Genomic DNA, 566860 nt, shown 5'->3' on the forward strand with positions numbered 1-566860 from the left:
ATCTCGCGTAGACTTCACACCTTTGAAACCTTACGTGACAAATATGACATCCCCAAGCACTTGTATTACTTTTACCTACAGGTTAGGCACTTTTTCAGCTCCAAATCTCCGACCTTAACCCTTGCAAATCCCACAACCTTTGAACACCTTTGTGCGCAGGGTCCCCACCAATTACATCTAATCTCTTCTATCCACCAAATCCTCCATGAGTCGACCCCCTTAAATGAAATTACACATCTGCACATGAGTAAATGGTCTCAGTTGTTAGACAAACCCATCCCCCTACAGACTTGGGACAAGATCTGGGCCTCTACTTTTAAGTCCTCTAAGTGTGTCACGCAAAGGGAAACGGCAATTAAAATCCTCATGTTCTGGTATAGGACCCCCGATGTCATCCACAAATTTGATCCCTCAGTTTCGCCACGATGCTGGAGATGTGGGCTCGACGTCGGGTCATTGTTCCACATCTTCTGGAAGTGCTCCCTGATACGTCCTTTTTGGTTGGAGGTGGGGTTGTTGGTGATGGGGGTGACGGGGGTGTCCCTTCCGATCGACCCCCTACACTGTTTGTTGGGTCTCCCTCTCCCAGGCCTACCCAAAAATATCAACCGGCTGATCTCATATATTCTTTTAGCTGCTAAGAGGCTCATACCACTATGCTGGTTGTCTGGCGCAACCCCCCCCCCCCCCCCCCCAGCCTAGATTTCTCCAATTGGTGTCCGAAATACGGAGAATGGAGTACCTGACGGCCTCAGTACATGATTTGGTTTCCCAGTTTCATAAAGTCTGGAAATTTGGGTCCCCCCGGTCTGTACACCCTTAACGGCTCCAGTCGCCGATGGTAGTGCCTTCTTTTCGGCCTTCGCGCCCACCTTTCCCCCTCCCATTAACTTTCTATATGTATCAGTCCGGGTATCTTTCACTCCTTCCTCTGAGAATTGTCATGATGTTCTTATGGTTGTTTTGTTGCTTTGTCTACCTTTGGCCTCCGGCCTATTGTCGTACCGACTTTTGTTTTTCATAAACTGTATGTTATTTATTTTAACTGAAACAGGTATGCAGTTCACTTTTGTGCCTCCATCTATGGACATTAATATCTGACCTCTATGGTTAACGTTTACGTTATAAAAAAAAAAATTGACGATTATTCATCAGATGATCTCATTGTATGAACTAGGCTTTAGGCTTTACCGGTTTCTGTTTTTACTGAAGAGAAGGCAAATAGGCTGTGTACCTTGCAAGGAAATTTTCACTTTGCAAGGGAATGTTCCTTTAGCTTAGTGAATATGGTGAAAATTCCCTTTGCAAAGAAACATACAAGGAAAGAAAGAAAAATGTATTTTTGCTTGCACGTGATTGAAAGCTAGAAAACAGTGGTCATGTAGACAGGAAGTGGGGAGAAATCTCCCCAGTGTGGACCTAGACAGCAATAGAGGTCTTAAACCTAGCTCAGTGATGGCACCCCAGATGTTTTGGAACTACATTTCCCATGATGCTCAACTACACTTCAGAAAGCAAGAGCATCATGGAAAATGTAGTTTTAAAACATCTGGGGTGCCAATGTTCGTCATCACTGCCCTAGCTAATGCTCCCGAAAATAAAAAATAAAAACATTTATACTTTGTGAATCACTGAAGGTCCCTGGAATTTAAGGTATATGTGAACTCTTATCTTGCAAAATAGCAGGAGGCAGAGAAACAGCAGTACACTGATGTTTCCAGTGATTAGCAGTACACTGATGTTTCCAATGCAGAGGGGCATGTCAGCACAAGTATGACCTTTAGAGCACAAGCAGGCTGTTCTGCCAGCACAACCAGAAAACTGACCATGCTGGGATGGGTGAATTTAAAATAGAAGAAGGAGTACTGGCAGGTATTTTACACAAAGGAGGCACTGCAAGAGAGCAGGATACGTTTTAACACAAGCACGCAAAACAACATACACATATCAGAAATATGAAATGTTGGTGTTATGCCGCGTACACATGAGCGAATTGTCCGGTGTACTTAGTCCGGCAAACAATCCGGCGGATAGTCCATGGACTTGGCCACACACGGACACGCAGAAAGTCTGGCGTTTGCTAGCGCGATGACGTACAGCACGTACGACGGGACTAGAAAAGAAGTTCAATAGCCAGTAGCCAATAGCTTCCTTTTCGTACTTGCTTCTGAGCATGCGTCATTCTTAGTCCGCCGGACTAGCATACTGATGAATGTATTGTCCGCTGAAACCCAAGTCCGACAGAAAGATTGGACTTCAAAAATACTTTCTAAGTCCGCCGGACTTTACACTGGAAAAGTCTGCTGAAGCCCACACACGATCAAATTGTCCGGTGAAATGCGTATCGGTGGACTAAGTACGCCAGACAATTTGATTGTGTGTACGTGGTATAACAAACACTTTAATACACATCTGTAGCATTTGTTGGTACAAACAAAACAATACACATCTATCAGTACTGAACTGAGAACTAAAATTGCTTTGTAACCACAAAGACATTGGATACCTTTTTCTGTATGTGGTGTACATAGAATTTGGAGTGCTGAATATGAGTAGTAATCTAATCTAATTTATCAGTGACTGTTATTTTATCTATTCAGAGGAAGAGGAGCAGTGAAAGTGAATGTGTGATGATTGGCTGCAACATTACCGTGATCAATATTAGTAAATAAAGTCACATCTGTAAAACGCTGTGTGGTTTTATGACAATTTTATCTTAATGGAACATTCTAAGCTGCATTGCGTGTATAAATACCAAGCTAATAACCTCTTTTTTGTGATAATCTTCATTCATCCGTAATGGAGCTTGGAGTTTGCTCTCTGAATTGATTGTGTTATCATCCGAAAGTACTCTTGGGCTGTATCTCCAACAAGGACGTCACTAATACCAGACCAGACTACAAACCACCTCAAGGACAATAACAAGAATGTGTTTATTTTGTTTTCTGTAACAATTATGGGAAACCATAAGCTTTATAATATAGCAAACAGATAAGTTCTCTGAAGGAGGCTTGAAGATCAAGCTTGAATTGAGAAAAAGTAAGTTTTTGATCTGTATTTGTTGAATGAAGACATTAGGGGTTGTTGACCTTTAGGATAGCTGTGCTGGGAATGAGCATCACATTCTATGTGCAATGTCTGAATAAAGAGGATGCAAAAGAAACAAACACATACAAATATTCGGAGTAACGTAGACCATACACTGTATGAATTTTAGCTTGTTTTCTCAGGAGCCAGTTGAAATAAACTTAGTAGGTGGGCCCTATCATCCCCTCCCGCCAGACACCACCCAATTGAAAAATTGAAGGAGCCTCTTGGAACTGCCTGTCTGTTTTTCAGGCGGATCCGAGTGGGGCAACCATTGACTTCTATGGGCAGGTAGATATCAGTGAAGATGTATCCGCTGATACCCGCCTGCCACCCGATCCGACAAGATCCGCTCAAAACAGATAAATGGCGATACGTTCGCCATCCATCCAGCAGATCGGATGAAAATGGGCAACCTCACCATAGAGAACAGCGGGGCTCTGACAGGTCCGTACCTGCACAGTGAGTGGAGATGGACCTGTCATCCGCCGGCTCAGCGGGGATCCGCCGAGCGATCCCCCCACTGAGCTAGCGGAGCCTTTTCAGCAGGTCCGCCCCGTGTGAAAGAGGTCTTAGATGCCGTCGCTGTTCAAGTATTTTTGACAGCCAGTAGGGCCAGCTTTTAAAATACAATAGGCACAGCAAGAAGATTTGTCCATCTGCGCTTTATATAAAACTATCCATGTATGGCCAGCTATAGAGAGCAGCTTTAATGTTTTTTTAATCTTCAGCACTTGTATACTGCTTATAGGCCAGAGCAGTTTTTATGTTTCTGTTATGGGCCTATTGATTTGGCAATAATTTTGTCATTTAGTTATCATATCAAATGAACAGATGTGTCACCAGACATACAATGCTTTCTGCTATAACATAACACTCGACTGAATTATTTACAAAATAACTACTAGCCTTTTAACAACTTCAATACCATGCACTTTTGCCCCCTTCCTGCCCAGGCAAATTTTCAGCTTTCATGCTTTTTGCACTTTGAATGACAATTGCGCAGTCATGTGACACTGTACCCAAACTAAATTTTCATCATATTTTTCACACAAATAGAGCTTTAATTTGGTCATATTTAATCCCCACTGAGTTTTTATTATCTTGCTAAATAAATGAAAAAAACTGACTTTTTTTTTTTAAACACATTTTTCTTTGTTTCTGTTATAAAATTTTGCAAATATTCTTTCTTTTGGAATTTAGGCCAAAATGTATTCTGCTACATTTCTTTGGTGAAAATGACCTAAATCAGTGTATATTATTTGGTTTGTAGGAAAGTTAAAGAGTCCACAAAGTTAATTTAAATAATATTATCAATGTTTCTCATGTGTAGAGTTTGAAAGTATAATATTTATTTACATGAGGAACAGCCATTTTTGTTAATTGTATATGTAGGCTGTATTTCTCTTTAAAGCTAAATAAAGCTCTTAAACAAAAAAATGACTCATTCTTACTTTGCTCTTGCATTAACGTGTGTTTTATCATGCATTAATGTGGGTTGTTGCACTAAGGCTGGATTCATACCTATGCATTTTTAGTGCTTTTTGCATTTTGCAGATTTGCACTACAGAGCGTGTTCCATAGGAAACAATGTTAAATAGACTGTAGTGCAAATCTGTAAAATGCAAAAAGCACTAAAACTGCATAGGTGTGAATCCAGCCTTAAAGCAGCCCAGCGCACCATGACGGTCAAAAAAAAAGTACACGCAGCTTTTGTCCTATTCAGCATTATACAATGTATGGTGGTATATTACTATGCATTCTGGTTCACTGCAATGCATATGCTGGACCTCAGCTACTCATTTTCTGTTGTTTGCTGCAGGATGCATCCTGTGTTGCAACTCAAATGAGGACTATTCTGCTGTTGCTATTTTCTCTTAGATAATACAGTCTAATGTTTTTTGCAAGATAAAACCTGCTTTGTCTCTCCCTCTTATATTGCTGCCTAACCAGGCTGCTCACATACTGTCCAGCCATGGAACAATAGTTGTGGATACAATCTAATTCTTATTTCAAGATAAAATTTACCTTGTCTCTCCCTTTTATATTGCAGCCCAATTAAGCTCCTTACGTACTGTCCAGCCACTGAACAATATTTGTGGCTCTTGTCTTTCAAATAATGCAATCAAATATTTATTGTAAGGTAACATCTACCTCTTGTTTCCCTTTCATACTGTGGCCTAACCAGGCTGTTTATATATTGTCCAGCAATTGAGAATATTTGTTGGCTATTGGTTCTCAAATAATAGACTCTAATTTCTATTTCAAGGTAAAACCTGCCTCGTCACTTCCTCTTATATTGCATCCCAACCAAGTGACTTACATACGGTCCAGCCACTGAACAATATTTGTGGCTATTGTCTTTCAAGTAATTTTTCTCTATATTACATTTTAAGCTAAACCTTGCCTCCTCTCTCTCTCTCTCGCTCTTATATTTTGGCCTAACCAAGCTGTTTAAATACTATCCCGTCACTGAACAATAATTGTGGCTTTTGTCTCTCAGATAATACATTCTAATTTTTATTGCAAAATAAAACCTGCATTGTCTCTGCCTCTTATACTGCAACCTAACCAAGCTACTCACATACTGTCCAGCCATGAAACAATATTTGTGGCTATTGTCTCTCAAATATCACATTCTATTTTTTATTGCAAAACAAAACCTGCATCGTCTCCCCCGCCTATATTGTGGCCTCATCAATTTGCTTACATACTGTCCAGCCACTGAACAATATTTGTGGCTATTGTCTCTCCAAAACTACATTCTAATTTCTATTGCAAGATAAAACCTGCCTCATCTCCCTCTATTTTACATTGCAGTCTAACCAGGCTGCTTACATACTATCCAGTCATTGAACAATATATGGCTATTGTCTCTCAGATAGTATACACAATTTTTATTGCAGAATAAAACTTGCCAGGACTCTCTTTATTATAGAACAAAAAAATAGAAACTGTGCTGGTGTTAACACATGTAGACATAAACAGCTGCTGGTTACTAAATGGCAAGAGAAAACTATGTAACAGTATATAGTATGTTGCCATGCTAAATCAGTGATCATAAATAATAAATCAACAAAAAGACCCAATAGAAAGTGAAGAAAACATGAATTTGTGAAGACTTTAAAGTCCAAAGTGTGTGCCTTGGTTACAAACACCAGGGATGGAATTGAAATACAGTTTTACTAATCCATGACTGTAATCTCCATGTGAACCATCACTAATAGGCAAAACGCAATCTTACCAGATTGGAATGACTTCATACAGGGTCCAATTCGCCTGTTGTAAACACTTAGGGGACAATCTAGTTTGCATCACTTGGTTGCAGTATATTGAACTGACTCACTCTCCAGGGTGTATGAACTCAGTAAGGACCATATATTGCAGACATCCACATGGAATCAAAGCAAAGGAAACCACATATTGTAAATCTGCTAAAAGCTTTAATTTACATACACAGAACAGGTTCTACTCACATTATAAAAATCAATATACGCATAAAAACACAATTTTCAGGCTGTACAGAAAATGCCAGATGCCCCAGATGATGTCCTAGGGGACAAGGCGCTTTGGGCCGAGCCTACGCAAGCGACACTGTCATGCCACCCCAGACATGGAATCTTTGGACACACACACTTTGGACTGTAAAGTCTTCACAAATCCATCTTTTCTTCACTTTCTATTGGGCCTTTTTATTTATTTAGTATATATTATCACTGCTTTAGTGTGGCAACATACATGTTATATACTGTTGCATCTCTTTATTATATTTCGGCCCAACCAAGCTTCTTATGTACTGTCCAGTGATTTTTATTTTTATTTTATTTTGCTTGAAAGCTAAAGTCTCACCAGTATCCAGCAACCATTTTGAGAAGAGTTACCCATCCATGGATGACCCTCATTGAAAATAAATAAAAAAGTAGACTGCTCAAGTCAGAATGATATCGCTGGTTTTGGCTGCTTACATGCAGAGCTCCAAAGGAAAAATATACTAGTCAAAGTGCTACTCCAGTGAGTTCAGAATCAAATCATAGCTACAAAGTTAAAACAGAACTCCAGCCACAAATAAAATAAAATGAATAGTCCAGTAATACATATAAAATGAAACAAACATTTGCAAATATATGGCTGCTTTATTTACCTTCAATCCCTGCAGTACTTTTATCTGTCTGGCATTTAGGTTTAAACATAAAACTGAAACCAGCATTAGTGACTGAAGCCAAACAGCCCAGTGGCCAAGGCTATATCTATAAATATATGTATTCTTGATACTAAGTTAGATCCTAATCCATCTCATGGACTCTCCAACTTTAGGCCTTTTAGGTCTTCTGTCTTCTGCTCCATGTGTGGGGACATCCAGGGGGTGATTTTGTCTGCAATAGTGAAGAGGATTCCTGGTGGATTCACATGACTGGAATCCATGTATAAGGAAATATCTGCAGTGATGATCATTAATCTGTGGGCCAGGCTGGAAATATGTCGCTCCTTATTTCCTGTGGACATTTTTTGCTTCTGTGTTGGAAAAAGCCAGCAGGTGACAGGCTGAATCATATAATTCCCTCGTGCCCTGATGAGGTCAATGGTTAGCAATTAAATAACATTAGCTGATATTTATTTCAATGTACAATAAAAAATATTTACAATGGGACCTGTTCCAGGGAAGCTTACAGTCGGATTTACCTACTGCAGACACACATACTCTTCAGTAGGCAGTTATTAAACTTCATATGGCTACAGTCTAATTTTCCCATAACATTCAATTATATCTTCTCTTTAATTCTCCCAGTACAGAGAGGCTGGTGTAGACCGAGACTGTATAAAGGGGGTAACTAGGAATCTTTACAGAGAAGTACAGCCACAGCTCATTATACTTTTCCTGTGGATCACAGGAGTGAAGTTTGTTCTGCACTCCCGTGACCCGTTTTCAGCAGACAGCGAACTTGAACCCTGATGTCGGCTGACCTCACAGAGCCAGTCCAGGCTCAGGAAAGATTGGGACCATATGGCGCAGTCAGGGCCGGCCGCTCCTGTCTCCTCCACAGCCCAGCGATCCAGTGAGCATGGAAGGGGCAGAACAGACAGCGGTGACTGACAGCTGATGTCAGAGTCGGTCCAAGATCGCGACAATGAAGTCGGGATCTGCCCATATGCCTGGATCGGCACTAGGCTCAGCCTCTCAGCGAGCCGCTAAGAGCCTGAGCCGGCTGCTCTTGCTCCCTCCACAGCTCAGCGCTCCTGTGAGTGCTGGAGGGGCAGAGCAAAGAATCGGTGACTGACAGTCACCAGCTTTCTGCTCAGGGAGCTCTGAGAACTGAGCGATCAGCGGTCTTTGATCACTCGGTTCTCAGCCTTAGACCCAGTGAGGGACAGATGCAGCATGAGGTAAGTATGATTGTAAAATAAAAATGCCATATTTTTCTTTTAAGCCCTTTAACTAGATGCTGACCGCTGGCCATCAAATGACGGACAGGCGGCGCACCTATTGTGGCAGGAGGCCGTCATATGACGGCCTCCCGTTTAAACAGGGAATGCGCGCGATCGTGTGCGCGCATCCTTGTTTCTTCGGTGGCGGCGTGTCACGGAGACAACGCTCGCCACCGAAGGGGGTGAACAGCCATTGGTTATGGCTGTTTACCACGTGATCGGCTGTGATGAAGTCACGGCCGATCACAGATGGTCACACCCGACTGTGCACGGCGCATGTGCGCGATTGTGAGCACGCTGCGCGTGCACGTCAGTGGCGGCGTGTTCCCCGGGAACACTGCTCGTCACCGACGCTGGTAAACAGCCATTGGCCGGCTGTTTACCCACGTGATCGGCTGTGATCCTTTCACAGCCGATCACTAAAATGTAAACAAACCGCGGTAACAAGATGTTACCGGGTTGTTCTCCTCCTCACACCGATCGTGTGTGAGGAGGAGATTGCGGTAACATCTCGTTACCGCCTAGTGTACACCAATCACACTGATTGCCTGGCTGCCACCCCCCCCCCAATAAAGAGGACCTGTCACCACCCCTCATAGTACCTGTCAATCACAGTCCATCAGAGCACCTGTCACAGTCCATCAGAGTATTTGAGTACCTGTCACAGTCCATCAGAGTATTTGAGTACCTGTCACAGCCCATCAGAGTACCCGAGTACCTGTCCCAGCCCATCAGAGTACCCGAGTACCTGCCACAGCCCATCAGAGTACCCGAGTACCTGTCCCAGCCCATCAGAGTACCCGAGTACCTGTCACAGCCCATCAGAGTACCCGAGTACCTGTCACAGCCCATCAGAGTACCCGAGTACGTGTTCCAGCCCATATGAGTACCCGAGTACCTGTCACAGTTCATCTGAGTACCGGAGTACCTGTCACAGCCCATCAGAGTACCCGAGTACCTGTCCCAGCCCATCAGAGTACCCGAGTACCTGTTCCGGCACATCAGAGTACCCGAGTACCTGTCACGGCACATCAGAGTACCCGAGTACCTGTCACGGCACATCAGAGTACCCGAGTACCTGTCACGGCCCATCAGGGTACCCGAGTACCTGTCACGGCCCATCAGGGTACCCGAGTACCTGTCACGGCCCATCAGGGTACCCGAGTACCTGTCACAGTCCATCAGGGTACCCGAGTACCTGTCACAGTCCATTAGAGTACCGAGTACCTGTCACAGTCCATTAGAGTACCGAGTACCTGTCACAGTCCATCAGGGTACCCGAGTATCTGTCACAGCCCATCTGAGTACCCAAGTACCTGTCACAGTCCATCAGGGTACCCGAGTACCTGTCACAGTCCATTAGAGTACCGAGTACCTGTCACAGCCCATCTGGGTACCCGAGTACCTGTCACAGACCATCTGAGTACCCGAGTATCTGTCACATTCCATATGAGTACCTGTCACCGCCCTTCAGAGTACCCAAATACCAGTCACCAAACCATCAGAGTACCTGTCACCAGGCCATCAGAGTACCTGAGTACTTGTCACCAGGCCATCAGAGTACCCGAGTACCTGTCACCAGGCCATCAGAGTACCCGAGTACCTGTCACCAGGCCATCAGAGTACCCGAGTACCTGTCACCAGGCCATCAGAGTACCAGAGTACCTTTCTCCAGCCTATCAGAGTACCCGAGTACCTATTTGCAGCCCATGTCTCATAGAATATACGTTGGGTGTTTGCTTTCCAAAATGGGGTCATTTTGTGGGTAATTTCACTGTCCTGGTGGTCCAGGACCTTCAAAAGTGTGATGGGTAGGAATGAAATGAGATGTGTCATTTATGCTCCTAGAACGCCTGAACGTACTACTTCAATGTTCGGCCTCTCTATGTGGCCAGGCTGTGTAAAAGTCCTACACATGTAGTATCGCCATACTCGGGAGGAGTAGCAGAATGTATTTTGAGGTGTAATTTTTGCTATATACATGCTATGTGTTAGAAATATCTTATAAATTGACAATTTTGTGTAAAAAAAAAAATGTGTTTTAATTTTTTTCCACATATTCCAAAAACTTCTTAAAAAAAATTAACCATTCAAAAGACTCATTATGCCTCACAGATTATACGTTGGGGTGTTTGCTTTCCAAAATGGGGTCATTTTATGGGAAATTCCATTGTCCTGGTACTCCAGGGCCTTCAAAAGTGTAATAGGTGGTTGAGAAATGAGATGCGTCATTTTTGCTCGTAGAACGTCTGAAGGTACTACATCAATGTTAGTGCTCTGTATGTGGCCAGGCTGTGTAAAAGTCTCACACATGTGGTATCACCGTACTCGGGAGGAGTAGCAGAATGTATTTTGGGGTGTAATTTGTTGTATGCATATGCTGTGTGTGAGAAATAACCTGATAATATGACAGTTTAGTAAAAAAAAATAAAAAAAAATAAAAAAATCTTCATTTTGCAAAGAATTGTGGGAAAAAATGACAACTCACCATGCTACTTACTTAATACCTTGGAATGTCTACTTTGTAAAAAGGGGTCATTTGGGGGGTATTTGTACTTTCCTGACTTGTTAGTGTCTCAAGAAATGAGATACACCTGATGTACTGAAGGCCTGATCAGAAGTGATCAATTTTCAGTAATTGGCACCATAGTTTGTAGACTCTATAACTTTCACAAAGACCAAATAATATACACTAATGTGGGTTATTTTTACCAAAGATATGTAGCAGTATAAATTTTGGGCAAAATTTCTGAAGAAAAATTACTAATTAGCAAAAATTTATGACAGAAACAAAGAAAAAGGCATTTTTTTCACAAAATTTACGTTTTATTTTATTTATAGCACAAAAAATAAAAAACCCACTAGTGATTAAATACCACTAAAAGAAAGCTCTATTTGTGTGGAAAAAAGGACGCAAGTTTCATATGGATACAGTGTTGGATGACTGAGTAATTGACATTCAAACTGTGAGAGCTCTAAAAGCTGAAAATTGGTCTGGTCAGGAAGGGGGTGTAACTGCACTGTATTGAGGTGGTTCATTTGTAATAATTCCTTCTACCGCAAGAAAAAAAATGGCATGTTTTAACCCAATTTAGAAAGTCAGAAATCACGCCATGTTCCTTTTTGCATAATTACACAAGTGCAGGGCCATCTTTAATGCAGGGCAAAAGGGGCAGCTGCCCTGGGCCCTGTCATTGTTGAGAGGCCCAAAGCAGCTGCCGCTTAAGCCCACACTGACTGCAAATTGGAAGCCCCACTAGCACTGCAAAGCATTTGGATATAGGACAGGAGACAGTCAGCACTGCGCTGTATCGTTCCCCAGTTAGCAGGAAGTGGGCGGGGCCAGGAGCACCGCTGATGTTCTGACCCCGCCCCATGTAGACCGCATGTTTTTGGGACTCAGATGGCTGCAGGGTAGAAGCTGAGATCGGAGTGGGAGAGCGTGGCAGCCAGCAGTGGTGATGAGAGCCAGAGGCTTTGGAGCTGGGATCAGAGTCGGAGGGAGCAGATGCCCACAGAGCTGAGAGCCAGCGAATGTTGAGCCCATCTGGGCAGGACCAAATGGCACTTCTTATAGCTTTCTTTCAACAATGGCTTTCTTCTTGCCGCTCTTCCATAAAGGCCAGATTTGTGGAGTGCATGACTAATAGTTGTCCTGTGGACAGATTCTCCAACCTGAGCTGTGGATCTCTGCAGCTCCTCCAGAGTCACCATGGGCTTCTTGGCTGCTTCTCTGATGAATGCTCTCCTTGCCCGGCCTGTCAGTTTATGTGGACGGCCATGTTTTGGTAGGTCTGCAGTTGGGCCATACTCTTTCTATTTTTAGATGATGCATAGCTCCCAACTGTCGCTGATTTTGAGGGCCTGTCCCTGATTTGGAGCAATGTCCCTCTTCCCTCCTCATTTGTCCCTTATTTTGGTCTGATCTATATAGTTGTATATAAAATTCACTTTTTTATCTTTCAAATAGTGTTTCCCAGTGCTAAAACTTTCATCCCATTTTTAAATTGCTGCATTTGTAAATTTTAAAAGCCAATATAAAGAAATAGTAGTGGTAAAAAAAGCACTTTTTTTGTTAATTCTCCTTTAAGGGGGCATGTCCTATGCCTACATACATTTGCTAGTAGGTGTCCCTCATTCCCATCTCAAAATATTGGGAAGTATGGATCATGGATTGAACAGTGTGCTCCATAAAATGTTCAAAGCTTGGGATATTTTTTTTTCATGCTTTAAACTTCTCCCCAACCTTATCCCCGACTTGTCTGGTGTGTTCCTTGGCCTTCATGATGCCGTTTGTTCACTAAGGTTCTCCAACAAATCTCTGAGGGATTCACAGAACAGCTGTATTTATACTGAGATTAGATTTCACACAGGTGGACTCTATTTAGGTGACTTCTGAAGGCAAGCTAGATTTTAGTTAGGGGGTATCAGAGTAAAGGGGGGCTAAATACAAATGCATGCCACACTTTTCACATATTTATTTGTAAAAAAAAATTGGAAGCTATTTATCATTTTCCTTTCACTTCACAATTATGTGGCACTTTGTGTTGGTGTATCACATAAAATCTCAACAAAAATTGAATTACAATTTTGGTTGTAACATGACAAAATGTGGAAAATTTCGAGGGGTGTGAATACTTTTTCAAGGCACTGTAGAGTGAACCTGTGTTTATACCAAATATCGAGCAATTAAAATAAAACTGAGCTCAGTGTTTGAGTTGGAAGGTTCCCTTCCTTGCACTTCACCTTGCGTCATAATTTAGTAAATCAGGCCCAGTGTTTCTGAACTGTCTACAGATAATGTACACAGCTGAGAGGAAAATTATTGACCAGCACTGTCGAAATGTGACACATCCTGTCACCTGCTAACTTTTCCAAGACGGCCACAAACAAACACAATCTGCGGGAGGTGAGGTATGGCAAGTTTCCAGTATTTCACACAGGACTGCAATTACCGTTACAAACCTCCTACCCACAGATTCCAGCTCAGGGGCCCGACCACATGCTTCGCACCCCTGCCATCCCAGCACTGATCCCACTACAGGGGTCACGGCAGTAATGGAGTATGTGTGTCTGAGCCTATCATCAATCCTTGCCACTGCACACAGCACTGAACAGAATAGTCTCAAGATCTGTACTTTTCCATTCTTAATTACTAGACTATTTGTTGAGGCAAACCGGTTGCTGTACTTGAGACTCTGACCAAACTAAAAGTTACTTAACCACCTCAATACCGGACACTTTTACCCCCTTCCTGCCCAGGCTGATTTTTAGCTTTCAGCTCTGTCACACCTTGAATAAAAATTGCGTTGTCATTGTACCCAAACTATTTTTTTAATCATTTTTTTCACACAAATAGAGCTTTCTTTTTGTTGTATTTAATCACTGCTGGGTTTTTATTTTTTTGTTAAATAAATGAAAAAAATTGACAAAAAAAGCATTTTTCATTGTTTCTGTTGTAATAGATAAGAACTACAATCTAGTTCAAGGTTATCTGCTGCTCTTTCTAATTAAAAACTGTATACATGCATGCATTCTAGAAGCAAAACTCTCTGACACAGCGTTCAGATCAGTTACTTCTTGGCCCTTGTACACACGGTCGGACATTCCGACGGAAAATGTCAGATCGACCACGTTGTCGGATAATCCGACCGTGTGTGGGCTCCATCTGTGTTTTTCCGTTGGAATGTCGGACCAACAAAGTTTGAGAGCTGGATATAAAAAATTTCCGACAATTCTGATCGGACAAAGTGCCACGCATGCTCAGATCAAATTACGAGACCAAAGCTATTATAGCCTGAACGTAGTCCCTTCATAACGAAATAACATCACCACGTTCCAAACGATCGGATTTTCCGACAACTTTGTCCGACCGTGTGTATGCAACACCAGTTTCGGACAAAATCCGTTGGACAAAATCCGACTGATTTTTTTGTCGGAATGTCCGACCGTGTGTACAAGGGCTTACACTTCTGGTTTATTCCTGGGCAGTGTTAATATTTTATACACAAAGATACATCATTGCTATGTCAGACTTAGCCCTTGTACACACGCCTTACACACACCTTGTAATAACGTGATGACGTTATTTCGTTACGACGGGACTACTTTCAGGCTAGTAGCCAATAGCTCTGGTCTAGGAATTCGATCTGAGCATGCGCCGCACTTTGTCCGATCGGAATTCTGTACAAACGATCAGACAAAGTCCGATCGGATCATGTTGTCGGAAAATTTTATAGCCCAGCTCTAAAACTTTGTTGGTCGGATATTCAGACGGAAACAGTCCGATGGAGCCCACACACGGTCAAATTATCCGACAACACGGTCCGATCAGACATTTTCCGTTGGAATGTCCGACCGTGTGTACAAAGGCTAATAGGTACATCTCATTGGTTGAAATACAAGAGGAATGGAGAAACTTGATGCTTGAAGGTTGATTGAAGCTGGTTCTGTCATCACGTCCGTATTCTTCTAATACGTGGGAAGCAGGGTGTAGACGCCATCTTTAGTTCCAAACAGAGAGCCAATCTGTATACTACATAATAAGTAAGGAGCTGCATAGAAATATGTATACACTTAAGCAAATAGACATTTTCTGATTATCATTATGTACATTACATTCCTTCATACTGTTATAACATTTTTGAAATAAATAGTCTTACTTCATAAATTTAGGCCAAAACGTATATCGCATTTCTTTGATGACAATAACCTAAATCAGTGTTTATTATTTCGTCTGTAGGAAAGTTATAGAATCCACAAACTATGGCATATTTATATGAAAATCGATCAATCCTATGTCATTTTATGAGGCCCAAAAATGCTAGGACAGTACAAATATCCCCCAAATTACACCTTTTTGGAAAGTAGACAGTCCAAGGTATTTAGTAAGAGGCATGGCAAGTTTTTTGACGTAATTTTTTGTCACAATTTTTTGGAAAATTAAGAAATTAACATATATTGTTTTTTTTTCACAATTTTTTTTTTTTTAATTCTTTACATACTGTCACCAGTCTAGTAGAGCATCATCATATACCTGGTGTGGCAGTGATCAGGGACACTGACTGGTTACAGTATGTAAAAATATATATATTATTTTTTTTCTTTGTTATTACTTTTTTTTTTTTACAATTTTCTTTAAATTTATTTTACAATTGTTTACATACTGTGAACAGAGCAATGCAGTGTTACCATAAAACTGTACTACTCTAGGGAGATGATCAGGATTCTTTTTTTTTTTTACACACTAGGTTGCTTATAACAGTGCATATCACTGTTATAAACAAACATTTTTACTGAATGAAATAGATTCCGAGTGCTTTCACACTGAGGCGCTGCCCTGGCAGGGCGTCAAAAAAAGTCTTGCAAGCAGCTTCTTTGCAGCACTTCTGGAGCGCTCCTAAAGCGCCCCTTCCCATTGAAATCAATGGGAAGCACCTGCAAAACGCCTGAAAAGCGCTTTTGGCAGCAGCGCTTTGTGGGCGCTTTTAACCGTTTATTTGGCCACTAGCAGGGGTTAAAAGCGACACAATATCGCTCGAAAAACGCTGGTAAAACGCTGCTAGTTTAAGCATCACATTTTTCGGGCGCTGGCAGTGTGAAAGGGCTCTTAAAGCACTTGGGCTTTCACATTGGGATTGCAGATGAGGCTTCTTTCAAGCGCTTTACAGGCACTTTCTTTAACGCTAAAGCGCCTGAAAAACGCCCCAGTGTAAAAGGGGTCTAAAGGCCAACCAGAGCTCAAATGTTGGCTGATTCAGCAGTCATTTTCCAAAATGCAAACTGTTCAACCCAGCGGATTAAACAAAAAAAAAACTTGATTCCCCCATTCACATATTTATAGTGCACAGAGGAATGCTCTCCGCTGCTCTATTGTATTCTTTTTTTTTACCCCAAATATACATTTTTAATATTAATAAAGAGCACATTAAAGGCAAGGTACAGACACGGTAATGATACAGAACATCCATGGCTTAAAGCGGAGGTCCACCCTAAAATGGACCTTCCGCTCATCGGAATCCTCCCCCTCCGGCACCACAATTGGCACCTTTCAGGGGGGAGGGGGGTGCAGTTACCTGGATAATCCAGGTAACTGCACCCACTTCCGGGATAGCTCTCTGCGGAAAGGGGCGTAGATTACGCCCCTTTCCGCAAGTGCCCGCCCCCTTCCGCAAGTGCCCCGCTGCCTGCTGGGAAACACACAGATCCCAGAGGCAGCGGGGACCGTCCTTATTGCGCAGCGCGACTCGCGCATGCGCAGTAGGGCACCGGGAAATGAAGCCGAAAGGCTCCATTTCCTGATTCCCATACCCAAGATGGCGGCGGCAACACCCGAGTGACGATCTAGAGATCGGCTTCGGGTGCCGACATCGCGGGCGCGCTGGACAGGTAAGTGTCACTATTTTAAAAGTCAGCAGCTGCAGTATTTGTAGCTGCTGGCTTTTAAAAAAAAAAAAAAAACGCGGAGTCCCGGCGGACTCCCGCTTTAATGATTCAAATTATTATGCGCTCCACAGTATTCTTGTTTTTCCACATTGCAATCTACAGAGTATGGCTCAATAATATGGTGTTTGCTGCAATGCAGCTACAACCATCGTAGGATGATTTGTCAGTTAAATAAACTAAATCAAATAAAAAAAATCTATCATATCGCAATCTGAGTTATCTGGTCCCCAACCCATGTGCGCTCCTTGTTCATATGCTCTATTGTATTCTGACATCAGAATACACTGATCAGCGCCGCAAGCTATAGCTGGCAGTGCTGACTGATGGGCAAAAATCTAACAGAGCGGTTATACAGAGGTCAATTGGTAGATCGACTTCTGTTTAACCAGCCTCCCTATACATGGATCGAACATAGATGGGTCACCAGCTGAACTGGCCAAATTTTGGGTTCAGTATTGAGTTGGCTCACCCTTTGCAGCTATAACTCATTCAGATCATCTGGGAAGGCTCTGCACAAGGTTTAGGAGTGTGTCTATGGGAATGTTTGACCATTCTTCCAGAAGCACATTTGTGAGGTCAGGCACTGTTGTTGGATGAGAAGACCGGGCTCGCAGTCTCTGCTCTAATTCATCCCAAAGGTGTTCTATCAGGTTGAGGTCAGGCCAGTCAAGTTCCCCCACCACAAACTCACTCATCCATGTCTTTATGGACCTTGCTTTGTACACTGGTGCGCAGTCATGTTGGAACAGGGAGGGGCCATCCCCAAACTGTTCCCACAAAGTTGAGAGCATGAAATTTACCAAAATGTCTTGGTATGCTAACACCTTAGGAGTTCCCTTCACTGGAACTAAGGGGCCAATCTCAACCCCTGAAAAACAACCCCACACCATAATCCACCCTCCACAAAATGATTTGGACCAGTGCACAAAGAAGGGTCCATAAAGACATGAATGAGCGTGCCTTCCCAGAAGAGTTGAAGCTGTTATAGTTGCAAAGGGTAGGCCAACTCAACATTGAACCCTATGGACTAATGCCTTGTACACACGATCGGACATTCCGACAACAAAACCGTGGATTTTTTTTCCGACAGATGTTGGTTCAAACTTGTCTTGCATACACACGGTCACGCAAATGTTGTCGGAAATTCCGATCGGCAAGAACGCTGTGACGTACAACACATACGACAAGCCGAGATGAAGTTCAATAGCCAGTGCGGCTCTTCTGCTTGATTCCGAGCAATGCGTGGACTTTTGTGCGTCGGAATTGTGTACACACGCTCGGAGGTTTGCTGTCCGAAAATTTGAGAACTTGCTCTCAAACATTTGTTGTCGGAAATTCCGACAGCAAATGTCCGATGGAGCATACAGGCAGTCAGAATTTGCGACAACAAGCTCACATCAGACATTTCCCGATGAAAAATCCGACCGTGTGTATGCGGCATTAGACTGAGATGCCATTAAATTTCATGTGCATCCCAATACTGTTGGTAATATAGTGTATGGTAGTATTAAGGAGTAATATGATGCTCACTAGCATAAAGCAGTTCCTTCTTTATCAACTTTCTCTTGTATTGACTTTAGCTAGATTTGTAGGCTTGAAAAACAGTTTCCCATAAGTCCACTAAGTAGGTTACAGTGAAGGCAGAGTTGTGTGCACTCGGTCAGTGCAGACTCCAACAAGCAGTAAACTTGCTCCCTATCTACAGACAGATAAAGGTATAATCTCAGTGTGATTGTCAGTGCTCATCCTTATGTGGATGGAATTAGCACAGCCTTGTAGAAGCCTTGATTATCTCCTTTATTACCTATTACCTTGTTAGCGTCTATCAATTCTGCTACCTTTGAAGTCAGCTTTATTTTCCCACAATGGCTGTTTTGATTTTCTACATTATCGCGCTAGTCAATCTCTGATCCTTTCAGTAAAACTGCCCACAATTTTTCCATCCCACTCCAAAGTTATTTTTTCCGGATCTTCTATATTTTTGGACGATTGTGGAAGAAGAAAAACAAAAACAAAGCAGGTCGTTCAAGTTCAATAATGTTCAAACCCTGTCTGTTCTCAGGAACTGGGGAAATAGTTCTGGTTTTATCAGTCTCATATATATATAAATCATCTGGGGAAAATCCAACCAAACCTTAAAATAGTTTTGATATATTGCTGTAAAGGAACTGCAATTCATAATCTTGATGTTCGTGCTCATAAAATCATTCCTTGGCTGCACACGGAATTCTAATACTAAATGTGAGAGACATAATTCAGCTTTAGATGTATATCTATATCTAAGTTCTGTACAGTCCTCTTGTATGGCATGCTTCCTCCAAAAGCATGTGGATTTATATGACAAACAGAGTAAACTAATTTTAATCAGTGCTTTTTTGTCAGCGGGAACGCAATTCCGGCACCTCTAGTATTGAATATATGTAATGGCAAGGGGTGCTGGTATATGCTGGAGGATCTTTTGATACTAGCTGCTGGGGGATCTATTGTTGCTGCAAGGAGTCTATAGTTGGGAGGGTCTGTTGTTGCTGGAGGGGGAACCAGTGATGGTTCTTTGGCTGGCTGCCCCCCCCCCCCCCCCATTAAAATTGAGCACCAGCTACTACTGGGTCTATTGATGTTGGCTGCTAGGAGATATATTTTTGCTGGACAGGGTATATTGTTGCTGAAGTGGACCTATTGCTTTTGGTGGGGGCATCTATTGTTACAGGGAGATCTATTGTGGGTGGTGGGGTCTGTTTTACTGTTTTTCTTGTTATAATTAACACATTTCATACAAAAAAAAAGATATTTGATTTTTTATTCTCTAAAAGTGGAGGTACCGAGAGGTGGCTAGGGGGTGGTAGGGGGTGAAGACAAGGGGAGACAGACGGGGGGAGTACCTGCACCTATCCTCTGAGAAAAAAAGCTCTGGTTCTAATGCATATGAAAGGGCAGCCTAAGTTAACATTACCTTAAAAATTGGACCTGCAGACACTGTAGGCATCTGCATAGTCACATAATACTTTTTAGGATGCAAAGATGATTACGATTTTGGGAAATATTCCAAAATCATTTGATGAAGGGACAGCTGGGAGATATGAGATGGTGATGTGACAGCAACCTGTCTTTTTGTTTTTGTTTATTGTACTTGGTGTGTTCCTTTGTTCCCCTTTCCTGTTTTCTCTCCGTAGTACAGTTCCTAGCTACACACCTCATGCCTCTCACAGTTTAGTTTTACTTTCCAAGCAGAGACAGAGGGGGTTATTTACGAATTGCAAATCCACTATGCACAAGTGCAAACTAAAGTGCAAAGTGCACTTGGAAGTGCAGTCGCTGTAGATCCAAGGGGAACATGCAAGGAAAAAAAAAAACAGCATTTTAGCTTGCACATGATTGGATGATAAAATCAGCAGAGCATCCCCTCATTTCAGATGTACCCCTCGGATTTACAGCGACTGTACTTCCAAATGTACTTTCAGGGCAATTTTAAGTGCACTTTGCAATTGTAGTTTTCATTTGTAGTGCAAAGTAGATTTGCCATTCGTAAATAACCCCCAGAGTGTCGGAAAGTTATTGGGGATTATTTACCAAAACTGGAGAGTGCAAAATCGGGTGCAGCTTTGCATGGTAGCCAACCAGCTTCTAACTTCAACTTGTTCAATTAAAGGTTTACTAAAATCTCTGTTTTTTTTCTTTTTAAATAAGTGTCCCCGATCCTGATCTTCTGGGGTCCCTCCGCGCCGCTCAAGGCTCCTCCTTTTCTCACGTGCCCCATCAGAGAAGTGCTCTCCCTCGGGACACCCATGCGGGCGCACGCCCGTGTCCTGCTGCTGTCTATTGACAGAGACAGCAGGACCCGGCCATGACCCATTGGATTTGATTGACAGCAGTGGGAGCCAACAGCTGTGCTGCTATCAATCTATTCAATCAGGACACAAGACACCGGCTAGAGCTGGTATGCTCATCCCCGGGTGAGAAAGAATGGGTTCAGGTAGGTAACAGGGGGTATCTGGGGGGCTGCTGCATGACAGAAGGTCTTTCAGCTTAATGCATAGGTTGCATTAAGCTGATAAAACTCGAGGGTTTACAACCCCTTTAAGCTTTGACAAAAAAAAACTGGAATCTGATTGGTTTCAATGAGGAACTGCATCAGATTTTGCACTCTCCATTTTTAGTAAATCAGTCCCTTTGTCTTCCTACACTTCAAATGACTAGAAGAACATCCTTTGGACTGCACTTACCTGAAGTGGCCATACTGTCTGCACAGACTGGGTCTAAGGCAGTGGCAGCTGGTGTTATTTTTTTTTGGGGGGGGGCAGCAAACAACCACACATCCCACCGAGCAGTACCCAACCTCCTGCTGTTTGCCGGTTGGTCTGGCACTTAACCCATCGTGGCGGGTGGGGGGTGGCAGGCAGCACGGTGTAGCGGCTCGCCTCCGAGTGTCCTCTCCTCTATGGCGGCTTCCAGCTCCTCCTCCTAGGTGTGCAATAGAATTGCCTGTCCTTTCAGCCAACCCGGTGAGTGTCAGTGTTACAACAGTCAATATTGATTCGCTGTTGTAACACACCTGGGTGGGCTCGGAGCGCACTCTCTGTGACCCAAGCCCACTCTATATTGAAGCCTATTAGACCTCTGGCTCTAATCTGTGCTTCAAAAAAAACAGCCCCTCGTCATTGGAATCTATGCGCCAGTGTCCTGAAAGGGGCTGGACGCATGGATAGGGGAGGTGGCGGCGGACAGAGGGGCGGCGCCCGTGCGCCCTTAATGGACCTAAGGAGGTATGTCATTGTATTTATCTGCATTTGAAATTAGAACAGGGATGTAAAGGCATTTAAACATTTTAAAGCAACCCTAACAGGTTAACCACCTCCTACTGGGCCTAATAAAAAAATATGGCATGCCCTCTCTTTTATATGTTCTTACTATGGAACATTTGGCTATTGCCTTATGAAATAACCCTGCCATTAAGGGTATGGTAAGTATGACATGTTTATTATTTAAAAAAAAAGTCACTTTAAGTTGGTAACTAGGTGGTACAGATGCCGGACGACTATCAGACATTTTCATCCATCTCTACCAGATACATGCTGTAGATGTCTGTCTTCCAGAGGTTTTTTACTCCACATCTGGTGAGATTGCCCTCCTGTAAGGAAACTTGGCAATCAATATTTTTTTTAATATATTCTTTATTTACTTATTTTCATTTCGTTATACATACAATACACTTATACATTCACAGTTCATCATACAAATATTTCCACCTTAGCCGCCTCCCTTCCCCCCTCCCCCCTCCCCTAAGGGAAAAAAAAAGGAGGACCTACCCCGTCTCGCTCACTTCTGCCTTCTATTCCAATATCCTAAGATATCTCTCCATTTTCCTAAACTTCCACCATTGCTTCCATATCCTTTGGTGTTTCCCCTCTGTATCTTCCATCCTATGGATCGACTCTTCTATAGATCTTGTCCGTTCTACCCTCTCTACCCATTCTTTCATGGATGGGGCATTTGGACATTTCCACCAAACGGGGATCAGGGCCTTCGCTGAGTTCAACAGATAGGGGGTTAAAGTGGCCCGATATTGTCCCACTCCCATCTCTGTGTCATGAAACAGGCATGCCCATGGTTGTTTTTTAACCCTTTCTCCTGTTATGTACCAAATTAGTTCTATTACTTGGTCCCAATAGTATTGTATTTTGGGACACTCCCACCACAGATGTGAGAAGGTTCCAACTACTGGGCAGCCTCGCCAACATGTTGGGGAGTTCTCTCCACTGTAGGCGTTCGCTCTCTGTGGGGTAACATACCACCTCACTAGCAGCTTATACGACATTTCAACTGTTTGCATATCTTTAGCCACCGAATGAGTAAGTCTTATTATCTTATCCCTGTGTTCATTACTACTTAGCGGGCCTATCTCTCTTTCCCATTTTTCTAGGTAAGATGGGTATTCACGATCCGCCTCTCGCTGCAATCAATATTTGACCTGTACTGCAAACTGATGGCAACTTCCATTGAACCCTACAAGAGATAGCCCTTCTATCCATGATTCCGGGCTCTATTAAATCGTCAAAAAAGCCCTAGCCGCAGCTATGGCAGTGATCCCTCGACACTGGAGATCGACAGATATGCCTTCCCTGGGTGATTGGTCTATTGAAGTGGATCGTATAAGAGGCCTGGATTGTCTGTTGGTGCAGAAAAAAGAGACAGAAGAAAGATTTTCCGTTACATGGACTTCTTGGTCCATATTTCGGTACTCTGCAGAGTTTGTCTCGTGGGCCGAAGAGGTATCAGATACAACCATATCCTAGCCTAGAAGGAGTGTCCCTTTACTTTTCCCTGTACCTTTCCCCATACTCTCCTGTAAGCTACTTAACAAATCTAACTGCTCTTGGAACATTAGTTATGTAATTTATTTGAAGATAATATGTAACCCTGACAGCATATAACTCTCTGCATATGAAAGTTCCTCATACAATAAGAGATGCCTTTCAATTTCTACATGCGTTTTTGACACACTTTCTGTTACCCGAAAATTGTAGTTTAACCTTATAGTTGCCATTATCAGTTCTATGTTATACTAATTAGTATTATTCTCAAGCTAAAGACAGAGAGTGGAATATACTATACAATGCCTTAATTGCCCTCAGTGGCGTAACTAGAACCTTCAGGGCCCCGATGCAGGAAACCATGGCGCCCCCCGACCTCCGGACAGGGCTCTTTTCTCCGAGCCCGATGGTGGAACACCAGGGCCCAGTCCCAAGTGGGTGGCTGCATATAAAGGAACCGATTTAAAAAACATCAATTACAGCCACTGTGCCCATCAAACGCCACCACTGTACCATCTAATGCCACCACTGTACCATCAAATGTCACTACTGTGTCCATCAAACTCTGCCGCTGTGCCCATCAAATGCCACCGCTGTGCCCATCAAATGCCACCGCTGTGCCCATCAAATGCCGCCAGTGTACCCATCAAATGCTGCCACTGTGCCCATCAAATGCTGCTACTGTGCACATCAAATGCTGTTGGTGTGCTCATCAAATGCTGCCACTGTGAATCCCCACTGCCCGCTCACTGTCTGCCCGCCACTTACCCTGTCTTGGTGGGGCAGCGGGTAACGGCCATGAGCGGGGTCCTCCATGCAGCTACTGCCATCCTCATCTCCCGTCCTCTCCTCCTGATGGGCGTCCAATAGCTGTGTCTATCGTTTCAGCCAATCGGGTGATGGGTAAAAGACCCGCACACCTGATTGGTGGAGAGGCCGTTCAGGCCCCCCCCTGCAGCAAGGGGCCCGATCGCCATGGCGATCTTGGCGACCCCTATAATTCCGCCACTGATTGCACTGTTTATTACCTTTATGACAATGTCAATTGAATATGTTAGCTTCATACTCCTGATCTTTATTATTTTAAAAAAATATAAGATTGAACGAAAAAAATATGACCACTTGTCACATACCTTTGTTGGAGGCTGAGTTGATGAGAGGTCTTCCCTTGCGGCTCTGGTTCAAACAATCCTAAATGTGATGACAGAGGTACAAGGCTCAAAGAAGCATGGGTGCATGGGTGCTGGTAGTTAGATAGGTGATTGACAAGAACAGAGACATAGTCAAGGTGAGCCAGGGTCATACACGGTGGGGCAAACAATTGACAGGGAGCAGGCAGAGCAAGGTCCAGTAGCAAGCTGAGGTCAGTAGCAAGGAATCAAGCAGAGCAAAGTCCAGGTGCAGGCCAAGGTCAGTACCAGGGAATTAGGCAGAGAATAGTCAGAGGCAAGTCGAGGTCGGTATCCAGGATCCATAGAGCAAGGCCAGGACAAGGCCGCTTGGAGCAGCTTTCTCTTCAGCAAACCAGGACAGCAATGAAAGATCAGTCAGCAAGGAGAAACACAGGAACATGGGTCACAGGAAAGCTACAGAACATCCAGCGATTAGCACACACCAGGGTCTCATTTAAATAGGTGCGTGGACATGCCGGCATGCAGAAACGCACCCCTTGTGGCAGTGCATGCTGGGTATTAGCCCAAGTTCCTCTTTGTGTGCCTCATGTGCTCCCTAGGGGGTTGCAGGGGCCCAATCTGTCACCCCCTACAGTGTCCAGAAATGAGATTGTTGTACTGAGCTGGTCTTGGTACTTTGTAGTCACTGTCACCAATCACAGCGATCACACAATAGCTTTCATTCATAGCCATTCATTGTGTACTATTGTGATCTCTGTGTTTGGTCACAGTGATCACATGGTACAAGGGTCAGTCACAGCGGACCTGTACCCCGTGATAGCTTTGGCCAATTGCAGTTATCGCAAAGGTACACAATGGCACATGAATGGATGCCATTTATAAAAATGATTGCTTACAACAGTGATCATCCCGCCAGCAAAAATTTGATAGCATGTTCTCAATTTTCCTGATGATTTATATTTGATGCTATGCCACAGCAATCATGCGGATACCATGGGTTTGACTAGTTTGAATCATTAATGAAATACTTACTTATCGTGTTTTTATACAATTTTGAGTATACTGCTGACAGGGGTGGACTGACAACTCATGGGGCCCCCGGGCAATAGGAGATTATGGGGCCCCCAGGCAATCAGATTATGGGGCCACACAGTATACACATACATGTACACACAGTATACACAGACATGTTTTTATTGGCTGAGAAGGTACTGGAGAGGTGGGGCAGCTATAATCTCAGGATTTTTAGACCAAAAGGATGTCGGTAAGGGACATTTCAGAGACAGATGTAAAAAAAAAAACACAGATTTTTACATACTGTCCCTGGTTTTACTGAGGCTGGCAGCCCTGACAGGGCCCCCTGGTGGCCCGGGGCCCTCGGGCAGTGCCCGAGTGGCCAAATGGTCAGTTCGCCCTTGACTGCTGATATACCATGTACCATGTGCAATAATGTCTACTATTTTACTATATGATGCATTAGTCATGTTTATCTGTATTCTGTATTATCTATGTTTTTACCTAATCTTGTTATCTATTGTCCTATGCTCAATTGTGTTATTAATAAATATGTTTATTATAATATTTGAGTGATTCAACCTACCCAAGTGTTGTGTTTCATATAAAGTCCAATTTTCCCTTATTCCCCCTTCTCCCCTCCTTTACAAACACTTTCTGTCAACAAATGTTGGATGGCAGGCTAGTAAATTTTCGGCGGACAACAGTCTGTTTTCAGATTTTCCTATCTTCTGTACACAAGTCCATCACACAAAAGTTGAAAGTACAAACACGTATGCCTGGAATCAATGCTCACCAAACACAACATTAGCAGAAGGTGCCCAAAGAGTGTCTCTCAAGAGCTGAAATTCCACATAGTACGTAACGTCACTACGCTTGTGTTTGTTGGCCGACAATTGTGTAAAGTTTGCATGCAAGACAAGTTCCTGGCACACGTCCTTTGGACAAAAGTCTAAAGCTTTGTTGGCCAACAATCCAATCGTGTGTACGAGGCTTAAGACTGGGATGCTATTAACGTTCATGTGCGTGTCAAGGTAATGCATTTAACAATATAGTGTATATTGCCACCTTAATCAGGCAGGCTGAAAAACGATTCATCATCTGTTTTTTTGTTGAAGGTGAAGAGATCAACCAATCAACTAACAAACTAGTTGGAACTTCATCAAGAAAGTTTAAAAATCTAATGAGATTATCCTGAAGAAGAAATCTATTTAAAATGTGTGTATACAGTATTTACTAAATATATTCTTATATCTTATGGTACTTCCTTGTCGCATGACAATGTTCTGCATTTTACTATCAAATTTGCTTTAGCTACTAATTAGCTTTGGTAAGTTGTTCTAAATACACAAACTTGTTCCCAGACGTACAATTCACACACACTAGAACTTAGTGACAAAGCTTTGTGGACAAAGGATCTGTGACAGTGAAGCTAATGAAAGCCTTGCACCATTGTGTTGTCCGGACATCAAGGCTGCTGATTTCTTTCTTTGAAATTAGTCACCAAGCGTAAAAGCTTAGGCCTTTTCAACCTTTCCGATTATTTCTGCCAGTAAGAAAGGATTAATCTGGGAACACATGACAAGAGTGCAAATCATTTAAAGGCACTTATTTAAATTTCAAGGGAAAAAATATCAATTGTTTAGGGCCACCAAAGAACTTGGAGCTGCTCAGACTTCTTCATCTCAGAAAAAAAGCCATTGGGTCATTTGTCCCAGAAACAGACGCATTGGACTTCATGTATGGATGTTTGTGAGAGAAGGGGGTACTGAGTTGTCCATAACAACTAGATATTTATGCTTTAAGTACACATTAACTGCTTTAATACCGGACACTTTTACCCCCTTCCTGCCCAGGCCAATTTTCATCTTTCAGTATTTTCACACTTTGAATGACAAATGTGCGGTCATGCAACACTGTACCCATAAGAAATTTTTATCATTTTTTTTTTCACACAAATTGAGCTTTCTTTTGGTGTTATTTAATCACCACTGGGTTTGTATACTGCTACATTTCTTTGGTGAAAATAACCCAAATCAGTGTATATTATTTAACCTGTAGGAAGGTTATAGAGTCCACAAATTATGGTATATACTGTACTGTATATGTGAAAACTGATCCTGATGGACCTAATTTCTTGAGGCCTGAAAATGTCCGGACAGTATAAATATCCCCCAAATTACCAATTTTTTGGAAAGTAGACAGTCCAAGGTATTTAGTAAGAGGCATGGCAAGTTTTTTGAAGTTGTAATTTTTGGTCACAATTTTTTAGAATATGAAAAAATGAAAAAAAAAATGTACATATTGTCACCAGTGCATCATCATATAATTGTGGTGGTGATCAGAAGCACTGACTGGTGACAGTATGTAAAAAAATTTTTTTTTTTTTTTCCAGTTTTCCTTCTTTTTGTTTTTTCTTTTTTTCTTTAACATACAGTGATCAGAGAAATACAGTACTACCACAATAATACAGTAGTACTGGGGAGGTGATCAGGATTTTTTTTTTTACACACTATGATTCCTTATTACTGTAAATTTTACAGTAATAAGCAACCATTTTTTCTGAATCAAAACCATTCAGCGTTTACATTATGATTAGCTGTGAATGGCCACAGCTTATCACAGGGTACTGATTGGCTCTGTCTGTACCATGTGATCACTGTGGCCAATCATATGACATCCTCTCAGGGTAATGGTGCTCCCACCCAGCCGTAATATTACAATAGGCCAGGCGGAAAGGGGTTAAAGCGACACTAAACACTAAATTTAAATATACATTTTTTTACAGCAATCGTTCTAAAATATCGAGTATACTACGGCTTCATTTTTTTTTTCGTTTTAAGAGTCTCTTTCAATTGTTTTAAGGCTTCTTTGTTGCTCTATGCATGCTCCCTTTCTTCCACTGATGCACCTTACTTCTACTATTGTAGCGCAAACAGTGCCGTCATTCCTGGTCACATGCTCCTCTCTATTTATACTACAATTTCCATAGAGCTGAATGTGTCTGTAGGTAGATTAGTAGTCCATCTTCGAGGCAAGCAGGAAAGGGTAGCTACGTTCTTATACACAAGGGAGAATCCAGCTATATTTTTTCATGACTGGACTGGGATATTTGTGTGTATATCCAGCAAAAATACTTTGTATCTTCTTATTTGGTCCTTTTTGGTCTGTTAAAAACTGATCTCGGAGCAGTCGCATCTCGACCTGGATCACGTGGAGTTGGTGGCCATGACACATGGCGCGGCTATCCAGCAAATCCAATAAACCACAAGTGTGCATGCCCAGCACCTCCTAGACATGCATCGACACATGGAAGACCTTGATAACAGTGGCCACAGGAAAAATTTGCACATAAGAGGGATTCCAGACGCAGTGGAAGCACTGCAACTAGACTTGTGCACAACGGAAAATTTAGTTTTGTTTCGATTCGTTGTCATTCGTAAAATACATCATTTCGTTCTGTTATATTTGTTATATTACGTTAATACGTTTTCGAATAATTCGTTATTAGTCGTAGAGTTTGAATTCATTCGTTTGTATTCGTTAAAATTCGCTATTTATTTATGTATAGACATTCGTGATAATGATTCGTAGTTTGGAAAGTCGTTTGTTTATTGAATCTTTTAACACACACAATGACAACGTCTCTTCTCCTCGGCTCAAATACAATACAACACCCTTCTCACTCAGTTCTCAGGAATGCACTTTGCCAGTAATCCATCCTCTGGCACAAAATTAATTAGCTGATTGGACTATAAGATTTACTTTGAGCTGACCTTTTGTTTCATTAGATCTTTAAAGAATTACAGAATCATGTTGAATTCATTAAAATTCATTCGTTATATCTCTTTTGTATTAGTTGTTATTCGTTATTTTTTATTCGGACATTCGGATGCATCCGAATGTCCGAAAAATGCAAAATTCGGCCGAATTTCAATTTGTTACGAAACGAATTGCACAAGCCTAACTGCAACTATAGTCAGTGGTATGGGCCATTTTCAACACACTCCTGGGTAGGTCACTAGGCACATCTGTATCTGTTGACATGGAAAGGTGTCACAGAGCACTTAGGCCTAGGGGACGAGACACTGACCCACTGAGATGCTGCGTGCTGCCTGGTTAACTTTCCACAGAAAGAGGACATTTACGTTTGGCACAGAACCCTGGGCACCTGGAACATGAGGGAGCTCATATACAGCTATTCCATGACCTGCCATTACAGTGCAGCACAGGAGAGACTTACTGCCTCTTCTGAACATACTGAGGAACAGGCATATTGCATACCAGTGGAAATATCCCTTCTGCCTACAAGCGACTCATGGTAATCGCACTGCCTCACTAAAGGTACCTGCTAATCTCCAACCATTCTGCGACACCCTCGGCATCCCAGTAGTTAATGTTCTGGACTGGTACAGTGCAGTTCTGCAACCCGAACCCTGGATCCCAACCCAGGAAGAAGATACTCCTCAATTGCAAAGGAAGAGACAGAGGCGTCGGAGGCCCTTGTTTAATTCTCCATTGAGGATCCAAGGAGACATGGACACAGAAGAAAGCCCACGAGTATCTCCATCGCCCGTTCGGCGCAGAACAGATCATCGAATATAAAAACTACTAAGTGGTTAGCTGCTTTCCATACCGCTCCCCTCTATAGCCTGGGGCCCTGTGAACATGCGTCTCTTGTCCTTGACCTTAAGGCTACTCCTGAGCTCTAGTCTATGGCTGATTAAGGTAAATGCTCTCGCGTAAAAGATACCTCTGCCACGTAATTATGTTCTGAAACGTTAGATCACCCTCCGGGCTTGGGGGGGACTCTTTCTCTCATTTCAACTTGAAGCAGTGTTAGAGCCTAATCCTCTACACAGTGTAGTCTTTAATATCATGATGCAAGGCAAAGCTATGCCTTCGACCTCAGCCTTCAACCATATGACTGCCAGACACGTTAACATTATGCCCTGTTTCTGTTACTTGAAAGGGGGGGTTGTTTTCTACAAGGCCACAGTTGAGCCTGCTGGAGGTGCTCTTCCTCCGTACCCGCCTTACATAGCGGAACTGGGACACTTGGCAGAAACTTGCCAGTTGCTATGAAAAAAACAGATTTTCTGCTTTTTAATTTTTTCTATTTTTTTTTTTTGCTTTGTTTGTTTTTTGTTTTATATATCTATTATTACCTTCTACAATGACTGAGTCACTGGGCATTCACACACAAACTTAGTCTGTGATATGACACTGAGCTCTATGATCTATTATTTTTCTGGTGGAGATTTTCTTGATTAGCAAGCTTTTAGAGGCCCATAGAGAGCTTACTAAAGTCATGTATGCTGTCAGAATGGTGAAGGATGGAAATTAGGCATATCAATGTCACTGTTATAGTTCACTGTTTTAGTTTCCTGATAAGGTACAAATTTTTCTTATTCTTTTTGTTATGTGTTACAGTATCATGTTCTTCCACTCGAGACCCCTATATCACTTGCTTTAGGCTCACCTTTGGTTCTATAGCCTCTAACTCTGGATGGTAAAGTCTCAGGGGGAGAGTACATTAGTTCTTAAACCAAACCAGCTGATTAATAGGCTCCTGGGAGGACCTCAGGGGTGCGGTTCTTTGATCTCTTGTTTATTAAGTAATTGCTATGGTGAACAGTCCGAGTAATCCTGGGTGGAATGTTGATCCTTAGGACCATGTATATACATCAGGTACTGCAAATTTATAGGTCAATTAAAATGACACATTGGCACCTGTCTCAGCCTGGGACGTAAGGTATGGGGTGGGACTGTGGATATGATCAGTTGTTTTCTGGTTCTACACCCTGTTAGGGTCCTCTGTCTCCATGCACACACTATCAAGCAGCAAAGCTGACAGGGAAGTCTGGTTGCCTTCTTTCTCAGCTGACTTTTTGATTATCAGTTGTGACAATTGTTGGTTTTCTCAGACTTCTAGGATGGAGGGAGTCAGGCGGAGGCTCACGTATCAGGGGCAGGCCTAGTCTGTATCCCTCTATCTTTAGTAGCTGAGGCTTTTTCCCACACTAGTGGAGTCTAATTTATGAAGTCTCTAGATGGTAGAGTCTATGGAAATACTTTGGTGTTAGACTCCCCCCCCCCCCCCTCAGAGAGGCAGGATCCCCTTTGAAACTTGCCGGATTACTTTTTCCTATCCCCCAAATTTTTTTTCTCTTAAGTGATTTAGCAGGTCTGAAAACACCTCCAGTATATTTGTGTGACACCCTTAATTTGGGGTCCAGTCTGCAACGGATATTGTATCCCGACTAACTTGTCAGGATTTCACTACTGATTGCTTAGGTTAGGTCTATACCCTACACCCCCCACCCCCTTTCTTAGTTTTCCCACATTTTCAACTGTCTTCCCCCTCCTCTAACTTTTTTCTTCCCTTTCTCTACCCAGCCCTCTCTGGCTACAACCTGCTGGTAATATACTATGGCTAGCTCGGCTCCTCTTTCTCTCAAGGTGTACTCTTTAAACGTTAAAGGCCTTAATATCCCATAAAAACATTGCAGTGTTCTTGCTGAAACATACCGTCACAAAGCTCAAATTCTCTTTTTAAAGAAAACCCACTTTAAATTGGGATCGATCCCCCATTTATCTAATGGTCTCTTTCCTACGGTTTATCATGCGATCTGTGCTGACTCCAAAACCAAGGGTGTTTTTGATTTTAATCTCTAAATCGTGTCCGTTTCACCTTACAGACCAATTGCTGGACCCAGAGGATAGATTCCTTTTCTTAAAATGTATTTGGAAAGATAGACCAGCGACCTTGGTCAATGTGTATTGTCCCAACACCAAGCAGGTAGTCTTTCTGAGAGACCCCTTCCTGAAGTTGACGACCTTTCAGACAGGTCTCTTGATATTGGGGGGAGATTTTAATATGGCTCTGAATCCACTTCTTGATACTTCTACAGGTACCTCCTCGCTCCTCTTCTCTGCTCTACATCAAGTGAAGCTTCAATTGGCCTCGCTCACGATCCATGAAACTTGGTGAACTCTCAATCTGCGAGAGAATGACTACACCTTTTTTTCATCTCTGTATAATCGCTACTGGAAGTTAGATTACTTTTTCATACACCAATCTGATGTGTCTTACCTTCATGATGCTACCATAGAGAACATGGTTCTTTCTGATCATCATCCGATTACATTAACTTTACAATTCCCCCAGAGTAACGTATACTAAGATCTGGAGAATGGATGCCTTCCTTCTTACAGACCCTTCCATTAGACGGGAGAGAGGTGACTACTTCCGCAACAATGATACTCCTGATGTGTCTTCCATGACTCAATGGAAAGTTCACAAGTGTGTTGTGAGTGGCCACTTACTAGCTATAGTGGCTAAAATAAAAAGGAACACCAGAAGGTCATAAGGGACATTTCTAATAAGATAACTAAGTTGGAAGCACAACATAAAGGTTCACTAGGTGTTAAGATAGCAAATAACTAGCAGATACAAGAGCACTTTTGTTGGAAGGACTATTTGCAAGAACAAGACAGAGCCAGGTCTTAACTCAAAAACTGTTCTATGAACAGGGCAATAAGACTGGTAGGCTCTTGGCCAGATTTACACAAAACTGTACATCACATGACTAACGCATCAGGTGTGACCCATTCCAAGAACAAAGATATTGTGCAGCAGTTCCAATGCTTTTATAGTAAACTTTATAACCTTAAATATAGTGAACTTGGTCCCTTAGCAGACAAAGCACAAAACTGATCCAAGACTTTTTAGGCCAATATAGTCCTTGTGCCTTGACTACAAAAGACTGGAAAACGTTAGATGCACCACTGTCATTAGAGGAATATTAGGCGGCACTGAAGACCACAAAGCCAGGCAAAAACCTGGGTTCGGATGGTATCCCGGCGCAATACTACAAATGCTTTGCTGATCTTCTTACCCCAGGTTTCCTCAAAGCCTTCAACACCTTAGCTACTATTTCTTGCCCCTCAGAAACCTTGTTAGAGGCATACATTTCAGAAAGAAAATAAGGCTCCCGCTATTGTTGCTAACTATAGGCCGATATCATTCCTAAATGTGGATGTAAAACTATTCTGTAAGATCCTGGCAACCCGACTATCTTAACATGTGCCGGCTTGGGTTGGTCTGGATCAGATAGGATTTGTCCCAGGCAGAGAAGCTAGGGATAATACTACTAATGCCCTGAATCTGCATCACTGGCTCACCTCCACCCATAGGGAAGGTTTCTAATTTGGCAATGGATGTGGAGAAGGCGTTCAATCGAGTTGCCTGGGATTATACAGATGCTGTTTTAGGAGCTTTAGGGAGTGGGGCTTATATGCGTGCCTTCACCCGCTCACTATATGCCAATCCCAGAGCCACTTATCGGACTCCTTCTCTATCCATAATGGGACCAGACAGGGCAGTCCTCTTCCCCCCGCTTTATATTCTTACGTTGGAACCCTTGCTTCGTTGTATTTGGGCCAACTCAAATATAAAGGGAATTGAGGTTCACAATAAGGAATTCAAGATTTCTGCTTTCGCAGATGATGTTCTACTCTTTCTTTCAACACCCCTGACATCCCTGCCTAATCTAGTCCTGGCTCAGTTCAAGCTTATCTCAAATTTGAAAAATTGAAAATGAATTATTCAAAATCTTTTGCACTGAATGTTTCCTTACCAACAGAATTTGTTAAAGCAATGCCAGGCCAGTTTTCCCTTTCAATGAAAAACAGAGGCCATCGCTTACTTAGGCATACAACTTCCTGGTAAATTAGCAGACCTCTATGACATAAACTTTTTGGAGGATTTAAAAAATATAAAACAAGATCTTCAATGATGGGATGGGCTCACCATTCCATAGTTTGGGAGAGCCTCAATCCTGAAGATGATGGAGCTTCCGTGTTTACTGTACAAAATGCAGACTCAAATTCGCTTACCAACTATAAGAAAATATGTAGGACTTACCAAAGTCGAGTGGTGGAATTGTTCCTGACCTGCAACGCTTTTACTGAGTGGTCCATCTATCTTGGATAATTGATTGGAAGATACATGCTTGGTACAAAGGGTGGGTAACACTTAATCTTAGAATCTGATCTGGGCTCCTTGCCTTGGTTCTCTAAAGCACATATACCACATAACCTTGACTCGCATCCTATTATTGGGGCTACTCTGTACGCCTTTGACAGAGCATGCAAGGCTCAGGCACTGTCTACTAAGGTGTGAACGATAACCCTTGTTAAAGGTAACCCCAACTTCCCTCTAGGAATGGCTAAGGCTTACCTAGCAGCAGAATGGCCTTATGTAGAGATGCAAGCAAGACACTTTTTTTCACAGAGGAAGTTTCATGAGACGGAGGGAGCTGGTAGAATTATCCAGCACTAACTAATTTCCTTTCTGGTCCTATATCCACTTGAAGCACTACTTAGGCAACCCAGAGAACAGAGGAAGTTATTCTAAGGCCCCCATGGTATTTGAATCTCTGTTTTTTGGACCCCCCCCCCCTCCCCCAGAGCCATGTGATTTCAGTGCTGTACACCTCAATGTTTGGTAAACCGTATGCTTCCTTGAGCTCTGAGCATGTGAATACCCAAGAAAACAGATATAAACTTAAAACACGGTGGTATAAAACACCTGACCTGCTTCATAAATTTGTTCTGTCAGTTTAGACCATTGCTGGAGATGGGAAAAAGAGAAGGGAACTTTTCTCCACATATGGTGGACATGCTCACTGATCCAGCCATATTGGCCAAGGTACACGACACGATAATACAGATTGCCTCAGTCCCAGTTTTTTCTAGCAACATATCTCCTTCATCTCACTAAAATATCCAAAGAAATATTATAAGTCGGTAGCCATGCAAATGATCAATGCTGCTAGGCTTTGTATATCGGCGCACTGGAGATCTATGTTCCCCCCTCAATGAAAGAATGGGCCTTGAGTATAAATCATATAGCAGCGATGGAGGAGCTGATCTACACTTCTCAGGCTAGAATATCCAGCTTCTCAGATATATAGGAACCTTGGATCAATTTTTGAAAATCTCAGTCTTATGAAGAGCTCATACAAAACACTTATTATTCTTTTGATGCAATGATCTTTCACATGTCACCTATAGAGGGCGCTATAGGTCCACTTTGAAACACGTAATTGCCAGCATTTGAAAGAGAGGGTTATTGGTGGAGTCCCCACCCTCTCTTTTGATCTTGTCTTTTCTGTGCTCCCCCCCCCCCCCTTTTCCCTTTTTTTTCTTCTTTCTTATATTTTATTCTATCCCCTATTAATTGAACTATAATTAATGGAGGTCTGGGAGATGGATTGGTTAGCCGGCTCCTAAGCTCACCCCTTTCATGACCTACTGTTCAACCTGACTATGTATACCTTTGAAGTGCTTACCCACCAAGCTAGGTACTACTCAGTTATTCCGAAAATGATCTCAGAGATGGAAGTTACTGTAACGAAAATGGTTAAGGTGTTATGGCCTCATTGGGAAGCCACTGTTAGATTTACATCATAAATGTTTGAGGAGAATGTTACCTTTTGACGTACATCTTCTTTACATTTTCCTTGCTTCTGTCCACAGGACGTGATGTATTTGGATACATTTTTGTTACCTTTATTTGTAACTCTTGTAAAAATCTCTCAATAAAATGTTTATGATCAAAAAAAAAAAAATTGAGACCCTGCTTAAAGCCTTTGGCTTGTTCCGGTGAATGTATATATAAACCAAAATCTATTCTCTAGATTTGCACTGGATGCACCGGTATTCAGTGTATCCGCATGCTGGAAGTCCCATACATGTCAATTGGGTTGCTCCCAAATTGACATCCACACTGATGTCAAATTGGGAGCAGCAGCTGTTTTCGTGCAGCCACTGCGTCCCAATTGACATAAATGGGACTGACTGCATGCTGATGTAGGGAACATCTGTGCATTCTATGCAGACTAAACATGGCCCTCACTCAAGTATACTTAAAAACCACTTCCCGCCTGGCCTATAGCAAAATGACGGCCGGGCGGTGGTTGCGTTATCCTGACTGGGCGTCATATGATGTCCTTCAGGATAACAGCTGCCGCGCTCTCGTGGGGGCACGCATCGCGACGATCGGTGGTGCACGATCTGACACACCGCTACACTGATCTTGGTAAAGAGCCTCCTGCGGAGGCACTTTACCATGTGATCAGCCGTGTCCAATCACAGTTGAACACGATGTCAACAGGAAAAGCCATTCATCGGATTTTCCTCACTCGCATCTGACAGACGCGAATAAAGGAGAGCCGATCGGCGGCTCTCCTGACAGGGGTTTTGCGCTGATTGTTTATCAGCACAGCCCCCCCCCCTCGGATGCCCACACTGGACCACCAGGGAAGCTGCCAGGACCACCAGGGAAGAGGGCAACATGTGGATGGCCAGGTATGTACCCCATGGCCATCCACATGTGCAAATTATGCTCAATCTGTGCCAATCAGTGCCCACAAATGGGCACTGACTGGCACCATTATATAACATAACATCTGTGATGTCCAGCAATGCCACCCATCAGTGCCACCAATCAGTGTCATCAGTGCCACCCATCAGTGTCCATCAGCGCCACCTATCAGTGCCCATCCGTGCCACCCATAAGTGCCCATCAGTGCCGCCTATGAGTGCCCATCAGTGCCACCTATGAGTGTCCATCAGTGCCACAAACCAGTGCCACCTATCAGTGCCCATTAATGCCGCCTATCAGTGCCCATCATCAGTGCCTGCCAGTGCCACCTCATCAGTGCCACCTCATTGGCGTCCATCAGTGTCACCTCATCAGTGCCCATCTGTGCAGCCATATCAGTGCCCATCTGTGCAGCCATATCAGTGCCCGTGATTGAAGAAGAAAACATACTTATTTACAAAAAAATTTAATCGAAACAAAGAAAAACATGTTTTTTTTCAAAATTTTCTGTCTTTTTTTATTTGCGCAAAAAATACAAACCGCAGAGGTGATAAAATACCACCAAAAGAAATCTCTATTTGTGGGAACAAAATGATAAAAAATTTGTTTGGGTACAGTGTTGCATGACCGCACAATTGTCATTCAAATTGCGACAGCGCTGAAAGCTGAAAATTGGCTTGGGCAGGAAGGGGTCTAATTGCCTGGTATTGAAGTGATTAAAGAGGTTCTTCTCTCTGGAAAAAAAAAATTAAAAGGCAGCAGCTACAAATCCTATGGCTACTGACTTTTAATAAAAGGACACTTACCTGTGCAGGAATTCAGCGCCGTCCTCAAGCAAGCTAATTCTTTACTAGTGTCCAGGTTCCTGGCACCAGCATTTTTAGTGTGGGATTCCGACTGTGACAGCTTGTGGCTTCACAGCTGGCTTCCTACTGTGCATGCACAAGGAGATTTCTGGGACAAATCACAAAGTGAATGGTCCCGCGGTCTTCTGGGACCTGTGATGTGTCCCAGAAATCTGTGGGTGAAGAGAGCGGGGCCAAACGTCTGCTTGGATCCCTTAAGCAATCCAAGAGGAAGAGGGAGCTGTTATCTGTCAAAACTAGGTACCCGCTTCCAAATGTGGTAGATTAGAGGTGGGAGAAGACTTAAAGCAGAACTTCCCCTTTTGGGTGACATTCCAAGTTTAACTACACCTGTGTGAAGGAGATGTTAATTGCGAGTCAGTGGCTTGCAGTTGTAAGACTGTAACAAGAAGCATTGTTACTGGCAGGATCTTTAGGCAAAAAGATTTTGTAACAGATTTACAAAAAATGATTTGTTTAAAGTGGAGCTTCACCCAAAAGTGGAACCTCTGCTTCCTCCCCCTCTCCGGTGCCACATTTGGCACCTTTCAGGTGGAAGAGGGGAATGGATACCTGTTTTTGACAGTTACCCATCCCCACTTTCTAGAGATTGCACCAATGGCGACGTTCCTCGGAAGTTTAGCCCCCCTCCTCCTTCATCACCGCCGGGCCAGTTGGAAAGCACAGCACACTTCGCACATGCACAGTAGGGAACCTGCTGTAAAGCCAAAGGGCTTCACTACCAGTTTCCCTTACCATGAACGGTGGTGGCAGCACCCGATAGCCAATCGTGGGATCCCTGGACAGGTAAGTATCTTAATAATAAAAGTCATCAGCTACAGTATTTGTAGCTGCTGACTTAATTTTTTTTTTGTAGGGGGGCAGAACTCCGCTTTATGAAGATTGCATACAGAGAGACACAATACCATTCATACTTTGTAGATTAGGGTTTACATACATTTTATAGTATAACTAAAGGCAAAACTTTTTTTTTTAGTTTTGGATAGAGTGGAGAGGGATTAGAACCCCTGTTAGTTTTTATTGCTATCTGTGTCCCCATTAGGGAGATTCACTCTTTCTATGTGTCCTGTTTACTGTTATGATCGAAAGTGAAGGTAAAGAAGATCTCAAATTTTGGATTGTTCCCAGAAAAAGTAATAGAGGGGAAATCTTCCAACGGGGACACTGGTTCTGGTGATCTGGGGGTTCCCAAGGAATTCCTTTAACTGCTTCAGTCCCGGACCATTTGGCTGGTCAAAGACCAGAGCACTTTTTGAGATTCGGCAATGCGTCGCTTTAACTGACAATTGCGTGGTCGTGCAACGTGGCTCCCAAACAAATTTGACTTATTTTTTTCCCACAAATAGAGCTTTCTTTTGGTGGTATTTGATCACCTCTGCTTTTTTTTTTTTTTGTGATATAAAGCGACAATTTTGAAAAAAAAAAAACATTCATTTTTACTTTTTGCTATAATAAATATCCCCAAAAATATATAAAAAAATGTTTTCCCTCAGTTTAGGCCGATACGTATTCTTCTACATTCCTACATACATTCCTACATACAAAAAAAATAGCAATAAGTGTATATTGATTGTTTTGTGCAAAAGTTAAAGCGTCTACCAAATAGGGGATAGTTTTATGGCATTTTTATTCATAATTTTTTTTTTTTTTTTACTAGTAATGATGACGATCAGCGTTTTTTTTTATCGTGTCTGCGACATTATGGCGGACACGTTGGACAATTTTGACACATATTTGGGACCATTGGCATTAATACAGCGATCAGTGCGATTAAAAATGCATTGATTACTGTAAAAATGTCACTGGCAGTGAAGGGGTTAACGCTAGGGGGCAGTAAAGGGGTTAATGTGTATCCTAGTTAGGGTTCTAACTGAATGGGGATGGGGAGTGTGCAGGGAAACTAACAGCTCGCTGTTCATACTCTGTATGAACAGACAATCTGTCAGTTCTCCCCTCAGAGAACCGGAAACTGTGTGTTTACACACACAGTTCCGGTTTTTCTGTGTGCCCAAGCGATCGCGGGAGCCCGGCGGGGATCGAGACCGCTGGGCACTCGCATCAGCTCGGGGAGCAAGCGCGCGTGCCAGGGGGCGCACGCGCCCTCTAGTGGCCACAGGGCGAAGCGAGGTTACATAACGTTGTTTCGCCCAGCCGTGCCATTCTGTGGCGGCTGGTTGGCATGTGGTTAATTTGCAGGGATTTCCTCTCACTTCCTGTTTAGCTATGGGACAGGAAGTGAAGGGAAATCTCCACAGATGGCAGAGAAAAAAACTGACAGGGGTTATAACCTTCCCTTGCTCTATCCAAAATGAAAAAAAAAGTTTTGCCTATAGTTCTACTTTAGGTGCACAAACCAGCATATGGTAGTACTGTTTCCCATGTAGATTCGGTTACTAGAAATATAAACCCAGATATACTGTCAATAAATATGCAGCTAAAAAACAAACTAATTAAAGACAAATCATTCTGACAGCCAGAGACAGCTTATAAGATAATGAGACATAAGTAATAAATCTGTACTCATGAATTACACCTCTGTGTAATATTTAGCACCTAAAAATTCCATTACATTCTATGCGGAAACATGACTAGCAGACCTTGAGATAAAATATCTTGTACAAGGCAATTCTAGTCAACTCCAGAAAAAAGTGACATAAACATCCCCACAAGGATAATGCAATCAGACACAAATGATTAGATTAGTAAAAGATGTTTTCTTATTATGGTAACAAAACAAATACTTTTCATACCCTAGGGTAAAAAAAAAAACACGAGAAACAATAAGGTTTACTATTAGTTTATCTCTGTTGCTGGAATAGCCAAACCGATGAGACGTTTTAGTTGTATAATTATACACAAAAGTGAAATTGACATGTTTAACATATAGCTAATGTCTTTAAGAGCACCAATACAAAGAACTCATTAGCTACTAATACAGTAGTAAATTACTTCTTATCAGCACCTTGTTTACACCATGCATAATTACATATGTTTGCTATCTGGCCAAGGGGGACAGACAATGAATCAGAGACAAGGATTTTCTTGTAGACAATGACCTTCTTTGCCAATGCTATCTCTTATGCCGCATACACACGATCAGACCATCCGGCAGACTTAGTCTGGCAGACCTGAGTCCGTTGGACAATTCGATGGTGTGTGGGCTCCAGCGGACTTTTTCTTCCCAAAAGTCCAGCGGACCTAGAAATAAGACTGGCTTCAAATTTTTCCGCCGGACTCGGCTTTTAGAGGACAATCCGTTCGTCTGTGTGCTAGTCCGACGGACTAAAACCGACGCTAGGGCAGCTTTTGGCTACTGGCTTTGAACTTTCTTATTCTACGTCATCACATTTGAATCCATTGAACTTTTGGAGTGATTGTGTGTGGCCAAGTCCGTTCATTTGAAAGTCCGGCGGACCTCAGCTGCAAAGCCCGTCGGATTGTCCGCCGGACAAAGTCCGTTGAAAAGTCCGGTCGTGTGTACGCGGCATTAAGCTGGCCATACATGGATCGAAATGCAGCCGGTTCAGCAGGGACTGCCCATAATATGATTCATGTGTGGAAACTGTGGTTGAATAAAAGTCAATCTACTGATTGCCTTTCGTTTAACCGCTCTGTCAGTATATGTTCTCTTGATCAGCGGCGCAGGTAATAGGCTGATGGTGGGGGAGTCTCCCCACTGTCACAATGTAAAGACAGAGCGGAGAGAGTTACCCCCCCCCCCTCCCCAAAATGTGTGATGGGGGATTTTTTAATTGTTCAACCTGCTGGCCGAATGGAAAAACTGACTGATGCGTTTGGCCAGCTTTGCAATGGGGTTGATTTATTAAATAAATATAGCATTTTTACTTTGCAGAGTGATTTTACCAAACAGAATGAAAATAGTTTTTTAAGTGAACATGATCTCTTTCTTAAATCAGACCTTCAACCTTCCCATCTATTTTCTTTCATTCCACTCCTCTCCCCCTTCTCTCCTACAATTGGAACTTTTTTGAACACTTATTTATTGTTCAAATTCGAAAAGACCTCTATTTGGTGGGATTGTAAAGGCAACAATACAAAATAAAAAATTATAAAACATATAAATTTATTAACATAATCAAAATATACATAACAGAAGAGAAAAATAGAACAAGCACTGCATATTTTAAATGGCATCTAAAAACAATTGATTGGTTAGAGAATGATACTGTCCTCTTATGAGTTCCAAGACCTCCAGAAGCTGGTGGAAACGTAATAAGCGGATCTTCCAACGTGTTTTCAACTGTGTAGTACAAGGGCCAGTCTGATTGCACAAAAACGGAAAGTATTTAGATTTGACCTCATATTATATGGTTGTGGTAAATCTAAAGAAAATCTATAGAAGAAAATTGTATAATGTATGGCCAGCCTAACACAGTGAATGACATTTGCCCCAATAGCATTGCCCATGCTTGTGATACTAGTCTATACAAAGTTTAATGTCGAGCCAGATGTTATCCACTCTGAATACCATAGTAAATATGTGATGCACAATTTCCTTTTGTTCAAGGATGACATAGGAGCATACTGTATTTTATGTTTGAATGCTATTGTTTTTTATCTGTATTTTTTTTTTAAAAAAGGAGGTCATGGGTTATCCCGCTGAACCACATCACCAGGAGGACCAGCTGCCTCTTCTTGGTTTCTGCAGCCACCTCCCCGATGAAGTACTGTGTTGCATGAAGGCCATCAAAAACCTAGAAAAGACAGCTGGCCTCCTGATTACATTATTTAAGAAGATGGTGGTGATGTACCCAATGGGCTGCATTGCCACAGCATATCCCTACAAACACTTCTGGATCGATGGGTGTATTAGTACTTTTTAGTGAATTATCCAGCTATTTAATGAATGGGGAGGGGGGTAATATATAGGGTGGGTTGAAGTTCCTTTTTAAGCAAATCATCCTCATTTACTCTGAAGAGCCTAGGTAAAGTTCCTGCCACTGTTGCACTACAGAGGTACCTAAAAGTCAACCTTTTGTTTGCCCATGCTAGTCAAAGTAACCGGTTCTTTAGGGACTTTTCCTTGGCTGTGCATTTAGGGCTGTACCATTAAAGTGGTAGTAAACTGCAGACTTTCCATTAAAAAAAAAATAATTCCCTGCAAGCAATGGCATAGCGTACTAGTATGCGTCGCATACTAGCACATTATGAAATATTTACCTGAGAACGAAGCCCTCCAGCGGTGCGCTGTCACCGCTGACAGGGCTTCCATCTTCCCCCGGTCTTGCTTCCGGGTTTGCTGGCTCCGATCCTGTTAATGGCTGAGCCACAATGACATAACTCCCACTCATGAGCACAGAAGTTACGCATTACGGCACAGAGCTCTGAAGGGGTGTCACCTGGTGACGTCACCAGCTGCATCCAATGTATCTACTAAACACTGCAAGTTTGGGAAATATTCACTGTACCTACTGGTAATTATAGGCTTATCTATAGGTAAAAGTTCAAAAGCGAAGTTTACTACAGCTTCAACAAGCCATTTTATGGATGGATGAAGAACAACATATAGCACCGGAGTCGATGAGGGATTGCTTTGAACAGTTAATTGATTTTCCACCACGTCCTCCAAATAATAAGAATCTACAGCTTGAATGTTGTGTCTTATTGGGGCAACGTTTGTACAATGTCGCACACACTTACATATATTAAACACTGGGCAGACTGCACACGTTAAGTGATTGTAAAGCCAGAAGGCTTTTATCTTAATGCATTACTGCCGAACCCCTGACTTGAGTCATACCATTGCCTATGGAATATATAATTAGATTTTATTGGATAAGAGCCTATATACGCTGTTGTGTTGCATTAATGATAACAAGTGTTGCTCATTCATGCATGCACTATTTTTGTAGCACAGTGTAGTGTGTTACCGTGCAATGTGATGTGCTGCAATGCATGTTTGTTGGCAAAGTGTGTTAGGTTACCATTTAAAATGAATGGCAGTGCATCGCACCAGCACGCTTTACCTATGGCCCCATTCACACTTAAGCTTTGGTTATTTTTCTGACTTTTCTGTTAGTGTTTGTAAAGAAATATTTTCTCTGTATTTAAAGCGGTGTTCCACCCAAAAATAGAACTTCCGCTTTAAGGGAAGGTGACCCCCTGACATGCCACATTTGGCATGTCATTTTTTTTTTTGGGGGGGGGGGAGAAAAAACCCTGTTTTTAGAGGGTTCCAGCTCCTACTTCCTCCCAGGGCACTGCAGCACCGGAAGCAAGATCACCTCTCCCCCTCCCTCTCTACACGTTACAGGTCCCAGATGGTTGCCCGGCCAGTCGCAGTGTGCCATGCAGCTCATGCATGCGCATTACGTGCCCAACTGTGAAGTCACGGTCGGGCACCCACAGTGACAATGCCGGCGCCGCAGAGAAGAGGGGGAGACAAGAGGGGCTTTGTTCCCCCGCATAGCATTTGCTCATTTCCCCCGTGCCCTTGCCTGGTCTATGATCTCCAGTGTGTTCCTGTGCATGACTTGGCTGACTTCTCTTCTGATAACAGTTCCTGTGTTTAATCCTTACTACGTTGACTTCTGGCTTCCTGTCCCTGACTTGTCTGATTACCCGTTCTGGCATCCAAACCCTGGCTTCAGTTTTTAACTACGTTCTTGAACTGTGTAATTTTTTGCTAAATTATTAAAGGTGTGATTTTAAAGTGGTGGGCCACCCTAAAAAATAAAATTACATTAAAATGTTCCACAAAATATGAAAAGAAAAAAAAAACTTACCAGAAATGCCTGTTGCTAGGCAGATCGTCCTAATCTGCCTCTTTCTACTCCACGGTGATCTTTGGTCTTCTCTCCTCCTCGCGTTATATTATGGGGAATGGGGCGCGGTGTGTTCTAGGAACTGTGTGTGTCCCAGAACACAGCGCACCCCATTCACAAAGCGCTGCGCAACTCGCGTATGCGCAGTAGGAAACGGGGAGTGAAGCCGCAAGTATCCACTGCCTGTTTTCGTTAGATAGAATGGCAGCGCCAGGACCCGAGAGTTGAGGGACGGGTCGGCCTCGGGCAGCCGTCATCACGAGCACCCTGGACAGGTAATTGTGCTTATTAAAAGTCAGCAACTACAGTGTTTGTAGCTGCTGACTTTTAAAAAAATAAAAATTTCAGCTGGCCCTCCCCTTTAAGTGCATTTTCTTACTCCACCTGGTTCATGGTTCCTGACACCTGTGTGTTTCATAAAGTGCTAAAAAAGCTGTGCTCCTCACAGTTCTTAGCCTTGTAATGATGGGTGCTCCAAATGACTGCCATGGATGGTGCTGTGCCAGAAACAAATGAAAAGATGCAGCTGGGTTGCCTAGAGAAAGGGACCCGCAAGTCTCCCTAACAGATTTTCTTCTGGGGTCCCCCGCCAGGGCTCCTCCTCTTCGGCAAGAAACCCCCAAGGAAAGCCACTTTCCATGGGTAACCTGTGTGTGTTCGCTCCCAAGCCACCCTGTCTGTGTCTATTTTCACAGGGTGGGAGGCTTGGCTCTGCCCGACACAGCAGTTGATTGATAGCAGGGAGAGCCACTGGCCCAGGGAGGAGGGGGACAGCAGTGAAGACCGCCGCTCTCATGCTCATCGCTGGATCGGGCTCAGGTAACAGTAAGGTTGGGGGACTGAAACCTGGACACATGATTCAAAACCCGGACTGTCCAGGTGAATCCCGGATAGGTGGCAACCCTAGCAGGGGCTTCTGCAGTATGGAAGTTTTTTTTTCATCTTAATGCATAGAATGTGTTAAGGTAAAAAAACCTTGAACCTCTGTAAAGCGGAGTCCCACCCAAAAGTGGAACTTCGGCTTATTTGCTTCCTCCCCCCTCTGGTGTCACATTTGGCACCTTTTGGGGGGGGGGGGGGGGGCGTTTATGACAAGTCCACTTCTGGGAGACAGGCCACAGCCTGATCTCCTGGAAGTTTGACCCCCCTCCTTCACCCGGGAATCGATCCGAAGATCAGCTGCGGCGCCGACATTGCAGGCTCCCTGGACAGGTAAGTGTCCAGATATTAAAAGTCAGCAGCTACAGTATTTGTAGCTGCTGACGTTTACATTTTTTTTAGGCCGAACCTCTTCTTTAAGCTTCAACCTAAAAACCTGGAACCTGATTGGTTTCTGTGCAGCACTGCACTAGAATCTGCACTCTCCAGTTTTAGTAAATCTCCCCCAATGTATTATAAGCTACAAGACACCCCTCTCAGCCATCACTTCTTCCTTTCCGCTCAGTGCTCTCTCCCCATCCATCAACGTCATCTGTGACGTACACCCCCTCCCCTGTCCTCATCCAATCACATTCCTCTGTCTCTATACACGCGGGATACAGCTGTCATTTCCAGAACTATCCGCCCCTCCCCCGCCACGCTCATTCCCTTGTTTTCTAGGCTCCCCACCGACTAAAAACGTTTATTTCACTGACAGCCCCCCCGGGGGGCACCGGCGGGACGGGTGGAGGCCGGGGTGGTTACAGGGAGGGTGTGGGAATGAATGAATGGCCGCGGTGTGCTGGGCGGGGCGACCCCGCCCCCATGGGCTCTCTTATATTACACACACGAGGCCGGTGCTGTGAATATGGCGCTGAGGACGTTGTGAGATCGGCATCTCCAGGACTGACTGACCGGCCACCGAGAGATCCTACCGGGAGACACACGGTGGTGAGTCCGCCCTACACCAGCATTTTATTTATATATATATATATATATCTATCTATGTCTCCATCTCACCGATCAGGGACTACAACACCCAGCATGGCCCATCTGTCTAATCTTTGGGTCCCGCTGCCCTGATCTATCATTGTAGATCTCCCATGTGACATTGTGTATAGATGGCATCCAGCAGGACAAGAACAATTTGTATTCTTATCCTACATTGCCAGCTATAGTGTGATATCCCATAATATGGAGCTCCGATCGCTCCCTTGCTGTGATTGGTGCAATCACATTCCATTCTGATTTATTTCAGCTCCTAGAAGCAATCAAGAAAGATCACACTCCAGGGGGAGGATCCTTAGTGGGGTGTTTTTTTTTTTTTTTTTTTTTTTTTTTTTTAAAGTCCAGTTATTTTATTTTGGCTGTAGATAAGATTTCTAAAGGAGTCACATGGCTGAAATCAATCTCTCTCTCTGATTGTATTCTGGCTTTGTATGGTGATCTGAGAGTCTTGTGATGTATTCTTTCCCCACTGGCCAGTTTACAATCCAGGTGTGTTCAATATCCCACCCATCGCCTGATCTGTGATCTGCATGGGGGGGGGATCTCTTTTATAGATTCACCGGGGTGGGGGGGATCTCTCTTTTTTTTATAGATTCACCGGGGGGACGTCGGATCTGTTTTAAAGACCCCCCCTCTAGGGGTGGGGGACATCTGTGTGGTGGCTTTTTATTTTGTTTTATAGATTTATCTAAGGGGGGCATCAGTTTTTATAGATTTTATCTAAGGGGGGATCCATTTTGTAGATTCATCTAACTACTAATTTTTTTATCATTTTTAAAAGTGTGTGTGTGATGGATAATAAAAAAAAAAAATTTAAACTGCTTTCAGGTTTTTATAAAAGGAACACACAAAACGTACAGATTGAGTTCTGCTTAATCAGTGTGTGTGTGTGTGTGTGTGTGTGTGTGTATGTGTGTGTGTGTGTGTGGTTTTTTTTTTTTTTTTTTTTTTTTTTTTTATCCTGATTTCAGTTAAACTGCCATCCTGAGAATTCTAGAACGTCCTCTAAGATTCTTTTCCCTGCAGTGTTTTATCTGCATGCTTGTACAGTGTTCTCCGAGTCCGGGTCAGTTTGAGACGCTGTTACGAAGTAGATGGTGGGGTTGTGAGCTTTGTGATCTACAAGGTTGCTAGTGTATACCTGTCTGTCAAAGTTTCAGCCTGTCTAATGGCAATGTACTTTCCAGAAGCTGTCCTAGTGACAGATACTTCCCTTCATGCACAGGCCACAGCTGGCAATCTATGCATCAGGAACACGTGCTGGCCTCCTGAGCAGGGATTAAATGCAGGCCTGCGTTTTGCTCCAGCCTGGAATAGATTTCCCTAGCAGGGTCATATATTCTTTGGTGTACACCTTTTTTCTTGGGTACAGCCTTTCTTAAGCTTTTTAATGCAGAGGAACCCTTAAAAAAAACTTTCAGGTCTTGGGGGATAATCTACAGCGAAGGCTACAGTAGATCTAAATAAGACTAAGGCGTATGGCAGCATATTCGCTACCGAGGGCTGCTCTGCAACAAATTTTCAGTAATAGTGATTGAAATAATCAGCTGATCGGGTCCGCCTCTTGGGTGGCCCCGATCAGACCCTCTATTATCCTTTATGGAGTGGCACATTATACCCACTGACATCTGATCCGCCAAAAACAGATGGATGGGGATCTGCTTGCCCCATCTTCCTACCACAGGGTCTCAACTTTCTAAACAAATGGCCACTTTTCTGTCCTTCAGATTTTATTTATTTTTTTTTGGGTGGGGGGGGCGCCTGGATTGTGTCTATAGGGAGTAAAAAATGAGCCAGCGTTAGTAAACCATCCCCCATTATTGGTGTCATTGTGAGGCATTGGGCCCCATCGTTGGCGTTGTCGTTGGGTGTAATAGTACCCATTATTGGTGTCATTGGGAGGAATTGTGCTCCATCATTGGCATCTTTTGGGCACCATTGTTGGTGTCTTTGGGAGGAATTGTGTTCTTCATTGGTGTCTGTGGATAAAATGGCACCCAGGGGCTGTATAAAAGCAGGCAAAGGTCCACATCTGGCCCCTGGACCGCAGTTTGGTGACCTCTGGGGGGGGGGCCGTCTTTCTCTGGTAATTTGAAAGAAAGGCCCATCAAATAGTTTTTGGGAAGAATGCCATTTATATTGGTTGGTAGTTGTGGAAAAATATCCCATTATACATATGGCTAAAAAAGAGCGTTGGTGTTGATTGTCAGAGTCACAAATTACTGAGTAGTTTATGAACCCCTACCAACCTCCTGGAGGAACCTTGGTCCTTAAAGGCTGCTCTGTTTCTTCAGAAAGATCTGTAGAAAAGACACGGTGGACCTTCATTACATCATCAGCTGGAAATTACAGCAGCAGAAAGTTTTCCGTTCAAGTATAAATGGCTTTGGGAAGACCAAACTGAGTCACAAACCAGCATGTCTGTGAATCATAGTTCTGCGTGTCCTGGTTGTTTGTGGTCTGATCGGTTGCTATGTAGTGAGAGTTTTTTTATTTTTTATTCTTGTACTAGAGAATAGATAAAAATACTTGTCTTTTTTCCTCATATGCAGTTTGATGGTCTCGCAGCAATAGCATGGTTTACACCCACGGCTGAGTGTATTGAGCATATATATACGATCAGTAGAGAATTATCAGCTGTCAGTGAATGGTGTGTTGGAGGGTTTATATTTCTAGGACAGTTGGCAGTGAGGGTATATATTTGGTAGTCGTGTACATGTTATCACCTACCTCTTGGCAGTACATGGGGTAGAAATTGAGAAATTGGTGTCCAGGACCTAGAGCACATCCTTTATCTTTCCTGTGCTCAGGGTGACACAGATAACGTTTATTGCAGGAATATAAAAGAAATAAATGGAATTGATCAATGACTGTTTTTGAAAACTGTCACTGCTTGATGATCAGTCGCTTATCTGCTAATTACAACAAACTGTCCTCCCTCTTATTGTTTGCAGTATGATTTCCCCAGTTATACTTTAACCATAGTGTGTCAAGTAGCTGCTGAAACGGAAACGAGTATACAGTAAACAGTTTTCACTGCGAGGTTATACATTTGCTGTAGGTGCGCTTAGTAGTTCACCTGAACCGATAGCTGTGTAGAGAGATTAGCATTCATGGCTGAGGATCACGGTCCAGGGTTGTGAGTGGGTAGATTGTTATTAATGGAGTACCCCAGATATGACGTAGGTGGGAATCTCAATCCTGTAGCATCCGTCAAGGGTTAAAATAGGATTGGCGGATTTGGCTCCTTTAGCGTTTAGATGGCAGTTGTCCATGTGTTCATTATCTGACTGGCAAGTGTCATAGTGGCAGCACAGATCTTCTTGTTGGCAGCTTCATCCTGGGGGAGCAGCCATTCCTGGCAGGGGGGATGACCTTCAGAATTGAAGGTGCCCATAATCGGAGAGCAATCTGGGTCACAGTGATCTAAAGCAGGCAGAGACCAATTATGGCATTTAGACGCCAGGGTGTTTTTTTTTTTTTTTTTTTTTTTTTTTTTGCCAACTTCTAAGGAGCATTGGCTACCTGGGATAGGGATTTCCCAGTCCTGATCTAATCTTCACAAATAATTCGTAGGCATCGTTTGCTTCTGAGATTTAAAGAATTTATACCACGTGTACAGATTCTATTGTATGAGTTAATTGTTCATTTTCAAACTCTTGAGTAACCTTTACCCAAAGTGAACTTCTAGTACACGAGGTACATTTACTGAATTGTGTATTATGCATGTCAAGTTTGGTGTGTGTGGGGTGTTTTTTTTTTTTTTTTTTTTTTTTTTAATACCTTTTACCATCTTCGGACATGTGACAGCACGCAGATAAAGCTAACGATGGACATTAGCCTTTTACCATCCACAGATGCCCTAGTGGTGGCATCATGGTGGGTTGTTGAGGTGTCCTGATGCTCATCGGCATTGGAATCGTGAACTGATTAGGCCAGATTGAGCAACCATCATCTGGTGTTCGTGATAGTAACTTTCTCCCTAGTCTGAAGGACACGCTTACCTGACTACTCCATGTTGTGCACACAGGAGATGATTAATTAGGAATGTCATTTCCCTGACTCCTCTTTTGTCTGGCAGTCACGTGACCTTGGCCTTGGGAGAAGCATTCACTTATCAGCCAGCAGCTCAGCAGCAAAGGAAAGGGTGGGGGTTTGGTGGATTCTGAGTAATGGGGCAACCAGTAAGAGCCGGTTTCTCCTTTTGTGTAATGAAGCAAGGGAGGAGGAATTGGTGATCGAGGAAATGTCGTCACTTTCAGTCAATGAGTAAGCATAGACTTGCCCACCCAGCAGCGTGCGTTCTAAGTCAGCCATACCCCCTGCTTACATGCTGAGGAAATGGCTGCATTGTTTGTGAAGACAATAAGTTGCCATCCTTCTGTGCCATGGTTACTGTTTATACATGTTTATTGGTGTGTGACACTGCAGACAATGGCCGCAAATGGTAGGGTGGTGATGGTTGTGGTGTCCCGGGTTGAAAGTGTTGCCTTGCCATGTGGCACCTTGTTGGGCAAGAAGGTGCTGCGTTTCGTAGTTCCACAAGGATCATTTAAACTACAGGTCTCTGCAGGCGTTCAGCAAGTGCCGGCATGCCACATCTAGTAAAGGCTGGGACTTGTAGTTCCGTGACAGTCTGCCTGTGATCCTCCTACACTGCAGATAGGAGGGCTGAAGAAAACTTTTCCCATTGGGCACTCTTTCATGTGGTGGTGGGGTGATATGAAACCTTTGGGTCTGGTTTAAGTGCGAATTGAAGTAAAAAATTTGCACCTGAATCTGTGAACAAAACTGCACTGAACACACATGAACCTAGCCTAAATAAATATAAATTGGCTGCGTTGCCTTTGGTTACGTAGAACATTTCCATGGTTGTAGTATTGCAAGTAAATCGCATACAGTAGCAAATCTATTTTAATCGTTTTTCATACTTTTAAATCTATGGTAGCATCAAAAGAAGAGTGTAGATTACTCCAATTTATGCTGGTAATGTCTAATCGGGTGCAAACGTCCCTAATAGAATCAAAAGATTGTATTTCAGTGAATGACTCATCTGAAGCTGGTCAAACACATGCTACAATCTAATTGTACATCCTCCCTTAGACTTGCCAACAGCTACATTTTGCAAGGACCCATCTGTTTTGGGCAGGGATATCTGAAGTCTTATGCAAGGCAGAGACTGCTAGATTAGGTTCTGAAACCATGTGGAATCTCCTGTTGGCTGCTGCACCCAAGTCTGCCTGAATACATCAACACTCGATGTGTAGAGGGGCCAGGAGTGCTGCTGGGGGACCCCAGAAGAGGAGGATCGGGGCCAATCTGCAAAACCCTTGCACAGAGGAGGTCTTCATTGTCCAAGTTCTGCTCCTCTGAACACCACACAGTAAGTGGGGCATGAATGGAGGGCAGTAGAGCATCATCCCAAAAGAGGACCTCCAAATCATCCTGCTCCAATCTCTAAACAGAGAGGATGCAATTAGGGATGCATAGGCGTGTCAGAGTTGCAGGAATCGGAAAAAGAACGCATTAGGTAGTGTATAAATTTGTTTCCCAACCTGTCAAACGTGTATAGTGCACTCCATCACAAATATCTGAAAGGTACCCAACTTCTTTAGCAGCCCATAGCCCAGGGTCCGGTAGGGAATAGAATTTCCAGTAACCTGGGATTAACGCCCCCCCCCCCCCCCCCCCCCCACCAAAAAAAAACCTGCAAGACACAGGCATAATGAGCTATCATGCATGGCGTAGTAGCTGATTGAGAATTACTTACCTTAGATCGAAGCCCCCCGCAGTGGTCCTTGTACACTGCTCCCGCCAGTGACATTTCTGGAGTTACTTCCGACGGGTATTGTAGGCCCCGAAGCTGTGACTGGCCGGGGCAGGTATAACGTCACTCCGGCGCAAGAGCTGCCAGTAACAGAATAGTAGCTGACACAACGGCGTGGACGTTTCATTGCACGTGTGCCGATGATGTCGGCATATGCAGATATCCAAGGTCGCTACAGGTAAGTCTCATTTTAGGCTTGTCTGTAGTCAAAAGTGGCTGCAAAGGGTTTACAACCGCTTTTAAATCTTCTTCTGTTTTTTATATTAAGAGGGTGGAGGGGAAGAGTCATGCGTACCTGCTCTATGCAATGCTCTTGCACAAAGCAGCCCCGATCGTCTTCTGGGTTTACCTGCCGGCACTCCAGGCCCCTCTTTGGCGGGTTCCCCCATGGAAACCCACTTTCTATGGAGACACCCGATTCCCCACTGCTGCATCCATTGACAGACAGCAGAACACGGCCAAGGCCCCCAGCTCCTGTGTCACAGCATTTGACAGCAGCAGGAGCCATAGGCTCCCATTACTATCAATCTCTCCGATGAGGAGTGAGACGGTCTCACGTAAGAAAGGGGTGGGTCTGGGGGGAGTCTCGGCACAGAAGGTTTTTCACCTTGATGCATAGAATGTATTAAGGGAGAAGTATGGCCAAAGCTTGTTTGGCTTTACTTCTGTTGATCATAGGAGTGTCGTTCGTTCTGCACTACTGTGACCCATTTTCAGCAGAAAGTGGGCTGAAGTCTGCTGTCTGCTGACCTCAAAACAGTCGGTCCAGGCTTGTGTTATGACCATGGAGTCGGAACCGCCAAATCCCTGGACAGACACCTGGCTCAGCCACTCAGTGAGCTGCTGAGAGCCTGAGCCAGGTCACTTCCACCCCTCCACAGCCCAGCGCTGTGACTGACAGTCAGCAGCTCACTGCTTGAGGAGCTGTGAGAACTGAGCAATTGGTGTTCGATCTCTCGGTACTCAGTGTTGGAGGCGCAGGGGGAAATGCAGCATTGGACTGATACTACATCCACCTAGGAAAGTATGAATCTTAAAAAATAAAAAAAAATGAATGAATAGGTTCTATCATTCTATTGGTGCATGACCAGCCCCTACGAGATTCAGTCTCTGTCATTGTATTGGTGTATGGCTATCCCCATGAGATTCGTTCTCCGTCATTCTATTGGTGTATGGCCAGCCCCTATGAGATTCTTTCATTCAACAAAACAAAAATGACTAGATTCCCCCATCACACACCTTTGGATTCCTGTTCCTGCTGTGCCTTTGGATTCTAGGCTGGGTTCCCACTTACGCAATTTGGATTCAGTTTTCTCCGCATCCAATTCACACAGCAGGAGAGTGGCTGACTATGGAGCCGGATCACACGTCTCTGGTGCGATTTGCACAGGAGTCCTGTGCATCTTTTGGTCTGTTTCAGGTCTGAATGCAGACAAAATTTTTGGTTGACATTGGACCTGAAATGGTAAATGAAAACGCCCCGGACTCCAGGGAGCCGCTCTGTTCTCATATCTGAACCCAGCCTAAAGAAAATGTGCAATTCAGTGAATGGACGGGCGGCCTCTGCCCGGGCACTGGTGATCACTCTATGTAGTGCATAGTCTTCCTATATGGGAGGTACGAGCAGACAGCTACACAGTCTGCATTACACCTCTAATCTGCTGATCGTGGGTGCAACGCTTTAAAGGCCCTAACAAAAATGCCCCTTTCACACAATTGTGCCACTTGGATCTGCCCGTCTGTTTCAGATAGATCTGAGCGGGCAACCCACTGAAGTCCATGTACAGTTTGCCCACACTCATGCGTTGTGGAACATGTGCAAAAATAGTCTGCTTTCCCACAATGCACAAAGATACATAGCCCTTAAGCAAACGCATGGTAGTGCCATTATTAATGACGGCCCAAAAAAACATACTTTTTTTTTTTTTTTTTGTGTAAAAACCCTAAGGTCCCTTTCACATGGCAGACCGTTTAGGTCTGCCTGTCAGGGTTTTTTTATTTTTATTTATTTTTTATTTATTTTTTTGCGGACCTGAACGGATGCTCCATGCAGGTCTATGGAGGGACGGATGTCAGCGGTAATATGTCTGTTGACATCCGATCTGCTAAATTCAGATAGATGGAAAATAGGGTTCCTATTGCAGAGATAGACCTGTCATCCACCTGCTCAGTGGGGATCAACAGAGCGGACACGACCGTGTGAAAGGTGCCTTAAACCCCATACATTCTCTCAGATTTTCTGCTGCTTTTATTTATTTTTTCCTTCAGATTTACTAAAACCATATGAGGTCAAACCTTAAGAGTTTCAATTTGTAGTGCAAGGGCCTGCCCTATTGCATACACGTTTTTTGGTAAAGCTAAAGACAAAAATCAGCATAAAATCTGGTGGTGTATGGGGCTTTAGAACCACTTTAAAAGGTGACCTAACCCTTTCACAATTGTGTTGCTGATGCTTGTGTGATATGGCTCTTTCTCTCATGGTGGAGTGTGTTGAAGTATTACTCAAGTTTAATGCACTTTACAGCACTAACCATCCCAGCAATAAAAAAAATGGTTATGTAATCTACTTCCTATTTGTAGAATGGTACTCTGTAATGATTGGCTAAGAATGATAAAAAAAATATATATTTTTTTTTTTAATCTCTTCAAAAATATGATTGTTCAAATTGCCCTCTAAATTTCAAGGGCAATTACCTTGAAATTGCCCTGAAATTGCCCTCACCCCCCTATAAAAGCAGCAGTTTTATTAAGAAAGTCTGTAATTAAAGGTCACACCAATGGGCTGACAGCAAAAATGAAGTGATAAAAGTTTGTGAAATGCCAGGAGGCATGTGCTTTATCCCTGGTATTATGCAACTTCTTGGCACGTTTAAAGGCAGACTCCAGGCACAGAGTTTTGTAAGGTATGCTTGTAAACAGATGTTACCTGTCCTCATTTGTATCACATTGCTGGATTGCTTAATTGTATGTTAAAATTGACACTTACTTTTATTTATTTATTTTTAATTTTATCTTTATTTTTTTTCTGCCGGTTGGTGCAGGTTCTGCTGGCCCACTCCTGGGTATGGGTGCTGTGGGTCCCATACTCTAGTATAGTCCTTTTTGCCCCGCTTGGCCATTCACGACACTTTGAGACCCACAGCTTTCTAATGCATAGGGCACGACTATCAGAAAGAAGTATTGATTTTAATGTGTTAAGTGATTTGCTGTGTATGAGGACAGGTAACAATTGTTTACACATGAGAACTTTTGTGCTTGGAGTTCTGCCGTAAGGCTCTGTTCCCATACAGATGCAGTGCATGCATTGCTACTTAAAAGGGCTATGCGAGAAATGTGCAAAAGAATTCCCTGAACGTGCAAAAAAAAAACAAACACTGCACCAAAGTTCATGGTACTTTGTGACCATCCTTTTTTTTTTTGGGGCCGTCATTAATAAATAATGGCACTACCATGCGTTTGCTTAAGGGCTATGTATCTTTGTGCATTGTGGGAAAGCAGACTATTTTTGCACATGTTCCACAACGCATGAGTGTGGGCAAACTGTACATGGACTTCAGTGGGTTGCCCGCTCAGATCTATCTGAAACAGACGGGCAGATCCAAGTGGCACAATTGTGTGAAAGGGGCATTTTTGTTAGGGCCTTTAAAGCGTTGCACCCACGATCAGCAGATTAGAGGTGTAATGCAGACTGTGTAGCTGTCTGCTCGTACCTCCCATATAGGAAGACTATGCACTACATAGAGTGATCACCAGTGCCCGGGCAGAGGCCGCCCGTCCATTCACTGAATTGCACATTTTCTTTAGGCTGGGTTCAGATATGAGAACAGAGCGGCTCCCTGGAGTCCGGGGCGTTTTCATTTACCATTTCAGGTCCAATTTCAACCAAAAATTTTGTCTGCATTCAGACCTGAAACAGACCAAAAGATGCACAGGACTCCTGTGCAAATCGCACCAGAGACGTGTGATCCGGCTCCATAGTCAGCCACTCTCCTGCTGTGTGAATTGGATGCGGAGAAAACTGAATCCAAATTGCGTAAGTGGGAACCCAGCCTAGAATCCAAAGGCACAGCAGGAACAGGAATCCAAAGGTGTGTGATGGGGGAATCTAGTCATTTTTGTTTTGTTGAATGAAAGAATCTCATAGGGGCTGGCCATACACCAATAGAATGACCGAGAACGAATCTCATGGGGATAGCCATACACCAATACAATGACAGAGACTGAATCTTGTAGGGGCTGGTCATGCACCAATAGAATGGAGAATGAATCTCATAGGGGATGGCCATACACCAGTAGAATGATGGAGCATGAATCTCATAGGGGCTGGTCATACAACAATGCAATGACTGAGACTGAATCTCGTAGATGCTGGCCATACACCAATACAATGACTAGTAGGGGCTGGCCATACACCAATAGAATGATGGAGAATGAATCTCGTAGGTGTTGGCCATACACCAATAGAATGATGGAGAATGAATCTTGTAGGGGCTGGTCATACACCCATAGAATGACTGACTGAGAATGAATCTCTTGGGGGCTGGCCATACACCAATAGAATTATGGAGAATGAATCTTGTAGGGGCTGGCCATACACCAATAGATTTTTGGTTGGAATGTTGCGTTTAGGAACGTTTGCTCGGTTTTCTGATCGTTATTGCGTTATGATAGATGTTCTGTGTGATGGCGGTTAGAAGACTGGAAGGATCAGGATGGAGTATTCTGGAACATTCCTGGCAGTGTTTGATTTTCATTTGGAAAGTTTTTATTTATCAGAACTGGATGATGATGATGACATTTGAGGTACTTTCCAAGGACATTGGTCCTGACATTGAAGGAAGGAATTTCCATAGGAACCTTCGTTTGACAATCTGTTGCTTGTGCTCGTGTGTGCCGGGCCAATGTAGACGTGGCATGCTGGGACTTGTGGTTCCTGAGGACGCTATCATTGTGTAAATGGTGGTCGTCATGTCCTGAGGACTGGTGACCCTGTAAATGGCGGGGATTGTGTATAGCAGAGCTCCATATCCCGGCCCCGTACACTGTATACCCGGGCCGGCTGTGTGAGGAGTATATAGTGTATTATGAGGGATGGAGTCCTCCTCCCCGCAGACTTATCACTGGCCTGTTTGAACAGGAAGGTTTTGGCGCTCACACGGCTCCCCTCCCCTCCCCCTGTGCCCGCTTAGCGCCTTTATTGTGCTACATCAGGCGGGAAGCCGGAGAGGTGACGGATCGATAGACGGTGAGTACACGGCCACCGACCTCCCCCCCCCCCCCCCCCCCCCTCCTTCACACACCGACCACTGCAAGGTCACGTCTACCGCAGGATGCCGGGGACATCGCACAACGGCGACTGAGAGGACCCAGGGCAGTGGAGACAGGATGGGGCACTATCTCTGCATGGAGGGTGTATATGGGGGGGGGCGGGCACTACCAGTATCCCTGCATAGAGGCTGTATATATGTGGGGCACTACCAGTATCCCTGCATAGAGGCTGTATATATGTGGGGCACTACCAGTATCCCTGCATAGAGGCTGTATATATGTGGGGCACTACCAGTATCCCTGCATAGAGGCTGTATATATGTGGGGCACTACCAGTATCCCTGCATAGAGGCTGTATATATGTGGGGCACTACCAGTATCCCTGCATAGAGGCTGTATATATGTGGGGCACTACCAGTATCCCTGCATAGAGGCTGTATATATGTGGGGCACTACCAGTATCCCTGCATAGAGGCTGTATATATGTGGGGCACTACCAGTATCCCTGCATAGAGGCTGTATATATGTGGCGCACTACCAGTATCCCTGCATAGAGGCTGTATATATGTGGCGCACTACCAGTATCCATGCATAGAGGCTGTATATATGTGGGGCTGTACCACTATCCCTGCATGGAGGGTGTGTATATATATATATATATATATATATATATATATATATATATATATATATATATATATATATATATATATATATATATATTTATGGGGCTGTACCAGTGTCCCTGCATGGAGGTTGCATGTGTGTTGCCAACACTGTGTTGTTGTGTAGTGTGAATATATAGTACAGGTGAGGGGTCGCAGCCATTCATTCAGTGATCTTCTCTACACATCACAACCCTGCCGTATCTCCTGTACCCTTTTGGGTGTGTGATCTTGCGTTTTTCTGTTTTGGGGTTCCATGAACAATGATTGATGCTGCAAGTGTGACATGTTCCCCTTCACACCAGTGTGACTTAACAGGCCAAAGTCGCATGATAATTTGCTCCTAATTTCTGCCTATGAAATAGTTCAAATCGGTGCGACTGTCTTGCACAAACTTTGAAAAGTTTCCTGCAATTTTTAATTTTTTGGGCAATTTCATGAACATTGACACCTGTACATGAAGTCACACAGGGCAGCAAGCTGCACATGAAATCGCACCGACCAGCAGCTTTGAAATGGTGCCAAAGTATTGCAAAGATGGATTTGGTGTGAACGCGGGGCTAATACTAATATCGCCTGCCAGGAGCGGGTGTGCTACTAACATACTGTATACCATGAGAAGAGTGAGGTGTATTACGTGAGTGGTGTAGTATTCTGCCGCATGGAGTGGTGTGTAGTACTAATCTGTGTGGAGTAGTAGTAGATCATGCACAGTGTTGGTAGATGTGTAGGAGGACAGACTAGAAGAAATGTCACCTCTCCAGGGGCTCACCCATAACCTGCGCTGTGGGTGGGGGAAGAGTATATCTGCTATCTGCAGTCCCCAGCTTTTGTTGGCCAAGGTCATTATCTGTCTGCTAGCCACCACTAAAGTGGTGATAAAGCTGTAGTTAAAGCAAGGATCCACCCAAAAGGGACGCTCTGCTTGTTTGCACCCTCCCCTGACACATTTGACACTTTTTTTGGGGGGAGAGAAGCAGGTACCTGCTCCTCTTCCTGGTAAGATTGCTGCATGGCGATCTGTCATTTCTGGCTCCTTCTCCATGCTGACTTCTGGGACACAGGTCCTAGAAGACGGCGTGACCATTTGTAAAACGCAGCATGACTTGCGCATGTGCAGTAGGAAACGGTGTGAAGCAGCAAGGCTTCACATCCTGTTTCCCTTACTACAGATGCCTGCACCCAAAGCTGAAAAGCTGATTGACCAATTGGCTAGGAGTGTCTACATCACTGGATCCCTGGACAGTTAAATGTCCATGGTACTTGTAGCTACTGTCCTGTGTCTTCCCCCTGAATGTCAGCCAGTTAACATAAATCAGATGACGTTTAGCCAGTGTATACAGATGCCAGTCCAGCAACTGGTTTCTGTCAATCGAACATGCTGGGAAAACCAGTCTCCAAGCAGCCCTGGCAGGCAATGGTTGTGACTTGTGAGTGCTGATCAGTGTTCAGAGCACAAAGCCACTGCAGGGGATATTGTCACACTAACCTTGCTTAGTATGGCAATCTCTCCGGTTTTTAACCAGCCTGCTGGGTTGAACGGGGTGGGGGGGAGCTTCTAGTATGTTCCTAGCTTTAGACCTTTTTAGCAGGTTTTGTTGACACGCAAAGCTTGATGGGGGGGGGGGGGGGATTCTTTGTCATTCTGAAGCTTCCCTCCAACCACGATAGAGTGATTCTGACTGGCTGCAACCATTTTTAACTGGGTAGCTGAAGCTGCTGCATGTTCACTTCCTGGATTTACACACAGGCACATCTCCCAGCTCTCATTGGCCCTCTTATGTCTCATCTGCAGATGTCTGCACCCCAGACAGGCAGGTTTCCTTATTAAGTCAGTAGCTGCTGTCTAATTTATTTATTTTTTATTTTATTTCTGAAGGAGCCTGGAGCTCCTCTTTTTAAGGTAAGGAAACCTGAGTGACTTTGGCTTTTCAAGATCTCAATAAACACTATCCGCCATTAATGCTATCCAGCAAATGCTGCAGCTGTGATAAAGTCCAAACATGTCTCCTTTCCTTTAGTGACTAAAGACCAGACTGTACTTTATATTTTGTCCATTAGTTGGAGAGGAAGGTTTAGCTTCCACTTTGTTGGCTCATAGTTCAAACTCTGCTAGTCGCACACTGCATATGCTTGCATAACCTACATAATCTTATTTGAAATAGATTCCGTAAGAGCGTCTAACATTTATATTGGGAGTCCTGTTCTTGTCTATATGGTTCTGTTTGCTAATTCGGACATGTCGTTTAATTTTTCCTCCAGGCAAGTATACACAGGTCCAGCTTAATGTGGAATGGTGGGGGTGACGAGGAGAGATCGGATTCTGATCTCATATATTCAGAAAGTTTAATTGAAAATGTTCTTAATTGCTTGGCAACTGTTGGAATTCATTTGTGTTTGGAAAGAAAAGTCTAGATGGGATTAACAGATTAAAGAACAAATCCACCATGATTGGTTTTAGTATGTGACTCTTGATGGTTCTGCTTTTTTCCTTCTCTATAACAAAGGAAGTTCTTTAACAGATGGCTAACAGTGCAATGCAGCCTGTTGTACTGAAGTACTACCTAGCCTAGGAGCAGAACAGGTGGTTAAGGAAAATTCCATTAGTGTTCCTTGAACCATTACAAAATTGAACTAACAGATCTAATTTGAACCCATGTGGTCATACATAAATGTGCTATGGTACCTGGAGATCTGTTAATGCCAAGCAATTTGAGATCCCTATAGAACAAAAAAATGTGAACCATTAGAAGAACTGTACCTGCCATTGCTGGGGCTGCAATAGTTGCAACTCTGTGCTAGACACTTGAACTTGATGAGTTGAGTATCTGTAACTTAAGCTGACCATAGATCGAATCTCAGCTGGTTCATTAGGGACTGGCTGAGATGTGAACCATCTATAGGCAGGCTGATTGTACTTAAGTTGCTCATCGATCAGCATGTTGACTTTTTAGCATGTGACTATTACCAGGGGCTATAGCTGCTAGCAGCTATCACTGTGTTCTCCCGACAGGGAAGGCTCCCCAACCTGTGTTGCAACCTGGGGTTGCAGGAAATAAAATCGCTTAACCACTTGCCGCCCGCCCTATAGCAAATAGACGGCGGCAAAGTGGTTTCATAATCCTGACCGGGCGTCATATGACGTGATCAGGATTATGAGCCGCTGCGCGCCCCCGGGGGCGCGCATCGCGTCGATCGTTGTTGCGGGGTGTCAGTCTGACACCCGGCAACTACGATCTCGGTAAAGAGTCTCCGACGGAGACTCTTTACCACGTGATCAGCCGTGTCCAATCACGGCTGATCACAGTGTAAATAGGAAAAGCCGGTGATTGGCTTTTCCTCACTCGCGTCTGTCAGACGCGAGTAGAGGAGAGCCGATCGGCTGCTCCTCTGACGGGGGGTCTGTGCTGATCGATTATCAGCACAGCCCCCCCGAGGATGCCCACACTGGACCACCAGGGATGCCAAGGACAAGGTATGCCACCCTAGACCACAAGGGATTCTAGTCAGTGCCCATAATGGATGCCAATCAGTGCCCACAATGGGCTTCACTGATTGGCATGCATTATTGATTGGCATCCATTAGTGCAATATATTATAATACAATGCCGCCTATCAGTTCCCATCTGTGCTGCCTATCAGTGCCAACCCATGCCCACCTGTGCCGCCAACCCATGCCCACCTGTGCCCATCCGTGTCGCCCATCAGTGCCACCCCCATCAGTGCTGCCTATCAGTGCCACATATCGGTGTCCATCAGTGCCACTTCATTGGTGCCACCTCATCGGTGCCCATCAGTGCCGCCTTATCATTGCCCATCAGTGTAACCCCATCAGTGAAGGAGAAAACTTACTTATTTGCAAAGTTTTGAAACTGAAACAAAAAAAAACATTTTTTTTTTTTCAAAATTTTCGGTATTTTTATTTGTTTAGCAAAAAATAAAAACCGTAGAGGTGATCAAATACCACCAAAAGAAAGCTCTATTTGTGGGAAAAAAATGATACAAATTTCATTTGGTCTGGGCAGGAAGGTGTTTAAGTGCCCGGTATTGAAGTGGTTAATCTATGGCCTGCTTCAGTTTCTGTTCTCAACCATATTGGAGTGTTACCACTCATCCTGTTTTAATATAAACCAAATAAAAAAAAAAAATCCCACAGTGGACCTTCTAGTAGAGGTCATGCTTCTCCCTCTTCTGGTCTCACAGGAGATACCTTAGAGCAGCGGCAGCCATTGGATCCTGCTGCTGTCCCTCAAATCCTGTGAGGAGGTAGAAGGGGGTGTGGCCAAGCTCAAGGGGTATGCTCTCACAGGTGTCCCCTCCGCACACAGCTTGGCAGAGCCAATGAGAGGCACCAGTGATCTCTTTAGCTGTCGGTAAGGGTTACGTTCTTACCACTGGTCAAAAAATGTAAGGGCGTTTTTTCCACTGACCCCTAATTTATCAATTTTACAAGGATTCCCTGAGACCTGAAGCATTGGTCACATGTTAGAGGTGACTTTTAATGTCCAATGTTGTAGCTTCTACCTCTTTGCTCCTGCAGAGTGATGGCGATTCCCAAATTTATTCAATAAGGGAGCAAAAAAGGCAAGGTAACTGGCAGTTGGCTTTGTTTTGCTGTGTGAAAGACCTAGTAATTGGTCTTTAATTGTAAATGTTAATTGTTTTATTGGTCCTTCTTGTTTTATAGGAAATGGCCTGTTTTTATGGCACTCATCTTGTTCAATTCTGGGATTTGCCTATTGGCATTTTAATGGTATTGAGCCAAATGATGGTTTAATAAAGGAAGTATACACCCAGTTGGCCAAAGTGTCCCTAAATTGCCAATATAAGGTTTTGGGACATTTGTGTGAGCTCATTGAGCATAGTGAGGTGTCTTGCGCATACCCTTCTGTGTTTTAGTCCTTATTTTTAATTTTTATTTTCTCACAATTTGCTTTTCTTATTCTTTTTACAGAATGAAGAGTCTGCCTGCTTCTCTGTTTTGTTCATCATGGAATTTTTCTCATCTCTAACCCACCAGAGCCAAAGGAACTCTAGAAAATCAATTTCCATACGCAGTAAATAGCAAAGACTTTAGTCCGAGACACTCGGCCCTACTCAGTTTACTGCATATTTAATTTTTATAGTAATTTATTGAATTTATTTTCATACCTCACTTTTTCTGTTTACATATTAAGTATTTTATTAGCATTTTTTTTTTATTTGATCATTGAGCCAAAAGTAAATATGGAATCAACAACAATTTTTAGTGTCGTTACCAGTGCAGTTAGCACCCATGCTGGGGACGTGGTGTCTAACAACCTTTGGCTGCTTGTGTTGGGCTTTGTCATAGCCTTTGTGCTGGCTTTCTCGGTTGGTGCCAATGATGTAGCAAACTCCTTTGGCACGGCTGTAGGCTCTGGTGTGGTAACCCTTCGACAAGCTTGTATCCTGGCATCCATCTTTGAAACTGTGGGCTCTGTTTTATTGGGCGCAAAAGTGAGCGAAACCATCCGCAAAGGCTGATTGACGTCACCATGTACAATACCACACAGGATCTGCTAATGGCTGGATCCATCAGTTCTATGTTTGGTGAGTGATATTGAACTATTTATTTATTTATTTTTGTGCTTGGCTTTCAACTTTTATTATGTATATGTAACTTCTAAAATAACTTTTTTGATTAGAATGTCTTCTAACCTGCATTTGAAAAATCTTTTGACTTCTGTTTTTCCAATGTCTTTCAGGTTCTGCTGTGTGGCAGCTTGCTGCTTCATTCTTAAAGTTGCCAATCTCTGGAACACACTGCATTGTAGGAGCCACCATTGGCTTCTCTCTGGTAGCTAAAGGACAAGAAGGTGTTAAGTGGTCTGAGCTGCTTCGTATTGGTAAGTGTGTGTGTGTGTGTGTGTGTGTGTGTGTGTTGGGGGGGGGGGTTCTTCAATTCTGCTGCTGTATTTTGCAGGAAGGGAATTTTGGCCCTAGATTTTGCAGTGCGCTTTTGTTTGTATAATGGATACTGTAGAGGTTTTCCACGTTTCCCCAGAAAGTGGAAATTGGCCTTTTGCTTGAGTTAATAGCCAGTAGCGGGGTCCTATTCAGTCACCTCAAAAGTACTATTGACCCATCCCTTCCACAGCCTTAAGAATGCTCTGGACTATAATGAATATACAATGGGCATGTTGCTTACCTCGGACAGCTAATTTTTATATGGGGGGGGGGTCAGGTTTTGACATGTCCTCTTTAATTTGCTTAGGCCTAGCACTTCAATAGATATTTAAATACTTCTATATACCTTGTATTCTGCTAAAAATGGAGCACACGGTTCTTTTATGAACTGGATGCAGAAATATAAGTGTGTGTGGGTGGCAGACTTGGTAATCTTTATATTTATATATATATATATATATATATATATATATATATATATATATATAATTTATAGCACCGCCATCAGCTGCAGTGCATTACAGTACCATTTTGAATGTCTCCCCCAACGCACTAGGAAAATGTAGCTCTAACAGGCGTACGTTGCAGTGCACCACAATACATGTGTTCTGTGCAGCATCTGAGAAAATGCTGCACATCTGCTTTTTGGTGGTTTCTGTGCATCGGCAGCCCACTTTTTTTTTTTTTTTTTTCTCATTTTATTTTGAGTGGACTGTCTTAAAGTGGTGGTAAAATCTACCTTGTTTTCTTGTACCTACAGGTAAGGCTTACGTGTAGGTACAGTAAATCTAAACATGCACTGTTTAGGAGATAATTACTATAGTAGCAGCCGGTGACGTCACCAGTGCACCGTGCTCTCAATTGACGGTGTGGCTTCCACACACATGCGTGGGAGTGACACTATCATGGCTCGGCCAGTCAAACAGCTGAAGTCCACAAGACTGGGTGAAGATGCAAGACCTGTCAGCAGTGATGGTGTTCTGCTAGAGGGCTTAGTTCTAAGGCAAGTCTTTCATAATTTGCTTGTATGCAATGGGTCCCCAGCTGCTTGCCCCCATAGCAAGCTGTCTCTGAGCCAAGAAGGCAGAGCACTGCTGTTGTGCACATTGGTGGATCGAGATCTGATTCAGGTAAGTATAAGGGGCTGACTGGGGAGGGGCGCTACTTGCAGAAGGTGTGTGGGTTTTTTTTTGGTGTATCTTAATGCAGAAAATGCATGAAGGTAAACTGCCTTCACACCCCTTTTCACGCTGGTGTTTTTCAGGCGCTTTTGGGCTTAAAACTGCACCTTAGAAAACTCTGCAGTCTCAGTGTAAAAGTCAGAATGCTTTCACACTGAGGCGATGCGCTGGCAGGGTGTGGTTTTAAAAAAAAAAAAAAAAAAATTTTTACCCTCTTGGGACAGTGCATGTGATCAGCACAGGGGCCGATCAGCCCTGTCCAGCCAGTGTTCAGGGGTCCTGGATCCTGATAGGACAGCTCGGTGCAGTATGAAAACTCCACCTAAATGCTTTAAAAACCTAATAGCAGTCATAAGACTGCTATATACTGCTGAGTATTTAGCTGTTTATATTTACAAACCGTATTGCATTTTCTGTGTACTGAGACCAGATATAGTCAATGCAGGGTCCTGGGTTTAGTAACTTTTTAAGTACCGATGGTAATAAATGCACTGATTTATAGTAGCTGCAGTTCAGGAGTTCTTCACTTTAGCCTTCTAAACTGATTCAAATAAGAGACCTCTGCTTCACATATTACTCATTTTTTAAATTTTTTACATTGGCATCTGATCCATATATTTCTCCTTCTAGTGTTGTCCTGGTTCATTTCTCCGCTGCTATCTGGAATCATGTCTGCTCTTCTCTTCTTCCTTGTGAGAATGTTCATCCTGCGCAAGGTAAGAATTCTCTTTTTAATGCCTTCAGCCAGGCATATCGGTTTTGCATCTTGTATACTACTGTCATATGAAACATAATTGTGCCTTTAATGACCATAGTATAGATTTAAACTTTTGCTCCAAAGGTGTCATAGTCCATTTTAAAGTCCCCTTTGTGTGTGTTTTTGTGTGTGGTGTTTTTTTTTTTTTATGCACAGGAGAATAAAAAGTAATTTTCCCTGAGACTGGCTAGTGAGATTTTATATATATATATATATATATATATATATATATATATATATATATATATATATATATATATATATATATATATATATATTTCTCAAGTTATTTTCCTGCCAAAAGATTTGTAATTGTGCTGAGCTAGTCGTGTTAAACCGCGTACACACGTAGCCGTCTGTCCGACGTACTTAGTCTGGCGGACTATATATATATATATATATATATATATATATATATATATATATATATATATATATATATATATATATATATATATATATATATATATATATTATATAAATTTTTTTTTTTTTTTTTTTTTTTTTTCTTTTTCTGTATGTTTACTCTGGTCAGGTAAATCTGTCACTGACTGGTTCAGTTCTGGCTTGCTCTTTCTGTAGATGCATTTCCTTTTGCCCTCCGAAATACCCAGTGCTTTGGGTATGGGGGAGCATGGAATCTTCTAAAATTATTATGTATTGTCCGCATCTGAGCAGCAGGCATGAGCACTGTGATAGGTGCAGAGGAAAGGTCCCTAGCCCTTTGCTGGCACATAGATTTTTTTTTTTTTTTAATCCCAGCGTCGACTCCCGCACTGGCCTAACACTTTGCTCTGGAAACTGGACAGGTCAGTGAAGCTTTGAAAAGCTAATTGAAATATGGGGTCTACTAAGAGAAACCAAAAATTAATGTATTGCAGCTTGCCAATCTTTAGATGTGGGTACATTTTTAGTTTTCTGTGTGGTGTTACCTCCTCAATTTCATCTGGTGATCTGGCAAGTAACAAATCACCTGTATTAGTGCCTCCACTCTGACAATGCTGCTCCCTGTGCTCCTTCATCTAGTCTGTGAGGAGAGGTGTTAGATGTACTAGCAGATACACTAGTAAATTGAAGCCAAATGCCAGCTCTCGCTACAGTTACAAATGCAGTTTCTTTTTTAGGATAAGTTTTACATAAAAGATCGTTGTAAGCACCCCTGTCAGTGGCAAATAGTGTCTTCACACTTTAACTGCTACATTCTACTTTTCTGTTTGGAAAGTCTTGTCAGATCAACGGATGAAGATAAAGGGTGCCTAATAGATGCAATTATAGCATTATTATTTTATTTAAGATTTGGTAAGCTGCAATAAATGATTGCTTTTGGATTTATTAGCACCTTAGAAAATCATTAGAATGACCAGACTTGATGTGCAAATCTGATATACTTCAGCTTATTACACATACTTGATCACAATTCCAAGCAGTCTTTTAGGAAGAACAAACTGCCTTTTGTTAACCATCTTGTCTGTGTGAAACTTTAAAGAGGAAGTAAACCCTGATGGGTTTACTTCCTTTCATTCCCTGCAAAGGCAAAGCATAATGGACTACTGTGCATCGCATACTAGTCCATTATGTGTCACTTACCTGACACAGGAGCCAGCGATGTCACCGCTGTCCCCTGTAGTCCGGCGCATCCATCTTTTCGGTGGGGTCTCGCAGCTCCGCCACTGTCATTCGGCGGAGCCGCGATGACGTCACTCCCGCGCATGCGCACGGGAGCCGACACGCGCGGCAGCTCCATTGTTGGAAATGCTGCGCTCAGTGCGCCTGCGCGCCGCTATCTACGGCGCATGTGCCGTAGACAGCGGTGCCTGTCTTCGGGCAAATATCTCCTAAACCGTATAGGTTTAGGAGATATTTCTTGGACCTACAGGTAAGCCTAGCTTAAGGCTTACCTGTAGGTCAAAGTGGTTTGTAAGGGTTTACAACCACTTTTATGGTCATTTTGCATGCAAAAAAAAAGCGGCATGTAAATGTTCTTCTGCTGTAATATTTACTAGAAAAGCTTTAGCAGAGGACTACAATATTAAATAGGTTGTAAAGTCAGAAGGGGTGTTTTTGTTTGTGTGTGTTTTTTTTTTTTTTTTTTTTTTTTTTTTGCGGCAGCAGCCCCCCTAATACTTTCCTGAGCTCCCTCTATCTCTATCTCCAAGTCTATCGGCTAAGACAGCAGTGGTCCCATTGGCAGCAGCAGGAGCCAATCAGAGAGGGGGGGGGGGGGTAAGGCCAGGCTGCAGCTCCGTGTCTGAATGGACACGGAGTGTTGTGACTGCTCGGTTTCCACCATGGCAAGCTGCTTGTGGGGACACACGAAAAGGAGGTCACTTTAAAGCACATCTACAGCTTTTTAGTGGCGATTAAATATTTGGACCAAGTTAACTATTTACTTTGCTAAGACAAGCAGTGACTCTCGGCTCTGAACTGTATGCAGCCTCAGCTACATACAGTGTGTATAAAGTGCTGTATTTCAGTAGTGGGATGGCACAAAATTGAGTTGGGTGAAGTACTAGTCAGCCATTCAGTGAAAGCTTTGTATTTTTGGTATACAAAACTTGCTCTGGCTGAGGCTTCATCTACCTTCCTCTCCACCCCAGCCAAGGAAGCTTTGTATTCAGAAAGTACAAAGCTTCCTGTGAATGGCTCAGCAGAGCTCTGTTTGTTTTCTTCTGGGTGTGGAATGTGGGGAAGTCCCCTACTGGCTGTAAACAGGCAGAGCTTTCCCCAAGAGCCACAGGTGCGAGTAGTTCATTCTGCTCACCTCTTCAATTTCTATCAGTGAGGAGCAGCCCTGTTAAATTGGTGCACAAAATGGGGTTTTTAACAGAATATCAACCCCAAAGTAATGCCCAAACAGCCCAGGTCACTGCAAGATGGCACTTTGGTCTGTTAGTCAGATTTTTGGGACTGCGTTTAGTGATGAGGCCACATTACAATGAATTATGATTTAGTGTTTTGGGTCAGGTCGGCGTTACAGCCTTGTAATGCTTGCATGGTAACCTGTCCTACCTCCTTTCTTTATTTTAATTTTTTTTATTTAACCTCTAGAGATCCGCGCTATAGCCGAATGACTGCTACAGCGCGGACCTGCATTGCCGGGACGACATCTATTGACGTCCTCCTGTGCACAAGCGGCCTGCGCACCCCCTGAAGGGTGCACGTGTCGCGATCAGTGAGTCTTGAGACTCGATCACAGATCCCTTTACCACGTGATCAGCTGTTAGCCAATGACAGCTGATCACGTGATGTCAACCTAGCCGGTCAGCGGCGGCAGTGAGCGGGACATTAGTCCCGATCACTGCAATGTGCCTGGACAGTGCTGCTGCACATCAGTGCCCCCTATCAGTGGGTACCGATCACTATTTTTAGCAGTGCTTTACCGACGTTTCTGCGGCCGCTAGCGGGGTTTTTTTTTTTTTTTTTCTCGCTAATGGCTGAAAAAGGGTTAAGTGCCACCGCAGCAGCGCTTTGGCGGAGCTTCCCATTGATTTCAATAGGCAGGGGTTTCTCAACCCCCCCCCCCCCCCCCCCCCCCCAAATTGTACTTGCCGACACTCGCTGTAGTAGTTGGCACTTCTAGGTCCTAATCTGTCCTGTGTAAGCTTCTTTCCCTCTGCACAATGACCATAGGGGTTTGCTCACTCCGCATTGCCACCATAGATGGAACAATCTCCTCAGATGGTATGTACACACTGAATGAATTTCCTGGCAAGGCAAGATGAAACCCTGGAATGCTTGCATAGGACAACTTGTTTATGATGTCTACATTATTTGGTGTATAAATTGGCACGCAAGCAAAATATAAACCATGTGTTTGAGAGGGGGAGATTTCTCCTCGCTTGTGCAACACTTAAACCTAGTGCACAGCGGTCCCACTTCTGCACCAGATGGAACAATATAGGGGCTAACAAGGATCCCCCCTCTTAACTTGGATCATTTTGGGAGAACCTGTTCCCACCTCTTTTGCACTTTGATGCCGCTGGAAGTTACCACTTCATTTTAAAGAATGCGGGGTACCAGAACCCCTTCCTATGCCGTCTCTGGCTACTACATGATATCTGGGGCCTCTATGCTAGACTGCAGGCATATACATAGATTGAAGTGTCTTCCTGAATTGAAAACTGGTTACTTTATTCTATTTATTTGGAAAAACATTCTCTGGTTATCTTCCCTCTTCCCTTTGGTACATTTCTCTTGGGGCATACCCATGAAAAAACAAAATTGTTAAAGCCACTGAAGAAGCGTTCAAAACGCGAAACATGTAGAGCGCCACAACATATTTAAGTTTTTTTTTTTTTTTTTTTTTTTTTTTTTTTTAGTTTCATACCTGATATCCTGTCTCATTTACTCCCTTGTATGAATGTATAAGCTCTAAAAAAAAAAAATGTGGATACTTATATGGAAATTAATATAAACTGTGTAGACTGTATAATCTTGACAGGATATTTAGTTAAGACTTGATGTGTTTTTCCCTTGTTTTGTTTTTCATTAAAAACTTTTTAAAAATAGTTTTGAATATATTTAATTTTGCCTAAAAAGTCCAAACAGAACCAACACTTCTCTTTGAGGTCTTTTGTGTGTAGGTTTTTTTTTATTCTCCCCCCCCCCCCCCCCCCCCCCTTTTTTCCTTTTCCCTAATATATTTTTTCGAAGTTACGATTTGGACGTGGCAATTGGTTTTTTGTTTAGTGTATCCACAGATACCACCCTGTGATAGATACACTGTACTTGTAACTGAAAATGCCACTTACAGCTATATAAAGGTTCCACAGTCCTAGTCCAGTTGCCCTTTTTTAAGCTTCCTAAAGTTGAGAAATCCTTGTTTCTGGATACAGAAAAGTGAACAAGTGTTAGTTTGTTTGTAATTTTGCCTTACTGCTTGGTGCATTGGGCTAGTCTGAGTGGAGACAGGGTTGCAGTGAATGTCTTTGTGTATTTGGTTCTTTATATGGTCCTGCCTGCTACTTCTGCTGAACTCCCTGTTGGGAGATATCTCCCTTCTATCGCTGTTTCTTATTCTGTAAAATACTTCATGCTATGAGTGGGCATAAAACCGTCAAATGCTGCAGCTTGTGATGCCATGATCAAGCTCAATATCACATGGGTAGCCCGTTCCTTCTGTTATGTCTGAGCCCCATTTCAGTTTGTCCGTCATGGCCATAAGAAGCTGGGGTTTGAAGTATTATTGAAATTTTTTTTTTTTAAATACTTTAGTTGCACTGGGCTGGTGAAATTGGTTTTGTCCAAAAAAAAACAAAATTGTTGTTGCCTGCCATTCATTATTTTGTCCCGCATGTCCAATGCACCTCCTACCTCGCTGACCCACGTAGACAGTTGGTAAATGCTGGCGTTTTTAGGGCCTCAATGTAGTTTTGGTGGGCCAAAATCGAATCCAGGGGTGGCTACAAAAAGAATCCCTAGACGAGTATGGGTCATTATCAAGGTGAAGATGCTCTTGCAGCCTACAACTTTCTGTGGCAGCTGCAATATTTTTCTCTTCGCGCCCCCCCCCCCCCCCCTTCTTTTTTTTTTTATTTTTTTTATTTTTTTATATACCCCCTCTGCTATAAATGTATGTATACAGACTGTAAATTTTAAGATGGGCACCTGATGCTTCCATCAGTCAATTATACTGTCTGCATTTTGCACCGCTCCAATGCACTTTGCAATATGGCACAGTACAGATTTGCATAGCATGCACATTTTTCTTAAGTTCTGAGTAGAGTACAATCCCTCCCATACCTGGCATATGTACATGGTGCAGTGTAAAGGAAGAATATTCAACTTTTCCATGCTCTGGAGATGTTTAGTTTTAATTGTGGTGTGTTTTTTTTTTTTTTTTTTTTATTTCCCCCCCCCCCCCCCCCCCCCCCCTTGCAGGCTGACCCTGTACCCAATGGACTGCGAGCTCTGCCTGTCTTCTATGCCTGCACAATTGGAATAAACCTTTTCTCCATCATGTATTCAGGCGCTCCACGTGAGTAAACCTTTTTTATTGTAAGATGTTGGTCTATTTAGCTCTAGCTTGTACTTTAGAGCCCAGCATTAAACCCAAAATGTACTACTTTTTTACTTTACAGGACTGAAATCTTCTAGAAGTCTGCTGGCCTGTACCCGTTAAAGAAGGCTGCAGGCTAGTGTATGCTGACATTTCTAACCTAACTAGTTAACCAACATGGCTAAATCCCTACAGCCCTTTCCTCCCAAATCCTCCAGCAGTTATGCTATTCTCCCCACTACTTCCCCTTCAGCATTGTCGGCGGCTATGAAGAAATGCAGAAGAATCTTATTTTCACACTTATTTCCTTCCTGTCATTTCTACAAGGCACTACCATATAGTTTACTTTGCCAAACGTCACCATTAAAATCCAATGCCCTAGGACTTGGAACAAGGGTCATCAGGTTTTCTTGCACTTAACTGCTTCCATGCTGCATACACCTTGAGTAACTCATGACTAGCTGATCAATGTTGAATGCATTGTCCATGGTCCGTCAGGAACCTTTGCAGAAATGGTAGTTGTATATTGTACATTTGATCCAGTCTACAGCTCAACTATAAAGAGAGCAAAAGCATACAGCTTTTTTTTTTTTTTTTTTTGCCTGAACTGCCCTTTTATTTTTTGTTAATACGTAGACTGCTAGGCTGCAGTAATACTGGGATCAGCAATCTCTTGGCATTATTTAGGGAGACAGTAGCTCTACACAGCTCAGTTTATCTGACTGAATAAATAGGTTTATTATCTACTGTTCTGAAATGCAAAGTGCGGCTGTTTAGTTCTGGGTTACCAGTAGTAGAAAAGATTCTGAAGCCATAATGCCCTCCTAATTGTCTAACTGTTCATGGTGTTTTTGCCATTCAGAACATGATCTGCTGCTTCCATTTGTAGTCATGATGGCTTGGCAAGCTGCATGCCAGCTCATTAATAATATATAATTTAGTTTTTTATAATTATTTTTTTTACCCTACATAATCTCCATAGAAGTGGATGGATTCAGGAGCCAGTCTAAGGATCAGGCATGACAGTGAGGAAGCTTATAATGCCACTGATGGCAATAGAAAAAATGCCACAATGCTAGGTATATTCCTTTGGCACATTAGCTTCCTGGCTCCTAGGATTTGTTCACCCTGGAGTAGAGGAAATGTGTCTCTACATCGTTTTTAGAGGTCTTGTAACGCAAGTCCTCTAGCTGCCAAGTGGTAGCTCATCAGCTGCCTTTTGCTGCATTTTCATCTTCATGTTTGGATAACAGGTTAGTAAATGAATTCTGGGATATGTCATCAATTGATGACATTAGATGCTAATGCTTAGCATGTTCTTAAACCTCATTGTATTTGTAAGAAGCAGAAGTGTATTGGTGCAAATCTCCACTTTAGATTAAATATCTGTAGAATCTTTCTGAGTTGATGGCTGGGAGTTCAGTTCTCACAATCTGTGTGGGGGTACCCAATTTACCAAGGTTTTATTTTTTTGTGTGTGTGCTTTTTACACCAATGGGAGTTAAAGTTCAACTCTGGGACATGGGAGGGGGGGGGGAAATGTGCCCTTGCAGTGGGGATCCCCTTCCCTCATTGTAAGGTTTAAATGTTAAAGGAAGTCCAGCCTAAGCCTGTTTGACTAAAGTCCGCTCTCTGGTGTCACAGAATACAGTCCAGGCACCGTGTCGTCGCAACAATCTTGATCCGCCAGGTGCCTGGACTGATGCTTGTTTCAGCGAGCCGCTGAGAGGGCCTCTCCACAGCTCGGCCCTCCAGTGAGCACAGGAGAGGGCAGGGCAGAGAGCTGTGACAAGCGAGCCATCGGCAGTGTTCGATCGCTCGGAGGTGCCAGGGGACAGATGCTGCATCCACTTTGGTAAGTTAGAGTCTGGGGGGACCCAAAAAACATACTTCTCTTTTAAAGTGATTGTAAACCTTCAGAGTGGCCCTGAACACCAACTTCTGGGGCCCATGGGCGGCTCCTCCTCGCATCAGATGACCCCCTAGGAGAAGCTCTCTCCCTGGGGGTTACCATACAGGCGTGTTTCCAAGTCCAGCATTTGCGTCCATAGATATGAATGCCGAACTCAACAGCATCACTCTTCTGTGGCATAATGGGTGGAGACTTTATATATGCAGCCACTTTATTTTTAAAACAAAATGTCAAGAATGGCCTAATTGTGTATTGCGACTTGCCTTAAAGCACTGGTCTACCTTCTGCCTGCTTTACATGCTACATCTACATTTACACAGTGGCTGAAAAACAAAATGCTGTAGAATTTTTAGTTTAAAGCTCTGTCCTTAAGTTACACTGGCAGCTCATGTGATTATACACCCCCCAATGCAGTCAGCTGTATTAGCGAAGGTGTATCAATTTTAAGAGTGCTAGTCATGTGCAGGCACGCACTGATCTCATGTGTTTGCATATCGGATGCCTTGCACCTATTAGTTTACATTTGTTCTGCAACATTGAGTACGTGAGGAGATTCAGCTGCTAATCGCCAATAGTTGCTTCTTCCTGGTTCCTCCTTTTTTTTTTTTTTTATTTATTTTTTTTTTTTCTTTAAAAACTGGTCAAGGTTGGATATCCATACAATTTATGGTGCAAGCCAGCCAATTGGGACCCCCCCCAAAAGTACAATGAATGCCCATGTTTTCTCAAATTTTTAGATTGTTTAGCCTGGTATAGTTGCAATTTTATTTCTATAATTTTTAAAGTATTGTTTGAAACCTAAAGAAGAACTAAAGGGATCAAAATGCAACTTTCCTCCATGGTCCTGTTCCTCGCTGGCATCTTCTCCTAGGTGCAAGTCATATCTACAATAAAATCCAGCCTGCCCTCTGATCACAGCAGAACTTTAGTTCCACTTTAAATGGTCAGTCTGGAGTTTTACGAGCTGCTGTCCAATAATTGCAAATCACTAGCAACCAGTTTGAATTTACCAATACGTACAGTTAAAGGGAATATGTATTGTGGGGGAAATGTATCCTGACCTTTGCCGTGTTGCTCTAAATACCGTAATACCTTTCTAAGCTGCTTGCCTGGAAAAGGGATGCAAATTGGAAGCCCTAACACTTTATATGCAAAATGTGTGTGGGTCCCCCTCGGTCTGCTGTACCTGAGGCCGGCAATCACCCGCAAGGAGACATTGGGTTGCCGCTTTACCAGTCTGGGGATTTGACATCCATGTGGCTTTCTCTCTTCTCACCCGCTGACAAGATGGGCTAGGCAGGTGTTGATTGGTCTGCACCAACCAGTTAGAATGCCTCCTACGTACCCTTTACAGGGTACGTTTAGGAGATTGGGCCACGGATTTCAAATCACCAGACTTGGGAAGCAGCGACCCGATATCTGTCTCCTAGTGGGTGATCGCCAGCCTCAGGTACAGTGGGACTGGGGGTCCAGTGTAGGTACAACTTACAGATGTTTTGTAAAAGTTAACTTGCACTTTTAAAGTAGGACTAAAATTTGAGCCGGGGAGGATTATAAACCTTACATATTTTGCCATCTGTGTCCCATCATGGGGATTGCCCTTTTTTATTTTCAGTCCCACAATAACCAAGAGGTCGGAGGAAAGCCTTTCAACGTGAGGGAACTCCTGGTTGTCTCTAGTGTCTCCATTGGAAGACAACCCAACATTTTTGGCTTTTTTTTTTTTATTATTATTTTATTTATTTTTATTTTTGTTCCTTCCAGTAATAACGGTAAACATGGAAAAAGAGAATTCCTTCCTTCCTAGGGTACAGATTTTAATAATCAAAGCATACGTGTTCTAATCTCTCTCCACTCTTTCCACAACTGAAGAGAAGTTTTTTGCCTCCTAGTTATACATTAACGTATTAATGGAGGGAACTAGCAATGTCAGAAAGTTTAGTAAAGGTAGCTCCCATGTTCTGCTGCCTGCTCTTGTTGCTGAGTAATTTAAGTTTCTAAATTTTGATCTCTTTACCTAGAAGTCCAAAACCCTTTTATTGTGTCCTGTTCACACTTGCCTGCACACTAAACTGTAGATTTAGTGTGCGGACAGCATTGAATCGCACGCGTGTGCGTGTGGAAAATATGTGAAGTGATGCTTCATGTCGGCGCACAGTAGTGCACTGCAGTTGCTGTGTGGTGACATGAAGAGAGGGGCAATATTACAAAAACATGCTGCATAATGGCACTCTGCTATGGAGTGCAGAGAAATACCACCTTCTAGTGTGAACATGACATCAATTTATTTTTTTATTTCTTTTTTTTTCCTCTATGTCCCTGCAGTTACCTGCATCTATTAGGAAAAATGCAGGTAACTGCTCATGGAGTGAATGGGCCCTAAAGAAAACTCTTCTGAAATTACAAACTAAAGTTTTTAATATGGTTGAAAGTTTCTGCCACCACGTAATTGCTTATGTAACTGCTATAGATGAGAAAATTCAGTTTGCCTCCTTGTTAATAGTGTTACAATATGAAGGAACTCCGAATCTACAAGTTTTTAGTTTTGTGTGTCACTTATGTGATGGCTTTGGCTGGACCTACAAGCTGACCCTCGTGGATGAAGCTGCAGAATTCTTTCATATGTATGTTTATATTTGTTTTTCTCTTCCAGTTCTTGGATTTGACAAAGTTCCTCTGTGGGGCATCATTCTCGTCTCTGTGGGATGTGCTGTTATCTGTGCTGTGATAGTCTGGTTCGTGATTTGTCCCAGGATGAAGAAGAAAATAGAACGTGAGTGTCTCATGTCTCTTCCATTTTTATTTTAGAGGCTTTGGTAAAAATAGATATGGTGTAAAGTCAGATGCGAATGTGTTGGAAGTCTGAAATTGGTTCAGACGTGTTAAATTCTGAATTGTCTTGTCACAACCTGAAGTCCTGTACAATGTATTATATAACCATCGGCATAGGAAGAATGCATATGGACTTGCGAGCCACTCCTCATGACTTGCTGTCCAACCCCCCCCCCCCCCCCCCCCATCCTTGGGCATAGCTATAGAAAGATGCCCTTTTTGAAGTTTTATTGGTTTGAAATGTTTCAAAGGTTTAATCCCTTCTGCTCTTCCAACAGGTGAAATCAAGTCCAGCCCCTCAGAATCTCCACTGATGGAAAAGAACAGAGATCACAGCCATATCTTAAAACCAGATCAAGAGGTGAAGCTGCCACTTGGCAGTGGTGTCCCAGCAGAGACTAAGGTGCCCATTCTAGACATGGTATCAGTGCCTATTCCCTCCCGGGCAGTAGAGGAACGTACTGTGACCTTCAAGATGGGTGATGGAGATGATGTGTCGGATAGAGAGAAGAGTCAAAGTATGGAGACCAACATTGACCAGCCAATAAGTGGTGAGTATAGTTGTGTTCAAGTTTTATATTACATTTGCTGAGGTTTTGGCACCGATGTGTCCCATATTACACAAGTAACGTGTGTGTGTGTGTGTGTGTGTGTGGGGGGGGGGGGGGGGTCCTGCACTATGCAAACGCTTGGGGCTCATCGGCTGCCTTGTGATTATCATCTTTTTTTTTTTTTTTTTTTTTTTTTTTTTTTTATATATATATTAAAAAAAAAATCCAGGCCTTTTAAATTGCAATCTGTTAACATGAGCAGCCAAGTTTACAATGGCCACTTTTTTAGGACCTGATTGGAAGGTCAGATCTGGCCAAAAAATAACTAAAGGGCATCGGTCCTCTTCCATTTGGGCAGTGGATTGTCTGATGCAAATTTACAGCGGAGTCCATTACCTCCTGGCCACCTATAGCGAAGAGTGGGTTCTGACAGTAGCCACGCTGCAGAAACTGAGCGGACATGGATGTGTCATCTACCAGCTCTGCTGTAAGCTGATCAGAATGGAATCTGCCCCATGTAAAAGGAGCCTAACTGTTTAAACAATACAAGACTGATTAAAGTCTCTTTGTATGTATGTATGTATGTTATATTATTCATGTATTGAATGCTTTTCTTTGCATAAACATTCTGCTTGCCCATCCCTTCAAGCTGCGTATAAACTTGTAATGTGAAGCCTAGGCACGTGGCCTTTGAGCAAATATTTGCAAGTATAACTACATGCTGCTTGTCGTGTACTAGCCAGTCCATAACGTTCATGTTTACTTGTTTTACCATAACACGAGAGGCAGTTAAAATACTCGTATTTTATCTAAATGGCCACCAGACCTCCTTGCAGTAAATGTTGTAGAAGAAAAGCCCAACCATAACATTTAAAAATGTCCCCTTGCCTGTCCTGAGCTGTTTGGGGGAGGGGGGGGGGGGGAATCTATACCTTCCTGTTTCCAATCCATTTGGGTCCAGCCCTGTGATCACTGACACAGGGGGACTAGGATTGCGGGAACAGCTGAGGAAATGCGGTTAACAGGTGGGCTATTATGGTTGACATCATGGCTTCTGGAAACTCAGAGCCATTGAGTGTCCCTTAAACAGAGCTGCAGGATCAAGTGGTGCAAGCAGAACAAACATGGGCAGCTATACAGGGTAGACAAGATGTGGCGTAGGGCTGCAACTAACTATTATTTTCATAATCTGTTAGTTGGCCAATTTTAGAATTATTATTATTATTTTTATTTTTTTTATAGTACAAAAAAAATCGGATCACTACTGTAAACACTACTCCTCTAGCAGAAAATGTTAGTTCCCTCTGATGTGCAGGAAATTGTTTGGTAGCCTCTGCTAAAGGTTAGGAACAGATGGTTCAAATAGAGGTGCCTTCAAAGACAGGCATGTGGAATATTCACTTTTTCAGATCAATGTTTTATATTTAACTTTTAGGTAAAAGGTTAATACAAGGAAACCAATTCTGCTCTGTACTGATTAACCACCTGTTGTCCAGGGCAATTTTTTATTTTTCACACCTGTTAAAATCCACATTTCTTGCAAGAACAAATAGGCCCTGTAGAATAAAATGGTGGCTGTTGCAGTTTTGCTACGATATTTGTGCAGCCTTTTTATCAATTTTAATTTCTTTTTAGGAAAAAACACATTGAAATGAGTTTTGGCACAAACAAAATGGAATACCCTAATCCCTTTTTTTTTTTTTTTTTTTTTTTTTTTCCCCCATCTCTCTAAATGATTGAGTAAATGGCTACCAAACATGTCAGGACTCAAAATGGCATACACCCAAGAAATGGAGACAATCTACAGTACTTTTTTAAAACTTTGTATTTTTGTCTGCAGAATATCCCTTTGGGGTTAGCTGGGAATGTCAAATGCAGCTTTGGTTCCAGCATTGTTTGAGGAACAATTGCAACTAATATAGCCATAGCACTACTGGGGCAAAAGGACAATTTTGTTAAAGGACAGCTGGGCATAGAACTACTGGGGCAAACAACCGATTTTATTAAAGGGCAGCTGGCTCTTGCCTTTTGCTGTATTGTATTCCTAAGTGTCACACACATTCAGGCTAATCATGTGACCAGAGAACAGCTGAATTGATAAGGTGACATTGTTGCCTTTCACCTACTACCTATAATGTGCCATTTACCTTTTTCAAACAAGTGCAATCACCATGTGACATGAGCTTTTATCTTCATATTTATAGATTGTAAACTCTAACGAGCAGGGCCCTCTGATTCCTCTTGTACCAAACTGTAATGTAACTGTAAGGTATGCCCTCATGTTGTAAAGCGCTGCTCAAACTGTTGGCACTATATAAAACTTGTATAATATTGTAATGGAGCTATTCTAAAAAGGAGCGACTCAAGTCTCCGAATTAAAAAAAATAAATAAACTTGCAGCATATGGTTCTCAACAGCAGTTAAAGTAGTCTTTTTTAGGCCCCATTCACATCTAGTGACTGCAGAGCACTGCATACCGCCCCGTACAGCGTTACTTCAGGGCAGCTTGCAAAACTAACTTGTAGAAGTCAATGCAAGCGACTCGGAAGTCATCCTGAAGTAGCACAGGAACAAAGTTCCTGTGCTACTTTAGGATGACTTCTGAACTTTTTGTTCCTGTGCTACTTTAGGATGACTTCCGAGCGGCTTGCATTGACTTCTATGAGTTTGTTTTGCAAGCTGCGCTGAGGTAACTATGTACGGGGCGGTATGGAGTGCTCTGCAGTCACTAGATGTGAATAAGGTCTAAATTATTTTAACTGCTGTTGAGAACCATGGGCTGCGTGGTGGGGTGTTTACCCCCCCCCCCCCCCCCCCCCCCCCTAGATGCTGTTTTGAACCATGTGATGCTTGTGATATGCAGCCTTAAGTGGTGAAATATACAGACCTTAATGGAATGCACGAGTGGACCATTTTAAACTTTTTTTTTTTTGTCTTCCCCCCCCCCCCTCCAGGAGCAGTACAGTTGCCAAATGGAAACCATGTTCAGTTCAGCCAAACTGTTAGTAATCATATGAATTCTAGTGGTCAGTATCAGTACCACACGGTGCACAAGGATTCAGGCCTGTACAAAGAGCTGCTACACAAGTTGCATTTGGCCAAAGTTGGAGATTGTATGGGAGACTCGGGTGAGAAACCTCTACGTCGCAACAACAGCTACACCTCATACACCATGGCAATCTGTGGAATGCCACTGGACTCCTTCCGAAGCCGGGAGGTTGAGGCACGTCCTGAAGAAGCTGAGAAGTTGACTTGGCATGCAGCAGATGGGAAGAAGAGGGCTCGCATGGACAGCTACACCAGTTATTGCAATGCCGTGGCTGATACGCATCAGGATGTTGGAGAACATGAGGAAGTCAATACAGAGGAAGAAGTGGTAGACAGAAAGAGCAGCAACTCTTCCTTAGAAGAATGGCATGACCAGGATAAGCCTGAGGTGTCCCTTCTCTTCCAGTTCCTGCAGATCCTCACTGCCTGCTTTGGCTCCTTTGCTCATGGTGGAAATGATGTCAGGTTAGTATTTACAGGGCACACCTCGGATCTTTTAACATGAACCAGCACTTTGGCCATACTGGGCAATAGTGGGCTTAATAAAGAACATGTACTCTTTTTTCTCACTGCTTGTTCATGGTTGGAACAGATTTTTGCATAGGAATTCTAGAAAGTGAACAGGGTTGGGGCTGGTGACGGTACTTATGGTGTGAGGCAGAACCTCATGTTAAGAGTGTTCAATGATTTCCTTTTTATACCTGAACTAGGGCTGGGGAAAAAAATCGCTTTAAATCTTGAATCCAGTTGAGAGGTCAAATCCATTCAAAATTTAAGCAAATCGATTTTTAGATTTAATGTAACCGGGGGGGGGGGGGGCTGTCTAGGGGAGATTACACACACATCCCGGTTCTAGGGGTGTCACGAGCGATCGCGGGAGCCTGCCGGGCACTCGCAATGGCTCCGGGGGCTCGCAGTGGTCATGCACCCCTAGTGGCCACAGGGCAAAGAGACTTAACATAAGGTTCTTTCATCCAGCTGTGCCATTCTGCCACAGTAAAACGGCGACTGGTTGGCAAGTGGTTAAAGAGCCACTGGAAGTAAATTACAGACTGGTTTATCTGAGATTTATTTATTTTTGTAAGTTTCTGGGGACTTTTTTTTTTTTTTTGTTTTTTTCCTTTCACTACACACAAAAAAAAACTTCCTAAGCAGTACTGACCCCCTGGTTTGTTGTTGTTTTTTTTTTTTTTTTTTTTTTTTTTCTTTTGCAAGTTCATACATTTTAAGTCGCTCACCTAGAACAAGCATGCTTCATGTGAATTTTGAAAACCTGTGTGTGTGGTGGCTATCTTGAGTCCTCGGCTGTGTGTTTGGCACATTAGTTTATCCCATGTGAAGCCGATATTGACAAAAAGCTCTTATCTTTATTTTTAACAATCATATCTTAGTAATTTTATGTGTTTTTATTGCAGCAATGCTATTGGACCACTGGTTGCCTTGTGGCTGGTTTATGAAACTAGAGATGTGACCAGCAAAGCTGCTACCCCTATTTGGCTGCTCCTGTATGGAGGCATCGGTATCTGCGTTGGCTTGTGGGTTTGGGGACGTAGGGTCATCCAGACCATGGGCAAAGATCTAACTCCTATTACACCATCAAGGTAGGTTGCATAACTACTAACAGCAGTATACTAAAGTACAAAGAATTGAAGTTGCATTTGAATGTGGATGCACAATGCTCAAAACCAGTCTTGGGGTTGTCTATGCCAATGCTAAAACAGGGCTGGTAAGGACCAAAATGCACAAATCCTAAATGTGTTTTTGCTCACTAACCTTGCCAAAGGTCAAGCGCTGGCCATTTTTAGTTTATTGCATTTTGTTCTATGTGTATTTCATAGTTTGGCAGCTGCTTTTATTTTTTCACTTGTGCACTATAGCGTGGTATTTTTTCTATTGTCCTTGCCAAAGGTCTACATGTCTTATTCTACACAAACACTTTAGAATACAAAAATATGCTTTCTATTTTTGCATACCTGGAAGAAGATGGAAGGGGGGAGGAGATGGCATAGACCATGGGTCTTCAAACTATGGCCCTCCAGTTGTTGAACTATAATTCCCATCATGCCTAGTCATGTCTGTGAATGGCAGAGTTTTACAATGCCTCATGGGATGTGTAGTTTTGCAACAGCTGGAGGGCCGTAGTTTGAGGATCCCTGGCATAGACTATTCACTGACTCTCTGACGTAACTTAACCACTTCAGCCCTGGAAGAATTTACCCACTTCCTGGCCAGGCCTTTTTTTTTGATACGGCACTGCGATGCTTTAACTGTCAATTCCACGGTCGTGCAATGCTGTACCCAAACAGAATTGACACTCTTCCCCCCCCATGACTTTATTAGTGGTATTTGATCACCTCTGTGGTTTTTAGTTTTTGGGCTATAAACAAAGTGACAATTTAACTTTTCTGCATTAATACATATCCAAAAACCAAACCTTTATTCATCAGTTTCGTTTTCTCTATGGGATTGCGGCGGACAAATCTGACACTTTGAGGGCCAGTGACATTGCATTGTCAGTGTTATAAAAATGCACTGATGAATGTATGAAGGGGTTAACTGTTCCCTGGGTGTATTATAACCTGTAGGGGGATGGGCTGCCTGGAACACCACAGATTGCTGTTCTTGATGACTGGGAACACCCAGTGGTGGTTCAAGACACAGGCCACTGGAAAGGTAAGTATATAGTGCCGCTTTTTGCTGCAATGACAGGATTACTTTCAGTCATGTCATGCGCTGAGTGATTGGTTTTTGAGGGATGGGTGCAGCTTGTAATGTACCCACTTGTGAAGCAAAGTAGCGAGTTTACCCTTAGTAGTAGTCAGTTTTTGTGGCCCTAATCTTGCTTTTATATATTCAGAGCAATTCGTTTTAAAACGTTGCCTAATTTCCTTTCTCTTTTTATTTTTTTTTATTTTTCTTATAGTGGTTTCAGCATAGAGTTGGCATCTGCTCTAACTGTTGTGATTGCATCTAATGTTGGTCTGCCGATCAGTACTACACATTGCAAGGTGAGGAATGGCATCTCATATATAGTGAACGTGTGTGTGTGTGTGTGTGTGTGTTTTTTTTTTTTTTGTTTTTTCATTATTATTATTGAAGTTTTGACTAAACTGCAATTTCCTATTTATAGAGGCTGCCCTAACCTTTTAGTAATGCTGTTAAAAATTATTATATTCTTTTTTTACCACTGCTGGTGGCAGAGCAGCTGCTGCTGTCAGGCAGAATTTGTGCTGTGGTAGTTGGTGAATGGCAATCGCTAAGTGATGCCCACCCACTTGACACTGAGGACTAAATGAGTCTGAAGCAATGGCTATAAAACAAATTTACAGCTTGTTAGTTGTTAGGGCAGCACAGGATGGGAGTGTGAAGTAACTTGCAAATTGTCTCATTAAAGTATAATTATTGTAAGTGCACAGGCTTAAGATTGGCCTAGTGCCACCCAATCTTTGCTTGGGGGCTTTTATAATGCTGAACAAAATTGTACTAGTCTCAGGGTGGCAATTGTCACAAGGAATGTAAACCTCTTTGTGATGGCAATAGACATGTGACAGGTGGTCTTTGCACTTAAAGCATTAAATGCTAAGCTTTGTTTCTGAATGCATTTGATTTTCAAAAAATGAAGCCGATGGTTCAGAATAAATAAGTCATGTCATTGTTTCGGGTTACTATTACGAACAGCTGATTAAAAAAAAAAAAAAACTGATCCCAGCTTTGTTTGGCTGTTGGGCCAGCTGCTGGACACACTGGCTGTTTGCTTGGACCTCCTGATGGGTGGGAGAGCCCGAGAACGCTGCAGAATGCGGCGGCGTCCTTTCCCACTGCTTGTAATGGCAATCGAGCGGCTGTTGAGACGCTCCGATTGCTATCACAAGAGAGCCGAACGCCGGCTCTAAACTGTATCGGGGTGATGCCTGCAGCTGCAGGCATCATCCTGGTATAACCACCGAAAGTCCAGTGATGTATTGGTATGTTGATGGACCAGGAGGGGGTTAACTTTTTTTTTTTTTTATTTATTGGGGGGTGCAGGGCAATTAAAGTGGTTCTGGCTTGCAATAAAGTAAAAAAAAAAAATAAAAAAAAAAATCTGGCATCCATCAGAAGCCCCCCTCCCCCTCCCGTTGGCTCAGTGCTGTTAATCAAGGCCAGTGGCGGGGGGGACAGGGCCAAGTCCCAGGTCTGTGTTAATGGGCGGGGCTCAGGTGAGAGCACGCATGAGCGCCCCTATGGGAAGCGGCTTCCCATGGGGGGCACTGGACAGAGGGGTTGGGCCAGGAGCGCCGGTGGGGGACCCGAAAAGAGGTTTGTGGCTGCTCCATGCAATTCCATTATAGACAGGTTTGTTTAATACCTTTTTTACAATCTGTGTGCAGAAGAGGGCTAGGAAGGAAGATAATACTGTGAAAGTGATAAGGACAGTGCAATTCTGGCAAGACCAACAGGTAATTTGCTAAAGAATGCAGTCACCACATTGAAGGACTGTAAGCTGCAACATGGTTTTTTGCTGTAGTTGTCCTTTTTATTGTTTGAGTATATATTTTAACATGTGTGATGGTGGTTATCACTCAGATGGATGGCCACTTTGCTTTTGAAAGTGTCAGGCAATTTGCTCAAAGGGGACCAAAATAGACATGTTTTTGGCGAAGGCTGTCACTGTCTAGATTCAATTAAAATCTTTAAAAATAAAGCCTTCAATATTCTACAAAGCTTGATTCAGAATCAATGATTTTATTTTAATTCTAAATTAATTGTCCAGGCACAATTGTCTAGGTCTGGGTTTACACCTCTGCGCTGTGGTTTGGGTGCAGCACGATTGTACATCTGCATTTTACGTGCGGTTTTAGCTGTGCTCCCAATGACTTCTATTACACTGCAGTTTTCTGAAAGCATATTAAAGATGCAGAATGCATGACTGATGTATATTCATGAAAACAGTCTAATGGGAGTGCAGCTAAAACTGCATGTAAAATGCAGATACAATTGCGCTGCACCCAAACAACAGTGCACTGGTGTTGACCCAGACCAAGATGCATGGAGCCATGCAATTCTGTACCTGGACAATGATCATTTTCATTCTAAATAATTCAATCTGAATTTATCTTTTTTTCGTTTACTTTATTTAATTTTATTTTTTATTTTTTCTTATGGGTGCACAAAATCATGCTCAAAAAATGTTAAAGCATCACCCAAAGGACAGTACATCGGGTGGACTCTGCCTTAATTGTTGCAAGTAATTGGTGGCCTTGGCACTTAATCTCCTAATGGTGGTATAACATTTTTCTGTCTTGTACATCATGGGACACAGAGCCACAGTAATAACTATGGATTATATGGCACCTTCGGGTGATGAACACTGTCACACCCTAAACAGGAAGTTCAGTTCCCCATATAACCCCTCCCCTCACCTGGCATACCTCAGTTTTTTTCGCCAGTGTCTTAGGTGTTGCTCACGAGTAAAGATGTGCTGAGCTCTGCTCAGCTGGAATATTCCTTGTTGGGACAAGTTGTGCAACCGGATCCATTCAAAGTGTCTTTACCAGGCCGAAATGGATGGTACCTGGGCCTTGTGTCCAAAGAAACAAGGTTTTGCCTGTAATGCTTCTCTTTTTGGAGAGCTGGACCCCAGGATCCAGTGTTTGTTTGTTTTTTTCCCCAGCCATATTCCTGGCAGGGTGCTTTACAGGCCCAGAGCTGTGGATCCCCGATTTAAAAAGGGGGGGCCCCAGTCCATGAAGGCTTTTTAACGGAACCCACCGTGAGCTTGGGTCTGTTATCACAACCCTGCAGCTGGATGAGATGTGGGAGATTCTGAAGAAATTTTTTTTTTTTTTTTTTTTTTTTTTTTATTCTTGCAGGTTTTTTTGGGTAAATTTTGTCATGCCTATAGTCACCACCAGGGGCTGGCAACCTGTTCCATGCTTGTCAGTCTCGCTGTGTAACAAGCTGCACTTTCCCTCTGGCCCAAGCTCCAGGTAAAGATGTGGGAAAGGGGTGTGTTTTTTTTATTTCCCCCCCCCCTCTCCTAGGAATGTTTCCCCACCTTGGATAGCTTTACTTCAGGCAGAGGGAGCATGGCGTCAGTTGGCGATGTGCTGCGCCGTTCCCATCGGCAGCTCTTCTCTCCTCTCCTCTCCTCTCCTCTGCTCCAGTCCGGTCAGGATCGGAGCCCGTTCGCGTGGGGAAAATTGATTTTGAAATCACCAAGGGGGTACCAGAAGTCAGGCAGCCCAGGGAGAGGTAAACCATATCCCAACCTGGGTAGAAAAACGCGCCATGCATATCTGCACTCTGCCTGCCAGTTCTCTACCCCTGGAATGAAGACTAAAGTCGCCAGCAGTTCCCAGGGGAATGGTCCCTTCACCCCAACATCTTCCTGGCTATATGCCAAAGATGGTGGATCCTGGATGTAGATCTGATTGCGTCCAGGTTCAATAACAAAGTTATCAACTCGCATGCGTAACAGATGCATTGGGATCAGGTCTCACTGATTTATTCCCGACTATTCTGCTGCTACCTTGTCGTCTTCGCAGGATCAAGCGGGAAAAGAAGGCGGGAGTTCTTGTGGCCCAAAGATCTTGGTAGGCAGAAATGGTGAAGATGGTGGTAGCTGCCACGGGGCCCCTACCACAATGTCCCGACCTGCTATCACAGGGATCAATGTTCCACCCTACTTTACAAACGCTAAATTTTAAGGGTTTGGCTATTGAAACCCACATTCTGAAGCGTCCTCTATTATAGACTCTGGAAGGCATATGTATGTTGATGTGAATCCAGGGGTTGGCAAGGCATCCTAGGAAGTATGTCTTGGGTAGAATTCTTACTTCTCTGCAGCTGGGGCTAGAGATAAAACTGGCCTTGAGTACTATCAAGGGGCAGGTCTCGGCCTTATCAGTATTGTTTCAATGTCCGCTTGCTTCGCATTCTTTGGTCTGAAGCTTTATACAGGGGTCAATGTGGCTTAAAGCGGAAGTAAACCCAACGATTTAATGGTTACATTCCCGGCATGCCAGAAATGCTAACTGTCACATTGGTTGTGCTCTCAACCAAACTGTCACACCATCCAATGGCTGGTGTCATAACTGATCACATGTGCAACATCATGGCAGTTGAAGATTAAACTGAGTCCAAGATGGCAGCTTCCATGGCTGAAAATAGGGGGGTTTACTTCCAGTTTTTGTTTTTTTGTTTTTTTTTTCGCGCACCTGAACCATTGGGAATTTAGTTCTGTTGGCATTACAGAAACTGCCTTTTGAGTCGATGCAACATATTCCTTTGGTCCTTTTGACAAGGAAGCTAGTTTTTCTGGTAGCCATTTCTTCTGCAAGAAGGGTATCGGAGTTGGCGGCTTTCTTTTAAAGAGCCATATTTAATCATTCACAAGGATAGAGTAGTATTGCATCCTCATCCTAGCTTTCTGACAAAGGTGATTTCAGGTTTTCACCTAAACCAGGATATTTTTACCTTCATTTTCTTTCAGGAACACTGTTCTAAGGAAGAAAAGTCTCTTTGGATGTAATGAGAGCAGTTAAAATCAATTTGAAGGCGACTGCTCAGATTCGGAAAACAGTTGGTTTCTTTGTGTTGCCTGAAGGTCCTAGGAAAGGACAGGCAGCATTGAAAATCCACTATTGCCAAATGGATTTGGCACGTAATTATTCAAGCTTGTGGCTTGAGGAAGGTTCCACCTTTTTCAAATCAAAGCATACGCCACCAGGGCTGTTGGTGCTTCATGGGCAGTGCAACACCAAGCCTCCATGGCTCAAATCTGCAAGGCCGCAACCTGGTCTTCAGTACATACATTCACCAGGTTCTATCAGTTGGCTGTAAGAAGGCATGAGGATATTGCCTTTGGGCTCATTGTGCTTCAGGCAGCAGTATAGGTCCTCGGGTCTAATTGCACCCTACTTTTGTGTCTCCTCCCCTCAGCTGGCATTGCTCTGGGACATCCCATATAGTTATTACTGTGGCTGTGTGTCCTGTGATGTACGATAAAAAAAATGATTTTTATAACTGCTTGCCTGTAAAATCCTTTTCTTGGAGTACATCATGGTACACAGAGGTCCCTCCCCTCTTTTGGGTTACACGTCTATTGCTGTGCTACAAAACCGAGGTACTCCCAGTAAGTGGAGGGGTTATATGGGGAATTTAACTTCCTGTTTAGGGTGTGCCATATGACCCATGCAGTTATTACTGTGGCTCTGTCCTGTGATGTACTCCAAGAAAAGGATTTTACAGGTGAGCTGTTATAAAAAATCCTATTTTCTACAGTGTTTCAAATGAGAGTGGCTGTTAAGATTGCACTGCTTGAGCCTCCTGATAGTGGGGTTTTTTTTTTTTTTTATTTATTTTTTATATATATATCCTGCAGAATCCATCTTCAGGTATCGGCATTAATGACTTTTCGGATTTTTGTTCTCAGGTTGGTTCTGTGGTATCGGTGGGATGGCTGCGTTCTAAGAAAGCTGTGGACTGGCGCCTCTTTAGAAATATCTTCTTAGCCTGGTTTGTCACTGTGCCAATCTCTGGCCTGATTAGTGCAGGCATTATGGCACTCTTCAAATATGCCATCCTCCGGGTTTGATCATGCAATGTTGTACCACCTGCTATCCAGAATAGTCTCTCAGGACCAAAGATCCACTGCACGTAGCCCATCAGTGCAAACTCCATGAGCTGCTAAGGACACAAGCAAAACGCCTCCCTCCCAATCCCTGCAAGAGGGGCTGTGAATATACATCTGGAATATGCAATGCACTCGCTCTGCAAGGGACGGGCAAGATCTCTAACAAGGAATAAGATGTGGATTTGAAGCAGGATTATCTAGCCTTCCCTTAGTGCTGTAAAACTGCTTTAATGCTTTTTAGTATACGAGAAGAAAAAAAAATCAACCCAATCTACCTGTATACGTATGCTGATCATTCCTCAGTATTAATGTTTCTGTATATAAAACTGCTTGTAAGTCAGCCTTTCTTTTCCAATGTAAATGTTTGCTCATCTTGTTTTTATTGCCCAGGAGACTTTAATGTGTGGGTTTTTTTTTTTTTTTTTTCTCTCTTCTTCATATCAGTTTTTTTTACCACTGTTCTGTAGACCTGCAGATCATTGCATGGCTTGACAGTGGAATGGTTGAGTGGAAATTCACTACTTCAAACCAGGTCTAGATACTTTATCAATGTGAAACCTTAACCTAGATTGTTCATCAATGGGGAAATCATGGCCCATTATACTTGCTGCGTTTTTTTTTTTTTTTTTTTTATATCATAGCAGAATCCAAAGTATGTTTGTTTGTTCTGTTGAGGATGTCCTGTCTTTGGGATGTGGGGTATAGGGATGCTTCCTTCCCCCTCAGTGAAGGTGCAGCTCTGGCTATTCAGGAGACTTGTGATAATGCAAATGAGGATTTTTGTCCTGCATAGTGTCCATTCACTAGTCTGTATGCATCTGTTACTGGTGAAGCAAAAATAAATCGCACTAATTCCACCATATCAGTGTTCACTCGTCTGTGTGACCGTTAACAGCTACCTAACATATACAGCTCAGTAAATGCAATGGGATACAGGGGGAAAAGTCTTGTGTAGTCTATAGAAAATATAATATTGCTGCTAAACGTCAAGACCATGAAGATGCAGGATTCTTCTGTTTTTGATGGGTTAAACAAAACATAAAAACCTTTGCCTAATGCTTTACACACAACTAGATGCAGCCAACTGCTTCACCTTTTTTACATGTGACCTAGCTCCACCATATGTGCAAACTAGTACAGATGTACTGCACTGGCTTTAGAGATGATGCAAAAATAGTTTTCTATGGAACACCTTACACTTGACCTGAGGCAGGTAAGCTCCATAGACCAAGGCAGGAGAGCTTGACTTTGGTCTCATCTGATCACAACACTCACCCTGTTCTCCTCTGAGTCATTTAGATATTCATTAGCAAACTTCAGATGAGCCTGTACATGTGCTTTCTTGAGCAGGGAGACCTTGCAGATGCTACAGGATTTTAGTCCTTCACGGTGTAGTTACCAATTTTTTTTTTTTTTTTTCTTGACTATACCAGCTGCCTTGAAGTCATTGACAAGTCTTGTGTAGTTTTGGGCTGATTCCTCAGTTCTCATGATCTTTGAAACTCCACAAGGTGAGATCTTGCATGGAGCCCCAGACTGAGGGAGATGGACAGTTATTTTGTTTTTCTTCCACTTGAGATCTTGCATGGAGCCCCAGACTGAGGGAGATGGACAGTTATTTTGTTTTTCTTCCACTTGCGAATAATCGCACCAACTGTTGTCACCCTCTCACCAAGCTGCTTGGTGATGGTCTTGTAGCCCATTCCAGCCATGTGTAGGTCTTCAATCTTGTCCCTGACATCCTGGGACAGCTGTTTGGTCATGATAGAGAGATTGGAATCTGATCGCTTCTGTAGCCAGGTGTCTTTTTTTTTATTTTTAATATATATATATATATATATATATATATATATATATATATATATATAAATAAAAATGTATATGTAACAAGCTGAGATTAGGCGTACTCCCTTTTATGGGAGTGTGCCTAATCTCAGCTCGTAACCTGTAAAGAAGACACCTGGGTGCCAGAAATCTTGCTGATTGATAGGGGATCAAATACTTATAAATTGATTTGCATTTTAATAAGTGAAAACTTTTCACTTGTATCCCCCCCCCCAACGTGTTCCTGGATATTTTTGTTCTGTTTCAACTGTTAAACTAAACTTACCATTAAAATTAGACTGATCATTTCTTTGTCAGTGAGCAAATGTACAAAATCAGAAGGGGAGCAAATCTTCCAGCCCCCCCCCCCCCCCCCCCGTAAATACCACTGGAGCTCACATGCCACCAGTGTGTATGTACAGTGATGTGTATAACCAAGCAATTGCCAGTTTAAAGTAGCACAGTGCTGAATAGCAAAAAATTGTATGGTTATGAAGGGGTTAAAATGGGGTAAATGATTACAGTAAAGACCCTTTCTATTCAAGAACCTATTGCCAAATGTCAAGGGATGGAATTTTCACTGGGTGAACATCTGCTAATACTTTGTTAAAAAAACAACCCTAAAGGATCCTGGACAGATTAGCCAAAGAATTGTAAGTCCCTGTACACACGGTCGGACATTCTGCCAACCAAATCCGTTGGATTGTGTCAAACTGTTGCATACACGGTTGGACCAAGCTGTCGGAAAATCCGATCATTCAGAACGTGATGACGTTATTTCGTTACGACGGGACTACGTTCACGCTAGTAGCCAATAGCTTTGGTGTAGGAATTTGATCTGAGCATGCGTGGCACTTTGTCCGATCGGAATTCTCTACACATGATCGGAGTTTGTCCGATCGTACCAGTTTGTCGGAAAATATTTCCAACAAGTTGGAAAATTGGGTCCGACGGAATCAGTCCGCTGCATACCACACAGTCGGATTATCCGACAACACGGTCCGAAAGGACAACTTCCGACGGATTCTCCGACCGTGTGTACAAGGGCTAAGGCCTCTTTCACGGGGTGGATTCTGTTCCTATCAGCTCACAGCTCCTCTGTTGGAGCAGAGCGTGCAGATAACCCATCTGGTCCACTGAGTTTCTGCTGAGCGGACACAGACAGCCCGCTCTGTTGTACGGGCTTTTGTACTGGAATAGACTTTGGAGGTAGTCGGGTGTAAAACCAACAGCAATCTGCTATGCTTAAATGGAAGAAGACTAAGTCCGCTTCCATAAGTCTTTATTTTAAGCTGACCCAGAGGTAGGTGGATGTAAACACAAGTCCATTTACACCTGCCTGTCCAGAAGGATAAATGTACCTTCCAATCAGGTCCACCTGAAAAACTGACAGGCAGACTTAATGGGAACTCCTGTGTGAAAGGGACCTTAAAGTACAGTTGAGTGACAATTCGCAACCACAGTTTTGTAAATGGAACAGACATGTTACAGATGTGTCCTAGTAAACATATACTATTCAGGGAGGTTGATGCTGATAGATTACTAGATGAATTGGGTAAGGTCTCATACACACTGGACACTTTGCTAACTTTCCTAGTCTACTTTCCTCCTGGCAGCAGTTTTGGCAGAAAAGCCATTTGACACTTGTAAACTTGTGTAACGTGTTGAGGTGCACCATACGCTTGGGCATATTATTTCTTTGGAAACGCACAAACAAGAGTGCTGTTGGTAAGTGATCACTAGATGGTGCTAAAGCACAGACGAGTTATACTGGATGGACTGATGCATTCATGTGTGTGTAATATGTAGATCTTATGAAATAAAGCATATATCCAAAGAAACAATAAAAATAAAAGTTTGTATGCACAAGAAACAATTAAAATGGCTCTTTGAAAATAAATGCTGCTGTGCCAAAGATGACAGTAATAGCATACCAGCGCTGTGGGGATCACTGAATAAACAGGTAACTAAGGATGAGGCCAGAATTGGCTGGTGTGATGGTACTCTGCATGGAGAAATTGTACAACAAATAGCACTGGGCTGGCGCACCAGAAGTGATGTCAGGAACTGTAGAAGGACTGGGAGGGAGCCACATGTGCACACAGGAAGGAGGCTTGAACAACAAGCAACGCAGCTGCCATGACAACACATTTCACGGTCTTGTCGCTTTTTCAAAGAACTGAAGTGCCTGTATGTTGGTAAAGGTTCTTAAAGAGGAAGTAAACCCTGATGAGTTTACCTCCTCTTTCATTCCCTGCAAAGCATAATGTACTACTATGCATCGCATAGTAGCCCATTATGTGTCACTAACCTGACACAGGAGCCAGCAAAGTCACTGCTGTCCCCTGTAGTCCGGCGCATCCATCTTATCGGGGGGTCTCGCAGCTCCGCCGCTGTCATTCGGCGAAACGGTCACATGCGCACGGTAGCCGAGACGCACGGCATCTTCGTCATCGACGATGCCACGCTCAGTGCGCCTGCGTGCCGCTGACAGCGGTGCCCGTCTTTGGGCAAATATCTCCTAAACCGTATAGGTTTAGGAGATATTTCTTGGACCTACAGGTAAGCCTTAATCTAGGCTTACCTGTAGGTCAAAGTGGTTTGTAAGGGTTTACAACCACTTTAATTTCTTTGAAATGAATTAAGGCTCAAGCTCTAAACATGCCTAGCATTTAGGTGCGTCAGAAGCTTTTTTTTCCTGCCAAAACTGCTGCTCCTGGATGCACTGGCTGTGGGATTTTGTGTGTGGGGGTTTTTTTTTGTTTTTTTTTTAATATGCCTCGACTCCCCTGAATGCCTGTGGACACATGGGATAACATAACATGCAGGGGTGTTTGGAGGCCGGAAAAGAAAAAAACACCAAATTCTCCCAGGAGCAGTATAAAAAAAAAATGAGGCCTTGTTTATGTGGGAGGAAGAGTTTGATGGAGTCTAAAAAAAAGTGTAATGTCAGAAGGTGTTAATGGTCTTGTATAGAATTTGAAGGCAAAAGGCTGTCCCCTTACCTCATGACAGCCTTGTGGTGGGAAGTTTCAGATCCCCTTGTGATTTAGTTCAGTGGGGGGCATCCTGATAGGTCAGCTGATCTGGGAATATTCTGAAGGGGTCAGCTAGGATAGGTCAATTAAGGTCATCTGACCACCCCAGAATCTTGCAGAAGCCTTCTATTTAAGCAAGGTGCCAAGGGGGTCTTTGCTTCTGGAACAGGCCTGAAGTGACTGGAGGCGAGGACTGGCTCAGGCAGTGTGTCTTTCCTTACCTGTGGGTCAAGTGGCTCTGGAACCAGTGAAGATCGGCTGGAGAAGAGGCTTGTTGGGTTTGCCATGCATAGCAGGAAGAGGAAGATGTGGGGGTCTGTCCATGCGGGAACATATCCCTGTGCAGTGTTCTTCCCATTGCCTTCATGGTCTTCAGCAGGTATTCCTTCAGGAAGCAGTGAGCCAGACTTCTTTGCAAAACTGCCTTCTATTTTATCTTCCTTAAGTCTCATATACATTTTTTTCCCTTCAGATTTACCACAAAAATCAGCAGAAAATCTGATCTTGTGTCTGTGATATGCTCTTCTACAGTTAATATACCTGTATTCCTCAAACTATGCCTGTTTCGGGAGGTGTTTGGTCAGCCGCTGTCTCTGGTCCTGCAAACCCGTCGGCAGGTGCAGACTTGACACTTCCTCAGCCTAGCAAACATATGGGAGTGACTGAGAATTGTTGCAAGGAATTTATGCCATGTATTCTGTTGCCTCTGGGTTATCATCTGTCAACAGCTGACACAGAAAAAAAAAATTATGTTGATTTATTATCTTCATTGCCTTCTGCCAAATAATTTTTACTTCAAGCTGACAAAGAAAGATAAGTCAGGAAGTGAGCTGTAGACCAGTGACTAAACCGATTTTTAATTGGTTTTCAGTTTTTTTTGCATATACTCCAGCATTTTATGTGAAAAATTTCCCCATAAAGTTTCGGCATTGTTTCAATGTGTGGATATCATATTGGAAGCCTATAAAGGTTTTGGTGGGTCTGCTTGGTTTACATACAATGAGGCATTTTGTCAAAAACTGGCCATCCAACCAGCCTTGCAATGGGGGTTCAAAGGATGTTGGGCTATGGTTGAATTTGTTTTTGTCCCAGAAACCATTCATTGCATGACAGCCAAGCACTACGGTTAATGCTAGCATAAGTACAATGTATAAAAGTGTATGCTTTGCATTCAATGATGGGCAGTATCACTGGCTTAATACATGCAAATACCAATGCTCCGTCAGATTAGGTGATGCGTCACATTTCTTAACGGAAGTAACGTTCCGTCGCCGCCATCTTGATACACCCCGCACTCAGCCACTCTAAGTCTACAGTCTACAGTCTGAAGTCGCCAAGCGAACCTCTTTTTATACCCATCGAAATCTTGCATTTCACACTTCTTTTTATCACTAAACTGAGTTTATATTATGAAATACAGTGTTTAGAAGTCTGTGACACTGTTTTGATGTTGAATCTGCCAATCTCACAGGTTTGATAATCTGACAGAAGAACGCTGCTTTTAAAATTAAACATCAAAACCGTGCCGCAGACTAAATACTGTTTCCCGATATAAGTTCAGTTTAGTGGTAAAGATATGTGTGAAATGCAAGATTTTGGTGGGTGTGAAAAGATGTCCTCTTGGCGACTGAACAGTTGTTTGCTAGAATAAGAGAAAATTTTTAAAAGGAAATAGAAGGTACAGGGGTTGGATAAAAATATGCAAACTCTAGATGATTTGCAGGTGTGAAAGTGATTACATAATTTGCATTGAAAGCGGAAGTAATGTAACATTCTTTTGCTTGCGTTGTGTGATAAGGCACCTAGCTAACAGGTGGGAAGCCTCATTTTTGTCATTCACTGCATAAGCTGCTAGTAATACGGAGTCATGTAAGGCCCAATTCACATCTATACATGTTGCGTTTGAGCATTTCTGCAGTGCTTTTTTGCTGTGCATGATGCATTTTTTACCACGATTTGCGTTTTTTTGGGGGGGAAAATTTGTTGTTGGTCAGATTTAAAAATGCAAATCTTGGTAAAAACAGACTACATGCTTTTCTGCAGCTTCTCCATTGAACCAAAAAAAGCACAGTTTTGTGTTTTATAAAAGTCCCTGACCATTTCCAAAAACGCAGAGGCACAAAAATGCATTGATGTGAACGTGTTCCATAGGAACCCATGTTAAAAAAAAAAAAAAAAAAAAAAAAAAAAAGTCCTGCGTTTCTGCAAAAAGCATGAAAAATGCATTAGTGTGAATGGAGCCCAAGAGCTTACGGAGTTTCAAAGAGAGCAAATTGTTGGTGCCCACTTAGCTGGTACATCTGTTACTGAAGTTGCCAATTTATTTGCGGTGTTGTGAGGTACAGTATCAAAGATTATGACGGCATATACAGTTTCCGGGAAAATGTCATCTGATAAGCATAAGTGCAGTCAACATGGTCAACTGACTCAAGACATTGCGCAAGATTTTTGCATGAGGAGTGGTATCAGATTCCATTATGCACCATCTAAGACATCTGTTTGTCAATTCCCAGGAGAATTCAGGCCATCTTGGATGCCAAAAGCAGTCCAACACCATGTTAAGTAACAATAGTTCTTTTACAATTTTCTTTTCCATAATTTTGTCCAACCCCTGTAGATTAGATGGTCCTTCTGCCCATCCACCTTTCCCTAATTTTCACATATCCCAAATCATCCCTAAAAAAAAGAGCCCAAGAGTTTTAGGCTTATTCGTCATCTATCTTCCTTATTACAAGTCATTAAATTATCAATTAGACCCAGAATTACCATCTGTTGCATACACTACCCTTTGATAAGGCAGTCATATTCATATTTAGGTCCCAATGCATTGCTTGCTAAAGCGGACATTAAATCAGCATTTATGTTACTTCCCATACACCCTTCAGGATTTAACTCACTTGAGATCTATTTGCTTTTCCGATAATTTTTATTCAATATTTCAAAAGAAATATACAAAGCTCCAACATTAGCATCTAAAACATTCAATATTACGGCCACGCATACTGGAATGTGATGCATTACAAATGGAACAAATAACATGCTTTCCAACTATATAATGACATATGTTGGAGAGAGAAACGGGAATGAAAGTGAGTAGAAAGAAAAAGGAGAAAGGGGCAATGCAGTAAAGAGTGTACCCTATTTGGATCCTGATCCAGACTACCAAACACAATTTATAGAACATCTAACAAGTATTTAATCCAGGGCTCCCAGATTTTATCAAAACAAGGCCTTTTTATGAAGTAGTATTGCCGAGAGACACTCATTGACCATAATCCAAGACAATGTAGTCTTTACCAAGTCCGATGGAATCATGGGGGACTTTCGTGACCTGGCAATAGAGATTCTGGTTGCCCCAAAAATAAATCCTATGAGCGAGTCAGCGAGACCCGCGATCGGACTCACAGGGGTCCCGACCAGCACGCGAGTGTGCCGCCGGCGGCGCGCTCGCGATGGCAGTGCGGCATTAAAGATTGGACGTACCTGTACGCCAATATGCCTGCCCGTGCCATTCTGCTGACGTATATCGGCGTGCACTGGTCGGGAAGTGGTTAAATAGATTCTGATCGCTCTACTACAAGAGACTAGTGCTTTCTCTTCCTCAGATTAAGGCTTCTGGGGAGAAAGGAGGAAAAATAATATCTTGGTTTAAATGAAAACCTATTACCACCTTTGGTAAGAATTCAGGATGAGGACATCAAACCACCTTATGTATGATGAAATATGGCTCATACAAGACAGAGCCATTAGTTCCAATACTCTTCTAGCAGAAGAAATGGCAAGCAAAAAAGATTATCTTTCTTGTTAAAGAACCAAGAGAATTTCTCGTAAGATTCAAACGGCCGATTTAACAAAGCCAAGACCAATTTTCAATCCTAAGGATTTAGAGGTGCCTTGATAGGGGGAATAAACCGTGTTACCCCCTGAATAAGCTACACACCAAGAGTGGGAAGCAAGAGGCCATAGGAAAAGACATCAACACGGCCTGGATCTGGCTCCTGATAAAAGTCAAGGCCAGCTTCATATCAGATCCCATATGCAGGAATCCTGCCTATTGACATACTTCCTGGGGTGCCAACCCCTGGATCCATACCAAGAACCTATGCCTTCCAGATTCTATAGTAAGTGATTCTGGAAGCCGGCTTCCTGGAATTAGTCAAAGTAGACACTACTAAAGGAGATCACCCACGATCTTTATAGAGTGGGATTCAACAGTCAAACCTGTTAAACTCCTTGTCCGTAAAGTAGGATGAAATACTGGAACCTGTGCAAGAAGGTCTGGCTATAATGGCAGAGTCCAAAGGACTTCTACTGCCCTCTTTATGATCTTGATAAATTAAGATCTTCTGGGACCTGGCTGGGGCCACCAGAATCACCTCCTTCTGTTCCTGCTTAATTGTGCAGAGAAGGCGCGGGAGTAGCAGAGCTGGAGGAAATTCATAGATCAGTGAGAACTGATCCCCTGGGAAGACTAATGCGTCTGTTCTGACTGCTAGCGGACCCCTTGTTTGCCATAAAGTTGTCGACCTTATTAATGAATCTAGACGCGAATAGGTCCCTGTCTGGAGTACCCCATCTGACATATTGCTAGGAAGATGTCGGGGTGAAGAGATCATTCTCCCGGAAATAATTGTTGGCGTCTCAAGTAGTACGCCTGGAATATTAAAATTACCGATAGGCAAGGAGTGTTGTGTTCTGCCAAAGCTAGAACATTATTCAACTCTTTTTGGGCTGCACGACTTCTCATGCCTCCCCCGGTGATCAATGTAAACCACCGCTGTGGCTCTGTCAGACTGAATCCTGTCAGGACAGTCCTGTAATCTGACCACCAAGATTCTATGGCCAGATGTACTGCCTGAAACTTCCAACAAAGTTGATAGGCACGGTCCTCTAACCTGGACCATCTCCCCTGGACAGAATCTTCTTCCAGGGCTGATCCCTAGCCTAGAAGGCTGGCATCTGTTGTTAACACCTTGCAGGATAAAGATTTTCCCTCCTGCTGGATAACCACCAATTTAGGCTCCGACCTATGTCGGGAGCCAAGCGTATTGGAAACAAACAAGGCCTGAATCCTCCTTATTCCAGACCAACAGGATGGTGTCTTGAAGCAGTCTTTGAATAAAACTGCACGTAAGGGACGGCCTTGAAGGAGGCCACCATTTCCCCTAAAAATCTCCTGCAGCCAAAATGAAGGAATTTTCCTTTCCTGATAAGTTGAATTAGTCCTACAATGGAACTGATTTATGTCTGGGGCAAGAATACCTTCCTCTGTATGGTATCTATAACCAGCCCTCAAGTAACCTCCTTGATGGTTTTAAGGAGAATCTTCCTAGGCTGAGAATCTAACCTAGAGATTTCAGCTATCTACAGCTGATATCAGACTCTGGTTTTAGACCTGAGACTGAATGATCTATTCAAAGTAGATCTTCTAATAGGCTAGGACCACTATGCCTTGAGCCTTTAACCTGGCTAAAGGAGGTGGCAGAATCTTTCAGAACACTCGTAGTGCTGTGGCTAAGCCGAATGGCAGTGCCGCGATTGATAAAAAATAATGCTATATTTCAAACCGCAGAGATTTCTGGTGCGCGGGAAACTTTGGCACATAGCAATATGCAACTCCCCTCCTTGGAGGATGGACACAGCCGATCGAATTATGAAAGGATCGGATGCTTAAGTGCCGATTCAGATCTCCGAGATCTAGAGTGGGTCTTACCTCTCTGCTTGGCTCTGGGACCCTAAAAGGTTTGAGCCAAAAACCCCTGTTCCACTAAGGGAATCTCTGATATCACGACTGGGATAACAGCTGATCCAGAGGCCAGAAAGAGACACTTCTCTTCTTTTTTTCTCTTTTTCTTTTCTCTGGAACCTTAGGAGCATTCTTTGAGGAGATGGACACTCTTGCATAAAGACTGCCGCATCAGCAGCCCCAAGGACCCCACAGGCAGCACCCAAACAAGACCCGAACCCTCAGATCGAAAGCAGACTGGGCCATCCGGGCTCTTGAAACTCTAGATGTAACCTAGAGAAAAAATAAATAAAAAAATCGCAGAAATCACTCTGCTCTTAACATTGTTCCTGCCAGACTGAGAATCGCAGGACCTTTCCCCTCACTCAAACGAGTGGGGGTGCTCCTTCATGAGAAGGCCTTATCATTCTGCTTCATGGGCTTTCTACCCCAAGATCCTGGTGCTGCCCCTGTCGAGACCGCCTAAAGGCAGATACCCCAGGCATTGGGAGAGGCTGCATGATTAAAGGAGAACTGTTTGAACCTCCTTTTATTGGTAAAGAGAGCTTTACCCCTTTTGGATGTACTTATCCACTCTAAATAGTCATACCCCAGGAAGGGACACAGACTGGCTAAGGGTTTTCACCTGGTACTTCGGCTGATCAATATCTCAGCAATGGACCTCTGCAAAATGCACTAGTCCAAGTATAAGCCATAGGGCTTAAACGATCGAGTCCTTCATAGCATCTGTGAGACACAGTGCGTCAAATACACCAGCCCCCTTACTGGGCCTGCTGATCAGGCAGAACTTTCAGGTATCTCACACCTGTTCCTTAAACCCTTGGGAGTCCATATTCCAATGTATTGGCGTGACTCAAAATGTGCTCGACCACAATAGTGGAGCAGACGTTAAAGGGTTAATGGACTAAGCTACTCCAATTGCAGCCAGAACTGCAAAGGACATCTTGTCTTTAAAAGGAAAATCCAACCTTAACTTGCTGAAACCTTTAACATCAGTGCATTATCCACTGGACATGTGAGACTCTGCTCACTGAGGTGATTGCGGCATTAATACCTGGACCCCCCCCATTTATTTCATAGAAATGTTCCCATTCAGAATACATAAGCTATGCATGAATAGAAAAAAACATCCCCAGGTGGGGGAGGTTCAAATGAACCCTATTAGAGGTAGATACCTCAAGAGCCTGTGGCAGGCAACAAAATGGTTAAGTAAGGGAGTACATAGATACCTAACATGCCACACTTCAAAATTGCACATGCTCGTGAAATGGCATGTTTTGAGTTACAGAGGAGGTCTAGGGCTAGAATTATTGCTCTTGCTCTAACGTTTGTGGCGATACCTCACATGTGTAGTTCGAACACGGTTTTCATATGTGGGTGGGAATTGCGTATGCATTTGCTTCTGCGTGCGAGCACATAGGGACAGGGGTGATTTAGATTTTTTTTTTATTGTTAATTTTACTTTTTTTTTTTTTAGTTTAACACTTAGAAAAATTAGATCACTTTTATTTCTATTACAAGGAATGTAAACATAGGACTATGGCATGATCGGTCAATAAGACAATAAGACCCCACATCTCACCTCTAGGCTGGGAAGCCTGAAATTCCCTGCCAGTTAAATTTTTACAGTAATCAGTGCCATTTTTTTTTTTTAGCTCCGATCGCTGTATAAATGTCAAATGGTACAAAAATAAAAGTGTCAAAAGTGTTCGATCTGTCTGCCATAATGACGCAATTACAGGCCTACCTTCAGGTGTTGACACAGGTATAACCAATACAGGAAGTTGACTCTCCTATATAACCCCTCCTCCTTCCAGGAGCACTCAGTTTTTGTAGCCAAGCAATACAAGTAATATACTCTCACTCCATAAAACAGAGGGGCAGGAGCTCTGTGTCCTATGATGTACTCTAAGAAAATGATTTTACAGGTAAGCGGTTTTAAAAATACAATTTTCTTTATCGTACATCATAGGACACAGTCTCAAGTAATTACTTGGTGGGATGTCCCATAGCAATGCTACTTGATGGGAGGGAGACACAACCCATAGGGTAACCCCCAGATCTGAGGACTTATACTGCTGCCTGCAGCACACTGCGCCCGAAGGTGATATCCTCATTCCATCTTACATGCACTTGATAAAATTTTGAAAATGTATGTACTGAAGGCCAAGTCGCGGCCTTGCAGATTGGAGACCTGGAGGCCTGGCGACGCACTGCCCAAGAAGCACCAACCGCTCTGGTAGAGTGCACCTTAACTTGAAAAGGGGGAATCTTTCCCTTTAAATCATAAGTTTGAATTATAACTTGCCAAATGCACTTAGCGACAGTGGATTTTGACGCTGCCTGTCCCTTCTTAGGACCCTCTGGCAGAAGAAATAAGACATCAGTCTTACGAATCGGAGCAGTTTTCTTAAATACATTTTCACTGCTCTCACTACATCAAGACATTGTAGTGACCTTTCTTCCCTGGAACAAGGTCTTGGGAAAAAACCCTGGCAGGACAATATCTTCATTCAGATGAAAGCCTGAAACCACTTTTGGCAAAAAAAACCTGGACGAGGGCGTAACACCACTCTGTCCTCATGAATAATCAAATATGACTCCTTACAAGAAAAGACCAGCTAATTCTGAAATCCTCCTTGCTGAGGATATAGCAAACGAAAATATCAGCTTCCTAGTCAGAAGGACTAAGGGAACATGCTGCAACGGTTCGAATCGCTGTTTTTGTAACACTGACAAAACAAAATTTAAGTCCCAAGGGCTTAAGAGTGATTTAACTGGCGGATTAATCCGCAGCACTCCTTGCATGAAACCCTGGACTAAAGAATGCATAGCAAGCAGTCTTTGAAATAAAAATTGATAAGGCTGAGACTTGGCCCTTAATAATACTCAGAGCCAACTTCATCTCTACGCTTAATTGTAGAAAGGTAAGAATTCTGCCTATGATATAACTCCGAGGGTACCAACCCTTGGACTCACACCAGGAAACATAAGCTTTCCAGGCTCTATAATATATAGCTCTATAAGCTGGCTTCCTAGCATTAAAGTAGAGATAACTGACATGGAAAGCCCACGTTTATTCAGAATGTGGGTCTCAATAGCCAAGCCGTTAAATTTCGCTTTCGTAAAGTAGGATGGAATATCGGCCCCTGAGATAGCAGGTCTGGCCTTAGTGGGAAGAGCCCTGGACCCTCCCCTGCTATCCTTACGATCTCTGCGTACCATGACCTTCTGGGCCATGCTGGTGCTACCAGTATTACCGATTTTCTTTCCAGCTTGATCCTGCAAAGAACTTGAGGTAGCAACTGAATCGGGGAAAAGTACATAGATCAGTAAAAACTGATCTCATGGGGTCGCCAACGCATCTGTTCCATATGCGAGTGGGTCCCCTGTCCTGGATGCAAAGTTGACTAGCTTAGTGTTGAATCTGGACGTTATAAGGTCTACGTCCGGAGTCCCCCATCTTTGGCAAACAGCCTGAAACACCTTGGGGGTGAAGAGACCATTCTCCTGGGAATAACTGCCGGCGACTTAGATAGTCCACCTGCCAATTCTCTACTCCCGGAATGAAAACTGCAGATAGGCATGGGACATTCTCTTCTGTCCAAGTTAGAATCTGGTTCACCTCTCTGAGCTGAGAGACTCTTGGTGACCCCTTGTGATTGATATATGCCACAGCCGTGGCATTGTCGGACTGGATCCTGGCAGGACAATTCTTTAACCTGGAGGTCCAGGTTTCTAGAGCCAGATACACTGCCGGAATCTCTAGGATGTCGATGGGCAAGGCTCCTACTCCCCAGCCTGAAAAGGCTGGCATCTGTCTACCTTCCAGATAATTGATCTGAAGGACTTTCCCTTCAGCAGGTTCCAAGATAGTAACCACCAACTGAGGCACTGAGGCTTTGGGACACTCATGGGGACAGCCACATTGGCAAGTCCAAAGCTTGAATCGTTTTGTTCCAAGCAGACAGAATACTGCTTTCAGTTTCAAATGGAATTGAGCATATGGAACTGCTTCGAATGAAGCTACCACCTTCCCTAAAAACCACATGCAAAGGCGTATTGAAGGATTTCTCTTTGACCTGATCATCCTCACCAGCTCTTGTATGGAGCTGATCCTTGCAGGAGGTAAGAACACCCCTTTTCTGGGCTGTGTCTATGATCAGGCCCAGATACTCCAGCCTTCTTAGTGGCTTTAAGGAGGATTTCTTTAGGTTGAGAATCCAACCAAAAACTTCCAGGTAACTGCTAGTGATGGCTACACCTTGCTTCAAGCAAGCCACTGACTCGTCTATTAACAATAGATCGTCTAAGTAAGCCAAGACAGTTATGCCCTGTGCCCTTAACCTGACTAGAGGTGGGGCTAATACCTTAGTGAATACCCGAGGTGGTGTAGCAAGCCCGAAGGGCAAGGCTATTAACTGAAAATGCTTCTGTTCTACTTTGAACCGCAGAAACCTCTGGTGAGGAGGAAATATATGGACAAGCAGCTATGCATCTCTGATGTCGATGGACACCAGAAGTTTTTCTCGCAGGATGGAAACAACTGACTTGATTGACTCCATGCAAATGGAGAGGATTTTCAGGAACCGATTTAGATTACGTAGATCTAGACTTGGTCTGATATCCCCATTTGGCTTTGGCACCGTAATTAGGTTTGAGTAAAACCTCAAACCTTGCTCTTGTCTGATCACCCCTTGAGGCAATAATCGGTCTAATGCTTGCAACAGGGATTGCCTTTTCCCTGGATCCTTGGGAATGTTTGATCTCAGAAAACGAGATGGTGGAAACTCTCAAAGCTCTAGCTCGTATCCTAGAGACACTGTGGAGAGAGTCCATTTGTACTGAATCTCCCTTTGCCAGACTTCTGAGTACATCAGAAGTCTTCCCCCCCCACCTTGGTGAGGGGAGATGCCTCTTCATAAGGAGGTCTTGTATTCTGCTTTGCAGACTTGTAGCCCCAGGTCTTCCTTTATGCCTGGTCTGATGGCAGAGGCCGAACAGTTTAAATGAAAGACGCTTATATTTTCTTTTGACTGGCAAAAGAGTACTATTTCCGCTGGAAATTGTTTGAATGTATTTATCCAAACTATCATCAAATAATCGTTCTCCCTTAAAGGGGAAACTAGTTAGAAGGTTCTTACAAGGCGTCTCAGCTGACCAACCCTTTAACCAAAGGGTCCTTCGCATATGTACAACTACAAACGCAAGGCGTGATGCCTGGTGAATAGAATCCTTCATAGCGTCTACAGCAAAGCATAATGCTTTAGGTAGCTCGGCCAGTTCCTGTGCTTGTTGTGCAGGGAGCTCATCTCAGAACATCTGTGAACTGGTCCTTTAAGGACTGACAGATGCCTATAGCTGCAATTGCAGGCTGAGCAACAGTACCTGCTGAGAAAAAAAGGATTTTAACAGACCTTCCAACTTCTTATCTGTTGGATCTTTAAGCATAAGCGCATTGTCCACTGGGTAAAAAAAAAAAATTCACATTGGAAATCGCAGCTCCAACTGCTGGAACTTTCCATCTTTTAGTGAATCTTTATTCCATAGGATAGAGTTTGCGAGTCTCTTTGGAAGGGAAAAAATGCTTATCCGGATGATCCCATTCGGTATAAATAAGGCGTGGATGGGAAACGCATGCAAAGGCTTCAAAGAACCCAAGGAAGAGACCGGCCCTTCAGCTAACTCTGTTAGGGGTAGCATGCAAGTAGAGCGAACCATCTTTGCAAGCCTCTGTACTTCAGATTGTGAAGTAGGGATCCTTGGGAACTTCAAGTATGGTTTCCTCCACAGAGAAATAATCGCATGTCTTTCCTCCCGATCATCAGAGGGCAATACCCCATCCTGTCCCCATAATTCTCTTGGACCCTCCACTGACTGTAAAGAGTCTAAGGTGGGGGAGGGGGATCTAGGACGCTTCCAATACACTGGATGGAGGATGCAATTAAAGCTGCTAATCTTCCTTCTAAGCCTTGCAAGGCAGAGGAAAATGCATCTTCAGTCTCCTCTACAGGGGCTGAAGTGTGTGAAGCAGTTGCACCGCTGCTAGCTTCCAATGACTCACCCTGGCTTGCCATGTCTGATCTCTCTGAAGAGGAAGACAGTATGGAGGCACAACTGGGATTCCCAGCGCCTGGGGGGGGGGTGACACCTTAGGTACCTTTACGGTAGGTCTGGAAGACATAGTGCAAAGCACAAGCAGAGGTACACACAAAATAACAGTTCTTTTGCTACTAACAATAGTTTTTCCTGGAAATGCCTGTTTACACCCTTACGTGCCCAGCGCTCTGGTGTCTCTTAGTGTGACAGACTGCCTCTCTTCAGTTAAAAAGTCTTTCTGAAATTAGAGTGTCTGTGATATAAAGCCTCAGGTGGAACCTGATTGGCATCCTCAGCGCTTCCCCTCAGCTATGCAGCGAGTGCTGTGTGTGTGGACGTTACATCCATACACAGCGCCACGTGACCTTGTGGACATGCCCCTCTGCGTTCTCGGGCCCTGCTAGGGACCTAAATGGCCAACACAAAGTAAGGTGAACGTACTATACACCTCTACAAGGGGGGGTTTTGTCAGCAGATTTATAGTTTTTTTTAAACCACAGAAGCATAGGGCGTTTCCCAATGTTACTAGGTGGAAGTGCTGGGTTGTAATTAAACCATGCAGCTAAAGCAGCTGCGTCACCAATCAGCCACTGCCCATATAGAAGTTTATACACATCTCTGTATTAGCAACTGCTGTATTTTTTACGAAATCCCACAAGATTTATAGTAAGAACCCCCTCTGCCGCTGGGAGCACACATGTTCTGAGACAGAGCTGCATTAACCTCCCTGGCGGTACGATTATTTTGGATTTTAGGTGCTAAAAGCGGTACCATTATTTTGCATGAAAATTTGGCGTTTTATATTGTAGTCCTGCAATTCTTAGGAATAACTCACTTAAATCTGTCCAAACCAGAGTCTAGCAGACATCCCGGGTATAATAAAGTTTGAAAAATGAAATCATAAATTATAATATAAATAATTATAAATAATTGTACCAAATAATAATATAACAATAATAAAAATTATTCAATAATGTAATCAAATCAAAAACACTGAAATTTGCTCAGTTGCAGAATTGTCATTGTCATTACTTTTCAGTATTTGATGACAGATCTCCCCACAAATCGCTATCGCTCAATTCTGCGAGTGATTCCAATTTATTATCGCTGTTTTCTAGCTGGTCTAAAACCATTTTTGATGTAAAATGACAGTTTGGTTGCTATGGACAATCTCCAGTTTCCAGGCATAAAGAACAGTTTTTATTACATAAAACTGCATGCAGGACACTGGGCAGACCACTAGGGACAACGGGGATGTGAAATATTTACATACAGCAATGTAATCTGTAAGATTACATTATACTGTATGTTTACTGTTTGTTTCACTTTTTGAATTTGGCGCCAATCTCCGTCCCCATGCGTCGCAACGCTCGCAGGGCACGGAGATCGGCGATGTGATAGATCGAGCGAGACGCGGCTCGCTCGTACAGCGGGGAGACAACACTGGATCCGAGGGAGAAGGTAAGTAAACCTCCTCCTGGATCCAGCGATGCGGTCCCGAGTCTGGCTCGGGGATACCGCTTTTGGTATGAAAATTCCACCCCGAGCCAGACTCGGGAATACCGCCAGGGGGGTTAAGACACATCATAGGTAGTGTAAGTTACTCCTTATAGAGGAGACATTTATAAGGCATATAAGGTATATTGAAAGAAAAAGCAAAGCTTCTTCCCTTACCTTGTCCTCGCTGCAGGATACTGCTGATTTAACAGACAGATCCAACTTTCACCCATCACGGCGGGCTGCGTTTAAACACGCTCAAAGACTGGGGCCCTTTTAAAAGGGGTTACGCTCCTTTGGGCCTTGTATAGCACCCCTCAGGACAACTTTAGGAAATGTAGCAAGACCAAAAGCGTCCTGGTTCCTAGGGTCCAGCTCTCAAAGAGAAGCATTACAGGCAAAACCTCGTTCTTGCATCGAGGTCCAGGTACCATCCTATGGCCTCAGTGGTGAGGATGGATCTGATTGTGGAGGTTTCTTTAAATCCACCATGGATCCCTCCTGGAGCTCCGCAGAGCACATCTTCACTCGTGACCAACACCTTAGACACTGGCGAAAAAATTGAGTGTTCCTTGAAGGAGGAGGGGTTATATAGGGGAGTCAACTTCCTGTATTGGTTATACCAGTGTCAACACCTGAAGGTAGGCCTATAACCCACCAAGTAATTACTCTGTGTCCTATGATGTACGTTAAAGAAAAAATAAAAATGCCATAAATCTATCCCCTATTTTGTAGACACTATAACTTTTGTGCAAACCAATCGATATACGCTTATTGCAATTTTTTTTTTATATTGTATTTTTTATTGCATTTTTTATACAAAAATATGTAGAATATCGTATATACTCGAGTATAAGCCGAGATTTTCAGCCCTTTTTTTTAGGCTGAAAGTGCCCCCCTTGGCTTATACTCGAGTCACTGCCGTCTGCCTACCTGATCAGGCATGTCATGTAGACAGACGGTGGCCAGCGTGTCATAAAAACATACAGTGGCCATTCCAGTATTTAAAAGCCGCGCCTCCTCCTCGTCTGATAGGCAGAACACTCAATTTCCCAGCAGTCAGTTTTCAGCCTATCACGGACATCCCCTCATCCTCATACCTCAGACGAGGATGAGCGGATGTCCGTGATAGGCTGAAAACTGACTGCTGGGAAATTGAGTGTTCTGCCTATCACAGACGAAGAGGAGGCGCGGCTTTTGAATACTGGAATGGCCGCCGTATGTTTTTATGACACGCTGATCGGTGGCTGCAGATGGGCACACGGAGGCATGCACAGGACACAAAGGATGAAGATTAGCACAGGTAGGCTGCAGTGGACACAGGGAGGTATACACAGGACACAGTGAGGTAGGCAGATCTGCACAGGACACAGGGAGGCATACACAGGACACAGTGAGGTAGGCAGATCTGCACAGGACACAGTGAGACATGCAGCTGCAGATGGGCATTGTTGACCCTCTTTGCCACTTACAGTAGCTGCTGCATTTCCCACCCCGGCTTATACTCGAGTCAATAAGTTTTCCCAGTTTTTTGTGGTAAATTAGGGGCCTCGGCTTATATTCGGATCGACCTATACTCGAGTATATACGGTAATACATATTGGCCTAAACTGATGAAGGAATTTATTTTTCAATTTGGGATATTTATTGTAGCAAAAAAAATGTTTTTTTTTTTTCAAAATTCCCACTTTTTTTTTGTTTATAGCACAAAAAATAAATTCGGCAAGGGTGATCAAATACCACCAAAAGAAAGCTCTATTTGTGGGAAAGAAGGACAAATTTTGTTTAGATATAACGTCGCATGACCACTTCCTTGCTAATGAAGCTGAGGGCGAGGGGAGTGGCCGGATGTGTGGAGGGTGTGTGTGAGATGCGAGTGAGCTGCTGACAGGCTCTCTCCATGTGCCTCCGATGTTCAACGCGCACTGGCTGGGAAGGTGGAGCGGCTGAGCGGTGACCGGCGGGACGTATGCAAATTGCCGAGACTGCGGAGACTCCGGAATTTGCCGAAGGGAGAAGAGGCTTTCCGAAAATCACCGGAAGCTGCCGAGACCCACCGAAGTTCGCCGAGTTTAAACGGAAGACAGTGCACGTCGTGAAACGCCTGAGAGACACCCGTGGGATGCGCTACGGTCGGTTATTTCAGAAGCAACGTTATTTTGGAGAAGGAGAGAGTGTGGGTAGGATGTTGGCCCAGTTAGTAAAAACCAACTCCCCTCCATCTATAATTCCAATGATTAAGTCTATGAATGGGACAGTTCTCACAAGTGGGAAGGAGATTGCAGAAAATTTTAGGGCCTTCTATGAGGATTTATATAGAGCCTGAGGTCAGAGAAATGAAGAAGATATGGGCGCTTTTTTGGAGAAAGTGAAACTCCCAACCCTCACACAAGAGGAGAGGGAGGACTTGGAAGCCCCTTTAACTTTGAGTGAGTTACAGCAGGCGGTGACAGGTATGGCCAACCAAAAGTCTCCAGGGCCAGATGGCCTTCCGGTGGAGATATATAAGAAATATAGTGAAATTTTACTCCCAGAATTACTCAAGACTTTAAAGGGGGCAAAGTTAGAGGGGAGATTGCCCGCATCTATGAGGGAGGCGACCATTATTGTAATACCTAAAGAAGGAAAAGACCCTCAAGAGGTAGCCTCGTATAGGCCGATATCACTTTTATGTTCAGATGCTAAAATACTAGCTAAGGTACTGTCAAACAGGTTAAATAAGGTTATTAATAGGCTTATACATATAGACCAGACAGGTTTTATCGCAGGACGATCAACCAGTATGAATATAAGAAGGGCATTTTTAAACATTCAGGCCCCTCCGATGAATGTGGGCTCGAGGGCCATCCTGTCCTTGGACATGACCAAGGCTTTTGATAGTTTAGAGTGGGAGTATTTATGGCGTGTCCTGGAGGGGTGCGGGTTCGGTCCCACATTCATCGGATGGATTAAAATGATGTATAGGGCCCCCAGTGCGAAATTAATAAACAAAGAACAATCTGAAAGAATAGAAATGAGCAGAGGGACAAGGCAGGGGTGCCCACTTTCCCCGTTGCTCTTCGCAATCGCAATGGAGCCACTGGTGATCGCCATTAGATCAGAACCTGAGATATCAGGGTTTCAAAGGGAAGAGGGCAGGGAGGAAAGAATCGCATTATATGCGGATGATGTTCTCCTATTTTTAGGGGACACTGGTCAATCCCTGGTAAGGGCAATTAAATTAGTAGAAAACTTTGGAGGATTTACGGGTTTAACAATAAACTGGGGGAAGTCAGAGTTGCTTCAACTAGACAACCCAGGCGTAGTGATTGCAACGGGGATACCGCGGTTAGAAGTGGTAGATGTAATGAAATACCTCGGTATATACTTAACAGCAGATCTAGAGCAGTATGTTGATAAAAATTTGGTTCCGCTATTGGGTAAATTTAAGCGATGCTGTGATGTCTGGAGTCGACTTCCTCTGTCGGTAGCGGGCAGATGCAGCCTGATAAAGATGATATGGTTACCACAATTGTTATATGTCCTGCATAATGCCCCGGTGTGGATAGGGAAAAAGTGGTTTAAAAAATTTGAAACCCTCTTTCGGGAGTTAATCTGGAAAGGGGGACAGGCGAGAATCCGACTCCAGGCATTACAGCAGCCAACGGACAGGGGGGATTAGCGGTGCCCAGCCCCAGGAATTATTATTTAGCAGCGCAGCTGCAACACTTGGTGGGTTGTGATCAGGAGGGGGAGGGTAACCCAAATGGTAGAGCAATGCTGATAGGAGCCCCACATAAAACCTTGGTGGAGGCACTAGAGGCAAGCTCCTTTCACCGTAAGGACCCCACAACAAACATGTTAAGCAAAGTATGGAGATTGGTAAAAAAGCTGCTGGGATGTAAAGGATGGTCAGAATATACCCCTCTGTGGGATAATATGAATCTGCAGGAAGTATTGTCAATTGGGAAAATCAGCACCTGGGAGAAGAAGGGTATAACTAGGCTAAGTCAAATTTATGATGGCAGAATTTTGAAAACATTTATGGACTTAAAAAGGGAATTTGATGTACCGCAAAAGACATTTTACCGATATTTACAGCTCCGGCATGCCCTGACAGCGCAGTTTGGCCCACAGATACCTGAATGGGACAAGACATCCTTGAACCAGGAGATAATTAAAATAGATAAATCCTGGGGAGCTATATCCACCCTTTATGAATTATTATGTAAGGCTCCTGAAATAGAACCGGGCTTAGTTAAGCAAAAGAAGAAATGGGAGGAGGACATAGGTGAAATCACAGAGGAACAGTGGAAGAGAATACTGGAACTGGGACCATGGGTATCGGTCTCTCCATCACAGAAAGTGTCACATTTGATGTTGATATACAGGGCCTATTTCACTCCTAAGAGGCTGCTCTTGTTTGGAAGGAGGACGGATGCCAACTGCCCTAGATGCCGAGGATATGGGGATCTTATGCACATGATGTGGAGGTGCCCAAAGTTGTTTCGATACTGGGAAGGAATAGTAGAAGTCATAAATAAAACCTTTGGGACTAAGTTGGACCTAGACCCTAAAACATGTATATTAGGATATAGGAAAATGACGGGAGAACAGAAAAACACTATGCTTGCAGTTATACGTTGTTTATTTCAAGCGCGGAAATTGATTGCGCAGAAATGGCAGTCCGAGAGAGCGCCTCTTTTGAGTGAATGGACCCAGGTCATTAATGACTTAATCTGGAAGGAGAAGACTGTATACATACATAGAGGAAATTTTAGAGGGTTTGAGAAAATATGGAGGCCTTGGCTGAATGAAATAGGGTACCCACTTGTTCAACAATAGGAGTAGAGGAAAAAGGTAGATAAAGGATAAGGTAACTTAAAAACTATGGAGGGTAAGACTGGAAGCTAGTGTTCAACCTGGAAGAAAGGCAGTTGGGGGTGGGGGGGTGGATGGGTTTGGGTGGGAGAGGAGGAGGGAGTAATAGAATGCGGGTTAAATTAAAAACAGAAGATGTTGAAGCTAACCAACAAAAAAATTTTTTTTACTGTCTTGTATATAATCTGTTTTTTATATTATGAAATTTCTGTATGTTGGAAAATAAAGAGAATTTAAAGTAAAAAAAAAAAAAGATATAACGTCGCACGACCACGCAGTTGTTAGTTAAAGCGATGCAGTGCCGTATAGAAAAAAAAATGGCCTTGTCATTAAGCGGGCAAATCCTTCCTTCCGGTCCTTAAGTGGTTAAATATACGCGGACATCACAAAGTCTGCTTCTTTAAAATGTATTTAAAGGCAAACTTTTACCAGCACATCAGGGTCCTATTTTGGCTGAGAAATGGGAGTAGAAGAGTTGGAGCATTTGTGTGCTCCGAACAAAGATAGCTAAAGGCCGTAATCTGTCTGAGGAATTGTGACACAGATGCCACAAATTCAGCTTCTGTCAAATTTCTGCCACTTGTGTACCTGATATAGAGCTAGAATTGGATACTGAGACTGATGTTAAATCTGGGTCCTGCTCTGGTGCAAGGGACGCATTCTCATGTGGAGTTTGAGTGTTTGGCGAGCCTTCAGCAGAGTAAATGTTCATCTGTTAAGAATTTGTTCCCTTTAAGCTGATCCTAACCATTACTACAAGTGAGGGTATTCCCCCATGAGGTGCAGGAGATAGCGTAAGACTATCTGGAAATTGTATGCAATGACCCAGGTGTAGATTCCTTCCACAGCAATGGACTGGATATAAAGTCCAGGCTTCACCCATCATGGTGGGCATACCCCGAAAGGGGTCTTAAAGGATTGAGATACATAGCGATGGACCACAGCCCTGGACCTGGAAAGCACCCTGCAGCTAACTGAATGCATTGCACAAAGTCAAGGTGAACACCCCACACAGGTTCCAGTGCCCAAAGCAACATTACAAGGACCCCATGCTGTGGGTTCAGCCTGTATAGTTCCCAAGGTTTTACTGAGGTTACATAAATCCTGCTTCTGTGTAGGCATTAGAAGATAATGAACAGTTATTAAAGATTTGTAAGATAAAATAATTTCTCAGGTAAAAGGTCCTTCTTCTACAGACACTAGAGAATAACTAGTGGAGATTTCCAGTGTCCAGTCACTTGAAGGTACAAGCCTATAACTCATGTTGTATGAGTAAGATATTTTTTTTCTTCTTGGATTTGGATAGAATGTGAAAGAGTTAACTCAGTGGTTGACAAGCCTCTAAATGCAGGGGGCCTCAAGTGCGGAAACTAATATCACCGAAAGGACTTGACATACTATTCAGTGAATGCGATTCCTAAAAAAGTTGCCCGAGCCCGCTTCAGGAGGAAAATTACATGAGATTGCTAGTGATCACTGTTATATTTGTTCACTAGAATGGAATAGAAGGGAAATCCTCTAATCATCTGCTCAGGTAAACAATGGCATTTCCCCTTACTTTCTTTTGTGTACCCTGAATAAAAATGTTTAGGGCCATTGGGTGCTTCACCCCAATTCGATAAACTAAGTAAAAATTCAATACGCTCTACTCCGTTAAAGAAACAACAATTTCAAATTATGGACGTACTTCTGAAAACGGCATCCTTGCATGCCAAATGTGTGTAAAATTTTGACAAAATCAACAGTTGTCAATTTTTTTTAATTCTTGGGAATCCTAGTACACTGCGGTTCATTTAATAAAATTGGAAAGTCTAAAATCTGGTACAGCTCTGCATAGTAACCAATCAGCTTAACTTCAGCTTGTTCAATTAAGCTTTGACAATAAAACCTGGATACCAATTGGCTTCTACACAGAGCTGCACCAGATTTTGCACGTTCCAGTTTTAGTAAATCAACCCCTATATATAGTTACACTTAAAGCAAAACTTAACATACAACTCAAACAGGCAAGGCTACAAAAAACAAAGTTTATTTACACACATTTTATAGATTTTGGATAAATGATCATCCATAATTGTTGATCACTCAGACAAGGGAAATCAGCTCTTAGGGGTGGAATTACAACCATTTGTAAATTACTTTATCTTCTACAGTCTGTATTTCAAGCCTCACTGGGCATTTGTACAAGTAAGACAGCATGGTTTCAGTGTAGCCAATTAGAAAATAGAGCTTGTGCGGAGGAAACTTTTGGAGAAGCATAGCACAGATCACTATAACATTGGCTCGTCTCTTGATCAAAATCTCATTAGCCAGACAGCCATGGAAAGTGCCATACATAAATTTTCGAATGTAGATATCTTCTATAGTACGCCCTGCAGCGTCCTCTTCACCATCCAAGTTACCTGAAAACAAAAAACAGTAACAGGATAAAGGAAGAGATTTCACAATAGCGGTCAAAGACTTCTATACAGAAAGCTATAATTTACAGCTACATTCATTAACCACTTAACAACCGGCCCATAGCCGAATGACAGCTACAGGGCGGTTGTTTAACTCTGGGAGGCTGTCATATGACGTCCTCCCAGAATTCCGCTCTCACGCGCACTCGAGAGCATCCGTGACTGCCGGGTCCGCATCAGGGATCACGGTAAACGGCCGCTCATCGCGGCTGTTTACCACGTGATCGCTCTGTCAAATGACGGAGTGATCACTTGTAAACAAACCGGCGTCATGTTATGACGCCGGTTCCTCCCTCCCCATCTCTGTACCGATCGGTACAGCGGAGGGGGAAGAGATCGGTGTCAGCAGCGCTGTGGGCTGCATCTGCAGTGCCCACATCGCTGCTCACCGAAATTTAACCCCTCAATTCCCTGCCATTACTCTGCAGTACCAGCCAACACTCCCGCCAACACTCCCGCCAACACTCCCGCCAACACTCCCGCCAACACTCCCGCCAACACTCCCGCCAACACTCTGCAGTAAAATTCCAGCCAATACTCTGCAATACCCTGCCAATACTCTGCAATACCCTGCCATAAATTGCCATACTCGGAGATACCCAGCCATACTCGGAGATACCATGCAATACCCAGCCATAGTCGGTGATACCCTGCAATACCCAGCCATAGACACCCCCCCCCCCCCGTGCTTCTACTGACTTGCCAATACGATCAAAGCCAGAATCTTTTTTTTATTTCAGGCTTTCCAGCCTAGAGGTGAGATGTGGGGTCCTTTTGACCCCATATCTCACTGTAAAGAGGACCTGTCATGCCATATTCCTATTACAAGGGATGTTTACATTCCTTGTAATAGGAATAAAAGTGATCAAAAAATTTATTTTTGGGGGAAAAAAAAAGTCAAACTAAAATAAAGTAAAATGAACAATAAAATATGTTTGTTTTTTTTTAAAGCGCCCCTGTCCCCATGTGCTCGCATGCAGAAGCGAATGCATAAGCAAGTCCCGCCCACATATGAAAACGGTGTTCAAACCACACATGTGAGGTATCGCTGTGAACGTTAAAGCGAGAGCAATAATTCTAGCCCTAGACCTGCTCTGTAACTCAAAACATATAACCAGTAAAAAAAAATTAAAGCGTCACCTATGGTGATTTTTAAGTAGCGACGTTTGGCGCCATTCCACGAGCGTGTGCAATTTTGAAGAGTGACATGTTAGGTATCTATTTACTCAGCGTAACTTCATCTTTCACATTTTTATGCAAAAATTGGGCTAACTTTGTGTTTTTTTTTTTTTAAGCACAAAAAAACGTTTTTTTCCCCAAAAAAAGCATTCGAAAAATTGCTGCGCAAATACCGTGCGAGATAAAAAGTTGCAACGACCACCATTGTATTCTCCAGGGTGTTTTCTAAAAAAAACATATATAATGTTTTGGGATTCTATGCAATTTTCTAGCAAATAAATGATGATTTTTACATGTAGGAGAGAAATGTCAGAATTGGCCTGGGTGCTTCAGAACGCCTGATGGCGCTCCCTGCATGTTAGGCCAGGGGTTGACAAATTTGCTTGGAATCTAGGAGCCAGCTAAAAAAGTTAGGAGCCAGGTCCGTGACGGCGATCTGGACCTGACCCTGGCCTGACATGGAGACGAGTGAGGGGAAGATAGCGCAGCCCCCCCACCTGTCTCCAAGTCATTGCCCATAGCTCTTAGAGGGACATTTTATTTTTTTCAAATGACGATTTTTTTTTAAATTGCATTTTAGTGTAAATATGAGATGTGAGGTCTCTCTGACCCCAGATCTCATATATAAGAGGACCTGTCATGCTTTTTTTCTATTACAAGGGATTTTTACATTCCTTGTAATGGGAATAAAAGTGACACACATTTTTTTTTTTTAAAAGAACAGTGAAAAAAATAAAAATAAAAGTTAAAATAAGAAAATTTTTTTTTCTAAATGCGCCCTGTCCCGCCAAGCTTGCGTGCAGAAGCGAACGCATATATATCCACACATGTGAGGTATCGCTGCGATCGGTAGAGTAAGAGCAATAATTCTAGCCATAGACCTCCTCTGTAACTCAAAACATGCAACCTGTAGAATTTTTTAAACGTCGCCTATGGAGATTTTAAAGGGTAAAAGTTTGTCGCCATCCCATGAGCGGGCGCTATTTTGAAGTGTGACATATTGGGTATCGATTTACTTGGGGTAACATTATCTTTCACAATATAAAAAAAAATTGGGCTAACTTTACTGTTGTCTTATTTTTTTTTTTATTAAATAAATTATTTTTCCCCCAAAAAAAGTGCGCTTGTAAGTCCGCTGTGCAAATATGGTGTGACAGACAGTATTGCAACGACCACCATTTTACTCTCTAGGGTGTTAGAATAAAAAAAAAAAAAAATTTTTATATTATAATATAATATAATATAATATATATATATATATATATATATATATATATATATATATATATATATATATATATATATATATATATATATATATATATATATATATATACACACACACACACATATATACACACACACACACACATAAAGGAAAGGAGATAGCTCCATTAGCATTGCTGGTTGTAATTCCAACGGCCATCACAAGAGGGCGCCAGATTGCAGCAGGAACCATAGGATCAGAGAAGGCCTCAAAGCCGGGGGCTCAAATACCGGCCGCCGGCGGTGCGGCCCAACGTGATCACGCCGGGGGGGGGGTCCACGGAGACAGGATACCCCCAGCTGTGCTGCCCCAGGCGCCAGGTCGCTAATTCTAGTCGCAAATGCGACCTGGCGCCCGGGTTTTGTCGAGCCCTGTGTTAGGCATCTGTATGTGGCCACACTGTGTAAAAGTCTCACACATGTGGTATCGCTGTACTCGGGAGTAATAGCAGAATGTGTTTTGGGGTGTAATTTGTGGTATGCATATGCTGTGTGTGAGATAATGACAATTTTGTGAAAAAAAAAAAAAAGTAAAAAGAAATCTTGATTTTGCAAAGAATTGTGGGAAAAAATGACTTAAAAAAACTCATCATGCCTCTTACTAAATACATTGGAATGTCTTCTTTCCAAAAAAGGGGTCATTTGGGGGGTATTTGTACTTTTCTGGCATGTTAGGGTCTCAAGAATTGAAATAGGCCATCAGTACTTCAGGTGTGATCAATTTTCAGATATTGGCACCATAGCTTGTGGACTCTAACTTTCACGAAGACCAAATAATATCCACCAATTTGTACTTATTTTTACCAAAGATATGTAGTAGTATAAATTTTGGCCAAAATTTATGAAGAAAAATTACTAATCTGCTAAATTTTATAACAGAAACAAAGAAAAATTCTTTTTTTTTTTTTACAGAATTTTCTGTATTTTTTCTTTTATAGCACAAAAAATAAAAAGCGGTGATTAAACACCACCAAAAGAAAGCTCTATTTGTGTGAAAAAAGGGACAAAAATTTCATATAGGTCCAGTGTTGCATGACTGAGTAATTGTCATTCAAAATGTGAGAGCACCGAAAGCTGAAAATTGGTCTGGTTATTAAGGGTGTTTAAGTGCCCAGTGGTCAGGTGGTTAAACTGGACCAAAAAACAGAAAAATAAAAAATAGGATTTTTTGTACTCACCGTAAAATCCTTTTCTCTGTAAATCACCAACCGACACAGCTCCTCTCATAACCATTGGGTTGTTATGCCCTATTACTAGGAGATACTAGGCATTAATTGTAACACAACACTCAGAACTCTTAGTTCCACCAAGGGGGCGATCCCTTGGGCAACAACCCTCCACCCTGCCATGCAGTCATCATTACTAGGGATGAGCTCAGGCGTGTTCGCATGGAACACGTGCAGAGCCCGCCAGGAAGTCGGCGCAGCGCTGTGCTAATCAAAGGCAGTGAGACATTGCCCGATCTCTGCAGCTGCACATCGGGGCAATGTCTCACTGCCTGTGATTAGCACAGAGCTGTGCCGACTTCCTGGTGGGCTCTGCACATGTTCCAATGCGAACACACCTAAGCTCATCCCTAATCAGTACGTCAACAAACAGTATAACGTAAAGATAAAAAGGAGGGGCGGGTGCTGTGTCGGTCGGTGAATTACAGAGAAAAGGGTTTTACGGTGAGTACAAAGAAATCCTATTTTCTCTTATATTCACCGACCGACACAGCTCCTCTCATAACCATTGGGACGTCCCCAAGCAGTGCCAAACGAGGAGTGGGAAAACAGCATAAAAACGTCATCCACCGTGGCAAGTGAGAACTAGTGAAACTTTACCCACAAATAAACAGTGCATGGAGAAATCCACCACAAAACCAGGGTACCCTCAACAGGAGTGACTACCCACAACCGCACAAAAAAAACTGCGGAATGTAATGCAACAGCGCGTTAACTTAACGGTACTGTGTTTTTAATCGAAAAACCAGAAAAAAAAAAAAAAGGAAATATATTGCATATTCAATTGCAACTATACGCCGGCATCAGCTGATGCACTGACATCTACCTTGTAGAACTTGGTAAACGTGGGGACAGACGACCAGGTCGCCGCTTTACACACCTAAGCGACAGACGTTCCGATTGCCCTTGTGGAGTGGGCTGTGACTGGAAAGGGGGGCACCTGCCCCTTCAAGGCTTAGGCCTATACTAAAATCGGTCTGATCCACCTGGAAATGGTGGCCAACGAGACCGCCATGCCACTACCAGCCACCAAAACAAACAGTGAGTCTGACTTCCGAAAGGGTGCAGTGGCAGACAAATACACCTTCAGAGCCGGAACCATGTCCAGAGCGTGAAGGGCCAACTCCTTAGGGTGCTTCAGCTTAGGACACAGAGATGGTAATACAATGTCCTCATTAATATGAGGACCGGAGACCACTTTCGGAAGAAAGGATGGTTGCGGAAACAACACCACCTTATCCTTGTGGATAACCAGATAGGGAAACTTGCAAGACAAGGCCGCCAGTTCCGAACCCCTCCTGGCCAATGTGATGACCACTATAAAGACCACTTTCTGGGAAAGAGTCAACAGGGGAATCTCCCTGATAGTCTCAAACGGCGGTTTTTGAAGCGCCGATAACACCAGGTTCAAATCCCACGGGGGTAACGGTGGACACACTGGAGGGACTACATGTCGTACCCCCGGAACAAAGGTACTCACTAATGAGTGAGATGCCAGGGGCATCTGAAAAAAAAAAAAAAAAAAAAAAAAGACAGCCAAGGCTGAAATTTGCCCCTGGTTCCTCAACACCTGGCTCTCAATAGCCATGCCGTTAAAGCTAGCGATGGTAAAAGGTCTGCGTACCAAGGACGCTGGGGCCAATCTGGGGCAACCAGTATTACTGAGATCCCCTCGGCTTCTACTCTGCAAAGCAGATGTGGTAACAGTTTCAGTGGAGGAAAGGCGTAGATCAGCTGGTACTGATCCCACGGAGCCACCAGGGCGCCTGACGCGTCTGCCCACGGATCTCTTGTCCTGGACACGAATCTTGGCACCTGCCGATTGAGACGGGAGGCCAGAAGATCCACGTCTGGTGTGCCCCACCTCAGGCACAGTAACCTGAATATCTCCGGATGCAACACCCATTCTCCTGGGTCCAGCATCTCAGATAGTCCGCCTGCCAGTTCTCCACTCCCGGGATGTAAATGGCCGACAGGGCCGGTATGTGTCGCTCCGCCCATCGAAGTATGTGAGCGACCTCCCGTGCAGAGGCTGAGCTTCTTGTTCCCCCTTGGTGATTGACGCATGCCACAGCTGTGGCGTTGTCTGATTCTGATCGAACGCCCCTGAATTCTCATCGACCATGTGGGAGAGGCACAGCCTGATCGCTCTCAATTCGAGCAGATTGATCGGCAATTTGGATTCTTTCATCGACCAGAGGCCCTGAGCCGACTGAACCCCCATCACTCCATCCCAGCCGGATAGGCTGGCATCCGTTGTGATCACTGTCCACTTCAGAGTTAGGAACAATTTCCCATACTGAATCACTGGTGATTCTGACTGACTGGCTCACCTGGATCTATCGATCCAGGGACAACTGAGATTTGTCCCACTTTGTCAAAATCTCCTTCTGCAGGACTCTGGTGTGAAACTGGGCATAAGGTACTGCCTCGAAGGAGGTTACCATGAGTCCCAGGACTCGCATGCCAAAGCGGAGCGACGACCGCTTGCGGTTCATAAGCACTTTTACCGCAGATCTGAGAGTCTGCAGTTTGTCTGAAGGGAGAAAAACTCTCAATTGCATGGAGTCCAGCACCAAGCCTAGGTACTCCAGACGCTGGGTCGGTACAATCACGACTTCTTTAGGTTCAACAGCCACCCAAATTCTTGCAGGGTCTACATGGTGATCGCCACATTCTCCTCTAATTCTGAGGCGGAAGATGCCCTCAGGAGGAGATCATCTAGGTATCCCATGATCGTGATCCCATGTTGCCATAGCAACACCAAAACTGGAGCCAATACCTTGGTAAAGACTTGATGGGCTGATGCCAGACCAAAAGGAAGAGCCACAAACTGGTAGTGGGCTTCCCCGACTGCAAATCGCAGAAAATTTTGATGCCGAAGGCATATGGGTATGTGCAGGTACGCATCCTGGATGTCTAAGGATGCCAGGGAGTCCCCCTGATGGAGTGCAGCGACTACTGAGCGAACTGATTCCATTCTGACCCTCTGCACTTTTACAAAGTGATTGAGGGCTTTTAGGTCCAAGATTAAACGTACCCATTCCTTCTTGGGAACTACAAACAAATTTGAGTAGAATCCCTGGAAACGTTCCGATTCCGGAACCGATACAACCACCCCGCCACTCAGCAGGTCCCCTACTGCCCCCAAGAGGGCTTCCCGGCGAGCCGGTGATACGGGTATGCTGGAGGGGAAGAGTCTGTTTGGTGGCCAAGAGAGAAACTATCTTGTAGCCTGAGGAAATCAGATCACAGACCCATTGGTCGGATAGCTGAGAGGACCACCGGGCTGCAAACTCCCGAAGGCGACCCCCCACCCGAGACATGGGTGGGGGCAAACCTTCATGCGGTAGCACCTTTATTCGCAGGCTTGCAGTTCCAGGTACGTTTTTGTCAGTCCGTGGATGTCCTATCGGGCTGGGGGCGTTTTTCCAAAGCTCCGGGCAGACGAAAAAGCCATTTGTGAGCGGAAAAAGAGGGCCCTTGCCTACTGCGTGGCTCCTTAGCCTTCCTGGAATGTGGGAGTAAGGTACTCTTACCACCGGTGGCATTTTTAATAATGTCATCCAAAGAGGCTTCAAAGAGCCGGTCGCCAAGGAAGGGAAGATACGTCAGGGCTTTTTTGGATGCCTGGTCAGCAGACCAGCATTTTAGCCAAATCAGGCGCCTCAGCACCACAGCTGACACTGAAGCCCTGGATAACAGAGGGAGAGTATCCAGGGCCACGTCACAGAAGTACTTAAGGCCTTGCACTAGTTGGTCTGCTAGTTCCACGCAGACAAGAAAAGCCTGTTGCTCTCCCAATTCACGGTGCAAGTGTTTTTCCCACTCAGTGTCTGCTACACAAGTGCGGATGCCAGTACTGGTCGCACGGCTGACCCCACAACCATAAACAAGGAACGAGCCACTGCCTCGGCCTTCCTGTCCGTGGGATCCTTGAATTCAGGAGACGCTTTATTTCACCCTTCTTCCCACGCACTGCCTCCATCTTGGCAACGAACGAATCGAGGACTGCCATCAGGGTGTCCATGGGCACTGCGCAGTCTGCAGGTGACCCGGTTGCAATTGCCTGGATTTCGGGGTAAGAAACACAAGTTTCTGAAGCCATGCTGACCCTACCCTGTCTGCCACCCTAAGGGGACTTAGGACAGTGACAAACAAGATATTTGGGGGGCACACCCTAAAAAAAAAAAATGCATAAAGATGGTGCTGCCATAAGACCATACAACAGAACAAAAATATAAAAAAAAAAAAAAAGGCCACCAAAGCAGCGCCATGAGGTACAGGGAGAAAACGATGGCAGTGAACACAGCGATGTACAGGACATCAGCAAATCCTCACAGACACCTTCCAGGGGCATGAAGACCAGGACCCAGGACACCGCTAGCAAGCGCAGCCCCCCCCCCCCCCCCCAGGTGAGAGCCCCTGCATAGACACACACACCGCTCAGCAGCCACATGCAGCATCCCCCCAGAGAGGGGTGAAGGAAGATAGGGACATGGGAGAGAAGAGAGAGAGGTGAGGGACCCCCGAATCAACCTCCCTGGGAATGCCCAGGTGCTCAGCCCCGCCGAGGCAGGGAGAGCTGTACTTACCAGTCCTGAAGAGCTGGGAGACATTCCATCACAGACCCACTCACTGATCAGTACAGGGCGGCTGCTGGCCTGGCATACTGTGACGCAGACATCAGTAGGCCGGTCATAAAAGCTCACGACCACCTCTGGAGCTGAGGTTTCGTCGTGGCCTGCCGGGCACATTGCTTGCGGCCTGCACACGCTCGATGGCCGGACTGGGGAGACTACAAGGATAAGGGTATCCAGCCTGTCACCCAGCCGGCTGTTGATAGCAGATCACAGGATCAATCATCTTGCGCAAAAAAGTCACGCTTCTGCATAAAAAAAGCACGGACCAATGGGCCCGCAGGGTTCCTAGGTCCTTCTCCTTCACTAGGCAAATTAAAACTGATGGCTGCATGGCAGGGTGGAGGGTTGTTGCCCAAGGGACAGCCCACTGGGCGGAACTAAGAGTTCTGCATGTTGAGTTACAACTAATGCCTAGTATCTCCTAGTAATAGGGCATAACAACCCAATGGTTATGAGAGGAGCTGTGTCAGTTGGTGAATATAAGAGAAAGTTGAGATTTGTAATTTTATAGAGAAACATGCATAAATGTAAATTGTGCCTAAAACAATGGAAAATGTATCTTTGGACTTGAATTTCTCCTGAAAATAGTGCAATTCCTGTCACGTGACTGGACTTACAGGAAGGTAATCCTGTGCCTTGATCCCCAATGCTGTGCATCTGTAGTGTTATTCCAAAGCTGGCCATACACAGACTTTTTTTTTTTTTCTTTTTTCCCCACTGAGGCTACTGTAGTCTGACAGCTGAAACTGCTGGCTGTCAGAATACAGTGGGCACTGCCAAACAGTGAGACAAACAGTTCAGCTGAGAATTATTAATCCAGTTCCTTCAATTTTTGCATCAAAGGATGTCAGACAGGCAAGTGCCGACAAGGCCACCGACTGCTCAAATATGGCCCGTTCATCAGAAACCAAATGAAAGTCAACCAGTTTGAGGGCAGTTTTAAAACACGGTGCTTGTGACTATTCGTCTCATGTGATTTGGTGATATCACTAATGTGCTGCTCACTTCTACCTCCTGCAGTGAAAGGTTCTCCCTGCTTCACCCATCCTGTAGATCAGCGTTTCTCAACCTTGATTCAAGGTACCCTTTAAACCACTTGCCTACCGGGCACACCCCCTGCTCAAGTCATTTTTCAGCTTTCAGCGATATCGCACTTTGAAAAACAATTGCGCGGTTTTGCTACACTGTACCCAAACACATTTTTTTATACTTTTCTTCACACAGAGAGATTTCTTTTGGTGGTATTTAATTACTGCTGTTTTTTTTTTTTTTTTTTTTTTTTTTTTTTACAAAAAATAAAGTAAAAAAAAGACCAAAAATATTTTGAAAAAAAAAGTTTTTTTTACCTTTTTTCTGTCAGTAAATCTTGCAACTAAGTAATTTTTCGCCTTCACTGATGTGGCGGCAATGATAGGCTGAACTGGTGGGCATTGATGAGGTGGCACTGATTAGGTGGCACTAATATGCAGCACTTACGGGCACTGATATGTGGTACTGATGAGCGGCACTGATGGGCATTGACTGACAGCAGTAATGGGCACTGATGGGCAGCACTGACTGGCATCATTAATGGGCACTGATTGATGGCACCTGTGGGCAGTGGTGGGCACTGATTGCTGCCAGTGGTGGGCACTGATAGCTGGCATTGGTGGGCACTGATTTGTGACACTACTTTGCAATATTGTAATCGGGGCCCTGATTACATTCCTAGATGTCCCCCTGCGTGGAGATGTTGCTGATCGGCTCTCCTCGCCACACACTGTCAGTGTGAGGCGAGGAGGGCAGATTACCGGCACTTCCTTGTTTACATGTGACCGGCTGTGATTGGACACAGCTGATCACATGGTTAAAGAGTTGCGGACACTGCTCTTTCCAGAGATCGGGGTCACGCCAGCCGTGATCACTGCACGCCCCGCGAGTGCTGCCATTCTGGGACGTCATATGCCCTCCAGAATGAGAGTGCACCCCCCCCCCCCCCCCCCATCATCAACATTTGACGGTGGGCGGGCAGCAAGCAGTTAAATTCATGCACAATCTTAAGTGATTCTAAAGCCTTAAGGTTTTTCATCTTAATGCATTCTATGCATTAACCACTTGCTTACTGGGCACTTAAACACCCTTCCTGACCAGACCATTTTTCAGCTTTTGGTGCTCTCACACTTTGAATGACAATTAGTCATGCAACACTGTACCCAAATGAATTTTGTGTCCTTTTTTTCCCACAAATAGAGCTTTCTTTTGGTGGTATTTGATCACCTTTGGGTTTTTTATTTTTTGCGCTATAAATGAAAAAAGACCGAAAATTTTGAAAAAAAAAACGCATATTTCTTTGTTTCTGTGATAAAATTTTGCAAATTATAATTTTTCATAAATTTTGGCCACAATTTATACTGCTACATATCTTTGGTAAAAATAACCCAAATTAGTGGATATTATTTGGTCTTTGTGAAAGTTAGAGAGTCTACAAGCTGTGGTGCGAATCGCACAAAACTGATCACACCTGATGTACTGGTGGCCTATCTCATTTCTTGCGACCCGAACAAGTCAGGAAAGTACAAATACCCCCCAAATGACCCCTTTTTTGAAAGTAGACATTCCAAGGTATTTACTAAGATGCATGGTGAGGTTTTTGATGTTGTCATCTTTTTCCCACAATTCTTTGCAAAATGAAGATTTTTTTTTTTTCCCCTCACAAAATTTTCAATGTAATAGGTTATTTCTCTCACATGGCATGTGTATACCACAAATGACACCCCAAAATACGTTCTGCTACTCCTGAGTATTACGATAACAAATGTGTGAGACTTTTACACAGCCTGGCCACATACAGAGGCCCAATATTGAAATAGCACCATTAGGCGTTCTAGGAGCATAAATTACACATTTCATTTCTCAACCATCTATTACAGTTTTGAAGGCCCTGGAGCACCAGAACAATGGAAATGCCCACAAAGTGACCCCATTTTGGAAAGCTAACACCCCAACGTATAATCTATGAGGCATAATGAGTCGTTTGAATGGTTCATTTTTTTTCCAAAAGTTTTGGGAAAATGTGGAAAAAAAATGAAAACGCATTTTTTTTTTACGCAAAGTTGTCCATTTATAAGATATTTCCAACACATAGCATGTACATAGCAAAAATGACACCCCAAAATATGTTCTACTACTCCTCCTGAGTATAACGATACCAAATGTGTGAGACTTTTACACAGCCTGGCCACATACAGAGGCCCAAATAGCACCATCAGGCGTTCTAGGAGCATAAATTACACATCTTATTTCTCAACCACCTATTACAGTTTTGAAGGCCCTGGAGCACCAGGACAATGGAAATGCCCACAAAGTGACCCCACGTGGCACTGACAGATGGCACTGGAGGCAGATGGGGCTGACAGATGGCACTGGAGGCAGATGGCGCTGACAGATGGCGCTGACAGATGGCGCTGACAGATGGCGCTGACAGATGGCGCTGACAGATGGCGCTGACAGATGGCGCTGACAGATGGCGCTGACAGATGGCGCTGGCTAATTGCTCTGGCAAATGGGGCTGGCAGATGGCACTGCGGCTGGCAGGTGGCACTGGCAGGTGGCACTGGCGGCACTGGGGCTGGCAGGTGGCACTGGGGCTGACGGATGGCACTGGCAGGTGGCACTGGCGGCACTGGCAGGTGGCACTGGCGGCACTGGGGCTGACGGATGGCACTGGCGCTGGCAGGTGGCACTGACGGCACTGGGGCTGGCAGGTGGCACTGGCAGGTGGCACTGGGGCTGACGGCACTGGGGCTGACGGCAGGCACTGGCAGGTGGCACTGGCGGCACTGGCACTACTGGCAGATGGCACTGGGGCTGACTTACAGATCGCTCTCCCTCCTCACACGCTGTCTCTGTGTGAGGAGGGAGAGACACGGCAATAGGAGATGATCTCATATGTTTACATGAGATCATCTCCCATTGGCAGCTGCGATCGCGCTGTGAACGGCCGCTTTGATTGGCCGTTCACGGCGATCTGTATTTGCCTGTCTCCGGGAGACACGGCGAATACAAAACTTCCGCGATGCGCGCCCCCGGCAGCGCGCATTGCGGAAGTAAACACAAGGCCATCCAGGGACGGCCAGGCGAAGGAACCCGCCTGCTCTACGGCCGTCATTCGGCTATAGGGCGGGCGGGAGGTGGTTAAAGTGATAAAGTCTTTTATTTTTTTCTTTAAAAATAACAAACATGTTATACTAAGGCCACGTACACACGCGGGGACTGTTCGCCCAACTTTGTCCGTCAAACAGTTTCGGCAAACAGTCCGCTCAAAATTAGCATGGACGGACATGGCCACACACGACGGACGAACAGTTTGCTGAAACCGTGCGCGATGACGTGAACGGCACGTACGACGGGACGAAAAATACGACGTCCTATACACTGCATTATAACTTTCGGCGTGTAAATCCTTTCTGAGCATGCGCGGAACTTAGTTTGACGAACAAGCCTACACACGAGGGGACTGTTCGCTGAAACAAAGTTTCAGCGGACAGTTTTTCGGAATTTCCGAAAAACCTTGTTCAGCGGACTGTTCGCTGAAACTGTCCGCTGAAAGCCCACACACGAGCGGACTGTTTGCCGAAACACTGTTCAGCGGACAAAGTTGGGCGAACAGTCCCCGTGTGTGTACGCGGCCTTACCTGTTCTGTGAAACGGTTTTGCACAGAGCAGCCCAGAACCTACTTTTCTCAGGTCCCTCTTTGGTGCTCCTGCCCCTACTGCAGGCAGCTTGCTATGGGGGCACCCGAGCCAAGCCACAGTTCTGCACCGCCCCCCCCTCTCTGATTGGCTAACTGACTGTGTTTGACATCAGTGGGAGCCAATGGCGCACCTGCTGTGTCTCAGGCAATCAGGAGGGAGAGACACGGAGGGCCGAGCAGTCACGCACATCGTTGGATAGAGAAGGGGTTTCAGGTGAGTATTAGGGTGGGTGCTGCACACAGAAAGTTTTTATTTTATCTTAATGCATATGCATTAACTGCCTTTACTTCTCCCTTTTCCTTACCGAGTCCGATCAGATCCAGCGATGTGCAAGAACACAGTGGCTCCTGCCGCTGTCTCTCTCCTCATTGGACAGATTGATAGCAGCGGGAATCCCGCTGAGTAAATGGACGCAACAGCGGGCACGCACAGGTGCCCCAAGGGAAAGTCACACCTCATGAAGAGGAGGACCCTGGAGCGCTGGTGGCAGACCCCAGAAGAGGAGGATTGGGGCTGTTCTGTGCAATAGTTTTGCACAGAGGAGGCAAGTATGACTTTTTTTTTTTTTTTTTTATAAAAATAACAGGATTTTTAGAACAGCTTACCTGCAAAATCCTTTTCTTGGAGTACATCACAGGACACAGAGCCATAGTAATAACTATATGGGTATATAGGGCACCTTCAGCACTGGCACACCCAAGACAGGAAGTTCACTCCCTATATAACCCCTCCCATTACCGGGAAATCCTCCTCGCTGAGGATATAGCAACCAAGAACACTAATTTCCTTGTCAGAAGGACCAAGGGAGTATGCTGTATCGGTTCAAAGGGCTGTTTTTGCAACACTGACAAAACCAAGTTCAAATCCCAAGGGTTCAAAGGTGATCTAACTGGCAGATTAAGCCACAGCACCCCTTGGATAAAAACCTGGATCAAAGAATGCGAAGGAAGCGGTCTTGTAAATAAGACCGATAAAGCCGAGACTTGGCCCTTAATAGTACTTATAGTCAGCTTCATCTCTACCCCTAATTGTAGAAAGGCAAGAATTCTGCTATACTTCTGAGGGTGCCAACCCTTGGACTCACACCAGGAAACATAACCCCTCCACACTCTATAATATATGATTCTTGAAGCTGGTTTCCTTGCATTAATCAAGGTAGAGATAACTGACCTGGATAGCCCACGTTTCCTCAAAATGTGGGTTTCAATAGCCAAGCCGTTAAATTTAGAGTTTGTAGGTAGAAGGTAGGATGGAATATCGGCCCCTGCGAGAGTAGGTCTGGACGCAGTGAAAGGCACCATGGATCCCCCATCGCCATATTTACAATTTCTGCATACCAGGACCTTCTGGGCCATGCTGAGGCTACAATTACTGTCTTTCTTTCCAGCTTGATCCTGCAAAGAAGTCACGGCAGCAACTGAATAGGGGGAAATGCCTAAATCAGTGAACTGACCCCATGGGGTTACCAACGCATCTGTTCCGCATGCAAGTGGATCCCTTGTCCTGGACACAAAGTTGACCAACTTCATGTTGAACCTGGATGTCAAAAGATCTACGTCCGGGGCCCCCCAACTTCTGGAAACAGCAAGAAAAATGTCAGGGTGAAGGGACCATTCCCCCGGATAACTGCTGGTGACTCTTCATTTTTCCATCTAAGTTAGGATATGGTTCATCTCTCTCTGAGCTGTGTGACTCTTGGTGCTCCCTTGGTGACTGATATAGGCTACAGCTGTGGCGTTGTCGGACTGGATCCTGACAAAACAACCCCGTAACCTGAATGTCCAGGACTTCAGAGCCAGATGCACTGCCCGAATCTCCAGAATATTGATGGGCAAGGTTCTTTCGGCTCTTAACCACTGTCCCTGGAGAGTTGTCTTTTCTAGTACTGCTACCCAACCTGAAAGTCTGGCATCTGCCGTTATCACTTTCCAGATAACTGGTATGAAGGATTTTTACCTTCAGCAAATTCCAGGTTACCAACCAATTGAGGCTCTGGGACACCTTTGGGGACAGTCTCATTGGTAAATCTAGAGCTTGGACCCTCTTGTTCCAAGCAGACAGGATACTGTTTTGCAACTGTCTCGAATGGAACTGGCCATAGGGAACTGTTTCGAAGGAAGCCACCATCTTTCCTAACAACCTCATGCAAAGGCGAATGAAGGGATCTTCTCTTCGATCTGACCATCTGTACCAGCTCTCTTACGGCGCTGATCTTTGCCTGAGACAAAAACACATTTTTCTGGGCTGTGTCTATGATCAGGCCTAAGTACTCCAACCTTTTTAGTGGTTTTAAGGAAGACTTCTCTAGGATGAGAATCCAACCTAGGCTTTCCAGGTATTTGGTTGTGTTGCGCACACTTTGCTCCAAGCGGGCAACCAACTGATCTATTAGCAAAAGATCGTCCAGGTATGCCAGGACTGTTATGCCCTGCGCCCTTAGCCTGGCTAGAGGTGGAGCCAGAACCTTTGTAAATTCCCGGGGTGCTCTAGCTAGTCCAAAGGGTAAGGCTACAAACTGAAAATGTTGCTTTTCTACCTCGAACCACAGAAATCTTTGGTGAGCGGGAAATATAGGAACATGCAGATATGCATCCCTGATGTCAATTGACGCCAGAAGTTCCCCTTCTTGTAGGATCGAAACCTTCGACCTGATCGACGCCATGCGAAAAGAGCGGACCTTCAGGAATTTATTCAGATTTTTGAGATCTAGAATGGGTCTGACATCTCCATACGGTTTTGGTACCGTGAAGAAGAGGTTTAAATAGAACCCCAAACCTTTCTCTTCCGTGGGGATTTCCACAATCAATCCTTGAACCAGTAATTAGTCTAATGCCCGAAACAGAGATTGCCTTCTCCCTGGATCTTTGGGAACGTTTGACCTCCGATAACGAGGTGGTGGAAACTCCCGAAATTCCAGTTTGTAACCTTGAGCTATGGTGGAGATGACCCATCTGCCCTGAATTTCCTCCTGCCAGACCTCTGAGAACTGCAGAAGCGCCGCCGCCCCCCCCCCCCCCCCCGATGTGTGCCCCTTCATAATGAGGCTTTCGTATTTTGTTTTGCAGGTTTCCGCCCCCAAGACTTCTTTTGTCCCTGGGGCTGACCCTGAGGCTTTCTTCTAGACCCTGACGGCGGAGGCCATCGTGACTGCATAGAGGCTGATGCCCCTGGCCCTGGAGAAGAGGCCTGTTTAAATGAAAGACGTTTACTGCTTCTTTTGACTAGTAAAAGGGTACTTTTCCAGCTCAAATTTTTGTTGATGAATTTGTCCAAATCATCCCCAAAAAGCCGATCTAAATGAAAAGGAAAACCAGTCAGGAGCCTTTTGCACGGTGCTTCGGCTGACACATTTTTCAACCACAGGATCTTAAGCACATGCACAATCCTTAATGGCAAAACATAATGCCCATGGCAGTTCTGCCAAGTCTCTGGCCTGTTGCACAGGAATCTCCTTAAAGGTCAGTTTAAACGGACCTTTCAGGGATTGACAGGTGCCTATTGCAGCACCTGCCAAAGAAAAAAAAAAAAAAAGAGGATTTTAACAGGAATTCCAATCTTTTATCAGTTAGATCCCTAAGCATTTGAGCATTGTCTACTGGACAAATTAGACTTTTATTCACACAGGAAATAGCAGGGTCAAGTGCTGGTACATTCCATGTTTTGGTGAATTTCTCCTCCATGGGATAAAGTATTGAAAATCTTTTAGGAGGGAGAAAATGCTTATCTGGATGATCCCCATCAGCATAAATAAGCTGTTCCAATAATGCATGGACGGGAAACGCATGCAAAGTCAGCAGAGGTTTTAAGGAACCCAGAGAAGAAATGGAACTTTTGGCTGTCTCAGTTAAAGGGCAGCTTGAAAGTGGACAGGACCATTTCTGTCAGACTGTACCAGCAATTTCTCAGGATTGCGAGGCTGAAAAGGGTTCTTCCACTGTTGATTCCTCAGAAGAGGAATCATTGGATTGTCTTTCCTCCTGATCCCCTGAGGGTAATACATCATCCTCCACCCACTGTTCCCTTGATAAAGGGTCTGATGTGGGGGAAGGGCATCTACCATGCTTCCTATCCCTTTGAATGGAAGATGCGATTAAAGCTGCTAGTCTCTCCTCTAGCCCTAGCATGGCGGTGGAAAAGGCATCTTCAGTGACATATACAGGAGCTGAGATGTTAGAAGCAGCTGCAACACCCACGGGTTTCCAATGGCTCACCCTGGCTAGCCACCAATCTTCACTCCTCATGGCGGGCTGCGTTCAGCACAACCTTCAAGGACCGGGTCCCTTTTTATCTGGGTTCTACTCCCTTGGACCTGTATAGCACCCCACCAGGACAACTTTATGGTAATGTGAGCGTGACCAAAGCACTGGGTCCAGCCCTCCAAAGAGAGGCTTTACAGGCCAAACCTCGTTCTTCCTATACGAGGACCAGATACCATCCACTTTGGCCTCAGTGGCACTTTGGATGGATCCGGTCTGTGGGGACTGTTTAAATCCAGTAAGGATCCCTCCAGCGGAGCTCTTCAGAGCACATCTTCACTTGTGACCAACACCTTAGACACTGGCGAAAAAACTGAGGTACTCCCGGTAATGGGAGGAGTTATATAGGGAGTGAACGTCCTGTCTTGGGTGTGCCAGCGTCCATCACCTGAAAGTGCCCTATATACCCATATAGTTATTACTATGGCTCGGTGTCCCGTGATGTACGATAAACAAAAAAGCTGTATAACCACTATGAAGGCATTTCATTCTAAAATGTAAAAAACAAAACTTATAGTTTTACATAATGCAACTGCATTGACACAAACATAGGACAACCAACATTGGAGGTGATTTTTTTTTTTTTTTAAGTAAAAGTATTCCTGCATTTCTCAGTTTCCTTCACTCATTCAGATAAATTAACCCCAGTGCTGACAGGGAGGGACAAATAAGAATTACTTCAGGCACCCGATGTCCTCATCAACCTATGACATCATCAGTTGTTAGAATGCCAGCAGCTGTCCTGTGCGGTGTTCAAGGTTGTAATGCTGCACAATTAAAATCTGTGGCTTTGTGTAACAAAAAGGCAGGCTTAATCCACCTGCCGGCTTGATGACAATTTTAGGCAATTTTGTGGATTTTGCCAAGGCACCCCCAAAGAACCCAGAAGGCGCCGTGAATGAAAAACATTGCTGTAGATCAACAGCACCCCCCCCCCCCCATTGCTTCTTCAACATTTTATCCAACGATTAGGGGAGCAGCACTGATATGAGCGAGCAATTTAATTTACACCCTCGAGACAGTACAGCTACAATGGCACCAAAGGTAATATTGGTGAATAGTCCTTAGCTGTGGAAGCTGTGCCCAGAAACAAAGTTCCTCTTTAAGAGAGGAAAACGCTGATGTGTATTGAAAGTTAACAACTAAGAGCAAACTTGTCACTTCCCAATTGTGGGACCGACTGATAATAATAGTTAGCCAATTGTCTCGTAATTCAGTACTTGAATATTTACCCAGAACAAACAGCAGATTAAAATCACAGCACCATAAAGGTCTTCATCTGTATACCATGTCAGTGGCTTCGAAAGTATGGAAGCTATCGGAGAAGTGTCACAGCCATGCAAGTAGCATTTTCAAAAAGGGAGCCTCCATATTTTCAGCACAGGTTTTAAAAGCTGGGACTTAAGAGTTGCCTGCATCCATCTTCTTTATGTCAATTAGCACCCTGGAAATCCACAAAGCTCAAAATGCAAACAGGCTTCCCCTCCCCACACGTGCACACACACACACACACACACACACAACCTGTTTTGAGAGTAATACATAGGCAGCCCCGTTCACCGCTTCTCAAATTGCTTATTGCCCATCTGACTGAGAAACCAAGGAGATTTACTTTATTCTAACATCACTGGTTACATGCTTGGTCTGGGCCAGTGACCTCCCGTGCTGAAGCCAGACATGGCCTTGGCAAAAAACTAACTGGTGGTCCTGGGTGTAAAAAAACTAATTATGTACAGACTTTTCTTAGTGCAACAATAAGGAAGAAACTTTTAAAACAATGTACAGGGAAGTGGAACTATTTTGCCTTTCCTATTTAACCATTTCAGCCCCGGAAGATTTGGCTGCCGAATGATCGGCCCATTGTTTGCGAATCGGCGCTGCGTCGTTCAACTGACAATTGCGTGGTTGTGAGACGTTGTACCCAAACAAAATAGAACTTTCTTTTGGTGGTATTTTATTGCCTGTTTTTTTTTTTGCTCTATAAACAAAAAAAAGAGTGGCAATTTTGAAAAACACAATACTTTGTACTTTTTGCTGTAATAAAATATCCCAATTTTTTTTTTAAAGCAATTTTTTCTCAGTTTAGGCCAATATGTATTCTTATACATAATTTTGGTAAAAATAAATAAATCTCAATAAGCGGATACTGATTGGTTTGCGCAAAAGTTATAGCTTCTACAAAATAGGGGATAGATTTATAGCATTTTATTATTATTATTTTACTAGTAAAGGTGGCGATCTGCGATTTTTATCGGGACTGCAACATTATGGCGGACATTTTTGACACCATTGGCATACATACAGCGATCACTGCTATAAAAATGCACCGATTACTGTAAAAAATGTCACTGGCAGGGAAGGGGTTAACACTAGGGAGCGATCAAGGGGTAACTGTTCCTTAGTGTGCGTTTCTAACTGAAGGGGGACTAGAGCAAGTGACGGATCGTGGTTCCTAGCTAATAGGAACACACGATCTGTCACTCCTCTCAGAACAGAACAAGGAAGTGTGTGTTTGCACACACTTGTCCCTGTTCTGTCTCTTGAGCATCGGCACCCCCGCTGTGCAGCAGGCGCACACGTGCCTGCTATCCCAATCCCATGAATCAACGTTTGCGGGATCATGCCGGACTAAATGAAAAGAAGTATCAGAGTGGGAGAGTGACAACGGCTGGTCAGCAAGCAGTTAAAGAGGAAGTAAACTCTCCCACTCTGATACTTCTTTTCATTTAGTCCATTATAATAAGTAATTATCAAACTATAGCCACTGTAATCCAGCCCAAATTGCATATTACTTACTGTTTAAAGAAACTTTACAAAACTTGTTTCCAGGGGTTAGGCAGCGCCATCTTAAGTATTGTTTTCTGGGTCCACAGTGGAGTGTATTTCCGCCCTAACATTGAGCACTTCCTGTACTGTTAACCAAGCCTCCTTCTCAATCCAACGTTTCTATGGCAACCCTGCTTCCCTGTTCATAGCTGACTTGTTTTATTTCATAGTATTTACTGTATGGGGTGTAGGAGGAAGCTCTGAGTGATTATGCAGCCTCCTGGGAGTTCAGTGTTGTGTGCCTTAGGAAGTCCTTATAACAGATAGATAAGCACATACAGAGTATGCCGTAAATCAGGGGAGATCTGGGCATGCTCAGTGACGTCAATCTAAAGAACAAAAAGGATTACAACGATACTAAGCAAGTAAGGAGATATCTACAAAGAGAGTGTTCATTAGGGCTTTTTATGCTAATTTACATGGGACAAAGTTGTGGGGGAGGGTTTACAACCACTTTAAGGAGTGTTAAATCATTCATATAGAACCTCTTAAACACCTTAAAATTATACTTCTTATAATGATAAAAACAGAAAATTGTTTCATACTTACCGTAATTTTCTTTTCCCGGTGCCTATCCATGGCAGCATACCTGTGACAAGCTCCGCCTTGGCTGCTCCCTCAGGACCAGTGAATATCATAAAAGAAAAGGATTAGTGCACTCCCAACATTCTACATAATATAGCATACCGAGGGTGGGATTGTATGCTCTCATGGATAGGCCCCAGGAAAAGAAAATTACGGTAAGTATGAAACAATTTTCTGTTTTCCTGGTGCCTTTATGGCAGCATACCTGTGACAAATAACTAGGTGAAATGGGTGGAATGATGCATAGTAAAAGATTTATTTGAAAAATAATTGAAAGTAGGCAAATGCCGGCCTGATAGCCTGTTTGCCAGTTTCTACAGATGAGAAAGCTGCCGGGTCTATTCTGTAACTTAAACTCTAAGTTCCACTCTATCCAAGTACAAAAAATAATATTATTGTGTTATTATCCCAAGTGGGAAAGATTTGTTTTAATGGGTGGGCTTATCTTCTTGACTGTCTGGAAGAATTTGATTAGAGGATCTTTGGCCCATCTCTTGTTGTCACAGCAGAGATTGCCACTAGCTGTACCTTGGAGTTGCTTAATCCTAAATTAAGGTCTGCTTGCAGGAAGTCAAGAAATTGTAAGGAAGAGCGTACATCAGGATTGAAGTTTTTCAGTTTGCGAAAGATCTAAACTTATTCCAAACTTTGTCACATGTATTGTTCATTGAAGGCTCCTGTGCTTTGAGCAGAATTGCAACTCTGGAGGATCTTAAGGATTAAAGCCTCTGTTTAACATTCTAATGTGAACATTCAATCTATTAGTATTCTGATGGGTGTGATGCCTCGAGCCAGAAGAAAGGGTATCAGAGGAATATTTACCGGAGGCTGGACACTAAGAAATATTGCTCTAGGGAATCATGGGTCTCCCTGCAAATACGTCAGGACTGTTATCACTGTTTATTGTTGATATTGCAAGTCTTGAGAGAATTTGAGGTAGGAGGCCAGAGGTGGCCTAAATTAGATTGCATGCCCAAGGACTTGACAGAGCATCTATTGCTTATGCCTTAAGGGTTAGGTAGATGTGAAATAAACCTCTGCAGCTGGATATTGCTTGCTGTAGCAAAAGGATGCAGTTCAGGAAAGGTCCACTGGCCCACAATCCAACGGAATAACTTTGGTTTTAGGGACCATTTGTTGGGATCCAGGAATGCTTGGGATTTGCTGGAAGATAGACTACTCTTAGGTCCTTCAGATTTCCCTCTTTGCCCAAATGAAGATGGGTTCCACTTCCCTTAGTAAGGAACTGTTGTTGCTTCCGCCTTGGTGATGTATGATATTGCAGCTCTATGGTCTATCCGAATCAGAACCGATTTGTCCTTGATCTGAGAGAGCAAATGCTGTCAATGCGAGATAAGCCGTCTGGATTTCCAGCATATTTGCAATGATGTCTGCCGCAGTTAACGCTCATCTCTCTTGAACCAACATCTGGTGGTCCAGAAGACACGCCTTAATAGACGTGGCTTTACAAGCATCACCCTCTCTGTAAACTAGTGCAGACCCCTGAGCATCAAACTTTTTGATATATGGACTGGTATATACAGTTTTCTCCATTGCTTCAGGAATTCTAGCTAAAAGGTGCCTGAGGTATCCATGTGTTCATGGGATCATCTGGATACCAAAGACAAAAATCCCTATTAAGTGGAGTTAGCTCGAGGCTGTTATGTAGAACCATGTCCTCACTCCTTACTTTCTGAATGATTGCCCACACTTTCTGAGATGGCAGGGACACTGTCCCTTTTGCGGTGTTGAATAAGGTGCCTAAACTGGAAAAAGAAACTTGGATAGTGATCCGAGCCCTAGTGAGGGCTCCAAGTGAAGTGCAGGGTCCGAACGGGAGACTGGAATTGTAGATGGACCCGGTCGACCGAAAATCTCAGATACTTAACAGTTGTAGTATGGGCGCGCGCAAGTAAGCATCCCTAAATCCCAGGTACATCTAATTCTGCAGTTCTGGGGAATCAAGTCTGACTTTCCTCCTGTGACGTGGGAAATTGCTTTCTGTAACCTTTCTGCAAAGTGATTTACCATAAAAAAAATAAAATAAAAAAAATAAAAAAAAGGGTATTCACAGGAATTTTGTTTTGACAGTGCCAGCTGCCCGTAGTTCTGACCACAATACCCATATGGCTATCACAAGTTGTGACATTGATCTTGCAACGCAACGAATTGTATACATCACCATCTCACCGGTGAAGTATGCTGAGAGCCATAATGCCTTGACTATATTCTCCCTAGGAACATTTTGATGAATCGCTGTTTCCATGTTTTTGGTCCATGCCCACAGGGCTTTAGATAAAGATAAGGCAATTGCTGACTTCCAGGCGTTTACCTGCCATTTGGTAAGCTCCTTTAAGTTGGGGTCTATTCATCTGTCTAAAGGATCCTCAATTGAGGCTGAATTAGCGATTGGTGAGAAGAATTTTTTTGTTATATGAACCACTGCCACGTCTACCTCTGGTGGGCCATCTGGCATTGCAGAATCTTTTTCCGACTGCGGATAAAGCTTTCCTTGGCAATTGAGAGGAAGAAACATTTTCTTATTTCCTTTCCTCTTCGACAATAAATCCGATATCATCTATCAGAGTTTCCACTATTGCGATCTGAAAGTCGCACGATTTTGCCACAATTTTGATGTGACTTGAAACAATGCCTGTGTATTCTTGAGGTCTATGGACCTCAAGTCACATCAAAGTGGGACCAAAGTAGTGCAGGGACTACAATGAAGTCCCTGTGACTTAAAATCACACAGATAAACGGTACTCATTGGAAATCATGGGGTACGGGGGGAGGGACATCTGTGGAAGATACAACCCTCTAAAAAATGATTTTCACAAACATGGGCAAAAATTTAAAATTTGCCTTTAAGATGGCCACCACGACCTCAGGCCAGACAGCGCATGCACAGACGGCAGCACTAGGACCTATGCAGCCCGCCAGATTCAGCCCGGCCCACCGAGCCGGCTCCTGGCATCTGCACAGAGTGGGCAGGAAGATGCTGAGGGACTCAGAAAATCCAGTGCGAGGTGCGCGCCGCCCACTATAGTAACCAGGAATGAAGGTGCAATATCATGAGGAGGGAGAGATGGTGGGGGAGGAAGAAAGCAAAAAAGAGAGAGGAACGCAAGGAAAGGAAAGAGAGAATGGATGACAGGAGGGAAAAATTAAAGGATAAGGCTAAGTGAAAAATAGATAAAGCTGCTTTCTCTGCTGCAGGCTTGAGCAAATGCCAGTATATAAATGCAGATAGAAGCTCTTAGTTGAGACAACTGCTGTCCCAAAAGACCCACAGAAAGGACTCCCTAACTTATCAGTGCATTTAGCTGCCCAAGAATAGGGACTGCACCTGGGAGAGGCTTGAACCCAGTTGGAAGCTGCCGATTGCAGAGGTAAGGAATGTTTGACCACCATTCACAGACCATGAGGTATGAGGGGAAAAAAAGGAGAATGCTGGGAGTGCACTAATCTTTTTCTTTTATAATATTCACTGGTCCTGAGGGAGGAGTAAAGGCACAGCTTGTCACAGGTATGCACTAGTAAAACAGAATGTCATCAGGAAAGGGAAATATGTATCTTTAGGAGTTGTTGGAAAACAGAAACATTTATAGTACAACCAGAAGGTGGCACTGTTCTATTCAGGCCTGTCTATGACGCATTTTACTGCAGCAGTGAAGAAAAAAAAAAAAAAAGAAAGGCAATGTGAAATTATGTATCCACAAATCACACAGATTTAATTGGATGACAGACTTGCCGGAAATCAGCTTCCATGGGTCAACGAAGGCAGATAATGCTGCTCGATTCCAGCTGTCATTTAAAGGACTTGCCATCTACAACCATCCTAACCTTCCTTTTGCCCAGATTTTATACAGCTCTGCCTTTGTATGCACATTTAATGATTCAGCGTCCTATTGAGTGAAACCACAAACATTTTAAAATGCTAAATAATAAAAAAAAAATCTAAATTGCCCTATAAAGAGGTATTTCTGTTATCAAAAAAGTAAAAGCAGGTACACAAATATTTAGTCCCAGTTCGCACTGGTGCAATGTGCGAAACACTGCGATTCAGTGCCAGTTCCCACATCACACCTGGATCACACACTGGTTCACACTGACATCTGTGAACTGTTGGGGGTGTTAATGTAAAGTTAATGACACCCCAGATCAGTGCAGGAATCAGATTGCATACAGTGAGGGATCGCATACAGTGAGAGGCCCTAGATGTTGACTCCTTCCCAGACAGTGACATTAGTACAGTAGTATTATTGATCACTGTATTAGTTTCATTACTAACGTCAGTTAGTGACCCTCCCAACCAGAGTCGGTTAGCACCAGATTGTTTACCACCCTATCACAGTCCCACTAAGTTGCTGATCACCGCCATCACTGTATAGCACCTATAGCTGCATTAGTTCCAATATATATACACCATAGCTTGTAAACGCTATAACTTTCACACAACCAACCGATATATATACATTGGGATTTTTTTTTTTTTTTTTTTACCAAAGACAAGTAGCAGAAGAAATGTTGGCCTAAACTTATGAAGAAATTTGATTGATTGTTTTTATTGAATAGGTTTTCAAACAGAAAGTAGAAAATATTGGGATTTTTAAGAATTTTCAATTTTTTTTGTTTATTTAATAAAAAACTCAGGGAGGTGATCAAATAGAGTCAGCAGCCAAAAGCATTAAAGTGGTTATAAACCCTTACAGTCTACTTTTTACTACAGGTATGCCTATATGACGGCTTACCTGTAGTTACCCCAGATATCTCCTAAATCTGCATGGTTTAGGAGATATCACCTGTATCAGCATGTGCCAATGTCATTGACACATGCGCACTAAAGCAACGGCTCGTTCATGCCTTTGCTTCAGCTAGCATGCCGTTTCCCGGCGGCTCCCGCATGCATGCGCGAAAGTGACGGCATTGCGGCTCCATCCAATCACAGTGCCGGAGCCTGTGATACCCGGAGGTAACTCCGGGAGCGATGTCACCAGCTGGACCAGTGTATGGGGAATGTCGCAGGGGCTTCGATCTAAGGTGAGTATTTCATAATGAGCTAGTGTGCTATGCATACCAGCTCATTATGCCTTGTCTTTCAGGTTTTTTTTTTTTTTTTTTTTTTTTTTTAGTGGAGTGGGTTTACAACCACTTTAAGGCTCTTGAAAACGCATGGTAGCCAAGCATTTTCAGAAGGTCAACGATGGCAGACTACTCAATTCTCTTATAACAGGTTTTCCTTTAACATAATTTTTCATAGATTTATATGTAAAATCCTGTAAATCCTGAAGTAACTGTATTGCTAAAGGGTCAAACAAGCAGAGACATACCTGTAAAATGAAGAGGCACTATATCTACTGTCTGCTGGCTTGTGTCACAAAATGCTGCATAATGCTGCTCCCTGGCTGCTGCAGGCATTTAACACTTCTGAGCATATGAATACCTGCTACCCCCACCGCACACAGTGGTTGGTCCTTCTGGCTAGTATGTCACAATAGGGCATACAACTGTCAAGAGGAACCACTGAATGTGACAGGGGAAACAACTGCTTCACCTGACGGGCCAAATACATGCAGCAGCTCAGTAGCAGATCTAAGGCATTTCAAGATGCATACCACTGGAAATTTAGTGCCTTTTCTTTTTACATGTGTGTCAACTTGAAAATGTTTTAATTGTATTTACAATTTCACCAAATTTTAGCTATTATGCTATAACTACAATACTCAAAGAAAAAGGCACAGTTCTGATTTGTAATGAATACTGAAGTTAAACAGCTCTCACTTGAGTGTTGAGACAGCCAGCCTTTCCTATGAGCAATAAAGTGCGGAGGGTGGGCTTCTTCATAGGTCACAGGCTTGTCACCTTTACTCACGCGCACACGTGCTGCCCAGTTCTAGGACAAGATGAAGATACATTAATAATATATACAATAGCAGTCTTTCAAATCAGTCTTTATATCACGTCTTCAGATCATAAAGCGGACCAATTCTGTAGAATCTTCTGTACCCCAAGGAGAAAGATTTTATAAAGCTGTTTTTTTTTTTTACTCCCCATAACAAATTGCATTTATTTTTAGTTAATTTGAACCTCAAGCATAACTGGCTTATATCAATCCTTTACAAATACTTAAAGTGGTTCTAAGGTCTAATGTTTTTTTTTACCATAATGCATTCTTTGCATTAAAGTGGAACTTCACCCAAAGGTGACTGAAGGCCCCCTCCTAGTTTTGACAGGTACACCCCTCCCCTGCTCATAATCTTTTGGGACAAGTTTCAGGTCCCAAAAGGCTGTGGGACCATCCAGAAAGCATGGGGCATCTCGCCCATGTGTAGTGGGAGGCCTGCTGCACAGCTACAAGGAGTGACAGCTGGCTACCCACAGTTAACATGCCAATGTTGGGGACCCAAAGGACCAGCCCGGGTGAGGAATGCCCTGGATCCTTGGACAGATGAGTGTTTATTAAAGGCCAGCAACTACTTTTTTTTGTACCCGCAGACTTAATTTTTGCAGAACTGACTAAAGGCCCCCCCAAACACTTACCCGACTCCTGTATAGATCCAGCTGTAGGTCTTTTTTTCTCCCGGTCTCACGCACCCAAGCTTGGGTTGACCCTACATGTGCGCCCCCCCAAAGCAAGCAAGTTGCTATGGTGGCGCAAGCAGAATAGCATTGCACAGTCCAGAGCACCTGCTGCCATTTTTCTGCACCCCACTTCCTATGTTTTTTTGCATAGGACATAGAAACAAGATTAAGCAACTCACTAAAAATCAAGACCTGAGCGCTTAGCAGTCTTTGATCACTTTTGATTCTATGTGTAGAGCCAGCGGTAGAGTATGTATGTTTGTTTTTTTTAGATTCCTGCACTTCTCTTTTAAATTTAAGGTATGTCATGAATGATAACCGTCAATTTGCTTTTGCCCTCAATCGAACTATCAAGCCATAAAATGGCCGGTGTCATAACTGACCACATGTGTAGCACCATGGCAACTGCAGATCAAACAGAGGCCAAGATGGCAGCAGCTCCCTGGCTGTAATGTATTGGAGGGTTTTTTTCCGCTTTAATTTAAGTTTGTGAATTGAGCCTATAATGTCTCTGGAGGATTCCAAAATGAAAACAGAATACTACAACGGGCAACTTACCTTTAGACATATGGAGGTTGTCTGAATGGCACGAATTTGACAAAATCTGGGAAGAATAAAATCTAGTCCTTTAGGTAAAACCTAAAACCAAAAAAAATGTTTACATGCATTAAAAGGGGATTAATTCCAGAGATAAAACAATAATTCTCCCACTCTACAAGACTCTGGTTCGGCTGCACCTGGAGCATGCCGTCCAGTTCTGGGCACCAGTCCTCAGGAAGGATGTACTGGAAATGGAGACAGTACAGAGAAGGGCAACAAAGCTAATAAAGGGATTGGAGGATAATAGTTATGATGAAAGATTAGGATTACTGAATTCTAGAGAGGAGATGCTTGAGATTGGATATGATTTCAATGTACAAATACTGTACATTGAAATGTACGATATTTGTACATTGAAATCATATCCCCCACAATAGGGAATTGCAAAAGTGAATTCAAGACATGTGGCCATACATTAAAATTAGAAAAGAAGCGGTTTAACCTTAAACTGCGTAGAGGGTTCTTTATGGTAAAAGCGGTAAGGAAGTGGAATTCTCTTCCACAGGTGGTGGTTTCAGTATCGATAATTTAAAAAAACTATTAGATAAGCACCCGAACGACCACAACATACAGGGATATACAATGTAATACTGACATATAATCACATACATAGGTTGGACTTGATGGAAATAAAAATACCAGTAATCTAAATGATAAAAAAAAAATAAAAAAATTCAAAGCGCCCGCCCCCTTGTACACAGAAGTGATTGCATGCGCAAGTTGCGCCTGCATGTGTGAACAGCATTCACACCACATGTGAGGTATCATCGCAAATGTTAGAGCGAGAGCAACAAATCATAACAGGTAACCTGTAAAACATTTTATAAATTGTCGCCTATGGAGATTTTTAAGTTCCACAAGTCTGCACAATTTTAAAGCATGACATGTTAGGCATCAATTTACTTGGCATATCATCTTTTATATTTTACCCCAAATTTTTTTTTTTTTTTATTGAAAAGTTAATATTGTTTTTTTTTTTTTGCATTAACATTCAAAGTATTTTCTCTAAAACAAATTGCGTTTGAAAAATGGCCGCGCAAATATCATGTGACATAAAAAATTGTAACACCCACAATTCCATTTTATTCTATAGGGTCTCTGCTAAATATATATATTAGGGGTGCACCGAATGGAATTAATCTTGGTGCCGAAAACCGATACCAAAAATTACATTTTTTTTAAATACACGCCCCTAAATATATATATTTTTATATACAATAACAATATACAATTGTATTATATTCGACTTTTTAATTAATATCATCAATTTAAATTAATATGAATTTATTGTTGGCCATTATTGGCACTTTTAGGGCAAGAAAAACTCAAGAAAAATGCAGTCTGTAGTCTCTAACCATCTCTTTGTATCATGTCCTCCATCTCTAACCATCTGATACAGGAGATGGTCAGAGACTGCACACATAGTACAGGAGATGGTCATAGATTGGTCCCCAGTCTCTGATCAATGCAGCCTGCCAGTGCCTGTCATATGCAGCAAGCCAGTGCCTGGATCAGATCGACGATCTCCATGTGTCACGGAGCTGTGAATTGAATTGCCCAGGCACTAAGGGTGGGCCCTGCCATTTTTTTGGGCCGCTGAAATTTTGGTGCATCCTAATATATATATATATATATATATATATATATATATATATATATATATACAGTGCTCGACAAAACCCGGTCGCCAGGTCGCATTGGCGACTAGAATCAGCGACCTTGCGCCTGGGGCAGCATAGCTGGGGGTATCCCGTCTCGTTTTTTTTATATTGTGAAAGATAATGTTACGCCGAGTAAATCGATACCCAACATGTCACGCTTCAAAATTTCGCCCGCTCATGGAATGGCGACAAACTTTTACCCTTTAAAATCTCCATAGGCAACGTTTAAAAAATTCTTCAGGTTGCACGTTTTGAGTTACAGAGGAGGTCTGGGGCTAGAATTATTGCTCTTACTCTACCGATCGCAGCGATACCTCACATGTGTGGTTTGAACACCGCTTTCATATATGCGTTCGCTTCTGCACGCAAGCTTGGCAAGACAGGGCGCATTTAAAACAATTTTTTTTTCTTATTTTAACTTTTATTTTTTTCACTGTTCTTTTAAAAAAAAAAAAATGTGTGTCACTTTTATTCCTATTACAAGGAATGTAAAAATCCCTTGTAATAGAAAAAAGCATGACAGGTCCTCTTTTATATATGAGATCTGGGGTCAGAGAGACCTCACATCTCATATTTACACTAAAATGCAATTTAAAAATGTCCCTCTAAGAGCTATGGGCAATGACTTGGAGACGGGTGGGGGGCTGGGGGCTATCTTCCCCTCACTCGTCTCCATGTCAGGCCAGGGACAGGTCTAGATCGCCGTCACGGACCTGGCTCCTAACTTTTTTAGCTGGCTCCTAGATTCCAAGCAAATTTGTCAACCCCTGCATATATATATATATATATATATATATATATATATATATATAAATAAAATGTTTGGGGGCTCTGTTGATTTTTACATGTAGGAGAGAAATGTGAGAATTCGCCTCTTGCACACGATACTCCTGTTTGAGCATCTACTTTTTTCGTATGTATGTGCACATATTTTGGCACATATGCGTTTGACCAAACAAATTCTTGCATTCTTGTTCTGCAGTATGTAAATGTGCATTTGCGTACGAGGCATACATTACTGACCTAAAATGCAGATTTGTTTCTAATGAAGAATGCACGGCACTTGTTTACACGCCTGTGTGCATAGGCACATTACAATTAACCACTTTCTGACCAGCCGCCATTAGACTGCTGCCGGTCGGTTCGCGAATCACTGTAGCTATACGTTGGTTCATTTTACAGCCATAGCAGGCGCATGCGCTTGCGTCTGCTGCACTGCAGGGGGAGCCGATGTCCGCCAGCCATCCGCGATCGCTCCACAGAGAGCCAGAATGGGAACCTATCAGTGTAAACAAACAGAACCCCATTCTGTCAGGGGAGTAGAGAGAGATCTTATAAACACCTCCCTAGGGAACAACCCCTTCCCCGTCAGTGACATTTATTCAGTAATCAGTGGGATTTTTTTTTTTTTTTTTAGCATTGTTCGCTGTATAAACATCAATGGTCTCAAAATAGCGTGTGTGTATATATATGTCACAAATCTATTCCCTATTTTGTAGACGCTATATCTTTTGCGCAATCCAACCAATACACACTTATTGCAATTTTTTTTACCAAAAATATGTAGAATGCATATTGGCCTAAACTAATGAAACATTTTTTTTTTTTTTTTTTTTGGATACCTATTATAGCAAAATGTAAAAAATATTGTTTTTTTTTTTTTTTTTTCAAAATTGTTGGTCTATTTTTGTTTATAGCACAAAAAAATAAAAATCGAAGAAATTATCAAATACCACCAAAAGAAAGCTCTATTTGTGGGGAATTTTTTTTTTGTTTGTGTACAGCGTCGCACGACCGCATAACTGTCAGTTAAAGTGACGCAGTGCCACATTGCAAAAAATGGCCCAGTCATTAAGGGGGGAAATCTGGTCCTTAAGTGGTTAATGGGCTGTGTAAAAGATGTACGGAGCATTTTCAAGCTGCAGCGTGCAAGAGGACTTAGGATATTTGTCTACCTGCCGCCATGACTGGAAATCTCTTAGCACGTTGCGCTATCCCACCTCAATCTAAAAGCCTACTGCGACAGTGAATAATAGGCGAAAAAAAAACCCCGCACAGGCTACAAAGTCTTTACCTGTGATAGACACACAGCACTTCTGATGGACGCCGCCATCTTCCAGCGTACCAACGTGTCCCGGTCAGCGACATCGTACGTGTGACCTTGTAGTAGAGGAAGCGAGGAATGGCAGCGACATCTGCAGGTCGGATGAACGAACTACAACCAAGCAGGTTCTCGGATCGTCTGGTGTGGCGCAGGCGCAGAAGGAAGAGATTGCAGGGCGCCAAAATGATCTCCCGAAATGCTGAAATGTGTTTCTTATCGGAATAAGAGTTATAATTGTAAGATATACACGGAGGATAGGATAGTGTTGTCTGTGTTTTTACTTCATGTGTGAATGGTGTCATTGCAGTCAGTGGTAGCTGTGAGAGGAAAGGCCTGTGCTCAGTGCTGTGAGAGGAAAGGCCTGTGCTCAGTGCTGTGAGAGGAAAGGCCTGTGCTCAGTGCTGTGAGGGGAAAGGCCTGTGCTCAGTGCTGTGAGGGGAAAGGCCTGTGCTCAGTGCTGTGAGGGGAAAGGCCTGTGCTCAGTGCTGTGAGGGGAAAGGCCTGTCCGTCCTCCTCAGTGCTGTGAGGGGAAAAGCCTGTCCCGTCCTCCCTCAGTCCTGTGAGGGGAAAGGCCTGTCCCGTCCTCCCTCAGTCCTGTGAGGGGAAAGGCCTGTCCCGTCCTCCCTCAGTCCTGTGAGGGGAAAGGCCTGTCCCGTCCTCCCTCAGTGCTGTGAGGGGAAAGGCCTGTCCCGTCCTCCCTCAGTGCTGTGAGGGGAAAGGCCTGTCCCGTCCTCCCTCAGTGCTGTGAGGGGAAAGGCCTGTCCCGTCCTCCCTCAGTGCTGTGAGGGGAAAGGCCTGTCCTGTCCTCGGTGCTGTGACACCACTTGTAGGGCTCTAGGGTGAAATAACTGCCATAGAAGTGTCAATACTTTTTTAATTAATTTCTCATTTTGTATAGAAATTGGGAAGTTTTAGAAGTCATAGGTGTCAGTGCCCTCTATTTAGTGAGGTTCTCTTTATGTGACCATTGCCCAAGCTTACGAAACCATCACCCACTCCCTCACATAGAGGAAGATTACTCTTTATAATCAAATTGAAGACTGAACAACTTTTTTTTTTTTTTTTTTATTCTGGATAGTAGGCCATACACTATTATTTGATTTTTGAACACACGTTCGTAGGATAAATTCTGAGTACATTCGATGACGAATGCCGTTTAGATGCACTTCAAAACTTCCATAGATTTCAACATTCAATCTTACAATGAAATTACGTTACCAAACGAAAACCGTGCTCAGCCCTGGTTCACATTGATGCGATTTGACATGTCAAATCACATGCCATATCGGCAGTTATTGCCCACAATGGAACCATCTGAAATGGTGTGACTCTGCACCAATTCCCAAAAGTAGTTTCTGTACTACTTTTGCCAATTTTCAATAGACATCTGTGCAAGAAACTTGTGTGTGTCCAATCACAGCTGATCACCTTGTGAACACAAGCTGGTTATCGGCATTCCTTTCCTCACACTGACAGCATGAGGAGAGGAGAGACGATTACTGGCTTGTGTGAAAGGGAGATCTACACTGATTATCAGCGCAGTCCCAACAGTGCTGCCAATCAGTGCCATCTCATTGGTTTAGCCTATCAGTGTCACCTCATCAGTGGCTTCTTATCCGTGCCACTCATCAGTTCAGCCTATCAGTGCCGCCTCATCAGTGCAGCCAATCAAGGCCTTCTTTTCAGTGTCACTCATCAGCGCACATCAATGAAGGAGAAAAATTACCCGTTTGCAAAATTGTATAACTATGAAAAAACTTTTCTTTTTCTAAATTCTCAGTCTTTTTTTTTCATTTATTTAGCAAAAAGTAGAAACCCATTGGTGACTAAATAACACCAAAAGAAAGCTCTATTTGTGTGAAAAAAAATGATAAAAATTTCATATGTGTACAGTGTTGCATGACCGCACAGTTGTCATTCAAAGTGCAACAGTGCTGAAAATTGGCCTGGGCAGGAAGGGGGTAAAAGTGCCCAGTAGGAAAATACCGGTAGTTAATTACCACTGTTTTTTTTTGCTCTATAAGCCCAAAAGTTTCTGAAAATTTTTTATTTTTTTTTCTGTTATAAAATTTTGCAAACAAATAATCTTTCTTCATAAATTTATGTCAACATGTATTCTGCTGCATTTCTTTGGTAAAATATCCCAAATCGATGTAATTTATGTAGTCTGTGTGAAAGTTATAGAGCAGGGTTGCCCAACCAGTAGCCTGCGACCCCCTGCTCTGGGATAGTGGGTTGGCAAGCCTAGATTGCATGTTGCCGGCTCACCATCCCAGAGCATCAGTGTTGTGGATGGAGCTGGTACTGGAGGAAGCAAGTGGCTGTGGAGGGAGCAGGGGCCACATAAGCTGACACTTCCTTTATAGCAGGGCTCGACAAAACCCAGGCGCCAGGTCGCATTTGCGACTTGAATTAGCGACCTGGCGCCTGGGGCAGCACAGCTGGGGGTATCTTGTCTCCGTGGACCCCCCCGGCGTGACTACGTCGGGCCGCGCCGCCGGCGGCCGGTAATTGAGCCCCTGGCTTTGAGGCCTTCTGTGATCCTATGGTTCCTTCTGGAATCTGGCGTCCTCTTGTGGTGGCCGTTGGAATTACAACCAGCAATGCTAATGGAGCTATCTCCTTCCATTTACTTAGAACCCCATAACAATATATATATATATATATAAACAAATACATTTTTTTTATTTTTTTATTCTAACACCCTAGAGAGTAAAATGGTGGTCGGACACAGCGGACTTACAAGTGCACTTTTTTTTGGGGGGAAAAATAATTTATTTAATTTAAAAAAATAAGACAACAGTAAAGTTAGCCCAATTTTTTTTATATTGTGAAAGATAATGTTACGCCGAGTAAATCGATACCCAACATGTCATGCTTCAAAATTGCGCCCGCTCATAGAATGGCGACAAACATTTACCCTTTAAAATCTCCATAGGCGACGTTTAAAAAATTCTACAGGTTGCACGTTTTGAGTTACAGAGAAGGTCTAGGGCTAGAATTATTGCTCTTACTCTACTGATCGCAGCGATACCTCACATGTGTGGTTTGAACATCGCTTTCATATATGCGTTCGCTTCTGCACGCAAGCTTGGCGGGACAGGGCGCATTTAAAAAAAAATTTTTTTTTCTTATTTTAACTTTTATTTTTTTCACTGTTCTTTTAAAAAAAAAAATGTGTGTCACTTTTATTCCTATTACAAGGAATGTAAAAATCCCTTGTAATAGAAAAAAGCATGACAGGTCCTCTTATATATGAGATCTGGGGTCAGAGAGACCTCACATCTCATATTTACACTAAAATGCAATTAAAAAAAAAATCGTCATTTGAAAAAAATAAAACAAATAAAATGTCTCTCTAAGAGCTATGGGCAATGACTTGGAGACAGGTGGGGGGCTGGGGGCGCTATCTTCCCCTCACTCGTCTCCATGTCAGGTCAGGGACAGGTCCAGATCGCCGTCACGGACCTGGCTCCTAACTTTTTTAGCTGGCTCCTAGATTCCAAGCAAATTTGTCAACCCCTGCTTTATAGCGCCAGTTCCTGTCCTAGGCGGAGTGCATTTGGTATTACTCCGCTTCGGACAGGTATTAAACAGCCAGCGATGCCCACGGAAAGAGGGCAGTTCATGAAAATAAAAGTTTTAGCATTGGGCATGTTTATTACATGAGCTTTGTAATGGGCATAGCTTTTCAATGGTTTTTAGGCTGCTTTTGCACTGATCTGCACCTGCAGATTACCTGCACTGACGGTTCGTTTACACCCGCCTAGCTCCAATCCAATCCACAAAAAAAAAATGGAAGGTGATCCGTCCTCCTCCGTCCGGGCGGATCGGAGGACCCTTAGAGCAGAGCGGGCTGTGTCCACGTCTGCTCTGCATATGCGAAGTGGACACAAACCTGTCATCTGCCTGCTCTGCTCAGCAGGGGATCAGTGGGCAGCGCATTCCACCACATGAAAAAGGGGCCATGTAGGGGGCTCAGGACAGTAAGGGCTTGTTTACATTAACCGCTAGCTGCCCACCGGCTGTCACGGGAGGGCGTCATATCACGTCCCTCCATTTAAACAGGGAATGCGCACGATTGTGCGCCTGCATCCCTGTTCCTTCGGTGGCGGTGTGTCACGGACACACCGCTCGCCACCAAGAGGGGTGAATGGCTGTTTACCACGTGATTGGCCGTGATGAAGTCACGGGCGATCACAGGTGGTACCGTCCCACTTTGCAGGGCGCATGTGAGCAAGCGCATGCACGTGGGTGTCGGCGTGTTCCAGGGAACACTGCTCGTCACCGACGCTGGTAAACAGCGACTGTTTACAACGTGATCGGCTGTGATCCTTTCACAGCCGATCACTAAATGTCAACAAACCGCGGTAACGAGATGTTACTGGGTTCTCCTCCTCACATACTGATCATGTGTGAGGAGGAGATTGCGGTAACATCTTGTTGCCTACAGTGTACACCAATCACGCTGATTGCACCCCCCCCAATAAAGAGGACCTGTCACCACCCATCAAAGTACCTGTCACAGTCCATCATAGTACCCGAGTACCTGTCACAGTCCATCATAGTACCCGAGTACCTGTCACAGTCCATCAGAGTACCCAAATACCAGTCACCAGACCATCAGAGTACCTATCTATAGCCCATCACATACCCGAGTACCTGTCACCAGGCTGTCAGAGTACCCGAGTACCTGTCACCAGGCCATCAGAGTACCTGTCACCAGCCCATCAGAGTGCCCGAGTACCTGTCACAGTCCATCATAGTACCTGAGTACCTGTCACAGTCCATCATAATACCCAAGTACCTGTCAGCAGCCCATCAGAGTACCCGAGTACCTGTCCGCAGCCCATCAGAGTACCCGAGTACCTGTCCGCAGCCCATCAGAGTAACCGAGTACCTGTCACCAGCCGATTAGAGTACCCGAGTACCTGTCCGCAGCCCATCAGAGTAACCGAGTACCTGTCACCAGCCAATCAGAGTAACCAAGTACATGTCACCAGCCCATCAGAGTACCCGAGTACCTGTCTGCAGCTCATCAAGTTACCCGAGGACCTGTCTCCAGCCCATCAGAGCACCTATCTGTTAGCCCATGCCTCATAGAATATACATTGGGGTGTTTGCTTTCCAAAATGGGGTAATTTTGTGGATAATTCTACTGGGCTGGTACTCAAGGACCTTCAAAAGTGTAATAGGTAGTAATGAAATGAGATGTGTAATTTATGCTCTTAGAACGCCTAAAGGTACTACTTCAATGTTGGGCCTCTGTATGTGGCCAGGCTGTGTAAAGTCTAACACGTGGTATTGCCATACTCGGGAGGAGTAGCAGAATGGATTTTGGAGTGTAATTTTTGCTACATTACATGCTATGTGTTAAAAATATCTTATAAATTGACAACTTTGTGTAAAAAAAAAAAAAAATGCGGTTTCATTTTTTTTTCCACATTTACCAAAAACTTCTGGAAAAAAATGAAACATTCAAAAGAATCATTATGCCTCATAGAATATACGTTGGGGTGTTTGCTTTCCAAAATGGGGTCATTTTGTGGGCATTTCCATTGTCCTGGTGCTCCAGGGCTTTCAAAAGTGTAATAGGTAGTTGAGAAATGAGCTGTGTTGTGTATGCTCGTAGAACGTCTGAAGGTGCTACTTCAATGTTGTGCCTCTGTATGTGGCCAGGCTGTGTAAAAGTCTCACACGTGTGATATCGACATACTTCTGTAGCAGAATGTATTTTGGGGTGTAATTTGTTGTATGCATATGCTGTATGTGAGAAATAACCTGATAATATGACAATTTTGTAAAAAAATAAATAAAAAAAATCTTCATTTTGCAAAGGATTGTGGGAAAAAATTACAACTTAAAAAACTCACCATGCTACTTACTTAATACCTTGGAATGTCTACTTTCTAAAAAGGGGTAATTTGGGGGGTATTATTACTTTCCTGACTTGTTAGTGTGTCAAGAAATGAGGTACACCTGATGTACTGAAGGCCTGATCAGATGTGATCAATTTTCAGCGATTGGCACCATAGTTTGTATACTCTCTAACTTTCAAAAAAACAAATAACATACACTAATGTGGGTTATTTTTACAAAGATATGTAGCAGTATAAATTTTGGCCAAAATGTATGAAGAAAAATTACTAATTAGCAAAATTTTATGACAGAAACAAAGAAAAAAGCATTTTATTCACAAAATGTATTTTTTTATTTATAGCACAAAAAATAAAAAAAAACACTAGTGTTAAAATAGCACTAAAAGAAAGCTCTATTTGTGTAAAAAAAGGACGAAAGTTTCATATGGGTATAGTGTTGCATGACTGAGTAATTGTCATTAAAACTGTGAGAGCGCTGAAAGCTAAAAATTGGTCTGGTGGTTAAAAAATTGAGGTGGTTAAATTGTGGCCCACGACCAGTTACCAAGTCACTTAAGTGGCCCTCGCTCTTTAAAAGGTTGAGCACCCTTGTTATAGAATCTACAAACTATGGTGTATATATTTGAAAATATATTATTCCTGATGTACTGACAACCAATCTAATTTCTTGAGGCCCTAAAATGCCAGAACAGTACAATTAACCCTATTTCAGAAAGTAGACGGCCAAGAGTATTCAGTAAGGCTCCATTCACCGCTGAGCGTAGCGCAGGGACAGCTGATGTAGCTGTTTTTTTTCCAGTTTTTTGGTGGAGTGTTTTTGGAATGGCATCATTCATTTGAATGGGCCTCCCTCCGCTCCAAAGCAGCTTATGTACCAAATTTGACACAGAGCCAGGCGCATTTGGCATTGTGATTTATGCCACGATTGTAGAACGTTTTGTTGCTCGACAATCTTGGCAAAGTCGCACCGCGTTTGGGGTGCCATTAAGAAATATTAGTATCGTGAACACATACTGCGTTTTGCCACAATTCTGGAATCGTAGACAGAGTTGCGGCGATTCTGCCTGCAACTCAAATCGCCTAGGTCTGAGCGAAACCTAAGAGGCATGGCAAGTGTTTTGAAGTTGTAAGTTTTTGTCACAATTTTTTGGAAAATTAAGAAATTAAATATTTGTTTATTTTCCCACAATTTGACATATGATGGTGTGGCAGTGATTAGAGATACTGACTGGTGACAATATGTACAAAAAAAAACTGATGAAAAAAAACTTCCCACATTTTATTTAATTGAATTATATAAATATTTTAAAATTCAATTTGGATAAAGTTTTTAGATAAAGTTTTTTTACGTACTGTCATCAGAATAGTTCATTGTCACCATAGTAAGGCTGGCCATAGATGGTTCAAATCTCAGCCTCTTCAGCAGGAATCAGCCGAGATTCGAACCATGTGTGGGCCCATCTATACTGCATGACCAGTGTCCAGCAATGCAACCTCCCTATTGACTATCATTGCAGCCTGACCAGTGCTCATCTATGCAGCCTGACCAGTGCTCATCTATGCAGCCTGACCAGTGCTCATCTATGCAGCCTGACCAGTGCTCATCTATGCAGCCATACCAGTGACCATCAATGCAGCCTCACCAGTGCCTAGCAATGCAGCCTCACCAGTGCCTAGCAATGCAGCCTCACCAGTGCCTAGCAATGCAGCCTCACCAGTGCCTAGCAATGCAGCCTCACCAGTGCCCAGCAATGCAGCCTGACCAGTGCTCATCTATGTAGCCATACCGATGCCCATCTATGCAGCCATACCAGTCCCCACCTATGCAGCCTCACCAGTGCTCAGCAATGCAGCCTGACCAGTGCCCATTCCAATGTAGCCTCCCTAGTGCACAGCAATGAAGCCTCACCAGTGCCCAGCTATGCAGCCTCACCAGTGCCCAACAATGCAGCCCGACCAGTGCCAATTCCAATGCAACCTCACCTGTACCCATCAAATGCAGCCTGAATGGTGCCCATCCAATGCAGCCTCACCTGTGCCTATCAATGCAGCCTCACCGGTGCCTAGCAATGCATCCTGACCAGTGCTCAGTGATGCAGCCTCACCAGTGCCCATGTATGCAGCCTCACTAGTGCCCATGTATGCAGCCTTAACAGTGCCTATCAATGCAGCCTCACCGGTGCCCAGCAATGCAGCCTGACTAGTGCCTAGCGATGCAGCCTCACCAGTGCCCAGCAATTCAGCCTCACCAGTGCCCAGCAATGCAGCCTGACCAGTGCCCAGCAATGCAGCCTGACCAGTGCTCATCTATGCAGCCATGCCAATGCCCATCTATGCAGCAATACCAGTGCCTACCTATGCAGCCTCACCAGTGTCCAGCAATGCAGCCCGAACAGTGCCCATTCCAATGCAGCCTCACCAGTGCCCAGCAATGTAGCCTGACCAGTGCCCATTCCAATGCAGCCTCCCTAGTGCCCAGCAATGCAGCCTCACCAGTGCCCATCAATGCAGCCTCATCTGTACTCATCAAGTGCAGCCTGACTGGTGCCCATCCAATGCAGCCTTACCAGTGTCCAACAATGCAGCCTGACCAGTGCCCAGCAATGCAGCCTCACCGGTGCCCATCTAATATTACCTCACCAGTGCAGCAGAGAAGAGGAGAGCCGACTGGATCATCACACAGGCCGGTGTCACCTGCTGTGTTAGCTTTAGTTTGAATCGCCGGGCACCCGCTGGGACATAAGTCCTGCCTCCTGGATTGGCTCCTACCTGTGATAGACAGCACATGTCCTGGCATTGGACAAGTGTGCTATCACAGAAGCCAAATCAGGAGACAAGACTTTGTGTGACGATGGGCACCCGGCAATTCAAATTAAAGCAGGCACAGCATGCAACGCCAGCCTGACACCCCCCAGTGTGTGGCACCTGGGGTGGACCGACCCCCCTGTTGGTATGCCTCTGGCTTCAATGCCCCCCTTCTGCCTGCGCCTAGCTCTGCCCCTGCAATCTGGGGATAGACTGGCTCAGGGGACAGTGTGCTCAGTCCAGGGACTGTCCCCAGAAACCGGGGACGTCTGGTCGCCCTATCCTAAACTCAAGTTTAGAAGCTGCTAGTGTACATGAAGCTTAACAGGGACACAGCAATATAAATGTGAAGGGGGTTCTAATTTCTCTCCACTCAATCCAAAAAAAAAAAGTTTTGCCCTTAGTTATACTTTAGGCCCAAAGTCAAGGGTTCATTCACACAGCTACCGGAAGCCATACAGCATACAAATAAGTGATATTTCAGATGTTTTGCGTACAGTCAAGAGTCATACCTCCCAACTTTCTGAGATGGGAATGAGGGACACCTATAAGCAAAAGTATGTAGGCAAAGGACACACCCACTGCCACGCCCCCTTAAAGTGGAATTGTACAAAAAAAATCATTGGTTAAACCAGTGTTTCTCAAATCCAGTCCTCAGGCCCCCCCAACAGGTCATGTTTTCAGGTTTTCCATTATTTTTCACAGGTGATTTGATCAGTTTCACTGCCTTAGCAATTACCACAGCCGTTTCATCTGAGGGAAATCCTGAAAACATGACCTGTTGGGGGGGCCTGAGGACTGGATTTGAGAAACACTGGGTTAAACTCACAAGTGCTTTTTTTGTACCACTACTATACCTTTATACTGGCTTTTGGAATTTACAAATGCAGCTATAATGAATTTGGATAAAAGGTTTAGCACTGGCAAACACTTTTTGAAAGACAAAAAGTAAATTTTATATAAAACTATAACGATAAGATCAAAATGAGGAGGAAAGAGGGACATTGTTCCAAATGAGCGACAGTCCCGGGAAATCAGTGACAGTTTGGAGCTACGCAGAGTGTTTAAATCTGTACAGGGAATTATGAGTAGCTCTGGGTACAGACATTTTGTGTCCAAGGCTTCTCTGCTGATCCATCACTTTACGGATGTAAATATTGATTTGTAAAGCTGAATGCACACATCTGTGCAGAAATCTCACTGTGGCCAACTGCGGCTGTGTTAATGAGGCCTAAAGGCAAAGCCTACTTTTTGCAAAAATGTACCTATATTAATAAACAAAAACACTTTGCATTTATTATATTTTTTACTGAAGCCTGCAGAACAATGCAAAGCTCCAACTCCTGCAGGATTTTCCCTCAGCCCGAGGTCTGTACAGAGCTATAGATTTTTGTTTATGGGCCTGGAGGAAGTAAACAATGATATAAATGATGGTGATATCACTGCACTTGTGCTCCATTGAGATCAAGAGTCCCTTCACTATAGTTGCATGTGTCAGATTTGTAGTCTTCCCATTCTTTCAACAACTGCGGACGAGCACCCCACAATGTAGGCAAGTGGGAAGCTTCAGAATGTGATCATGTTACACCCTAAATATCAGTGACATAAAACAATGTCGCAAGGGTTGACTATGCTTTTAACAATGTTCTTTTATACAGACAAAGGAACAGCTGCTATTTCTATCACACTTTTATTTCATAATAGGATTTTTGGGGGACGTTTGTACCTCACTTTACTTGTCTCTGTGATGCCTGTACTAAAAATAGGGGAAGCAGTTGTCACTGGGACAGAAAGACAAAGCAATAAAAATTTCTGTGGGGAGTCTGGTGTAGCTTCACTGACCTCGGCTTGGCTTATTCCTCAAGTATTCTAAACACACAGTTGCTCTGCTGATATTAGCCCACGTCCTGGTTTTGGATGTGGGCTCACCCTATAACTTGCATGTAAACGACCCCATTTTAATGGTCTGTGTGCATCTCTTTAATGGCTTTCCATTAGGGTATGATGGCTTTCACACTGCGTCAGCGGTAAAACGCCGCTATTTTTACCCGCGTTTTACCCTCGGATTTGCGGCACATTTCGGCTGCTAGCGGGGAGCTCCCCCCCGCTAGCAGCCGAGAAAGGGTTAAAACCGCCTGCAATACGCTGCAATAGCGTAGTTTTGCCGGCAGTATTGCAGCGCTGCCCCATTGATTTCAATGGGGAGCAGCAGTGGAAGAGCTGAGTTAAAACACCGCTCCTAAACCGCTCCAAAGAAGCTGCTGGCAGGACTTTTCCAAATGTCCTTCCAGCACACCGCTCCTCGGGCTTTCACACTGGAGACAATGGTGCAGCAGTTTGAGGGTGGATTGCAGGCGCTATTTCTAACGCTATAGCACCTGCAAGACGCCCTCGGTGTGAAAGGGGTCTATGTCTGAATAGCCATCTGTATCACAGTAGGTCAGAGTATAATGGGCAAGGCTGCTCTGTCAGTTGGAACATGGTACAAAGTAGATTGGAGAGGATTCCAGTTTACATTATAACTACAGGTATGAACATTGGCCAAGTTACTGGACTATATATGGAACCTCCACTTCTGTCCAAATTGAGTTTAACTCCTTCCCACCTGAAATCTGTATATTAACGCTGAACTGTGGGTAAAACACTTTTATTTACCTGATCTTCTAATCCCGAAGGCTTCCTCTGTGCTGCTGTACTGGTCACTGCAGCCCCTGTACTCTGGCAGTCTAAGGTCCTTTGATGTCATCAAGAGTGATTCACAGATTTCTGGATAAAAATAAAAAAGTTGTTCAGGGAACATAGCCCTGCATTGAATATGATAATGCCAAGGGACAGTCCACTGCCCGAGCGTAGTGGAGGCCCGTAATGCTGGCCATACACGGTTAGAAAATTGTTTGAAAGATCGTTTGATACGCTGGATCATTCAACTTTTGAAACGTGGGCAAATTTTGATTCTCTAAATGCAAATTTTATGCAAAAAAAACAAACCAACATGTCAAATTTTTTGTGCCGTAAAGAACGCTTTTTGAAACGTCAGTAGTGGAATTGATCGAAAACAGAACAAATCTACAATGCATGTGCATGTTAAAATTTAACCCCAGGTCGTGTAATTGATCCATGAAAAATCTGCAATGTTGTTATCGATCGATAAAATGTCAATAATTGGGCAAGATCTATTGATACAATGATGGCGTTTTCACATGCACATTTGACAGATTTTTTAAATCCCGAACATTTTTGAAAAACGATTTTCTATACATTTATGGTCAACATAAGAGTTCTTTTCCAATCCCATAGAGCAGGGGTCTCCAAATTTTCTAAACAAAGGGCCAGCTTACTGTCCTTCAGACTTTAGGGGGGCCGGACTAGGGCCATTGGGAGTAGAAAATGTCCAGGTGTCCAGTGGGTTTAAACCAGGGTTCGACAAACCCCAGGCACCAGGTCGCCAATGCGACCAGAAATCGCGACCTGGCGCCTAAGCTGCCACCAGCCGACTCACTATCGATGCCCCAGACGTGCAGCAGCATTAACACTGACTGTCCTCCTCCCTCCTTCACACTCTGCAGCACCGCGCTGTGTGTGAAACTGACACTCAATGGAGAGAGGAGGATCTGTCAGCCTGATGTCGGGGTGGGCGGGACCCGGCCGGGGTGGGGGCGGGACCAAGCAAGCTATCAAACACCAGCCAATGGGATCTGGGCGGGCCGCTACGTGTATGTGGCCCGCCCCTTTTCTTAAGCAGCCCAATCGTTGGCTGGTGTTTGATAGCTGCTGAGTCCCGCCCACCCCGGCCAGGTCCCGCCCACCCCGACATCAGGCTGAAATCTGACATATCCACCTCTCTGTTACTTGTCAGTTTCACACCCCGGCAGGGTCCCGCCAGCTCCTCTGTTACATTTCAGTAACAGAGTGATCCGTGTGAAACCTGCCAGTGCCAATCAGTGCCACCTGCCACCAATCAGTGCCAACCAGTGCCACCTCCAATCAATACCACCTGCAACCAACCAGTGCCACCTGCCAGCGCCAAACAGTGCCAGCGCCAACCAGTGCCACCTGCCAGCGCCAACCAGTGCCACCGCCAATCAATACCACCTGCCACCACCAACCAGTGCCACCTGCCACCAACCAGTGCCACCTGCCACCAACCAGTGCCACCGCCAATTAGTGCCACCTGCCACCGCCAATCAGTGCCACCTGCCACCGCCAATGAGTGCCACCACCAATCATTGCCACCTGCCAGCAGCAACCAGTGCCATCTGCCACCGCCAATCAGTGCCACCTGCCACCACAAATCAGTGCCACCTGCTAGTGCCAACCAGTGCCACCGCCAATCAATACCACCTGCAACCACCACCCAGTGCCACCTGCCACCACCCAGTGCCAGTGCCAATCAGTGCCACCTGTCAGTGCCACCTGCCAGTGCTGAGTGCCACCGCCAATCAGTGCCACCGCCAACCAGTGCCACCTACCAGTGCCACCTGCCACCACCTACCAATGCCACCACCAACCAGTGCCACCTGCCACCGCCAATCAGTGCCACCGCCAATCAGTGCCACCTGCCAACACCAACCAGTGCCACCGCCAATCAGTGCCATCTGCCAGTGACAACTAGTGCCATCGCCAACCAGGGCCACCTGCCATCACCAACCAGGGCCACCTGCCAGTGCCAATAGTGCCACCTGCCAGTTCCAAACCAGTGTCACCTGCCAGTTCCAAACCAGTGTCACCTGCCAGTTCCAAACCAGTGTCACCTGCCAATGCCAACTAGTGTCACCTGTCGGTGCCATCTGGCAGTTCCACGTGCCTTCCAGTGGCAACCAGTGCCACCTGCCAGTGCCAGCCAGTTCCATCTGTTGCCAGCCTTACTCTTTCTGGTCAGCCCATACCCCTGATGTAACAGCGTTTCAATGGAGTTATTGACTGGGTGCTCCATTGTGAGTTAGGGATAGGGGGTGAAAATGAGTGGCCTTACCCCGGGAGCTGAAAAAAAAACTGGCTCCTAACTTTTTTAACTGGCTCCTAAATGCAAAGCAAATTTGTCAATCCCTAGTTTAAACAATACCATATCTTTGGTGTCAGTGGGAAGATTAGTGCTCCATTGTTGGTGTCAGCAACAAGAATGATTCCCCATTGTTGGTGTCAGTGGATGCAATAATGCCCCAAGAGCGGATAAAGGCAAGCAAAGGGCAGCATCTGGCCCCAGTTTGGAGACCCCTGTCATAGAGGAAGGAGCAGTTAACCCTTGCAGTGCCAGTGCAGCCAGGGAGGACTTTTTGTTTTCTTGGACCTGGACTTTTAACGATCTTTGGCATGTTCATCCACGCTGATGTATCCTGATATACATTATCCGCTTTCAAACTAAACTTCATGTGGCTGCTGGTACTCAGTTTTGGCTGTCAGTGACAGCTGGGGTGCCCACCGATGATTGGAAAACAAACAACAGAGTGGTTCCCAATTGTGATCAATGTGTCAACTCTGGCCTAGTGATCACATGCAGGCTGAAGGCTCTATTGTTATAAATCAAAGCTTTCAGCCCGCAGGTGAACACTGCCATCTTCTGGCAGAAAGTCCCGTATACAGTATTTAATAATTCAACTCTCAGATACAGATGCATTATTAAACTTCATACACAAGGTGTACAAACTTTTTTGTCTAGGGTTGTACACCTGTGCGTGTACATGAGTTTACGAAAGCACCAGTGTAAACCCTTGTATAGCACTGCACTGCCATTCATTGCAATAGGAGGCTGTACACTGCACCTGTCGCTCCCTTATGCCAGCGATTTACACCCCATGCAGACTGTATTCCCTCTTGTGGCTGTGTACATAAAGGAATGCCCATACATTTAGCTTTAGCCTGCAGTGGAACCACAGCACAAACAAAAAAGAAATGTCATTTTATTTCAAGATCACTCCACTGTGTCAAAATGATATATGCACAGTGTAATTTTTTTTTTAATTTTTCAGAAAATATAAGTAAAAAGTATTTATGTATGCAGATTAGTTTTTGTTAAAAAGGGACTTTACCCATAACAGTTTGATAATATTTAATGTTATTTAACAAAAGTACATAAAGTGTTTTGAAAAACTATTCATACCCCTTGAAATTTTCCACATTTTGTCATGTTACAATCAAAAATGTAAATTTATTTTATTGGGATTTTTATGTAGTAGACAACACAAAGTGGCACATAATTGTGAAGTGGAAGGAAAATTATCAATGGTTTTCAAAATTGTTTACAAATAAATGAAAAGTGTGGCGTGCATTTGTATTCAGACCCCTTGAGTCAATACTTTGTAGAATCACCTTTCGCTGCTATTACAGCTGCAAGTCTTTTTGGGGATGTCCCTACCAGCGTTGCACATCTAGAGAGTAAAATGTTTGCCCATTCTTCTTTGTAAAATAGCACAAGCTCTGTCAGATTGGATAGAGAGTATCTGCAAACAGCAATTTTCAAGTCTTGCCACAGATTCTCAATTGGATTTAGGTCTGGACTTTGACTGGGCCATTTTAACACATGAATATGCTTTGATCTAAACCATTACATTGTAGCTCTGGCTGTATGTTTAGGGTCAATGTCCTGCTGGAAGGTGAACCTCCACTCCAGATTCATGTCTTTTGCAGACTCTAATGCCCTGTACACACGACAGCACTTTCTAGCAGACTAGGTCCGATGGACTTTCCGAACTAACAGACTTGCCCACACATGACTGGACTTTCCGGCAGACTAGGTTCGCCGGTCTTCCCGACGGACTTCCGACGGAGTTACGGCGGACTTTCAAATGAACAGACTTTCCCACACACGGACTAAAGTCCTTTCATTTTGAACGTGATGAGTTATGATGGGACTAAAAAAGGAAGTCAATCTCGCCACTTTCATCAGCGAGATTGACACCTTGCGAGCCCCGTTGCCTGGTATGGATTTTAAAGGGAACCCCCTATGCTTATGCACACAGTTCGGCCGGTCAGGAAAGGGGGTGGGGACGAGCGAGCGCCCACCCCCTCCTGAACCGTAACCAGGCCGCATGAACTCAACATGGAGGGTGGGTGTTTTGGGGAAGGGCCCTCCACCCCCACCCCCCACCCCAAAGCACCTTGTCCCCATGTTGATGAGGACAAAGGCCTCTTCCCAACAACCCTGGCCATTGGTTGTCGGAGTCTGAGGGCAGGGGCTTATCGGAATCTGGGAGTCCCATCTAATAAGAGCCCCCCACCCTATGTAACTAAGTATGGGATACATCGTACCCCTACCCATTCACCTGGGGGAAAGGAAGTCAATAAAAAAATACACTAGACAGGTTTTTAAAGTAGTTATTAGGCAGCTTTGGGGGTCTCTTCCAACTCCTCCGCTCTCTCCAACCTCTTCTCCCGCTCTCCAGCCTTCTCTTCCAGTCTCCGGTTTTTCTCCCGCTCCCGATTCTTCTCCCGGGCTCCTCCGCTATCTTCTGCTCTTTTGCTAGTGGTGGCCCAGTCTCTTCCATTGTCTTCTTCCCTCTTCTCTTCTTCCGATGTTGACACAATGCTCTCTCCCGCTGTAATGCTGTGTACACAGTGTGCAATGACTTATATAGGCATTAGACGGGGTCACCGGGGAGTACAAGGTCTCTAACATCCATCAGCTCCGTGATGGGATCATGGAGGAGTGGAAGAGGACCCCAGTGGCAATGTGTGAAGCTCTGGTGAACTCCATGCCCAAGAGGGTTAAGGCAGTGCTGGAAAATAATGGTGGCCACACAAAATATTGACACTTTGGGCCCAATTTGGACATTTTCACTTAGTGGTGTACTCACTTTTGTTGCCAGTGGTTTAGACATTAATGGCTGTGTGTTGAGTTATTTTGAGGGGACAGCAACTTTACACTGTTATACAAACTCTACACTCACTACTTTACATTTGAGCAAAGTGTCATTTCTTCAGTGTTGTCACATGAAAAGCTATAATAAAATATTTACAAAAATGTGAGGGGTGTACTCACTTTTGTGAGATACTGTACAGAAAAATGCACTGCGAACGCAGTGCTAAACGTAGCACAAAGTGTATGCCAAATGCAGTCAAGTATGCTTCAAACGCATGTAAACATGCAGTCAAAAATGCAGTTATGTCCAGTTTCTGGTGTGAAAGGACCCTAACAAATACAATCGCACACACTCATTTACATTTCTTTTTATTTGTTAATATTTCAGATTTCATCACGTGGAAATATAATCAAATGAGAAGCCTTTAATAGCCTAACCTGTATCCTAGGCAAAGCTTCTACAGTATCTTGAACATGAAGTTTAAAGCTCTTCACCAGCCAAAAGGTAAAGCTGAACCTGCAAATAACATGCACATGCAGGCAATTTAATTGTATACTAACTGTCATGCTCGCAAAGATGTAAATTGTGGTCAAATTTAAACCTGCCTGTTGAAACTAGTTATAACTGCTTATTGGATGGAATGCTGGGAAGGGTGGAACTCAGACAATATATAGTTGAGGTCTGATATTCAACAATATTTCATGTTCTTGGAGTCCAATTCCTGACTGCTTTGTGATCTGGACATTTTTTCCAATCCTTGGAGCAGAAGAATTATGTGGTAATAGTTCAGTATTTTTTTTATCCCTTTAGTTTTTGAACTGTTATACATGTGTAGTAACCTTTTGAATAGAAAACATTCTGTGAATGGACAAGGGGAGATCCTGCCATTTACACACCCCTTCTCTACCCCTGTCCATTCACAGAATGCCTTGTATGCAATGAACAGAATACATGATGTTTTGTGAAATGATGAGGGCAAAGGAAAGGGCAAGTGAACAACACAATCCCCACATGGTACACTAGCCAGAGCTGTCAGTTGCAGTGGTGGAGGAAGAATGCTGACTGCTGTATCTTGTTAAAATGAAACATTATCTTGCCACAATAAGCAGCAGTACCCAAAACATAGGAATATCATCATTAGAGGATCTCGTTTTACAGAGTATATTTAAAAAAATAAATAAAAAATTTCCCTTAAGTTCCACTGTGTTGACAGTTTATACTGTATACGTGTTTGTTGATGTTGTTACTTAATACCTATGTCCAGACAGAAATTTTGTATTCTTGACCAGTAATCTGGGACATTTTCAAGAAAGTTGATGGTTCATTTTTTGCTCTCTCTTCTGTTCTCACCCTGTTCAAAACACAAATTGTTATTGTTTCCTAACAGATGTATTCCATTTTGTTAGGCACTTTATCTAACTGAAGCAATTCTACATAATATTCATGGTTTGCTCTGCTTGGCGTCTAGCTGAAATTCGCTCAAAATTTTTTTTTTTTTGGGAAACCCCACCAAACACATCAGGTTTTGTAATGATGTTCATAAAGGAAAGAGAAAGGCACCTCTATGTGCAGTGGTTAAAAGATTTATGACAGGCACAGTGGGGTTAAAACCACTTACAAGATAGTAAGAGGTCATAGGCATATAGTGATTTGTCCTCATGCACATCGCTGTAATCCTTGTCTGTCTGGGGCAGAGAGCCGTCCTGCAGCTGTCAGAGTCCCTACTGAAGTAGATTGGAGAGAAGGTGAAGATGTTATGAGGGGTCCTGGGTCTGGAACCAAGCTGAAACACACATGGCCGATGTGACATCAGGTGAAGGTGGTGGGCCGTAATGCGTTTGGGAGCATGCACAGTTCCCTCGTCTCCCTCCTTTTTTAATGATGTTACCTGCAGATGGCTGCTTCTGTTAAAAAATGCTGCTCTGAGTGGATGTCTTCCAATGCTGTGAAGACTAGCAGCAGCTGCTACTAAGAAAAGTTGCACCGCTTCCCCTCCTCCCTTTGCCTTCTCCACCATTCACAAAAGTCATATTACTACTCTCACATAATGCAATACATTCTGTGAATTGAGGGGGAGCAGTTACCAGGATCTTCTCCCCTCATTCATGTGGCTTGCTATAGGGGCACACAAAGAATAGGATGAGCCAGAAACGCTGGCAGTGGACCTCAAAAGAGGAGGTTCGGGCTGTTCTGTGCAATACTTTTGCACAGAACAGGTGAGTATAACATGTTTGTTGAAAGTGGAAACAGACAGTGCTGCAGCCAAAATAACAAATATAAATAAAATTGAAGTGACACTGATTTTATAAGCAACTACTCTAAATGCATAAATATGTGCAAAAATATATAGTGTGAACAAGGAAGCACTAAAAAAAACACTAGTTACAGTAAGGCTCCATTTCCACTAGTGCGACTTGTCATGCGACTTTGAAAATCAGCGACTTTAAAAAGGTGCCTGCACTACTTTGATGCAACTTTTGCTGGGACTTTAATCCAGAGAGTGTATTGGATCAAAGCTACACTCAAAGTTTCACTCCAAAGTCGCACTCTAAATCGCACAACTTTGGGGTCGCAATAGTGTAAACGTAGTCACTAAATCAAATAAATCACATGGACAGCCTTAAAGAAGAACACCAGTCTGGAAAAAAAAAATTAAAAGTCAGCAGCTACAAATACCGTAGCTGCTGACTTTTAATATATGAAAACTTACCTTTCCAGGGATCCCACGATGTTGGCACCCTGAGCTGATTCGCCAATCCGTTTCAGGTGCAGGCGCTGGCATTGTAAGGAAAAGAAACTGGCAGTGAAGCCTTCAAGCTTCACAGCCGGTTTCCTACTGGGTATGCCCGAGTCGTGCTGTGCTTCCTGAAAGGTCCTGTCATCTTTTGGGACCTGTGTGTGTCCCAGAAGGCAGTGGGGGTAAGGAGGAGGGGGGAGGGTGCAAACAAGCGGAGCTTCCCTTTTTTGGTGGAGCTCTGCTTTAACTTACCAGAACTACAGAAGTACAGTGGTGTGAAAAAGTGTTTGCCCCCTTCCTCATTTCCTGTTCCTTTGCATGTTTGTCACACTTAAAGCGGTAGTAAACCCGCACATTTCTTTTTTTTTTTTTTAAACCTGCAAAGAAAAAGGCATAATGAGCTAGTATGCACCGCATACTAGCTCATTATGAAATACTTACCTTAGAACGAGGCCCCAACATCTGGCCCGATCCACGCCGAGGGAGCTGACATGCTCCCTCGGCGTTTCTTCCGGGTATCGCGGCTCCGGCGCTGTGAGTGGCCGGAGCCGCGATATCGTCACTCCCGCGCATGCGCGCGGGAGATTTCAGTCCGGCCGCTCGGCCGCTGCCGGATTTTGACGGCGAGAAACCCCTTGTGCGCATGCGCCGCTGCAGTCAGCGGCGCATACCGAGGGGAATATCTCCTAAACCGTACAGGTTTAGGAGATATTTTTTTTACCTACAGGTAAGCCTTATTATAGGCTTTCCTGTAGGTAAAAGTTAAAAATGTGGGTATACAACCACTTTAAGTGTTTCGGAACATCAAACCAATTTAAACAATAGTCAAGGACAACACAAGTAAACACAAAATGCAATTTGTAAATGAAGGTGTTTATTATTAAAGGTGAAAAAAAATCCAAACCATCATGGCCCTGTGTGAAAAAGTGATTGCCCCCTAAACCTAATAACTGGTTGGGCCACCCTTAGCAGCAACAACTGCAATCAAGCGTTTGCGATAACGTGCAATGAGGCTTTTACAGCATTCTGGAGGAATTTTGGCCCACTCATCTTTGCAGAATTGTCCTAATTCAGTTACATTAGAGGGTTTTTCGAGCATGAACGGCCTTTTTAAGGTCATACCACAACATCTCAATAGGATTCAGGTCAGGACTTTGGCTAGGCCACTCCAAAGTCTTCATTTTGTTTTTCTTCAGCCATTCGATGGTGGACTTGCTGGTGTGTTTAGGATCATTGTCCTGCTGCAGAACCCAAGTTCGTTTCAGCTTGAGTACACGAACAGATGGTCGGACATTCTCCTTCAGGATCTCTTGGTAGACAGCAGAATTCATAGTTCCTTTTATCACGGCAAGTCTTCCAGGTCCTGAAGCAGCAAAACAGCCCCAGACCATCACACTACCACCACCATATTTTACTGTTGGTATAATGTTCTTTTTATGAAATGCAGTGTTCCTTCTACGCCAGATATACTTGAACACACACCTTCCAAAGAGTTCCACTTTTGTCTCATCGGTCCACAGAATGTTGTCCCAAAAGTCTTGGGGATCATCAAGATGTGTTGTGGAGAAATTGAGACGAGCTTTGATGTTCTTTTTGCTCAGAAGTGGTTTTCTCCTTGGAACTCTGCCATGCAGGCCATTTTTGCCCAGTCTTTTCCTGATGGTGGAGGCATGAACGCTGACCTTAACTGAGGCAAGTGAGGCCTGCAGTTCCTTGGACGTTGTTGTGGGGTCTTTTGTGACCTCTTGGATGAGTCGTCGCTGTGCTCTTGGGGTAATTTTGGGGGGCCGGCAACTCCTGGGAGGGTTCACCACTGTTCCATGTCTTCGCCATTTGTGGATAATGGCTCTCACTGTGGTTCGCTGGATTCCCAAAGCTTTGGAAATGGCTTTATAACCCTTTCCAGACTGATAGATCTCAATTACTTTCATTCTCAATTGTTCCTGAATTTCTTTGGGTCTCGGCATGATGTGTAGCTTTTAAGGATCTTCTGGTGGACCTTACTGTGTTGTCAGGAAGATCCTCCTCACGGACGTCCGAGCGGCGAAAGTCGCAGAAGATCTTTTGTCCAGTTTCAGGAGCGTTACCGCGATCAGCGGTGCGCGCGGGAGCGCGCACGCGGGTGCGCGCACGCGGGTGCGCGCGCGGCCGTTTGACGCAAATTGGCGCCAATAGCGCTATTTAAACTGGAGCCATGCTTCAGTGCTTTGCTGCCTGATCAACAGCGTTCCTGTGCTTCCTGGTGATCCGTATCTGAACCTGAACCTGTACCTGTACCTGTATCCTGATCCGTATCGAACCCGGCTTGTTCCCGACTCTGCTGTTTGCTGCCTGCCTCCCCGACTTTGGCTTTGTACCCGACTACTCTTCTGGATTCCGTTTCTGTACCTGATCTGCCCGCCTGTGCCTGACCTGGACTGTTACACCATCCGTCAACTGTAAGTTGCTTGCTGTTGTACTACAGGACACCTCCCAGTCCTCCGCAATATTTGGCTGTACTCCTTCTGCGTTTGTAGCCTTCTACTTCTGGCTGCAGACTACTGGACTCTTCCACTTCCGCTTATCCATTGCACCTGCATCCGTTGTTGGACTACAATACCCCTCCGTTGTTTGTCACTTCCTGCAATCACTTGTATGCCGTTGCTGGACTACAGGAACCCTTCTGCTGTCTGCTGAACCTTATCTCACCTTTGCCTGCATTCTGACACCGGACTACAATACACCTCCTCCTTCAACGGTCTTCTGCCTCTACCACCTGCTATCCAGTCAGGCACTTGTGCCCCTCTGTGCTCCTGAGCCCCTGTCACCACTACCAGGGTCTCTCGAGTCAGAGGTCTACGAGAGGCCACTCCCTGCACTCCGGGCTCTGCTTAAAGGTACGTGACAGTATCAGGCAGCCATGTCGGAGCCCACGCAGGGAGATTCGGCCATGGATGATTTATGCCGTCATCTTGCTGGACTTACCCAGGCTGTTAAATCTCTACAAGAAGGCTATTCTCGGTTGGAAGAGCGTGTCCAGGTCTTATCTACCACAGGCCCTACCGTGTCGGGAACTTCTTCTGCGCCATCAGTGGTTATGTTGCCCCCTGAACCCAAGGTCCCAACCCCGGAGAGGTTTTCGGGAAATCGCAGCAAGTATAGAGTTTTTCGCAATGCCTGTGAACTGTTTTTTGCACTTCAACCCAGAACTTTCTCTCTAGAATCCACTAAGGTGGGTTTTGTTATCTCCCTCCTACTGGGTGAGCCCCAGGCTTGGGCCCACCGCCTTTTGGAGCAAAAGGAAACCTGCCTTAACAACCTGAATACCTTTTTTCAAGCCATGGGTTTGCTCTATGAGGATCCTCAACAGGCGGCCACAGCGGAAGCAGCTTTATATTCTCTTCAGCAAGGCCGCAGAGCGGCAGAGGACTATGCGTCTGAATTTCGGCGCTGGAGTTCCGATACTACCTGGAACGATGCCGCTCTGCGATACCAGTTTCGCACGGGTCTCTCTGAACCTCTAAAGGATGAATTGGCCCGGGTGGGTGTTCCAGCAACTCTTGAAGCCCTTATCAACCTCTCCATCCAGATAGACAGACGCTTGAGAGAACGGAGAGCAGAACGCACTGCCGGGCCGTCCCGACCAGTCTGGATGTTACCCCGTGTACCTAATCCCCCTGCACATCCTGCTGCTGACACGCCTGAACCCATGCAACTGGGCTTACTTAGACCAACGCTCACCACCGAGGAACGACAACGCCGGCAGCTCAACAATCTGTGTCTTTACTGTGGGGAACCCGGACATTACGTGAGATCCTGTCCTGCTAAATTCCATAAGCATTCTTCTGTACTTTCTCCTGTTTTACCTGCTGTGCCTAGTAATGCTACTCACCTGGCTGTTCCCGTCTCTCTTCAGCTACCCGGAGGGAACATTCAAGTCCCCGCAATAGTTGATTCTGGAGCGTGCAGTGGATTTATGGACTTATCGTTTGCCCAAAAGTTCCAAGTGCCCTTACGGCCCAGGGTGAAGGGGTTGTCTGTACACCTTGCCGATGGGTCAGCTATCAAATCAGGACCAGTGACACAGGAGACATGTCCTTTGACTGCTACTATTTCCGGTAACCATCAGGAACAACTCTGCCTGGACATTATTGAATCTCCCCTTTTCCCTATCATACTGGGTATGCCCTGGCTCCGGGCACACAACCCGCAAATAGACTGGTCCACCGGAAACATTTACTTTTTCTCTCCCTATTGTCGTCAACACTGCTTCCAAGAATCAATTAAGGTCTCACCCCATTTAATGTGTATGGAGACCGACGTTGAGACGCGCCAGCACGTTCCTGAGGCCTACCATGACTTCTTGGACGTGTTCAGCAAGAAGGGGGCAGAAACACTTCCCCCTCATAGACCCTACGATTGCCCAATCGAGATCCTTCCCGGAGCCGAAATCCCTTTCGGGAGAATATTTCCCTTAACAGAAGTGGAATTGGAGACTCTCAGGACTTACATTGATGACAATTTGAAAAAGGGGTTCATACGTCCTTCTACGTCCCCAGCTGGGGCAGGAATCTTTTTTGTAGAAAAGAAGGACCATTCTCTCCGCCCTTGTGTTGACTACCGGGACTTAAATAAAGTTACAGTCAAGAACCGGTACCCATTGCCTTTGGTACCCGAATTATTCCAGCGCCTTGGATCAGCTAGTATCTTCACAAAACTGGATCTGCGCGGAGCCTATAATTTGGTCCGTATCCGAAGTGGGGACGAATGGAAGACTGCCTTCCGCACCCGCTTCGGACATTTTGAATATCTCGTAATGCCCTTTGGGCTGTGCAACGCTCCTGCGACTTTCCAGCATTTTGTGAATGATATCTTTAGAGATTTTCTCGACCTGTTTGTTATAGTATACCTGGACGACATCTTAATTTTCTCCCCCTCTCTGCCAGCTCACAGGGAACACGTTAAGAAGGTTCTCACTCGGCTTCGCCAACACGGCTTGTACGCAAAACCTGAGAAGTGCGAGTTTGAACGTCGCAGCATTCAGTTTTTGGGGCTGATTATTTCGGTGGATGGAATCAAGATGGATCCGCAAAAAGTTTCGGCCATCCTGGACTGGCCAGCCCCTACTGATAAGAGAGGAATTCAACGCTTTGTGGGGTTTGCGAATTTTTATCGAAAATTCATCAAGGGATTTTCTACAATCATCGCTCCAATCACCAGATTAACGAGACAAGGTATCAAGTTCCAGTGGTGTCCGGAGGCACAAGCCGCATTTTCTTCCCTTAAAGAACAATTTGTATCAGCATCTGTCCTGAAGCATCCTAATTCTGCGCTACCCTACATCCTTGAGGTGGATGCATCCGAAGTTGCAGTGGGAGCAGTCCTTTCTCAGAGACAGGGCCCCAAGGCTTTATTGCATCCGGTGGCGTTCTTCTCACGTAAGTTGTCTGAAGCGGAAAGGAATTATGATGTCGGGGACAGGGAGCTACTTGCTATCAAAGCTGCACTTGAGGAATGGTGCTATCTCCTGGAGGGAGCAGCCCATCCCATTCTGGTATACACTGACCACAAGAACTTAGAGTATTTAAAGACTGCTAAGAGGCTGAAGCCGCGTCAGGCCAGATGGGCACTTTTCTTTACAAGATTTTCCTTCCACATTACCTATAGGCCCGGATCGAAAAACACCAAACCCGACGCGCTATCCCGGATGTTCAGCGAACCCGAAGTTCTTCAACCCACAGACACCATCCTTACGCCCGGAAATTTCCTTATGCTCCAGGAAGATCTTCTATCCCAACTTAAGCAGGCTTCATCTTCAGCTTCACATCCCTCAAACACCACCTTACTCTCTAGCAATGACTTGTTATGGCATGAAAATAAGATCTACGTGCCCCAACAACTACGGGTTGCTGTACTTAAGTCTTGCCACGACCACAAGCTGGCCGGTCATTTTGGGGTACACAAGACCGCCAAACTTCTCCAACGCACCTTCTGGTGGCCTCAGCTGCTAAGAGACTGTAAACTTTATGTAGAATCTTGCATTACCTGTACCCAGAACAAGAGTAGCAAGGCCAAAGCCTGGGGGTTGCTGAAACCACTCCCCATCCCAGAAAGACCTTGGAAAATGATTTCCATAAACTTTATTGTAGAACTACCACCGTCAGAAGGCTTTACCACTATCCTTGTGGTGGTCGACAGATTGTCCAAGATGGCTCACTTTCTGCCCATGAAGGGTACACCTTCTGCCCCTGAGACCGCAAGGATCTTCATTAAGGAGATTGTAAGACTCCACGGTATACCTGCGAACATTGTTTCCGATCGTGGAGTACAATTTACATCAAAATTTTGGAGAGCTTTATGTAAATCCTTGAAAATTGATCTTTCGTTTTCTTCTGCCTATCATCCCCAGACCAACGGCCAGACCGAACGAACAAACCAGACCCTTGAGCAATATTTGCGTTGTTATTCTTCTTTTTCGCAAGACGATTGGGTATCCCTTTTACCACTTGCCGAGTTTGCCTACAATAACTCTGTTCATTCTGCAACTAATCAATCTCCCTTCTTTGCGAACTATGGTTTTCACCCTCAGTTCTTATCAGCCAATATCCCAGAATGCACGGTTCCAGCAGCTCAAGAAACTTTGAACTTTTTCTGCATCAATAACAAGTTGCTTCAAGAAACGATGGCAAGAACCCAAGAGCGCAACAAAGCAGTTTTTGACAGAAAGAGGAGAGGGGAGCTCGATCTAAAACCCGGAGATTTGGTTTGGTTATCTACTCTAAATCTAAAATTAACATGCCCATCTAGAAAACTGGGCCCAAAATGTGTGGGTCCTTTCCCAATCACCAGGAAAATTAATAATGTGGCTTATGAACTGAAATTACCAGAATCGCTGCGTATTCACCCAGTGTTTCATGTGTCCCTCTTAAGACCTTCAATCCAGGATCCCTTCACTGATCGGAATGTGGGCCCTCCTGAACCTGTGCTTATTAATGGTGAAGAAGAGTTTGAAGTAGAAGCAATTTTGGATTGCAGAAAGAGACGCAACCAGGTCCAGTATCTGGTGAAGTGGAAGGGGTATGGTCCAGAAGAGAACTCCTGGGAACCAGAGACTGGCATCCACGCCAAGAGGTTGGTTCTGGCATTTAAAAGATCTCACCCAGGTAAGATGTCCCAGTTGGGCATCCGGAGGCTGCCCATTGGGGGGGGGGCAATGTCAGGAAGATCCTCCTCACGGACGTCCGAGCGGCGAAAGTCGCAGAAGATCTTTTGTCCAGTTTCAGGAGCGTTACCGCGATCAGCGGTGCGCGCATGCACGTGCACGTGGGAGCGCGCACGCGGGTGCGCGCGCGGCCGTTTGACGCAAATTGGCGCCAATAGCGCTATTTAAACTGGAGCCATGCTTCAGTGCTTTGCTGCCTGATCAACAGCGTTCCTGTGCTTCCTGGTGATCCATATCTGAACCTGAACCTGTACCTGTATCCTGATCCGTATCGAACCCGGCTTGTTCCCGACTCTGCTGTTTGCTGCCTGCCTCCCCGACTTTGGCTTTGTACCCGACTACTCTTCTGGATTCCGTTTCTGTACCTGATCTGCCCGCCTGTGCTTGACCTGGACTGTTACACCATCCGTCAACTGTAAGTTGCTTGCTGTTGTACTACAGGACACCTCCCAGTCCTCCGCAATATTTGGCTGTACTCCTTCTGCGTTTGTAGCCTTCTACTTCTGGCTGCAGACTACTGGACTCTTCCACTTCCGCTTATCCATTGCACCTGCATCCCTTGTTGGACTACAATACCCCTCCGTTGTTTGTCACTTCCTGCAATCACTTGTATGCCGTTGCTGGACTACAGGAACCCTTCTGCTGTCTGCTGAACCTTATCTCACCTTTGCCTGCATTCTGACACCGGACTACAATACACCTCCTCCTTCAACGGTCTTCTGCCTCTACCACCTGCTATCCAGTCAGGCACTTGTGCCCCTCTGTGCTCCTGAGCCCCTGTCACCACTACCAGGGTCTCTCGAGTCAGAGGTCTACGAGAGGCCACTCCCTGCACTCCGGGCTCTGCTTAAAGGTACGTGACATGTGTCAAGCAGCTCCTATTTAAGTGATGCCTTGATTGTGAACAGGTGTGGCAATAATCAGGCCTGGGTGTGGCTATAGAAATTGAACTCAGGTGTGGACAACCACAGTTATAGTATGTTTTAACAAGGGGGGCAATCACTTTTTCACACAGGGCCATGATGGTTTGGATTTTTTTTCACCTTTAATAATAAACACCTTCATTTACAAATTGCATTTTGTGTTTACTTGTGTTGTCCTTGACTATTGTTTAAATTGGTTTGATGTTCCGAAACACTTAAGTGTGACAAACATGCAAAGGAACAGGAAATGAGGAAGGGGGCAAACACTTTTTCACACCACTGTATATTGCGCTCACTTCTGTGGTTCTGATGAGTTAAGACTGTTCAAAAGGGGGCTGAGGATCCTTCTCACTTGTTTCTCTTTTTTGGAGCACCATTGAACTTTTCATACAGCGTGAAGGACTTCAATGGACTATTAGAATTTCTATTACTAATCCCACGTATACATGACCGACAGACTAGGTCCAACGGTCTTTCCGACTGACATTTTCAGCGGAGTTACGACGGACTTCCGAACGACCAGACATGCCCGCACATGAACGGACTAGGTCCATTAGAAAGTCCGTTCTTTTTGAACGTGATGATGTAAGACAGGACTAAAAAAGGAAGTTCAATAGCCAGTAGCCAATAGCTTCCTTTGCGTTGTATTTGGCAGTCAGACCAGCATACAGAAGAACGTTTTTTTCGATAGGAATTGTGTCCGTCGGATAGATTTGAAACATGTTCTATTTCTAGGTCCGTCAGATTTTTTTTTATGATAAACGATTGGATTAGCCCGCACACGATCGGATTGTACGACGGACTGATTCCGTCGGACCTAGTCTGCCGAAAAGTCCGGTCGTGTGTACACGGCATAACACATTATTTGAACTTTTTTTAGCGAATAGTGAAATGGACACTATTGGTATGTGTTTTCAATGTATAAGTTTTATTTGAAAAACTCATGTGATTTATATTATTTTCATTGTCACTTTTATTAAATGTGTTTTTTTTTTTAGCGCTTCACATTATATATTTTTTGCACATATTTATGCGTTTAGGGCAGCTGCTGATAAAAATCTGCTTCTCTTTAAATGTATTTGTTTTTGTTGTTTTGGGTGCAGCACTATCTGTTTTCACTTTCGTGGTTAAGGTGTTGTTACACACCATTAGACAGCATCATTATTATTATGTATTTTACAGGTGTATATAATTAAACATCTTTTTTGCTTTCATTAATTTACTTTATTTTTCTTGTTGTTGGTTGGGTGTAGCACTGCCTGTTTTCTTTTTTATTAAATGTTTATTATTTACATTTTTTTAAAATTACCTTTAGTAATCATTTAACATAACCATACATACTATAAGCCTATCTGCATTCAAAATAAAAAAACAAAAAAACAAAACAAAAAAAAACAAGGGACATAACTTACAGTCAATAGTATATGCCCCTTGTGCTGATGTCTCTTCTGTTAGGTGAAACCGTTCTCTATTAATGCCCCATCACCCCCACCATTGTAATATTCTGTGTGGTGGGGGTTAATAGAACTGTGGGAGTTGTCTCAGGGTCTTATCTTGTGTGCCAGACTGCCTGCATTTTCTGCTTATCTGCCCAGTTCCTAGAAGCTGTTACTATAACTACAGTCCGCCAAGAGTCCCCCTCTCTCTCACTCCTTCTCTCAATCCACAAACATGAAAAGAATGTTACGTCAAAGGAAATAAATGCATAGCAATTTAGCACACATAAAAATGCATGTCAACTGAAAGCAATGCACATAAATTTTTCAAGCATTTTAATGCATTTTATTGCATGTTTATGTGTGAACAGGCCCTAAAATGTATAAAGGTGCAAAGCCAAGACATTCCTGAAACAAAAAAAAGGAGAGTGGTGTCCCCAAGGAATTAAAGTATTTATCTTTATCGTACAGTACAGAACTTGTAGTCATAGACCATGGTACTTTCAGGTGACTGCCCCCCCCCCCCCCTCCCCCCAGTGACCTCATATAGCTCCAATTTTTTCTAGTGTCCTATGGACCTATTTTCCTCTGGAAACGTTTTTACAGCATTTTCCTTCACTACTTTGACTGTGTCAGGGCTGGCTTAGCCCTTCCTTCTCTGGGCTGGCTGCTCAGCTGTCGGCTAATTGCCAGCTCTTATCTCTCTCCACAGTTACCAGCTGTTCTTTATCCAGCTCGTCTGACCTGCCTACTTAAAGCTGTCCAGCTCACTTCATATCTGCCTTCACCTTGGTCACATCACAAGAAGAAGAAGAAGAAACCATCTCCCGCGGTTCTCTTTAAAGACAGGATTGCTGACATCCCTTCTGGCTCCTTATTCGGCTTGCTGTTGCTCCACTTGGATCCATGACTTCTGGCCTGGCTGATTACCCAATCTGGTTAATGAACTCTGGACTGGCTGACTACTCAATCCGGTTACTGTACTCTGGCTATGCTTTGAATACGCTTACTCTATTTACCTGTTTATTTTTATTAATAAACAAGTGTGATTTAATTGTACTTCTGTCTCAGTCTGATTCATGGTTTCTGACAGTAGGCGAAGGCCATGAATTCAGAAGATACAGTCAATCCACTTGTTGGTAATATTTTTTACAGATTGGATGAACAAGATCACCACATGGATCAGTTTGTCTTGGCGTTACAAACGCTCCTGAGTCACATGGCTCACCTGGAATCCCCCACTGTGGCTGCTCCGGTACAACCTGAGTTGCAGGCCGTCTCTGCTGCTGCGCCAGTCTATGTGCAGGCACCCGCCTAGAGTACTACCTCTATAAGAGGTATGTATGGTTCCGCTCCGCTTCCCCAGCGATTTGGGGGCGATCCAGTTCAATGCAGAGGGTTTCTCAATCAGGTTGAGATATACTTCGAGATGCTGCCCCAAGCATTTTCCACGGACAGAAGCAAAGTAGGTTTTGTGATATCTTTGCTTTCTGAGAGAGCCTTGGCCTGGGTTAACCCTCTAGGGGAGACGCAAAAACCTGTTGTCTTGAGTTACCCTCAGTTTGTGGCCTCCTTTAAAAGGGTATTTGACGTTCCCATACGCTTCTGCTCTCAAGTGCCTCATGTCCATCAAACAGAGTACGAGAACTATTGCCGACTACGCCATTGAATTCCGTACTCTGGCAGCAGAGGTTGCTTGGAACAATGAGGCCCTCGTATCTCCTTTTTCTCATGGTCTTTTGGAATCCATCAAGGATGAGATAGTAGCCTGAGATATACCCACTGAGCTGGAGAGCTTGATCTCGTTTGCCATCCTCGTTGACTCCAGACTCAGAGAAAGACTTTCTCTTAAGGAGCAATTGCAGAAACATCCTGTACGTTTTCCTCTGAGCTTTGTAGTCCCACCCATGCCTCCCTCACCTCCCATGCCTCCTGGTACCGAGTCGGTCAGTGAAGATGAACCCAGGCACCTGGGCTTTACACGTCTCTCTGCTGATGAGAGAGCCTTTTAGGAGGAGGGAAAAATTGTGCCTTTATTGTGGCCAGGCAGGTCACTTTTTGAAGTCTTGTCCTACCCGTCCAGGGAAAGCCCGAACCTTGAGGTCCTGTCATGGACAGACCTTAGGTGGCGTTGTTTCATCCCCAGTTATCCAGAAGGATAAGCCCCTGGTTTTGGTCACCCTTTCTTGGGCTGAGTCGTCCATCGAGATACAGGCTCTTATTGACTCTGGGGCTGCAGGCCTGTTCATTGATGCTGTATTTGTTTTGCAGCACTCTATTCCGCTGCAGCTGCGTGACACTCCACTTGCCATTGAGGATCTTGACGGGAGACCTTTTAAAGCCTGCCCATGTGACTCATGAGATGATTCCATTGTCCATGGCCGTAGGGGCTCTTCACCATGAGATAATCCAATTCCAACTTATATCCTCACCCAGGTTTCCGCTGGTTATTGGTTATCCTTGGTTACAGAGGCACAACCCCTCTTTTGATGGGCTTCGTGCTGAGGTTCTATCCTGGTCACCACAATGCAGTGAGACATGCTTCCTGAAGGTATCCGAGGTCCTGTGCACCTCTTCACTCTCCTCCCTGCTGGAGGAGTACCGCGATTTTAGCAATGTCTTTGATAACGGTCAAGCCGGTAGTATGCCTCCACACCGGTCTTATGATTGCGCAATTGACCTTCAACCTGGTGCCATACCTCCTTGTGGACGGGTTTACCCTTTGTCGGTATTGGAGGATAAGGCCATGGAGGAGTATGTTGCTTACGCACTTTCTTGAAGTTTCATCCGCAAATCCTCGTCTCCTGCTGATGCTGGTTTCTTCTTTGTGAAGAAGAAGATCGGTGAACTGAGACCTTGTATAGATTATAGGGGTCTCAATCGTGTCACGATTAAGAATGCCTACCCGATTCCATTGATTACAGAGTTATTGACCGCCTCAAGGGAGCAACGGTTTTCATGAAGCTTGACTTGAGAGGGGAATACAATCTCGTGCGCATTAAGGAGGGCGACGAGTGGAAAACTGCGTTTAATAACAGAACAGGCCATTATGAATATGGATTTGTTGCAGTTATGTGTGGTGATTTATCTCAATGATATCCTCATATTTTTCAAGTCTCTGGAGAGCCACCACACAGATGTCTGTCGTGTGCTTCAGAAACTAAGAGATAACAATCTCTATTGTAAACTGGAGAAGTGCGAGTTCCATCATGAACAGGTTACATTTCTGGGCTATGTCATTTCCACTGCTGGTTTGTTGATGGACCCAGAGAAACTTTCGGCAGTCCTACAGTTGCCTCGACCCGTGGGCTTACATCCTCTGCAGCGTTTCCTGGGTTTCGCCAACTATTATCGGAAGTTTATTTGTAACGTCTCGTCTCTGGTCAAGCCCCTGACTGATATGACCAGAAAGGATGGTAACCCACAGAGTTGGTCTCCGGAGTCCATTAAGGCCTTTGAGACTCTCAAGGCTGCCTTTGTTTCTGCTCCTGTGTTGGCACATCCTGAACCTACGTTGCCTTTTATCCTAGAAGTTCATGGTTCTGAGACTGGAGTTGGCACCCTTCTGTCTCAACGTCCTAACTCTGAGAGCGCTATGCATCTGTGTGGCTACTTTTCCAAGAAATTGTCACCTGCTGAGTGCAATTATGAGATTGGTGGCAGAGAGCTGTTAGAGAGAGAGCAATCATTTTAGCCTTGAAAGAATGGAGACATCTCCTTGAAGGTACCACTGTGCCTGTTCTTATTCTTACTGACCATAAGAATCTTAAATTCTTGTCTGAGGCTAAACGACTCTCTCCCAGAAGGGCGCGATGGGCTCTTTTCTTGTCAAGCTTTAATTACATTGTCTCATTCTTACCCGGTACTAAGAATGTAAGGGCTGATGCCTTGTCACGACAATTTTCCTCCAATTCCAAGTCCGAGTCGGTTCCGGTTCCTATGATTCCTCCTGATCGTATCTTGGCTACGGTTCGCACCAGTCTTACTTCTCCTTTGGGTGACAAAATTCTTGCTGCTCAGGTCCATGCTCCTCCTGAGAAACCTTGTGACCGCTGCTTTGTCCCAGAGAGTCTCCATACTGCTGTGCTCCAGACTTAACATTCTCCAAAGGCAGCTGGCCATCCTGGGAAGAATCAACTCATTTGGGCCATTTCAGAACAATTCTGGTGGCCTAATCTACGGGCTGATGTTACTGCCTTCGTAGCTGCCTGTCCCATGTGTGCTCAGAGTAAGACTCCACAACACCTGGATTCACCTGTCAATGGATTTCATTGTGGAGTTGCCCAACTCCCAAGGCAACACTGTTATCCTTATGGTGGTTAACCGGTTCTCAAAGATGTGTCATTGTATTCCACTTCAGAAGTTGCCTACCTCTAAGGAACTGGCTTCCATTTTTGCTCCAGAGATCTTTCGCTTACATGGGCTACCCAAGCTGATTGTCTCGGATCGGGGGAGTCAGTTTGTCTCCCGGTTCTGGCGAGCCTTTTGTGTGCAGTTGGGAATCCAGCTTGCATTCTCTTTTGCGTATCACCCGCAATCCAATGGGGCCGCAGAGCGAGCCAATCAGTCCTTGGAGCAATTCCTACGTTGCTATATTTCTGACCACCATAACAACTGGTCAGACCTATAACCATGGGCAGAGTTTGCTCACAACAGTGCCTTGAATCCTGCCACCCGATTGTCTCCATTTATGGCGAATTATGGTTTCCAACCTTCCATGTTGCCTGACTCGTTTGTTCCGCAGAGTATTCCTGCGTTAGAGGAGCATCTTCATGGTCTTCGTTCCACTTGGGTACAAGTCCAGGAGGCTTTGCGTCATGCTAATGATAGGTACAGACTCCATACTGACCGCAGGCGCCTGCCTGTGCCTTCCTACCACGTTGGGGACAGGGTCTGGCTATCATCTCGCAACCTCTGGCTTCGTGTTCCCTCACTGAAGTTTGCACCTCGGTTTATTGGACCTTTCCGTATCCTTCGCAGGATTAACCCAGTGGCTTACGTGTTGGACATTCCTCCTAGTATGTGCATCTCAAATATGTTTCATGTCTCCTTATTGAAACCGTTGGTCTGTAACCGATTTACCACCTCGGTGCCACGTCCTCACCCTATTCAGGTTGAGAACCGTGAGGAGCATGAGGTACAATCCATTGTTGGCTCCCGTAGGTTCCATGGGCACATACAGTACTTGGTGCATTGGAAGGAGTACGGTTCGGAGGAACGCTCCTGGGTTTCATCCTCGGACGTACATGCCCCTGTCCTCCTCCGCAAGTTCCATAGACGTTTTTCTCTCAAGCCCGGTGGCCCTCCGAGGGAGAGGGGTCATTGAGGAGGGGGTACTGTCAGGGCTGGCTCAGGCCTTCCTTCTCTGGGCTGGCTGCTCAGCTGTCAGCTAATTGACAGCTCTTATCTCTCCACAGTTACCAGCTGTTCCTTATCCAGCTCGTCTGACCTGCCTACTTAAAGCTGTCCAGCTCACTTCATATCTGCCTTCGCCTTTGTCACATCACAAGAAACCATCTCCTGCGGGTTCTGTTTAAAGGCTGGATTGCTGACATCCCTTCTGGCTCCTTATCCTGCTTGCTGTTGCTCCACTTGGTTCCCTGACTTCTGGCTTGGCTGATTACCCGATCTGGTTACTGAACTCTGGACTGGCTGACTGCTCAATCCGGTTACTGGACTCTGGCTATGCTTTGAATACGCTTACTCTATTTACCTTTTTATTTTTATTAATAAACAAGTGTGATTTAATTGTACCTCTGTCTCGGTCTGATACATGTTTTCTGACAGACTGGCGCTACTGTCGAGATCCAATTGCATGTTTCCTCGGGGATCACTAGCAGTTTTCAGATCAGTTGCAGCTGGGACACCTGTAAGATATACTTCAGGCACTGGATCCTGCATTCGGCACTGACATTAGCATATAGTACAATGAATGTAGCTAGCTGCAGGGTGCTATACAGGTCCAGGGCTGTGGTCCAATACTTTGGCACCCAGACCATGAACAATCCTTTAGGGGTGTGTCTACCATGACGAGCAAGACCTGCAGCGTAGATAAGGTAAGACAGGGTTTCCCTGTATTTGTGACTGTGTCCTGTTTCTATATGTGGGGCGTTATTTCACTTAGTATGATATCTGCCTCTGTATCTGCCTCTGTAAATGTCTCTGCTACAGTACATTGACAGTAGATAATGTTAAACTTATTAAATTTGGCGGGTTTTTTCCCATGCCACATTGCTGCTTGGGTGGTGACATTTTCAGAATGCAATAGGCAAGTCCTTTCCTCACTACCTGCTTCTCCAGATACACAGGACATTGTTTGGTGTTTGGTTTATAGCGGCTCTTCCCAGACACACAAATACTGTCATTCTGCATGTTTCAAGTATACTCCACAGGGTATCCCCTCATTTAACAATGACACACACAAGGCACAGTAGAGCTGAGAAAAAAAGAGCCTAATAGCGCTTGTGCTACAGATGACACCAAGGAAAACCAAAATAAACTCAGAGCAACTGCTGTTCATCTGCACCAGAGCAAGGTCCCATATTGACACAGATCCCTTTTTTTATTCTAGCTCCCTGTCAAGTGCATTAAAATGGGCTACCTAAAGCTAATTTCATTGCAACTATGTCTGATTTCTTTGGTAAATCCTCTGCACATCTAAATACTTCGATCTCCAGGACCTAAAAGCACTCTTCTGCTTCTCCACCACCTAAATTTATTTAGGAGTATACAGTAACCCTGATCCTCCCAACCGCTTTGATGACGATATTGTAGAAGGTGTAGTGGATGCAGAAGAGGATTTTAAAGAGGAAGTTTCACTACTACATTTTATGGGCAAAAGTTAAAGGTTTATATACTTTCTACTGTGATGAGGTGCATACTAGCCTTTGTCTAACAGCACTAGAATATCTTCAGCCAAAACAGGCTCCTATGGGCACTCAGCAGCTGGAAAAGTCTATAAAGACTTTTCCTCTGCACACAAATTAACTGTCCTTTGCATAAGAATTGGCCCAATTCTGACAAGGTATTCATTGCTCTAAAATTCTTTGCTGAGTTATCCTATGGCAAAACTTAATTTTGGCAAAATTTTAATTCATCAAGAAAGTCACTGGGAGGAAAGTACTTTTACCCCTCAAAAACAATCTAATGCCGCGTACACACGTAGCGGACTATCTGGCAGACTTAGTCCGGCGGACTTCCCGCTGGACTTTCCGAACAGGCTACTTGCCCACACACGGCACTTTTTCAGCGGACTAATGCGGCGTACTAAGTCCGCCGGACTATCCGCCGTACTTTTGAAATGAACGGACTCGCCCACACACACGGAGGAAAGTCCGCTCATTTTGAGCGCGTCTCCAGGTCCACCTGGTATGGACTTAAAGGGGAACCCCAATGCTGAAAAAATCGGCGTGGGAGTCCCCCCCAGGTCCACATCAGACCCTTGTCCGAGCACGCTACCCGGCCGGCCAGGAAAGGGGGGGACGAGCAAGCGCCCCCCCCTCCTGAGCCGTACCAGGCCACGTGCCTTCAACATGGGGGGGTGCCTTGGGGAAAGGGGGCGCGCACCCCCCCACCCCAAAGCATCTTGTCCACATGTTGATGAGGACAAGGGCCTCTTCCCGACAACCCTGGCTGTTGGTTGTCGGGGTCTGCGGGCGGGGGGCTTATCGCAATCCGGGAGCCTGGCACTGGATACTGGCCCCCCACCCTATGTGAATGAGTATGGGGTACAATGTACCCCTACCCATTCACCTGTGGAAAAGAAGTAAAAATAAAACACAACACACAAGGGTTAAAATAGTTTATTGCACAGCTCCGGGGGTCTTCCGTCTTCGGGGGTCTTCTCGCCGGACTCCTCTATCCGCTATCTTCTGCTAGCTCTTTTGCTAGCGGAGGAGCCCGGCTTTCTTCTTCGCCGCCTCCCTCTTCTTCCGACTTCGGGGGTCTTGTCCCCCTCTTTGATTCTTCTTGCCGGGCCACTGTGCCTTCTTCTAGCTCTTTTACAGGCGGTGGCCCGGTCTTCTGTCGCTGCTGTCGCCGCCTTCTGTTCTTCTCTTCAGATGTTGCCTCGTCGCTCTCTCTGCTCACAATGACGGGGACAAGGCGCACGGCGACTTATATAGGGACATCACCGGATGATGTCCCCGCCTATTATGATGTCACAGTCCCAGCATCCTCTGGGACTGTGACACCATAATGAGCGGGGACATCATCCGGTGATGTCCCTATTTAAGTCGCCGCGCGTCGCGTCCGTGCCATTGTGAGCGGAGGATGCGATGAGGCAACATCTGAAGAGAAGAACAGAAGACGGCGAAAGCGGCGACAGAAGACCGGGCCACCGCCTGTAAAAGACCTAGAAGAAGGCGCGGTGGCCCGGCAAGAAGAACCGAAGAGGGGGACAAGACCCCCGAAGAGGGGGACAAGACCCCCGCAGTCGGAAGAAGAGGGCGGCGGCGAGGAAGAAAGCCGGGCTCCTCCGCTAGCAAAGGAGCTAGAAGAAGATAGCGGAGGAGTCCAGCGAGAAGACCCCCGAAGACGGAAGACCCCCGGAGCTGTGAAATAAACTATTTTAACCCTTGTGTGTTGTGTTTTTTTTAACTTTTTTTTACAGGTGAATGGGTAGGGGTACTTTGTACCCCATACTCATTCACAAAGGGTGGGGGCCGGTATCCGGCGGCCCCCTTATTAAAGGGGGCTCCCGGATTCCGATAAGCCCCCCGCCCGCAGACCCCGACAACCAACGGTCAGGGTTGTCGGGAAGAGGCCCCTGTCCTCATCAACATGGGGACAAGGTGCTTCGGGGTGGGGGGCCACGTGGCCCCCCCTTCCCCAAGGCACCCCCCATGTTGACGGCACGCGGCCTGGTATGGCTCAGGAGGGGGGCCGCTCGCTTGTTCCGTTTCCTGGCCGGCCGGGTAGCGTGCTCGGACAAGGGTCTGATGTGAACCTGGGGGGACCCCATGCCGATTTTTTTCGGCGTTGGGGTTCCCCTTTAAGTCCATACCAGGTCTACCTGGAGACGCACTCAAAATGAGCTGACTTTTCTCCACGCGGTAAAAGTCCGCTCATTTCAAAAGTACGGCGGACTGGCATACCAACGGCCGGATTGTCTGCCGAAATGCGAGTCCGGCGGGAAGATTGGAGTGCAAAAATACTTTCTAAGTCCGCCGTACTTTCGGGTAAAAAAAGTCCGCCGGAGGCTACACACGGGGGGATTGTCTGGCGGACTTGAGTTTGCCGGACTTTTCCACCCGATTGTTTGATCGTGTGTACGCGGCATAAGTCTACTATTTCTACAGATACCACCTCTTCTCACCATAGGGGTTTCTTTGTTTCTCCCAGTCATCCTCCTCTAAATCAAAAGGGAGTCCATCCTTTCATTGCAAGCCCTGAATCCCAAAACCCTTCAAGCGTGCCCAGAATCCTTCCTTACAGTGATGGAGTGCCCTCAGTCTCAGGAGTAGGGGGAGTCTAATAGCATTAGTGCCAGTCTGGATCAGAGATGTCCCTGATTTCCAGGTCCAATTTATCCTTTCCAGGGGCTACAGAATAGAATTTCTTTACCTGCTCTCCCCTCAATTCCTGCACTCCAGTTTGCCAGCTTCACCTCAAAGACAGGCAGACCTGAGGACAGTCCTGAATTAACTTAAGACATAAGGAGTGGCAATCCCAGTTCCTGCAGAGGAAGGGTTCAATGAGTTTTACTCAAACCTATTCATGGTCCCAAAATTGAATGGGGACATTTGCACCATTTTAGCTGTAGAATCCCTGAACCCATGTATCCCCAAATTCTGCATTGAGTTCGCAAGATCTGTCATTGCTATCTCAGATCAGGGGAATTGCTGGCAACAGAGGGCATCTTCACATTCCCATCTTTCCTGCACACCAACGCTTTCTATGCTTTGCTACGAGAGACCAAAACTTTCAATTCGTCGTCCTGCCTTTCAGCCTCTCTTCTGCACCAAGAGTCTTCACAAATGTGCTTGCTGTGCTTCTGGCCCTACAGGGTATCCATAATACAGGATACATTGATGACCTCCTGCTAAAAGGTTTCTAAGCCACTATCTTGTCTACCAACAATCAAGGACAATCCCACATCTTTAAACTTTCAGATGGGTGATCAAATTCAGGAAGTCTACCCTCCAGCCTTCCCATTGTTTGCAGTATCTAAGAATGATTCTTGACATGGCCCAGGCCAAAATTTTTATTCCCTAGGAAAACATTGATTCTCTGAGGTCTAACTGTCTGACTTTCAGATCAACAAGTTATCCCTCGACTTGCTTCTGTATGAAGGTTCTTTGCTTCCTTCAAGGCCTCCTTTGTTCAGTTCTACCCCAAACCTTTGCAGCTCAACATTCTCAAAGTTTGGGACAAACAGATCCTGCTCTGGTTTGCCCACTACTCTTGTCCATCTAGGTCAGGGGTGCCCAACCAGTGGCCCGGGGCCACATGTGGCCCGCAGAGCCCTCTGATGTGGCCCACAACCTCCTGCTCTGGGATGGCTGGTTGACAATCTCAGAGCATCAGTGTTGTGAATGAAGGTGTTGCTAGGGGACGCAAGCGGCTGCGAAGCAGAGAGGCATAAGGCACTGCTTCCTCAGAAGCACCGCCTTCTGTCACAGGTGGAGTGATACCAAATGCACTCTGTCTGGGACAGCAACAGTTGGCGATACCTGAATGGAAGACTGTTATTATAGTTAAGTTTATTACTAAAATCACAATTTATATCAGGGCATATCTATTCTTCAGTGCTTACTGAGCTGCTTTCAAACTGATTTGCAGGTGCAGCGCAGTGCACCTGACGGTTACCTGCACTGAGCCATAGACTTCTGTTATTACCTGCCGGTTTGGTGCGCTTTCAGAAAGAGCACTTCATCTGCAGGATATAATAGAAGCCTATGGCAAAGTCCAGCTAAGTGGCAGGAAAGCCCAGCACATCAGCTTGAAAGCAGCCTTAGACCCCTTTCACACAATCGATCCAACCCAATTAGACCCTCTATTCACCTCTATGGAGCAGCAGATGTAAAACAAACTACTGTCTGTTTACACACGCCAACCAGAGTCTGCTCATTGTGGCCCGCGACCGGTTATCAAGTCACTTAAGTGGCCCTCGCTCTTCAAAAGGTTGGGCATCCCTGATCTAGGTAAACAACTCCCTGGTATGGTGGATTTCCTGCTTAGCCCTATAATCCGGAAAATCATTCTTCACCTCTCCCTGAAAGGGGCTAACAATGGACACAGCCTGTTGGGCTGAGGTGGGATCTACTATTTTCTAAATATTCAGGGCACCTGGTCCCCAAAGGACATCTGTGCTCCCCATCAATATTCTGGAACTGAGAGTCATAAGACTCTCCTGCATTGGACCTCTCTCCTATATGGTCATCCAGTAAGGGTAAAGTCGAACAACACCATGTCTGTGGCCTACATAGACTATCTAGGGAGGACCTGCACCTCTATAAATAGCTTATATATGTGCAGATACTAAGCCTCTGTAGATGATAAAAATGCCATTGTGGGCATTACTCATACTTGATACACTGGTTTCCAGCGCCCTTAGTTGGCATTAGCTATCTGTAAAACGTGCCATGGCTACTCCCTCCATTTTGACATATACAAATGGGAGCGGGAATTTGTATATAGCAAAACGTGGCCCTATCTGTTTATGTACAAATGCTATATTGACAATTTTTTTCTTATATAGAAAGGTGATGAGATCCGTATGTAGCCATGCCCTCGTAGGGGTTGCTGTGTGTAGTGGTTCACAAGTCACCCTGCCCAGCCAGACATCCATCCCAGACACGGAAACAGAAAACCAGTGCATTGCTTGTTTTTTTTTATTTTTTATTTGAGGAGAATTAAAGTTGGATAGGGATGAGGTAATTATGGGATGCCCAGGAAAATTTAGTGCAAAGATACTTAGGACTCCTATATACACTCCTGTATATATTCTTCACTCTTCTCTCTCCAGTACAAACACTTGCTGTTCACCGTTTCCTCCTCCAGCACTTCACTTACTGTGAAACTGTTCTACCACCAGCACTTCCCTTGCTGCAGACTGTCACTCCTCCAGACTAACAAGCACCTCATAGGTAGGCCTGACACTACTTCAGCCAGGCCCCAATAAACTGTCTTTTGCGGGCAGGGGCGCGGGCCACTTTGGTGTAGAATAGTCTAGGTGCTAGCTGTCCTTTGCTCAGCTACCACTCCCAAATAGCTCTCTTCAGGCCCTGACAGCCAGCCTGGCTGCAAAGAGCCAGCACCCTTCTCCACAGTCCTCTCTCCACTGGTTCTGCACTCATCTCTCAAACTGCAATCTCCCAGTTCTCTCAGGTGTGCCTCCCCAGTCCACCCGACTGTGCTCACTCCCCAGCCCTCTTGACTGTGACCTGTAGTCCTCCATGGAGACTCTTATGCCCCGTACACACGACCAGACTTTTCAACATCAAAAGTCTGATGGAATGATTCCGGCAGACTATTCGAACGTGTGTGGGCTGCAGCGGACTTTTGATTTGCAAAAGTCTGACAGACTTTAGAAATGGAACATGTTTCAAATTTTTCCGACAGAACTCTGCCGGACCCAGAAATCCGCTCGTGTGTGTGCTAGTCTGACGGACTAAAACCGACGCTAGTCCAGCTATTGGCTACTGGCTATGAACTTCCTTATTCTAGTCCAGTCATACGTCATCACGTTCGAATCCGTCGGACTTTGGTGTGATTGTGTGTGGCCAAGTCTGTTCATTCGGAAAGTCCGTCAGAACTCTGTCAGAACTCCGTCAGAACTCCATCGAAAGTCTGCCGGACTTAAGTCCTGTCGTGTGTACGCGGCAATACAGTGTTCTCTCCTGCTGTCCTTTTTCCTGCTGTCTCATGTGCCTCTATTTCCAGGATCTCTTCACTCCTCCCAGATGCACCCAAGCCCCAGCCCAGGGTCACCCCCCCCCCCCAGACTGGGAAGCTCCCAGTGGGCCCGACAGACTCCACAATCATTCACTCCATCTCCTTCACCCTAAAACTCCTCCCCAACTGGGCTGACCCCAAGTATTTAAGGAGATCTACGCCCGGCCAATCCAAGTTGGGGATTGGTCAGGACTCCTTAAGATACCACAGGCAGCTCCACTTCTCTTCCCCTTCTCTCCTTCAGGATAATGCCAGAAGAAGGAAGGAGGTAACCAAGAAGTGACACTGCCTGTGAGTCATCAGCTGCTGTCCTGAGCCACTCCCAGCCCAGAATGAAAACAAGCAGACCAAACAGCCAGCTACGCCTGCCTAAATTTACCTACACTGCCAGAGAAAAGCCTTACTCTAGCACCTCACTAACTAGAAGGTGCTACACCTACAAGAAAAAGTACAGGATTAAACTGTCATGGGGTTACAACAAGAGGAAGAGTCCAAGCAAGAAACATACAAATCAGAACACATTTTAAGTCTTCTGATTGTAATACAGTATTCCAGTAGAGAGCTGTTACCATACAAAGTGGCTGTCTGGTATTCCCAGGGGCCGGTTTATACATACGAGTAGTATTTGTAGTACAGACAAATAATTTAGATTAAGCTAGGTTGGTAAAAGAAAATGTTAAAATACAGAATAAAGAAGTTTTGAAGGAAAAGGGTGGCACAATGTTTTAAGGGTGGCACAGTGGTGTAGTGGTTAGCACTCTCACCTAGCAGTAAAATGGGTTGCTGGTTCGTATCCTAACCACAACACTACCTCCCTGGAGTTTGCATGTTCTCCCTGTGCCTGCGTGGGTTTCCTCTGGGTACTCCGGTTTCCTCCCACACTCCAAAGACATGCAGGTAGGTTAATTGACTTCTGTCCAAAATTGGCCCTAATATATGAATGGGGACCTTGGATTGTGGGCTCCTTGAGGGTAGGGACCAATGTGAGTGTACAGGGATAGGGACAATTGTAGACACTCACTCAGGTTGAACTGGATGGACTGGTGTCTTTATTCAACCTTACTAACTATGTAACTATGTAAAACATTGAAAAGGTAAATGTCTATTATCACTATTACCTTATATAGCCTTTCTGTTTAAATGGTGAAAGTAACTTATTGTTGAGCAGAGTTCTGATGTGGACCTCTAAATAAAGATTTGAAAAAAAAGAAAAGGTCCTAAAAACAGATAGAAAAGAATTCATAAGAGACAATACATATGAAATAAAGGGAAGTAAATTCGAGAATTTTGGATTCTGTACACAAAAAAACACTGGTCTATTTTGTTAGGTTACAGAATATTGGGGTCTGTGCTCCCCCAAAAATTCTGATATTATATAGAAAGCCCCCCAAAAAATAAAAAATAAACATATTCTTTTTAAATGTAGCAGGTGTATTGGGTGCAAAAATGCTATAAATGTAGGGATAATTTTACTACTACTAATTTTACAAATGTAAAAAATGTCAATAAGAAAACCTTATTTAATGTCATACAAAAGTAGTGGTGCATATACTCCAATGTCTTTGTGGTTATCATTACGTAGGGTGCACCAATAGAACCTTTGCAAAGAGAGCTAGTGAACATACACCATATATACAAAAGGGTTTATAGAAACCCTAGTGTTTTGGCACATTTTAGAAAACATCATAAACATGTTTAGAATTCTGGTAGATTCAAAAAGTTAAAAGTAGGACAGAGAGGAGGTAGTTTAAAATGTTCTATGTCTCAGGTTGAATCCAGGTGAGTATTCACTCTTAGTACCCTGTCAACAAAGGGTCCAGATATAGACATAGACCTGAATTGCTTTATTAGTACTAAATATAAATAAATATAGGGAATTTTTAACAATTAATGGCTCTACATACACAAATAATTGTATCATTTTTATATTGATTTTGTGTAATATTTTAAGCTAGGTATGCCATATGGGTGGTCTTTGTGTAATTTTATTTTATTTACATTGAAGTACTATATTCAACTGAGCCATTGTCAATATACAGCAGGGTTAATGTATTGTTGACACAATATTTTCCTAATTGCAGTCTCTGCCTATCCAGTGGTGTCTAGTGAGGTTTATGATTAGCATATGGACCTTTTGAGTTCGTAGGATGAATTTTACTGGCAGTTTCCAATTTGAAGTGGAGCCGCGCTACACATTAACTCTGGGCTAGCTGTATCAGAGGTTAAGTTACATAAGTTGTGCTCATGCTGCCTCATCCCTAGACAAAGTACTGTGTCTGATGACCACTCAAAATATGGGACTTTCTTTCCCTTTAACTTTCAGTGATGGCAGTAAACAGAGCAAATAGAGAACGTGAATTTCCCTAACAGGAACACAGGTAGCAATAAACACCTGACAGGTATTTTAATCCTGGTGTTTTTTTTGGGGGGGGGAAGGGTCAGCAAACAACCCCCCCCCAGTCGGCTGGCACCCAACCCCCCCCCCCCGTGCGGTCGGGCCACCCGCACATCCCCCCTCCCTCTGGGTCGATCTTAGGTCATCCAGCCCTGCACATACCCCATCTTGTGGGTGGGCAGTGCTCCTAGAGGCAACGGCTTCCTTCGCGTCTCCTCCTCCTCTGCATCACAAAAGCTTCCGCTGTGTGTCTCCTCCCTCCTCCTCCTCCTAGGTGTCCAATAGGTTTGCCTATCCTTTAAGCCAATCAGGTGATGGGTCTCAGGACCTGCTTCCCGATTGGCCGGGAGGAGAATCAATGTGACAATAGTGAATATTCATTCACTATTGTCACACAAATGTGTGTGCTTGGGGCACAATGCTCCCCCGATCCCACCCTTTTTTGAAACCAATTAGAGCCTCTGGCTCTAATCGCATGCTTAAAAAAAAACTACATTGAAATCCATGTGTCCGGTGCCCTGCATATAGATTAGGGGGCCAGACGCACAATCTACTGTTGTAAAACTAAAAATAAAGTTTTGCCTTAAAAAAAATCCTTAACTGGTATAGTGGGTATCAGTATTAAAAAGGATGTGGATTTATTGTTCTTTCTTGTAGCAGACAACATTTTTTCCTGGTTTGATGCACTAATAAAGCTCTCGCAGATAAAAAAAAAACGAATTAAGTAACACTATTAGGGATGCACTGAATGTTTTTTTTTGGTGCCGAAACCGATATCGAAAATGAAAAATACACTAGTCTGAAAACCGTTACCGAAAATAAACAGTTTTTAAAAAAATATTCATATTTTTATATAATTCCCCCTGAAGTAGATACAAATTCCCTGTATCGAATACGGGGAGGGGACAAGACAGCACGGGGAGCAGTTTACCTGCCATAGGAGGAGACGCACAATCGCTAAGTCGCACTCTCTAAGATGAGCGTTCACTACCTAGGCGATCACTGTAGGAAGGACACCTTGACACATTTGAACACCTACCAAGTTGTTTTTGTGATTGCATGGACTACTCAGCGTATTGATTAGAAGCACAGCCGGGCACGTTGGGGGTTATTTACAAAAGGCAAATCCCCTTTGCTCTACAGGTACATTGCAAGTGCACTGAAAGTGCACTTGGAAGTGTAGTCACTGTAGATCTGAGGGGAAGATCTGAAATGAGGGGAAGCTCTGCTGATTTTATCATCCAATCATGTGCAAGCTAAAATGCTGTTTTTTTATTTTCCTTGCAGTTGCCCCTCGGATCTACAGCGACTGCACTTCCAAGTGCACTTGAAGTGCAAAGTGGATTTGCCTTTTGTAAATAGTCCCCTTTGTCTGCACACAAGCACTTTAATACTTGTCATATTTTTTCACATACATAATATGGACTTTTATTTACTTTTGGAATCTTATGAATTTATATGTTTTTTCACATGAGCACTATATATTTACTGTGCATTTGAATATTCACTCCCTTATTTTATTTACTGGCACTTCACCATTGGTCAATATGTGTGTGGTTTTTTATGTTATGTATGCATTTGGTATCCTATATTGGGTGTATAGTGCATAATACCTAGCACAGCATTTTTCAATTGAATTTAATAATCTATTTTGATTTTAGCTGCTTTATTTTATATTGATACAATACCTTTTATATTTATTTTATTTTTGATGAGATCATATTTATAGCGCGGCGTAATATTTACTCATTTATATTTTTATATACAATTGCATTATATTCGACTTTTTAATATCATCAATTTAAATTAATATGAATTTATTGTTAGCCATTATTGGCACTTTTGGTGCAAGAAAAGATCAAGAAAATTCAGTCCGCAGTCTCCAACCATCTCTTGTATCATACCCCCAGACTGCAGACATGCTACAGGAGATGGTCAGAGACTGCAGACATGCTATAGGAGAAGGTCAGAGACTGCAAAAATAATACAGGAGACGGTCAGAGACTGCAGACATACTACAGGAGATGGCCAGAGACTGCGGACATACTACAGGAGACGGTCACAGAATCCAGACTTAGTACAGGAGATGGTCAGAGATTGCAGATATACTACAGGAGACTACAGACATACTACAGGAGACAGTCAGAGACTGCAGACATGCTACAAGAGATCAATGCAGCCTCACAAGTTTCCATCAGATGTAGCCTGCCAGTCCCCGTCATGCAGCCTGCCAGTGCTCATCATATGCAGCTTGCCAGTGTCTGGATGCACCCTTCCCATGCCCAGATCAGAGCGGCGATCTCTGTGTCTGTCCTGGAGCTGTGAATTGAATTGCCCGGATGGCTGCATGTCCTGCCTCCTGTAATCACGTCATGCTGATTCAATGTCCGGCCATTAAATCAGTGTGCCTTCTGTCACAGGAGGTGGGACATTGTTACTGCAGCCGCCCAGGCAATTCAGCTCCGTGACATACATAGATTGCCACTCTGTGGGGAGGGAGGACTGGGTCGAGCTAGGAAGACGCCCCCGCATTGGGCGGCACCAGGGGGTGGGGACCTTCCCAGGCCCCATCCCCATTTTTGGCCCAATTATTGGCAACATTTTTCTTTCGGCAATGCTCCGAAAACACCATTTTCGCCCGATATGTTGCGGTGACCGAAATTTCGGTGCATCCCTAGACTATACTCTGCTTTAAAAATAAAACATACTATTCCAGTATGAATTCTTAACTTAGACCCCTTTCACACTGTGTCGCCACAGGCGTCAGCGCTAAAGTGGCGCTACTTTTAGTGGCGCTTTACCGTTGCTTTAGCGGCGTTGTTCGACCGCTAGCGGAATGGCCGCAAACTGGGTTAAATCCGCCTGCAAAACGCCCCCGGAGTGGCTTTTTGCCGGCGGTATCGCAGTGCTGCCCCATTGATTTCACCGCTCCAAAGAAGGTGCTGGCAGGACTTTTTCTGGCACCCTGCCAGCACACCGCTCCAGTGTGATAGCCCTCAGGCTTTCACACTGGAGTGAATGGAGCAGCTGTTTTAGGGCGTTTTGCAGGCGCTATTTTTAACGCTATAGCGCCTGTAAAACACTCCAGTGTGAAAGGGGTCTTAGTAAAGAACCTTCCATTGCTCTCAGCCTCCTCCAAATTTCTTTGCTGATGATCCAACTTTTTGTTAGAGGGTAGCTACATTTGCTCTACATGGTCCCAGATTTTGTGAGAAATTATCCACCCTCTCTTTCTCCCAAGAAGAAGTAGGAATTATGTCGTATGGAATCTGTAGTGTGTATAGAGCAAGTGAAGTGAATCTCAACTAGGATGTTAAAAGGAGGAAGAAAAACAGTAAAAAAACTATTTCTCAAAAAATGAATTACAGGGCCATTAATTAGTTAATGTGCATGGATGAGTTTTTGGAGAATAAGGATATTGTTTTTTGTCACTTTGTAAAAGTGCTTGTAAATTCTATATTTATTCTTAAAATAACAAACATTTTACACTTAAATGCTCTGTGCAATGGTTTTGCACAGAGCAGCCCCGATCCTCCTCTTCTCGGGTCCCCTGCCACCGCTCCTGACCCCCCCCCCCCGCCAAGTGCCCCCATTGTGTCCATAAGGGCTTGTTAACACTTGTTAAAAATAATGATGCTTATCAAACACGCCTATAGCATTAATGGGTGTTAAGTGCTTCAACTCCTTTCAAAATGGGTGTTAATGGGTGTTAATGGGTGTTAAGTGCTTCAATTTTGAAGTGAAGCAATGCTAATGCTTCATGTTTTGATAATGTGAACAACACTGTGTTCTATCCATAGTATCATTTGCATAGGCATTTGATGGGCGTTAAAAAATGCCCCTCAAACACCTGCTTTCAATGCCAGTGTGAACTAGGCCTTAGACACACAGAGCATGGCCAATGGCTCCCGTTGCTGTATCTAAGCCAATGAGGAGGAAGAGAGCCGAGTGAGTCTCTGCTCTCATGCACATCACTGGATAGAGATTGGGTTCAGGTAAGTATAAGGGGGGCAGGGGGTGAGCTGCATGCAGAAGGTTTTTTTACCTTAATATGCATATAAAGTCAGCGCTCACTTTCAGAAATCCTAAACATAATTCTAAAAAGTCGCATCATTAGCAATCTTAAAAGTCCCAATCTATAAAGTGCCCTTCCAAAGGTTACTCAATATTTTCCAAGTTCAGTGTAGACAAAACTGCTTACATCCTCTCTGGTTGTGACTATTTTGTAGTGCTTTATTCAAGTCGGTCAAAAAGATCTTGAAAAAAAGAAAATACCACAGAGCTCAAAATTTCAAGTCCTGAGCTACTAGCCAAGCCTCAAGGGTTACTCACCACCAGTTGTCCCACCCACCCCCTACCCTGCTCCGCCCCTAATTCCACATCTAAACAAGCCCTCATAAATTATCTCATGAAATTACACTTAAATGTTTTATGCAGAATTATGTTACAAAAATAAATATTAACAACTTTATCAGTGCCCCCAGCACAGCTTTACCAGTTTCAATAAGTATGCCAAAAAAAACAATAAACCCGCCCTATTTGCACACTTCTCTGCGCTTGTGGATGAAATGAATAAACAAGTCCGCTTCCGGCGGACTTGGATCAAGATAAAGGCACAGTACACATATACTTTTTTAAACGCTGTGTTGATATACTATTTCTGGTACGCATATTTTATATTGGGGGGCTATTGGAAAAATAAAGGGTATAAAACTGAATTACGCTATGGTTGCATATTTTATTCCTTTTATATGGTACACCGGAGCCCCATTGCAGTAATAGAGACATCTAGTGGCTAAGAAGGAGTTCACTTATGATTGATGATATACAGAAGGCTCTTTTTTTCTGGCGTTTTGGTGAGTGCATCCCCAAAGGGGTACGTTTGAATCACGAGTGGTGAATTGTTTGGTGGAATCTGTTTCTTCATTAACCACGATACCATCTGTTTAATCACTACTAAGCACCGCTGTTGCAAACACAGAAAGAAATTTACTACTTTTCACTTAGAGGAAAGTGATAAAGCGCTGCTATATATGAGAAAGTGGACTCTTTATTGGGACAAAATTTTTTTGTATATTCTTTTTTCTACAGCTATACCAGTGCCCATCAATGCAGGCTCATCAGTGCCCATCATTGCAGCGTGACCTGTGCCCACCATTGCAGTGTGACCTGTGCCTACAATTGCAGCGTGACCTGAGCCCACCATTGCAGCCTCACCTGTGCCCACCATTGCAGCCTCACTGTGCCCACCATTGCAGCTTCACCTGTGCCCACCATTGGAGCCTCACCTGTGCCCACCATTGCAGCCTCAGTGTGCCCACCATTGCAGCCTTAGTGTGCCCACCATTGCAGCCTCAGTGTGCCCACCATTGCTGCCTCACTGTGCCGACCATTGCAGCTTCACCTGTGCCCATTATTGCAGCCTCACCTGTGCCCACCATTGCAGCCTCACTGTACCCACCATTGCAGCCTCACTGTGCCCACCATTGCAGCCTCACCAGTGCCCACCACTGCAGCGTGACCTGTGCCAACAATTACAGCGTGACCTGTGCCCACCAATGCAGCGTGACCTGTGCCCACAATTGCATCATGACCTGTGACCACCATTGCAGCCTCACTGTGCCCACCATTGCAGCCTCACCTGTGTCCACCATTGCAGCATCACCTGTGCCTACCATCACAGCCTCACCTGGGCAGAGGAAGAGAGAGGGCGGCCGGATCATGAGTGGAGGAGAGCTGCGGGATCACAGAGCGGGATAGCATGCTGGAACAGCTTACATTACAATTGCCTTTGTTCCTCTCGCCGTCATACACAGCCCCGCCTCCTCCTGATCCAGAGCCTGTGATAGAAAGAACACCGGTCCAATGATGGGATGCGTTCTGTCTATCACAGGATCCGGGTCAGGAGGAGGCGGATCTGTGTATGACAGTGAGCAGATCTGGGGGAATTGTAATGTAAGCTGTGACAGTGGGCTATCATACTCTGTGATCCCGTGGCTCTCGTCTTACTCCATGCTATCTTTCCCCGGGGCAATCACTGAGAGAACGGTTCCTGATCAACCCCATCCGCCGGCGGTGCTCGCCCCTCGCTCCAAGACAGCCCAACTCCTCGCCAGCCCTCGGTTTCCACCTGCAAAATGCAAGTAGGCGAGTGGAAAATTTGAGGGCTGGTGTAGTATGTCCAGTCCAATTGATGTGTTTGAAATAATGTATTTATATTGTGCTTACGTCAAAATCATGAAATGATGTCTATTGAATCCAAAATGTGTTCCTCTAAATATACCCTTACCTTCATAATTCTCAAACAGGACCTTCCATAATACTTCGATGTGGCTGTTTTACTGCGTCTTTATCTCTCCTCTAGGAGGATCTCCCCTCCAAACTGGTGTTGGAAAATTAAAATTAAATGAAAATGCTCCGAAAATGAAGTAGAATCACATAGTGTAATACTGCCACACTATTTAATCACCATAAATTAAAAAACATTTAACACACAAAAGTGAGTTTTTGATTTATGGTGTTTGATTTTTGATATATGGCTCTGTATGAGAATTATGAAGGTAAGGGTGTCAGCATCATGTTGTGGGGGTGCATTTCTTCAGCAGGGACAGGGAAGCTGGTCAGAGTTGATGGGAAGATGAATGGAGCCAAATACAGGGCAATCTTAGAAGAAAACCTGTTATGCCGCGTACACACGTTTTTCCATCAGAATAAACTCTGCCGGTTTTTCCGACGGAGTTCCGCTGAAACGGTCTTGCCTACACACGATCACACCAAAGTCCAATTGTCTAGAACGCAGTGAGGTACAGCACGTACGACAATAGCCAGTAGCCAATAGCTGCCCATGCGTTATTTTTGGTCTGTCGGAACAGCATACAGACAAATGGTTTTCCGTCGGAAAGATTTAAAACATGTTCTGTTTCTAGGTTGAAAAACAAAGTCCAATGAGGCATACACACGATCGGAATATCCAATGAAAAGATTCCGTCTGACTTTTTCTGCCGGAAAGTCCGATCATGTGTGCACGGCATTAGAGTATGCAAGAGTCTTGAGACTGGGGCATACAGCCAGAGCTACAATATAATGGTTTAGATCAAAGCATATTCATGTGTTAGAATGGCCCAGTCAAAGTCCAGACCTAAATCCAATGGAGAATCTGTGGCAATACTTGAAAATTGCTGTTCACAGACGCTCTCCATCTAATCTGACAGAGCTTGAGCTATTTTACAAAGAAGAATGGAAAAAATGTCACTCTCTAGTTGTGCAAAGCTGGTAGAGACACCCTCAAAAAGACTTGCAGCTGTAATTGCTATAATAATAGAAAGGTGGTTCTACAAAGTATTGACTCATAGGGGCTGACTACAAATGCACGCCACACTTTTCACATATTTATTTGTAAAAAAAATTGAAAACCATTTATCATTTCCCTTCCACTTCACAAGTAGGTGCCACTTTGTGTTGGTCTATCACATAAAATACCAATAAAATACATTTACGTTTTGGTTCTAACATGACAAAATGTGGGAAATGTCAAGGGGTATGAATACTTTTTCAAGGCACTGTAAATGTGCTGACAAGGAACTTGATATGAAGAGAGAGCAGAGTGAGCAGAACATTTACCTCATGAGTCTGCTAATCGATTACTGTTTCCTCAGCAGGCTGAAGGGGGAGAGGAGACACTAATTTATACCATTTACAGTCATTAATTGTAACAGAGAAAGTGGTGTCATCTGCCTGGCTGTGCTTGCTGGCAGGGCTTTCAAAAATTCAGAACCAGAGTAACAGAAATATAAAGACTTTGACAGTTAAAATAGCTTCTTTATAGAGTTTCATCTGTATATTTAGTGGTTTGCCTGAAGTTCAGCTTTAACAAAACAGGCATCACAAACACATGGCTTGGCAGGCAGTCTGCAGCATCAGATCTGTTTTTACACTTTGCTGTTGCACACAACAGTTTAGTATCACTGAGAACTTCCTTTAGCTTGATGAATAAGTGTGAAAATGAACATTGATCTGTAGCAGATTCTTGCAAATTACATGTGCCTGAGTTTGCCCAACAACAATAAACTTGCCCCTCAGCCAATCTAGGGTCAGCCTTGTACAGTTTCACCGTTTATTAATACCTTTTTAACCACCTATTATGGAGATGTAACAGGAAGTGAAAATGGTTTGAACATTTGCAAAAGTGTGCATGTTTACAGGCTTAGGCTTCATTCACACCTATGCATTTTTAGTGCTTTTTGCATTTTGCAGATTTTCACTACAGAACGTGTTCCATAGGAAGCCATGTTAAACGGACTATAGTGCAAATCTGCAAAATGCACTAAAAATGCATAGGTGTGAATCAGGCCTTGTGTAGGAATGCATGTTCAGAAAGATTTTAATCCACAAAATGATACTGGTTTGATATATCTAGCTTGCAGATATAACTTGCAAAACGCACAATGATCTCTCTAATTTTGTTCATGCATTTAGCCCTCGTTCACATTAGGGCAAAGTCGCAGCCTTTTGTTGGCAATGGCATCGTTCCAATCAGTAAGATGCCGACTTTGCGGTGCCACACCGATTTTCAAAAGTAGTCCCTGCACTACTTTTGTCAATTTCGGGTGCGACTTAAATATACATCTGTGCATGAAGATGTCTTTCAAGAAGCACCTGAAATTGCACTGACCTGCTACTTTAAAATAATACTACGTCACTTGAAGTAGCACGATTTCAAAGTAGCAGCAGTGTGAACCAGGGCTAACAGTGCCATTGAATATAACAGCACAGATTGCATCAAATATTTTATGTATGATTTATTATGTACTGATAGCTTGGAGAATTATTCACAAAGATTTTGTAAACATTTACATAAACAGATATATTGGTTGTGTCAGAGGCTATTGATTTATATGGGGCCACAGGTGAAGTTCCTGACATCGCCAAAGGGCCGTACATAATGGTCACTATATGTAATGCTATAGAAAACTGTAGGTTACAGGGGAAGGTCAGAAACTGTGGATGTGCTACAGGTTTGGTTGGCGACTGAAGACATTCTGTAGGCTTCAGACAGGGAACATTGATCCAGGAACAACCTGCAGTTCCGCTCTAAACTGAGACAAAGATCTCCCCGCCAGTTGCAGTCAAGGGAGCAGGTGTCTATGTACCATTTTGGGGTGTAGAATCATCAACAGAGAAAGGAAGGAACACCGGTCACTGACCCAGTGCATGAATATGTGAATAAATGTGGCCTCAGCCAGTGATGTTGCAGCTCTGGCTGAGACCACATTCATTCACATATTCATATTCACGCACTGCAGAGATGGAACATGTTATGAGAGACTGGTAAAGATCATTGCCTTTACATTTTCAAATTGGCGCTCTCAATACTTACTTCTCAGGTTTGAGGGCCGCATCAAGTACCAAAGGGCTCTTGGGCTGCAGATTGGCCAACAGGAGGTTTGGTGTTGTAATGTTTCAAAAGCTTCACAAGTTTGCTTTGGGATTTTTTTTTAATTCCTTGATTGATGTAGGCTGTTATAGGAAAAAAAGGCGGAAGATGGACAGACCACAATAACCCACATCAACTTATCAACAATCATTTTTCTTGGGTGTGAATGTAAGATCTGCTTGAATGCTTGTTGTCTTTTTAATTTAAAGTAACCTAGGCAAATGAGAGTAAAACTTTATATAGTGTTGAAGTTACTATATGTATTGTTCCCTAGCTCCTCTCTTAAATAATTCCTTTTTTAAACAGAGAGGATTGAAGTAGGGCTGAAGAAAATGTTTGTGAGCATAGACCAGACCAGACATATTTATGTTTTTTCTTTTTTAATTTGCAATATTCTGAAACAAATCAAGAGGAAGATTTTTTTTTCTGTTTGTCTTTATCCTCTTGCTTTGACACTTACAAGGCTCAGAAAAAAATTGTGAGAAAGAGACGAGAAAACAGAAATATAAAGGAAGACAGCAGCAAAAGAACCCCACTGGCATTCAGAAAACGAACAAGCTGTCCTCTTGTTTCTCTTATATATAGATTTATGTATATATATATGTATTTATAGGATTTCTGTTTAAAAGGGCATGCAGAAAATTAAACAGCAACAAATGAAAACAAGTCAGGCTGGAGATTCGCCTCTCCTCTCCCTTGGGGTCACTGCTCTGAACCCTGTAAACTTGTGTAAAATTGGCATTCGAGGAAGGAGTGTTACACATATGCTCCTTGCCTATTCGGTTAGGGATGCGCAGAAGAGTTTGTCCTGGCAATGAAGATCAGGCACAATAGCAATAATTGGATTTCTGCTTTCCCTCAATCCCTGAAGATTTTGGTTGCTGCTTTTTTCCCAGTGTATTCAAAGAGGATCAGTCATCTCAACACAGTGAAAGTAGCCATTTTCTGTGCAGAACCAAAGCTCATCCTTTGTAGAATTAGTCACACTAGATCCTAGTGAATTATAATCAGTTTCCTGCGTTCTTCTGAAAAGTAGCTCAAGTCACGAAAAGGGCCACCTCCAATGTGAAGTAGATCCACTTTAAGGGAAACTTTTGCATCCTGGAAGATTCAGTCCTTTACACTGGACTTATATTATCCTTGGATCATACATTGCCGCCCTACAAACACAGAAAATCCTATAAACCCTAAACCTTCTGCAAAAAATGTCATAGACTACAAAATAATGGATATCTCAATAGTAACTAGAATTCAGAAAAAACATCATCTTGAGGACCACTGAATGAAAACCTAAGCTACTTCAAAGGAAATCTATAAGAAGAATCCCTGTGATATATCCGATCTCAGAAGATCCAAGCGGCGTCATGGATTCTGTGCACAGACCCCACATGTCAGAGGAGAATCGTACTCACTGAGAAATGACAGACTTTAAGCACACTCCAAAAAATGCTGGCCATGCTTTGGGACTGGCTCTCCCACTGCAGACAATGGATAAGACCATTATTTACAGGGTGTGGGTTTGTTGGAGCTGGGTCGCTTCTTAAATATATATAAATATATATATTTTTCTTCTTTCGATCTAAATAAATATATCTATATATATATATATATATATATATATATATATATATATATATATATATATATATATATATATATATAAATAATTTTTGCATTCCTAAAGCAAATGAAAACAGAAACAGGTAGCAGTGGGGGCCCCTGGGAGAACTGCTTTGCGGAAATAAAAACAAAAAATATATATATTTTTTTATTTTATGTCTTTTAAATTTTTTTTGTGTTTTTTAAAGTACCTTTTTTGTTTTCTCTTTGTTCTGTTTGGACGACTCATTTCACGTTGGACGCGCAAACACACGGGAAGGAACAGCTCCACGGGAAGGTTACAGTTCTCTCCCCCCAGCCCCTCGATATTTCAGATGATCCCTCCACCCCTCCACAACCCCCCAAATAAAGCCAAAAAGACCAGAGGGAAGAAGGCTGAAGGTCAAATTTTTCTCTCTGCAACAAGTCAATAGATGCACTTACCCCTGTAGCATGATAGGGGTCATACAGGTTTCAGCTTTCCCTTCCCCAGCTTGGAAGGGGTAAGAATGCTTAGAAGTTCAGAAGGGAAACATACAAAGGAGGCTTTTTTCCTACAACATTTTCTTGTCCTCTTGCAAACATTTCATGAGTCCAGGCAGTGGATGTCTGGGGTATGTGTGCACATGGGGGGAGGGGATTGAGGGCCACAAGAATAGAAGAGTCTGGATTTGGAGGGGTTGAGGGGGAGGAGGGATGAGAGGGAACGGCACAAGCATGCGGTCACGTGCTTTTCCTCGCCGCTGGAACTCTGTGAGCGGCGGAGCCAAAAGTCTCTGGCACTTCCTCTTTTCTGGTGAAGCCAGGAGGGCATTACTGGAGGCTGTGTAAAAAGAGATAAAGTCATCTTTGATCAGATATAAAGAATTAGGTAGTAGACACATCTATTAGATTTTTGACATTTTGACTTAAAGCTGTGATGTGATAGCTCCCAACTAGCTCTGTTTTGAAGCTAAATTCCTCTGTCCATTTTTATTCATAGTTTAAATCCAAAAGAAAAAATGTTGTATATTGCAGCTCACAAATCCCTAAAGCAGAATTAAAGGTACAAAACAACAAACTGTGAGCTGAGAGGCTATTTATGGTAGAAGATATGCTTAAAAGATAAAAGATGAAGCTTTGACAGAAAACCTGGAAGCTGATTGTTTTTTATGCACAGCTGCACCAGATTTTGCACTCTCCATTTTTAGGCTACTTACACACTGAAGGTGTTTTTTAGGCGTTTTAGTGCTAAAAATAGCACCTGCAAAATCGCTTGAAAACCGCCTCCCATGCCGCTGCAGTGTGAAAGCCAAGTGCTTTCACACTGGGGCGGTGTGCTCGCGGGACGTTACAAAAAGTCCTGCAAGCAGCATCTTTGGGGTAGTTTGGGAGCGCTGTATAAATGCATGGGCAGCCCTTCCGAAACATCGCAACACGGGTGGTTTTAGCCCTTTCTTTGGCCACTAGTGTGGGTTAAATGTGCCTCGCTAGCAGCCAAAATGCAATGCTAAAATGAGTGATGCTTTACCGCTAACGTGGCACAGCCCCAGTGTGAAAGTAGCCTTAGTAAATCAACCCCTGTGTCTCTTCTGCAATAAAATAATTTTACCTGCCAGTTTGCAGGCTTGTTTACAATGTACACTGAGCTGCATACCCGCAGCTCAGGGATACATTCTTAGCATGGTGCCTGTGTGCCAGAAGATGTCATTCCACGCCACATAATTAAAATGGATAAAGACCTGTCATCCAGAATAAGCTGGGGAGAAGATATGCCTGCGAGATGTCAGACCATTGCTTAGTTCCTCTTTAAATGTGGGCTGCACTCGTTTTTTTATTTGTATGTTTTTTTTTTTGTTTTAACCTGGTGATCCAGATAGTAAGAGCTGCATGTGCAACAGGCTCTAATAACCCTCTAAAAACTGATTCCTGGAGGATTGCTTTCTCAGAGGTGCTTTTGAGCTGGTATACAGGTATGTAAATACTGTCAGCTCCTAAATGCTATTTATTTCTCAATCCCAATATGGATATTACATTGAACCACAGCACCATAACCACCACAGCCAGTATTGGCATATGGTTGCAGTAAAGACCTCATATTATCAGTGGCGTTTGACAGATGGTGCCAAGCTAAAACTGCCACACCATGAAGCGACAATATGCTGTAACCACTTGAAGTGTTAGCTTATTTATTAGTCAATTCCATCTAAATATGCCTATGCATCTAAAGTTGGCCATGAACTGGTTCCAAATGAACCGATTAAAATGTACTTTCTGGGTGACCCTGTGGCCCCATCTCGCCTGACATCCTTCGATTGAAAAATGAAAGGAGCTGGGCAGACAATTGGCTGAACCAGTAGCTGTATCAGTGGCTGCATTCGCTCATATACAGCCTCTGGGTATTCTGACAGCTGCTGCCAATAACAGTCTGTTAGATAGAATCATGCATCCATAACATATAGCATAGATGAAATCTGTTTTTTTTTATTCAGTCTACAGGCTAAACAAAAAAAAAAATCAGTGTATGGCCAGCCATACACTACCCTCTACATATGTAGACAATGCTGCTAGCCAAGGACAGCTCTGTTGCTCCTCCAGAACTTGGATCCACTCTAAAGCCCTCTACACACTATTAGAAAATCAACAATTGGACAGTTTTCCTTGATTCACAGCAAATTGGATCTGAGGATAGAAATAATGTACAAACTTCTCGTACAAAAAAGGCTTTTGTTTTGTTACTTGCTTTTGATCATGCAAAGTCTTTCATTTCTGATAGTTCTCGTATGAAAATCATACCAAAACGGTACACATTAAACGAAAATCATTTGTTCTGTTCCCGTATGAGAAAGAATTTGTCCCTTTGAAAATTTTTGTTCAGAAGGTCAAAATTGGCTGTCGAAAGTTGTGCACACACTATCAGAAAATCATACGATCGTTCCTCGGACTAAAATGTTTGGCGATTTCGTTATAGTGTGTACTGGGCTTAAGACAGGGAAGTGTTTTACTGACTAGATCACTAGGAGAAAATGGATGCAGCCGCCATATTTAATGATTGAAAGGCAACAATATATTACATTTTTGTTTGGGGTTTAAATATGCTTTAATGTACAGTATTTGTCACTGATATAAATCTGACTGAAGAAAAGTGTTTGCATATTCTTACCTTTACTGATTTGCTAATGCTCACAGACTAGTATTAATGAAGAAGCATAGTTATCCATAGTAACAAATCCAAAATCTGCTGCAGCTATGCACGGTAGCCAATCCGTTTCTTAGCCCTGGTTTACATTGGAATGATTTGACATGCGATTTGACATGTCAAATTGGCAGCAATTGCCGGTAATGGCACCATCCTAATCTGTGCGATGCTGCATTTGCGGCATGCACCGATTTCAAAAGTAGTTTCTGTACTACTTTTTGGGATTTCAAGCTGTGATTTACATTGACATCTGTGCAGAAAACTGCACAGATGTCTCTGAAATCGCGGCCGAAATCAGGACTGACATGCGGGAGTGAAATCATGCGAGTCCTCACAGCTCAGCGTGAACCTGGGCTAATTTCAGCTTGTTTCATTAAGCTTTGACAAAAAAAAACCCGGAAGCTGATTTCTGGTTTCTACACAGATCTGTACCAGATTTAGCAAATGTTTGCAGTTTTAGTAAATCAGCCCAGTGTATTTTGGTTGCTATATGTAATAAGTATATTTTTGAACCAAAGCATCTAAGCAACGTTTCTGGCTTTTTGGAGGGGTTTCTCTTTTATCTGTTATTGTCTATAAATGCATGCAAAAATTTTTAGCACAACATCTCAGCAACGTCTCTTTTGATCTCATACCCTGATTTTATTTTACACTTAAAGTGGATGTAACCCCTCTCCTATACCCAGTGAAGTGAACAGCCTCAGATGATACACAGAGATAAAGCAAATCTCCCTACATAAGTTTTACATGTATATCTGCTGTCTTCTTGCTATATTCTTTAAAATTCTTACATCGGGTAAGAATTTTTACTTCCTCATTCTGCAGTAGGAGTGGTGTCTGGGTTTACACTGTGTGACAGCTGATTGGAGGAAAGGCACCCCCATCCAAATAGGCAGAAGAATGAAGATACTTTCAGAGCTGTGACAAGACAAGACAAGCTCTCTACTAATTTATTTATAGCACCTACTCCACACAAATCTCAGGCTGGTTTTATCTCCTGTCTCAGAGAACTTGTCAGAAGTTATGCTGATAACAGAGGTAAGAAAAAGCAGAAAGACATGGACTCAGGACTTTGGAGAGAGATAAGTACACACTAAAGATAGATGTGTCTAGGTCAAATTTCATGAATCAGGTTTACATACACTTTTAAACAACATTATTCACCTATTCCCACTCTTTAGCCACCTTTACATTGCAGAAGAAGTCCTCCCTGGGAAAACTTTGGTGTCAGAACTTAAGCAGGTGGATGTGGACCCTAACCCCCTTCCATGTGACAGTACTTGGGTCTGACGTTTAGCCACTCAGGCCCAAGAACTGTCACATGGGTGAGGTGACCTGCTGCCCCATACCTCGAAACCAGTCTGTTATAGTAGCCTATTAAGGGGATGAAGGAGTGGGGAAGTGGTGAAAGAGTGTATATTAGTGAGAAGTCCTTGTTAAAGGGTGTGTCATTGGGAGTCACTTTGCACTGAAACAAGCAAACAATAGAAAAATTTGCAATATCTTACTGTCACTGGAGGGGTGCCACAGGGGCCCCTGAGCAGTGGAAGTGGACATTTTGCCACTTGCCATCACGGCGATGCCAAACTCGGGTTTCTTCAGACTGGCTGGTACGAGGTCGACCCTGTGTATCGATGTATTGTGTCAGGCGTATGTAGGCGATACAGGCAGCATCCTCTCCCACCACATGGACGTGAGGATTCAAGATGGTCGTATGGATTGGCTTGTTGTTCTTAGACAGCACTAAACACAATGAAGATTTTTTTGGGGGTTTTAAAGAGAAATATAAAATAAAACATCAAAATCAATAAAATGGTTCCATAAGTATAAGGCCTCATGTACACAGACATCTAGCAGTTGCAAAGCTCTCTAGTGTAAAAGCACCGGAGCTTTCATGTTCCCTTCAGGTGCTGTGTACATGTGCCAGTTCAGGTGATTGGGTGTAATGGCTGTACTCATTTAAACGCTGATCGCTTCTGCATTGGCGTTTAAAGCGTGGGTAAATGCCAATGCAGAGACAATTGACACTTTCACATACAGACAAGTACAGACACATACAGTGTAGATAAGCGCCAAATATTTTATGCTATATTTTATAAACTTACTACCCAATTTTTCTCTTTTCTTTGTCCATGTGCATGAAGTCTAAATAATTCCTGTATAGCACAGGGTGTTTTTATGTTGTTTTTAATGAGGTATGTCTGATGCTGTTTGGTCTATATACAGCCCTCTAGTACTAACAGAAATATTATCATCACCTTATCACTGTTTTTTGGCAGCATGGTGATGGTCTTTCTATATAGGAGTACCAAAAAAAAAAAAAAACAGAAACCATTATTCCAGTAATTCTCAAAACTTTATTTTTAGTTTTGGACAGAAGATTAGACATGGATTAGAATACCTGACAGGGGTTATAACCCTTCCTTACTCTATTTAAAAGCTTTTAGTTCTACTTTAAAGTGGTTCTAAAGGTTGAAAGTTTTTTACCTTCATGCATTAGATACATGAAGGTAAAAAACCTTCATTATGCAGTTCTCCTGTCAGCCCCTCCTAATACTTGACCGAGCCTGATCTTGATCTTGATGATTAAGAGCAGCTGCTCTCCCAGGTCTCTGCCTCCTCATTGCCTGAGAGAAGGCCCTAGGAGCCATTGACTCCCGATGCTTTCAATCAAAGCCAGTGAGGAGGGAGCGGGGGTGGGGTCAAGCCTTACAAGCCCACTTGCATGGTGGTATCTCTATGATCCCCTTCCTCTTTTCCATATACATTAACATGCATACTTAAGTAATCTGAGCATACTTGTTATTTGTAAAAAGGTCTTGAATGTTTATAGCCATATTTAATCTTGTGTCCCTTGAAACATTAAGGAGTGAAAAAAAGTATAGGTCATTTGGGTTAATTGCACACATTTGTGAAGTTTTTTGGCCCTTTTATCGGGTTTAATACATATAGACTAATTTATTACACCAAACCTGTAACTAAATATTTATGAATTAAAAATTGCAGTTCATAAGGTTCCATATTTTTTGAGGTAAGTTTGGCCCCTTATCATTTCGCCCATGTTTTAGTTAGGCTGACTTGCCTGCCTTAAAGCCTAACTCCAAGTTTTAGCGGACTTTAAATAGTTAATTTGGACCAAGCTGGTCACATACAGCCTCAGTGTGCTCTGTATAAACTGTATGTAGCACCAGCGGGATGGGAACTTTCTGTTCTGCTCCCAGATCAAAATTGAGTCACATTGAGAACTGCTCAGTCATTCACAAGTGGCTTTGTATTTATTAATGAATACAAGGTTTCCTCTGATTGGCCGAGGATGAAAGGCATGATGCCACGATCTCCACCTCAGCCAATAGGAGGAAACCACGTATTCATTTGTAAAATACAAAGCTTCCTGTGAATAGCTTCCAGTGCTCAGCCTGATTCTATTTTGTTCCCGGGAGTGGGACAGAAAGTTCAGATCCCTATGCTACACTGCTGTATACTGTATGTAGCTGATGATACATACAGTTTATACAGCGCACACAGCTGCTGCATGTGTTAGTATAAGAAATTTTTTGGACCAGCTTGGTCTAAATGCACTACCCTTCTAGTTAGGTTGATAGGGTCATTTCGTTTTTGGTTTTCTCTGTAATCAGAGTTGAATTGTCTGCTTTGGTCTGCTGTGGCTCCACAAACTGTGGGATTGGGGTGGGAAGATAGAAATCCTCAGCTTAAATATTTACTACCCTCTGACCAATACCTGGGGAGTAGGGATGGGCTGAACCCCCCCATCCCCCCCCCTCCATTTGGTTCATACCAGAACATGCGAACAGGCAAAAAATGTGTTCGAACACGAGAACACTATTAAAGTCTATGGGACACAAACATGAAAAATCAAAAGTGCTAATTTTAAAGGCTTACATGCATGGTATTGTCTTAAAAAGTGTTTGGTGACCTGGGGCCTGCCCCAGGGGACATGTATCAATGCAAAAAAAAAAAAATGCTTTTTATCCTTTAGAAATGTAATTTTGCTGTCAGACTGTTCTAAACACAGGAAACATGCGCCACTTTACAGATTATAAAGATAAAACCGCGCTGGTCAACACTGGGTACTAGACAGACAAAAAAACAACAAATCCAGGATGGGTACTCTATGTGTAAATAATTATAGGTTGCTGCCCCCCACAAAAAGAAAATCCCCACTAGGGGTTCTTCTGCCAGTAAAAAGAATCTAATAACCGGGGTAACTGGCGCTACCTATTTAACATAAACAAATATTGACTCTTATTGATGAAACAAATGAAAAAGAGAAAATGAGAAATGCCAAGAAAAAATAGGAGTAATCTATCTCACCAGTAATAGTATTCATATGTGTAATCGTACCTAAATAAAAATGAAGCCTCCCTAAGGAAAGTCCACTTATTTCAATCCAAGCCCAAAAAAAGACACATACAAGAGGCTACTTCCAGAGGTGACATACAATCGCACAGATTCCCTACTGCGACTCCAATGTGACAATAAGCAGTGTAATAATTTAGGACCTTATCCTGAGAACTTAGTATAATCTTAAACAAATCATATATAAATTCTGTGAAAAAACACCAGATTAATATAGAAAAACTTGTACTGAGTGCGACTTTTCCTTAAAATCGCATTAGTGCCACATTATGATAAACCCACCGATCTGTCGGCTGGGAAAAGAAAAGTATAAAAATCTACTCCAAATACTACATGTGAAAAAAATATATATGAATCTAAAAAATATATGAATATATAAAACAAACTCTAATAAGTATATGTGTAAGTGAGACGTGCAATTGAAAATACAGAATCAGATGACACAATTCAAATTCAAAAACAAAAAATTCCAAACATATGTACTAGCAAAGCATCTATGAAAAAAATGATACAAATAAAAAATGTGTTATAGTGACCCTTAGTAAAATGATAAAAAAAACAAACAAACAAAAAAAAAAAATTAATAAAATAAAAATAAAAATAAAAGTCCAACTCTCCAAAAAGTCTTCAATAGTGCAAATTCAACATTAAATGTTCATAAAGTGACTTTTGTGCTTCTTGTGTGATCTTCAAAGTGACTTCCGTGCTCCCCCGCAAGGTACCCCACTCACCAAAAAAATTCACCCCTACAGGGGTAGTTCGCCTTTAAATCCAATCTGCCACTTTACAGGCATACTATAGACACCCCCAGGTATGAAATTTAAAGGAATATTACACTTTTTTTTTTCACTTTAAGCATTATTAAAATCACTGCTCCCGAAAAAACTGCCATTTTTTAAAACTTTTTTTTGCATTGATACATGTCCCCTCAGGCAGGACCCGGGTCCCCAAACACTTTTTATGACAATAAATTGCATATTAACCTTTAAAAATAGTATTTTTGATTTCTCCCATAGACTTTTAAAGGGTGTTCCATGGCTTTCTAATTTGCCACGAACACCCCAAATTGTTTGCTATTCAGCAAACAGCCAATGTTCAAGTCGAACTCATGTTCGACCAGAACATAAAGCCCATCCCTACTGGGGAGGTGTGCCCAGTAGGTGGTCAGAGGAGGGGTTAAATAGCGTGAAGCCTGGGCAGAGGAGTAAGTGTGTGCCTGGTTTTACATATCCAAGAATTGACTGCTGATGCTTCAGGGGCTCAAATGGGAGCCTCAAATTCTGGATCACTCTCCCGGGTCTGTGGGAAGAGCTTGATTACTGAGCTGCAGTATCCATGGTCCCCTGCTGTGGATGGTAACTGTTCCATTTAGCCCTGAACTTGTTCATGATTGTTCATGGTTCTCAGCTGCAAGGGTTTTAGGCTGCTCTGTTTTACAATACAGAGTGAACTGTTGCTATAGAGAGACGTGTCCTCAGCTTAAATTGGCATTCAGGCATTTTGGAGTATCCCATTCCCTTTTGTTCTCCTTCTACAGCAATAAACCCCAAAAAGACACCCGTGGGCTGTTTTCTGAGTGAGTGAACTGTTTAATATGTGCCTGTCAACCTGAATAGGAAAGAACCTGGGCAAATCCAGCGGCCTTTGGGGGGGTAAGTGCTACACAAAGTATTTAAAGTTCACTAAAATCTGGAATTAGCCTTGTGCCTTTGGTGAAAAGGCTTTTAATTTTCTAGATGTTTGTCCTTTATTAAAATGAAAGCGCAGTTTAGTATACAAGGAGAGAAATATTACATACAGGTTAAGCTGGCCATGCATGGCTCTGTTTTATCGTTTAGCCTGCTGGCCATTCAAGGTGGATGCCGGACTCTTCCCTGCTCCCCTGCCATCAGAATACACTGATCAATGCTGCAACCGATTGGCTGTATTGTGCTGATAGAACCAACATTTTACAACAAGCTTGTTCATGAGAAGTTGATCATTATATCGACTTCACATGAACGAGAATGGACATAGATGGATGGAATTCGGGCAGTTCTTGCTGAACCAGGCAAATTTCTATCCATCTATGGCCAGCTTTAATTCTGTGTATAAATATACATAAGAGGACGCAAATGCCTAGTGCATTACCACAAAACCACAAACTACATTACCACAAAAAAAACATTTATTAAAAGTACACACTAGTGTTATACTCACAAAGTAGCAAAAAATCAAGCTTGTCATATACAGCGCTTCAATAAGTGAGGTTGGTGACTACAGTCACACTGTCGGCTAGCTCTGGGGAAGGGGCTTTGTCCCCCAAAAAGTGTAAGCTTTCCACCGTGTGGCTGTAGAGTCACCCACCTCACCAGTTGGAGTGTTGTATATGACAGGCTTGATTTTATTCCTATTTTGTGAGTATAACACTGTTGTGTGCTTTCAATAAATGTTTTTTTTTTGTGGTAATGCACTAGGTGTTTGAGCCCTCTTGTGTATATTTTTACAGTGTTTGAAAGGACCACCCAGTCTGGGGAGGGCTGCATCGCTGAAACCATTGCCTACCATAGTTCTGTTGTTTGAGGAAGTCCTGGGATTGAGTGTGGATGGTGTTTTTGGTTTGTCTTGTGTACGTGTATGTTGATTCCCTGCAGTGACTGGGTGATTAAGACAAAACATACAATCTATATATGCATATTCTTATTGCCGTAATTTGCTTCTTTGCCACTAGCAAGTGCAATAGAAATGGTAATACAGTGCCCAAATATAAGGACAAATGCAGTCAACGTATAACTATGATAATTCACTATTTGTGACCCTTTATGGTTTCATAGTGAGAATCTTCTTGAGAAACTTTTTTACAAGACAATTATCAACAGATTAAAAAAGCTCTATCACAGGGTAAATCAATTTTCTGTTTACATACTTCTTCCACGGTGTATTTGGGATATTAGTCAGGGAATGGATACTTCCATTTAAACCTTACCTTACAGCAGGGCCGTCTTAATAGCATCATGGGCCCCTGGGCAAAGTAATGCACTTGGGCCCCCTACCAGGCTGCCCCAATTTACGCACATACTCTCAAGAATTTAATTATAAATAGTTGATAGAATTAAACATATATTTATTAGTACTTTCAGTGAAATTTAATTTAAACAGTAAGGAAACATGCCAAATATCAAAGACTAATGAACACAAAGCACAGTACGGGAGGCAGAAGGGCACAATACAGTAGGAGTCAGGGGGACACAATACTGGGATCAGGAGGGCACAGTACAGGTTCCTGGGATGCTGCCTGGGACACGGCCATCCTGGGACAGCTTAGTAAAAAGCATAACTGTCCTGTCAAATCCGGGACAGTTGGCAAGTATGATGTAATGCCAGATTATCATGGGGCCTCTATGCACCTGGGTCCCTGGGTACTGCCCAGGGGTGCCCATGCATTAAGACAGCCCTGCCTCACAGGTGTTTTTCTTACTGACTTTAAACCTGACATCTTAAGATTCCCTGGTACGGGCAGCTGTTCTGTGTTCTCAAAATGATATATCTGAGAATGTTCCTAGAAACTGGTAGTCAGGTAACCAGTATAAACCTGGAATGACACACTGACAGCTAATAATGTTTACAACAGAAATGGTAGCCATGGTTGTAGTAAGAACATTTTGACGTGGAGAGGATTCTATGTCAAACAAGAATTTGAAAATATGGTATTTTATCATGCTAATAATAAAATGGGCATGGTAAAAATTACTGTATTTAGAAACTTTTTCACCATTTCTCCTGAATACACTAGAGCCAGTTATTGTCTCCTTTAGGCTAGGTTCACATCTGTGTGGCTCTGCGGGCAGATTTGCATGGGCACTGCAGCTCTTTCATTTGAATGGGTTGGCGTGCCCCATGAAATGCAGAAGAAAGGTTCCTGCAACATTCCAGAAATTGCAGCTTGACCAGGAACCGCAAGTGCAGTGTGGTTCCTAGCGCTGGTGTTATTTCCAGTGCGTGCGGGTGCCGTTAGTATTAATGGCACCCGCACAACGCTCCTCCGTTTTTATGTGCGGGTGGTTGTACCTGTTCCCACAGCCGCAACCATCTGCACAGATGTGAACCTAGCCTTAAAGACTCTTTCACGTGGGCTTCAGCCTGTTCACATATGTGCTGATCAAGAAGAATGAAGCAATGCTCATTAACAATTCTACAGCATTTATGACGTGTTTACAATGTGTTTTTCTTGCTCTGAAAAAAGCTTCACGTATGCTTGATGCCCATGGAAGTTTTGTTTTTCTAGAGTGTTGCACCTAACCACTTGACCTCCGAGAGGCAGTATTTGTAGCTGCTGACTTTTAAATTTTTCTTAGGGAGACTGGAGCTCCTCTTTAACCGCTTGTCGACCAGCCTCTGCAGTTATACTGCGGCAGGTTGGCTCAGCTGCGCAGATCACCGCACCATTAAAGGCGGTCCCTTTAATGGCTATAGCAATTATAGTCAGAGCCGATGCGCATGGGCGGTGGCCACGATGGCCATCCACGAATGCTCCACAGAGAGCCAGAACAGGGATCTGTCAATGTAAACAAACAGATCCCTGTTCTGTCAGGGGAGTAGAGAGAGATCATCTGTTCCTAGTGATCAGGAACAGCGATCTCTCTCCTCCAGTCAGTCCACTCCCCCCACAGTTCCCTAGGGAAGTGTTAGAAACACTTCCCTAGGGAACACTTAATCCCTTGATTGCCTCTTTTTGTTAACCCCTTCCCTGCCAATGTCATTTATACAGTGATCAGTGGCTATTTTTATCTCTGATCACTGTAATAATGTCACTGGTCCCAAAAAAGTGTCAAAAGTGTCCAACCTGCCATTGCAATGTCGCAGTCCCACTAAAAATCACTGATCACTGCCAGTAAAAAAAAAAAAATAATAATAAAAATGCCATAAATGTATCTCTTATTTTGTAGACCCTATAACTTTTGCTCAAACCAATCAATATACGTTTATTGCAATTTTTGTGCAGAATAATACATATTGGCTTAAACTGATGAAGAAATTTAAGAATTTCAAAGCAGGGAAGGGGGAAAAAAGGGGAAAGCAAGAGGAGATTTTTGAACGGTGCAAATATGAATGCTGATGCAATAAAGTATAATAAAAATTCATTTATTTATCTACATAAAAAGCACCATATTATTGTGTGTGGTGCCAGCAAATACAAAGAACAAAATACGCATTTGTTACTCGACTGAAGGGATCCCGGCAAAGCAAGTTGATGAGCCAATAGCACTCGTTCCCAACATGTTTCGCAACAAGCTTCTTCAGGGGAATGTGCAACTAACAATAAACATAATATAAAATTAGTGTACAATGTAACATCAGTTATGTAATCACAACAATACACAAAAGTCATAATCATGTATTTCAACCCAAGCATGTATGATCTTAAACGGAATGGCGCTTACCACCCAACAAATAGCAACCGCACACCAGGAGCCACCACACTGATTGTCTGCACGTTTTTTACATCAAGTGGTGGCTCCTGGTGTGCGGTTGCTATTTGTTGGGTGGTAAGCGCCATTCCGTTTAAGATCATACATGCTTGGGTTGAAATACATGATTATGACTTTTGTGTATTGTTGTGATTACATAACTGATGTTACATTGTACACTAATTTTATATTATGTTTATTGTTAGTTGCACATTCCCCTGAAGAAGCTTGTTGCGAAACATGTTGGGAACGAGTGCTATTGGCTCATCAACTTGCTTTGCCGGGATCCCTTCAGTCGAGTAACAAATGCGTATTTTGTTCTTTGTATTTGCTGGCACCACACACAATAATATGGTGCTTTTTATGTAGATAAATAAATGAATTTTTATTATACTTTATTGCATCAGCATTCATATTTGCACCGTTCAAAAATCTCCTCTTGCTTTCCCCTTTTTTCCCCCTTCCCTGCTTTAAAATTCTTATATGAATTCGGAGATGAGGTGCCTATACCTGCAAGGTGTCACAGGATAGATTGGACCACACCGTTTCTGATGAAGAAATTAGTTTTTTTTTTAATTTTTTTTTTTTTTTTATATTTTCTATAGCAAAAAGTAAAAAATATATATTTTTTTTCAAAATTGTCTGTTTTTTTTATAGCGCAAAAAATAAAAACCACATGATCAAATACCACCAAAAGAAAGCTCTATTTGTGGGGATAAAAGGACCTCAATTTTGTTTGGGTAAAGCATTGCACGACCCCACTAATTGTCAGTTAAAGCGATGTAGTGCCGTATTGCAAAAAATGGCCTGGTCATTAAGGGGGTAAATTCTTCTGGGTTTTTTATTTTTTGCAATATTATAAACGGAAAAATATTGAAAATTAAAAAAAAAAAAAAACATTTTCTAGTATAAAATTTGCTAAACAAATCATTTTTCTTCATAAATTTAGACCAAAATATAGTCTGCTACATTTCTTTGGTAAAAATAAGACGTATATAATATATTCTGTTTGAAAGTTATACAAGCTACAAAAAATACAAGTCTACAAACTGTGGTATATATATATATATATATATATATATATATATATATATATATATGTATATTTGAAAATTGTCCCAGTGTACTGATGACCTCATTTCTTGAAGGCCTAAAATGTCAGGACAGCACAAGCACTCCCCAAATTACCCCTTTTTGGAAAGTAGATAGTTCAAGGTATTTAGTAAGAGGCATGGCGAGTTTTGTAAAAAAATGTTGCCAAAGCTTTTTGGAAAATGAGGAATTAAATAGAACTTTTTATTATTAATTTTTTTTCTTACATTTTGTAAATTTTGTCAATTTTTAACATTTTCTTTCTTTATTTACGATTCTTTTTTTAAATACTGTCGCCAAAGTAGTTTAGTGTTACCATAGTGACACTGTACTACTCGAGGGGGGAGGGGATCGGGGATTCTTTTTTTTTTACACTATTATTGCTTATAACAGTGATGATCTTGGTTCTAACCAATAGTTTTAACTGTCATAAATGGTTTTCATTCATGAAAGCTTGCTTGCTATTGTGATGCTGTGATTGGCTACAGCTAATCAAATGGTACAAGGTTGGCAGGTACCATGTGATAGCTGTGGGCCAATCAAACAGTGGTAAGCATGCTGTCATGAAGGGAAGTCATTCATGACAGTTTTTGTGTGCACGTTATTATGTGATGGCCATGTCATAGCGATCACATGATAACCCAGCCACTCACAGCTGGCACACCCCAGGGGGCATGCCAGTGTGCATTTCCTGATCTAGGTACCAGTACGATCCTTAGCTTGGCTGTGCCACCTGCTAGCAGTAATTGTAGTGTTAGTGGCCGGCAAGTGGTTAAAAGGGAAGTGATGCAGTGGATATTATCTATTTTCAAGCTAGGTTGGGTTGTGGTGCTATAGCAGACATTTTTGTGAATTCTCTGCAAGATGGTCTGGTTTACTTTGATTTCTTTGACACAGGGCTGGTCCAGCTCAGTTTTGCTGATGTAAAAAGCTTTGCCAAAAATGTTCAGTGCCTCTGCTCCTACCTGGCACTGGCACCGTTGCTGGCTGGTTTGATGCTTTTGTCTGCACACAGAAGCAAATGGTGTTATCTGACAGCTGCTCTGTACAACCAGCAAGTGACTGGAGTGTCTTAGTTCTCTATTATTTCCCTGTACATTCTGGTATACAGAAGCCGCCACCTCCCTTCTTCCAGTGCCCAGCTAACACTTTAAAAACCCATCACTAACACGCCATAAATGCTGTAGGTGCTGTTAAGGCGGGGCTTATAGAGCATCACCATTGAAATCAATGGAAGCGTTGATGACTCATGAAACATGTTGCTTTTTAACACAACACAGCGGAACACAATGCTATGTCACTTGTGTGAACAGCACTGTGTGGTGTCATTGTAATATTTATGGCAGGCATTAAAGGACAGTTTGTGGCTTTAAAAATGCTGAATAAATGGCGCATAAACACATGATATTGACACATGTTTGAATGAGCCCTAAATATCTAGAATGGAATATCCAAACTCTGAATTCAACATTATTGTCCCTCCTGACTAATATGTGTCCTTCCTAGATTCCACTGAAGCAACAGAGGTTTGTAGCAGTGCTTGTTTTGGGATTTCATAAACTTGCTAGTTTGTAGCCACAGAACCACGATTCAATTAGTGACTTTTGTAAAAAGACAGTGCAGTCGGGTAAACAGGAGCCTTTCTTTTCTTTTTTCCTTTTTTTTTTTTTTTTTTTTTTTACATTTTTACCCACTCCCACCAAACAGAAAATAATTGCTATTGGTACAGAAAGTGACATCATTGTGATATCTCCCTGCATTGTCTCCTTACAGTTTTCGAAGTAAAATCGATGAAAATCTATCCCCTCAACAAGGTTACCCAGAGCTTCTGGCTCAAACGTAGTCAATCCAGGGTCACAAATTTTCCTAGAAAAAAAGGGATTCGTTTGTTAAAAAAATATGCATGTTTTCTCCAACTATAAATAAATACAGCCCCAATTCCAAAACAGTTAGGGTGCTGTGTAAAATCTACACAAAACACAATGCAATGATTTGCAAATCTCACAAGCCCATGCTGTGTTCACAATAGAAAATAGAAAACACATCAAATGTTTAGCCCTCTTTCACACTGGCGCTTTGCAGGCGCTATAACGCTAAAAATAAATGTAAAAGATGCTGCGCTAAAATTATATATGTGTAGGATATATATATATATATATATATATATATATATATATATATATATATGCGATAAACAATAAAATGGTCAAAAGAAATCACATAAATAATAAGATTAGATGTATCAATTTTGATATACATTGCATTGATTATATTATATCTATGCTTACTCCCTGTACTTTCTCTATGTACCAAATAAAAATCGTTTGTAAACAAAAAAGATTAGATGTATCAAAAATGTCTTTAAACCAGTGATGGTGTGAATCTTGTATGGGCAAAATCAACTTAGGACATTGAAAAATCAAAAGAGAGATAGTCCATATGGAAGGCAGATATCTGCTTCAAAAAAAGAAGAGAAAATCTGCGCTACAGTGAAAAAACAAACAACATTTTTTTGTCATGCAGCAATTCAAAATATATACCAAAAAATGCTATATAAAAAGGACTTGAAAAAAGGAAATAATGGAACTGCGCAATCCTTAATATTTAAATTAAGGTGTGAGTAAACATGTGTTGGTTGGCAAACGGATACCAAATATGCTGCAGAAATCTCCCTTAGAGAGAGAGGGAGATTTCTGCAGCATATTTGGTATCCGTTTGCCAACCAACACATGTCGGCTTCCGTGCGCATCACGATTATGTGGTTGTCTGTTTAGTATAATAATGCTTGGGATGAATTTACGTGAGATTGTTTGTTTCCTCCTTATGGTGAACATCTGCTTCTTGGTTGAAATTCGTTTGAGTCCGGCACCAGTGGTCTCTTATCCTTCGAAGATCTGAGTCTGATGCATACCTTGTCTTGACCTTTAAGATACGCACTCCTTACTGGGGCATCTGGTAAGGAGCCATTTGTTATCTACACGGTGGTGGTGCACTTTAATTTTTGCTTCACGACTACACCTGTTTTGGATTTTTGGACAAGTCATTGTGGACATTTGTTTGTTTTGTACTCACTTACCTGGACTTTTTAACGAGTTTTTTATTTTTATTTATTTTTTATTTTTGATTTTTATTTTAGTATTTTTTTTGCACATATTTCTTTGAAGCACTAGTACCATTGAGATTTCAGTATCGATTTATTAGTGCTTATTTATAACAATTGGTGTTATTTTATATGTGGTCTTACTTGTACTGCATGGGTATATGTCGCTAATGCATTTTCTATGTTGGGGTTTATGTTAATACTTTGCACAACATTGAGCACACATGCACTTTATTGTTTACTCACACCTTAATTTAAATATTAAGGATTGCGCAGTTCCATTATTTCCTTTTTTCAGATATCTGCTTCAGTGTACCCAAGTGATGAATAAAGGGCTGAAAAAAAGGAAATAGCTGGTAACACCACCACCCTTATGCCCCATACACAGCATCTGAATATCGTACGAAAACAGTCATCTGAGGAAGGATTGTACGATTTTTGGATCGTGTGCACACTACTTTCGACAGCTGATCACGACCGTTCATCCGATATTATTCGTTCAGACATGCACGGAAATTTTCCTCGTACGATTCCAGATCGTTTAGTCAGTATAGTTGTCGTCCGCAAATACAATACAAATACATTACAACACATGACATCACTTACCATTTTTTTCTCTATCGTACAAGAATTTTCGTGACTTTATTTAGCTATTCAATTTCTACTTGCGATTATTAACCGAAAACGGTCGTACAATATTCGGATCATGTGTACGGGGCATAAGAAATAAGAAATATGGCTTACCGTAACTCACAGACTTGAAGAGGCTTATACTTCTCAAGTAGTGATTAGCTTGTATATGGTATACACAAGATGACATCCATGAGTATGAAACGAGTCAGGTGGACCATACCAACAACATCACGCTACTCCTAGCACCCTTATAAGCCTGTTTACACTACACAAAATTGAGTGTTTTTAATCTTTGTTATGGTTAAATAAATATCACTTGACGATATCACACTATGCAGAGTTTTCTCTGATATGGTTTTCAACACATGAATACGTGGATATTTGATGACCACCCCCTCCTCGTGACTTTGAGACCTTGAGACCCCATTTGACGGTACACTGCGTGAAGCATTGGTGACCATTTTGGAGCAGGGACCAGCCACATCCTTTGGGATACCATATACAAGCTAATCACTCTTCTTTTAACAACACTCTGTAAACATCTGGGAATTGATGAAACCAGTTGCTGGAATTTTGGGAGAGGAATGTTGTCCCATCCTTGCCTGATATAGGATTCTAACTATTTGAAGATGCACCAAATATTTTTAACCAGTTTAGCCCCGGAAGGTTTTACCCCCTTCCTGACCAGGGCATTTTTTGCTATACAGCACTGCGTTACTTTAACCGACAATTGCGCGGTCGTGCGATGCTGTAGCCAAATAAAATTTATTTTTTTCCCCCACAAAGAGAGCTTTCATTTGGTGGTATTTGATGGTTTTTATTTTTGAGCTACAAACAATAAAAAGAGCGACAATTTTGAAAAAAGAATACAAATTTTTACTTTCTGCTATAATACATATCCAATACATTTTTTAAAACAAAATCTAATTTCTTCATCATTTTAGGCCAATATGTATTCTGCTACATATTTTTGTTCAAAAAAATCCTGAAAAGTGTATATTGATTGCTTTGTGCAAAAGTTATAGCGTCTACAAATGATGGGATATTTTTTATGGAATTTTTAATTTTTTTACTACTAATGGTGGCGATTTTTAGCGGGACTGTGACATTAGGGCGGACATATCGGATACTTATCAGACACTTTTTTGGGGACCAGTGACACTAATACAGTGATCAGTGTTAAAATATGCACTGTTACTGTACTGACACTGGCAGGGAAGGGGTTAACACCAAGGGCGGTCAAAGGGTTAAGTGCGTCCCTGGGGGGGCTAACTAACTGTGTGGGGATTTCTCTCACTGGGAGAAAACAGAGATCCATGTTTCTGATAACAAGCCAGAAGGTTCCTATCCTCCTTAGTACGGAGGACCTGGTGCCCATGGTTGGAAAAAAAATGTTTTACATTTTGATTTGTCTAATGACAGAACAGTTCTCAAGTTTGCAATAGACCATTTTAAATGAGCTTTGGCACAGAGAAGATGATTGTGTTTCTGGATCATGCATTTTTAGATGGCAAAAACAGACATGTTCATATACAGTGATTTTTGGAAATATTCCTGAGCCCATGCAGTGATGTCTATCACAGAATCATGCCTGTTTTTAATGCAGTGGCATCTGAGGGCCAGAGGATCACGGTCATTCGATATTGTGATTCCGCCTTGTCCACAACGATTTCTCCAGATTTTCTGGATTTTCGGATAATGTGATGTATTGTAGATGATGATATTTTTAAAGTCTTTGCAATTTTACATTGTGGAACATTGTTCTTAAATTGTTAGATAATTTTCAGACGCAGCTTTTCACAGATTAGTCAACCTCTGCCCATCTTTACTTCTGAGACACTCAGACTCTCTAAGATGCTCTTTTTATACCCAATCATACTGACCAGTAACTGGTTGCAAAATGTTCTTCCAGCTCTTCCTTGTTAGTACCATTTTGCCAGCTTTTTGTTGTCCTGTCCCAACTTTTTGGAGACATGTTGCTGCTATCAATTTCAAAATGACCTTAACTTTTTTCTTAAATTTGTACATATTCTCAGTTTAAACATTTGATATGTTTTTATTTTCTATTGTGAATAAAATATGGGTCTAAGAGGTTTGCAAATCATTGCATTCTGTTTTTATGTCTCAACTTAATTGGAATTGGGATTGTATAGCCCAGCTGGTTCCTTTGTTACTTGTTCAAAAAGTATTTTTTTGTAGTTATTAAATTAACATTTGAACTTCCCTTACAAAATCTGCTAACAGCTCTTGGTATCCAGTATCATAAATCAACTTAGAAAAGCAGCTAGTCTGCTCATGATCACATATATCTACCTGGAGTAGCTGATGATGCATTCCATCTTCGTACAGAGTTTAATTATTTAAAAAGAGGTATGGGAATCAAGTTTGCCCCAGGTGGATGTAGCATCGGTCCACCATCGCCTCTGCACTGAGAACCAAGCATTCAGACACGGCCAATCACTTGGTTCTGACAGCTCCCCGAGCAGAGAGCTGTAGACTGTCAATCAGCAGCTCCCTGCTCCTCTGCTCTGCTCTGTCCCACTGGAGTGCTGGGCTGTGAAGGGGGCAAAGCGGCCAGTTCAGGCTTTCAGCGGCTCACTGAGAGGCTGAGCCGGGTGTCGATCCAGGGACCTGGTGGATCCTATCTTCCATTGTCCGGATGATGCAGGCCCTGGACCAGCTTCTGTGATGTCAGCAGAGAGCAGACTTCAGAAAACGGGTCACAAGATTGCAAAACGAATTTAATTCCTGTGTTCCATAGGAGAAGTACAGCTAAACGAGCTTTGGCTATGCGTCTCCTTTAAATGTTAAATATTCCAGGACTGAAAATTTTGTGATCATGCTTAAAACAGAAGTATGTCCAGAGTCTGTGCTCTCCTGTGACCTAGTGAAATTGTTCAGCTCTTGGACTTAGAGCCATTGGGAGACCAATATTGAATATTTTCTTGAAGGATTAGTTTACCTTTTTTGTATATTTCTAACAAAACCCTGCTTGCATTCCAGCATCCCCAGCTCATTACATACCATTGCTCAGTGTTTTAAAAAGGTGCTCCTTTTCCATCCCATTTATGTAGGCCATGCTCAGCCTTTCTTAAAAAATTCTCAGGTAGCTGGACCTCCTCTGTCCTGCATAAATGACAGGACAAGTCGTTGGTTGGCAGTGACCCCCAGCTGCAGCTCTGGCCTATTCAAACTGCATGCATGCGCCCCTCTAGCAGCAGCAGTTGAGTTCGGATTTATGTCAAAGCCAATGCAAGAGGGGCAAAGAATGCTCTGCACATGCATGCAATTTGAACGAGCCTTAGCACCTGCTGGGGGTGCATTTTTAATTTCCAACCTGTCTTGCATAGAAGGGGTCCAGTTACCAGGGAGTTTTAGCAGAAAAGCTTTGCACAACCTACAGAAATAGACTGGAAGGACTTTTTTTTCTGTTTCAATATTTTTATTGAAGGTTTTTACAAAGAGTAGAAAGATTACAATGAGGATTTTAAACAATACACAATATATATATTCAATATACAATATTTTCACACTATGGAGTGCTTATATATCAACAACAGGAAAAGTTTGTGTTAACAATTAAAGGAAGAACAGAAGGCATGTAGCCCTAAGCCCCGTATTAATTATAGATTACTCCCTATAGAGTGTCATTCTTTGGCCTTTCCAAGGCACTTAACTGTGGGCATATGGGTTATTCTCGAACATTAAGGGTCTAACAATGATATCTTGAAAAGAGGCTACATATATCTTGTCAACTCAATATGGCATATCATTTGCATAAAATCCATTTGGATTGATGCAGTACTGGATCGCCCTCCTTATATGGAAAAGAAGGCTTCCTCCATGAAGGAAAGGGGACGTTCTAGTTCTATTTACTGTTACTGGAACTGCGTATCCATAATATTTCATACACACAAATAAGAGAGCAGAGAGAAGAGCGAGAGAGGGGGGTAGGAAAAAAAAAGGGTGGGGGGGAACCATTTGAAGGCATACTAATCGGGTATAGTCCTGGGATCATTGGTCAAGTATCTGATCTACAGACCCCAGACTTTTTCAAACACTTTTTATTTTGCCATTTAGAATTGCAGAGAGCCTTTAATTTATCATGAGCCAGAAAAGTTTGTGCTTAAGGCGGTCAAATGGGATAGCAGTCGACTTCCAGTTTCTAGCAATGGTGATTTTGGCAGATACAAATATGAAAGGGAGGAGTCTTCTCTGGTTTTTCGAGGCTTCATCTACCTTTTAACCCAACAGGGCCTGTTTAGGAGATTTGGTTAGATTCATTTGAGCAAGGGCATTTTTTTTAAACAATCCGAGCAATGCTATGTAATGAGCTGGGGATGTTGAAATAAATGGTGAGTATGTTGCAAATGTGTCGGAAAGGTGAACTAACCTTTTAAGAGTATAGTAGCTCTGTAAAGTGTGATGCTATCAAGAGATGTGGAAGAAAATTGCTTTATACTATAGTGCAATATTCTCTCATGCAACAGAATGAACAAGGAAACATCTTCTGTTAAGCCCCATACACACTATCAGATTTTCTGCTGATTTTTGTCTTCAGATTTACCAAAAGCATATAATATGAGGTCAACCCTCAGGAGTTTCAATTTGTATGCAATCAGGCAGGCCCTTGAACTACTTGGTTTTGGTAAATCTGAAGACAAAAATCAGCAGAAAATCTGATAGTGTGTATGGGGCTTAAGGCTTCTTTCACACTTTACTTTACAGGCGCTATAACGCTAAAATTTGCGCCTGCAAAGCGCCTTGAAAAAGCCTCTCCTCTCACTACAATGTGAAAGCTCGAGGGATTTCCCACTGGAGGGGTGCACTCGCTGGATGGTAAAAAAAAAGTCCCGCAAGCTGCATCTTTGCAGCGCTGTAGGAGCGGTGTATACACTGCTCCTAAAGCGCCCCTGCCCATTGAAAGTAAAGCAGCGCTTTGCGGGCAGTTTTAACCCTTTTTTGGCTGCTAGCGGGGGTTAAAAGCACCCTGGTAGTGGTCGAAAACCTCCATAAAAACAATGGTAAAACGCTGCTAAAAATAATGGCGCTTTACCGCCAACGCCCCAGTGTGAAAATAGCCTAACCTATTTCTGCACAATAGTACATATTGACTATTTCCCATTTTCTTTTGTGTCCGTAATCCTCTAATATTCATGATTGCAATGTATGTTAATAGTAAAGCTCTGTTGTATATGTTAGTAACAGAGCACAGCAACTCACGCATATGCTTCGAAGTCTCCATTATTCACTGCTTCAATCAGCTGTTCTGTTATCTTAATAATCTCCTGTTTCCGAGCTGGAAAACAAAGTGGTTGGTTAAACTAAACAGAATAGAGCGAGAGAAGTACTGAAGAAAAAAAAAACAGTCAGGGAAAATCTGGAGGAACACATAACGTTAAATGAGATACTAATAGTAAATATAAGTATGGAAGAGATGCTAAACAAAATAATGTTTCAGCCTTCAATTCAACAGATGAAAACATATACAATGACCAGAATGTGGAATTTGGGGTCAATACGTCAAATCAAGATGTAAGCGTCAGAGATGATATTCACCTGTTCATGTAAATATGTATAAATGGAATCGAAATGTTAGAATGGCCATATTTAGACAGAACTAACTCTTTTTAATATTAAAATAGAGATCTGTCCCTCTCCTTCAGGACCGCTTGACCCCTACAACTTTTCTCCAGGACTGTATAGAACTAAAGATTGCCTGTCAGTCTCGGGAAAATCAGAGCTTGTGTGGTGTAGTGAAAATTAGCATATTGCATTATGAAAGGATATTGCAATAATTGCATGGTTAGGTAATCATTTCCCAATACACATGGAAATAAAATAGTAGAAAATATGGTAAAACAAAGGTTTAAAGTTCTAACTGGGTTGAGACTCGGAGATGGCCATTTTGAACGATGTAGCAAACCTTGATGGCAAGTCAGATAACCCCACAGTTTGGGTCAGTAAACTTGTGGGAACAAACCTCCACTCTGCTTAGAAAAAAAGTGAGAACATTGGTGTGAAGATGACACTTTGTCAACTGGTAACTTGGAAAACTATCACAGAAAAAGGAAAGTCACATGTAAACAGAAAATTGAGTAAATAACAATACTATGCAGAATAAGGAATAAAGTGAGAAAACTACAACAGAAGAAGACAGGACACCTGGATAGAGGGAAAAAAATATTGTAAGTTTACTGATATTGTGCTTAGAAGGGAAAAGGTGAGCAACAGTACAGTTGAGCCAGAGCATTGTGCAATGGATGAGAAAGTATATGTCCCAGTGAACAAAAAAGTCAAGAAAGCATGCATGATGAGCATGGTAGATAGAAACGAATAAGTAAAACATATCTGGCTGGAGGAGAAAAGTGGTTGATATATGGAAGAACGTTTTTTTTTATTGAAGATGAGGAGCTGGTGAGAAGATAACCAACCACACTGGTGAGTAAATTATTGAGAGAATAGAGGATTGTAAGAACAAAAATATGGTGAGACGCTAGAGACAATGGTCTTAAAAGTAAGGAGGAGGAGAGTGAGCCCATGTGAGATGCGTTTGTATGCGCTAGTTCTACTTACGCTGTACAAACGGAGAGTTTAGATGGGGCTGGGAGAGCCGATGCTGCGTGTTGGAATACTGCACCCCCTCTGCTTCTGAGCCTCGTCTGACTGTGTTAAATATATCTGTGAATCTAGCAGCTGGGAGGGGGACAAAGAGACGGGAACCAGGTATAGAAATAGAGACAAGAGACAGAAAAGCAGAAACAGAAGAAGTAGGACAAGAGACAGAACAGCAGAGACAGAGTTATAAGGACAAGTGACAGAAAGTCAGGAAAGTTATAAGGATCAGAGAAGCATTAACAGGCATAGCAGAACAAGAGATAGAAAAGCATACAGGTGTAAGAAAGGGGACAAAGAAGGAGCAAAGAGACAGGAAAAATAGAGAAGCAAATGTAAAAAGACAAAAAACATAAGCAAAAGCGAATGTATAAGGATAAGAGTAAAAGGAAGATAGACAGGTATTAAAAAGGTAGAGAGCGTGAGATATAGACACAAAAAGCAAAAAAGTAAAAGTAACCGAGGACAGCAAGAAGAAGTGCAAGGAACAGAAATAAAAAAAAAAGTACAATAACAACAACCAAAGAATGAAAAGCAGGGTACAGCAAGAAGATAAAGAACAGAAGGTGAGGAATAAGCCACAAGATTGTAGCACAATCACAGAAATAAATATAGAAGGAACGATGATATACACAAAGGCAGAAAATGTGATCAAAAGTAGTTATTATGGAAACATCGCGAATCAGCAATAGTGAAACAATAAAAATAAGATGGATGTGGAAGACCAATCGCAATGGAAATTGACAGAAAATCAGAGAAAAAGAAAGAAATTTGGAAATCCAAGAAGAAAGGTAAAGAGGAAGTAGAAGGGCCATGGCAAATATGAAAGAATGGGAAGGGGGGGGGGGGGGGGCAATGGTAAGGAAGCAACCAAGTTAAGGGAAAGAAAGGGGGAAAAAAGAAGACAGATATCAACACAGAAAGAGCAGAGACACAGTAGCAATGTGAGTGACAAACACAAACAACATCTCATTACAAACAGCCAAGGACAATGCCAGTCTCTACCCCCCAGAAAGCATGTAGGGAGCAGAGCCAACCCCAAACCCCCACGCACATATAAACTGTGACAGAAACACAAGGGGCTTCTCAATAATCTAATCTGAATCCACTGCCCATTGCAGCACCAACTGTAATTAAATATATTAGCATCTTGGATTAAAATATTTATATTTTCACTGTATTATTTCATTGTATTAACTTAATACATTTAAACATCATTTAGAAATTACATGTGATTTTTAAAAAAATCTATTAATTAATAAAAACAATTGTAGCATCCAATAATATCCTTATTCTAACAGAGTAGAAGTAAGAAATCGATTTCTTTACTGAACTATCCATGCATATAGGTTTAAGGGATTTCTGTGCCCCACTCCTATTACTTACGCTGTGCAAGAGGTGAATGGGGGAAGGATGGGGAGAGGGGCTGCTGAGCGACCGCTGCTTGAGGTCCCTCAGCTTCCAGGGCCCCCGAACCCCGCCTCACTGAGCTTAAAATGTCTGAGAACTTCAGCACTAGAGAGAACGGGGAGAGAAGAGGAGGTGAAGCCAGAGAAAGAAGGAAAAATAATGATTATGAAGAGAGAATAAGTAGAGCAAGTCATGAGGAGCAAGGATGTTATGAGTTGAACATGCAAAGTTTAAGACCATAGAAAACTGCAAGACAACATGAGTATTATTAAGCTCAAATAAAGAGCACACATACTTAGGACATCCTGTATACCCTCCTGCTGAGTAAAAATGGTTATTCCACTGTAAAATACCCAAGCTTTTCTTTTAAAGTTGCAAGATGGTTGGTTACATTGTCAAACCGAACTATTAAAGTATGCTAAAGCCAAAGCATTTTTTTTTTTTTTTAGTTTTGGATGGTGTGGAGAGGGATAAGAACACTCGTCAGTTTGTATTGCTGTCTGTACCAGTTAACGGTACCCAAATTTTGGGTTGTTCCTAGAAAAGTAATGGGATTACCTCTCATTTCCTGTTTGGCCATGGGACAGGAAGTGAAGGTAAATCTCTGCAATGGGACAGAGAGGGTGAAAAAAAAAACTGAGAGCGGTTACAACCCTCCCATACTCTTTCCAAAACAAAAAATGTTGCTTATAGTTTTACTTTAAAGCTAGATTTATAGGCATCATAAATAGGTGTACAGAAGGGTATCAAACACATTTTTGGGTTCTGTTCCTTTACTGCCATAAGTGGTGTACCATATGGTGCTTTCGTTTGATAATATTGGATGTTCAAAAACTCAGCACAATAGGTGATTTATAGGGTCCTGTTATCAATGGCCTAATGTAGGTAGTTAATGACCAGTAGGGTGCAAAGTAAGATGCCCAAAATTGTATAATAAGAGTACTGACAGTCTAATAAAACTGAAAATTCTTCTCATACAACGTTCTCAAACTGCAAATGCCCACTGTTTTAATCTATGATCAGATTTGTACAGGGCCGTCTTTAAGGCAGGGCAAAAGGGGCAGCTGCCCTGGACCCTGTCATTGTTGTGGGGCCCAAAGCAGCTGCCTCATACTTGCCAACCATTCCAGTTTAAATTCCCTTGTCCCTTGAAGTTTTAGTCCTGTGCTGTGCCTCAATATCTCAGTGTGAAGTGCTGCTACTAATGTTGCCCAGCTCTGCCCTATTGTGTAAAGATGACTCACCTGCAGACCCTGTGTTTACATGTAAATAACCGTAATTCATATGTAAATAGCAGCAACATTCATATGTAAATAGCTGAAGCTGGCGGCATTGATATGTAAATAAAGGTGATATTCATATATATCATGCCCCCTTGCAGTGAGGAGAAGATGTACTGTAACCTATAGCAACCAGTTGCTAGATTACTGTACAGTAATCTCTAGCAACCAATCAACAAGCAGAAATCATGTGCTGTAACCTCTAGCAACTAACTAATCAGTGAGCCTTAATGTGTACTGTAGCCTCTAGCAACCAGTCAGTAAGCAGTAATGATATTCTGTAACCTCTGGCAACCAATCACAATAGCTGCCTGATCTGATACAGTAAACTGATTTTAAGTCTAGCTGCTATTTATTGTATGTCTCAGAGGTGGAGAGCGAAATTGCATGGGGGAGGGGGGCCCCAAGAATTTTTTTGCCCCAGGTCCAATCAATATTATAGACGGCCCCGTATATGTAATATTTTGCTTGCCTAGCCATTATATTCAGGTCTATATCAGGAAGTATTAAAGGAGAAGTACAGCCAAAGCTCGTTTGGCTGTACTTCTCCTGTACATCACAGGAGTGCATTTCGTTCTGCACTCCTGTGACCCATTTTTTTCAGCAGACATTGAAGCCCACTGTCGGCTGATGTCACCGAGCCAGTCTAGGCTCAAGAAGGATTGTGACCATATGGTCGGGACCTGCCATATGCCTGGACCGGCACCTGGCTCAGCCTCTCAGCAATCCAGGGAGAGCCTGAGCTGGCCACTCCCACCCCCTCCACAGTCCAGCACTCCAGTGAATATTGGGGGGGGGGGAGTCTAGAGCAGAGAACTGCTGACTGCCAGATACCAGCTCTCTGCTCAGGGAGCTCTGAGAACCAAGTGATTGGTGGTGTTTGATAATGCGGTTTTCAGCGTTAGAGCCGGTGGGGGACAGATGTAGCATCAGAGAGATGCTGCATCCAGCTAGGTAAGTATAAATCTGAAAAAAACCAAACCCCCATACTTCTCTTCTAACAGTTAAATTAAACAAAAATAAGATTATAAGTGTATTTCATGTCGTTTATGCAGGTTATTTACCTGTAAAAGCCTCCTCTGTATAGACATTAAAAATCCAGGTGTGTGTTTACAGAAGGGTAAATCACAGAGGTGACAGGTATTGCAGGCGTAAACAGAGGGCATAGTTACACTGATACCACCCACAGAGACCTGCCCTAGTACTAACCAACCAAGAAAAAAACATCCTTATGTACGCAGGAATGTGTAGTGTCCTTGTGCCAGGCAGAGGAAAGGTGAAGTGACATTAGCCCTGAGCACTGCCTGTCCACATACATTGGGGAGAGAGGAATTTGTAGTAGCTAGCAGTGACATCACAGTTTCCTTGTGTGTATGGATTTTGATAAATTGGAAGGTTGCAAGCATACAAATGTATACAGTTACAGCTGGGGAGCCTATAGAAAGAATCACTACCCTTATAATAGTTAAAATAGTTATTCCAGTGTGAGGCTTTAAATAACACACAAGTTCCTCTTTCCTTGTCCTTAGTTACTGTAATGGTCAACCGTTTCCATTTGCCAATTATTACTCAGCACTGAAACACAGTTCTCTGCAGTTCAAAGCTGTACACTGATCACAAAAGGACAAATAGACTGTTGAACATGCAAGCCTGTGCCTGATCAATGGGTTAGTTTGTTTGATGATGCTATATTTGAGGTCTGTCTGACTCTGATTTCTGTCTGTTCATGTTCTGGATTACTCAATAGTTGTCCCTGTTAACATAGTGGCTCCGCCAAACTACATTATACATACATTAAATGTTTATCAAGACCTCTAACAGAACTACAGAGTTAATTTTAAATGTACAAAAGTGTAAACAAAGAATATAGATGAGATACAATGAAACACATATAACAATGTGTCAACATTTGTGCATTGCTGATGCCACATGTCAAGATGTTTCCAGTGGTCAGTTGTCAATAGTTCTAGACTGCAATGGGGTCAAGCCAACACACTGTATTCTGCATTTGCCACCCAATATTGCAATACCCAATATTCTACATTGTTTCTGTTAACCCTTTCATGATATTTAAGGCACTTCTGTCTCCCGTACCTATAAAGAGGCCCCCATTAACTTTTAGGCCTTGTTCACACCATACGTGCATACAAACTGATGGAAAAAAACATACAGATTTGACTTGCATAGGCTTGTTCACCATGTGCAGAGATGTACATATTTTTTACATACATCTTTGTAAGGACACAAAGAAAACAATTGTTTTCTATGTGTACCATTCACACCATAACACTGGTATCACGTGTGGATTTTTTCTGCGCAGATACAGTGAGGGGAAAAAGTTTTTGAGCCCCTGCTGATTTTGTATGTTTGCCCACTGACAAAAATTATGAGTTAGGTTTATTTTAACAGTGAGAGACAGAATAACAACAAACATATCCAGAAAAACACATTTCAATAAAGATATAAATTGATTTGCATTTTAATGAGTGAAATAAGTATTTGATCCCCTATCAATCAGCAAGATTTCTGGCTCCCAGGTGTCTTCTATACAGGTAATGAGCTGAGATTAAAAGGGAGTGCTCCTAATATCAGATTGTTACCTGTATAAAAGACCCGTCCACAGAAGTAAGCAATCAGATTCCAATCTCTCCACCATGACCAAGACCAAAGAGCTGTCCAAAGATGCCAGGGACAAGATTGTAGACCTACACAAAGCTGGAATGGGCTACAAGACCATCACCAAGCAGCTTTTTGAGAGGGTGACAACAGTTGGTGTGATTATTCGCAAATGGAAGAAACACAAAATAACTGTCAGTCTCCCTCGGTCTGGGCCTCCATGCACAATCTCACCATATGGAGTTCCAATGATCATGAGAACAGTGGGAAATTAGTCCAGAACTACACGAGGCAGCTGAGACCATAGTCACCAAGAAAACAGTTGGTAGCACACTATGCCGTGAAGGACTGAAATCCTGTAGAGCCTGTAAGGTCCTCTTGCTCAAGAAAGCACATGTACAGGCCCGTCTGAAGCTTGCTAATGAACATCTGAATGATTCAGAGGAGAACTGGGTGAAAGTGTTGTGGTCAGATGAGACCAAAATTTAGCTCTTTGGCATCAACTCAACCCGCTGTGTTTGGAGGAGGAATGCTGCCTATGAACCCAAGAATGCCATACCCACCATCAAACATGGAGGTAATAGGTGGCACTGATAGCAGGCACCGATGGGTGGCAGTGATGGGCACTGATCGGCACTGGTAGTTGACACTGATAGGCAGCACTGCTAGATGGCACTGATGAGGCACTGATTGGCACCACTGGTGGTCATTGATAGGTGGCACTTGTGGGCACTGATAGTTGGCACTGATTGCTGGCATTGTCAGGCAGTACTGGTGGGCACAGAGGCTCTTCCTCTTTGGGACTGATGTCTCTTCAAACAGAAGCAGGCGATTGTCTTTTTTTCTTCTCATGCTGTCAGCTTGAGAAGAGAAAAAAAACGATTACCGATCCTCTGTTTTCATCACGTGATCAGCTGTCATTGGCTGACAGCTGATCATGTGTGTAAGGGGCTGGGATTGCCCCCTTACTCGGATCTGTGATCACCCGAGTCTCATTGACTCGGGTGATAACAGCGAGCCACACGCCCCCTTTAGGGGAGGAAAGGGGAAGACATCAATAGACGGCCTCCTGGCAAAGCATATCTGCTCTGTAGCCATCATTCGGCTATTGCGCGGATCTGAACAGGCTAGAATAACCCTACGATTAAAATTATAGACTGATCATTTCTTTGTCAGTGGGCAAACATACGAAATCAGCAGGGGATCAAATACTTTATCCCTCACTGTATGTAAAATGATGACAGGTTCATTTTTTTTCTGTGCTGAAAACTGCATACATGTTTCAGATTCCTGCACAGAAAAAAAATCTACACATGATACCAATGTTGTGGTGTGAACAGGGCACATAGAGAACAATTTTTTTCTTTGTGCCCTTGCAGAAACAGATGCACAAAAACTCACCTCACTGCACATGGTGTGAGCAAGGATTGTTCAGCAAATAGTTTACACACTAGAAAGGAGCAAATATTGTTTTGCAAAAGCCAACCTAAAAGATAGTAGCAAATAAATGGCCCATTTAGACGCCCGAATAGTACTGTCCTCAGTGCAGAGCCACTGCCAGATGCATTCACTTCTATGAGCAGCCTGTACATAGCTCTAAAGTGGATGCACAATCATCTGGCAGCGGCTCTGCATAGACGACACCACAAATTGGCCATCTGAATGAGCCCTAAAAGTTTAATCAGCCACTACATATTATTTTTGTCTGAACACTCAGGGCAGTCATGAGAAATTAGGCCTGCCCCCACCCTGCGCTAGTTTTAGCAGCGATTTACCATTGTTTTAGCTGCACTTTTTGGGCGCTAGCGGGGCGCTTTTAACCCCCGTTAGTGGCCAAAAGCGCCCACAAAGCCCCGCTGCTGAATGGCTTTGCAGGTGCTTCGGCAACTCTGCCCATTGTTTTCAATGACAGGGGCGGTTTAGGAGTGTTGTATTCACCGCTCCCACACCACCCCAAAGATGCTGCTTGCAGGAATTTTTTTTTCCTGTCCTGCAAGCGCACCGCTCCAGTGTGAAAGCACTCGGGCTTTCACACTGGGGCTGCAGAGAAGGCAGTTTACAGGTACTATTTTTAGCACAAAAAACGCCTTTAAAACACCTCAGTGTGAAAGTTGCCTAACAGGACAGATTATAATTAGCAGACCCACATGAAAAGTTACCTGGGGGGGGGGGGAAGATACATAAATTGTGAGATCAAAGTAATTCAGACACTACCTCTAAGACCCCATTCACACTGTGGCTCTTTAAAGGCACTATAACGCTAAAAATAGCGCCTGCAAAGCGGCCTGAAAGAGCCACTGCTGTCTCTCCAATGTGAAACCCCCGAAGGCTTTCACACTGGAGCGGTGCGCTAGCAGCATGGAAAAAAAGTCCTGCCAGCAGCATCTTTGCAGTGCATTAGGAGTGGTGAATACATCTCTCCTAAAGCGCCCCTGCCCATTGAAATCAATGGGCAGCGCAGCCGAACCGCTGCTGCAGCGGCGCTTTCTAGGCCGCTATCGGGGCTTAAAAGCACCCTGCTAGCGGCCGAATAGCGCCACAAAATTGACGGTAAAGCGCAGCTATTTTTAGCCGTGCTTTACCGCCGACGCACCCACCTCCCCAGTGTGAAAGGGGCCTAACATTAACATTCCACTTAGTACATGTGTGTACAGACACAGCTACTCACCAGCATCTGTAGAGGGGAGGAGCCAGGACATTGATGCAGAAAGGGGTAGAAAGGAGCCCTGTCATTGCATGTTGATAACTGGAGGGGTGTGTCAGGGAGAGCTCTTCCTGCCAATTTCCTATGATCCCTCCTCAGCACTCTGCTCCCCATCTCCTCCATCTGCTGCAGGGATGAGCTCCGTGGAATGTAAGCAGGTCTTCTCCTCCTGCCACTCGATCTCCTAAATGTCTGCAGACTGCAGCTCTACCACTTGTGATGTGAAGAAAATCAGGCATTGGGGGGAGTGGCAGGAGGAGAACATCAGATGAGACCAGCAGGGCCCCCCCCCCCCCCTTTCAGTCCTCATCCTGTGAAACCCTTCATACTTTCGGTCACTGCCACACTTCCTGGTTCCCGGGGCAACGCCAAGCTCACTCCTCACAGGCGCCACAGATTAGAAGCCTCCAGATGCACTTCTGCTGCGATTGGTGGAGGGGGAGCTGGGCGGAAATGTTTCCGCCCACCTCCCCCTGTGAGGAGTGAGCTTGGCGTTACCCCGGCAACCAGGAAGTGTGGCAGAGTGACTGAAGGTCGCTATCAGGCAGCGGGTGGAAATACCTTGGGGGCCCGAGTCACTCAGGACATCCGGGCCCCTTGGGATAACCCGGCCCCTTACATGAGTGTGGGCTGTACCCCCCTGATGGCGGCCCTGTGAACACACTTTTTGAAATACCATAACACTCAGCCTTCTTGATCATCTTGAAACTTCCCAGACAATTACTATTGACTTCACAGAGATTATGCAGAATAAGAAGTGCTGCAACTCCTCTTAAACAGATAAAACATGCATATTCAGTTGACACAAACATACATATTTGTGAAAATATCTTTCAGCAGGGATGTTGAGCCTGTATGCCTGACCACCATTTACCATCTATAGGCAAGCTCAAACCTCTCTACCAGTATATACCCTTTCTCTGTATGTTGGTGGGCAGGCAACTTAAGTTATAACTGTGACACCATTTTGAATCAGCAGTTTGAGTCCTATAGGATGAAACCATAAAAATAAATTTGAGGCAAGTATGATAAACAGAAAACAACATGACAATAGAGACAACCCTAATAAAGTGCAACAAAAAACAACAGATAGATGGAAAGAAAGCAAAGTAAGAGTGTATGAGTTTGTTAGTTAAGAGATTATTTGAAGGTCAGAATTGTTCAAGAATCAGTGTTTAGGAGGGACAAACTATGGAAAATAATATATGGGTGCAATGATGGAGCTGGTATGGATATAGAAGGTGTAGATGGAATAGGACATGTATTGATGTAACCAGATGGTATATTCTTAGAAATAGGTGGTTGCATGAAAAGACTTACTTCATTCAATGGTAGTTGAATCAAAAATGAAAGATGAGGAAGGTTTTATGTGGCTAGAGCTACAATACCTTTCATTTCTTCATCCTCTGGGTTTGTATGTGTACTGTCTGATGACTCCTATATGAGACAAAGAAATTGTAGGAAAAGAAAAGAGAGACAAAGATGGTTACAAGAACTTCCAAAAATATCACATTCACAAATTTAATGTGTTAGAACTAAATACCATTTTAACTCCTGGATTGTAACACAAAGCTAGCCTAATGAACTAGGACTTCTCATCCTTTATTATAAGCCTAAATGTCAGCTCCACTCAAATGGGATGTTTCCATTTTGCAAGCTAACTCACTTGCTGTCTTCTGATAACACTCAAGTGACAAAAGATTTCCCACCAGAAATGTTAGGTCCTTCCAAACAATACTTCCATTAAAACAAATAAAGGCACCAAGCGCCTCTGATTCTCTTTTATTTTTTTATTTTTTTATATCTGTGCAAACCAGCTGAGAGAAATTGAAATTTTAGTCTTCTCACACCCAGTGCTGAGCCCTGCTAATGATTCCAAACAATACAGTTAACTAGTAGGGATGAGCTCCGGCATGTTCGCACACTCCACTTGCAGAGCCCGCCAGGAAGTCGGCGCGGTGAGAGTGTGCAAACACACCGAAGCTCATCCCTATTAACCAGTACTTAGCCCTGCTAGCCATCAAAGAATATTTACATATTTATATGTTTAAAATGGTCTGTTTTCTGACTAGTATTGCAATGTGCTGGTAAATAGTATTAAGTCAAGTAAAATAACAGTGTTTAAATTTTTTATAAATTTATAAAATATTTTTTCCTATAAAAATAACAAACATGTTAAACTTACCTGCTCTGTTGCAGTGGATTTGCACAGAGCAGCCTGGATTCTCCTCTTCTGGGGTCTCTGTTCTGTGATCTGGCCCCTCCCTCCTGTTCAGTGCCCCCACAGCAAGCAGCTTGCTATGGGAGCACCTGAGCTGAGTCACAGCTCCCTGTGTACATTCAGACACAGAGCCTCGACCCGGCCCCACCCCCTCTCTCCCCCGATTGGCTGGCTGACTTTGATTGACAGCAGCAGGAGCCAATGGCACCACTGCTGTGTCTCAGCCAATCAGGAAAAAGAAACTGGGATGGCTGAGACACTCGTGGGCATCGCTGGACAGAGAGGGACCTCAGGTAAGTGTTAGAGGGGCTGCTGCACACAGAAGGCTTTTTATCTTACTGCATAGATTGCAGTAAGATAAAAAATACCTTCTGACTTTAGCACCACTTTAACTCCTGACCTCTAGAGAAATATATACTGTATATACTTTGGATTCTGATTGGTTGCTACATGTAACACCTGCATTATTCATGGTGTTGATTTACTAAAGGCATACAGGCTGTTTACATTCCCTTGGCTTGGTGAATGAGGTGAAGGTCTGCTGACTTCCATCATTCAATTATGTGCAAGCAAAAATACTGTTTTTTTTTTCTTTGCATGTGATTGTGTCTTCTTTGCAAAGTGAACTTTCACCATATTCACTAATCTAAGGAAAATGTCCCTTGCAAAGTGAAACAAATCAACCCTCATTCCTCCCGTTTTTTAACTGGTATGAGCCTCTTTAGATAAACAGTTAATTATAACTGTATCAATACAGTAAAGAGCCAGAACCTAATTGTACTACACAATGGGTACTTAATTCTGGAACTGGTTTAGAAATGAAACAAAATAAAATTGTTTTCAAATTTGTACAGTAAAATTTTACTTTTCCTCTTTGCCCATTAGGAACAAAATATATGTGTCATTTCCATTTGATGTTAAGGAAAAACTCTATAAAATGTAGACCTATGGAAGTGTAGGAACTAACTTTAAGGTATAACTTTCATATGTCTGTGTGGCATCCTTTATTGGCTATACGTTAATAATAAACAGATGCATTGAGACAGTGGGAGCACAGCAGGGAAAGATGATTTTTTTAAAACCCTTACCACCACAATTCTACAGAATTTTGGAACATTTTGGAGTTTATTTTTTCTTTGACATTAACAAGTTAGTTAGGGCAGATTCATACCAGTAGCCACGCTGAATGCACATCTGCAGCTGTGTGCTTGGAGAACCCAGCGCTGATGTGCCGTTCCTAGTGCATCACACTTTTTTTGTTATAACTTTATTGAAATGTGACAATTGACATCTCATCGAGTTCTAGTCACACAGTGATGTTGGGTTGTGGTGGTTTATGCTAAAAAAAGGTACTACATTCAGTACCTTTTTCAGTGCACACCCCCACAGCACAATGGTGTGAACTAACACCATAAGAAACAAGGCAAATAAATACCTTTGTCTTTTGTGAGGACAGTGCTGGGCAAAGCTGTCCAGCACATCGCAAATGGTGTGAATAGGCCCATAAAGTTGGGGAAAATATACTGCAGAATTTTTAAAGTATGCTCATACTTATATTATAAAACATGTTCATGTTTTTAAACATAACGTATTATGATGGTCAGGGTGTAGTTTGTTTTATCTATTTTATAATAATAGTCCTTTCAGAGATGTTTTAATATGTACGTACATCCATAAGCAAGAATTAATTGAAGCAGCTTACTTTACACCTGAGATCCATGTAAACTGTTTTGCCTTTCATATAATTTGTAATTTCACACACCCCTGCCACACTCTATAGCCAATACAATGACTCCACAGTTTCTGGTTTTAGATTCCTATGTCATCTCCCTGCTCACTGGACAAAAAGTAAAAAATGCCAGAGTTCTCATTGAATGCCCAATGAGCAGGCCGCAAAATGAGAAAAGACGAGGCAATCTGTAAAGCTGAGCCTGCAAATGATGGGGAGGGGGACATGGCTAGTGTGGCTAACACGACTAGCTCAGCACAATTACATATCTTTTGGCAGGAAAATAACTTGATATATATATTTATACACACACACACACAGTATCTCACAAAAGTGAGTACACCCCTCACATTTTTGTAACAATTTTATTATATCTTTTCATGTGACAACACTGAAGAAATTACACTTTGCTACAATGTAAAGTAGTGCGTGTACAGCTTGTATAACAGTGTAAATTTGCTGTCCCCTCAAAATAACTCAACACACAGCCAATAATGTCTAAACCACTGGCAACAAAAGTGAGTACACCCCTAAGAGTAAATGTCCAAATTAGGACCAATTAGCCATTTTCCCTGCCCGGTGTCATGTGACTCGTCCAAGACCCTGAAACTGAGCTGCAGCACAGAGGCCAAGACCAAACAGCAGTTTAACAGGACAGGTTTCACTCAGACCAGGCCTCATCATGGTCAGCCAAAGAAGTTGAGTGCACATGCTCAGCGTCATATTCAGAGGTTGAAGGGGTGGGAGGGTTAGCCTGTCAGTGCTCAGACCACACCTCACACACTGCATCAAATTGGTCTGCATGGCTATCATCCCAGGAGGAACCCTCTTCTAAAGATGCACAAGAAGGCCTGCAAACAATTTGCTGAAGACAAGCAGACTAAGGACAATAATTACTAGAACCATGTCCTGTGGTCTGATGAGACCAAGATAAACTTATTTGGTTCAGATGATGTCAAGCATGTGTGGCGGCAACCAAGTGAGGAGTACAAAGCCAAGTGTGTCTTGTCTACAGTTAAGCATGGTGGTGGGACTGTCATGGTCTGGGGCTGCATGAGTGCTGCCGACAATTGGGAGCTACAATTCATTGAGGGAACCGTGAATGCCAACATGTACTGTGACATACTGAAGCAGAGCATGATCCCCTCCCTTCGGAGACTGGGCCGCAGGACAGTATTCCAACATGATAACGACCTCAAACACACCTCCAAGACGACCACGGCCTTGCTAAAGAAGCTAAGGGTAAAGGTGATGGACTGGCCAAGCATGTCTCCAGACCTAAACACTATTGAGCATCTGTGGGACATCCTCATACAGAAGGGGGAGGAGCACAAGGTCTCTAACATCCACCAGCTCCATGATGTCATCATGGAGGAGTGGAAGAGGACTCCAGTGGCAATCTGATAAACTCCATGCCCAAGAGGGTTAAGGCAGTGCTGGAAAATAATGGTGGCGATACAAAATATTGACAATTTGGGCCCAATTTGGACATCTTCACTTAGGGTGTACTCACTTTTGTTAATGGCTGTGTGTTGAGTTATTTTGAGGGAACAGCAAATGTACACTGTTATACAAGCTGTACACTAACTACTTTACATTGTACGAAAGTGTCATTTCTTTAGTGTTGCCACATGAAAAGCTATAATACAATATTTACAAAAATGTGAGGGGTGTACTCGCTTTTGCGAGATAGTGTGTGTGTGTGTGTGTGTGTGTGTGTGTGTGTGTGTGTGTGTGTATATATATATATATATATATATATATATATATATATATATATATATATATATATATTAACAGTAGTATGCGCTGTGTTTTTTGTCATTTTAAGTTGTCTGAGCCATAAGTTAAAATGAATAGATATTATGGGGGAACTACGAAAGAATTGCGCAGAACATGAAGAACCAACGTCAGTTTATGTTCTACTCTGAGAGAGAAACTGGCATGGGTAGACCACATAGACCTGAAACAGGTCTATCTGTTTTGGTAAAGTGGTGCATGCCACTTGCACCAGTTTCCTGTTAATTCCCCTCTCGATGATATAGTTATCAGACATACTTTTGTTCTTTTTTTACCACCAACTGGAACCAAGAATGATACCATAACAGATAAGAGAATAAAAACATAACAGAACTTTGTCAACTGCCACATGGAAGCAGTTGTTAATTGACAACTTTCACTCCTAATGAGGTCATGTCATTGTTTTGATGCCCTAACATATACTGCTGTTTTGCCAATAAATATTCCCCTTTCCCATCAGAAAAAAATCAAAACAAAAATATATGGAAATGCTTGATATACACAACACAATGCCTCTCCAAAAATATCAGATTTATACTTCACATCCACAAATCATTCGGAATTGTTTTTAGCACATCTTGTTTTCTCAGGTAAAGCATCTTTTAATCACTAGAGTCTACCAATCAAACTTTTATCATAACGCAAACAAGACCCTTGCCAGCAATATGTCTGTAGTAAAATATTTGTGTATGCATTATGACAGAATGCACCAACTAGTGGCTATGTTTAGAATTACACCATGTATACTATGGTGAGAATCTCTCACACAGCCCTTCCTCTGGTGCCTCCAGAGTAAAGAGGTGCATGAAACATGACACATGAAGAGAGAGGTAAAGCTATGGCAAATACCTTTATCCCGTCCACCAGGTTATGAATTACTGTGGTTTGAGGCTCCTACAGAGGAAGAAAGAATGAGAAATGGGAAGGAGGAGAGAACAAGAAAAGGTAGGGGATAAGAAGAGGAGTAAGAAGGAATTGGGGTGTCAGGGATGTGGAGAGGTAAAGAAGAGGATCGGAGGAGAGATGACAGGGTAGCAGGACTGAGAAGATGGAGGAGCGGCAGGGCATTTAAAGACTGCTTCACAAATCACAGACCTTGAACTACCCCACAAAAAGATTACAGACTAATCTAAGCCACAGACAGATAACAGACTTTCCGCTCCAAAGACAGACCACAAACTTATCTGAACCACAAACAAATTAAAACATGTATCCCTAAGCCCACAGATAGACCTTCCTGAGACAAACCACAAACATCTGTACTCCAAAAAACACAAAACAAACTTTCCAAAAAATAGACAGGAAGAAGGCAGCACTCCACTTAAAGACAGGGCAGAATATGCCCTTATACCCGCCTTCGCTCCAACAGTTCAGCATCCCACAAAATATCACAGATGAACAAAAAGTGTGGTTCAGTCCGACCCACTTCTCATACCAAGGCAGCTGGTGGAATAGGCCCCTTCGGACTAGTCACTCCAGCGCTGTTCTTAGTGCTGTTCGTCTGAGGCTTGGGAGAGAGACAAAGATGAGACCGATGGTCAGCAAGGAAGCAGAGCTGTGTGGACTGCTGTATGTAACACCATATAATACAGTTTTGAAGCAGTAATGCAGAGGCCAATATTAAAGAGCTTCTCAAGCTAAAAAGTAAAACCAAATGGTAATTTGTAATTCTTTTGTAATGCGTTTCTAAAGTCTGTCCACTTCATTTACTTTAATCTTAGTTTCTATACATTCCAGCCACATTAAGTAGGTATCTCACTTAGCTTCTTGGTGGTGGTGCAGACTTTTTGTCACATGATTCTATGTTGAGCAACATCCCTTTCGGTTAACTACATAGGATGGTGCTAAGAACCAGAGAACATATGACCTGCATATTGGTAGGCTTGAATTCGGGAAACAAAAATAAGGTAGGGTAGCTAACAGCACAAGATGAATGTTTAGCAGGTAGGCTGTGTCGCCAAATTGTCCTTAGATGCTAAATGTTCAGGTTTAACTGAAGTATGTTATGAACTCATGGATAACAATATTCATAAATGAAGAAGTTTGTTAAAATAAGATGTAATCTAAAGAATTGTTCTTTTTGTTTAAGTTTATTCGTTAATTTTATAGAAGACATATTTAAAATTATTGCTGTATGTTAATATTACCTTTCCAACATCCGTTTTCTTGTTCAGCAAACTCTTAGCTGCTGCAGGAGGACCAAGAAATAAAGGATAAGGTCAGAATGCATGAAACTGTCACCACTGATATACTTAATATAATATTGTCAGCTTGGGATTATTTGTAGGAATCTTTTTGATCTATTTCACCCCTGTGAACCATGACCTTGATGAGTCTCATAATGCAAGACCAATATCTCAGGGAGAATAGTCGGAATTCCATTTATTACTAATAAAAATGATGGAGAAATATGTGTTCATGTCAAACAAAATGAGATATGGAAGAAATAGTATATATATTTCCCAGGTAAGAAACTAAGGGCTCGTTTACACTTGCTTCAAAATGTGGCATTGGAAACACTTTTTGAAAGCATTCTGAATGGCAGTCAAAGCATCCTGTTAACATGTTGTGTTTGCTTTGCTTAAAAAATTATACCCCATGTCCCTTTCTTGGTGCTTAAAAGCATCATCAAGGCCTCCATAGAAGTCTACGACAAAGCTCACTTACAGCACCTGCAGCTTTTGAGAGGCTTTTATTTAGCATTAGCTTCACTTTATTTTGTAGGTATTGCAGGTATCAGATTTCCCAGGATGCACTGGTTAGCCAGCAAGCAAACCGGAAACACGCCATCAGCAGTCACATCCAGTTCATGTGTATATATTCTGGAAGTGTCTGGTGCAAACGTCACATCTGGTGTGCAGCTTGTAGCAGCAGGGTCCGGACTGGAGCAGAGCAACTAGCAGATAGCACACATGATGTGTATCATGGAAATGCTATAGCAGAAGGTAAGTGGGGACCAGAGAGAGAAGACTGAGTTCCAGAGGATCAGCATAGCTGGAGGACCGAAGCAGGAGAAACTAGCACATGTCACAGGTGGTGTGCAGCATGGGAGCAATATAGCAGGATGTGAGCAGGGACCAGAGAGAGAAGGATCCGCAAACCAGAGGATCAACAGAGCTGGGGGTTACTACTGAGTGGGTGATCAGCAAAGCTGGGGGTTACTAGTGAGGGATCAGCAGAGCTGGGGGTTACTGCTGAGTGGGGATCAGCAAAGTTGGGGGTTAATATTGAGTGGGGCACCAGCAGAGCTGGGGGTACTACTGGGCCCCTTTAAAACAAATCAAAAATCAACACACACACAGGGCTAAGCTTCAGTAAAGCTTCAAAAAAGCAGACAAGTTTTTTTTACAGTGAGACTCAAGCCAAAAACACATTAAAAAAGCATGTTGAAGCAGTAGGCGCTTTAATGTGTGTTAACGTTGAATCAAGTGCAAATGAGCCCTAAACGTTAAAATAAAAATTATCACAGTGTGCTGTTAAGTGTGCCTATCCTAAACCACACTCGCCAGAATTAGTATTTGCATTGCAGGAGTTAACAGTTTAGAAATATGGCTTTCTGAGTGGGATACTTTTTTGCTGTTTAAAAATTCCAGTGATTGTCATAGCTGTTCTATGTGCTTTAGTGTTGTCATGTATTGCTGTGCCACATGTGTGGATCCCCTGTAATTCCTTTTTTAACAGCAAAATTGGTTTAGAAGCTGACAGGTCTTGTCCAATAACTTTTCGGGATATTTATGCACTGGTTGTTTAAAGCATTATGTTATCTTCTTTAACACGGATATACTGCAGGTTTGATCTCCAAAAAGAGTCCTGCGCAGACCAGTTTTTTTTTACAGTGAGACTCAAGCCAAAACATTTATTGCAGTTTTAACTGTAAGCAAGGGTTAAGACTTCTGTCAGTTTTTTATTTTATTACTGCCAATGTTCACACTGGATGCACAATAATAAGAGTGATAACAGGCAATAGAGATGGTGAAGGTGAGCATGTACTGAGTGGGTCTGGAGAAGAGTGGGAACACAGAAGCGAAGGTTGAAAATAAGTAGGCTGCTTGGCTTTCACTTTGCCCTACATTTTACTAACCTTTTGCGCCTTATATTTTGGAGCTGTTTATATAAGATTTATTTAATAAAGCATAACATATGTTTTAGCCTTGGTATTCAGTTGCTGTCGATATGATGAAAGGGATGCAAGAGTGAAGGCAGATAACAGTATTTCAGTTATTAAAGAATGGGAACAGGTTAGGAGGAAAAGTGGGAACAATATGTGAGCAATTAGGAGAAGGAGGATGCATGGGTGTTTCCCTTAAGCCCATGTTCACATTGGGCTGATTTGACATGCGATTTGATATGTCAAATCGGAGCCTATTGCCAGCAATGGCGCTGCCCGAATTGGTGCGGTGCCAATTTTCAAAAGTAGTTCCTGCACTACTTTTGGTGCCTTGGGGGCAATTTTAATAGACAATAGCTAGATTAATAGCAGGAAACCGCACAGATGTCTGTGAAATTGCTCCCGAAGTTGGACTGAAATGGCAGTTTTCATTTGCGCGAGTTCAGCTGAACTTGCGCGATTTCAGACCCGCCCATAATGTTAACGTGGGCTATGACAGACAAGTGAAGTAGCAAAATACATATCTTAAATATCATATGTAGGCCAGGATATGGTATCTTTATAACTTTTTTTTTAATGCATTTAGGGCTGAATATATTGAACATACCGTAATATAAGTCATCCGACTGCAAAAGGTGATTTTCTACACATTATTAGTCCACTGCAAAGTTAAAGAATAATTCCAGGCATGGTATATATTTACATAGTTACAATGGTCCAACTTAGACTAATGTAATTATGTACTTAATATACCATACCTGGCTGTTGCCTCGAGAAGCTGTAAATCACTAAAGTAGACACCGCTACTCCAGTAATCTCCAGTTGCTTCCAGGTCCTGTGCTGAGTGGTCGGCCTGATGCATTGTGAATACTGGAGGTCAGCTGCTTAGCACAGGTGCCATTCAAAGAAGGCTTTGGATTTTCTGAATGAATGCAAAGTGTCCTCTGATTGGACATTATTGAGAGGTGGGGCAATGATGAAAAAAGAAAAGCCTAATTTATTTAGTTAATTGCTAAGCTGTCTCAGTTAATAGAAAAAATATATATGATGCCAACATTTTAGATTTATTTTTTTTTTTTACAAGTTTAACCACTTGCCGACCGCCGCACGACGATGTACGTCGACAGAATGGCACGGCAGGCATAAGGGCTTACATGTAGGTCCTTGCCTGCCCGCCGGTCGGGGGCCCGATCGGGCCCCCGCCCGGTGCCTGCGGCGGTCGGTATTCGTTCGGGAGTGATCCCGGACGAGTGGACGGCCATTCATTCATGGCCACCCCCTCGCGATCGCTCCCGACGAATGAAAATGTCCCGTGACATCATTTCCTCTCCTGTAATGTAAACACAGGAGAGGAAGTGATGTATTCTCTCCTCCGTGTAGGTATTTTTCGTTCCGGCACCGAGGAGAGAGGTTCGGTGAGTTGCACCAACACACCACACATACAGTAGAACATGCCAGGCACACTCACACCCCCCCTTTACCCCCCGATCACCCCCCAATTACCCCTGCCCCCCCAGTCACAGTGACACCAATTGCTTTTTTTTTTTTTTGCATTGGTGTCATTTGTGACTGTAATAACTGTTAGGGCAGTTAGGGTTAGCCCCCTTTAGTTCTAATGTGCCCCCCTAACCCCCCCAATAAAGGTTTAACCCCGTGATCACCCCCCGTCGCCAGTGTCACTAAGGCTGGGTTCACATTGCAGCGGTTTATGAGAACGAATGTGATTCGCACCGCACTGCAGTGCAAATCACATCCGATCTCTGTGCGATTCGAGTTCAGCCATACAGATAGTATGGCTGAATTCGTGTCGCACCCGCCGCACCCGCCGCACCAGCCGCAAATTCGCACGGGACCCTTTTTTTGGCCCGCAGCAGAATCGGATCGCATGGGTGTTCACACCATGCGATCCGAGTTTGCAGATCGCACTGCGATATGCGAACTGATCTGGGGGTGTCATTAACATTTCACTGACACGCCCAGCAGTTCGCATAGGGCAGTGTGAACTGCCGCCGGGAGGCATGCGATGCGGGAACCCGCCGCGGATTCATGGCGTTCCCGCATCGCTCCAGTGTGAACCCAGCCTAATAAGCGATAGTTTTTCTGATCGCTGTATTAGTGTCACAGGTGACGCTAGTTAGGCAGGTAGGTATTTAGGTTCGCCGCAGCTTTTTATAGCGCCAGGGACCCCCATACACTACCGCATAAAGCCCCCTGATTGCCCCCTAGTTAACCCTTTCACCAGTGATCACCATATAACTGTTACAGGTGACGCTGGTTGGTTAGTTATTTTTTTATAGTTTCAGGGCACCCGCCATTTATTACCTAATAAAGGTTTAACCCCCTGATCACCCGGCGGGTGTCATTTGTGACTGTAATAACTGTTAGGGCAGTTAGGGTTAGCCCCCTTTAGTTCTAAGGTACCCCCCTAACCCCCCCAATAAAGGTTTAACCCCGTGATCACCCCCCGTCGCCAGTGTCACTAAGGCTGGGTTCACATTGCAGCGGTTTATGAGAACGGATGTGATTCGCACCGCACTGCAGTGCAAATCACATCCGATCTCTGTGCGATTCGAGTTCAGCCATACAGATAGTATGGCTGAATTCGTGTCGCACCCGCCGCAAACTCGCACGGGACCCTTTTTTTGGTCCGCAGCAGAATCGGATCGCATGGGTGTTCACACCATGCGATCCGAGTTTGCAGATCGCACTGCGATATGCGAACTGATCTGGGGGTGTCATTAACATTTCACTGACACTCCCAGCAGTTCGCATAGGGCAGTGTGAACTGCCGCCGGGAGGCATGTGATGCGGGAACCCGCCGCGGATTCGTGGCGTTCCCGCATCGCTCCAGTGTGAACCCAGCCTAATAAGCAATCGTTTTTCTGATCACTGTATTAGTGTCACAGGTAACGCTAGTTAGGCAGGTAGGTATTTAGGTTCGCCGCCGCAGCGCCAGGGACCCCCATATACTACCGCATAAAGCCCCCTGATTGCCCCCTAGTTAACCCTTTCACCAGTGATCACCATATAACTGTTACAGGTGACGCTGGTTGGTTAGTTATTTTTTTTATAGTTTCAGGGCACCCGCCATTTATTACCTAGTCTCACTAGTGTACCCCTAAATTTAGGGGTGTCTACTTTCCAAAATGGGGTCATTTGGGGGGGGTTTGTGCCATCTTGGCATTTTATGGCCTTCAAAACTGTAACGCCCTTAGAAAGCCTGAAGGCGGTGCTTGGTTTTCGGGGCCCCGTACGCGGCTAGGCTCCCAAAAAGTCCCACATATGTGGTATCCCCGTACTCAGGAGAAGCAGCAGAATTTATTTTGGGGTGTCATTTCACATATGCCCATGGCATGCGTGAGCAATATATTATTTAGTGACAACTTTGTGAAAAAAAAAAAAAAAAGTTTGTAATTTTCCCGCAACTTGTGGCAAAATATAAAATATTCCATGGACTCAACATGCCTCTCAGCAAATAGCTTGGGGTGTCTACTTTCTAAAATGGGGTCATTTGTGGGGGTTTTGTGCCATCTTGGCATTTTATGGCCTTCAAAACTGTAATAGGTAGTGAGGAGTGAAGTCAAATATTTACGCCCTTAGAAAACCTGAAGGCGGTTCTTGGTTTTCGGGGCCCCGTACGCGGCTAGGCTCCCAAAAAGTCCCACATATGTGGTATCCCCGTACTCAGGAGAAGCAGCAGAATTTATTTTGGGGTGTCATTTCACATATGCCCATAACATGTGTGAGCAATATATCATTTAGTGACAACTTTGTGAAAAAAAAATAAAAAAAAATTAAAGTTTGTAATTTTCCCGCAACTTGTGGCAAAATATAAAATATTCCATGGACTCAAAATGCCTCTCAGCAAATAGCTTGGGGTGTCTAGTTTCTAAAATGGGGTCATTTGTGGGGGTTTTGTGCCATCTTGGCATTTTATGGCCTTCAAAACTGTAATAGGTAGTGAGAAGTGAAATCAAAAATTTACGCCCTTAGAAAGCCTGAAGGCGGTGATTGGTTTTCGGGGCCCCGTACGCGGCTAGGCTCCCAAAAAGTCCCACATATGTGGTATCCCCGTACTCAGGAGAAGCAGCAGAATTTATTTTAGGGTGTCATTTCACATATGCCCATAGCATGTGTGAGCAATATATCATTTAGTGACAACTTTGTGTAAAAAAAAAAAAAAAAATTTTTTTTTGTCATTATTCAATCGCTTGAGGCAAAAAAATAAAATATTCAATGGGCTCAACATGCCACTTATCAATTTCCTTAGGGTGTCTACTTTCCAAAATGGGGTCATTTGGGGGGGTTTTGTACTGCCCTGCCATTTTAGCACCTCAAGAAATGAGATAGGCAGTCGTAAACTAAAAGCTGCGTAAATTCCAGAAAACGTACCTTAGTTTGTAGATGTGACAACTTTTGCGCAAACCAATAAATATACAATTATTGACTTTTTTTTTACCAAAGACATGTGGCTGAATACATTTTGGCCTAAATGTATGACTAAAATTGAGTTTATTGGATTTTTCTAATAACAAAAAGTAGAAAATATCATTTTTTTTCAAAATTTGCGTTTATATCGCAAAAAATAAAAATCGCAGAGGCAATCAAATACCATCAAAAGATAGCTCTATTTGTGGAAAGAAAAGGACGCAAATTTTGTTTGGGTACAACATTGCATGACCGCGCAATTACCAGTTAAAGCAGCGCAGTGCCAAATTGTAAAAAGACCTCTGGTCATTTACCAGCAAAATGGTCCGGTCTGAAGGTGGTTAAACATTTAACTTTAACAACACATTTCTGAAAACTGAAAATATGAATAAAATTTTGTATGGTGGCCCATACCTGAGATCTTTCACATATAGCTTGCTGACAAGTGGCTGGGCGGCACCAAAGAGGCCACGCAGCTAAGATTTCGCCAGATCAGGGACATACAAGTATAAGACCAGCGGGGGGGCTGGGGGTTATCAAAATAAGTGAAGTGCAACTGAAAGTGCAGTTGCACTTTCAACACTCATCTCCCATAGACTGGCATAACCTTTTCGTACTACACCCGTCAATCTATTTTAAAGGATGGCAAATTTTTTAATGTTAATGTACTATTACTGGTTCATGCAGTGGGCAAATGAGCAGAGATCACCTCTTTTCACTTATGTTGGTAATGTTGATCTGATGTCAGTTCCCTCTTGCATATTTGGTGAACTTGTGGGGAAATCCAGGCATACTGGAACATAATTTCTCAATTACCGGTATGTGAAAAAGTCTTTAAACTTCTCATAACCCCTATTGTAAGCTTGTTTGGATGCTGATATAGTACTCATTCTGGTACAGATAAAAATGTTGTCATATTTCTGATTGCCAAGTGCCAAAGGGTTGAAAAGTAACTCACTCTTTAAGTTTAAATGACTGAATGGCCCAGATTTTTAGGCAATTGCTTTTCAAAGAAATGTTAAGTTGGTTTAGTTACTAAATATTTAACTTTAGATATATTTATTCCCTTTCTACTTTGGCCAATATATATTTGCTTTTTCTATCATTCATAGTGTTAAAAAAGAAATGTAAAAAAATACCAGTGTCTTGGACTATAGGCAGGGATAATTTTGAGAAATAAAATAGCTATGTGTTGCAGTATACTGGCATCTACCCCAACAATAAACATTGGTCTTTAAGTGGAAGAGGATTTCCAGAACAGACCCTCTTTGAAATAGCAAAAGTTTTTTTTCCCTGATAGCAAATACTAAACCATACAAAATATGACTTTCAATGTGCCGCTAGAAAAACACAAATCCCAACAAGAAAAATTTATGAAGAAGGAATATTTTATTGTATAAAAAAAGTTAAAATCATCCCATAAATAAAGGGCCTACATATAGGAATAAATATATAAAAATACATTTAGCAACATTATGGATTATATTGGCATATATCCTATAAAGTTGGGTAGGGTAATTGTCTTCAAGTCCATAAACCTATGGTCCATCTATAAAAAATTATAATATACATTGTAATAACACATAGAATCAATTTAAATTAATATATTATTATTAGGTTAACTTATACATTCATTACATATAGTAACCTGATGGCTGCCCTTTGTACCTTAGAGGATGGGTCTCCAAACTATCTAAACAAAGGGCCAGTTTACCATCCTTCAGACTTCAGAAGAGGGCTGGACTATGGGCATTGGTAGTAGAAAAGTAGATCGAGAGAAATTGTGCCCCATTATTGGTGTCATTGTGCCCTATCTTTTATGTCATTGGGAGGAATTCTGTAATTTTATTGCTATCAGTGGGGGGGAGGAGGGGTGGGGGGTCTTATGCCCCATTGATGGTATTAGTGGATGAAAATAGTGCCCCAGATAAAAGCAAGAAAATGGCCACATCTGGCCCCCGGGCCTCAGTTTGGAAACTTTCACCCTACAGTCTCCCCACAGGGCACTAAGGCTTGCTAATCCCCCTTTGGATGCCAACATTCTGGGTCATCATGGCATGGGTGGTTAATGACTTAATTGGCACTACACATTACTTCCATTCACAGGAGCTACTACATCCTCTGCTTTTCTTTACGGTATGTTACATAGTTACATAGTTACAGTTAGTCAGGTTGAAAAAAGACACAAGTCAATTGAGTTCAACCACAAAAAAAAAATCATCATACAATCCCATATACCCAATTCTATACCCACAATTGATCCAGAGGAAGGCAAAAACCCCAGCAGAGCATGATCTAGTTTGCTACAGCAAGGGGAAAAATTCCTTCCTGATCCCCCGAGAGGCAATCAGATTTTCCCCGGATCAACTTTACCTATAAATGTTAGTACCCAGTTATATAGGAAATAATCCAAGCCTTTCTTAACGCAATCTACTGAGCTGGCCAGAACCACCTCTGCAGGGAGTCTATTCCACATTTTCACAGCTCTTACTGTGAAGAAACCTTTCTGTATTCGGAGATTAAATCTCTTTTCCTCTAGACGTAAAGAGTGCCCCCTTGTCCTCTGTGTTGACTGTAAAGTGAATAACTCAACACCAAGTTCACTATATGGACCCCTTATATATTTGTACATGTTGATCATATCCCCCCTTAATCTCCTCTTATCAAGAGAGAATAAATTCAGTTCCTCTAATCTTTCCTCATAGCTGAGCTCCTCCATGCCTCTTATCAGTTTGGTTGCCCTTCTCTGCACTTTCTCCAGTTCCCCAATATCCTTTTTAAGAACTGGTGCCCAAAACTGAACTGCATATTCCAGATGAGGTCTTACTAATGATTTGAACAGGGGCAAAATGATATCTTTCTCTCATGAGTCTATACCTCTCTTAATACAAGAAAGGACTTTGCTCGCTTTGGAAAACGCAGCTTGGCATTGCATGCCATTATTGAGCTTATGATCTACCAAAACCCCCAGAACCTTCTCCACTATGGATCCCCCCCAGTTGTACTTCCCCTAGTATATATGATGCATGCATATTCTTAGGCCCCAAGTGCATAACTTTACATTTATCAACATTAAACCTCATCTGCCACATAGACGCCCAATTAGACAGAGCATTGAGGTCAGCTTGTAAATTGGAGACATCCTGTAAGGATGTTCTGGCCTGTTTGACTCTTAAGTGTGCGCATTTGGCACTGGGATGACATCACTGAAACTATTAAGCGACTTTATTTCATAAAGTCGCTGAGAGATGACACCACTTTACATGTGTAAGTGCGTTAAATAATGACATGTGATTATACCTGCCATTACATAGTATATTATCATTTTTATAGATGCACTATACAGTAGGTTTATGGACTTGAAGACACTTACCCTGTGAAGAAATGGTGTATCCATGGAATGCGCTGGCTAAAAAGGACGTATGCCAATATAGTCCATAATGTTGTGATATGTACTTTTTATATATATATGTATTCTTACATTTGGGCCCTTTATTTATGGGAGATTTTAACATTGTATAATAATATATATTTTACTATAAACTTTTCTTGTTAGGATTTTTATTTTTCTGGCAGCACACCGAAAGTCCTATTTTGTATGGTTTAGTAATTACTTGTAAACTCTTTTAGTGCTCCTAGGAAAATGGGAGATTCCACTAGTTATGTAAAAGATGGTATTGTTTTTTTTTTTTCTAATGCGGCTCTCTTTTTTATTTGAACATTGAGCTATAATTCCTGGGTGTGCAACATGAGCAAATAATACAAAGATTCTCTATGTATATTGTATGTACAGTATGTAATATTGTATGCCTTTGCAATGACTCCTGTTAACTAAGGATGACAGAAAATCGCTAATCATGGGACAACTGATTGTTTAAAAGGGGACGACTCTGTGCTTGGATCCCAAGAAAGTTGGGAATTTCCAGCTTTAGTGATTTTTGCTTTACAAAGTGCAGTTAATAATTGTACCATGATGGTTCACATGGTATCAGAATAGTAAAGCCTGCTTATCTTACGGAAATATCACTGACAAAACAGGATGTAAAAGGATAACCAAAGTGCTAGAACTTACCTTGCAATAAATAGAAAAGGAACGGAAGAATACATAGTAGAAAGAGAGAGGCAAGGGATGAGAGCAGAGATAGAACATAAAAGAAAGAAGCCAGAATTAGGAAAGTCAAACAGAAGGAGAGAGAAAAAGAGAAATAGTGAAACAGTGAAAAAAGACAGGGGGAAGAGGAAAAGATACACATAGGTAAAATACACAAGGTGGGCACTGTCAAATCTGTGCATATACTTCGGGCATCAGCAGGCTGGCAAGACAGGACATCCAACACATGCCCAGCCACGAAAACACTGTCCATCTACAACACTCACAACCCCCCACCTTTTTTGCTCTCTGCCTGTAATACAGTGCATTTGTCAAAGTGTGGAAAACACTACATTTGTGTCTATTTGGCTTACAGTGTGATATGGGACTTGAAAGAGGAATTTGCACAAATAGTCAAACATCTCAATATTAGCCAATGTGTCCATGCACATTGTGGTATTTAGATTCATATTTTAGAGCACTTTTTAGGGGCATTACAAAATGCATCCAACCTAAATTTAGAGAAAAGTGTACTGGTCTAGTTAGCGCATATTCGCACTAAAACACACACACACGCACGCACGCATAATTTTATTTCTAGTGACTGTATCAAATATGCCTCTAGCATGAAACTACATGCATATGCCTTTAAGTGTCAAATGCACATGAGCGCATGTAAATACACACCAGGCTGAGCATATTTTTCGCTGGCTTTTTCTGCCAGCTCCAAGTTTCATTGATTTTTAGTCAAATGTTGTTGAGCTGGGATGTCCGGACAGTATGGCAGACTTAAGTAAGTGGAAAATGTTAGTGCTTTCCTCTAAAGAGTCTGTACCTCTATTTATAAGAATTATACCATACAGTGTTTATACAACAATCAGCCATAGCATTATGACAGTCCACCGTATATTGAGGAGGTTCCCCTTTTGCCACCAAAACATCCCTCACCCATCAAGTCATGGACTCCACTAGACCTCTGAAGGTATGCTGTGGTATTTGGCACCAAGCTGTTAGTAGATGGTACGGGTACGTGTCAAAGTAACCTCCACATGAATGGCAGAACCCAAGGTTTCCCAGCAGAATATTGCCCAAAGCATCACACTTCCTCCTCCAGCTTGCCTTCTTCCCATAGTGCATCCTAGTGACAATTCTTCCCCAGCTAATCAATGCACACACATCCAGCCATCCACATGATGTAAAAGAAAATGTGATTCATTAGACCCAGACACCTTCTTCTATTGCTTTGTTGTTCAGTTCTGATGCTCACATGCCCATTGTAGGCGTTTTGGCTATTGACACAGGCCAGCATTGGTACCCTGAGTGGTCTGCGGCTACACAGTCCTATACGCAACAGACTGAGATGCCCATTTTTTCTGCTTTTAAAACATCAACTTCAGGAACAACTTGTTTACTCGCTGCCTAATGTATCCCACCCATTTCCAGGTGCCATTTTAAAAAGATAATCAATGTTATTGACTTTATCTGTCAATGGTCAGAACGTTATGGCAGATCATTTTATATCTTCTAGAAACAACTGTGAAAATCTTTTAAACAAAAATCACATATAACGTATACACTACGGTTTCTACAAACATATATGAGGTCCTACCAGAAAACATATGTACTGCTTTTAATGTATCTATGCGCAATAAATTGGATAAAGGAAAGTGGAGCTATTATTTATATTAGCTAGTTAGGTTCCATATTTGATTGTGCCTATGGAGATTAACCTTTTCTCATGGAGAAAACCCCAAGTGTAAATGTTATTTTTTTTCCCCTAGAACTGCAAAAAATGGGCCCTCAGTAGAGACTATCAGGCCCCTGTTTAAATATTAATATTTTATTATGCAAATGTAATTTATGCGTATATGTCACTGTCTTGCTAGGCTTAGCTTTCCTAGCTATGATCTGCACCATTCAAACACAGACTGGATTCACACCTAGGCATTTTTAGTGCTTTTTGCAGATTTCTACTAAAGTCCATTCAACATGGTTTCCTATGGAACACGTTCTGTAGTGCAAATCTGCAAAAAGCACTAAAAATGCATAGGTGTGAATCCAGCCTAACAGAACACTGGCAAGAGCATAGACCTTCTTTTCACAATACAACATCTAAATATTCTCTTTGAACAGTGACACTCACATACAACGTGTACACACACATGCACTGTACATGTATACACAGAACTGCTGAGGAGCACAGTGAGGTCATTGTACCATAAATGCCATGTACACTGTCAGATAATTGCTGGGTTGTACCTCAACACATGCCATGCACATGACATGCCCAAGCATACAGCATGCTCCAAGGTACGCACACTACATGCAGCGTCTCCAAGTGGACACCCAAAAAAGGCCCCTTATATGTTATATATATAACCTCAACATGGCAAAGACAGATTGGCACATAAAAGAAAAGCAGCCAAATAGTGCCTAGTATATGTGGGACAATCTATTATTATACAGGCTGGTAGAGGTTTTACCTTTCCACATTCGACCATGAAAAGATAACACTTAAGGGCTTAGGCAATGTTATAGCGCTGATATATTAGAAGCCCCAGTATAGTAGATTCTATCCCCTTCTATCTCCTTCTAATCCTTGCAGGACAAACCTGCAAGCCAGACTCATTTCATTATTCCACGCAGGCAGGCAGCTAAGGAAGAAGCAGCTACATGCAGTCACTTCTGAGGGGAGGGAAGGGGCAGGTGTAAAGAGGGAGGGGGAGTGCCCTATGGACACTACTACCTTGTTCCACCAACCCCAGGGCTGTACTAGTGGCGGCAGTGGTGATTGTGGCAGGAGCTGTGGTCTGTCTGCCCACTGTGAGAATGACAGAGATCAGAGAAAAGGGGACGGAGGAAAAAAGTAAACAATGGAGGAAAGTGGTGATTAGATAGATCACATTTAACAGTGATGGGACACAGGAGGTTGGTTATATACAAACATATGAAAATAAACCAGTAAGAACAGAAGGAGAAAGAGAGGAAGACAAATTCAATGTAAGGCGGACAAATGAACATAGGAAGGTCCAAACAAGACAGAACAAGAGAAAAATAAATTAGAAGGTGATATGTGGGGGTAACGATATGTAGGAGAGTAAAACATAGGGAAGGAGAAGAGAGATGAAGTAAGTAGAATAAGGCAGACTTAAAATAAAGAAAAGATAAGAGCAGAGAGAAAAGCATATTATCCCCACCACATGATTACATAAAGAGATGGATAATTGGTAACTGGTTATGTTCAACAAAGTTTTGCAGCACATTGAACTGGTCACTTCAGAATGAGCCCCATTGGCTGTAAAGTGCTGGGCTCTTCTGTGAATTTCCATAATTGTAAAGCATTGTCTTCTGCTTTGCTGTACATGGATTGTAAAAAAATAGTGGGTAGTATTTTAAAGAAATTTTGGAGTATAATATGCTTTTTATAAGAAGTGGATTCATCTGTGTAGTGGTATTATTAACAGTGACCACATTGCAGGACCTCTACTGAATCAGATCAAATCTGCTGAGCCTATCACTGGTCATATCCAAAATGCAGTTAGAACAGCGTTATGTCAAAGATAGACTCTTCAGTCTGTCACACTCTTGGTTTTAGGAAAATAATTCTTGCAATGTTACAAAAGTGTAAAAAAATGGCAAATTTAAAGCACGATGCACACAAAGCGTTTGCCCAGCTCTCCTAAACGCCTTTCTTTTTGGTAGCGTTTTGGCAGAAAGAAACGCTTGATGTGTGTAAATGCATATAGATACATTTAGGCGTGTCAAGTTCTTGGGCGTTAATTCACTTCATTGGCCAGAATAATATTTTATTCTGGGCATTGAATTGATTTTACGTTCAATCGCTTGATGCCACAAGACTCACTGGCAGTGGGGTTTTGTTCTGCCTCTAAATGTCTCCAAACACCTATGTGTGAGGCCCCTAAAACTGCATATTTAATGCTTAATATGCATGAGGCCTTACAGTTAACCCTGCAAACACACAGAATTGAGTATAGCAGAAGGCTTTGCAGCACGTCACACGAGTAATAAATGATAGAGATACAATGTGGAAGTTAAGATAAGAAGTCTAATTAACATGTTGTACATAGTGATGACATTCCATAAAATGTTAACAGTGGTTGACATATTTGCCTGTGCCACTGTTAGGACCTGGTAGTTAATATTTATCACTAATCCTGAAAACAAGGCTGAACTGTCATTCATTATCACTTGCAGACCAGTATTATCTAAAGGTGTTGAGCACTTTTTATTTATTGAAATGTGGTTTTGGTTATGTAAGATTAATTCTAAGAGTGGGATCTTCCTCATTCATCAATACAATAAAGATCAGCAGTGGTCCCGTAGAACAGTGGTCATCAACCCTGTCCTCAGGGCCCACTAACAGGCCAGGTTTGCAAGATAACTGAAATATATCACAGGTGATATAATTTGCTTCTCAGTGATTGCAGTATTCTAGTCTGCATCTCCCCAAGGTAATACATAAAACCTGGCCTGTTAGTGGGCCCTGAGGACAGGGTTGATGGCCACTGCTGTAGAACATTATAACAGTATGTATATGATGTTAGCAGTGTGCCTGTAGAAGATTTCCCAGACTAGGTGGGGTAATCACTTACCAGAAAAATTCCTTGTTGCCAGCATAGTGGTCAGAATGGCTCCCTATAGAAATAGCGTAATGTGGATTAATATGGCATCCACATGGGAAAACTACACAGATCAGAAATGCATGATGTAACCACACTTACTTTCAGCTTTCGACGAGCATTGAACTTCTTCAGGCACTCCACAGTCTCTTGTCTGTGCATCATTGAAGCAACCGTTGAACGTTGCTGTAAGGAAAAAGACAGGAAAGTTGCATCATGTAATATTGCAGCTAATCCCTACTGTGATGTACAGTCCAGCCACACATAAATGTCATAGTAGCCAATATCAGCAAATATATGAATGTAACAAATATGGGTTACTTACGCAGACCCATGGGTGCTTGAGAGCTTCATGAGCAGTAATACGCTTGGCAGGGTTAATGGTCAGCATCTGGTTAATCAGGTTCTTAGCTTCTGGTGTCACTGTGTCCCACTCCGGAGAAGGGAACTGTAGAGATATTCATTTGTATCAGTGAGAGGTGCTAAACTGTCAGACCATTCCTGACCCTTTGGTCCAGGTTACAATGCAGTTTTAGGCAATGACGACACTTTGACATTTTTGCCATTCTATCTAAGAAGTTGTTCCCTCACTGGCCGAAATGGTGCAGAATCTTGATTGTAAGAAAAAAAACATCTCACTGGTCTGGTCATTGAGGGAACAATGTTAGAGTATAAGGTGAGTGGGACCACCAGCAAGAGAATTGCTAGTGTGATATAGACCTTCAAAAAAAAAATTATACTAGTGTGAGATATCTGTTTCACAGAACTGGCTGCAAAATCATTTTTTATACAGCCCCCCCCCCCTTATGAATCTGGGAATTGACAGTGATACGCGTAACATGTACAGAAAAACTAGAAGTGATCAACTACAGAGTATTACAGGCAAGTGAGCGATAAAGAGAGTGAGGGTGATGTGAAGAGAGGAGCTTTACCTGTTCATCTTTTATGATCTTCTGCATCTACCCATGCATAGAAAATGAGTGATGGGCAATAAACCTATTTATCACAGTTGTCTGACAATCTCCTAATTTGTGAGGCAAGAATGATTACATCCAAAGATTGCTGAAATCAGTGATAGGCCACCAAGATATGAGCCAACTGTCGATTTGAGTTCAAATCTACGGTTTTGTATTTCGGTATAATCCCAGATCTCTCTACTGATGAATAATGAGTAGGTATTCTCCCACACTACAACTGTCGTTGGGGGGTATCAGAACCCTCTCCTACAACCCCCCCCCCCCCTTTCTCTACTGGTTACTAGTCCTCCTTCTTGTCCTTTTTCCCCATTCCTTTCTACAAAATTCTATCAGGTCTTGGGAAACAATTGGTTATATTAAGTCTGGTTAGAGCTTGTACTTTACCCTCTCAAAATGCTACTGCAGTTATTATTCACTATGTGATTCCCCCCATCGTACTTGATGTAATATATGTGACTTTCTTATAGTTTCTGTTTTTACAAAGAATCTTTATATTGTGTTTTCTTTGTATAAAGAAAAGTGTACCAATATATAATCTGCGCAATCAGATATATTATGTGCAAATACAAAAACAATCAATGCTAAATGAGTTGCTAGCCAACACCCATAAGTGATTCAAAACGTATTAAGCCAAACTATTAACCTAAAAATGATGTCGCGCACCTCTCATAAAAATTCCATATATATCTTAACCAAAATGTAAACTAAAACAATATGCATAAAAATTCTGTGCATACAAAAAAATATATAGTGATAAAATATGCATAAAAAACTGTGCATATCACAATTGTTAAGAGAGTTGCGCTACACCATTTTTTTGGTTAAATGTTTTCTTTGTATGTATTTAAAACTTTCAATAAAAACGTATTTATCAAAAAGAAAAATAGGCATCTGTTGAGTTTAAGTGTTTTTATTTTTCTAGTAATCTCTACTGATGGAGCAAAGATAAATAGTGAGATTAAATTACTGCTTGTGTCTTCTCATTGGAGGTATGATTATTTCTGATTTTAGGTGCTGAAAGCGGTACAATTATTTTTCATGGAAATTTGGCGTTTTATATTGTAGGCCTGCAATTCTTAGGAATAACTCTCTTAAATCTGTTCAAACAAGAGTCTAGTAGACATCCCGGGTATGATAAAGTTTATAATATAATAAATAATGATAATAAATAATAATAAAAATTATTCAATAATGTAGTCAAATGCAAAAACACTGAAAATTGCTCATTTGCAGAATTGTTGCTGTCATTAGATTTAGTGTTTGGTGACGAATTTCCCCACAAATTGCTATCACTCAATTCTGCAAGTGATTCTAATTTATTATTGTTGTTTTCTAGTTGGTCTAAAATCACTTTTGACATAAAGGGACACTTTTTGGTTGCTATGGACAATCTTCAAATTCCAGGCAGAACAAAACTGAATTTATAATATAAAAGTGCATGCGGGGCACTGGACAGACTACTAGGGACAAAGGGGAGGTGTATTTTTTTTTTATACAGTACTGTAATCTGTAAGATTACAGTACTGTATGTGTATTGTGTATTTTTACTTTTTTGAATATGGTGCCGATCTCCGCTCTCGTGCGTCGTATCGTCACAGGGAACGGAGCTCGGCGACACTCGGGCACTGTGTGAATCGAGCGGGGGACGGCTCGCACACACAGCGGGGGGACATCATTGGATCCAGGGGACAAGGTAAGTAATTTCTCCCTGTATCCAGCGATGTGATCCCGAGTCTAGCTCGGGGTTACTGCTTGTGGTACTGAAATTGCAGCCCGAACCAGACTCAGGATTACCGCTAGGGAGGTTAAGGAAAGTCCTGCCTAAACTCCTGATTACACAATTCCAAATCTTCAATCACCTCCAGATTAAAGGCCTGTATTAATGAGTATTTGAATTGTTTCATCGGCATCGGTTTGAGATGTTTCTGAAATCAAAGACTTTTATGAAAATGCAAAACCTGGTTGCAGTGAACAGATGTCCTTTGACAAATGCCCCTACTATGAGTTTTGCTGTTACACAGAACATATGGGTTAAAAAATCTAAAAACGCCTAAACAAATGTAGGTTTCTAACAGTCGTGTACATAATTTGCACTACTTAATATTGCACTGACTGTCGATATCATATGCTATGTATTCTTCATGGGACAAACCTTTCAATTTACAGACTAAGATGCCTGTATTTTATACGATTTAACAAGGAAGAAGCTGATACTATGAATGCTTCCTATAATACATGGACCCAAAATGTTAAACATGAACTCGTAAGATTTCTTACGGTTTATACTATAAAAATGTTTCTAATAATCCAAAAATAATCATTATTAGCTTCATGAAACTGCACAATCATTGTGTGCGTGAGTTTTAATGCTCAGTTGTTTTTGGTGAAAGACCCCTATGTTAAATCAGTAGCAGGATTATTTAACACATCCAGCAGTGTGTAGAATCCAGGAACAAAAACCAACCAATCAGAATTTTTATCTCAGTAATCTGGATTCTGTACTGAATTATGAAATAAACTCATCTATGAATAAGGTGAGCAGGCAAGTATAACTCACATCATATGCCCCAGCTTTAATCTGCTGGTATAGCTTGTGCTGGTCCTCATCCCAAAATGGTGGGTATCCAACCAGGAGAATATAGAGGATAACACCTATTGAGACAACACACAAAGGAAGCATTTTCAGAATTCAAATATATGACAATAAAGCTCCACTTCTATAGGGAGACCATACAAATCAGCACCTCTCAAAGTAAAGGACATCCTTATTCATACTCATCCTCCCTGTATGTTATGCACTGCAGGATGGTTTGAAATACCAATGCCAGGCAAAAAAAAAAAAACTCCAATCTAAACGACTTACCTTTTATCTGTTCTCTATTATTGTAACTCTTTCGATTTCAAAATATAACCTATTAATGCAGTTACGGGATTTTATTTATCCAGGTCATAGTATAGCTAGTCGTAGCTAGTCACATTTAACTAAACTTGTTTATTAATTCTAAATATATCTTTTTAGTTAAATGAGTGTTGGGACATATACCAGTTTTGGGAAATACCCACCCCCATCAACCAAGTTTGTTTCAGTTCATGGACTTAGGAGGGTTGCTAATATTCAAATTAGATGTATTTCTAAATCACACATCCACAATGAATTGTTATCTTTAGCTATTCAGATTTAGGACACATTTATGTCTGTGCCCACTCCATCACTGCATAGCTCCCCCCTTTTTGTAATACTCTATGAAGGGAATGAATATCAAGGAAGGGCATGTTTATAATTCAAGTCCATCTTTTTAGGAAAAAAATTATAAATTCATATACATTTGCAAGAGAAACATGTGCATTCATTATTATTATTATTATTATTATTATTTTTGCTCGGAAACCTGCAAAGCATTGCACCCATGATCAGTGGATTGCATGTATAGTGGCAGGCTCCTGCAGACTCTTCCTACAACTCCCTGTCCATGCCAAGGTACGGGCTTTAAACTGGAGGGTTCGGTGGACTATGAATGTGGCGATTACCATGCTTGTGTTCCTTTGAGAGCAGATGGGACTGTAATTTATTGATTCACAGATCTCAGAGCCCCATACAGCCATATTGATTTAAAAAGTGACAGTGGTTCACGGGAAAGGGGAGGATGGCAAAACACGTGCACACTGTCACAGGGGGGCAGTTTGGGGGTTGGGGAGGTCCCATGTGTACCACGGTACATGTTACATGCTAAATACAGGTGTAACATATAACATAGTGCAAACGATGGACTTAATGTTTAACTGAACATATGGTGATTCTGTACAAGGGTTAATTGGGTCTCAGTAAGTTCAAGAACGAATGTTGTTCTTAGTGATACACCTACCTCATTATTACAATAATTGTGAAGCAAAAATATATTAAAAAAAAACTGATTGTTGTTGACAATCACTATAATGTCTGACAACTTTGTACTTTATTTCCTGAGTTTGCTGTATTTACAGCTGTTGAATATACACGTCTTTGGCAATCCATAAACTAAGTCTGTACCGTGCTGGTTGGATCAGAATGATAAGCAGGCCATTTAATCAATTCTGAAGACACACATGTTGAATTCTAAGCGAGAATGGTAGAACCCTCCATATGGCATTTTTATTATACAGCCACAGTTCACTGCAACTTGTGTCTGCTTACCACATGCCCAGATATCCACCGGTTTTCCATATGCCTCTTTTCGGAGCACCTCTGGGGACAGGTATCCTGGGGTTCCAGCAAAACCTAGCACAGAAACAACATAATGAGAGTCCTCCTGTATCTCCAGCTGGCAGTAGTTTATACAAAAGAGCTATGTGCCAGGGGATTGTTTCATGTACTCGCTTAGGACAAATGGTGCGTGAAAGATATTTTCTGTGCTCGGAATTATAGGCACAGCTCTCGTTTAATCCAATGAACTTCAAAAACATTTGGAAGGAGATAAAATCTACCAAGATAACCTCATGATAGATATCTGACAATCTATTTCTACAGACAGTTATATATATTTTGGGAAATCTAAAGGCTTATCGATCAGCCAGCAAAAACCTCCTCCTCATGCCCAAAGCCCAGTATAAATCAAAGAGGGATCGGAGATTCGCTGTCCAAGGGCCTCGGCTATGGAATGCTCTACCAATCAAAATCTGCCTGGAAGAAAATCACCTGGCTTTTAGGAAAAAACTCAAAACCTTCCTCTTTTAGCAAATGATCAAAGCTCGCCACAGCGCCTAGAGGCGATTCAGTTCGCATTGTGCGCTATACAAGTATTTCATTCATTCAAGGCAGTGCAAAGAGCCAAACTAATAGGCTAAGAAAAGTCACCCAGAGCAACCAATCAGATTTCAGCAGTTGCTTTAGGTTACTGCACATTGACCTTATTATATAAGGCAAAAGTTATTTTGATTTGTGTCACTCCAAAGAAAAGAATCAGCTACTGTTAAATTTAAAGCCAACCTTTTTAATGAACTGTGTCTAATTTGACACTTAAGCAGAATTAGGATATTACTTTTGTTGTGATTCAGTTATTAGTAATTTTATGGTATTAAAGTGAAATTTCGGTTCCTGGGTTAGATCTTTCAGTTTAGTTCTGGCATAGGGCCCAGAAGGACTGCTAAAGTCAGTTTATTTTCCAGAGCTGTGAAGTTGCATCCCATTCACACAAGCTAATTGCAATACATGAACACCGGAGCTTTCATTCACATACTATAGATGAGAATTGCAACAGACATTTTGTCAGACAAAAACATTTTTTTATTACAAAAAGTTGCAGTATTTCTGTCCTTTACTTTTCTGTGTATCCAACAGTTTTGTTTAAGATTTGACTGGGATATAATAAAAAATGTATCCCAGTTTTTCCCTGTCTAAACCCATTTTTTGTGTTAAATGCTTACCTTCAGCCCAGCTCCAGTCATCTTTACTATTGTGCAGCCTTGCCTGGCATCACAAAGCCTTTTGGGGTAAATGCATCTGCTGTGCATGTATGGCATTTACCCCATTCCTTCCTATGATAAAACTTGTATTCTTGGTAGGTGCAGTCATTCATAGGAGTACAGCCTTATCTATAGGAATGAATAGGGGAAATGGTGGATCTGCAGTGGATTCACAGCCTGCCCAGCACTATATACAACTATGGGCTGTAGTGCTCGGCAAAGCTAAACAGTCAGCATCTCCAGAACGGGCTTAAAGGTAGGTATTTAAAACTGCTGGTTACACTGAGGTGCACTTTAAAGGAGCTGTCGTTTAAGGAGATTTCCCTTCTCTTCCTGTCCTTAAGGCAAAATAGGAACTGTAAAGAAATTACAATGAAGGTAAATCTCTACTTAAACAAAATTTCTATTACTTTTTATTTCAGTGACAATGGCCACAAGGACAAAATTAGAAGGTTAATCTCCCCAGTGGTAAGACAACAATAATAACCTGAAAGTTTTGTCTATAAATGTACTTATAAGCAGGGATGCACCGGTATCCGTGCCTATACAGTGCATTTGCACGAGTACTCGTGAAAATGTTCCCGATATCAAAACCGGTGCAATTTGTGTCAATACAAAATGAATGGGCGCAAATCGCACTGCATAAAATGGAATGCGATTTGAACAGGAATGCTTTCTTCCCCCAAGCTAACATCATTTCTGCCCTATACCCACGGGGTCCCAAAACTCCTCCTTCAGCCCTGTGAGAACCTCCAGCGGCTGTGATTTTCTATCATTTTATTTCATTGGTGGGACCGGGTAAGTGGCAACATAGAACAGGAAAGAAATGATGGACTGAATTGTGTAATATCCAGAAAACAGTGACATCCAAATTGGAATAAGAATGGATAAGCCCCATACAGACTATGAGATTTTTTGCTGATTTTGTCTTTCAGATTTAACAAAACCATATAATATGTTGTCAAACCTTAGGAGTTTCAATTTGTATGCAATCAGCGAGGGCCTTGCACTACATGGCTTTGGTAAATCTGATGGAAAAAATCAGCAGAAAATCTCATAGTGTGTATGGGGCTTTACTCTTACCAGAAGCGATGGACCTGGATGTCAGCGACACCAGATCAGTCAGTCCATCATTTCTTTCCTTGTGAGAACAACCATGTGTCTGTGGTGAATTCGCCATTTTTTTGGACTTACTCACTTGGGACTTAGTTGTTCCTTTACGCTCACATAGTTGGGACTTACATGTTTGAGTTTGAACAGTTTTTTAACACTGTTTGCATTTATGAGCGCTACATTTTCACCCATTTCTATTTATGAATTTTTGTCACATTCATTTGTAGCCGCTCACCTGTTTTTTTTTTTGGGTAGCACAATAATTATTTGCACTTTATACCAATCTCTGTAACAGCATAGCTCCCAACTGTCCCTGATATCGAGGGACTGTCCCTCATTCGGAACAAAGTCCCTCTGTCCCTCTTTCCCCCTCATTTGTCTCTCATTTTGGAATGATCTATATAGATGTATATAAAATGCAATACTTATCTATCAAAAAGTGTTTTACAGTGTTAAACCTTTCATCTAAATTCTAAATTGCTGCATTTGTAAATTCCAAAAGCAAGTATAAAGGAATGGTAGTGATAAAAAAAGCACTTGTGGGTTTAACCCAAAATTTTTTTGTACAATTCTCCTTTAAGTAGGGAGGGGCTATGACAGGGTGTGTGTCCTATGTTCTATGTGTGTCTTATGTCCTATGTGTGTCCTATACTTTTGCTAATAGGTGGCCATCACTCCCATTTTAGAAAGTTGGGAGGTATGCAATAGTAAAGATAAAATGCTAGTTGAACATTCTGCAGAATCTGGCACTTTTGGAAATTTGACATTCCTGGTCTCTTATTATGTGTTTTAGTGATTGAATTGCTTTAAAAATGTATCATCAGGCTGTCAGCATAGACCTTATATTCTTCATTAGTGCACCATACACTCTTTCTATGTCCTGGTTCTAGAGAATAATCTCCATCCTTCCCGCCTCCTAAAATTAAATACTTTACTGCTCATGGACCTACCATCAGGCCAGGAATTATCATCTGGGTGACACGGTAATATTACTAAAGAAATAACATTGTTTTGGTCAGCTTTGAACATTGACATATTGCCCCTGGCTCCCCAAACTTACCAAACCAGGCCTGCTGTTCTCCTTGTACCTCTATGGCCAGGCCAAAATCCGCCAACTTGACAGCAGCTCCTTTGCATTTACTGGCAAGTAGAAGGTTTTCTGGCTGTTGTTAACAGAAATCTGGTTAGTTGAATTGACATATTACCACTGTTCATTGTCTGCAGCTTACAGTCACCCAGGGGGACTAAGGTTCCCTTTATAAAGGTGACCAGACTTGGAGTTGTATGAATGTTCTTGAGAAGTGATATAGTACAGCATAAAGCTTCACTTCTCTGCAAATTTTCATAAAGGGAGGTCTGGTCACCTTACTTTCAGACTGTATGGTCTCCATCTCTTTTACCTGATAATCTAGTCGCAGATTTGACTTCTCAAGAAAAAGAAATATGAATTTTGTTATTATACTATTATTACAATGATGGGGATTATCACAGTAGCAGAAGAGATAATAGCTTTTTAGTGTTGATGGTGTTTGTACCTTGACATTTCTTTCTATGTATAATGTGAGCACTAACATTAGAATGTCTCTGTAGTATAACTTTATTATTGGATCCTCATCCATACTTTAGGCTGGGTTCACACTACTGCGAATTGGATGTGGGTTTCCTCGCATCCAATTCGCATAGCAGGAGATTGTGACTGGCTTTCAATGGAGCCAGTTCACATATCTCCTCAGCGACTCCGGTGGAATCCTGTGTGTCTTTTGGTCCGTTTCAGGTCCAAATTCAACTCAAAATTCAAGCTGAAATCAGAACTGAAATGGTGAATGGAGACGCATCGGACTCCTGCTGTGAGACTCTGCGATCTCTAGTGTGAATCCAGCCTTAGAAGAGACATGTAGACAACTAGGAGCTGGATACATTGGATAAGTGAGGTGAATCTACAGCCCAGGTTACTCAAAATAAGGCTTTATTCTGAACTAAAAATACAGAGTAGGGGAGGAAGGTAGGAGTAGTTAGACGAAATATAACAGATTTTTAGGGTTTGTGTGAACAGGCTACAGACTCAGTTACATGTAAAATTCACTATGCTTCACTTCACTATTCAGGTCTTCTGAGTAGCTTGCATTTGAGTTGCTTTGATTTGCATTTCTTTTGCTCAAGGAGTTGCTCTAAAGGATACCTAAGCTCAAGAACAAAAATGTAATATTTTGCAGCAGTCTTTAGATGTGGTGGCTGCACTAGTTTTCTTTTTTTTGGCTAACTACATTTTCTGCCAGTACAGAAAAATACCTGTTGATTCTGGCAGAAATGCAGTGTTTTTGTAACTTGCCGTACGGGTGTTTATAGTCCAAATCAGGAGAGCAGTCGAGGATGACAAGGTTGCAAATCCATGGATACAGTATGATCAGTGAGCATTGTCACCCTAGGACAGCAAATGTATTACTAGCCGGAATAGAGTTGAAATGATAAAAACTAAGCTTGAAAAAGTTTTATTTAGATATGCAGTATTAAACCCAAAACCAAATATGTAATATATTGCAGCTTACCAATTATTAGATGTGGTGACTGCTTTAGTTTTATTTTTTAAACATTTTTCTCTCTGTATTAGAGTGTCTATACTCTGAATAAAGGGACACCTTTGGGCAGCAGCACTGTCAGTCTGGCAGGAGGGTAGTGTTGGCTGTAGTAGCAGATTTAGATACACTAAAAAGTTGAAGCCAAACTCTAGCTCACACTGCAGTTGCACAAGCAGCAACAGTTTTCTTTTTTATTTTGAGGTGAAGGTTTTGCATAAATAAAATCTGACCACTGTCATGTTTTGTCTTAACACTTTAATTTCTATATTTGCAGGAGAGCTTGTTCTTTTGAAAAATAACAGACTTACTGGCCCGATCATCAAGTGAAAATAAAGGGAAATGGCCTATAAAAGAAAGCTAATGCAGCCATCACATCTAAGAATTGGTAAGCTGCAATATAATAATTGCCTTTTTGGATTTAATTCTGCTTTAAGCTGTTTAGGGTTTGCATCAAACCAAAAACTTACTTTTGCATTGATATTGATTTTTTTTGGAAAGATAAGTAGCACGGATGTAAACAAATGCCTGAGCTCTTAAGGGTCCTTTCACACGGGGCGGATCAGTTCTGATCCGCCCCGTGGATGTCCGTTTGCTCAGCGGGGATCACTCCGGTGATCCCCGGTGAGCAGGGAGATGACAGGTCTGTCTCTGCACACTGCGCAGGGACGGACCTGTCACAGCGCCGCTCTCCCCTATGGGAGATCGGATGACGACGGACCGCAGTGCCCGTCGTCATCCGATCCGATCCGCAGACGGATGGAAAAATAGCTTTTTCCTCCGTCACACTTTTTCGGATCGGAGCGGGTCGGATGTCAGCGGACATGTCACCGCTGACATCCGACGCTCCATAGAGCTCTTTGGAGCACCCGTTCAGGTCCGCCTGAAAAACTGACAGGCGGGCCTGAACGGCACGTCGGTGTGAAAGAGGCCTAAAGCGTGACTCCATTTTGAGGGAAAAAAAATAGCAAATACAACTGCCACTCATTTTGTAATTGAATGGTATTAAAAGTTACCTTTTCTTTTCAATCTTCAGAGCTGTAATTTGATGTAAAATGCAATGCAATATGTCAACCTGGAGGCATTCCGTACAAAGTTGGTGTGTGGAATGTCCCCCCAGAAATGTGGGAATTTGGGCATCTCCTGCAGTAAAAATTACATTTTTGGTGAGATACTCCCAAAGGGAAATCACAAAGGGATGCAGACACTATCACCTTCTTAGAGCCCTGCAAGTGCAGCATCTGATTGATGTTTATAAATAATTCACATTCCCTTTGCACATGGACACGGACAAACAGCTATTTCTTCAGAATAACACAAGGTAGGAATCTGCAACAAAATCCTTGAAATGTACATAGGTCCCCCTGGGGGGAATGTTTTTTTTTCTCACCAAAAGTGGAGTTACTCTTTAAAGTAAACTTGTAATCAGAAAAACAGTGTAGGGAAAATTGGGCATAGGACTGTAGGGGGTATAAGGTGCTGTGATCCTATTCAGAAGTCTGACTACAGGTTGCACCCACCTTCCATCACTGGTTTTAGGCAGCTACTTTCAGTTGATTTGACACTGGAAAAAAAAAAGCTAAAGAGGACATCCGCTAAATAACCTCTTTTCTTAAGACCCTTCTCTCATGCATTGTAACTGCTCCTTAGCAACTGCAGCTTTCCAGATTGGTTGACTCCTAGGCTTAGCCTTGGGGGACTTTACCCAGTCCCACCTGGAAGAAGATGCCAGTGGGACCTGCAACATAGTGTATTGCTTTGAATTAGTCACAGGGTGCTATACAGGTCTCCCAACATCTAAAATTTCCTGCGTATTCAAAAGTTCTGTATGTCAGTTGTTGTTTCCCTTTTACTTGGTGACCCACTGGCCTCTGTGGACATCAAGGATGCTAATTCACACATCCTCAATTTTCTTCCTCATTAATGCAATCTGCCTTTTTCTGTGGGTATATGACATTATCAATTTGTTGCCCTCCCTTTTGGCCTATCTACATCACCCTAGGTCTCACCAAGGTGCTTGCCCTAGTCCTAGCTCTACTCTGTTCTCAGGGGATTCACACTGCGAGATAGCTGGATGATTTCCTGTTAAATGACCAGTCCTCCTAAGCACTGTGTGCTAGTTTCCAGTGGACTGTGCAGACTGCTCAGAGACTCAGATGGATCCAACTTTGGAAGTCATTGCTGGACCCGACTCAACTATTACAGTACCTGCACTGAAACAAACTTTTTCCCCTCCACTCTCATGTACAGGAGACTTTGGTCTTTGGAGGAAGCTCACTTTCTCATTGACATCCTGGAACAATTTGTTTGTCCCTTCAATGATGGACCTCTCAGCTTCAGGGTCACCCGAGCTGAATCCGGTCAGAGAATGCCACAGCAGTGGCCCACGTAAATGAATAGCGGACTTGATTCAAACTTGGGCAGAACTGCAAGTTCTGGCCCCATCTGCCATTCACATCCCAGGTATGGGAATTTGCCAGTGCCTGGATCTGGCGGGAATAGGCTCTCCATCTGGAGGTTGTTTCAAACGGTTTGCTAAATGTGGGGATGCTGGATATTAATCCTCTGGCATCCAGATTCAACACAAACTGGACAGGTTCATCACCAGGTACAGGGATCCTTGGCCTTCACAATGGATGTTCTGGTGACTCTGTGGGATCAGTTCATCCTAAATTATGCTTTTTTTCCCCTACAGCTCCACCATCATCTACTTCACAAGATTGAGAATGAGAAATTCAGGTGATTCTCATTGCACTGCACTGGACTAGGAGGTTGTGATACTTGGGCATACTCTGACTCCCGGCAGACTCTCTGTGGGCTCTTCCAGATTGTCCAGACAGACGTCAGTGTCGCTAGCTGTAATGGCTTGGCTGTTGAAGTCCAGGTTCTGAGGGACAGAAACCTATTGGATTTGGTGATCCTAGGAAGTACTTCACGGGCACATTGGGGTTTATTTACAAAAACTGGAGAGTGCAAAGTCTGGTGCTGCTGTGCATGGTAGGCAATTAGCTTCTAACTTCAGCTTGTTCATGTAGAGCTGCACCAGATTTTGCACTTTCAGTACATTTTAGTAAATCAACCCTATCCTCCAGTCTAGTTTGTGTCAGCATATGCCTTTGAGTTCCGTCAAGTAAAAAATCTCAGCCCTGCTTGTAAGGTCCCTCTATATCAGTGATGGCGAACCTTGGCACCCCAGATGTTTTGGAACTACGTTTCCCATGATGCTCCACTACACTGCAGAGTGCATGAGCATCATGGGAAATGTAGTTCCAAAACATCTGGGGTGCCAAGGTTCGCCATCACTGCTCTATATCTTGCCCTGTGACTCAGTGGGACCTTAAAGGGATTGTAAAGTGAAATTTTTTTTTATTTAAAATAACAAACATGTTATACTTACCTCCACTGTGCAGCTCGTTTTGCACAGAGTGGCCCCGAACCTGCTCTTCTGGGATCCCTCGGCGGCTGTCTCGGCTTCCTCCCGCAAATGCTTCTCACGTTCATGCGAGCTCCCTCGCATGGTGAGAAGCATCTGCGGGCGCGCTCCCGTGATACAGTCGGTAGCTATAGCCGCTCGCTGTACCACAGGGCCCCTGCGCTCCGCGTCAGTGGATGTGATTGACAGCAGCGCGAGCCAATGGCTGCGCTGCTTTCCATCCATCCCCTCCAGCCAATCAGCGGCCAGGCTGAATTGTGGAAAGGACTTCGGGGGACGAGCGCGGGACTTTCGAGGGGTGAGGTAAGTAAAACGAGGGGGGGGGGCTGAAGGCGCAGGCACTGTCAGATGTTTTTTCACCTTAATGCATAGAATGCATTAAGGTGAAAAAACATTTACCTTTACAACCCCTTTAACCTAGTTTTTTTGCCCTTCAGAGGCTGCCCTTTGAACCTGCTTGCAATATCTCCTTGTCACTTGCATATAGTCTGAGTTAGGGACCCTGTGTTTCCTAGTCCTCTAGAATTTCTCCCAAAGGTGATTTCCTCGTTCCACCATAACCAGGACATTGTTCTTTTCTTCTTATGTCATGCTGTGAAACATCTCAAGGAAATGTGTCTCCACTATCTTGATGAGGTACATACTGCGAGGCCCACCTGTCAGCTATAGCCTCTTTTAGGCAATTTGTTTCTTTCTTTGTTCTTCCTAAAAGCTCTGACAGGGGGCCCCCTGTTTCTTGCTCCACCATTGCTATTTGAATTACAAAAGTGATCATCCAAGTTTATAGACTAAAGGATAGGGTTCCTTCCTTTCCTGTTAGGGCGCACTCTACCAGATCCGGTGCCTCATGGACTTTTCAGAGTCCGCCAGATGCAAGGCTGTCACCTGGTCTTCTGTTTGTGTTTTTAAGTTTTGCCAGGTGGATGTTCAGGCCTCTTCTAAACCCATTTTCAGGTGTAAAGTGCTACAAGCTGCTCTCTGATTTTGGTTAAGCCCTCCCTTGACCTGTTGTTACATGGGTCTGTTAGTGTATGCTTGCTGTGTTACCCACCTCTCTGTTGGACTGCTTGTGGACACCCCATGGTTAAGACTAAGATCCTGTGTTCTGTACTATACGATTAAGAAAAAAGGATTTTTGACTCAGCTTTTTATGATCTCCTTATTGCTTCCTACAAAACTGAGGCTTGTTGGGAGTGGGAGAGATTATATAGGGGGATGCCCCTGTAGCCTTTGCCAGTGTCAAATCACCTAAAGGTTAACCTGTGGTTAACCATGAGTCTGTGTCCTGTGCTGTACTCCATGAAAATGATTTTACAGGCAAGACAGAAATCATTCTTTTGTTTTTATGACGTACTTTTTTTCCTTAAAGTGGAAGTCCATGCTAAAACTGAAATCCCTGCATCTATACCCACCAACATTCTAACTCTAACCTATCAAGCTCTGTAAAGAAAAAATCAGTATACATACCTTTTCTGCAGGGGATCCGATCTCCAGCGGAGGAAGCTCTGATCCCATGCTGAGCTGTCAGCTGCGGCTTCGCTGTAGAGGTGGGTGCAGGGGACACTTCCAACAATGGAAGCCCCATAGTAACTCTATGGGCAACATTGCTCCCCATTCATTTCACAGCCGTTGTCAGATGTGTACTCAGCAGAGCTTCCGCCGCTGGAGATTGGGTCAGATCTGCTTCAGAAAAGGTATGTATACTGATTTTATCTTTACAGGGCTAGATAGGTTAGTGTTAGAATGTTGGTGGCTGGATGCAGGGATTTTAGCTTTAACATGGACTTCCACTTTAAAGATAATGTGATTTCCTAATGCTAACATATAATACCTATTGATTAATGTGAAATGCTAGTTTTAATGATAGGTCCGCTATAAAGAGGAAACCTGGACTAATCATGAGGCAGAATTTTGGCGAACATTGTTTTAAATTGAGGAACTGGCAAAGACCTATGATGAATTAACATGTTTATGTACTTTACCTGAAATGAGATTGCAGTTTATGTTGTGTCTGAATTACCCCCCCCCCCCCCCCCGCCCCCCACCACCACATCCTGCTGGCTGGAAAGCACAGATTTCACAAAGCTGAATAAGGCATGTTACACGGAGTCACAGGTACCCTGGTGAGACTAGCTCAGTAATATGAAAGAACTAGCAGTTGCTACAAGCATGATCAGAAATGTGAATTGATAAGTGTGGAGATCACTTCAGGGGCAGGACGGCAGAAGTTAGCATTTACAGATTGTGCTGTACAGGTATTTAGTGTCCGTTTCCCCTTTTCACAAATTTTATAGATGAGTTTTACATTTTGAATTTTTTTTCTATAGTCACCGATTAAAGTGTTTGTTAACCCTATCTGTTTAAATCTGCCAACCACTCTATTAGAGGCTGTTATAACACTGTGTAAATCCTTTCTAAAAATGAGCATTCTAAATAGCTATTTACAGCTGTCTTCAGGCCGGTCACATGATTTGCGGCCCCTTTTTCAGCTCTGATACACTGCTACTGCAAGAGGGACCATGATCTCCCTTTAGAGATCACGTGTCCACTCAGCTCCTCCTGCAGATGCCCTGTCTCGGAGCTGTAAGGCGGCCGTGAGTCACGTGACTGGCCGGACGACAGCTGTAAATAGCTATTTAGAATGCTCCTGTTTAGAAAGGATTTATACAATGTGCTATGCCTGCCTCAAATAGAGGGGCTGACAGTGGAATTTGTAGGTTTTTGTTTTTTTAATAATAGCGGTGGGGGGCGGGGCAGATCGGTGACAGACACAGAGAGTGTGTTGACAGGCAGGAAGGAGGGGGTTAGGGGGGAGAGAAGAGAGCAGAGGTGACAGCATCGTATGACGGAGGGACACACTCTGACCACGGTGGGCAGGGCTGAGTAGCCATGGTTATCGTGGTCAGCACAGAGAGGGCATACTGGAAGTAGCAGTTTTTTTTACAGTTTAGAGGGGACAGATTATACAGCACAAGCACTGTGCTGTTTAATCTGCTTTAAAGGACCAGTGTGTATTTTCTTTTTTTTTGGGGGGTTAACAAACACTTTAATTCTGCTATACAGAGAGTCAAATAACCAACTCTGTGACTAGCACCTCTTTCATACTGCCAAGACAGAGTGGCACAACAAATGGCAGAGATAGGTAGGTTTTAGAGAGATGGTGAGCATACTGTTGCTGAGCAGGGGAAGTTCCAAAAAGTTGGTGAAGACTGGTATAATGGTGGTATAAATACAAATTGATCCTTGAACCACTGAGTACATATAAGAATCATACTGCACATTTATATACTTTGGGCACAAAACCATGCAAAATTGCACAAAGTAAAGATCACTGCCCTCAATATGCCATGCACCCCCAATTTAAGCTGCTTTCCCATTCCAAACCTTCACATGCCGTAATAACCACAACTTTTTCAACATCCACAAAGAAAGCCAGAAACAACTTGCCACCAGCATGCACGCAACAAACCAACAGCAGGCTTGCATAGGGTGAGAGATGGGTATGGAGGTATGTCCAGCCTGACATGCACATGGAATAGAGATGGTATGGGCGGGGGAGACAAAACTCACCTTAAGGTCCCTGTGGACAACCCCCATTTGGTGACAGTGGAGGACTGCTTCAAGAATCTGCTGGATGCAATGACTGCGTGCAAACAGCAGGGGGGTGTTAGTAAGATCTGTGTGCACCCTGCGAGCTGATGGAGGAGGGGAAGGGTGGGAGAGAAGGGAAGGGATGTCTGCCAACCAAAATTAACCATTGCAAAGGATGGGGTCTAAAATCCTTATTTCAGGTACATGTGTAAACTGCTCCTGAATTTGTACATTCACCGTTTCACATGCTCATTTCATTGATACTTTTGCACTCAAGACATTTTTTATGTGTTTTCGATACACACATATTTACTTGTAAACATACTTCTTGTGACATCACATGACTGTAAGTTTATTGGATGGAAGCAATAACAAAATATTTTAAAAAAATTATATACTTCCTATTCTGAGATGACCTAATATGCTGATGGGTATCTAGGAATTTAAATACTGAGACTTGTATGTCATGAAAGAATGATATAGTCTACCATTGCTGGTTTCTCCTTCTGAGAATGCTAATTACTAGGCTGCATCAGTTTTTTGGCTTCAAATATTTCATTCAGTCATTCAGCTGGAATTAGTATAGAGGAAATTTGACTTTTTTTTGTCCTTGATCTATGACACAGAACTATTGGCCAGCATCAAACAGGAAACTGGAAAATTGTTAGAAGAAACCAGCAATGTAACGACAGCCCTTATATTTCTCTCATGACAGGTGCGCTTTATTACATTTTGCTTCTTTTTTTTTTAAATCAACGTATGATGTTGACATTCCAAATTTACAAACTTAGTGAAGTAAATTCCTAGGGCACCCAATCAAATGTAAAGTCTTGCACAAAAACATCCAGTGCCTTTGTTATTGGTATGGCATTCCTCCTTTGGTCTAATTGCTTTCCCTGCGCTGAAGTAATGTGACTCAACGTTACACATTGCAAAGATACTCTCATTTTGTGGCACACAGAAAATTATATGCTTGTAGATTTTTATTGTTTAGCCGTGCGGGCTGAACAAGAAAATTAGCTGAATTCCATCATTCAACAGCATGGCTGGCATGGCTGAAGGAATCTACACTGCTGGCTGTTGTATTGTGACAGCCGAAGCACCCGCAACTGTCTGTATACCCAGTGCTCATTGGATGCAGTCACTGTTTGATCATCAATTTTCCCCATGGCTTCTTCATTTTTGTTAAATTAAGTTTGTCGAGCCAGGTGGTGCTAACAAAGCCAACTACAACTCAAATTTCAGCCAGCTCCTGCTTTGGTAAAGTGAACACATCTCACAGTCTGTAAGGCCGCGTACACACGCGGGGACTGTTCGCTCAACTTTGTCCGTCAAACAGTTTCAGCAAACAGTCCGCTCAAAATTAGCATGGACGGACTTGCCCACACACGACGAACGAACAGTTTGCTGAAACCGTGCGTGATGACGTGAACGGCACGTACGACGGGACGGAAAATACAACGTCCTATACACTGAATTACAACTTTCGGCGTGTAAATCCTTTCTGAGCATGCGCGGAACTTAGTTTGACGAACAAGCCTACACACGAGGGGACTGTTCGCTGAAACCAAGTTTCAGCGGACAGTTTTTCGGAAATTCCGAAAAACCTTGTTCAGCAAACTGTTCGCTGAAACTGTCCGCTGAAAGCCCACACACGGGCGGACTGTCCGCCGAAACACTGTTCAGCGGACAAAGTTGGGCGAACAGTCCCCGCGTGTGTACGCGGCCTCACACTCTATGGTCTGAGATGGAGATCCAATTGTATGGAAATCTAACATATGCAATCACATATTATACAAAGCAGTCATCTAATAAAGATATACTGTATTTTGTGATGTCATGGTACATTTGTTTTTCCTAATGTTCTATATGACTATTAGGTGCATCATTATTATGCAATACAACTTGTGGGTAAAAGAAGTTAGAAAGACAGCAGTAGAAAGACAGCAGTAGAAACTAGCTGAGAGCCCAAGCTGTTATCAAATACCTACTGTTACAAAAAGTTTTTCCTTAGTGCTGCCCCAAGCTTTTATTCGCATTGGCCTTAATCGCTGGTGTGAAGGTAGCCTTGGGAGGGGTTCTGATATAAGGAGACTCTGATCTAATGGGGGGTCTCTAAGGGGGACCTTGAATTGCTAGTGTGAAGTAGCCATGGGAGGAGTCCTGATATAAGGGGACCCTGATCTAATAGAGGGGGTCTCAAAGCAAGGGGGGGGGGGGAGCTGCTAAAGTGTTCAGGTTTGACTTGAAGAAACTCTTCAACCCTATTGTTCAGTAATCTTCATGTTTTCTAGCATGGCACTGTGTGGACAGAGGTGGTGCTGGTTTGCCTTTTCACGACACACAACAGTAGGACAGTCAGAAATTGGTTTAATTTCTTCCTTCAAGCCAAAAATTTGGGGACAGAACTTTTAGAAAATAAAAAATATAAATATTTTTGTTTCAGTTAGAGTAATGAATGGTTAATCCTATTAGTCTATTTTTTTAAGTTGGGGAAACACACAAGGAAGTGAGAGGAAGTCTCAACAGGAAATCCACTTACAGATCCCCCCACCTAATTGCCTTTCCAGTGACAACTAAATATTTTGGAATTTCTCTCACTTCAAGTCTGTTGAAAATATCTGAAGACTCTACCCAGGGAGGACAAAGACATACATAAAAACCTGACAGAGGGTCTAATTGTTTCCAACCTTATTAAAAATTACAAGAGCTTTGCTTATCCCCTTCCCGTTGAGCGTACGCAGATGTGCGTACTTGGCTTTCGGGGGGTATACCGGGATGATGCCTGCACCTGCAGGTATCATTCCGGTACCGTTCTTCAGAGCCGGCAATCGGCTTTCCAGCCATAACAACCGATGTGGCTAAAAGCCGCTCGGCTGTTATGCCGGAGGAGCGGGAGGGGACACCCCCCCTCCCGCCACTCTTACCGGGGCTCCCGTTCAATTGGGAGCCCCGATTGAACATCCGCTACTTCTTGCGGCTAGGGAGAGACTGGCTTGAAGCTGTAACCATTTTTTTTTAAAGCACCCCCGTCGCCGCGGGCTCCCGCAGCAAAGAAAACACATACGGAAGTCGCATCCGCATATGTAAACGGTGTTCAAATCACACATGTGAGGTATCGCCACGATTGTCAGAGCGAGAGCAATAATTCTAGCCCTAGACCTCCTCTGTAACTCTAACCTGGTAAACGGAAAAAAAAATGAAAGTGTTGCCTACCGGAAAAAAAATTAAAGCGTCGCCTATTGAGATTTTTAGGTACCGTAGTTTGTCGTCATTCCACGAGTGCGTGCAATTATAAAGCGTGACATGTTTGGTATCTTTTTACTCGACGTAACATTATCTTTCACATTATGCAAAAAAAATTGGGCATATTTTACTGTTTTTTTTTTTTTTTATTCATGAAAGTGTCCCTTTTCCCAAAAAGTTGCGCTTAAAACACTGCTGCACAAATACCGTGTGACATAAAATATTGCAACAATCGGCATTTTATTCTCTAGAGTCTCTGCTAAAAAAATATATATAATGTTTGGGGGTTCCAAGTTATTTTCTAGCAAAAAATATGTATTTTAACGTGTAAACATCAAATGTCAAAAATAGGCTTAGTCATGAAAGGGTTAATTATACATTTTAATATAATCTTCAGAATTTTGCTATATGACTGGTTACTTGGTCTACATTGAGGTTGATGGTTGATGGAAAAGCCCTAAGGATGGTCGTCTAATGCCGCGTACACGCAACCGGACTTTCTGGCAGAAAAGGTCCGACGGTCTTCCCGACGGACTTTTGACGGACTTCTGAACGAACGGACTTGCCCTCACATGAACGGACTAAAGTCCGTTAGTTTTGAACGCGATTAAGTACGACGGGACTAGAAAAGGAAGTTCAATAGCCAGTAGCCAATAGCTGCCCTTGTGTCGTATTTGGTCCGTCGGACCAGCATACAGACGAATGGTTTTCCCGATAGATATTGTGTCCTTCAGACAGATTTGAAACATGTTCTATTTCTAGGTCCGTCTAAAAATATTTAAGAAAAATTATCAAACTATCCCACACGCGATCGGACTATCCGACGGAATGATTCCGTCAGAACTATTCTGCCGGAAAATCCGGTCGTGTGTACACAGCATAAGGCTGCATACAAAACCAGCCCAGCCATGCTCTGTGTTTGCTGATGTGGTTGACAGACTCGCATTAGCTATAGGTCTGTGTCTAACAGTTTGCACTTTTATTAGAACAGAATTGAACAACAAAAAAAACACTGACAGGTAGGGTTTTTATGACAGAAGAGACACTATTGTCAGTGGTAATGTACACTGAGCTGTGCATGCACAGCTAACATTTACGACACTGCTCTGTGCCATGATGATGTGGCTCCAGTGCAAATATGCAGAAGGGAAATCATTGGAGGGAAGACTAAGATAAGATGCAAACGCTCGTTGGAACACTGACAGTGCAGTGTTGGAGGGTATTTCACAAATATGTCTGCGATAATGTGCTATTATGTGATACATACTAGCATGTTATGTCATATAGCTCCTGGGGGGGGGGGGAGTGGAAGGGGGGCAAAGCCCTGGGTGACACATCTGGGGGGGGGCGCCACTAGGGTTCCGTCACCCTCACCCGCACTGGAAAGCACTGCTCTAAGCAAACTGCATAGTTTGCCAAATACCGGAGAACCAAATAGGAGGGCGACTGCACAGGCACCCTAGCGCTAAATCACTTTGCTCCTCTCGCCTGCCAGCACTATAGAAAGGCATTCCAGGGCTACACTTCAGCATGGCAGAGCCTCAGTGGAACTGGAAGGCATTTTTTAAGACAAGGAGAGGGGTTTGTGTGCAGAAGGCCCTGGACTAGGAAGTTGGGGTTGGTATGGCAAAGGATTGGGGGGCCTGGGAGGGGGTGATGCAACAAAGGCCCTGAGCTCTCTGCTTAGGGAGCACTTGAGAACTGAGTGATCGGCTGTGTTTGATTACTTGGTAATCAGCCTTAGAGCTGGCGGGGGGACAGATGCAGCATCCATCTACGTAAGTATAATAAAAAAATCTAAAAAAATTCCCATACCCAACATCTCCTCTTTCCTGCTATCTGGCCCACATGACAATTAGGCCTCATTCACATGCAGTATATGCATGTCCAGTGTGATGGCCGTGTACTGCGTGGGCATTCTTGGTGTTCTGTGCATCCCTGTGCAGGCAGTCCAGTCAAAGTCAATTGGGACGCAGCAGCTGTATGGACATGCATGTATCCGAAAGTACAGTGTCTGCATTCGGATCTGTACACCCATTTCTATAGGCTCTCCAATGGATGCAGATGCAGCAAAAAGTGGGTCAGCATACAGGACCTGCCTCAGCGCCTGTCTGAATGAGTCCTTAGGGGAATTTATCAAAACTAGAGCAGACAGAATCTGGAGCAGCTGTGCATGGCAACCAATCAGCTCAAAGCTTTCATTTTCAAAGCTGAACAAGCTGAAGGTAGAAGCTGATTATTTGCCATGCACAGCTGTTTCAGATTCTATCTGCACCAGTTTTGATAAATTCCCCTCACTGTGTTTTACAGTTTCTTAATCCTGACTACTGCACTCTAAGTACAGCACATGCTTTTTTAAAATGGGTGTAAAGGCACAGGGTTTTTTACCTTCATGCATTCTAAAAAACCTTCTGTGTGCAGCAGCCCCCCCAGCCCCACCTAATACTTACCCGAGCCCCCTCTCGATCCAGCGATGTCTATGAGAGCCTTGGCTCTCCGGGGACTCACACTCCTGATTGGCTTTTGGCAGCAGTGGGAGCCATTGGCTCCCACTGCTGTCAATCACATCCAGTGAGCCAATCAGGAGATGGAGTGTGCCTGCTTGGATGACCCCATAGCAAGCTGCTTGCTGTAGGGGCACCCGGAAGGAGGGAGGGGCCAGGGATGCCAGCGAGGGACCCAAGAAGAGGAGAATCTAGGCTGCTCTGTGCAAAACTATTACACTGAGCAGGTAAGTATAACAAGTTTGTTATTTAAAAAAAAAAAAGGAAACTTAAATATCACTTTAAGGTTAGCTGTGTGTAGTAAAGGATATGCAATAGAACAGTTTATTTTGTCAAAATGAGTGTACTGAGGTTTGTACTGTCTGTTACATACGTGCTTGTGGCACAGTCATGAAAGCATATGGACATTTAAGCACCTCCCACTGTTGATGCAACACCCACCGTTTTGCTAGGGTCTTGCTATATTGCAACATACCATTTTTCTTGGGGGGGTGCAAAAGAATGATCAGCCGTGGGTGCCAGATGTGCTAACTATGCCACTTCAGCCTATAACCCCTGGCAGCCAGAGTCATTTGAGAGCTGCTTACACACCTGCTTTGCACCATAAGTGACGGGTATCTATAGTGGTATCTATATTGGCCATTGAGGCTCCTAAGAAGGTGTGCAATAACTCCAAGAAGTTACTGTTCAGTAATTATGGACGTCACTGACAGTGATTTGGATACACATTTATTATTATACAGGATTTATATAGGGCCAACAGTTTGCGCAGCACTTTACAACATAAAAGGAGACAATACTCCAACGGTACAATTCCAAACCAGAAGGTTTGAAGGGTCTTGCTCCTGTGATCTTACAATCTGAGAGGGAGGGGCTGGTGAAAAAACGGTAGTGACTGTGAGGGATGAACTGATGAGGGAAGTAGAGGATTGAGTTGTTAGCTGAAGGCAAGATAGGCCTCCCTGAAGAAGTGAATTTTCGGTGTTTGTCTAAAAGTAGACAGATTAGGAGATAACCGGACAGATTGGGGTAGTGAGTTCCAGAGGATGGGAGAGGCTCTGGAGAAGTTCTGGAGGCGAGCATGGGAGGAGGAGACAAGGGAGCTAGAAAGCAGAAGGTCCTGGAAGGAGCGGAGAGTACGGTTTGGGTGATATTTGGAGATAAGATTGGTGTCGGGGCAGAATTGTAAATGGCTTTGTATGTTATAGTTAGTGTTTCAAATTTTATTCGTTGGGCAATGGGAAGCCAGTGGAGGGATTGGCAGAAAGGAGTGGCGGATATTGAACAGTTGTTGGATACACTTAAAAATATAGGCCTGTTTTTACAAATATATATAGGCCCGTTTTTACAAATATTTATGACAAACACACTTTAAAATATCCTACAGGTTGAGTTGTCATTCGCCTTCTTGTGGTGCAGAGATGAGTTGTGGATGGGTGTAAGGAGCAGAGGTCAGTTGCAGACAGGGGTTACAGAAGTCAGTTGCGGATGGGTAGGGTTGCAGAGGTGAGTCAAGGCCGGGTGGTGGGCACAAAGGTGAGCTGTGGATAGGGGTGCAACGGTGAGCTGTGGTGAGTTATGAATGGGGGTGCAATGGTGAGTTGTGGACAGTGAGGCAAGAGGTGAGTTTGACAGGGGGTGCAGAGTTGGGTTTCAGACAGGGTACAGAGAATTGAGTTGTGGCCGCGGGATGCAGAGATGAGTTTTGGACAGGGTGCAGAGGTGAGCTTTGGACCGTTGTGGAAGGGGGTGCAGAAGTTAATTGTGGATGGGGGTGCAGAGGTGCAGATAGGGGGTACAGAAATTAGTTGTGGATAGAGGTTCAGAAGTGAATTGTGGATGGGAGTTCAGAAGTGAGCTGCAGATAATTTTGGATGTGGGTGCATAGGTGAGTTGCAGATGGGGGGTGCAATGGTGAATTGTGGACAGTAGGTGCAGAAGCCAGTTGTGGTGAGGGCTACAGAAGTGAGTTGCGGACAACGGGTGCAGAAATCAGTTTTGGACTGAGACACAGAGGTTAGCTGCAGACAGGGGACAGGGGTGCAGAGGTGAGTTGGGGATGGTGGGGTGCAGAGGGTAGCTTTGGACAGGTGCGCACTGGTGAGCTAAGGATGGGAAGCAGAGGTAAATCATGGACAGTGTGGTGCAGAGGTTAACAATTCCTATTTATGACCCACCCACTGTGCAGTTTGGTCACACCCAATCTATGATGCAGTGTACACAATGCATCACATCAGGGAGACGTTGACAGCGGATGGGAGGGGTTGAATTCCTGCACTCATACTCCAACAAAAAAAGCACTCTGAAGCTCATAATTAAAAAAAAAATATATGTATTGAATATAATGTAACCAGGGGCGGATCCAAAGTCTAGTCTCGGGAGGGGCACTGCTAGAAAATATGTTTTTTTGGGGGCAATTTATCGGAGAAATGGCTGGTGTTGCCAATAATCACGGCACCATGGTTGTTATGGTGTCAGGATGATTGAAGCGCATTATTTCTATTACATTGTAATATAAAAATAAATGGTTCAACTCACCATAATGCAGAATCAGTGGGAGCCCTGAGGGTGTCATTTGCCACGTCACTTGCCACACACTGCACATTGTCCCTTTCCACCAAATGCGGATTGTCACTTGCCACGTCACCTGCCACACATTACGGATTGTCACTTGCCACACATTACGGATTGTCACTTGCCACGTCGCCTGCCACACATTGCGGATTGTCACTTGCCACGTCACCTGCCACACATTACGGATTATCACTTGCCACACGTTGAAGATTGTCACTTGCCACGTAGCCTGCCACACATTGCAGATTGTCACTTGCCACGACGCTTGCTACACATTGTGGATTGTTACTTGCCACGTAGCATGTCACACGTTGCAGATTGTCACTTGCCACGTAGCCTGCCACATGTTGCGGATTGTCACTTACCACCTCGCCTGCCACACGTTGCGGATTGTCACTTGCCACGTAGCCTGCCACGCATTGCGGATTCTCACTTGCCACGTAGCCTGCCACACATTGCGGATTGTCACTTGCCACATAGCCTGCCACATGTTGCGGATTGTCACTTCCCACGTAGCCTGCCACACATTGTGGATTGTCACTTGCCAATTCGCCTGCCACACATTGCGGATTGTCACTTGCCATGTCGCCTGCCATACGTTGCGGATTGTTCCCAGAGTGAAATTAGGCAGCAGAGAGATAATGTCATCTCTCTGCTGCCCACTGCTTCCCGCACAGTGAGGGTGGAACTTCAGAAATGCAGGGCAGTGAGAGAATACACAAGCAGAAACACAAACAGCGCCAACCTAAGTGCAGTATTAAAATCCACAATTGTTTATTTAGAAGGTAGTACACTCACTCTTTATAGTAGAAATTCAGGCACATCATATATAAAAGAATGTTCCAATGGTCTGTTCATCACAGGACTCCAAGGCAAAGGTGATCCTCTTGCGCTGGAGCATCTCGTCCGGTGGCGCCGGTGGTTTCCAGCGTCTCTGGCTCGGTTCAGTACAGCGTCACGGAGGTTAGCTGGTGGGGTGTATGGAGTCGCACTGGGATGATGCAAATGCGTGCACGCATTCGGAGCATGCATGCTCCTTCATCAGGCCAGTGAGAGCATTATTTCTATTACATTGTAATATAAAAATAAATGGTTCAACTCACCATAATGCAGAATCAGTGGGAGCCCTGAGGGTGTCATTTGCCACGTCACTTGCCACACACTGCACATTGTCACTTGCCACCAAATGTGGATTGTCACTTGCCACGTCACCTGCTACACATTACGGATTGTCACTTGCCACGTCGCCTGCCACACATTGCGGATTGTCACTTGCCACGTCACCTGCCACACATTACGGATTATCACTTGCCACACGTTGCAGATTGTCACATGCCACGTAGCCTGCCACACATTGCGGATTGTCACTTGCCACGACGCCTGGTACACATTGTGGATTGTCACTTGCCACGTAGCCTGTCACGTTGCAGATTGTCACTTGCCACGTAGCCTGCCACATGTTGGGGATTGTCGCTTACCACGTCGCCTGCCACACGTTGCGGATTGTCACTTGCCACGTAGCCTGCCACACATTGCGGATTGTCACTTGCCACGTAGCCTGCCACACATTGCGGATTGTCACTTGCCACATAGCTTGCCACACGTTGCGGATTGTCACTTCCCACGTAGCCTGCCACACATTGCGGATTGTCACTTGCCATGTCGCCTGCCATACGTTGCGGATTGTTCCCAGAGTGAAATTAGGCAGCAGAGAGATAATGTCATCTGTCTGCTGCCCACTGCTTCCCGCACAGTGAGGGTGGAACTTCAGAGATGCAGGGCAGTGAGAGAATACACAAGCAGAAACACAAACAGTGCCAACCTAAATGCAGTATTAAAATCCACATTTGTTTATTTAGAAGGTAGTACACTCACTCTTTATAGTAGAAATTCAGGCACATCATATATAAAAGAATGTTCCAATGGTCAGTTCATCACAGGACTCCAAGCCAAAGGCGATCCTCTTGCACTGGAGCATCTCGTCCGGTGGCGCCGGTGGTTTCCAGCGTCTCTGGCTCGGTTCAGCACAGCGTCACGGAGGTCAGCTGGTGGGGTGTATGGAGTCGCACTGGGATGATGCAAATGCGTGCACGCATTCGGAGCATGCGTGCTCCTTCATCAGGCCAGTGAGAGATGATGTCATCTCCCTGCTCCCCTGCTCAAACACTGAGCTGCCTCCCCTCACCCGCCCCGCGCTGTCACCCACGGAGCCACACACAACAACACCCGCGGAACCGCTTGGCGGCCTGTCACCTGCGGAGCCGCCTGCCCGATCACCCGCGGTGCCACCCGCATTCTCGGAGGGTGCAATTTCCCTGTTGCCCCCCCCCCCCCCCCCCGGATCCACCCCTGAATGTAACGTTATGTAACTGGAATTGTCTGTAAACCCAAACATTTTGAGGCTAATCCATGAGATCAACTGTTCCTCATGCCTTAATAATGTGACTAGTTTGCAATGAACTGATTGAATACTGATTACCGTAATTTCACAGCAGGGCTGGCAGTTTTATAGCTGGCTGCATTTCTGAAACATGCACTTATTGTACAGTTTGTAAAAAAATATGTACTATGTGTCACCAACCATTAAGGCTGGGTTCACACTCTGTCCCAATACATACCAAATTTTAGGTGTCTTCTGGCAGGTCATGTGAAGAAGATCCTCTTCATCTTTTTCCTTGGGCTGTGAATAATTTTGAATGCTGCAGAGAGACAACCTTTCTCTGAAGCACTCTCCTATCAGCCTAGGCCAGCGTGGTGACAAGGGTTGTGTGCATGACCGCCTGAGCTCATGGGAAGAAGGTTAAATAATGCTGGACATTATTCAAACTGGAAAAGGACTAGTGCAGAAGGATGCATGGATGATAACTGCAGTAGGAAAAAGATGGGTATTGCAGCAAAAGCTGCATTTTTTTTTATTGCTCAAGGTTTGAGCAGTTTGAAAAAAAAAAATCCCATAGGTAGGGTTGGGTATAAGGAGCAACTATAATAAAAAATAAATAAATAATGTCAATATGTAGCAAAGGAGGAAGGGAGGGAAAAGCAGTTATTTTTTTAAACACATTTTTTTTACTTTAGGAGGCCTGCCTCTGTATAAATTAATTTGACCAACCAATACAAGATGCTGTAAGTCCAACCTCTATGTCATTACACAGCACTCATTTTGCATATGGCTGTAATAAGAATGTTAGGTTGTGAAGAAGTAATGATAATATTCTGAGATGCACAGGCAGCCTGCTATACTTCCCCACATCCTATTCTTGATGTATTCTTATGGTAACAAACAGAACGGAGGAACTTTTAAAAATACATGACAGACATAGCAGCAATTCAGTTATATTTTTATCTGTGTGCACAGTAATGGATATACTCTATATACTGTATATATCCATACAGTAAAAGTAGTCACTCTACCCAACATCCAAAATATGGTTTCAATTGAACCTGTGGTCACTTTGAAACTAAACCAGCAGCAGGATGCATGGACCTTTTGTATTCATGTTCAGGCCCACCCATTCCTGATGTGGGAGGCAATGATCCCTTTGGGAAATAAAATAGCTACCAATATAATAGTGAAACCCAGGTTTTGAGGTCCCCAACTTTCTTTGCAAGATACCTAAAAGTTCAAAATGTACCTTTAGTTTATGTTTTTTTCTTGTCTGCTGCTAGCCTTTCCAATATACAGTGGGGAAAATAATTATTATCTTACATCAGGTACCCCCAGGTGATGTCCCTCCTTACATCAGGTGCCCCCAGCAGAGTCCCTCCTTACTTCAGGTAGCCCCACAGAGACCCTCCTTACATCAGGTGCCCCCAGCAGAGTCCCTCCTTACATCAGGTGGCCCCAGCAGAGTTCCTTCTTACATCAGGTGCCCCCAGCTGATGTCCCTCCTTACATCAGGTGCCCCCAGCAGAGTCCCTCCTTACATCAAGAAGCCCCACAGAGTCCCTTCTTACATCAGATGCCACCAGCAGCAGAGCCCCTCCTTACATCAGTGTCCCCAGCAGTGGAGTCCTTCCTCACATCAGGTGCCCCCAACAGAGTCCCTCCTTACATCAGTGTCCCCAGCAGCGGAGCCCCTCCTTACATCAGTGTCCTCAGCAGGGGAGCCCCTCCTTACATCAGTGTCCCCAGCAGCAGAGTCCCTCCTTACATCAGTGTCCCCATCAGTGGAGTCCTTGCTTACATCAGTGTCCCCAGCAGCGGAGTCCCTAATTTACATCAGTGTCCCCAGCAGTGGAGTCCCTCCTTACATCAGTGTCCCATGCAGTGGAGTCCCTCCTTACATCAGTGTCCCCAGCAGAGGAGCCCCTCCTTACATCAGTGTCCCCAGCAGTGGCGTCCCTCCTTACATCTGTGTCCCAGGCAGTAGAGCCCTCCTTCATGCATCTGTCCCCATCATCAGCAGCTACACAGTTCACAACTTTCTCATGTGTTCAGTGGAGAGGGGAGGGGCCTCCGAGCTGTGTTACCAATCGGCTTTAGTGTACAAAAGAATTGTCTACTTGTACACTAAAGAGAAAAGCCGATTGGCTGCCCCTCCCCTGTCCACTGAACACACAAGGATTAGTCCTCATGGTGGCGGGCATCTTTTTGTAGCCCGCAGGATATTTTTGCCTAAAACATTCCGATTTTCCTGGGACAAAGGCAAAATCTCAGGAATTTATTCAGGACAAGGGTCCCACAATCGTGATTGTCCTGGAAAAATCGTGACTGTTGGCAAGTATGGTACAGGCTCATCTGAAGTTTGCCAATGAACATCTAAATGATTCAGAGAAGGATTGGGAGAAAGTGCTGTGGTCAGATGAGACCAAAATTGAGCTCTTTTGCATTAACTCAACTAGCCTTGTCTGGAGGAAGACTATGACCCTTAGATCCCCATCCCTACAGTTAAGCATGGAGGTGAAAACATTATGCTTTGGGGCTGTTTCTCTGCTAAAAGTACAGGCAGACTTTGCCGCATTGGGGGGCCAACGTAAGGGGCCATGTATTGTAAAATCTTGGATGAGAACCTTATTCCCTGAGCCAAAACACTGAAGATGGGTCATAGATGGGTCTTCCAGCATGACAAAACATACCGCCAAGGCAACAAAGGAGTGGCTCAAGAAGAAGCACATTAAGGTCATGGAGTGGCCTAACCAATATACAGACCTTAATCCTATAGAAAATTTATAGAGCTAAAACTTATTGCCAAGCGACAGCCAAGAAACCTTAAGAATTTAGAGAAGATCTGTAAAAAAAAAGTGGACCAAAATCCCTCCTAAGATGTGTGCAAACCTGGTAACCAACTACAAGAAACGTCTTACCTCTGTGCTTGCCAGCATGGGTTTCTCCACCAAGTACTAAGCCATGTTTTGCTTGGGGATCAAATACTTATTTTACTTACTGAACTGCAACTCAAATTATAACGTTTGTATCATGTGTTTTTTCTGGATTTATAGTTGGCATTCTGTCTCTATTATTTAAAATACATCTATGATAAAAATTATAAACTCTTCGCTTTTTTACAAGTGGGCAAACGTACTAAATCTGCAGGGGATCAAATAATTCTTTTTCCCACTGTATACAACTACTGCTCTTGCTAGGGGACACGGTTTGCAGCCACACTTGTCTCCCTTGCTTTGTCTAGCTTTCAATATGTGACACGTACACACAGATGGAGTCCACAAGCATAGATGTGAGCAAGGAGGTTTAATTGAAGAAAGCACATAAGAAGGATCAAACGTGCCTTGGCGTGTTTCACACTTTAATAATCTTTTGACTAAGCACCATAGCACAAAACATTTCAATGCACTTTTTATGCATTTTTTATTTAGTAGCATCAGTAGTATCAATATTAATTACACTTCACAGTATATAACAGGGGTTCCAATTGGTGATACAGAGTGGTAATGTAACCAAAGAGTATGGTACAAAGACTAATAGCACAATATTCATGAAGGATAAGAAAACAAAATACAGAAGTCTGAAATCCCCCATTTTTGTTTGGATTTAATCTCCACTTGGAGACTCCAATTGTGTATATGTGCTACCAGCCTTTAGTTTAAAAGTGACCACTCAGAACTGCAACATTCTAAAATGCAGAAAAATGTCGCTGCTCCAATCCCACATAAAGATCCCTCGCTTCTGGAAATCTGAGTACTGACCAAAGGCCGTCTAACCATGCTCCATAAACTCAGCTGCATATCTATTATGCCAGATTTCATTCAATATTATTAAGCCCTGACATAGCACACTATATCCCTGCCCATTTGTGTTTCATCCAGTTTGATCTTTATCAAAGAGAATATTGGGATTATCTGTGATCAAGCCCATCTCGTGCAGTAACCAATCAGCTTTTAGGGTTTATTGTCAAAGCTTAAAGTGGCTGTAAAGGTAGAGCCCAATCTCCATCCAGCGATGTGCATGAGAGCTGAGGCTCTCTCGGGTCTCTATCAGCTCTCTTGCTCCTCATTGGCTCAGATACAACAGTGGGAGCAATTGGCTCCCGCTGCTGTCAATCATAGGTAGTGAAGAGGGATTGGGGGGGGCTGAGGCCCACTCTGTATGTCTTATGGACACACAGAGCAAGGCTCAGGAGTGAGCATGCATAAGTACCCCCATAGAAAGTTGCAAGAAGAGGAGGATCATGTTCATGAACATGTTCGTTATTTTAAAGCAAAACAAAAAAAATCCCCAAAAAACCTTTAATATTACTTTAACTGAACAAGCTGAAGTTAGAAGCTGATTGGTTACTATACACAGCTGCACCAAATTCTGTGTGCACCAGTTTTAGTAAATCTCCCCCATAGTTTGAATGTTTGTCTGTTGTGCCAATTGACAGTCTACAATATAATGTACAATAGTATCATTTAACTTCAGCTGTTAAATGCTGTTAAAGAGGTTGTAAACCTTCGTGTTTTTTCACCTTAATGCATCAAAAACACCTGGCAGTGACCACCCCCCCCCCCCCTTTTTACTTACCTGAGCCCTGGAACTTGACCCAGCAGGGACGCGCTGTCTCTCTGCCCGGGGTTCTTGGCTTTTGGTTGGATAGACTCATAGCAGCACAGCCATTGGCTCCCGATGCTGTCAATCAAATCCAATGACCTGGGGGGCGGGGCCGAGTCATACATTTGGCAGCTATGGTCGCCGAATGCTGGACTCGGGAGCATGCCCGCAAGGTAACCTACTCGGTAGAGCTCTTCTCCTATGGGGTTATCTGATGTGGGGAAGAGCCACGAGAGCCACCGGGGGACCCAAGAAGATGAGGTTCGGGGTCACTCTGTGCAAAACAAACTGCACAGTAGAGGTAAGTATGATATATTTGTTATTTAAAAAAAAAAAACCCTTACAATCACTTTAAAGAACATTATGTGAGCTTTTTGTTTATTTTCAGTGGCTTGCAACATATTGAATAAAATCAGTATTGTGTAACTTCCCACAATAATACCAATAGGTCAGCTTTCATCTGTTTGGGGTGCTAAAGCAAAAACATGATGTTGGTTAGGTAACTATGAGCAAGTTCCCTTTGTGCATTGCCAGTTGCCTTGGTAAACAAAGGGTTTACTGCATAAGACAGAGGACAAGGACAAAGTGCATTAACACATACAGTATAACACAGTCTGTGTATTTTTCTGTTTGATGTAGACCGATTTTCCTATTTAGGGCCGGTTCACACTGCGGGCGATGCGAGGCGACACGACTTGCCTCGCCCCAATCTGACAAGTCGCCTCCGTTCTGTACAATGGAACCGTTCTGAGAGGAGCGACTCGAGTCGCTCCGACTCAGAAAAAAGGTTCCTGTACTACTTCTGGGCGACCTCGGGGCGACTTGCATTGACTTCTATACAGAAGTCATTTGCAAATCGCCGCTGAGGTCGCGGCAGGTCGCGGCGAGGCAAGTCGGTGTCGCCTCGCATCGCCCGCAGTGTGAACCGGCCCTTAGTGTATGAGCTGTGATGCTTGCTTGAGCTATTCTCCACTGGGCTTATGTAGTGTGAAGTGTGTGCTAACATTTTCTTGCTGTCCATACTTCAGCAACCGAAACCCTTGTTTTAATTTCACCCTTGAACTATAGAAAGGCCAATTTAAACTGGTTGCTAAGAGAAACCAATTTTTTTTTTTTTTTACATAAACCCCATGTGCACTGCAATTTTCCAGCTACAGCTGTAATAAGCCTTTTCTATAAATATGATTGCTGCCCTTTTAACAACAACATTATCCATAACAGGACCATGTTATCCAAGTTTAAAAGTGTGTGAAAGTGCTCATGAGCGCAAAAAAAAAAGATTATAGTCTACAACAAAATCCTAGATAGATTTACTAAAACTGGAGAGTGCAAAATCTGGTACAGCTCCGCATAGTAGCCAATCAGCTTCTAACTTCCGCTTGTTCAATTAGGATTTGACAAAAAAAAAACTGGAAGCTGATTTCTATTCAGAGCTGCACCAGATTTTGCATGCTCCAGTTTTAGTAAATCAACCCCTATGCAAAACAGGTGAGCTAAATCATCTTTGTGAGATACAAACTGGAGCACAGAAGTCATTAACACAGTCCAAAGTTACAAACAGAGATCACAAAGACACACAGGACTAGAAACAATCTTGTAGCTAATCTAAACAGAAATGCCTATTAGGAATGGTCCTCCAGCAGAAGACAGGGGAAAGGTCAACCTTTTTCCCCCACTTGTATGTCCTAGATATCCGGGCAATGTAAAGAATTTTCTTCAGTAAAATCCACTCAGCCCTCACCCCATTACAACAATATTTGTGTAGTTCCTTCTACAACGTATCTAGCACAAAGCAGTGTCTAGTACTGCAAAGCAGACAAGAGAGAAGGATAGGACACAAAGGATGGGAAATGGAGATGAAAATAAGAGAGGAGACAGACAAAGGTCATAGCTGCCAACTCTCCACCAATTTCCAGGGGCAATCAAAGAGTTTGTAAATTCAAAGTTGTTAGCTCTCTCTTCTATTTGTGGCGAATTACACATAAAATCCACTTTTTTTTTGCAGGATTAAATTTAATATAGTGAAATCTGCGTAAGATATGTTTTATATAAACCAGCTGAGGATATGTGAGATAATGAAAAATGTGTTGGACTGCAGTCATTTGGAACAATGCTTATCAAGATTTCCTGGCTTAGCATCCATATATCCCTGGAAATTATTTTAAAATGTTGGCAACCATTAGAGATAGATACTGAAATCTGGTTGGTCGCTATGGATTGCTGCACTTTCAACATCATGATTGCTCTTTACACTGTTGTTTTTGAATAAGCCCAACGTTGCAGTAGTTCAGGAAATGCAGACATGCGGTGCAGAGTGGTGTGCACACAATATTATCAACTGAGAGACACATGGAAGAGAGCGCAGGAGGGGGAGGACATAGAAGAGACAGATGGAGGAGGAGAGAAACTAAAAATAGGTGCCAAAGAGAGCAAAAAACAAGCAAAAGAAATGCAGAGAAGAGAGGGGGAGAGGGACTGAGGAGGGGGACAGAGAAAAAGATGTTGGGGAAAAGATAAGAAATGCTGGTTACACGCTAAAGAGAAAATAATGTATAAAATAAATAACAGAAGATGTTATTTGAAGAAGACGGTCAGAAAAGGATGGGTGATTAATTAAAGGAGTGAGGAGAAAGGGCACTTATGAGTATACTAAATGCAGCGCAAGTAGATATCATGCAAGTTAGATGCAAAGTATCACGCCACAGGCTATGCAATGCTTTGTATATGCCTCCTGCATTCCTTCATACTCCATCTTCCCACTGGCAGCTATACAGAGCTGTGCATGCTGGGACTTGAAATGCATCTGACTGTACAGTGCTCACTCACTCTCTGTTTATTGGATGAGAATAATCAAATGAAGCCAAGGTGAAAAGGGCACAACAAGCAAGTAGAGTAAAGGAAGAAAGGTGGCAGTGAAGGGTAACAGACAATAAACAGAGAGTATTGTGAACTAACTCAGAATAGTCATATGACATACAAGCATACATATATTGTAGGACAGGTTCCTCTGGCAACCAGATGATAGGATGCATCAGTGAGGCTATTCAGTACAGATGATGTCATGAACTGCCTTTTATAATCCAGTAGATGGTGCTATATGAGATCTTATCATTAACTCATTTAATATGAAAATAATGACTATATAGAATGATACTAAAGATCTCATTGAATCTATTAATATAAAAATAATATATAGAGTGATACAAAAGATTTTATCATTGCATCTCGTATTATAAAAATAATCACCATATAGGACAATACTAAAAAGTATCTCACAAAATGCATAGAATTGTATGAATTAAAAACTGGTATAATGCACCTTTCATCCATTGTGCTTGCTGTATGATGTTGAGGTTCCTGTCCCTTGCTGACAGTAGAAAGAGCCATTTTGGAAAAAAGGCCATGTAATTTTTTAGGCCTAAATAGTTATTCCTCATGTCTTAGTGACACACCTGGTTCATAGTAAAAAAAATTCCTCTAACCCTTTGAATATTACCTTATAAAATGGCTTCCTCCATTGTGTAAGTGACAGGTACCCTTTAATTGACAGGAACGGTCCAAACAAGATATACATGATTGATCAGGGACAGTTAATTTATCTTTCAGAAGACAGCACTATATTTTGTAAGTCCATACACTTGTTAAGGACATAGTAAGGCATTATTTATCTGTTTCCCTTCATGCCCTCCCGGATGCAAACCCCCATCATCGCTACATACCATCACCCCATCTCCCCATGCACCGTGTCCCCAGAGCCAGAGGGTGTAGGGTGTAGTAAAGGGTGCAGTACCCCACAATGCGGCGCTTCTCACCTGGGCCCCCATGCCATGTCACCCCCTTGCCCTTCAAAAATACTAACCTTCAAGTCCCTGTGCACAATGTCACAGGAGTGTGTGAAACAAACACTTTCTAATATCTGATGGAGACAGTGACTGTAAAACAAAACCAGCAGACCCACAGGGTACAGGGACAATGATTTGGCACAGACAAAAAGGGAGCATGTTGGGTATGTGAAGAATTGACATACACGGGGAAGGAACATTTGCATTTGAGGGTAAAGGTAAATGGGTATTCATAAAGAATTTAGGAACAATTACAAGAACGTATACAAATACAAAAGAGGGAAGATAACAGTAAGAAGAAAAGCGGATGTAATTAGAAGTTAGGACATTGATGATAGGGTTGAATTAAGCAGAGCATTCGGGGTTGGTGAGATGGTAGACAGTTTGTAGGAAAACAATTTGATTGAGACCAATATGTCACAACAGAAGGAAAAAAAGACAGAGGGAAGACATAGATTGAAAAAAGGGAGAAGGGACAAGAGGAGAAAAACAGTGTCTTAACATCACAAAACATCACATCAGAAAAGGGGCAGCATGCAGGACTGTACAGGGACACATTGTTTAAATGCTAAAGCAAAGAATGTCACCCTGGGACTTTTATGGTCTTACTTAAGAAGGTAGTGCAAAATGCAGTAACTTCATGCAAAGTGTAGCAACAAATCTGACTTTTATTTAACAGGAAGAAATTAAATCTGATTGCCAGATAGGGCTTACAGTACTTTACACTTCATTACTGCTCTTTGCCCAACCATAACAAATAAACCCATCGGTGTTGAAATGCAAATCTAATTTCAATGTCCTATGGAACTACAGCAATGTCATGGTGGAGTTTACTAACATCTCTCCAAATTGTTAATCTGTGATTTAAAGATCAAAAAAATTTTGATATGTGATTGGTTGATACCAGCAACACCCACAGTGTCCCCTTCATTCTATATCATTTGAAATGTTAGTAAATTTCCGGAGTTCAATAAAAACCTGTATAGTAGGCTTTCATTAGGAAATGTCTGCAGGAAAATCCCCTTACTGGGGTTATATTGTGTTTAAGATCGAAGTGTATAGTCCTGAAACAAAGTGCTGACAAAATAAACAATGTGTTTATGATTGCGGTAATATTTTATCTAATTTGTGTTTAGTGAATGTGGAGGTGCGGAGAGGATTTAGAACTTTAAGATATGAAGTGTAAGAACTTATAATTAAAATGAAATATCACTTGCTCACAACTTTATGAGTAAACCATTTTTTTTTTTCATATGTATCAGCCCTGATTTGAGTGGCATACCTAATACAGCACAGGACTTGAGTCACCCTAAAAATGGCTGGGAGGGGACATGGGTCAGAGGGGAAAGGAGAAGGGAAATTCTAATAATGGGGATTACCCACCTTGCATCTGCTTCACTGTAATATTCTCTTGCCACAATGTCTTCAAACAACTCCCCTCCTGTGACCCTGAAATGCAAGAGACAGATGAAAACCTTTTAAATGGACACTAGTATCCGCATATTGAAAATGTGCTCAGCACAATGTTTGTCTTACAACATCTGCATGTTTTTAAATGCAATTCTGTACTTACTGGTATATTTATTATATAGATCTCATCCACCTTTCCAACTCTTCATTTTACACCACCCCATCTGCCAATCCCTCCACTGGCTTCCAATCGTCCACAAAATTCAAAATACTAACAACAATATAAAAAGCCAACCACAACTCTGCCCTGAGCTACATCACCAACCTTGTCTAAAAATATTACTGAAACCATACTCTGCTCTTTCCAAAACTCCTGCTCTCTGGCTCATGCTCTCTTCTATGACTTCTCCAGAACTTCTCCCTATCTCTAGAACTCTCAGTCTGTTTGACTATCTCCTGTTCTGTCCACCTTTAGGTAATCTGTGAAAATTCATCTCTTCACAGAAGCCTAACCTGCCTCTAGCCAGTGGACTACTAATAGCTCTGAATTTGTTCATCTCCCTTACATTGTGGCTGATGGGACTGGTAGTTTACGCAATAAAGTTATGGTTGTTTGCACTTTTTGTTAAGCTCAGACAAAATGACAAGGGCACTACAGTTCTCGGATTAACAGAACAGGTATTTTCAGTGTTTCTGAAAAAAAAAAATGGTAAAGGTAAGGTCTTCTAAAGGGATGTCTCTAATCTGTTCAAAGGGGATTCTTTAAAGAGCAGAGACCACCAGATTGGGATCCCAATGTGACATAGGTGTTTGAAATTAGAGAATGATACGAGTAACTCCCTGTAAAATCCTGATAAAGGATTTTGAGGCAAGGGGTTTCTGTAAGAGGATGGATAAAGAAGAAACCTGTCCCTAGAGAGTATTCAGGGTCAACCACTAGTCAAAACCAGGCTGAAGAAAGCCAAAAACTAAGTGATGGATTTTTTTCTAGGGTTAAAGTGTTACTAAACCTAGGATCCTGCATTCACTATATCTGGTCTCTCACAGTACTTTATTCAGAAACTGGAAATGCAATTATTTTAGTAAAGATAAACTGCTAAATACCTTTTCTCAACAGCAGTTAGATCTGTCTTGTGACTTCTATCCATGTCTGGTTAAAGCTTGTAGGACAAGTTTGCATTCTCCCCTGATTGCCCAGTGATGCTGCAGGACCCCTGACCCTCTGTCTGGACTGTGTTGATTGATCCTGTGCTGATCACATGCACTCTCCCAAGAAAAGAAAAAACTCTCTAGCAATACACACCAAACTGAGCATGAGTAGCTTCCCCCCAAGGCTCTGTTCTATCAGCAGATAAATTGGGGACAGTAAAAGAAGCGGAGGATCAGAAAAGACAGTATCAAACAGCCTTTGATTCACAATGCAGAGAATTAACCCCTTGCTTTACTGCATATACAGACTGATTTTACTGTTGTGGATTTAGTAACACTTTAAGCCTTCTGTTCTTGCATAATGTACAGTGGTAAATCTGTCCTTGCTCTGAGCAAAGTTGGAATGATTGAGTCAGAGATATCGCTATTCTTCAGTTCTTGGTTTTCAACTGCCATGCTGTTAAAGCCAGTGACTGAGAATCAGGATAAAACAGGGGGCCTTGAGTCAGTAATCCTGGGAGGGCGCACAGAAATTTAGCACATGACTGGATAAGGAAGTGAGATCCAATGATGTCTCTGTAAGGCAGTGTGATGCAGAGTGCAGGGGGGGGGGGGGGGGGGGCAGAGAGCCAGAGCATTGTATGTATAAGGCAGCAGTGTGATCCAAGGGGAAGGGGGTAAAGAGCTGGATCATTATGTGAATAAGACATTATAAAACTCATGTTAGAGGTCCGCAAGGATTAACAGTTGTAAGTTTAGTGGTCCATGAGGTTTGAAAGGTTGGCAATCATTGATCTAGGTAACCTGTGACATGAATGCCCTGGGTTTGTAGAAGAGACAGAAGTGGCAAGAACTTTTGTGGACACATGAGGTGTAGAGGAGAGCCTGAATGACTCTGCCACAAACTAAAAGTGCCAGTCTCCCACAGCAAAATGCCGAAAGCATTGGTATAATGGAAAAATAGACATAGGCATCCTGTATGTATTTTAATGCAAGATATTCCCCTAGTCTGAAGGAAGAAATGACCAGTCCTGTAAAGTCTTTCCTGAATTTTGGTGCACAAAGAATTCTGTTTGGGTAATTTAAATCCAGTATTGGGTTGGAAATTTCCAAAGTAATACAAGGAATTTTCTTGCAGAAAATAACAGTAAACCAAGTAATGTTCTGGTTGATTTCCACATAGCCAACGGTTCCACCAGGCCCAAGAGACAGGCCCCAAAATACTGCAGGATTGAGATGTTAGTTAATGATGTAATATATTTCAATACTTGAGTCTAGTAGGCACTTATTCCTCCGCATGTCCAGAAAATGTGGATAAAGTCTGCTCATGGATAGGGCCATCTTTAGCAGGTGCTGGAGGAACTGGTTGAACTGGTTCTCTGTGCACCTAGACACAGCTAGGATTACTGGGTTCTACAAAACCTCATAGATATTAGAGTTAACTTGTGGCAAAGACTTAGCTCATAGAATGTATTCCAGTGCTGTGACAGTCAACCTAACAGTTATCAGGTCAAATTGAGAAAATGAATGCATGATGTTTTTGGAGGTATCAGAACAAATATCTAATGAAAAGAGAAAATAGAGATTTCATTAAAGTAAATGTGACAAATTTATCATTGACAAACAGGTTCCCCAACAGATTTTTTACTTTTGAACCTCAAATGATTAGAACTGGGATCATGAGTAGATGAGGAAGGTTATGGTCATTCCACAGGGGGGTGTGGGGGAACTAATGGTTACCAGGAGGCTTATGCATTTTTTGGACTCTATGCCATGTTTTGATTGTCGTTCTCCTAGTGCAAGTGAGGTGGTTTGGTGTACTACACCCTCTATATAACAGGTGCTGCAATGCCTCATATTATTATTATTATAGAAGATTTACAGTGCCTTGAAAAAGTATTCACACCCCTTGAAATTTTCCGCATTTTGTCATGTTACAACTAAAAAGGTAAATGTATTTTATTGGGATTTTATGTGATAGACCAACACAAAGTGCCACATAATTGTGACGTGGATACCCCTAACTAAAATCTAGTGGAACCAATTGCCTTCAGAAGTCACCTAATTAGTAAAGTCATTCTATGTGTAATTGAATCTTTTGTAAATACAGCTATTTGTACAGGTCAGGGATAAAGTTGTGGAGAAGTTTAAAGCAAGGTTAGGTTATAAAAAAAATATCCCAAGCTTTAAACATCTTACAGGACACTGTTCAATCCATCATCTGAAAATGGGAAGAGTATGGCACAACTACAAACCTACCAGGACATGGCCATCCAACTAAACTGACAGGCTGGCTAAGGAGAACATTAATCAGAGAAGAGGCCCATGGCAACTCTGGAGCAGCTGCAGAGATCCACAGCTCAGGAGGGAGAATCTGTCCACAGGACAACTATTAGTCATGCACTCTACAAATCTGGCCTTTATGGAAGAGTGGCAAGAAGAAAGCTATTGTTGAAAGAAAGCCATAATAAGTCGCATTTGCAGGTTGCGAGAAGCCATGTGGGGGACACAGCAAACCTGTGGAAGACAGTGCTCTGATCAAATGAGGCCAAAATGTTACTTTTTGCCATAAAAGCGTGGTGAAAAACTAACACTGCACATCACACTGCACACACCGTGTTGGTGGCAGCATCATGTCGTGGGGATATATTTCTTCAGCAGGGACAGGAAAGCTGGTCAAAGTTGATGGGAAAAAAATTACAGTGATTACTGGTGCAAAGACCGTGTTAAAACGAGAAAAAATATAGTCCATAGGCAATGCAACTAGAGTATAAAGTCCATGTGTATGTATGTAAGTATATATATATATATATATATATATATATATATAAGGCTCAAAATTTCAAGTCCTGAGCTACTAGCCAGGCCTCAAGGGTTACTTGCCACCAGTTGCCCCACCCAACCCCTACCCTGCTCCGCCCCTAATTCCACCCCTAAACCCGGCCTCATAAATTATATCATGAAATTATCCTTAAATGTTTTCTGCAAAATTAAGCAACTTTATGTTCATCAGGGGGTGGCTCTGTGTGTGAAAGCGAGTGTGGGGAACACACGGCAATTGAAATGAAAGCCGCTAGTGATGTTCCCTGCACCTATGATCATTCAGCCGGCTCTCTCCTCTCTCTTCCCTTCTGTGAGTGCTGGGAAAAGGACTCGCCAGCCGGTAGTGCTCGCCCCCCCTTGCTCCCAGACAGCCCTTCCTCGCCAGCCCTCAATATTCACTCACAAAATGCGAGCAGGCGAGTGTAAATTTTGGCCGCTCTCCACAGACCCTGCACCGCTACATTGGCCACTGATCACTCCAGGGCTAAACTCACTACCTTCCCTATCCACCCACACACCTCATGGGCAAAATAGGGTGGCAGAAAAACACAGGCCCGCCAATTCCGGACCCGCGGCCTCCAGCCACTATGGAGCGATTTCTCACAAGGCCTGCATCCTCGGTCTCGCCTACACAGGAGGACCCGGTGGAGCAGCTTGGTGCATATATGATTGGGGATCTACCCACCCCTGCTCCACCAGCATGTTGGCATCCAGACTCCCAATCCATGTTAACACCAGAGCTTCTAGATGAAAAATTGCAGACCCTGCACCATCAATTAACCCATACTATCTCCCAGGCAGTTGGGAAAATCTCACAGGTGTTGAAAGGGGAAATTGATCTGCTTGGTGAGTGCACTGACACTTTAGAGACTAAGGTTGTTGACCTGGTCCAAAATGTCCATGTCTTGGAGGAAGAAAATTTAACTCTTAAAGATACAATCATACAGTAAGCTCCAACTTCAACAAGAGGACCTGGAGAACAGGGAACGGCACCAAAACCTGCATATACGGGGAGTCCCAGAAACTGTAAGTGACAATAACCTTCGTTCCTATCTTTTGTGCTTATTCAATACCCTAGCCCCAGATATAGCTGACATAGATTGGCATCTTGATAGAGCTCATCGTTCACTGGCCCCAAAACTCCCGGCTGGAACTAAGCCTAGTGACATATTAGTAAGTTTTCATTATTATGATAGCAAAAAACCCTCTTTCTTGCAACTCGCAATAAGTCGCAAATGGAGTACAAGGGGGAAAAAATCCAGATTTTTTTTGCCTTTCACCCTGGCTAAAAGTTGCAACTTGGGGCCAATTACAGCTCATCTGCAAGGTCATCATGTCTCCTATTTCTGGGGTTTCCCTTTCTACCTAGTGACTATCAACATGTCGAGATCTCCATGAAAGCCTTCTTCAAGAACCTGGGCCTACCTCCCATCCCAGAAGAGGATTTTCCACCTATGCCTTTAACTCCTCGTCCTCCATCCATCCTGGATCTAGACATCGACTAAGTCAAAATCAAAGAAATCTTTTGCAACTCTGCAATGCCAGCACTTTGCCAAGCAACCTCCCTGATTCTCACTGTGGCTGAAGGCGACCTTCTTTACTTGTTTTTACCATTTTTGACAGACCCCACAGTCTGTTATTTTTGCCCAACTTCGGGCCCATTTAAAACCCCATGGGGTATGTTTTCTTTATTATCTACATTGCATTAGCTAACTATACTAATATGCAGCTTACAATGCTGGAGTGTGGTATGTTTCCTCGTAGCCACAGAGTCTACAGTACCGGTCTCCTGAGAAGGGATTATATCTCAGGCCTATGGTTCTTATGGTACTTTTCTTGCCCTGAATTTTTAATGGTTTATCTGCTGTAGAAAATGTTTGGACTTCTTTCTGTCACTCCAGGGGGGACTGTATATTATACTGTGCCTTCATATGCTTGTTGATAATTTGGGACTATGGCTTTGAAAATAATGTCATATAATGTGAAAGGCTGGTTAGCGCTGAAGGAGTCTAAGAATTTAAGGGCAAATGTGGTTCTGGTCCAGGAAACTCATTTCTGCTCAGGGGGACCATTTAAATGAGCATCAAAGCACTTTCCTATCGCCTATGCAGCCTCAGACTCCACCGCCAAAGCTGGAGTGGCAATACTGATTAAACGCTCCTGCCCGATTTTGGTTAAACCCTCTTTTTTTAGATCCCCAAGGGTGGTTTGTGATCTTACCTCGTGACTACTTGTCCACGTCCTCAAACAAAATGAATGTTTATGATCCTAATTCTGGTCAGCGTACATTTTTCTCAACAGCTAGCTTTTGAGGTCCAGCAATTCTCTCAAGCCTACATGGTTGTGGGTAGGGATTATTATGTTATTTGCTCCCCTAAAGGGATAGACGGACCTTGCTCCATCCATCCACATCCGATTGGGTCCAGGCTCTGTCCACCTCTTTCCATAAGCTTCTACGCACCAATCACCTTTGAGACTCTTTGCGCATCAAACACCACACTTTTATTTCTCTATCCCATAAAATGTATTCTAGACTAGATCATTTCTTTATTTTTGCTCCTCTCTTAACCAAGGTTGTAGCATCTGACATACAGTAGGTCCACTTACTTGGTCCGATCACTCCCCTATATATTTGGACCTTTCTCTGTCCTCATCAACTCCCAAAAATTGTCACTGGTTTCTTTACAAACTACTCATCTATTCTGACAATACCAGAGGGCAGCTTTCCCAGGCTTTACTATAGTTTTTTTTTTAACTCATTCAGGGATCTGTCTTGGAGGAGTCCACCTTATGGAAAGCTCATAAAGCCTTTTTCAGAGGACAATGTATTTCTGTGGGCTACCTCTTGTAAAGAGATGACAATGCTTTGAGAACTACCTTACTGGGCAAATTACGCCTCTCAGAACGGCGTCTTCTACACTCCCTCGCGTTGGCTCCCCTCTGAGAGGTAACTTCTATTTGTAACAAATAAAAAATAAGTGCAGCGCTAAGTGATAAAACACAAGTGAAAAGAAAAATTTACAGAAATAATAATATATCAAGAAATATGCTGGATTAATAGCACAAACTGCTTAAGTATAAAAGATTTGCACACTAGAATTAAGCATATATAATAAAAATAAAAAATTAATTATTATTATTTAAAGTGACTAAAAATATCTGGTGAAAAAATGCTAAAAGTGAAAACTAAGGCAGAGTCCCAAAAAGTGAAAGTATAGTGAAAATCAGTCCATAGATACAAGTCCTTAGGTGAATTGCCAACGAAGATCAGTGAGTATGAAATCCCTTTGCCAAGTGGAAAAACACCCAGGAAGTGAGTAAATATTCTCCTTACCGACTCCAAAGACCAATAGACTGGTCTCAGCAAGCCCAGGGAATTCGGTCTCCCAAAAACCTATGCCGCAATGCAGCTGATCCTGGATCGGTACCACTCAGGGAATAAAAATAATAAAAGCTCCCATTGTGTAGTATTTAAATAAAGAATTTAATAAAAATAAATAGATCGCACTTACAAGAAAGTTGCAATATAATGTGATATAAACTCATCAGTGTCCCATAACACTCTCCCTGCTCGCTGTCCTCGGCAAAGCTACACCTCCATTGAGGCAAACGTGATGACGTCAAAGCACCTCCCTACGCGGCGTTTCGTCACAAGCGAACGTCGTCTGGGGATTGGCTGAGGCTTCTGAGTCATCACAAGACTTCTTATATAATGCAAAGTCACCATTTTAACTTAGGGCAAAAAGGGCAAAAATAGAAAAACAAACGGCGCAAACTGCACCATCGATATTCATAGTATGCCAAAACGAGAGGGACAGATACAGAGATAAAAATCATTGTCATAGCACCAACTACTGGTTATTTGAAATGTAAAACAACTACATTAATAACAAAAACACGTCAGACAACGCAGCATGAGAGTCATATTGGGATCAACCATAATACATTACCATAAATGTTTACAAATTTGCATAAAACCATACAAATTGATACCTAAGAAGATAGATTAATAGAATAATAATAATATAAAAATTATTTTGAAAAAAAAAAACACTCATTAACACATTATTAAGAAAACAATATCCCAATCAACATTCAATCCGAATGGCACATAAGACTTCAAGTCGAAAATCAATTTAGTTTCGAGTCTAGCGATCGCCCTAACCTTATTAGTACCCCTCCAATGTGGACAAATTTTATCAATCGGGAGAAATAAAGTACCTTTAATTTGTTTATCATGATGTTTAGAATAATGTCTAGAAAGATTATGCTTGCTGAAGCCTTTCCTAATGTTACCTACATGCTCTTCCAAACGTACATGTAGAGCTCGTTTAGTACGCCCAATGTACTGTTTGGAGCACGGGCACTGAATCAAATATACCACACACTCCGTAGAGCATGTAATAAATGATTCAATGTTGTAAACCTTATTGGTTTGGGTAGAATTAAATGTTTCACATTTTCTACCTCTAAACAAATTAATCTGGCAAATGATACATTTCCTGCAGGGGAAAAAAACATTCATTGTTTGAAAAAAACAAAACCGTTTTAGGAGGATCAATAACATTAGGAGCAATCATATGGTTGTAAGGAGGGGGCTCCTTTATAAATGATAAATGGTCAGTCAGGGATAACCAGGCCCAAAACCTTATCATTTCTCAATATATTCCAATATTTGTTAAAAATCTTTCTAACTGAAAAATGCTGATTGTAATATCTGGTAATCATAGAAAAACCGAATTTATTATCAACTTGTTGGTTAACTCTCCTCGGACGATTGAACATACCTTCTCTATCCATATCAGCAACTCTTTGGATAATATCATCCAATTCAAGCTCACCATAACCTTTATCAATATACCTAGTTTTCAAAACAAGAGCTTGTTGCTGATAATCAGATAAAGAGGTACAATTACGACGTAACCTCTGAAATTGACCCTTAGGGACAGCTTGCAGCCATGTTGGATGATGGCAACTGTTAAGCAGAATGAACGCATTATGGTCCGTTTCTTTAAAGAACGTGGTAGTAACCAAACGTCCATCTCTAACAAATATGTTGAGATCTAAAAATTGAATCCGCAATTCACTCGCCTCATGCTGTAAAACAATACCCAAAGTGTTGGAATTCAATTTGGCAAAAAAGGCTTCTAGAGAAGGTAGATCCCCTTCCCAAATCACAAGTACATCATCAATGTACCTTTTCCAAAGACGTAACTCGACAGGGGGGTCTATATCAATTACTTCACGTTCCCATCGGGCCATAAACAAGTTCGCCAAACTTGGGGCGAACTTGGCACCATGGCAACGCCACAAGTTTGCAAAAAGAAGTTGCTCCCAAACCAAAAGTAGTTATGGCTTGTGGCAAAAACCAAAAGATTAATAATGAAATCTTTCTGAATAGTGGTCAGAGTATGGTCAGTTTCCAAATAGAACTTAACCGCATCTAGGCCATCCTGATGTGAAATTAATGAAGTAACATCAGCTGTTGCCAGAATACACCCTTCATTCCATATACAATCTGCCAGCAATTTGATAACTTGGGTAGTATCTTTCAGATGTGAGGGAGTGGCCACAACCAAAGGCTGTAGAAACTCATCTACATACATCCCAATTCTGGCCGTAACAGAGTCTATACTGCTAATTATAGGATGGCCAGGAGGTTTGGATAGACTCTTGTGGATTTTAGGAAGGTAATACATAACTGGCACTCTAGGTGCAGAGGGTACCAGATATGCTTTTTCTTTTTTATTAATAATCCCAAATTGAAATCTATTATCCACTATAGACACAAGTTCTCTCTTATATTTAACTGTAGGATTTGAAGCCAGAGGGTGTAAGTCTTCCTATCAGACAAAAGTCTGTTCATTTCTTCTAAGTAATCACTTTTATTTAAGATAACCACCCCACCACCCGTATCTGCGGGGTGTATAACGATATCACTGCGTGTGCAGATCTGTTTTAAACCTACTTGGAAGTCATTCTGACTCCCAAATTTTGGTATTTTAAGGGCCACAAGGTCCTTACTGACCATCTCTTTAAAGATCTGAAAAGAAGGGGCAACAAAACCTGGAGGGTTGAACAGTGAGGCATTCTGAAGTTCCGTATGACGGATGGTAGCCACCCTACTTCCACCCTCCACATTTTGAGAAAAACTAGCCTAAGGATTAACACCAGATACACTATTGGTGGTTACAATCTGAGGCGCAGTGTTGACACTTACCTGCCTATGATTGACCACCGGATTAGATAAAAGATATCTTCTAATGTTCATTTTACGGATACATTTATGGACATCTATAAAAGTTTTGAATTTATTAAGTCTCTGGGGGGGAGGGGGGGTGCGAATTTAAGTCCCTGGCTAATAACTCTCTGTTCACCTGAAGAGAGTTGAGCCGAACTCAAATTAAAAACTCCACTGATGTCTATTGTCTTTTTCTCTTTGGACCTGATCCTCCTCCCCCCTCTGATGCCTCTCTTTCTTCGTGTCCCCTTTTGGGTCTGAAGTTGTCCATGGGAAAAAAACGTGCTTGTTCCAAAGGGGACTCTACCTGATCTTGTGTGCGTCGAGTTTGATAATCCACAAATTGATTGGAATGCCTGGTAATAACCGACTCTAATCCATAATTATCATCCTGATGGCGCAAGAGAGGGGTGTATCTGTTTTGAAGAGGAATAAGGTTACGCCTAGGGGTCTGCCTATCTCGGCCTCTATAGTTGTCAAAATCATCCCTTTTCTCAAACCTCTATGTCTCTGATAACTGAAATCATTTGCATAAGGTGTCTGTGAAGGATAAGCACCACCCCTGTTATAGTGATTAGCAGGAGGTCTGTTATGATATTGTGAGCGCTTATCCTCATTGCTACGTCTGTTAGGATTTCTCCTATTAGGTTTAGCAGAAAAGAAGCCTCTCTGGTTACCTTGAACAGTTTGGTTCCTAAAACCATTACTACCTATCTCATATGGCCAATCATATGGTTGTGCACCAGATTGTACCACGGAAGGAGGCTGCACAGGTATAGGTACACTCTGTAAGACAACAACCTCCTCCTCCATAGGGGCGTCTACTTTAATCTGCCATTTGAAAACCACCTTATTAGTATAATCAGAAAAGTCACGATTGTATTTCAGAGGTTACATTGTAATTTTACCTCTCTATCCGATTATCAGCAACAAGCTCTTGTTTTGAAAACTAGGTTTATTGATAAAGGTTATGGTGAGCGTGAATTGGATGATATTATCCAAAGAGTTGCTGATATGGATAGAGAAGGTATGTTCAATCGTCCGAGGGGAGTTAACCAACAAGTTGATAATAAATTAGTTTTTTCTATGATTACCAGATATTCCAATCAGCATTTTTCAGTTAGAAAGATTTTTAACAAATATTGGAATATATTGAGAAATGATAAGGTTTTGGGCCTGGTTATCCCTGACCGACCATTTATCATTTATAAAGGAGCCACCTCCTTACACCATATGATTGCTCCTAATGTTATTGATCCTCCTAAAACGGTTTCGTTTTTTTGAAACAATTAATGTTTTTTTTCCCCTGCAGGAAATGTATCATTTGCCAGATTAATTCGTTTAGAGGTAGAAAATGTGAAACATTTAATTCTACCCAAACCAATAAGGTTTACAACATTGAATCATTTATTAAATGTTCTGCGGAGTGTGTGGTATATTTGATTCAGTGCCCGTGCTCCAAGCAGTACATTGGGCGTACTAAACAAGCTCTACATGTACGTTTGGAAGAGCATGTAGGTAACATTAGGAGAGGCTTCACCAAGCATAATCTTTCTAGACATTATGCTAAACATCATGATAAACAAATTAAAGGTACTTTATTTCTCCCGATAAAATTCGTCCACATTGGAGAGGTACTAATAGGGTTAGGGCGATCTCTAGACTCGAAACTAAATTTATTTTCGACTTGAAGTCTTATGTGCCATTCGGATTGAATGTTGATTGGGATATTAATTGTTTTATTAATAATGCCTAGAGTGTTTTTTTTTATCAAAGTAATTTTTATTATTATTCTATTAATCCAGGGCTCGACAAAACCCGGGCGCCAGGTCGCATTTGCGACTAGAATTAGCGGCCTGGCGCCTGGGGCATCACAGCTGGGGGTATCCTGTCACCGTGGACCCCCCCGGCGTGATCGCGACGGGCCGCGCCGCCGGCGGCCGGTAATTGAGCCCCCGGCTTTGAGGCCTTCTACGATCCTATGGTTCCTTCTGGAATCTGGCGCCCTCTTGTGATGGCCGTTGGAATTACAACCAGCAATGCTAAAAGGCTGGCAGGCTGGGGAAGCTCCATCTCCTTCCCTTTCCTCAGAACCCCCTAAACATTATATATATATATATATATATATATATATATATATATATATTTATTCTAACACCCTAGAGAATAAAATGGTGGTCGTTGCAATACTGTCTGTCACACTGTATTTGCACAGCGGACTTACAAGTGCACTTTTTTGGGGAAAATGTATTTAATAACAAAAAAAATAAGACAACAGTAAAGTTAGCCCAATTTTTTTTTTATATTGTGAAAGATAATGTTACGTCGAGTAAATCGATACCCAACATGACATACTTCAAAATTGCGCCCGCTCATGGAATGGCGACAAACTTTTACCCTTAAAAATCTCCATAGGCGACGTTTAAAAAATTCTACAGGTTGCATGTTTTAAGTTACAGAGGTGGTCTGGGGCTAGAATTATTGTTCTCACTCTACCGATCGCAGCGATACCTCACATGTGTGGTTTGAACACCGCTTTCATATATGCGTTCGCTTCTGCACGCAAGCTTGGCGGGACAGGGCACGTTTAAAATAATTTTTTTTTTTTCTTATTTTAACTTTTATTTTTATTTTTTTCACTGTTCTTTAAAAAAAAAAAAAAAAAGAAGAAAGTGTGTCACTTTTATTCCTATTACAAGGAATGTAAAAATCCCTTGTAATTGAAAAAAGCATGACAGGTCCTCTTGTATATGAGATCTGGGGTCAGAGAGACCTCACATCTCATATTTTTACTAAAATGCAGTTTTAAAAAAAAATTGTCATTTGAAAAAAATAAAAAAATAAAATGTCCCTCTAAGAGCTATGGGCAATGACTTGGAGACAGGTGGGGGGGCTGGGGGCTATCTTCCCCTCACTCGTCTCCATGTCAGGCCAGGGACAGGTCCAGATCGCCGTCACCGACCTGGCTCCTAACTTTTTTAGCTGGCTCCTAGATTCCAAGCAAATTTGTCAACCCCTGTATTAATCTATCTTCTTAGGTATCAATTTGTATGGTTTTATGCAAATTTGTAAACTTTTATGCTATGTATTATGGTTGATCCCAATATGACTCTCATGCTGCGTTGTCTGACGTGTTTTTGTTATTAATGTTGTTGTTTTACATTTCAAATAACCAGTAGTTGGTGCTATGACAATGATTTTTATCTCTGTATCTGTCCCTCTCGTTTTGGCATACTATGAATATCGATGGTGCAGTTTGCGCTGTTTGTTTTTCTATTTTTGCCCTTTTTGCCCTAAGTTAAAATGGTGACTTCGCATTATATAAGAAGTCTTGTGATGACTCAGAAGCCTCAGCCAATCCCCAGACGACGTTCGCTTGTGACGAAATGCCGCGTAGGGAGGTGCTTTGACGTCATCACGTTTGCCTCAATGGAGGTGCAGCTTTGCGGAGGAGAGCGAGCAGGGAGAGTGTTATGGGACACCGATGAGTTTATATCGTGTTATATTGCAACTTTCTTGTAAGTGCGATCTATTTATTTTTATTAAATTCTTTATTTAAATACTACACAATAGGAGCTTTTATTATTTTAATTCCCTGAGTGGTACCGATCCAGGATCAGCTGTATTGCGGCATAGGTTTTTGGGAGACCGAATTCCCTGGGCTTGCTGAGACCAGTCTATTGATATTTGGAGTCGGTAAGGAGAATATTTGCTCACTTCCTGGGTGTTTTTCCACTTGGCAAAGGGATTTCATACTCACTGATCTTCGTTGGCAATTCACCTAAGGACTTGTATCTATGGACTGACTTTCACTTTTTGGGACTATGCCTTATGCCGCGTACACACGATCGAATTGTATGACGTACTTAGTCCGTTGAAACACATTTCAACGGACAATCCGCTCGTGTGTGGGCTTCAGCGGACTTTTTCAGCGTGCAGTCCGGAGTACTAAGAATTTCGGTTTGCACAACAATCTTTCCGTCGTACTTTGGTTTCAGCGGACAATATGGTCGTCAGTATGCTAGTCCGACGGACTAAGAATGGCGAATGCCCAGAAAGGATTTACAGGACTTTGCTGTGTCTTGGACTTCCTATTTCTAGTCCCGTCGTACGTGCTGTACGTCATCGCGCAAGCTTTCGTCAGACTGTTTGTGTATCCGTGTGTGGTCAAGTCCATTCAGTGGAAAGTACGCCGGATTGTCCGTCGGATTGTAGGACGGACTAAGTACGTCATACAGTTCGATCGTGTGTACGCGGCATTAGTTTTAACTGTTAGCATTTTTTCACCAGATATTTTTAATCACTTTAAATAATATTATTATTTTTTTTTTTATGTTTATTATATATGCTTAATTCTAGTGTGCAAATCTATTATACTTAAAGAGGGATTTCACTGTGAAAAAAAATTATTAAAAGCCAGCAGCTACAAATACTGCAGCTGCTGACTTTTAATAAATGGACACTCACCTGTCCCAAGATCCAGCGATGTCGGCAGCCGAGGCCGATTGATCGCTCGGCTCTTGGCTGCTGCCTCCGCCATTCTAGGTGAGGGAATCAGGAAGTGAAGCACTGCGGCTTCACTTCCCAGTTCCCTACTGCGCATGTGCGAGTCGCGCAGCCCAATAGAAATTGTCCACGCTGTCCCTGGGACCCGTGTGTGTCCCAGCAGACAGCGTGCAGGGACAGGAAGCTGCATAGACTCCCGTGGGAGTCTATGCCCGGAAGTGGGTGCAAATACCTGTCTTAGACAGGTATCTGCACCCCCCTCCCCCCTAAAAGGTGCCAACTGTGACACCGGAGGGGGGGAGGGTTCCGATGAGCGGAAGTTCCACTTTATTGTGGAACCCCGCTTTAAGCAGAGTTTGTGCTATTAATCCAGCATATTTATTGATATATTATTATTTATGGAAATTTTTCTTTTCACTATTGTTTTATCGCTTAGCGCTGCACTTATTTTTTATTTGTCACTGATTTAGGGGTTTTCTTGTATTCTAAAACACGAAGTGCTGGCTGCTCTACCGATTGATTTATTTTTATTTTTTGGACATTCATATCCTTTCTCCAGCGCGGCGTTTGGCCTTTGGCTGTTTTCTATTTTAACCTCTATTTGTAACCAGCTTTAACCCCGAGTATGGACTGTATAGCTAAGTCCCTATAATATTCATATTTATTGAATATTCCAATAAGCCCCATCACATGCTAGTGAACAAGCTCAAGCTTTGCCCCTTTAATTTTTTTCCATCTACTCCAGCCAGATGGTAGGGTACACCCACATACTGCCCCCAATCTATGGCACAAAAGTTTGGGGATTTCTATAGTAAGCTTTACAATTATCTGACCCTGGAAAATCATTTTAATTTCTCCCAAGATGCTTTTGATGCCTTTTTTGATACCCTTAAACTCCAGAAATAATCTCCTTCTAATTTACAATCGTTAAATGTGGCCATAACAGCCATAAATGTACGCCTTGGCCTGTCCCTGGTCTGGTCCCCGGAGCTGGCTTTGCTTGGCATTCAGGAGGATGATCAGAGGCCGCGCTATACTAAACTACTGGTTGCGTTTCTGCTTTACTATGCCAAGAAAGCCATTCTCCTTAGGTGGACCTCTGCGTCCCCCCCCCCCCTATGACTTTATGGGAACATACTATTAACAAGGCCCTTCCGCTGTGTAAAATGACATACTTGAATAGAAAATGCCCCTAGAAATTTGAGGGCATTTGGTCACAATGGACGGCATGAGACATTGAATCTAATGCCGCGTACACACGGGCGGACTGTATGGCGTACTTAGTTCGTCATACAATCCGACGGACAGTCCGTCGTACTTTCCACTGAACGGACTTGACCACACACGGATACCCAAACAGTCCGTCGAAAGCTTGCGCGATGACGTGTACAGCACGTACGACGGGACTAGAAATAGGAAGTCCAATACACAGCAAAGCACCCTTCCGCCATGTAAATCCTTTCTGGGCATGCGCCATTCTTAGTCCGTCGAACCAGCATACTGACGAGCGGATTGTCCGCTGAAACCAAAGTACGACGGACAGAATTTTGAAAAATCCGAAATTCTTAGTACGCCGGACTGCACACTGAAAAAGTCCGCTGAAGCCCACACACGAGCGGACTGTCCGCTGAAATGTGTTTCGACGGACTAAGTACGCCATACAGTCCGCCCGTGTGTACGCGGCATTACAGTAAGGTACCAGAAATAGTCCTCCTGTGTTCCCTTCTGGCGATCTCCCCCTTCTCTCCCCCCCTTCCCTTTCTCTCCCCCCCCCCCCCCTGTCTCCTCTAATTTGTTCAAGATGACTTGCTGAAAGACCATTGTGCTGACGATCGCTATACCAAGTTTGGAACCCTGATTAAGTGGTAAATGCACTTTCCTGTAATGGCTGTATAACCTCTTTTATCTGTTATATGTTGTATGAATACCATTTGTTTGTATGCTCTGTACCATATTTGTTCCTTTTTTTCTCACCGTGAAAAAAAAAATGTGTCTGTAACACCAGAGGAATCATCTCAGGTCCTTAAGCACCTACCATTTTATAAGACCCCTGGCCCAGATGGTCTTCCCTACACCTATTATAGGAGCCTTTCCCATATTCTAACTCTGCACATGCTATCCCTCTTTAACTCCATTCTAAATGGCAAGAACCCCCATTCCCAATTGATACACTCCTTTATTATAGTGATACCAAAACGGGGCAAGGACCCTCCCATCCTTGGCAATTATAGGCCCATAGCACCCTTAGACACATATTACAAGATTTTTACAAAACTTCTAGCTAGTAGATTGACCTAATTATGTCCCAAATTGATTGACAGAGATCAGGTAGGGTTTGTCTCAGCCAGACATGCTGGTGACAACACTAGACACACCATAGATTTTATCGATCTGCTCAATAAATTTCCGCGACCAGCACTGTTGAGCCTTGATGCCCACAAAGACTTCTATAGGCTGTCTTGGCCCTATATGTTTGCTACCCTATCCCGTTAAGGTCCATTTATATCAGCTTTACAGGCTTTGTATTCCCATCCTGCCTCTCAAGCTCAATTGTCGGCTTTTCAGTCACAATGTCCCTATGTCTAATGGCACCAGGAAGGGGTGTCCCGTCCACCCTTCTTTTTATTTTGTGCATGGAGTCCCTGGCTATGGCCATCCGTTCTCATCCAGACATAAAGGGAGTCTTTATGAGGCAGAGGGAGTACAAGCTCTCACTCTTTGCGGATGATATCCTTCTCCACCCTAACCAATCCTTTCTTATCCCTCCCAAACTTCCATGATTTATTAAACCGATCTGGCTCCCTCTCAGGATACAAAGTAAATACATCTGGCTCTCCCAATACTCCTCCCCTCTGATCTCCTAGCTGCCTTGCAACAAATACATCCTTATAAATGGTGTTACCAGTCCCTCAAATAGCTGGGAGTAAACCTGACACCCACCTACTCTACCTTATATGCTGCTAACTATCCCCCTTCAGAGAGATCAACGGTATGTTGAGGCAATGGGACACATATCCTATTTCTATGCTGGGAAGTATAAATGTATTAAAAATGTCCATTCTCCCAAAACTTTTATATTTTTTGAAACCTTACCTGTTCCCATACCAATGTCCCAGCTTAAAGTTCTCCACTGATGATTTTTAAGTTTTATATGGCACAGTAAGTCTTATAGTATTGCAAGCTCCACAATCTTTGCCCTCTGTACTTTTGGAGGTCTTAGGGCACCAGACATTATCAAATAATATTACGCTACTCACGCACCATTGCCTCCTGGTCAAGCCAATATGCTCCCAATAGATGGTCAGAAATTGAACGGGGCTCCCTATACCCTGTACACTCCTGCTCTCTGGTATAGTCTCCATCTCTTCATGGTGATGCTGCGTTAAAACGTATGTGCTTAGGACCTATGCTATTTACTATGCAGGTATGGTGAAGCACCTATAAGAAAAGTACTCTCTCTCTTCACCATGTCCTCCTCTCACTAATGTTCTCTTTAAGAAACCTTTCACACTGAGGCGTCTTTCAGGCGCTAGAGCGATAAAAATAGCCTCAGCTGCAAACCCAGTGTGAAAGCCCAAATGCTTTCACACTGGGGCGCTGCGCTGGCAGGGCATCAGAAAAAGTCCTGCCAGCAGCCTCTTTGCAGCGGTGAAGGAGCGGTGAATACACCGCTCCTCCACCGCTCCTGAAAACAATTGAAAAACAATGGGGTTAAAACCGTCCTGCTAGCGGCCAAATCGCGCCGCTAAAATGACAGTAAATCTGTGCTAAAAACAGGGCTGCTTTAGCGCTGAGGCACGGGGCGGCTCAGTGTAAAAGGGGTCTAATCCTTTTATCCCTGATAGCATCTCTTATGAGTGTATGGCAAGCTGGGCCAATGCCATGTTACATCAGCTTCGTCATTTTGTAAACCCTGTTTCTTATAAGTTTCTTTCTTTTGGAGATTTACAATCCAAATATAATATACCCAAACAGATTCACTACTCGTATCTCCAAATTTGACACCTTTTCTCCTCTTTATCTCCGTAATGTACTCTAGATAAACCCACTACATTTGAACATACTTGTATTCAGGGACCCTGCCAATCCCAATTAATCTCATCTATTTACACAATTTAGCATGAAGCCACCCAACTTGATAAAGACCTTCACTCTTATATGGGCAGGTGGCCACAACTTTTACAAAGACCCATACCTTTACCCTGTTGGGATAAGATTTGGACATCTGTATCTAAATCATCTAGATGTGTGGTGCAGAAAGAGACTACTGTCAAGATATTAATGTTTTGGTAGTGCTCCATTGTCATGATTCTTCTGTCTCTCATTTATACTGGCGTTGTGGTACTGACACTAGGTCTCTTTTCCATAGTTTTTGAAAATGCTCCCTAACACAACCTTTTTGGGCTAGGGTGATGTCTAACCTCCAAAACTTGTTGTATGTATCATTACCACTAGACCTATTACATTATCTGCTGGGTCTTCCTTTTCCTGGGCTAAAAAACATTTGGGAAAACAGAAATCCAAATCTTACTGGCTGCTCGTAGGGTTATCCCATTGTGCTGGTTATCGGAGAAGCCCCCTCCCAACTCCCTGTTTCTTCAAACTAACTCTGAGATCCATAGAATGGAATTTCTCACTGCATTTATCAATAAAACAATGCCAAAATTGAACAAAATTTGGGAAACTTGGGACCAATCTGAGTATGGTACTCCGCTTGCTATGCCCTAAAATATATCTTTATCTATCATTGCCCATCCTCTTTGTCCTCGTCCTCTTACAGCAGAATGTCTTATTTTTGTATTTCTTTATTATTTTTGCCTCCTCACACTATATGTTTTGGCCTAGCTTTGAAAGTTAAATTATTTATTTCCTGTTATGTGTTTATTCTACTTTGAGGCCTATTTGCTTTGATGTATGCCATAGCTACACACTAACCTCTGTTTATTTTTCCTTGAAAAACTTCAATAAATGTACAACTTTGAAAAGACCACAAAAGGAGCAAATCCCAATTGGATATCAGTTTCTATAGAATGATCATGTGCTAAATTGGTTTAAAGCTCCCCATTCTATCCCCTCCTCAAACATCATCTCCCTCAGCTTCAAGTAGGAACAACTCACTAGATCTGTCCTATGTAAGAGAAGGTCTCTACATTGGATACTGTGATCTGCATTGTGAATAGGTTTAAAAGGAAACCTTGAAACTGTTCTGAAGAAATTAGTACAACTACTCCATGTGCCTTAAGTTGGAGCAAGGCAGTCATCAAATCTGCCTTTCTTTTGGTTTAAAACCAGCAGATTGGAAGGTAAAAGGGCGAGGAGAGGCAGGGATAGAAACTCTATTTTGTACCCCTTTTAACTGACAGATTGGGCCCAGAAGTCTGGGATCCAGAGTGGTGTAAAGGCCAACAGACCCCCCTCCCCCACTGAGGAGGGGAGGCACCCCCTCATTATGAGGAGGGGAGGGCTTCTGGAAGGACTTGGTGGGCTTAATAGGCAAGTACTAGCAATAAAAGGAAGTGTTAAATTAGTAAAACACAACATATGCTAATGCACATCCAGATCAGAACATCAGTACATAAAGAGTCAATTACATAAGTGTTTAAGATATAACCATGGATTGGGTTTCCTCAAGAAAAACCCAGGTATAATACTCTCTAAATAAATAATAGGTGGTACTTCAATCAGCTAGCTTTTCAAATTTAATGTATTTACAATATGAAAGGAAGCATCATATATAGACATAATAAATTGTAGTACATGCACAAGATCTCACAGTTCCTTGACAAAAGCAGACTCTCAACTACAAGCACCATATATTTTCATTAGAACAGGGTTGAGATCCATGCAAAAAGTACAGCACTTCAGTCCCGGAAGGTTTTACCCCCCTTAAAGCGGACCTTCACTTGTTTTTTCAACTTTCCTTCTATTAAATCTTCTGCCCTTGTTGTTTTAACTTTGGATAGTAAATACCTTATACAGTCCACTTCCTGTGTTTTGTCTGGAAAAAAGCCTAGGCTTATGACATCAAGCTCTCTCTCTCTCACTATTATGAGAGTTTGACAGGAAGGGAGGGGGGATGAGACATAGGACCAATAAGTGCTGCAGAGCTGGAGGTGTGCCTCTGTGTGTCTGTGTAAATCCAGGAAGTGAACAGGCAGAAGCTTCAGCTGCCCACAGTTAAAATTGATGCAGCCAGACTCAGTGGAGGGAGGTCTCTGCAGCATATTTGGCAAGCACAGAATCACAGTATATATAAAATAATATACAAAGTGTAGATAAAAGATACGTATAGATATAGGCTAATGGTCTAGTTGCATTTTTTTAGTCAAAGAGTGCCACGTCCCAATGAGAATTATACAAAGAAGGGGGATGAGAAACAAGAGGGACTGGAGGGCAACCAACCCCCGGGACTTTTATGACGGCACTAAATATACTTAAACCATATATAAAATCATTGAAATTTTTATTTGATGTACAAAAGACATTTTATGAACAAAATAGACAATTACATCCATTAAACATACAAAATGACAAAGTGCATATAAAAAAAAAAAGTTGGTATGTGGGCTTATATAGCTCCATCCATTACCACATTCTTATGTGATTTAAACTGCATTGTTTCTTTCCTACATGTTTCGCTCTTCAGAGCTTCCTCAGGACAATTGCAGCAAACAAAAATACTGAAATTATATAAGAAAATTTATTTTAATACACATATACAACATTTTTGTACATACAGTAAGCCCGGAACACAGGCATAGGAGATGTCTACCTATATGGTTTGACATATCATAATTACATTAGTCTAGTGATGGATTCACTCCAGTCTAACAAGAACGACCCTAACTGCAGCGAAACCATCACCAGAGAAATATTTTTTAAGCATAAGGACATAATCTACATATCAATAGTAAATCCACAAATTGATTGTCAAAAAAGGGGGGGGCAATTAAACCATTTCCAAGAATGGCGTCCCCAAATTTATTAGCATATTTAGTGCTACTACATCACCATAAATAGTGTAATTCTCCTACCAAGGAGAATGCAAATTGGGTTGTAGAGCAAAAAAAAAAAAAAAAAAAAAACAGCAACTGGACTATAAGATGTATATACTTTTCAACAAAAAAATAAATAAAACTAAAAATAAAAGAATATGTAAATAGATATATAAAGATATATATAGAACTAAAGTCTTACCCCATATAATCAGGCAAGTTGCTTGTATTATTTATCGTTAATATCGTATATTGGATATATCAATTAACATTGAAATGAGGACAGATAATCTCTTCCTCCTTTATTTGTCAAGCCAGCGGACCGAGGCAAAAGCCCCCATTTAGGGATCCCCCATTTCTGTCCCCAAAAGGATCTGCAGAGGCACGAGAAATATGTGTAAAGTATATCTTAGCCATTGGATTATATTTATCAAATGGTGCAATCCAAATTTCTAACATACCTGGTAGTAATATGACAATGAAGAAATGAAACCAGTTCACACAGCCCGGTATCCACGTGTACCATATATTGTCAGATAAAAGTTGGATAAGATGTGTTTCTGAACACGAGAAAATTCTCTGTATTGATCTCTGAAACAGGAAAAATAAACGAAGAGACCAAGTCTTCATTATAGCCGTCCCAAAAATGAGAGTAAAAAATGCATGGCCCTAAAATTAGGACTGCAGGCATGTCCAATTAGTCCAGTAAAGACATATTTGTCTTACCTGTTAAATGAAGCAACGTGGTCTATTCGGTAAAGTTTTAGGAGTTTCCTCCATCCGTTTGGTGGCTCCGCGTGTCCGCTCCCAATGCTAGCTTGGATAGCACTGACCGGGAGCCGCGAATTTAAACTCGTGTCTCCAGCCCAGCAGCGTCTGACGTCATTGCTGGGCTGCGGGCACACCTAATGGGAGGATCCCCTTCGTGCGCACGCGCGCACGACGTATTTTCTTCGTGCGCACGTAGGTGTCTAATGCGCATGCGTAACGAACGTGTTACACGTCCGTACAACGCGTCGGCCATTTTAGATTCTGGCCGAAGTGAAAGGCTTTGCCAGTAGTGACCCCTAGAAGCCTGTGCTGTGGCCAGGATCCACCATTTGGCCAGAGACAGGTAACCTATACGGTTTAGGGGCTGTCAACCCTGATTTTAAATTCCAATGAGTCATAATTCAAGCAAATGGGGACAAAGGTATCCCGACATAAGTGTCGGTTGCCATATGTCCCTGGTTTCAAATGATGGAGATGGAAACTGAATTGCTTGAGACCGGCAAACCCGAAGAAGGGGATTAACCCATATTTGAAACGGGGCGGGCTGACCAAACCCTCAACTGGTTGAGGAAGGTTATAGGTCAGATCCGCCCCGGGGTGCCCGTACAGACCAAAGGGGGCAAAAAATAAAGCTAATAGGAGGATCCCTTTTATATCATAGAGTGCCTACCTCAGTTCGCTGGCTTGAAAACACCTCATTGTTTATGGCATTTCAAATAGCCATGGCCCGTGCTATAGGGGAAAAAAAAAAAAAAAAAATGTTTGGAACCATTTTCCACCTCACATTTTTCTATCCTCCCTGCCTATGTAAGGAAGGATTTAAAACTGATTGAGTCATTGAGTCCCGGAGATCGGGTGGCCCCCAAATTGTGTATCCATCTAGTCTCCCGCTGTAAGAGTGTATTATTGTAATCTCCCCCCCTTTCTCCCGGAGGGACATGTTCCAGGGGGAAGAAATGCATAAGACTATCATTAAACTGATGATATAAGCCAAAATGTCGGCTGATTGGGGTTTCCATCTTCCTTCCCCGCACCAGGGACACATGGTCCCTGATGCGGTGGAAGAAGGGACGCTTCGTCTTCCCAACGTAAAAAGCATTGCATTGACAGATCATAATATATACCACTCCCACTGACTGACATGTTACAGCGAATTTAGGCTTGAAAATGTGGCCATTGGGCAGGCATATGGATTTTGACGCATGAAGATATCGACAGAAGCCACATTTGTGGCAAGGGGTACATCCCACCTTTGAGCCCACCCTCGAGGGAGGGGAGAAATGGCTTTGTACCAAAGAGTCCTTTAGAGATCGTGATCTCCTGTATGTAATACCCGGATAATCCGGGAGATGTTTGGCTAGGGTGGGATCTCCCTTTAAGAGATACCAGTATCTCTGAAGGGTCCCCTTAATTTGCTGATGTTGTTCATTGAACGTGGTGATAAATCTCACCCCTTCAATGTTTCTAGGCCGTTTAGGACTGTGTATTAGGGAAGCCCTATTTTGTTTTTTGGCTCGTATATAGGCCCTTTTGAGGCTCTTGTTGCTGTAGCCTCTTTGCCGGAGGCGTAATCTCAGTTCCCTGGCTTCTAAATTAAAATCCTCATGACTGCTGCAATTCCGCTTGAGCCGGAGATATTGTCCGTATGGGATACTCGCTATCAGAGGGGACGGGTGTGAGCTCGATGCATGCAAAAGTGAATTTGCCGCAGTTGCCTTACGATGAAGAGTTGATTGAATTCCCCCTCCCAAATCAGTGAAGATTTGCACATCAAGGAATGTTATCCTGGACAAACTCTTTTCCATGGTAAATTTTAAATTAAAGGAATTTGTGCCCAATAGATCTATAAAGGTATTCAGGTCCTTTTCATCACCCGTCCAAACGAAAAAAATGTCGTCAATGAATCTTCGCCACATTGGTATTAGTCCCTTCTTCCACCGCATCAGGGACCATGTGTCCCTGGTGCGGCGAAGGAAGATGGAAACCCCAATCAGCCGACATTTTGGCTTATATCATCAGTTTAATGATAGTCTTATGCATTTCTTCCCCCTGGAACATGTCCCTCCGGGAGAAAGGGGGGGAGATTACAATAATACACTCTTACAGCGGGAGACTAGATGGATACACAATTTGGGGGCCACCCGATCTCCGGGACTCAATGACTCAATCAGTTTTAAATCCTTCCTTACATAGGCAGGGAGGATAGAAAAATGTGAGGTGGAAAATGGTTCCAAACATTTTTTTTTTTCCCCTATAGCACGGGCCATGGCTATTCGAAATGCCATAAACAATGAGGTGTTTTCAAGCCAGCGAACTGAGGTAGGCACTCTATGATATAAAAGGGATCCTCCTATTAGCTTTATTTTTTGCCCCCTTTGGTCTGTACGGGCACCCCGGGGCGGATCTGACCTATAACCTTCCTCAACCAGTTGAGGGTTTGGTCAGCCCGCCCCGTTTCAAATATGGGTTAATCCCCTTCTTCGGGTTTGCCGGTCTCAAGCAATTCAGTTTCCATCTCCATCATTTGAAACCAGGGACATATGGCAACCGACACTTATGTCGGGATACCTTTGTCCCCATTTGCTTGAATTATGACTCATTGGAATTTAAAATCAGGGTTGACAGCCCCTAAACCGTATAGGTTACCTGTCTCTGGCCAAATGGTGGATCCTGGCCACAGCACAGGCTTCTAGGGGTCACTACTGGCAAAGCCTTTCACTTTGGCCAGAATCTAAAATGGCCGACGCGTTGTACGGACGTGTAACACGTTCGTTACGCATGCGCACTAGACACCTACGTGCGCACGAAGAAAATACGTCGTGCGCGCGTGCGCACGAAGGGGATCCTCCCATTAGGTGTGCCCGCAGCCCAGCAATGACGTCAGACGCTGCTGGGCTGGAGACACGAGTTTAAATTCGCGGCTCCCGGTCAGTGCTATCCAAGCTAGCATTGGGAGCGGACACGCGGAGCCACCAAACGGATGGAGGAAACTCCTAAAACTTTACCGAATAGACCACGTTGCTTCATTTAACAGGTAAGACAAATATGTCTTTACTGGACTAATTGGACATGCCTGCAGTCCTAATTTTAGGGCCATGCATTTTTTACTCTCATTTTTGGGACGGCTATAATGAAGACTTGGTCTCTTCGTTTATTTTTCCTGTTTCAGAGATCAATACAGAGAATTTTCTCGTGTTCAGAAACACATCTTATCCAACTTTTATCTGACAATATATGGTACACGTGGATACCGGGCTGTGTGAACTGGTTTCATTTCTTCATTGTCATATTACTACCAGGTATGTTAGAAATTTGGATTGCGCCATTTGATAAATATAATCCAATGGCTAAGATATACTTTACACATATTTCTCGTGCCTCTGCAGATCCTTTTGGGGACAGAAATGGGGGATCCCTAAATGGGGGCTTTTGCCTCGGTCCGCTGGCTTGACAAATAAAGGAGGAAGAGATTATCTGTCCTCATTTCAATGTTAATTGATATATCCAATATACGATATTAACGATAAATAATACAAGCAACTTGCCTGATTATATGGGGTAAGACTTTAGTTCTATATATATCTTTATATATCTATTTACATATTCTTTTATTTTTAGTTTTATTTATTTTTTTGTTGAAAAGTATATACATCTTATAGTCCAGTTGCTGTTTTTTTTTTTTTTTTGCTCTACAACCCAATTTGCATTCTCCTTGGTAGGAGAATTACACCATTTATGGTGATGTAGTAGCACTAAATATGCTAATAAATTTGGGGACGCCATTCTTGGAAATGGTTTAATTGCCCCCCCCTTTTTTGACAATCAATTTGTGGATTTACTATTGATATGTAGATTATGTCCTTATGCTTAAAAAATATTTCTCTGGTGATGGTTTCGCTGCAGTTAGGGTCGTTCTTGTTAGACTGGAGTGAGTCCATCACTAGACTAATGTAATTATGATATGTCAAACCATATAGGTAGACATCTCCTATGCCTGTGTTCCGGGCTTACTGTATGTACAAAAATGTTGTATATGTGTATTAAAATAAATTTTCTTATATAATTTCAGTATTTTTGTTTGCTGCAATTGTCCTGAGGAAGCTCTGAAGAGCGAAACATGTAGGAAAGAAACAATGCAGTTTAAATCACATAAGAATGTGGTAATGGATGGAGCTATATAAGCCCACATACCAACTTTTTTTTTTTTTATATGCACTTTGTCATTTTGTATGTTTAATGGATGTAATTGTCTATTTTGTTCATAAAATGTCTTTTGTACATCAAATAAAAATTTCAATGATTTTATATATGGTTTAAGTATATTTAGTGCCGTCATAAAAGTCCCGGGGGTTGGTTGCCCTCCAGTCCCTCTTGTTTCTCATCCCCCTTCTTTGTATAATATACAAAGTGGTTTGAGGGAAGCTTCAGAATGGCAAAGATATTTTTATTACAAATTATGTGAACAGACTGCAGTTCCTCTGTAATGACAAGGCCAGTTTTTGCCATTTTAACTGACAATCGTTCGGTGATGCGATGCTTTACCCAAATAAAATTGTTTTTTTTTTTCCCCCCACAAATAGAGCTTTCTTTTGGTGGTATTTGATCACCTCTGCGGTTTTTATTTTTTGGGCTAAAAACAAAAAAAGAGCGTCAATTTTGAAAAAAACAATATTTTTTACTTTCTGCTATAAAACATATCTAATAAAAAAATGTAAACAAATCTCATTTATATTTCAATTTAAACCGATATGTATTCTGCTACATATTTTTCGTAAAAAAAAAAAAAAAGTTATAGCTACAAACGATGGGATATTTTCTATGGAATTTTTATTTATGTATTTTTTTTACTAGTAAAGGCGGCGATCATCGATGTTTAGTGGGACAAATCGGACACCTAACTGACACTTTTGACACTTTTTTGGGAACCAGTGACACTAATACAGTGATTGGTGCTAAAAATATGCATTATTACTGTACTAATGACCCTGGCAGGGAAGGGGTTAACATCAGGGGCGATCAAAGGGTTAAGCGTGTCCCCAGGGGTTGCTTGCTAACTGTGTGGGGGTTGCGCTGACTGGATGAAGATAAAAATCGGTGTTCCTGCTTAGCGGGAACACAAGATCAACATCTTCTTCCCCGTCAGAATGGTGATCTGCCTTGTTTACATAGGCAGATCGCTGTTCTGCCTCTCTGGGGAACGATTGGGGGTGGCCGGCAAACATCGGGTCCGTCAGACCCCACTGATTGGCATCCCCTGTGTCCAATTAGCACAATTGCTATTGCACGAAGTGACGTACAGGCAATAAATATGTAGGCAATCGGCAAGTGGTTACTAAACATATGGATAGATACTAGAAAGAACCTTTAGCTGGCAACTAGAACCAGGATCAAGTGGAGATGATTTTAGTACTTGCACAAAATCTCCTCACAGTTCTTCTATTTAAACAGAATGCAGACTCTCAGCTACAACCACCCTCTCACTTGAGAAAGGGGTCTTTACCACAAAACATTATAATTACCATCTCCGTTGGATCCTGTGTGTCTGCATGCCAGCTAAATGTTCTTTCTGGTATCTATCCATGTGTATCTTGTAGATGGGAGTCTGTTTTTGTCTAGCTAGAGGGGCTGTGGAAAGATCTTGTGCATATACTACAATCACTTCCACCTGATCCTCAGTGTCCACATGCCATCTGAACGTTCTTTCTACTATCTATTAATGCATAATAAGTAGTCTGCTAATTGATGTACTTTTTTCCTTAATCTCCTCCCTGTTCAAATGAAAGTATAGATGGTGCTTGTAGCTGAGAGTCTGCTTCTGGCTAAATGGAGGAATTGTTGGGGAGATCTTGTGCATGTGCTACAATTTATTGTTATTCCTTTATGTGATTCTTCCTTTCATAAATGCATGGAATTTGAAAATCTAGCTGTTTTGACTGTTGCCTATTTTTTTTATCTGGAAAGAAAGTATTAAGCCTTGGTTTTGAAGATGATGCCTGGAGAGTAGAGTAGAGGTAGAAGCCATAGGGGTAGAAGTCTTAGCCCTTGTACACACGGTTGGACATTCCGACGGAAAATGTCCGATCGGACCATGTTGTCGCATAATCTGACTGTGTGTGGGCTCCATCGGACTGTTTCCATTGGAATATCTGACGGACAAAGTTTTACAGCTGGGCTATAAAACTTTCCGACAACATGATCCGATCGGACTTTGTCCGATCGTTTGTAGAGAATTCCGATCGGACAAAGTGCCACGCATGCTCAGATCAAATTCCTAGACCAAAGCTATTGGCTACTAGCCTGAACGTAGTCCCGTCGTAACGAAATAACGCCATCACGTTCTGAACGATCGGATTTTCCGACAACTTTGTCCAACCGTGTGTATGCAACACCAGTTTCGGACAAAATTTGTCGGACAAAATCCGACGGATTTTGTTGTCGGAATGTCCGACTGTGTGTACAAGGGCTTTGATTTTTTATTGCTTAGGAGTACCTTTACACAAATAAATTCAGTCACTTCCTTGATGAACTTCTAAAGGAGTAACCCAAAATTGTATTCATCATCAAAAAGCATGTGTAGATGGCATTTCTTACTAGTATGCTCAACAGACCAAGCTTTTAGCCACAAAATCCTGCGCATGGCCACAGAGATACAGTAAGAGCAAGAAATCTGCTTTTGTCAGACAGGATGCATGGTGCGTGCCAAAGAAAGAGACAGAGTCAGATGAGGGGAACAGTGTCAATATAGCACATGGCTCCGGGACAAGGGAACAGCTATTACCCTGAACGGTGTTCTCTGTCTCCTATATGTAGGCCATCTGTGGAATGTATGCTATTAGGCTGTTTTGGCTCAGCTTTCTTACACCAATTTTAGTGCTTAGAAGCGTTGGAGTTAAAATAGCAGGAGGTGCCATGATAAAGCGAATAACACTTAAATCCTCTGCCTTCTAAGCCACAACGTGTGCTGTGCCTTGCAAATAATGTTGTTTAAAGTATTAAGGTCAAGAACTGGATTCCATGTACAAGGAAGCCCTGTCCTAACTTGACGCTGAGCCTATTCAGATCCAGGCTTCACCCATCATGTTGGGCTCCCCTCAGAACAGGCCTTCTGAGTCTCTGAACTACAGAAATAGACCACAGCCCTGGTCCTGTTTAGCACTTCTTGTCAAGGTGAGCATCCAACCCAGGTTCCAGTGCCCAAAGCAAACATTACAGTCCAGTCCCACATGGTGGTGTCTGTGTATAGTCCCCAAGGTATACACCAAGGGTAACCAATCCAGAAACTGCTAGGTATTGCAAGGCAATGAACAGTCAGATGTTAATAGAAGATTCATAAAAAAAACTGGTGGTTTGAAAAGAAAGTACAGGTCCATCACCTAAGGTAAGGACACAACGTTGGATCCTCACATGGTGGATGGGCTATATGGGTACACTCAGTACTCAGGCAGCCCAATCAAAGGTTTTTTGCCAGTGATCAATCGCTTTAAGCAGCATATAACCACTGGCCTAACTCCTGTGTCCTGTACTGTGCAATTAAGATGATAATGTTGACACCAGGACATCTAAAGCCCTACACCCCCCCCCCCCCCAAAAAAAAAGACAAATTGAATAACTCACTGAACTAAAAATGGTAGAATTGATCTAGCTTGCAAGCTTGGTGGGAATCAGCGCTACCCTTGACTTCATAGAGAGCCAAGAACTGCCCAATGTTCTCTACATGCTTGCTCACCAGTAGTGCTGAGGCAGAAGTTCTAGTATGGTCTCTCACACGAACACTGATCAGGTTCAATTATCTATGTCAGAGAACCTTTCTTAGGAACTGTGCTGTGTAAGAACTAATGTTAAATGATCATGTGGCACTTGCAATACTTCCTACTTTGCAACCTGCACAGAGATCTGAGGCTGTGAGATATGTGTAACAACAGGGTATATTAAATGGAAACTATAAGGCTGAATCCACACCTTTGTGTTGCAGTAACGCACAAGTAAGCATAATGTACCATGCACAAATTATTGTATTGCTGTGCCATTATTATTACATGGTACCCTACCACACCATCATTGCAGCACATTGCAACACATTATGAATAATGCACTACCATGCTTTACCATGTGGGGCATTTTCAGTAAAGCGTCACGTGCCTTTTTGGTGCAATTGGGTGCGTTGGCAGTCATATAAAAACAAATTGACTGCCTTAATCCAACACGTATGCATTGATGTACTGCACAGGAGTGAGGCCAACCTACTGATTTTTCATTCATTTTATAATTAAAGGAAAAATATTTATAAGTTTAAAATTGTAACTTTTATATAATTTCCTTCCACTCGTATAACATCTTTATTTTATAAAAAAAAAAGTTAAAACAGGGCACTCACTTTTTGACTGCCTTCATTTAACTGAGGATCCTCTTGGTGCTCTAGGAACTAACAGAAGAAGGAGGTTTTGTACCTCCTCTGTTTCATTCAGTGGTGTGCTATGAATAGATCTGAATAGCAGGAGACCAATTTACAATAGCTATTCACAGCATATTAGAGAATAGCATACAACTGGAACAGAATATAGGAATAAACCTCGAGATTGGGATTTTAAACATTGTAAAGCCCCGTACACACGAGAGGACTTATGTCCGACAGACTTCCGAAGGAGTTCCGTCGGAGTTCTGCCGGAGTTCTGACAGAGTTCTGACGGACTTTTCGGCTGAGCGGACTTGGCCACACACAATCACACTAAACTCCGACGGATTCGAACGTGATGACGTACGACTGGATTCGAATAAGGAAGTTCATAGCCAGTAGCCAATAGCTGCCCTAGCGTCGGTTTTAGTCCGTCGGAATAGCATACACACGAGCAAATTTTTCAAAGGGACCGGGTCCGGCGGAGTTCCTTCGGAAAAATTTGAAGCATGTTCCATATTCTAAAGTCCTTCGGACTTTGGTGAGTCAAAAGTCCGTTGCAGCCCACACACGATCGAATAGTCTGACGGAATCAGTCCGTCTGACTTTGGATGTTGAAAAGTCCGCTCGTGTGTATGGGGCTTAAGTGTATATGTAGATGTATTTATACATACATGTGATGATTAGAAGATGTATATATGTATGCATGCATGTATGTGCATGTGTATGTATATATATATATATATATATATATATATATATATATATATATATATATATATATATATATATATATGATTTTATACATATTTTGATTTATAATGCAACCATGCTATATCATTTCAGAAGTGATATTAGTCCCTGAAGAAGATTTTGCTTATGCTTGAGCATTTTGAAACGCGTTGGATATCCCCCATCTACCACATATCATCGGAACTCATACTGATGAAGGAACAGCAAGTAGCTGGGAAATATCACTTCAGGATTGTTTGAATCTTATATTTATGTTCATGTGATGTGATACCATTTTTTTATACTATGTTTACATTGAGGATGGTCTTTTTATCAATTCTATTTATATTGAAATAATTATATTTTTTAAATAATACAATTTTCCTTTTTTCAAAATTGCCTTTAAAATCCCAATCTCAAGGTTTATTCCTATATTCTATTTCAAGGGATGGCAATTACATGCATAGCCACATGAGTCTTTAAATTCCAAAATTGGAACAGAATAGACTTGAGTGTACCACTTGCTACATGAAAGTCATAAATATCAAATATATGCAATATTTCATATTTGCCTTTGAAGAAAGTGTGTTTTTTTTTTTTTTTTAGTTGGACACTGGCAAAGCAAGGCTATATAAACTTTAGTCCTGTATACCCCTTGTCACAGATCAGCTGCAGAGCTGGTCTGTGCCTTACCTTTACTGCTGTAGGTTGGCTGGCACCTGTTTTTCTACTAGCTTGTGGCTGCACTCTGCAGCTATGGGTGTTGCCAGCTTCACCTGTTGCTTAATATATCATTCCTTCCTGCTACTTCCTGTCCAGCCCCCCATGTGCCTCGCTATTTAAATTCCACTCACACCAGTTTTAGGTTGCTTGAGCAACACTTGTTCCTGAGCACCATTCCTGTAACCTGCTTAACCTGACTTCTTGTGAACTGATCTCTTGTGTAGTGAACTCGGCTATTTCTCCTGATTACGTTGTCTGCTGCCTGCCCTGACCTCAGCTCACTATCCAGCTCTCCTTTTGCTTCATCCATCCATCCGTGTCTGACTGTGTCTTCTGGTACTCTGCTCGCGAGCAGGGTGAACCTGGGGGTCGTGACCTGGGGTCAGCACATAGCTAAGCCCAAACCCTCATAGGGGGTCCCTGGCAGAATACTGGCTGGCTCTTAGATTCCATGCCCTGGAGGATCCCGTGTCACCTGTTCACCTGTGGGTTCACATCAGTAGCACTGTGACACCCCTTCCTTTTCCAGCATGCTTTTAGTTTTTTTTTTAACTGCCCTTAGATGAATGGGTGACTTCTCTCTGACTTCACTCGCTCTGAGAGTGGCAAACTATTTTTTTTTTTTTGTCAAAACAATTCTAGCATGATTTCTAGCCTCCTCCTTTTGCAGCTTTTTTGATCGGTTGAATCCTCTGGACCCGCCAGAAAGAAGGTGTAGTTCAGCATGTGGAGTTAGCTGCTGGGTCTTGTGCTGTACTTTACCTGCCTGTGCAATACTCCTTAGAAGACCCCTTTGTGGTTGAACTTACTGGTAGGGCCATCATCTGGATGGGGCATGTACCTACAATCCACTCTAAACTGACATGGGAGAAACATGAGTTGCGAGGTAAACCTGAGATTTAGCCCTACCTGGGAGCCCCATGCACTGTTGTGCTCCAGTCCCTTTGGATTAACTAAGGAGCTCTGAATGAAACATTCTTGTGCAGCCAGCGGCAGTGTACAGCCCAGTATCTTTTCAGATTTATCACATCCAGGGATGTGCACGAGAGCCTCAGCTCTCTGGGGACTCTCCCTCCTCATTCGCTGAGACAGCAGTGGGCAGCATTGCCTCCTACTGCTGTTAATCACAACCAGTGAGCCAATGGCTCTGTGTGTTAATGGACACACAGAGCAATGGTTAGGGAGCGAGCCTGCTTGGCAGGAGAGAAGCACTAGGAGCAGGGTGACCCGGGAAGAGGATCAAGGCTGCTCTATGCAAAACCACTGCACAGAGCAGGTAAGTATGACATGCCTTCTTTCTGCTCGGCAGTACTGTGCATGCCATTCTTTCTCCCCGCAGGTTGACCAGCTGCTCCTCCATTCCCTGCCTACCTGGACTCACAGTATAGAGAATTGTCTCTTCTCCTAGTGGTGTTTTGGACTGGCTGTTGTAGGTTGAAAACGCTGGGCATGGACCTCTTGGCTTCCAGGTTCAACAACAAAGATGATAGATTTTTCACCATGACCAGGGATCAACAGACCTTTGCAATGGATGCTCTGGTGATTCAGTGGGATCAGTTTAACCAATTGCCGACCAACTCATGCCTATATATACGTCAGCAGAATGGCTCTCCTGCGCAAACTGACATACCTGTACGTCAGTCTGTGAAAGTAGAATAACGGGCCCGTGCGAGCATGCCGCAGGAGGGTAGTCCCCCTGTCAGAACACAATAGCTCAGCAGGGGAGATCACTTTACTAACATCAGATGTTAGTACAGGATCGTCTCCTGAGCTCCTCCTTTTTTTTTCACTGGGGTGATCGAAAAAAAAAAAACCTGATAGTGTGTACCAGGGTTTAGAGTGTCTCCACCCGGGATAGAGGAGCAAAAGAGACACCTTTGGACATCTTCCTGCTTTGCAGTGCTATACAGGGGTTATGCTTTTCCTTCTCCCTGGAAGTAAATGAATCCAGCTAAAGTGGCTGTTGAGCAGAGGTTGAATGAGGCTGAGACAAATACTGAGCCATCTCTAAAACATAATCTACAAATCACATTATCTGATAAAAAGAAATCTTAGTTACATAAAAAATGAAAGTGTGAAAGTTACATTTAAAAAGTCACTTATGGTAAAAACTGCAATATTACCTTAAAATATCCACTTGAAATATGTTACACTTTCCCTATAAAATGTTGGGGCTGCTGATCAGTTAATGTTTTTAATGACAGGTAAGCTATTATGGGAATATAAACATACTCAGGGACGTAAAGGCACAGCAGATAAAATTGTAAGAAAAAGAAGATATTGCCATCCAGTAGGGTGGGGTTTTTTAAAGGATTGGTCTAATTAAATACGGTTTGGGAGCAACACACTGTGTTATATATAGAATGATGAGTTCTAGTGCCACTGCAGCACCTGCTTTCAAAAGAAGCGCAAGGGGAGGGTGAGCAGCATAAATTGTGCAGGAGTGGGGGACAGAATGTGCACAGGAAGAGAACAGAGGGGTGTACATGTCAGAATGGTGATACACCAAGAGGTGTGTATTTGTTTGAGGAACAGCACAGTGCTACAGTACATGATGGAATTGACAAAGAGGTGGGTGTAAGATCAGCACAGACCTCTGAGAGGAGGATGCAAGATATATCAGAACTGATGGCAGTGTGTATGAGTGTGCGATTACTAATTCAGAAGGATGAAAATGCAGTGGAAGAGGTGGTGGATTCTGGACATTGACGGGTGTGGGGTAGTTTGAATTGTTCCAGCTGGGTAGATTGGTGGGACTGCTGCGTGCGAGGTCAGCACAAGAATAGCAGAGGTGGCTGCAGGGGAGGATAGAGATGTAGTGTATGGCAGCAACACTCATGTCTTGTCTTCATCTAACGCCCACAGAGCTGTAACACCAAACACAGCCTGGTGTATTTATAGGCTGCATTCCCCCCTCCTCTGTGCCTGCACCAAAATCCTTTGCAGAAAAAGCAGAATGGAGAACTCAGTTATTCCACCAACTATTCAATATAGCTTCCTTTGGTATCATACAGGCATTGTCGGATGCGCAATGTCCATTGGAAAAAAACCTTAACAAACGCTAGGTTTCTTCTCTTACAGATAGATGTACAGTCAGCCTTGGGCACAGAGATAGCTGTCTGTATTTGTCACTGTAAGATATACTTGAACCTTCCCCCCAGTAGGAATGGCACATTCAAATTCAAGGTTAGCCATAGACAGACAGATCATTTTCTGAGTTATCAACCTGTCTTCATATGTATTTGTACACTGCCAGGATGCTTCTGGCTAATTTCTATGATTTATTTGACAAACAAATGAAAAAATAAATACAGTTTCTCTTTAGAACAGGGAATGATTAGTTACTGTACCAAATGCACAGAGGCCTTGTAATATGTGGGAACATTTCTGCATGCAGAAACATTTCATTTTATAAGGTAAACATTGGTTGCATTTGGCCTCTAGTTATCTCGTCATTGGCAAAAGCACTGGTCATGTCTGTCACATCTCATTTTTAAAGTCATGAGAATGACAAAACATTAAAAACTACTGACTGTGACTGTAAGGTCTCATGCACGCTGGACGTTTTTTGACATTTTTACAGCAGCTATTTTTGGCTGTAGATGTTTTTTCTACAGTCATTAAACTCTCCATCATGTTATCCTATGTTGTCCATGCACACATAGGCTGTTATCGGCAGTTTTGTTTTTTGAGCAGTAAAAAAAACTCCAAAACTAGTGAGTTCTGAGAGACGTTTTTCAGCTGTAAAAACTTTCTAACCCTGATAAACACTAATAAATGTTGATAAATGCTCCAAAACGTCGCTCGCCAGTATTTTTTTTAAAATTTTTGATCCATTGAAAAAAACATAAAAAAATTCTTAAAAAAAATGAAAGTTGAAAAACTTACTGCAAAGCTACTGCCATTTTTATAATGTTATTTTAATGTCCAGTGTGCATGAGGCCTAAAATCCAAGTTAACATGTGACTTTTGTAACAGTGCTGTGACTATAACTCTATAACTGATTTTAAAATAATTGACGTTAAAGTTGACCTCTTTGCTGATGATACAACATTATGAAGAAATATTAAGCCTCTGCATAATAGCATGCTTACAGCTAGATAACTGATAAAATGGCAACATGAGCAGTTCAATAATAAAAATATGAAAAATATAAGGTTATTTACTTAAGCTGTTGTATCAGCTCTGCCCCCTGTACATTAAAGTATAAATAAATTATAAAAAATTAACCTTGCACAACTTCTAAAATGTTTTTCTTTTTTAAACCATATATAAAAACAGTTATAAAGATAGTAAAACTGCTCTCCAAGTGTAGGGGTACCCTAAACTGGAAAATAATAACATTATTATTTTTATTGTTAAAAGTATAACTAAAGGCAAAACTTTTTCTTTAGTTTTAGAGTGGAGAGGGATTAGAACACTTGTCAGTTTTTATTGCAGTCTTTGCCCCTGTTAAGGATATTTACACTCTCTATTTGTCCTGTTTACCTTTATCATTTAAAGTGAAAGTAAAAGGAAAAATCCTAAATCTTGGGGTTGTCCTCAGAAAAGTAAGCCCTTATACACATCGGACATTCTGACAACCAAATCCGTTGAATTTTGTCCGACGGATTTTGTCCGAAACTGTTGCATACACACGGTCGGACAAAGTTGTCGGAAAATCCGAATGTACATAACGTGATGACGTTATTTCGTTACGACGGGACTACGTTCAGGCTAGTAGCCAATAGCTTTGGTCTAGGAATGTGATCTGAGCATGCGTGGCACTTTGTCCGTCGGAGTAGGCTACACATGATCGGAGTATGTCCGATCGGAGCATTTTGTCTGAAAATTTTACGGACAAGTTGGAAAACTTGGTCCATCGGATACTCCGACGGAAACAGTCCGATGGAGACCACACACAGTCGGATTATCCGACAAAACGGTCCAATAGGACACATTCCATCGGAATCTCCGACCGTGTGTACAAGGGCTTAGAGAGGGGAAATCTTCCAATGCGGACACTAGTTCTGGTGACCTGCGGGTCCCCAAGGAATTCCCTTAATTTGCAGATATTTTCTCTCACTTCCTTTTTGGCTATTGGATAGGAAGTGAAGGTAAATCTCCGCAATGGAAAACAGATAGCGAAAATAAATCTGACAAGGGTTATAACCCTCCCTTGCTCTATCCAAAATAAAAAATAAAATATTGCCTATAGTTCTACTTTAAATCAAAAAAACATAGGGAATGGAACACAGAGCTGGAGAAGGACTTGGGGATACTGGTTAACAGTAAGCTAAACAGCAGCATTCAATGCCATGCAAAAGCTGTAAAGGCAGACAAAGGAAGTATAAATAGGAGAAAACAACATGTGATGCTAGAACAATTTTCTTGCCCCATGAAAACCACTTAAAGGGCCACATACTGAATATGGGGTATACAACATACTTTTGGGCATGACTTTGTAGGAGGGAAGTATGAATTTTAAAGCTGGGCAACAGAACTTATGTGAAGGATAGCAAATCTTACTTCATGAAAATATTCTTTATAGTTAAAGTGGTTAAGTTGAAGAGTGCCTAACTCACATAAGGTAGCAATAGTAAAATCAGTAATGTAATAATGTAACTACTGAAGGAAAACAGGAAATATGTTGATCTAGGGAAGTTATCAGACTGTCCTAGTGTGGTCACAGTTTCTCCAAAGGTTTCCTTATGCCTTCCTTTTGGATCCTAACAGTTGGTGCTGTGAAAAGCAGATATTTACATGTCTTTTTATTTTTTGCTAAATTAGAATATATTCTGTTTTTTAATAACCCTCATAAACTATACAAACTGAAGGTCATATAAATGAACTTCTCCACAATGTAGCACAAGTTTAAACCTTACGTTTCCCTGATAGTCTCTGTCCACAATATGCACAAGCATGTTCTCAATATGCTTTGGCATGGGACTTTTTGATTGTTGTGATATGGAAATAGGTCAAAAAGCCCCCAGTGACCAATATAAACTTCCACTAATACATCACCACAATGCCTGCTTAAAACTTACCCTCAGCGCCATCATTTTTCCATTTTTACAATGACTCTGTCAAGTTGCTCATTCTCTTTAAAGTCCACCTCTGATCCACTTATACTTACCCTCTCCACAATCTCAAATTCTTTTGTTGCTCTTCAGTCCTAACCTTGTGCACATTTCTTGATGGATAGCGTCAAAGCATGCACAGGATATGTTATGTCACCCCTTGTGACAGTATTTAGGACTAGCCATTGGCCACTGAGACCCAAGCACTGAATCATGGGAAGAGGTCATAGGCTCCCTCATGCCCGGATTCACTGGCTATTTTTTAGTGACTCCGATGGAGTGGTGGGGGATTCTGGTGAAGGTGAATATAGATGGGTTTTAAAATGTCTCTTTAAGTGTATTGCTAGATTTTCTAAAAAAACATACAAAAGTTACAGCAGTTCAACCAGCAGGTTGAACGGAAAAAAATGACTTGCTTCCCCTATCCACACATCTATGTGGATGGGGGAATCCTTCTTGCTGAGGTATTGTATTCTGGTGGTTGTACAGATATCAGTCGGTAGACTGCCTTCTTTACAACCAGTCTGCCCCATACATGGATCGAAATTCAACTGATCCCTGCTAAACCGGACACATTTTGATCAATGTATGGCTGGCCTAACTGGCTGGATCACCAGATGAAAATGATAGAAACAAAGCCTTAATAAGAAAACAAATGCAACCATAACATCTGAGAATTGGTAAGCTGAAATATTATAAATTTATAAATGTATTTAGTTTGTTTTTTGTGTTTAATACAGCTGTACACATTTTCAAGTAAGTTTGGCATGAAAGAAACATGTATCATTCTGAATATAGTAGTAGCCAAACTTTTTATTCTGAACATAGTAGTAGACAATTTTGTTTCTGAACACAGTAGTTACCTGGCTCGTATGATGAGGCAGGACATACATGATTCAATTCAACCAGTAAGTTCCACAGAAAATTAATCAATTCCCCCATCCATACATTCGAGGTGGCTGAGGGAATCTCTCCCACAGAGCTATTGTATTCTGACGATGGGGAGAGTTCCTTGATGTTAAAATACACTCATCAGCACAGCCGGTGTCACTGAATGACTAAGTATTTTCCAACAGGCTGGTTGTACAGAAGTCAATTGATAGAATGACTTCTGTACAACCAGCCTGCCCATAGATGGATCGAAATAGGGCCAGTCCCTGCTGAACTGGCCAAATTTTGATCCATCTATGGCTAGCTTTACTTTTTGCTGTTAATACTTTCAGTCACTGACTTGGAACGAGCATACAAATAAGGAATTCTGACTACATTGCCTATTAGCATGCTTGCTCCAGTCAATGACTCTTAGGCCGCGTACACACGCGCGGACTGTTTGCCCAACCTTGTTCGTCAAACAGTTTCGGCAAACAGTCCGCTCAAAATTTGCATGAGCGGACTTGCCCACACACGAGCGGACTGTTTGACGAACAAGGTTGGGCAAACAGTTCGCTCAACTTTTGAAATGAACGGACTCGCCCACGTAAGGAGGAGGCAAATCCGTCCATTTCGAGCGCGTGTACAGGTAGGCGGGGCCCGCGAAGGAGACTTCGCGGGCTCCGCCGCCTGGAATGGGCTTAAAGGGGAACCCCAACGCCGAAAAAAATCGGCGTGGGGGTTCCCCCAAAGTCCACACCAGACCCTTGTCCGAGCACGCTACCCGGCCGGCCAGCAAAGGGGGGCGAGCGAGCGCGCCCCCCCTCCTGAGCCGTACCAGGCCGCGTGCCCTCAACATGGGGGGTGCCTTGGGGAAGGGGGGGCCGCGCGGCCCCCCCACCCCAAAGCACCTTGTCCCCATGTTGATGAGGACAAGGGCCTCTTCCCGACAACCCTGGCCGTTGGTTGTCGGGGTCTGCGGGCGGGGGGCTTATCGGAATCCGGGAGCCCCCTTTAAGAAGGGGGCCCCCGGATACCGGCCCCCCACCCTATGTGAATGAGTATGGGGTACAATGTACCCCTACCCATTCACCTGTGAAATAAAGTACAAAAAAAAACACAACACAGGGGAAAAAATATTTTATTGCACAGCTCCGGGGGTCTTCCGTCTTCGGGGGTCTTCTCGCCGGACTCCTCCGCTATGTGTGTGTAGCTCTTTTACTAGCGGAGGAGTCCGGCTTTCTTCCTCCCCGCCGCCGGCCTCTTCTCCCGACTTCGGGGGTCTTGTCCCCCTCTTCGGTTCTTCTGCCGGGCCACCGCGCCTTCTTCTAGCTCTTTTACAGGCGGTGGCCCGGTCTTCTGTCGCCGCTGCCTTCCGTTCTTCTGTCGCCGCCTTCGGTTCTTCTGCCGGGCCACCGCGCCTTCTTGTAGCTCTTTTACAGGCGGTGGCCCGGTCTTCTGTCGCCGCTGTCGCTGTCGCCGCCTTCCGTTCTTGTTCTTCTTCTTCTTCTCCAGGCGATGTTGACACGTCGCTCCCTCCGGCCGGAATGCCAGAGCCGCGCTGTGCGGTCACTTATATAGTGACAATGGGGCGGTGTCACATGGTATATGTCACATGGGTTGGTCACATGGGTTGATGTCACATGGGGACTATGACATCGTAAGGGGGCGGGGTCACCATGTGACCAACCCATGTGACATATACCATGTGACACCGCCCCATTGTCACTATATAAGTGGCAGCGGAGCGTGTCCCTGGCATTCCGGCCGGAGGGAGCGACGTGTCAACATCGCCTGGAGAAGAAGAAGAAGAACAAGAACGGAAGGCGGCGACAGCGACAGCGGCGACAGAAGACCGGGCCACCGCCTGTAAAAGAGCTACAAGAAGGCGCGGTGGCCCGGCAGAAGAACCGAAGGCGGCGACAGAAGAACGGAAGGCAGCGGCGACAGAAGACCGGGCCACCGCCTGTAAAAGAGCTAGAAGAAGGCGCGGTGGCCCGGCAGAAGAACCGAAGAGGGGGACAAGACCCCCGAAGTCGGGAGAAGAGGCCGGCGGCGGGGAGGAAGAAAGCCGGACTCCTCCGCTAGTAAAAGAGCTACACACACATAGCGGAGGAGTCCGGCGAGAAGACCCCCGAAGACGGAAGACCCCCGGAGCTGTGCAATAAAATATTTTTTCCCCTGTGTTGTGTTTTTTTTTGTACTTTATTTCACAGGTGAATGGGTAGGGGTACATTGTACCCCATACTCATTCACATAGGGTGGGGGGCCGGTATCCGGGGGCCCCCTTCTTAAAGGGGGCTCCCGGATTCCGATAAGCCCCCCGCCCGCAGACCCCGACAACCAACGGCCAGGGTTGTCGGGAAGAGGCCCTTGTCCTCATCAACATGGGGACAAGGTGCTTTGGGGTGGGGGGGCCGCGCGGCCCCCCCTTCCCCAAGGCACCCCCCATGTTGAGGGCACGCGGCCTGGTACGGCTCAGGAGGGGGGGCGCGCTCGCCCCCCTTTCCTGGCCGGCCGGGTAGCGTGCTCGGACAAGGGTCTGGTGTGGACTTTGGGGGAACCCCCACGCCGATTTTTTTCGGCGTTGGGGTTCCCCTTTAAGCCCATTCCAGGCGGCGGAGCCCGCGACGTCTCCTTCGCGGGCCCCGCCTACCTGTACACGCGCTCGAAATGGGCGGACTTTCCGAGAGGGAACAGTCCGCTCATTTCGAAAGTAAAGCGGACAGGCCCACACACGGGCGGACTGTTCGCTCAAACACAGTTTCAGCGGACAGTTTTTCGGAATTTCCGAAAGACTTTGTCCGTCCAACTGTCCGCTGAAACTGTCCGCTGAAAGCCCACACACGAGCGGACTGTCCGCCCAAACACTGTTCAGCGGACAAGGTTGGGCGAACAGTCCGCCCGTGTGTACGCGGCCTTAATGTTTGAACACAAAGTTTAGGACAAAAACCAAACTAGAATTTTAAAGGACATCAACAAGGTAAGCCCTTATATTATTTATACTGTATGTCAGATTTACTATAATGTTCTATAGAATCCCTAATCTAGGCATAAAAACAGTGCTGTCTATTACATGTATAAAATGCTATAGCAACCCAATTAGTCTTTAAAATGTACTCTTCTAAACTATTTTGTTCTACTCAAGTCAGTGAAATCTAGAAGCATCTTTGAATATTATTGTTAACATTTTTATATTTCCTCCCCTTTATTTTAAAATAATAAGACAGCAATGTACTTACAGGTCGAAAATTAGATAGTGGAAACCCTCTTCTGATATACTGTCATGGAGGCGTACTGCACAAAAAAAAAACAAAAAAAAAACACACATTTGAACATCAGTTTCAAGCATCAAATAGACCAATTAGTGAAAACCCAATGCAGTAGTAGAGAATACTGCCAATATTTTAAAATCAGAAAGCCTGCTCTCTTTACTTTAACCTTATTTTTAATATATCTTCTATATTCTCATGGGGTCGGGCCAAACAGGGTTTTCACACTGCTTTTTTATTCAGCTTTTTTCAAAACTATTTTCAGATCACAATGTCTATAATTGGAGATTATCTTGTCAGTTTTTAAAGCGGAGGTCCGCCCACCGCTGCAAGAATTAAAAACCAGAAGCTACACATACTGCACATGCTGGCTTTTAATAATAGGACACTTACCTGTCCTGGAGTCCAGCGATGTCAGCCCCACAGCTGATGTTTCCATCATCTGTCGGGTGCATGCCACCACCATTGCGGGTAAGGGAACCTGGCAGTGTAGCCTTACGGCTTCACGCCGGGAACCCTACTGCACATTCACAAAGCTCTGCTCCTCTTTACTACTGGCCCGGCGACAGGAGGAAGAGGAGGGAGCCGAGCCGTGACATCAATATACGCGGCTAAGGTATCCTGTCCCCCCCCCCCCCCCAAAAGGTGCCAATTGTGGGAGGAGGAGGAAATAAATGAGAGGAAGTTCCACTTTTGGGTGGAACTCCCCTTTAAAGTCTATGTCTAGCCAAAGAAAGACTATCAGGAATGTATTTCTGTCGGTGTCCCTTTTGCAAATTCTACCTAATTTTCTTTCTTGTCAGACTGTTGTCAGCAGGACAAGATTTGAAGGGAAATCCCTCTAAAGCCCCATACGCACAATCAGAAATTCTGCCAAGGTTCTTTATTTTTCAGTCGGAATAAGTTACGATCGGAAATTCTGATCTTCTGTAAAAATTCCGGCTCACAAAATTCCTACGCATGCTCGGAAACAATTCGACGCATGCTTGGAACCATTGAGCTTAATTTTCTTGGCTCATCGTAGTGTTGTATGTCACTGTGTTCTTGGCGGTCGAAAGTTCAGGGAACTTTTGTGTGACCATGTGTATGCTTGAGTGGAATTTCGTCTGAAAAACCATCCAAGTTTTTTTCGATAAATGTGCAAGTTCACTTTTGTTCCACTTCCATCCATACCCTCTTTGCAGAAGTCTCTAAAATAAATGCAGGTCTCGGATGCAGTCAAGCAGCATACCTGTGTCTGGAAATGTTCACACCTTCTGGCTCCAGTATACTCAAATGTCCATTCTTGTGTCTATGGTCATGCACAAGGCTGTGAATTGAACAATATTGCCACATTTCTAGCTTTACCATGCACCTGGGATGACTGTTATTCTATATGTTCAGACCCATTGCTTAGGCAAAACAAGAGTACAGATTTCAGAGTATGTCAGACCTGGAGATTGTACATATATTGGTAGAAATGTTGCTTGCCTGCATCTGTTTTCAGTATTTCTGTTATGTTGAAGGCTGGCCGCAGGCCAGCCTGTATTTGTAGGAGGAGCCTGAGAGTGCTATTTAAGCCTCCTCCTCTGTCAGGGCCAGTGTCGTTAGGGTTTCTGAGTAGGCACACTTCAGGCCTTGGTTCTTAGGAGTATCGCATTTCCCGCTATTCAGTCTCAGAGTTTCTCAGAGGGGCATTGTTCACTCATGGCATACTCTGGTAGTCGTTCGTCTTTGTTGATTGTCATGTCCCATCGTGTCTGTGTCATGTTTGTACCTGGGTCAGGTAGCTAGGGCTCACACGTCAGGATCTGTCACGTCTATGGATCCATACGGGCTGAGGTTTTCGTTTATTAATTGATTGTTGTCCTCAATCTTCTCGCCCGTATACCATACGTCATACGTTGCATGTTCATTCGCCACATCTATACGACTACCCACCATGGCCTGTGGGTACACTAGCCCTGATGCCTGTCTCTGCACTGCAGGTTACTCGGGCTCACTTACCACTTGCATGTTGGGTGGGGGGGGGGGGGGGGGTCCGTCCGTCAGGTTCTTTTAAGTGCAGTGGTCTTGACTTTTCTGCTCATGTTTCATTCTTAGTTAGGCAGGGGGGTATTGTTGTTCTCATGTCTGGTTGTCTGTCATTTCTCTAGTTTGTGTGTCAGGTTGGGCCGTCTTGGCATCCATACCGATATCATCCGTGCTTGCTATCACTTCCTTCAGCCCGGCCGTTGTTGGGGGCTAGTTGATTGGTGCTGATGTCTTTTCACCACTGGGCTCACCCTTGGGTCAGAAGCAGTCAATAATTTTTTACTTCAGTTGATGTCGTGTTGTGTTGAGGCCCTGGTTACTGCCCAGGGATGTATAGTCTCTCTCAGGGCGTTTGTTAAGCCACGTCCCCGTGACGGTCCTTGAGGGCTAGGTTGGGCAGATGTCACAATGGTTTTGGATTCCACTCTTGGCTCTGATCTTGTTTGAACTTATTGCCTGGAGTTCCACTTAGGGACATCAGTCCAGTCGTCTTTTCCGATCCCCAGCTTGTTCCAAGTAGGGGGGGCTTGGGTATGTCTATTATGCCATAGGGACCATTTCCGCAGGAGGGAGTTTGGCCCTCCTTGGTTCAGGTTTCTGTCCCAGCTGTTGGGTTCAGGTTGTAGCATGACCCAATCGTATCCGTTGGGACCTGGGTCCTGCGTCCGGTTTGATTTCTCCAGGTTGACAGTATTATTGCCATGGTGCATGGGCCTTATCTGCTTACTCCATCACATCCATCAGGTTTCCAGCTTTTCGCACTGCTGCTAGTGGTCTTTTTGCCACTCACCCTCTTGGGGGGGTATGTCTCTGGGCTATTTCATTGGTGTTCATTGGGGTAGTTCATCATCTTTTGCAGGGGTTTCCTTGGGCCAGGCCTTGTTCCTTTCCCCTCGCGTATCCTCTCATTTCACAAGCAGTTCATTCTCGGGTCTGGATGTCACGGGCATCCGGCTCAATTCAATCTTTCAGGGGATGTTCAGTTGGGTTTAGGGTAGTGTCACAGGTTCGATAGGGGGTTCCTTCTCATCGCCAAGTCAGGAGTCGGTGTGTTCTTTTGCCATTGCGAACCCTTTCCGGTTACTTGCTGGATACGTACTGCTGCCGTCCGGGGGCACACCTTTATCCTTGATGGTTCATTACCTTCCCTTCTTCACCTAAATTTTGTGTCTTTTTGCCCTCTTCTCAGGCATACTGACCAGCTAGGCCAAGGCACACTTCAGGCCTTGGTTCTTAGGAGTATCGCATTTCCCGCTTGAAGACTCTGACTACAAGTTGAAGGCTGGCCGCAGGCCAGCCTGTATTTGTAGGAGGAGCCTGAGAGGGCTATTTAAGCCTCCTCCTCTGTCAGGGCGAGTGTCGTTAGGGTTTCTGAGTTCCCACCCACCCGTTCCCCAGTTTCATACATTCTCATAGTATTTTGTTCTTATTCTTACATTCGGGGTATGCCCTCTTCTCAGGCATACTGACCAGCTAGGCCAAGGCACACTTCAGGCCTTGGTTCTTAGGAGTATCGCATTTCCCGCTTGAAGACTCTGACTACAAATAATGATGGGGAGTGTGTTACATTACACATAGTCACTAAGGCAGGCCATAGAAGATGTGATTGTCTTTCCTGCATTTGCAGTATACCACTTTCAATGATACTGGTTCCTGTTCTCTTAGTGCTGTTTCCCCGAACTTCCAGTTTTTACAAAAAATAATTAACAGTGAATAATGCAGTCTCCCACCAGTCTGTTAGCTTGGAGAAGAGCTTGGAGAAGAGAGGAGGGAGGAAGAAGGAAGAATCAGCGGAGTGCCTTGCCATCCTAGGCTATGGTGTTCTTTGTTTCTATTGATGCACACGGTGTAGGGAGATGCAGCTCTAGTCCTTGCATGCAAGGGTGGTTCCATAGGATGCTGCAAGAGAAAGAAGCTTCCCTGAAACAGCAAACATGGGCTTGCAGTTATGGTACCAGCTTAAAGTGTATGTAAACCCAATTTTTTTTTTTGGCTGGCACAATATAGAGTATGGGATTTCAGATCAGCTGTGCACAGTCTTGCCACAAAGAGTTAATCCAGCTCTGAGCAATCCTCATATCTTTTTTCAGTGAAATAAAATGGACAAACTGTGAAATCTTTGTTTTTCCCCCTTGCTGTGATTGACAGGTGATTTACATACCTTGTGCACTAGCCTAAGACATGCATTATTTTTTTAATTTCCACCCCCACTCCTTTCTTCAGCATCTCTGCAAAGATTGGCTGTTCCACACCTCAGCAGGATTTGGCATGCTGAAGTCATGTGGGGACTTTTCTGGATTTTAATTGGATGTTAGTGATCATAGCAGAAGTTCAATGTAAGAAATACACAGGAGAAAATGTATGTTGATAAGGGGAGTGTAGAGGTGGGCGGAGAGTCTACTGACATCACGACTCCACCCACTGAGCCCTGGAAAACAGACCCACCCACAAAATCTGCAGTTTTTTTGGTCTCATAGCAGACAGAGGGGAGACATTTGAGAGATAAGTATATATGAAGGAGGTATGTATATCCTTCTAGATAACCAATATTGCAGTAGTTTAGAAAGGATAGGAAAAGGAAAGCAGAATGGGTTTACATCCACTTTAAGCTGAAATATAGGTAAGGATTAAAGATAAAGAACTGCAATTCAATCACCTGCTGAAAGAGCTATACCCCTTCCCATCCAGCCCTGACACCCCCTTAAAGGGGTCTTTACACCCATAGGGGCTGGACAGACTTCCTAATCACGTGACCACTGTGATTGACATTCACAGTGGTCATATAATCAGGGACCTGTCCTGCTGGCTCCTGATTATGATTAGAGACTGAGGACCATCTTTGCTGGGTGCACACAGTGAGCATGTGCTTAGCAAAGAAACCTTGACCGTCCATCTACGCAAATGTGTGGAATGTGGGCATCAAAGATGCACACCCTATGCACAGTACATACAAAACTTGCAGAGCTGAGGCAGTCGGTCACAGGCTGTGTGCTGGAGCTCCCTCCCCTGTCCTGCTCTATCTCTTAGTGTCGGGAAATTACTCATTAGGCTTCAGACAGGGGCGGAGGTTCACCTATCAGTAGGACCACTACCCTAAACATACAGCTAGAGCTACAATGGAATGCATTACATCAAAGTTTATTCATGTGTTAGAATGGCCCAGTCAAAGTCCAGACCTAAATCCAATTGAGAATCTGTGGCAAGACTTGAAAAGTGCTGTTCACAGACACTCTCCATCCAATCAGACAGAGCTTGAGCTATTTTGCAAAGAAAAATGGGCAAATATGTCACTCTCTAGATATGCAAAGTTGGCTGAGACGTACCCAAAAAGACTTATTATTATTATTATTATTTAAGGTACTTATATAGTGCCGTCAATTTACGCAGTGCTTTACATATACATTCACATTGGTCCCTACCCTCAAGGAGCTTACAATCTAAGGTTCCTAACTCACATTCATATACTAGGGCCAATTAAGACAGAAGCCAGTTAACCTACCAGCATGTCTTTGGAGTGTGGGAGGAAACCCAGGCACAGGGAGAACAGGCAAACTCCAGGCCGGTGGGATTCGAACCAGCGACCCTTTTTACAGACTTGCAGTTGTAATTGGAGCAAAAGGTGGTTCTACGGAGTATTGATTTGGGGGGATAAATACAAATGCATGCCCCATTTTTCAAATATTTATTTGTTATAAATTTTGAAAACCGTTTATCATTTTTCCTTCCACTTCACAATTACCGTATTTATTGGCGTATAACACGCATTTTTTGGGTCCATTATGCTTTACCTTTGCAGGGAATCAAAGAGGAAGTAAACCCATCAGGGTTTACTTCCTCTTTAAAGAGAAGCACTGAAAGATCACAAAAAGCAGTGTGTTTTCAACAGATGTTGTGTTAAAGAAGCCTTAAGTAGACCTGAGGAAAAGGAACAGCCTTGAATCATCGTACCATAGGCTCGGGACCCTTATGGAGAATCTCACTGAGGGATGTCTTTTTTATCTTAAGGTCCAATCATGGGATCTTAGGGAGAAAAGTTTGTTTTCCAGAGAGAAAACTTCTGCCTGGGTCATGTTTCGATTGAGTTTAAATATTTTAGACTAAAGGAAGACTGGAGTGCAGACTTTTGAGGGTTAATTGCCCAGCCTTAGGTCAGAAGAATTTTGACAGTTTTTTGGAGATAGTTTTGAGGGAGATGAATCCTTCAAAAGAGGTCATCTATGTACTCTGTGATCTGAATGCCCTGGGTTCCTATGAGGACGTGTGAGGGTGCAAACGCCTTTTAAAATACTCTGAGGAAGTGCCTGAGTACCTTATAAGGGCTCTGGGCAGGTGGTAAAATCTCCTGCATACTAAGGTCTGAATGGTGGAATTTTTACAACCAAGTCTGAAAGTTTAAACACCTGATAAGTGAATAAAGTCAAACAAATTCCCACCTTTCCCATAGTCTTGCACAAAGCAAATTCTATTCAAGGGACACTTACAAAATTGCACTGCAAGTAATGGTGATATTAAGTTTCATGCTTGATGTAAAGTTACAGTATCGGTCCAATAACCAAGATGAACATCTTACATTTCCATGTCACTGGTCTATATGCATAGCTCACAACTGTCCCTGATTTAGAGGGACTGTCCCTGATTTGATGCAATGTCCATCGGTCCCTCATTCCACCTCATTTGTCCCTCATTTTGGTCTGATCTATATAGTTGTATATAAAGGGCACTTTTTATCTTTCAAAAAGTGTTTTCCAGTGCTAAACCTTTCATCCAAATTCTAAATTTCTGCTTTTGCAAATTTTAAAAGCCAATATAAAGGAATAGCAGTGGTAAAAAAAAGCCCTTGTAGATTTAATTAAGCTTTTTTTGGTTAATTCTCCTTTAAGGGGTGTGGCAGGGCATGTGTCCTATGCCTACATATATTTGCTAGTAGGTGTCCCTCATTCCCACCTCAAAATGTTGGCCGGCGTGTGCATATCGGCCCCACCTTTGCCAATAGGCATACCCCACAGCAATATTCAAAGTCTGGGATCTATAGGAATGAACCCTATCCTGGGACCTTTATAGCACCCTACATCTTACCTCACTTTGTGCCAACGTGAGCTTATAATGCAGGTTCTGGTGCCCCAAACAAACATTACACACAGTGGGGTTGTCAAGGTCAGGGGGTTAGGCTTGGAGAACAGTAGAAAGGCTCCCACAAACCAGCTGGCTAAGTACAGAAGTTAATGCCACAGGCTGACCTGCAGACTCTAAGCACTAGACAATGTTCACTAGAGCAGGAGATGGGTTTTGCTACGTGTTAGTACCTGGTCGTGGTCCTCAGGGTTATCCCACTAGGAGGCGAGTAAACCAGGGTCCAGTAGCAGAACAAGCATATAGGGATCAAGCAGAAGCGTAGTCAATAAACAAGCCAAAAGCCAGTAACAAGTGGCTGCAAGTTGGGATCATGCGGAAGCATAGTCGGGGAACAAGCCAAAGGTTAGTAATGAGTGATAATGAAGATAGGTACGAAAGCAGGAGTGACAAGAGCAAAATATTGGCTGGAGGGAGCACAATAATCTGTCATACTGTAAGTACAAAGGCATGGCTAAAATAGGAAGTCCGTAGGAAGAGCAAAGGATTAAAGGTTCAAGAGAAACTAGATTCAAGGCAAGATTGTTCAAGGAGTTGTCAAGGCTGCTGTTCAGCATCCCAGGTGGCTCAGCAAGAAGAGACACTGCCAGACACAGCATAGGTTGCAGGTTCAGACCTGGGTCCTTACAGGGGTCAAAGTACACACCCAAGGGTAACCGATTTGGAAACTACTAGGTATTGCAAGGCAAATAGCAGTCGTGATAAAAGATTTGAAATAAAAAACTTTGATGGGTTTAAAAAAAAAAAAAAAAAAAGAAGCTGCTCTGGAAGAAGACAGATCATCACCTGCGGACACTAGCAAAAAACTGGAGCCTCACGGAGTGGGCAAAGTTTTTAGGAGTACGCTCTATGGACAGCCCTAGCAAAAGTTTTTGCCAGTCTCCAATAATCGGAAAGTAGCAGCATATAGCCCATGGTTTATGAATACCAGTCTTGTGTCCTGCACTCTATGATTAACCACTTGCTGACCAGCCGCCTCTGTTTTACTGCGGCAAAATTGTTCGGCTGCGCAAATCACCGTTATGTTACATTTCTCCCTCTGGAGCCACTAGGGGGCGTGTGCGCACCTGCAGCTAGCCCCTGGAGCCGATGTGAATGTCCAGAGGTCTCGATGACCGCCGGGCTCCCGCAATCGTTTGAAACACGGCGAGAACCGGGGTCTCTGTGTGTAAACACAGAGATCCCGGTTCTCTGAAAGAGAAATGACAGATCGTTTGTACATACAAAGTATGAAATGTCCCCTCCCCCCTTCAGTTAAAACACACACTAGGGAACGCAATTAACCCCTTGATCGCCCCTAGTGTTAACCCCTACACTGCCAGTGCCATTTTTACAGCAATCAATTCATTTTTATAGCATTGCTCGCTGTATTAATGCCAATGGTCCCAAAAATGTGTCAAAATTGTCCGATGTGTCCACCATATTGTCGCAATCATGATAAAAATCGCAGATCGCCACCATTACTAGTAAAAAAAATTATAATAATAAAAATGCTATAAATCTATCCCCTATTTTGTAGACGCTATAACTTTTGCCCAAACCAATAGACGCTTATTGCGATTTTTTTACCAAAAATATGTAGAGGAATACATATCGGTCTAAACTGAGGAAAAAAATTGTTTTTTTATATATTTTTGGGGGATATTTATTATAGCAAAAAGTAAAAAAGAATGCGTTTGTTTTCAAAATTGTCCCTCTTTTTTCGTTTATAGCGCAAAAAATAAAAACCTCAGAGGTGATCAAATACCCCCAGAAGAAAGCTCTATTTGTGGGGAAAAAAAAGGATGTTAATTTTGTTTGGGTGCAACATCGCACGACTGCGCAATTGTCAGTTAAAGCAACGCAGTGCTGAATCACAAAAAGTGCTCTGCTCAGGAAGGGGGTAAAATCTCCCGGGGCTGAAGCGGTTAAGATGATAATGTTGACATCGGGACCCTGCCCAGGACTCCTTTTACTTAGTGCCAAGGTGAGCTCCCAAGAACGCACATAAAAATGCAATGCAGAAATCTGCACTGCACTGATGTGAATAGTGCCTTACTATACAAGCATTGCAGAACTGACTTCTGAAGGTGAAAATGATTTTTATGCTGGGTTTTACAGCTATCTAGAGATTGTCAGAGAGCTTTGACAAGAACAAATGGTAACAAAAAGCTTACAACAGCCTATGTACAGTTATACGCACAGGCTCTTTTAGATGGGATAGCAAATGGAATAGTAAGGGTCACTTTACATCTGTAGTAAGTGAAGTTAGATATGTAAAAAACAGGGATAAATGAGTATAAAAAAGGCAATATACTTTTACTTACCAATATTTGGGTGTTTTAATAGACGACAAATCCGGGCTTCTCTCTCTAGTTTCTGATGATCTGTAGAATGAGAAGAGACATATACAATTAATGCATATGTGCTATGCAGGTTACTGGTGTTCATCATAAATAACTTGTTGGCAGGATGGAAAACAAAAATAAAAACTGCGCTGGATGCCTAAAAATCATATACAAAGTGAGGTAGCGGCTGTCACAATACCATAATACAGGTCATATATACAAATAAACAAAAAAGTGAAGCGACACTGTGTGTCTCAAAATGCACTTCCATGTTTTAAATGATATCCATTAGTACATGAGAACATGAACATAAGTACATTGCTGATGCTCAAACAAGCAAGATCTTTTCCTTTTGTTATTTTCAGTTAACAAATTGTTTCCCTTTTTTGCTTCGTGTTTCCATTTACCTTTAATTAAAGCTCTATCCCCTTGTTAATCCAGCTAGGCATGCCACAAAGTTTTTCTTTGCATTCACATCAAAAGGCCTTCAAATATTTGAGTTGGAGTTTGAGTTGGAGAAGACCAAAAGTAAGCATGTATGAACTCTTTGTTTTTCTTTTTTTTGGCTAATACGATGACCAAGTATCTTTGATTGCCACCATTGCCTGTTTGTTGACCATGTTTTGTCACAAATGTCTGCTTGCTACCCATGCTACCAGTTTGTTGACCACGTACTGTTACCACTGCTCATTTGTTTCCCACATATTTCCATAAATACCTGTTTATTGAAATACCTTTTAAAGCAAACATGAGATGCTTTTTCATGAATGGGTAAAGCACAAGTTTGCGTTAAGAATAATAACTACATAGCGTAATAATACTAACCCAGTCATGCACAATATTCATGTTTATAAAAGCGACACAAAGTTGCATGTTAAACCTGAGTAATATAATCTTAAATCCGCATCTGTCCTTTCCATCTGGGACCTACATGTACCTGAAATTACAGCCTAATAACATACCACCATGAGCATAGACATGATGCTTATATTTAGCTGTAGCATTCTCTTCATATGTTCTGTCATTTTAGGAGCTCTTTATATGTGTTCATAGAAATTTGTTAGCTATGCCAGATCTGTGCCCCTAAGATGAAGAAGCATGCAGAGCCCAAGAACCTACTTCTAAGTTGCTGCCTATGTCATGTCTGTATGATCGTTCATCTTGCAATCCATATAAGCTGTTTAGAATAGCAGACTGCCGCAAGTCATTTCTTAGCTTAGCAGCCTGTCCAAGTCAGCTGCAAGTATGCCGTGGGCCTGGTGGTTTATCCCTTATTGACCTCTTCATTCCCTGGGCTTTGTGGCCAGGACCCTTGTAAGTAATGATTGTGCTAAGTATTGCAACATGATTTGAGTCTTATTTTCAGAAACCCACTGTTATTACCAATTTGTCCTTAAATGGGTAGCCTGACTTCCAAATTCGTTGCAAGCACATAATTCATCCTGGAATCTATCATTAGGTCCTTTTTGAGTATAATGAACCAATAAGCTTTCACTTCTCTCTTCAGAATGATGTTAACCTTCTCAAGTATTCAGACCATACATAGACGTCTACTGCTGCTTACCATACACTGATTTGTTAAAAAGTCTTTCTTTAAAGAACAAAACACACTACTGGATAAGCCCCCGTACACACGGTCGGAGATTTTCGACAACCAAATCCGTCGGACAGTCCGATGCATACCACACACAGTCGGATTATCCGACAAACCGGTCCGATAGGACACATTCCGTCGGAATCTCCGACCGTGTGTACAGGGGCTTAGTGTAAGGCCATTAGCCAGTTATCAATCAACTTGTGTACAACCAGTCTGTTGGGTTTTTACTGACATTTTCAAAAGTTCCAAAATTACAGTTTTAAATGCGAACTTCAGTATTTAGGCTACAAACAAGTACAAAATGCAGTTTACAATGTGATTTACGGTAGATATTAAGGCAAAAAATATACAGTATTTCTTTTTTATTTTCAATATAGTAAGTAAGAAGCTGAGGAACAGGACACAATCCACCCGTGTGTGGGCTCTGGCGGACTTTTTCTTTTCAAAAGTTCAGCAGAATTAGAATGAAGTTTTGACTCAAAATTGTCTGCCGGACTCGGCAGTCCTGCAGACAATCCGCCCGTCTGTGTGCTAGTCCGCCGGACTTTTAAAATGAACGGACTTGCCCACACACGGAGAAAAGTCAGTTAATTTTGAACGTGGCTCCAAGTAGACAGAACTAGAAAAGGAAGTCAATGTTGCCGCCTCCATCGGCAAGATTGACACCTCGCTGGCCCCGTCACCTGGTATGGATTTAAAGGGGTAGCCCTACGCCAAAAAAGGTCCCCCGAAGTCCATAGCAGACCCTTATCCGAGCACGCAGCCCGGCCGGTCAGGAAAGGGGGTGGGGACAAGCGAGCGCCCCCCCCCCTCCTGAGCCGTACCAGGCCACGTGCCCTCAACATGGGGGGTGCTTTGGGGAAGGGGGGCCCTGCAGCCCCCCCACCCCAAAGCACCTTGTCCCCATGTTGATGAGGACAAGGGCCTCTTCCTGACAACCCTGGCCGTTGGTTGTCGGGGTCTGCGGGCGGGGGGGCTTATCGGAATCAGGGAGCCCTCTTTAATAAGGGAGCCCCCAGATACTGGCCCCCCACCCTGTGTGAATGAGTATGGGGTACAATGTACCCCTACCCATTCACCTGGTGAAAAAAGTGTAAATAAAAAAACACAACACAAGTTTTAAAAATAATTTATTAGACAGCGCTGGTGGTCTTCTCTTCTTCTGTCTTGGAGGTCTTCTCGCCGGACTCCTCCGCTATCTTCTGCTAGCTCTTTTACTAGCGGAGGAGCCCGGATTTCTTTTTCGTCGTCGCCGCCGCCCGGGGGTCTTCTTCTGACTTCAGGGCCTGGCCCGCTCTTCGGGGGTCTTGTCCCGCTCTTTAGTTCTTCTTGCTGGGCCTCCACAATCTTCTTATAGCTCTTTTACTAGCGTTGGCCCGGTCTTCTGTCGCCGCCGTCGCCACTGCTTTCTTCTCTTCTTCTTCTTCCTTGCGATGTTGACACAACGCTCTCTCTGGCCGCAATGGCAGGGACGCATTGTGCGGCGACTTATATAGGGATAAGGGGCGGGGTCACTGGGCGATGTCACATGGTGACCCCGCCCCTTATGATATCACAGTCCCGGAGGATGCTAGATAGTCCGCCAGATAGTCCGATCGTGTGTACGCGGCATCAGAGTGACACTGACAGCAGTGTGTAGCAGCACAGATGATGATGACACCTCACTGACATGACATATCCCCCTCCTGAGTCAGTGACAGGTGGTCCCTTCAGTCCACTACAGTCTAAACAGCACTGACAGTACCGCTCCTGGCTTGCCTTGCTCCTGTCCCACAGACCCATACATGAGACTCCAGTTGCTCTGCTCGGCTCCCTTGAACCATGACATCACATGACACACTCGGGCACCGCCTCCCCCTGACCCGCAACCCGCCAGCACCGTTTGAACACACTGTAGCTGGCACTCAGATGGTCTCTGTTGCCATGCGCAGTTCTGGGCCGAGCGTCCAAGCCATGTTTTTTACTGGCAACCTTTTCCTGTCACTGGCATTTACTAGCAGGAGAAAAGTGGCCATTTTTTTTACTGGGTGCCAGTATTGGCAGTTGGCAACACTGCACCGGCTTAGTATTGCCTCTCTTATATGTGGAGATTATTGCTCTATGAAACATTGCATTGCATTTTTTGGCTAAACTGATAGCTCACAGAGACAAAGGAGAAACTCTATTGTGTACAGCTGCATGATTGAAGGTGGATTGGTTACTACTGTAGCTAAGAAGGAAGCCCGCCCCTAAAAGCAAGGAAGGACATGATTGGATAGCAGCTCAGGAGAGCTGTGATTGGAGAGCTTTGTGAGGAGACACCAGGAGGAGGACAGACAGAGGGAAGAGAGGAAGAAATTGGCATTGTGGCAGCCAGACAGGGGAAAGTGTCCCTTGTGCTTGTCTCCAGTGCACTGCCAAACCCTGTGATTCTGTCCGTGACTCTCCTAAAGAGAGGAGCAGACTTGAGAGGGGAGTTTTGCAGTGTGTTATTCTGCCCTTTTTTCCTGATTTCCGAAGATGTGCTAACAGTGCAGTGACATCTAGAGATGAACTTTCGTACTGCAGCAATCCATCATCATCCTATTTGGAGGATTCTGTGGCCTATGCTGCTTCCATTGCCATCCAGTCGGGTGTGACAGCGATCAATCTACCAAATGCTGGAAGTAAGATATATCAAGTGCATCTAATGGTGAGAGATCTTCTGCCACCCTTGTGTGAGTGGATCTTGCTTGCTCTTGCTAATGCAGCTCTATCTGAGGGTGGATCATCACATCTGTTAAACTTTGTTACCCTGTGACACTTTGCAAAGATACCCCTTTCCATTCTGTGTATTACAAGTATTGCTTCACAAAAGGCTGAGTTCTCAAACACAGAATTTAAAGGGCCCCAATGCTGGCAGACTGTGTGTGTGTGTGTGTGTGTGTGTGTGTGTGTGTGTGTGTGTGTGTGTGTGTGTGTGTGTGTGTGTGTGTGTGTGTGTGTGTGTGTGTGTGTGTGTGTGTGTGTGTGTGAATAGAATTCCCACTGGCCAGTGGTTAGCTAGAACCTACAAGACCCAGATAGGCTTTTATAGTCAGTAATATCTATTTTGGGTAATTGTTGAACATTATTTTTTTGTATTGTGCAACAGACAGTATTCGTTCACCACTCGCTCAGTGCATTTCAGGCAAGGCCTCTCACTGGCGGTTAAAGTGAACGAACACCAATCCTGTTTTAATTTGCTGAGTGGTTGTATTATATCATTGCATTTAATATTGGTATCCTGTTAATCCATTTATCTCTTTCCAGGACTTATTGCTAGTTCTAATAATGCCCAGCTAAAAGTTTAAACAGTGTATTGGTGTTACTTGGATCCAGGTGAGAGTCATCACTGGGGTAGGACAGAAGACCCATATATTACAGGAGTTTTCTTTGTCCTTTTCTTTTTTGTCTCATATGCATTATGCTGAAAGTGATCACATTGCTTTTCAACCCCAAACATCATGATATATGTTAACCTAAAAAATGATGAGAAAAGGACAACAATCGGGGGAAATTAAGTTGTCAACAGTATTGGATGTGGGCTCCCTGCAGCTGATCTTTTCCAATCCTCATTACTGAGCTAACTATGCCTTGTTTCACATTGTGTCTATGTGTGGAGTCTGCCAGCATTGCAAAGGCAGGGCCTTGCTTTTTCATGTTAGAGCTGCCCCCTGATCACTAGTAAGCTGATAACTGGTGGGGGGATATTCAGGAAGCAGCAGAAGAGTAGGATGAAGCAGGGATATGTATGCAGTGTAGGTCTTTACTAACACATTCTTTTCCAGCAAGCAGCTGCCTATATAACTAAAGCTGGCATCCTGCCATTCAGAAACCTTGATCCAACATAACCACTCATGGGAATTGTTCCCACCAAATAGTATGTAGCAACAGCCCTGAAGAAGGGGAAGTCTATTCTCCCGAAACATGTTAGCTTGATGTACATTTTGCTAATTTTTTTAAGCGTACACATACCATATTTTGGAAGTGACATTTCTCTGGACACCGGCCACTCCTTTCTTTTTTTTTCTACAGTAAGTCTACAAGCTGAAACGACCTTAAGGTCACACAAAAAAGGCAGCAGCCCAACCCCCAGAGGGCCCATCACCACCATTCATCAATGGGCACTATCCACTGGAAGGCATTCCTTCCATTTTGCCCACAAAAATATCCACTCGGGACCAGTGATAACTCTAGTCAGTCGAGCATGTTCTCCAACACAAGCAAGCAGCATGGCAATGACATCATCAAATCTCACAAAGGCAACAGTGGCTCTCATACTGCAGATATACAGCTATGAGGCTGTAGGCACAGGAGTGCCTGGGTGCCATCAATTGCTAGGAGGTGCACTACTATTTTTCATGAGGATTTAAAAAACAAAGTGTACATTTTTAGGGTACTGCTTAGGCAAAAGTTTACATTTCTAAATGATTAATATTATAATAAAGGATTTACATAGTGCCAACAGTTTGTGCAGCCCTTTACAAAATGAAACAAGACAGTGCTTGTACAATACAATTCAATACAGTAGGGCTAGGTGGTGGGCCCTGCTCTAAGAGCTTACAATCTAAAGCTTCCCTATAACATAGCAGGTCTTCACATTTTGAGTTCAGACTCGCTTCAAATGTTATGTCTATAATCAGCTCACTATAGTCAAGTAAGTAAAGACTATCATTCATTATAATTAGGGATGAGCCCGATGTTCGAGTTCAAACATAAGTTCGTAAGCCCATTTGCAGAATACTGAACATTATAGGACACTTGCGGGAAATTAGAGCGCCGCGGAACATGTCATAATGAAAGGCAAAACCATTGATGCACTGTGAGATTGCATTGATGGCTGCATTGGCCACCTGACCTGCATGCTTTGGCCAATCACAACGCACTCTGCTGTGAGAGCCATGATTGCCAAAGGCAGGGTGGCTTTGGCCAATCATGGCTCAAGGGGCTGAGTCCACGCCCCACAGTATGTTAGGCTGCTAACATAGTGGTCATACATAGTTTTATGAAAGAGAGCAGCAAAATGACTTTTGTAAAGGAAAAAATGTCATTTAAAACTGCTTGCGGCTGTAATGTATTGCCGGCTCCCGGCAATATAGATAAAAATCATTGAAAAAAAGGCATGGGTTCCACCCCCCCCCCCCCCCCAGCCCATTACTAGGCCCTTTGTATGGATATTAAGGGGAACCCCGAACCAAAATGTAAAAATTAATTGCGTGGGGGTCCCCTCAAAATCCATACCAGACCTTCAGGTCGGGTATTGATATGAAGGGGGACCCTGGGCCAAATTTTTTTTTAAAAATGGCACAGGGGTCCCCCCAAAATCCATACTAGACCTGAAGGGCCTGGTATGGATTTTGGGGGTGCCCTGTGCCATTTTTTAAAATTTTGGTGCAGGGTTCCCCCTAATATCCATACCTGAAGGGCACCTGAACCCCCACACGATTTTTTTTTAAAACAACGAACAACGATATGTCTCCTCCCCCAGTCAGCTAGAACACATCTAGGGAACACACATTTAACCCCTTGATCGCGCCCTAGTGTTAACCCCTTTGCTACCAGGGATATTTACACATTTTTATAGCATTGATAGCTGTATAAATGTCAATGGTCCAAAAAATGTGTCAAAAGTGTCCGATCTGTCTGTCGTAATGCCACAGTACTGGTAAAAATTGCAGATCACCACCATTACTAGTAAAAAAAAGTAAAATGCCATAAATCTTTCCCATAGTTCGTAGACGCTATAATGTTTGCGCAAACCAATCAATATATGCTTATTGCGATTTATTTTACTAAAAATATGTAGAAAAATATATAGTGGCCTAAACTGATGAAAAAATTAGTTCTTTTTTTTTTAAATTGGGGGATATTTTTTATATAAAAGAAGAAATGATCCAACTCTGTACTGGATCAAAATTCTTACTTATTCAGAACATCCCAAGTGTTGACAAAAGACAGAAAGCTGGTAGATGCATTTTACATACTGCAAGTGCAACTGCAAGTACATGTGTAATGGTGTAATGATTAAGCGCACTTGGAGTGTGTGAAATGCATCTACCAGCTTTCTGTCTTTTGTTAACACTTGGGATGTTCTGAATAAATAAGAATTTTGATCCAGTACAGAGTGCAGCCATTTCTTCTTTTATTGACTGCATACAGAGGTGAGCTGACGCAGGCACCTATCTAGATCATTAGGCAACTAATCTCACCTGGAGCAGCGAGTTTTTCTTGTTGGATATTTATTATAGCAAAATGTAAAAAAAAATATATATATATATATATTTTTTAAATTGGCGCTCTTTTTTTTTCTTCTATAGCACAAAAAAGAAAAATCGCAGAGGTGATCAAACACCACCAAAAGAAAGCTCTATTTGTGGGAGAAAAAAAACGCAAATTTCGTTTGGGTACAGCATTGCATGACCGCGCAATTGTCAGTTAAAGCGATGTAGTGCCAAATTGTAAAAAAGTGACCCTGCACAAGGAGAGAGAGAGAGAGAGCAATAGTGACCGGAAGCTCCTGCACAGAGGCAAAGTTTCACATTTTTTACTGCACAGTACTGGAAGGAATACACAAAGCACACAAAGATTCACTTAAGGTAGAACTATTAGCTTTTCTTTTCAATTTGAAAAGAGTAATGCAGGGTTATAAACCCTGGAAGTTTTTTGCCATCTGTGTCCCATTGGGAAGATTTACCTTCACTTCCTGTTCCATAGCCAAAACAGGAAGTGAGAGGAAATCATGGCAAATTAAATTGCATATACCTAGTGAATGGACTGGTGATACACATATGAAACAATCAGCCTACATAAGTTGTTCCTATCTACCTGAAGTCTTCTCTTCTCTACAGTTGTTCTAAGTTCCGAATATTTAAAGCTTGTCAGAGTTCAGAAAAAAGGGGGCGGAGAGCTGAAGGTACACTTTGCAGAGCTCAGTGAGGAGAGCTCTAAGCCCTTGTACACACGGTCGGAGATTCCGACAACCAAATCCGTCGGAGTAATTCCGACGGATTAAGTCCGGAAGTGATGTTGCATACCCACGGTCGGACTAAATTGTCGGAAAATCCGATGCAGACCACACACAGTCGGAATATCCGACAAAATGGTCCGATAGGAAACATTCCGACGGAATCTCCGACTGTGTGTACAAGGGCTAAGAGGTGATTGGAGGGGAAGGCACAAACACCCCTTCAAGCAGCACACAGGAACAAAGCTGAGACTGTCAATCTACTGGAGGTCCCTCCCCTGTCACCATTTTTCTCTTGGTGGTAGGAAAACTTGTCAGAAGTTACTTATGCTGATAGAAGAACAAAGCAACAGACACAAATGATATTGATTGAGACAGGTACACACTATAGAGGCATACCTCCCAACATTTTGAGATGGGAATGAGAGACACCTACTACCAAACGTATGTAGGCATAGGACACACCCCTTGCCACACCCCCTTAAAGGAGAATCAACCAAAAAAAAGATCAAATCCACAAGTGATTTTTTTTACCACTACTATTCCTTTATATATGTTTTAAAATTTACAAATGCAGCAATTTAGAATTTGGATGAAGGGTTTAGCACTGGGAAACACTTTTTGAAAGATAAAAAGTGCATTTTATATACAACTATATAGATCAGACCAAAATGAGGGGGAAAGAGGGACAGAGGGTCATTGCTCCAAATCATGGACAGTCCCTGGAAATCAGGGACAGTTGGGAGCTGTGCAGAGGGATGTGATTTGTTCATATTTCATGTCTGAGGTTTACAACCACTTCAAGGGAAACAGGACAAATAGAAAGGGCGAACCTCCCTAAGGCCCCTTCCACACCAGTGCACCGATCGGATCTGCCTGTCCATTTTTCAGGCAGACCCAATCAGACCACCTATTGTTCTCTATGGAGCGGTGGGTGTCAGTGGACATGTGTCCGCTGACACCTGCCGGCTTCCCCCTCCATCCAGCAGATCAGATGACAGATGACGTTGGATGGAAATGGACAGGCAGTTTGTTTCCATGCAACCACCCCATAGTCACCCACCTGCTCATTGGGGATCAGCAGAGAGATCCCCCGCTGAGCAAGTGGATCCGCTTCATGGCGTCCACCCCATCTGAAAGGGGCCTAACGGGGTACAGACAGTAATAAAAACCTAATAGATATTCTGATTTATTTCCACTCTACCCAAAAAAAGTTTTGCTTTTAGCTATACTTAAACATAGCTCATGTGTTTAGACAATATTTGCTTATCCCAGCGTTTTGCTTTAAAGCAGCTTATGTGGAAACGTCACACAGCAACATCCTGAGAATAGATAAGTCTGGCATTATGCCACCAAAAATACTCCATACGTCATCCCGTACAAATCTCCAGTAGCTATTGCATATTGGTTGCTGTCTGAATTTTGGCTGCAGCTCGAACCACTGCACCAAAGACTGAGTAATTAGTGTCTATGATCTCCTTCAGCCTGAGCAGGGCCTTGACTGCACTGGGCAGAATGCAGTCACAAGCACTTTCCAGGTGATTTTTTTTTCAGTGCAAATACATGAAACAACATTACTTATAAACAGTAGCACTATATAAATCAACTTGCATAAGTATTTTCCCTGTTAACAAAAAAAAAACAGTTAAAGAGGTATTAAACAAACAAAAAAAATTTAATATGTTGCAGTTTACCAATCCTTAGATATGGTGGCTGAATTTTTAATTTTTTTTTGTAATTCATTTTTTTTCCATTTTTTTACTTGGTAATCCAGTCATTAACACTTCCTGTGTTGGTGTGTCGGCATTCTGGAAGAAGTAGTAAGTAAAGAGCACCCTGGGCACGTTCATGGCTGAGCACCGCACAGATGTCAAATTGGGAGCAGCAGCTGTGTCTGTACAGCTGCTGCGTCCCAATAGACAGCAATGGGACTGCCAGCACAGGAATACGGATGACACCTGTGTATCCATGTGCCAGTATAACACAGCCCTGGACAGATTAAATCACTCTGTATGAACGAGACCTAAAAGCTGACCAATGTAAACACCCCTCTCTCCATCCGCTAACTGCTGCTTTGTCTGGACAGCTTGATCTGTTAAAGTAAGTTGAAAAAATACAAGCTTACAGGCTGGATCACCAGGTAAAAATAGAGGGAAAAATGGCTAAAAAAAGAAAACTAAGAATTAGTGAGCATTTTATGCTGCTGATCAAAAAAACACACATACTGATTATAGCGCATTTTCTTCATGTGTCACAACAATACATTATCTTTTGAGGGCCTCTTGACACTAGTGCAGTGACTGGCATTTTTCCACACTGGAAAGATGGCAGTCATTGCTAGGATACATAGAAAACAATTGTTTTCTATATGCCCTGTTCACACTGCAATGCAGCCTGGAGGTGCAGTGCAGTAAGCTGCGATAAAATGCAGGTACAGTATGCTGCATTTTATCGCAGTGCACTGGATGGCACCACACACAATGCGCTGCTGTGTGGTGACATGAACGAAGTGTCACTTTGTGCACTTCTAATAAAGTTGTCAAAAAAAGAGAAAAAGGAACTGTATGATGTGGTAAAACACACATCACACTACCCACTGCCACATGTAATTACAGCCCAAAAATAGACAGCTGCCCACACGCTAAACTGCTTCAGGTGAATGGGCCCATAAAGTGGAAGTCCATGCTAAAATGAAAATCCCTGCATCTATAGACACCTATGATCTAACACTAACCAATCTAGCCCTATAAAGAAAAAATTAGTATATATACCTTTTTGAAGGCAATCCGACCCATCTCCAGCGGCGGAAGCTCTACAGGGAACACGACCGACAACGGCTGTGAAATGAATGGGAAGTGACATCACCCATATACTTACTATGGTGCTTCCGTTGTCAGACATGTCCTCTGCACCCGCCTCCACAGCAAAGCCGCAGATGTCATCTCAGCATGGGATCGGGTCGGATTGCCTGCAGAAAAGGTATGTATACAGATTTTTTCTTTACAGGGCTAGATAAGTTAGTGTTAGATCGTGGGTGTCTATAGATGTAGGGATTTTAGTTTTAGCATGGACTTCCACTTTAAACAAAAAATAAAATCACTCGTCCTATCTATTTAAGTTACAGAAGCATCCAGCACTCAAACACCAGAAATTTAAAAAATGTAAGAAAAAAAATGTGTGAAACCTGTTCCTTATCCAGAGGAGCGCAAGCCCCTACCCACATAAATAAAAGTATTTGAAAATAAAAATGTGTACATATAAAACAAGTGTCACCATAAAACCAGCATATAAACACTACTCCTCAACTCAAATCTATTAATGTCAGTAACAATACATACAAAAAATTCATATCAGCTATAATTCAGTACTTATATAAATGCAACATCCAAAATTTCACCCTCATGTAGTCCTGCTCCTTTGGACTAAAACTCACCTATACGACCTACAGTTAGGTCCATATATATTTGGACACAGACACAATTTTTGTTTGCTTTTTCAGATATTTACCAAAACATATTTAAGCTATAGTTATATAATGGATATGGGCTGAAAGTGTACACTCTCAGGTTTAATTTGATGTACATCCAAATTGGAGGAAGGGTTTAGGAATTACAGCTCTTAAGAATGGCTATCCCCCATTTTTCAAGGGATCAAAAGTAATAGGACAAATGAATTAAAAGCTGTTTCATGGCCAGGTTTGGGCTACTCCTTCATCATTTCTTCATCAACTAAGCAGGAAAAAGGTCTGGAGTTAATTCTAAGTGTGATATTTGCATTTGGAATCTATTGCTGTGAACCTACATCATGCGTTCAAAGCTGTCCATGCAAGTGAAAAAGGTCTTTGCAAGGCTTCAAAAACGAAACAAATCCATCAGTTAGATAGCAGCAACATTAGGAGCGGCCAAATCAACAGTTTGGTACATTCTGAGGAAAGAAGAATGCACTGGTGAGCTCAGCAACATAAAAAGGCCTGGACATCCACAGAAGACAACAGTGGTGGATGATCGCAGCATCCTCTCTATGGTAAAGAAAAAAAACCATTCAAAACATCAAGACAAGTGAAGGACACTCTCCAGGAGGTGGGGGTATCATTGTCAAAGTCTACAATCAAGAGAAGACTTCATAAAAGCAAATACAGAGGGTTCACCACAAGGTGCAAACCATTTAGAAGCCTGAATAGAAAAGCCAAATAGATTAGACTTTGCCAAAAAAATCTAAAAAAGCCAGACCAGTTTTGGAAATGTATTCTTTGGACAGGTGAAACTAAGATTAATCTGCACCAGAATGATGGGAAGAAAAAAGTGTGGAGAAGGCTTTGAACAGCTCATGATTCAAAGCACACAACATCATCTGTAAAACATGGTAGAGGCATTGTGATACCATTGGCATGCATGGCTTCCAGTGGCACTGGGTCATTGGTGTTTATTGATGATGTGACAAAAGCAGCCAGAGGAAATCTGAAGTGTTTAGAGATATACTGTCAGCCCAGATTCAGCCAAATGCAGCTGAGTTGATTGGATGGCGTTTCAAAGCATCAGAAAGGAGGAAACCCAGTCTTTGATAATGTCCATGAATTCCAGATTTCAGGCAGTCATTGCCAGTAAAGGATACTCTACAAAATATTAAAAATGATATTGATTTTATTTATTTATGATTATATTGATTTTTTCAATTACATTTGAGCCCCTAAAAATGTGTGTGTGTGTGTGTGTGCAGTCATTAACATGTGCATATAAAAGTTGCCTAAACTTTTGTCTTGGTTCCATGTCACAGTCTCAGTCAGTGACTCGTTCTTTAGATAAAGAGTAAACAAACGCTATGACAATCAGATTGTGCATCATATGACTCCGTTATGTCACTCAGGATTCGTCAGGGGCTCTGTATATATATTTCGTACAGCTGTTCTTCATCTTACTCTATTTCCATATATATCTGGACTCATGAAGCAGGGATCAGGACCAAGCGCGCACAAGTCCCACATGGCAAGTGGCTTGCTATGGGGCACTCGGTGGGGGGGGGCAGGAGTGCTGGCAGGGGGCCCCAGAAGAGGAGGGTTGGGGCTGCTCTATGCAAAACCATTGCATATAACAGGTACATATAAAATGTTTTGTTATTTTAACCACTTCACCTCCAAAAGGTTTTACCCCCTTCATGACCAGGGCATTTTTTGCTATTCAGCACTGTACTGTTTTAACTGGTAACTGCTCGGTCATGCAACACTGTACGCAAATTAAATTTATATTACTTTTTTTTACACAAATAAAGCTTTCTTTTGGTGGTATTTGATCACCACTGGGTTTTTTATTATATATTGATATTTTCTACTTTCTCTTATAAAACCAAAATCTTTCAAAAATTTAGGCCAAAATGTATTCTGCTACATGTCTTTGGTAAAAACAAAGAATCCCAATAAAAGTGCATATTAAGTGTATATTCCAATAAGTGTACATTGTCTAGCCTGGCCAGGCCGCTTGTCCACAGTAGATGTACTGTGGGCGGACAGCAAGCAGTTAATAAAAAAAAAAATTAAGGCAGCCCATTGTAACCAATGGACTTCCCAAGTAGGCATCCCAATTATCGGACATGTCACAAAATGTTTGCTGCAGTGCACTATGGTGTGTTGCCATGCGTTACAATGCATGTGCGTCACCTCTGTGTGTTTAGGCTCTTTTCAAAATGAATAGCTGGGCAATTCATCAGCCCTTGTAGTGTGCGCTGTTGCACAGCATAGATGTAAATTGTCCCTTAGTAAATCAGCATCATTAATATTGTAATTGCTACAGCATTAAAAAGCACCTGGGATAATGCATAATGTCCTTAACCAAAGTCATAAGCATGACCTTTTCCCATGTGAGTTCATGTCAGTGATGGTAAACAGTCTCTTTTCTTCTTCCTAGCCCCACCTTCTACGCAGCTTTTTATAACCTAAGATTGAGGTCAGTCCCTTAGAAAAGCAGCAGAGGGCTGGAATGAGGTTATATACCATGAGTTATGAGACAACTGTGCTATACAAGGTGAACTAAATCCGACAAAGTGTGAAAAGCAATATTTTAATCAATGTAATTAAATTATTATTTTAACATTTGTCTGAGCAAAGGACGTGGGGTTTCACTGTCAGCAAGTGTAAGCTGCAAAGCTTTTGACTAGACATGGACAATCCAATGAGAAAATTAGGTGGTAAAGGCAGAAAGTTGTACTTTCAAAGTGCTGCAATGCACAATAAATACACCTCTACTCTTTTTGACAACACACTGAGCATTTACATTTTGTGGTGCGTTATAGCTTAGGTCTATTTTTCTTACGTTATATAATACTGTGTAAAAAATGCTGTAAATTAAGAATGCTTTCAGAAATAGAAGTGTTGATTGTTTATTTTTATCAATTAAAAAAATGAGTGTCTTTCAGACAGGTGTTGGGTTGTAAAGCAGCCTTAAAGTGGGGTTGCACACAAAAAAATAAAAAATCATTAATATTCCTAAAAAAATAAATAAAAAAAAAAACATTTGGAAATTATTATTTTTTTAACTCACCTCTAAATGGCTGTCGCTAGGGGGTCCCTCGTAGTCTGCCTCCTTCAGTGCCTGGGCTGGTGACATCACTTCCCCTCAGCACAGGAAGGGCTCAGCTCTGCCCTCTCCCTCCTATCAATTATCTGTGACGCCTGACAGGTCTCAGATGATTGCACGGCCACTCGCGGCGCCGCTCGCGCATGCGCAGCGGGTGCCCGGCTGTGAAGCCACAGCCAGGCGCCCACACTTACAATGCCAGCGAACGGAGGGGGGACGAGCGGGGCTTCGATCCCCCACATCGCTAGACCCTGGGACAGGTAAGTCCGATTATTAAAAGTCAGTAGCTGCAGTATTTTGTAGCTGCTGACTTTAAATTATTTTTTTTTTAAATGGGCACCCCGCTTTAAGCCTCATACACATGATTTGACTGTTGACAGGGGATTGTCTGTTGACAGACTGTTGTCCTAAAATCTTACCGTTAGTATGCTCCTTTTGATAATTGTCCAATTTTCAGCCAACAAATGTTGGATGACTGGCTAGTAAATTTTCGGCTTGACGTCAGTTTTTCATATGGTCAGTACACAAATCCATCACACAAAAGTCTAAAGTACAAACACACATGCTCGGAAACTATGATCCCCAAATACGAAATTAGCAGAAGGGGCCCAAAGAGTGGCGCTCAAGAGCTAAAATTCCTCACAATACATCACTACCTTTGTGTTTGTGGTACGACAATTGTGTACCATTAGTATGCAAGACAAGATCCTGGCACACGGCCTTTTGACAAAAATCAGACGCTCCTTTGGCCAACAATCGTACCCTGTGTACGAGACCTCGAAGCATATTAACGCACCTATAATGTTAATGAGGGCTTTCCATGTGTTGTATAGACATTCATGTTGCGTTAGGTAACACTCCTCAAACATGAGATGTGTTTTTTTTATTTTGTACAAGGCCAAAATGGGAAATCATTACTTTTGAGGCTTTGCAACCACAGCCTAAATGCACTGTAAACGCCATAGACATATTTAAAGTGTGTTTATGGTGCGCTTGTGGTGTGCTGATATAGAAGTGCGTAGAGGCAGTTGCAAAGAGCCAACGCCTGCCAAACTCTGCAGGCAGCGTTATTTTTGCTTTACTGCAATGCAAGGCAATGCTATCAGTGCAGTGTGAACATCTTCTCCCTATTTTACCAATCTATTCAGTGGTATTGATAGGCATTTGGGAAGCGTTAATAACACAACGCAGCCGCCTATTTTCAATGCCTTTATGAAAGAGGTCTGAAGAAGCTAGTACCAAAGTCAGACTGAATGAGCATTGCAGGCAAATAGACATTCTATACAATCAAAAGTCTTGTGTGCATCCAAAAAAATTTATATAAATAAAAAAAAAGTGGTTTTAAAGCAAATCTCCACCAAACCCCCTCCCCTTTTTTTTATCCCTGGAAGGTGGGATCAGCAATCCAGCTTTGTCCTCCTGAGATCCTCTCATAATCTGTCACGGCTTGGTCCTGCCCCACCATGTTGTTTCTGACATCATTGAGAGGTTCACTGGTTCTTCGAGGTTCAGTGGGCAGGCCTCCTGCTAATGCGTCACTAGGCCCGCCCCCTTGTAATACAGACTGGTACTCAAGTGGTGAAGGCTCATTGTCTACTCTGCTTTAATCAGTCAGCCTGGGCAGTTTATAAAAACATTACTTTTTTTGTTGCAGATATCACATTATTTAAAAGAACAATATTTGCCGATTACATTTTTTTCACTTTATCACTAAGAACTTTAAAATTGAATGGATTCTATATGCATTTTTTGTCATGTTGATATTCTTTTGCTGATATATATGTACACTTTGGAATCACTAAAGAAATGTACACTTGTTGGACACATACTCATTGATCAGTTTTTTGAACACTTTATTAGGTGTATTTGCACGTTTAACATATTTGCACCTTATATGATGATGTCTTAAAGTGACAGTACACTTTTTTCATTTTTTTTTTCAGTTAATCTTCCAAGGATTTTTATTAACATACTTATATTCATTTCTGATATCACATTATTTGTTTGGTTTCGTTAAAGGCAAATTTATTTTTTACAATCAAGACATAACGATCTTATTGTGCAGTGCCCATTAGATTTACCACCCACCATTAATTGAATAGATAGATGGGCTCTTGTACTAAATATTTGTTTGAGGATAAACAATCAGATTCAAAGGTGTGTGGCCATCTTTAGTACTATAAACTGAAATCCTTATGGGGAACTCAGTGAACATCAGTCTTTGCATCATGCTGTATAATATGTCCATGTGTGTTGTGTACCATCTGTGACACACATCTATCAGCCATAAGACGCACTCATAACATCTGTGGAGAAAGGAGTTGTCTCCTGACAGGTGGTCTCTATATACTGTCATGTAGTCAGCCTGGTTGGCTGCTGGTATCTCTCAGACTGTCAGTAGGTGTTATCTGTGTCATCCCATCAGTGGATACCAAATAGTTTTTTATCATCCAGTCTGATGTGCCCTGCATCTGCTAATGGCTACTGGCTACTGGGTGACATCTGGCAGTAGATTGTTCACTAAGTGTTTATCTTTCTATGTGTCTGTTGGCACTGTGTGGTTATGTCTGGATCAGGTTGTTAGTTATGCACAGAATGTTCTGTCTGATGCACTGAGGCTGCTCCACATACTACCTGCAATGCAGAGCCTGCCATCTCCCCTGTAACCCCCTCTCTGCCAGGGTGAAGCAGCTGCTTCATAACCCATTCTTTGCCACTGGTAAATCAGTAGCCTGCTACCCTACTGCAGGAGGAACAGAGCTTGTTCTTATGACAATAGGCTGTAGATAATATGACTGCAGCTCCCTCCCTTTCCCTATTATAAGAGACTTTGTAACCTATTAAAACCACTTTTAACTCTTATGCAGCGTACACGCAAGCAGATTTTCTGACGGGAAAGGTTGGATGTGAGCTTGTTGGTGGAAAATCCAAACGTGTGTATGCCCCATTGAACATTTGCTGTTGGACTTTCCGCCAACAAATGTTTGATAGTAGGTTCTCACATTCTCTGCCAAAAAACGTTGTTGTCGAAATTTCAGATCGTGTGTACACAAGTCCTACGCACAAAAGTTCATGCATGCTCGGAATCAAGCAGAAGGAGCCACAGTGGCTATTGAACTACCCTTTTCTCGGCTCATCGTACATCTTGTACGTTACCACATTCTCAGGTTTGTAATTGTTGGCCAACATTTGTGTGATCGTGTGTATGCAAGACAAGTTTGAGCCAACATCCTTCGAACAAAAATCCACGGTTTTGTTGGCAGAAAGTCCGATCGTGTGTGTGGGGCTTCATGTACACATTTTTACAACCTCTCCTGAACGATTCAACTTGACAGATAGTAACCCACATTTAAAATGTCAGTTTACATGCCATGTTTGCATTTAGAAGGGTTTAAAAAAAAAAAATATATATATATTTTTTCAAAATAGACCAAAATGAAAACCGCCTGTAAATGAAACGCGGCTAAATGTGAGTTACTGTGTTTAGCCACATTTAGAAGCGTTTGGCGCTTGAAATGCCTCTAAACTCAGCTTCTGAACCCATTTTTTGCATTCCAAAAAAAGCCTCTAAACTCAACTGCCTAGAAATGACTATAAACGACCCTGTGTACATGTACTGATAACATAACATAGAGGAGAGTTCAGGAGCAGTTGAAAAACATGGCCAATTGCTCCTACACTGCAGAATCAATGTATTACTGCACATTACCTGCTAACAGAACAGCCACTGACTCAAATCAAATCTTGCATACAGTCCATTTTAGTTTTTACGTCATAAGGTTTGAGTAACTTATTTTTATATCCTTGAGGTACACGGCAGGTAGAGTAGGAGATGGGTTTGTGAAAATATGAACTTTGGGAAATGTATGCAGCTTGTGAAGGTAAATCTTGTGTCTGGGAAGAATTCAATTTTCTTTTCACATGTTGGGATAAATATGTGCCCAAATTTTGTGCAGTAAAATCAATGTACCAAATTCTTGAAGGGTAACTCCACTTTCAGTGAGAAAAAAAAATGGCAAAAAATAAATATATATATATGCTGCTTGTGGGATTGGCTCACTGATTTTCCCAGAAGTCTGCAGAAAGATACAAATCAGAAATTACATTTTTAGTGAGATACTCACAAATGAAAATCAAGTCTAAAGGGATGCAGACACTGCAGCTTTCCTCATTAGAGTCCCGCAAGTGCAGCAGCTGACTGATAATTATAAAACCACTCCTATACAGATTCACTTAGAGCCGGTTCACATAGGGGCGACTCAGATCCGACTTCAAGTCGCCCCAAGTCACCTCAGGTCGCACAACATGTAGAAATCAATGTAAGTGAATGAGAGCTGTCTTAATGCACACTACTGAAGTCGCTCCAACTTCAGAAAAGGTTCCTGTACTACTTCAATCCGACTTGTAGGCGACTGGTACCCATTGATTTCAATGGAGGTCGCCTCCAAGTCGGATCTCCGTCTATACGGAGGCGACTCTCAGAGAATTATCAGCTCTCAAAAGGAGTTCCCCCCCTGAGAGCTCATTCTCTGATTGGCCACGGCAAGTCGCCTGGCCTGGGGCGACTTAAAGTAGTGTTGTAAGTCGTGTCCAAGTCACGTCCAAGTCGTGTCCAAGTCGCCTCCAAAAGTCGTGTTGAAAGTCGTGTTGCCCCTGTGTGAACCGAGCCTTAGCACATGGACACAAACAGCTATTCCTTCAGAGTAACAAAGGTAGGTATCTACAACAAGGTTTGATAAAGGCCCTGCAATGTACATAGATCACCCAGACTGAGAATGTTTTTTTTCCTCAACAAAATTGGAGTTACTGTTTAAATATAACAAAAATGCATTCATGCACAACATTTGGTGCAGAATATGCCAGAAAACACTACAGCATACAATTCATACAACTTACTTTCATAGCAACCAATGCTCCTGATTTGTTTATTGATTTGTTGATTAGTTTAGCCTAAATTATTTGCCAAATGCTAAAGTTACTAATGATATACAGTGAGGAAAAAAGTATTTGATCCCCTGCTGATTTTGTACGTTTGCCTGCTGAGAAAAATAAATGATCAGTCTATAATTTTAATGGTAGATTTATTTTAACAGTGAAAGACAGAAAAACAACCAAAATATCCAGAAAAACGCATTTCAAAATAGGTTATAAATTGATTTGCATTTTAATGAGTGAAATAAGTATTTGATCCCCTATCAATTGGCCAGATTTCTGGCTCCTGGGTTTCTTCTATACAGGTAACGAGCTGAGATTAGGATCGCTCTCTTAAGGCCGGGTTCACACTGGTACGACACGAAAAACAAAAAAAAAAGCTTTATTAAGGCTTGGAACATTTTTTTATTACAATAATAAACATGTCATCAGTGGCAGCTGATGTTTTTTTTTTGGGGGGGGGGCATGGTGAACAACCACCTATCCCCCCCCCTGATGCTTGCTGGTCGGTCAGACACGTACCCTATTGTGGAAGGCAGCATGGTGCAGCAGCTCCGCTCTGAGTCCTCTCCTCCATGGCGGCTTCCAGCTCCTCCCCTCCTCCTCCTAGGCATCCAATATAATCGCCTGTGTTTTCAGCCAAGAGGGTGACTGGTGTCAAAACCCGCTTCATGAGGAGGAGAATCAGTGTTACAACAGCGAGTATTGATTTTCTGGTGTAACACACCTGGGTGGGCTCAGAGCGCACTCTCTGTGACCCAAGCCCACCCTATACTGAAGCCTATTGAAGCCTAATCGGTGCTTCAAAAAAAAAAAAAAAATAGCCTCTCCGCATTGGAATCCATGCACAAGTGTCCTGAAAGGGGCCAGACGCATGGATAGGAGAGGCAGTGATGGACATCAAAATACACTGATCAGCGCTACTGGCTATAGCCTGCAGCATGGTTCGGGTGAGGAAAACCTGACAAGGCAATTTTACAATAGTCTATTGGTAAATCAACTTTTGTAAAACCACAGTGCCTGTACGTGGATTGCAATTTGGCTGGTCCTTGCTGAAACAGCTGAATTACGAACCATGTATGGCAAGCTTTACTCAGAGAAATATCTGACAGACATGATAGCCACCAAAAAAGCTACCTTAGATACAAGTAAAGGGAGCAACACACTAGTACCTCAGAGGTGACCATATAAAATCCATAAAAGTCCAACAATAGGTATGTGATGGGTAGTTGGTCTGCGAGTCAGGGCTGCCACCGATATAGACCAGAAATCCAGTAGAGCTGAGATAGACAAGGAGAGGGGCGCCTCTGAATAAAAGTAAACACTTTAATTTAAAAAAAAAAAGCAATATCAACTCACATAGAAGAAAGCATCTGCATCGGCTCTGACAGCTCAACACGTCAACCCCCCTGGATATCTGATGTCCCAGCAGGACTCCCACACTACTGGTGAGAAGTGGACTTCACTGTGACCTGATCATCTACCCTGGACTCTGCTCCTGGACGGTATCCAGCTTACTCATGTGCAACATTGCTTTCTTCCATGTGAGTTGATATTGCTTTTTTTAAATGAAAGTGTTTACTTTTATTCAGAGGCGCCCCTCTCCTTGTCTAACAAAGCTACCTTGCAGGAGATCATTAGATTGACTTCTGTACAACCACAGTGCCCATACATGAATCGAAATTCCTCCAGGCCCCCGCTGAACTAGCTGAATTTCAATCCATGTATGGATAGCTTTCTTCAGAGACACGTCTGACAGACATTATAGCTACTAAAAATTCCCATAGCCGAGACTGGGTTAAAAATCCACCAAGCTACAGAGTTCATTGCTGTGCTGGAACATAGACAGGTCGAGAGAGGGAGCATGTTTGCTTCATTCCAAGATGTGTTGGAGGGGCCTTGAATGAAATTGGGCGAAAACTTCACAGAGACATTTCCTTAATTTCAAGGAATGAGCACGTCTAGAATGAGGCCCAAGTACTCCAGGTAAATGGAAGGCAGGAGAGTGTGAATTATCTGATTAGATCTGTGGACATTTGCAGATAGTTTAAAGGGAGTTGAGTCCTTCAGAAAAGGTTAACTAGATATCCTGTAACCTAAATGCCCTGAGTTCTGAAACCTTGTAAATACTCTGGGAACAGAAGATAGGCCAAATGACAGTGGGACAAACTTTAAATGTTTTAAAGTTGTATTTATCATTCTTAAAGCACTGATGAGGTGGGTAAATGGAAATATGCAGATAGGCATCTTAGACATCTATGAATGCCAGGTTTTCCCTTTGTCACAGAGAGGCAATAACTCACCTTGTAGATTCCATATGAAACTTTGTAATTAGGGAGATACTAATTTAGAGATTTTAGGTCTAAGTTAGAGGAATAGCCCTGTTGGGTTTTGGTACCATGAGTAGGCTTGAAAAGAAACCTTTACATTTTTACTGCAGAGGTACTGGAGGAAGTAGTCCCTGGGACAATAGATGGTTCAGGGCATTCTGCAAATTTGAATGGCCTTGAACAGATTTTGAATGGTTAGAGGGTAGAGTTTGGAACCTTATATTGCACCTCTTTGAAACCTCCAATGTCTGTGAGCCAGAGAATCCAGTCTGGCAGGCTAAGAACGGGTGGGGGGTGAGAGCACAGCCCCCCTCCTAAGCCATACCATGCCACATGCACTGAACATGGGGGGGGGGGTACTGGCAAATCACCTTATCCCCATTTTGGAGAGGACAAGAGCCTCTTACCCAAAACTTTGGCCCAGTGATTGTGAGGGTGCACTTATTGGAATTTGGAAGCCCCCTTTAACAAGGTCCCGTCCCCAAATTGAATGAATATGAGGTGAATAGTACCCCCTACTCATTCACAAAAAATAATAAGTATAACTAAACACACAACACAGTTTTTTACAAGTCATTCAGTGCTGGCAAGCGCTCATAGGACCAAGCTCTCTCTGATTTACTTTGCCTCACATGCGCTTTCTCTCCCCTGATACAGCAGTTCTGAGCTAAGCACTTGAAAGCTTGTTCCTGCGATGGTGGTAACATTGGGCATGTCTTAGCAATGTCCTTACAACAAGGCAGGACAGAATGATGCAATCTCTGGGAGTTTTTCAGTCAGGCTTCATGTGGCTCCACCTATCGACTCCAATTTTGGTCAAAGCTGCACAGTGTATATTTATCTACAGGCACCCTTTACCTGCATAAGCAGTTTTATTTTTTGAAAGTAGTTGTAAAGTCATATCAATACAATCCTATGATCCTCTCTTTTTAGGGCAATATTAAGTGCAGCGTAGTTATTTATGTTTAATTTGCTATGTACTTTTTTTTTATAAAAGCACTTCCTTGCAGTCAAGTGGTCTCCTCTCATTGCTGATCACAAGGGGCTCAGGGAGACATGGTAGCTTTCACACAGAGGAAGGGAGAAGCACCTACACAGGAATGCTCAGTCATTGAAGGCAGGAGGAGAGAGGCCAGGAGGAGAGCTGCTTTGAACACAAACCATGGAAATGACAGGAAGGGAGGGGGAGAGAGGGAGATACAGATGCTGCTCAGAGAGCCTGCTGACATAGGGACATAAACTGGCCACACCATCATGGATCAGCAGCCATGATTAGCGTGGTCAGTTTGCAGAGAGGAACACAAGAACAGGCAGGATCAACCAGGTATTGTACAACATCACAAGGTTTAAATAACAATCCAAGATCACTGTGCACCTTAGCATTAAAGAGACAGGGAATTTTTCTTTTTTAGGTTTACGAACACTTTAACTATGCCTTTAATGACAAGGGCCACTTGATATCAGCTGTAGTTATTAAGTGAATAAACATATCTAAGGTCTGTTATTAATAGCTTAAACCATAAGCTAGTGAGCACTAAATGGCCAGCAATCAGATCTAATGACTAGAATTATAAGCTAGACATGGCTGAATGGGGCTGAGCCATCCAAAACAATCCCCCTGACTAGTCCCATAGCTAATCTAGTCTCTTTCTGGCTAATTCCAAAACTGCTCTATTTTCAGGCTATAGCGGGGATATCTAAATAATTTATGCAGATGGTCTCTCCTGAATCTTTGCTACTTGTAGGATATGTATTTTGTATGTTTAATATATAATATATATCTGTATATATATCTATATATATAGATAGATAGATAGATAGATAGATAGATAGATAGATAGATAGATAGACATATACACAGTGCTTGGCATAAATGAATAAACCCCAACATATTTGTCAGAGAACTTTTACTTTTCTTTCAGAATCAACATTTGCAATGGGAATTTTTCTTGCACAGACATTTTTTATTGATGTGTTTCATATTTTGTAATGAAAATGTATATCTTTTAAAATTTTGGTGTTCACACCGCCTTTAACCACTTTCAGACCGGACCATTTTGCTGGCCAATGACCAGAGGTCTTTTTACAATTTGGCACTGCGCTGCTTTAACTGGTAATTGCGCGGTCATGCAATGTTGTACCCAAACAAAATTTGCGTCCTTTTCTTCCCACAAATAGAGCTTTCTTTTGATGGTATTTGATTGCCTCTGCGATTTTTATTTTTTGCGATATAAACGTAAAAAGACCGCAAATTTTGAAAAAAAATGACATTTTCTACTTTTTGTTATTAGAAAAATCCAATAAACTCAATTTTAGTCATACATTTAGGCCAAAATGTATTCAGCCACATGTCTTTGGTAAAAAAAAAAGTCAATAATTGTATATTTATTGGTTTGCGCAAAAGTTGTCACATCTACAAACTAAGGTACGTTTTCTGGAATTTACGCAGCTTTTAGTTTACGACTGCCTATCTCATTTCTTGAGGTGCTAAAATGGCAGGGCAGTACAAAACCCCCCCAAATGACCCAATTTTGGAAAGTAGACCCCCTAAGGAAATTGATAAGTGGCATGTTGAGCCCATTGAATATTTTATTTTTTTGCCTCAAGCGATTGAATAATGACAAAAAAAAAATTATTTTTTTTTTTACACAAAGTTGTCACTAAATGATATATTGCTCACACATGCTATGGGTATATGTGAAATGACACCCCAAAATAAATTCTGCTGCTTCTCCTGAGTACGGGGATACCACATATGTGGGACTTTTTGGGAGCCTAGCCGCGTACGGGGCCCCGAAAACCAAGCACCGCCTTCAGGCTTTCTAAGGGCGTAAATTTTTGAGTTCACTTCTCACTACCTATTACAGTTTTGAAGGCCATAAAATGCCAAGATGGCACAAAACCCCCACAAATGACCCCATTTTAGAAAGTAGACACCCCAAGCTATTTGCTGAGAGGCATGTTGAGTCCATGGAATATTTTATACAGTGGTGTGAAAAAGTGTTTGCCCCCTTCCTCATTTCCTGTTCCTTTGCATGTTTGTCACACTAAAGTGTTTCGGAACATCAAACCAATTTAAACAATAGTCAAGGACAACACAAGTAAACACAAAATGCAATTTGTAAATGAAGGTGTTTATTATTAAAGGTGAAAAAAAATCCAAACCATCATGGCCCTGTGTGAAAAAGTGATTGCCCCCTAAACCTAATAACTGGTTGGGCCACCCTTAGCAGCAACAACTGCAACCAAGCCTTTGCGATAACGTGCAATGAGGCTTTTACAGCGTCCTGGAGGAATTTTGGCCCACTCATCTTTGCAGAATTGTCCTAATTCAGTTACATTAGAGGGTTTTCGAGCATGAACGGCCTTTTTAAGGTCATACCACAACATCTCAATAGGATTCAGGTCAGGACTTTGGCTAGGCCACTCCAAAGTCTTCATTTTGTTTTTCTTCAGCCATTCGGTGGTGGACTTGCTGGTGTGTTTAGGATCATTGTCCTGCTGCAGAACCCAAGTTCGTTTCAGCTTGAGTACACGAACAGATGGTCGGACATTCTCCTTCAGGATCTCTTGGTAGACAGCAGAATTCATAGTTCCTTTTATCACGACAAGTCTTCCAGGTCCTGAAGCAGCAAAACAGCCCCAGACCATCACACTACCACCACCATATTTTACTGTTGGTATAATGTTCTTTTTATGAAATGCAGTGTTCCTTCTACGCCAGATATACTTGGACACACACCTTCCAAAGAGTTCCACTTTTGTCTCATCGGTCCACAGAATGTTGTCCCAAAAGTCTTAGGGATCATCAAGATGTGTTGTGGAGAAATTGAGACGAGCTTTGATGTTCTTTTTGCTCAGCAGTGGTTTTCTCCTTGGAACTCTGCCATGCAGGCCATTTTTGCCCAGTCTTTTCCTGATGGTGGAGGCATGAACGCTGACCTTAACTGAGGCAAGTGAGGCCTGCAGTTCCTTGGATGTTGTTGTGGGGTCTTTTGTGACCTCTTGGATGAGTCGTCACTGCGCTCTTGGGGTAATTTTGGGTGGCCGGCCAATCCTGGGAAGGTTCACCACTGTTCCATTGCTTCGCCATTTGTGGATAATGGCTCTCACTGTGGTTTGCTGGATTCCCAAAGCTTTGGAAATGGCTTTATAACCCTTCCCAGACTGATAGATCTCAATTACTTTCTTTCTCAATTGTTCCTGAATTTCTTTGGGTCTCGGCATGATGTGTAGCTTTTAAGGATCTTCTGGTGGACCTTACTGTGTCAAGCAGCTCCTATTTAAGTGATGCCTTGATTGTGAACAGGTGTGGCAATAATCAGGCCTGGGTGTGGCTATAGAAATTGAACTCAGGTGTGGACAACCACAGTTATAGTATGTTTTAACAAGGGGGGCAATCACTTTTTCACACAGGGCCATGATGGTTTGGATTTTTTTTCACCTTTAATAATAAACACCTTCATTTACAAATTGCATTTTGTGTTTACTTGTGTTGTCCTTGACTATTGTTTAAATTGGTTTGATGTTCCGAAACACTTAAGTGTGACAAACATGCAAAGGAACAGGAAATGAGGAAGGGGGCAAACACTTTTTCACACCACTGTATTTTGCCACAAGTTGCGGGAAAATTACAAACTTTTTTTTTTTTTTCACAAAGTTGTCACTAAATGATATATTGCTCACGCATGCCATGGGCATATGTGAAATGACACCCCAAAATAAATTCTGCTGCTTCTCCTGAGTACGGGGATACCACATATGTGGGACTTTTTGGGTGCCTAGCCGCGTACGGGGCCCCGAAAACCAAGCACCGCCTTCAGGCTTTCTAAGGGCGTAAATTTTTGAGTTCACTTCTCACTACCTATTACAGTTTTGAAGGCCATAAAATGCCAAGATGGCACAAAACCCCCACAAATGACCCCATTTTAGAAAGTAGACACCCCAAGCTATTTGCTGAGAGGCATGTTGAGTCCATGGAATATTTTATATTTTGCCACAAGTTGCGGGAAAATTACAAACTTTTTTTTTTTTTTCACAAAGTTGTCACTAAATGATATATTGCTCACGCATGCCATGGGCATATGTGAAATGACACCCCAAAATAAATTCTGCTGCTTCTCCTGAGTACGGGGATACCACATATGTGGGACTTTTTGGGAGCCTAGCCGCGTACGGGGCCCCGAAATCCAAGCACCGCCTTCAGGCTTTCTAAGGGCGTAAATTTTTGAGTTCACTTCTCACTACCTATTACAGTTTTGAAGGCCATAAAATGCCAAGATGGCACAAAACCCCCACAAATGACCCCATTTTAGAAAGTAGACACCCCAAGCTATTTGCTGAGAGGCATGTTGAGTCCATGGAATATTTTATATTTTGCCACAAGTTGCGGGAAAATTACAAACTTTTTTTTTTTTTTTCACAAAGTTGTCACTAAATGATATATTGCTCACGCATGCCATGGGCATATGTGAAATGACACCCCAAAATAAATTCTGCTGCTTCTCCTGAGTACGGGGATACCACATATGTGGGACTTTTTGGGAGCCTAGCCGCGTACGGGGCCCCGAAAACCAAGCACCGCCTTCAGGCTTTCTAAGGGCGTAAATTTTTGAGTTCACTTCTCACTACCTATTACAGTTTTGAAGGCCATAAAATGCCAAGATGGCACAAAACCCCCACAAATGACCCCATTTTAGAAAGTAGACACCCCAAGCTATTTGCTGAGAGGCATGTTGAGTCCATGGAATATTTTATATTTTGCCACAAGTTGCGGGAAAATTACAAACTTTTTTTTTTTTTTCACAAAGTTGTCACTAAATGATATATTGCTCACGCATGCCATGGGCATATGTGAAATGACACCCCAAAATAAATTCTGCTGCTTCTCCTGAGTACGGGGATACCACATATGTGGGACTTTTTGGGAGCCTAGCCGCGTACGGGGCCCCGAAAACCAAGCACCGCCTTCAGGCTTTCTAAGGGCGTTACAGTTTTGAAGGCCATAAAATGCCAAGATGGCACAAACCCCCCCCCAAATGACCCCATTTTGGAAAGTAGACACCCCTAAATTTAGGGGTACACTAGTGAGACTAGGTAATAAATGGCGGGTGCCCTGAAACTATAAAAAAATAACTAACCAACCAGCGTCACCTGTAACAGTTATATGGTGATCACTGGTGAAAGGGTTAACTAGGGGGCAATCAGGGGGCTTTATGCGGTAGTATATGGGGGTCCCTGGCGCTATAAAAAGCTGCGGCGAACCTAAATACCTACCTGCCTAACTAGCGTCACCTGTGACACTAATACAGCGATCAGAAAAACGATCGCTTATTAGGCTGGGTTCACACTGGAGCGATGCGGGAACGCCACGAATCCGCGGCGGGTTCCCGCATCGCATGCCTCCCGGCGGCAGTTCACACTGCCCTATGCGAACTGCGGGGAGTGTCAGTGAAATGTTAATGACACCCCCAGATCAGTTCGCATATCGCAGTGCGATCTGCAAACTTGGATCGCATGGTGTGAACACCCATGCGATCCGATTCTGCTGCGGACCAAAAAAGGGTCCCGTGCGAGTTTGCGGCGGGTGCGACGCGAATTCAGCCATACTATTTGTATGGCTGAACTCGAATCGCACAGAGATCGGATGTGATTTGCACTGCAGTGCGGTGCGAATCACATCCGTTCTCAAACCGCTGCAATGTGAACCCAGCCTTAGTGTCACTGGCGACGGGGGGTGATCACGGGGTTAAACCTTTATTGGGGGGGTTAGGGGGGTACCTTAGAACTAAAGGGGGCTAACCCTAACTGCCCTAACAGTTATTACAGTCACAAATGACACCCGCCGGGTGATCAGGGGGTTAAACCTTTATTAGGTAATAAATGGCGGGTGCCCTGAAACTATAAAAAAATAACTAACCAACCAGCGTCACCTGTAACAGTTATATGGTGATCACTGGTGAAAGGGTTAACTAGGGGGCAATCAGGGGGCTTTATGCGGTAGTATATGGGGGTCCCTGGCGCTATAAAAAGCTGCGGCGAACCTAAATACCTACCTGCCTAACTAGCGTCACCTGTGACACTAATACAGCGATCAGAAAAATGATCGCTTATTAGGCTGGGTTCACACTGGAGCGATGCGGGAACGCCACGAATCCGCGGCGGGTTCCCGCATCGCATGCCTCCCGGCGGCAGTTCACACTGCCCTATGCGAACTGCTGGGAGTGTCAGTGAAATGTTAATGACACCCCCAGATCAGTTCGCATATCGCAGTGCGATCTGCAAACTCGGATCGCATGGTGTGAACACCCATGCGATCCGATTCTGCTGCCGGCCAAAAAAAAGGGTCCCGTGCGAATTTGCGGTGGGTGCGGCGGGTGCGATGCGAATTCAGCCATACTATCTGTATGGCTGAACTCGAATCGCACAGAGATCGGATGTGATTTGCACTGCAGTGCGGTGCCAATCACATTCGTTCTCATAAACCGCTGCAATATGAACCCAGCCTTAGTGACACTGGCGACGGGGGGTGATCACGGGGTTAAACCTTTATTGGGGGGGTTAGGGGGGTACATTAGAACTAAAGGGGGCTAACCCTAACTGCCCTAACAGTTATTACAGTCACAAATGACACCAATGCAAAAAAAAAAAAAAAAATGACATTGGTGTCACTGTGACTGGGGGGCAGGGGTAATTGGGGGGGTGTGAGTGTGCCTGGCATGTTCTACTGTGTAGTGTCGTGTTGGTGCAACTCACGATCCTCTCTTCTCGACCCGCGGGAAGGCAGGGACGTACATGTACGCCCTTATGCCTGCCCGTGCCATTCTGTCGACGTACATCGTCGTGCGGCGGTCGGGAAGTGGTTAAAGTGCCGTTCCTAAGCGGGTTTTTCATAAATTTTTCAGAATCAACATTTTCTATGGGACACTATACTACAAAATAGTCCCACAAATGGGGGTCATTGCAACCAAGATTTGTTAATTTGCACACATAAAAAGTATTTTTTCTAACAAATTTATTCAAGCCCATGAATCTATCATGACCATGAATCTATCTATTGCTGATAGAGGAAGTGGTAGGAGAGAGGGGGTGGCGCCCGAGCACCCTTATGGGTGCACCGCCACTAGTCCATGTACACATTAAAAAGGAAGTCATCAAGACAGAATTGGCAGACTCTTCCTTTGCTAGTTCTATTTAAAAGGCAAACTGTAACAAGAAAACTGTTAATTAGTCAAATGGGCAATTTTTTTGATTGTTGTAAGCAACAAGGATTCTAAAGACTATTGTGGCCTAAATCGTTATTTTCAGTCAAAAAAATAGGAAGGCTCTTTTGGGCTTCATCTACAGTACTCCTAAATTTGAGTTTAGGAGCTTTTGCCATTTTTTGTGCCAAGCTCCTAAACTCAACCCCATAAAAGCCTATGTGTCCATGTACACATAAGCTTTTTGGATTGTTTACCAGCTGCTGTGGTTAGGGAAGGTTCAAACTCCCTCTTATGAATGCAGAGGAATCAGATTCAGGATAGGAAAGTTTTGACCTCTGGCTGCGGAAAACCGCACTAAAATACATCACGGTCAAGTATACATGAAGCCTTAGGCTGCTTTCACACTGAGGCGCTTTGCAGGCACTAAAGTGCTCAAAAGTTCTGCGGGCGGTTTTAACCCTTCTTCGGCCGCTAGAGGGGGTTAAAACTGCCCCGCTAGCGGCCGCATAGCGCTGCAACGCCCCAGTGTGAAAGTAGCCCCCCTATCAATGTGCCTGGCCCCTGCTTTATACCCTGATCTGTAATGCTGAGCTATATACCCTGATCTGTGAGGCTGAGCTTTTTACCCTGATCTGGGAGGCTGAGCTTTATACCCTGATCTGTGAGGCTGAGCTTTATACCCTGATCTGTGAGACTGAGCTATATACTCTGTGCTGTGATGCTGAGCTGTATACTCCTGACACTATGGATGGAAGCAAGTGGCATACAAGGGACAGAGTGGGTGGATTATATAATGGGTGGGGCTTATTCATTCAATGAATGAATGAATTGTCGGCTAATACAGAGAACACTCATTGAGTGTTCTCTGTATTACGGGGAGCCGACAATATAGCCGCAAGTGATTTTAAAAGACTTTTTTTCCTGCACAAATGACACTTTGTGCAGGGACAGTTCTAAGCACCAGAAACATGCGCCCCTTCACAGGCATACTACAGACACCCCCCCAGGTACCACATTTAAAGGAATATTACACTTTTATTGTTTCACTTTAATCATTATTAAAATCACTGCTCCTGAAAAAACTGCAGTTTTTAAAACTTTTTTTTGCATTGATCCATGTCCCCTGGGGCAGGACCCGGGTCCCCAAACACTTTTTAGGACAGTAACCTGCATATTACCCTTTAAAATTAGCACTTTAGATTTCTCCCATAGACTTGTACAGGGTGTTCCGGCTTTTCGAATTTGCTGCGAACAGCCCAAATTGTTCGCTGAACAGGCGAACAGGCAATGTTCGAGTCGAACATGAGTTCGACTCGAACTCGAAGCTCATCCCTACTTAATACAGAGAGCGCATAAAACCATCAGCCAATTAAAACAATTTTAAAGGGCTATACTGTGTCCTCAAGGTCACTGACAGCCTTCTAGTGCTAAGGTACACTCACACACTTTTCGGAGGTCATGGCAAAGTAAAAAAATCTTCTCTCTGACACCATGCACTTGAGTGGTAAGACTTTGTGCAGCGAGACATTGCATTGCTGCGCCTCAGATTGCTGCTCTTCTTTACACTGAAGATAGTTCTTAAAGTGGGGTGCCACTAAAAAAAAAATTTAAAGTCAGCAGCTACAAATACTGCAGCTGCTGACTTTTAATAATCGGACACTTACCTGTCCCAGGGTCCAGTGATGCGGGGGAACAAAGCCCCCGCTCATTCCCCGCTCCGCTCGTGGTGCTGTCATTCATACTGTGGGCACCCGGCTGTGTCTTCACAGCCGGGCACCCACTGCGCATGCGCTAGCGGCGCAGGGCGCCGTGATGCGCTGCACAGTCATCTGGGACAAGTGACAGGTCCCAGGTGACGAGGGGAAGTGATGTCACCAGCCTGGGCAAGGAAGAAGGCAGACTACGAGGGACACCCTAAAAACCGGTATTTAGAGGTGAGTAAAAAAAAAAAAATTTCCAATTATTTATTTATTTATTTTAAACACTTTTTTATTTTTTGGTGGCAACACCACTTTAATGACATTGGTTGTATGTTTGGGGTCATTGTCATGCTGCAGAATAAATTTAGGGTCAATCACATGCCCCCCTGATAGTATGGTATAAGTATCTGCCTGTATTTCTCAGCATTGAGGACACCATTAATCCTGACCAAATCTCCAAGTCCATTTGCAGAAATGCAGCCCCAAACTTGCAAGAAACCTCCACCATACTTCACTGTTGCCTGCAGACACAAATTATTGTACCATTCTCCAGTTCTTCATGAACAAACTGCCTCCTGCAGCCCAGTTCTTATGTTTTCATGCATAGTTGAGTCACTCAACTTGTTTTCACTTTGGAGGTATTTTTGGTGTTAATTCTTCCATTTAGACCACTTCTGTTCAGACTTCTCTGGACAGTAGATGGGTATACCTGGATCCCACTGGTTTCTGCCAGTTCTGTGCTGATGGCAATGCTGGACATCTTCCGATGTCGAAGAGGAGTAAGCATGATTTGTCTTTCATCTGCTGCATTGTTTCCTTAGCTGACCACTGTATCTACAGTCAACGTTGCGGGATCATTGGTGTCCTCAGTTCTAAGAAATACAGGCAGATACTTATCCATCATGCCATATCGTCAGGGAGGCATATGATCGATCCCAAATTCATTCTGCCGCACAACAACGATCCCAAATGTACAGCCAATGTAATTAAGAACTTTCTTCAGCGTAAAGAAGAACAGGAGTCCTGGAAGTTATGGTTTGGCTGCCACAAAGTCCTGATTTCAACATAATCAAGTCTGAGGTTACATGAAGAGACAGAAGGATTTGAGGCAGCCTACATCCACAGAAGACCTACGGCTAATTCTCAGGAAGTTTGGAACAACCTAAGTGCTGAGTTCCTTCAAAAACTGTGTGCAAGTGTACATAGAAGAACTGATACTGGTTTAAAGCCAAAGAGTAGTCTCACCAAATATTAATTTGATTAAAATTTTTCTTCTGTTTGCCCACTTTACAATTTGTAAATGGATAAAAATAAACAATTAAAATATTTTTTTAAAGCATTTTTTCTTCACAGTATTTCTTCACAGAGGTGTCTAAAAAGTTTGCACAGTACTGTATACACACACACTAAAAGTGCGTACACCCCTTACATTTGTGTAAATATTTTATTATATGTTTTCATGTGACAACACTGAAGAAATTACACTGTGCTACAATGTAAAGTAGTGAGTGTCCAGCTTGTATAACAGTGTAAATTTGCTGTCCCCTCAAAATAACTCAACCCACAGCCATTAATGTCTAAACCGCTGGCAACAAACGTGAGTACACCCATAAATGAAAATGTCCAAATTGGGCGCAAAGTGTCAATATTTTGTGTGGTCACCATTATTTTCCAGCACTGCTTTAACCCTCTTGGGCTTGAAGTTCACCAGAGCTTCACAGGTTGCCACTGGAGTCCCATTCCACCCCTGCATGAAGACATCATTGAGCTGATGGATGTTAGCAACCTTGCGCTCCTCCACCTTCTATTTGAGGATGCCCCACCGATGCTCAATAGGGTTTAGGTCTTGAGACATGCTTGGCCAGTCCATCACCTTTACCCTCAGCTTCTTTAGCAAGGCAGTGGTCATCTTGGAGGTGTGTTTGGGGTCGTTATCATGTTGGAATACTGCCCTGCGGCCCAATCTCAGAAGGGAGGGGATCATACTCTGCTTCAGTATGTTACAGTACATGTTGGCATTCATGGTTCCCTCAATGCACTGTAGCTCCCCAGTGCCAGCAGCACTCATGCAGCCCCAGACCATGACACTCCCACCACCATGCTTGACTGTAGGCAAGACACACTTATCTTTGTACTCCTCACCTGGCTGCTGCCACACACGCTTGACACCATCTGAACCAAATAAGTTTATCTTGGTCTCATGAGACCACAGGACATGGTTCTGGTAATCCATGTTGTGGCAGCACGCAGGTAAAGTCACCTGGTTGTATCCAGGATGGGAAATATGTGTGCCCTAGATTCAGGCTTTATGCAGACTTTTACAATTAGAGGGGAAGAGTTAATGAGCCCAGCTGAAGTAAGTGGGCTCATTAAGACCTCTACAAAAAACCCCAGCATGCTTAGGGAGATGCTCCATCCTGGAACCAGTTTTGTGTTGTATAGACTGGGGAGTGTGACACCTGTTCTGTGCGGTGAGTTAACGCCTGTGTGGCAAACCTCTACAACAGAGACAGGGACTGGTGCAGCACAAGGCTGCACTCAGTTGTTAGATAGGGAATCTAAGTGTGTAATTAGAGGTCAAGCTGACCAGGATTTATTTTCATGTTTTATTTTTGTTTGGCTGTTATATGTTTCAATGCTTGTGGCATAAATAAACCGCATCTTTTGTTTTTTTGCACCTACAACGCTGTCTGCTGTGCCTGATTTTGTGTTGTGAACCCATCCAGGGGGTCACACACACCCGCTGCCGAGCTAACCCCTCACAGTTGGTGGAGAATTTTGGCACTTTTGTTTAATTTTTTTTTGTTAAGGCCAGCATGGAGGAGATACTGAGACAGCTGGCTCTAGCAAATGCAAACCAGCAGCAAACAAATGCAAATCAGCAGCAAACAAATGCGGGTTTACAAAAGAGCCTTGCAGCTCAACAACAGAGCCTTGCAGCCCAGCAGCAGACAAATGCAACTTTGCAGCAGAGTTTGGAAGCTCAGCAACAAGCCCAGCAGCAATCTGAAGCCCGCTTCATAGACCTGTTGCAGAAGCAAGAGCAGAGTTTTCAACGGCAAATAGAGACATTAATACAGCAACGTCCGCAGACCAATGAAGCAAGTGGTTACAATAATACCGCATCCTTTGGTGTGAGCCGTTTACTGACAAAAATGACTGGAGAGGATGATCCGGAGGTGTTTTTGACCACATTTGAAAGGACTGCTGAAAGGGAAAAGTGGCCTAAGGAGCAATGGGCTGGACTGGTGGCCCCTCTTTTAACTGGGGAATCGCAGAAAGCTTATTATGACCTAGAGCCTGACCAAGCAAAAGACTATGTGGTGCTAAAAACAGAAATATTGGCACGGCTGGGTGTCACCCTGGCTGTCCGGGCTCAGCGTGTGCATAATTGGACTTTTCAGGTTGGAAAACCCCCCAGGTCTCAAATGTATGATCTCATTCACCTGAGCAGAAAGTGGCTGCAGCCAGAGACTTTGACCGCACCAAACATTGTGGAACGTGTGGTTATGGATCGTTTCCTGAGAGCTCTTCCTACTGCCATCCAAAAATGGGTAAGCCATGGAGACCCAGAAAATGCAGATAAACTTGTGGATCTGGTTGAGAGGTACTTGGCTACAGAGAACCTGACCACCTCTTCCAGGGACTCACGGACTTTCCACCCTAAGACCAGATCATCCCCAGTGGTGGGTAAGATGACTCCAAGGGGTGAGGGTGGAGAGAGTGAGAGGGTGGGAGTTCTACCTAAGGTCTGGCGGGAGCAGCCCAGGAAGCCCATGCTGCAAGAGGCAGCGAAAAAGATTATTTGCTACCGCTGCCGGCAAGAGGGACATATTGCAGCCAATTGCCCCGTGGTGGATGAGCCTATGCAATGTGAATTTATAAGGGAGAGACGTCAGTCGCTGTTTGCAACAGTTGCATGCACTGCCATTCGGGGACCTGAGAAACATTTATGTAAAATGTGTATTAATGGTAGAAATGTTGATGTGTTGCTGGATTCAGGTAGCCTGGTAACATTGATAAAAGCTGAATTAGTTACTACAGAGGTCTCTGGGAAGAACAGGGTGGCTGTTGTTTGTGTGCATGGGGACACCCGAGAGTATCCTGTAACTTCAGTGTTTTTTGAGACCCCCAAAGGTAACCTCTCTCATCAGGTGGGGTTAGTGTCTCACTTACCACATGATGCTATTGTGGGAAGGGATTTTCCAAAATTCTGGGAACTCTGGGATTGTCCTGAGCCCCCCACTGGTGCCCCTATAAACCAGGAAGATGACCAGAATTCCTCTGGGAGTGGTGAGGACTCTCCTGAATTTCCCTTGTCAGTATTGGCGGGGGAAACTCGAGAAACTGGGGAGGAGCCAACATCCTCAGATGAAAACATGCCGTCTGTGGAGTTTTCGGATCTTGAGGTTCACAGGGAAAATTTTGCCACAGAACAGTTAAAAGACCCCACCCTAATAAAGGCACGGGAAAATTTGGTGAAAATAGATGGCAAGTTAGTGAACCCAGATAAGACTTGCACTTATCCTTACTTCACTATGGAAAGGGACCTGCTGTATCGAGTGGCTCAAAGGGCAGAAGAAACCATTGAGCAACTTGTAGTGCCCAAACCTTACAGGAAGTTGGTGTTAGAATTGGCTCATGGGCACATTCTGGGAGGTCATCTGGGGACAGAGAAAACCAGAGAGAGGATATTGCAGAGATTCTATTGGCCTGGGGTCATGAAGGAAATAGAAAATTATTGTTCCTCCTGCCCTGTGTGTCAGAAGTCGGCACCTATGCCACATTTCCGTAACCCGCTGGTACCTCTTCCTATCATTGAGGTCCCCTTTGAAAGGATCGCAATGGATTTGGTAGGTCCGATAATGAAGTCCGCCAGGGGGCATCAGTACATTTTGGTTATATTGGACTATGCCACCCGTTATCCGGAAGCAATTCCTCTCCGAAATACCTCGGCCAAAACCATAGCCAAAGAGCTATCTCTTGTTTTTAGCCGCGTGGGTATTTGTAAGGAACTGCTTACGGACCAAGGTACACCCTTTACGTCCCGGGTTATGAAAGAATTATGCAAGTTGTACAAAGTGACGCAATTGCGTACATCTGTGTATCACCCCCAAACAGATGGGTTGGTTGAAAGATTCAACAAAACCCTAAAACAAATGTTAAAGAAGGTGGTGGATAGAGATGGAAAGAATTGGGACTGTCTAATACCCTATCTAATGTTTTCCATTAGGGAGGTACCCCAATCCTCTACGGGTTTCTCACCCTTCGAGTTGCTCTATGGGAGACACCCAAGAGGGCTACTGGATATCGCCAAGGAAACTTGGGAAAATGAGAGTTCTCCTCACAGGAGTGTGATTGAGCATGTCGCCCTGATGCAAGATAGAATTGCACAGGTAATGCCAATTGTAAAGGAACATTTAACCCAAGCGCAGTTAGCACAGCAGAGAGTGTACAACCGTGGGGCCAAGACCCGTACTTTTTCCCCGGGGGATAGGGTCTTGGTGCTAGTCCCTACGGTTGAAAGCAAATTTCTGGCCAAATGGCAAGGTCCATATGAAGTAATTGAAAAAATTAGTGAGGTGAACTACAGGGTTAGACAGCCAGGAAGGCGGAAGCCGGAGCAGATCTATCACGTCAATCTGCTGAAAGCCTGGAGGGATAGGGAATCCCTAGTCGCAGAGACTTTGTCACAAGTACAGCCTGATTGCTTAGTTCCTGAGGTTGGAATAGCAGACACCTTATCGAAACCCCAACAACAGGAGGTTAAAGAGTTTGTACTTCGTAACAAAGAGATTTTCTCTGAGCTTCCGGGACAAACATCTGGCGTAGAGCATGACATTATCACCCCGCCAGGAGAAAGGGTAAAACTAAAACCTTATAGAATACCAGAGGCCCGACGGGAGGCAATACGTGGGGAGGTTCAAAGGATGCTGGAATTGGGTGTGATAGAGGAGTCCCAGAGTGACTGGTCCAGTCCTATCGTACTAGTGCCCAAACCTGATGGGAACTGGCGGTTTTGTAACGATTTTCGACAATTAAATAAAGTTACAAAATTTGACACCTACCCCATGCCGCGTATAGATGAGTTGATTGACCGGCTGGGAATAGCCCGATATATGACAACTCTTGATCTCACCAAAGGGTATTGGCAAATTCCCCTGGCCGAGTCGGCCAAGGAGAAAACTGCGTTTGTAACCCCAGATGGGGCATTCCAATATAAGAGAATGCCGTTTGGGTTACAGAATGCACCGGCAACATTCCAGCGGAAAATGGATAAGATTCTGAGGCCCCATCAGAAATATGCTGCAGCTTACCTGGATGATGTGATTATCCATAGCACAGACTGGGTCTCACATTTGCCAAAAGTACAAGCAGTCCTAGACTCTATCCGGGAAGCTGGGTTTACGGCCAATCCAAAGAAGTGTACCATTGGACAGGAGGAGGCCAAATATCTTGGGTACACTATTGGGAGGGGGGTGATAAAACCCCAAGTCAATAAAGTCGAGGCCATACAGAGTTGGCCACGTCCCAACAGCAAGAAGGAATGTTTAGCAGTGAAGTGGGCTCTAGATTCCCTTCGGTACTATCTGCTAGGTAGGCACTTTGACCTGGTGACTGATCACGCTCCTTTAAAGTGGATGGCTCAGAACAAGGAGACCAATAGGAGGGTAAATAGGTGGTTCCTGGCCCTACAAGAATTTAACTTTACAGTTAAGCATCGCCCTGGTGTTAAAATGGGGAATGTGGATGCTTTGTCTCGGATACATGCGTGTCTGACTGCTTGTGTTACAACCCCAAGGTTGAAACAAGAGGGGGGGGGTATGTGGCAGCACGCAGGTAAAGTCACCTGGTTGTATCCAGGATGGGAAATATGTGTGCCCTGGATTCAGGCTTTATGCAGACTTTTACAATTAGAGGGGAAGAGTTAATGAGCCCAGCTGAAGTAAGTGGGCTCATTAAGACCTCTACAAAAAACCCCAGCATGCTTAGGGAGATGCTCCATCCTGGAACCAGTTTTGTGTTGTATAGACTGGGGAGTGTGACACCTGTTCTGTGCGGTGAGTTAACGCCTGTGTGGCAAACCTCTACAACAGAGACAGGGACTGGTGCAGCACAAGGCTGCACTCAGTTGTTAGATAAGGAATCTAAGTGTGTAATTAGAGGTCAAGCTGACCAGGATTTATTTTCATGTTTTATTTTTGTTTGGCTGTTATATGTTTCAATGCATGTGGCATAAATAAACCGCATCTTTTGTTTTTTTGCACCTACAACGCTGTCTGCTGTGCCTGATTTTGTGTTATGAACCCATCCAGGGGGTCACACACACCCGCTGCCGAGCTAACCCCTCACAATGTCCTTAGTCTGCTTGTCTTCAGCAAACTGTTTGCTGGCTTTCTTGTGCATCATCTTTAGAAGAGTCTTCCTTCTGGGATGACAGTCATGCAGACCAATTGCATGCAGTGTGCGGCGTATGGTCTGAGCACTGACAGGCTGACTCTTCACCCCTTCAACCTCTGCAGCAATGCTGGCAGCACTCATACGTCTATTTCTCAAAGACAACCTCTGGATATGACGCTGAGCATGTGCACTCAATTTCTTTGGTCGACCATGGCGAGACCTGTTCTGAGTGGAACCTGTCCTGTTAAAACGCTGTATGGTCTTGGCCCCCGTTCTTCAGCTCAGTTTTAGGGTCTTGGCAAACTTCTTATAGCCTAGGCCATCTTTATGTAGAGCAACAATAATTTTTTTCAGATCCTCAGAGAGTTCTTTGCCATGAGGTGCCATGTTGAACTTCCAGTGACCAGTATGAGAGAGTGAGAGCTATAACACCAAATTTAACATACCTGCTCCCCTATATAGTTGAATAAAGATTTAAACCATGTACACACTATTCTTTTTTTTTTTTGTTCAATCCCATGGGTTGAACGAAAAAAACTGTCGGCTCAGTTCGGAGCCACTGTACTAACCATGCAAGGTTAGTTCAACGATCTCCCCTGCTGAGCTATTGTGTTCTGACAGGGGAATGCCCCCCCCCCCCCCCCCGCCGGACATTTCGATCAGCACTCTCTTGCATTGGCTGAGAGCTGCAATTGGGAGTCAGTTGAATTCTGGTTTTCCAGCATGCATGTCCGACAAAAGCCAGCCAAACGGTCGTCTTCTTTTGCACAGCTGACTTACAAAACGGGCCAAATGTCAGACAGTTTTTTTCGAACCGGTCGATGTCTCCTGACATTCGGCCCATGTTTACCCAGCTTTAGACTAATTCTGGAGATCCTCAGTGCGCTGGTGACACACTTTTGGCTGTGTATGGACCGGATCCCAAAGCCTACTGGTGAATGCACATCCAATTACCCTTATATGTCTTCTGGGAACTTTAAACTGGTCACACACAATGAGAAATGAATCTGTCAGATCTACAAAATATGCCAACAACTGTGCAGTGAGAAGCCTTCTATTATAATTCATTCAATTCATATGCAATCATGAGGATCCTTAAGCATATTTTGGTAAAATGTTGGATCTGACCGCTTACAATCCGACTGTAACTGGTAATTTTTACATAAAATATTGGGGATCTTAAGTGGGATTCCTGCAGGATTTCCAATTGATGTTTTTTCATTATATGGGTCAAGAGGCAGAGGAAAATAGGGGAATATGACAGGATGAGTATGATGGAGAAAAAGTCCCTGTGGTAAAATCAATATCATATATGAAACACGCATATATCCTTTATACACCCCTATCTGGTTAATAAAGAATACATCCACCCTGCCTGTAATCTACTTTCTGCCAGACCGAAATTAAATAGCTATTCCTGATCCAGTTTCCTGACAATTAAATGTAGATCCTCTGGGCTTTCTTTCATTTCCTGCCAGGTGAAGTCAAAACATCTGTTAAATAGGGACAGGTAGACACAGATCATCTATCTTATTAACCATTTGCTTTCTGGCTCAATAGTAGTAGCTGCCTGTTAACTCCTTTGTTACCAAATGTAAACAATTGCAAGTCAAAGAAAAGTCTTGCCTTGCAGTCATTTAAAGAATCCGTGACGTTTTGTTGGGGATACAGTACAGTAGATCTGTATTAATTCCCTATTATCTTCTAGCAAGCATTTTAACATATTTTAGTTGAATTTGGGACTGAAATAGTCACTGGACCAATGCCATTATAACCTGCCCTACTGAATAATGTCCTCTATAGTAGAGCGCTCAGTGAGGTCCATAGAGGTTTAACACCCTGTATCCCACAGCCCAGTCCTTTCCTCGAAACAGGAAATTGCTTCACTAACTCTTCTATAAAGCTCTAGCAAATTACATCTTTAATATCATTTGACCTATGTAATATTTAAAGGGTATTTTTGGCACAGAGGGGGTTAATTCCCGCATACATAAGGCTTATTTCTGACAGAGTGGTCTCCATAGAAACCAGCATCACAGAGTCAGGAAAGCACGCGCCAGCAGGAGAAATATTTATAACCATAGATTCAATCTAACATTTGTACTGTATCCCAGCACTATCCTCTCTGCTATTCCTGTATTGACCTAGAATGCACAGCTCTGCCACAACTCTTCCACAGATGACCCACAAATGGCTCTGTCATTTTCCTTACAGCCCATTTTATGGCATGTCTTAAAAATGGAGCCCCCCCCCCCCACAATGACCTGCAGTCCTCAGTTTTAAAGAGGCAGATTTGATTTCCACCAACTTTTAGTTGCTGTAATGTACAATATGGCACTCGGAAGTACCTGAGCCTTCACACCCCAAAGCTGTCCTTGTGATACCACATATTTCAGCAACAAATCTAATTTCTCTATATACCTAACTGAAACAAACTGAATGTTCCCAACCTCCACCCTTTGCTTGGCTGTGGTACAGCTCTCCTCCCAGCATCCCTGTGTGTGGGAAGCAGCCCGTACATTCCACCATCTGTGCCTCGCACCATCTGTATACAGCACAGGTGGGGTATAGGATAAAGGGATGCTTACAGTACTGCTCCCAGACAAGCTCCGAATATCACCAGAAAGGTATCCTACCTCCAGCTATTTCATAACCTTTGTGGTGTCTGTGTGTGTGTTGTATCTTAACACATAAACACCCCTCACTCCATCATCTCATAAGATGGACACAGTTGGGCCGATTCATCAGATTATTAAAAAGTAGAACCGTATATGTTGCCCAACTGTTTCTCAGTGAATATTTAAATCAAATTGGATTCTGTGGACAACAGACAGTTCTTTTTTCACATACACTCATACATGTGTCTTTTCTGAGCCACTCCTAATGACCTGAGAGTGTTTTAATTGTGCATCCATTGGTAGGATCTACTTATTGTGCTCAGATGCTGCTCATGTTGTCTGCCTGTTTCACGCTGGTCCAATAGGATGAGGCATATTGGACAGTGGGAGGAAACCTGACAAATAGGAGCATAGGTGTAGTTACAGCCCTGGCCATTGGCAGAAGAAGGAAACTAGGGTTCAACTGGGGACCTACAGCCCATGAGACATAGGGGCTTAGGTCACCTAATGTGTGTTCTATTTGAAGAGGTTCTCACTACCAGGAGGGCTGACCTATTTCCACTAGCCCCCACCGGGGTTTACACCCTGTACCTTGCTATTCAGGACCCTGAAACTATCTGCAGTCCAGGATATTTTGAAAAGGTACGTACCTCATATCATGGCTGCCTGCAGCTTGACTGTGTCTATGTACCTAGTACTGACACTAAAATACTCAGGCATCCCCTATAATTGACGATACATCCCAGAAGCCAAGTTCTTCTTTTCTTGAACCATAAATGAAATACAGCTCCAAGATAATATAAAAGGTACTTTGCAAGCAATTCCATTTTTTGTTTAAGTCCTTGAACCCGTATCTTCTGCCACAGGGTTTTAATTATTGTTCCCTTCAAGAGGAAGTAACCCCTGATGAGTTTACTTCCTCTTTCATTCCCTGCAAAGGTAAAGCATAATAGACTGCTATGCATCGCGGCGCATCCATCTTCTCGATGGGTCTCGCTGCTCCGCTGCTGTCATTCGGCGAAGCCGCGATGACGTCACTCTGGCGCATGCGCACGGGAGCTGCCACTTGCGGCATATCGCCGTTGACCGCAGTGCGCCTGCACGCCTGCACACCGCTGTCTACGTGCTTGTCTTTTGGCAAATATCTCCTAAACCGTGTAGGTTTAGGAGATATTTCTTGGACCTACAGGTAAGCCTTAATCTAGGCTTACCTGTAGGTCAAAGTTGGTTGTAAGGGTTTACAACCACTTTCAGGTACTGTCAGGTGCAGTAAATCTCATGGCACAGGAAGCCCATATGGGGAAACCAAACATGGTTCCACAAACTCACTCCTACATCTTGACTTTCTGAAGTACACTTCACTTCCACCTATTATTCTCCAGCCACTATAATTATTGGGAATCTGCCTGAAAGGGCAGCGTGGCAACATCACTTCCTGCCAGGGGAAAGGAGGGGCCCAAACCAAGGGGGAAATAAGTTAACCCCATCCTACAAGCGTATTCAAGCTGACTTCTTGTTGGTTTTATTGCCATTGCATAATCGTGGACCTGCTAGCAAACAGTATAATTGTTTATGTGTGTGGTTTATTAACATATACAGTATCTCAAAAAAGTGAGTACACCCCTCACATTTTTGTAACTATTTTATTATGTTTTTTCATGTGACAACACAAATTACACTTTGCTACAATGTAAATTAGTGAATGTACAGCTTGTATAACAGTGTACATTTGCTGTCCCCTCAAAATAATTCAACACACATATAATATAAGTAGTGACACACCACACACCCAGCAATAGAGTGGGAGAGAGTGTTGAGTCAACATCGGAAGAAGAACAGAGGGAGAAGACCCCGCAAAAGAGGGAGAAGACAGCGAAGAAGACCTGGTAGAGGCAGAAGACAGCGGACAGAGGGAGAAGATATGGAGAGGGCTAGAAGACATCAGCAGAGAAGACCCGGAGAGGGGAAAATAACTGATAGAGGCAGAAGAGCCGGAGAGGGGAGAAGAAATCCTAAGAGACGCCAGAGCTGCCTTAATAAATTACTTTAAAAACATGTGTACTGTGTTTTATTTTTGACACTTATTTTAGGTGAATGAATAGGGGTACAATGTACCCGATACTCATTCACATAGGGTGGGGGCCAGGATCTGGGAGCCCCCTTGTTAAAGGGGGCTTCCAGATTCCGGTAAGCCCCCCACCCGCAGACCCCGACAACCAATGGCCAGGGTTGTCAGGAAGAGGCCCTTGTCCTCATCAACATGGGGACAAGGTGCTTTGGGGTGGGGGGGACAAGACCCCCCCTGCCCCAAAGCACCCCCCCATGTTGAGGGCATGCAGTCTGGTACAGTTCAGGAGGGGGAGGGACACTCACTCGTCCCCACCCCCTTTCCTGACCTGCCAGGCTGCGTGCTTGGATAAGGATTTGATATGGATTTTGGGGTTCCCCTTAAAATCAATACCAGACCGAAGGGCCTAGTATGCTGTTAGAGTGGGAACCCATTCAGTTTTTTTTAAATTTTGGCGTGGAGTTCCTAAAGATTCATACCAGACACCAAGTGCCTGCATTGTCTGGATCAAAGTCAGGTCCCTGTTCATTGAAGTCGGACGGATGTTGGACTTCAAGTCGCAGGGCAAAGTCGGATCCACGGTTGTACAACTGTTGTATCGTACCAGTGTGTACCCGGCCTAAAATGTAACTTTGCTCCTAAGACTTTCATTGGGGTGTATTCGTTTTTGCAACATTTGTTAGGAAAAATACTTTTTTTGTGTGTACAAATTAGCAAATGTTGGTTGCAATCAACCTGAATTTAGTCAGAGGCTCAGGTGAGCCAATATTTTGGTTACAGACTTGCTGTACAACGCCCCTGTACACTGAAATTGTGTTTGTCTGCTGACTTGCTGAAAAAGTGCAGGACAAACCTGCTTGTTTCTGGGTTTCCTTGTTTTATGAATGGTTTGCCATACACATGATTTACCATTCTGTTTTTTGCATATGCCCGTATGCTGTACCTATATTTACTATAGCACCGCCATATGCAGCAACACACAGCCTTTCACATGAACTTGCACTTGGGCACCTAGGTGAAGGAAATATGCTGGCAATCACAGTGAACAGGCTTAGCTGGCCCATGTGCAAGAGCCCTTTAAGAGGAACTTCCCCTGATCATAAAAATTAAAACAAGGCACATTTAAAAATATTTAATAATGGCAATCTACAAACAGATATTTACAAATAATTCCAGGCTTTTTATTCTTTAAATTGCCTTATTTTGTTCTTCCTTTTCATTATTATCTGTGGTAATTTTTACTAAGGGCAGATGAATCCATATCCTTTTACTTTCTGGAACTCAGCCTAAAACTTTAGGTCAGCCTCCTGAAATATGTGACTGGAAATTCCCAGGATGCAGTTGTAAGGCCAGGGTGATATCACCAGTGTCTTAAAGTGGCGTTCGACCCAAAAATGGAACTTCTGCTTTAAGGGAGGTGACCCCCTGACATGCAATATTTGGCACCGCGGCACCGCAAGGGAGATCACCTCTCCCCCCTCCCTCTCGGCAATCATCTGGGACACGTCACAGGTCCCAGATGATTACCTGGCCATTCATGGCTTGTGCATGTGCAGTGGGTGCCCGGCTGTGAAGCCTCAGTCAGGCATCCACACTTACAATGCCAGCGCTGCAGAGAGGAGGGGGAGACAAGTGGGGCTTCGCTCCCCCGCATCGCTGGACCCTGGGACAGGTGAGTGTCCGATTCTTAAAAGTCAGCAGCTGTAGTATTTGTAGCTGCTGACTTTTATTTTTATTTTTTTTAACAGAACTCCATTTTAACCACCTCCTGTTCGGCCCATATATAAAAATGGCCAGACGGCAGCAATGTTGATGGTTCGTGCATGGCTCACAGAGCATGCACCTGTGAGCCCAGCGATCGTTGTGTCCCAGTAAATTGGTCCTGTACCATGTGATCACTGTGTGTAGCAAACCCTCTAAGGAGCCGCTTGTGTGATGAGTCAATTTCTTCAGATAGTGGGCCTCTGCCCTTACCACTCTGACACACCCCCTCTATTGAATGAACAATATTAGATTAGGTAAGCATTGTCTGTATTCATAGTAAATTGGTTAAATTAGGCAAGGTAATACAAACTGTGACCAAAATAAGTTACCATAAATTACTACATACTGAATACTTTTATACCAGAGTTGTGTGCAAGAAACAACACTAAAAGTAACTGGGCCCAGATTTTCACCAGTTACCTTAAGCTGTAACAGAATCACCTAGACCAGTGATGGCGAACCTTGGCACCCCAGATGTTTTGGAACTACATTTAACACAATGCTCATGCACTCTGTAGTGTAGTGGGGCATCATGGGAAATGTAGTTCCAAAACATCTGGGGTGCCGAGGTTCGCCATCACTGACCTAGACCAATGTACAGGAAGCCAGAAATGAATAGTATAAACCCCTAGAGGCCACGCTGCCTTAAGCCTTGGAGTGACATTGCTAGAGCCTGCAGGACTTCAGAGTTCAGGAAGGTGAAAAATTGTCAGGAAGGGTGGAAAGTGCCTGGTATTTGTCAGGCTAGGTGCAGATAACAAGTAACAGTTCAGGTGTGCTGATTATACAAAGAGTTCAAAGCACATACCATGAGCTGGTCTAAGCAGAGCAGGTCAGCTGGGACTAGTAGTACACCGCTGCAGACGAAGGTAGATGATTGCTGGACCTTGTAGTTCACTGCTGTAGGTGAGGATAGATGATTGCTGGACCTTGTGGTTCACTGCTGTAGATGAGGATAGATGATTGCTGGACCTTGTGGTTCACTGCTGCAGATGAGGGTACTAGTAGAATCAGGCAAAGCGTAGTCTAGGCAAGCTGGGTCATACACAGGTAGATCAGAATCCAAACGGTACAGAATCAGAAGCAAGTACGGAGGGTCAAACAAGCCGGGTCAAACACGAAAGTCACAGAGCAAATATCAGCTGGATCAAACACGAGTGAACTCTAACACGAGCGCTGACTGAATGCTGATACAGGTGATTTAAACGTGAGCAGGCCAATCACTGTTGTTTCCCAGACACAGGCTGTGTCAGGTGAGTTGTGCTGGGTCCTAAAGGGATTCTAGTACTGACAGTACCCCCCCTTTCTCGAGGGGTTGCTCCTGCACCCCCAGGCTTACTTGGATAACGGAGATGGAACTTCTTCTTAAGTCGGTCAGCATGAAGATCACGAGCTGGTACCCAAGATCGATCCTCTGGACCGAACCCTTTCCAATGAACAAGATATTGTAAGGAATTGCGCACTCGTCTGGAATCAAGAATAAATGCCACTTCATATTCTTGACTGTCCAACATATCCACAGGTTCTGGTTCATTTATTAGGAGGCTGGAATGAACAGGTTTCAACAATGAAACATGAAAGACATTTGGAATGCGCATGGATGGGGGCAGTTTTAATCTGTAGGACACAGGATTAACAATCTCCGAGATTTCATAAGGCCAGATGAATTTTGGGCCAAGCTTTTTAGATGGAACATGCAGGGACAGATTCCGAGATGATAACCACACTTTGTCACCAACTTTATATTCTGGAGCCTTTAAGCGCTTCTTGTCAGCAGTTTTCTTAAAAGCCTGCACAGAGCGGGAAATAGCATGATTTACATCGGACCAGATTTTGGAGAAATGTTCAATAGTGGTGTTGGCATCTGGAACATCAGAGGGCGGAAGATCAAAGGAGCACACACGAGGATGCAACCCGTAAACACAAAAGAAAGGAGAGGTCCCTGTAGATGTGCTGGCACAATTATTAAAGGCAAACTCTGCCCATGGAAGGATGTTGACCCACTCCACCTCATCTTTGGCCATCAGACAACGTACCATCTTCTCTAGAGTCTGATTAGTCCTTTCTGTTTGGCCATTAGTCTCAGGATGATATGCTGAAGAATATGATAATTTAATCCCCAGCTGAGAGCAAAGGGCCTTCCAAAACTGGGCTATGAACTGAGAGCCACGGTCAGAGACAATGTTAACTGGTGCCCCATGGAGCCTGAAAATGTGCTTAATGAATAAAGATGCCAGTTCTTTAGCAGATGGAAGCTTCGGAAGCGGAACAAAGTGGGCCATCTTACTGAACCTGTCTACCACCACCCAGATCGTGGAACATCCCTGGGACAGAGGCAAGTCTGTGATAAAGTCCATAGATAAATGGGTCCAGGGACAGGTAGGTATTGGTAGAGGACGAAGGAGATCGGGGGGCTTAGAGGTACTGCTCTTGCTTCTGGCGCAAACTTCACAGGCCTGGACGAAGGCTAACACATCCTGCCTAAGCGATGGCCACCAGAGGTTGCGAGAGACAATCTCAAAAGTTTGTCTAAACCCTGGATGTGCTGCGGGTTTTGATGCATGTACTTGTTGCAATACCTGCAAACGAAGAGCCAGGGGCACAAAGAGCATACCAGGGGGAGTGGAGGGAGGGGCTTCAGCCTGTGCTGGTAACAAGGCCTCAGAGATGTCAGTCTGGGTAAAAGCCAAAATCCTATCCTCAGAGATAATGGGTTGAGGAGGAAGCGGAGGAGGAGACTCTGATAAAAAACTACGAGACAAGGCATCGGCCTTAATGTTTTTTGGACCTGGTAAATAAGAAATTGTAAAGTCAAATCTGGAGAAGAACAATGACCACCTGGCTTGACGCGAGTTCAGTCTTTTAGCAGAACGGATATATTCAAGGTTTTTGTGGTCAGTCAGAACTATGAATGGATAGCGAGCTCCCTCCAGCCAATGTCTCCACTCCTCTAAAGCTAGCTTTATGGCTAAAAGTTCTCTGTTGCCTATATCGTAATTGCGTTCTGCTGGGGAATATTTACGGGACAAGAAGGCACAAGGGTGGATGGCAGCGCTTACAGGATCTTTTTGTGACAAAAGCGCCCCCACTCCTACTTCAGATGCATCTACCTCTACAATAAAAGGTAGCTCAGGAACAGGATGGCGTAGAATTGGTGCAGAGGTAAAGGCTTTCTTTAACTGGGTGAAGGCTGCCTGGGCTTCAGTAGTCCATTTAAATGTACTAGGAGTCTTCCTGGTGAGAGAGGTGATGGGATGTGCAATGGTGGCAAAGTTCTTAATGAATTTTCGATAGAAATTTGCAAAGCCCAGGAAGCGTTGAACTGCCTTCAGGTCTGAAGGTGGTGCCCAGTCTAGAATGGCTTGAACTTTGGCTGGGTCCATGGTGAGGCCTGTGTCAGAAATTAGGTAGCCCAGGAAAGGTACTTGTTTAACATGGAAAATACATTTTTCAGGCTTTACAAAAAGGGAGTGAGTCTTTAGTCGGGCTAATACCGAGCAGACATGCTTCTGATGTGTTTCAAGATTGGGAGAGTAAATCAAAATATCGTCTAAATAAACAAGCATGAAGCGACCCATCATGTCACGGAAAATGTCATTCATGAAGTTCTGAAAGACGACTGGTGCATTCCTGAGGCCGAAAGGCATGACAAGACATTCGTAATGACCATCCTTGGTGTTAAAGGCCGTCTTCCATTCATCGCCTGCACGGATTCGCACCAGATTATAGGCTCCCCTTAAATCCAGTTTGGAGAAGATTTTGGCTCCCTGGATTTGAGAGAACAACTCTGTGATGAGAGGGAGAGGATACCGATTGGGAATGGTTATTTTATTTAGACCTCTGTAATCAACACAAAGTCGCAGTCCTCCATCCTTCTTCGGGACAAAGAAGCATCCTGCTCCTGCGGGAGAAGTGGAGGGACGGATGAAACCCTTAGCTAGGTTTTCCTGGATGTATTCTTGCAAAGCAAGATTCTCTGGTTCAGACAGTGGAAAGACTCTCCCTCGAGGAGGTGTAGTGTCAGGCAAGAGGTCAATGGGACAATCATAACTGCGATGAGGAGGTAAAGTGTCAGCAATTCCTTTAGAAAACACATCCCGAAAGTCCTTATAACAAAGTGGAATCTGTTCTATTCCCACTTGACAGGTATCAAGTCGAACAAGGTGTTGGATGCAGCTCTTTTTACACTGATTGGACCAAGCCAGAATATCTCTTGTTGGCCAGTCAATTACAGGATTGTGCTTCTGAAGCCAAGGAAGGCCTAGGATCAAAGGAGTGGATGGAGAGTCAATGACAAGACAAGAAATCTTCTCCCAATGAAAAGCCCCTAATTGTAACTGGAAAGGGTTGGTGGATTGGAGCACTAGGTCTTGTGAGAGAGGCCGATTATCCACAGAGATCAGGCGGACTGGACAATCTAGAGCATGAGTTTCCAGGGACAAAGAGGTGATCAGAGTTCTATCAATAAAATTCTCAGCTGCTCCAGAATCCACCAAGGCCAGCAGTTCATGAGCCCCTGTCCCAAAGTGAATGACAGCGGGTAAAAGTATGCGATTATCCCCCTGGGGAGATGAGAGTAGACCTAAGGTGACCTCCCCGCAATCACCTAGGTCCTGGCGTTTCCCGGACGTGTAGGGCACGAACGGAGCATATGACCCTTGAGGCCACAGTATAAGCAGAGTCCCATATTACGCCTGCGTTTGTGTTCCTGGGCAGATAATCGGGTGGAGCCTAACTGCATAGGTTCTTCCTCAGATTTGGCACTGGAGATGGAATAATCAGGTGGTAAGGAAGGTATACAGTTTGCCACAGCCATTGTTTGTTCTCGCCTCCTCTCTCGCTGGCGGCGGTCAATTCTAATAGCTAGACACATAGCCTCCTCCAGTGAGGCTGGGTAGGAGAAGTTGACCAGAGCGTCTTTAATCGCATCTGAAAGGCCAATTCTAAACTGGCTGCGGAGAGCTGCATCATTCCAGCCAGATTCCGGGGCCCACCTGTGAAACTCTGAGCAATACATTTCACCTGTGGTAGTTCCTTGTTTTAAGTTACGCAGGGTCGATTCTGCAGTAGCAGCACGATCTGGATCATCATATAGCAACCCAAGGGCTTCAAAGAAGGCATCTACTGTTAGTAAGGCTGGATGGTTAGGTTCCAGGTTAAAGGCCCAAGCCTGGGGGTCACCCTGTAGCAGAGAGATAATGATTTGAACCCTCTGAGTTTCATGGCCAGACGAGGATGGCCTCAACTTGAAATATAATTTGCAGCTGTTTTTAAAGTTGCAAAACGCTTTACGGTCACCAGAAAACCGGTCGGGCAAAGGAATTTTAGGTTCAGATGGAGTTTTAGTAATGGTGGTAGTAGAAGGAGATTGCACCTTGGTGAGCTCTGTGGCCATTTCCTGAACTTGATGTGATAAACAGCAAAGTTCTTGTGCAAACAACTGAGCCTGTTCAGGATTCATGATAGGTTTCCCTTTATGTATTGGCTCGTGTTAATGTCAGGCTAGGTGCAGATAACAAGTAACAGTTCAGGTGTGCTGATTATACAAAGAGTTCAAAGCACATACCATGAGCTGGTCTAAGCAGAGCAGGTCAGCTGGGACTAGTAGTACACCGCTGCAGACGAAGGTAGATGATTGCTGGACCTTGTAGTTCACTGCTGTAGGTGAGGATAGATGATTGCTGGACCTTGTGGTTCACTGCTGTAGATGAGGATAGATGATTGCTGGACCTTGTGGTTCACTGCTGCAGATGAGGGTACTAGTAGAATCAGGCAAAGCGTAGTCTAGGCAAGCTGGGTCATACACAGGTAGATCAGAATCCAAACGGTACAGAATCAGAAGCAAGTACGGAGGGTCAAACAAGCCGGGTCAAACACGAAAGTCACAGAGCAAATATCAGCTGGATCAAACACGAGTGAACTCTAACACGAGCGCTGACTGAATGCTGATACAGGTGATTTAAACGTGAGCAGGCCAATCACTGTTGTTTCCCAGACACAGGCTGTGTCAGGTGAGTTGTGCTGGGTCCTAAAGGGATTCTAGTACTGACAGTATTGAAGTGGTTAATGACTGTGTTTCAACCTCTATATGAAATTGATGATTATTAACACCTGCTTGGTAATTGGTTAATTACACACCTGAATCTAATCCTACAAAATCTATGACTTTGTGTAAAAAGTGTAAAAAGTGTGCAAGTGTAAGAATTGATGTGGGTATGAAGACAAAGGGTAGTCACATCAAATATTGATTTGATTTCAATTTTACTTCTGTTCGTTCACTTTGCATTTTGTAAATTGGTAAAAATAATAATGTATATTTTTTTAAATATTATTTAAATAATTCTAACTATAGATTTGTTATAGAAATTTTGAACTCTGAAGACTCTACCTTATAATTTCTAGGTCTACTGCCTCATAGCCTTATATATCTGTCGTTTGATACCACCTCCTGTGACTGCTGGTTTTTCAAAAATAGGAGTGCGAATGGATGTTACTACTGTACTGCTCATTGTTCTCCTTGCTGTATTGGAAGCTGTACCTGAGGATCTGCATTCCGGGTGTCTAGGTGCTTAATTTCCTTGAAAACTGAACTCCAGGCTGGAGACAGTTACCCCTTGCAGTGGGTCTCCACAAGGGTTAACTGTTTGTTTCGTCAATAGGATGATGACTAGGGATGATGAATAAAGTGAAGTACTTAGGGCTTGCTCACACTTGAATATATTTCTGATGCTTAACAACGCTTCTATAGCATTTGTATGACGTTAGTATGGACGTCAAACATGCGTCAATGAGCTTTAGAATGGGGCATTTTGGAAGCGTTAAAAACACTCCCTAAACACCCTATGCGCAGTTTCATAGCGTTTGGTGAGTGTTAAAACTGCTCGACAATGGAAAGTGACAGAAATAAACTAATTTTAACGTGTTGCAACCGCACCAATATCATGCCTAAAACGTCTGCCAGAGCGTTTGCGGAACATTACCATAGACTTGAATGGGAGGTGTTGAAAGGCTTCAAATGCTGACTAGACATAAGGCTTCAATTTTGAAGCGATGCTAAGGCTTAGAGTGAACAGCAAAATGTGCTGTCTATTGTATCTTGTGCATAGACATTTGAGGGGCGCTTTTAACACCTATCAAACACCTCTCAAACGCCTGCTCTTAATGCCAGTGTGAACTAAGCCTTATCCTATTTCTTGCTTCCTTGTCAGCTGGTGCTTTCCTCTGTCCAATGCTCCCAGAATGTGGGCAAATCCTCTGCATCCTCATATGCAATACAGAATCTTTAGGCCAGCATTGTGCATGATGATATTTGAGAGTTGTTTATTGTTGTAACCTCTGCCGCGTACACACGTCCGGACTTTCCGGCAGACTAGGTCCGAAGGGATTAGTCCGGACAATCCAATCGTGTGTGGGCTAGTCCGATCGTTTTTCTGAAAAAAAATCAGACGGATCTAGAAATAGAACATGTTTCAAATCTATCCAACGGACTCAATTCCAACAGACTAAAATCGGGAAAACCATTCGTCTGTGTGCTGGTCTGACGGACCAAATATGACGCAAGGGAAACTATTGGCTACTGGCTATTGAACTTCCTTGTTTAGTCCCGTCTTACGTCATCACGTCCAAAACGAACTTACTTTCGAATGACTTAGTCCATTCGTGTGTGGACAAGTCCATTCATTTGGAAAGTCCGTCGGAACGCTGCCGAAAGTCCGTCAGGAAGACTGTCGGACTTAGTCTGCCGGAAAGTTCGGTCGTGTGTGCGCGGCATTACACATACAACACTGTACATGGATCAAAACTCTATGTTGCATTTTATTATTATTTTATTCTAAACCTATATATTTCCCTGTCCATTTTCACAATGTTTAGAAGTACAGCAGTTATAATTTTCTAATATTATTTACAGCACCATGTGTTACAATAAACCAGTTACTGTTGCATGATAAGTCCACCTAATGGCACTTCCTGTGATGGTGTGGCAATGTTGCACTCAATGTTGGTGTGACAATGTTGCACTCATAGCAGAGTTCCCACTTTTGTAGACTGTGCCTGCTTACACTACAGTGGGATAAGACTGGGATAAGAGTGGGATCATCTTCTCATCCCACTGTAGTGTAAGCCTGCCTCATTGAAAACATGGAAGCACTGGCAGATGAGTGGAGCCCGGTTGTTTTAAGGTGAAATACTTCCAAGCAGAGATTCACTGGACTGCTACTTACACATCTAGTTATTCAGTGGTAGAATTCAAACACAATGGGGGTTATTTACGAAAGGCAAATCCACTTTGCATTACAAGTGCAAACTACAATTGCAAAGTGCACTTGAAATTGTACTGAAAGTGCACTTGGAAGTGTAGTTGCTGTAAATCTGAGGGGTAGATCTGAAATGAGGCGAAGCTCTGCTGATTTTATTATTCAATCATGTGCAAGCTAAAATGCTGTTTTTTATTTTCCTTGCATGTCCCCCTTGGATCTACAGCTACTGCACTTCCAAGTGCACTTTCAGTGCACTTTCAAGTGTACTTTGCACATGTAGTACAAAGTGGATTTGCCTTTCATAAATAACCTCCATTGTGTTTTTGCACCATAGCAGTTCCATTGCTCACGTGAAAACTGCAGAAAGGGTGAAACTGTCACCAACAGCAACCAATCAACTTTATTTTTTATTTTTTAAAAGCTGTAGGAATGCAGATTGGTTTCCATAGACAGCTGCATCACTTAGGCCTGATTCACCCCTATGTATTTTTAGTGCTTTTTGCATTATGCAGATTTGCACAACAGTAAGTTTAACATGGTTTCCTATGGTGCAAATCTGCAAAAAGCTCTAAAAATGCATAGGTATAAATTAGGTCTTATATATGGTTGGATCAGAAAATAGCCATACATCTATAGGCATATCTCCCATCTTTCTGAGATGACAATGAGGGACATCTATTACTTACAAGGCATGTAGGAAATGAGACATGGCCTTCCATGCTCTCAATTACACAGACCATGAAGAATATGTAAAAATACTAAATTGTGTAAAAGTGCTGTGCTCTCAGAATAATAATCACTAAAATCAATATATAATGTGACAATAGTAACAAACATATGTAAAAAAAAATGTGATGCAAGCTGTGATGAAAAAGTCTATATCAAACTGTGATAAGTCCACACTTCATGTGGAAACACATTATAGTGATATAAAAACTCCACTGATCCCCATTAAGTGTGCTCACACCTCCCTATTTGACCCTCACTACAAAGGTCAAAATAACACAGGTTAATTGATTCCGCTCCCAGCAGATGACTAACAGGGGTTTTGTACTAATAACACCAACAGCACCAACAACGACTCCAAGCTGCTCAGCTCAAAGAAAAATATAAATCTTAGTGCTCACTGAAGAACTAATTTATTACGAAAAAAAGTACAAATCATACTTGCATGGAGGAAGATGAATGAGCTACAACAAAGCATAGAGAGCCACTTGACACTGCATGTGTAGTGAAAAGCACAGCTGAATTGAGTTTCCAGCCAGCAGCCCACAATGTTTCTCTCTCTCTCCCGGATCAATAAGCTCCACCCTATGCATTTTGTCAGACTGACGTCATCATGGGCCCCTGATGAATTTAGATCAAGGGTGCTCAAGGGCAAGCCCAGGGGTGGACAACTCATTGATCATGATCTGGGCAGTGAGCTGACAGAGGAGGGAGCAGGTGGCCATAGAGGGATCAGGAGGAGCCACATAAGCCAATGCAATCCTCTGATATCAAATGCACTCTGCCTCTGATCCTTTCTAGCACCCTGGAGAGTTATGCCAGCAGTACCTGCATAGATGTCTCTCAAATCATCCCATAAGTAGGACTGAAATGCCAGTTTGAAATCCTGCATTCAGTGTGAACCTAGGCTCATTGTTGTTTAAAGTTTTCATTATGCTGTTCAAAATCAAAAAAAAAGATAATTGAAATTCTGAACCATTTCATTTCATTGTGGACCGCAACTGATTACATAATCACTTAGGTGGCCCTTGCTCTTCATCATTTTGCATCCCTGATTTAGATATTAGATGAAAGGTCTAGGGTAAAATAACATTTTTATTGATGAAATAGTAAATTATTTTTAGAGGTCTAAACTTCAGAAGAAAAACTGGGACACTTGAGAGGCAAGGAGGAACAGAAGTATTTGTCTCGAAAAGATAGACAGTCCCTTCAATTCAGGGGCTGTTGGGAGGTATGCATAGATACTCTGTGACTTTATTTTGACACCTAGATGCATGCTAGTCTCATGTCGAAAAGTGAAGAGGTAACTTTCATATGAAAATTCTAGTACAACAGAATTCAACTTCAGAAGTAGGGCTGCAACGAATGATTATTTTCATAATTGATTAGTTGGCTGATTATTGTTTTGATTAATCGATTAATCGGTTAATAACCTTAAAAAAAAAAAAAAAAGGGTCAAATTGACATTCATTTTCAACCACAGTGGTGGGAAAATTTGGAAATAATAGAAAACTTCTCGGTCAAAGGAATTTTCAGACAGTGTATGTGGTTTTTGTTTTAGAAATGAAGTGAAAATTTCAAACAAAATGCTTTCATTCAGCGAACGTACAAAGATTTTTCATCTGAATATTCACACCTGAAAATGTATCCGTGAGGCCAGCATAAGGCTCGGTACACACCTATGCAGTTTTTGCTTTTGATCTGTTTCTGCAGTGCTTTTTGCTGTGCGCTTTTATTTTTGCGCATGTGATTTTACTGCAATATGCTTTTTTTTGGGCAGATTAAAAAACACAAATTGCTGCAAAAATGCATTACATTCTTTTCTGACCCATTCCAAAGATGCAGCGGCTGAAAAAAGCACAGATATGAAGGTGTCCCATAGGAAACCATGTAAATGAACTGTAGTACGAAAAAGCACCAATAAACATATAGATGTGAACCAGGCCTAAGACGTTTAGTAACATAATGGGGTTAAAAAGACAAAAAATAGCCATTTATAGTACAAAAAAGCAAATACTCACTAGTGGAAGGGGTTCATTTTTTTACCGTAGAACAGTGAAAGTAATATTTACAGTAGTCATTATATTTTTGTACTATAACCACTTGCTTACTGGGCACTTAAACACCCTTCCTGCCCAGACCAATTTTCAGCTTTCGGTGCTCTCACACTTTGAATGACAATTACTCAGTCATGCAACACTGTACCCAAATGATTTATTTTTTTTTGCCCACAAATAGAGCTTTCTTTTGGTGGTATTTGATCACCTCTGGGGTTTTTATTTTTTGCGCTATAAATGAAAAAAGACCGAAAACTTTGAAAAAAAACACATATTTCTTTGTTTCTGTGACAAAATTATGCAAATTTTTCTTCCTAAATTTTTTGGAAAGTAGACATTCCAAGGTATTTAGTAAGAGGCATCGTGAGCTTTTTGATGTTGTCATTTTTTTCGCACAATTCTTTGCAAAATTGTCATTGCAAAATTGTCATTCTAATAGGTTATTTCTCTCACATGGCATGTGTATACCACAAATGACACCCCCCAAAAAATTCTGCTACTCCTCCTGAGTATTACAATACCACATGTGTGGGACTTTTTCACAGCCTGGCCACATAGAGAGGCCCAACATGCAGGGAGCGCCGTCACATGTTCTAGGAGCATAAATTACACATCTAACTTGTTGACTACCTATTACACTTTTGAAGGCCCTGGAGCACCAGGACAATGACACGTGACACTGATGACAGATGGCACTGATATGTGGCAATGATGACACTTATACGTGGCACTGATGACACGTGGCACTGATGGCAGATGGCACTAATATGTGGCACTGATGACAGATGGCACTTATACGTGGCACTGATGACACGTGGCACTTATATGTGGCACTGATGACACGTGGCACTAATACGTGACACTGATGACAGATGGCACTAATACGTGGCACTGATGGCAGATGGCACTAATACGTGGCACTAATACGCGGCACCGATGACAGATGGCACTAATACATGGCACCGATGGCGCGTGACACTGATGACAGATGGCACTGATAAGTGGCATTGATGACACGTGACACTGACAACAGATGGCACGTGACACTGACAGGTGGCACTGATGACAAATGGCACTGATACGTGGCACTGATGACAGATGCCACTAATATGTGGCACTGATGACAGATTGCACTATGTGGCACTGATGACACGTGGCACTGATGACAGATGGCAATTATACGTGGCACTGATGACAGATGGCACTGGGGACAAATGGCACTGACAACATGTGGCACTGGGGACAGATAGCACTAACAGGTGGCACTGGGGACAGATAGCCCTAACAGGTGGCACTGGGGGCTGGTAGCACTGGGGTGGATGGCACTGGGGTGGATGGCATTGGGGCAGATGGCACTGGGGGAGCATGGCACTGGGGGAGGATGGCACTTTTTTTTATTTATTTTTTTATTTTCACACTTACGGCCGCTGCAGCCGTTCATCTCTCCCCTCTCACACGCTGTCTGTGTGAGGAGGGAGAGCGGCGCTGAGAGATGATCTCATATGTTTACATATGAGATCATCTCACATTGGACACGCCGATCGCGCTGTAAACGGCTGTTTACAGCGATCTGTGTTTGCCTGTCTCCGGGGGACACGGCAAACACAAAACTTCCCCGATGCGCGCCCGCCGCGGCGCACATTGCGGAAGTAAACACCAGGACGTCCAGGGACGGCCTCCCGGACTAAAGCGCCTGCTCTATAGACGTCATTCGGCTATAGGGCGGTCGGGAAGAGGATAAAGGGCTCCTTTTAGTTTTTTTTAACCCCATTATGTTACTGGCCAATTAATCGATTATGAAAATAGTAATCGATTAATTTCATAATCGATTAATTGTCGATCGATCGATTAGTTGTTTCAGCCCTATTCAGAAGTGATGTCATGTGTTGTTTTGTATGTATTTTTTTGTTTCTGAGCATGCGTAGTCTTGCTCTTACGATTTTTTTCGATGAATACTAATTAAACTAAAATCGGACGTTGTGTTCACGTACGATAAAAATTTTATAGCCTGCACATACAGTTTTTGTCGTCCAAAAATTCCTAATCGGCTGTCGAAAGCACCATAATAATGATCCGAAAATCAGCAGATCATTCGTTGGATTAAATTTTACTTCAAATTTTCTTATCGTGTGTATGGGCCATAAGAGAGAGAGGAAAGAAGCAGATGACTGTGGAGCAGCCAGGAGCACCTGCTCAGTATATAAAAAAGCTGATGCTGATACTATTGTACATGTTTGTGGCTTCATGGTCCCACCAATAGCCATCTATGTCCTCCTAAAGGAAACCTTCCCTAAGAGAAACATTGAAACTGCGATTACTAACTCCTGGGGATTCTAATTGCTTGACTATCCTGCTAAATCTCTCATTAGATTTTGATTTACTGACCAAAAATAGGAGTGCTGAAAGGGACTTTACTATGACTGGAAACTTCTCCAAGATACAAAGTAGATTTGCAGCATTGTGTTTCTGTGACTACAGGGTGTTTCTCTAAAGTCCACCAGATGCATATATATCTTTTTCCTGGGGGTGAGGTGGGGAGGGGGTGTCTGGCCTTGGGTACCTGGAGAATTATGGATGTGGCAAAATTGTACTAATAGTGGGAGGGGGCTTCCACAGTGTGCTAGTAGCTCATAATAGCAGACTTGCCTTTTAAACAGAACACTCCAGCACCGAGCTGTCACCACCGATCGAACTGTATGACGTACTTAGTCCGTCATACAATCCGACGGACAATCCGGCGTGCTTTCCACTGAACGGACTTGACCACACACGGATACACAAACAGTCCGACGAAAGCTTGCACGATGACGTACAGCACGTACGACGGGACTAGAAATAGGAAGTCCAAGACACAGCAAAGCCCTGTAAATCCTTTCTGGGCATGCGCCATTCTTAGTCCGTCGGACTAGCATACTGACGACCGTATTGTCCGCTGAAACCAAAGTACGACGGAAAGATTGTTGTGCAAACCAAAATTCTTAGTACTCCGGACTGCACGCTGAAAAAGTCAGCTGAAGCCCACACACGAGCGGATTGTCAGTTGAAATGTGTTTCAACGGACTAAGTACGTCATACAATTCGACCGTGTGTACGCGGCATTATGGGTTCACACTCTCTGTCCATTTGAATGCCGGAATCGGCTGTCAAAAGTTGTGTACACACTATCATAAAATTGTGCAATCATTCCTCATACGAAAATAGTGTGTAGGTGCCATTAGTATGACAAAACTCACTGCACTGTATATATGTATCTATGAAGGAGCAACCTTGTCAACCTGGGATAGGACTACAGAACATTTCCCTTCTACTTATCTCTATAACATTGGACAGAAGTGTTCTATTGCCCACAAAAGTAAACCGAACAGGATGGGTAACACTCCGTAAGGTTTCAGTGCATCAGAGTGCACAATATGTTGCAAGCTCACTGGGTTTCTGGCAGGATCAACAGTTTTTTTTTTTTACTTGTTGAACAGATATAGCAAAAGGATTTCAATGGCAAATTTTACAGACTGAAAGGGACCAAATAAAAGATGTTCGATTATATTACGCTTTAAAACGGCTGTAAACCACTGCACCCTTTTTTTTTGCCTTACCTGCAAGGCCAAAGGCATAATGTGCTAGTATGTGTCGCATACTAGCACATTATGTGAAACTCACCTCAAAACAAAGCCTTCCAGTAATGCAAAGTCATCAATGGAGATGGCATCCATCTATACCCGGTCTTCCTTTCGAGCATGCGTGTGGGAGCCGCCGGTCACGGCACACTGCTCTGAAGAAACGGCATGGGTCGTGATTCCTTCAGAGTGCATGCACCAGTGATGTAACTGGCTACCAGGACAGTAAATATCTCCTAAATGGTACATGTTTAGGGGATATTTACACTACCTGTAGGTAAGCCTTAGACCCCATACACATTATTAGATTTTCTGCAGATTGACCAAAACCATATAATCTGAGGTCAAACCTTAAGCGTTTCAATTTGTATGCAATCAGGCAGGCTTTTGTACTACATGGTTTTGGTAAATCTGGAGACAAAAATCTGCAGACAATCTAATACTGTGTATGGGGCCTTAATATAGGCTTACCTATAGGTAAAACCTAAAGATGGAAGTTTACTTCCTCTTTAAGTAATACTAATGCCGCGTACACACGATCAAACAATCCGGTGGAAAAGTCCGGCAAACTCAAGTCCGCCAAACAATCCCCCCGTGTGTAGCCTCCGGCATACTTTTTTGACCCGACAGTACGGCGGACTTAGAATTTCGTGTTACACATCAATCTGCCCGCCGTACTCGCATTTCGGCGGACAATCCGGCCGTGTGTATGCCAGTCCGCCGTACTTTTGAAATGAGCAGACTTTTCCCGCCCGGAGAAAAGTCCGCTCATTTCGAGCGGGTCTCCAGGTCCCGCCGCTTGGTATGGACTTAAAGGGGAACCCCCAACGCGAAAAAAATCGGCGTGGGGGTCCCCCCCAAGTCCACAACAGACCCTTGTCCGAGCATGCTACCCGGCCGGCCAGGAAAGGGGGGCGAGCGAGCGCCCCCCCCCCCCCCCTGAGCCGTACCAGGCCGTGTGCCCTCAACATGGGGGGTACCTTGGGGAAGGGGGGGGGCGCGCGGCCCCCCCACCCCAAAGCACCTTGTCCCCATGTTGATGAGGACAAGGGCCTCTTCCCGACAACCCTGGCCGTTGGTTGTCGGGGTCTGCGGGCGGGGGGCTTATCGGAATCCGGGAGCCCCCTTTAATAAGGGGGCCCCCGGATACTGGCCCCCCACCCTATGTGAATGAGTATGGGGTACAATGTACCCCTACCCATTCACCTGTAAAATAAAAGTACAAAAAAAACACAACACACGAGATAAAATACTTTATTGCACAGCTCCGGGGGTCTTCAGTCTTCGGGGGTCTTCTCGCCGGACTCTTCACTTTCTTCATCGCCGCCGGCCTCTTCTCCCGACTTCGGGGGTCTTGTCCCCCTCTTCGGTTCTTCTGCCGGGCCACCGCGCCTTCTTATAGCTCTTTTACAGGCGGTGGCCCGGTCTTCTGTCGCCGCTGCCGCCTTCCGTTCTTCTTCTTCTTCTTCTTCTTCTTCTCCTTCTTCTCCTGGAGATGTTGACTCGACGCTCTGTCCGGCCACAATGCCAGGGACGCGCTGCGCGGCCACTTATATAGGGACAAGGGGCGGTGTCACATGGCTTTATGTCACATGGGTAGGTGTCCCTTGTCCCTGGCATTGTGGCCGGAGAGAGCGTCGAGTCAACATCTCCAGGAGAAGAAGGAGAAGAAGATGAAGAAGAACGGAAGGCGGCAGCGGCGACAGAAGACCGGGCCACCGCCTGTAAAAGAGCTATAAGAAGGCGCGGTGGCCCGGCAGAAGAACCGAAGAGGGGGACAAGACCCCCGAAGTTGGGAGAAGAGGCCGGCGGCGAGGAAGAAAGCCGGACTCCTCCGCTAGCAAAAGAGCTACAAGAAGATAGCGGAGGAGTCCGGCGAGAAGACCCCCGAAGACGGAAGACCCCCGGAGCTGTGCAATAAAGTATTTTATCTCGTGTGTTGTGTTTTTTTTGTACTTTTATTTTACAGGTGAATGGGTAGGGGTACATTGTACCCCATACTCATTCACATAGGGTGGGGGGCTGGTATCCGGGGGCCCCCTTATTAAAGGGGGCTCCCGGATTCCGATAAGCCCCCCGCCCGCAGACCCCGACAACCAACGGCCAGGGTTGTCGGGAAGAGGCCCTTGTCCTCATCAACATGGGGACAAGGTGCTTTGGGGTGGGGGGGCCGCGCGCCCCCCCCTTCCCCAAGGCACCCCCCATGTTGAGGGCACGCGGCCTGGTACGGCTCAGGAGGGGGGCGCTCGCTCGCCCCCCTTTCCTGGCCGGCCGGGTAGCGTGCTCGGACAAGGGTCTGTTGTGGACTTGGGGGGGACCCCCATGCCGATTTTTTTCGGCGTTGGGGGTTCCCCTTTAAATCCATACCAGGCGGCGGGGCCAGCGACATCTCCTTCGCGGGCCCCGCCTACCTGGAGACGCGCTCGAAATGAGCGGACTTTCCTCCGCGTGTGTGGGCGAGTCCGTTCATTTCGAAAGTATGGCGGACTTAGTACGGCGGACTTAGTACGCCGTATTAGTCCGCTGAAAAAGTGCCGTGTGTGGGCAAGTAGCCCGTTCGAAAATTCCGACGGACAGTTTGGCGGACGTCCGCCAGACTAAGTACGTCGGACAGATGGCTACGTGTGTACGCGGCTTCAGAGATCTTGTCCCCACTCCAGCCTATGATTGGACAGTAAAAGATGAAACAGCAAACTGATGGGTCCAACTCTTTATCACTAAGATTTCTTCTCCTATCAACATGCCCATTCTTTGCCCCTGTACACACGGTCGGACTTTGTGATGGAAAATGTCTGATCGGACCATGTTGTCGGATAATCTGACAATGTGTGGGCTCCATTTGACTTTTTCCGTCGGAATGTCCGACCAACAAAGTTTGAGAGCTGGATATAAAATTTTCCGACAACATGATCCAATCGGACAAAGTCCGATCGTTTGTAGAGAATTCCGATCAGACAAAGTGGCACGGATGCTCAGATCAAATTAGGAGACCAAAGCTATTGGCTACTAGCCCGAACATAGTCCCGTCGTAACAAACTAATGTCATCACGTTCCTAACGATCGGATTTTCCGACAACTTTGTCCAACCGTATGTATGCAACACCAGTTTCGGACAAAATCCATCAGAAAATGTCCGACCGTGTGTACAAGGGCTTAGCATATGAGCACAACTTACTGGCTCATTGTGCTGCTTCTCTCCTTCCCAGCCGGATCTCTGCTATACAGGGGATTAAGTGGCTGATACCAAGTTCAAGTCAGGTACTTGCACTGCTTGCATTTGAAAAATAGGATGTATTCATGAGTATAGACCACCATCCTATCTTTTATATCTGCCTGGTGTTCCGCTTTGACTCCAATGACAAAACACATCTTATTTGGATTGCTGCTACAGTGACACATGGTACTGACAGTGAATGCTCTTTGCCTGTCATATAGTTTAAGTTTGAAGACACTGACTGCCCCTTTACTGGTGCCAGGAATAAATGGGTAGTATCCTGAAATAGTTATTCCTGAATTTGTATTCCATGCATTACATTTCTGAGGGTGGTAACTGGCACAACACCGTGTTCAGAATTTCTCTTCATCATTGTAGAACACTCATTCCGCATCATCTTCCCACTCTACCCTCATAAACCTTCAGTGATTAATCATAATTGTTCTTTCGTTCACTTCTTTCTGCTAATATGAACTTATCTGAAATATACAGAATCTATACAGAATTTGATATCTGTTTCTAACTTGGAAAATTAGTGGTATGAAACAAAGCTATACCCGGGGCTCTTTAAGGCTGGAGTCACACCTATGCATTTTTAGTGCTTTTTGCATTTTGCAGATTTGCACTACAGAACGTGTCCCATAGGAAACCATGTTAAATGGACTGTAGTGCAAATCTGCAAAATGCACCAAAAATGCATAGGTGGTGATCAGGCCTAAAAGTAAACAGGACTTATGGTTTCTCCTGTGACGCATTAAAACCCTTCCCATGCTTTCTTAAAGCAGAACAATACTCACCCTCTCTCCAGCGCTGCGGTGCCCTGGAGCTCCCCACTGGCCACTGACATGTTCAGCCTGTCATCTTCTGGGTACCAGTCTTTGGTGGGGCCGGGATGATATCACTCCTGTGCATTCATATCTGCACTGGAAATTGTACGCTCGGCTGCACGTGCACAGCTCAATGTATAGGCATACAGGCAGGTAAAGAACTTTAATGCATAAAAATCCCACAATCCTGCCTGTTTCCCCCCTTTTTTTGAATTTAGTTTAGACTTGCCATGTCTCCAAAAACGTATCTCTTTATCTAAAAAGTACAATAGGGAAATATTGTTCACATAGAATCAAAAATACAGTTACAGTCTGACAGCTTTATTGCTACACTGGAGGAGTGCGCTTGCAGGGCGGGAAAAAAAGTCCAGCAAGTCGCATCTGTGCAGCGCTATAGGAGCAGTGTATTTCCCGCCTTTAAAGCGCCCCTTCCCATTAAAAACAATGGGGCAGCGCTGCAAACCTGCCAGCAAAGCGACGCTTTGTGGGTGGTTTTAACCCTTTTTTGGCCACTAGCAGGGGTTAAAACTGCCCTGCTATTGGCCGAATAGCGCTGCAAAAACAACGGTAAAGCTAAATATAGCGCCACTTTACTGCCAACACCCACAATACCCCAATCTGAAAGGATGAGGGAACCAGCGCTGTAATGGTGCTGGTTCCCGGATCGCTACAGTGTGAACCTAGGCTTAACGCAGCTTTTAGGTGCTTCTGGCATTTTTTTTCTGCCTTTAAACCCCCCTGCATGTTAGTCTGTGTCCATGCACACATAGGGGTTGAAGTGATTGTAAGGCTTTGTTTTTGTTTTTTTTAATAACAAACATGTCATACTTACCTCCACTGTGCAGTTGATTTTGCACAGAGTGGCCCCGATCCTTGGCTTCTGGGGTTCCCCGGCGGCGCTAGTAGCTCCTCCCTGCATCGTATAACCCCCTAGGGTGCTGACAAGAGAAAATCAGCTGACAGGCTGACAGCCAACAGCGTGAAAGGGGGAGGAGCTTCAGCTGACACTGAGAGAAAGTAAGTGTCAATGCCACTAATCCAATCTCCACCACCCACGCCTGTGTCTAACCCCCCTACCACCCCTGCCTGTGTCTAACTACCTCCCTACCACCCATGCCTGTGTCTAACCCCCCTACCACCCCTATCTGTGTCTAACCCCCTACCACCCCTGCCTGTGTCTAACTCAATTACTACCACCCCTGCCTGTGTCTAACTCCCTGCCTACCATGCCTGCCTGTGTCTAACTCCCTGCCTACCATGCCTGCCTGTGTCTAACCCCCTCCCTACCACCCCTGCCTGTGTCTAACCCCCTACCATCTGCCAGTGTCTAACCTCCTCCCTACCACCCCTGCCTATGTCCAACCCCCTCCTTACCACCCCTGCCTGTGTCTAACCCCCTCTCTACCACCCTTGCCTGTGTCTAACCTCCTCCCTACCACCCCTGCCTATGTCTAACCCCCTCTCTACCACCCCTGCCTGTGTCTAACCCCCTTTCTACCACCCCTGCCTGTGTCTAAACCCCCCTACCCCCCTGCCTTTGTCTAAACCCCCCTACCACGCCTGCCTGTGTCTAAACCCCCCTCCCCTCACCACCACTGCTGCCACCTCTGTCTGAACCTCACCACCACTGTTGAATGTAAATCTGACTTCCTGATCAATTTCATTTTGATTTTAATTGTCATGATATAAAATAATGAATGGATGGGCGTGATTTTTTTTTGGCGGGGGCAGCATTTTATTCCTGGGCCCAGGCAGCACAATGCCTTGGGCCGGACCAGCTTTATGGAGATGCTATTTCATTTTCCAGCAGGACTTGGCACCTGCCCACATTGCAAAAAGTACCAATACCTGGTTTAATGATCATGGTATCACTGTGCTTGACTGGCCAGCAAACTCACCTGACCTAAAGCCCATAGAGAATCTGTCGGGTATTGTCAAGAGGAAGATGAGAGAAACCAGACACAACAATGTAGGTGATCTGAAGGCCGCTATCAAAACAACTTGGGCTTCCATTACATCTCAGCAGTGCAACAGGATGATCGCCAACAATGCCACGCCGCATTGATACAGTAATTCATGCAAAAGGAGCCCAGACCAAGTATTGAGTGCATACTATACTGTACATGGACATACTTTTCAGTAAGTCAACATTTCTGTATTAAAAATCCTTTTTTTATTGGTCTTATGTAATATTCAAATTTTCTAAGATACTGAATACTGGGATTTGACTAGCTGTAAGCCATAATCATCAAAATTAAAAGAAAGAAATGCTTTATATATATCACTCTCTATGTAATGACTCTATATAATATATGAATTTTACTTTTTTAATTGAATTACTGAAATAATTTATCTTTTTACTGACATTCAGATTTTTTGAGATACACATGTATATCACAGTATCATAAAGATGCATGTAGGAATCTGGTAAATAACATGTTGAGTAACAGGAATAAAGGCGTATGTGTAAACACATGCACACACAAGCACTTGCATATGTGTATGAGTGGGCAACATGAACATGAGAGATGGGATGAGGGGCCAATAGGAAAAAATGGGGAGGCGGTGGCTGAAAAGAAGGGTCTGGGGGGGGACCGGGGAGGAAAAATGGAAAAGGGGAGAGGGGAAAAAAAGTTGGAATCATGCTGGTGGGCTGATGCAAAGGGAGGAGAGGGGGGGAGATGGTGGACTTTATACAATTTACCTACAAAATACATACTTTTCTAGAGCAACCTGGTCTCAAAGCCCATGGGTCCCTTTTTTTGTTTGTAAGCCATACATATAATAACTTGGGGCAGTGGTGGGTGTAACTAGAACCTTCAGGGCCCCGGTGTAAGAAACCATGGAGAGCCCCCCTGACCTCTGGCCAGGGCCCTTCCCACTGATCCCAGGGGCAGCAGGACTTGGATAGGATCCCCTCCATTTTCCTCCTGCAGTCACTGAATGCCTATCAGAGGGAGAGGAGGAGAAGCAGACTTTTTGTGGCTGCAGAAGAAAAATGGAGAGGATTTTTTTCCTCTAAATATCCCCCCCCCCCCCATCATCCAAGTGTTCAGGGGCAACCTGTGTGCTATTGCAATTGTGACCCCTGTAGTTACGCCCAGGGGATGAGTGGCAGCGGTGTTGATGGGGGATGGGCTGAGTGTCAGCGGTGAGGGAGAGATGGGATGAGTGTCAGTGGTGGGAGGGATGGGATCAGTGGCAGCAGTGGTGGTTGGGTGGGGATAGGATCAGTGGCAGTGGTGGTGGTTGGGTGGGGATGGGATCAGTGGCAGCGGTGGTGGTGGGGGTGGGATCAGTGGTAGGGGGGATTGAATGGGATGAGTGGTGGGGGGAATGGGATCAGTGGCAAGGGTGATGGTTACAGAAGGGTGGGATGGGATGAGTGGTAGTGGAAGGGGGGATTGGATGGGATGAGTGGCAGCAGTGGGGGCATTGGATGAAATGAGTGGCAGTGGTGGTGGGAGGATGGGATCCGTGGCGAGGGTGGTAGTTGGGGGATGGGATGAGTGGTGGGGAGGGGAATGGTATCAGTGGCAAGGATGGGATCAGTGCCAGTAGTGGTCATGGTGGGGTGGATCAGTGGCAGCAGTGGTTGTGGTGGTGGTGTGGGGGGAGGGGGAATCAGTGGCAGTAGTGGGGGGTATCAGGGTATCAGTGGCAGTAGTGGTGGTTGGGGTGTGGGGATCAGTGGCAGTAGTGGTAGTGGTGTGGGGGATCAGTGTCAGTAGTGGTGGTGGTATCAGGGTATCAGTGGCAGTAGTGGTGGTGGTGTGGGGGGTATCATTGGCAGCAGTAGTGGTGGTGGTGTGGGGGGTATCAGTGCAGTAGTGGTGGTGTTCGGATCAGTGGCAGTGTTGATATTGAGGGATGGGTGTCACTCACTTGCAGATCACTTGGTTCTCCCTCCTTGGTGGGTCTTGCTTGGGCGAGCAGAGAGGATGGGCGGGGCCTGTGAGTGCAGACAGAGCCAGAGAGGATGGGTGGAGCAGGCATGGACTGTGCCCATGAATGCAAGTGGAGAGGATGGGCAAAGCAGGTGGGGACTTTGCCCCTGAGTGCAGGATGAGAGGATGGGTGGAGAGGATGGGCGGAGCCTGTGCAGTGTGCCCATGAGTGCGCTCGGGGAGGATGGGCGGAGTGGCCTGAGAGGATGGGCAGAACGGACTCCCAGTGAATGACCAGTGTACTGTACTATCTCCCGGGTGGCGGCGGGCCCCCCCACAGTGGCGGAACCCGAGGGCCCAGTCGCAATGCGACTGGTGCGACCCTGGTAATTCCGCCACTGACTTGGGGGGATTCTACCTTCTGAGAATGGGATCATAGTATTATTGTCGTTCTCAATGCTAAATGAATCTGTAAGGCCTCATGTACACTTCTGCTGGTAAATGGCATTCAAAGGCAGTTGGCTGCTTTCTTCAGCTGCCCCTGAACTCATCCAATGTTATCTTATGTGTACATGTACAAAGGTTTGTTTAATGTCGTTTTTAGGCAGTTGCGTTTAGAGTCTTTTCTTTGAAGGCAAAACAATGAGTTCACATGCTGAAGTTTCTGACGTTTCAGACACCAAATGGCTAAATGCGGTACCAGCGTTTAGCCGCGTTTTCGTTTACAATCGTTTTTAAAGTGGTTGTAAACACTTACAACACACTTTGACCTACAGGTAAGCCTAGATTAAGGCTTACCTGTAGGTCCAAGAAATATCTCCTAAACCTATACGGTTTAGGAGATATTTGCCCGAAGACAGGCACCGCTGTCTACGGCGCATGCGCCGTAGACAGCGGCGCGCAGGCGCACTGAGCGTGGCACCGTGAAAGACGGAGATGCAGCGCGTGTTGGCTCCCGTGCACATGCGTGGGCGTGACGTGATCGCGGCTTCGCCGAATGACAGGGGCGGTGCTGCGAGACCCCACGAGAAGATGGATGCGCCGGACTACAGGGGACAGCGGTGACATCGCTGGCTCCTGTGTCAGGTAAGTGACACATAATGGACTACTATGCGATGCATAGTAGTCCATTATGCTTTGCCTTTGCAGGGAATGAAAGAGGAAGTAAACTCATCAGGGTCTTTAAAGGTGCCCTATTTTTGTTATATTACAAAACGTAAAAAAAAATCGCAAATGAAGAAAAAACACTAAAAAAATATTTTAAAAAAACTTGTAATTGCTTGCAATGCTTCATAGACCATTTATATACCCCTAATGAGCCCATGATCCAATCCAATACACCACCAACATTGCTGTACATACATGTTGGAAAAATATCCTACAGACAAGCACTACGCAATCAATGGAAGAGTTGAGTAGCGTCAAACTCTGGTCCTCGTACGCAATTTCCAACGTCTTTCCAGCCTCCTCATCAGCCACGTCAGGAGCATTTCTTTACATATTCTCATTATGGGATCCATAGTAAAAGCACCAAAATTGACGTAGATACAAGCACACTGCTGCTCTCTCAGCTTCTGCTACTCACTCTGGTCTCACAGAATGGCTGAAATAGTTAAATACTGTTTTTTTGTGCTTTGGGAGGGTCTTATGATGTTATCTTAAATAAGCACTCCTAGACGCAAAAGCGACTAAGCGCAGCATGCAAACGCGGCTAAACAGTTTTTTTTCAAATGGCGCTTTCAGGCTGTCAAAAAAAAAAAGCGTTCAGAAGAGGTTGCCATAGCATCTGTACATTAAGCCTTATGCCGCGTACACACGAGCGGATTTTCCGTCACAAAAATCTTGGATGTTTTTTCCGAAGGAATTCCGCTCAAGCTTGGCTTGCATACACACGTCACACAAAAGTTTGCTGATTTTTCGACCGGCAAAACACGGTGACATACAACACTACGACGAGCCTAGAAAATGAAGTTTTATGCTTCCGAGCATGCGTCGAATTGTTTCCGAGCATGCGCAGGAATTTTGCGCGTCAGAATTGCTACAGACGATCTGAATTTCCGATCTAAACTTTTTCCGACCGAAAAATTGAGAACATGCTCTCAATCTTTTGTGGCTGGAAATCGGCTAGCAAAAGTCCGATGGAGCATACACACAGTCACATTTTCCATCCAAAAGCTCTCATCGGTCTTTTGCTGGCTGAATTTCCGATCGTGTGTACGCGGCATTAGAAAACCGCCTGCATCACTGACCTAGTAGAACTTTGCAGATCACAGGCGGTGTATTTTCTTCTCTTTTTAATGCAGGGTATGAAATCTGGTGCTCAGATAACTAAACTCATATAGACAATGCAGCAATGCTTTATAGGAATAGATTCAAATAGTAGTTTTCCAGAAGGAAAATCGATTTACGGTTAAATGGAAATTTTTGCTGGGCAAGCCCGTGGGGGAGTATATCATCCACTATGTTTCATTATACTGGCTTTTCTAAAGCAGAACACCCACCTAATAGGCCATAGCAGCACTGCCCAATAGTGAGCGAGCTGTGTCAGCTGCGCAATGCTTTCCAATTCAGTGGGTCAGACTTTCACACACAGATGCTTTATGTACAAATGACATTTTATAAAATGTTTCATTGCATTTACTAACTGAAAAGATGCTGTAACCCACAGTAGCTAATCCAGTTCTGTCATTTTTGTTGCACTGCGTACAACATTAGATAAAAAATATGGTTGCTATGGTGGCCAGCTTATTTTTGTAACTACCGGTGTGCTCTGTGCCTGGTGTGATATATCATTTGTCACCATGATTAAATGCAGCATGTGACTGCAGTCTATCATTGCGTTTATTTGGATTTACCCAACAGCGCACAGATGCTGGCAACGCACTCAGAATTATGCCCCAGTGTCAGCATTTTTATTATAAACACATCACACCCCACTTCTCATGGTAGCTTTGTTAATAAACCTATTTTGCAACATAAATTCATAATCAGCATTTCCTTAAATGCACTCTCTGGAAATATTTCCATTCTAGTGATAAAGGTTCTCTGGGATAATTTCAAGGTTCACTGTTATGCTAGAGCTTTCATATACAGTGTACATATATGTTCAGAATATATAACTACTATCACATACTATACTATACTATCACTTATGTCACCCTATTTTTCATTGCCATATAATTAACTTTATTCAAATTAGCTGTTGGTGTTGGGGGGGGGGGGGGGGGGGGGTGATCCTGTAAAGACTTAAGTAATTAATTCAATCAGCACTAATAAAAAATCTCCATGGAGTATATACGCTGTAAAATTGGGTTGCACAGTTTTCTGTTCACCCCAGTCAGTGTGCAGCTCATCTCCTGTTGTGTATAACAACCTTTCAGTCTTATATATTAAATATGGGACTACTAGTATGAAGGCTTGTGTATGTATAAACAACAATATAGCGGCAATAATAAAAAAAATTGTAATTATACTCCAAATTCATAACAAAAATTACAAAAATCTTTATTAAATAGAAACCAAAACAAAAAATTTTATTAATATGTACAGTATATACACCCTCTGTGGACCCACAAACCTAAAATCATTTAAAGCAGTTATCAACATTTTAAACATAATATACATATATAATTGTAGCCAGTTACATGGCTAAGAATGTAAAGTGAGATAAACACTGGCTGCAGCTGCTCTTTGTAGTTGCTGCCCCGCGGTGCTGCTATATCAGCAGTAGGAGGGAGCTGGTAAGCAGGAAGAGTTCAATAGACTGAGTCAGGCAGCACTGCACTGTGGGAAAGCACTGCACCATTGAAACTGTAGTCCAGAGGAGAAAGACTGTATTGAAATAAAGAACTTTTGAACTGCATTTCTCAGAGCGAGATTGCCAGGAGGATTGGAAAGAGCTGCATGTTCTCAGGCTGTACAGGATGCAGCTTCCTCTTGCCACCAGGGAGCCCGGAGAATGAACATCACTGACCAGTATGCACCACCACTAGTGCATAAGGGGGCCTGAGCAGGATCAGGAGTGTTGAATCCAGGTCTACTGATAGCCAGAGTCACCTGGTTGCAGAGCAGGGAGTGGACTAATCGCTGTGTGTGTGACCTGATGGTGAGTTGCAATATCACTGGGACTGGTGAGCTGCTGCTGTGGGGGATTTACTATCTGCTGCTAAAGAGACTAAGCCACTTAGGAACTGACCATATAGCCATTTAGCAGCCTTTTTTTTGCCTGCAGTCTTGATTTGGATTATTCTCACATGCACCAACAGTACAACTGGGCCCTAACACGAGCTGACTGAAAAGTTAGAACTAAAGACTGTTCCTTTATAGCTGCTACACAGACCCTCACCTATTTCTTATGTTCTTCACCTCATAAACAAATAAGGAAAGGGTTTAGGAGGATCACTTATTCACTTATGTGTATATATATATACATATATATACGAGATTCGCCCGCTGAGCTGAGAAGAGGCTGAGACTCAGAGAGACTGTCTGGACCGCCCAATCCCGCCCCGCCTATCCAGACAGAGAGAATGTAGGGAGCCGGGGTGGACAGTGAAAAAGGAAGTCTGACCGGCTGACACCAATCGAGTGAAGGGGAGGGTCTCTCTCTCTCTCCATGAGGAAAGGCATCCCTGGAGGCATTCAAGTAAGTGACTGTCTGACGATTCGAATTGCAGTGCAATCGATTCATCCCAAGTCCTCTACCACCTCTGCTTCTTACTGATCCCATCCCTACCCACCCACCCACCATCACTTCTACAACAGAGGTGATGGGGCTTACAGTAACTTTCTTTCAACCTGGTGTGTCAGAGAAGTTGGGAGTATTCTAGGAGTCGAGGTGCAGAACAGAGAAACCAAAATTACCAAGCGACTCATGCAGGGGTAGCACTATATAATGATAAGTCAACGTTTGGTGCAGGGCCATCAGTTATATACAATGTGTGTGTGTGTGTGTGTGTGTGTGTGTGTGTGTGTGTGTGTGTGTGTGTGTGTGTGTGTGTGTGTATATATATATATATATATATATATATATATGTGTGTATGTATATATATTAATTACAGTGCTCAGCATAAATGAGTACACCCTAACAGAATCAACATTTTTTATGAGACACTATACTGCAAAATACTCCCACAAAAAAAAAGTATTTTTCCTAACAAATTCATTCAAAACCATGTTGAAAACATGAATACACTCCAATGAAAGTCTTAGGAGCAAGGCTAAATTTTAGACAACAAAATCCTAATTAACAAGAATTCAACTACTGGTGAGTAATTATTGATTAAACTGGTGTCCAGCAGACGATTATAAAAGGACATTACTTAACAAAGAAAACCCCTTCCCATTTCATGGTGTCAGCAATGGCACCACATGGAAGAGAAATGTCACAAGGCCTGAGAAAGAAAATAATTTCTTTACAGAAGAAAGGTGAAGGCTACAAGAAGATCAGCAAATCTTTACTTATCAGTCAGAATACTGTAGCAAAACTGATACAAAAAAAAAAAAAAATGGAACTGCAACCATCTCACAGAGGCGTCTAGGCCATCCGCAGATGTTAACAACTTGGCAGGAGCATCTTCTGATGAGAATGGTTGAAGAAAATCACCATGCAAGTTCACTGCTGTTAGCTAAAGAAGTAGAAAGCCAAACTGGGGTGATTGTTTCCGGTGACACAATATGGCGTACACTGTTGAGGAATGGCATGAATGGGTGTTGTTCATGAAGGAAGCCTGTCCTAAAGCTCATGCACAAAAAAGCCTTTAATTTGCCAGGGCCCGTGCTGAAAAAAAAAAAGAAGACTACTGGGACTCTGTACTCTGGAGTGATGAGACCAAGATAAATGTTTTTGGAACTGTTGGCTTCAAAACTTTATGCAAAGTTGAAGAGTACAAAGAAAATGCATGGTGCCTACAGTGAAACATGGTGGTGGCAGTGTCCTTCTGTGGGGCTGCATGAGTGCTGCTGGTGTTGCGGAGCTGCATCTCATTGATGGTATCATACAGATGTACTGCTCTATATTGAAAGAGAATATGCTAGCAACACTCCGTGCCCTTGGCTGCCGTGCACTTTTCCAACATGACAATCATCCAAAACACACATCTAAAGCCACTGTTGCATTTCAGAAGAAGAACAGGGTGAAAGTGATTCAGTGGTCAAGTATGCTAAACAAAAGTAGTCAGCTAAACAAATGTTCTATAAACCTCAGTTTTGTCAAAATTTTGGAAATTGTTCCTGTGTTCATTGGGATATTGACTAAAATCTTACTTTTCAAAAAGGGCGCACTCATTCATGCTGAGCACTATATATATATATATATATATATATATATATATATATATATATATATATATATATACACACAAAGTCAGTGTTGACATAAAAAGAAAAATGATGCTGGCCCTGCACCAAAAGTTGATTCGATCTTTTGTTTTCTATGCAGAACTGCATAAACCATTTATGGCTAAATATACAGTATCTCACAAAGTGAGTACACCCCTCACATTTTTCTAAATATTTTATGATATCTTTTCATGTGACAACACTGAAGAAATTACACTTTGCTACAATGCAAAGTAGTAAGTGTGCAGCTTGTATAATAGTGTAAAATTGCTGTCCCCTCAAAATAACTCAACACACAGCCATTAATGTCTAAACCGCTGGCAACAAAAGTGAGTATACCTCTAAGTGAAAATGTCCAAACTGAGCCCAATTAGCCATTTCACCCCCCCCCCCCATGTCATGTGACTCGTTAGTGTTACAAGGTCTCAGGTGTGAATGGGGAGCAGGTGTGTTAAATTTGGTGTTATCGCTCTCACTCTCTCATACTGGTCACTGGAAGTTCAACATGGCACCTCATGGCAAAGAACTCTGAAAAAAAGAATTGTTACTCTACATAAAGATAGCCTAGGCTATAAGAAGATTGCCAAGACCCTGAAACTGAGCTTCAACATGGTGGCCAAGACCATACAGCGGTTTAACAGAATAGGTCCCACTCAGAACAGGCTTCATCATGGTCAACCAAAGAAGTTGAACACACATGCTCAGCGTCATATGCAGAGGTTGTCTTTGTGAAATAGACATATGAGTGTTGCCAGCATTGCTGCAGAGGTTGAAGGGGTGGGGGGTCAGCCTGTCAGTGCTCAGACCATACTTCGCACACTGCATCAAACTGGTCTGCATTGTTGTCTCACCAGAAGGAAGCCTCTTCTAAAGATGATGCACAAGAAAGCCTGCAAACAGTTTACAAGCAGACTAAGGACATGGATTGCTGGAACCATGTCTTGTGGTCTGATGAGACCAAGTTAACTTATTTGGTTCGGATGGTGTCAAGCGTGTGAGGTGGCAACCAGGTGAGGGGTACAAAGACAAATGTGTCTTGCTACAGTCAATCATGGTGGTGGGAGTGTTATGGTCTTGGGCTGAATGAGTGCTGCCAGCACTGGGGAGTTACAGTTCATTGATGGAACCATGAATGCCAACATGTACTGTGACATACTGAAGCAGAGCATGATCGCCTCTCTTCGGAGACTGGGCTACAGGGCAGTATTCCAACATAACGACCCCAAACACACCTCCAGGATGACCACTGCCTTGCTAAAGAAGCTGATGGTAAAGGTGATGGACTGGCCAAACATGTCTACAAACCTAAACCCTATTGAGCATCTGTGGGGCATCTTCAAACGGAAGGTGGAAACGCGCAAGGTCTCTAACATCCACCAGCCCCCTGATGTCGTTTTATGGAAGAGTGGAATATATATTCAGTACTGTGCAAATGTTTTAGGCAGATGTTAAGAAATACTGTAAAGTAAGAACTCAAAAATATATATTTTAATTGTTTATTTTTTTTAATTTACAAAATGCAAAGTGAGCGAACAGAAGAAAAATAAAATATTTGATGTTCAAACCAACATTAATTCTAAGGCTGGGTTCACACCTCCGATGGATGTGGCTTGCACCAGTGGTCTGGTGCGTCCCTGTTCTCTGTTTCAGGGAGAGAATTTTTGCCTAAATTCGGTTCTGAAATGGAACCAAAGACGCACAGTGTTCCCACGCAAGCCGCTCTGCAGCCGCAACAGAGATATGTGAACCAGCTCCATAGAGAGCTGGTCACAATCTCCTGTCATGCAAATTGGATGCGCTGAAACCCGCATCCAATTCACATAGGTGTCAACCCAGGCTTACACTTGCACACTTTGTACATATGCACAAAGTCAGGATTTTGTAGGATTAGAGCCGTGTATGATTTACCAATTTTATCAAGTAGTTGCTAATGATCAGCAATTTCATATGTAGGTTGAAACACAGTCATTAATTGAAACAGAAACAGCTGTGTTGGAGGCCTAAAACTGCGTAAGGAACAGCCAAACTCTGTTACTAAGGTGAGATTGTAGAAGATCGTTTCATGTCACAGGTCATACACCATAGCAAGACTGAGCACAGCAACAAGACACAAGGTAGTCCTACTGCATCAGCAAGGTCTCTCCCAGGCAAATATTTTAAAGCAGACTGTGGCTTTAAGATCTGCTGTTCAGGCTCTTTTGAAGAAGTAAAAAGAAACAGGCAACATTGAGGGCCATAGACACAGTGGTTGGCCAAGGAAACTTAATGTAGCAGATGAGACACATCATGCTTACTTCCCGTCAACATCAGAAGATGTTCAGTAGTGCCATCAGCTCAGAACTTGTGGGACCCAGATACACCCATCTGTCCAGAGAAGTCTGGCTATAAGTGGTCTTCATGGAAGAATTGCAGCCAGAAAGCCATACTTTTGACGTGGAGACAAGGCTAAGTGAATCAACTATGCACGAAAACATAGGAACTGTGGTTCCTATTTTTGTGTCGGAAAATGCCAGCAGGTGCACTGGACCGATGAGTCAAAATCTAAAATATTTGACTGTAGCAGGAGGCAGTTTGTTTGCTGGAGAGTGATACAATAATGAGTGTCTGCAGGCAACAGTGAAGCAATGCGGAGGTTCCTTGTATGTTCGGGGCTGCATTTCTGCAAATGGAGTTGGAGATTTGGTCAGGATCAATGGTGTCCTCAACACTGAGAATTACAGGCAGATTCTTATTCATCATACCAGACCATGAAGGAGATGTGTGATTGGCCCCAAATTTATTCTGCAGCAAGACAACGACTCCAAACATACAGCCAATGTCATTAGGAACTATCTTCAGCATAAAGAAGAACAAGGAGTCAGTCCAATAAACTTTACATTTGGAATCATGATACAATCGCTACCCTGCCTTACTTTGGGAATTTTCCTGTGTCCAGCTTTCACAAAATGCCTGGGCAAGGGGAGTTCTTTTTGATGAGGCCTTATAGAACATATGAGCTGTGCCACACGATCCCTGATCTTCTGCACGCTCTGGCCTACATAAAATAGGTCACCAGGACACTTTAATAGATAGCATATGTTTTTTGATATGTCAGATGGTTCTTGATTGAATATTGTCTAGTACCATCTAAATTCGAAAAAAGTTATTTCCTTTGATCACTTTCATAGAATTCTGAACAGAATAGACAAGGAAGGACCTTTTCTGACTAGAACCTAAAAATGTGTGACAGACATCCTCAACTTTTGTCTCTAATTGCGGGGTTCTGTCTCTTTGTCTGTATGGGTATACTCTGAAATTCTTCAATGTCTAGATACTCACTACACAAAATATGGCAGTGGTGTTTGATGGAAAAAAAACAATTCTGGCATACATACGTTATCCTCTTTTTTTCTAATGACATTTCCTGAAATCCCTGTTCAAGCAGGCACCTAATATTGCATCCCATGTAATAATTCTGATATATCCCCTATCCTTTAAGCTACTTTCACACTGGAGCAGTGAGAGCGTCAGTGGTAAGGTGCCTTTCCATTGGTTTAGCAGTGCTTTTAACCCCTGCTAGCGGCCGAAGAAGGGGTCAATACCGCCCGTGTAGCGCCGCTGCTGAAGTGCTTTGCAGGCGCTGCCCATTCATTTCAATGGGCAGGGGCGGTGGAAGAGTGGTGTATACACTGCTCCACCACTGCCCCAAAGATGCTACTTGCAGGACCTTTTCTAGCGTCCTGCAAGTGCACCGCTCCAGTGTGAAAGCACTCAGGCTTTCACACTGGAGTGACATGAGTGGCGCTTTACAGGTGCTTTGCAGGTGCTATTTTTAGCCTGTAAAGCACCTCAGTGTGAAAGTGGCCTAAGCCCTGGTTCACACTGACTGCGGAAATGAAACCGTGCGAGTTCATCTGAACTCGCGTGATTTAATTCCGGTATGTCAGGCCCGACTTCGGAGGCGATTTCAGAGACATCTGTGAGGGTTGCTGCACAGATGTCAATGGAAATCGCACCCTGAAATCTCCAAAAGTAGTACAGAAACTACTTTCGGAAATTGGTGTGACGTTGCACCGATTTGGGCGCTGCCATTGCCGCCGATTTGGCATGTGATTTGACATGCCAAATCACATGCCAAATTGCATCAATGTTAAAAAAAAATTTCCATCTCAGATTTCCTTATACCAATGCAATCAGGGCCTGAGCCCAGGTTCACACTGAGCTGAGAGAATGAAGCCGAACTTGCACAATTTTAGTCTTGCATGTCAGTCCTGATTTCGGCTGCGATTTCACAGACATCTGTGTGGGTTTCTACACAGATATCAATAGAAATAGCACCCTGAAATCGCAAAAAGTAGTACAGAAACTACTTTTTGAAATCGGTGCGGTGCCGCAAGTGCGGTGTCTCAACAATTAGAACAGTGCCATTGCCGCCGATTTGACATGCGATTTGACATGGCAAATCGCATGTCATATCGCACCAATGTGAACCAGGGCTTAAAGTAGAAGTAAATACTTGCTTCAAATAACTCTATGCAATCACTTACAATAAACTAGTGCATTGATATGAGTAAAATGTGCAAAAGATGTTTCTTTAGCGCTCTCTCTCCCTCCTGAAAGCCAAAGCAAGGGATGGAGAATAGGAGATCCTGAAACACATTCCTGTTGGAGCTCTCATGGATGGGGACGTTTGTACATCCTCATTCATGAGAAAACCTATGGCATCATAGATGATTCTGAGCCGGGAGGGCACAAGGAAGAGCTGGGCAGGATGGGTGTGGGACTTGACGGCATGCTGGCGGGACTGGTCGGAGCTATGCTGCAATGCTTATACAGACATTGACAACAGTTCCAGGAAGTGCCTGTAAGCAGCCGCATTTGGCTGCACAGGTACACCATTATCAGTAAAGGACAGGAAGATTGCTGATTGTCTAGATTAGACTATTGTTTCTAATCAGACAATTAGCAATTGCAAGAATGCATAATATGAAGCTTTTTGTTTTTATACCTAGTAACCATGATAAGATTTTCATTTCGAACTGGAATTCCATTTTAACTACCCTGTTCAGTCTGGGAAATTGAACCTTGGCTAAAAATCCCAAAACTAGAGGGGGATAGAGACTGTCAAATGCTATCAAAGGGTTAAGATCAAATGACTTGTTATACAGATCTGCTGTGAATGCAGATCCCACACGTAGCACCGAGGTATCCAGAAAGAATACTTTCCTTATCACAAGCCATATTAAAATGGATTTGTGGGCCTACACTATTAACATGTTCATTAAATATCATAGGATCCAGTGTTACCCCACCATACCACAAATACATCATGAGGAAAATGCATGCTTAAAGCGGTAGTAAAGTTTGCTTTTTGATTTTTACCTACAGGTAATCCTTATTATAGGGCACCGTTTAGGAGATATTCACACTAGATGTAGCCGGTGATGTCATGTCCTCTGAAGGCCCAGCATACCGTGATGGACCTTCAGAGCACTGCGCTGTAACTGAGGGCTCCCACGAGCATGCGCAAGAGTGATGTCATCATGGCTCTGGCCACTCACACAGCCGGAGTCCGCGAACCTGGAAGGATAACCGCGTGAAGATGGAAGCCCTTTCAGCGGTGACAGCACGCCGCTGGAGGGCTTCTTTCAAAGGTAAATATATTATACTATATAATTATAAAAGTATTTGATGCATACTAGCACATTATGCTATTATTTTGCAGGGGAATGTTTGTTTATTTGTTTGTTTTTTACTACCGTTTTAATGTCACATTTGAAAAAAATGGAAAACTCTTCAACTCTGTTCATGAATGCATCAGGAGTTCTGCTTGATTTGCATAGTTTAATATGTATACTTTTGATGTTCAGTTTCTGCTTTATTTGTTTAATTGTGTCATGCCATTTCTGGTTTTATGTTATTTACTTTGTAATTTTCAGCTTGACAACGGACAGGGATACCTGAAACTGTATTACTGAATGAGCAAAAAACATAGGCTCTCTGTGCTGCAACCATTCTTCCTTTTTGTTTATTTGATGGTGGTTCCTGGGAGCACATATGGATGTATGCATGGATTTTTCTGTGATCTATAGGTGCTGACAACCCTCTCACCACATTTGGTGATATATGAAAATCCCCATATTACTGCATTGATTGTTTTTTTTATTTTTTTATTTTAGCATGTTCTAGAGCAGTGGTGCACTAGAACAGATAGATAGATAGATAGATAGATAGATAGATAGATAGATAGACAGCCTGATGAAATACTAGGCTGTTCTGACAAACAAAGCTCAAATATCTCTGGGCAGTGTTGAGCCTGCTGCTAAGCCTGGGCAACCACTAGCCAAAGGGAATGAGCAGGAGGCAGGAATTCTCAGGCAAGTTTCAGCACCAGGAGGTGCCGAAGTTTCACCAGTGAGTGGCCTGAAATTTGCCCTTGATAGGAGGGGTTGGGAGACAGTAGCAGGTATATGCAGGCACATCTAGGTACCTGCAGCAAATTTGCCACCCTTCCCCATAGCGTTCTTTAAACCTGTGGTCTGTCCAAACTGCTAAATGCACAATTGAAGACGTGAACTTTTTTACCCATCAATAGATTTGCATTTATGTTCAGCCACCCCTTCCACACCACATAGGCAGGTGGGTAACCTCATTTTTCCAGCTTACAGATAACTAATTGAACATAGGCAACTCTGTGCTGACCAGACGGAGAAAGAGGCACCATTACATAGAGGAGGCTATCCCTGTGTGATGAAAGTTGCTGCAGGTGTACAATATACACTGCATAGATTTTAGAAAATATTATTGTACATTCTTTTTTGCTTGTATTATTTAGATACTCATACAGGCTTCACCAGTGCTTGTGAAAGTGACTGATAAGTGGAAAGACAAAAATAATCTCCTGCGCCTTTGTGTACAGTCTCTAGTGCATGGTGCGACCAACTCTTTGCATCCAAGCAATGCCTATGCTCTTGCAGCCCTCCTCACATTTAACATTTGCCATTGGTAATGCACAAGGTCGGTGCGCACCCCTTCTTTTTTCCTTTGATAAGTGGAAAGGCCTGCCTTAACAGCGCTGTATTAAAAATAAATATAGTGCTATATTAAAAATATTGTTGATATAAATGCAAAGTATATAAATGTAATTTTAGTGATTCAGGAGCATGCACTCATTTACAGGTCAAATTGCAGGCATCTTTTTACTGTGTATTTTTGGTGAGTACTCTATGTACCCATCCTTAACTAGGGCAAAGGAATAGCTGTAGTAAATATCCCCCTTAAAATCAGTAATAATGAATACTGGCTCAATGAAGACTGGCTCTCTCATTCAGAAATAAGTTTAATGCCGCATACACATGATTGGAATTTTGGTCGGAAAAAGCTCTGATGGTTTTCCCGATGGAATTCAGATGAGATTTCACTCAAGCTGTCTTGCATACACATGGTCACACCAAATTCCGACCGTCAAAATTGCGGTGTCATACAACATGTACGACGGGACTAGAAAAAGGAAGTTCAATACCCAGTAGCCAATAGCTTCCATCTTGTAGTTGAATCTGAGCATGCATGAGTTTTTGTGTGTCGGAATTGCATACACACGATCGGAATTTCCAATAGAAAGTTTTTCCATCTGGAAAATTGAGAACATGCTCTCAAATTTTTGCTGGTGGGAATTCGGCCAGCTAAATTCTGATGGAGCATACACACGGTCGTATTTTCCAATGAAAAGCTCTCATTGGTCTTTTGCTGGCTGAAATTCCGATCGTATGTACGCAGCATAAGAAAAAACATGAAACAAACTGCCTAATAACCTCCAAAAAAAGTCTGCTAAAAGTCTTGTGCAGCAACATTTTAAAAGTAAAAGTCTTTCCTAAGAGCACACACAAGATGCCTTCTATTATATTTAAAAGCGAACTTGACTGTGGAAGCTATGCCCAAAAAGAAATGCAGAAGACGAGAGACTGGTTCATCTGTATTGTTTGTAGCCTCCCTTGAGCTGGTCTTTTCCCATTTACTGACTACTGTGCCTTTTTTCACATCAAGTCTCTATCTATGTGGATTGAGCCATCTTGGTAGATATCTCCCTGATGACTTGTGATCTGATGACTGTTGGGGTAACAATCAGGAAGCAACAAGAGGGTTGGAGGAAGCATAGAATTATAGATTAGACAAAGCAAATGTAGGGAAAACCTAAGCGCCCACTAGCATTGGTGCATTGCAATAAAGAACTTGGGGTTACTGCAAATGCAAAACAACATTGAGTGTGTTGCATTGTCATTCATTTTGAATAGCACCCCAATGAGTAACACAATGCACTGCAGCGCATTTTCACGTGACCCATCGCACAGGTGTGAACGATCTGTGTGTTGTGGTGCATAGCAATACCAACAGTATGGAATGCAGGACCCTTGGGGCACTGCAAGGCATTTACAAATGGGTTTCCTAATGCAACACTCTTAAAATACAGGTTAATGCGCATTCAGATAACGAAGAGGCTTTTCTGGCTACTATAGGTAAGCATTTTGTGGTATCTATTGTTAGGACAGAGTATTGTTTCTAAAAGTACAGCGTACAAGTTTACTTTAAATGCATAGAGTACCTATCTGAGCGCTTTATCCAGAAAATTACCCAACTGCAATTTCACTAGCTCATTTGTTTCTTTTATGAGGTACTCACCTCGTGCTGACAGCTTCTTGGTGTTAATGATCTTTGCCGCATATTCATGCCCTGTGCATAGCTTCACGCATCTTCTGACCACTGAGAATGCTCCCCTGAAAGCGAAGAAAAGAAAAGAAAAGATTTTAACTGCATGATTTGCTTTAGCACATATTTCATTCTTCCTTTTATAAACTATCACAGACTAATGAGATTAGGAATGTCTGCTGCTAGTATATATATTGTAGATATAAGTGGAGCTTAAGTATTCACTTCTAACTTCACTGATAGTGAAGCCTTGAAATGTATACCTATGCATTTGATTTTTAACCAAATATAGCTGCAGTACATCAATGCACACCAATCAATTTTGTTGGTAAATTGGTGACCCACTTTTTCTGGAACACACCCATTGCAGGCCCCTTTAGCCACATCCTTTAGTAAGAAAATTATTACTAATACAATAATAATCTGTCAGTCTGTCAATCATATTGATCGGTACACTCGTGTGGAGGGAATCCTTATCACCTAAGGTTAGGCAATTGGCAGCTGGAGTTTTGACAATGAAGCTGCTGCTAAAGGGCGCTATCAACCACAGAAGAGCTAAGCAGAGGTTATGGAGGCAATGCTGACTACAGGATTACAGGCACACCATCAGGGGAATTTAAACAACCCTAATGGCACTTTTCTGGCAGTAGCTCCCTTAAGATCTACCTTTGCCTAATTCAGGAAAGCACTTGTGCCAGTGTTGGTAACATTACTGACACATATGGAAAACTCAGGTAGTTCTAATACTACCAGTTTAACAATCTGTCACTATGACAGCGACAAATTCTTAAAGAATTAATGCCAGTTATCAGATTAGGAAACTGTCAGGAATTAAGAACCACTCAGATCTGGTGAACAGAGATATGCTACTACTCAGTGTGGGCCGTGCCTCTGCTGGGGAGCTGTCATGAATGTGACAGAGCTGTCAGTTGGGGGATTCCCCAGCCAAAAGCTACATGTAACTAGAGATACAGGTGATACCATTACCCAAAAGAGTGGGGGATTAAGAAAATGAGAAGGGGGGGTGCACCCAGCCAGTGCCATTAGTACAGTGGTAGTGTACAGTATTATCACGGATCACAGTATTAGTGTCCCTAGTGACGTCAGATAGTGTCAGTTAGCGCCAGTCACTCATTTTTCACCATGCTATCACAGTCAAACTATAATTTGCTGATCACCACCATTACTAACATAGTGTCTGTCCGGGTCCGTATCCTGGTCATGGTCAGAACTATACTAATTTCCCCAATAGTATAGTGTCTCCAAAAACGCACTGTTAGCACCGAGCACTGGCAGCACATGTACCAGAATACATTTTGGCCTAAATGTATGAAGAAAATCTATTTTATTAAGGATATGTTTTATAACAGAAAGCAGAAAACCTCAGTTTTTTTTTTCAAAAATCTTAGGGTTTTTTTCATTTTTTTGTTTATATATATATTTTTAAATCCAGTAATCTTTATTACAGTTTTTCTTACATTAATACATCAATACAACAAACAATTATATATTAAAAAACCCAGTGGTGATCAGATACCACCAAAAGAAAGCTCCATTTGTGTGATATACATTTTATTTGGGTACAGTGTTGCGTGAGTGTTCAATTGCCAGTTAACGTAGTACAGTGCTGAATAGCAAAAAATGTCCTGGTTATGAAGGGGGTAAAAGATGTATGGTCATAGCATACACTTTCTTTTTATTATGGCAGGATTTTAATAACAATACCAACAATAGTAATAGTATTATTTGATAATCCAATATAAGCTTACTTTAAAAATCTTCTTTTATTTTCTGCCTCACCATGACTCCTGATGAAGTCAGACGTTACTGATGAAACACATTGGGTCGTACAGCACGTGATACATCACTTCTGCTAGTTGGAACGCAGGTGGAATGCAAATGGCGTACTTGCATGCTTTTTGAAATGGGCAAATAGTTTTTTCCCTGTTTTAATGCCGATGCCTTATATGGAATAAAGGGATTTTTTTTTATACTAAACAATGAGGAGCTCCTTCTTCTTGTTATCTCTTAATATATGATCAATCATTGGAGTTTATCGGGCCTTGGACCAGTCTCCCTTCAGAGGGCATACTCCTATTGGTATCCCCGCTTGGTCTGACTACCTGTAATGGATGTCAATTTCTTCGGGTGAGTAGATTGTTTGCCTGGTGGTGGTGGAAGATGTTATCTCACCAAATTCATAAGGATTCTCATCACTCACGTTGCTAGAAGATTTTGGTGGTGGTCCACAGACATTTAATTTCAATTAGAATTTAATTTTCTTTGGAAATTGCTTATATATGGACATTTTCCAGTGCTTTGGCAAATATGTTTTATGAATTCACTTATGATTTCAGCACTTTTATTTTTTTATGGAAGCATATATGATTATTTAGAGCGTGGTATGAAATGTATTTGATTTCTTTTAATACATCATTAGACCTTTGGTCTCACTATCAGCTGCTCCTTAAAAAATTTTCAGCACAATTTTAATTCATTCACTTTAATTGGTTTCAGTGTACGTGGCTTATAGGTATTTCCTATTTTTTTCACTTTGCAAATCAACTTTGTTTGCCATCCTACATTTTATTGAGAAATGGATTTGATGATAAGGAACCAGATGGACAAAACTGCACAATTTCCTAAATAAACAGTCTTTTGTCAATAGCAGCTCACACTGACACGATGATACAGGCTTTGTTAAAGTATCTTTCCTGACAAGGATGACATATTTCCCATCTGTCCTTCCTTGGACTGAATTCAGCCAGTCCTTTTCCCTTGTCACATTGTCCATACTTAAAATCAGAGATCTGTATGAATGAGCTTTCATACTGAGTATATTGAGAAATGCAAATTTTTAAGGTATTCCCAACAGTCTAAAGGTATACTGAATACGTATTCATATTTTAAACTATACTGTAAGGATTCTGCACTCCCATTGATTTTACAAAAAAAGAAGAAATGCCTTCACAACTGCTGTATAGATATGAAAAAGATATATAAACTAAAGTAAAAATATAGTGTGTGTTCTAACTCTAAGTGGCGATTTTTTACAGACTAATTCCATATGGGAAAGTACAGTTTTGGGCTCTTGTCTATATTTTTGTCCATTAAACTGCTTAAAAAAATGAGTTACCCTCCAAAGGGGTGTTCTGACCATCACACAGATATAAATAATATTTAGCCTCCAGGCTATGTGGTCTGCTTGGACCAGTGGCCATCAACTTGAGAAGTGTGGCTTCCATTACATCCATCAGGGAGCTGCACAATAATGACACATTTTCATGCATTGAGGTGCATTGCATCAAGTTAGGCAGTCCCTAAAAATGGGCTATAATGTACCTCAACATCCAAAAATTTCTGTCCTGCTACATTTTTTTTTGCAACATTTCACAATGCACATTGAAGTAGTTGGAGTACAATAACCCCCAGCATTGGTGCAAATGGCAATAAAAAACAACCTCCAGCAATGGTATCAGTGAGTGCAAAAGTAACCCACCATCATTGGTGTCAGTGAGTGCAATATTAGCCCCCAGCATTTTTGTCCACGGGTGCAGTAATAACCATCAACATTGGTGTTGGTGAGTGCAATAACAGCCCCAACATTGCTGTCAGTGGATAAAATAATAACCCCCAGCACTGATGTCGGTGAGTGGATTAATAAGCCCCAACATTGGTGTCAGTGGAGGCAATAATAACCCCAGCATTGATGTCAGTGAACGCAATGGATTCAATAATATACCCAGCATTGGAGTCAGTGGATGCAATATTAACCTTCAGCACTGATCAGTGGACGCAATAATAAATCCCAGCATTGGTGTCAGTGAACGCAATGGATGCAATAATATACCCAGCATTGGAGTCAGTGGATGCAATATTAACCTTCAGCACTGGTCAGTGGTCGCAATAATAAATCCCAGCATTGGTGTCAGTGGACGCAATATTGGTGTCAGTGGACGCAAAGACTGGAGTCAGTGGATGTAATAATAACCCCCAACACTGGTGTCTGTGGATGCAACAAACATCTTCAGCATTGGTCTCAGTGGATGCAATATTAACCCCCAGCATTAGTGTCAATGGATGCAATAATAGCCCCCAACATGGATGTAAGTACTATTAACCCTGGTCTGATTAGTTACATAGTTACATAATTAGTAAGGTTGTATAAAGACACTAGTCCATCCAGTTCTACCTGTGTGAGTGTGAGTGCGTGTCTACAATTGTCTATCCCTATACTTTTTCTCTCATTAAGATGCTCATCTATTATTATTATTTATTTAAGGTAACCATATAGCGCCGTCAATTTATGCAGCGCTCCACACATACATCACACACTCACATTGGTCCCTACCCTCAAGGAGCTCACAATCCAAGGTCCCCAACTCACATTCATATACTAGAGCCACCTACCAGAGTGTCTTTGGAGTGTGGGAGGAAACCAGAGTACCCAGAGGAAACCCACACAGGCACAGAGAGAACATGCAAACTCCAGGCAGGTAGTGTCAAGGTTGGGATTTGAACCATTGACCCTTTTTACTGCTAGGCGAGAGTGCTACCCACTAAACCATTGTGCCACCATCACCCACAATAATGGTTACTGGCAGTGTAATATAACCCCTCACTCTCCCCTGCATTTTTGTGGTCAGTGGCAGTAAAAGTTAATACACACACATTGAAAGTAACATGCACAATAAAAGTTACCAACCCAGCCTCATCCTGCATTGATGGTCTTGGCAATAAAAGTTAACCTGCCACCCCACCCCCCTGCATTGATAGTTATGTCAGTGAAAGTTAACCCACATCCCCCCACTACACATTGGTGATCACTTACCTGATCTCACTCTCCCCAGACCGGCGCTCTATTTGTACTGTGGACAGAGATAACTTCACCTCACAGTACATTCTTTCATTCAGTGTTGGGGGCTGAAACACAGAAGGTGCTAAAGCATCCAACACATCCAACACCCTCTGTCATCCTGCTGCCTAACTGGTGATGGCTTGATAGCTTGTGGGCCAAATGCAGAGGGCTGGCAGGCTGCATGCTTGTTGGGCACCAGGGGCTTAGACCCTTAGCCTGCTTCAGCACAGTCTGAACCCTTCCTTCATGCATTGAACCCGGTCAGCGTAAAAGTCTATGAGGTCAGACAGTCCTGCACATACACTCCTTGCATATCTGTCAACACCAGGGGTCTCAAACTGGCGGTCCTCCAGCTGTTGCAAAACTACATGTCATTAAAAAAACAAAACCCTAAAACGAATAAATAGAGGTAACGAATGGCATTTGTACTTAAATCACATTTTAAAACTCATTTACAACTTTGTGGAAAAAATGTATTTTCTCAGTAGCCCTTAGTGTAGTACAGTTTATCTAAATAACCTCTTGTTACTTGAATCATGTCAATGCCAACACGTGCCAATGTACCAAAAACACAGCGTGGTGCAATTTGTGGTGCACTGCCACTCAGGTCTGTAGACACCTACAAGTGTCAATATCATTGTACACTGGGTTGTCACTGGAAATAAATGGCACTGCAATGCACCCAAATGCATAGGTGTGAAGCCAGCCTTAACAAAAATACAGCAGGCAATGGAAAATTTATAAAATGTGTTGGGGTTAAACATTCAGTTTTTTTGTATTTATGTATGTTTATATCTAAATTTTGGCCATACATCCTCATATATTTTAAAATGTTGTACCTGGACAATATAAGTCATCTCCCTGAAAACCTGGCGCCATTCTGACCCCAGTGTGCTCCAGCTTAATATAGGACCCTCTACTCATATTGGCTGAACTTAAAAAGAATACACCAAAGATTCAGTTTTTTCCACCACTTACTTGGCACTGATAATATGAAATTAACAAAATAAAAGTAATTTCTTCATTTTTTTTTGTCTGCTTTACAACATTGCTGTCTTGCGTTACAAATGACAGCTTTACTTCAAAAAGCTAAATAGATGTTCCATGTCTAGTAAAATGGACTTGCAGATATTTATTGATCTATCGACTTGAATCCACACGACGAATAACATGATAATGCTGAAACAGAACAAGAATTTCATTGTGCTCAGAACAATTATATCTGTCTTGTATCTATGCAACAGTGGCAGTGGTATTCAATCAGGAGACGCAGTACTAATGCAAGCAAAGGTTAAAAAATTGATCATCTGCATATCTCATCAGAAAACAAGCAAACTGAGACTCTGCGTGACATTTTGGAACCATCAAGAAAGCTTCATTTTATATCTCGGTCAGTGATTATTGTATTATGTATGTTGTTTTGCATAAACACTCCATGCAAATATACTATATAAATGATCTTTTAGATCAGTCATGTATTCTGTACTGTAGCTCACATACTGTATGTATTATTATTTTCTTTTCTTTTCGTGTAATCTAATCAACTGAAATCTGTTTTTATAATGAATTTAAACACCCCAGATGAAATTTAAAATCAGTCCCACAATGGAGTGCTCATTCTGTAAGCTTATAAAGAAAATACATGCTGACATAATTTACAATGGCACAGTACCCTGCTCTGATTCTAGCACAAATTTCCCTAGAGTGTTGAGCAACACCTATCCGCTTTGTCCTTCAGTTGTCAATCACACCCTATGTGCTAACCCCTAACACTGAGGGCTCATTAGAGTTGTAGTGTCATTTGCTGCTTGCATGTGAGGTGCTCGCTAACCACTACAACTACCCTGGGCCCCCGAAAATAAGACCTAGCCTGAAAATAAGACCTACAAGGACTTTAACTAGGGCTTATTTGGGGGATAGGGCTTATATTGCAGCCATCACTGACAATCACGCTAGGTCTTATTCTCTGGGAAACAGGGTAACTACCCCCCCCCCCCCAAAAAAAAAGAATTGGGGAATGTCATTGCAGTGCCCGGAGAAGTGGTTTTGGGCTGGAAAACTAATTTGTGGAAGCAGAAAATTAGGTAAATCACTTTGTGAGGTTTTTAGCTCTTACTTAAAATGGTATATTAGGGTTTAGAATGCACTTTAAGGTGGAAGTAAAGTTTACATTTTAACTTGTACCTACCTGTACCTGTGAACATCTCTTAAACTTGCACTGTTTAGGAGATATTCAAACAGGATGCAGCTGGTCACGTCACCGGCGCATGCACTCTGAAGGCACAGCATACCCTTGCCCTACCTTCAGAGCTCTCTGGTGGGCAGAGGCTCCCACGCTCATGCCATTCATACAGCTGGAGCCTGCAAACCCAGAAAGAACGAGTAAAGATGGAAGCCCTAGGGAGCCATGACAGTGATACGCTGGAGGGCTCTGTGTACAGGTAAGTCTGCCATAATGTGCTAGTGTGTGCAGGGCCTTCTTTAACCACTTCAGTACAGGGCATTTTCACCCCCTTTCTGCACAGGCCAATTTTCAGTTTTCAGCGCTGTCACACTTCGAATGACAATTGCACGGGCATGCAACACTGTATCCAAATGACATTTTTTCCCCAGAAATAGAGCTTTCTTTTGGTGGTATTTGATCACCTCAGCAGTTTATATTTCTTGTGCTATAAACAAAAGAAGAGTGACAAGTTTTGCCGATATGTATTCTTCTACATATTTTTGGTATAAAAAAAAATAAAAATCGCAATAAGCGTATATTGCTTGGTTTACACAAAAGTTATAGCATCTACAAAATAGGGGATGGATTTATGGCATTTTTATAAAAATGTTTTACTAGTAATTGCGGGGATCTGTGATTTTTTTTGTCACTGTGACATTGCGGCAGACATATCGGACACTTTTGACACTATTTTGGGAACATTCACATTTATACAGTGATCAGTGCTATAAAAATGCACTGATTACTGTATAAATGTCACCGGCAGGGAATGGGTTACCACTAGGGGGTGATCAAAGGGGTTAAATGTGTTATCTAGGGAGTGATTATAACTGTAGGGGGAGGGAACTCACAAGGGGAGGAGACCGATCTGTGTTCCTCTGTCCTGGGAACACACGATCGGTCTCCTCTCCCCTGACAGGACATGGATCTGTGTGTTTACACACACAGATCCACGTCCCTACTCTGTTACCATCAATCGCGGGTGCCCAGCAGACATCACGGCCACGGGGCACACGCATCAGCACCCGAGTGACGTGGTGGGCCCCCTAGATGGCCGGGAAGCCAAGGACATCATTTGATGCCTGCCCAGGATGAGAGATCCCACCTGCGGACGTTATTTGACTATGGGCGGGGAAGCAAGGGGTTAGTTTTGATTGGACCATGGGCAGACATTTTCTTGGGCCCCCCCCCTCCATGTAATTTTGCTCTCCTCCTGCTCTGAGACATACAATAAATAGCAGCTAGACTTAGTTCACTCAATCAAATCAGGCAGCGATTGCGATTGATCGCTAGAGATTAAAGTGTATTATTACTGCTCACTGACTGGCTGCTAGAGGTTACAGCACATGACTTCTGCTTGTTGATTGGTTACTAGAGATTATTTTACATCAATACTGCTCGCTGATTGGTTCCTAGAGGTTACTGGACATCTTCACAACTCATTAATTGCTTGCTATATGTTACTGCACATCATTACTGCTTACTGGTTGGGTGCTAAAGGATACAGCACATAATCTCCTCACTGCTTGCACACCATGGTCTGGGGAGGTGAGGGGACCCATCAGTAGACAGAAAACTCCTAGGGATCCTTGGACTCCTGGGATCAGTGGCAATGCTGGGGCAGGGAGGTGTGTGATCAGTGGCAATGCTGTGAGGTTGATGGCATCAGTGGCAGTGGTGGGGGGATGGGATTAGTTAGGAGGTAGTACACTGTGGCAAATTCTGAATCATGTAGAGCAAAGCTGGAAATCTTTGGAAGCATATAATTGGGAATTCTACACTGACCACCAATGTGTGGGGGAATTTGCACTAACCACCATGCCACAGGGGATTTTACACCACCGACCAATATAAAGAGGGATTTCTACACTGACACGAATGTAATAGGAGCATTTACACCAACCACCAGTGTAAGGAGGGGATATACAATGACCTCCATGTAAGGGGGAATTTACACTGACAACCATTGTCGAAGACATTTGTCCTGACCACCAATGCAAGGTGGCACTTCTACACCGACCACCAATCTAAAGGGAAATGTACACTGATCACCAATGTAATGAAGAATGTACGCTGATCACCAATGTCAGGGGGACCTTTACACTGGCCACTAGTGTAAATGAAAGGATTTTACACCAAGCCCCAATGTAATGATAAGATTTACACTGACCACCAATGTAACTGAAATATTTAGCCTGCAATCACATTTCTTTGTGTCAGGAATGCATGCAGAATCGCTTTCCTGACACCACAGAAACATGCCGCCCTTTAGCAGATACACAGCAGTGCCATTAATTGTTAATGACACCCTTACACATCTGCTGAGATGTGCGTATTCACATCCACCAAAATTCACAGTCCTGTGGCAATATGTTATTTTGAAAAATGTGTTTATCTTTACAAAACAGGCTGATGTTAGGCTTAACCTCCCTGGTGGTATGATTATTTCAGATTTTAGGTGCTGAAAGCGGTACCATTATTTTGCATGGAAATTTGGCGTTTTATATTGTAGGTCTGTAATTCTTAGGAATAACTCTGTCCAAATCAGTGTCTAGTAGACATCCCGGTTATGATAAAGTTTGAAAAACAAAATCATAAATTAAAATATAATAAATAACTATAAAGAATTATACCAAATAATAATATAACAATAATAAAAATTATTCAATAATGTAATCAAATCAAAAACACTGAAATTTGCTCAGTTGCAGAATTGTCACTGTCATTACTTTTCAGTATTTGACGAATTTCCCCAAAAATCGCTATCGCTCAATTCTGCGAGTGATTCTAATTTATTATCGCTGTTTTCTAGCTGGTCCAAAACCACTTTTGATGTGAAGGGACAGTTTTGGTTTATATGGACAATCTCCAGTTTCCAAGCAGAAAGAACAGTTTTTATAATATAAAACTACATGCAGGGCACTGGGCAGACCACTGGGGACAAAGGGGATGTGAAATAATTACATAGAGCAATGTAATCTGTAAGATTACATTATACTGTATGTAATGTGTGTGTTTCACTTTTTGAATTTGGCACCGTTCTCCGTCCCCGTGCGTCGCAACGCTCGCAGCTCCGTGATAGATAGATCGAGCGGAGGACGAGCTGCTCGCACAGCGGGGGGGCATCGATGGATCCAGGGGATAAGGTAAGTATACTCATCCTGGATTCAGTGATGCGATCCCGGGTCAGGCTCGGGGTTACCGCTAATGGTACTGAATTTTCCCCCCGAGCCAGACTAGGGAATACCGACAGAGGGGTTAATGGCCACAGTTGTAGACAGGACTTTCAAGCATGCCCCTTTATCTCCCCAGTGGGCAGCATTCAGCAGAAGTGATGACGGATATGACCACAGAGGGCATGATATACATATGAATGCCACCTCTATTTACATATTATTGCAGTGGTCCGCAGATATTTACATATTAATGCTGCTACTACTTATGCCGCGTACACACGATCAAACAAGCGGGTGGAAAAGTCCGGCAAACTGAAGTCCGCCAAACAATCCCTCCGTGTGTAGCCTCCAGCATACTTTTTTGACCTGAAAGTACGGCGTACTTAGAAAGTAGTTTTACACTCCAATCTTCCCGCCGGACTCGCATTTCGGCGGACAATCCGGCCGTGTGTATGCCAGTCCGCCGTACTTTTGAAATGAGCGGACTTTTCCCGCCCGGAGAAAAGTCCGCTCATTTCGAGCGGGTCTTCAGGTAGGCGGGGCCCGCGAAGGAGACGTCGCTGGCCCCGCCGCCTGGTATGGACTTAAAGGGGAACCCCAACGCCCCCCGGTCCACATCAGACCCTTGTCCGAGCACGCTACCCGGCCGGCCAGGAAAGGGGGGGACGAGCGAGCGGCCCCCCCTTCTGAGCCGCACCAGGCCGCGTGCCCTCAACATGGGGGGTGCCTTGGGGAAGGGGGGGCCGCGCGCCCCCCCACCCCAAAGCACCTTGTCCCCATGTTGATGAGGACAAGGGCCTCTTCCTGACAACCCTGGCCGTTGGTTGTCGGGGTCTGCGGGCGGGGGGCTTATCGGAATCCGGGAGCCCCCCACCCTATGTGAATGAGTATGGGGTACAATGTACCCCTACCCATTCACCTGTAAAATAAAGTACAAAAAAAACACAACACACAAGATAAAATAGTTTATTGCACAGCTCTGGGGGTCTTCCGTCTTCTGGGGTCTTCTCGCCGGACTCCTCTGCTATCTTCTTGTAGCTCTTTTACTAGCGGAGGAGCCCGGCTTTCTTCCTCGCCGCCGGCCTCTTCTTCCGACTTCGGGGGTCTTGTCCCCCTCTTCGGTTCTTCTGCCAGGCCACCGCGCCTTCTTCTAGCTCTTTTACAGGCGGTGGTCCGGTCTTCTGTCGCCGCCGCCTTCCGTTCTTCTCTTCTTCTTCTTCAGATGTTGCCTCGCCGAGTCCTCCGCTCACAATGACGGGGACCGGGCACGCGGCGACTTATATAGGGACAAGGGGCGGGGTCTTCGGTGGATGTCACATGGGTTGACAACGCGGCCTGGTGTGGCTCAGGAGGGGGGGCCGCTCGCTCGTCCCCCCCTTTCCTGGCCGGTCGGGTAGCGTGCTCGGACAAGGGTCTGATGTGGACCTGGGGGGACCCCCACGCCGATTTTTTTTCGGTGTTGGGGTTCCCCTTTAAGTCCATACCATACCTGGAGACGCGCTCGAAATGAGCGGACTTTCCTCCACGTGTGTGGGCGAGTCCGTTCATTTCAAAAGTAGGGTGGATAGTACGGCGGACTTAGTACGCCGTATTAGTCCACTGAAAAAGTGCCGTGTGTGGGCAAGTAGCCCGTTCGGAAAGTCCGACGTACAGTCTGGCGGGAAGTCCGCCAGACTAAGTACGTCGGACAGACGGCTACGTGTGTACGCGGCATTACACACATTTACATTTTCATCTGTACATGACAATAGGGCAGAGCTCGGCAGCATTAGTAACAGAAATTTACACTGAGATATTGGGGCCCAACACAGGACTAAAACTTCAAAGGACGATTGAATTTAAACTGGGATGGTTGGCAAGTATGAGGCAGCTGCTTTGGGCCCACAATGATGGGGCCCAGAGCAGCTGCCACTTTACCCTGCCTTAAAGACGGCAGCTGCAGTTGCATAGTATATAGTCAGGTTGAAAAAGACACCTACTCCATCTAATTCAATCTATAAAAGGGAACAAAAAAAATATACAATCCCATATACACAATCCTATACCCCCAGAGGAAGGCAAAAAACCCCAACAAAGCATGACTTAATTTGCTCCAGCAGGGGAAAAAAATCCTTCCTGATCCCCCAAGAGGCAATTGGATATTCTCTGGATCAACTTCACCTATACGGCTGGGTTCACATATAACCCTGCAGCGGCTCAGAGTAGGAGTCCGTTGCAGCTCCGTTTACCGTTTCAGGTCCAAATTCAGCCTGAATTTTTGTCTGAATTCGGACCTGAAATGGACCAAAAGATGCAGAGGGCAAATCGTATCAGAGCTGCTGCAGAGTTATGTGAACCGGCTCCATAGCCAGTTACAATCTCCTGCTGTGCGAATGGGAAACCAGCATCCAATTCGCATTAGTGTGAACCCGGCCTCAATCTTAGTACCCAGTTATACTATGTAGATTTAGGAAAGAATCCAGGCCTTTTTTAAAGAAAATCTACTGAGCTGGCCAGAACCAGCTCTTGAGGGAGTCTATTCCACATTTTCACAGCTCTTACTGTGAAGAAACTGCTCTTGCCCAACTCTACGCCATGTAAAGCATCATAAAATCGCTTACATGTAGATGGCTTTAAAAGTATTACGCATGTGTGTTTTGTCCCCATTGATGGCACACTTGGCATGCCATCAGTCTGTGCATCTATGTGCCATGCCTCTGTCAGCATAACTTCACGACATTGCATTACAATCCCGCAAGAATGCTGACCATTGATCATTTCCAGAAACATCCCATGTAGCTAGCTATGTCACAGGGGGTGTGAACAATGACGTTCATGATCAATACAGGGAGCAAGGAGGATATGTGTATTCTTCCTGGTTGTGCAGGGTTATGTCGTCAAAGTAATGGCAAACTAAAACGAGGCTTGGTTAACTGCTCACGTTTACTGCTCACGTTTGAGATTCTAGCTATGACAGAGAGGAAAAGGCGAAAGCACAGATGAGGATGAAATCAAAAAGAATCCGAAAATATGGCGCTGGCTTCTGCTAGAAAAAGATAAATAAGAACAGGAAGAAAGATGCTATGAGGCTAATTAGTATCCTGGTGTGTTTAGAAATGTTATAAATAGTATGATTGATGGGGAGTTTACTAACGCTTTAAAGCACCGTACAAATACAAGCCAAATGAAGAAAAAGTCCATCTACACAAGCCCCTATAATGAATTTACTGCTTGAAGAGGAAATCCTTCCTGAACCCACAATAAGTACCCCTGGAACACACATGACACTAGTTGAGAAGTAGAGTCAAAGAGCAAATAAAAGAATGAAGAAATCGCTTTAATGTATTGAGCTGATGCTGCTATTGCCAAGCAATCAATGAAAACGTATTGAATTCTGCACTTTCCATTAAAGCCGTAGAATGTACAGCAGAAAGCTGCATGATGCTGGGAGCTTTCCTTATACACTGCAGATAATTATTCAAAGTGGTCACACCGAGCTGGAATTTAGTTTTACATTACCACATTAAAATGGACAGTGACAGAGTTAATACAATTTTGTTTAATTAGTGATCTGCTTCACGCATGCCTTTTTAAATGATAAGTTAATTTGAAAGAAAATCTAAAGTGACACCATTTATCTCTAACCGCTACTGGCACCATGCAGCACCTCCAAGTGCCCTTTACATCAGATCCTCTTCAGCAGTCCAGGTGCCCTGAATACCAGACCACACTGGTATCAACTCAAGTTCTTGGGTCAAGAGCCTGGCCCCACCAACTCTTGCCATCCAAGTTTATTAAGCCATCACTATGATGGCCAGTATTTATCTGACCAATAGAGAGACTTAAGCCTCGTACACATGATCGGATTTTCCGCAGACAAACCTCTGACTTTTGTCTGTAGGCATGTGCCTGTATTTTGTCTTGCCTACAAATGGTACACCTTTTCGGCCAACAAACACAAATGTAGTGACATACTAAACGTACTACAAGCCAAAAAAGAGGAAGTTCAACTGTCAGGCACTACTACCCTTTGGGCTCCTTCTGCTAATTTCGTGTTAGTAGAAGTTTGAGTGTTGATTTGCACTTTTCATTTCTCGCTTTTCAGTTTGTTTCTGAACGGCTGTTCGTCAACCAGCCATGTTGCGGAATCGGAGGAGATAACGTGTTATTTATTATTCGCCTTGGAGTTATTGCTTTGACCCAAGTCCAGTCCAGGAACAGGAGGATGAGGATTTCTTGGACCAATAATTGGTTGCTTTATTAATCGTGATCAATTATTTCATATGCCTTTGCTGCGGCAGCTCCAGGAGAATAATCCAGATGATTTTTAGAATTATCTCCGGGTGGCAGACCCTTACTTTCACCAACTCTTGGCATTCTTGACCCCCTATATTAAGAAGCAGGACACATGCACGAGGCTTTTATTTTATTTTTTTGTTGAATAATGATTTGATTTGCCATATTTTCTATATTTTTGGATGCATAGAATGCACTTTTTGGTTAAGTTCTATTGGCAGATAGCATGTCTAATTTTATTTGTTTTCTTTTTTTAATGCACAATAAAAAAATTGTGTAGAATAATATTTGTTTTATATGTGTTTTACTTCAAATGACCATTTGGGATTAGGCAGTTACATTTAAAAAAATACAATGTCAAATTAACAAGGGATCACCAGCAAAGCAGCTTCATTATTATCCCATTAACCACTTGCTTACTGGGCACCTAAACCCCCCTCCTGCCCAGACCAATTTTCAGCTTTTAGCACTGTCATTATTTGAATGACAATTAAGTGGTCATACAATGCTGTACCCAAATTAAATTTGTATAACTTTTTTTCCCACAAATAGAGATTTCTTTTGGTGGCATTTGATCACCTCTGGGTTTTTTATTTTTTGTTAAAAAAATGAAAAAAGACTGAATAAAAAAAATAAAAAAATATAGAACCGTTTTATATTTTGTTAATACATTTTGAAAACAGGTAATTTTTCTCCTTCATTGATGTACGCTGATGAGGCTACACTGATGGGCACTGATAGGCTGCACTGATAGGCACCGATAGGCTGCATTGATGGGCACTGATAAGGCGACACTGATGAGTACTGATAAGGTGACACTGATGGGCACTAATAGGCGGGACTGGTGAGCACTGATGAGGTGGCACTGGTGAGCACTGATTGGTGGCAGTAATGGGTGGCACTGGAGGGCATTGATAGGTGGCACTGAAGAGCACTAATAGGTGGCACTGATGGGTGGCAGTGATGAGCACTGATTGGCACTGATAGGCAACACTGATAGGCAGCACTGCTAGGTGGCACTGATGAGGCACTGATTGGTACCACTGGGGGCCATTGATAGGTGGCACTCGTGGGCATTGATAGGTGGCACTTATGTATTGGTGGGCACTTTGGGCACTGATTGGTGGGCACTGTGGGCACATATGAGGCAGCTTCGCCTCTCCCTGCTCGGGACCGATGTCCCTTCAACAGAAGCCGATGAATGGCTTTTTTTTCTCCTCACGCTAACAGCGTGAGAAGAAAAAAAAAAAGATTACCGATCCTCTGTTTACATCGCATGATCAATCGTCATTGGCTGACAGCTGATCACGTGGTAAAGGGTTGGAATCGCCCCCTTACTCCGATCTGTGATCACCCGAGTCTCATTGACTCAGGTGAACACAGTGCGTGCTGCGTGCGCCCTGCAGGGGGGCGTGGCCAGCTTGCAAAGGGGAGGACGTCTGTCAACACCCTCCTGGCAAAGCAGATCCATGCTGTAGCAGTCATTTGGCTATAGCGCGGATCTGAAGTAGTTAACCTCCCTGGCGGTATGATTATTTCAGATTTTAGGTGCTGAAAGCGGTATCATTATTTTTTTTATATTATTAAATCCCTCCAAACAAGAGTCTAATAGACAAATAGACATCCCGGGTATGATAAAATTTTAAATATGAAATCATAAATTATAATATTTTATATATATATATATATATATATATATATATGATTTGATTACATTATTAAATAATTTTTAATATTATTATATTATTATTTGTTATGATTATTTATAGTTATTTATTTTATTATTATATATATATATATATATATATATATATATATATATATATATATATATATATATATATATATATATAAAAATAAAATAAATAACTATAAATAATTATAACAAATAATAATAATAAAAATTATTCAATTATGTAATCAAATCAAAAACACTGCAATATGCTGAGTTGCAGAATTGTCACTGTCATTACTTTTAGTGGTTGATGACGAATTTCCCCACAAATTACTATGGCTCAATACTGCGAGTGATTCTAATTTATTATCACTGTTTTCTAGCTGGTCTATAACCACTTTTGATGTAAACGGACATTTTTTCGCATAAAGAATAGTATTTATAATATATATAATATTAAACTGCATGCAGGACACTGGAGAAACCACTAGGGACAAAGGGGATGTGTAATTATTTGATACAGTACTGTAATCTGTAAGATTACAGTATACTGTATCTATACTGTCTTTTTAACGTTGAATTTTTGCACCGAACTCCGTCCCCGTGCGTCGCAACGCTCGCAGGGAAACGGAGCTCTGCGCTGTCACAGATCAAGCGAGACACAGCGGCTCACTGATCACAGTGGGAAGACATCGCTGGATCCAGGGGACATGGTATGTAACCCTTACATGGATCCAGCGATGCAATCCCGTGTCTGGCTCGGGAATACCACTTATGGTAATAGGGAGCCGGATGGGAATATGTTGACCTAACAGCACCCGCATCCAGTCAGATGCAAGCACTGTTCAGGTGTTTTGACAGCTGGCGGGTCCTCTGTGGATAGCTTTTCAGAGTGACGGCAAGGGCTGCAGTGTAAAAGAGCCCTAAATCTTTTAATTTAAATTTTTTTACTGTTTGTTTTCCCTTTCTGTGAAAATAATGAGAACTAGAAGCCATCTTTTCGACTTTTATGAATTTGTAACCCTAATGCCGCGTGCACACGATCGGACCTTGCGGCAGACTTGGTCCAGCGGACCGGAATCCGTCTGACAATTCAGTCGTGTGTGGGCTCCAGCGGACTTTTAAAACATGTTTCAAATCTATCCGACGGTCTAAAAATTGGGAAAACCGTTCGTCTGTGTGCTAGTCTGAGGGACCAAATACGACGCAAGGGCAGCTATTGGCTACTGGCTATTGAACTTCCTTGTTTAGTCCCATTTACATCATCACGTTCAAAACGAACAGACTTTTGAATGGACTTAGTCCGGTCGCTTGTGGCCAAGTCCGTTTCGTTTAGAAAGTCCGTCGAACCTCCGCCGAAAGTCCGTCGGGAAGACCGTCGGAACTAGTCTACCGACAAGTCCGGTCGTGTGTACAAGGCATAAGAAGTAATTTAAATCCTATTGTGCCTTTAAAAAAACAATTTGATTTCACCTTTTTTAATGCATTCCAGTGCATTTAGTCAAAATTGTACATTTTTTTTTTGGAAAAATCTCCTAATTAAAACCCAATTTTGCCAATGCTTACCTGGAATTTGCAGACTTTCCATTCACCTCAATAGCTGTAGCACATATTGGGATGGATTTACTAAAGAAGACAAATTGACTGTGCACATTGCAAGTGCATTTGCACTTATTTTCCCCAGAGCTTAGTGAATGTGGTAAAGCTCTGCTGATTAACATCATCCAAACATGTGTAAGCTCCTGATTGCAGAAGAACTGAGCATACGCTCAAAACATCAGGGAAAACAACTCAAAATTAGAGAGTTTCCTAGTAGTTAAGTGGGAACAATAGGGACTATTGCGGTATCATGTAGTAATTGAAAGATAATAGTTCATAAAATTTACTCATATTTTATTATAAATAGATATACTCAAATATACACATAACAAAACAGAAATAAACAAAATATATTCAGCCAAAAAAAGACAGAATAAATTCGAAAATTATCTAGAGGTTTTCCAACAGAGGGATTTTTTACAAAGGTGTAGGATTGACGTGAACATCCGACCGGTTTCGCGGCACTGAAAACGCCGCTTCCTCAGGGAACGTCACTTTATAAATCTAATATATATAAAGAGGATATAGTTTTTAAAATGAATAGAGTTACATGAACAAAAATTACATAGATAATCCCTTAAAAAGTTCAAATGGGCAGAGCAACCTTCTAATTTAACTTCTAAACAAAAATTAGCTATTAGGAAACTTCAAAAACGTCCAGATTTAATAATTAAACAATCAGATAAGGGCGGAAATCTGGTCCTTATGACACATTTACAGTATCAAACAATGTGTAACTTGGTCCTGCATAACACACTATGGTATTCTCCTATTGAACCCTCTCTGATTGAGTCTTTTATCTTGGAATTTCGCCAATTGGTGATTGGTGCATTCCAGGAGGGCCTCATCGATGAGGTAACCCTAAAATACATCAATACCGTTACTCCGCGTACCCCTACTTTTTACACACTACCCAAAACTCACAAGAACATGCAAGTCCCCCCAGGCCGACCTATTGTTTCAGGCCAAGGTTCCCTGACCGAAAATGCCAGCCGTTTTGTGGATTCTTTTCTTATGCCTCATGTGGTAGGACTGCCCTCTTTCATTAAAGATACAACCGATCTACTTAGAAATATTGAGGATATTCAGATCCCTCCGGACGCCGGGTGTCCGAATGGTTGAAACCTTCTTAAAAGAACAGGATTGTGCGTTTTGGCCCCTTAACAGTTTTATTCTAAAATTGCTTAAATTTATTTTGACTAGAAATTATTTTTTATTTATGGATCAGCTATACCTACAAAAACAGGGTGTGGCCATGGGCACTTCCTGCGCTCCTTCTTACGCAAATCTTTACTTAGGTGCCTGGGAGAGATACGTGTTTAGTGAAGATACCCTACAATACTTTCTAAATTATGTTCTATGTTGGTACCGGTACATTGATGATTTATTCATTGTATGGACCGGTACGAAACTGGACCTTGAAAACTTTATTAAAATGCTTAATACAAATCACTTTAATCTGCAGTTTACCTATATGGTGGATAATAGTAACATCTCTTTTTTAGACTTAAACATCTTCAAACATCCATCTGGCACTCTTACTACCGATCTGTACCGGAAACCAACAGCCGGAAACACGATCTTACATGCTTCGAGTGCACATCCCCGTCCTCTGGTTCGCAGTATCCCTTTTGCCCAATATTTAAGATTGAGGCGGAACTGCTCAGAGAATGGGGATTTCCACTTGCAAGCCAATTTATTACGTGATCGCCTCCTGGCTAGAGGCTATAGCCACACTAATCTCAGAAAGGCTTTTAATAAAGCTCTCTCCCGGAGCCGTCAGTCATTACTTTACGGCCCTCCACGCCCACAACAACCCTCTACGGTTAAAATAATTACCAAATACTCCTCACATCATAAACAACTTTGCCATATCCTATCCCAACATTGGCATCTCTTAACAGAACATCACGTGTTAAGTAGTTACGTTAAATCTACCCCCGAACTAGTTTTCAAAAAAGCTGTCTCTCTTCGAGATAGATTAACAAGTAGTCACTACCGAGGCACAATCCAGACCTCTGGATGGACCAAGAGGTACTTACAAATGCGGACACTGTTCTAAATGTCCATGGATCTATGAGGGAGGGACCCTGATCTTGCCTAACGGGGATACTTTTTCGCCTTCACACCACGCTGATTGTGGCACCAGGGGGCTGGTTTACCTGATGGTCTGCGCCTGCCAAGCCTTCTACGTAGGGAAGACCATCAGGGAACTACGCCAGCGCCTTGGTGACCATCTATATTACTCGACTAACGGCAAAATGACTACGGTAGGCCGCCATGTTGGTATACATCATAAATTTCATTTTGAAGTGGTGAAATTTCTCGTTCTCGAAGTCATCCCACAGGACCCCAGAGGGGGGAATTGGGACCAGGCGATTTTGAGACGAGAAACATTATGGATCGAACGGCTTAATGCCCTTACCCCTCCTGGCTTAAACGAAGCTCACTCCTACAAGTGCTTTCTTTAAAAAACATTGTATATATGCATATGTATCTATATGCATACTTAGTGCATTGTGGCATTGGGTTGGCTTATTGGATATGTAGGTGCATGCTTGTTATGTTGCAGCATTAGGAGGCTATCGGGATATGTGTAGATATATATACATTCCCTATAGGGTTAATCAGTGGAGGAGTTCCCCTGGGGGTGATGTTGTGGGGTGTGGAAGGGGGGGGGTTTCCCCCCCTCTCTCCCCACTATTTTTACATGCCCCAAGTGGCTGGCTTGCCTGCCCAGGCCTAACAGCCTATGTTGTTGGTTGTTTTTGGGTTTTTTCTTTTTTCTCCCCCCTTTTTTTCTTCCCCCCTCTTTTTTTCTTTTCTTTTGTTTTTGTTGTTTGTTGTTTGTTTTTTGTTTTTTTCATTTATACTCACTTGGGCGCCAATATATTTTGAATGCATCCAGTATTCTAGCATATTATGTTACTTTTCAAGTGTTTATTGTAATTTTTTCTTCTATGTTAAGATTTTGAATATGCTTTGACTTTGGCAATCTCTTGCAGGGCTGATTCTCACTCTAATTCGTGTAAATGTGATGGCGGCCGTGTGGCTGACGGCTCTGGCTATCAGGGTGTGACTGCTAATATGAGCTGTCCCGCTTTGTGCTCTGGCCCTCCGCCGGATGACCGCCATCAATTCCTATGTTGTTTGCTTTTTGCTATCCACAATGTTAATGTCATGCCTCTTTTTCCCCCCTCTCCCCAGAGCCCCTTCAGCCATTAAGACCTGAGGAGTTCATTCTCCCCCCCTGTGGGCGGACAAGTGGCTACCTTTTAGGGGGTGTTTATCATCTATGCCCCTTTCATTCCGCTGCGGACAATATGTTCAGCAGGGAAGAGTTGCGCAATTGGAATTACAATGCGCTGGTAGCCTGACCCGGCTTCATCTCCTTTCAGTCTGGAGAGATGGCAAACGGGGACTGCCTGGTGTGTAAGTCCCCACCCAGTTACGCCCTCCCGCACTCCCCCTGCTCTATCCTGTCCACGGTGGATTTTCCTCAGCGCATGCGCGTACTCCGCGCTTGCGCAGTAGATGGAGGGACACTGAGAAGGAGCGCACAGCTGCGCTCTGATCATTTCCGGGTCGGGGTTATGTAAGACGCCGCCGGAATTTAATTTTCTAAACGACGCCGAGGTGGAGGAGACACACGCTTGTATGGCTGTTATTTTTAAGCTAAAGCCACCATCTATATCTCTGTCTTGCTGTTTTCCCTTTTTCATGCTTGCCATCTTCAAGGTCAGCTGCATTTATGACCCACGCTGACCCAACCCTTTTCTCTGACTTTTTTAATAGAAAATACCTGATATTGAATTTATGGGTGCTGTATACTGAAGATTTGCTGGGCTCTATATTAAACAGCATACTTTACAGCGATTTTGACAGAGTATGGGTAGGTTTTGCCTAACAGCCATGCCTTCTGGTTTCCACTTAGCAATACAGACCATGGACCACTGGGTGCTTTCCTTTTCTGGTGTGATATACTTTTTCTATCTATTTTCTGACTAACTTAGTTCCCCTAAATTTTTCAGTCCATGGTCTTCAATTTATTTTTATACATATTTCTTCAAACGGATCATGTCATTTATTCTTTATTCTAGTCCTTTATTCGCTGTGTAAAGCCTCTCTATCCACTATACATACCCCCCGTGTCCGCCCCCAGGGGGGGGCACCCTAATTTTGGGTGTCTCGAGTTTGGTCGCTTGGCTGTAGAGGGATTGGGAGCTCCAGGGGTGAGTCATGACTTACTATTGTTCTTATTTGTATTTCTATTCTTTATATACCACTTTTGGATTGAATATTAATTTCTGTTTGTATATGATCGTAATACTTATCTATGTATTTTTTGTTCATATAACTCTATTCATTTTAAAAACTATATCCTCTTTATATATATTAGATTTATAAAGTGACGTTCCCTGAGGAAGCGGCGTTTTCAGTGCCGCGAAACCGGTCGGATGTTCACGTCAATCCTACACCTTTGTAAAAAATCCCTCTGTTGGAAAACCTCTAGATCATTTTCGAATTTATTCTGTCTTTTTTTGGCTGAATATATTTTGTTTATTTCTGTTTTGTTATGTGTATATTTGAGTATATCTATTTATAATAAAATATGAGTAAATTTTATGAACTATTATCTTTCAATTACTACATGATACCGCAATAGTCCCTATTGTTCCCACTTAACTACTAGGAAACTCTCTAATTTTGAGTTGTTTTCCCTGATGTTTTGAGCGTATGCTCAGTTCTTCTGTATACACTAACTGGGACGATGGTATCTTATTTTGAATTCGAGGCTGTTACACTATCTATAAGCTCCTGATTGGGTAATCTTTACAAAGTGAAGCTTTAATACATTACATATACTAAGGAGAATGAGTACAACTGCACTTACAAAATGCACAGTTTATTAAGCTTTAGTAAATCAGCCCTATTGTGTTCATACATCTTGAACATCATTTGTGATAATCAAGTGATGATTTGGCTGAATAGGTGTCCCTGGGAGGAACCATATATTTCCCTTAATGCTGAAAATAAAATATGTATCCAACTGACTTCCACTAACATTCTCCACTTTCCTTGATCTGTAACCTGAGGTAGTGAGAATCCAATTTACAAAGGATAGGCAATATACTGTTCCTGATTTTTGGGAAAGCTTTAAGAGTAACTTCACTTTTGTTGAGAAAAAAATATTCCCCTCTGGGTGATCTATGTACATTGCAAGGGATTTAACAAACTATGTTGCAGAGTCCTACCTTTTGTTATCCTGGAGATATAGCTGTTTGTTTGTCTGTGTTCATATGCAAAGTAAATCAGTATGGGAGTGGTTTTGCAATTATCAATCAACTGCTGCACCTGCAGGGCGCTAATGAGAAAATTGCAGGGTCTGCATCCCTATAGACGTGGTTTTCCTTTGGGGGTATTTCACCAAAAAATTTTGTTGCAAGGGATGCTCATAGTCAAATTTCTATCTTAGTGCAGACTTCTGGGAAAATGAGTAAGCCAATAATGCAAGCAGGAAATTACATATCTGGGGGGGGGGGGCGTTCTGTACACCATCTTTGTACAGAACACCTCCAGGTAGCCATATTGCATTGCATTTTACAGAACATTTCAGTGCTGCAGATTGAAAAGGAAAGGTAACTTTTAATAACATTCAATTACAATATGACTTGTGTCGTAATTGTATATGATATATACAGTATCTCACAAAAGTGAGTACACCCAGGGCCGCTGATAGAAATCATTGGGCCCCCTACAGCCCACCTGACGGGGCCCCCTTTAGCCCCACCCCTGGTTCCTCCTTCAGCCCCACCCCTGGTCCTGCCCCTGGTCCCTCCTTCAGCCCCAGCCCTGGCTGCTTCCCAGTGAGTTAGGACACACAGGGGTCTCAATATAAGGAGTTAAATCTCCCCCATCCACATGACATGACAGGGGGTCGCCCATTATGAGTACACTGTTCGCAGGACACACAGGGGGCCCCCCATTATATGAAGTACAGTACACCTCTTCATACATGTTCTATCACTGTACACCTCTGCACACATGTTCTATCACTGTACACCTATTCACACATGTTCTATCACTGTACACCTCTTCACGCATGTTCTATCACTGTACACCTCTTCATACATGTTCTATCACTGTACACCTCTTCACACATGTTCTATCACTGTACACCTCTTCACACATGTTCTATCACTGTACACCTCTTCACATATGTTCTATCACTGTACACCTCTTCACACATGTTCTATCACTGTACACCTCTTCACGCATGTTCTGTCACTGTACACCTCTTCACACATGTTCTGTCACTGTACACCTCTTCACACATGTTCTATCACTGTACACCTCTTCACATATGTTCTATCACTGTACACCTCTGCACACATGTTCTATCACTGTACACCTCTTCACATATGTTCTATCACTGTACACCTCTTCACATATGTTCTATCACTGTACACCTCTTCACATATGTTCTATCACTGTACACCTCTTCATACATGTTCTATCACTGTACACCTCTTCATACATGTTCTGTCACTGTACAGCTCTGCACACATGTTCTGTCACTGTACACCTCTTCACACATGTTCTGTCACTGTACACCTCTTCACACATGTTCTGTCACTGTACACCTCTTCACACATGTTCTGTCACTGTACACCTCTTCACGCATGTTCTATCATTGTACACCTCTGCACACATGTTCTGTCACTGTACACCTCTTCATACATGTTCTGTCACTGTACAGCTCTTCATACATGTTCTATCACTGTACACCTCTTCATACATGTTCTGTCACTGTACAGCTCTTCATACATGTTCTATCACTGTACACCTCTTCATACATGTTCTATCACTGTACACCTCTTTACACATGTTCTATCATTGTACACCTCTGCACACATGTTCTGTCACTGTACACCTCTTCATACATGTTCTATCACTGTACACCTCTTCATACATGTTCTATCACTGTACACCTCTTCATACATGTTCTATCACTGTACACCTCTGCACACATCTTCTGTCACTGTACACCTCTTCACACATGTTCTATCACTGTACACCTCTGCACACATGTTCTGTCACTGTACACCTCTTCACACATGTTCTATCATTGTACACCTCTTCATACATGTTCTATCACTGTACACCTCTTCATACATGTTCTATCACTGTACACCTCTTCATACATGTTCTATCACTGTACACCTCTGCACACATGTTCTGTCACTGTACACCTCTGCACACATGTTCTGTCACTGTACACATGTTCCATTGCTTTCCCCTCATGTACATATGTGTCATCGCTACACATGTGTTCCCTCAGTGCACCCCTCTGCCCACATGTTCCATCACAGTACACCATTGATGGTAAACAGGGTTGAGTGTACAGCTATAACAAGTGAGGCCACTGGCTCTTACCACTCTTGCTTCAGCAGACATTTAAATCTCCAGGCTGCACATTGTATTTCCTGCACAGACTGGAGGTCAGGAGGAGGCGGTGCAGCTCTGAATGACAGAGCAGCAGACCAATTGGCTTGACATCCTGCTGGGAGGCAAAAATCTGTAGATAGCAGTGTAGGAGAGGCTTCCATGGTGCTGTTCTCCTCACTGACACAAGGGACATGAGCAGAGATGTGAGTGGAATGTGAGCAAGTCACACATGCAGGCTACCTGCCGTCGGTGCTGTTAAACTGAAGTCAACCCCTGCCTTGAGTTTACTCACTGTCTGGAAAGTGTTCTCCAGCCTCTGAGTGGCGCCTGCCGCTCCTCACCTCTCCGGTGGTCAGACTCATCTCGTGCTGGCTGGAGAAATATATATATATTTTTTTCTATCATTCTCTGCTCAGGTTGCCCGGGCCCCCCCTGCTGGCTGGGCCCGGTACAACAGGGCCAATTGTACTGGCTTATCAGCGGCCCTGAGTACACCCCTCACATTTTTGTAAATATTTTATTATATCTTTCCATGTGACAACACTGAAGAAATGACACCTTGCTGTAATGTAAAGTAGTGAGTGTACAGCTTGTGTAACAGTGTCAATTTGCTGTCCCCTCAAAATAGCTCAACACACAGCCATTAATGTCTAAACCCTTGGCAACGAAAGTGAGTACACCCCTAAGTGAAAATGTCCAAATTGGGCTAAATTAGCCATTTTCCCTCCCCGGTGTCATGTGACTCGTTAATGTTACAAGGTCTCAGGTGTGAACGGGGAGCAGGTGTGTTAAATTTGGTGTTATCACTCTCACTCATACTAGTCACTGGAAGTTCAACATGGCACCTCATTGCAAAGAACTCTCTGAGGATCTGAAAAAAAGAATCGTTGCTCTACATAAAGATGGCCCAGGCTATAAGAAGATTGCCAAGACCTTGAAACTGAGCTGCAGCACAGTGGTGAAGACCATACAGCGGTTTAACAGGACAGGTTCCACTCAGAATATGATGCTCAGCATTGTATCCAGAGGTTGTCTTTGGGAAGTAGATGTAGGAGTGCTGCCAGCATTGCTGCAGAGGTTGAAGGGGTTTGGGGTCAGCCTCTCAGTGCTCAGACCATATGCCGCACACTGCATCAAATTGTTCTGCATGGCTGTCGTCCCAGAAGGAAGCCTCTTCTAAAGGTGATGCACAAGAAAACCCGCAAACAGTATGCTGAAGACAAGCAGACTAAGGACATGGATTACTCGAACCATGTTCTGTGGTCTGATGAGACCAAGATAAACGTATTTGGTTCAGATGGTGTCAAGCGTGTGTGGCGGCAACCAGATGAGGAGTACAAAGACAAGTGTGTCTTGTCTACAGTCAAGCATGGTGGTGGGAGCGTAATGGCCTGGGGCTGCATGAATGCTGCTGGCACTGGGGAGCTACAATTCATTGAGGGAACAATGAATGCCAACATGCACTGTGACATACTGAAGCAGAGCATGATCCCCTCCCTTCGGAGACTGGGCCACAGGGCACTATTCCAACATGATAACGACCTCAAACACACCTCCAAGACAACCATGGCCTTGCTAAAGAAGCTGAGGGTAAAGGTGATGGACTGGCCAAGCATGTCACCAGACCCAAACGCTGTTGAGCATCTGTGGGGCATCCTCAAACAGAAGGTGGATGATGTCATCATGGAGGAGTGGAAGAGGACTCCAGTGGCAATCTGTGAAGCTCTGGTGAACTCTATGCCCAAGACGGTTAAGGCAGTGCTGGAAAATAATGGTGGCCACACAAAATATTGACACCTTGGGCCCAATTTGGACATTTTCACTTAGAAATGTACTCACTTTTGTTGCCAGCGGTTTAGACATTAATGGCTGTGTGTTGAGTTTTCTTGAGGGGACATAAAATATACACTGTCATACAAGCTGTACACTCACTGCTTTACATTGTAGCAAAGTGTAATTTCTTCATGTGTTGTCACATGAAAAGATTTAATAAAATATTTGCAATATTTGATTGTGTTTCTAGTACAAATTGAAACCAGGATCCCCAGCACTTCAACAGCTTGACTTTCCACTTGCTGCCCTAAAAACAGAAAAATCAACACTAGGGACATAGATTTAAGTTAGTATGATGTGTCCTTTGTGCTGATTCTTCATGTTTTAGGATAAATTCTCATCTTTCCAACCCTGCCCCTCCCACTGCTATAATCTTCCAGTGTGGTACGGGCTATTAAACAGGTGTCAGAAGCTCTCATCAAAAAAGCTTGCCTATGCCCGCCATTTCCTGCTTGATCCGTCATTCATAGAATCCATACTACAGCTTCTATGAATAACACCTAATCTTTGAATGTAGGGGTGGGGCTATCAATCATCTGCCTGTAAGTTATGTCCCTTGTGATGATTTTCTGTTTATCATTTAGGCTAAAGCCAGCCATGCATGGATTGAAATTTGGCCGGTTCATCAGGCCCTTCTGAATTTCCATCCATGTATGGGCAGGGTAGTTGTTGATCTACTGATCACTTCTGTACAACCACCCTGTTGCAAAATTCCAGCTAAATGAGCGCCGTCGGCTTATTGCTGGCAGGGCTGATCACTGTATTCTGATGGCATAGACGTCTCCCCACTGTCAGAATACAAAGGCAAAGGGGAGGATTCCTCCATGCATCTTGAATTTTTGGAGGGGGTACCCACTGGTTGAATGAAAAAAGAAGAATCATTGATGGCTTTAAGCCAAATAGCCAAGTAATGAATGTATTTGTAATGCGGAAAAGTAGCAACATTCAAAAGATTTGACAAAGTTGTGGCTAAAAGACACTGATCACTGGTGCAAAATCTAAACTGCGGCCACTATACTAAAAATGAAGAACAGAGACACATAAAGGAGCTTAGGGTGGGGACTATGTCAGAAACCAACTGCTTTGATTAAACTTCATGGTGAGACTTTATGGAAGTGTGGTTTTGTCCTTTGTTTTTATTAATGTGTTAAACGGGATAAGCTTCTAAAGTCAGCACCCAGTGCACAGGGAAACCAGGGGAATATGCTTGAGACTTGGAGCAGTGCAGTCTTTTCTCTATGAGGCCCTTATACATCATACAGATACCTTCTGAGAGTGCTGTACACTTGGGTTGCTAATCTTTATTCAACTTTACCTAGAGACTGGGTTCACATCTAAGCCGCATGCTGCTCGCAGGAGAGGTCCGATGCCTCCCTGTTCTCTGTTTCAGCCTGGGCTCGCACTGTAACGAAGCGGGAACCAGCGCGATTCCAGCACCGGTTCTCGCATGGCAGTTCACACTGCCCTCTGCGAACCGCTGTGGGTGTCAATACAATGTTAATGACACCCCCAGAACAGTTCACAGATCGCAGTGCGAACTATGGATTTGGACAGGAATCAGATGGGTGTTCTCACCCATGCGATCTGATTCCAGTTCGGGATAAAAAAGTCCCTGCACCTTTTTCGTGCAAATCCAATATGAGTTCAGCCATACAAATGTATGGCTGAACTCGCATTGCACAGATATTGTATGTGATCGGCACCGCAGTGTGGGTGCAAATCACATGCAATGTGTTCGCTATAGTGTGAACCTGGGCTTAAAGTGAATACTTTCCCTATAATCAAAGACCTAATATTATTTGGGATGTTCCCTTTTCTCTGACCTCATGAGCCCTAATGCTCTTGCCCCCTTTTACCCCTAGTTATTACACACAAAATATTCATAGGGACTTGTTTACACTTGCGATCAGGTGAAAAGCAGTAAAAATAGGTGATTGAGATGCAATTTTGTCCAACCCCAAACCCCCCCCTTATACCCATTTAAAAACTCCATTCAACTCTTAAGAGAAAGAAAAAAAACAGGCATTCAGAAGGAGGCAGTATTGACTCCTGAATGTTTTTTAGCCACTCCTGTAATGCTCTCTGAAAAGAGTTCAGAGGTGTGCTATGTGCAGTTTCAGGGTGGCCCTATGCACAGAGTGCAGGGTTCAGATATGCACTACATACAGTGCAGAGTTCAGGGGTGCGCTGCATATCAAGTGCAGGGTTCAGGGATGCTCTATGTACAGAGTGCAGCTTCAGGGGTGCCCTATGCACAGAGTGCAGAGTTCAGTGGTGTGCTACGTACATAGTGCAGAGTTTGGGGGTGCGCTATGTACAAAGTGCAGGGTTGAGGAGTGCACTACATACAGATTACAGGGTTTAGGGATGTGCTATGGACAATGTGCAAGGTTGAGCGCTCTTTTACAGGCTTGCCACATCTCACTTTCACCAATCCTCAACTCTCACCTCTGCATCACTCTCCCCACATCCCTCACTTCTGCACACACCATTCTCCAGAGCCCTCATGTCTCTCACCCCAAAGCTTCCTTAGAGCTCACCTTTTCAAATATTGCTCAGCCTGGCTCTAGTACCTCCTTGTAGTATAGGCGGCTCTGCCTCTGTATCATTGGTCGGCATCTGTGCACCTGGCACAGATGAGGATCACAGTGCAGCCTACCATGTGATGCCTCATCTCACCTATGACCACACTGCACCTGAATCTGCATCTCCCTTGTCCCTGCAATGAGTGAAGGGTAGGCAGGGATCTGTGATCCCAATTGAGAGGAAAGCTGTCCTTGTAAACACTTGTTTACAAGTCACATCGGTAAGCAGGGAGTGGAGGGCGAGAGTCAAAGGTGGCACAGCAAAATTCCACTATGTTCTGGTTGAAAAAAGCCCTGGGTGCAAGGGTCACATGAAATGGTTGGCAGGCTGGATTCGGGCCACGTGGCTTTCACACTGGAGCAGGCAGGACGCTAAAGCTCCATACACACTATCAGATTTTCTGTTGATTTTTTCCTTCAGATTTACCAAAACCATATAATATGAGGTCAAACCTTAGGAGTTTCAATTTGTATGCAATCAGGCAGGCCCTTGCACTACATGGTTTTGGTAAATCTGAAGACAAAAATCAGTGTGTATGGGGCTTAAAAGTCCTGCAAGCAGCATCTTTGAGGCACTGTAGGAGCGATGTATATACTGCTCCTACAGCGCCCATGCCCATCAAAATCATTGGGCAGCGCCACCGCTGCAGTGGCGCATTTCACCCTTTTTCTGCCATTAGCGGGGGTTAAAAGCGCACTGCTAGTGGCCGAAAAGTGCTGTAAATCAACGGTAAAGCGACTCTAAAAATAGCGGCGCTTTACCCCCAACTCCCCAGTGTGAAAGGGCTCTGAAGTAGCGGTCTACTTCCCTGATCCCCAGCTTCTAGGGACACCAGTCAGGTATGGTATATGCATAGTTTACATTGGTCCGAGCTGTAACTATGTCTAACATACTGATGTCCAGAGTTAATCTTTAACAATTTGGCATTCTTTGAAGGCAAACACTTCATACTTCATGGGTGTTTTTTTGTTTGTTTTTTACACACTTACATGACAAAATGAAATAGGAAATGTAGGCTTATACTGTTGGAATATTATGTGTTGCTATACTATGCTAGCGCCTTATGCCTCTGCAATGCTCAGTCTTTCAAAAAAACTTCTGAAATGACAGAGATATGCTATCAAACTGGATACAATGAAATGCAAAGGTGGTGTCTGTCCCTGACAACCAGCGAGCAGCCATCTGTTTTTTTTCCCTTAGAAAATAAAATAAAACTTCAGTTAATGTGTATAACAACCCTTTATTTTCTTAATTTCTATTTCTCAGACAGGCGTATTCAATACAGTAGTACAGGGGGCTTAGATGATGTTCAACTTACAATAACCTGTCTGTTGTTTCATTTTTTTAACTGGCTTGTTAGACTTTGTATACTCCTTCTAATTTACATAGGCTTTTCATTAAAAACAGTAAATTATTTTGATTTTTAATAAGGTTAAAAGCGGTCATTTATAGAAACATTGTTTACTTTTCACTGATGTGACTGCAATAAACTCCAATCGAATTATCTACTAAACCTTGTACATCAGGAGTGCCCCTTTCATCATGAAATAAGTGTTTGTTAAATAAAATAGTGCATAGAGAAATATTATAGAGTAGATTAAAACAGCCAGTTAGATTTTAGCAGTTCTGTGCAGTCAGGGCAGTTAGCTATCCATAAACGTGTAGATTTTGCTCGTTCAGCCCACTTGATTCCCTTATCCATAGATGGGGAAATTGTCACTGGTGGCTATTGTAATCAGACAACTGCTGCATTCATGGCTGTCAGAATAGTCACTGTGGGGTAGATTTACTAAAATGGGAGCGCTCAGAATCTGGTGCAGCTATGCATGGTAGCCAATCAGCTTCTAACGTCAGTTTGTTAAATTAAGCTTTGACAATGAAACCTGTAAGCTGATTGTTTTCTATGCAGAGTTGCACCAGATTTGTCACTCTTCGGTTTTAGTAAATAACCCCCACAGTCACATCGAATGTGATGCAGTCACTATTCAGTCAACAGTTTTCTATCCGGAAATTTTAAATTGACTTTTGTGGAGGAGGGTGCTCTGACGGGGGCACCTACAGCTCGAATTTTGGCTGATCTAGCAGGGATCATCTGAAATTCAAGCTGTATGGCTTGCATTAAAGGAGAGTTCTGATTGGATGATAACGGTCACTACCCTTTGCTCTTTTCCTATTAAATAAAGGCCTTTTTCTATGACAGTGATAATTGCAGGGCACAATGGCCACTCCACTCTTCCCATTCATTTTTGGTAGTTTGGGGCAATATTCAAAGAGCGTGTAAAGAGCCATGATGATGTGTGTGGTGCACGTGGCAAACAATCATGTTTCAATTTGCTGTAGTCAGATCAATGAGTGGAATTCGGAATGTTTGCTGTAGGTCACACATATGAGCATATTTATAAAGCAGTGAATGTCATGCTCATCAAACATTCACAGTTGGTTAATTATTCCCTGTAATTTAAAGCACATGTACCAGGAAGATTCACTTGCAGTTAGTGTTTGGTCAATGCTTTATGAATATGCCCTATATACCTATTCCATTATGTGGTATACACAGCAGTGCGAAATGTATGATAATCTCTATCAACCAATGAAATGTCAGATTAATGCATTTCCAACTGCTGAGTTGTGATTTCTAATTGGTTGCTGTCAGTTACTGCACTAAGCTGTTTGCACAACCATACAGAATTAGCATGATTGCGTCTGGATGCAGCAATACCTGAAGAATGATAGATATTAGCAGCAGTAGGGAGATGGATGAATCCAGATTCTCTGCAACTGTAGTAGCCTCAGCTCTCGGGTGACTCCCTGACCCCATATCTCACAGGCCCTGTCCTGAAAACCTCATCCATGTGAGAGCCAAATGTGACATCATCAAAGGGGGCGGAATAACACTCAGGAAACCAGGAGGACCTGAGAGAGGAGGGGGTGCATCCAAGGGACAGAGAGATACCAGTGCACCTGCCAATCAAAGCCTCATCTTCATAGACAGTATTACCAATCACTCATCGAATACACCACTGCTGGGGAAGAACTCTGGTAGATTGCCATATATGGCCATTTTTCAAATCCGTACGTCTAAAGTGAACATAAATATCCTGCTGTTAGCATCATCCATCACTAAGAACGATCGCCCATTAGATATTAATAACCACAGCATACAATTACTTGCCAAAAGCATCTCTTATAGCTCATGTTTTTCTATAACTTCTACTTTTTTTTTTCCAACAAATACCATCTTAAAATCAGCACCCCTAATTAGTACCCCAGCACCCATAAACATCCTAATGTTATCAGTCACTGTGAAATACTCCCACTGATGGGCTAATTGGCAGCCTGTGCTTACCACGTCTCTGGTTCCACCATAGGTAGCTGCAGAAATAATGATGTATCAATAACCCAATACATCAACTACCTCCCTCAGCAATTACAAACCAGTACACCCAAGATCATCCATTTTAATGCTAAATTATCTTAGCTATTTGACAAGTACGCAACCCCCCCCAGTTCTCCCACATTTTTTCTGCCCAGCAGTGGGTGCCAGCCAGCTATGATGATTCCCCTGCAATCCATGAATAGTGTTCACAGCTACACAGCAGCCACCATCACCCCAAACCTCACCCTGAATCCAATCACGTCCCCCCCGCAGGAATAGATGTAGACACTCAGCAGTGGCTCCCAGACATAGGCACATCATTTGTGCAAATCAATACACGTTCATATTAACAAATCTGAATATACGCCAGAACCTTTTCCCAAATACTACCGGCGGTCAAGTCAGACGAATGCAAACATATAGACATCTGCAGTCACATCAGGAGTTGGGTCACCAAATTTCCTTACCACCACTGACCACCCATTCTCATCACACACCCTGTATGCCCCCATCGGTGCTAGAAGGCCCCATACTACATCTTCTAGTATTACAAAAATTCAAGATTAGGTGTAAAAAAAATAGATTTAGAAAATCTAGGTTTAGGAATTTAGGTTTAAGAATTTAGTATTTCTCAGTCTATAGCAAACAAGGGGTGGATTCTATGGGTATCCCCCCCCCCCCAACTCTCTCCCCAGTGTGCCTTATTGCTCCATCCGCTGAGCTGCAGGTGAGTAATCAGATGGTGCCTTACTTGCCAATCTCTTCATACAGCTGGTATTCATCTGTAAAGCGTGTGCAGGTTACAGCCATGTCTGCATGGGATCCGGGCTCTGCAGTGCTTATTGGTTCTAGCAAGGAAGAGACCTCCTTAGTCTTCTTTCAGTAAGAGGGCGGCAGGGGCGTTTGGCTCTGATGAGATCTGTCTTATTTGCCCCTTTCTAGTCCTGTTATTTGCTCTTTCCTGTCTGCCCCTCCTGTAGGGTTCTCTGCGTCTTTTCTACCACAAAAAAAAAAAAAAAAATCCCAAAAAGGATGAGGAGGAATAAAAAAAAAGACAGATGGAGAGGGATGAAGAGAATGAGAGAGACAGGAGAGAAAAATAATAGGGATCAGGAATTAGGGGGAGATAGGGAGAAAGAGAAAGGAGAGGTAGTCAGGAGCAGCTTTGAATGTGCCTTGCCTGTATTAATTTCAGACTGAGAGAGAACAAGAGGGAGGGATGGGAGGGAGAAAAGAGAGAGGGAGGGCAAAGATAGAGTAGAGATATAGGGGAATGAGAACAGGAGGGGGAGACAGGAGAGAAAGTGTGAGGACAGGACAGGAGCTACCATTTAACGGGGAATCTTTAACTCCTTGGCTGCTAGCATTGCAGACCCCTGAGCCTATTAAGGGGTTAAAGATGAACGCTGACCACTGACTGCACCAAACAGCTACTGTAGGCGTGCTTTTTCAGATTCTGCATTGTACACATAAGATGGTCATATATGTATCTGAGCAGCATTGGCACTTATCTCTGAAGACAGGAGCAAAAACGACAGCTGTTGTCCATGGCAACCAATCAGATTACAGCTTTTTATTTTCAAATGTGTCCTGGAAAAATAAAAAAACGGTTGCTATAGATAAGTGTAGTTTTAATATCATTTTATCGGTTTTTTTTTAGGCTCTTTTTATGCGTTTCTAGAAATAGGTAAATCCGCTGAACTGCTGTGTTTACTGGGCAGGGCTGACACAAGCAAGTTTAGAAACCCCAGAGTACAATATTATTTCTCACTATACAACTGTCAAATGCATTATAGGCACATATGCTTATGTTTTAAATATGTAGCTATAGACATTTTCAAAAGGTTTAGTAGGATTTGGTGAAAATCACTGATTGCATAGGAATACTGAAGGTCCAAGGAAAAGTTCAATGTGATTTTGCTGAAAAACAGAATTTTCATGTATAATTATAAAAGGATACACTTAAAAAGTGTTAGGGCTGATTCACACCACATGCAGTCCAGTGCGTTTTCTTCCTGCATCAAAAATGCATGGACAGCAGGTTACGTGGATTTCAATGGGAAAGTTCACACCATTGCTGTGCGTTCCAGTACAGTCGACATAAAGAGAATATGCTGTATTTTTTGTGCAAATAACTTCACTGGGACGCAGCAAAACGCATTCAAAATGCATTACAGACAAAAGTAAAAAATAAATAAAACAGGAAACATAAGAAGAAAAAAAAGAACAAGAGGGGAAAAAATGCACCAGAACGCTGTGAAAATACATCAAAAACACACTGGAATGTATAAAAAACACACATGCAGAAACACATCCAGAACACATCTTGATAGTGTTTCTGTGATGTGAACCAGCCCTAAAAGTGGAACTAAACCCATTGATTTAAAGTGGTTCTAAAGGCAGAAGGTTTTTTATCTTTTATGCATTAAGATAAAAAATCTTCTGTGTGCAGTAGCCCACCTCAGCCCTCCTAATACTTACCAGAGCCCCATCTCGATCCAGTGAAGTTGCACGAGAGAGTCGACTGTCCGGGACTCTCTCTCTTGATTGGCTGAGGCACACAGCGGGCACCATTGTCTTACGCTGCTGTCAATCAAAGTCAGTGAGCCAATGAGGGGAGAGAGGGGGCAGGGCCAATCCATGGCTCTGTATCTGAATGAACACACAGAGCATCGACTCGGGTGCCCCAATAGCAAGCTGCTTGCTGTGGGGGCACTCGACAGGAGGGAGGGGCCAGGAGCGCTGGCGGGGACCCAAGAACAGAAGGATCAGGGCTGCTCTGTGCAAAACCAACTGCACAGAGTAGGTAAGTATAACATGTTTGTTATTTTTAGACAAAGAACAGTTGAGGTTCTTTCACACGGGGTGGTCCGCCTCGCGGACTCCACTTTGTTCAGCAGGGGTTTGATCCGCTGATCCCTGCTGGGCCAGCAGATGACAGGTCCGTCTCCGCTCACTGTGCTGAGACAGACCTGTCAGAGCCCCGCTATATTCTCTATGGGGAGATCGGATCAATACGGACCCCCCTGTCCATTTTCATCTGATCCCATCTGCCAGATGGATGGAAAATAGGATTACCGTCCCTCTGGATTTCACGGACAGGATCAGATCGGCTAGCAGCGGGTGTTAGCTGACATGTCACCCATGACATCCGCCACTCCATAGGAGTGAATAAGGCGTTCGACCAGGTTCACCTGAAAAATTGACAGGCAGACCTGATCGGAAAACCCATGTGAAAGGGGCCTTACATTCAAAGCATCCTGTGAATAATAACTGTCACATTTGTTTGTGCTCTCCACCAACTGTCAAATCATCAATGGCTGCTGTCATAACTGCTGCATCTGTAGCACCAATGCAACTGAAGATCAAACAGAACCCAAGATGGCAGCTTCCTTGGCTGTAAAACATAGGAGGGTTTAGTTCCACTTGAAATACAGCATCGTAGAATGCCCAGGAACCATAGTAGTCTGTATATACCTTGGAGGGATAAAAAAAAACATGAATAATATTATAAGAATATAATATAAGTAACATGATCATGCCATTAAAATAACTAGTAGCATTCAATCACTTTACATAAAGTGGAAGTAAACCGCTGCCTCTTTTTGATTTTTTCTGACCTACAAAGTAAAGGCATAATGTGCTAGTATGCAACGCATACTAGCACATTATGTGACACTTACCTGCAAACAAAGCCCTCGTTGTCACCGCTGGAGGCCACATCTATCTTCGCCCGTCTTCCCTATGGGTCCGCAGACTCTGGCTGTGTGACTGCATGCACGTGGGGGCCGCCGATCACAGCACAGGGCTCTGAAGAAACGGCACGGTTGGCCGTTCCTTCAGAGCGCATGCACCGATGACGGTACACGTTTAGGAGATAGTTACAGTACCTATAGGTAAGCCTTATTATAGGCTTACCTTTAGTTACAAGCAGTAGATGGAAGTTTACGTCCAATTTAATTGTAGCTAATCAGAGCATCTATTTAATTGTCCAATCTGCACTAGAAAACAAACAGCTAGGATCCAATTTATTGCTACAGATAACATCTGGGCTGATTCAGGACTTGTGTACACAGCCTTTTGAGTTTTGCAGGTGCCATGCATTAGGGAAGCATTTTGAAGGATCTTTTTGAATGAGCAATCTACACTTTCATTTAATGTTGCTTTTACTATGCATTGCTTTGCGTCTCTGCAAGGACAGCATGTCCTTGTTCTGCTATGTTTAAACTGTTTTTACCCTTGTGTACAAGTCAGTTGAAATGCAGTGTGAAAGCATGGTAAACACAATATAAATGCATGATAAACACTTTGTAAACACATCCCAAAAGCAATCTACTTTTCTTTGATAGCAACTGAAAATATGCGTTCTCCTGGCTACAATCGAGTTGTTACATCTGATTGCTAATAGTGATAAGTACTCCATTAAAGTGTAAGAAAAGCCTAACTATAACTATTCTTACCTATCCTGCATAAAAAAATATCTGTATACTTACCTATTTTTAATCTACCCCGGTCCGGTCACTTGATTCTGCAGCTCCAGCTACCCTGTGTAAGGAAGCTCTCAACAACAGCTGTGAATTCTTGGAGCCAAGACTTTACCCATAGGCTCCCATGGCACAGCAATTGTTGGCACTTTTCCCTGCAGCAGCTGCTTACTGACAGCGCGAAGGCGGAGCTGCCAGATCACATGACCAGACAAAAGCAGATTAAAAATACACAGATTTTTTTTTTACAAAGGGAAGGCACAATAGGTAGGAGGAGTGGGGAGAGGAAACATTTTTTAAATTAGTTATAGTTAGGCTTTTCTTTCATTTTAAGGAGAGGAAAAATGTGACCTTTTGAGAAAATACAGATTAATGAAAAAGCGCTTTCAATTATTATCCATTTAATCAAAAAATACCACACTGAAGTGAAATTAATATTCATGAGCATTTTTATTTGAAACTCTTATGCCCTGTACACACGATCGGACATTCCGACAACAAAATCGTGGATTTTTTTCAGACGGCTCAAACTTTTCTTGCATACACACGGTCACACAAATGTTGTCAGAAATTCTGAAAATCAAGAACGAGGTGACGTACAACACATACGACGGGACTATAAAAAGGAAGTTCAATAGCCAGAGCCCCACCCTTTGGGCTCCTTCTGCTAATCTCGTGTTAGTGTTAGTAGAAGTTTGGTGCGAAACTATTCGCACTTTTCAGTCTCGTGCTTTTCATTTCGTTACTGCTCTTCAGTTTGTGCTTGTGGTTTTGTATCTGTTCTTCAGTGCATGTTCTCAGTTTGTTCCTTTCTTTCAGTGCGTTCTATTTATTCGTTCGTATCTGTTTTTCAATGCGTCCTTGTCCGCTCGTTTCTGATTTTCAGATTGTTCTTCTCAGGTTCTTTCTGATTTTCAGTGTGGTCTGTTCGTTCTGACCAGCCAACCTTTTTCTAGCCATGTTGCGATGGCCTGGGTTTGGTCTGGTCTGACAAAAGACGCAGGCTGTTGTAAGACCACAGCCTCGGGACATATATGTAATCTGCTGCTGCTCCCGATCTCTCAAAGTCCTGGACCAGATTGTGCTCCCTATTTAATGGACTCCTTAGGCTACCAATTTTGCATGTCAAATAATTGATGTCTGCCCTGGGGTACGAAGGCTTCACCAATTTCAACAATTTAAAAGATTATTCAGGAGATCATGAGAAATAATAAGAAGTCAGTTTGTCAGAACTCTGTGTGAATATCAGCAGCAAAGCAACTTCATTATTCTAGCATTATAAAGCATTATATAGTCCTGCAAGCAGCATCTTTGGGGCGGTTCGGGAGTGTTGTATACACCACTCCTGCACCACCCCTGCCCATTGAAATCAATGGGCAGCGGCGCTTTGAACCCTTTATTCGGACGCTAACGGGGCTTAAAGCGCGTCCAAAAAGCGCAGCTGAGACTAGCGCTTTACCGCTAACACCACTCCTATAGCGCTGCAAAGATGCGGCTTGCAGGACTTTTTGGACAGTCCTGCAAGCGAACCACTACAGTGTGAAAGCCCTCGGTACCATACCATGGTACACAGTGAAGACTGTCAACAGTACCAGGTATAAAGAACTGAACGTCCCTTCAAAATTGATGAAAAGATGAGACGAAAACGGGTCAGGGAGGCTGCCAAGAGGTCTACAGCAACATTAAAGGAGCTGCAGGAATATCTGGCAAGTGCTGGCTCTGTGGTACAGGTGACAACAATTTAACATATTCTTAATTTTTCTGGGCTATGGGGTAGAGTGGCAAAATGGAAGACTTTTCTTACAAAGAAAAACACCCAATCCGGTTAAATTTTGCAAAAACACATCTGAAGTCTCCCAAAAGCATGTGGTAAAATGTGTTATGGTCTGATGAAACCAAGGTTGAACTTATTGGCCATAATTCCAAAAGATACACTGCACATCACCAAAAGAACACCATACCCACAGTGAAGCATGGTGGTGGCAGAATCATGCTTTGGGCCTGTTTTTCTTCAGCTGGAGCAGGGGCCTTAGTCAAGGTAGAGGGAATTATGAACAGTTCCAAATACCAGTCAATATTGGCACAAAACCTTCAGGCTTCTGCTAGAAAGCTGAACATGACGAGGAACTTCATCTTTCAGCATGAAAACGACCCAAACCATACATTCAAATTAACAAAGTAATGGCTTCACCAGAAGTAGATTCAAGTTTTGGAATGGCCCAGCCAGAGCCCAGACCTGAATCTGATTTAAAATCTGTGGGGTGATCTGAGGAGGGCTATACACAGGAGATGCCCTCGCAATCTAAAAGATTTGGAACGTTTTTGCAAAGAAGAGTGCGTAAATATTACCAAGTCAAGATATGCCATGCTGATAGACTCATAGCCAAAAAGACTAAGTGCTGTAATAAAATCAAAAGGTGCTTCAGCAAAGTATTAGTTTAAGGGTGTGCACACTTATACAAGCATATTATTTTATTTTTGTATTTTTACTTTCCTCCACCTAAAAGATTTAATTGTGTTGTTCAATTGAGTTGTACAGTTTATAGGTCACATTAAAGGTGGAAAATGTTCTGAAATGATTTACCTTTGTCTCATTTTTTTACATCACAGAAACCTGACATTTTAACAGAGGTGTATAGACTTTTTATATGCACTGTAATTATTCACAGCCTTTGCCTTGACACTCAAAATTGAGCTCAGGTGCATCTTGTTTTCACTGATCATCCTTGAGATGTTTCTACAACTTCATTGGAGTCCACCTGTGGTAAATTCAGTTGATTGAACATGCCTGTCTATATAAGGTCCCACAGTTAACAGTGCATGTCAGAGCACAAACAAAGCCATGAAGTCCAAGAAGTTTTCTGTTTACCCTTTCCAGGCTTGTATGGAGTCACAGATCTGAGGAAGGGTACATAAAAATTTCTCCCACATTGAAGGTCCCAATGAGCACAGTGGCTTCCATCATTCGTAAATGGAAGAAGTTTTAACCACCAGGACTCTTGCTAAAACAGGCCGCCCGAAAAAGTCAAGGAGGTGACCAAAAACCTGATGGTCACTCTGATAGAGCTCCAGTGTTTCTCTGTGGCGAGAGGAGAACCTTCCAGAAGAACAACCAATTCTGCAGAGCTCCACCGAACAGGCCTGTATGGTAGAGTGGCCAGACAAAAGCCATTCCTCAGTAAAAGGCACATGACAGCCTGCATGGGGTATACCAAAAGGCACCTGAAGGACTCTCAGACCATGAGAACCCAAATTCTAGTCTGATGAAACAAAGATTGAACTCTTTGGCCTGAATGGCAAGTGTCATGTCTGGAGGAAACCAGGCACCACTTATCACCACAGCTGAAGCTGTTATAGCTGCAAAGGGCGGGCCAACACAATACTGAAACCTACAGACTAAGACTGGGATGTCATTAACCACTTGCTTACTGGGCACTTAAACCCCCCTCATGCCCAGACCAATTTTCAGTTTTCAGCGCTGATGCACTTTGAATGACAATTGCGCAGTCATACAATACTGTACCCAAATGAAATTTTTATAATTTTTTTCCCACAAATAGAGCTTTCTTTTGGTGGTATTTAATTACAGCTGGGAGTTTTATTTTTTGCTAAACAAACTAAAAAAAAGATGCAAAAAAAAAAAATCATGTTTAATAGTTTGTTATAAAATTTAGCAAACAGGTCATTTTTCTCCTTCATTGAAGTGCGCTGATGAGGCGGCACTGATAGGCTGCACTGATGGGCACTGATAGGCTGCATTGGTGGGCACTGATAGGCTGCACTGGTGGGTACTGATAGGCATAGTTAAGGCGGCACTAATAGGCACAGATAAGGCGGCACCGATGGGCACAGATAAGGCAGCACTGATGGGAAAAGATGGGCACAGATAAGATGGCATGAATGGGTGGCACGGATGGGTGTCGCACGGATGGGTGGCACGAAGGGGCACTGATAGGTACCACTGATAGATGGGACTGATGGGCACTGATAGGTGGCTCTGATAGGTGGCACTGCTGGGCACTGATGGGCGGCACTGCTGGGCACTGATGGGCACTGGTAGATGACACTGATGGGCACGGATATGTGGCACTGGGGTGCAGCACCTTTGTTGAGGCAGATTGTGGGCACTGCTGGGTGGCACTGTGGGCACTGCTGGGTGGCACTGTGGGCATTGCTTGCTGGGTGGCACTGTGGGCACTGCTGGGTGGCACTGACGGGGGGCACTTATTTTTTAATAAGGTGGCACTGGCAGGGGGCAGGTGGGCACTGGCAGGGCTGGCCGTGATTGGAGCTGATGTCCCGATCACGGCCACCTTTGATCGGCTCTTTTTTTTCTCCTCATGCTGTCAGCGTGAGGAGGAATAATAGCCGATTACCGGCTTTGTTGTATCACATGATCAGCTGTCATTGGCTGACAGCTGATCACGTGATAAGGGGTCGGGATCGACCCCTTGCTCGGATCAGTGATCAGGCGAGTCTCATAGACTCGCCGATCACAGAGCGCGCCGCGCGCACCCCTCAGGGGGCACGCAGGCCGCTCGTGCACGGGACGACGTCAATAGATGTAGTCCCGGCAAAGGAGGTCCGCCCTATAGCCGTCATTCGGCTATAGCGCGGGTCTCAAGTGGTTAAAGTTCATATGTGTGGAAAGGCAGGCGTCCCAATACTTTTGGTAATATAGTGTGTGTGTGTGTGTGTGTGTGTGTGTGTGTGTGTGTGTGTGTGTGTGTGTGTGTGTGTGTGTGTGTGTGTGTGTGTGTGTGTGTGTGTGTGTGTGTGTGTGTGTGTGTGTGTTTTAAGAAGATGAATTGCTTGAGCATTGTTACATTATCTAATTCTGAAGCAAACAGGGGATAGTGTGTATTTTGACTCCAGAAAATGTGACAATGTGACCCTTCACTTCACCCTTCCCCTCCTTGCTGTGCTCCTAATTAGTAAACAGAAAGGCAGAGGTATGGACTACTTGCATTTGGCCTAAACCATGCAGATACAGTCTGTGCCACGTTGCCATGGAAACCGCTACTAGAACAATTACATGGCAATAAGCCGCCCCCCACCTCATGCACTGAAGGGGGAGTCCCTTAATATGAAAAGAGTCAGGCAGGAGAAGTAAAAATGTATTCTTAAACATTATGTGTCTAAAAATATCTCTCTATAAGATAGAGGAAGCATAATAGGGATTAGCTGAGGAATATATCGGCACATGTTATAAGGCAGGCTTTGTGTATAGTAATAAGCACATGGGTCTGTTCAGGAGACATTCTCATGTGTGCAAGGAAATACAGAGTGATTCCATGTCTTGTTTTACAGAACAAAATAAATAAAACATGCACATAAAATTGGTCATTGCAATAACTTGTCTTCTGATGCACTTAACGTTTTTTTCCACCTAAAACAAAGTATGTATGTGCCTGGGTAAATGCATTTAGTGTTTTTTCCACCTATTGCTTGTGGAAACATTTCTGTCTTTCATTCTGGTGGTGATACCCCCTAGTTTCCAGATCTGTCCACTTGCTATAGCCATAGAGATTGGGTCTTGTTCTGTCTGATTGAGTACTCTTCTATTTGTTAGAATTATCCACTAAGTGCAATTTTTCCTGATACAGTGTAGCACCCTCCTAGGTGGGTGCTAGGATAGTTAGATAAGTGTGTTTGTTTTTGTAAGGTAAATTTAGTTGCCACACTGTAGTCAGTGTGGCTGCGATTTTGGTTGAGGTAAGTATAATTTGGCTCACTGTACTCAGTGAGCTGAAATGGTTTATTTAGGTCTGTGTACTCTGCTGCTTCTATTCTGCTGAATAGCTCCTTCTGTATCCAGGCAACTTGAGAAGTTTCTGGATGATAGGTGTGGAGCTATGCAGATAGCAGCATGAATATTGATACAGCCCTGGCCTATCAGTCAGGGCAAAGCCAGCCCAGCAGAGAGGCAGGCTCTGAAGGTGGGTCGAGAGACTGTATTTATTCTTAGCGTACACAGAGCTCTGGGTCTTGTCCCAGAGTGGAGGAGTCCAGCCTGGGGGGGCGGGGCATGTGGCAACCTCAGGCGACCTGGGGGAGGAGTGCAGAGACCTGGGTGCTAAGAAGAAGCTGACTGAGGGCAGCTGTCTGCCACAAATCTGTCTGGTTTCACTGAAGGGTATTGCTTGGAAGATTTGAAGGAGGCATCCATTGTCCTTGTGCCTTGTGAGTGCAGACATTGCTGGATCTTGGGGACCTTGTTGTTCCTTAGCTACCCCTCTAGTGCCTAGTTATAGGCAGCTGTGGGTCTGTTAAAGGGGACACCGGCTGGTGTCCTGAAGAGCTCTGTCCAGTTGCTTTACTTCTTAAAGGGACTTTTCTCTGCCAGATCTCCTCAGTTGTACATAGTTCTTATTCCTGGAGTATCCCACCACTTCCCTCATCCCTATCCAAGTTCTCCAAAAATAAAAACAAAATCCCTTAGACTGGTCTTTGGAGAAAGAGTGAAAGAGCCTGTTGTGTGCCTGGCTGTGGGGGCTGAAGTTGAGAAGACCTGAACAAGTATTTCCTGCGACTCCTCTGGAAGTAGCACTACAGCAGCAAGGGGTGTTGGGTCTTGCAAAGATCTAGGTAGTCTGGTAGGGGAAATGCATCTCATTAGTTTTGGGTTGACTAGTTCTTTAAGGCCCCATTCACACCCGAGCATAGCTTTTTTGCAAGTTTTTCTGGCTTTTTTTTGCACATTTCCATGCGTCGTGTTCTGTCATTTTTGAGCTTTGGCGTATTTTTTATTAGCCAATAGGAAAAATGATCATCTGTTTCATCATTTGTTGCTATGTTTTTTATTTTTTTTCATCTGCTTCCTAGGTGAATATTCTTCTTCTGGTTCATCATTGTTATTCCTGTTCCTGGCTGTGTTGTGTGGTGTATCTTGTTATACAAAGATGAGTGACAATGACATGGCGTGGTTTGTGGCAGCAGCCACTGTTACGTCATATTTTCTGCATGAAAGAGTGAGCGTCAGGGCGGGGCTCAGCCCTTCCTTCTCTGAGCTGGCCGCTCAGCTGTCGGCTAATTGCCAGCTCCCATCTCTCTCCACAGTTACTCAGCTGTTGATGATCCTGCTCATAAGACTGCCTGCCAGTCCAGAGGAGATCTCCCTTTGCCTTAGTCACATCAAAAGAAACTATTGCCCGCGTTCCTGTTTAAAGACTGGTTTTGCATCCCTCTGGTTCCGGATCCTGCTTGCTATTCCACTACTTTGATCCCTGACTTCTGGCTTGGCTGACTATCCATTCCGGTTACTGAACTTTGGCTATGTCTTGACGTTTGTTCTTTTTACTTTTATTATTAAACAAATGTGATGTAACTGTACTTATGTCTCAATCTGATTTCATGGTTTCTGACAGAGAGGAGGAAGAAGAGGGCACGCAGATACTGGAATTACCCTGTAATTGCCGATCGAGAAGAGAGAGGCCAATTTTGGTTCATGTACAGTAACCTAAGTGATCATGAGGAAACATTTTTGGACTACACTAGGATGTCCATAAAAAGGTTAGTCAAACTTCTTTGGATTCATGATGTTTGACATTGTTCCTTTCTTATCATGTCCACTAAATCACGCATTTGTTATTTTTGCTCACAGCTTTCATAACGAATGGACACATATTTCCATAACAGTATACCCCTGTGGAACGACTAATCATCACACAGGTCATTTCTTTCTTTTTTTGTAATTTTTTTGAAGACTGATACATGAAGAACCTATTATTCTAATATTTTTAAATGCATAAAATAAACACCATTGCAGCGTGACCTGTGTCCACCATTGCAGCCTCACCTGAGCCCACCATTGCAGCGTGACCTTTGCCCATCATTGCAGCGTGACCTGTGCCCATCATTGCAGCGTGACCTGTGCTCACCATTGTAGTGTTACCTGTGCCCACCATTGCAGCATAACCTGTGCCCACCATTGCAGCCTCACATACTTCCGTAACAGTATACTACCTGTAGAATGACTAATCATCACACTAAGGTAATTTTTTCATGAAGAACCCAATATTCACATTTTTTTATATGCATAAAATAAACACCAAATACACATATATTAAATATTCTTGAAATCTCATTTTTTTTCTTCACATATGCATCTAGATAGATAAAAAGTAAGACAAAACAACAAACTCCAACAAGCTCAACAATAAAAAAAAAAAAAAGAAATAGAGCTAACATCCTAAAAAAACAAAAACAAAACAAAAAAAACTTTAGAAGTGATGGAAGGTTTGGGAGGAGTTGACTGCCTCATTAGGTGGCATCACCATATTCATGGCATGACCATAATGTGACCAGGTGGAGGTAGAGGGATTCTGGTAAACATTCTGCCAATTAGAAGGTGGTGGTGTTGGCACTTGGCAGAGAAAGGTGGGTGGCAGAATGTGGTGATGGCAATTGAGGAAGGGGTAAAGAATGTGATGTTGGCAGAGGGGGCGGGGGAAGACTTGCATAGGGACCGTAAGGTGGGGGAGGTTCTGAGGACATATGTGTGTTGGTGGGCAGAATAAATGTGGCTATGTATTGGATGGTACCTGCCAACATGGCTTCTTGGAGTTCTGATAGTACCTTCTCCATCAGGCCTTCCAGACACCTTGCAGAAACCTGCACATAAGACCTGTTGGTATTCATCCTTTCTGACATACTGGCCATAAAGTCCAACATGCGGTTAAAATCCTGTTCAGGAGCCCTCCTTCTTGTTGCATGTATGTTAGCTCTTGCAGGTACACATGGAGAAATGGGTGGTGTGGACTCCTCGTCTTCCACAGGTGTCGCAGAGGTAGAACATGCTGGAGTCGATATTTGGCTCTTGTTAAGCTCTGGGCCTGCTTGCTCACGGACTGACGCTTGGCCTATTTGCTGACTGACTGATGCTGGGCCTGCTTGCTGACTGCTTGCATTTTCATCCAAAATGTTGAGTACTATCCTCCCAGCAGCTTTCCATACTGAAAATAGAAATTTATTACTATAACTTTTTCTTTTCATTTTGTTTAATGACATACATACTTACCGCCCCAAAGCCGGAAATGGCTGAAGAAACTCCAATTCTTTGGAATGAACATAATCTCCAGGAGCACGCGCCGCAGCTCCACTCCTAAAATCTCTTAGCAATCATAGATGTCGAGTGTAGGCGTTCCATATACTCTTCCATTTGCCTTTCAGAAGTTTAACTGTAAAAAAACTAATTAAAATATATATATTTATTTCTTTGTAGGTACCTAGCAACCAGAATATTATTAGCAAGTCTACACTATGCCTTTCGGGTTGTAAAATCTACAGCCAGTTACATAGTCTGTGACCTGCTCTGCTATTTGGTATGTGTTGAAGGAAATTGTGTTTCAAAAACCTACAACAGAAGAATGGTCACAGATCTCTGAAGTTTCCTGGCAACGCTGCAACTTCCCTGTTTGGCTGCATCGATCTAGCTCTGCCCACACGTGTGTCGGTGGCAGTGTGATGCGGCTCGGCTCCTCTGAACGTGGCTGCGTAGCGCACCGTGCTCCCGCAGGTGAGTGGTGAAACGCACGCCAGCCCAGCATGGTGCCATGCGCTGCTGGTCAGCATGATGACAGGGCTAAGCCCCCCTATGGGGTATTTAAGATGTGCAGCCCCGGGGAGTTTTGTCACTCCTATACGCTCTTTGCTAGCAGGGGGTTATCTACCTCCTTCCAGGGGATGCTTTAGCCCATATCCTCTCTGAGGATATGTAAGTAATATGTGAGTAATGTAGGGACACGGCTGTTTTTAAATGTTTTGTAATGAAGCATATGGGTCTTGCATAGAGTAATTTGTTGCTGGATACAAAATAACGATAGGAATGCTTTATCTTGATTAATGAATTCTTTTATACATATACATATATTCTTTGAACTCTATAGATAAAGCTTTACTTCCATGTTATGCTGATTGCAGCAACTATGTTACATACACATATTGCAGGTCATTTGATATAAGATCTGCATATCTCACCACACCAGTGGCTAAAAAAATATTTTTTCCACGCCCCCTGCCCCCTCCCTCCACCTACTGCTGTAGCATTTCATGTTCTTTTTTACAGCTTAATTGTTGTTTAACATAACTATATATATATATATATATATATATATATATATATATATATATATATATATATGCTTCTTTGTTCAGCAGCCACACCACTCTGGTCTGGAGGACTCTGTCCGCTGTACATCAGCCCTGCTGTTTCGCTTTCTGACCTCTCTGGGTGTCTTTAATTAGAGCCATGGTCATATTTGGTGCATGGTCATTATTTTGGTGCATGGGTTATCCCTGGTTGGATTTGGCTGTTTTTGACATTTCTAAACCTATGGGGCGAATATGCGATTTTTAATTATTAACAAGTAAATCTGTCCTTGGACTTGGTTTCCATAATAGACAAATGCTATTAGGTTTTGCCTTGATACACTGCATTGGTTTAAACCTTATCTATTTGCATTTATAGTATGAATGTCTGCATCTAATGATACATCCCTGAAAAAGTAAGTAATTTCTGAAGCGCATTGGGTGTAAAGCCGGTGTTCTGCCTAATAGAGTCCGGCCATCCATATGTGTCCGCTCTGTACTGTGCATGCGCAGTACGGAGCAGACGAAGCTTCGGAAAATCTCCGAAGCTGAACGGCGCCTGCGCCGTGAGTGGAGGAGGTAGCCCCACTATCCAAGCGGACATAGGGTTTAGAATTTTAGAGGGCCCCTCGCGGGCGAGCTTCGCTCGCCACGCTTCGGGCTCGGCCTCGCTGCGCTCGGCTCTTTTTTATTCTAACTCTATGTCCACTTGGATAGTGGGGATAGAACCTGGACTCACGGCGCAGGCGCCGTTCGTCCTCGGCAATTTTCGGAATCTGTGCTCCTGTGTACTGCGCATGCGCAGTACGCAGAGGACAGCATCTGATGGAGGACCCTATTTGACAAGACACCGGCATTCTATATCGCGGTGTCTCAGGACCCTCATAACATTCAGTCATTATGTCATGTAATTATATTAGCCACTTCCTTTAGCCACGTATCTGTATGTCATTTATTTTTTGGAATCATTTATAGCATAATACATTTCTATTTTTATATATAATACGTATTTTGTTTATAGTTGTTATATCACCACTGGGGCCATTAAAATCCCATAAGGATTCTTTGTATCATATGAAAGTGCATGGGCCTGGCTATGGGTCTACCAAACAATGAAGCTGAAGCTCAAACTGGCGTGGGGTATGCTGTGCACAGATGCTCCCCCCTCATCACCTCCCAGACCACTTTCTCCCCACCTTTGATAGTATGTGAGGGTTTTCCCAGCTAGAGTTCTCACTTTAGAATTTTTCCCTACTGTGCCAGGGTTCTGCCCACATATCCATACCATTCATTCAGAGATCTGTGAATGAATGAAGTACAAGTTCTGTCTTCCACTGTGGCAGGCAGACTTGTAGTTCTCAATTGAACACAAGTTGTAATCCAATAACACACTCGGAATCCATTGACACTCCCTGCAGCTCAGTAACAGAAAATCTATGCTTTGGTTCGAACAAGGAACTGAAGAAAGGGATGTGCGGGAGCATGTGCATTGCACCCATAGTCTACTGATTGTGGTTGCAACACTTTGCAGACCCATTTACAACAGAAAAAAAAGAAATGCACATTTTTGGTTCAAGTATAGTAGCATTGTGTTGAATTTTTTTTTAAAATTGTGGACAGCTGTCAGAATATCCTTAATTAGGGCTGCCTGCCTTACATTCTACATTTCCAGATACATAGTTGTATAATACGCACTCTAATTAGACTCTAAAGTCTAATATACTAGGGCACCCCAGCTCAAGATTTCTGTAATACCCCAGTTTAAAAAAAATAAAAAAAAAGGTGCTACTGTTGTTAACTTTTTGTAAAGTTTCAGTTTCCATCTAAAATACATATTTACATGGTTCCTCCATGATCTAGAATAAGTACGAAGGTCTAGTGCACTCAAAAAAAGTCTGAAATTTCATCCTACGTAATTGTCCCAGGTCAGTAACCTATAAGGTAGTAAACAACAATCAGTTTGATAGCAAAGAACATGCGTTATATACGTTGGCACAATGGCAGCAGTGGGCAAATGGGCGTACCTGTACGTCCCCTTTAAATGGCGGGGCTTGTGGGACCGTGACCGCAGGACCCACGGACTCAATGTCTGCCGGCATCCAGTCGATCGTGTAACAGAGCCGCAGAAGGGGAAGTGCTTATGTAAACAAGGAATTTCCCCGTTCTGCCTTGTGAGATGACAGAGATCACTGCTCCCTGTCATTGGGAGCAGTGATCACTGTCATGTGAGTTATAGCCCACACCCCCAACAATTAGAATCACTCCCTATCAATATATGCTTATTGTAATTTTTTTTTTTTACCAAAAATGTTTACATACCTAATATAAATTAGCCTAAACTGAGGAAAAATATTGTTTTTTTATATATTTTTGGGGAATATTTATTATAGCAAAAAGTAAAAAATATAGCTTTTTTTCAAAATTGTCGCTCTTTTTTTGTTTATAGTGCAAAAAATAGAAACCGCAGAGGTGATCAAATACCACCAAAAGAAAGCTCTATTTGTGGGAAAAAAGGACGTCAATTTTGTTTGGGTGCAACATCGCACGACAGCGCAATTGTCATTTAAAGTGACGCAGTGCCGAATCACAAAAAGTGTTTTGGTCAGGAACGGGGTAAATTATTTCGGGGCTTAATCGGTTAAAAAAGAATCTGCAATGGCAGCTCTCATATTTATATCATTTACAAAGGACGTTTTTCCATTACTGACTGACCATGCCTTGTTCCACACTGTATTTCTGTGGGGAGAAGACCATCTTTGTTTTGAAGAATTGCTTCTTCATGTCAGATCCCCCTCCCTACACACACACACATTTCCCCTGGATGTTTGGTTATTTGATAATTGGTGAGAGGAGAATGATCAAGAAGCAGAATGGGAGGTGGAGGATTTCACAGAATAAATGAAACAGCAGTAGGGAAATGCATGCAGTATAGGCCCTCAGGTACAGCTTTCTCACCAAATCACTTCACCAAATCTTTTCCCAGATACCAAGAGATTAGCATCAGAGACAGCAAATATATTTCACATTGCAAATATAGAACTATGAGGCTGTAAATGTGTGGTTAGGCACCCTCACATACCAGGGGATGCATTTATTTTTTTCAAGGGGAATTTGAGGCCAGTTCACACTAGAATGCAGGGTGGGAAACCCATGTTCTGTGCACATTTCCTACGCTGCATCCAAAATGCACTGCACGTGTGATCTACAGTGGGTGTCAGTGTCAGAGTCTAAGTTAAATAGTACCTGGAAGAGGCAAAAAGGAGAGGGGGAGAATTCACCTAAAGGTCAACTGTTCCTCATCTAAAACAAGATTTAGAGCTGAGTAAAACAACTGAAAGGGTTTCAGAACTATAATGGGTTTTGGCAGGTCTCAAGTCCTGTGGGAACGGAGTTCCTGCACTTTTTCCACAACAGGAACTCAGTTCGAGTAGATCAGGTCTAGGTCTAGCTGACGGGTAGATCAGCTATTCTGCTTACAAGACATGCAGGGAGAAAGGTGAGCTGAGGGAGGAACATCCGTTTGGGGTGGTAAGCTGAGCACAATACCTGGCAAAGTTTAATGCCGGGAGGGAAGTTTATGTGGAAATATGTGAAGAGTTGGAATAGCAGTGAGTGTGTGTTGGAGCCCTGCAGAGTTTGCAGCCCCCCAAGCTAACATACATCTCCTAATCATGAACACATCACTATCTCCCCAAGCATTCTGTCCAGATAATGTGCAGTTAATTTATGACCTTTCCGTTTAACCCTGTGTTATCCAAACTCTGTTCAATGAAAAGTGTAAACTCACCACATAAACACTCTATATACAAAATAACATTCCCCAATAAAGATCAGAACACGATGTTCACATTTGCATGAATGCTGATTATTCAGAGAATTAATGTATTTATGTTTATTGAGGATTGTTTTTTTTTTAATATACTAACAGTTAAGCTTCAAACACACAATACGAAAATTGGATGAAAAAATACCACTTTTGAAGCATTCGTGCATATGAGTGTATCATTTTTTATTTTTTTTTGGTGGGGGAGTGGATCTCGGGTGTCAGTTCCCACACTTTTTTCCCCAGGACTTGACCCCTGGGTCTTGGGGGTGAAAAATAGAGGCAAAAAGAGGTATTGGGGCTGACAGTTAGGTTGGGTCTTCAATGCCTTTGTCACAGTTCCAACAGCTTATGAACAAAATCAGATGGTAAATCTGCTCAATCCAGGGCATTGAAATTTTCTTAAACTTAGAAATAGTCTTTAGTACCATTTTCTCATTGAAGAGAAACAAACTAATTTACTGTTTAACTTGGCCTAGGATAAGGGTTGATGACCACCATGCTTTCGTTATAACCTCTTTGACAGCCATGAAAATAAATGTCAATCAACTAAATCAATTATTTGTGCAATGTTTCAAATGTAACAAAACTTCTCTTGTTTTTTTTTTTTTGGGATACCTTTTCCCAGCAGTGTAGACCATTTGATATACCCCAGTCCAGTATCTACTGTATCCCCACTACTGTATCCCCATTCCCACCATATGTGGAAAGGACTGACATACCCAGGGTTTAGCATCCTCTAAAGCATTGCTCAGAAGCATTGGGGACTAAACACTATGGGAAAATATACAGTGTCTTGAAAAAGTATTCATACCCCTTGAAATTTTCCACATTTTGCCATGTTACAACCAAAAATTAAAATGTATTTTATTGGGATTTTATGTGATAGACCAACACAAAGTGGCACATAATTGTGAAGTGGAAGGAAAATGATAAATGTTTTGCAAATGTTTTCCAAAAGTGTGGGGTGCATTTGTATTCAGCCCCCCTGATACTATGTGGTACCACCTTTCACTGCAATTACAGCTGCAAGTCTTTTTTTGGGATGTCTCTACCAGCTTTGCACATCTAGAGAGTGACATTTTTGCCCATTCTTCTAGCTCAAGCTCTGTCAGATTGGATGGAGAGCATCTGTGAACAGCAATTTTCAAGTCTTGTCACAGATTCTCAATTGGATTTAGGTCTGGACTTTGACTTGGCCAATCTAACACATGAATATGCTTTAATTGAAACCATTGCATTGTAGCTCTTTCTGTATGTTTAGGTTGTTGTCCTGCTGGAAGATGAACCTCTACCCCAGTCTCAAGTCTTTTTCAGACTCTAACAGGTTTTCTTCTAAGATTGCCCTGTATTTGGCTCCATCCATCTTCCCATCAACTCTGACCAGCTTCGCTGTCCCTACTGAAGAAAAGAATCCCCAAAACATGATGCTGCCATGTTTCACGGTGGGGATGGGGTGTTCAGGGTGATGTGCAATGCTAGTTTTCCGCCACACATTGCACTTTGCTTTTAGGCCAAAAAGTTCAATTTTGTTCTCATCTGACCAGAGCACCTTCTTCCACATGTTTGCCATGTCCCCCACGTGGTTTCTCGCAAACTGCAAACAGGACTTTATGGCTTTCTTCTTGCAACTCTTCCATAAAGGGCAGATTTGTGGAGTGCAAGACTAATAGTGGACAGATTCTCCCACTTGAATTGTGGATCTCTACAGATCCTCCAGAGTTACCATGGACCTCTTGGCTGCTTCTCTAATTAATGCTTTCCTTGCCTGGCTTGTCAGTTTAGATGGATGGCCATGTCTTGGTAGGTTTGCATTAGTGCCATGCTCTTTCCATTGGATGATGGCTCGAACAGTGCTCTGTAAGATGTTTAAACCTTGGGATATTTTTTATAACCTAACCCTGCTTTAAACTTCTCCACAACATTACCCCTGACCTGTCTGGTGTGTTAGCCTTAGCCTTTATGATGCTGCTTGTTCACTAAGGTTTTATAACAACCCTCTGAGGGCTTCACAGAACAGCTGTATTTATACAGAGATTAAATTACACACAGGTGGACTCTATTTACTAATTCGGTGACTTCTGAAAGCAATTGGTTCCAGTAGCTTTTGGTTAGGGGTATCAGAGTAAAGGGGGCTGAATATGAATGCATGCCACACTTTTCACATATTTATTTGTAAAACATTTTGAAAACCATTTATCATTTTACTTCTACTTCATAATTATGTGCCACTTTGTGTTGGTCTAGCACATAAAATCCTAATATAATACATTTACTTTTTTGGTTCTAACATGACAAAATGTGGAAAATTTCAAGGGGTGTGAATACTTTTTCATGGCACTGTACCAGTGCATAAGTAGTTTATAATTGCCATTGTGTGAATTGAGCAATGCATGATGATGGTTTCCCATATTTGGCTCTAATTTTCTGGTTCTAGAGTGCCTCCGAGATCTTTCTCCCAGATTTCCACATATGGAAGGGCAGTAGGGGACTGTCCTTCTACCAGAGAATTACAGCATCGCACAAAAGTGAGTACACACCTCAAATTTTTGTAAATATTTTATTATATCTTTTTCATGTGACAACAGAAATTTCACTTTGCTACAATGTAAATTAGTGAGTGTACAGCTTGTATAACAGTGTAAATGTGTTGTCCCCTCAAAATAACTCAACACCAGGGCTGGACTGGGACAAGAATTTGGCCCTGGACTTCATCCAGACTGGCCCACTCTAATTTTGCAAACACGCACAAAAACAATATGCTGTGCACTTGCATGAGAGTGACGTCATCATGGCCCAGCTATCCACACAGCAAAAGCACGCAAAGTGACAGCATGCTGCTGGAGGGCTTTGCTTCAAAGGTATGTTTGTCATGTGACAATAATCAAAGGGAAACGCCGGCAAAGTGCCACTGCAGCGCCACTTTGCGGGAGGTTGTAACCCTTTTTTGGTCGCTAGCGGGGGTTAAAAAGCACCCGAATAGCGACGGCGCACCACCCCAGTGTGAAGGTAGCCTAAGAGTAAGAGCCGGTTCACACAGCGGGCGATGCGAGGCGACATGACTCGCCTCGCCTCGCTCTCGCAAGTCGCCCCCGTTCTGTACAATGGAACCGTTCTGAGAGGAGCGACTCGAGTCGCTCCGACTCAGAAAAAAGGTTCCTGTACTACTTTTGGGCGACCTCGGGGCGACTTGCATTGACTTCTATACAGAAGTCATTTGCAAGTCGCCGCCGAGGCCGCTGCAGGTCGCGGCGAGGCAAGTCGGAGTCGCCTCGCCTGCAGTGTGAACCGGCCCTAAAGTGTCCCAGTGCAAGAAAACAGTGTGATCCCACTTTCTTCCACCTTGCACAAGTGTTATCACACTACCCAGAGTTTTTTATTGCGCTGGGACACATTCCTCTTATTGCATTTTTTCCTCAGTTTTTTTTTGCTCTGCACATTCGAAGAGACCAATTTGCTCATTCTTTTGCACTTTCATACCATGGACATAGTTTGGATATAATGGTTAATTATAAGCATGCTGAAAATATTTTTATGCACTTATTTTTGGCACTTTTACCTGGACAGGTTCCTGCAGCACCGTTATCCTCCGGCCTCCCTCGTCCGCATCTCTGCCTGTTTGCTGCTCTCCGGACATCGCACGGGTGGCCCTGGCTCATTTCAATTCACAGCGACCGTTACCGCGGCGGCCGCCGGAGATAGCCGAGTTTTGCTGGACGAAGCCGAAGCTGTCAGAGAGGAGGGGGGGGGCGGGGGAAGCCGTGTCCGGAAAGAGCCGAGCGGGGGCGGAAAAGGACGAGCGCGGGCCGGAGATGTATGCTGTATCTGTAAAGAGCCGAACAGGGCGGAAAAGGACGAGCGTGGACCGGAGGTGGCCGAGCGGGGGTGGAAAAGGACGAGCATGGGCCGGAGGTGGCCGAAGATGTATGCCATGTCCGGAAAGAGCCAAACGGGGGCGGAAAGAGCCGAAGTACGCCGCGCTAGATTCAGAAGCTCAATACCTAGCCGTGGGCAATACTGCGGTGCTCAAATTAATAGCTGCGCGATTCGCGCAGCCATTCATTTGACAGGCTGACATTGAAACCGGCCCACTGAGCCATCGGCCCACCGGGAATCTCCCGGTCGTCCCGATGGCCAGTACATGCCTGCTCAACACACAACCATTAATGTCTAAACCGCTGGAAACAAAAGTGAGTATAAAATGTCCAAATTGGGCCCAAAGTGTCAATATTTTGAGTGGCCACCATTATTTTCCAGCACTGCCATAACCCCCTTGGACATGCAGTTCACCAGAGCTTCACAGGTTGCCACTGGAGTCCTCTTTCACTCCTCCATGATGACATCACGGAGCTGGTGGATGTTAGAGAGCTTGCGCTCCTCCACCTTTCCTTTGAGGATGCCCCACAGATGCTCAATAGGGTTTAGGTCTGGAGACATGCTTGGCCAATCCATCACCTTTACTGTCAGCTTCTTTAGCAAGGGAGTGGTCGTCTTGGAGGTGTGTTTGGGGTAGTTATCATGATCCCCTCCGAGGGGAGGGGATCATGCTCTGCTTCAGTATGTCACAATACATGTTGGCATTCATGGTTCCCTCAATGAACTGTAACTCCCCAGTGCTGGCAGCACTCATTCAGCCCCAGACCATGACACTCCCACCACCATGATTCACTGTAGCAAGACACACTTGTCTTTGTACTCCTCACCTGGTTGCCGCCACAAACGCTTGACACCATCCGAACCAAATAAGTTGACTTGGTCTCATCAGACCACAGGACATCGCACGTCTCCTCAATACTATAGCCACTTTGGAGGCTTCGCACAAGAAATTTCCGGTCGCCACAACGTTAGTCAGACTTCAGAATCACCAAAGCGAGTTAGGTAAATGTACATTGAATTTGAATGCATTTCAAAACTCAGAGATGTGAATGAGCCTTCAAGCTCACAACACAGCCATCATTTAGAAAAAAGCAACCAAGTGTTAACAGCTATTCTGAATTCATCCACAGAGATTCTATCACTATTAATTTTAATAAGACCTAAAAATACCTCAAATATGTATATCAGTTCTCATATCACAAGTCATATGTTGCTGCCACATGCCTGTCAGAAATGTCATATGGACTACAGAGCTCACACTTACTCCTCTCTACAACTGTTGCATCTGTCAGCTCTTGTTTCTGGCCTGAAAAAAGATGCAGCTCCCTCCCACCCCTTGGTAGCGGTGTCCATGGAAACACCCAATAATAGCTGGAGGAGACAGCTTTTCACACAGAATAGTGCTGAAAGGGAGACAGACAGGCAGAGAAGACATCTCAGGAACAAGAGACTGCTCAGAGCAGAGCAGTGCAGGAAATATAGAAAGAATTATGTTGTATTTTGACAGTTGATACAGGCTATGTGCTGCATACACTGAGTATATTTAAAGATTTCCAATATGCATTGTTTGGTGCAGTAATCATACCGATTATGCCATGGAAGTTAATGAGGTTTCTTGCTGTCATCTACGGTGAAATAGACCAGCGGTGGCTGTTATTTAGTCCTCTGCATTACACCTTCAGTGCATTGTGTTGCAAATGTGCATAGTGCCCACAGTACAACACCTATTGCTCCCATTCCATGTTCCCTTGCTCAAGGCTTATCCTAACTAAAGGCACAAATGTGACAAATGTCTGTGAATATATTTGTATAACATTGCAATCTGTATTGTGTCATGTACCCCATACATACATGTATTATTTGTTCATGTGAAGTGGTTAAGACAATTTGACAAGTTAGAGGCCTGTTGTCAGCTGGAGTAGGAAGAGTACAGGAAGAATAAATTGTTTTATGATTAAAAAATTTAAAAAAATCCCTGTGCCCCAAACAATATTATCGGCAGGCAGTAAGGAAAGATGAAAGGCTAAGCTAAGGCTGTTCAAAAATATAATTTTTGGAGCATTTGGTAACTGTAAATAAATACATTTCTTATAACAGAATCATTGTGACTTATGCAAATTTTAGGATTCTAGTAAGTAATAAGTAGTAATAAGAAGTAATAGTCCTTTCATTTTGTCGTGCCATGAGCTTTAATCTCCCTGGTTTGTAGTTGGTCATTTGTATTCATGACATTTCCTAAAAGTGATCATCTATGGAGCAAGATTTTACTACAAAATGGAAAAAAAAATGTATAGCTCCAATTTTATTTTGTATCCAGTGACTGTCTGCGTGGAATGTTGTGATTGTATTTGGTTTGTTGGGTTTTTGTAGACTAGTGTAGACCTGGCCCTGAAGACAATGTCAGATGGCTGTTGCATCTGACATTTTAGTTTATCACTATAGCTAAAAGCAAGCATCATCTGAAAAAAATAAACTTGTACAGGAACAATCATTGGACGACCCCCCCACATTCAATTAATGGTGGTTAGACAGAGACTGAAAGAGATGTGTGTTCCCTTACAAATCAAGAACAAGATTAGGGCATCATTCAGACTCTCTGGCTATAGTGTACTACCACATATAATATTTGGAACTATATATTTGCTATGTATTACGTGGATAGGAAATATAGTGGGTCACTTACCTGAGACAAGCATGAAGCTAGTGAAGTGGGATGTCTGACATGCATACCTGTTGCAAGTCAGTGACTGGCTAACTGAATTAGTAGTGAAGCCAGGATCAGTTAAAAACTAGGCTTGCGGGGGGCGTTGCCTAGCGCATGGAGCGTTAAGACGTTCCTTTGTGGAGCTCCCGCACACGCCGGGCACACAACAGCTTACTCACTCGCTCAGACGCCGCAAACAGGTCGGTAATGGGGAAGAAAGGTGGGGGAGACAGTCGCCGTTCCCCCGATCCACAAGCTGAGGGGGAAATAGACCATTTTTTCACCCGTTTAGGGCATGAACATCACGCCCCCCCCCCCGTCCAAGATGGCGCCGGCCCGGGCTTCAGGCACACACTCAGCCTCACAGGGAGCTGCATCCCAGTGCTCCGCAACCCACATGAGAACCAGACAGTGTGCCAGGTCCCCCACAGACTCATAAACTGGCTCAGCCCGCTCGTCCTGCCATTCCCCTGACTCTCACAGATCCTATGGAGGATGGGACATGGAAGCCTACATTAAAGCCCTCCCCACAAAACATGATTTTGAGGCCTGTGTGCAGAGACTCGAGTGCTCTTACAAGCAAGAAATCACAGAGCTGCGCAGGGATGTAACAAACAGACTGGAAGAAGTGGAACATAACGCGGAGGAAACTGCGTCCATCCTGCAAGCCCATGAGGCTGCGCTACATGAGCACACTTTACAAATCCAACAACTGACGTACCATCAGGACGATCAGGAAAACAGGGCCAGACGTAACAATATACGCATACGCAGTCTACCTGAATCTGTAGAAACCAAAGACCTGGCCCCTGCAGTCACCGCCATGTTTAATGACCTGCTGCACAAGGATAAGGATGCCCCTCTGGAACTTGATCGTGTTCACCGAGCCCTTGGGCCCCGGAACCCCAATCTGGAACACCCCAGGGACGTTATCTGCAGAGTGCATTTTTAATGCGACCAAGGACGCCATCATGCAAGCCGCACGTACTCAAGAAGCCATACATTTCAATGGCTCCGCAGTGACTTTACTCCCCGACATTTCCAAGCTGACCCTAGATATGCGGCGGGCCCTGAAACCACTTACTGGGGCTCTCCAAGCAAAGCAAATTAAATATCGCTAGGGATTTCCATTTGTCCTCTCTGCATCCCATGAAGGGAAGTCTGTGACATTCCGCACTCTGGGGGACCTTCCGAGGTTCCTAGGAACTTTTGAACTACCACAGATCCCCATTCCAGACTGGCCACTCCAGGTTTTCAGGTCACCACGGGCTGGCAAAGACAATCTAAAAAGAAGACCAAACGATCCAGGCCTATAGCCTCCAAGGCATCTGATGGATGACTACCTGATGCAGCTACCTTGACTAACTTTTTTTTTTTCTGCCCCTTCACAGGCTTCTGACCAGTGAAGATGCACCTGCATACACTGTTGCTGGGACTTTCTATTACATAGTTACATAGTTAGTCAGGTTGAAAAAAGACACAAGTCCATCCAGTTCAACCTTAAAAACAAATAAATAAAATAAATAATAATCGTACAATCCAAATACCCAATTTTATGCCCACAATTGATCCAGAGGAAGGCGAAAAAAAACCCAGCAGAGCATGCTCCAATTTGCTACAGCAGGGGAAAAAAATTCCTTCCTGATCCCCCAAGAGGCGATCGGATTTTCCCTGGATCAACTTTACCTATGTTAGTACTTAGTTATATTATGTACCATCAGGAAAGTATCCAGGCCTTTCTTAAAGCAATCTACTGAACTGGCCAGAACCACCTCTGGCGGGAGTCTATTCCACATTTTCACAGCTCTAACTGTGAAGAAACCTTTCCGTACTTGAAGATGAAATCTCTTTTCCTCTAGACGTAAAGAGTGCCCCCGTGTCCTCTGGGTTGACCGTACAGAGAACAACTCAACACCAAGTTCACTATATGGACCCCTAATATATTTGAACATGTTGATCATATCCCCCCTTAATCTCCTCTTCTCAAGAGTGAATAAATTTAGTTCCTCTAATCTCTCCTCATAGCTGAGTTCTTCCATGCCTCTTATCAGTTTGGTTGCCCTTCTCTGCACTTTTTCCAGTTCCTTGATATCCTTTTTGAGAACTGGTGCGCAAAACTGAACGGCATATTCCAGGTGAGGTCTTACTAATGATTTGAACAGGGGCAAAATTATATCTCTCTCTCTGGAGTCCATACCTCTCTTAATACAAGAAAGGACTTTGCTCGCTTTGGAAACAGCAGCTTGGCATTGCATGTTGTTATTGAGCTTATGGTCTACCAAAACCTCCAGATCCTTCTCCACTATGGATTCCCCCAGTTGTACTCCCCCTAGCATGTATGATGCATGCATATTCTTAGGCCCCAAGTGCATAACTTTACATTTATCAACATTAAACCTCATCTGCCACATAGTCGCCCAATTAGACAGTGTATTGAGGTCGGCTTGTAAATTGGAGACATCCTGTAAGGACGTTATTCCACTGCATATCTTGGTGTCATCTGCAAAGACAGAAATATTACTTTTGATCCCAGACCCAATATCATTTATAAAGATGTTAAAAAGTAAGGGTCCCAGCACTGAACCTTGGGGTACACCACTGATAACCTTAGACCATTCAGAGTAATTAACTATTAATCTACCTAATCCCTTATCCTTTATTTCTTATCTGCACACGCAGGTACTATCACTCAGTTTCAGGGTACAGGCCTCCCATGATAGGGGGGCCCTGTTATTGCACAAATTGTCCCTTGTTCACCCCTCTCCCCTCCTCCCTCATCACCCCCCCCCCCACCTGATCCCTCTCCCCACCCTTCCCCCACCTCCCCCCAATGGTGATGTGTCCTGTTCTCCATAGGAAAGCATTTCCCTGTGTACTGCTGGATGCACATAGTTCAGATGTGGACCCCTGGGACATTTGTTCCAAGGGCCCACATATAGTGGTTTAACATTTCCCTAGCATTACAAGGTTTTGAGCTTTATAATAACTAGCAGAAATTGTAAATGTGTTGCACGGCGTGTGCAGGCCTCTCTGTGTGTTGACTGCGTTTCCCCCCACTTAGGGTTTTCAGCGCCCATAGCGGTTTTAGCTGATATGTTGATTGCAATAGTACGGCCTATCAGGCCTGATTTCCTTCTTTTTCTCTCTTTCTCTACGTCCTCTCTCTTCCTCCTTCTTGCCCCCTTCTCCCCCCTTCCCCCACCCGGAGCCACTGGTTCCTTTCTCTCTACTTCTTCCCCCTCCCCCTCTGAGACAGCGAGCTTCATCTTTGATACTCAAAATAAACCCCATATTTTGCCCAACCGTCGGCAGTACCAGCCTCGTTTAAATTTTCCTCTCTTAATTGCAGAGGCCTTAACACCCCGGAGAAGAGAAGGCAGATTCTATATCATTTTCACAAACTGGGGACTCAAGTATTGCTCTTGCAGGAGACCCACTTTAGATCAGATGCTATCCCACAGTTACCGTCTAAATACTACCCAACTTGGTACCACAGTACCAATCCATCAGCAAAATCCAAAGGTGTCTCTATTGAATTTCACGCCTCTTTCTCCCCAGATATCCTTGACACCTACATTTATCCCCAGGGTAGATATGTCTTTATCAAATTGTCACATTTTAACACGATTTATACTGTGGTTAACATTTACTCTCCCAACCAGGAACAGCAGCATTTTCTCACCAAGGTGATCTCCCGCCTTAAACGGTTTGGCACGACCAACGTGATTCTGGGAGGGGACCTCAACGCCACCTTGATACCATGCCTTAATGCCTCGACCAGTAAGTCATCGCTCTCCCCGTTCTCTCTGACCAAAATGCGCACACTCCTATCTGACGTATCCCTAGTAGACGTATGGAGACTGTTACACCCTACCGTTAAAGACTACTTACTTTTCCCTGTCCCATTCCTCTTACAGCCGACTTATTTTTTGATTACTTTTTTGTCTCTCAATCCCTACTAGACTACTCCCCCTCTGCCTATATAGGCCTTACCCTGTGGTCTGATCATGCCCCCATTCATATGGGCCTGGGCAGGTTACCCTCCTCAATACTATAGCCACTTTGGAGGCTTCGCACAAGAAATCTTCGGTCGCCACAACGTTACTAGAACTCACTAACCCCAGGAGAGACCTAAAGAAAATCTTTTCCCATTGTGAGGTGATTGCGAGGGATAAAGGGCGCTTTGCCCATTATTCGCGTGCCAATAAATGCGGTAGCCACTTAGCGCATACCCTTCAACCCAGACAAGCCAGGAAGCCCATCCCATTTATTAATTCCCCGACAAAAGGCAAAGTGATGAATAACATGGCCATAACAGAGGTATTCCGCCAATATTACTCCAATTTATATGATCTTACCCCCCTGTCTTCCTCTTCCCAACCTCACCAGCAAGACCTATCCACATATGTCCAGGATACTGCACTCCCCACTATTCCAGTTACTGACCAAGCAGATTTGGAATCTGCCATTACTGATGCAGACTTCCTGGAGGCCATAAAACACCTTAAAAATGGCAAGAGCCCCGGCCCAGATGGGTTCTCCGCACGCTTCTACAAGACTTTTGCACCTCATCTTATCCCCTTTTTAGTTAAAGCTTTCAACGCCATTGACGGGAATCTTACCCCTTCCTCTGCCCTTCTCCAAGCCCAAATAGTTGTCATTCCTAAACCGGGCAAAGACCCATCTTTATGCCCTAACTATAGACCTATCTCTCTTTTAAATATTGATTTGAAACTATACGCAAAGATTCTTGCTACCCGCCTATCACCTCTGCTCCCAGACATAATCCACAACAATCAGGTTGGCTTTGTCCCTGGCCGCGAAGCCAGGGACAATACCACCAAAACTGTTCACCTTATCCATTACGCTCAGCGCCACCAACTGCCGACCTGCCTTCTCTCCTGCGATGCAGAGAAGGCCTTCGACAGGGTCAGCTGGCCCTTTCTTCGTGCCACCCTGTCCCAACGAGGCCTAGGACCTATTATGCTCTCCCGCATCATGTTCCTATACTCCACACCCACAGCCAAGATCCTGGTAAACGGCTCCCACTCTGACACATTCACGATTGCCAACGGCACTAGACAAGGCTGCCCTCTCTCTCCTCTCTTATTTGCACTAGTGATTGAACATTTGGCCCAGGCTATTAGAGCTAATCCTAACATACATGGCATCCACACCTCTTCCGCCCACTATAAACTCTCCTTATACGCGGATGATCTCCTCCTCTATGTTACTCAACCTCATATTAGCATACCCTCCATACTGACGGAGATAGACCCATTTGGCTATCACAGTAATTAGAAGCTGAACATCTCAAAAACGGAGGCACTCAACTTAACATTGACACACACTGCCTTCACCTCCCTCAAGAATAATTTTTCTTTTTAGTGGCAAAAACGCTCTATTTCTTATCTAGGAACAGCCATCCCAAGACATGTCCCAGACATATATTCCCTGAACTTCAGCCCTCTTCTTACAAAGCTTAGACGCCTTACTGACAGTCCAATGGACCTCCCACTGTCCTGGTTCGGTCGCATGCATACCCTGAAGATGGACATACTCCCCAAACTCTTGTATCTCTTTCAAGCCCTTCCCATAGCTCTCCCGGCAGCGTTCTTCCGCACCCTACGTTCAATGGCCATCCGATTTGTTTGGCAGGGGAACCATCCCAGACTGAAACACAAACTCCTATGCTCTCCCATTGCAAAAGGGGGTAACGGCTTACCAGACTTTGAGCTCTATCATATCTCTACGGTGCTGTCCCGTATCTTAGAATGGTTCCCCCGCCCCCTAGTCAAGGCCACCGTATCTGTAGAACAAGTCCTATCCTCTACTGATCTCCGTTGCGCTATTCTGGGGATATGACCGAACATACAAGTCTCCTACGGGCCTATCCCCCCTTACTAAAGACTCTTTGACGATTTGGTACCGCAAACAAGAGACCTACTCACTGTCCTCTGACCCGAGCCCCCTCACTCCTTTGTTTGATAACCCTGCCTTCCCAGAAGGCATTTCCATCCAGACCTTGGACGACTATGACAGGTTCTCCTGGCCTATAGCACAACAATTTTTTAACAGCACACTAGGTACCTTTGTCACAAATCGAACCGGCGCTTCCTCTAAAATAAACTGGCTAACTCATCTACACCTGACGTCCTTTTGCAAAACACTCCATGACTCCAATCAAGTTCATAGACCCCTGTCGGGATATGAACAGTTATGCATGCTCCCAGAGATGCCTCGTCACACCCTTTACCTACTTTACAAACTGATCCTGACCCACTCACATGGATCACTACCTAAGTACGCTAAAATCTGGTCAGAGGAAATTGGGAGAGATATAACCGATGTGGAGTGGAGTAAGGTCTTTTTCTTTACCCGCAAATCAACGATTTCTAGTTACGCACAAGAGAAGAACTACAAGCTGGTGTCAAGGTGGTACCAGGTTCCGACCAATCTCAAAAAAATGTATCCCTCTACCTCCGAAATTTGTTGGAGATGCAACTCCGCAAAAGGTACGTACATTCACGTTTGGTGGGAGTGTGCTGTACTCCTCCCGTTTTGGACACAAATCTTTCAGATCTATTCAGACATCTATGAAAAACCGCTTCCGCTTTCTCCCGCCATTGCCCTTCTGTGTCTTCTCCCGGGCTCTATTAAATCACAGAAAAGCAACTTACAAAAATTTTTCCTCTGTGCAGGGCGGCAGCTGATCCCTAGACATTGGAAAACCACCACCTCCCCATCCTTATTAGAATGGGTGGGTGAAATTAACAACTTGATGCTCATGGAGGACATGCAAGCAAAGGTACTTGATAAACAGGCTAAATTCTCCTTTACCTGGAGTATATGGAGGCATTACTCTACTTCAGACAAATTAAAACGTGGACTCTTAGCAGTCACATCCACCTGAGCTATTGATTTAATCTCACTGGAAGACCTTAGGTTTTAGACACTGCAACTTCCAGTCTCAATGAAGCTCGCTGTCTCTTTGCTCTGCCTCTTTCCCCTCCTGTCCCTCCTTTCTCTCTTATCTGCCTCCCCCCCCCCGCTTTTTTCCCCCACCTTTTCTTCTATCCTATCCTATCAGGCCTCTCTTGGCCTTTCTACGTGCATACAGGCATTCTGGTTCACTAACTGGTAACCGCCGCCCATTGAGGGTTCAATATGGACCTTGTCCTTTTGGTCAGGCTCATCATAGCAGACTTAGCATTGATATCTGCCCTCCCCTGATACTGGATGCAGCAGATTCCCATAGGGGCGCCCAGTACAGGGAGTAGGATACCCGTAGTTAGTGATGGACGAACTTCCGACGGGACGTTTCGCGAACGCGAAACGCGAACGGACACAAACGTTCGCGAAAACGACCGTTCGCCGCGGGCTCCATTGACTTCAATGGGAGGCGAATTTCGCAAACCTTTAGGTCGAATTTGCGGCCACGGGGTAATTATTAGGGGGTAGCACGTAGTCCCACCACCTGGACAATAGCATAATACATGTATGAGGTGAATTTGGGATCGATAACTACAAGCATTTTTTTTTTATTTGGGAAATTGTTCTGACAATTCAGGACTATGGAGCTAATGAAGGCAATGGAGGAGAGGGAAGGTCAGGGACCAGGGTAGGCAAACAAGAGGGTGCAGGAGATACAGAGCACTGACAGCAGCACCGTAATACAGAGCACTGACATCAGCACCGTGACATACAGCGCTGACAGCAGCTCCGTGACATACAGCGCTGACAGCAGCTCCGTGACATACAGCGCTGACAGCAGCTCCGTGACATACAGCGCTGACAGCAGCTCCGTGACATACAGCGCTGACAGCAGCTCCGTGACATACAGCGCTGACAGCAGCACCGTGACATACAGCGCTGACAGCAGCTCCGTGACATACAGCGCTGACAGCAGCTCCGTGACATACAGCGCTGACAGCAGCTCCGTGACATACAGCACTGACAGCAGCTCCGTGACATACAGCGCTGACAGCAGCTCCGTGACATACAGCGCTGACAGCAGCACCGTGACATACAGCGCTGACAGCAGCTCCGTGACATACAGCGCTGACAGCAGCTCCGTGACATACAGCGCTGACAGCAGCTCCGTGACATACAGCGCTGACAGCAGCTCCGTGACATACAGCGCTGACAGCAGCTCCGTGACATACAGCGCTGACAGCAGCTCCGTGACATACAGCGCTGACAGCAGCTCCGTGACATACAGCGCTGACAGCAGCTCCGTGACATACAGCGCTGACAGCAGCTCCGTGACATACAGCGCTGACAGCAGCACCGTAAGCAGCCCCAGGAGGAAGTCAGCACAGCACAGGGATGGTGTGATCCCCTCATAATAAGAACCCCCAGGAGGAAGTCAGCACAGCACAGGGATGGTGGGAGCCCCTCATAATAAGAACACCCAGGAGGAAGTCAGCACAGCACAGGGATGGTGGGAACCCCTCATAATAAGCAGCCCCAGTAGAAATATGACACCGCTCAACCTCTTCAAAGAGGAGGGTAGGGGCATATAGTACGGTGTGCTTTTTTGGGTCAGGGAAGTGAGCCAAATGAATTAAGAAGGTCTGTGTGCTTGATTCCAAAAATTGTTTATAGACATATACATGGTCTACTGATCACATGTGTTGAATTCCTCCGAGATCCATGCCTCATTCATTTTTAGAAATGTGAGGTAGTTAACACTGTGGTGAGCTAGGCGAGTACGCTTATCGGTCACAATCCCCCCTGCTGCGCTGAACGTCCTTTCGGACAGGACACTGGATGAGGGGCAAGCCAACAGTTCGATTGCAAATTGGGCAAGCTCTGGCCAGAGGTCAAGCCTGCCCACCCAGTAGTCTAGGGGTTCATCACTCCTCAGAGCGTCCACATCGGCCGTTAACCCAATGTAGTCGGACACCTGACGGTCTAGGCGTTCCCTGATGCTGGATCCGGATGACACCTGTCGATGGGTCGGCTGAAAGAATGACCTCATATCCGAAGTCACCAACACATCTTCAAACCGGCCTCTTCTTGCAGGCGCTGTTGGATTGGTACCCGCAAATCCTTCTCTGGGAGTGGGAATTGCTCCTCTGCCAGCGCACGCAAAAGCAGAATGCAGCATTTCTCGAAGCAAGGCCTGGAAGTGCTGCATTCTGACAGCCCTCTGCGACGGCGGTAACATTTCCGCCATTTTGTGTTTGTACCGGGGGTCTAAGTACGTTGCCACCCAGTACTGGTCCTTGACCCTCATGCTTTTTATACGGGGGTCCCTATTAAAACACTGGAGCATGAAGGCCCCCATTTGCACTAAAGTGGAAGCGGTGTGGTGGCCTGGCTCCTGCTCATCATCCAGGATAATGTCGTCCTCTTCATTCTCCTCTCCCCATCCTCGCACAACAGGGATCCCAGAAAGGTTTAAAGCATGCTCTTCTTGCTCCTGCTCATCCGCCCCGGCACCATCCTCCTCTGACTCCTCATCAGACTCCTGTTGTTGACTTGTCTCAGATAGAGTAGCCCCCCCTGGGAATTCATCCAGCATTGCGACTTCCTCATCTTCCCGCTCCTGCTCCTCCACAGCCTGATCAATGACACGACGCAATGCACGCTCCAGAAAGAAGGCATAAGGTACCATGTCACTGATGGCGCCATGGCTGCGACTGACCAGTTTGGTGATCTCCTCAAATGGCCGCAGAAGTCTGCATGTGTCGCGCATGAGCAGCCACTGGCGCGGTGAAAAAAAACCCAGCTCCCCAGAACCGTTTCTTTCGCAGAGTTCATACAGGTAGACGTTAACTGCACGTTTCTGCTGGAGCAGCCTATCAAGCATATAGAAGGTTGAGTTCCATCGCGTCGGGCAATCGCAAATAAGACGTCTGACCGGCAGATGGTGTCGCCGCTGAATGTCAGCAAGGCGAGCCATGGCCGTGTAAGATCTTCTGAAATGGGCCGAGATTTTCCTTGCCTGCCGCAAGATGTCCTGGACCCCAGGGTATTTGACAAGGAATCGCTGCACGACCAAGTTTAAGACGTGTGCCATGCACGGCACGTGCGTGATTTTGCCCTGTTTCAATGCGCTAAGCAGATTGGCACCGTTGTCACACACCACTTTACCAACTGTCAAATTGAGCGGTGTTAGCCACTCATCTGCCTGTGAACGCAAAGCTGAAAGGAGTGCCGGGCCAGTGTGGCTCTTTGCTTCCAGGCACAACAGACGCAGCACGGCATGGCAACGTCTCACCTGGCATGTGGAATAGGTTCTGGGGAGCTTGGGCGGTGCAGTGGAAGAGACGCTAGCAGCGGAAAAGGAGGAGGCAGCTGAGGAGGAGAGGGAGGAGGATGGAGTAGGAGGAGGAGAAGAAGAGTCAGGCCTGCATGCAATCCGTGGCGGTAAAACCAAATCTACACGGGTGCCACGGGTTACATGCTTGACGGCCGTCAGAAGGTTCACCCAGTGGGCAGTAAAACTGATATACCTTCCCTGCCCGTGTTTGCTAGACCACGTGTCTGTGGTCAGATGTATCTTGGCACCGACACTGTGTGCCAGAGATACATTCACTTGCCGCTGAACATGGCCATATAGCTCTGGGATGCCCTTCTCTGAGAAATACTTCCTTCCTGGGACCTTCCATTGTGGTGTTCCAATGGCCACAAATTTGCGAAAGGCCTCCGAGTCCACCAGTTTATATGGCAGTAGTTGGCGGGCTATGAGTTCTGACAAGCCAGCCGCCAACCGTTGGGCAAGAGGGTTATCCGGCGTCATCATTTTTTTACGCTCAAACATTAGGCCCACGGAAGCCTGCCTTTTTGCAGAAAAATGTGAGCTTGGCGTGATGGAAGGTGGAGTGGAGGACAATTGTGAGGAGAGAGGAGAAGGAGAAGTAGAAGACGAGGCTGGACGGTGAGAGCCTGCAGTGTGGCTTTGTGTGTTCCGTTGCTCCCACTGGGCTCGGTGATGGCTGCTCATGTGCCTTCTTAAGGCGGTCGTCCCTAGGTGAGTATTGGGCTTACCGCGACTAACGCGTTGACTGCAAAGATTGCAGATGGCAACGCTATTGTCAGCAGCGGACACGTTAAAAAAAGCCCACACTGCGGAGCCATGTGCCGGTGTCCTGGGAGCGCCAGATGTGACCGTACATGGTCGATGACTCGCTCCTGATACATTTGCAGTCTGCTTTGTCCCTGCTGTGCAATGTAAGTCATTGCTGCTTCTCCTCCCTATCTGCTGGTCCATATCTCCCTCTGAACTCCCCTCCTCTTCCTCTCTTGTGGGCACCCACGTGACATCACTAGACACGTCATCATCAACGTCACCTTCCCCACCGCTATAAGTAGAGTAGGCAGCAACACCGGGGACCAACCTCCTCCTTGGGCTGATCTGGGTACTGGCGTCAGACTGCTGAGTAGCGCTTGTTGCTACCTCCTCTTCCTGATCCAATACCAAGAGTGGCTGCGCATCAGAAATGTCCTCTTGATATGGATCGGAAAATAATTCCAGTGACTCAAGCGGAAGGTATGTGGTGGTGGTGGTGGTGGTCGTGTTGTTGGTGGTAGTGTCTTTGGGGGTGCACATAGCAGAGAGTGAAGAAGAGGGTGCAGATCGAGAGGATGAGGAGGGTGCAGAAGAGTAAGGCTGAGCGAGCCACTCAACCAAGTCTGGTGCATCCTTTAAAGTAATTGAACGCACCTTCTGCAACTTCCCACTTTGGCTCAAGCCTGTTGCTCCTGCCCTACCCCTACCACCCCTGCGGAAGGGCCTGCCTCTTCCTCTGCATGTCATTTTTTAAATGACCCTGTGACAAAACTCTTAGTCCCTATACCGCTGAAGGACTGCTGCAGTATAGGTGAGCGGTCAGCAGTGGTGCACGTCAACCCTATCTATTGTGGACCGATAGCGGTCCTTACAGAACAGCAGACTGTACCGCACTCAAGCCTATGTACCGTAGCACCCTATACCAAGTTACCAGTCCTTATAAGAACTTTTGTGGACCAAGCAGGTTGTGTATTAGTGTTTAGCAGACTGTACGTCAGTCCCTATACCGCTGAAGGACTGCTGCAGTATAGGGCAGCGGTCAGCAGTGGTGCACGTCAACCCTATCTATTGTGGACCGATAGCGGTCCTTACAGAACAGCAGACTGTACCGCACTCAAGCCTATGTACCGTAGCACCCTATACCAAGTTACCAGTCCTTATAAGAACTTTTGTGGACCAAGCAGGTTGTGTATTAGTGTTTAGCAGACTGTACGTCAGTCCCTATACCGCTGAAGGACTGCTGCAGTATAGGGCAGCGGTCAGCAGTGGTGCACGTCAACCCTATCTATTGTGGACCGATAGCGGTCCTTACAGAACAGCAGACTGTACCGCACTCAAGCCTATGTACCGTAGCACCCTATACCAAGTTACCAGTCCTTATAAGAACTTTTGTGGAACAAGCAGGTTGTGTGTTAGTGATTAGCAGACTGTACGTCAGTCCCTATACCGCTGAAGGACTGCTGCAGTATAGGTGAGCGGTCAGCAGTGGTGCACGTCAACCCTATCTATTGTGGACCGATAGCGGTCCTTACAGAACAGCAGACTGTACCGCACTCAAGCCTATGTACCGTAGCACCCTATACCAAGTTACCAGTCCTTATAAGAACTTTTGTGGACCAAGCAGGTTGTGTATTAGTGTTTAGCAGACTGTACGTCAGTCCCTATACCGCTGAAGGACTGCTGCAGTATAGGGCAGCGGTCAGCAGTGGTGCACGTCAACCCTATCTATTGTGGACCGATAGCGGTCCTTACAGAACAGCAGACTGTACCGCACTCAAGCCTATGTACCGTAGCACCCTATACCAAGTTACCAGTCCTTATAAGAACTTTTGTGGAACAAGCAGGTTGTGTATTAGTGTTTAGCAGACTGTACGTCAGTCCCTATACCGCTGAAGGACTGCTGCAGTATAGGGCAGCGGTCAGCAGTGGTGCACGTCAACCCTATCTATTGTGGACCGATAGCGGTCCTTACAGAACAGCAGACTGTACCGCACTCAAGCCTATGTACCGTAGCACCCTATACCAAGTTACCAGTCCTTATAAGAACTTTTGTGGAACAAGCAGGTTGTGTGTTAGTGATTAGCAGACTGTACGTCAGTCCCTATACCGCTGAAGGACTGCTGCAGTATAGGTGAGCGGTCAGCAGTGGTGCACGTCAACCCTATCTATTGTGGACCGATAGCGGTCCTTACAGAACAGCAGACTGTACCGCACTCAAGCCTATGTACCGTAGCACCCTATACCAAGTTACCAGTCCTTATAAGAACTTTTGTGGACCAAGCAGGTTGTGTATTAGTGTTTAGCAGACTGTACGTCAGTCCCTATACCGCTGAAGGACTGCTGCAGTATAGGGCAGCGGTCAGCAGTGGTGCACGTCAACCCTATCTATTGTGGACCGATAGCGGTCCTTACAGAACAGCAGACTGTACCGCACTCAAGCCTATGTACCGTAGCACCCTATACCAAGTTACCAGTCCTTATAAGAACTTTTGTGGAACAAGCAGGTTGTGTGTTAGTGATTAGCAGACTGTACGTCAGTCCCTATACCGCTGAAGGACTGCTGCAGTATAGGTGAGCGGTCAGCAGTGGTGCACGTCAACCCTATCTATTGTGGACCGATAGCGGTCCTTACAGAACAGCAGACTGTACCGCACTCAAGCCTATGTACCGTAGCACCCTATACCAAGTTACCAGTCCTTATAAGAACTTTTGTGGACCAAGCAGGTTGTGTATTAGTGTTTAGCAGACTGTACGTCAGTCCCTATACCGCTGAAGGACTGCTGCAGTATAGGGCAGCGGTCAGCAGTGGTGCACGTCAACCCTATCTATTGTGGACCGATAGCGGTCCTTACAGAACAGCAGACTGTACCGCACTCAAGCCTATGTACCGTAGCACCCTATACCAAGTTACCAGTCCTTATAAGAACTTTTGTGGAACAAGCAGGTTGTGTGTTAGTGATTAGCAGACTGTACGTCAGTCCCTATACCGCTGAAGGACTGCTGCAGTATAGGTGAGCGGTCAGCAGTGGTGCACGTCAACCCTATCTATTGTGGACCGATAGCGGTCCTTACAGAACAGCAGACTGTACCGCACTCAAGCCTATGTACCGTAGCACCCTATACCAAGTTACCAGTCCTTATAAGAACTTTTGTGGACCAAGCAGGTTGTGTATTAGTGTTTAGCAGACTGTACGTCAGTCCCTATACCGCTGAAGGACTGCTGCAGTATAGGGCAGCGGTCAGCAGTGGTGCACGTCAACCCTATCTATTGTGGACCGATAGCGGTCCTTACAGAACAGCAGACTGTACCGCACTCAAGCCTATGTACCGTAGCACCCTATACCAAGTTACCAGTCCTTATAAGAACTTTTGTGGACCAAGCAGGTTGTGTGTTAGTGTTTAGCAGACTGTACGTCAGTCCCTATACCGCTGAAGGACTGCTGCAGTATAGGGCAGCGGTCAGCAGTGGTGCACGTCAACCCTATCTATTGTGGACCGATAGCGGTCCTTACAGAACAGCAGACTGTACCGCACTCAAGCCTATGTACCGTAGCACCCTATACCAAGTTACCAGTCCTTATAAGAACTTTTGTGGAACAAGCAGGTTGTGTGTTAGTGATTAGCAGACTGTACGTCAGTCCCTATACCGCTGAAGGACTGCTGCAGTATAGGTGAGCGGTCAGCAGTGGTGCACGTCAACCCTATCTATTGTGGACCGATAGCGGTCCTTACAGAACAGCAGACTGTACCGCACTCAAGCCTATGTACCGTAGCACCCTATACCAAGTTACCAGTCCTTATAAGAACTTTTGTGGACCAAGCAGGTTGTGTATTAGTGTTTAGCAGACTGTACGTCAGTCCCTATACCGCTGAAGGACTGCTGCAGTATAGGGCAGCGGTCAGCAGTGGTGCACGTCAACCCTATCTATTGTGGACCGATAGCGGTCCTTACAGAACAGCAGACTGTACCGCACTCAAGCCTATGTACCGTAGCACCCTATACCAAGTTACCAGTCCTTATAAGAACTTTTGTGGACCAAGCAGGTTGTGTATTAGTGTTTAGCAGACTGTACGTCAGTCCCTATACCGCTGAAGGACTGCTGCAGTATAGGGCAGCGGTCAGCAGTGGTGCACGTCAACCCTATCTATTGTGGACCGATAGCGGTCCTTACAGAACAGCAGACTGTACCGCACTCAAGCCTATGTACCGTAGCACCCTATACCAAGTTACCAGTCCTTATAAGAACTTTTGTGGACCAAGCAGGTTGTGTATTAGTGTTTAGCAGACTGTACGTCAGTCCCTATACCGCTGAAGGACTGCTGCAGTATAGGGCAGCGGTCAGCAGTGGTGCACGTCAACCCTATCTATTGTGGACCGATAGCGGTCCTTACAGAACAGCAGACTGTACCGCACTCAAGCCTATGTACCGTAGCACCCTATACCAAGTTACCAGTCCTTATAAGAACTTTTGTGGAACAAGTGAGTTGTGAATGTTTAGCAGACTGCAGCAGAAGGGCAGCAGTCAAGTATAATATCCTTTCTATATTTGGAAGAAAGAATATTATACATGTACAAGCCTATTACTGTACCACTGATACCAGTCCTGAAAAGAACCTTTGTGGAACTAATAATAACAGCAAGTCTTTAAAATTACCCTCACTGCCTGACAACACTGCTTCCTTCCTGTCCCTATACAAATTGGCAAAAAAAGAGAACGATTAGTGGTTACTGGAACAGCTCTTTTGTGGACCTTGATAGTAACAGCTAATGATGATGATGATGATGATGATGATGAAAGACTAATCTGGCTGTCCCTGTAGCATACACCGTCCTTTCCCTTTCTCTAAACTAACAAAAGACACTCAGGCTGCTGCAAGAATCAGCAGCACAGCAAACCTATCAACACCTAACACCTATACCAGTCCTGAAAAGAACTTTTGTGTACCAAATAGCTAGTGGTTTATCTCTCCCTACTCCACACAGGAACCTGTCCCTATCTTAACAGAAGAAAGAATGTAAAATGGCCACCGGATCGGGTGTATTTATAGGTTAGGGGGAATGTACAAGTGTCCATGTGCTGTCATGTCTCAATTGGCTGTCCTGTATCACATGATAAACGTGTCACCAAAGGTTAAAGTTCTTGTATACATTAAACACGTAAGTCCGCCGCGGCGAACGACGGAAAAAGGCGTTCGAACGTGCGGACCGCGAATGTCGGAAATTCGCCGCGAAACGACCGCCGGGCGAACCGTTCGGCCATCACTACCCGTAGTGTATAAGATACATGCTTACTACTGTGAATATAGATGGGAACCCCAATGTGCTACATGACTGTTACAGTATGCCTTATCCTACCATTACCTGTAAAGTATATACCGTGTTTAACATTGTTGGACCAGCCAGTCCATTGTCGGACACCTGGCTCTGTTCCCACCTTATGTTTTTTTTATTGACTTTACAATCTTTAATTGCCTATATTCTGATAAAAAAGAATAATAAAAACTTATTGAACCTAAAAACTAGGCTTGCATCTCTGAAACCATGTTGGTAGTAGCTGCTCCCATTTTTTTTACTGTTACAGGTTCCTTTAAAAGATGATGATGCTACTAAGGACATTTACAAGATCTGATTATTGAACTGGAAAATTTCCCATGTTTTTTTTCCCATGTTGTGCTAGGATAATCTACCAAAGCCTGGGGGTTACCAAATATGAGGACTGTTCTCTGCAGTCATACATACATGAAGAAAATTCATCTTTTATAGGGAGCTCTACATGAATGCAGAAGGATTTTGAAAGTGTAATTTTATATTTGTAATTTTTCAGATTGCAGTTTGAAGTATGCATATTCCGCCTTAAACAGATGATTGTGTGAAAGCCGGGGAAATACAAAAGTGACTTCTTGCTTTTTAGAATAATATATTAATATTATTATTATTATTATTATACACGATTTATATAGCGCCAACAGTTTACGCAGTGCTTTACAATGTATAGGGGGGGCAACACAATTACAGTACAATACAAAAGGTACAGGAGGGCCCTGCTCGTAGAGCTTACATTCTAAAGGGAGGGGGTGGTGGTACAAAAGGTAATAGCTGCAGAGAATGATTTGATGGGGGTGGCTTGGGGACAGTTAGGTGGGTGTGGGATAGGTTTCCCTGAACAGGGACAGACTGGGGCAGGGAGTTCCAGAGGATGGGAGAGGCTCTGGAGAAGTCTTGAAGACGAGCATGAGAGGAGGTAACAAGGGAGCTAGAAAGCAGGAGGTCCTGGGAGGAGTGGAGGGGACCATTTGGGCGATATCTGCAGATGAGGTTGGTGATGTAGATGGGGGCGCTGTTATTTGACAATATCATAAATTTACTCATTGACCTCAATGTGGATGTGATACAGTAATCCACAGCTCAAAGAGGAATTTGCTTTGTGTGATTTCCCCAAAAAGTTTTTTTAAAGGAAAGACGTTGCCCAAGCTGGGAAAAAAGAATGCAGTTATTATACAATAGATACACCAAATGTAAAGCAGACCTTGTTGAAAAATAAAACATCTTTCTAACATTATAGGTTGTTTTATTCACTCAGATTTGTACAGTTAGGGCTGGTACACACCTATGCAGGTGGTAGTTTGCATAATCCAGGTGCATTTAGCATTTTTCAAAACACGTTTTTGATCCATTGAAGTCTATGGAATCAAAAACCAGAAAAAAGTCCCTGGCCCTTTCCATAAAATGTACAGATGTGAATATGGCCCATAGGAAACCATGTAAAATGGACTGCAGTGTGTTTCTGCAGAACTGAAAATGCACAAAAAAATGCATAGGTGTGAACCAGGCCTAGGTTGGCAGTTCCTAGTATGCTGGTCATGTGGTGATCAGATAAATGGTAGGTGATGGTACAATGTCAGAAGTCTCTCTCCCTTCTAGTCCCTTCTGTTGGCTTTCCATCTCACGGCACTTCCCAGACAGTGGGCTCAACCTGAAAAAAGTGAGTATATCTTCTGTAGCTATTTAAATAGGGCAAATTCGGTATACAACTTAAAAACAATTCTGTTCCCTGGCTCTAGAAGTTCCAATATGCAATTATGAATTAGTACCGTGTCTTCAAATATGTGGGAGTTGTGCCAGCAGTGGGTCTCAGCCTCACTCTAGGTGGTACTTGGTAAAGTTAAGTACAGTCCTCACTTAAAGTGGAAGTAAACTCCCCTATCGTTTTCAGCCAAGGAAGCTGCCATCTTTGCCTCTGTTTAATCTTCAACTGCTATGGTGCTGCACATGTGATTCGTTATGACACCAGCCATTGGATGGTTTGATAGTTTGGCTGAGAGCACAGCCAATGTGCAGTTAGCATTCCCGGCATGCCTTTTATTTTTAACTGTTTAAATCCATGGGTTTACTTCCTCTTTAACAACCAGGTTCCGTTCCAATGACCAGGTCTTTAACCACCCCAATACAGTGCAGTTACACCCCCTTCCTGACCAGACCAATTTTCAGCTTTCAGCGCTCTCACAGTTTGAATGACAATTACTCAGTCATCCAACACTGTATCCATATTAAACTTGCGTCCTTTTTTCCACACAAATAGAGCTTTCTTTTAGTGGTATTTAATCACTAGTGGGTTTTTTATTTTTTGTGCTATAAATAAAATAAAACGTAAATTTTGTGAAAAAAATGCCTTTTTCTTCGTTTCTGTCATAAATTTTTGCTAATTAGTAATTTTTCTTCATAAATTTTGGCCTAAATTTATACTGCTACATATCTTTGGTAAAAATAACCCACATTAGTATATATTATTTGGTCTTTATGAAAGTTATAGAGTCTACAAACTATGGTGCCAATCACTGAAAATTGATCACTTCTGATCAGGCCTTCAGTACATCAGGTGTACCTCATTTCTTGAGACGCTAACAAGTCAGCAAAGTACAAATACCCCCCAAATGACCCCTTTTTACAAAGTAGACATTCCAAGGTATTAAGTAAGTAGCATGGTGAGTTTTTTTAAGTTGTCATTTTTTCCCACAATTCTTTGCAAAATGAAGATTTTATTTTTTTTTTATTTTTTTTTTACTAAATTGTCATATTATCAGGTTATTTCTCGCACACAGCATATGCATACAACAAATTACACCCCAAAATACATTCTGCTACTCTTCCCGAGTACGGCAATACCACATGTGTGAGACTTTTACACAGCCTGGCCACATACAGAGCACCAACATTGATGTAGTACCTTCAGACGTTCTACGAGCAAAAATGACGCATCTCATTTCTCAACCACCTATTACACTTTTGAAGTCCCTGGAGTACCAGGACAATGGAATTTCCCATAAAATGACCCCATTTTGGAAAGCAAACACCCCAACGTATAATCTGTGAGGCATAATGAGTCTTTTGAATGGTTAATTTTTTTCCAGAAGTTTTTGGAATATGTGGAAAAAAATTAAAACGCATTTTTTATTTACACAAAATTGTCAATTTATAAGATATTTCTAACACATAGCATGTATATAGCAAAAATTACACCCCAAAATACATTCGGCTACTCTTCCCGAGTACGGCGATACCACGTGTGTGAGGCCGCGTACACACGGGCGGACTGTCTGACGGACTTGGTCCGCTGAAACGTGTGTGGGCTCGTGTGTGGGCTTCAGCGGACTTTTTCAGCGGACAGTCTGGCGGACTAAGTCTTTCGGAATTTCCGTAATATTGTCCGTCCAAACTTGGTTTCAGCGGACAGTCCGCTCGTGAGTAGGCAAGTTGGACGGACTAAGTATGGCGCATGCTCAGAAAGGATTTACACGGCCGAAGGTTGCATTGCAGTGTATTGGACGTCGTATTTCTAGTCCCGTCGTACGTGCTGTACACGTCATCGCGCAAGCTTTCAGCGGACTGTCTGTTCATCGTGTGTGGTCAAGTCCGTTCATTCAAAAGTAGGACGGACTGTCTGTCGGATTGTCTGACGGACTTAGTTGGACGGACAGTCCGCCCGTGTGTACGCGGCCTGAGACTTTTACACAGCCTGGCCATATACAGAGCACTAACATTGATGTAGTACCTTCAGACGTTCTACGAGCAAAAATTACGCATCTCATTTCTCAACCACCTATTACACTTTTGAAGGCCCTGGAGTACCAGGACAATGGAATTTCCCATAAAATTACCCTATTTTGGAAAGCGAACACCCCAACGTATAATCTGTGAGGCATAATGAGTCTTTTGAATGGTTAATTTTTTTCCAGAAGTTTTTGGAATATGTGGAAAAAAATTTAAACGCATTTTTTTTTTACACAAAATTGACAATTTATAAGATATTCACATAGCATGTATATAGCAAAAATTACACCCCAAAATACATTCTGCTACATTCTGCTACTCCTCCCGAGTATGGCAATACCACATGTGTAGGACTTTTACACAGCCTGGCCACATAGAGAGGCCGAACATTGAAGTAGTACGTTCAGGCGTTCTAGGAGCTTAAATGACACATCTCATTTCATTCCTACCTATCACACTTTTGAAGGTCCTGGACCACAGGACAGTGAAATTACCCACAAAATGACCCCATTTTGGAAAGCAAACACCCCAACCTATATTCTATGAGACATGGGCTGCAAATAGGTACTCGGGTACTCTGATGGGCTGGAGATAGGTACTCGGGTACTCTGATGGCCTGGTGACAGGTACTTGGGTACTCTGATGGCCTGGTGACAGGTACTCGGGTACTCTGATGGCCTGGTGACAGGTACTCGGGTACTCTGATGGCCTGGTGACAGGTACTCGGGTACTCTGATGACCTGGTGACAGGTACTCGAGTACTCTGATGGCCTGGTGACAGGTACTCGGGTACTCTGATGGCCTGGTGACAGGTACTCGGGTACTCTGATGGCCTGGTGACAGGTACTCGGGTACTCTGATGGCCTGGTGACAGGTACTCGGGTACTCTGATGGCCTGGTGACAGGTACTCTGATGGTTTGGTGACTGGTATTTGGGTACTCTGAAGGGCGGTGACAGGTACTCATATGGACTGTGACAGGTACTCGGGTACTCAGATGGACTGTGACAGGTACTCTGGTACGCAGATGGACTGGAACAGGTACTCAGGTACTCAGATGGGCTGTGACAGGTACTCTGTACTCTAATGGACTGTGACAGGTACTCGGTACTCTAATGGACTGTGACAGGTACTCGGTACTCTAATGGACTGTGACAGGTACTCGGGTACCCTGATGGACTGTGACATGTACTCGGGTACCCTGAAGGACTGTGACAGGTACTCGGTACTCTAATGGACTGTGACAGGTACTCGGTACTCTAATGGACTGTGACAGGTACTCGGGTACCCTGATGGGCCGTGACAGGTACTCGGGTACCCTGATGGGCCGTGACAGGTACTCGGGTACCCTGATGGGCCGTGACAGGTACTCGGGTACCCTGATGGGCCGTGACAGGTACTCGGGAACCCTGATGGGCCGTGACAGGTACTCGGGTACCCTGATGTGCCGTGACAGGTACTCGGGTACTCTGATGTGCCGTGACAGGTACTCGGGTACTCTGATGTGCCGTGACAGGTACTCGGGTACTCTGATGGGCCGTGACAGGTACTCGGGTACTCTGATGGGCCGGGACAGGTACTCGGGTACTCTGATGGGCCGGGACATGTACTCGGGTACTCTGATGGGCCGGGACAGGTACTCGGGTACTCTGATGGGCTGTGACAGGTACTCGGGTACTCTGATGGGCTGTGACAGGTACTCGGGTACTCTGATGGGCTGGGACAGGTACTCGGGTACTCTGATGGGCTGTGACAGGTACTCAAATACTCTGATGGACTGTGATTGACAGGTACTATGATGGGTGGTGACAGGTCCTCTTTATTGGGGGGGGGCAATCAGTATGATTGGTGTACACTGTATGTGGTAACAAGATGTTACCGCAATCTCCTCCTCACACACGTTACCGCGGTTTGTTTACATTTTAGTGATCGGCTGTGAAAGGATCACAGCCGATCACGTGGGTAAACAGCCGGCCAATGGCTGTTTACCAGCATCGGTAAAGAGCAGTGTTCCCGGGGTGTGACCATCTGTGATCGCCCGTGACTTCATCACGACCGATCACGTGGTAAACAGCCATAACGAAACAGGGATGCGCGCACGGTCGCGCGCATTCGCTGTTTAAACGGAAGGCCGTCATATGACGGCCTCCCGCCACAATAGGTGCGCCGCCTGGCCGTCATTTGACAGCCAGCGGTCGGCATCTAGTTAAACAAATTGTTGTTAAATGAGGAGCCACAAGTAATCAATATTTTAAGCATTCTTAACTACTGTACTGTACTATATTGTGAAAAAAAGGTCTAAACACAAAACTGCATCTCAATAACGTTGTTTTAATTTTCTTAAGTACAGAACACAACAAAAATTCTGTACTGTACAATACAATGATGTACATCACCTCGTTTGGGTAGTGAGACCTGGTCGTAGGTCCAAGCGGTCGTTAAACAAGGAGTATCTGTATTTATATGCAGTACTACCTTGTAAATGAATAGGTTCACTGTTGTAATGGCTCCTAGCATCAGAAATTAAATGTAAAACAATGTACAGCTTTAAAACAGGCTATGCATTTACTGAACTTTAAATTTACAGCAGAACTGAAGTCCCACTGTAAAAAACTCTGAGCAGGAATGCTTTTATTGTGAAGAGATACATATCTCCCTACCTGCCTGCTCGCCATTTTCTCCAGCACTGTAAACTGAGATGCACATGTTACAGGCCGGGCCGGTCTCCGAGTGCCAGGATGATGGCTTTCTGCTTATGTGTGGGAGTCACCCCCTTACAATCCAACAAACAGGCCTGAAGACTGCCACTCAGAAAAAGATGCCGGTGCAGAAATGTTGGACAGGTAAGTATGGAGACTTTAGTTCCACTATAAGGCATCGTTGCCTTTGGACGCTAGCCTTAGAATAAGACTTTATCACCGCTGTGACTTGGTTAACTCTTAACACAAAGAGACAAAGAGCAATATTGGTGACCAGTCCTTTGCCTTCTGCCTATCTTTTTTGGGCACAGTTCCAGAGTTAAAGCATTTGCTACCCTAAAAAAAAATGGATCCTGTTCCCTTAAAGCATAAATAACAGCACAGTGCCTGTACTGTGTAATTTGGCCCCTTGTACAACCTAAAATACCTGGCTTATCCTGCCTGGTTCTGCCCTGCCCCCTGTAAACTGACAACGGTTTATCATGGCTGCTGAGCCCTGACACCATGGTCAGTTTATGTGCATCTGCCATCTGCAGCTCTCCTCTGTTCTCATCTTCATCCCCCCTCCCTGCCTGTCAGCTCACGACAGTGCCGTCCTGCTCCCCTCCTGCTGCAATAATAACTATAGTATATTCATGCCATCCCCTCTGTTAAATAACGATATGTGTCCCAGTGTCTGTACTATATAAAAAAGATTCAGATTTCTTCCTTATATCAAAGTGTCTCCCGGCGGTCACATGACCGCTCGGCTCTCTCTCCTCTCTCCTCCCCTCCTCCCCGGCTGACATCAGTTCTTGGCCCCTCCCACTGTAGCTGTTAGCCTGGGAGAGGAGAGAGGCAAGGAGTCACGTGAGCACCAGGAGATGCTCTGATATAAGGTAGAAATCATTAATATACTCTAGTGGCTTAACAACCACTTTACCGTGCACTTTAACCACTTGCTTACTGGGCACTTAAACCCCCCTCAGTCCCAGCCAAATTTTCAGCTTTCAGCGCTGATGCACTTTGAATGACAATTGCGCGGGCATAAAACACTGTACCCAAATGACATTTTTATCATTTTTTTCCCACAAATAGAGCTTTCTTTTGGTGGTATTTAGTTACAGCTCGGAGTTTTATTTTTTGCTAAACAAACAAAAAAAGATGCAAAAAAAATAAAAATAAAAATATCATGTTTAATAGTTTGTTATAAAATTTTGCAAACGGGTTATTTTTCTCCTTCATTGAAGTGCGCTGATTAGGCGGCACTGATAGGCTGCACTGGTGGGCACTGATGGGCTGCATTGGTGGGCACTGATGGGCTGCATTGGTGGTGCACTGATAGGCTGCACTGGTGGGCACTGATAGGCATAGTTAAGGCGGCACTAATAGGCACAGATAAGGCGGCACTGATGGGTACAGATAAGGCGGCACTGATGGGCAAAGATGGGCACGGATGGGTGGCACGGATGGGTGGCACGGATGGGCACCGATAGGTACCACTGATAGATGGGACTGATGGGCACTGATAGGTGGCACTGATAGGTGGCTCTGATAGGTGGCACTGCTGGGCACTGATGGGCGGCACTGCTGGGCACTGGTAGATGACACTGATGGGCACGGATGTGGCACTGGGGTGCAGCACCTTTGAGGCAGATTGTGGGCACTGCTGGGTGGCACTGTGGGTGGCACTGTGGGCACTGCTGGGTGGCACTATGGGCACTGCTGGGTGGCACTATGGGCACTGCTGGGTGGAACTGACGGGGGGCACTTACTTTTAATACATTTGGCACTGCATGGGGCAGGTGGGCACTGGCAGGGGGCAGGTGGGCACTAGCAGGGCTGGCCGTGATCGGGACTGATGTCCCGATCACGGCCGCCGGTGATCGGCTTTTTTTTTTTCTCCTCGCGCTGACAGCGTGAGGAGGAATAATAGCCGATTACCAGCTCCGTTATATCACATGATCAGCTGTCATTGGCTGACAGCTGATCACGTGATAAGGGGTCGGGATCGACCCCTTGCACGGATCGGTGATCAGGCGAGTCTCATGGACTCGCCGATCACAGAGCGCGCCGCACGCGCCCCTCAGGGGGCGCGCAGGCCGCTCGTGCATGGGACTACGTCAATAGACGTAGTCCCGGAAAAAGAGATCCGCGCTGTAGCCGTCATTTGGCTATAGCGCGGATCTCAAGTGGTTAAGAGTCCATATTGTAAAGAAAATCTGTTAAGTTGGGCACAGACTGATGAAAATTCAGGTGGTTAAGAAAAGAACTGGCTGAATTTTGAGCTGTGTGTGGCCCTCCCTGCTTGACAGAAGTTGATCTTTAGATTGACTCCTGTCGAAGAGACATGCTGGAAATCGTGAGTCACTACCAAAATACAATGTCCCCAGCTTTTGCTCAAGTTTGCTCAATATGGAAAAAGTACAGGTTCACTTTAAATTACTGTGAATCACTTTTACTTCAGCATTCATAACAGGAAACCTCCATTATAAACAAAAACAACCGGTGTAATTTAAATATGTTCAAATTTTATTTTACGGTACAAGTAAAAAAATAAAATAAAGAATGAGTCTTTATTAATGCTCTCTAAGTCACATAACTACAGGAACAAGAAACCATTAAAACACTCTAATCAAATACTGCTGCTCTGCTGTATTCATTCATATGGCATCCTAGTGGCGTCAAAACAATTTCTTCTGGCTCAATGCATAAAAGCTAGTACACAGTATTTTTGATAGAAAAATTAACAATGGAATAACACTGAGAGGTTCAATGACATATAAGAACCTTGGAATACTATCAGATATGCAGCCAATATTTAGCAGGTTTTTTACATTCATAGAGAAGACTTAAAGAGGTATAAAACAGAAACCAAAAATATAATATATTGCAGTTTACCAATCCGTAGGGTTGGTTTACACCTAACTGCATACTGAATCGCACAGCAATGCTTTACGTACGATTCAGTGCAGTGCAACTTTCAGCCCATTTGTTTGAATAGGCTGGAATTACACTGCATCACACTATTAGTAGTACACTTTTAAAAACTCAATGCAACTATAATGCATAGTACTGGTGCGGGAAAGGTGTAGGGAATGCCATTCTCCCGCACCGCACTGGTGTGAATGGACTTTTAGATGTCATGTCTGCATTTGTTTTTTTTAGGCTTTATTCTCTGTTTTCACGTGGTGATCTGGTCAGTAACACAACTCCTGCATTAGAGTGCCTACACTATAGAGGAGCACAGGGGTACCTTTGGATAGCAGCATTGTTAATCTGGGGGACTGTTAAGATACCCTAGCAGATTTAGATACACTAACAAATTGAAGTTGGACTCCAGCTAACACTTTATAAGCACTTACAGCAACAGTTTTTGTTTTCATTTTGGGATAAAGGTGGCATTTTAAGGGCCGGTTCACACAGGGGGCGACACGAGGCGACACGACTTGCCGTGCCGCGACCTGACAAGTCGTCCCCGTTCTGTACAATGGAACCATTCTAAGAGGAGCGACTCGAGTCGCTCCGACTCAGAAAAAAGGTTCCTGTACTACTTTTGGGCGACCTCGGGGCGACTTGCATTGACTTCTATACAGAAGTAATTTGCAAGTCGCCGCTGAGGTCGCGGCGAGGCAAGTCGTGTCGCCTCGCATCGCCCCCTGTGTGAACCGGCCCTTATTGTTATATCCAGCATTATATTAACTCTTCTAAAGCCATCAAAGTCTTAACAGGCCAGTCAAACACATTTATGCTACTGTGTGATATACCACGATGATCACTATGAAGTTTTGGGGTCCAAAGCTTTTGGGAAAAATGTGATTTCCTCACGCACATGTAGTACACACACTGGTAGAGCTGTCAATACTTCCACATTCCACATTATATCTGGTGTGCAGGATATAATAAGAGTTATAGAGAATATAGTTCTATCTAAAGTTCTAAAGGAACCTGTCACTATAGAAGCTTGGGAGCAAGATCCATAAAGACGTGGATGAGCGTGTTTGGGGTGTAGGAGTTTGACTGACCTACACAGAGTCCTGACCTCAACCCAATAGCACACCTTTGGGATAAATTAGAGACTGTGAGCCAGGCCTTCTCATCCAACATCAGTGCCTGATCTCACAAATGTGTTTCTGGAAGAATGGTCAAACATTCCCATAGACACACTCCTAAACCTTGTCACCAACATTCCCAGAAGAGTTGAAGCTGTTATAGCTGCAAAGGGTGGGCCAACTCAATATTGAACCCTAGGGACTAAGACTGGGATTCCATTAAAGTTCATGTAGGCGTCCCAATACTTTTGGTAATATTGTGTAAATTCCTCAATGGCCAGGAAGGATATAAATCCACTTTGTGTGCACATCACTGATATAGCGTATGCAGAGAGGACAGCTCTGGGATGGGTCCAGCAGCTCCACACACTGCATGTTGCCTGCAGAAAACTACAGGAGCTGATAAAAGACCATTCATCCTGCACAAAAAGAGGGAGCAGTAGTGGCTAGTCTTTATCACAGGAAGATAATGCACCTAGATTAAAGTGTTACTAAACGCAGAACCTGCATTCACTATATCTGGCCTCATACAGTACACAATGGAAATGCAATTATTTTAGTAAATACAAACTGCTAAATACCTTTTCTCATCAGCAGTATAGAGCAGTATAGAGCAGTCTTGTGACTTCTATCTGTGTCTGGCCAAGCACTGATTAAAGCTTGTAGGTGGAGTTTTCATTCTCCTCTGCCTATCCTATGAGGCTGCATGGCTCCTGACCCTCTGTCTGCACAGTGCTGATTGGCCCGGTGCTGATCACATGTACCCTCCAAAAAAAAAAGAAAGCTCTCCAGCAATAAACACCAAGCTGAGCATGTGAAGAGTGCCCTCAAGGCTCTGTAATATCAGGGGTTGAATGGAGGACTGCGGAAGAAGGGAAGGATCAGAGAAGACCGGTTCAAACAGCCTTTTTACACAATGCACAGGATTAACACCTTAGGTTCCACCGTGAATAAAACAAGTATGCTTTAATACTACAGACTGATGTTACTGTTGTGGTTTTAGTAGCTTTCTGCTCTAAAACACATCTGAACTCTCCCAATTTCAAACCCGCATTTCAGTCATTAGGGGCAACTTGAAAGACATCTGTGCGGGTTCATGTGCAGATGTCTATTGAAACCATCCCCGAAGTCGCCAAAAGTAGTGCAGGAATTACTTTTAGAAATCGGTATGGCGCCGCAAAGCCAGCGTCACACCAGTTGGAGTGTTTCTATTGCTGGCAATAGGCTCTGATTTGACATGCGATTTGACTTGTCAAATCGCATGTCAGATCACGCTGATGTGGATAGGGGGTTAACACTGGATTACTGCACAGATGTGGAAGAAATCACAAAGCACACCAAGATTGAGGTAAGGATAAATATGACTTTTGCATTTAGGCAGTATTATTTACTGATCCTGGAGATCAGCTTTAAGTTGTCTCTAACGTTCTTATTTACAAACATATTATGTTAGTGTCCCAGAAAAGATTAAAGCTAATGGGTCAGCATAACAGACAACTCGCATTTTAGGAAGGAGATGGGCAGTGTATTCATCTCTTGAGATGTTTACTGAATAAGAATATATGAATACCGTGCAAGTCCACATCTTAAAAGCCCATTAGAATATTAGGAAGATGCTCAATCTAAGCAACTTTGACTGTGGAATAATAATTGTTGGTGCCAGATGTGATGGCTACAGCATCTCAGAAACTGCTGACTGCATCATAGTCTCTTGAGCTCACAGAAACTGATGCAAAAAAAAAGGAAAAGCTCCAGTGAGTGGCACTTTTGTGGGCAAAATACCTTTGTGATAAGCAGAGTTAAAGGACAGTGGTTAAAGCTGCTTATAGTAGATCTGAAATAAATGTGTAAATCTGCAGCTTTCATTAAAGTGCACCTGTGGCCAGACTGCCAACATCAAAACATTAACATATTCTTAACAAGTAGTAAAAGAGCTTTACAAACAAGGGCCCATTCACACCCTAATGAAGTGCTTTGATGTGTATTGCACCAATCTGCATTAAAATAGTTTAAACCATCCTCCAAAAATGGACCTCTCTATTTTTTTTTTTTTGCAAAAATTTTTTTTATTTTGTTTTATACAATACATATTATAACAAGAGAAAATGTTGGTGTAGGGGAGAGGGGATTATTACGGTGCCTAATAGAGATAGAGTGTGACATAGGTTACCAGAATTTCAGACAATTAAGCACTTGCTTACTGGGCACTTAAACCCCCCTCAGTCCCAGACCAATTTTCAGCTTTCAGCGCTGAAGCACTTTGAATGACAATTGCGCGGGCATACAAAACTGTACCCAAATGAAATTTTTATCATTTTTTTCCCACAAATAGAGCTTTCTTTTGGTGGTATTTAGTTACAGCTCGGAGTTTTATTTTTTGCTAAACAAACAAAAAAAGATGCAAAAAAATAAAAAAAATAAATCATGTTTTAATAGTTTGTTCTAAAATTTTGCAAACGGGTCATTTTTCTCCTTCATTGAAGTGCGCTGATTAGGCGGCACTGATAGGCTGCATTGGTGGGCACTGATGGGCTGCATTGGTGGGCACTGATAGGCTGCATTGGTGGGCACTGATAGGCTGCACTGGTGGGCACTGATAGGCTGCACTGGTGGGCACTGATAGGCATAGTTAAGGCGGCACTAATAGGCACAGATAAGGCGGCACCGATGGGCACAGATAAGGCGGCACAGATAAGGTGGGCACGGATAAGATGGGCACGGATAAGATGGCATGGATGGGTGGCACGGATGGGTACCACTGATAGATGGGACTGATGGGCACTGATAGGTGGCACTGATAGGTGGCTTTGATAGGTGGCACTGCTGGGCACTGATGGGCGGCACTGCTGGGCACTGATGGGCGGCACTGCTGGGCACTGATGGGCGGCACTGGGGTGCAGCACCTTTGAGGCAGATTGTGGGCACTGTGGGTGGCACTGCTGGGTGGCACTGTGGGTGGCACTGCTGGGTGGCACTGTGGGCACTGCTGGGTGGCACTGTGGGCACTGCTGGGTGGCACTGACGGGGGGCACTAACTTTTATTAAATTGGCACTGCAGGGGGCAGGTGGGCACTGGCAGGGGGCAGGTGAGCGCTTACATTACTGGCCGTGATCGGGACTGATGTCCCAATCACGGCCGCCGGTGATCGGCTTTGTCAGCGCGAGGAGGAATAATAGCCGATTACCGGCTCCGTTCTATCACATGATCAGCTGTCATTGGCTGACAGCTGATCACGTGATAAGGGGTCGGGATCGACCCCTTGCACGGATCGGTGATCAGGCGAGTCCCATGGACTCGCCGATCACAGAGCGCGCCGCGCGCGCCCCTCAGGGGGCGCGCAGGCCGCTCGTACACGGGACGACGTCAATAGACGTAGTCCCGGAAATGTAGGTCCGCGCTAATGCCGTTATTTGGCAATAGCGCGGTACCGAAGTGGTTAAATATAATTCATTACATGAAAATTTAGCAATAAAGCTTTATTGAAAAGACAATTATTCATAAAAATATATATGTATTCACAAGAATACTACACAAGACAACACAATACAAAAGATAAAATATTCAATCTACTCAATTTGAATCGCTGGTCAAGAGAGTCCCAACATGTTTCGCCATAACCATGGCTTCTTTAGGGGAACCAATTTTTTTGACCCAAAGGAAGATGAATAACAACTAAGGATAGTAATAAATGACAAATGATTATTATTACAAATAATAAATAAATGAATACCGCCTGCTACCCTAACCAGGGTAGTTTGCATAGACTAATAATTAATATTAAAGGAATAGGCACAAAGACTAATTGATTTAATTTTAGAATATTGATCATGCTTAGATTAAATACCCCAGGCTTATCCATGGGCCCACAGTCGATGAAGCTATACCAAAAAGGGAAGAAAGGAATAGAACATCCAGCCCTAGGTTTCACCTATGGTGACTGCAGGGGGTAGAGGAGAAGCTGATCAACATAAATTATAAATAAAAAGATCAAGTAGTAAATATAAAGATAGAGTTAAATTGATGGCATGCAGGAGAGGTATATATCTCATACATACCATACAAGATTAATGTAGAAAAGTACGTATCGGGGACGCCGGAAATTTTAACAAATTTATGGTAAGGAGGACACACAGTCAGGCAGCCTGAATACACGCACCAAAAAAAAAGGGGGGGTTTATGTATAGAATACCTCAGGGGAAAAACCATCAAAAAACTGACATATTAAAAAAAGATTGAAAAACTGAAAGTTAAATAGATAGTTTATAAATATGCTCACCTGCACCCTAATTAGAGGTATTTTAGTGTGTTCACCAATCGGGGGCAGTAGTTGGTATCCAACAACAGAACCTAGCCCAAACAGGGCTAAATAGTAAGCAGGATGCTTAATAATAGGGCCCCTAATGTTACAAAGAGAGAAAGTATGTATATGAGCACAAGATATCTATCTTGTGCTTATATGTGCTCATATACATACTTTCTCTCGTTTTATCTTTTGTATTGTGGTGTCTTGTGTAGTATTCTTGTGAATACATATATATTTTTTATGAATAATTGTCTTTTCAATCAAGCTTTATTGCGAAATTTTCATGTAATGAATTATATTTAATTGTCTGAAATTCTGGTAACCTTTGTCACACTCTATCTCTATTAGGCACCGTAATATTCCCCTCTCCCCTACACCAACATTTTCTATTTGCAATTTGGGATGAGGTGCCCTATCAATTAGATCTTCTCGCCAAAACCCTCTCTTTTTTCATACATATTATAACAAGCCACACAACGTGGGCTGCAACCGGCCACAAACTTGCCGGTACACTACAGAGACCTATTAAAGTGGTTATAAACCCTTACAGAGCACTTTGACCTACAGGTAAGCCTAGATTAAGACTTACCTGTATGTAGGTCCAAGAAATATCTCCTAAACCTATACAGTTTAGGAGATATTTGCAAAAAGACAGGCACTGCTGTCTACGGCTGTATGCCGTTAGTGGTGGCTCCCATGCGCGGGAGTGACGTCATCGCGGCTCCCGTGTGCATGCGTGGGAGTGACCTCATTGCGGCTCCGGCCAATCACAGCGCCGGAGCCACGATACCCGGAAAGAAGATGAAAGCTCCGTGGAAGAAGGGACAGTGGTTACATCGCAGGCTCCTGTGTCAGGTAAGTGACACATAATGGGCTACTATGCGATGCCCATTATGCTTTACCTTTGCAGGGAAACAAAGAGGAAGTAAACACATCAGGGTTTACTTCCTCTTTAAAATACATTTACTATTTTCAGTAAATGCATTATATTACAAGTACTTATATAAATATTTAAAGCTTTTCTATGGTCAAAATGTAAGATCATATATTAAAGCAATATTAAGAAAGTTGTGAGGAACTGATAACTTTACTATCTCGCAAGATTGATAACCTGGTTGCCCTGTTCCTAAGGTTAAAAGCACAAGGCTTAGGCCTTCTCACCTTCATTTTTGATTGGCAGGTCTATTTCAGTGAACTTATATGTTGCCCAAGTTTCCGGTTCACACAGGGGCAACACGACTTCCAGCGTGACTTTTGGAGGCAACTTGGACACGACTTGAGTATGAATAACACCGCGACTTGGGGCGACTTCAACATGACTTGCGGCGACTTTAAGTTGCCCCCAGGCCAGACGACTTTGGCCGTGGCCAATCACAGAATAATCAGCTCTCGAGGGGGAACTCCACTCCAAATTTTAAATAAAAAACCGGCATGGGTTCCCCTCCAAGAGCACACCAGGCCCTTAGGTCTGTTATGGATTTTAAGGGGAACCCCCTATGCTCGCCCCACTCCCTTTCCTGACCGGCTGGGCTGCATGTTCAGATAAGGGTCTGGTATGGATTTTGGGGGGACCCCATGCCGTTTTTTCAGCGTAGGGGGTTCCCCTTAAAATCCATACCAGACTTAAGGGCCTGGTTTGCCCTTGGAGGGGGGAACACATGCTGGTTTGGGCTGCCCCTGTGCGAACCGGCTCTAACTTGGTTTGAGAGCGTTTTGCAAGACAAACAACATTTTTATTTGATATACAAGTGATGTCTTGATATACAAGTAGCATCATCAGTAGCAAAAACTGAGTATAAAAGAGAAGAGAGGTGCCTCTAAGTGTAGCATCATGGTCACATTTAAGGAAGGTACAACATTTAGCAACTTACATGGTTGATGATTAAAAGAGGCACATCTAAGTATGCGGAGATCTGGGGTAAAGCAGACCACATAGACCATCCTCCTCGTCACCATCAACGTCATCCCTTCCACACTGCGCTAGCGGTTTAAGCCTCGCTTTTAGATCGCTCTACCACAGGGTAGTCTCCCCGGTCACGATTGCAGACTGACAGCGGTGAGAGCCGGCGATGCGGGGGATGGTCTATGTGGTCAGTTTTACCCTGGATGCCTGCATACTTAGATGAGCCTCTTTTAATCATCAACCATGTGAGTTGCTAACTGTTGCACCTTTATTAAATGTAACCATATTGCTACACTTAGAGGCACCTCTCTTCTTTTTGATACTCTGTAGCTCCTGCTGAATTTTGCTTCTAATCCTCTTGTGGAGGCTTCCATTTGAGGATGGACATTTTATGGTTACACAACCTATCACATTGCTATAATCTTTTTATATGGATTATAAACTGAAGGCTTTATGAATAAACTGTTGTGGAACGAATCATTTGAGTTTCCATTATTTCTTATGGGGAAATTCGCTTTAATATACAAGTGCTTTGGATTACAAGCATGTTTCTGGAACGAATTATGCTCGCAATCCAAGGTTTACCTGTACATCTTTTAATATAGTTGAGAATCACTGTTCTAGAATGTCAGTGACAAACTGTCACCTGGAAATAGTCTAGTGTCCTTCATATTTTATTACTTCATCAAGAAGGGCTCAGACTCCAGCCTAAGGTGTTCAATTTCAGCTGCAGATTTGATTATTTCTAGTCTATTTTCTAGGATATAGCTCAAGTCAAAACACATTATCAGTTTTTGATGTTATGGGGCTCTTGTAATCTTCATTCCTATTGTTGTTGAGTTCCTGCAGTCTTTTGCTCTACAAAAGTGCATTAATTTCGGCCATGTCATTGAAAATACTAAATTAACTCCTTTCCTTGTCACTGTGACCATCACGTTTCCTGATAATAAGATCTCTATGGATGCAATCCTGGTACTGTTACAAAGCAAGTGTTAGAATTTCTAGACTGTCACATTTCCAATCTGATACCAAGTAATTATAGCGATTCTTTAGAGCCTACCAAAGAACTGAAATATATAACGGTAACCACTTAATGTTGGTACATTTACAGTTAAGATAAATATATGCAAAATTCATATAAGAGAACTGTTCTACCTACCAAAAGATTTGTATTTCCTTGCTAGCCATTTAGTCCCAATATACAAACAGCCTGCCTTTCCCTAGACAGCAGAGCCCAGCTGATGCTGGCTGACTTTACTCTACTGCAAATAAGTAGAATCTCTAATGGTTTGAAGTCAGTTTTCTTTCCTTTATACATTTTAGGCTATTGCTCTATATGATATAAATTTGCTGACAAATACAAATTTAATAAATGACAAAGGATTCCCTGAGTACTATGGATTAGCTAAAGAGACAACACAGTAGATGCTGCTTGTCTTGTAGTTCCATGTGTAACTCCTATTTCTAACTGCACCCTAGCTATGGAGCTATGGAATCTGTAAACAAAAGGCTTTTTTACAACAAGCTGCAAATAAAAATACAAAAACGTGGCAACCATCCCAACCTATAACTGGCCTTTGCAACAAAGTGCACATGGAAGGGCAATGCCAATCGCAAACAAAAAATTTCCCAGCGCACTTACCAGCCAGCCTGCAAAACAACCAAATTGGCCCTGGCTAACAGTTTATGTTAAAAACAGAGGGATTTGTTTGCACACATTTGCAAATATATGCATAAGCTGCAGTGCCCACACCAACAGACCTTTGTATATACTGCAGTCCTAACTAAATTTCCAGAACCTTCTTAGTAAGAGCACATTTAAGAAGGGATAGATTAAGGGCAGGTATGGCTGGAGGGAGCCCACCCAAAGTCATCCATCGCATCCCTGAACCCAATTCATCCAACTGTTCAAAAACATGGCAACCACCCCAACTTATAATTGTTCTTTGTAGCAATGTGAAAAGGCAATGCACATCACAAACAAACATAGGATTTCCCAGCACACTTACCAGCCAGCCTGCAAAACAACCAAATTGTCCCTGTCCATTGAAGACAGAGGGTTTAGTTTGCTCACATTTGCAAATATATGCGTAAGAGATATATTTACAGTGGGTATTGAAAAAGAATCACCCCACTTCAAATAATCAAATTGTATTGCTTTGTAGCACTCGCTCATCTCCCCCCCCCCCCCTTTCCTGACCTGTGGAACTGCATGCCCAGATAAGGGTCTGGTATGGTTTTTTGGGGGCCCCTTTCCTGTTTTTATTTTTATTTTGGCATGAGGTTCCCCTTAAAATCCATACCAGGCCCTTCGGGGTGGGGGGGGGGGGGTTATCGGTTGTTGAGGATGCGGCAGCCGGCTTCCCAGGCCGCATCTTAGCAAGCAGCTCAATGTGGTAAATTACTGCATTAACTAATGGGGTAATTACCACTAAATCGAACAAATACCGCATTTGGTATGTAACTTAAAATTCTTAGTGAATTGAACACTTGCACAATTGTTACCGCATGTGGTATTTTACCGCATAATATTAGCCGTTATTTAACTCTTAGCGAATTGACCCCTTAGTCTTTTGTTGAAGTGTCATTCCAGACAGTCATGATTATATTTTAACTTCCATAACATTTCAAAAGCTTCAGCTTCCAAAGCCTATGTATTGTACTTTATGCCCTATCCTCTGACATGCCAAGTATTTACAGCGAATATATACACTTATCTGCACTGCCAGCAAAGTCTGCATATACTAATATCTGAATTGATTTCAGACATTTTTACAGCAGTGAGCAAATCTTTCCTTCTCTTTAGTGTGCAAAACACACAAACACACTATCAGAAGTGGTGAGCAGTGGCCGGTTGCCATAACAACAACCAGGCAGGTTTTTAATACTGCGGATGCCCCCCACCTCCACTTGCAGGCTGGGCACCCCCCACTAGCACTCTGTATAGAGGTGGTGGGGAAAATCCAGAACTCTATAGAATGTCCAAATACCATTGTACACTTGAAATGATAAAAATAATCCGCAGTGGCTGTATGCAGCAACATGCTGAACCAACTGTTGCTATACACTGCTTACAGGAGCTCCACATTATATAATAGTGCGGAGAGAGCAAATTGCATAATGCAGCATAATTATACAATTTGTCTGTCTTCATGAACATGCTGCGCCATATCAGGAGGAAATGTATGCACTAATAATTCACACACAGCGCTGCTGAATTGATGAAAAGAAGCCAGGTATTGCTAATAATAGATAATATATACTGATTTATATAGTGCTGAGCTCTAGTGCTACCAAAGTCCAAGTAGAAGACATCTGTTACCTACCATCGTAAATGATAAATGGCTAGTTGTGTATTGACTTTTAGCAGCCTCAACTGTCATTTTTAGCCTCCCTAAAGAAGAGATAATTTTCTGTGTCATGTACATCACAAGCTGTTTATAGAGACTCTGTCACTAAGCAAGGTGGGAAGCTGAAGATAGAAGCTGCCATTCTCTGCGTAACTGGGCTGAAGCCTGGATGTGAGATAAACCTGTTCAGCTTTATAGTGAGTGATATGATTCCATCTGCATCTGCGATCTTCCTATGCAGATACTTTTTTTTTATTGTACTTTAAAAAGACTAAAGAAAAACACTTTACTCCTAACAATTGTGCCTGTCCTTCTAAAGACAATGCCTGCACTGACATGGAAGCAGCCGTGTTGACTCCCTATGAATCCCTTCATAGTAGCAATTATTGGCAAACCTTGGGGCAACTACAGGGAGCTCCACCGATAAAAGTCACACTGAAAAAATCTTAGTTATACAGCCAAAGGTTCTGCAAACTGGTCAAATTCTCCTAATAATAACCCAATATGGGGAATCCCATCTTTAACAGAGTTTACGCCAGTCCATAGTGCGATATATTCTGCCTCCCCTGGTGTCAAATTTGTGCATCAGCTTTTTGTTGATAATACGTTTAAAACTTTATAAACTCTCAGTTCAGAGTATGACACCCTGCAATAAATTATTTTGTTCTGCCATGCTAATAATGCAGAATTTAGCACTAGAATTTAGTGGACTTCGCTCTTGAGTCTCTTGACCTCAGATGCTGCTAAACTTATCTCACAATACTACACAGTATTAACGTCCATTGAATCCCACATTTGTTCTCACATATGAGACAACTGGCAGTCTTTTACCTCCGTATACTTCACTGGATTGGACAGATTTTGAAGAGTCATACAGTATGTCACCCCTTCCCCTCTCTCTGAATACAACCCTATCAGTTTTTCACTCTCTCTGTCTTCAGTTCCCTATCCTTCCAACTTGCAAACAGTCACCCATAGAAACCTTTGTCACTCTAACCTTTCTTTATTCTATCTGTAGCCTGTTCTCGCCAATTGGTGCCCAGGACACTGCCTGTTGACAATTTCAAAACAAGATCTCCACTGTGCAGATATCTCCCTCAATGAGCACACCAAGTCTACTACCACATTTAATATTTTCCTCCTTTGATCCTCCTACTACAGTGGAGGTTGCCAAACTTTTCTCTCAGATACCTACCTAACCCTCTGCCTTCTGGACCCTGTTCCTTCACAATAATGGTCAACCTTGAGCTCACTTCTACCTTCTCTAACCCACACCTCCAATCTCTCCTTCTCTACATGCTTTTTTCGCACCCCTCTAAAACATGCACTGGTCACCCCCTTATTTACCCACATGCCAACCGAGCCATAGCCGAAAGACAGCTACAGCGCGGTCGGCTTATTCTGGATAGACGTCCATAGGACGCCTTCCCAGAATTTTGCTCCCGCGCGCCCCCTGGGGTGCGGACCCGGGAACATCCTTGAGCCGTGACCGCTCCATCAAATAACGGAGCTATCACTTGTAAACAAAACGGCGTCACGTCATGACACCGGTTCCTCCCTCCCCTCTCTGTACCGTTCGGTACAGTGAGAGGGGAGAGGGGGAGAGATGGCAGCAGCACTGTGGGCTGGATGTGTAGTGCCCACAGCGCTGCTCAGTGCCAATAATCTTCAGTACTCTGCCCATATTGTGCAATACTCTGCCAATACTCTGCAACACTGTGCAATACTCTGCAACACTGTGCAATACTCTGCCAATACTCTGCAACACTGCAATACTCTGCAATAATCTGCCAATACTCTGCAATAAATTTTAAAAGAAACAAAGATTTTTTTAAATTTTTTTACCAAATGTTTTGATTAATAGCGCAAAAAAATAAAAAACCCAGCGGTGATTAAATACCACCAAAATAAAGCTCTATTTGTGTGAAAAAAAGGACAAAAATGTAATTTGGGAACAGTGTTGCATGACTGAGTAATTGTCATTCAAAGTGTGAGAGCACCGAAAGCTGAAAATTGGTCTGGTTAGGAAGGGGGTTTACGTGCCCAGTGGTCAAGTGGTTAAAAAGCCCCAGCTGGACATCACTAGTTTGAACAACCCATCTAATTTTTCCCGTTTAACTACAAACCCCTACAATTGTTTGAGCAGCTAGATCAGTAATAGCAACCTTTCTTACCCCTTACAGTCTGGCTTTTGGTGTGTTAACAGCGGCTTCCAGTACCATCTCTTTGCCAAACCTATCTCTCTAATTCTCAGCTCCCCCCTTCAATTTTACACATCATTAGTTTACAAATGGACATACAATGCCTTGAAAAAATATTCACACCCCTTGAGATTTTCCACATTTTGTCATGTTACAATCAAAAACGTCAATGTATTTTATTTGGATTTTATGTGATGGCCCGACACAAAGTGGCACATAATTGTGAAGTGGAAGGAAAATGATAAATGGTTTTCTACATTTTTTACAAATAAATATGTGAAAAGTGTGGCGTGCATTTGTATTCAATCCCCCCTGAGTCAATACTTTGTAGAACCAACTTTCGCTTCAAATACAGCTGCAAGTCATTTTGGGTATGTCTCTACCAGCTTTGCACATCTAGAGAGTACATTTTTTTGCCCATTCTTCTTTGCAAAATAGTTCAAGCTTTGTCAGATTAGATGCCGAGCATCTGTGAACAGCAATTTTCAAGTCCTGCCACAGAGTTTCAATTGAATTTAGGTCTGGGCTTTGACTGGGCCATTCTAACACATGAATATGCTTTGATTCAAGCCATTCCATTGTAACTCAGAATATTTTAGGGTTGTTTTTCTGCTTGAAGGTGAACCTCCACCCCAGTCTCAAGTCTTTTGCAGACTTTAACAGGTTTTCTTCTAAGATTGTCATGTATTTGGCTCCATCAATCTTCCCATCAACTCTGACCAGCTTCCCTGTCCCTGCTGAAGAAAAGCATCCCCACAATATAATTCTGCAACCACCATGTTTCACGTTAGGGATGGTGTGTTCAGGTTAATGTGCAGTGTTCATTTTCCGCCACACGTAGCGTTTTGCTTTTAGGCCAAACAGTTAAATTTTTGGTCTCATCTGAACAGAGCACCTTCTTCCACATGTTTGTTGTGTCCCCCACATGGTTTCTCACAAACTGCAAATGGGACTTCTTATGGCCTTCTTTTAACAATGGCTTTCTTCTTGCCACTCTTCCATAAAGGGCAGATTTGTGGAGTGCACGACTAATAGTTGTTCTGTGGACAGATTTTCCCACCTGAGCTGTGGATCTCTGCAGTTCCTCCAAAGTTACCATGGTCCTCTTGGCTGCTTCTCTGATTAATGCTCACCTTGCCCGGCCTATCAGTTTAGCTGGACGGACATGTCTTGGTAGGTTTGCAGTTGTGCCATACTCTTTCCATTTTTGGATGATGGATTGAACAGTGCTCTGTAAAATGTTCAAAGCTTAGGATATTTTTTTATAACCATAACCCTGCTTTAAACTTCTCCACAACTTTATCCCTGACCTGCTTGGTGTGTTCATTGGCCTTAATGGTGCTGTTTGCAAACCTTTGAGGGCTTCACAGAACAGCGGTATTTATGCTGAGATTAAATTACACACAGGCTGACTCTATTTACTAATTAGGTGACTTCTGAAGGCAATTAGTTCCACTAGATTTAAGTTAGGGGTATCAGAGTAAAGGGACTGAAAATAGTTAACACTTTTCACATTTTTATTTGTAAAAAATTTTTAAAATTCATTTATCATTTTCCTTCCACTTCGCGATTATGTGCCACTTTGTGTTGGTCTATCACATAAAATCCCAATAAAAAACATTTACATTTTTGGTGTAACATGACAAAATGTAGACATTTTCAAGGGGTATGTATACTTTTTCAAGGCACTCATGCCCCCTCCTCCCACTGTTCCATTATGATCAATAGCATAACCATTTGTCCCACACCCAAAACCCATCTTTAATATTGATTGTGTCCTGGGCAAACATTTTCTTAGTGCGCACAGTTGGGGAAGGCAGAGTAGGAAAAAAAAGAGCAGCAGCTGATCATATTTTACCGGGAAAGGATACAGAGCAGTGGGAAGTCATCCATTGGGGAATGAAGGAATAGGAAGTGAAGAGAACCGATGATGAAACAGGGAGGGAGGGAACACTGCAAGGAAGATGGGCACAGCCCACATTTGTGCTAGGAGTGGGGGATTGGAGGGGGATTTGAGAGGATTGTGCTGGGAGAGGGGATGGGGGAGTTTGGAGTGGGGTTTGTTTGTGCTAGGAGTGGGGATTTGGGCTGGGGGGGGTTGTGCTAGAAGGAGGAATTGGGGAGGTCATGCTAGGAGGGGGATTTGAGAGGATTGCGCTGGGAGAGGGGAGGGGGGAGGGGATTTGAGAGGATTATGCTGGGAGAGGGTTGGGGGGGGTTGGAGTGGGGTTTGTTTGTGCTAGGAGTGGGGATTTGGGAACAGGGGGTTTGTGCTGGGATGGGGGGGGGGGTTGTGCTAGGAGGGGGGATTTGGGAGGGAGGTTGTGCTAGAAGGAGGAATTGGGGGGTTGTGCTAGGAGGGGGGGTTTGGGAGGGGGGTTGTGCTAGAAGGAGGAATTTGGGGGGTTGTGCTAGAAGGGGGATTTGGCTGGGGTTGTGCTAGGAGGAGGAATTTGTGCTAGGAGGGGGGATTTGGTAGAGGGGTTGTGCTAGAAGGAGGAAATGGGGGGGTTGTGCTAGGAGGGGGGTTTGGGGGGGTTGTGCTAGGAGGAGGAATTTGTGCTAGGAGAGGGGGGGTTTGAGGGGGTTTGTGCTAGGAGGAGGAATGGAGGGGGGGGGGATTTGTGTGCTAGAAGAGGAAATTAGGAGGAGTTACAACCTAAGATCACTGAACTTTGCCTCACAGACTTGCCACGTGTTTTCCTGTACCAGACAAAAATGTGCTGCCTTTTGCAGTTGCATGGTGGGGGTGCCATTATTTCTTAATGATACCCCCATGGATCTAGCAAATGCGTGTATGTTTGCACCCTTTAACCACTTGCAGACCGGACCATTTTGCTGGTCAAAGACCAGACCACTTTTTGCGATTCGGCACTGCGGCGCTTTAACTGACAATTGCGCGGTCGTGCGACGTGGCTCCCAAACAAAATTGACGTCCTTTTTTTCCCACAAATAGAGCTTTCTTTTGGTGGTATTTGAACATCCCTGCGGTTTTAATTTTTTGCGCTATAAACAAAAATAGAGCGACAATTTTGAAAAAAACACATTATTTTTTACTTTTTGTTATAATAAATATCCCCCAAAAATATATAAAAAAACATTTTTTTCCCTCAGTTTAGGCCGATACGTATTCTTCTACATATTTTTGGTAAAAAAAATCGCAATAAGCGATTATTGATTGGTTTGCGCAAAAGTTATAGCGTTTACAAAATAGGGATAGTTTTATAGCATTTTTATTAATAATTTTTTATTATTTTTTTTTTTACTAGTAATGGCGGCGATCAGCGATTTTTATTGTGGCTGCGACATTGTGGGGGACCCATCGGACATTTTTGACACATTTTTGGGACCATTGTCATTTATACAGTAATCACTGCTATATAAATGCAGTGATTCCTGTGTAAATGACACTGGCAGTGAAGGGGTTAACCAGGGGGTGGCAGTGTAGGGGTTAAGTGTTCCTAGGGGTGTGTTACTAACTGTGGGGGGGTTGGGCTTTCATTTAGTGAACACTGATCTCTGCTCCAATCACATGGAGCAGAGATCAGCGTCACTAGTTGCTAGGCAGAATGGAGAAATGCTGTTTACACGGCATTTCCTCCATTCGGCCGCTCCATGAGACGATCGCGGGGATGCCCGCGGCGATCCAGTCCGCGGGTCCCGCGACCGGACTCACGAGGGTCCCGACCAGCGCGGGAGCGCGCCGCCGCCGGCGCGCTCCCGATGGCAGGGCGGCATTGAATATTGGACGTACCTGTACGCCAATATGCCTGCCCGTGCCATTCTGTCGACGTACATCGTCGTGCGCTGGTCGGGAAGTGGTTAAAGAAGTTGATTTGCGCGAACACGCAAAAAAGCGCATGTTCGGACACACCTCTTGGTGTAAACAAGCCCTCAGATCGGTGTGCCCCAGGATTGTACACAGTTCTAAAGGGTGCCTTGACTGAAAAAAGGTTGAAAAATACTGATCTAAACAAAGTATTTGGGAGCAGAGGAAGTACTGCACCTAGCATATAACAATAACCATAAGCTTTAAGATGCACACAAGTATTGGAGTAATAAAAATGTATGTAATAAAAGATTAGTGTAGCGCCGGCTCCTGAAGATGTGTTTTTTCTATTTAAAATTCCTAAAACCACAGTTGGGTTTTAGGGTCAATTATATCAAATTATGGTTTCAGTACCAGTCTAGCTGGATTGCACTGTGTTCTGCTTGGCCACAGGTGGCGCTGTCATCACTGCCAAGTGTGAGAATGCAGTTTAGCTAGGCGCATTGAGTGCCATTCTTTCTCGGAACCAGCCAAGTGGAAGTGTCATCTTGCTGTGTATTCTGGGAGAGGGTACTTAAGGTACTGACATCAAGTGCATCTGGGTTCTGGTCCAGAAGATTTTTCTGTCTGTTTGGTCCTGGTCCTCCTGACCAGCCCCCATGGCTCTCATGGCCTGGGGTGCGGATCCATCCAATTCCGAGTCTCGGGGCTGTCTAGCCCGAGGCAAAGTAACTGGAAGGAGGATTCAAAGGTGGTCCGGTGCCGTCTCAGTTGTGGAGAGGCCCAGCAACTGGAGAAGCAACCAGGGGAGATCTCTTCGGGAGAAGGCCACGCTGAAGGCTGGCTTCTCAGAAAGACACACACACATACTTACAGGGCAGCCCCCCTTTCTCAAATATACATAGAAAGCCACATCATATATACCTATAAAGCAACCTGCCCCTTCCTCACACACATAAAATGCAGCCCCTCTTCCTTCCATACATACATACATACATTTCAGGCCCCTGCCCCCTCCACATATATAAAATGCAGCCCCCTCCACCTCACAGTTACAAACAATGCAGCCCCCTGCTCCCACTTCCCCTTCACACATACAGGGTAGATTCCCTTCCTCACATATACATAAAATGCAGCCACTCTTCCCCACGTTTCCATACATTGCAGCATCCTATTCCCACTTTCCTCTATAAATACACACAGTGCAGCCCCTCTGCCCCCCCCCCCCCAGCATACACACAATGCAGCCCCCTTCCCTTTCACACATACATGCAATGCAGCCTCCTACCCTCCTCCCACTCAAAGATACATAATATTTAGCCCCCTGTTCACACACAAACACAATGCAAAAGCCCAAACCAATGGACACTATTCTCTACTCCTTCTACTTGATCTTTCTGCTGCATTTGATACGGTTGACCACCCGCTCCTCCACAAAAAACGTGCCTTTGGTCTCCGTGACTCTACTCTTCACTTCTCTCTTCCTACTTATCCAACCGCACCTTTAGTGTTACTTACAATTTTACTTCCTCCTCTCATTTTCCTTTCTCTGTTGGGGTCCCCAAGGTTCTTTTCTTGGACCTCTCCTATTTTCAATCTATACCACCTCCCTGGGTCAGCTGATAGCTTTTCATGGCTTCCAATACCATCGCTACACTGACAACACTCGAATCTATTTCTCTACCCCTCAGCTCACTCCCTCCATCTCCTCATGTATCACTAATTTACTAACAGATATATCAGTCTGGATGTCACACCACTTCCTCAAACTCAATCTGTCCAAAACCAAACTAAAGGCCCGTACACACGGTCGGACTTTTTGACAACAAACATGCAAATTAGCTGTTTTGGAGCAACATCCAACCGTGTGTACGCTCCATCGGACAAACTTTTTCTGTTTTCATCTGGCTTTTGTTGGCTGTGCGAACGGACAAACTTTTTGACAACATAAGTCCGATGGAGCAAAGTCCGATCGTGTGTACGCAAAAGCATCGGACTTTTGTACAAGGTACAAACACGCATGCTCAGAACCAATGCAAAAGATCAGACTACAATACAGAAGTTGACCAAAGATGGCGCTGGAGTCATTGAACGTCCTCTTTTGAAGTGTTGTCAGTATGTTGTGACGTCACTACGTTCGTGTTTGTTGTCAAAAAGTCAGATCGTGTGTATGCAATACAAACTTGTGGACTACGCCCTTTGTACAAAAGTCCACGGGAAAGTTTGTACAAAGTCCGATCGTGTGTATGAGGCTTTATAATTTTTTCTCCCCACGTGCCCCCTCCCTTAATCTTTCTGTCAAAAGCGATGGTGCAACTATAACCCCATCCCTGCATGCCGAGGTCCTAGGTGAAGTCCTGGACTCTGAACTCTCCTTTAAGCCCCACGTTGAATTACTGTCCAATCTTGCCGCTTCAACCTTCAACATCTCCAAAATACGCCAATTTCTAGCCAATGACACAACAAAGCTCATAATTCACTCCCTGATCATCTCTCGCCTCGACTACTGCAACTCCCTTCTCACTGGCCTACCTCTACATAATCTATCCCATCTTCAATCCATCATGAATGCTGCTGCTAGACTCATCCACCTTACCAGCCGCTCAGTATCTGCTACACCTCTCAGTCAATCCCTCCACTGGCTTCCACTCACCCAACAAATGAAACAAAAAATGCTGACAACACCTTACAAAGAAATCTACAACATAGCCCCCAGCTACATCACATGCTTAGTCTCAAAATACCTAATCGTTCTTTCCGTTCCTCCCAAGACCTTCTGCTCACTAGATTCCTCATCACCTCCTCCCATGCTCACCTCCAGGACTTTTCCAGAGCCTCTCCAATCCTATGGAACTCGTTACCCCAATCTGTACGATTATCTCCTACTATATTATCTTTTAGACAATCCCTGAAAACCCTCCTCTTCAGAGAATCCTATCCTAGTTATTCATCATATCATACCATTAGGGGAACATGTGATTGGCCCCAAATTTATTCTGCAGTAGGACAATGACCCCAAACATGCAGCCAATGTCATTAAGAACTATCTTCAGTGTAAAAAAGAACAAGAGAACAAGGAGTCCTGGAAGTGATGGTTTTGTCCTCACAGAGCCCTGATTTCAACATCATTGAGTCTGGTATTACATGAAAATACAGAAGGATTTGAGCCAGCCTACATCCACAGAAGATCTGTGGTTTGTTACAACCTACCTGACAAGTTAATTAAAAAACTCTATACAAGTGGGGTGTGGCGACCAAGCTCCGAGATGACCGCTTAACTCTGGAGCTCCGTCCGTCCGCCGGGGACGATCCATTGCCATCCGAGCTCACCGACTCCATCTGAGGCCACAAACAGACCCACTGGATCCCTGAACTCCCCAGAGATGCAGAGGCAAAGAAAAAACCCGTCAGTACCTGACCCACATATCTTATGGAACGCACACAAGGCTGTCTTGAGGTGCATATTTATACAACTAGGGGCCAGGGAAAAAAAACGCTACACGTTCAAACTTAACTCATTAATTTCCGAAAATTTGTACTGTAGAAACTCAAAACAAAAATTCACCTACAACTACATTAACGAACACACTTTCTAAACTTGGGCAAGAAAACTTGAGAGAACATCTCTCTCAAAAATATGACAAACATCTTAGACGACTAAAACTAAATTACTATGCCAACGCTAACAGGGCTGGTAAATATCTAGCCAGCAGGCTGAAAGCAGCACGCATAAAAACCAGAATAGCACACTTTAAACATCCTATCCAACACTACAAAATAACAAATCCTCAAGACATAGAGAACCAATTTGCCGAATACTACGGAGCATTATATAACTTACTCAAAGATAACTCCATGTCAAAACCAACCACGGAGAATATACAAAAATTCCTACAAGGAATAAAACTCCCTTTTCTTTCCAAATCTGACTTAGCAGACTTAAAAGCCCCATTCACAACCAAAGAAATAGAAACAGTTATAGACGCACTACCTAATGGCAAATCACCAGGACCGGATGGATTTTCCAACAAGTAGTATAAAACATTTAAAAACATACTATCACCTTACCTACACTCAGTCTTCACACCAACGGCGGAACTCTCGACTTTTCCCAAAGAGATGCTGAGCACACATGGTGACCTTACCCAAACCGGGCAAATACCCAAGTACACCTGCTAATTTCAGACCGATATCCCTTCTGAACTCGGATATCAACGTTTACGCAAAAATACTGGCCAAAAGACTAAAGAATATCATTCCCTCCATTATTCAACGTGACCAGATGGGATTTGTGAAGTGGAGACAAACTTCAGATGCCACTTGAAGAATTATTAATGTTATATACCATGCTGAGAGAAGTCGAAGACCTTCTCTGCTGTTGTGTATAGACACAGAGAAGGTGTTTGACAGGGTACATTGGAACTACATGAAAATTGTAATGTCCAAATTTGGATTCCAAGGTTCTATACTACAGGCCATCCTAGCATTGAACTCCTGCCCATCAGCACATGTGCTTTCCTCAGGATTCCTGTCCTCACCTTTCCACATCACCAATAGGACCCAACAGGGGTACCCCTTATCACCAACCATCTTCAACCTAATGATAGAGTCCTTAGCAGAAGCCCCTGTCTATGTGCACACACACCACTCAGCAGCCCATGCAGCATCCCCCACGGGGGGGGGGGGGAGATAGGGACAGGAAGAGAAGAGAGGGAGGAGAAGGACCCCCAAATTGACCTCCCAGGGAATGCCCAGCTGCTCAGCCCCACTGAGGCAGGGAGAGCTGTACTTACCAGTCCGGACCAGCTGGAGACATTCCATCACAGACCCACTCTCCGATCAGTATGGGGTGGCTGCTGGCCCGGCACACTGTGATGCAGACATCAGTAGTCCGGTCATATGTTTGCGCTCACCGACCCCCCTGGAGCCTGAGGGGCATGTCATGTCCAACCCAGTGCGGAGCTCTGGTCTGCACACGCTCGCTAGCCAGGCTGGGAAGACTACAAGGTTAAGGGTATCCAGCCTGTCACCCAGCCGGCTGTTGATAGCAGATCACAGGATCTTATCTTGCGCAAAAAAGGCAAACTTCTGCAGAAAAAATCCACAGACTGATGGGCCCGCAGGGTTCCTAGGTCCTTCTACTTCACTAGGCAGAAAAAAAGTGAGGCTGCAGGAAGTAGGCTGGGGGGTTGTTACTGAAGGGACCGCCCCATGGGCGGAACTAGAAAGTTTTGGTTTTTGTGCATGTTAACATGTTCTGCCTAGTCCTCTCCTGAAGGTGGCATAACAACCCGATGGTCTAAAGTAAAGGAGCTGTGTTAGTCAGTGAATGTAAGAGAAATGGGCATGTTGTGTTCCCTCTTGGATGGTGGCAGTAGATCCCACATGTTTTTGCCCTTGGATCGGGGGCAGAGGAATGTCCCACTTGAAGCCTCCCAGATAGTTACTTCTCCATCACACTGTCAGAACTCCATCACTTCTCGTTCTCCTAACTACCAGCACCCTAACATTGTATATTCTGTTTCAAGCACTGCCTTAAGCATTGACATATCTCCTTTAGACCTCTGTCCATCTGGGCAATATTATCACCTACTGAATAAGCACCCTTCACAGACAGCTCAACTCTTCAATAAGATATGGCAATTTAATCCAACATAGTTTTACTTGTGAAAATCAAGTACATGGATGTTAACTAGTGAAATCAAAGTGTAAATGGACAATGATTTTCTACACCTTGTGCCTCATTATGAAGACTGGAAACTAAATGAGGGAAAAAGAAGAAGAAGGGAGAGGTCTAGCTTAGGACTTAACCCAACTAATGCAAACATGCAGGTAAACTGTATTGTTCCATTTTACATACATAAAAATAACAAGTTTAGTTACACTGAATTACCACTAGTTGTCAATGCAAAGGTCTTTATACATTACCTAATGGTAATGGATACACGATAAGTGTGAGTAAGGATGATGGATACACGATAAGTGTCCAGAACATTCCTCCACATTGCATCCCTACTGCTGGTGCTGTATATAAGCCAAGCCATAGTTTAAAAGTAAACAAATCTATTAAAATGCAAAATATGTGACATTAACAACACAAACATCTGCACCTTTACAAAGCAATGTCAGTAAATGAATGAGTACAGCTGCTACTATGTAATAAGTATGTGCTCCTTTCCACTGTGCCCCCAGCAAACACTTCACACTCACCAGACCAATTTGATGCCTTGTATAAATAAGAAAGTCAAAATGTGCTTGTTGTTGTAACCATACACCACTGGGTCAACCATACCATACAGCCAGAAAAGGTTGCCAGGGAATATCGTTTCCAATACCACTTCAACCGGTCTCACTTTGCCTCTATTCGCTCCTCTCAGAGCCACTGAACCCCCCAAGGCAGTGACACTAAAAGTAAAAGGAAAGAAATGTAGCATTCAATATATGTAACCATAATATGCCACTGGCTCTCTCTTCACCATTCCTAGACTTCAATGGGGGTTTGAGTAAAGTTTGCGATTTTCACACTTTACGGCCCGTTTGTTCGATGAACAGTCCACAAACCAAACCCAAGTAAATTCTCTCATCTCTACTGATAATCAATATAACTGGGACAGAAAATAAAGAGTCATCTCTTTTATGGGAACACAGAGAGCAATTAAACCCTGACAAAGATCCTAATCCTTGCCTGTGCTTTTTTTTAATGTTTTTGGCTGGAGTTCCACCGAGAAATTGTGCTGCCCGATATCAGATAGCAAAGCATTTTTCTTCTGTTTTGTGCCAGATCTGCTTTACATATTTATAGTTTCTCTAATATTAATTACATGCGACTGGTGGTATTATCTAGGCAGTGGCACCAATACTAATTTGATAAGTGCTTTGAGACCCCAGGGACAAAAGTGCTATAGAAATATTATTATTATTATATTCATATTATTATTACTACATCCCTAATTTACCATGATAAAAGAGTATATGGGGAACTTTTAAGGTACCATATCATATGTGAAAAATAAGTACCATAATCCATTTGGTGCCCCATGACCAGCAAAACATTGGAATATATGAACTACCACCATACGGCTTCTAGTAATTAGCCCTGTAATCAGGCAGTAAACAAATTCATATGTGAGGACTTAACTTTTGCCATTGATACATCGAATCAAGATATAATTCAAATGTGTGAACATTATTATATTATATGTTATTATTATTATTATACCAGCCTGCAAAAGCCCTGTACTAGACTGGCATTTAGGGATCCTTTTTTTCTTTGCAGTCTTCCCCCAGATATCAAATAGTCCCAATTCACTGTATGACTGGTTGCATAATAAGACTGTAAATTTCTTTTTAGCCCTAAAATTATTTTCTTGGAAACCATTAGGGGACACAAGAATTTATACATTTTTGGGTAATGCTGCCATCTATAAAAGGACTGGACACTGGCAAACGAACTAGCCCAGAATAACCCCTTTTACTACCAGCATACTTCTGTTTTGCAGCAAAGCAGTACCAAAAGCATGATAATGCCGAGTACACACGATCAAACAATCGGGTGGAAAAGTCCGGCAAACTCAAGTCCGCCAGACAATCCCCCCGTGTGTAGCCTCCGGCATACTTTTTTGACCCGAAAGTACGGCGGACTTAGAAAGTAGTTTTGCACTCCAATCTTCCCGCCGGACTCGCATTTCGGCGGATAATCCGGCCGTGCGTATGCCAGTCCGCCGTACTTTTGAAATGAACGGACTTTTCCCGCCCGGAGTGCCCCTGGAAGACGTCAGTTGTGACGAAACGGCGTAGGGAGGAGTGGCGTATTGACGTCATCGCGTTCCACGCTGAACCCGGAAGCAACGGGCAGCGTTCACGAAGCCGGCCGGCAATATTGTTATTTGTAACACAGCGAACTATTTTCCTAATTGGATGTAAGTGCAACCTTTTATTTATTTATTAAACGTAAGAATTTACTACACTATGGCGACCCTTCTTGTTTCTGTATGTACCGGGCAATGAGTGGTGTGGCCGTAGGACCAGTCCAAACGTCTGAACAGAGCTGTATCCTCCTGGTGGTCCATGTGCAGAAGGAGTGCTTTCTTATTTGTGGCCATATCTGGTCTCTGTGATGGGACCAGTCTAGCTGGTAAGCGGCAGTGATATTGGTGGTGGAGTTCTGTTTTCTGCATCTTTGAGGACACCTTTTTCCTTTACCGGTGTGGTGTGTTTCACGGTGGGAACTACAATCAAAGAGAATCTATTTTTCTATATGAAATGAACTCTTTTTTGTGTGCAGATGGTGATATGGAAAATTAATATAATTAATTAATTTTTTTGAACACTTTTTTTAAATATACACATTCTTTTAATTAGTATTGGTATAATATTGTTTTTTAACACTTTATTTTTCACAAATAACTTTTGGATCATTCTTAGCGCAGCTTTTTTGAAAATTAACTAAGATTTGGTTGCATAATAAGACTGTAAATTTCTTTTTAGCCCTAAAATTATTTTCTTGGAAACCATTAGGGGACACAAGAATTTATACATTTTTGGGTAATGCTGCCATCTATAAAAGGACTGGACACTGGCAAACGAACTAGCCCAGAATAACCCCTTTTACTACCAGCATACTTCTGTTTTGCAGCAAAGCAGTACCAAAAGCATGATAATGCCGAGTACACACGATCAAACAATCGGGTGGAAAAGTCCGGCAAACTCAAGTCCGCCGGACAATCCCCCCGTGTGTAGCCTCCGGCATACTTTTTTGACCCGAAAGTACGGCGGACTTAGAAAGTAGTTTTGCACTCCAATCTTCCCGCCGGACTCGCATTTCGGCGGACAATCCGGCCGTGCGTATGCCAGTCCGCCGTACTTTTGAAATGAACGGACTTTTCCCGCCCGGAGAAAAGTCCGCTCATTTCGAGCGGGTCTCCAGGTAGGCGGGGCCCGCGAAGGAGACGTCGCTGGCCCCGCCACCTGGTATGGACTTAAAGGGGAACCCCAACGCCGAAAAAAATCGGCGTGGGGGTCCCCCCCAGGTCCACATCAGACCCTTGTCCGAGCACGCTACCCGGCCAGCCAGGAAAGGGGGGGGCGAGCGAGCACCCCCCCCCTCCGACCCGCACCAGGTCACGTCCCCTTAACATGGGGGGTGCCTTGGGGAGGGGGGGGCCGCGCGGCCTCCCCACCCCAAAGCACCTTGTCCCCATGTTGATGAGGACAAGGGCCTCTTCCCGACAACCCTGGCCATTGGTTGTCAGGGTCTGCGGGCGGGGGGCTTATCGGAATCCGGGAGCCCCCTTTAATAAGGGGGCTCCGGCTTTCTTCCTCGCCGCCACCTCTTCTTCCGACTTCGGGGGTCTTGTCCCCCTCTTTGGTTCTTCTGTCGGGCCACCACGCCTTCTTATAGCTCTTTTACAGGCGGTGGCCCAGTCTTCTGTCGCCGCCGCCGCCTTCCGTTCTTCTTCTTCTCCTGGAGATGTTGACTCGACGCTCTCTCCGGCCACAATGCCAGGGACACGCTGCACAGCGACTTATATAGGGACAAGGGGCGGGGTCATCGGTTGATGTCGCATGGTGACCCCTCCCCCTTATGATGTCACAGTCCCGGAGGATGCTGGGACTGTCACCATGTGACATCAACCCATGTGACATCAACAGATGACCCCGCCCCTTGTCCCTATATAAGTCGCCGTGCAGCGCGTCCCTGGCATTGCGGCCAGAGAGAGCGTCAAGTCAACATCTCCAGGAGAAGAAGAAGAAGAACGGAAGGCAGCGGCGACAGAAGACCGGGCCTCCGCCTGTAAAAGAGCTATAAGAAGGCGCGGTGGCCCGGCAGAAGAACCGAAGAGGGGGACAAGACCCCCGAAGTCAGAAGAAGAGGCCGCAGCGAGGAAGAAAGCCGGGCTCCTCCGCTAGCAAAAGAGCTAGAAGAAGATAGCGGAGGAGTCCGGCGAGAAGACCCCAGAAGACGGAAGACCCCCGTAGCTGTTCAATAAACTATTTTATCTTGTGTGTTGTGTTTTTTTTGTACTTTATTTTACAGGTGAATGGGTAGGGGTACATTGTACCCCATACTCATTCACATAGGGTGGGGGGCCGGTATCCGGGGGCCCCCTTATTAAAGGGGGCTCCCGGATTCCGATAAGCCCCCCGCCCGCAGACCCCGACAACCAACGGCCAGGGTTGTCGGGAAGAGGCCCTTGTCCTCATCAACATGGGGACAAGGTGCTTTGGGGTGGGGGGGCCGCGCGGCCCCCCCTTCCCCAAGGCACCCCCCATGTTGGGGGCACGCGGCCTGGTACGGCTCGGAGGGGGGGCGCTCGCTCGTCCCCCCTTTCCTGGCCGGCCGGGTAGCGTGCTTCGGACAAGGGTCTGATGTAGACCTGGGGGGGACCCCCACACCGATTTTTCTCGGCGTTGGGGTTCCCCTTTAAGTCCATACCAGGTGGCGGGGCCAGCGACGTTTCCTTCGCAGGCCCCGCCTACCTGGAGACCCGCTCGAAATGAGCGGACTTTCCTCCACGTGTGTGAGCGAGTCCGTTCATTTCAAAAGGGCGGATAGTACGGAGGACTTAGTACGCCGTATTAGTCCGCTGAAAAAGTGCCGTGTGTGGGCAAGTAGCCCATTCGGAAAGTCCGACGGACAGTCTGGCGGGAAGTCCACCAGACTAAGTCCGTCGGATAGTCGGCTACGTGTGTACGCGGCATAAGAAGCACAGAATGGTGTGGGACCTGGATCTCTCAATGGACTCAGAGAAAAGTGTTTTTTTGTGTTTTTTTTACCACTTCAGTTAAATTTTTCTGAGAGACATTTTCAACTTTGCAGTTCAATTTTGTCCCATCTCATTCTCACATCATAGTGGCCTTTCCTTCTCTTTTTTTTATTTAACAATCTCTTTATTATTTAAAATTATTTTCAATTATTTTTACAAAAATAAAACTACTCCAATTACTTTACCTATTCCTATATTCTCTCTTTCCCCTTTTCTACTGTTCCCCCCTCCCCACCCCCTTTATTTGGTTTGTTTCTATGGGCGTTTAATTTCTGGCTCACTACCCTTCTCCTTCTTTCATTTTCTCCATATATTGATCCAAGGCTTTACAATTTTTCCAACCATCCCAGGTACTAATATATTTCCTCTCATGTCCTGTATCCCTACTGCTTAATAGGTCCATTTTACTATAATGGTCAATTTGTTCAAACCACTCGTTTATACCGGGTTTTTCACTGTTTAACCATTTTTTGGGGATCAAACCCTTTGCAGCATTCAAAAGTTTTGGAATCAGTTTTCATATATTGTTTCTTTGGGGTTTTCGCATCGTGAAATAGGCAAGTCCATATATTTTTTTCTATTATCTCACCAGTTATCTCCTTTATATTATCCACTATTTCTTGCCAATAACCTTTTATTTCTGGACACTTCCACCATATGTGGGTCATCGTTGCCCTTTGTTTACAGTTTCTCCAACACAATGGTGATCTCTCTGGGTTGTATCTGTGAATCATCTCTGGTGTCAAATACCATCTTGTTAACAATTCATAATTAATTTCAATAGTTTTCATATCCCATGCGTTATTATATCCCATTCCTATAATTTTTTTCACTTGATGATCTTCTAACTTTATATCCAATTCTTTTTCCCATTGTTCTATATAGGTAGGCCTTCCTTGTCCTTCTAAGTCCGATAATATTCCATATATTTTTGATATTCCATTTTTCAGTGGCATTTGGGTGAAACAGAGTTTTTCCAGAGGGCTTAGTTCCCCTTCATCTCTAATTGGATGTGGAAGTGTATTAACCAAGTGTCGTAGTTGATTACGTTTCCTTTCACTTATCTTCCACTTATTACATTCTTCTAGTTCTATTCGTGTTTTCATCCTTCCTTTTATCATTATGTCTTTCAATTGTGGGTTTCTTATCTTGTGAGCTACAAATATCTCATTCCCCGGTGTAAAATAATTTGTTCCAGTGAGAGCCATTAATGGTGAATTGTATACGAAGAGAGGAAGACACATAGAGGAAAAGTAAAAAGCGCTGCACACGCCTAAAATACAAAATGTACAAAAAGAAAAAGGATTTCCCCGATGGGGCTTTTTGGCAGCGAGATAGCAAAGTCAAGTACCTTTATCATAGTTGTGTATAAAAAGATTGATTTATTCAAAAAATGTCCAATGTCATAGTGTGGTTCAATACAATGTATAAAGTATATCATCTGGTTCAAAGAATACACATTACATATTCCACAACCCAATAAAACAAACATGTATAATTACACATTGTTGTATTACATAGTATTGTATAGTAATTGAGCCCCGACGCGTTTCGACCAGCATATGGTCTCTTCAGGGGGACAGTTGGATCTGGAAGAATTTACATGAATTTAAAGTTAAAAAACATGTCAATGTAGATAACATTTAGGTGAGCCAATGGTGGTATATTTACCGCTCAAGAGTGGAATGGGTATTCCTATCACCCAAGATTCTAAAAGCTGCTTAAGGAATCCGAGAGGTCTCTGATGTTCGCCCCCGCCTCCCCAGGGAGAAAGGAAGACCACCCCTAAGGACTTACAAGGAGCCACACTGTTCACGCCCCTGGAGGGACGGAGGAGACTGCGCCTGCAATCAACGCCCAATAGCAGTCATTTAGTAATTGCGTAAAATAAGGTAAATAAACTCATAGCGGTTTCACCAGAGTATCATTATATTATAAATAATTATATATAGATGTATAAATAAAAAGACTGACCATAAAGAGGGTTATCCAGTAATAATTTGGCACGGTATCATGTATGTCCCGTAAACATAGTAACTTAGTCAGTATTAAAGGATGGTAAAAGCATATTAATGTAATAGAAATATATTAATGATATTCGTAGCAGTGATGGTACATAGTGAAGTGTAAGTTATGAGGGTGATTGTGTATGAGTGGATTGGCACGAACAACAAGTGCTGTATATGTGAAATAATGATATGACTGAAACAGAAACAAAAACAAAAAACAAAACTTGCATGCTGTGAAAAAGAACTAAAAATAAATAAAAGAATGAGTGATAAATGCTAAGTAATTGAACATAAATGTGACAATGTGAGTGTAGTGGTGTAAATGTCATCGCGGTAGTAATAGAGTATACCTATGCAGTGTAGAAGTCCGTATGGACTTGTAAAGTGTTAAAACTTGTGACGGTTGTTTGTTAGTAAAACCAACCTGCTGTTATGCAGGAAAGGTAGGGACTATAATGCCCAAAAAGAGTAAATGCAATACCGTCCATCCAGGCAAACATGCAGTCCTGGATTGATGAAAGGCGTGCAGTCTTTTATATACATGGCTGTAGCAATTAGGGTAATTCCGCACAGGCGCCCGTCTTACCTCCCTCCCTCAAGCAATGTGGCATGAGAGCCGCTGAATAAGCCGCCCGCATGTGGCTCCCTCGGCATTCCGGAAGGCTAAAAAGCCCCGACCTCTGTCGTCATCTCCTCCGCAAAACGCGTGACGTCATGGCGCTGCACGCACGCCAAACGCGCATGCGCACTTCGCCAAAGACAGTCAGGAGACAAACAAGGAACGCTGCCGGCAAGGATAGGCCCACCCCGGCGGCCGGGTGTAAACCCCAACCACCGGTTACAGCGCAGAAGGGCGGACATGTGGACAAGTCCAACAGCCACCCCACCCTGCCGGGAAGTCCTGGGGGGGTCAAACCCCACCCCTAGGGATCCAGGCAAGCATCACCAGAAGTCTGTCGCGACTCACAGCGGCCCCAAATCCAATAGCATAAATCATAACAATTGGACATTTAACCATTAAATTCATAAAATCATAAAATATCCGATAGGGACTATTTATATCTGACTATTGCACAAGGGCTGTCTGCTGCCTTCACCACTCCAGTTATCTGCACAAAAAATTCCAATTAAAGTTTTCCCACAAATATCATTTAGGATATTCAGGCATCATACCATGCAGGGGTCCATAATGGATTCCTCCTAATACATGGAGAGGGAAAAGATTGGATCTCAATCCGATCCCCCTTTAGAAAAATTAATGTTCAAAATCAAAAAATTGGCAATGCAGAAGTTGGGATAATGGCAGAGAAACACACAGCCCTTGTCTTGTCTCGAATGTGTCATAATGGGGAAGGGGTGTTTAACCACCCAATATAGAATACGAAGAGAGGAAGACACATAGAGGAAAAGTAAAAAGCGCTGCACACCCCTAAAATACAAAATGTACAAAAAGAAAAAGGATTTCCCCGATGGGGCTTTTTGGCAGCGAGATAGCAAAGTCAAGTACCTTTATCATAGTTGTGTATAAAAAGATTGATTTATTCAAAAAATGTCCAATGTCATGACGTCACGCGTTTTGCGGAGGAGATGATGACAGAGGTCGGGGCTTTTCAGCCTTCCGGAAAGACGAGGGAGCCACACGCGGGCGGCTTATTCAGCTGCTCTCATGCCACATTGCTTGGGGGAGGGAGGTAAGATGGGCGCCTGTGCAGAATTACCCTAATTGCTACAGCCATGTATATAAAAGACTGCATGCCTTTCAGCAATCCAGGACTACATGTTTGCCTGGATGGACGGTATTGCATTTACTCTTTTTGGGCATTATAGTCCCTACCTTTCCTGCATAACAGCAGGTTGGTTTTACTAACAAACAACCGTCACAAGTTTTAACACTTTACAAGTCCATACGGACTTCTACACTGCATAGGTATACTCTATTACTATGTTTACGGGACATACATGATACCGTGCCAAATTATTACTGGATAACCCTCTTTATGGTCAGTCTTTTTATTTATACATCTATATATAATTATTTATAATATAATGATACTCTGGTGAAACCGCTATGAGTTTATTTACCTTATTTTACGCAATTACTAAATGACTGCTATTGGGCGTTGATTGCAGGCGCAGTCTCCTCCGTCCCTCCAGGGGCGTGAACAGTGTGGCTCCTTGTAAGTCCTTCGGGGTGGTCTTCCTTTCTCCCTGGGGAGGCGGGGGCGAACATCAGGGACGTCTCGGATTCCTTAAGCGGCTTTTAGAATCTTGGGTGATAGGAATACCTATTCCACTCTTGAGCGGTAAATATACCACCATTGGCTCACCTAAATGTTATCTACATTGACATGTTTTTTAACTTTGAATTCATGTAAATTCTTCCAGATCCAACTGTCCCCCTGAAGAGACCATATGCTGGTCGAAACGCGTCGGGGCTCAATTACTATACAATACTATGTAATACAACAATGTGTAATTATACATGTTTGTTTTATTGGGTTGTGGAATATGTAATGTGTATTCTTTGAACCAGATGATATACTGTATACATTGTATTGAACCACACTATGACATTGGACATTTTTTGAATAAATCAATCTTTTTATACACAACTATGATAAAGGTACTTGACTTTGCTATCTCGCTGCCAAAAAGCCCCATCGGGGAAATCCTTTTTCTTTTTGTATAAATGGTGAATTGTATTTCCATTTATTTTTCCGATGTACTGTGTCCCAAATTTTGAAGACATTTTTAGTCAGATCGTGGGTTTCTATATCCATTACTCTATACTTTCGGGGTATCCATATATTTTTATGCAATGTGGTCCTACTTATTGTGTTTTCCATATCTACCCATTTTTTTTTCACTATTTCCATTTGTCCACTCAATTATTTGTGCTAGAACTACAGCTTTATAATATCGATTAATATCAGGTGTTGCCAGTCCTCCGTGTACCCTACTCCTCATGATTTGTGCAAAATTGATTCTCGACTTTTTGTTTTGCCAAATATATTTTATAAAGATTGTTTTTATTATCTTGAATAAACTCTGCGGGAGCCCAATTGGTAACATCTGAAATTTGTATATCAACTTTGGTAAAATCATCATTTTAAACATTTTTATTCTTCCAATCCATGATATTGGTTGTGTACTTAAATTTTTAATTTCTTCTTTAATCTCATTTATTAATGGAATATAATTTGCCAAGTATATTTTTTTGATTGTTGCTGTTAATTTCATTTCCCAGGTATTTTAGTTCTTCTTTTACCCATGTAAAAGGGAATTCTTTTTGGAGAGTCTGAACTTCGCTTTTTCCTAATCCAATATTTAATATTTCTGTTTTTATTGGATTTATTTAAAAATTTGAGAGTTCCTCATACCCTCTGATTTCCTTGATTATATTTGGCAAAGTCACTCTTGGGTTAGTTACATACATTAAGATGTCATCTGCATATGCCACGATTTTGTACTCTTTCTCTCCAACCCGCACCCCTCCGATATCTTGATTGTTTCGGAGCGTCGCCAAAAAGGGTTCCATTGATAGTATATATAGAAGTGGGGACAGTGGACATCCTTGCCGTGTTCCATTGAACATCTCGAATGCTGGTGAGAGTCCCCCATTGACCTTTACCATTGCTGTTGAGCCATTATATAAATTTTTTTATCCACTTCATGATTTTTAGTCCCATTCCTAAGTGTCGGAATATGTCCATGAATCCCCAGTCTACCCTGTCGAACGCTTAGAGAAAAGTGTTTTATAGTAAGTAAAAAAAAAAATCCTATCTTATTTTTTTCCCATTGAAGGAAACAGAACTTTTTTTATAGTGCACCTGCAAAGTATTCATAGCACTTCACTTTTTCCACATTTTGTCATGTTACAGCCTTATTCCAAAAGGGATTAAATTCATTATTTTCCTCAAAATTCTACAAACAATACACCATAATGACAACGTGAAAGAAGTTTGTTTGAAATCTTTGCTAATTTATTGAAATAAAAAAACAATAAAAATGCACATAAGTATTTACAGCCTTTGCCATGACACTTGAGATGTTTCTACAATTTGACTGGAGTCCACCTGTGGTAAATTCAATTGATTTGACATGATTTGGAAAGGCACACACCTGTCTATATAAGGTCCTACAGTTATCAGTGCATGTCAGAGCACAAACCAAGCCATGAAGTCCAAGGAATTGCCTGTAGACCTCTGAGACAGGATTTTATTGAGGCACAGATCTGGGGAAAGGTACACAAAACGTTTCTGCAGCATTGAACTTCCCAATGAGCACAGGGGGCCTCCATCATCCATTAATGGAAGAAGTTTGGAACCACCAGGACTCTTCTTAGAGTGGGCCACCCGGCCAAATTGAGTATTCGGGGGAGAGGACCCTAGTCAGGGAGGTGACCAAGAACCCGATGGTCACTCTGACAAAGCTCCAGCATTTCTCTGTGGAGAGAGAAGAATGTTCCAGAAGAACAACCATCTTTGTAGCACTCTACCAATCAGGCCTGTATGGTAGAGTGGCCAGACGGAAGAACTTCCTCGGTAAAAGGCACATAAAGGCACTTGAAGGACTCTCAGACCATGAGAAATAAAGTTCTCTGGTCTGATGAAACAAAGATTAAACTCTTTGGCCTGAATGGCAACCGTCATGTCAGGAGGAAACCAGACACCGCTCATCACCTTTCAAATACTATCCCTACAGTTAAGCATGTTGGTGGCAGCATAATGCTGTGGGGATATTTTTCAGGGCAGGAACTGGGAGACTAGTCAGGATCGAGGGAAAGATGAATGCAGCAATGTACAGAGAGATCCTTGATGAAAACCTTCTCCAGAATGCTCTGGACCTCAGACTGGGGTGAAAGTTCATCTTCCAACAGGACAATAACTTTAAGCACACAGCCAAGATAACAAAGGAGTGGCTACGGGACAACTCTGTGAAAGTCCTTGACTGGCCCAGCCAGAGCCCAGACTTGAACCCGTTTGAACATCTCTGGAGAGATCTGAAAATTGCTGTGCACCGACGCTCCCCATCCAACCTGATGGAGCTTGAGAGGTCCTGCAAAGAAAAATGTGAGAAGCTGCCCAAAAATAGGTGTGCCAAGCTTGTAGCATCATACTCAAAAACACTATCTCACAAAAGGAAGTACACCCCTTACATTTTTTGTAAATATTTTACTATATCTTTTTATGTGACAACACTGAAGAAATTACACTTTCCTACAATGTAAAGTATTGATTGTGCAGCTTGTATAACAGTGTAAATTTGCTGTCCCCTCAAAATAACTCAACACACAGCTATTAATAATAAAAAAGGAAAAGAAACTGCGCTAGGGAGAAAACCGCACCAGAGTACAGAAAAATAGCAAAATAGATAGGTTTATTATAAAAGTATAAGGGAAGCTGTGACTCTACTGCACAAACATATCTTACGGTGAAAACAAACTAAAAAAATGGAGAGCTGAGCTAGACCCAAAACACCATTATACAGAAAATTATGTGAAGACATTTTCAGGAAATTAAGTGAATTAGAAAATATATGGAAGAAGAAATTATTCCACACCCGTGTAGGAATAATGTAAATAAATATTTTATTTACATTATTCCTACACGGGTGTGGAATAATTTCTTCTTCCATATATTTTCTAAATTTTATTTTGAACTTGATGAATTAGATATTTGTTTATATTATATGTGGGGTCATACACAATTAATAGATTTTTTATGTATTTAACTGCATTGTGATTTACAGTTGCAGATGACATAACTGTTTAAAAAAAAAAAATTCACTTAATTTCCTGAAAATTTCTTCACATAATTTTCTGCATATTGGTGATTTGGGTCTAGCGCAACTCTTCATTTTTTAGTTTGTTTACACAGCTATTAATATCTAAATAGCTGGCAACAAAAGTGAGTACACCCCTAAGTGAAAATTTCCAAATTGAACCCAATTAGCAATTTTCCCTCCCCAGTGTCATGTGACTTGTTAGTGTTACAAGGTCTCAGGTGTGAATGGGGAACAGGTGTGTTATATTTGGTGTTATCACTCTCACTCTCTCATACTGGTCACTGGAAGTTCAACATGGCACCTCATGGTAAAGAGCTCTCTGAGGATCTGAAAAATAAAAGAATTGTTGCTCTAAATAATGATGGCCTAGGCTGGTAGAGCCTGTGAAGCTCTGGTGAATTCCATGCCTAAAAGGCAGTGCTGGAAAATAATGGTGGCCACACAATATGTTGACACTTTGGGCTGAATTTAAGAATTGAATCTGTTATAAAAGTTGTACACTCACTACTCACTACTATTGTAGCAAAGTGTCACTTCTTCAGTGTTGTCACATGAAAATATATAATAAAATATTTTCAAAAATGTGAGGGGTGTACCCCCTTTTTGTGAGATACTGTATGTATATGTGATTTTTTATTTTAATACATTTGCAAAGATTTCAAACAAACTTCTTTCACTTTGTCATTATGGGGTGTTGTTTGTAAAATTTTGAGGAAAATAATGAATGTAATCAATTTTGGAATAAGGCTGTATCATGACAAAATGTGGAAAAAGTGAAGCACTGTGAATACTTTCCAGATGCACTGTACCTTCAGCATGTACAAAAGCAGTTTAATTGTGGATGGGCAATAAAGCAACAAATGCGAACGGGCCCTAGAAAAACATCAGAGAACTGGGCAATTTCTTCAGCTCAAAGAGCAATCTGAAATACTTTACACCCAAGCTGGCATCACATGAGGCTGCAATGTTCAGCTGGTAGAAAGTAAAGAACATGTAAACAGATGACCAGTCTTGCAAATTTTGGAAACAGGTGCTTTATTCTGAAAAACCCAAAAAGCACTAAAAGTTCTAGTAGAATGTGTCTTCACAGCAAAGGGTGGAACCCAATCCATGGGGCCATAGGCTTGGATGATGGTCTGCCTGAACCACCTAGAGATGGTGGAGCAAGAAGCCAGTGCTCTTTTAAGGGGAGAAAAGGAGCCTCACCATCACTTTGTCCCAATGCAAAACCAGAAAGTGCTTCTTGCAGGTTAAGGCCACTAGCTGAGATACTCACCTCTCAGAGGTGATGACTACAAGGAGAACCATCTTGTGTGTGAGAGAGAATAATGTCAAGCCTCTAATGGGTTTAAACTGTGGTTTCTGAAGCATAAAAATCCACACTCTAATCCCATTAAGTCACAGGGCAATAGAAGGAGGAGATGCATGTCCAGCCCTGTGAATTCCTTCTTTAGGTTGAGAGCCAGTAGGCAGCTGGAAAGTAAGCTCAGCTCTCCAGGAATCCAAATACCTCTTTCTTACACCAGTTTCTCAGCCACTTGTTCAGCTACCACTGCCTCCCTGGTGTGGCACAGAAAATATTTCAGAAAATACTACCTTGGAGGTTCTTTTCTTAAGCTTGGTGTCCAAGTCCTTGAAATAGTCTTTTAGGATTCTCCATCTTCCTTTAACTTTTCCATTTGTACCAATATGTACCACGACAGCTGGGTGTCCCCAGCCCCACCCAACAATTTGTCAACCCACTTTGCAATGTGTTGAACCAAATCGCCTGTTAAACAGCAGACAATTTGACAATCACATTGTTACGACAGGATACCCTGCCAGCCCTTCTAATATCTGATGGAGTCCACTTAGAAGCTGCACTGCTTACATTACTTGACCTTTTAATGATAAGTGTTTTAAGTGAATGCCATGGATTGTGCCATTCCACAACCAGATATAAAGTCACCAGCACATCAAATAAATGCTTTTACCATATTTATTGTAGAGACAGCTTATGCTTCCGTGGCATTGTCTTCACGATAAACATGTGAAACGTGTTCATTTGGAATGCAAGTGATTTCACATCTTTGCTTCTAGTATTTGATTCCCCCACCACCCGTATCCGACTATCCATTTTTGTACACCTACTCCCATCCTTACTGAAGCAGTCACTTCCCTGGCAGCTAGATGGTATTCTGCTCCAGCCATGCCACCTCTGAATTTATGTCCCCAATATCATGCAACTAAGCATATTTGTTGGGGTGTGTCAGTTCCAGACTAGGCCCTCTCTGTCACACCTTCTAACTGTATCCCACATCTTAATCCTGAACCTTCATTTCCCATCCCTTCTCCAATCTGGCCCCAGAAGACCCCTGATGGGTAAGGTCTGACCCCCTTTCCAAGCTGTTATTGCTCTGCAGTTTTGCCAGCTGATACTTTAAAGAAAAGTCTCGCTGTTTAATTGTACCTACAGGTAAGCCTATAATAAAATTTTCCTATAGGTACTGTAAATATCTCCTAAACTTGCACTGTTTAGGAGATATTTACTATATACGCCACCACCCATGTCATCAGAGCGTGCACTCTGAAGGAATGACCGCTCTTAACGTTTCTTCAGGGCCCTGTGCCATGACGTAATCACGGTTTTGGCCAATCACAGAGCCAGAGCCCACGAAACTGGAAGACACACCGGGGAAGATGTCAGCTGGTGTGTGTGGGCGCCACTGCAGGGCTTCGTTCCAAGGTAAGTATTTCATGATGAGCTAGTATGCGATGCATACCAGCTCATTATGCCTTTGCCTTACAGGTTTGTTTTTTCTTATTTTTTAGGGTTTACAACCTCTTTAAATCCAGAATGTTTGCTTCCACAGAAACTTGCTTACATCTTACACAACAGTATTCACCCTCAATTGGTTGCTCAAGGTGAGCATACATGGAAGAGGATGTGCGCTGGGTAGCATTACTACATATGGAAGACATGCATCTTATAGGGCTAGTCATATGATTCAATAAGCAGTGCCTTTTTAGACTAGTTGCAAAAGAGGTTAATGCGAAGTACATGCTCTTATTACTATCTATAAATATTGGTTTCTAAGTATATTGAGCAGGCATGTCAAATGTGAAAATCACATGAAAACTTAAAGCGCTGCAGACAATGTACTCAAAATTAAAAATTGCTAGAAGCAAGGGGAAGATGTTCTTTGGCAGAACTTACATTTGCATGTCTCATCTGCCCAAAAAAAACTCTTAGCAGTTTTTGTTTTACATTTTTGGACTTTAGTTCTGCTTTACGATTAATACTGCAATAATAACCATGTTCAAAGTAAAAAAATACACTATACTTTCCCTTTAAGCAAGATGCTCAGTAGTATAAAAGATCAAATTCTTCCACGGCAAAACAGATCAATAAGTACATGGAACGGCTGGTTGCTTTTATAGTTACTTAAATTCAGAAAATCTGTTTTTCGAACCAAAATGGCAATACGTTTCTGTACTGGACCATTAGGTGTTGCAAACTATTGCAAATAAAATGAGTACATCTTTTTTTCTTTTTGCTTAGTGACTATGTCATTGGACAAGAGTTAGACCCCAAACACACTATGATATTTTCTGCAGATGTTTGTTTTCAGATTTACCAAAACCATATAATACGAGGTCAAACCTTAAGGCTGCTTTCACACTGCAGCGGGAGCGGCGTCGGCGGTAAAGTGCCGCTATTTTTAGCGGCGCTTTACCGTCGTTTTAGCGGCGGTCTGCGGGCGCTAGCGGGGTGGTTTTAACCCCCGCTAGCGGCCGAAAAAGGGTTAAACCCGCCCACAAAGCGCCGCAAAGCGGCACTTTGCCGGCGGTATTGCCGCGGTGTCCCATTGATTTCAATGGGTAGGAGCGGTTTAGGAGCGGTGAATACACCGCTCCTTCACCGCTCCAAAGATGCGGCTAGCAGGACTTTTTTCACCGTCCTGCCAGCGCATTGCTCCAGTGTGAAAGCCCTCCGGCTTTCACACTGGAGAGAAAGGGGCCGTTTTTTTTCAGGCGCTACACCGGCGCTATTTTTAGCGCTGTAACGCCTGAATACCGCCCCAATGTGAAAGCAGCCTTAGGCCGCGTACACACGGGCGGACTGTCCGCCCAACTAGGTTCGTCAAACAGTTTGACAAACAGTCCGTTCAAAATTAGCATGAACGGACTTGACCACACACGACGAACGAACAGTCCGCTGAAAACTTGCGCGATGACGTGAACGGCACGTACGACGGGACGAGAAATTCGAAGTCCAATACACTGCAATGCAACCTTCGCCGTGTAAATCCTTTCTGAGCATGCGCGGAACTTAGTTTGACGAACAAGCCTACACACGAGCGGACTGTCCGCTCAAACCAAGTTTCAGCGGACAGTCTTACGGAAATTCCGAAAGACTTTGTTCGTCAGACTGTCCGCTGAAACTGTCCGCTGAAGCCCACACACGAGCGGACTGTCCGCTGAAACACTGTTCAGCGGACAAAGTTGGGCGAACAGTCCGCCCGTGTGTACGCGGCCTTAGAGTTTCAATTTGTATGCAATCAGGCAGGCCCTTGCACTAGTGACTACATGATTTTGGTAAATCTGAAGACAAAAATCTGCAGAAAATCTAATAGTGCGTATGGGGTCTAAAGCTAAATAAAAAAAGTAACACAACCTTATAAAGATAGGAAAGGGGGATAAAAATATTTCACTCTCCATTTGTAATGGGTTACATTAAATAACACGACATTAGATTCTAGCTGTGCCTGTGTGGGTTTCCTCTGGATACTCCTGTTTCCTCCCACGCTCTAAAGACATGCTGGTAGGTTGATTGGCTCCTGTAAGAAATTTTGACTGGTTTAAGTTGGTGCATTTTTTTGTTAAAACAGATTTTAACCACTTAACGACCGTCGCATGTACGTGCTTGCCTTCCAGCGGGTGGGGGGTCCGATCGGACCCCGTCCTGCTGGATGCGGCGGTCCGTTTCGCTTCAGGGGTGATCCGGGATGAGGGGATGGCTGTTGGTTTCTGGCCATCCCCTCTCGATCGCTCCTGGCGAATGAGAAGCTTCCCCTGCTGTGTATTGTAAACACAGGCAGGGAGGAAGTGATGTCATTCTCCTCGGGGCGGTCTTTTTGACCGGACTGCGAGGAGAACACAGAAAGTAAGTGCACCAACACTACAATGACATGTAGGTACACATAGGCACACAATTCCCCCCCCCCCCCCCAGTCACAGTGTCACTGATTGCAGTGATCATTTATTTACTGATCACTGCATTTAGTGTCAGTTGTGACAGTAAAAACTATCAGGGCAGTTAGGGTTAGGTCCAGGGTAGCCCCCTACCCCCCAATAAAGGTTTAACCCCCTGATTGCCCCTAGAGTTAACCCTTTCACCCCCTTTTACCAGTGTCACTAAGCAATCGTTTTTCTGATCGCTGCATTAGTGTCACTGGTGTCGCTAGGTAGCTAGTTATTTTTTTAGGTTCACCACCAGGTTTTTATAGCGCTAGGTACCCCGATATACTACCCAATAATGGTTTTAACCCCCTGATTGCCCTAGTTAACCCTTTCACCCCCTTTTGCCAGTGTCACTAAGCGATCGATCATTTTTCTGATCGCTGTATTAGTGTCACTGGTGCTGCTAGGTAGCTAGTTATTTTTTTAGGTTCACCGCCAGGTTTTTATAGCGCTAGGTACCCCCATATACTACCCAATAACGGTTTTAACCCCCCTGATTGCCCCTAGTTAACCCTTTCACCAGCGATCACAGTATAAGTGCCACTGGTGACGCTGGTTAGCTAGTTAGTTATTTAGGTTCCCCGTCAGGTTTTTATATAGCGCCAGGGACCCCCATATACTACCTAATAAAGATTTTAACCCCCTGATTGCCCCTAGTTAACCCTTTCACCAGTGATCACCGTATAAGTGTTACGGGTGACTCTAATTAGTTAGTTTGCTTTTTATAGCATCAGGGCACCCACCATTTATTACCCAATAAAGGTTTAACCCCCTGATCACCTGGCGGGCGATATCAATTAGGTTTTAGGGTCAGGGTCTGCGTCGCCCCAGGCAGCGCTAGGTTAGTGCCAGTACCGCTAACACCCATGCACAAAGCATAAACCTCCCGTAGTGGTATAGAATCTGAACAAATCAATATCTGTTCTGATCAGATCTATACTAGTGTCCCCAGCAGTTTAGGGTTCCAAAAAAACGCATTGTTAGCGGGATCAGCCCAGATACCTGCTGGCACCTGCATTTTGCCCCTCGGCCCAGCTCACCCAAGGGCAGTATCGATCGATCACTGTCACTTACAAAACACTAAACGCATAACTGCAGCGTTTGCAGAGTCAGGCCTGATCCCTGCGATCGCTAACAGTTTTTTTGGTAGCGTTTTATATTTAAATCCGGAAGGCAGTGCTTGGTTTTCGGGGTCCCGTACGTGGCTAGGCTCCCAAAAAGTCCCCCACGTGTGGTATCCCCGTACTCGGGAGAAGCAGCAGAATTTATTTTGGGGTGTAATTTCACTTATGCCCATAGTATGTGTGAGCAATATATCATTCAACATGCCTCTCAGTAAATAGCTTGGGGTGTCTACTTTCCAAAATGGGGTCATTTGGGGGGGTTTTGTGCTATTTTGGCATTTTATGGCCTTCGAAACTGTGATAGGTAGTGAGGAGTGAAATCAAAAATTTGCACCGTTAGAAATCCTGAAGGCAGTGATTGGTTTTCGGGGTCCCGTACGCGGCTAGACTCCCAAAAAGTCCCACATATGTGGTATCCCCGTACTCAGGAGAAGCAGCAGAATATATTTTGGGATGCAATTCCACATATAACTATGGCATGTGTGAGCAATATATCATTTAGTGACAACTTTTTGTAAATTTTTTTTTTTTGTGTCATTATTCAATCACTTGGGACAAAAAAAAAATTCAATGGGCTCAACATGCCCCTCAGCAATTTCCTTGGGGTGTCTACTTTCCAAAATGGGGTCATTTGGGGGGGGGGTTGTACTGCCCTGCCATTTTAGCACCTCAAGAAATGAAATAGGCAGTCATAAATTAAAAGCTGTGTAAATTCCAGAAAATGTACTCTAGTTTGTAGACGCTATAACTTTTGCGTCAGTAGGAGAAGGAATAATACCCCATCATTGGTATCAGTGAGAGGAATAGTACCTCATTGTTGGTGTCAGCGGGAGGAATAGTACCCCATCATTGATATTCTTGGGAAGAACAGTGACCCATCATCAGTGTCAGTGGCAGGAATAATGTCCCACTGCTGGTGTCAGTGGCAGGAAGAGTTGCTGATATCATTGGTTGGAACAGTGCCCCAAGGGCTGGATAAAGACACGGTTTGGAGACCACTGACCCAAGGAGACCGCACAATTAGTATAATTAGTTTGTAGACAACATAACACATATTTTTTCAATCAACTTTTGTACATTTCTTAACGCGAATGTAAACCCTTAAATTTAGGGTGAAGACACTGGCCTCAGGTGATACACAGAGATGAAACAAATCCGCATAAGTTGTATTTGTTTATCTGCAGTATTCTGTTCTCTACAGATATTCAAACTGCTGAATTTGTACATGTGTACATGCTTGTCTGACCTTGCAGAAAGCAGGAGCTGAATTTACACTCTGCAGATCTCAGTGAGGGAAGTGACACCCCCCCCTCCCCCCCCCTTACAAAGGGACAGAGTGTAGACTGTCAATCACAGTACACACTATGGAGAAATATGTTTTGTTCATGTTTCTTGTCTGAGGATTACAAACACTTTCATTTAAATGTATTCATTTCTGTATCCATGCATACAATGGGACCGCCATATTTGACATCACAGTATAAAGCTGATTTCCAGCTTTAGTTACAGTTTAAAGCGGTTCTTCACCCTAAAGGGGAAGTTCCGCTAATCTGATCCCTCCCCCCCTCCGGTGCCACAATCGGCACCTTTCAGGGGGGAGGGGGGTGCAGTTACCTGGATAATCCAGGTAACTGCACCCACTTCCGGCCAGACCGCCGCAGACGCCCCGCCCCCCCCCCCCCCCCGTTGTGTTCTGGGAAACACACAGTTCCCAGAGACACAGCGGGGGACCATAAGAGACGCGGAGCGCGGCTCGCACATGTGCAGTAGGGAACCGGGCAGTGAAGCTGTAATGCTTCACTTCCCGATTCCCTGACAGAGGATGGCGGCGGGGGCAGCAGCGAGACGAGCGATCGCTCGTCATCTGCCGCCGACATCGCTGGACCCTGGGACAGGTAAGTGTGATTTTATTAAAAGTCAGCAGCTGCAATATTAGTAGCTGCTGGCTTTTAATATTTTTATTTTAGGTGCAGAACCGCTTTAAATAGTTCAAGTTGACCCAAACAAACTTTTCCCCTCACTAACTAAAGAGGATGAGGGGGCACTCTTTACGTCAAGAGGAAAGGAGATTTCATCTCCAAATATGGAAAGGTTTCTTCACAGTAAGAGCTGTGAAAATGTGGAATAGACTCCCTGCAGAGGTGGTTCTGGCCAGCTCAGTAGATTGCTTTAAGAAAGGCCTGGATTATTTCCTAAGTGTACATAATATAACTGGGTTATATTAGGTCAACATGGGGACAAGGTGCACCCCCCCATGTTGAGGTCACGCTGCCTGGTAGGGCTCGTCCCCACTCCCTTTCCTGACTGGCCGGGCTGCGTGCTCGGATAAGGGTCTGCTATGGACTTTGGGGGGGACCCCCACGCTGTTTTTTTGGTGTAGGGGTTTCCCTTTAAATCCATACCAGGTGACGGGGCCAGCGTGGTGTCAATCTCGCCGATAGAGGTGGCGACATTGACTTCCTTCGCTAGTCCAGGCTACCTGGAGCCACGTTCAAAATGAAAGGACTTTTCTCCATATGTGGGCAAGTCCGTTTATTTCAAAACTCCGGCGGACTCCTGCCACAGTCCGCCGGAAAAGTCTGGTCATGTGTGGGTAGGTCCGCTCGTTCGGAAAGACCGGTGGACCTCAGCTGCAAAGTCCGGCGGTTTGTCCGCTGGAATAAAAGTGCGCCGGATAGTCTGATTGTGTGTACGCGGCATAAGAGTTATTATGGGAAAAAGGTGTCTCCACTGATGCATTATCACAAGTCTGTTTCCCTAACAGCCCAACATTTTCAAAATCCAATTGTCATAGGGGACAGAAAGTGAGGTGAAATTTTCTGAACAGGGGCACACACAGCAAAACAAATGTTACAGGGGTGTTAACCCTTCCTTATGCTATCCAAAAAGCTTAAAAATAGATTTTTTGGCTGCAGCTACACTTACAAAAATGTACCTATTCCGACTTACAAACAAATTCAGCTTAAGAACAAATCTACAGTCCCTATCTTGTTTGTAACTCGGGGACTGCCTATATCTGAAAATACATGGCGGCGTGTATTACTGCAGTTCAGGCTATTGCATGTCTTTAAAGTACATCTAATGGGAAACTCTAATACACTATCATTCACACAGCAGTGATTTATCAGTTTTAAGAAGAGCTTTTACAGCTTAACTACTTGCCAAGGTGATTTTAAGATTTTTTACATACATTTTAGCAATTTGTTTGCTATATAATGATTTAGAAACCCCAAACGTTATATATATTCTGGAAGCAGAGGCCCTTGAGAATAAAATGGTGGCTGTGGCAAATTTTTTTATCTTGCACAATATTTGTGTAGCCATTTATCAAATGTAAATTTTCAGGAAAAATACACTTACGTGAATATTAGTGCACAGAAGCACAATATAATACCCCAATTTTTTGGTAACAAATAAAATATGATGTTGAGCCAAGTAAATAGCAAACATGTCAAGATTTATAGTGTTTTTATGTAATGTGTATTGTCTGTTTATCTATGCAAGTGTGATTTAATTAATAACTTCACTTTTTATACAGATTACACTAGGAAGAGTGTACAGTTGACCCCCAAAATTCACGGGGGGGGGGGGGGGTTAATTTGTAGCGCACCCCCGAATTGTTAAAAACTGCACATTTTTGATGTGGTAAAAAAAAAAAAATGCATATAAATGCCTAGATAAAATACTGTACAGTAATAATTTAATTGAATGAAAATACAATAAAATGTACAGGCGGCATTTTAAGGCTTTAAGGAGAACGAAAGACACACGGTAAACTGTTACGATGCCTGGCTGCACATCTGCCGGAGAGGAAAAATCAGTGAGGCCGTGAACTCTGACCTGCGACTTTGTGAGGGTCGACGGTACAGTTGTGCTCATAAGTTTACATACCTTGGCAGAAGTTATGATTTCTTGGCTATTTTTCAGAGAATATGAATGATAAAACAACTGTTTACTCTTTTTAATCACTTTAAGACCTCTTTTAGATGTGGTGGTTACAAGTTAAAAACAGTTTCTTTTGCTAGAACCCCCAATATAATTTTTTTCTAACATCCTAGAGAATAAAATGGCGGTCGTTGCAATACTTTCTGTCACACCGTATTTGCGCATCGGTCTTACAAGCGCACTTTTTTCTTTTAAATACACACTTTTGAATTAAAAAATAAGAAAACAGTAGCCCAATTTTTTTTTATATTGTGCAATACAATGCTACGCCGAGTAAATTGATACCCAACATGTCACGCTTCAAAATTGCACCCGCTTTTGGAATGGCAACAAACTTTTACCCTTAAAAATCTCCATAGGCGACATTTACAAAATTCTACCAGTTGCATGTTTTGCGTTAAAGAGGCGGTCTAGGGCTAGAATTATTGCTCTCACTCTACCGATCGCAGCGGTACCTGATATGTGTGATTTATACACTGTTTTCATATGCGGGCCCTACTCATGCATGTGTTCACTTCTTCACACAAGCTCAGCGGGACGGGAGCGTTTAAACATCCCTTGTAATAGAAACAAAGCATGACAGGACCTCTTAAATATGAGATCTGGGGTCAAAAAGACCTCAGCACTCATGTTTACACTAAAATGCAATTAAAAAAAAAATTTAATTTAAAAGAATAAAAAAAAAAAAAAAATGGCCTTTTAAGAGCTATGGGCGGAAGTGACGTCTTGACGTCGTTTCCGCCCAGTAGTGTCATGGAGATGGGTGGGTCATCTACCCCTCACTCGTATCCATGTCAGCCCAGAGAACAGACCCGATCGCCTCCGCCGCTGCCGACAGCTCCGGTATGCAGCGATTTTGCCACAGAGACCACTTTTATCTTGTACCAGACCGATGGCCAAACACGGGGATACCGGGGTTATGGCAGCTAACTTCTGCCATAACAACGATATCCATCCTTAAAAGTAGGGAAGTACATTGGCGTGCAACAGTCTGGAAGTGGTTAAATCATAATGAAAACAGAAACTACCCAAATGACCCTGATCAAAAGTCAACATACCCTGGTGATTTTGGCCTGATAACATGCACACAAGTTGACACAAAGGGGTTTGAATAGCTATTAAAGGTAACCAACCTCACCTGTGATTTGATTTCTTGTAATAATTAGTGTTTGTGTATAAAAGGTCAAATGAGTTTCTGGACTCCTAACAGACCCTTGCATTTTTCATTCAGCACTGACGTTTCTGGATTCTGAGTGACAGGGAAAGCAAAAGAATTGTCAGAAAGCAAACTACAGTCAGGTAGACCAAATAACATTTCGGCCACAACTGCCAGGAAAATTGTTTGGGAAAAACTCACAAAACATGTGGTGTGGCTGTTTCAAGATGTACAATAAGGAGGCACGTGAAGAAAGATGGGCTGTATGGTCCTTTTCACCAGAAGAAAGCCATTACTATGCAATTGCCACAAAGTATCCCGCTTACAATATGCCAAACAACACAGAGACAATCCTCAAACCTTTTGGCACAGTCATTTGGAGTGACGAGACCAAAAAATAGGATTTTTTGTACTCGCTGTAAAATCCTTTTCTCTGTAATTCACCGAACCGACACAGCTCCTCTCTTAGCCATTGGGTTGTTATGCCCACCACTAGGAGAAAACTAGGCATTACTTGTTACGCAACACTCAGAACTTTCCAGTTCCACCTAGGGGGTGGTCCCTTGGGCAACAACCCACCACCCTGCCATGCAGTCATCAGTACATCAACAAGCAGTATAATGTAAAGAGAAAAAGGAGGGGCGGGTGCTGTGTCGGTTGGTGAATTACAGAGAAAAGGATTTTACGATGAGTACAAAAAATCCTATTTTCTCTTATATTCACTGACCGACACAGCTCCTCTCTTAGCCATTGGGACGTCCCCAAGCAGTGCCAAACAAGGGGTGGGAAAACAGCATAGAAAACTTCATCCACCATGGCAAGTGGGAACTAGTGAAACTTTACCCACAAAAAACAACAGTGTGTGGAGAAAACCACCACAAAACCAGGGTATCCCCAACAGGAGTGACTACCAACTTAATGCCAATTTCTGGTTTACTCCTTGATGAAGAAACAGCAGAATCCTGGATTTAGAAAAGGAGCGCGGATGTCATCCTTTCTCCTCACACATGGAGATGTAAGCCTTCCAGGTACGATGATATATCTTCAGAGAAGAAGATTTCCATGCCCTCAACATAGTTGGGATCACTGAGTCCGACAGACCCCGGTTCCTCAACACCTGGCTCTCAATAGCCATGCCGGTAAAGCCGATGGTAAAGCAGGATGGAGAATCGGACCTCGAGACAGAAGGTCCTCTCGTAATGGCAGTCGCCAGGGAGCGTCTGCCACCAGGCGCATTAGGTCTGGGTACCAGGGCCGCTAAGGCCAATCTGGTGTGACCAGAATCACTGGGATCCCCTTGACTTCCACTCTGCGGAGCAGACGTGGTAACAGTATCAGTGGAGGAAAAGCGTAGATCAGCTGGTACTAATCCCACTGAGCCACCAGCGCGTTTGACACGTCTGCCCACAGATCTCGTCCTGGATACGAATCTCGGCACCTTCCGATTGAGATGGGAGGCCAGAAGATCCATGTCTGGTGTGCCCCACCTCAGGCGCAGTAGCCTGAATACCTCCGGATGCAACGCCCATTCTCCTGAGTCCAGCATCTGGCGACTCAGATAGTCCGCATGCCAGTTCTCCACTCCCGGGATGTAAATAGACGACAGGGCCGGTACGTGACGATTTGCCCACCGAAGTATGTGAGCGACCTCCCGTGTGGCGACTGAGCTTCTTGTTCCTCCTTGGTGATTGACGTATGCCACAGCCGTGGCATTGTCTCACTGGATCCTGATCGGGGACCCCTGTAGTCTCATTGACTATGTGGAGAGACACAGCCTGATCGCTCTTAGCTCGAGCAGATTGTTTGGCAACTTGGATTCTTCCGCCGACCAGAGGCTCTGAGCTGGCTGAACCCCCATCACTCCACCCCAGCTGGATAGGCTGGTGTCCGTTGTGATCACTGTCCGCTTCAGAGGTAGGAACGACTTCCCAGACGGAATCACCGGGGACCTCAGCCATCAGGTAAGGGAGTCTCTGACTGGCTCACGTGGATCTGTCGATCCAACTGAGATTTGTCCCACTTTGTCAAAAGCTCCTTCTGCAGGACTCTGGTGTGGAACTGGGCATATGATACTGCCTCGAAGGAGGCTACCATGAGTCCCAGGACTCGCATGCAGAAGCAGAGCAGCGACCAAGTGCAGTTCATCAGCAGTATTACTGCGGATCTGAGAGTCTGCAGCTTGTCTGAAGGGAGAAAAACTCTTGCTTCCCTGGAGTCCAGCAGCAAGCCCAGGTACTCCAGATGCTGGGTCGGTACAATCACCTACTTCTTTAGGTTCAACAACCACCCAAATTCTTGCAGGGTCTGCATGGAGATCGCCACATTCCCCTCTAATTCTGAGGTGGAAGATGCCCTGAGGAGGAGATTGTCTAGGTATCCCACGATCGCGATCCCACGTTGTCACAGCAAAGCCAAAACTGGAGCCAATACCTCGGTAAAGACGCGGGGGGCTGATGCCAGACCAAAAGGAAGAGCCACAAACTGGTAGTAGGCTTCCCCGACTGTGGATCGCAGAAACTTTGGACTCGGAGGCATATGGGTATGTGCAGGTACGTATCCTGGATGTCCAAAGATGCCAGGGAGTCCCCTTGATGGAGTGCAGCGACTACTGAGCGAACTGATTCCACTCTGAACCTCTGAACTTTCACAAAGTGATTGAGGACTTTTAGGTCCAAGATTGGACGTACCCCTTCCTTCTTGGGAACTACAAACAGATTTGAGTAGAATCCCTGGAAACGTCTGATTCTGCAACCAGTACAATCACCCAGCGACTCAGCAGGTCCCTTGCTGCCCCCAAGAGGGCCTCCTGGCAAGCCGGGGATACGGGTATGCAGGAGTGGAAGAATCTGTTTGGCGGCCAAGAGAGAAACTCTATCTTGTAGCCTGAGGAAATAAGATTGCAGACACATTGGTCGGATAGTCGAGAGGACTACCAGGCTGCAAACTCCCGGAGGCGACCCCCCACCCGAGACATGGGTGGGGACAAACCTTCACGCAGTAGCACTTTTGTTCGCAGGCTTGCTGTTCCAGTGATGTTTTTGTCCTTCTATGGTAGTCCTGTCGGGCTGGGGACGTTTAGTCGAAGCTCTGGGCGGACGAAAAAGCAGTTTGTGAGCCTACGGCGTGGCTCCTTAGCCTTCCTGACCTGTGCGAGTAGGGTACTCTGACCACCGGTGCCATTTTTAATAATATCTTCTAACGAGGCTTCCGAAAAGCCGGTCGCCAAGGAAGGGAAGATCCGTCAAGACTTTCTTAGATGCCTGGTCAGCAGACCAGCATTTCAACCAAATCAGACGTCTGACACTGAAGCCCTGGATAACAGAAGAAGAGCATCCAGGGCCGCGTCACAAAATGTACTTAAAGTGGTTGTAAACCCTTACAAACCACTTTGACCTACAGGTAAGCCTAGATTAAGGCTTACCTGTAGGTCCAAGAAATATCTCCCAAACCTATATGGTTTAGGAGATATTTGCCCAAAGACGGGCACCGCTGTCTACGGCGCATGCACCGTAGACAGCGGCGCACAGGCGCACTGAGTGTGGCATCCTCGATAACGAAGATGCCACGCATCTCGGCTCCCGTGCACATGCGTGGGAGTGACGTCATCGCGGCTTCGCCGAACGACAGCGGCGGAGCTGCAAGACCCACCGAGAAGATGGATGCGGCGGATTACAGGGGACAGCGGTGACTTCGCTGGCTCCTGTGTCAGGTAAGTGACACATAATGGGCTACTATGTGATGCATAGTAGTCCATTATGCTTTGCCTTTGCAGGGAATGAAAGAGGAAGTAAACTCATCAGGGTTTACTTCCTCTTTAAGGCCTTGCACTAGTTGGTCTGCTAGTTCCACGCAGACAGGAGAAGCCTGTTGCTCTCCCAATTCACGGTGCAACAGTTTTGCCCACTCAGTCAGTGTCTGCGACACAAGTGCGGATGCCAGTACTGGTCGCACGGCGGACCCCACCACCGTAAACAAGGAACGAGACACTTTCTTGGCCTTCCTGTCCATGGGATCCTTAAATGCAGGAGTCCCCTCCACCGGGATCGTAGTTACTTTATTTAACCTGGATACTGGGGGGTCCACGACCGGAGGAGCCGACCACTTTTTGAGAAGGTTCTCCTCAAAGGGGTAATGCACCGTTGTGGATTTGGGGACCGAAAAGGTCCGTTGCGGGCAACCCCATTCCTTGTAAATGAACTTGCCAAAATAAGTCAGATACGGGAACACCTTAGGTGAACGTGCCGGCTTACGGGAGCCAAAAGGGACCGCTACATTAGCAGAGGGATCTGCTGGCTCCTGAATCTTCAGGGTATCACGCAAAGCTGTGATAAGTGCTCCAACAAGCGATTTGTCGGGCACGGACCCGGACTGGGACTCATCCTCACTGTCTGAATGGTCCTGGTCAGCGTCGTTTGACAAAACAGAGCAGGGGTCACCAGCCTCAGTAGGGCCCAAGTCTGCATCAGAGCTCTCCCCAGAGGACGGGGGGGGGGGGGGCAGGGGGCACTTTTTTGCACCCTTTTGCGCTCGTGCCGCCTCCATCTTGGCAACAAACTAATTGAGGACTGCCGTCAGGGTGTCCAAGGCACTGCGCAGTCCGCAGGCGACCTGGTTGCAATTACCTGGATTTTGGGGGAAGAAACACCAGTTTCTGAAGCCATGCTAACCCTACCCTGTCTGCCACACGAAGGGGACTTAGGACAGTAACAGTCCCACCCTCCTTACTGCTGCTGGCTGAGGGGCTCTTTCCCACAGGACTCACCACCCTGAGGGGTCCTGCGCTATCCAGCAGTTAGTGCCTGTAGCCTCTGTTGGCTCCCAGGTGCAGAGGAACCAGTGCTGTGTCGGTGGAAGCAGCTGCAAATGGCGCTGAAACAGCTCTGAAGTGTGCTCAGGCTTCAAGAAAACGTCCGCCCAGCGTCCAGCATAAGGACATAAAACACAGGGAAAATGGCCGTTAGAGCACAGGAACACATGCTGCCGCTAGAGAACACTGAAAAACATGTTCAAGGTTCCATAAAATGGCCGCTGGCATCCTGTATAGGGACAATCACAAGGAAAACGTCCGCCGAAGCCCAGGAGAGCATGCTTTCCCTTGCCCACACCTAAGATGGCCGCCGAATGCCAGAGCCATGAGGGACAGAGAGAAACAATGGCGGGGAGTACAGCGCTGCACAGGACACCAGCATAGCCTCACAGACACCTTCCAGGGACATGAAAAACAGAACCCAGGACTCAGCCAGCCAGCCAGAGCAACCCCCCCAGGTGAGAGCCCCTGCATAGACACACACTGCTCAGCAGCATCCCCCCAGGGAAGGGGACAGGGAGAGAAGAGGAGGTGAGGGACCCCCGAATCGACCTCCCAGGGAATCCCCAGCCCCACCGAGGCAGGGAGAGCTGTACTTACCTGTCCTGCAGAGCTGGGAGACATTCCATTACAGACCCACTCACTGATCAGTACAGGGTGGCTGCTGGACCGGCACACTGTGACGCAGACATCAGTAGCCTGGTCATATGTGTGCCCCGGAGCATAAAAGCTCACAACCACCTCTGGAGCTGAGGTTTTGTCGTGGCCGGCCTAGCGTGGAGCTGCAACCTGCACACGCTCGATGGCCGGACTGGGGAGACTACAAAGGACAAGGGTATCCAGCCTGTCACCCAGCCGGCTGTTGATAGCAGATCACAGGATCAATCATCTTGTGCAAAAAGTCAAGATTCTGCAGAAAAAAGCACAGCCCGATGGGCCCGCAGGGTTCCTAGGTCCTTCTCCTTCACTAGGCAAAATAAAACTGATGACTGCATGGCAGGCTGGAGGGTTGATGCCCAAGAGACCGCCCCCTGGGCAGAACTGGAAAGTTCTGAGTGTTACATAACAAGTAATGCCTAGTATTCTCCTAGTGGTGGGCATTACAACCAAAAGGCTAAGAGAGGAGCTGTGTCGGTCGGTGAATATAAAAGAAATTGAGCTTTTGGCCAAAACCATAAACACTTCATTTGGAGAGGAGTCAACCAGGCCTATGATGAAAGGTACACCATTCCTACTGGGAAACAGAGGTGGATCGCTGATGTTTTGGGGATGTGTGAGCTACAAAGGCACAGGAAATATGGTCAAAATTTATGGCAAGATGAATGCAGTATGTTATCAAAAAATACTGGAGGAATATTTGCATTCATCAGCCAGGAAGCTGCGCATGGGATGTACTTGGACATTCCAACATGACAATGATCCAACACACAAGGCCGAGTCGACCTGTCATTGGTTACAGCAGAATAAAGTGAAGGCTCAGGAGTGGCCATCTCAGTCTCCTGACCTCAATATCATTGAGCCACTCTGGGGG

General features: G+C 43.5%; 3 protein-coding genes and 3 long non-coding RNA genes across 36 annotated transcripts; 2 read left to right on the forward strand and 4 right to left on the reverse strand.

The window, feature by feature from the left end:
* Positions 1-21918: 21918 nt before the first annotated feature.
* On the reverse strand, positions 21919-94516 carry LOC143963563 (uncharacterized). The gene is made up of 3 exons (XR_013270999.1): positions 94048-94516; positions 24398-24455; positions 21919-22081 (listed from the first exon to the last, which is right to left on the reverse strand). It is a non-coding gene; the product is annotated as an uncharacterized LOC143963563 (long non-coding RNA).
* On the forward strand, positions 46059-89824 carry SLC20A1 (solute carrier family 20 member 1). The gene is given in 12 exon segments (XM_077469597.1): positions 46059-46323; positions 63095-63640; positions 63643-63711; positions 63867-64007; positions 65880-65965; positions 71887-71983; positions 76570-76689; positions 77027-77299; positions 80254-80812; positions 81763-81948; positions 83271-83355; positions 88764-89824. Coding segments are annotated over 11 exon segments (2052 nt in total). The 5' UTR covers positions 46059-46323; positions 63095-63366; the 3' UTR covers positions 88926-89824.
* Positions 94517-114041: 19525 nt separating the features above from the next.
* MRPS24 (mitochondrial ribosomal protein S24) lies at positions 114042-146274 on the reverse strand. The gene is made up of 4 exons (XM_077469598.1): positions 146120-146274; positions 142343-142423; positions 140984-141095; positions 114042-114430 (listed from the first exon to the last, which is right to left on the reverse strand). Exons 1-4 carry the CDS (start codon positions 146156-146158, stop codon positions 114147-114149), a joined length of 516 nt encoding a protein of 171 aa, XP_077325724.1. The 5' UTR covers positions 146159-146274; the 3' UTR covers positions 114042-114146.
* Positions 146275-200014: 53740 nt separating this feature from the next.
* Positions 200015-464438, reverse strand: CAMK2B (calcium/calmodulin dependent protein kinase II beta). Of its 31 annotated transcripts, none has more exons than XM_077469607.1 (23): positions 463963-464438; positions 430134-430228; positions 346391-346450; positions 336912-336966; positions 294382-294447; positions 273824-273896; positions 265308-265410; positions 261867-261950; positions 260253-260347; positions 257044-257166; positions 256821-256904; positions 256692-256734; positions 254822-254899; positions 241600-241637; positions 240888-240959; positions 240302-240346; positions 235091-235139; positions 227079-227207; positions 225654-225773; positions 224301-224376; positions 217164-217210; positions 205937-206171; positions 200015-202073 (listed from the first exon to the last, which is right to left on the reverse strand). In XM_077469607.1, the coding sequence occupies exons 1-22, from the start codon at positions 464019-464021 to the stop codon at positions 205939-205941; spliced, it is 1827 nt and encodes a 608-aa protein (XP_077325733.1). In that variant the 5' UTR covers positions 464022-464438; the 3' UTR covers positions 200015-202073; positions 205937-205938. The 31 variants fall into 31 exon arrangements, with proteins under 31 accessions (XP_077325733.1, XP_077325726.1, XP_077325725.1 ...); XM_077469600.1 differs by lacking the exon at positions 273824-273896 and adding an exon at positions 293016-293088 and having other exon boundaries at positions 217116-217210; XM_077469599.1 differs by having other exon boundaries at positions 217116-217210; positions 463963-464437.
* LOC143963566 (uncharacterized) lies at positions 315682-317048 on the reverse strand. The gene is made up of 4 exons (XR_013271000.1): positions 316849-317048; positions 316584-316713; positions 316325-316496; positions 315682-315807 (listed from the first exon to the last, which is right to left on the reverse strand). It is a non-coding gene; the product is annotated as an uncharacterized LOC143963566 (long non-coding RNA).
* LOC143963567 (uncharacterized) lies at positions 319657-321079 on the forward strand. Its single transcript, XR_013271001.1, has 4 exons — positions 319657-319927; positions 320063-320192; positions 320280-320451; positions 320963-321079. It is a non-coding gene; the product is annotated as an uncharacterized LOC143963567 (long non-coding RNA).
* Positions 464439-566860: the final 102422 nt, after the last annotated feature.

The sequence above is a fragment of the Lithobates pipiens genome, unplaced genomic scaffold (assembly GCF_037356315.1).
Source record: "Lithobates pipiens isolate NorthernLeopardFrog02 unplaced genomic scaffold, aLitPip1_a1.2 Scaffold_8, whole genome shotgun sequence".
Lineage (NCBI taxonomy): Eukaryota > Metazoa > Chordata > Amphibia > Anura > Ranidae > Lithobates > Lithobates pipiens.

What these genes read in the sequence shown, in the direction of transcription:
- CAMK2B (XM_077469600.1), bottom strand. Translation starts at nt 464,021, where the DNA reads ATGGCTGTAACCTGCACACGCTTTACAGATGAATACCAGCTGTATGAA. An exon ending in TTGTGCACAGGGACTTGAAG is followed by an intron (nt 265,411 to 293,015) that starts GTTAGTATTTTT and finishes TGTTAACAACAG; the next exon opens with CCAGAAAACCTTCTACTTGC. An exon ending in CCATTCACCTCTTGCACAGC is followed by an intron (nt 225,774 to 227,078) that starts GTAAGTAATAGG and finishes TCCCCCTCCCAG; the next exon opens with CTGCTAGATTCACAGATATA.
- MRPS24 (XM_077469598.1), bottom strand. Translation starts at nt 146,158, where the DNA reads ATGGCGGCGTCCATCAGAAGTGCTGTGTGTCTATCACAG. An exon ending in CAACCTCCATATGTCTAAAG is followed by an intron (nt 141,096 to 142,342) that starts GTAAGTTGCCCG and finishes ATCTTGTCCTAG; the next exon opens with AACTGGGCAGCACGTGTGCG. An exon ending in CTGGCTGTCTCAACACTCAA is followed by an intron (nt 114,431 to 140,983) that starts GTGAGAGCTGTT and finishes TTTTGTTTTCAG; the next exon opens with GTAACTTGGATGGTGAAGAG.